The sequence below is a fragment of the Hemicordylus capensis genome, chromosome 2 (genome assembly GCF_027244095.1).
Source record: "Hemicordylus capensis ecotype Gifberg chromosome 2, rHemCap1.1.pri, whole genome shotgun sequence".
NCBI lineage: Eukaryota > Metazoa > Chordata > Lepidosauria > Squamata > Cordylidae > Hemicordylus > Hemicordylus capensis.
In genome coordinates this window covers 210,878,278-211,445,746 of record NC_069658.1, presented here as the reverse complement: position 1 = coordinate 211,445,746, position 567,469 = coordinate 210,878,278, and the positions used below count along the sequence as shown (strand labels likewise).

The 567,469-nt window shown below is 48.7% G+C and overlaps 14 protein-coding genes and 4 long non-coding RNA genes across 40 annotated transcripts; 7 read left to right on the top strand and 11 right to left on the bottom strand.

Annotated features, from left to right (window-relative positions):
- Window positions 1-4,040: 4,040 nt before the first annotated feature.
- Window positions 4,041-20,203, bottom strand: MOB3A (MOB kinase activator 3A). Of its 7 annotated transcripts, none has more exons than XM_053303647.1 (5): window positions 18,788-19,034; window positions 15,308-15,384; window positions 10,948-11,516; window positions 6,109-6,311; window positions 4,041-4,606 (listed from the first exon to the last, which is right to left on the bottom strand). In XM_053303647.1, exons 3-5 carry the CDS (start codon window positions 11,360-11,362, stop codon window positions 4,577-4,579), a joined length of 648 nt encoding a protein of 215 aa, XP_053159622.1. In that variant the 5' UTR covers window positions 11,363-11,516; window positions 15,308-15,384; window positions 18,788-19,034; the 3' UTR covers window positions 4,041-4,576. The 7 variants fall into 7 exon arrangements, with proteins under 7 accessions (XP_053159622.1, XP_053159623.1, XP_053159624.1 ...); XM_053303648.1 differs by having other exon boundaries at window positions 18,873-19,034; XM_053303649.1 differs by lacking the exons at window positions 15,308-15,384; window positions 18,788-19,034 and adding an exon at window positions 20,080-20,203.
- A 448-nt stretch (window positions 20,204-20,651) lies between these two features.
- Window positions 20,652-21,555, bottom strand: LOC128348095 (uncharacterized). The gene is made up of 3 exons (XR_008317920.1): window positions 21,390-21,555; window positions 20,974-21,124; window positions 20,652-20,886 (listed from the first exon to the last, which is right to left on the bottom strand). It is a non-coding gene; the product is annotated as an uncharacterized LOC128348095 (long non-coding RNA).
- A 60-nt stretch (window positions 21,556-21,615) lies between these two features.
- Window positions 21,616-37,886, top strand: IZUMO4 (IZUMO family member 4). Its single transcript, XM_053303644.1, has 11 exons — window positions 21,616-21,959; window positions 25,659-25,739; window positions 26,856-26,927; window positions 27,031-27,057; window positions 27,576-27,651; window positions 29,077-29,124; window positions 30,506-30,520; window positions 32,376-32,426; window positions 35,859-35,876; window positions 36,880-36,902; window positions 37,718-37,886. The coding sequence occupies exons 1-11, from the start codon at window positions 21,710-21,712 to the stop codon at window positions 37,816-37,818; spliced, it is 762 nt and encodes a 253-aa protein (XP_053159619.1). The 5' UTR covers window positions 21,616-21,709; the 3' UTR covers window positions 37,819-37,886.
- Window positions 37,887-39,040: 1,154 nt separating this feature from the next.
- On the bottom strand, window positions 39,041-86,963 carry AP3D1 (adaptor related protein complex 3 subunit delta 1). Of its 2 annotated transcripts, XM_053296505.1 has the most exons (33): window positions 86,576-86,963; window positions 77,632-77,727; window positions 76,787-76,867; window positions 75,883-75,963; window positions 74,640-74,747; window positions 72,357-72,486; window positions 71,235-71,374; window positions 70,168-70,241; window positions 67,257-67,306; window positions 66,605-66,654; window positions 65,316-65,364; window positions 64,521-64,666; window positions 62,287-62,435; window positions 61,680-61,910; window positions 60,848-61,079; window positions 60,596-60,741; window positions 59,753-59,894; window positions 59,451-59,522; window positions 59,269-59,344; window positions 58,644-58,843; window positions 57,340-57,413; window positions 56,823-56,846; window positions 54,573-54,774; window positions 54,407-54,475; window positions 48,343-48,438; window positions 47,847-47,987; window positions 47,276-47,323; window positions 46,806-46,995; window positions 44,846-44,934; window positions 44,209-44,294; window positions 42,260-42,381; window positions 41,535-41,614; window positions 39,041-40,963 (listed from the first exon to the last, which is right to left on the bottom strand). In XM_053296505.1, the coding sequence occupies exons 1-33, from the start codon at window positions 86,669-86,671 to the stop codon at window positions 40,874-40,876; spliced, it is 3,660 nt and encodes a 1,219-aa protein (XP_053152480.1). In that variant the 5' UTR covers window positions 86,672-86,963; the 3' UTR covers window positions 39,041-40,873. The 2 variants fall into 2 exon arrangements, with proteins under 2 accessions (XP_053152480.1, XP_053152481.1); XM_053296506.1 differs by lacking the exon at window positions 56,823-56,846 and having other exon boundaries at window positions 86,576-86,962.
- Window positions 86,964-102,995: 16,032 nt separating this feature from the next.
- On the bottom strand, window positions 102,996-105,635 carry LOC128343222 (uncharacterized). Its single transcript, XR_008315391.1, has 2 exons — window positions 104,614-105,635; window positions 102,996-103,424 (listed from the first exon to the last, which is right to left on the bottom strand). It is a non-coding gene; the product is annotated as an uncharacterized LOC128343222 (long non-coding RNA).
- Window positions 104,809-193,852, top strand: DOT1L (DOT1 like histone lysine methyltransferase). 5 transcript variants are annotated; one of them, XM_053291877.1, is made up of 29 exons: window positions 104,809-104,852; window positions 123,763-123,806; window positions 129,263-129,337; window positions 142,055-142,118; window positions 142,380-142,608; window positions 144,374-144,468; window positions 145,060-145,122; window positions 150,798-150,853; window positions 152,197-152,276; window positions 157,684-157,752; window positions 158,391-158,497; window positions 159,881-159,922; window positions 160,912-160,995; window positions 161,700-161,937; window positions 162,722-162,835; window positions 162,992-163,083; window positions 163,437-163,538; window positions 164,449-164,586; window positions 165,382-165,507; window positions 166,514-166,989; window positions 168,603-168,726; window positions 170,305-170,451; window positions 172,306-172,438; window positions 175,169-175,773; window positions 180,100-180,305; window positions 181,839-181,903; window positions 183,113-184,069; window positions 184,754-185,431; window positions 187,462-193,852. In XM_053291877.1, exons 3-28 carry the CDS (start codon window positions 129,300-129,302, stop codon window positions 185,392-185,394), a joined length of 5,091 nt encoding a protein of 1,696 aa, XP_053147852.1. In that variant the 5' UTR covers window positions 104,809-104,852; window positions 123,763-123,806; window positions 129,263-129,299; the 3' UTR covers window positions 185,395-185,431; window positions 187,462-193,852. The 5 variants fall into 5 exon arrangements, with proteins under 5 accessions (XP_053147852.1, XP_053147850.1, XP_053147849.1 ...); XM_053291875.1 differs by lacking the exon at window positions 104,809-104,852 and adding an exon at window positions 112,507-112,780 and having other exon boundaries at window positions 180,184-180,305; XM_053291874.1 differs by lacking the exon at window positions 104,809-104,852 and adding an exon at window positions 112,507-112,780.
- LOC128343221 (uncharacterized) lies at window positions 106,551-112,350 on the bottom strand. Its single transcript, XR_008315390.1, has 2 exons — window positions 112,219-112,350; window positions 106,551-111,570 (listed from the first exon to the last, which is right to left on the bottom strand). It is a non-coding gene; the product is annotated as an uncharacterized LOC128343221 (long non-coding RNA).
- Window positions 193,853-194,678: 826 nt separating the features above from the next.
- Window positions 194,679-205,606, bottom strand: PLEKHJ1 (pleckstrin homology domain containing J1). The gene is made up of 6 exons (XM_053291887.1): window positions 205,305-205,606; window positions 202,057-202,124; window positions 199,896-199,962; window positions 198,512-198,602; window positions 198,011-198,074; window positions 194,679-196,571 (listed from the first exon to the last, which is right to left on the bottom strand). Exons 1-6 carry the CDS (start codon window positions 205,396-205,398, stop codon window positions 196,506-196,508), a joined length of 450 nt encoding a protein of 149 aa, XP_053147862.1. The 5' UTR covers window positions 205,399-205,606; the 3' UTR covers window positions 194,679-196,505.
- Window positions 205,607-205,626: 20 nt separating this feature from the next.
- On the top strand, window positions 205,627-216,744 carry SF3A2 (splicing factor 3a subunit 2). 3 transcript variants are annotated; one of them, XM_053291883.1, is made up of 9 exons: window positions 205,627-205,763; window positions 207,595-207,761; window positions 209,344-209,415; window positions 209,522-209,568; window positions 212,910-213,019; window positions 213,317-213,366; window positions 213,953-214,093; window positions 214,822-214,890; window positions 216,276-216,744. In XM_053291883.1, the coding sequence occupies exons 2-9, from the start codon at window positions 207,636-207,638 to the stop codon at window positions 216,609-216,611; spliced, it is 951 nt and encodes a 316-aa protein (XP_053147858.1). In that variant the 5' UTR covers window positions 205,627-205,763; window positions 207,595-207,635; the 3' UTR covers window positions 216,612-216,744. The 3 variants fall into 3 exon arrangements, with proteins under 3 accessions (XP_053147858.1, XP_053147860.1, XP_053147859.1); XM_053291885.1 differs by having other exon boundaries at window positions 205,755-205,858; XM_053291884.1 differs by lacking the exon at window positions 205,627-205,763 and adding an exon at window positions 205,872-206,018.
- A 971-nt stretch (window positions 216,745-217,715) lies between these two features.
- Window positions 217,716-227,940, top strand: AMH (anti-Mullerian hormone). Its single transcript, XM_053291880.1, has 5 exons — window positions 217,716-218,744; window positions 220,793-220,971; window positions 221,785-221,908; window positions 222,380-222,563; window positions 225,639-227,940. The coding sequence occupies exons 1-5, from the start codon at window positions 218,000-218,002 to the stop codon at window positions 226,555-226,557; spliced, it is 2,151 nt and encodes a 716-aa protein (XP_053147855.1). The 5' UTR covers window positions 217,716-217,999; the 3' UTR covers window positions 226,558-227,940.
- On the bottom strand, window positions 227,684-270,769 carry JSRP1 (junctional sarcoplasmic reticulum protein 1). Of its 2 annotated transcripts, XM_053291882.1 has the most exons (8): window positions 270,654-270,769; window positions 252,858-253,062; window positions 241,742-241,880; window positions 240,703-240,749; window positions 238,727-239,087; window positions 233,110-233,253; window positions 231,550-231,629; window positions 227,684-231,413 (listed from the first exon to the last, which is right to left on the bottom strand). In XM_053291882.1, the coding sequence occupies exons 3-8, from the start codon at window positions 241,857-241,859 to the stop codon at window positions 230,784-230,786; spliced, it is 1,380 nt and encodes a 459-aa protein (XP_053147857.1). In that variant the 5' UTR covers window positions 241,860-241,880; window positions 252,858-253,062; window positions 270,654-270,769; the 3' UTR covers window positions 227,684-230,783. The 2 variants fall into 2 exon arrangements, with proteins under 2 accessions (XP_053147857.1, XP_053147856.1); XM_053291881.1 differs by lacking the exons at window positions 252,858-253,062; window positions 270,654-270,769 and adding an exon at window positions 252,501-252,750.
- Window positions 270,770-270,884: 115 nt separating this feature from the next.
- Window positions 270,885-279,944, top strand: OAZ1 (ornithine decarboxylase antizyme 1). Its single transcript, XM_053291886.1, is given in 6 exon segments — window positions 270,885-271,143; window positions 277,590-277,647; window positions 277,649-277,735; window positions 278,005-278,177; window positions 279,228-279,313; window positions 279,466-279,944. Coding segments are annotated over 6 exon segments (657 nt in total). The 5' UTR covers window positions 270,885-271,021; the 3' UTR covers window positions 279,597-279,944.
- Window positions 279,945-281,571: 1,627 nt separating this feature from the next.
- On the bottom strand, window positions 281,572-338,302 carry MYO1F (myosin IF). The gene is made up of 28 exons (XM_053288398.1): window positions 338,138-338,302; window positions 328,380-328,517; window positions 322,242-322,331; window positions 321,325-321,419; window positions 319,603-319,690; window positions 319,390-319,479; window positions 317,760-317,891; window positions 316,922-317,056; window positions 316,674-316,806; window positions 315,882-316,078; window positions 313,169-313,249; window positions 312,245-312,331; window positions 311,843-311,929; window positions 310,257-310,424; window positions 308,826-308,911; window positions 308,053-308,134; window positions 307,300-307,406; window positions 304,641-304,739; window positions 303,519-303,663; window positions 301,942-302,056; window positions 299,042-299,211; window positions 298,270-298,415; window positions 294,379-294,525; window positions 289,693-289,841; window positions 288,389-288,472; window positions 286,369-286,579; window positions 283,951-284,120; window positions 281,572-282,197 (listed from the first exon to the last, which is right to left on the bottom strand). The coding sequence occupies exons 1-28, from the start codon at window positions 338,138-338,140 to the stop codon at window positions 282,121-282,123; spliced, it is 3,312 nt and encodes a 1,103-aa protein (XP_053144373.1). The 5' UTR covers window positions 338,141-338,302; the 3' UTR covers window positions 281,572-282,120.
- Window positions 338,303-340,985: 2,683 nt separating this feature from the next.
- Window positions 340,986-410,739, bottom strand: ADAMTS10 (ADAM metallopeptidase with thrombospondin type 1 motif 10). Of its 6 annotated transcripts, none has more exons than XM_053297980.1 (28): window positions 410,276-410,739; window positions 405,594-405,714; window positions 398,972-399,075; window positions 393,144-393,468; window positions 382,135-382,499; window positions 378,810-378,969; window positions 374,969-375,186; window positions 373,908-373,991; window positions 373,047-373,192; window positions 367,938-367,981; window positions 367,552-367,657; window positions 365,905-366,051; window positions 365,650-365,791; window positions 361,469-361,576; window positions 360,381-360,526; window positions 359,506-359,569; window positions 358,436-358,538; window positions 354,816-354,949; window positions 353,978-354,101; window positions 351,743-351,823; window positions 351,197-351,360; window positions 349,896-350,022; window positions 349,632-349,761; window positions 348,769-348,973; window positions 348,243-348,394; window positions 346,220-346,247; window positions 345,068-345,224; window positions 340,986-342,998 (listed from the first exon to the last, which is right to left on the bottom strand). In XM_053297980.1, the coding sequence occupies exons 4-28, from the start codon at window positions 393,229-393,231 to the stop codon at window positions 342,889-342,891; spliced, it is 3,333 nt and encodes a 1,110-aa protein (XP_053153955.1). In that variant the 5' UTR covers window positions 393,232-393,468; window positions 398,972-399,075; window positions 405,594-405,714; window positions 410,276-410,739; the 3' UTR covers window positions 340,986-342,888. The 6 variants fall into 6 exon arrangements, 5 of the variants coding, with proteins under 5 accessions (XP_053153955.1, XP_053153958.1, XP_053153954.1 ...); XM_053297983.1 differs by having other exon boundaries at window positions 348,218-348,394; window positions 410,517-410,739; XM_053297979.1 differs by having other exon boundaries at window positions 410,517-410,739.
- Window positions 394,062-399,597, top strand: LOC128345675 (uncharacterized). The gene is made up of 2 exons (XR_008316580.1): window positions 394,062-395,442; window positions 398,595-399,597. It is a non-coding gene; the product is annotated as an uncharacterized LOC128345675 (long non-coding RNA).
- Window positions 409,867-451,123, top strand: LOC128345674 (tyrosine-protein kinase ZAP-70). Of its 3 annotated transcripts, none has more exons than XM_053297986.1 (14): window positions 409,867-410,250; window positions 413,247-413,532; window positions 424,928-425,384; window positions 427,444-427,604; window positions 432,877-433,015; window positions 433,395-433,476; window positions 436,127-436,167; window positions 437,293-437,347; window positions 439,701-439,884; window positions 442,006-442,212; window positions 444,024-444,216; window positions 445,557-445,697; window positions 447,222-447,334; window positions 449,118-451,123. In XM_053297986.1, the coding sequence occupies exons 3-14, from the start codon at window positions 424,983-424,985 to the stop codon at window positions 449,233-449,235; spliced, it is 1,836 nt and encodes a 611-aa protein (XP_053153961.1). In that variant the 5' UTR covers window positions 409,867-410,250; window positions 413,247-413,532; window positions 424,928-424,982; the 3' UTR covers window positions 449,236-451,123. The 3 variants fall into 3 exon arrangements, with proteins under 3 accessions (XP_053153961.1, XP_053153959.1, XP_053153960.1); XM_053297984.1 differs by lacking the exon at window positions 409,867-410,250 and adding an exon at window positions 410,273-410,767; XM_053297985.1 differs by lacking the exon at window positions 409,867-410,250 and adding an exon at window positions 411,581-411,700.
- Window positions 451,124-520,083: 68,960 nt separating this feature from the next.
- Window positions 520,084-530,491, bottom strand: GDF1 (growth differentiation factor 1). The gene is made up of 2 exons (XM_053289739.1): window positions 529,675-530,491; window positions 520,084-521,400 (listed from the first exon to the last, which is right to left on the bottom strand). Exons 1-2 carry the CDS (start codon window positions 530,021-530,023, stop codon window positions 520,592-520,594), a joined length of 1,158 nt encoding a protein of 385 aa, XP_053145714.1. The 5' UTR covers window positions 530,024-530,491; the 3' UTR covers window positions 520,084-520,591.
- A 4,229-nt stretch (window positions 530,492-534,720) lies between these two features.
- CERS1 (ceramide synthase 1) lies at window positions 534,721-567,134 on the bottom strand. 2 transcript variants are annotated; one of them, XM_053297281.1, is made up of 7 exons: window positions 566,706-567,134; window positions 549,349-549,508; window positions 546,857-547,037; window positions 545,092-545,253; window positions 544,387-544,537; window positions 541,664-541,809; window positions 534,721-538,098 (listed from the first exon to the last, which is right to left on the bottom strand). In XM_053297281.1, the coding sequence occupies exons 1-7, from the start codon at window positions 566,949-566,951 to the stop codon at window positions 538,056-538,058; spliced, it is 1,089 nt and encodes a 362-aa protein (XP_053153256.1). In that variant the 5' UTR covers window positions 566,952-567,134; the 3' UTR covers window positions 534,721-538,055. The 2 variants fall into 2 exon arrangements, with proteins under 2 accessions (XP_053153256.1, XP_053153257.1); XM_053297282.1 differs by having other exon boundaries at window positions 544,387-544,534.
- Between the last annotated feature and the right edge of the window lie 335 nt (window positions 567,135-567,469).

The following is a 567,469-nucleotide window of genomic DNA, read 5'->3' as shown; positions in this document are numbered from 1 at the left end:
GGGGTGTTGTACAAATTTGACTAATAAACAAAACAAAACAAAACAAAACAAAACAAAATAAATATGTGCTACTCGGTTGTTCTGGCATTTTATAGAAAGTTCTATACCCAGCTATATAGTGCAAAATAAGCTAATCTGTTATTTATTTATTTATTTTATTTTATTTTATTTTATTTTATTAAGTTCTAGACCCAGCTATATAGTGCAAAATAAGCTCATCTGTTATTTATTTATTTATTTTATTTTATTTTATTTTATTAAGTTCTAGACCCAGCTATATAGTGCAAAATAAGCTAATCTGTTATTTATTTATTTATTTTATTTTATTTTATTCATTTAACATTTTTATACCGCCCAAAACTTACGTCTTTGTAATTTGGGTCTACTGTAGTTTTTATTATTGTGGAGATTTTGTCCATAACCATCAGCTCCCAGGTTTTATTGAAGATATATATATATAGAGAGAGAGAGAGAGAGAGAAAACAAACCAGTCAATAACACCAGTCTGACTGTTTAAATAAATAATAATAATAATAATTGTAAACCGCCCTGAGCCATTTTGGAAGGGCGGAATAAAAATTGAATGAATGAATGAATCTGAGGATCAAAAGATCCACCCTACAACCCAGTAGATTATCCATAGCTTTTTTCTGACTTCCGAGTGTTTACTGCTCTAAAGTAAAGTTGTGCCATCAAGTCGGTGTCGATTCCTGGCGCCCACAGAGCCCTGTGGTTGTCTTTGGTAGAATACAGGAGGGGTTGACCATGCTAAAAAAAACAAACCAAAAAACCTTTTAAAGCAGGCTTTTTAACGCTCCATCTTTGGTTATACCTGGTAGGTTCTATAATTTTTATAATTATTAGTTTTTAGCTTTTAAAATAACTTTTAATTTGAACTTAGCACCGATTGTGGTTTTTAACCTGACTTTTGTTTACCTAATGTGGTTAATTTTATTACTTTTATTGTATATTGTATTTGTATCTATTTTATTGTTGTGAGCTGCCCCAAGCAGTAGTGTACTGGAGGAGCCGGGCAGGGTATAAATATTATAAATAAATAAATAAAATGATGCTTTATATATACCTCGTACCGTATTTTATGGACTATAAGACTCACTTTTTTCCTCGAAAAATATCCGCCAAAATTCAGGTGCGTCTTATATGTTTTAACAGTTTAATATGTTAAAACTCTGAAAAACTGGATTAAAATTAAGGTGCGTCTTATAGTCCGTAGCGTCTTATAGTCCGTAAAATACGGTAGGTGTGTCTCTGTGTGTGTGTGTGTGTGTGTGTGTGTGTTTTTCCCCATAGTCTGGGATGTGTATGTATATGTTTGTGATATATAACGCACACACACAAATATGTCTGGGAAACATACCAGCGGGGATTCGAACCAGAAATGACTTGACTATCAAAGCCAGAGGTTTACTGCTCTACACCGAAGCAAACAGTTCCACTCCTTAAATTTGACCCTTCAGGGCTGGAAGAAAAGTGGGACACAGAAATATATACACCTACAGTAGTCTTAACGCTTCGCTCCTGGGCCAAATAATTTGGCCACCAAGCCACTGATGGGTGGTGGTGCCCGTTTTATTCAGCTGACAAACTGGTCACTGGCTGGTCACTGGCTTATTGGGGCAGAAAAGGCTAATGGCCTGGGTCTGGAGTGGGGGTGGGTGGGCAGGACTTCTCATTGGCCAGCCATTTTGTGCTTCGGTGCCATGCGGAGAATGTTCCAGAAGGGCTGATCCTCCTGGCAGCCAAAAGGGCAATAGAAATGCCAGGGTCAAGGACACTTGTCCTCTTTATTGCAAGTTCACCCCAAAGCCCTGCTTCTCTCTGGGCCTCGGTGGGGGCTTTGTTTTCTGTGGGGCACACAGCAAACTAGGGATGTGCATAAAACTGGTTTGCCCGGTTCAGTTCAAATTTGAACTGGGTTCGAACCAGGAGGGGGTGGTTCAGTTTTGAACTGGTTTGAACCTCCAAAACTGGGTGGGATGGTACCTGGCACCCATGGGTACCTGCCATCCAAACCCCGAAGCAATTGGACACTCGTACAATTTTTTATGAATTTTTGAAATTTATTTTTATTTTTTTCTCATAGGGTGTAATGAGACTCAAACCAGCCCATTATTCCCTATTGTGGAGCACCCAGGGTGCCAACAACCACCCAAACCCCGAAGCATTTTGACACCCCTATGATTTTTTATGAATATTTGAAATATTTTTAATTATTTTTCTCATAGGGTATAATGGGACCCTAACCAGCCCATATCCCCTATTGTGGAACACCTGGGGGCACAAAAGTGGGGTGGGTGGTAGGCACCAAGGGGTGCCTACCACCCACCAAACCCCAAGGCAATCGGACACTCCTCTGGATTACTGGTGGATTTTAAAAGTATTTTTGAATTCCTCATAGAGAATAATGAGGATCGCAGCCAATGTTTAGCTTCACGTCAGGGGGAAAGGGGTGTCCTAGAGTGGAGTGTGGTGGGTGGTAGTTCCCAAGGGGGCCAAGGAAGCTATCAGAATTATTTGAAAGGAATTGGGCAAAGTGCTGCTTTTAAAGTGATTCTTGAAGTTTATGTGTCTTTAAGGTTAGCAATAAGAGTGGATTCATGGTTTGTCATTGAAAATCTTATATGCTACCAAAGAATCTACACTCAGAACACTTCAGGAACAACAAAGCCCAGTACCCCATGGGTTGGCAACCCTCTGTGCACTACACCACCACTCACTCTGGGCCACCCCAGCACCCCACAAGTGGCTTTAAGGTTTTTCTCCGTAGGGAAGAATGGAGGTTTCAGCAGCCCCATAACTGCACTTGGGGGGTGCTGGGGTGGCCCAGAGTGAGGGAGCCAACCACCCATGGGTTAGGAAGATGCTGAAAGGCATCATCTCATACTGCACGGGAGGAGGCAACGGTCAACCCCTCCTGTATTGTACCGAAGACAACCACACAGGGCTCTGTGGGCGCCACAAGTTGACACCGACTCGACGGCACAACTTTGCCATTGACCATATCTGCATTAAAACTAACACATATTTAATAACAATCACAGAAACATTTAATAACAGTCACAGGCCTCCTCTGTTTGGTTCAGATAAATTGTCGGGAAAGCAGATCTTGAAGCTGGTTATGACAACAAATAAGACATTTGCATACATAGAGAGCCAGGAAAGGAGCTACAGAAGGACACGCTAATTTGTGGTTGCGTTTTTTAAAAAAAAATGTTGTGGGGTTTTTTTGAAGGAGGAAAAGAGGCTCCTTCCAAGAAGTCCGTCCCTCTGGCACCACCGCTCTGGCACTCCACAGCTTTTCAGTGTCGGGATTCAGTGACACATAAGCTCAGCACGGAAGCTTGCATGGGACTTCGGAAACTCCCTTTGGAAACTCCCGTCCTCTGGGAAGGCAGCAGGGAGGGGGGAGATTTTCAAGAGGCACGACATCTGTGGAGCAGTCGCAGGACACTCTTCAGAGAAAGTTCTTCTTTCGACACAGTTCAAGTTCTCTGTATAGTGTGATTCTGGGAAAGGAGGATTGGTACCTGTGGGGCAATGTTTGAGGAGAGGCCAAAGCTCAGGGTGGAGTCTCTGCTTTACATGCAGAAAACCCCAGGTTCAACCCTTGGCCTTTCCATCAGAATTGAGGGCGGTGGGCGGGGAGGAAAAAGATTGCCTAAAACCCTGGAGAGATGCTGCCAGTCAGTGCAAACAACCTTGAGCTAAGTAGCCCAACTCTGGCTGGCAGCTTCATATAGGCAACGTTCTCGACACAGATTTTAGTCGTGGAAGCTCTCAGCGTGCCGGCAACACCATTCCTGCCTGGGTCGCACCCATTAGGATAGGGACATGCTCGTAAGATTCCTGATCTCGTACCATACCAATAAGTGTTGCCCGATCATCCATTCCCTTTCAAATTGCTGTAGAATGTACTCCATTCTCTGCATTTATTTGTTCTTCAAAACCCTTCCTCGAACTGGAATCACCTAGATACATCCTTAAGAGGGCAGATCAAGACAAGACAACCACACAATGAAGAGCTTTAACGGCATATGTATTTCACGTGGATCTTGGTTGCTTTTAACACACACAAAAAGAGATATCTTGCCCACTTATGCACTTTCACCGCGGGATGCAACAGACGCACCCCAAATCCCTCATAACATTGCAAATGGTTCCTGGGCACAGAAAAGCAGATAAACTTTCCCCAATGTTTCTCTTCAAACCAGAGTTTGAAGGCATGAAGAGAGAATATGATCCTAAAAATAACATTCTGTTGGTGGGGGTGGAATGAACAGTGATATCATCTCACCAAGTGGTAAACATTGTAGAGGGTCAATTTAAAAAAATAGTTATATCTAACAATCAGAAGCATCCTATACAACATTTGCATTATGAACTCCAAGTCATCTGAGGAAAGTTCTTTTTTTTTTTTAAAAAAATGTATATCTTATGTTCTTTAAAAAGAAACACACTTCCAGATTGCCATGTCATCCGTGGCAGAGGTGAGTTCCACCGTCCCGAGATACCCTGAGTGGACATAGCTGGGAAACGTCAGGCAAGTCCTGGAACATCAATGGCATATCCGAGAGGTCATTTCTTTCTGTCAAAGAGAGAGGGCAAGCAAGAATTGAGGCAACCGTTTAAAGTGTGTGTGTGGGGGGGGGACATTCAGGAAAAGCATGCTATAAATATCTGTTTGCAAAGGATTACGAAAAAGCTATGCTTGTTCAACGATTATATTACAGTTAGACTGAGAACTCAAGATTTTTTAAAAAACAAGTTATTAGTCCTCATAAAGGTAGGCTTGAAAGTGTGGGCAATTCATAGGAACATAGGAAGCTGCCATATACCGAGTCAGACCCTTGGTCCATCTCGCTCAGTATTGTCTACCCAGACTGGCAGCGGCTTCTCCAAGGTTGCAGGCAGGAATCTCTCTCGGCCCTATCTTGGAGATGCTGCCAGGGAGGGGACTAGGAACCTTCTGCTCTTCCCATCCCCTGAGGGGAATCTCTTCCAGTGCTCACACTTCTAGTCTCCCATTCATATGCCACCAGGGTGGACCCTGCTTAGCTAAGGGGACAAGTCGTGCTTGCTACCACAAGGCTAGCTCTCCTTCTATGAGGATCTTCCTCAAACTGGAACCTCAGAATCTTGATCTCATGAAGAAGTCTAAGGAAGCACAGACACACACACTCTTCAGAGAGCAGGGACCACACACACAATCTAAGGAAATACTCTGGTCTATTATAGCACCTCTTCCTGTGCCTTCTCCCTGTTCTTTATATATTCTTTAATTTTGTTCCTGCTTTTTTTTTAATGCATGCATATTGCAAATGCACCAGGATGAGTTTAGATTGAGTTTTCAAAATGCTAAACTGATGGAGGATAGGTTATCTATCCTCCATCCAATTATCTATTAGCTATGATGGCTTAGTAGAACCTCCATTTCAGAAGCAGTGTATCTCAAAATACCAAATATGATGGGGATATACCATGGGGGAGGTTTGCCACTTTTGTGTTTGACTTGTGGGTTTCCTATGAATATCTTGCTGTCCACTGTTGAAAACAGGACACTGGTTCCAGTGAATGTTTGTTCTGATCAGGGTTCCCTCTAAGAGGGATTCCCAGACGTTGTTGACTACAACTCCCACAATCTTCAAGCAAAGGCTATTGCAGTTGGGGATGCTGGGAGTTGTAGTCAACAACAACTGGGGATCTCTCTTAGAGGGAACACTGGTTCTGCTCCAACAGGGCTCTTATTTTCTTCTTACATTTGTGTGCCCCCCTTCCTCTAAGGAACCCAAGATGGTGTATAATACATGGTTCTTCCCCTCCCCACAGCCCTGCGAGGTAGGCTAAGAATGTGGGTGGCCACAGGATCGAGGAAAGCTAGATCAGCAAGAACAAAGCAGCAACTATCAGTGGTGGTGACACTAGCCAAGAACTTCCCTCTTAAACCCATGGACTGCTGCAAAAGGGCTGATGGTCAGAGCCAGGCTTGGGAGAGAAAGTTCCAAGAGCCCGCACGAGAAACCGGCAGGATTCGGCCCATGCCCCCGACCACCACCACCAGCTACAGCTTCCTCCCCCGTCCACACTCACCAGTGGCTCCAGTTCTTTGGTGTCGATGAGGTTAAACTCTTTCACAAAATAGAAGAAGTGCTTGTAGCAGGTATTCACGTGGGCTTCTGAGCCCATCTGGGCAATCCGGTCAAAGTGGTGGATGTAGACGTGGACGAAGACCCGGAAGAGACGGGAGAGGATTTTCTTCACCACCTGGAGGAAGTTCTTGGGGAAGGGGGTACCTGCAGTATATCAGAGACGAGTCAGACGACATTAAACATAGAAACATAGGAAGCTGCCGTATACTGAGTCAGACCATTGGTCTATCCAGCTCAGGATTGTCTTCACAGACTGGCAGCAGCTTTTCCAAGGCTGCAGGCAGGAATCTCTCTCAGCCCTATCTTGGAGATGCTGCCAGGGAGGGAACTTGGAACCTTCTGCTCTTCCTAGAGTGGCTCCATCCCCTGAGGGGAAGATCTTACATTGCCCACACATCTAGTCTCCCATTCATATGCAACCAGGGCAGACCCTGCTTAGCTAAGGGGACAAGTCCTGCTTGCTACCACAAGACCAGCTCTCCTCTCCATTGAAGGGGTTTTACAGTGAGATGCTTTGTGAGGTGTGTGCATGCAGCAAATATTTGCTTCAGAGCCCTGTTAAGATTAAGTGCTCTTATTTGGACAGGCAGTATCCGATATGAGAAACTCGAGGTTCTCGTATCCTCCTTATCAGAGTATCGGATACATTGAACCCTGATTCCCGGTGTTCATTTCTGATGTGGCAAATGCACCACCAGGAGGTTTTCCCTGCCCTTCGTATGGATTTAGATTACAAATCATACCAGACCCCAAACCACATACAAACAAAACGAAGCGCAAACCAATAACACACTCCTCAAACACAGACCAATATTTAACAAACTAGACAAAACTTCTCTGAACAGCCAGCTCAGAAGTCCATACAGAATGGGCCAGCTCCTTCTTGAAGGTTATCCTGACCTGAACACATTTATTGATTCCAGCAACAAATAAACACATTCTAGTCTTTTAGTGGGTTCTTTACGGAAAAAATCTCCTGTTTTCGGGCCGACATGGACTCCAGAGGGGGTGTCAAACAATCCTTCTTGCAGTATTAGGTTGGATCAGTTTCAATCTGTGACTCCTGAGGATGTGGACAAGCTGCTTGGGGCAGTGCGGTCTACCACCTGTTCTCTGGATCCTTGCCCGACTTGGCTGCTTCAATCTAGCAGTGAGATTGTTGGAGCTGGCCTAGTGAATATCATAAATGCATCGCTGAGGGAGGGTAGGGTGCCCCCTTGTCTGAAGGAGGCAATGGCTAGACTGCTCCTTAAGAAGCCTTCCCTGGACCCCTTAGCGATGGACAGCTACAGGCCAATCTCCAATCTCCCTTGGTTGGGCAAGATGATTGAGAGGGTGGTGGCCGACCAGCTCCAGGTGGTTTTGGAGGAAACCGATTATCTAGACCCATTTCAAACTGGCTTTAGAGCTGGCTATGGGGTTGAGACAGCCTTGGTCGGCCTGATGGATGACCTTTACCGGGGAATCGACAGAGGGAGTGTGACTCTGCTGGTTCTTTTGGATCGCTCGGAAGCATTCAGTATCATCGACCATGGTATCCTTCTGGATCGCCTGGGGGAGTTGGGGTTAGGGGGCATTGCCTTGCAGTAGTTCCGCTTCTATTTCTCAGGTAGATTTCATATGGTGGAGCTAGGTGACAGCTGTTTCTCAAAACAGGAGCTGTTATATGGCGTTCCGCAGGGCTCCATTCTGTCACCGATGCTTTTAAATATCTACATGAAACCACTGGGTGAGGTCATCAGGAGATCAGTATGCTGATGACACCCAAATCTACTTCTCCTTTTCAACTTCATCATCAGGAATTGGCACTCATCCTCTAAATGTCTGCCTACAGGCAATAATGGGCTGGATGAGGGATAACAAACTGAAGCTGAATGGAGGTGCTCATTGTGGGGACTCAGAATCTGAGAGGTGAGTTAGATCTTCCTGTGCTAGATGGGGTTACACTCCCCCAGAAGGAGCAGGTGCGCAGCTTGGGAGTACTCCTGGACCCAGGCCTCACCCTGGTATCTCAGGTGGAGGCCATGGCCAGGAGTGCTTTCTATAAACTTCGGCTGATTTGACAGCTGCACCCATTCCTTGAAGAGGATGACCTCGAAACAGTGGTGCATCAGCTGGTAACCTCCAGGCTTGACTACTGCAATGCGCTCCACATGGGGCTGCCTTTGTAGTTCGGAAACTTCATAGTGCAAAATGCGGCAGCCAGATTGGTCTCTGGGGCAACCTGGAGAGACCATATTATGCCTGTTTTGAAACGGCTACACTGGCTGCTGATATGTTTCCGGGCAAAATACAAAGTGCTGGTTATTACCTTTAAAGACCTGAACGGCTTAGGTCCAAGTTATCTTAGAGAGTACCTGCTTCTGCATGATCCCCACCTCATGTTAATGTCACCTGAGAAGGTCCGTCTCCAGATACCACCGGTACGTCTGGTGGCGACTCAGAGGCGGGCCTTCTCTGTAGCTGCTCCTGGGCTGTGGAATGCACTCCCGGCAGAAATCCGTAATCTGAGTTCATTATTGTCTTTCAGGAGAGCCCTTAAAACCTCTCTGTTTGGGTTGGCCTTCCGGGGTTTTTAAATTGTTGCAAACTGTTCTAGATGGTTTTAAATGTTTGTCTTGGTTTTCTAGGGTTTGTAACTGTTTGAATGTTTAATTGGGTTTATTCTGTTTTTATAGTTTTGATTTTAATTGTTAACTGGTTTTAATTGTTTTTATTTTGATGTAAACTGCCCTGAGCCTTTTTTGGAAGGGCGGTATATAAATTGAATAATTATTTATTTATTAATTAATAGTCCTAGATGAATGACTGCAATTGAATTGTATTGCATCTAGTCAGCTGAATATGACAGTAATTGGGTCATCATGTACCACAATTTCTTCAAATATAAGGTGTTGGGTTTTGGGGGGGTGGGTGGGGATCCCAATTTTTAAGTTTAAATCGTTCTCATGCCTATTAATCAATTACTGTGTTGTTTTTCTAATCTAGGGATTCTCAATCTTGGGTCCCCAGATGCTGTTGTGAGCTGCCCATAGAACAATTTGTTACAGGGCGGCTAACAAATAAAGATTATTATTATTATTTATTATTGTTGGACTACAGCTCCCATCATCCACAGTCTGGACACAGTGGCCAGGCTGTAGATGATGGGTGTCGCAGCCCATCATCATCACGGGATCCAGAGTAGAGAACCAACTTTGCCTGAAGCCATTCCAAGAGATTTCCCCGATCCCCAGGAAGTTCTCCAGTATTTTTCATACTATCAAGTCCTTAACATCTCTAGGGCCATTTTCAAGGATCACCTGGAGATGGGGACTAATTTCTGGAGACTTCAGGCCGATCCTGGAAGACTGGTAACCTTAGACAGTTTTCATCTTCACTGCTAACCAGCCATCGCCTGGTCATAGGATGCATGCTGCTTTATACCGAGTCAGATGCTTGGTCCATCTAGCTTAGTATTGTCTACACTGACTGGCAGTGGCTCTCCAAGAATTCAGGCAGGAGTCTTTCTCAGCCCTACCTGGAGATGCTGCCAGGGATTGAACCTGGGACCTACTGCATGCAAAGCAGATGCTCTTCCACTGAGATAGAGCTGTATCCCCTAAGGCCAATATCAGCTAGCAGACAGTGCACACATGAAGTCACCCATCCAAATACAAACCAAGGAGAACCCTGCTTAGCAGAGGTGAAAATTAATGCTTTCCTACTGCAAGACCAGCTTAATCCTCTTAATTAAGATCATTGGCAGCTTTTTCTGCCCCTTTCCTCAGGAGGCAAGATCTGGATTATTAACCTGGATTATCCCATCAGCTACCAGGGACCAGAAGATTTGGATTTTTTGCTTTATTTAAAGAATTATTTTCCCAATATGGACTTTTCAGTAGGGTTTGAATTATACTAAATAACAGCAGGTTGGGGTGGGTTAAAATCGAACAATATCGAATGCAGTTTGAATATTTTGAATTATTACAGCCGTGGCTTATATGTATAGTTATTTTACCATGCAAATAGTGAGCTGGAAGTCAATATTTATTTACATGCAGAGTTAGGAAATGAATGTAAAAGTTATTGTAAAATCTAATAAAATTTAAAATGGAAAAAAGAAAAAAGAAAAAGAAAAAAACCAAGATTTGAGTTTACATAACTTCCTGTCTCTGTATTTTAACTGCAATGTTGTTTCATAATTTATATAATAAGCTTTATAATTGCTTTGGGCGCCTGGGTGAAAAGTGAGATATGTATAAAATGAGATATTTTATACATATAAATATAAAATATTTTATACATATTTTATACATATAAAAGCAAGCAGGAAAAGTGAGATATGTATAAACTCAAGACCGTGCATCTTGAGTCGTGTTTTTCGCTGTCATCTTGGAGAGGGGCCTTTACTCAGTGATAGAGTACCTTCTTAATAGCATGCAGAAGATTCCAAATTCAGTCCCTGACCGCATCTCCATGCATGCCTGGAAAAAGGCCTGCTTCAAGCTCTGGAGAGCTGCTGCCAGTCAGAGCACACAATCCTAAGCTAGATGGCCCAAGTGTCTGACTCAGTAGACAGCAGCTTCTTATGTTCCTGTCTTTCACAAGGCGCCTGGAGATCTGAGCTAGTCAAAATGTGACTAAAAAACTCCAACAAAACATATGAGGAACCAAGGAAGAATTTTCCAATGCAGCTCCCCTGCTCACCTCAAACTCAGACACCCCCAAATCTGCAAAATACGCTCGCAGTTTCACAACATTCCAGGGCATCTATCCAGCGCCTAGTGCAGATACTCACCGACATTCGTGGGGAAGATATCCTCGTTGTTGATCTGGACTTCAATCCAATCCATGAGCAGATTCATATATTTGGGCGCGGAGAGGGCAGTGGGCTTCCGATACTTTTCGTCCTGCCACCGATACTCGTATTTTGGCCCTCCCGACATAACCGGGCAGGACTTCTCGGTGCAGCAGTCACTGACGGTCCCGTAGATGAGGTTGATGCGGTTGAAGAAGTCCACCACGTGAACGGCCACCCAGTCGTTCAGCTCCTCGTCAGACGGCAGCTGGACGGCCAGTTTCAGATCCAGCCCAGCGTTGAGCGATGCCTGGGCCTTCTTATGGAGCTCGAACCGCTGTGTCCCAGGTTCGAATTTCCGCTTGGGACGGAAGGTTTTGTCCTTGTTGAAAACCTGCTTCAAAGGATTGGACATTTTGGCCCACGCCCGTTTTTGCCCCCAAACTTCTCGGCAGCTGGAGACGCACGACCACGGCACAGCGTTTTCCAGAAGAGAGCTGTCCTGTCGGCTGCCTTCAGAGCTCCACAAGTCTCAGAGAGTTCCGCTGGCTATCCAAATGCTTTTTGATCTGAAGTGTAAATAGATATACAACAGTTAAGCTTATGTGTGGGGCGGGGGGACTATCAGAGCAGATAGGGTTGCCAGAAGTCCAAGAATGGCTTGGGGTCTCCAGGAATTGGCATAAGTTGGCTTTCTCATTTTCCCGCTTGGTTTTCTAGTTTTTTCTGGAAGCTCAAAAAAGAAGAAGTGTTTAATAAAGGACCAAGGAGCTTCCAGCAGTGGCTAGCCAGACGCCCTTTAGCTATCAGGGCAAATAGCTATAGGGAGACCTCCTCCCCATAAAAAGGAGGCAATGGCTGAATCAGACCAAAGGTCCAGCATCCTGCTTCCAACAGGGGACAGCCAGAGGACAAGCAAGCAGGAAAGCAACAGCCCTTCCGCTCTTGGTTGTCCTCAGTAATTGGCCTTTGAAAGGTAGATTGCCTCTATCCACGGAAGTTCCACTTAGCCACTCTCTGCCACAATTAAATAGAAGAAGATCAAAGGTCAGTCTAGTCTAAGCCAGGAAGGCCACAAGGAGGGATCCAAGAAGAGCCCTCCTTCCTTGTTCCTTGCACGCCAGCAGCTGCTATTCAAAGGTAGACTACTTTAGAGCCTGGAGGTTCTAGTCACCATCATGGCTAATGGATTGATACATCTATTTTTCTAACACACACACACACACACACACACACAGCAAAATGGCCATTTTTCAAGGGTCTATTGCCTTCTCCCCTGGCCTTCCCCCAGCAACAAAGATTTAAATCAGGCCCAAGAGAGTTACAGATGTTTTGAATTTGGCAGATGGGTTGTTAAGGAAGTAGTGAGTGGGAGCTAAGCAAGGAGGAGACAGACTCTGGCAGCAGAAACTGCAACCCGGATTAGTAAGCAATGCATCAGGGCCTGCCATAAACCACATCCTGCAAACACACATTTCAGTTCTGGTAAAAAAAGAGGAAACGCAAAGGGTTAGGTGCAGCTTGCCGGAAAGAGAGAAAAACTCCTTCCAACAAGAAATATCCGATTTCAAAGCCCCTGCTGGGCACAAGAGCACAGTGACCGGGTCAAGCGAGGAGGGGCTGCCTTCTGCCCTGCAGAGCTTGCCAGAATGGGCTCGTGGCTAGTTATTCATACTGAAAAGCAAGCACAAGGATCTGCCCTGCTCTATCGGCCCTGTGTGTTTAATTTATTTATTATATTTAGAGGCTGCTCCAAATTTCCATCTCTGGGCGGTTTACAGCAACGTAGAACAAATGAAAACAGAAATGAAAACCTGAACCCCATTTAAAACCACAGTCAAATTAAAAAGCTTGGGTGAAAAAATGGGCCTTTAGAGGCTTTTTAGAACAGTTCCCAGAGATGGAGAAGCTCTTATTTCAGCAGGGAGCTTATTCCAGAGTCCCTGGGCAGCAAGAGAGAAGGCCCAGATGATCTCAGTGGGTGGCGGGGAAGATATTCTCTTCAAAACCCAGGGCCTAAGCTGTTTAGGGCTTTATAGGCAATAACCAGCACCTTGTATTTTGCCCAGAAACATAGCAGCAGCCAGTGTAACTCTTTCAACTCAAGAGTAATAAGGTCTCTCCGAGAGAACCCAGAGACCAACCTGGCTGCCACATTCTGGACTAACTGCAGTTTCCGGACTACGTACAAGGGCAGCCCCACGTAGAGCGCATTGCAGTAGTCAAGTCTGGAGGTGACCAGCAGATGTGCCACCGTTCTGAGGTCGTTTATTTAAAGATACGGATGCCGTTGGCGTATCGGCCGAAGCTGATCGAAGACACCTCTGGGCTCTGAGACACCAGAGAGAGTACAGGATCCAGAAGCACCCCCCCAGTCTGTGTACCTGTTCCTTTTGGGGAAGTGTGACCCCATCCAGAACCAGCAGATCAAAATAATCTCCCGAGTTCCGGCCCCGCACAGTAAGTACCTCCGTCTTATCTGGATTCAGTCCAGATCTTGCTCTTCCAGTCTTTTAGCCCGAGATTGAACGTCAGTCTTGGGTTAATCTTTTAACCCGAGACTGAACTTCGGACTTTCAGTACGCGCTTTGCCACTCAGCTATGGACTCTCCCCTGAACATATGAAATTGCCTTATACAGAATCAGGTATTTCCTAGCTTCATGACCCGAGTTCAGTTTGAAGCAGAGATGGTAGGAGTTGAACCCGGGACATTCAGCATGCAAATGACACCCACCATAATCAAGCTATGGATGCTCCTCATGAATATATATTAAGCTACTTTATACCGAGTCAGACCATTAGTTCAAAAACCCCGTGTTGCCCTGTTCTGGGCAAAGAGGCACCTTTTTAATGTGGTGATTCTCTTTTATTTAGCGGGGGAGAGCAGCTGGCCCTATCCACCCCCAGCACAGGACCTCCAGTGGCTGTTGCTGGTGTCTGTCTTATGTTTCTTTTTAGATTGTGAGTCCTTCGGGGACAGGGAGCCATCTTATTTATTTGTTTGTTTTTGCTCTGTGTAAACCGCTTTGGAAGCTTCTGTTGAAAAGCGGTATATAAATATTTGTTGTTGTTGTTACTGCTCTGATCGGCAACAGGCCCTCTAGAAATCTTTCCCATCCCGGGCCAGATTAGGACACGCCGAGGCCCTAAGCCAGGCCTGCTCAATTTCGGTACTCCAGCTGTTGTTGGACTACAACTCTCATAATCCCCAGCCACAGTGGCCAATAGCCAGGGATTATGGGAGTTGTAGGCCAACATCTGCAGGAGGGCCGAATTTGAGCAGCCCTGCCCTAAACCATGTCAAGTTTAAAAGGCCCCATAGCATTACACACACAGACAGAGAAGAACATAGGAAGCTGCCACATACTGAGTCAGACCATTGGTCTATCTAGTTCAGTGTTGTCTTCACAGATTGGCAGCAGCTTCTCCAAGGTTGCAGGCAGCAGGAGTCTCTCTCCCAGCCCGATCTTGGAGATGCTGCCAGGGAGGGAACTTGGAGCCTAGATGTTCTTCCCAGATTGGCTTCATCCCCTGAGGGGAATATCTTGCAGTGCTCACACATCAAGTCTCCCTTTCATATGCAACCATGGCAGACCCTGCTTAGCTAAAGGGACAAGTCATGCTTGCTACCACACGACCAGCTCTTCCACGGACAAGGAATTATTCTAGCAAATTATTCTAGCAAAAAAGGACAATGGCAACTGCTTCATTTTTGCTTGGTAACGATGCAACGAAAAACTAATAATCTGTCAAGAACTGTTGTCTTGCAATGAATCTATTTGCATTTGAAACACTTTCAAATGAATATACATGCATCACAGGAAACTTGAAATTTATTTTATTTATCTATTTTTATTTTTACATTTCATATCCCGCTCTTCCTCCAAGGAGCCCAGAGCGGTGTACTACATACTTGAGTTTCTCTTTCACAACAACCCTGTGAAGTAGGCTAGGCTGAGAGAGAAGTGACTGGCCCAGAGTCACCCAGCTAGTATTATGGCTGAATGGGGATTTGAACTCGGGTCTCCCCAGTCCTAGTCCAGCACTCTCACCACTACACCATGCTGGCTGCTTTTAGTCATGTTTTGTATTCAGAGGCCCCTCGTGATCCTAAACTGTTGCTTACTTCGTTTGCACCGAAATCTGGCACTGTTCCCAGCCCTGCAACCAAAATCCTTTTGAACTGGAGAGGACTGACAGGCTTTGGACCCCTGTGAAGGATCCTCACCCTCCAGCTCCACGCAACAGCCACCACGCTATGCTTCTCTCTCTCCCTCCAGGCCGCCATCAAACCTGTTGGGTTTCTGCACCAAGGCAGAAACTTCAAGATCTGCCAGCCCACACCAACCATGTTCTTACCTGCATCCCTCCTGTCTCTGGGGCTGCGCCTCTCCAAAAACCCATCCAACGGTTTGCAAAAATGCTTTCCCAAGAGACTAAAAAAGGAGAAAGAGAGCTCTTTTAAGAGAATAACACTTTTTCTGGGGTGGGGGGGGAGCTTTGTGTGCCGTCAGTCAAGCCTGGAATGAAGAGGAGAAAGAGCGAGCAAGTGTGGCTTCTTTCCTCACTGACTTGCAGGCTGCCAACTCGCTTGGATTAAAAACCTCGAATGAGTAATACAGAAATTGCGTCGCTTCCTTTTAAGGAAGCCTACGCTGCTGTATGAGGAAGGTGGAGGAGGGGGGAGGAGAAAGAAAGAAAGAAAAGAAAGAAAGAAAGCAAGAAAGAAAGAAAAGAAAAGAAAAGAAAGAAAGAAAGAAAAAGAAAGCATGCACACAGGGTGTAGCTATAACTGAGCAGACGGGTTCAATCAACCCGGGGCCCCCAGCTCCTGAGGGGGCCCCAGATCCACCCCTCCCTATTTTCTTCATCATCTCCCTCACTCCAAGGGACCCGGGGAGAGGGGTGAACACAGGCCCCCTCTCCCCTAGCTATGCCCCTGGAACCACATTGTTCCTACAAAGCGTATATAAGAAATAATATAAGAAAGATTAATACCTGTCCCCAAAGGGCTCACAATCTCTCTCTCTCTCTCTCTCTCTCTATATATATATATATGGCAGATACCAGTAACAGCCACTGGAGGGGTGCTGTGCTGGGGATGGAGAGGGCCAGTTGCTCTCCCCCGGCTAAACAGAAGAGAAGCGCCACTTTTAAAAGGTGCCTCTAAGATCTGTTTTCTTAGGAGGCCTTCCAAGTCCCTCCCTAGGTACGTGGAGGGCGGTTCGTCCATGCACGCAGATAGAAAAAATAGCGTCGCCTTGCTGGGTTGCAGCCGGACTCCCAGCAGCTGCAACTCCAAGGTAGACTGCTTCTGAATAGAGAGGCTCCATTGTTTAGCTTCAGCTAGGTTTCGCCAAAAATCCCATCTAGCCCAGCTTCCCATTTTTCAAACAGGTTGTTCCCATGCAGGGCATAACAATATCCAGGAATCAAGGGTGAAGGGTCATGCCTTGAAAGAGGGGGTTGACAAGGTAAGGGTCTCGTCTTAAAAACGGCCTGCATGGGGGCTGTACAAAGGCACCTGTTTGGCAACCGCCAGACTAGCTTGGGTCTGATCCAGAGGTGCTGTTCTTAATTAGGGCTGAATGGAGCCTCCTTGTACAAGAACAGTCTACCTCAACTACTAACTGCAGACAACAAGGGGGCCCCACTACTTTCATGCCCAGCTCAGGGATGTCCAGGAAGCACCTGTTGGCCCCTGTGGGAAGCAAAATCGAGTTGCTTCTTAATTATTGTCTCTAAACATGGACGTTCTTCTGTAGTTTGCTACCACAGTCCTGATGGGTATTGCAGTTGTTAAACTACAACCACCATCATCCCCAGCCTCTGGGAATGATGGGAGTTGTAGTTCAACAACAGCTGGAGGGCCAGGTTTGACCACCCCCTGTCCTGGGACCAGAGGCGTAACTAGGGAAAACGGCGCCCAGGGCAAGCACTGAAATTGCGCCCCCCTCACATACATCACACATGACACACATGTTTCAGAAAACTTTTATTTTAAAAATTACAAAATTTTCCAAAAATTTCAAAATGTGAAGTAGGCTTGTGTCTCAAACATCAGAATTATGAATCATGAATCAGGCCACTACACTCATGTCACTTTTAAAATGCATGATGGAGGCACCACAGAAGTACATTATTGCCCATATAAGCACCCTAAGTGGGGCAAGGCGAGTTGCAATTTGCAGGCCTATGTTAATGAGTTTGTCTCTAAACCAAACAACTTCAAACTTGCGTGGTCAAGATAACTTTCTCACTACACATCATATATTACTTTCTTTTTTAATGTAAAAAAAACCAGCAGACCAATATCTCAACAGTAAAGAGAATCAATGGAATGTAATAAGTGATGCACACATGCAGAAAATCCAGATTCAAATCCCTATTCAGTAGTTTGGGGAAAATCACAAGCCTAATCTACTCCAGAACTTTCTTGTGAGGCTAAACACCACTTTGAGCATTCTGAATGAAGGCAGAATACCAGTGTATGAAATGAATTTAATCATTTAAAATAATATATATATTCCAGATTCAGAGCTGAACCTTTAACCACATTTGCAACCCAAAGAAGCATATAGTTCTCAGCTAGCTCCAAATGCATACTGCCATCCTGGGGATGGGTGGAGGTGAGCAAGAGCATCAGGATTTTCAAAGAAAAAAATACTCCCGCTTTAAGCGTCACGACCGAAATTTTCTACCATAAAAGATGGGGCAACAGTCTCCAGTGTCAGTAAAGCGCCTGCCTTGCCTCACTCCACCACCTCCCCAAAAGCAACGCTTCCTTGATTCCCCCACAAGTACATCCCTACCCCGCCCCAATTTCTCTCCCGCTTACTAGTAAAGGAAGGAGGGGGAGCAACTTGGGTAAAACTCTGAGTGTCCAAACAGGAAGCGATTCAGTGCTTTTCCCTCGCCGTTCGTCCTCCGCAGTAAATAACCCCCTCCCCCCATGGGAAGCAGGCAGTGCTTGCTCTTCCACCCACCCACCCCTGCAAACCGCCCCCGCTCTGCATTGTATCCTTTCATCAGGTATCAAAGGATAAAGCCCTTAGTAAAAGCTGCAGAAGTGTGATAGTGCATGTAGAGCCTTTGGTTTTTTAATCAACTTTACAGATTTTAAATTCTAGAGGCTTCCTTCAAAGGGACGTTGAGCTGATTTGAGCTCATGAATACATTATTAAGTTTAGGGAGAGATTGTGCCACATCAGATCTGTGAAAATGTGAATGTCTCTTCATACATACATTATTAATTGGGAAGCGAAAGCACGGAGTGGGGTGGGGGGAGGCAGAACAGGGCAGTGCAGAGAGCACCGGGGGAAGCAGCGGGCTACTCTTTCTTGATAAGAGGGATCCCCAGGTGATCGACTGTAGGGCAGGGAGAGGAGGGGCTAAGAGGCAAGAGCTAGTGTCTCGAGTGTGTGCGTGCGTTCTTTTTCCTCGAGGCATCCCACTCCTGTGAGAACTGAAGCGTTTCCGAAGAGATCAGAGCCTGTGCCAACGCAAGAGTTTTCCTTAAGTAGGATGCAATTGCAATTAGGTTAATTTACGGGCTTTCATTCATAACAATGCAGTCGAGAAACACAGGGCGCATCCGTTGTCTAAGCAGCGTCTTCGCCTGCGTGCATTACAGTCTGCCATCCGTCTCTGCCAAGCCTGGTCCCCCGGATTTATTTAGAATAAAATAAACAGATAAGCAAGGAGTTGCACAAGCAAAGGCAGCGGCGGCGCAACAAGTTCCCGGCCCCGACTCGACTCTTCTCCTCCTCTTCCTTCTCCCCTCGGCCTCCTCCTCTTGCCATTCCCTCCGCCCTGTCGCCGCCCGCGACTCGTACTCACCTCCGCCATTCAAAATGCCATTTTATAGACCCCGCGGGCCGCCGCTGCGCCAGCAGACAGAGAAGAGAACACACACGACACACACCTTGACTGCACGCTTTAATTAATGACGCCCGGCCCCGACTCGAGGTCTGTTCCACCCGCCCGCCGAATCCTTGTTGCTGTCCATCGTGCTCGTGCCCGGTCCGCCTGCCTGCCTGCCTGCGCCAGCAACGCTCTCCTCTCGGCGCCACGTGCAGAAGGCGAGCCGAGGAGGAGTTTGAGTCGCGCGTGCGTACGAGTCGCGCGTGCGTACTATACTCTATTAGTTCCGTTGTTGCGAGCAAGCGTGAAATTAGGCACCCGCCGCCAAGGCAAGCCAGGCCAGCAAAGCAATGGCGGGGCGGACGGGCGGGCGCGCAGAAGGGACTGCTCGTGGGAGGGGGCGCCGACGAAAAAATTTTCATTAAAAAAATTTTTTTTAATTTTTTTGGCTTGGCGGGGGTCATGGCGGCGCCCCCCATGTGACCCACAGAGATGGCGCCGGGGGCACGTGCCCCCCCTGCCCCCCTATCGTTACGCCCCTGCCTGGGACCTCTCCTCCTTTTCTATGAATTCATTTAATCCTTGTAAAAGCCACCTACATAGGAACATAGGAAACTGCCATATACTGAGTCAGACCATTGGTCCATCTAGCTTAGTATCGTCTACACAGACTGGCAGCAGCTTCTCCAAGGTTGCAGGCAGGAATCTCTCCCAGCCCTATCTTGGAGAAGCTGCCAGGGAGGGGACTTGGGACCTTCTGCTCTTCCCAGAGCAGTGGCCCCATCCCCTGAGGGGAATATCTTGCAGTGCTCACACTTCTAATCTCCCATTCATATGCAACCAGGGCGGACTCTGCTTAGCTAAGGGGACAAGTCATGCTTGCGACCACAAGACCAGCTCTCCTCTCTAATAGCATTCCTCCTAAAACTAGCAGCCATCTTGTGGCAGGAAATCCCATAGGCCAATGATGCCAGAATAATGTGTGGGAGCCTGCCCCACCTTATAAAGAAAGAAAGAAACACACAACCATCGGGAAAGTTCCCAAAACTCTGGTGAACTCCAGTTCCAGAGCTTTTAGGAAATGAGAAGTCTGGGCTCTCACAGTTCTTCGAAGCGACACCATCTCTGGCCAGAAATGCTTAGAGAAATTCCCAACTGGAAACATACCAAACATTTTTTACCCCCGCAGAAAACAAAATTAACCCTGTTTCCTCCTCCTCCTCCTCCTCCATCTTTTCAAGGACAGTGCCACTTTTGATCCACCATACCTGTTTCTTAGAAAAAGTTTTAACTGGAGCCTAAATGACCCATGACCTCCTCCTCAGATATGCAAGAAGGTAAACAGCTAAGCATCACTGTTTCCTCCCTAGGCTTTCCAGGGTCCCAATCCAGAAAACCCTCTCCCTCCTTAAGGAACATAGGAAGCTGCCATATACTGAGTCAGACCATTGGTCCATCTAGCTCAGTATTGTCTACACAGCCTGGCAGCGGCTTCTCCAAGGCTGCAGGCAGGAAGCCCTATCTTGGAGATGCTGCCAGGGAGGGAACTTGAAACCTTCTGCTCTTCCCAGAGCGGCTTCATCCCCTGAGGGGAATATCTTGCAGTGCTCACACTTCTAGTCTCCCATTCAAATGCAGACCAGGGCAGACCCTGCTTAGCTAAGGGGACAAGTCATGCTTGCTACCACAAGACCAGCTCCTTCCTTCCTTCCCTCCCTTAAAGGTAAGGGACGGCTGCCTTACCATATTTACCCAAATAGAAGACAACTCTGAATGTAAGACAGCTTCCTGATTTCTATAATCAATTTTTTTTTTTTTTTTGAATAAAACTAGTCCAGGATTCAGGTAAATTCAGTATATTATGGTCAAAAGGCTCCTGGGACTTTGACGGCAGGATGGCAGGCAGGAATCCAACAGGCAAAGACTCTTAATCCTCATCACTTTGTTGGTGGCTGGGAAAGAAGTCACCCGATGAAGTTGTGTGAGCTTCAGGAAAGGCTTCAGGAAACATTTTGGCTGATTCACTTGCGGAACCTACCACCACAGGATGTGGTGACTGTTGCTGCCATGGGCGTCTTTGAAAAAGGATGAGCCAGAAATTAATTCACGGTAGAGAACGGGTTCAAGCTCAAATTGAACCCCCATTTACAGAGACAGTATACCTCTAAATATTAGACACACAGGAAAGGGCTTCTGCGTTGATGCCTTGCTTAGGGGTATCTGTTTGTTTGCACCATGGCAGAGGCGACATTCAAACTCAGGACGTCTTCATGATTAGTAGCTCAGTAGTTAAGAAACTGACACAGTGAAAAACTAGGATAAACACAACACAAAATTATGCTTCATGTTTAAAAGCCCAGGAGTTCATCTGTCCCCAGTAATAAATTTTCTCCCTTCTGCCCAATATTCCTTAGGTTGCCAACTTCTGTCCTGGCAGCGCTGCTGTGCTCCAAGCAGCAAAATAACAGGAAGCTATTCAGTTGGCAGACCTGTCCCCCATCACCCTGTCTGCATATCAAGAGGAAAGTGCCACCTGGACATCTTTCCAGGCAGCTGATTAAAGGCACAAGAGCCCTACCAGGAAAAAAAGTTGGCAGCCATCATACACAGACATCAATGGATATTACATTTTGACAGAAGCCACCTTGAGTTTTCTTTGGGCTGGAAAGGCCTGGGTATAAATCATTCTGACAAGCTAAATTAACCCATCCCTGATGAGGCTGGGATCTGTAGGGCTGCTGCGTCCATCCAAACAGAGGAACATTCTAGAACAGCTGCACCTGTTCCAGAAAGTTCTACGGAACCGGAATGTCCCAAGATGAAAGGTCTCTATTATGTGGTTCTGGAGATGTCACATTCTGGAAGAAAGGATGATCCCTTTAAAAATACTAGCCAGGAATGGGTTTTTCAGGCCAGTTCAGGCCGGGCCAGTTTCTGGTTTTGGTGGTGGTTCTGAGCCTGGGTCCCGGCCCGACACGGAGCTGCTTGCAGTGCGACCCGAATTTCACCGCCCGCTTCGCCTCCTACGCTCCCCGCCTGAGCCGCAAGTCCTGGGGACTCGGGGATGTGCCGGCTACAGGCCGGCAGTTGAGGGGTTGGACCAACGACACTCTGGAAGAACTGCAGCTTGGGGTGCCAGCTGAGATCCGTGAGTTGCCTTGCAGGAGGGTGCCTGCTGCTCTTCCCCACTTCTCAAGGAGGCCTCAGTCCTGCACACCATGCCAAATGCAAACCGACGGTCATATCTTCACTTGGTGCCTAACAGCCCCATTTTAACAGTCCCAGGCAGGCAGCAAAAGGGTAGCAATGCCCTTATTTTAAAAAAACAAACAAACTATGGAGCAGCCACATTTGGGGTAGTGCATTCAGTTCTGGTCACCATATCTTACTTAAGAAGGCCAGTGTGGAACTGGAAAAGGTGCAGAAGAGGGCAACCAAGATGATCAGGGGCCTAGAGCACCTTTCTGATGAGGCAAGGCATCTGGGGCTCTTTAGCTGAGAAAAAAGACGACTGAGGGGAGACATGATAGAGGTCTATAAAATCATGCATGGTGTGGAGAAAGTGGAGAGAGAGAGAAATTCTTCTCCCTCTCACATATTATAACACTAGAACCAGGGGTCATCCCATGAAACTGATTGCCAGGAAATTTAGGACTGACAAAAGGAAGTACTTTTTCATACAACGTATAATTAACCTCTGGAATTCTCTGCCACAAGATGTGGTGACAGACAACAGCCTAGATGGTTTTAAGAAGGGTTTAGACAAAGTCATGGAGGACAGGTCTATCAACGGCTACTAGCCCGGGGGCTATAGGCCACCTCCAGCCGCAGAGGCAGAATGCCCCTAAATCCCAGTTGCAGGGGAGCAACCGCAGGAGAGAGGGCATGCCCTCACCTCTGGCCTGTGGGTTTCTCAGAGGCATCTGGTGGGCCAGTGTGTGAAACAGGATGCTGAACTAGATGGACCTCCTTGGGCCTGATCCAGCAGGGCTGTTCTTACGTACTTAATAATCAGTTCTCTCCCCCTACCCTCTGTTCAGTGTGCTTTGGCTATTCAATAGCTCTTTGTTTTATTGGTTTTTAAAATACAGTATGTATATAATTATTAAGTAAGTATTTAGAGAGTAACTTGTAAGTAACTGCAAGAAGGTTTAGCTGGTCCCTCTCTGGTTTGGGGTGCTGCATTTAAGTTGCCAGCTGTGTGGGCCCATCTCAGACTATCCAGAAGCATTGCCTCTAGGTGCCACCTCCCTCACCCACCACCCATTAGGGCTCCTGTGCTTTCAAAAACAGCATTCAATCAAAGCAGTCATTCAATAAGTGCAGTGTTCCTCGGGCACGAGTGGAGCAAGACCCGACTCAAATACGAACGATCGCAACACAGCGCATTTGAAGGTCTATGCTCAGGCGATACGTGCAGCAAAGAAGCGATTCTTTTCTGCCCGTATCGCATCCACAAGTTCACATCCGGCTGAGTTGTTCAGGGTTGTGAGAGGGCTAGTATGTGCCCCTCCTCCTTTGAATCAGAATCTGGAACCATTGGTTACCCGCTGTGACATGTTTAATGAATTCTTTGTGGGGGAAATCTCCCTCGTATTCTGGCCGACTTAGACTCAGTCTCCACAATTACTTCAGTGTCTGATGTGGAGGTGACGTCCAGCGACTCCTCTTGTGTGATTAGGTTGGATCAGTTCCACTTTGTGACTCCTAAGGATGTGGACAAGCTGGTTGGAATGGTGCGGCCTCCCACCTGTTCTCTTGACCCTTGCCCGACATGGCTTATGCTATCTGGCAGGGGGGTTGTTGTAGAAGGCCTGGTAGAGATCATAAATGCATCTCGGAGGGAGGGCAGGATGCCTCCTTGCTTTAAGGAGGCAATCATTAGACCGCTTCTGAAGAAGCCTGCCTTGGATCCCTCAGAGTTGAGCAACTACAGGCCTGTCTCCAACCTTCCGTGGTTGGGCAAGGTGATTGAGAAGGTGGTGGCCTCCCAGCTCGAGGGAGGAAACTGATAATCTTCTAGACCCATTTCAGAATGGCTTTTAGGTGGGCTATGGGGTGGAGACTGCCTTGGTTGGCCTGACGGATGATCTCCAATTGGCAATTGACAGAGGAAGTGTGACTCTGTTGGTCATTTTGGACCTCTTGGCGGCTTTCGATTCTATTGACCATAGTATCCTTCTGGAAGAACGTCTGAGGGGACTGGGGGTGGGAGGCACTGCTTTGCGGTGATTCCGCTCCTACCTCTCGGGCAGGTTCCAGATGGTGTCCCTTGGAGCGGTTCTTCAAAATCGGAACTTTTGTATGGTGTCCCTCAGGGCTCTTGTCTCCGATGTTGTTTAACTTCTACATGAAACCGCTGGGAGAGATCATCAGGGGATTTGGTGCAGGGTGCTATCAGTATGCTGATGACACCCAAATCTATTTCTCCATGTTAACATCATCAGGAGAGGGCATAACCTCCCTAAATGCCTGCCTGGAGGCAGTAATGGGCTGGATGAGGGATAACAAACTGAGGCTGAATCCAGATAAGACAGAGGTACTTATTGTGCGGGGTTGAAACTCGGGAGATGAATTTGATCTGCCAGTTCTGGATGGAGTCACACTTCCACAGAAGGAAAAGGTACGCAGTCTGGGGGTGCTTCTGGATCCAAGCCTCCTCAGTGTCCCAGGTTGAGGTGATGGCCAGAGGTGCCTTTTATCAGCTTCGGCTGATACGCCAGCTATGTCAATTACTTGAGATAAATGACCTCAGGACAGTGGTACATCTGCTGGTCACCTCTAGACCGGATTACTGCAATGCGCTCTATGTGGGTCTGCCTTTGTACATAGTCCGGAAACTGCAGTTGGTCCAGAATGCAGCAGCCAGGTTGGTCTCTGGGTCATCTCGGAGAGACCACATTACTCCTGTATTGAAAGAGCTACACCCTAGCTGCCGATAAGTTTCCAGGCAAAATACAAGGTGCTGGTTATTACTTATAAAGTCCTAAACAGCTTGGGCCCTGGGTATTTAAGAGAACGTCTTCTTCGTCATGAACTCCACCGCCCATTGAGATCATCAGGAGAGGTCCGTCTGCAGTTGCCACCGGCTTGTCTGGTGGCTACTCGGGAACGGGCCTTCTCCGCTGCTGCCCCAAAGCTTTGAAACACACTCCCTTCTGAAATAAGAGCCTCCCCATCTCTGACAATTTTAAACAAATCTTTAAAGACACATCTGTTCACCCAGGCGTTTAATTAAATACCATTTTAATAGTTTTAACATTGTTCTAAATATTGTTTTAAAATTGTTGTAATGTTTTAACTTTTTGCTGTCATTTATTTTAACCAATGGTTTAATTTCTCTGTTATTTATTTGTTTTAACTAATGTTTTAACTTTCCTTTTGTAATGTTTGTTGTAAACCACCCAGAGACGTACGTTTAGGGCAGTATAAAAATATGTTAAATAAAATAAAATTTTTTTAAAAATACAATAAAATAAAAATAATCAATGATGACACATTAACCACAGTGCTTTGCCAGCTGGATTTCTGTCTGTCGTATGATACACAATATTGATTAATCAACTGAAGCCTTCCTTGATTAATTGGTAGCAGGTGGAAGCAGACTGGTAGCTTGTGGAACTTCCTGCCAAAAGATGTGGTGATGATCACTGACTAGGATCCTTAACATTCTGAACAACTCAGTGCCATCACCCAAACCAACTTTAATTTATTTTTTCTCTACTCCCAAAATATGAAACCTCACTAGAACTGGGGGGTGCAATATTTCTGAAGGGATGGATTTTGATATCGCTTCCAGACCCTCTCTTTTTCTTTCCTCCTGTGCCTTTGGTTCCCCCACCTCCAGCTATGGAGAACCTCACGACTATCGCATCCAAAGTGTACGAAAAACTTGAAGTCCTGTTCAAAGGGAAAACCTACAAACAAGGTAATGACTTCTGGTTCATTCACACCTGTTTCAGAGTGAATCCTAATCCAAGATAGAGAATATATTTTTTATTTTTTCCTACTACCTATATTGCTCAATTCTTATGAAAGGTTTACACTAAAGTTGGCCTTTTCATCTCTTTGGTTTAGTGCTTTTTGAAATGTAGAATATAAAATAAACCACAATAACAATAAGATTGGGTCAGTATCGCATTTTGCGGTTGTCTGTATTCCTCTGAGATCTGTAGGAACATAGAAACATAGGAAGCTGCTGTATACTGAGTCAGACCCTTGGTCATAGGTCGCTGCCATAAACTGAGTCAGACCATTGCTCCATCTAGCTCAGTATTGTCTACACTGACTGGCAGCAGCTCTCCAAGGTATCAGGCAGGAACCTTTCCCAGCCCAACCTGGAGATGCTGCCAGGGATTGAACCTGGCACCTTCTGCATGCAACACAGATGCTCCATCACTGAGTTGTGGTCCAGGGGCAGCACAAGCAGCGATTCTGTCTCACCTTGGACCCCCTCCAGGACTATATGAGGCTGAGAAGGACACAGGGTGACCCACAGCATCACATTCAGAGGCCGAGTGCTCCATTTTAACACAGACTATAGGAAACCCCTATACCGGGCAGCAGCGATACAGGAAGGTGCTGGAAGGCAGCAGCATCTCATACTGAGCGGGAGGAGGCCATGGTCAACCCCTCCTGTATTCTACCAAAGACAACCACAGGGCTCTGCGGTCACCACGAGTCGACACCGACTCGACGGCACACTTTACCTTTACACCAATAATACTCCCCCCTCCTTCTTTTAGGCCGCAGAGATGACCAAAGCTACCACTTTCCTTTGATCCATGCCCTTCCACCATCCTTATAAACGTCAACTTTTATCTGATGTCGTTCTTTGGAAGTTTGCCCACTTCTCATTCTCACACCAGAGGGCACATCAGCCCTGGTTTTGTGTCAGCATGGAACGTGGCTATTCACCTGACTATTCACTGACAATCACCCTGTAGCATTGGCAGAATCCTGCCCTGCCACCTCACCCCACCCCACTCCACCCGTGACTATTTATTCCTGTGTTTTTGCATCACGTGCTCCTCTCCTCTTCCAGGTGTCCTTCCGGATCTCCTGCACTCCATTTTCCAGGAACAAGTGTCAATGCTACGGAACGCCATCATTGAAAGTGAGTTTTGCTTCCGCTGGATGAGAAAATAGCCCCATAGCATCGCCCCTCCCTAGGAACGAGCCCTCCCTAACCAAACTCTCTTTCTCTCCTCTCTCCATAGGTAGAGTAAAGTGTCAATGGCACTGTGGTAAGTGGTAGGTTGATTCTGTGTTTAAAGACAGAGAGGTGCTTTTGACTTTCTAGGCCTAGGGAGTAAGCCCATTGAGTTCCTATGGACTTCTTCCCAAGTACACATATGTGTGACCCGGCTGCCAACACATTCCCCATCTGGTGAATAATTCCTTTTTGCCGAGGGTGGGAAGCACCTCATTGCAGTCATGAGGACTGGCACCTTTATTTTAAAGCAACAAAACCAACTAGCTGTAATTCTTAAGACGCCGAATTCTGTATTCCCTTGTTTTTGTATCCCTCTGGTGATCTCAAGGCAGGATGTGAGGGGTGTTCCATTTCTAGCCACACAACCACCACGCGAGGCTGGCTTGGTTGGAATTCAGGGGCAAGGGCCCATATCGCCCTATATGAGTTCCACACTGGCGTGAAGCATAAACCAGCTGTTTAAATTTTGTTCTAGGCGTCAGTGTATATATTTATAGTCTCATCTTTGCTTTGACCTCAGACGTATTTCCCACCTTGTCCATTTTGCAGGAATCAGCCAATACGACGCCGTCTCTTGTGTGACATGCACCTCAGTGAAACCGACATGCTTTGGATACAACTGCGAGTAGGAATCCACATATAGATGGCTTTCTCTTTTTGGAAACTGGGGTTGTGGAGAAAGTAACTTAGTAGCCCTAGAGGTGGGCATGCATGCCGGTGTAGGCCCTACCATCAAAATCCCACAGTTGGAGAATTCTGCAACCCCATAAACAATGCACAATAATACCCAGACTCACGCAACTTAACATTTATACTTCTGTTCACGGGGAATTGTTCTGCTAACTACCTTCCTTCTCTCATACAGACACACACTCCCCAGTTTTACCAGATTTTAAACAACCACCACCGATCAGCACAGCATTGCAACCATGAGGTCTAGCACCTTCTTTTTCAGAACATCAGAACCACCTCACTGTCATTCTTAAGCAGATGCTGCATTCTGCATTCAGATCTCAGACTCCGTGATTGCACGATGCCGTCACTGAGGCTGCACACTTCAAACAATTGTTGCTACAAGCCATGGTTCACACAGTTTGACAATAGGTCTCTTGGAGAATCCTGTAAAGCTCACAGCAGAAGAGATTGGGGACCCTGCTGTGAAAATCCAATGCTATATAGTCTACTCACTGGTGGTATCTGGGAAGGTGTTTCTTCCAAGGTGAACCTGTGCGAGCATCCCTCTCAACCCGCTTCGGGTATAACTGGGCCACTGTGGGTTGCAGTTGATGACTCTAGAACTGGGTTTCTTAACCTTGGGCCCCCAGATGTTGTTGGACTACAACTCCCAGAATCCCCAGACATGGCCTTTGGGGCTGGGGATTCTGGGAGTTGTAGTCCAACAACATCTGGGGGCCCAAGGTTAAGAAACTCTGTTCTAGAGTCATCAACTGCTCTAGAAGGCCTTAATGGGCACACTCCAACATTCCTCTCAGGGACACAGGGAGCCCTTCGCAAGCAGAGGAGATGTTTTGGAGTCAGTGGTGGATTAACGGAGAGGCAAAGTAGGCATTTGCCTACGGCGGCAAAATTTGAGCAGCAGCAAATTTTGCCCCTCCTCAAATGTTGCTGCCCCTCTCTGTGGGCAGCGGCAGCTGCAGCAAGGATGGAGTGGGTGAGGAGAAAGGCCCCCTCCTTTACCTTATTTAAAAAAAGGCAAACCTTTTTTGTTTAAGGTAAAAGGGGTGGCAAAATGTTTTTGCTTGCGGGGGGCAAAAAGCTTAATCCGCCTCTGTTTGGAGCTCCACGCATGGAGCTCGATGCAAGCAGAGGTTCCACAAAAGCAGGCTTCCCTTTGGCCACTTTGCGAGGTGGCACACTGTGCATGGCGTGACCCACAGAAGAAACCAGGCAGGCCACGAGGACGTGAAAAAGCAGATCATCAGACCCGTCGCCCACCCCACCCCACCCTCAGCCGCTCCCTGCATTGCACCCAAAGCCTTCCCCAGCTCATCTCTCGTACCCTGACCTCTCGCTTCCATGTCTCCAACAGATCCTCTGAACAGTGGGAAAGTGCCCTGAAAGGCCTCTATGCGTACATGTGAGTCTCTAGGGACGACTCGGGGAGCAGGCGGGTTGAATACATTCATGGTGGCATGATCATTGGTGGCATAGGATTAGCACTTGGGGAGGGCTGCTACTTGATGCCCCATTGTTAACTAGGTAAAGTTAACTGGGTTAACTGGGTAAAGTTAACTGGGTCAAAAGTTAACATTGTTAACTTTTGTAAACCGCCTTGGGATTGTTTTTAATGAAAGGCGGTATATAAATTTAACAATAAATAGCAATAAATGAATAAAGAGGCACCTTGCAAAATGGTGGTTCTCTTAGAATGGACAGGGGGAGAGCAACTGGCCCTAGTCACCCCCACAGCACAGCCCTCCCAGTGGCTGTGGCTGATGCCTGCCTTGGGATCATCTAGAGCATGAGCGCTTTGGGGATAGCGGGCCATCTTCTTGTTTTTCTGCGTAAGCTACTTTGGAAACTTGTTGTTGTTGTTGAAAAGTGGCATAAATAATAGTAAATACGGAATGGGGAAACCAGTTCTGGGTTCGAGCGTTGACACACAAGGTGGCAGGGCATTCCAAAGTTTTCCAATTTATTATGTCAGACCAGGCCTCCGACTGCCCGCCCCCCCCACCCCGCCCCCATTCTCTTAAAACCAGAATATGGGACGAGGGCCTTTTTGGGGGTGAACCAAAGGGTTTTTTTATTTGAATGCAATTACGATTTTGCACCATTGCAGTAAGCCGCCACCCTGCAGAAGCCTGAGCCCTGCTGCATCTTGTATGGGTCAACCACATCATGGCATGCCAAGCTCTGAGAGGCAGAAGATGGCCTCTGTGTGCACACACAGAGAGCCCAAAGATGCTTTGGGCTCTCTACATGGCCAGATAAGTCTAGGGTGATTGGGGCTCTGCCTATGCCTAGCAAAATGCTCCAGCGTGTGCCGGGCTCTGATACGTCCCAGGTCCTGCACATACGCAGTGAGGCCTCAGTTGTTCCAGGCTCTGCAGCTGCAGAAGGTCTATGGCTGTGCGAAGCTCTGCGCATGCACAGCAAGGCCTAAGACAGGGGTGTCAAACTGGGGCCCACCGGCTGCTGTTGGCCAATCATCCACCGTCACAGTAGCCAGTTATGATGGGAGTTGTAGGCCAACATCTGCAGGAGGGCAGCCGTTTGACACCCCTGGTCCAAGACATCCCAAGCTCTGCACATGCGCAGCAAGGCCTAGGCTGTTGGGCTCTAAAGTGTTCTAGTTCTTGGGCAGAAATCCGGGCCAGTCCTCCAATTCTCCTCCAACCCTTTCTGATAAGAACTCAGCCGTTCTACACAGCAATATGCACCATTGTGGGTCTCATTGGATTTCTGATACACGTGCCTTTCTCCCCCCCTCTCCCTCTCTCTCTTTCTCCCTCCAGAAAAAAGTTGCACAAGTAAGTTGGGAATTCATGTCTGTTTGTGGGTCAAGATATCTGCCAAGTTGAGGAAGCCGTTGTCATGATAGAGGCTGATACTGAGGAGGCTTCCAAGGAGGAAGCCAGAGAGACCGGGTTTGCCTGAAAGAGAATATTATTTACATTCAGCTGGGGTAGGCGCAGTGGATGGGGAAGAAGAATTATCGGAACCTGGAAAAGAAACATTAGGGGAAAGCACTAGAAATGTGTGGGGATTGGGTCGGGGGTCCAGGCTTATAACGTTATGCATGGTGGGGAGAAACCGAACTTGACAGAAAGGCTTTTCTTCCAGAGCCCCAATTATGTATTATTATTTAACACAATTCAATGCACAGGCAATTTGTGCACAGTATACCCATGTGCAGATCTGTAGGCATGCAATGTGTGGGACATGTGTACGGTAGCACACGTCTTCGCTGCATCAGGAACATAGGAAGCTGCCATATGCTGAGTCAGACCATTGGTCGGTCTGGCTCAGTATTATCTTCACAGACTGGCAGCGGCTTCTCCAAGGTTGCAGGCAGGAATCTCTCCCAGCCCTATCTGGAGATGCTGCCAGGGAGGGAACCTGGAACCTTCTGCATGCAAGCACACAGGTGCTCTTCGCAGAGCGGCCCCATCCCCTAAGGGGAAATATCTTACAGTGCTCGCACATGTAGCCTCCCATTTAAATGCAAACCAGGGTGGACCCTGCTTAGCAAAGGGGACAAGTCATGCTTGCTACCACAAGACCAGTTCTTGTGGAGGGGACCTGCTCCCACGCATACAGTTGTTTACACAAACATGGACACAAGTGCAACACAATGTCCCAACAGGGCCCCTCAGCGAAGTTGATTGGCAGGAGACACACATACTTTCTTCACGTCCTGGCTAACTAGCTTGTGGAACTGACAGATACTGGGATCGCTGGCTATTTACAAGGAGAGTAGACAGACCAAGGGAGGAAGAACAGTCTCTCCCTGGCTATTAAGGCATGATGGGCTAGATGGAACCCCCAAAGCCAAAAGCAGTGTACCTTCAATACTAGTTGTAGAAGGAAAGTTACTGACTTTTGAGCGCAGATTGGGTGTTCCAGGAACATGTGTGGGCCACTGTTGAAGACAGGACGCAGGAGTGTGCTGTCAAGTCTATTTCAACTCCTGTTGCCCACAGAGCCCTGTAGTTTTCCTTTAGTAGAATACAGGAGGGGTTGACCATTGCCTCCTCCCGCGCAGTATGAGATGATGCCTTTCAGCATCTTCTTAGGTCGCTGCTGCCCGATATAGTACCAGGGGGATTCGAACCAGCAACCTTCTGCTTGTTAGTCAAGCATTTCCCCACTGCACCACTTAACGTGGTTATAAGGTCATGTATCCGGCGTTAAAATGTTGCTGGTTTTTTCGGGTTGTTAGTTTTCACAGGACTGCTCCCCCTTCTGGGCATTTTGCTATTTGCATTTTGAATGCAATTTGCCTGAATTAAAGCATTTTGCCGCTGTTGAGCGGCTTAGCTGGAAAGCGCCCAGGGTTAGGAACTATTACCCCTGGGCACCCAAAAGCCTCGTATGCGACAGGACCCCAGTGACTTAACTTCTCCCCCAAGCAGGAAAGGTAGCTATTCTAAACCACCTTGGGATTGTCTTCATGAAAGGCAGTATACAAATTGAACAATAAATGTTAATAAATAATAAATAAATAGGAACAGCTGAAGAAGAAGAGCCTTTCTGTGGGGCAGGGGGAATACGGGGAAATAAGGACTTTGGGGGTGGGAGTGTGACCTTGTGGAGTTGATCCCGCTAGGGGAAGACCTCCCCCTCCTCAGAGCCCCTTTTAAAACTCAGCCGTTGCTTCCACAGAGAGCCTGGCAAGGAATGGTCAGCCATGCTGAAGCAAATCCCTGGATTCAGGTAGGTGGCCCGATCCTCAGACAGGGCTGGAGAGCAAAGGGGAGGAACCAACCAGCAGAAGGCTGCAAGGGCAGGCAGATATGTACTTTAGAGCCAGCGTGGTGTAGTGGTTAGAGTGCTGGACTAGGACCGGGGAGACCCGAGTTCAAATCCCCATTCAGCCATGAGACTAGCTGGGTGACTCTAGGCCAGTCACTTCTCTCTCAGCCTAACCTACTTCACAGGGTTGTTGTGAAAGATAAACTCAAGGATGTAGTACACTGCTCTGGGCTCCTTGGAGGAAGAGCGGGATATAAATGTTGTAATAATAATAATAATAATAATACTTGCCTTGCTCAGACAGTGCTGTGGGCAGTATCCCCAGGGGTGGGGTGGGAGCGTGCAGGGCCATTTGCAGAGGTGAGGAACATGTGCAAGAGGGCCAAAATGTCTGGTGTCTATGGGCCCCCTCCAGCCTCAGAGGCAGGATGCCTCTGAATCCCAGTGGCAGGGGAGCAACAGCAGGAGAGAGGGCATGACCTCACCTCTTGCCTGTGGGCTCCCCAGAGACATCTGGAGGGCCACTGTGGGAAACAGGATGCTAGACCGGATAGACGTTGGTGTAGATAATTTCCCCTTGGCATGCCTCTCCTTATTCAGGGTGAAAGGTCCCAGTGGGAACCCTCATGCCCCCCCCCAGTCTTAGAACCCACCCTATGCACCTCCTAAACCTGTGCAGAATTGTGCTTCCTTCTCTTGTTCTGCATAATGCTAAAGAGCAAAGTACGTGTTGTCTATTCACAGCGAACAAGAATGGAAGACTGTAACGGTGAACATCATTTGGGGGTGGGGGTGGGGTCCCTTTCCTCCGCCATTTTTTCTCCAGTTTCACTCGAGTCCAGAAGAAAGCAAATGGCACATCATGGGTAGTTCATGTATGGAACTCCCTGACACAAGGTGTGTGTGTGTAAAAAGGGGGATCTTTAAAAGGGGATCAGAGACATTCTTAGCAGGAGGAAATCTCTGTCCCTGGCTATTAGATGTGGTGGCTAGACAGAACCTCCAAGTTCAAAGATAATCTACCACTGAAGACCTGGTGCTAGGGAGAGACAGTAGGGGAGAGATGGTGCCTTAATGCCCTTCTTGTAGGCTTCCCAGAGGTATCTGGCCATTAGTCCATCATAGACCATTATCCTGGTATTGGCATCTGACAGGGTAAGGGGAAAGAGATCTGAAAGAGATTGTTCATGAGATGAACAAGGTCTATTCATGGAAGGGCAATAAGAACAATAGTGTCAGATAAAAATCAGTTTATTTTGAGCTAATCCCGGATACGGGTACTGAGATGGATGAACCTAGGAGCAATATGGGTCCTCAACCCATGCCTTCCACAACTGTGGCTAAAGACCAGCCCGAGAGGAAGAGAGAATCCATCTAGGCCTTTTTTTTAGGGCATTCCAAAAATCAGAGGACAGGGCAGGCAGCAGGTTAACGGAATTCAGGAACACTTATCACAGTCCAGGTGACTATGATAGTCAATCTATCTCAAGCCAAGACTAGCATCCTCAATAAGGGGCTTTCATTCTCCTCTACACCTAGCTATAGCCCTTTTAATACAATGGTGGAAATGGAAGCCATGTTTCGTAAAATCATAGGAACATAGGCAACTGCCAGATACTGAGTCAGACCATTGGTCTATCTAGCTCAGTATTGTCTTCCCAGACTGGCAGCGGTTTCTCCAAGGTTGCAGGCAGGAATCGCTCCCAGCCCTATCTTGGAGATGCTGCCAGGGAGGGAACTTGGGACCTTCTGCTCTTCCCAGAGTGGCTCCATCATCCCCTGAGGGGAATATCTTACAGGGCTCACACTTCTAGTCTCCCCTTCATATGCAACCAGGGCTTAGCTAAGGAGACAAGTCATGCTTGCTACCACCAGACCAGCTCTCCTCTCTCAGACTGGCTGATTTCTTTAAGGACTATGCACCCCGTTTCTACTCAAGAACCCATTTTCAAACCTAAATCCACTTTCAATCCCCCCTCTAGAGTCAAGTTGTGCTGTTGAGTCGGTGTTGACTCCTGGCACCCACAGAGCCCTGTGGTTGTCTCTGGTAGAATACAGGAGGGGTTGACCATTGCCTCCTCCCACGCAGTATGAGATGATGCCTTTCAGCATCTTCCTATATCTTCCTTGATATAGGGAAAGAGAGAGAGAGAGAAGTTTATTCGGTCATTGACCAGCAAATGCCCGATATAGGTGTTTCCCATAGTTTGGGAAACATACTAGCAGGGATTCGAACCGGAAACCTCTTGCTCCCTAGGCAAGTTACTTCCCCACTGCGCCATTATTAGGTGGCTTAATCCCCCCACCCTAACCTTTATATTAAAGTTTTTCAGGAACTAGTAACCAGAGAAATTCAAGAATTGGAGGAAGAACATCTGGATACTTGGCACAACTTAACTAGAATAGAGCATCAGGCTCTATATCAGTGATTCTCAACGTTGGGTCCCCAGATGTTATTGGACTTCAACTCCCATAATTCCCAACCAAAGGCCACTGGGGCTGGGGATTATGGGAGTTGAAGTCCAAGAACATCTGGGGAGTCAACGTTGAGAATCCCTGCTCTATATAATCTTCAAATAGAACAGGATAGAGTTATAAAACCCACAGACCAAGGAGGAACGATCATGATTCTCAATAGAGAATAAGTAGATTATGGGAGTTGAGCGTCAACTCAACAACCCGTTACATTGAAAAGATAACTCTGGAGATCCCACCAATTGGATATAGACGATGATCTTGGAAAATATTGGATGAGGCAACGCCCCAGGGGAGGGGCTGGCCAGCCACAGTTGGATGTCGGCTGTTGAGCTCAACAGACCTTTGTTCTCACGGCCTGTGCCTCTTCGGATTTTCCAGTGTGGGAGACGGCCTAAGGAATCACTCGGCGGTTGAAGTTGTAGCATTATTTAAGCCAGGGGGTTCCCATCTTGAGCACACACACACACCCAGCTGCTGTGGGGCTACAGATCCCACTATCTTTTGGCCATTGTCTCCAGGGGTGGTAGGAGTTGGGAGTCCAATATCTAGCAACCCAAGGTCGGGAATTCCTAGCTTACGCCAAACAGTTGTGAATTGAATGGCTGGGTGATTGGAGGCCGAGTAGAAATTGTTCCTAGAGCAGGGATTCTCAACGTTGGGTCCCCAGTTGTTATTGGACTTCAACTCCCATAATCCCTAACCAAAGGCCTCTGGGGCTGGGGATTATGGGAGTTGAAGGCCAATAACATCTGGGGACCCAACATTGAGAATCCCTGTTCTAGAGCAGCAGCTGGATGGAAGTTAATGCATAGAAGAGGCCTTGGTATGAATCCACTTAAGCCACAGTTAAAAGCTGTAGATTTGGGAACTCCTGCAGCCCATCTTTGATGAAACGTTTCTCTCTTTCTCTTGCAGTCATTGTACATCTAAAAGGTAAAGCACCCAGCTGGTTGTTACTAGAGTTATAGATTCCAACAGGGACCTGTGCCACTCAGTTCATACAGTGCCTGTTCATTGCATGCCAGATCATGAGAGCAAAGAATAGGTTGCTCTAGCAAGTGAGTCAAGCTGCGTGCAACAAGGGAAGGCTGCTGAGATTTGTGCCTCCAGCATCATGAGCTCAGCCATGGAGAAGGCAGCTGGTTCTTTTTGGGTCTTGAAGCTGGGGAATGGATGACACAGTTCTGCCCACTTCTTGAGTGCACACTCAAGGCATTCCTTGCACGCACGCATGCATGAGTGAGGCTTAGCATCAACAGTCTCACACATGCACGCACCAAGGCCTTAGTTCAGTGTTTGAGCCTAAGCATCTCTTGCAGAACGTCCCCAGTCTCCACTTGAAAAAAAAGATCTCTGGTAGCAGGAGACGGGAAGAGCTTCTCCCTCTCAGAGGCCGTAAAGAACTGCTACCAGTCAGAGCAGATAATACCTAGCCAGATGGATCAGTGACCTAAGATGCTAGAAGCCACGACCACATGTTCATGACCTGCTTTGAGCAGAGTTAATGACATCAGATTTGACAATACATCAAATTAAAAAAGGTTCTCAAAAGCAGTTTATGTAACAAGAGGAAGGAGATAGCTCCCTGCCCCAGAGAGCTTACAGTCCAAAAACACAAGGGAGCATGTGGCGTGGCTGTTGTATTAGAAATGCTTTCAGAAGGCAGTTAGACCAATTCAAGGCAGATATATACTGATTAGCCATGACAGCTACAGAGAGACTCTATGTTCAGAGGAAGTCTACCTCTGAATACCAGCTACTAGCGGCAATACCTACTTGTGGGCTTCCTGGAGACATCTAGCTGAGCCCCTGGTGGGAGTAGGTCATTGGCCTAGAAGATCGACCTCTGCTTTGTAGACCAATATTCTTGTAGGACGGTCTCTGCAAGCCATTCTTTAATGACTGGACTGAACTTGTTTCTCCCCTCTCTCTGCAGTGTAGATAACCTGAACTTCACAAGTAAGTTTTTAAACCCAATGGCAATGTTCAGCCTCTACACCCAGCACCTCCCACAAGCAATCTAGGCCTCTCTTCATTTGGCCCAGAGCACATAGACCTGCTAGGACCAGGTCCCATCCTCTGATTTAAGGTGTTGTGGGGAAACCAGTGGCTTTGATGCACAGACGGGGGTTTAATCCATCCCGTCCCAACTCCACCTAGAGTTGGGTTGATGTTTTGTTATTGATCAAATTTATAAACCACCCAACACAAATCTCCAGGCCCTGCACAACTGTCTAAAATACAGCAAAAATAAAAATGATTAAGAGAGTTTAATTTTTTTTTTTTAACAAAAAGCCTGAGAAAACAGGTGCGTCAAGGGATTAGTTTTTTTCAAGGCAGCCAGAGATGGAGAAGCTCTTATATAGACAGGAAGGTCTTTGCCAGCTGTTTAATGACTAGCACCTGATTCACAGATGGCGATTGTTTACCAGTGTGAATCAATCAGTTCAAGTAGTGTATGAGAAAGCCGTTTTAGGAAGTGATGACATACACAGACTGAATGCCAAGTGCCATTCCTCCCAAGAGGAGAGAAGACACGTCCTCAGCTCTTGCCTGTGGGCTTCCCAGAGGCATCGATGCTGGACTGGATGGGCCTTCTTGGGCCTGATCCAGCAGGGCTTTTCTTATATCCTTGTGTAAGGGGAGTTTCTCACCTTAGAAGAGGCATTCCCATCTGTGAGAGAAGGAACACACCCACACGTACTTAAGTAAAATGTTCAGGGAAACAGAGAGAAGAGGGTTCAGCTGCTTTGCTTCTCCTACTGTGTGCCCAGGTATTGAGAACACGCTATCCAAGAACTGGCTCAACGTGATGGCCCTGAAAGAATTGGAAGGAGATCTGCCGTTGATGCAGCTGCTGGCCCCGAGCTGCTGAATTGTTTCTTGAATGTGTAAGCACGCCAAAATTCGATGTATGCAATAAAATTATGACTGATCAACCAAGAGGCTCACCCACCAGTCAGCTCCTTCAAGCGTGTGGCGTTTGCAGGAGAGCTGGGGTGGTGCCCCCTTGCTGGGGCGTCATAAGCCTCAGCGGCATGTGGGCGGAAACACACAGCTGCCATCCAAGACCGCTGGCCATCTTGACCCCTCCACATTCACAAGATCTTGGCACGAGGCAAGTTGTATTTCAGCAATATGTTAGGGTGTGTGGGGGGTGGGGGTAGAAATTAACGTGGGGCTGTGTTATCCCTATCAAAAAATGGTACCCCTGGAATCCATATTTGTATGAACTAAGTCCACCTAATGGCGCAGTGGGGAAATCAGTTGCCTAGGGAGCAAGAGGTTGCTGGTTTAAATCCCCGCTGGTATATTCCCCAGACGATGGGAAACACCTATATTGGGCAGCAGCGATAGAGGAAGATGCTGAAAGGCATCATCTCATACTGCATGGGAGATGGCAGTGGAAAACCCCTCCTGGATTCTACCAAGGAGAAAACTACATGGCTCTGTAGTCACCCGGAGTCGACACCGAATAAATGGCACAACTTTTCTTTATGTCCAGGAACCTTGCATATGATGCACAGAGAAGTGATTTGTTTCCTCCTCCTGTGTCTCATGTTAGCATTTCTTAAGAACCCTCTCTTGCATAATTCAGCTAACTAGGGGGAAGGGCAATGAGTTATCCAAGGGGCAGGCAATGGGGTTGTTCTCATTGTGCAACCTATGCTGTTTCTGGGATTCTAAAGAGACATGTTTTCTCAGACATATCTTTGCAACAACCCTGAGGAGAGAGGAAACCCTGGTTCATGCCAATGTCAATGGCCATTGACACAATTTTCAACCATGGTTAATGCCATATAAGCCAGAATCTTGAGACTGGTGCAAACCCTGGTTGGGTACAAACCCTGGTTCTGATTAATTATGGGAAGTGCCCTCTTAGTTGGGATGTTTAGCTTGCTTCAAACCCTAGCTAGCGTAAACCATGGCTTACACCATAGGTGTGACAAAGAATCATAGTTAAAGGGCGGGGAATTTCCACAAAACGGAAGGTGGTGAGGGAGTCCGCCTTTCAGCAATACAGCCATGTTTCCTATAAACGCCATCCACCGCTCAAGCATGGTGCAGGAGCAGGACATTTAAGAAATGCTAGAAACTCATTTTGAAATTTTATTGGATCATCTCGACACAAAAACTGTTACAGCAGCTTTTAAAGGTATATTCCCCCCTCCCCTTTTCCGGGAATGTTGATAGCAAATCATTTCTCTCTCTTAACACATCATACAGTTTTCAGAAGGTTCTAGAATCACTGCACAGGTTCTGTAAGAGAACAGACTCTACATGCTAAAGTGACAGTTTTCATCCAGGAATATATATATAATATATATATATTTAATCCACCAGTTTCAGGGAGCATTTAATCCTTTTAAGACAATTCCAAATATGCACAGGGTCCCCGTCCCCCCCAATCATGTCCAAACACAGTTGTGACTAATCAATGGAAGGTCAACCAAAAAATAAATTTCTACCACTTAATGAAGCAGCAAAATCTGCTCCAACTGGGAGTGGGGAAGGAGACCTGAATCCTCGGCACTGACCCTAGCAGATGTGCTACTGCAGATTTGGTTTTTAAAAATACCCCTAACCACACCAATGAGAATTGAGGCACCAGGTGTCTTGAGACATAGAAGCACATTGAAGCACGCCAAAGACCCAATATTTCCCCTTCTCCACTGCCCTCCACCAGGATTTAAAAATCGTGGGCCTGTCCAATACTGACACATTTGGCGACGGACGCACTATTAGAACTAAGCGCCAATAACGGAAATACAGAATTCCACTACAGTGAGCGCAATCGGGCTGTTCTTGACCTCAAATTTCCAATCAATAATCACTCAACTTCCCATCTTTGGGAAGCTGTAAAAAATATGGAAGGTCAGTAGAAGGAAAATCATCAGGGGCAGGGGAGAAGGAGAAAGTGTAGTTCTGCATCAAGCACTCAGTGAATTCCAGAGACAATCCAAAGTTGTCTCCAGTCAGGTCAGTGTGAACCTGTTTGGTGTAACCTACGGCTTGACTGACCTCCCCTGGATTCAGAGGCCTGAGGCACAGCGACAGGAGTCAGGCGACACGCAAGGTAGCGCCGAGAGAGCACAACTTGCGGGCCGCCTCGGACATTTAAAAACCCGGGACAAACCCGGTGCTAATTTGTTTGGAGGGTTCATCTCCGCCCTGGGACCGGTCGACCCAACGTGGTGGGCCAAGTTTCAATGGTGAGGGGGGAAAGTCGGAACAAAATCTTTTTTTAAAACCCACACCAAAAGCCTTTGGCTGTCCAGTTCTCTTTGCTACAGTCTAAGTTTCAGGAATGTGCTAGTTCAGGGGAGTTCACAAAAGCACGCCAGCAGAGATCTGCCGAGGGGAGGAGAGGCCGGTCCGGGTTTAGAGGCAGCTCAACCCGTTACATCTTTGTCCCTTGAGGGGAAGGCCCAGTTGGGTAGTGGGAAGAGCAACCCCCCACCAACCCCCAGGCTCGGCCTGGCCAGATCAAATCGGATTAGCACCGACCACCACGGAAGGGGAGTGAGGTGGCTGCCCTCCCGGCTAGTCACGCCCTGATGTGGCGAGAAGAAGAGCTGTCCCACTGCTCCTGCTCCAACCTACAGCGATGTCTCTGGTCTGGAAAGGATCAACACCACAGGTGGTCAGAGTTCAAAACATGGGGAGGGAGACGAGAGGAGAAGGAGAACGGCAACCAAAATCGGAAAAAAAAAAAGAGGCAGCAACACAATTCTGGGTGGAGTGGAACGAAAAAAACATGCGCCTCGGGGATTTGACATGCGCGCCGGAAGTGGGGGGGGGGAGAAACGTGAACACTCGGCCAGGTTCAGTCTGTGAGCCTTGCAGTCCTCCTCTCGTGGGGGGGGGGGAGAGACAGACACCGGGGGCGGGGGGGGGACGACTGCGCTGGATCCCTAGAGTGCTCAGCACTATGAGAGGGTCTCCTTGAGTTCAGACAGAAGGTTGCCCAGTAAGGTGGAATCGTCACACTTCCCGTCGACAGAGACAGAGTTCTCTCCCTTCAAGAGAACAAGGGCAAGGGGGGAGAGAGAGAGAGAGAGAGAAGGCAGTTAGGAGACTGGTCAAACTGGGAGTTGGGCGCGCGGTGGGTGGGGGATAAAAGGGTGACAGCTTGCCCAGCTAACTTGCAGCTCCTGCCCATGAGTACCAGCTCCTCTTCCTCTTCCTGGAAGGGGCCAGAGCAACGGCACCTCCCCACCCCAACTGCTGGAAACCCTACAAGAGCCACTGTGGCCCTCAGCTGTGGAAGGGGTCCCTTGGAAGGAGGAGAGAAGCATCCCTCTGGCTGATGAGGGAGCAAGCCAGGTCTTGAGGCAGGGGGCACCCCAAAGTCGGCCCGTCCCGTCCCCTTCCAGCTGGGGCAACGGAAGCATCCTGGGGCCTCGCCAAGGTGCGGAGTTCAGCAGACGGCCCTCCAGAGGGGCTGGCTTAGGGGCTCCCAAGCCTCTGGCAACACTCGGCTCTCCCCTCTACCCCAAACCTGCTGCTGCTTCTTGGGACATGCAGAGGGTCTCCCTCGCGAGACAGTAAACCTTCCCCAACCACCCTGAACCCGGCTGCCCCCCTCACCTTTTTCACTAGCAAGCAGACATGATGGCCCTGGACAGATCGGCTGTACATGGACGCGCAGGCCTCCACTCGCTCCACCACTGAAAAGGCGAGAGGCAGGAGTTGAAGGGAGTGCTCCCCCCGTGAAACAGGCACACGCTCCCAACGAGCCGAACGCATCTGCCTGGACGAGTCCCTGACCTGGGCATACCTCTGTACTGGAAGGAGGCATGCCCAACACAGAGATTCATGCAGAGATGCGACTGCCTCCTCTGCATCAGGAATGACCACCCCACAAAAGGCAGAAGACGGGGCCAACTCGCCTGTCCCCCAGAAAAGGCCGATTCGGAAGACGTGCCAAGGCAGAGCAGACAGTCGTGCAGAGACACTCCCTCCGCCCCCCCCCCCACCACGCAGCCTTGTTTGAGGGCAGGCCACTCCTCCGAATTGGGAGTGACCGGATGCCGGTTAGGTGGGAAGACCCTTGTGATGAAGAGCAGCCCGGGATCTTCTTCCCAATCCATGTGCTCGATTTGGTGCATTGCCAAGAAAGCAGACCACCGAAACCCACATTCGGCAACTTGTGCTCGGTTCTGCAAGGGGGCAGCTCGGCTTCATGGATCCCGACACCGGCCGCCACACAGAGCAGAAGAAGTGGCCTTGGGTGGGGGCCGGGAGTCCCTGCCCCTGACCCAGCAGGGATCCTGGGAGAGGAGGAGCAGACCGCCCCTGCAGCAGGGACTCACCTGAGAAGTGGTGGTGGAAGCAGATCCTTGCCAGGAGGTGGTGGAACGGGGCGGTGGTGCCATCGACTCTGAAGGAGCTGCTGTGCAAGTCCCCCGACTCCAGCAGCTTGGCAAAAGCATCACTGCAGAACGAGAAGCAGCCAGGTGGGCAAGCAGCAAGGGATGCTGGGAGACGGGAAGGGCCTGGGGTCCGCCTGGTAGCCAAGCAAGCCACCACAATTCTACCCAGGCCGGAGCTTAAAGGCTCGCCTTCCTTTCCTCCCAATATTCCAGTACTTCCGCCAAGCCATTCTGAATTCCTGGGAGAGCTCAGGATCCCCAAAGTGGCCTTTTGCCCAACTGGAACGTGGGTCCATCAAACTTGGCCTTGTCTTGCCTAACCGGCAGCGACTCTCCCAGGCCGGGTGTGCCAGGGATGGAAGCTGGGAGCGTCAGCCCCTTCAACAGGGTCGTGGGGCAATAGCCACGGCTTAGTCAAGCACCCGCTTGGCCAGCCGGGGCTCCAGGCTCCGCCTCTGGCTAAACTGCCTGGGGTAGATGCAGGACAGCTGCTGCCAGCCAGAGACAGCAAGACTGGCTCAGGAGGACCAATGGTCTGGCCCGGGTATCAGCCAGCTTGATCTGGGCTCGCAGAGAGCCCTCCCTAGGGAATGAAGGGAGGCAACTGGAGGCAGAGGGTCATTCCTGGGTCTATTTAGGCCCCACTATGAACAGGCTGCAACCGATGAAGACACATCAGAACAGAACCGGCTGTGCTGAACTACTCAGCCTGCCCAGCCACTTGGAAGCCTTCCCTTCCAATCTGGTCCTTCTGTCGTTCTGCTCCCACACCAAGCACAGGAACACAGGCAGCTGCCTTCTGAGCTGAGTCGGACCCTTGGTCCATTGAGCTCAATGTTGTCCACACAGACTGGCAGCGGCTTCTCCAAGGTTGAAGACAGGAGTCTCTCTCCGCCCTATCTGGAGACTCTGCCAGGGAGGGAACTTGGAACCTCCTGCATGCAAGCAGGCAGGCAGGCGTTCTTCCCAGAGCGGCCCCATTATCCCCGAAGGGGAATCTCTTACGGTACTCACACCTGTAGTCTAAGGATGTGCGTGGAACCGGCGACTGCCTATTCGAAGGCGGTGGGGAGATAACTTTAAGGACTGGGGAGGATACTCTCCATGCCCCGCCCTGCCCCGGCTGCATTTCCCCTGCCGGTGCTGTTCTCAAAAATGGTCCTGCTGGGGCAGCAGTATACCTCCTTGCCAACCCGGTACGTCGCGGCTAGAAGTGGTCGCTGCGCGTGAGGTAACCCCTTCAACTTCGAACCGGCTGAACCGCCCGTTCCGTGCACACCCCCAATATAGTCTCCCATTCAAATGAGAGCCAGGGTGGTCCCTGCTTAGCAAAGCGGTCAATTCATGCCTGCCTCCACCAGACCAGCGGCTGGGATGCCGGTGCCAATGTACGAGCACCCAAGGACGGCTGCAGCTGAAAGGTGGCTTTAAGTTGACCCAGCAACCTAGGAAGCTGCCTTATACGGAGTCAGGCCACTGGTCCATCTCGCTCGGCCCTGTCGACACTGGCTGCAGGCAGGAGTCTCTCCCAGCCCTACCTGGAGATGCTGCCAGGGAACGAACCGGGGGTGTTTTGCTCTACGGCCCCATCCCCACTGAAAGTTCAAAAGCGTAAGGGTTCCAAACTGGTGGGCATTGGAAGTGAGAACCAACTCCAGACAGCAGCAGGTTCAGCCATACAGAATGTGAGATGGGGCAGCTCTGACTCAAAAGCAGTCTTGCCAGCGGTCAGTGAGCTGCCAGACAAGAACTCAGGCGGTCCTTTGCACAACGGCTTCCGCCTCTCGCGAAGGGGCCCCCACCTCTGCAGCGAGTGCTAGCCAGGTCCAGAGGTGGGCAGGGCCCTGAACGCCACTCCTGCCCAGGAGGGGAGAGCAAAGCGGGCTGACCTGTAACAGGGCGTCGTGATCAGGTACGAGGCACAGCTGAAGTGCAGCTTGAAATCTAGCTTTTCATGCGTCGAGCCTTCGTCATCCTGCAAAACACAGAAGGGAGATTGCTTGAGATCAGCACCCAACCCGGCCCCACCGACTGAGCGAGGAAGCTAAAGAGGCATTTAAGGATCCCTGAAACCACCACTTGCCACAGGTCCAGATGGCAGGCAGGAGCAAGGGGGCTTGGACCCTCATGGTCCTGCTCTGCACGCAGAGGGCCCCTGGCAGCATCTCCGGGTAGGGCTGGGTAAGACCTCTGCCTGAAACCATGGAGAGTCGCTGCCGGTCAGAGCCCACAATACAGGCCTAGGTGGACCAAAGACCTGTCTTTGCATAAGGCAGCTTCATACTTTAAAGGCTTGTGCCGGGATCTTGCCATACACAGCTGGGAGGCTTCCCTTTTCGAGTGTCCGTTCTAGACCGCGAGGGGAGATGCTCCGGGTGGGTCACTGCACCAGCTCCGCAAGTCAAACCCTGCCTGGAACGAGACTTGCTCAAGCGGGCCAAGGAGACGGACCTGCGGCTTAAAAGGTGCATGCCCAACCTTCATCCACAAGGGGATGGCTCGTGCGGAGGAGAAAGGGACCCTTACTTTGACTATAAAGGAGAGGGTGCCCTTGAGCTTCTGGGCCATGACGATGCTCTGAAGGGTGAAGACGAACTGGGCTTCGTTCGAGACACCTAGAAGAAGAAGAGGGAACACTTTAGACCAGTGGCTGCCAAACTGGGGGCCTCCAGATGTTGCTGGAGGCCAACCAGGGGACTCTTGGCCTTTTCTCTATACGTCCCTTATGAAAAGAACAGGAAGCATGTCAAAGAACTAACTCTTTAGGCTTTTAACGATGTCAGCAGAGTTTTGTCATCGCCTCACCGTGGAAGGAGAGAGGTCACATTTCGATTAGAAAACGCTTCAGCAAAAGATGGTCTGCAATGGTCATGTGCAAAGCTGCTTTCTTCTTGAAAAACAGTAGCAATCAAAACCAAAGTACATTATACTACGCCAGATGGGAACACTTCTGGAGATACACAGAAGAGGGTAAAGATCCAATAGGTCTCTTATAGGGTTAGATTAGATCACTTTCCATTTGGGACTCCTGAGGAAGTGGACTGTATGTTGTCCTGTTCTCCTGACCTTTGCCCAACTTGGCTTATCTCATCTGGTAACTGTATCATCAGAGGGGTCTGGTGAATATTATACATGCTTCTCTGAGGGAGGACAGGATGCCTCCTAGTCTTAAGGAGGCTATTATTAGACCACTCTTGAAGAAACCTGCACTGGATCCCTCAGAACTAGTTAATTACAGACCCGTTTCCAATCTTCCATAGTTGGGCAAGGTGATTGAGTGGGTGGTGGCCTCTTGACTCCAGGCAGTTTGGGATTATACAGATTATCTAGACCAGGGCTGCTCAACTTTGGCCCTCCTGCAGATGTTGGCCTACAACCCCCATAATCCCTGGCTATTGGCCACTGTGGCTGGGGATTATGGGAGTGGTAGTCCAAAAACAGCTGGGGGGGGCAAAGTTGAGCAGGCCTGAATTCAAACAGGCTTTTGAGTGGGCTATGGGATTGAGATTGCCTTGGTTGGCCTGATGGATGATCTCCAACTGGCTATCGACAGATCGAGTGTAACTCTGCTGATCCTTTTGGATTTTTTGGAGGCTTTTGATACCATCAACCACAGTATCCTTCTGGGTCGCTTGAAGGAGGTGGGATGGGGTGGCACTGTTTTACAGTGGTCCCAGTCCTACCTCTCTGGCAGATTCTAGATGGTGACACTTGGAGACTGCTGCTCTGTAAAGCGAGAACTAAAGTATGGAGTTCCAATAAGGCTCCATACTGTCTCCAATGCTCTTTAACATCTACATGAAACCACTGGGAGAGATCATCAGATTTGGTGCACAGTGTTATCAATATGTAAATGACACTCAGATCTATTTCTCCATATAGACCTCATCAGGAAATGGCATACCTTCCCCTAAATGCCTGCCTAGAGGCGGTAATGGGCTAGATGAGGGATAAACGGAATCGCCTAGAGATGTACATATCAGGTTGTTTAAAAATACGATAAATAAGTGACCCTAATGCTCTAAATTACATTTATTCACGGGGAAGGTGTTCATTTGCAAATGTCAGCTCACTGTGCTTTTTTCTTGATGTTTCAACCTGGTCATTTAATTGAATTATGCAGCACTTCATATGGCTTTGTTGCTTGATGGCTGTGAGTCACGTTTTGCACTGGGAAGCAGGGCAGCTTGAAATGTTTTAAACCAGCGTAGGTACACGGTGGACCTCTCATGGGGGGCGGGGGCACAGAGCAACGACAGAGCGGGCGCCACCTCTGTGCTAAGAAGGCAGGGGCACTCTGAGAAGGCTTCAACAGGAGACCTGAGAGAGCAGGCAGGTTTGTAGGGCTGCACTGCTCTAGGGTTCTATCCTGCCCTCCTGAGATCTCTTCCTTGTTTCTTCTTGCAACAAGGCTTTCTCAGATCCTTTCCTACCCTTGCCTACAGCTTTCCTCAGATCCCGGCTGAAAAGCATTGGCTGGCCGTACCGGGAGGCAGCTGGAACGGGACCGGAATCCCATCATGGATGGAGGAGCCTTCTGGCCGGAGCATCTTCGTGTTCAGCGAGTCCAAGACGTTCAGCTCCATGCTCTTGAGGAAGCTGCTGCTCGTGTTCTCCAAGATCACAGAGACGGTGACCTGGCTGTCCTTCTGGAGGTCCCCCTGGATGTCATACATCTGAGAAGGAAGAGATCAGCAAGGGATGCCACCAGAGTATCGCTCAAGATAGAGCGTGAGCAGATGGCTCTGAGGTGCCCCCCGCCCAGACAGCGAGACAGTATTTATATTCCGCTTTCCAGGAAGAATGCTCGAGGTGGGCCCCCTGTCCCCAAAAGGGCTCCCCCTCTCAAGCTGGGCTGCACAACTCCAGCCCTCCAGCTCTTACTGGACTACAATCTCCCTCCCCTGCAGCCACAGTGGAGGAGCTCAGGAAAGACAGAGACTGCCACCCACTCACCATTTTGATGTATGCATTTTCAGCGAGAAGGCGGTAACTTGACATGGGCTGGAAGGGAGAAACTGCAAGTCAGGGGCCGGAAATTGGTTTAGAAGAGGACAACTGTCAAGCGGTGGAGCCGTCTGCATAATCATATGGCTAGCAATAGCAATAGCAATAGCACTTACATTTATATACCGCTCTATAGCCGAAGCTCTCTAAGCGGTTTACAATGATTTAGCATATTGCCCCCAACATTCTGGGTACTCATATGGCTACACATTGATATGGTAAAGCAGGGGCTTCCCAGCCTGAGGAAGCCTCCAAGTGGTCACCCAACTAGAACTCCCATCACCTCCAACCACAATTAACTGCAGCTGGGACTGATGGGAGTCGTAGTTTGGGGAAAACCGGAGTGCCCCGCCCCCCCATTGAGAATGCCCTGCTGTAAAGGGATTTCACATATGGATTTAAATACTTCCTTATCATAAGCCTGAAAAAGTGGGAACATCCCCTTGCCCACGAACGGGGCCCAAGCAGGGAAGATGCGCCCTGCTGAGCAACACGGCCCCCGTCCCCGCCAACATCTCACCGGTAGGGGCTCCTCTTCCAGCGCTCCGTTCTGCACAGATTCCGTGGGCAGCTCTTCCCCGCCACCGTGGTGCTTCTTGGACTTCTTCTCCTTGGACTTCTCCTCCTTCTTGTGCTTCTTCTTCCGATGCTTGGAGGATTTCTACTAGGCCAGACAAAACCAGAGTCAGCAGCGTGGAGGCACCACACACTCCCAGCTCTGCCGCTCAAAGCCAGTGCTCCCCCCCCGGTCAAGTCCAGGCTGCCCACCTGTGAGGGGTGCTGTTTGTGGACCTCCACCTTTCCTCCCAGGGATCAGGTCCCAGTTTGGGCCAAGACCCGAGACATTTATCCACACCGCTTTAGGGGATCTGGCCACAGTTTGCACACTTTCCAGAGGGAAGCCCGCACCGCACACCATGACCTGGGACAGGCCTCAAGGGTTTGCAGCTCCAAGGCGAACTAGCCAACTCGGTTGACTTATTGGGAATTATTCATGACACGTTTCAGCTGCTCACCCTGACTTCATCTTCCTCCTCCTCTTCTTGCTCCTCCTTCACAGCTTCCTCCAGTTCTCTGGGTTCTGTGGCATCTTCGCTTGCCTCGGGTGGGCTCTGAGGAAGCAGCAAACATGGATGCTCAAAAACCGGTAGGTCTGGAAGGAACTTCAAGGCAGCAACTTGGAGGCTGCTGAAGGCAAGGAGGAAATGGGGCCCCAACCAGGGATCTGTACTGGGACCAATGCTCTTTAATTTATTGATAAATGGTCTAACGAGTTGGGGTAAGCAGTGAGGTGGCCAAATTTGTGGATGGCCCTAAACTATCCAGGGTAGTCAAGTCCAAAACAGATTGTGATATGCTCCAAAAGGCTCTCTCCAAACCAGATGAGTGGGCCACAAAGTGGCAAATACAGTTCACTGTAAACAAGTGTAAAGAGATACATACTGGGGCAAAACATCCCAACTTCATATATATGCTGATGGGGTCTGAGCTGTCAGTGACTGACCAGGAGATTGATCTTGGGGTTGTGGTGGGTAGCTCATTGGAATTGTCAACTCATAAGAACATAAGAAAAGCCCCGCTGGATAAGGCCCAAGGCCCATCCAGTCAAGCATCCTGTTTCACACAGTGGCCCACCAGATGCCACCAGAAGCCACAGGCAGGAGTTGAAAGGGGCCTGCCCTCTCTCCCGCTGTTACTCCCCTGCAACTGGTATTCAGAGGCATCCTGCCTTGGAGGCTGGAGGTGGCCCACAGCCCTCCGACTAGTAGCCGTTGATAGACCTCTCCTCCATGAAGTCATCCAAACCCCTCTTAAAGCCATCCAGGTTGTTGGCTGTCACCACATCTTGTGGCAGAGAATTCCACAAGTGGATTATGCGTTGTGTGAAAAAATACTTCCGTTTGTTGGTCCTAGATTTCCTGGCAATCAATTTCATGGGATGACTCCTGGTTCTAGTGTTATGCGAGAGGGAGAAGAATCTCTCTATCCACTTTCTCCACACCATGCATGATTTTGTAGACTTCTATCATGTCTCCCCACAGTTGTCTTTTTTCTAAACTAAAGAGCCCCAGGGGTTGTAGCCTTGCCTCATAAGGAAGGTGCTCCAGGCTCCTGATCATCTGGGTTGCCCTCTTCTGCACCTTTTCCAGTTATACAATGTCCGTTTTTAGATGTGGTGACCAGAATTGTACGCAGTACTCCAAGTGTGGTCGCACCATAGTGCATGGCAGCTGTGAAAAAGGTCAACTCCATGCTTGGAATCATTTGAAAATGGATTGAAAACAAAATAATTGTAATGCCTTTATATAGATCTATAGCATGGCCACACTTGGGAGTACTGTGTGCAGTTCTGGTCACCGTATCTTAAGGATGACACTGGAGAACTGGGGAAAGGTAAGGAAGAGGGCCATCGAGATGATCAGGGCCCGAAGCACCTTCCTTATGAGGCAAGGCTACAGCATCTGGGGCTCTTTTGACTGGAAAAAAGGTGACACTGGGGAGACATGATCGAGGTCTATAAAATTACACATCGAGCAGAGAGAGTGGACAGAGAAATTTTTCTCTCACACAACGCTAGAACCAGGGGTCATCCCGTGAAATGAATTGCCAGGAAATATAGGACTGACAGAAGGAAGGACTTTTCTCAGCTGGTGTAGGAAGTCACTCATCGTGGGTTATCCCGCCCACTTTCTCCAGAAGGCAGGAAATATGTTCTTGAAGAAACCCGTTAACTAGCCCACAAGGGCGGTCCCTTCCAGTCTTGTTTCCTGCCTTCGTTCCAGTTGGTCAGATAGCTTTAGCTCCCTATCCTGCTTAGGCTACTTTACCCTTCTGCTTTTTGCTCTTGTGTCCTCTTGTACTCAATAATATTTACTGTCCCAAAGAAGGACAGATCTCTCAGAGCGGTGCTCAACTTAAAATCAGTCAACAGGCAGAGACACTTCCGTATGGAGACTCTGAGACCCATTGCAGAGGCCCTGCAGGAGGGGGACTTCCTGATTTTCATAGACTTAAAGGAGGCATATCTACATATTCTGATGCATGTAAGGAGCAGAAGGTATCTACGCTCCTGTTATCAGGGACAGCACTTCCAATACAGAGCCTTACCATTCAGCCTGTCATCAGCACCAAGAGTGTTTACAAAGATCCTGGCCCCTGTTATACCATCCCTTCATCTTCAGGGTGTGAACATTTATTTTTATCTAGACGATCTGTTGATCAGGGCTCAATCAGAGAGGGAAGTCCTAGAAGCTCTCTGGCTCACCCTGGAGTGTCTGAGGGCGCACGGGTTTCTGATAAACGTGGAAAAGAGTCATCTCACTCCAACTCAACGACTGTAGCACAGGGGCGTAATGATAGATACAGTGAGGTCGAGGCTGTTCCTTCCACCGGACAGACTACGGAACATAACATCTCTTTCCTGTGATTTGATAAGACACAAGGTGGGACCCATTCTGATCCTGGCAAGGCTGTTGGGGCTGATGGTTGTCTCTATGGACTCTGTGGAGTTGTCCAGGATACATTTGCACCCTCTGTAACGGGCACTTCTGCTTTTCCAAGATCAGATTGCCTGGAGGTCCCAGCGGCACCTTTGGCTGTTTGAGTCACTAATTTGCTCCCTGCAGTTGTGGACTGTCCCAGAGAACCTGTCCAGAGGGGAGTCATTTGCCGAACCTCACCGAATCCTGGTCACCACGAATGCAAGTCTCTCTGGCTGGGGAGCTCATTGTCAGCATCTTCATGCCCAGGGAAGACGCTCAACTGTGGAAGCAAGGCACAGTATAAACTGGCTAGCGCTTCGGGTGGTACAGCTAGCCTTGTTGGAGTTTTCGCCAGTCTTGATGGGGGCACATGTACTCATCCGAACAGACAACACATCTACGAAGGCTCACATCAACAGACAAGGGGGAACGAGATAGAAATCCCTTCATCATCTGGCAACCTCAGTAATTCTATAGGCAGAGATCAACCTCAGCTCGATCCTAGCCCATCACGTCAGCTGAGTGTTGAATGTTCAGGCAGACTGGCTGAGCCACAGTGATGTCGACCCATCAGAGTGAAGCCTACAGTCACAGGTGTTCGATTGGGTGACCCAGCAGCTGGGATGTCCATCGATCGACATGTTCGCATCGCCGGAGAACACAAAGCTGCCCAGGTTTGTGTCACGATTCCCAACTCGGGGAGCAGAAGCAGTGGATGCACTGTCAATGCAGTGGCCTCCATTGCTGCTATATGCCTTTCCTCCTGTTCTGCTACTAGCAAAGTGCCTGTGCCATCTTCATTACTCCCAAGCATCGATGATTCTAATAGCTCCATTTTGGCCATGCAGGCCATGGTTTTCGGAGATAGTAAACATGACGGTGGAGGGGCCCATACGTCTGCCAATTCGGATGGACCTCTTGTCACAGGGCCCAGTCTGCCACCCAGACGTGGCCTGGCTAAGACTGACCACTTGGAAGCTGAAAGGGACTTATTGACTTCCATGGGACTTTCCTCGGCAGTGGTGGATACCATCTTGGCATCTCGCAGGCCCTTGACGAATTGGATCTACCAGACTTGGAGAAGTTTTCTGCGTTGGGTGGCCAGGCAAGGTTTACAGGTGCCGAGTTGTACTCTGGGGGACCTCTTGGACTTCTTGCGGGATGGCCTGTCTTTGGGGTTGAAAGTGGCAACACTGAAGAGGCAGGTTGCTTGTCTTACGCCTATGCTTTTCCCTGAGGGGGTCGTGGCTGATCCGCTTCATCTGCTCCTGCAGAAGTTCCTTAGTGGGGCATCTCTGTTGTCTCCTCCAGTGTGTCACAGGTTCCCCTCCTGGGACTTGCATACTGTTTTAAATGCATTGCATCAGACTCCGTTTGGAACTTTATGCAACACCTCATTCCCAACGCTATCGTTGAAGGTGGCGATTCTGGTGGCAATTACTTCAGCCAGACAGATCTTGGAGCTTTGCGCACTGTCAGTGAAGGATGAGTTATGTATTTTTTTCACAGGATGCAGTATGTTTGATTCCGGACCCTTCGTTTACTCCAAAGGTCAACTCAGTTTTTCACAGATCTCAGGATATTTAACATCTTTTTGTCCTAAGCCACAACACAGGTTGGAGAAGGAGTGGCACAAGCTAGAAGTCTGCAGGGCCCTGCGGGTGCATATTGATAGGACTAAGGTCTTTAGACGGTCGGACTCTTTGTTCTTGTGCTTTCACGGCCGGAGGTTGGGGCAGCCAGCCTCGGCGGCTAAGACAGGCCGCTGGGTTAGGTCATGTATCACTTTGGCATATGAGATACAACACATAACTCCCCCGCTAGGGATTACAGCTCATTCTACTAGATCTGCATCTACTTCCGCTGCGTTCTCTTGAGGTTTGCAGGGCAGCTACATGGAAAGTTCTGTCTACCTTCTCATGTCATAAATTGGACAGGCATGCTTCCTCCAGGGCAGCATTTGGTAGATGAGTCATACACAAAGTCCTCTCGGGGTGGTAGGTTTTTGGTCCAGGCTTGTTCCCTCCCGTGGGTGTGAGCTGTGGTATTACCCACGATGAGTGACCTCCTACACCAGCAGAGGAAGGAACACTGGTACTCACCGTGAAGGTTTCTTCTTGCTGGTGTTACAGAGGTCACTCGTGCCCACCCCGGGGTTTTTTGGGGCCCAAACTTACCACCTGGACTGGACTAGGGGGAACAGGTACACTTATCGTTCTTTCACCCTCTCTGGTGGTTTTTCCTCTGTACATTTATTTTGCATTCATGTACATAGGGTTATTGACGTCGTCAATTGTTTCTATTTCCTAGCATTTACTGTTTGGTTCTACCTCTGTTTTGATGGTGAGTGAGGACTCAGGCTTTTCAGTGGACTGAAAGGGACTGCCCCTTGTGGGCTAGTTAAGGGTTTCTTCAAGAACATATTTCCTGCCTTCTGGAGAAAGTGGGCGGGATAATCTACAATGAGTGACTTCCTACACCAGCTGAGAAAAGTCCTTCCTTCTGTCAGTCCTATATTTCCTGGCAATCCATTTCATGGGATGACCCCTGGTTCTAGCGTTGTGTGAGAGAGAAATTTCTCTGTCCACTCTCTCTGCTCGATGCGTAATTTTATAGCCCACTATCATGTCTCCCCAGTGTCACCTTTTTTCCAGTCAAAAGAGCCCCAGATGCTGCAGCCTTGCCTCATAAGGAAGGTGCTTCGGGCCCTGATCATCTCGGTGGCCCTCTTCCTTACCTTTCCCAGTTCTCCAGTGTCATCCTTAAGATACGGTGACCAGAACTGCACACAGTACTCCAAGCGTGGCCATGCTATAGATCTATATAAAGGCATTACAATAATTTTGTTTTCAATCCACTTTCAAACGATTCCAGGCATGGAATTGGCCTTTTTCACAGCTGCCATGCACTGAGTCGACACTTCCGTAACACCAGCAAGAAGAAAACTTCACGGTGAGTACCAATGTTCCCTTTCCACACAGCATGTAATTAAGCTATGGAACTCTCTGCCATGGGATGTGGTAATGGCCACCAGCTTGGATGGCTTTAAAAAGGGACTCTGAACATTTCATGGAGGAGGACAGGTCTATCAATGGCCACCAGGCTTGATGGCTATAGGCTGCCAGCAGGCTCGGAGGCAGAATGCCTTTCAATCCCAGTTGCAGGGGAGGAAGGGCATGTCTTAATCTCATGCCTGTGAGCTTCCCAGAGGCATCTGGTGGGCTTCTGCATGAAAGAATGCTGGACTGGATGGGTCCTTGGCCTGATCCAGCAGAGCTGTACTTGTACTATGTTACGCTTACGTTCCCTTCTGGAGCAAGCCAGCAGTTTTTAGCTCCACACTGGCCATGCTCTCAAGCTAAAGGTGCCCCCCTCTCCACCCAAGGGGGGTGCAGGACATAGGCAAGGAGGGCACAGAAATCCAAAGTGGAGGAAGAAAGAAAGGGCCCTTCAGAGCTGGTGTCAGTAACCAACGGCCCCTCACCCCAGCAATCTGGAGCCCGGCCTGAGGATTCACAAGGCAGGCTCTTTGCAGAAGGCAGGGCCTCTGAAGGGCTGGTCTCTGCATCTTTGTGCAGCCTGGAACCACGAGACTCACCTTTGCCTCTGTAGCAGCTGCAGGTGGTGGGGCGTCCGAAAGCCAGAAGTCTACCTCTTCAGCCTCTGCCTGAAATGAGCCACAGAAGGTATCGTTAGGGGTCAAAGTCAAGCACTCTCCAAGTGACAAGTTCTTAAGACATGGAAGAGGGAGAAGGAAGAGTGACCTTTTTCTCTTCCTCCTCCTCCTCCGCTTTTCGTTCGCGCTCTTTCCGCTTCTCTTTCTCCCTCTCTTTATGTTTCTTCTTCTCCTTTTTGGGCTTCTTGCTCTTCTTCTCAACCAGTGGAGCTTCTGCATCTTGAGGAGATTTCAGGCCATCGACATTTCTGTGCTTCTGCACAGGGAGCTTCTCGCTGTCTGCTAAAGGCCTTTGAGGAAAAACACACCAATACTACCAGCTACCCAAAGGAAGAGAGTCTCTGTGCTTCCCGTCGGGTTCATCAAAAGCCCAATCAGGGCTTCACACCGAATTCCAAGATCAACACAGCACTTCAGCCCTAACTGCTTCCACCCACTGTTAGCAAACCGCAGCGGGCGACAAGTTTCAGCAGTGACCAAGCCAAAGGGCAAGAGGAAACAACAGTCGTGGCACAGGGCGGACCTATTTCTCTCTGTACAAGTCTCAGGACTAACTTGAGGGAGAAGCAACACACAGGAAGCTTGATGGGGCATAGGAGCAGGGAGCTGAATGAGTGGAGATATCTTTGGCGAGTGGCGCTCCTGTCACACTAGTGGCTGCTACCTAGTTTTCCTAGGAAGCTGCCATATACCGAGTCAGACCCTTGGTCCATCTAGCTCAGTGCTGCCTACACAGACGGGCAGCAGCTTCTCCAGGGGATACAGGCAGGAGCCTCTCTCAGCCCTATCAGGAGATGCTGCCAGGGAGGGAACTTGGAACCTTCTGCATGCAACGCAGATGCTCTTCCCAGAGCAGCCTCACCCCTTCATGGGCATATCTCACAGCACTCACATTGCATTCAAATGCAAACCAGGGCAGACCCCCACTTCGCAAACAGGAGAATTCCTGCTCACTGCCCCCAAGACGAGCTCTCCACCCACAACCATTCTCAAGCATTCCAACACCCCCTTTCCAGAGTGTCCCCCAACCCTTGGGAGCAACTGGGGGGAGGCAGATGGCTGCTGTAGGGAGGGGCAGGGCAGTCCCTTGCACAAAGTTGCCTTCATGGGTGGGGTGGGGAAGAGAGCCGAGACAGGGAAAGGGACGCCCACATCCAGTGTGTAGCTCAGCTGCTGCCCATCCTGTGGTTTGCCAAGCGGGCCAAGGCCATCTTGGGACAGCAACTGGCCCCCGTTTCTTGTGCAAGCTTTCCCTCTCGTTTTAAAGTAGGAAGAAGAGGGGAGAAAAGGCAGCCACACACTGTAAAACCCAACAGGATCAAGGCCTTGGAGAAAAACTGTTCTTTGAATCTGCAGGGCAGATTAGTCACGAAACCAGGCACCCCTGGCTTGTTCAAAACCACTGCCCTGGTCACCCAAGGCAAGGAAGAGTTCACTCTAGGCGAGCAATGATGCATCAGTCCGTTAAAAAAAGAAGCTATCAGGCCATTAATAATTAGCCATAGGTCTGTGTGGGCAGGCAAATCAGCAACCTTTCAACATTTATTTGCCGGTATCCTCTCAGGGCACAGGTGCTCATTGTGGTTTTTGGCAACATCTACCTGCCCCCATCTGACAATTTTTTAAAAAAAGTCTTTAAAGCCGCATCTGTTCACCCAGGCTTTTAATTGATACTGTTTTGATTGTTTTTAATGTTTTAGAATATTGTTTTTAAAAAAATATATTGTTTTTTTTTAAATTTAAATTTCTTGGTTTTGTTTTTAATTAATGTTTTAATGCTGTTTTTATCTTGCTGTAAACCACCCAGAGACGCAAGTTTTAGGCAGTATAAAAATATGTAAATAAACAAATAAATAAATAAATAGATAGAGATGGAAAACAGGCAACAGCACTGCCCCTTTCTCTGTGTTATCATCCCTTCTTTAGCCCTACCCTTAAGGGCAAAAAATTGCAGTCATTTCTGCACACTGAAAAGGGCTAGGGCAACAACAAATTGTTGTACTCTCTTCACAGAGTAATCTTGGAAGGACCTTCCTGCCAATTTCCATTCCTACGACATCATCAGTGAAGTTTTATAGTAGTTTTTGTGCTTTTAGCACACCACGGCCAATGTGGCCACTGCCAGACACGAAAAGCGTCACATACTGAAAGCTGCAAGTCTTTAGGGTGTCATCTCTAGAGTGTAGACCTTGCTCAAAATCACAAAGCGCATCCATCCCCACCAGCTGGGTCTCTCGCCTGCAATTTGGCGGCAACAGCTGGATCTTGGCCATGTTGTGGTTTACAGTATGACTGAAGCAGCCAACCTTCCACAAGGCGAGATACTTAGAGGTCTTACCTGGCCGGCCTCCCTGAAACCAGACTGTTTGTGAAACGACAGAGAAAGAGAAAGAAAGAGGGGATAAAGAAGACAGTCACAATGACAGAATGCATGGGAATTCAGACTGCGTGGGAATAGAGAGAGCAGAAAGAGAAAGAAATGCCAAGAGGTCCCCGTGATGCCACGGCTGAACGTACAGATGCCGAGAAACAGAAAGACCCTGCGGTTGGCTGCAGCCACGTGCCATGGAGAAGTTGACACGCAAGAGCAACCTCTCCCTCTCTCTCTCCCTCTCATGCCCTCGTTAGGAACCCAGGAACAGATGCAGGACCTCTAGAGCATGAAGATCCTACAGAACGGGGAACACGGAGCCGACAACCAAGACGGGCCCAAGGGGACAGCAGCGAACGGTGGCAGGTTCAGCCTTCTTATCTATGAAGGAAGGGAGACCCTCCCCAGAACCCCAGTTCTTCCAACCCAAGGCTAGCGCTCTCAGAACTGCTAAGCACGCTGGCCACCCAAGATGTGTACGTACTTGTCCAAGTCGATGTCTAGTGCCTTGTAGGGGTCGTTGGGGTCTTTGTCATCCTCATCACTGGGCAGAGCGTTCTGAGAGGCAGAAGACGAGGTCAAAATGGCGTTAGCTCCCAGGGGAAGGAGGGGGCCCCCACCCCAGCCCTTGGGGGGGATTGTTCATTTTTAAACACAAGGACCAGGGTGCAAAACGAAAGTTCAGCTGTAGAAACAGAGATGAACAAGTTCCCTTGTCTAAGCAAACTTCTGGGTTCACCGCAGTACTCCTTTTCCTGGGTGGCCAGCAATGTTCTGTGAAGCCGGAATAAAGCCAACTGCCTGATGGAGCTGGAAAGCTCTCCAACAAGCTCTCTCCAACAACGCCACTGCTACGTTCATCTTTGCCCCATCCGCCTGAGCATGTGGTGTGGAGCACAAATTAGCCAGTGCCTATCTTTACTGACATCCCACTGACGAGCAACAGGGAGAGGGTGAACGGTGCGACCGCTGCTCTGCAATTTCTTGCCTGGGCAGAGCCAGCAAGATCCTTCTCTCTTCACCCCTAGTTTTAGGTGGGCCTTAAGAACTTTGTACCAGCCACCATTCAGGGGATTATTTCGGCAGACTGAAATAAATATACGCAGGCTCCAGCACTGTCAACTGCTTTTATGCAGAATTTTCCGACAGATGTTTGAATGCCGCTTTGATTACATGTATAGAAAATGGGAAAGAAACAAACTGTACTCGTAATTACCCAAATCTAAGATGAGGTTTTTCCTAGTTCCTGCCTGTTAAGTATGGGGAAAGTGGGGGCGTCGTCATCGTCATCTTAGATTCAGAGTTCTCTTTCTTTTGGGTAAATACAAGTATAACCTGTATTTAACCTCTGTCGCGTAAGGCATTGTCTTATATTCCGAGTCCCCTTCAATTTGGATAAATACAGTAACGCTCTTATCCTTTTTGAGGGTGAGGCGGGGGGAGGCATGGCCTGCTGGGAAGCTAGACTGTAGTACTGAGAATAAAAAGTTCTTGAACCACGCTTTCGCAGTGGGACTCTTATTTTTAAATGGCATTTTAACCCAACTTTGCTCCACCTAGCTCATAGTTCCCTCCCTCCATCTTTTATTTGCACAGCCACCCAGCGAGGCAGGGCTAGGGAGACCCCTAATGGCAACTGGTTCAAGGTCACAGTGAGCATCATGGCCGAGTGCCCTGTCCATTTGGACAGGGCACTCCGCCCATCCCGCCCCCCTCCCACACACACTGGAAGAAGCTGGAGGGCTGCAGCAATGCCTCCCAGTCCCACTGCAGCCCAGCAGGGCCCACCTCCGGCATCTCCTCCGTGATGATGTCCACGTGTTGGGCCGGCGCAATGTCCTCGTCGCTCTCCGTGTGCAGCGAGTTGTGGTGCCGGTGCTTCCCTCGCTTCTCTTTCTTCTGCTTCTTCTTCTTCTTGTCCTTCTCCATCTTCTGCTGGTGCCTCCGCTCCTCCTCCAGCTTCACGTACTGGTCAGACACTGGCATGCCTGAGCAAGGAGGAGAGGAAGGGACAGAAGCGGCTCTCAGGCAGGACTCTGTAGGGGCTCAGCACCACGCTAACCGCGCCCCAGCACTAGAGCTGCTGCCTGGTGACAAAGTTTAGTCTACCAAACTCTCAAATCTGTATTCATTTTAATGCAAGGGCACCATTTTACAAATGGGTGATGAAGCAAGCATCTTCTTGAAGAGGCATTCCCTCCTGTGCGGAGGTGGGGAGAATGCCTCTTCCAATAAATTAAAAAAAAACAAGCCCTGGTTTGCCACACATTAGGAGACACTGGAAACCAAGCCAATCACTATCTGTGTAGCGCCACCCTTTTTCCTCACACAGTCCTGCCCAGAGTTTCATATTTTGGTCCAGAAGATAAGGAACTGGCTTTTGAAGAGGCTAATCATGGAATGCGCTTCTTACCAGGAACTTTTAAAGGAACAGACAGGTCAATCTGAACCACAGGTATGTGCTCCACACCGGGGGTGTCTTGGTACCGCTGGATGATTTGGAAGGGGAAAGGAGAGCTTATGTTATTAACCCTGGCGATAATCTCAACAGCAGCAACTGGACTGCCAATTCCACTTCTAGCACACCAAACTCACCTTCTGGGGGGAAGGAGAACTTTTAATGTAGAACGGATTGCTCGCTTGCTCCTGCTTCCGGACTTCTCGGCGCTTTAATGGGGGGGAAAACCTAATTAGTGTAACTAGAACTTTGCCCATTTAGTTTAAGAGTTTCAACCCTTAAGTGTCTGAGAACAGTAGGGTTGTCCAAATACTTTTAGGGAGACCAACGCTGTTTGACATCACAGCACTCTTTGCAAAGGGCTTGGGTTCCCACACCCCTCCAGATTCTGCTCCAGCAAGGTAGGTGCCCCCAGTGGGGCCATTTGCGGCAACCTTACCCGGGCTAGCTCTTCCTCGTCCATCTCGGGCTGCCGGTGTCTGGTGTGCCTCTGCTCTTCGTCGTGGAAGATGGTTCTAGGCTTCTCGTCCTCCGACTCACTGTCCGATGGGGGCTCATTGATCCAGGCATCGAGGTCCAAGCTGCAAGGCAGGAGCAACTCCAGAGCCTGGTATCAGGCAGCAACACAAGCCCCTTCATTTCACACTTGCTGGCTTTGCGATGCAGAAATGTCTCCCATTTCTACACCTACAGGTGCTTGAAGATCTATGGACTGCAGACAGGCTGGGGAAAGATGGGGCGGGAGCTTTCCCTGCTGGGGCAACCCATTAAATCTGAACCCTTTTGTTCCTGCGCTCTGCCCAAGAGATTAGGTGATGGCCTGCATGTAGGAAGGACCCTCTAGGACCGAGGTAGGTGAACTTGGTCCTCTGGCAGTGGTTGAACTACAACTCCCATCATCCCCAGCCACGATTTATTGTAGCTGGGGAAGATAGAACGTGTAGTTCAACAACAGATGGAGGGTCAAGTTCTTCCATCCCTGCTCTGATTCCAAAGAAGAATCATCTTCTGTCACTTCCTTCCCAACTGAGCTCCTGACCAAATAATCCAATTCCCTCTGCCTTCTGATTGAATCAGATGCTACCCCTTCTCAGTGGCCATAAGGTCTAGAAACTTGCCTTAAAAACAGAAAAACAAAGAAAGCTGAAGTTCTCCATATCAAGGAAGAACCACTTCACACCCTTGTTGAGTTTATTCCCGTACACACAACCCCGGAAAACAGCACCACAGAAATTTGAGAGAGGTCCTGGTGTGGGGTATAGAGGGAGGAAAAGGGCCTTACCCTTCTGGAACTGGAACTTTCTTCTGGGCTTTGGGAGCCACAGGGTTGAGTTCCCCAGCAAACAAGGCAATCACTTCTTCAGCCACTGGCACCTCCTTAATCTGAAGCTTGTGGATGTATTTCATGAGCTGAAGAATGCAGGAAGCCTGGAGGGGCAGAGAAAGGATTTCAACATGAGATGCGGCTGATCCAGTCGGGAGACCTGCAGAGGGCAAGCCCGCTTCAGACGGGGGGGAAGGCTCTTTGCTTTACCCGCTCTTGGACTTCGAGATCGGCGCTCTGCACAAACTGAGGCAGGCGCTCAATCATCATCTGGGTTGCCTGCTGGGCCACCTCCTGCTCTCCGGCTTGCTCCTTCTGCTGCAGGATCGAGGCGTAGAGCTTCACCATGTTTTGGACGTAAACCGCCTGGATGTGGCCGGGGAGCGTGGTCACCTTCGGCCGCAGCATGGCTTCCAGGGTCTGGTGCGGTTCCTCGAGGTGCCTGAAGAGAGGGAGGGGGTTGCAGGACGTGAAGGCCTTCCCTCTGGGCACCTGGAGGCCACTGCCGTCGAGCCCAAAGGCCCCACCCTTTGTACAGACGAGAAAAACCCTTTGTGGCCCTACTGATCTAAGCACCAATCACATGGTGCTCGACAGAACAAGACGGACTCGCTCTTGCTTCAAGAAGCTGACAATGATTTAAACTTCAACGTACTGCTTTCCAACAAAAGTGCTCTCCAATGATAGGCACAGTGAGAGGGATGAGAAGACTGTTTTCCTGTCCCAAAGGGGCTCACAGTCTAAAAAGATACAAGAGGATGCTCTGCTGGGGTCAGAGCAGGAGGTTGAAAAGGAGCCTCTCTGCTCAGTTAGCAAGGGCTTATGGCCTAGATTTTTAGGGGGAAGAGGGAAAGAACGGGCGAGCAAAGGTTTGCACGTACTTGACCTTCATTTCATTCAAGGGTGTATCAGAAGAGGTGTGTTCTGAGAGCAAGATAGCACCAGGGAGGTGTTCCGGGAGGAGGTTCCAGGCATGAGGGGCAGCAAGGGAGAACGCTACTCAAAGGACCCCCTTTCCTGCTGCCACACCCCAGACACTTACTCAGAGAATTCCCCACAAATCCAGGCGGCCGCATACAGGACCTCACAGATCCCGTTCCGCTGGGTGTTGCTGGCCAGCAGGTGGGCGTTGTCCAGTAACATGGCCATCTGCGAGACAGCGAACTTGCGGATGGCCTTCACCCGGATCGCCACGTCCAGCATCTGGGAGGCGATGAGGTGGCCGTGCCGGGTGCCTTCCAGCCGTGTCAGCTCCACCAGGATGCTGATGTACCTGGGGCAGGCAAAAGGAAGGTGGACAGAAGCACACCGGTTACCGGAACCAACTTAGTCTTTTTGACCGGTAATCTGCATTGCAATTTGAGGTGGAACCACATGTGTGTCTGTGGGAGAGCTTCAGGCATAATGGGCAGCAGAGTTATTTATTTAAGGGAGTGGGAAGCATTTAAAGAAGGATTCCCCGAAGGTCGCTGTGGACGGGGAGCTGGGAGCTGTAGTCCCACAACTTCTGGGGGCCCAACGCCTGCTTCAAAGGATTAGGAAGTCTATAGACTCGGGGCAGCAAGGGAGAAAACCGACACATTGCTTTAAGGGGAGACGGTCAGCAGCCCTTTGGCTTGCAAGCTCCGCCCCCAGTCAGAGCTACTGACCATTCAAAGTTGGTGATGTATTGGTAGTTGGACTGGCTACAGATGTCTATGATTTTGGTCAGCAGCTCGTCTCTGTAGGTCGTCCCTTCGGCTTTGTCAACGTGGACCATCAACTTCTTCACAATCTCCATCAAGTTCTTCTTGGACACCTGCAGTGGCGGGCAGCGGGAGAGAGGGGCGTCAAGCACAGGCCTGTTCAACTTGTGGCTGGCCATGTACCACCCAGGTAACATGCACACTGTCCTTGTCTAGGACTGCATGGGAGCATGGGGAGGAGGGGAAAAAGCAGAGGATGTGGCTGTGAATTTGAGTTCCTGAGCATTTTAGTTTATCCCTTTGCATGTAAGCCATGTGGAGAACTTGTGTATTGAGAAGTGGCATATACAAATATTCAGATACCGCTTTTCAACCAAAGTTCCCTAAATGGTTTACACAGAAAGTAAGTAAGATGGTTCCCTGTCACAAACCCTTTTCTAAATTTCTAAGGTCCATCTTGAGTATTGGTTGGTTCATTTGGAGGCAACTTGGGATCGTCGGGCCTTCTCAGTGGTTGCCCCTATGTTGTGGAACTCACTCCCCATGGGGATAAGAAGTTTGTCATCCCTGGGGACTATAGGGATGCTATAAAAACCCACCTCTTCAGCCTGGTGTTTTAAAATGATTAAGTGGTTTAATGGTTTTTAATGAGTTGTGTTAATACTTTATGTTTTTATTTTAATTTATTTAATGCACTTCAATTTATACAGTGCCCCTCCTAGAGTGGCTCAGGGCAGTTTACATTAGAATCAAACACATAAAACAATTAAAATTAAACAATTAAAACCAGATTAAAACTCATTAAGATTAAAACCAGATATCATTAAAAGCCAGGCTAAAAATATAGAACTTATTTTATTTATTTACTGTTAGATTTATATACTGCCTTTCATTAAAAACAATCCCAAGGCGGTTTACAAAAGTTAACACACATAATAAAAATGAGTTAAAAGTATTTAGCTAAAAATATAAAAACAATCTGATATTAAAATACATTTAATACATAATATACAAACACAGAAAAACTATACATGGATAAAAATACACAGAAGCAGCAATAAAAAAATCATGTAAAGGCCTGGATAAAAAGCCAAGATTTAACCAGCTTTCTAAAAATTGTGACAGAGTCTGAGGAGCGAATGGCCACGGGGACAGCATTCCAAAGCCTGGGGGCAGCAACAGAGAAGGCCCTGTCCCGAGTGCACGACAACCAAGCCTCCCTCATTGTCGGCACCCGGAGCCCCCTCAGATGATCTCGTCAAGCAGGCAGAAACCCTTTAAGGCTCTCCTGAAGGCCTCCCAAGGAAGATATTCCTCATGTCCATGGAGAGCATATTCCACAACTAAGGGTGACAACTGAGAAGGCCTGATACCAGGTCACCACCAGATGAACTGGTGGCACCCAAAGACAGACCCCTCCTGATGATCTCAATGAGCAGTGGGGGTCTTGTAGAGAAAGGTGCTCTCTCAGGTAACCCAAACTTGATCGTGAACAGTCCTGAACTAATTTTGGTTGGGCAGAATATAAATGAACCACCCTGAGCCATTTTGGAAGGGCGGTATAAAAATCAAACAAACAAACAAACAAGAACAGAGATTGGACACATTTTGACCTTTGTTAAGAATAACCAAAACTGAAATAACTTGCTAATCATGTTGCTAAAATAAAACAGATAATTGAAAACCAGAATAATTAATTATATTCAACACAGAACTATATTATTTAGATGTCGGGAGGTTTATTTGTTTTGTTTTAAGCATGTCTAGTCCTTTGGGCCTCCAAGTATGTGGACCGTGCCTACTAGAGGAGGAGCAGATGAAAAGGATCTGCCATGCTCAGAGGCCGGGGCTTGCTAGGCACCCTGACAGGAATGTTGGCCATGAAGTAATCCACTCTGGGGATGTAGCTTTGGAGCAGAGCACCTGTTTGGCACGGCAACGCTCAGTTCTCCAGCACCTCAGCGAATGGCACTGAGGAAGACCTGTCCGAATACTTGCAGAGCTGCTGCTTGTCAGAGCAGACAGTTTTGGGTCGGCTGGACCAAGGGGCTGACTCTGTAGAAAGCAGTTCCATGCGTGTCCACTTCCAAACCCGTCACTCCAGCGACTGGATTGCAATGGCACCGAAGTTCCAACAAAAAGTTCCACTGAAGTTCCAGTGAAGTTTGTGGCCAACGACACACAAAAAGGCAACTCACCATTCCGTAGAGAAGGTCTAGGGCTCGCAGCCGGATGGATTCGTCCTTGTCATCCAAGCACTGGAGGATGAGGTCCTTATGAGACTGGACTGATTTGGGGTGTGTCTTCAGGATTTTGGACATCGCTAGCAGCCCCAAATACTTCACTGGGTGATGGGGAGATAATGAATGAAAAAAGAATTTTGTTCACAGGGACATTTGGCATGGCTGACTTGTTTTTTCAAGAGCAGACAAACACTAGCTACCCAGAGTTCCTTCCGTTCACATTGGGTGCTTGGCCTTTTGCAGCCTGTGCAAAATCAGCCAAAGTGGGAACAGCCCGCTTTCTCCTTTAAAGCCTTCTTGGAAATGTTTGCCCCATGGTTTTCCTCCTAGGCTGTCTCCAGCTAAGTTTTGCTTCTCCCCTTTATCATTATTTAGCTCTGTAAACCTGTATGGCCCACTGTGGTCAGAGGGCCTTGCTGGGCACAGAAACCCGGATTGCATTTTAGAGTGTCTAGTCCTTATGGCCACAAATGTATGCTTGGAAGCGTGCAGCCAGTAGCCAATGAACTGGAGAACTTCCCTGAGGTAGGAAGTGGCACATGGCTTTCAGTGCTTTGCATGGTGCTTTGTCCTTTTCCAGGACCAGCAAAACCAGATTTCCACATGAACATGAGAAACTGCATTTGTGTGTCACATAACACATTCAGGTTGCAGAACTGGAGTATTCTCTTCAGCCCAACAGTACAGAAAAGCCCTCACGGTGGCAACTGCCACAGGCTACCATAGGAGGTGACCAGTCCTCATACTTACAGTTCTGGTCAGAATCTTCAATCAGTATCCTCAGCTTCTGAACACAGAGCTGCCAAAGGAGAGCGTGCAAAGTTAAACTCCTTCCTAGAGACAAAAAACACACGCAAACACATCCACCCCCCTGACAACCCCCTGGAAGATTCTGCAGCGCTCAAGCCATCATTAGCACTGGGAGACCAATCTGTGGCAGCCCCTCTACAGGAGGACTAAGCAGGGGAGATGCGACAGCATGGCGTTAGCAGCTGGCCCAACTGGGAAGCCCACAGGGAGGGACCCAGCATTTAGTTATGAGAGAGGCGGGATCTTCCTGCCTCTGATCAGGAAGATCCCATTTATCCACAACTAAGCATGCAAGAGCAGCCCTGTTGGATCAGACCAACGACTCACCTACCCCAACATCCCATTTCCAACAGGGACAGCCAGATGCCTCCAAGAAACTCACTAGCAAAGCATGAAGCCAACTTTCCCTTGTGGCTTGAACCCCCTGCAAGTGATCATTAAGGAGCTGGCTGCTCCTGAACATACAGGTTCCATTTAGCTATCACAGCCCATAGACCTATTCACTATGAATACAAGAGCTGCCTTGCTGGGTTGGACTAAAGGAGGTCCCTCACTGTCGACCAGCCCAGATGACCTGAAGAAAGTTGGAGAGGGGGCCGTGGCTCAGAGTTGCTTTGTTGATCCCAGATTCAATCTCTGGCCTCTCCAGGTAGGGTTGGGAAAGACTCTTGCTGGAAACCCTTAAAGAGCTGCTGTCAGAGCAGGCAGTACTTAGCGGAATGGCCCAATGGTCTGACTCTGTATAAGGCAACTCCCTATATTCCTCACAAGCAGCAGTCTCAGGAGATGGGCTTTCCCCCAGCCTCTTATGATTTGAGGTAGACTGCTTTTGAACATGGACTCCCCAAAGGAAGGCTTTCATCTTCTTGGCAGTTGGGGGGGGAGGGGGGAGGTTGATCACCACCATCACTACCTCTGGGCTTGCTTCAGGCTCCCAACGGACAGCAAGAGCTGGAGAGAGAGTTGGCTATTGCATCACCCACAGCACCTTTCATCCATCACCCGAGGGTGGAGCCCAGTGGAAGAGCCCCGCTCCAAGGATCTGGCTCAGTAGAAGGCAGCTTTCTACGTCCCTAGCTGTGTACCGAGTTGCAGGCTTTGTCGCCAGCTGGCTCGGGGGTCTTTTAGATAGGCCAGGAGAAATCTTTACAAGTACCGCCCCAGAGCCACAAAGCCAAAACACAGGAACAGAAGGCGAAGAAGGTAACGCGGCAGGAGAAAGGCTGTACCTGGATGCTGGCACTGTGGTTGGGCATCCCCGAAGAGAGGGAGATCAGAACTGAAAAGGCAGAAGACACACACCCATTTTACAGCTTGCTTTTCCAGGAGGGGCCAACGACAAGAACGCAGAATCAGAAGAAGGGGGGACCTGACCCTCCCCAAAGAGCAACATTCACGAATGTTCAAGCCAGATACATGTGATCGTACAAGTAAACCCATATCACCCTAGACTTGCAAGTGGTAGTATCTGGAATGTTTCTGCCCAGCGATGTGGTCCCATCATACAAGAGGGGACAGGAGCAAGGGGCAATGTAACTCTCTCCTCCCTGGAGCAAACAGGCTGGAATAATGCATCACAAGCTCTCCAACACCCAGACACCCCACGATGAAGAGCAGCGAAGACTCTCTCGGAGCCCTCCCTCGGTGCACCCCGAGGCACAGAGGCTTGGATTCTGACCCCGTCTTCAAGCACACAACAGTGGGTGTCACCTCAACCAAGAGGAGACCCAAGGAGGAAATGCAGAACTGAGCAAGAGGGCAAACCTGAACATGCACTGTGTCTGGGCCAGAGGCTTTTCTATTGCAACTAATATAACCGAAATGGTGAAGTTAAGTCTGAGCCAGTGGCAGCCCAGGAGAAACTGGTTCCGGATGTCTTACCTGCTATCACGGTGTTCACGCACTCATACAGGAGCGACATGGCTGAAGTGCTGAGGGGAAAGACCGCGAGAGCATTAAGAGCCGTTCTCAAAGTCCAAAGTCATAACAGTGCAAAGACCACCAGCGTTAGTAGTGGGCCTCACTCTGTATATGGTGGCTGCGTATACAATTTTGATAAGGTAGCATCAAGGAGCTGGTGGAAAGCCAATAGGTTTTAAGATAGGACAGCTACAAGTTAGTATGCACACTTGTTCAAGAAATGGATACTTTTTTAAAAAAAAGAACTGGACAGCAGAGTTTAACCAGTCTCTTTTCTTGGCTATTTAAGTCACCATGGTTGAAGACCGCCTTTTCTCAAAAGCACCCTCTCGAGCCACCTGGCCATTTTAGTTCATTCAAAGATGCTGAATGCTGGTCAGGAAAGCTGCCCATCCTGACCACAGCTAGACAACAGGATTTGCCACAAGGTAATTGCTTAGCACGCAGCATTCAGCCGGCGTCCCAAGACCACAAAAGTAGTGAGGGAAAACAAGAGGATTGGAGAGCCACACCACGTTTTCAGAGAACTACAGAGAAGACTAGAGCGACACACAGCCCTCACTTCCGGTTCTGCTTGAAAGCTGCTATTTTAGGCGACAGGACCAGGATGTAGTCAGGGCAGATGGTCCATTGCGGGCACCTCTGGTCATCCAAAACTGGCTGCCTTCCATTGGAAACCAGAAGTGGGAGTCCAACCACATGGGGACTTGTGCCTCTTGCACAAGTCAGTTGGAACCAAAGCACCAAGGGATACGGGAAGTGGGTGGAGGCCACAAGAGCAAACCCCACCCTCCTCCGTTACTTCAAACTCTGACCCTGCTAGGTAAGTAGCAAGAGAAGCCCTCGGCTGCATCCCTCACTGCTGGGAACTAAAACAGTGAATGTTTCCCCCTTTAAGCACAATTTCCCTTCTCAAGCTGAACCAAACAATGGGTACCATCATTTTAGAGGCATGGGGGGTTAGTAGCATTACCAGATACAAAAGCTGTGGGCATTAGGAGTTTATTCAGGAAGCAAGCACAGGGCGCAAGAACAGCCCTGCTGGATCAGGCCCAAGGCCTAACTAGTTCAGCACCCTGAGTACCAGTTGCAGGGGAGCAGGAGAGAGGGCTTGCCTTCGTCTCTCGCCTGTGGGCTTCCCAGAGGGATCTGCTGGGCCACGGTGGGGGATGGGAAGCTGGGCTGAACAGACCTTGGGCTTAATCCAGCCGGGCTGTTCTTAGGCCAGGGGCTTGCTTCCTGAACCAACTCCTACGGTTCACAGCCTAAGTACCTTTAAGAGATGCTGCTAACTCTCTACACCGTGCCTGGAGACAGCATAGAGCAGGGGTTCTCAACCTTGGGTCCCCAGATGTTGTTGGACTTCAACTCCCATAATCCCCAACCAAAGGCCACTGGGGCTGGGGATTATGGGAGCTGAAGTCCAACAACATCTGGGGACCCAAGGTTGAGAATCCCTGGCATAGAGCCATCAACACTAGCCACCGATGGACCCGTCTTCCATGAACACATTGCAGAAACCACATACAATTCTCCCAGAAATGAACTCAAGCGTTGCTGGTTTTTTTTACACAATATTCCCATTTGAACCAGAGAAAGGGGATGCAGATCCTGCCTCCAATGAGGAGTCATCCTTAAACATATGTAGGGAGCTCTCAGCTAAGCCAGTCGTGTCCCAGCTGCGTCCTGCAGAGCCCTAGGCTTCCTCAGGGTGCGTCACCCAGGAATCGGAAAGGTTCCAGGCAAGAAGTCCGACAGCTAAACCGACTAAGGCGGGGAGCAGGGAGAAGTAGGCAGGAGGGAGATGGGTGGGGTGGGGTTTCAAAGTATACATACTGTCCACTTTGCCGCGTTTCTTGGGAGCGGACTAATTTTTTATCTTTGAGGAGGCTGCCATGTACTCTACCCTCTTTAGGGAATGGGAAGAGAGCCCGCTGGCTGTTTGAGAAAGAAAGGAGGATTAAAGTGGGACGCTTCTCTCTTTCCTTCGGCTAGCCTACCACCCAAACAGGGGCTCTCCCGTCGCAAGGAGGGCATTCTGGGGATGGTGTGATGGGCGCTAAGAGGCGAGGGCAAGTTCAGGAGCATCGCAGCTATACCGGCCCAGAGGCACACAAGGCTTTGCTGGAAGGGACAGCTGGCACTCCAGTCAGTTGACTGGTCAAAGATGATCAACAGGCCACTTGCTGGCCTGGTGGTCAGACATCAGCTGTGCCACAAAACCTGGACTGCCACAGCTCAGCTTTATTCCCATTGGTAGGGCAGGGCAGGGGCGAGGGGGCTTCCTGCCCCTGAGCCGGAGAGCTGTCAGGGGATGGATTTAAGGAGCAGGTAACAGCTGAAGCTGCTTGAATTGGCTGCCTCTAGAACTTGACCTGTGTCAGTCATTGCTGCTGCTCGTTTGCTCTCCGTTTTAATTTTGTTTTAGAATTCGTAACCAGTGGCTGATCTGCTGTTACAGGACCAAAACTAAAGAGAAGATGTGTTCAGAGGACTGTCCACTTTTATAGATGTGTCTAACACTGTTGTGATAAGTCACAATTCCTTTAAAAGGTTAACCCTTACAACAGAGATTAACTTTGTTGATTACTTTTGTAACTAACAGGCCTATAAAACCTTCAGGCCTCTCTCAAAACAATCAAAGCTAATGCTTCAAACACACTTCCATGACTGAACAACGTTTAACCCCGTCAACTGACTTAAGTCTTTTTTGATCGGTCAATCACCCCACCCTACTGAAGCTCCATCAACATCTGGGTTGCTTTGAGACTAGGAGCAGAGACGAGAGGAATATGTGCGGCTCTTTAGGAGCAGCCTAAAAGCTGTAAACCGGCAAGGGGAACAAGCTGCCAGGAAGATGTGACCCACTTACCTATGAATGAGATTGGTCAGGGGTTCTATCAGCTTCTTGCCCAACCGGGGTTCTAGCGGAGTGAGAGCACCAAACTGTGGGAGAGGGAGAGAGAAAACACGAGCCGGCTGTTTAATCCCCGACTGCCCACAATGAGTCTGTAGAGAGACATTCTGTAATGCAGAAGCAGGACAGCGAAGGGCTTGGTGGACCTGCTCCTTTTAAACTGGAGTCCAGAGGTCGACCACATGGAGAGAGGTGCACAACGGCAGCTCAGGGTTCTGATGGGTGCCCCCTACTGCCACTGCACTCCACAAGCCAGATACAGGGGGCATCGGCAACTGCCCGTCTCCCTCCAAATTGCTACCCACCAGGGACTCAGATACCAACTCTGAGAACTGACGGACAGGGCTGCACCAAGCCTGGCCAGGGTGGGTGTCTCAGTGTCTGAAGGGCTGCTCCTATTCCACAGTGGGGAGCACCACAGCTGGGAGAAGCACGATTAACAAGGCGCCACCCACAGGTGGCTTCGTATGCTTTCCCTCTCTCTTACGCCCGGAGGACTGCAACAGTTCACAGCCAGAAATTCACTTCCCCCACACCAATTACGTTTCCAGTCAAATCTGGGGTAACCTTCTTGAACTATTCTTGGAATAAAAGAGAAAACAAAAACCCTTTCTGATTCACCCACATCTAATTCTTTCTCTGCTTCCCTCCCTCCCCCTCTGCACCCCCCTCCTTTCTTTTCCCACTTCCCCCCCCCCAACCCGGGCCAGCACAGCATGCAAAAGCTGGGGGGGGGGAGGGAAGGTCGGGGGGGGGACGGTTAAACAGGCAAGTAAGAGACAAAAAATTGTCCTTTTTTGTATATAAAAAATAAAAATATAAAAAAATTTGTATATGAATCCAATGAATGAATGAATGAATGAATGAATGAATGAAATATCAAAACACATTAAAACACCATTTCCAGTCAGATCTCTGGACTGCCTGCTGCCCTTTCTCCTGTTTACACTGCAACCCCTTTTTCTTTGCAAAGGCAACACTGCTCACGAGGACGCCAACAGGCAGGCCCTGCTAACACTTGCCAGCTTTATGATTTTAATGAGGACCCAGTTGTTGGTGGAGGATGTCATCAGCTTAAAGAAGAGCGGCGCGAGGGAGAGATAGTTCTTGGGGTTGCGCCGGGCAAGCTCGCAGATCACATTCACGGCGGCCGACTGGACGCCTGCAAGAGAAACCGGGGAAGCAAGAAGGGTCTGAACGGGTCTCAGAAGAACCAAGGGGAAAAGATCCCAGTAACCTTTCAGAAGAACCAAGGGGAAAAGATCCCAGTAACCTTTCAGAAGAACCAAGGGGAAAAGATCCCAGTAACCTTTCTGGTCTCTAGATGAAGGTGCAAGAAACCTATGGAAAGAATTAGAACGTACGAGGGTACCATAGAGATTTGGGAGGAAGGTAGTGAAGTTCCTCCTTTCTGCTCCTGTCCCACAAGTCAGGTGTTGTGAATGCCACAGCCAGAGGCAAGCGGCACATGGCCATATTGATGGGGAGCACACTCAGGAGATGGCGGAGCCAAGCAAATTAAGCGAGGCTGGTGCACAGAGTGGCCACCTGTCTTCTACGCCAAGAGAACCCAGGAATCCTGCTTCGAGGACCCTGGCTCCAATCTTCTGCCACGGCCTGTATACAGAGCTGCCTCTGAGGACTGTTTGGAAACTTCTGCCGGTGCAAAGTTCTGCAACCAGGAAGTTTTTCACACCCGGCTTTGCGTTTGCATCCCCTCTGGAATGGAGGAGTGTGTGTGTTCACCTATCAGCCAAATTTACCCCGAGGTCCCTGCGAGCCATAAGGAAGCACTTCACACACAATTGGGGTTTTTTTTAATTGTGCATTAAAGTGTAGCCCAATTTATATCTGGGGTAAAAAAATAAGAGGGTTCAGGCCCATCAATGAGCCCAATGCATTTTTGGAAGTGTTCTTGTACGTCATTGCTGAAGCATTCTCTAGAAAGGCAGTCTGTACCCCAAATAATAAGAGGGAGGAGAAGCAGGCATCTATCAGTCTTCAGTACCCATCCCCTTTAATGCCTTCCTCTCCCCGCACCCACTTTTACTCCGTTTTATTTGGCGTTTCAGATTTATACCCCAAGAATTCAGTGACCGAGAGTCCCCAGAGCATCCAACTCTCCTAGGTGCCCACTCACTAACCAGGATCCGGGTCTTCCAACTTCTCCTTAAGGCGGGGGAACGCAGGCCGCAGGGATTCGGGGTATTTCAAGAACACTTTATACATGATTAACACTGCCTTCTTCCTGATGTAAGGCTTCGTGTGTGACATCTGGGGCAGGGAGGAAGAGACAAGACAGGAGGGAAGCTTTGAGAAGTTAATCTTGGATTAATTGCTGTGAAAATATGCAGCGATTACTCCAAGATTTCTCACAGTGATTAATCCTAGACATTCCTTTATGCTGCAGCTCCCCAGCGATACTCTATTTCCCCCCTCCACTAACGCGCTGAGGAACAGGCCCCCTTTTGGGTACAGAATGATACTGCCCAAGGCCACACAGCTGTTGGGGGGCGTGCAGAGTGGAGGGACTGTATGCCTCAGGTCACAAACAAGGAGTGAAAAAAATATCGACCAGCTGTAATGCTGCTGCTGCAGCAGCTGCTGCTGTGGTGTCTCTGAAAACCAGAGTTGTGCCTTCGGCACTGGCGGGTCCGCTTTAAAGCTCTGCTTACACATCCGGGACCGTGCTCCCTGTAACAGGGATTCCCAGGGGATGTTGACAACAACTCCCATCATTCCCAGCCAGAGGCCACTGCAGCTGGGGATGTTGGGAGTTGTAGTCAACAACTTCTGGGAATCTGTTACAGGGAGCACTGGAAGAATGCAGGGCTGCCACGTGGCCAATGCAGGCCCCGAGGCTGTGGAGCTGTGCTCATTCTGGCAGTGCGGCCGGAACAGTTTCGGGAGTTGATCAGAAGGACAGTTTTCAAGCTCTCTTCCCTGGGGAGAGCTCTTTCTATGGTGCTTGCTGGGTGATACTGCTGTGCAAGACCGGCTCGCTGCAAAGGATTCTGGCTAATATTTATATGCTGCGTTCCTGTAATGGCGTTCCTCTGAGGCTGCCAAGAAGGATGTGAGCTATGGGAAAGCTGCACAGCTCTCTCCTGCGAAGACACCATGACACTGGGCAGAAGAGGGAACATAGGAAGTTGCCTTATGGACCCAGTGGTCAGGGCCACTGGGTCCAGCTCGCTCAGGTCTTGTCTAGAGTGGCAGAGGCTTCTCCAAGGTTGCAGGCAGGAGTCTTTCCCAGCCCCACCGGCCAGAATGGAATCTGGGACTTCTCACATGCAAAGCAGGAGCTCTATCATTAAGCCATGAAAGCTTCCAACACAGAAAGCTGCCTCCTGAGTCAGACTCGGTCCCTCTACCTGAATATTGTCTAAGCTGACTGGCAGTAGCTCTGAAGGTTTCAGGGGTCTCTCCCTGCCAAGGACTTAATCTGGGACTCTTTGCATGCAAAGCAGGCCCTCTTCCACTGAGCTATGGCCCTTTCCTCAAACAGGGATGCTTTTCCATTTCTTGACAGCAAGAGCTACATTCTAGCCACTAGGGAGTCAAGGGCCACAGAAGCAAGGGCCTTTGGTAGAGGATGTCTTTTGTAATTTTTAGATCCATTGTAAACCAACTCCTACTACTATGAATATTTATATAGTACTCTTGAACCAATGTTCTCAAAGCGGTTTACACAGAAAAAATAAATAAGATGGCTCCCTGTCCTCAAAGGGCTCGCAATCTAAAAAGAAACAGAAGGCAGATACCAGCAACAGCCACTGGAGGGATGCTGTGCTGGGGTTGGATAGGGCCGGTTGCTCTCCTCCTGCTAAATATAAGAGAAACACCACTTCAGTGGTCCTTCTAATTTTTTCCATCACTGTGAGGAATGAGTTTTGTTCTGGGCGGTAGTATCAAGGTATTGTGTGCGCAACATGCGTTCAGAATGGGGCCTTTCTGATTCAACCTGAGTGGCATTGAAAATGAACCGAGCGGACATCCAAAAACTTGTGAGCGCGTGCACACGCCTTAGAGGGAACAGTGCACCCCTTTAAAAAGGCATCTCTTTGCTCAGTTAGTAGGAGATTATTTGACTGAAAGGCAGATCCGACATCTTTAAAGACCCAACATTTGAGGGTGCCCACAGTTCTCAGCGTGAACCTCAGGGCATGCTTCAGCATACAGCCAGCACTTGCCTGCAGCCACCATCTACAAGGAGAGACCGGCAGCAATCAGTTCCGGGAGCACCTGGCTGCCTGTTGGTACTTATCTTCAATTCTCGCCCACTCTGACTAATAAGGGAGCTCCAGCTTCCAAAGGCATTTAAAGGAGCGCCTGAAGCCTCAGGGCTGCACTGTGCACCAGGAACAGCAAACAATTCAAGGACTGTGCACACCATGAGCGGGCCTGGCCTTCCGCCAGGGACTCACCAGGGTCATGATGTCGTTCGCCAAGTCTCTGGCGAGATCCGGAGTCACGAAACAGGACAAGCCGGTCAGCGCAACTCCCGTATCGTACTGGTTAGGGCTACTTAGATCCTGGCAGGGGGAAGGGGGTCAAAGGGAAGAGAGAGAAAGGAAGCTTTGGTCTTTTGAGCAGTCACCATTTTTAGATCTAGCATCAGAACTTAACTCTATAGCAGCATTGTAAGCTGCACTGGAAATCTACGGAAGGACGGAGCATACATGCCGACAGCTAGGATTGTTGTCCAACTAAGAAGATCTTAGTTGATCCAATGAGCTAATCAAATTACATCTGCATATGCCTAGAGCTTCCAGGAACATACCGTATTTACACAAATACAAGACGACACTGAATTTAAGACGATCCCCTTACGAAAAAGAGGTTAAATACAGGTTATACCTATTTTTACCCAAAAGAAAGAGGACTTGGTTTAAGATGACCCCCCAATTTCCAGTATCAAAGAACTTAGAAAAAAAACTGGTCTTAGAGTCAGGTAAATGCAGTACATTTTCTCTGCTTTTAGGCAGTGCATGCATGTCTTTGGGACGTGTTTGGCTTTCGCCATCTCAGAGATGGCACTCTCTCTAGTCAGAGAGAAGAGAGGGAATGCCTCTCCTCTCTCCCACATGATGAAACGCCTCCTCCAAGATGGCATCTTACCATCTTGTGTTTCATTTCTGCCTTGTGGTTCCAGCTGTGTTTTGTTTTTCTATTGTCTAGAACGGCACCTGTTACAATACACAACTGCCATCTCAAGAAAGGCATTCCCAGGTCTCAAGAGAGGCATGCCATCTCCAGAGAGGCATTCCCTCCCCGTGCAAGAGCGCCTTGCACGGGAAATGCCTTTTAAGGTGAACACGCTACAGATAGTAGGCACTGAAGATTTCTATTAAAAACCACCACCTTAAAAAGGGAATGCATTGCCTAATCTGGAGCTGCCTTTTCGATAGATTTAAAGATGTATAAAAACTGAAAGCTTTCACTTGGGCTGCAGCCGAATGATTTAGACCAATCAGGTAGCTTCAACCTTAGGAAGACCTTCACAAGTAGATCTACCAAAAAGATGGATTTTAAGAAGACATGAAGAACCTATGCTCACAAGGGGGCAGATGAAAAGTGCACAGATAAGCAGAGCTTCAAGCAGGAATAAGGACACAAGTACTGGGGCATCTGACAGACGGAACCCTCTTCGGGAAAGGAGCTGCTTACCTTACGGATTTGGTTGGTGGTCAGCATGATGACGTCTGTCCCTTCGTGAAAGCACTGAGAGGCCGCCAGGTACCCGATCCGCTGCACGGTTGAGAAAACGGAGAAAAGACTGAATAGCTGCCTTCACATTCCGACGCTGAGCCGTCAGTCGCATTCTAGTAACTCTGAAGGTAATTACTCCTAGCTTATTCACATTCTAACCACTGCATCTTCTAGTTGTTGCTGCAACAGAAATAGCTATGGTGGGGCAGTTACCAGTAAGCTACAATTCAACTGGGGGTGGGGGGAAGTACAGGTCTTAGATACAAATCCAGCTTGCTTAGAATGCCCACTTTTTAGTCTTCGTGATTGTAAAAATCCACTCAGAAGGGATGTAGATCATGCCTGCCGCGATCTTAGAAGCCAGAGAGGGGGCTGAAGAAGATTCCAGGGTTGCATGGATGTGTGGGGCAGAGGAGTTTGCCACAGGCCCACGTAGCTTCTGGTCACTCCCTAGGCCTAGCAAAACCGAAAGGAAGGAAGGTCTGCATAAGCCCTACTCAGGCTCAAAAGTACTGTTCTGTTCCACTTTAACATCATGGATTCAACTTCCTTAAAGCCAAGATAAGCAAGAGAGACAGTCCGACCTTCACTTTGTCCTTTTAGTGTTGAACCCCAAAGACCAAGTGTGTGCTGCCTTTAATAAGTAAACCAAGTCTGTAATGGCCAGGGCCTGGCTTTTGCCGGGAGCTTCTCTACAGGCCCCGGCTTCTGCCAAAGCTTTTCTGAGCCATACAAATGGTAACTGCCCCCTCCAAAGGGCTGGATGGGGCAGAGGGTCTGAGTTCAGTCCACCTGACCCTGGCACCCTCAACACAAATGGCACCGCACAGGGGAGACCCAGGCTCTGCACAGGAAAGCTTACTTTGAAGGTGAACTTGGAGGCGCTCATGACTTCAATGATGTTGAAGGCCGCCCAGCTGATGTCGTAACCCAACATCTGTAACTGTTCGGGTGGGAACAAGAGCTGTGTTAGAAAAGCGCTGAATGTGTGGCCTACCTATTTCTTGCACGTCTCTTCTGCCTTTTCCTCCAGGGAGCTCAGGGCTGTGTACCCGATTCTCTCCCCTGTCATTTTATCCTCCTGGCCATCCTGTGCGGTATGCTGGGCTGAGAGTGTGACGGGCCCACCCTATCCACTGAGCTTCATGGCCACGTGGGGATCTGGACCCTGTCTCCCCAGTCCTCCCCCAACACTTCCACACCACACTGTACCCAAGGCAATACTAGTGCATAGAGCAGCAACGCTGCAGAACAGAATCCCCCGGGGTTTGGGGGAGGGTGGGTACAGCATTTTACCATCATTTGTGTAAGCTGCTCTGGGAGCTTTGATGGCTGAACGGCCGGGTAAGAATGCAGACTATCAGAGCACAGGCAAGGAAGAAGCTGCCTTATACCGAGTCAGGCCTTTGGTCCCTCTAGCTCAGCCCTGCCTGCACTGCCTGGTAGCAGCTCTCCCAGCAAAACCTGAAGATGCAGGATTGAACCTGGGACCGTCTGCAGGCAAACCAGGGGCTACGCAGGTGAGAGCTTCAAGCAGCTCGGCCACCTTGAGCTTCAGCATGGAAGAGACAGAAGCAGCACAACAACCCACCAAGCACTCTCAAAGGAGGGTGTCTCTGCCATGCACGCACAGCTCCCTCGCAGCCAAGGCGGCAGACACGGACAGCTGCCTGCGTAACCTTGGCCCTCGGCGAGAGCGATACTTACATAGGTCAGCTTGCAGACAGCGTTGGCTTTCACGGCAATGTTATCCTGCTTCAGCTCCTGCTTGATCTCGTCGATGCACTGGGAGATGTACTTCGCCTGGAGGGAGGGGGCGACACGTCGGGAGTGGGGGAGGCATCAGCAAGTGTCTCTGCTGCATGCACATGCCACACTCCTGCTAAGGCACACCAGGTGGCTTAGTTTCAACACACACACCAAGTTACAGAAGATACAGAAGAGCCACTTGGGCCCGGAGTATTTAAGAGAGGGCCTTCTTTGGCATGAACCCTCTTGCCTATTGAGGTCATCTGGGGAGGTCCGGTTACAGTCGCCACCAGCTTGTCTGGTGGTGACTCGGGACCAGGCCTTCTCTGTGGCTGCCCCAGAGCTTTGGAAATATGCTCCCTGTCAAAATAAGAGCATCTCCATCTCTGACGGCTTTGAAAGAGGCCCTTAAGGCACACCTGTTTTCTCAGGCTTTTAGTGAATTACATTCTAAATTGCTCAATACATAGAATGGTTTTGATCGTTTTATCCGGTTTTATATTTGCTGTATTTTAAGTCATGTATGGCACCTAGGGACACACATATCAGGCAATATATAAAGACTAGCTGGCCAGGGCACAGATTATCTGCACCTCTAGTTCTCCCCCCTCCCTCTTGGCTCTCTCCCCATTCTCAGCCCCCCCCCGGCCACCGCACCTTTTCCTCCTCCGCCGCCGTCCCCCCACCTTTCTCTCTGCCACCGCTTCCCCCTCCCAGCAGCTCGCGAGAGCTGCCATGCATGGGATCAGTGATGGGTAAGTCTTAGAGAATTCTATATATAGGTAATAAAATAAATACATTCTCTCTCCTCCACTGGCAAACTCCCCTGCAAGCTTCTGCTAGGTTAGTATTTTTCCAAGGTCTGAGACATCTGCCAACAGTGGCTCTACCCGCAAAAGCAGATTTCATCTTCCCTCCATAACACATGACGCCCAATGCTGAAAAGGCAGAACGGCATGCCCCTTGGCAGGGAAAGGAGGAGGAGGTCAGCGGCTGTGGATCTGCACAGTTGCTACTCTGAGAGTCCCTCCAAATCACGAAGAGGCCTGCTCAGAACAAGCAACAGATATTCATACACTGCTTTTCAACAAAGTTTTCAGGGCGGTTTACATCGCAAGATGATGCCCTGTCCCAGAAGGGCTCACAACCTGGAAGAAATATGTGGTTCATCTCCAGCAACCACCACAGAAGGGATGCTGTGCCAGGGTTGGATAGGGCCAGTTGCTCTCCCCTGCTAAACAGAAGAGAACCACCACTTTGAAAGGCGGCTGTTTGGAGCGAGGGCCAGCTCAGCAGCAGGCAGCTTCATCTGCTCAGCCTCAGCGTCACCATCCCCTCGATTCACCCTTTGGTTGATGATACTCTTCCTGCTGGCTTCAAATTGTCCCTGGCCCGCCCTTTCAACGAGACCTCTGGACTGCCAGTGGGCCTCTCCGAGAGGGTTAACACAAGCCACGTGCTTCCAAGTCATGGGATTTCACCACATCACAAGGCACAAGAGACCATTACTGAGAAGGCCTGGAAGAAGCTGCAGTGCAAAGTACCTCCTCACCAAGTTGCAGAGAGCCAGGGGATGGCAGGGGACTGCACACCCACTCAAGGCTGTCCTAGAAAAGCAAGCCTTTGGAGTGTGGAAGAGCAAGTGTCACCCCACCCTCAGAGGAGCCCTCTTGCGGTGTACCTGTGCAAGTCACCATTCAGCAGGAGGGCTCTTGGACAAGGGGCGATCTCTTCGGTAGGCAGGCAGGCAGGTGTGTGATGTCTGCACACTGAATGATCCAACTGAGTTTCAAGCAGTAGAATTACCTGCCCCCAGCAGAGGCTGGATGGAATGCACAGAACAGTGACCCATGAAGAGATGTGGTGGAAAGCCTCCTCTGTGGGGGAAGTGCTTTACGCTCACAGGAGTCCAATTCCTCACGGCATGCCATTTGGGAATCAACAGTTCATCCAACAGAACTTTTCAATATCAAACAAGAGCTGGTCTTGTGGTAACAAGCATGACTTGACCCCTTTGCTAAGCAGAGTCCACCCTGGTTGCTTATGAATGGGAGACTTGAAGTGTGAGCACTAAGATATTCTCCTCAGGGGATTGAGCCGCTCTGGGAAGAGCAGAAAGTTCCAAGTTCCCTCCCTGGCAGAATCTCCAAGATAGGGCTGAGCAAGACTCCTGCCTGCAACCTTGGAGAAGCTGCTGCCAGTCTGTGTAGACAATACTGAGCTAGATGGACCAATGGTCTGACTCAGTATATGGCCGTTTCCTATGTCCCACTGTCCTTCAAAGGAGAAAAAAGCAGCAGAGGGTGGAGGATTCAGGCAGACCTAAGATCAGTCATGAAGCTCTCTGAGTAATTTTGTATCAGCCGCCACCTTCAGCTTAGCCTAGCTTGCAGGACAATTAGGAAGACACACCTGGATCACTCCCAGGTGAGCCACCCTGAGCTCCTTGACCAGGATAACAATGAGATCAGCTGAATCTGGAGCCACTGCATGGAACAGAGCCGAAATACTTGGCTGGAGTGGTCTTTTCTAGGGTAACACGACTTCCTCCATTCTTCAAGACAAGCCACTATTCTTTACAGTTTCAGGGCACAGCAAGATTTTAACAGCAACAACTGACTCCCCCCACCTTCAAGTTCAAAATCCACTGACTGCTGTGGAACTTCAGCAGCAGAAGCTTTTGCCTGCAAACCATCCTGTCTTGCAACTAACTGCGTCCCAAGCAGGGGACACAAAGATCCCCCTTGTACGACATGCAATGGATCTCTCCAGTACATTGTACTTTGTTAAATATTTGATGGCCCTGTTATGGCAAGAGAGGACAGATGTCACGGAATCCTTTGGACGTCTCTCCCTTGCTGGGCCTCTGTTACTACTGTGCGTGCGTGCAGGCAGGCAGAGTCACGGCCCTCTCGTGCGGGTCCCTTTCCAAGGCCACAACTGACACAAGCAGACACATGTGTCGCTGAATTCAGCCACAGCAACTTCCCAAGTGAGGACAGCCTGGATCAGCTGGAAAGTCATATGGCAGGCTCTCTCGCAGGCAGGCTGGCTCTGGTTCGCTGGGTGCCAGGCAGGCAGGCAGGCACTGAATTGGAGGCAGGCAGGCAGGCTCTCAGTTGGATCATTCAGAGTGCCAGGCAGGCAGGCTCTGGTCCGTTGGGGCGTGCATGCAAAGTTCCAGGGATGGATGAGACCGCGAGGTACGCAGAGCCTTCCTTGCCAACTAGCCACAACCTTGGCAGGCAGGACGTTCCTGGCAGAGAACCCCCAAATCCAACATGGAAGAAGAGGACTGTACCCTTACTGCCCCATTATCCCAACGAGATCTGGTGGAAAGGGAGCATGGAACAAACTGGTGCTTTGTCCTTGGGTTGAGGAAGGCCATGACTCAAGATGCTTTGTTCTACGCCTCACTTCATGCCAGTGTTGGGATGAACGTCCTAGATCACCAAGCCTCATGCACAGGAGCAGAGGATATGCCACCAAGGACCCCACGCTGACTCATGGGGTGGGAGGTGGCACGTAAAAGCAGGGAGGATCTATAGAAGATCTGGGTTCAAACGGTTTAAGGAACAGCCATTTCGGCAGTGCCTGAGCTGCTGGGGAAAGCAAATCTGTCCTACCGGATGGGGCCCTTATTAGAGAGTCAGCATCACTCGGAGCAGCTGGTAAGGCGGCCTGCCCAGGGTTAAGAGCAGCTCTGGGCTGCCCCTTCCAGTCTGGGGCTTTGGGTTCCAAAAAGATACATCTTAGGGAACGCCACAAGCGTTTTTCTGAATTTCAGCATCCTGTCAAGAGCTTTGATTCTTCTCACATTCTTCCCTTTCTTTCCCAGATATTTCAGCTCTTCTCCACCCCAACCCCCACGCAAAAGTCACACCTTTGTGGTGTCCTGTGAAAGCTGCTGAAAGTCAGGCGCTGCTTTTCACACACTAAATTAAAGTCTAATTCAGTAACAGAGCAAGGTCTCCAGAGAGGGAGGGAGGGAGGGGAGAGTCTTTGCAGTTCAGTCTGGCTGGTCCATGCTTTAGAATAATTAACATTCTAACACCAGCTACTGGCTCTGATGGTAGCTGAAAAGATAATACTCAAAGGTATAAAGGAGGAACGGCAAATATTTTGAGGATGACATCAGCAAAGCAACTTATGCTTGCGGTGGGTAACCTTGGGGGCTGAAAGATGAAACAGACAATCATGAGAAGAGCTCTGCTGGATTAGGCCCAAGGAGGCCTATCTAGTCCAGCATCTTGTTTCACACAGTATCCCACCAGAAGCCCCTGAGAAGACCCCAGACAAGAGCTGAAGGCATGTCCTCCCTCTTGCTGATGCTTCCCTGCCACTGGGATTCAGAGGCATCATGCCTCTGAGGCTGGAGGTGGCCCACAGCCACCAGACTAGTAGCCACTGATAGACCTGTCCTCCACGGATTTATCTAAGCTCTCTTTAAAGCCATCCAAGCTGGTGGCCATCACCACCTCCTGTGGTAGATAATTCCACAGTTTAATTACGCACTGTGTAAAGAAGTACTTCCTCTTGTCGCTCCTACATTTCCTGGCCATCAGCTTCATGCCTGGTTTTAGTGTTGGGAGAGAAGGAGAGAAAAAATTCTGTCCACTCTCTCTACTCCAAGCATAGTTTTAGTACACCTCGACTGTGCCTCCCTGTAGTTGCCTCTTTCCCCAACTGAAGAGCCCCAGATGCTGTAGCCTTGGCTCAAAAGGAAGGTGCTCCAGGCCCAAATCACCCGACCCCCAACCACCATGGCCCTGGTATCAGATCCAAAGACAACTGCAGAAAGTCTAAACCTCTGTCTACCAAGCCTTTGCGTCAGTTTCAGTAAAGAAACATCTGGCAGGGACGGGCTGAGGTGGCCTGATGGCACAGAAGGCGAGGCAGGCCAAAGGTCTTTGGCTGCTACTGGCTGAGCAGCCCAGATCCCAGAGATGGGCTGCCTGAGTTTCAAGGCCTAGGCAAGGGAGCAGCAACGGCCATTGTGGGCCAAGGCTGAGAAGCCAGGCTCTCAAGGAAAGAGGGCAAGAGAAGGCCAAGAGGAGCTGCCGGCAGAGGGTGGGGAGGAGAGGGAGAGAAGACAAGCCAGCATGCCTGTTTTCTGCCCCGAGTAGTTTTTACTGAACTCCCACAAAACCCATGAGAAACAAAGGGTAGGGAGGAAATGCACACTGACAAGTTGCATAGCAGGATCTGTGTGTGCTTTCGGCTGACCAAGCCCTGTCCGAGGAGCCGCACATCCTCCCTGACCACAACTCTGGGCTAGGCACTGTAAGTCTGCTGTTAATATGGACTAGTGCAGGTTCTTTACCCTCCAGTCGACCACTCCAAAGCAGCTGGAATGGAAGAGAGCACCCCACAGCACACAGGGGGGCACCAAAAGAGATGAAATGGCACGCCCCCTAGAATGGAGTGAAGAGATCCAGCACAAGAACTCCTGTGGGACTGTCGCCTGGCGAGAACTCAAGGTGGCCAGCTGTAAAAACTTTGTGGCGGCAAGTGGTGTTCTGCCTCAATAGCTGCTGCTCCCCCATCAGTTCTTCCAAATAAGAGATATGGTGTTGCAATGTTATCTGTATTCCTGCACAATGGACACTGCTCAGGCCTCTGGCTACAGTCACGAGCACTTCAAGGATAGAGAGCTGGTCTTGTGGTAGCAAGCATGACTTGTCCCCTTTGCTAAGCAGGGTCTGCCCTTCTTGCATCTGAATGGGAGACTTGATGTGTGAGCACTGCAAGATATTCCCCTCAGGGGATGGAGCCACCGCTCTGGGAAGAGCAGAAGGTTCCAAGTTCCCTCCCTGGCAGCATCTCCAAGATAGGGCTGAGAGAGACTCCTGCCTGCAACCTTGGAGAAGAAGCCGCGCCAGTATATGAAGACAATACTGAGCTAGACAGACCAATGGTCTGACTCAGTATATGGCAGCTTCCTATGTTCCCCCAGGGAAGTGTGACAACTTTCTGGGACAGCTTCTCGCAGAGCAGGCGTTCCTCAGAAACAGAGGGGTAGAGAGAGAACCAAGCCACAAGCTGATCAAAGAAGATGCAAAAAAATTCTTATCTGGGCCGAGGAGAGGCACAGCTCAGAATCTTGTCAGCTAATTATTCAGCTCCCTCAGTCAGCTGGTTAATAATACAACAGATTCTATCAGGCACTGGCAAGCAGTCCACTTAAAATTAACCAGCAAATGAAGCTTCCGGGAACAAAAAAGGTGTCTTAAAATCCAGCTTTCGCAACTGTCACGCCCAAGATATAAATAGTAGGATTTTTAAGGTAAGATCAAGGACCTCACTTCCTCCCCAATCCAAGACCATTCTCTCTACCCACCCATTTGGGATTCTCCCCACCCACCCCCGCATGGTTCCTCTTTCGGCTCTCACTTCAGCAAACAGTCCACACTTCCTTGCAAAAAGCAAGGCAACATCTTCCTCTATGCAAGGAATCAACCTCAGATTTTGATTAACAACAAGCACCAAGAGGGAATTTCAATCCCAAGTCCCGCCCCACCACAATTTAAGCAGACTGTCCAACTCCCAGGGAAACAGAGAAAGAAGAAGAGAAATATCCTTGTTAAAACAGACAGGGAGACGCTAACCAACACGGAAGCATTCCGTCAGCTCTTTTAAGTCCCAGATGGAAGGCTCCAGATCAGTTGGGCAGGGCTCTGTGAATGTGGCACCCATTACAGGGTCTTCTGTTCTTAATTTGGAGGAAGTACCAGCACTGCCTCCCTGACACAAGAGGCACTCCAGCTCCAGGGGAATGTGTGGATAAAGGAGAATGAGCAAAGGAGAATGGTTTCTTGAACTAAGAAGGCAAAACCTTCTTAGAAGAAGGCATGCCTGTGGGCATGTGCAGAAAGTCATTTGGCCTCTGCATGTGCTCAGAGATACTAAACTCTTAACACGAGGCAAGTACTGACGAATGTGGAAGAGTACATGATGTGATCAAGCCCTTTGGAAATGTCAAAAACTTCCTGGAGAAGGCCAAAGGTCTCTGAGCATGCACAAACTGCAGGAGGCAAAGCACGCTGGCATGCTCCCCCCTACCCCTGTGTGCTACTTTCAGGGTCCCCTGAAGCTGACAAGACCGTCAATAGGCATATGCTGAGTGTAGGGAGAGGCTAAAAGCACTCTGGATGCACTTCAAGGCACAGCGCTCCAAACCCAGTGTTCAAGAGAGATTAAGAAACTGAGCTGTGAACACAAAGTCCCTGGCTCAAATGGTCAAACTGCGACCAGAAGTCTTGGGTTCAAATTTCACCTTTGCCATGAACTCAGCAGGTACATCAGCCGTACACATGGTATTTCACAGACAGGACAGGTCCCTGCCGCAAGGGGCTTACAACAGAGGGGAGACAGACATAAGGGAGGCAAGAGAAAGGTAGGAGAAGGGGAAAATAGGGAGGGGAGAATATGATTTACTGTATTGCAGCATACAGGAAAGGCCCCTGCCCCAAGGGGCTTACAACTACCATTTGACACAAAGAAGGCAACAGAGGAAAGGGAAAGAGATGGAGGCAGGGGTCAACAGGAGAGGAATATACAGTTATTTAAGTCAATGTACTTCAGCTACAAGTCATGGTGGGATTCATGGCTAAGTCTCCTTTTAATTAATAGGAGTCAAGGTAATCACTGACTCCCATTAATTTCAATAAGGCTTCATCTTGATGCTGCCCACTATAATTAGCAGTATTATCATTCATACTTCTATTACTATTAACAGTCAGAATGTTAATAAGGACCCCACTACTAATGACAGCAGGCATCCAAATTAGCTAAGAAACAACTAAGCACCATCGACAAAAGGGACAGGTTAGTCACATCACAACTACCCTGAATCCCAATAATCTAAATGGGACTTAATCTGGATGCTGCCCACTATTAACACTAATATTGTTGATTGTTAGGAGACAGTTGGTGATCCCACTAGAAGCAGCATCCAGAGACTAAGCCCCACTGAAGCTGACAGGAGGCAATGGTGCTTAGCTATGACTAGCTTAGTCTGGATACTGCCTCTTATCAATATTACTGCCAATAACAGTAGCCTTTATTGATCCCACTACTAACAATAGCATGCCATACCCAGACAAGATTAGCCACAACAAAAGCACCCCAAAACTACTACTACTATGGATATTCTGGTTTACATAATGGGAGTTAGAGTGGGATATAAAATGTGAATAATAAATAAATAAATAAATAATAATATTTTACATTACATGTGCGCACACGCACACACACACACACACTCTACAGATCCTACTGCTATGCACAGCTCAGACACCAAGAGTGATGCCACCGCTGCTACCAAGTGGGCAGCCTCCAGACCCAACCAGCCCCGGCTAGGCAGCCCTGAGGCCAAGGGGAACTACTAGCCACCATTCCCAGGGGGGCTCCAATGGGGATAAGTGGGGCTGGACCACTCCTATGTGACCTGGAGCCTCTATTTTACATTACATGCGCACACACACACACACACTTTTCAGATCCTAGGCTACGCACAGCTCAGACACCCAGAGTGGATTAGGGCTGCCAACTGCCCCTCATTATGCAGGATGCCCCTCATATTTCAGGGATGAAGTGTTGGTCCCTAGAGGGACGGCATTTGTCCCTCACTTTTGCAAGAGCATATAATCCAATTCCATATACGTTGATGATGCTCAGGCTCCCGATTACCACTGCATGCACCTCCCAACCACCACCCCCCACTCGCCAGCCCCTCCTCCCCCCAACCTCTTTCCCTCATTCTGGCCATGAAATGATGGCCAACCTAATAGCGATGCCAAGTGGGCAGCCTCCAGCCCCAGCCCAGCCCCCCGGAGGCCAAGGGGAGCAGCTGGCCCACCGCTCCCAAGGGGGCTGGAGGCTACGCGGGGTCAGTACCCACCTCGTCCTCCTTGTGGTTGCGGATGCCCCGCACCAGGTCCTGGAGATTCTTGTCGAACATGCGGTCGATGCTGCCTTTCACCATCTTCAGCGCCATCGCGGAGGCCGCCGGCACCACCACCACCACCGTGGCTGGCTGACTGGGCTGGGGCGGGGGCGGCCTGGGAGCGAGCCGGGCTAGGCCGCGGCCACCTCAGCTGGCGCGGGGGAGGAGGAAGGGGGAGGGAGGCGGCGCCGGGAGGGGCGAGGGCGGAGCCGCCGAGCCGGGCGGGCCTCGCATCCCTTCCCGAGGGGGAGGAGGAGGAAGGAGGCGCCGAGACCCACCCTGCCTGACCGCCGCCGGCGCCGCTCTCTGAGGCGAAAGCCGACAAAATGGCGGCCGGGTCAGCTGACCCAGGAAGGCTGGAGCCACGCCCCCCCGCTTTGCGGCGTCCGCGACCCGCCGTCAGCACGCCACGCACGCCGACGCCGACTGCTGCGTACGTACGTCCCCTCCGTCCGCCCATATTTTCAGCAGGAATGTAAACGTGAGATGGGTTTCGGGCAGAAAATGAAAAGGAGCTTCCTTTGACCATATTGAGCATGCTCCAGTGTTTGTGAGCATGCGCAGAATGCACAGGGAAGGGTGCGCCGATAAGTAGGGAAGAACGTCGCTCGCTACACCGGCTCGGCACTTAGAGCTAGGGAAGCGAGGATGACGGAGGAGCTCGCTAGAGGAACACGCGAGCTCCCGGGGTGGCTGACTTCCGGGTTGACTCTCCATGTGCTGGGTGTTTGCATTTATTTTATTTCTAGTTATCTTGGGGAGTTCTTCTCGCCCAGGAGGGCTCATAATGGGATATCGCAGAGGAGAGCTGGTCTTGTGGTGGCCAGCATGACTTGTCCCCTTTGCTAAGCAGGGTCTGCCCTGGTTTGCATTTGAATGGGAGACTTGATGTGTGAGCACAGCAAGATATTCCCCTTAGGGGATGGAGCCGCTCTGGGAAGAGCAGAAAGTTTCAAGTTCCCTCCCTGGCAGCATCTCCAAGATAGAGCTCTAGAGAGATTCCTGCCTGCAAGCTTGGAGAAGCCACTGCCAGTCTGTGAAGATAATACTGAGCTAGATGGGCCAATGGTCTGACTCAGTATATGGCAGCTTCCTATGACTAGAAGTGTGAGCACTGGAAGATCTTCCTCTCAGGGGATGGAGCTGCTCTGGGAAGAGCAGAATGTTCCGAGTTCCCTCCCTGGCAGCATCTCCAAGATAGGGCTGAGAGAGACTCCTGCCTGCAACATTGGAGAAGCCACTGCCAGTCTGGGTAGACAATACTGGCCTAGATAGACCTATGGTCTGACTTGGTATATGGCAGCTTCCTATGTTCCTACCTCCTGGATGGGGGCAGAGCAGTGCACGCCTGCAGAAGATCCCAGTTCCAACGTGTGGCAACTCCAGGCAGGACCCTCATCCGAAACCCTGCAGAGCTGCTGCCAATCATTGTAGGCAATGATGAGCTACATGGACCAAGGATCTGACTCAGTAAGGAGTAGCTTCAGATGTTCATCGAGATTATCCGTAGCTCTGTGGCAGAGCCCTTGCTTTGCCTGCAAAGGGTCCCGGGTTCGATGGCTGGCCTTTTCCAGGTAGGGCTGGGAAAGACCTCTGCCTGACACCCTGGAAAATTAGCATAAGAACATGAGCACAGCCCTGCTGGATCAGGCCCAAGGAGGCCCATCTAGTCCAGCCTCCTGTTTTGCACAGTGGCCCACCAGATGCCCCTGAGAAGCCTACAGGCAGGAGTTGAAAGGGGCATGCCCTCTCTCCCGCCATTACTCTCCTGCAACTGGTAATCAGTGTGGACAATACTGAATTAGGTGGACCAGAGTCTCATTCCCTAGAAGGAAATTTCATATGTTCAGACGAACTGCAGAGGTCCAGCTACTCAGGGACGGGCCTTCTCCATTGCTGCCCTGAGGCTTTGGAACATGCTCCCTGCTGAAATCAGAGCCTCCCCATCTCTGACAACTTTTTAAAAGGCAGTCAAGACACATTTGTTCGCCCAGGCTTCTTCTTCTTCTTCTTCTTATTATTATTATTAATTCGATTTCTATACCACCCTTCCAAAAATGGCTCAGGGCGGTTTACAAAGAGAGATAACAAACAAATAAGATGGCTCCCTGTCCCCAAAGGGCTCACATTCTAAAAAGAAACATAAGACACACACCAGCAACAGTCACTGGAGGGCCAGTTACTCTCCCCCTGCTAAATAAAGAGAATCACCACGGTAAAAGGTGCCTCTTTGCCCAGTTAGCAGGGGTCAATAGCAGTTAGCTATTGTTTTAATTGTGTTTTTAATAGTTTTAATGTTTTAGATGTTATGTTATTGTAATGTTTTAACCTTTTTATTTGTTTTTATTGTTTTGTTGTCAGCCGCCCAGAGACGTGCGTTTTGGGCAGTATACAAATGTGTTAAATAAATAAACAAATAAATAAATAATATGTTCATGTTGACCTCAGATGTTGAATGGAGTGTAGAAGAGGGAAGAGAACAAAGTCTCCTGAACTCAGAGGGAGTTCTGAATAAACATGCTTAGATCTGTTAATAAACATGCTTAGACATGGGGAGCAAACACCAAAGATCTGGTGAAGAGAGCACAGCAGAGATTATACTTCTTGAGAGTTCTCCGGAGGACTAATCTTTCAAGTAATCTATTGTTGGTGTTTTATCGCTGTGCTATAGAGAGTGTGTTGACTTATGGGATCTGTGTGTGGTTTGGGAGTTGTACAGCCAGAGAAAGAACACTGCTGTCCAAGGTTGTTAAGACTGCGGAGAAAATAATTGGGTGTACTCTTCCTACCTTAGATCAAATCTATGCCACTAGGTGTTATAATAAAGCTGTAGAGATAGCGCAGGATCCCACGCACCCTGGAAATGATCTCTTTCAGCTTCTGCCTTCGAGAAGGAGGTATAGGGTCTTAAAGACCAGGACCAGCCGCTTGAGAAGTAGTTTCTACCCAAAAGCGGTCTCAGCTTTGAACGCAGCAAAACACAGCTTCTGAGGGGTTTTTTGTATTTAGTTTTTAGAGTTTTTTTAGTGGGTTTTTAGTGGGTTGATGGGAGGGGGGCGTTTGGGTATATGTTTAGATTATTCTTGTTAGGTCCTGTAGTAGTGGTTGTAGATTCTTTTCAATCTCGTTGTTCTGCACAGGACAATGACAATAAAGATTTATCTATCTATCTATCTATCTATCTATCTATCTATCTATCTGCCCTGCAAGAGAAATATTGAGACTTTTCATTTGAAATTAAATTATTTTATTTTATTTAAAATATTTATACCCCACCCCTCCAGGATACTGCTGCTCGGGGTGGCTCACAACATTAATAAAATAGATAAATTGGGAGGCTTGATGTGTGAGCACTGCAAGATATTCCCCTCAGGGGATGGAGCTGCTCTGGGAAGAGCAGAAGGTTCCAAGTTCCCTCCCTGGCAGCATCTCCAAGACAGGGCTGAGAGAGAGATTCCTGCCTGCAACCTTGGAGAAGCCACTGCCAGTCTGTGAAGACAATACTGAGCTAGACAGACCAATGGTCTGACCCAGTATATGGCAGTTTCCTATGTTCCTATACAATGTAAAATGAAAGACTAATAAAATTAAACAAATTTAAGTTAAAGACCAGGCTAAAACAACATTTAAAATTACATTTTTTTTTAATTCAAATGATTTTAAAAGCTAAAAACTGAGAACTATAAAAACTAAAGATCCTACCAAATATAAGCAGCAGATAAAACAGTAAAAAGCCTCTTTAAAAATATTTTTAAATTGTTTTAAACAATTATATTTATAAAACCATATAACATTTTAAAAGATGAAAGACAACAAAGATACAATTAAAGGAAACTAAATTTTCATCAAATGTTTGCCCCCCAAAAAGTACCAAAAGCAAATCAAATAATATAATCAGACAATTATATATTGAATAATTAAAATTAATTTAAAACTTTTTATTCTGCAAAATTGTTTTAATTGTTTTCTGTTTATATATTGTGTTTTAAATTATGTACACTGCTTAGGGGTACACATACCGGGCAGTAAATAAATATGGTGAATAAATAAATAAATATGGTGAATAAATAAATAGATAGTATAAATAAATATGACAGAGAAAACACATGTGTAAAAGGACCAACATTATCTTGAAATTTGGTCATCCAGTGGTTAACTGATGAAACACATTTCTCAGCATGCTCTTGAACCTTAGGAACATAGGAACATAGGAAACTGCCATATACTGATGCTGCCAGGGAGGGAACTTGAGACCTTCTGCTCTTCCCAGAGCGGCTTCATCCCCTGAGGAGAATATCTTGCAGTGCTCACACATCTAGTCTCCCATTCAAATGCAACCAGGGCAGACCCTGCTTAGCTATGGGTACAAGTCATGCTTGCTACCACCAGACCAGCTCTCCTCTCCTTGGGGTAGAAGACTGTATAACAGAGCTGCTCAACTTTGGCCCTTTTGCAGATGTTGACCTACAATTCCCATAATTCCTGGCTATTCTGCTGTGGCTGTGGATTATGGGAGTTGTAGTCCAAAAACAGCGCTGAAGTACTTCCTTAACCTTTTTGCGGAATGTGAGTCTAAAAAGCTGCTGTCCAAACCCGTTCATCCAAGATCAATATAGGAGGGATTCTTGAAGATTTCCAATGAGAAGTATAGTTAACCTGACTGAAGTAAGCAAGCGTGTGACTAAGTCTAAGTTATTGTTCCGATTTTCAGTGACAGACTCTCACATTGCATCCTGCCTCAGTCTTGCTCAAGAGTCCAGAAAATGAGCGAGCCCCAAAGCATCGGAGACAAAAAAGACTCCTGGGAAAGCAACCCGAATTGCAATAGCAACTGCTTTTGCACTGTGGAGAAAGCACCAGGCGAGGGCAGTCCAACACAACCCTACACTAGGACAGAGACAACAAACCGGAATTATTAACCCATGGAAGATCCTTTTGAGGACTGTTTTGCACATGTTTGGTTTGTTTTTTTTTAACTTGGTGGAGAATTCATTCCTTTGAGTCAGCAGCTGAGAGATGCAGTGGGAAAAGCATTTCTGAGTTCCTCCTCTCAAGTTGCCAGCTTGATCTGCAGGAATCCTGCCTCTATTAGTAGTAATTGTATTATTATTATTAATAATAATAATAATAATAATAATAATAAATAACATCAGTATTAAATCATAGTAGTGGTGATACCATCAGTAACTGGGGGCACCATCCAGCACTTCCACTCCCATTGAAATGAATGGGGTGTTGAGGTAGGTATGAGTGACTTGGCTTTAGGAGTGCTGCCAGTCAGTGTAGGCAATTGTGAGTTGGGTGGACCAATGGTCTGACTTGGTGTGGCAGCTGCCTGTGTTTACACTGCATGTAAGTCCAGAACCAGAGTCTTGGGAACCAATTGTCTCTCTCCCCCTCACCACCCGCCCACATACACACACACAATTAATTTTCTTAAATCAATTGATTCTTAAATTAATTGAATCAATTAATTGAATTGATTCAAGAGGAGAGCTGGTCTTGTGGTAGCAAGCATGACTTGTCCCCTTAGGGTCCGCCCTGGTTGCATATGAATGGGAGACTAGAAGTGTCAGCACTGGAAGATATTCCCTTCAGGGGATGGAGCCGCTCTGGGAAGAGCATCTCGGTTCCAAGTTCCCTCCCTGGCAGCATCTCCAAGAAAGGGCTGAGAGAGATTCCTGCCTGCAACCTGGGAGAAGCCACTGCCAGTCTGTGAAGACAATACTGAGCTAGATAGACCAAGGGTCTGACTCAGTGTATGGCAGCTTCCTATGTAATTCCTGGGGAAACCATAACTGGATGGGCACCCCTCTTGCAAAGTTCCTGTGACCTACTGCGAAGGCGCACTCCCTGCCCCAAACCCAGTGGGTCACTCTCTAACCTCTCTGCTTACCCCTCAGACACTTGAATCGCCCTGCTAAATTCTGTCGCTTGCACCGGTGGTGTTTTGGCATAGATGTAGTACCATACGCTCTGTCAAATCTCTTTGCTGATGTAACGGTGTCCTCCCGTGTCCCAAAGTCCTCTTCCAAGAGCTCTCCAGCTTTTAGTCCTGTCCTGCGAGGCCGGCTGTCCACGGAGCGGTGAGAGGGCCCAAGGCCACAGGGACGGGTGGCAGTTGGGGAACTGCCAACGAGCAGGGACTCAGCTGAAGGGGAGGCCTGCAAGGATAACATCAGCAGCATGCCTCCCGGAGGAAGGGGGTCTGGGCAGGAGGCACTGGCAGCAGCTGTAAGGGGTAGTCAATTCCAGGCAATAAAGAGGGGCGTTGGCTCCATAATTGGGGGCGGGCGATGCACAGCCTGTGAGGAGGCATATATGGAGCCATCCGGGGATGAGAGGCTGGCTAGTAGAGAGTGGAGAGGGGCAGACCCAAGGAGCAAGCAGCCTGGGACGGAGGAGGCACAAGGTGATGCTCAACCCCCTCCCTGTCCCTGCTCTGAGGCCGGACCCGATAAGCCTAGCTAGGTTGGGTCAAGGAGACAGGGACGTGTAGCTGGACAAAGCCCCCTTGCTCTCTCTCTTTGGTCTCAGGCCTGATCCTCCACTCCTGTCCAGGGCTTATGCCTTGCCTGCTGCTGGCTCAGTGCTGAAGTCTTCAATCTGGTCCTCCCCAGGTGGAGGACTTTTGATTGCCAGGCTCTCTGAAGGCCCTGAATATTTACTCAGGTGCTGAGGTCAGACACTAGCCTGTCCTGAAGGTATCGTGGACAGAGCCAGCTTCCCGGCTCTCCCTCAGCCCGCCCTGTGAGACCCCATCCCACCAAAACACTCTACAACCTCCCCACCAGTGATCTCTCTAATTTTTTCCATCTGTGTGTGGAATGAGTTTTGTTCTGGGCGACAGTATCAAGGCCGTGTGTGTGCACGTGTGTTCAGAGAGGGGCCTTCCTGATTCAACCTGAGCGGGATCTAAAATTGACTGAGCGGAGATCAAGAAACATGTGAGCGTGTGCACATGTGCACGTCTTAGAGGGAGCACTTCTCACCACTGTCCCCATCTGAGTATCCTTCAAATACCTAATAACCTCGATGAATTTCCTCCCTTGGAGCAGGGGGTGTGTTGGCATAAGCAAGGCACCATAACACAGAGAGGTTTGATGCTGATGGAACAACAATATATTATTTATTAAGGGGATAATTAAAAATGTATGTAAGCACAGTGATTCAAGAGAACATAGTATATTTATTTTTAATCTCAGATTGCTAGGGGGTTTGTGTAATTAAGCTGGGCTTTTCAAACACTGGACTCCAGTGGCTCTGGAAACAGATAGTCTTACAAAGGAAACATAGGAAGCCGCCATATACTGAGTCAGACCATATAAAGCTCAGGATTGTCTACACAGACTGGCAGCGGCTTCTCTGGGGTTGCAGGCAGCAGTCTCTCTCAGCCCTATATTGGAGACGGTGCCAGGGAGGGAACTTGGAATCTTCTTGATACTTTCCCCAGAGTGGCCACATCCCTTAAGGGAAATATCTCATAGTGCTCGCACATGTCGTCTCCCATTCAAATGCAAACCAGGGCAGACCCTGCTTAGCAAAGAGGACAATTAATGTTTGCTGCCACAAGACCAGCTCTCTTGTCTTATTACCACAAGACCAGCTACCACAAGACCACTTCTCCTCTTTCTTGTAATGTTGATTGATTGATTGAGTTCCGTCACTGTGTCGACTCATAGTGACCACAGAGATAGATTCTCTCCAGCATGATCTCTCTTCAGCTTGGCCTTTAAGGTCTATCAGTTGTGCATTCACTGCTGTCGTGATCACATCCATCCACTTTGCTGCTGATTGTCCTCTTCTTCTCTTGCCTTCCACTTACCCCAGCTTTACGGACTTCTCAAGGGAGCTGGGTCTTTGCATAATGTGTCCAAAGTATGAGAGTTTGAGCCTGGCCATTTGTGCCTTGAGTGAAAATTCTGGATTGATTTGTTCTATGATCCATTGGTTTGTTTTCCTGGCTGTCCATGGTCTCCTCAAAAGTCTCAACAATCATTCTATTTTCTCTATCCATGTGGTTTTCTTGGTAAAATACTGGAGTAGTTTACCATTGCCTTCTCCCACACAGTATGAAATGATGCCTTTGTCATTGTCACTGAAGTGATCGTCTGCCTCCAGCACCTTCCTATGTTGCTGCTGCCCAATATAGCTGCCTGCTTGCTTTAGTTGGGCAGCTGGGATGACCTTCGCACTTTTTTTTTTTTAATATACTTTTTATTCAAGTTTCACAACACAAAAGGACAAACACAACTTATACAAACATTCACGAAGACATACGATGAAGACTTCCATCTCAATCACTGGAACAAGTGTTATTGACAATAACCATTTCTTGCCTGTAGATTAAACATTCTCTCCCCAATAAATCATATAAACTTAAGAATATTTTTGACACATTTGTTAATAGCCCTCAAAGGCCTGAGAAAAATCCATTTTATGGTATATTTTTAAATAGACAAGAAGAGGGTCCCATTCTTTTTTAAAATCTTCAAATTTATTTCTTAGTAGTGATGTTAATTTCACCATTTCTGCCAATTCTAGTATTTTAAGGATCCAGTCCCCTTTAGATGGGCATTGACTATCTTTCCATTTGCGTGCAAATATCAGTCTTGCTGCCGCTGTTAGGTACATGAAGAGGGTCCACTATTTCCTCGGGAGAGCATTGTTATCAATACCTAATAGTATTGATTCTGGACTCTTAGGAAAGGTCATTTTGAAAAAAAATTTAAGTTCGTTATATATTAAGTCCCAATAACCTCTCACTTTATTGCATGTCCACCATAAATGAAAATAAGAACCCTCTTCTTTCTTACACTTCCAACATTTATTTGGCATATTCTTGTAAATTATGGCCAACTTTTTGGGCGTAAGATGCCCTCTATACATCATTTTCAAAATATTTTCCTTTAGGTTAGAGCAAGCAGTAAAATTTATATCTTTTATCCAAAGTTTTTCCCATTTTTCAAAATCAATGTTATAACCAAGATCCTGGGGCCATTTAATCATTGAGGTTTTTACTACCTCCGTTCTTGTATCTTCCAATAGTAATAGACCATACATCCTGGATACAAGTTTTCCTTCTTTATCGCACAGCTGTAGTTCAAATTCTGACTTTCTGACTTTTCACAGCTGTAGTTCAAATTCTGACTCAAGAGACCTTCGCGCTTTTGTTGACCCTCCTGGGAATATACCTCCTGCTGTTCCTCGCTCATCCCTCCCAGGAACAACCCCCCTGTCAAGAAGAGGAAACATAGCAGGACTTTGCGGAGGGGGTGGTGGTGTTATTGTAATGTTAGGTCATAGCATTCTAGTGCAGATGCCCAAGTGTGCACAATTTTTGCCCTGCTTGCTGTCTCGGACAGAAAGTCAGTCTGGTTCTCCTCTGCTTTTAGCCAGTTACCACCTTAACTAGAAGGTTCCTAACAGATTAGGCTTCCCCACTAACCAATTGCTTAACTTCCTGAAGGCACAGGGACTACACTCCTTAGGGGCGGTGCTCAGGCCAGACACAGCTCTTTTTCGAAGTCACATAGGTTGAGCCAGCCTTCCTAGAAACCAGCTTTCCAGTACCTGCCCAGCTGCCTTGATATGAAGCTATGGTGTGTCCACATTTGGAGTACTGTGTACAGTTCTGGTCACTGTCTCTTAAGGAGGATATTGTAGACCTGGAGAAGGTGCAGAAGAGGGCCACTGAGATGATCAGGAGCCTGGAGCACCTTCCTTACGAGGCAAGGCTACAACACCTGGAGCATTTTAGCTTAGAAAAAAGATGACTGAGGGTAAACATGACAGGTCTATAAAATTATGCATGATGTGGAGAGAGTTGATAGACATTTTTCTCCCTCTCTCTCAGCACCAGAACCAGGGGTCATCCCATGAAAGTGATTGTCAGGAAATTTAGGACTGACAAAAGGAAGCACTGTTTTACACAGTGCATTAATTAATCTATGGAATTCTCTGCTACAGGGTGTGGTGACAACCACCAGCCTGGGTGGCTTTAAGAGGGGCTTAGGCAAATTCATGGAGGACAGGGCTATCAATGGCCACTAGTTGGTGGCTAGAGGACACCTTCAGCCGCAGAGGCAAGATGCCTCTCAATACCAGTTGCAGGGGAGCAACAGCAGGGGAGAGGGCATGCCCTCAACTCTTGCCTGTGGGCTTTTCAGAGGCATCTGGTGGGCCACTGTGGGAAACAGGATGCTGGACTAGATAGGCCTTGATCCTGATCAATCAAGGCTGTTCTTATGTTCTCATTCTCCCCTACCTGAACTGCCTACTGCCTTCTTCTTTTAGCTCTGCTTTTTCTTTCAGAACTCTCTAAGAGAGTGATCTGCACTATTTTTCAAGTGGGGGCCACTTTGGCAAAAAAAAAAAATCTTTTATGTGAGAGCCATTTCTCTGACCTCTGTTTGTGCAGCCCTGCACTGTTCTCAGTGCCGGGATGGGGTGCTTTAAGTCATAAGAAGACAGGAAGCTGCCATATACTGAGTCAGACCATTGGTGCATCTAGCTCAGTATTGTCTTCACAGACTGGCAGCAGCTTCTCCAAGGTGGCAGGCAGGCATCTCTCCCAGCCCTATCTTGGAGATGTTGCCAGGGAGGGAACTTGGAACCGAGATGCTCTTCCCAGAGCGGCTCCATCCCCTAAGAAGGGGAATCTCTTCCAGTGCTGACACTTCTAGTCTCCCATTCAACTGCAACCAGGGTGGAACCTGCTTAGCTAAGGGGACAAGTCATGCTTGCTCCCACAAGACTAGCTCTCCTCTCTAGAGAAACAGAGTCCTCTCTTAAGGGTTCTAGGAGGAAAGTGCTGGGAAAGGTGACACACCCCAGCATTCTGTGCGCACCGTTTTCCCAAGATGTTGGAAAGGGGCTCAACAGGGCCCCCAACAGCCTGTCCGGACCCTGATTATACTCCCCCCCCCAATGTTCAGAGAGGCCCATCCAATCCTGGCCTGGTTGTCACCTTGGACACTGATTGGCTGAAGCCTTCACCTGCAGGCAGCAGAGACCCTTCTGTTTTTAATGTGATTGGACAGGACCTTTACCTGAGGGAGCCTTCTCATTGGATAGTTTTGTTTTGTGTGTGTTTTTAATTTCACCACAACCCCTAAGCTCTGTCCAAACAAACTACTGTCTGCAAACAAAGACAGAACCCGACAACCAAGGAAACGGACTCTTCCTTGGGCACAATGTGCTTCAGGGCACAGAGAGGCCACTCCTTTTTGTAACCACACACCATCAAAGCTGTAGAAACCAAACTAATGCAGATTAATTCTCCACACCGCTGCTCTAGGCGCAGTAACTGAAGGCAGTTGGGAAGCTGGCAGTTGTATTGCAAATGGCACAGGAACCCTGCTGGGGAAATATGGTATCCTTGGACACAACAGGGAGAAATCAGTGGGCAAAGTACCATATTTACCCAAATCAAAGATGACTCTGTATTTAAGATGACCCCACTAAAGTTATATCTGCATTTACTCAAAGGAACAGGACTCTGATTTTAAGACGACCTCCTGATTTCCTAATGGTGCAGCGGGGAAGTAACCTGCCTAGAGAGCAGGAGGCTGTTGGTCCGAGTCGCTGCTGGTTTCCTAGAATATGGGAAACTCCTATATCGGGCAGTAGCGATATAGGAAGGAGCTGAAAGGCATCATCTCGTACTGCGCGGGAGATGGCAGTGGTAAACCACTCCTGTAGTCTACCAAGAAAACCACATTTTCACAAGCCTGATAGACTAATGTGTAGTCTACCAAGAAAACCACATGGCTTTGTGGTCGCCAGGAGTCGACACCGACTCGATGGCACAAGCTTTCCTTTCCCCGATTTCTAGTATCAATAATTTGTTCTAGTAACTAATCTGCCTACTTTCCTTTCACTAACCCTACAACTGGACTAAATTTGGTCCAAATTGGTTAGGCAGTTCACAAGTTAGCCCACTTGCACCTCAAACGTTCATGTGTCCGCCATTTTGAATTGAGGTGTGTGACATAATCACAAACTATGTGTTTGAGGTGTCCTTATGTGTCCCTACAACTGTACCAACTTTGGTCCAAATCGGTTCCCACGCACCTCAGATGTTCACGTGTCCGCCATCTTTAATCAGGGTGGATGACATCAGTACAAACTAGGCCACTGAGGTGTCCCTAAGTGTCACTCACTACAACTGTGGCAAATTTGGTTCAAATTGGTTAGGTGGTTCACAAGTTAGCCCATTTGCACCTCAAATGTTTTCACGTCTGCCATCTTGAATCGGGGTGGATGATATCATCACAAACTATGCCATTGAGGCTTCCCTGTGTGTTACTCACTACAATTGTACTAAATTTGGTTAAAATCAGTTAGATGGTCCACAAGTTAGCCAACTTGCCCTGATCTCTTTTGGATCTCTCTGTGGCTTTCGATACCATTGGCCATAGTATCCTTCTGGATTGTTTGGGGAATTTGGGAATAGGTTGTTGTTGTTATACTGCATTGCAGTGGCTCCATTCCTATCTCTCTGGTAGATTCCAGTTGATGTAGCTCTCCAAAACAAGAGCTATTGTATGCTATCCCTCAGGGCTCCATCCTATCTCTGATGCTTTTTAACATCTACATGAAACTGCTGGATGAGATCATCAGGAGATTTGGAGCAGAGTGTTATCAATACGCTGATGACACCCAAATCTATTTTTCCATGACATAGTCATCAGGGAATGGCATAACCCCAATGAATGCCTGCCTACAGGCAGTAATGGACTGGAGGAGGGATAATAAAACGAAAAGGAAGCCAAGCAAGATGGAGGCACTCATGGGAAGGGGTCATACTTGAAGGGATGTGATACATCTTCCTGTTTTGGATGGGGTTGCACTCCCCCTAAAGGATCAGGTACATAGTTTGGGAGTGTTTCTGGACCCAAGCCTCACTCTAGTTTCTCAGGTTGAGGCTATAGCCAGGAGTGCCTTCTATCAATTTTGGCTGATAAAACAGCTGCGTCCATTCCTTGAAGATAATCATCTCAGCGCTGTGGTGTGCTCTCTGGTAATCTCTAGGCTTGACTACTGCAATGCGGTCTACATGGGTCTGCCTTTGCATGTAGTTTGGAAACTTAAGTTGGCCCCAAATGCAATGGCTAGAGTAGTTTCCGGGGTTTGTCAGAGAGACCATATTAAGCCTGTTTTAAAACAATTGCATTGGCTACCAATAGGTTTCTGGGCAAAATAAAAAATGTTGGTAATTACCTTCCAAACCCTGAATGGCTTGGGACCGAGTTACCTGGGAGAGCGCCGCCTTCTGCATGATCCCCACCGCACATTAAGGTCATCAAGAGAGGACCATATCTATATGCTGCCGGCTCATCTGGCAGTGACTTGAGAGTGGGCCTTCTCTGTGATCCCTCCTGGGCTATGGAATGCGCTCCCTATAGATGTTTGTGGGTCAACATTTTGATTGATTGATTGATTGATTGATTAAGTGCCGTCAAGTCGGTGTTGACTCTTACCAACCACATAGATTATCTCCAGGATGTTCTGTCTTCAACTTGGCCTTTCAGGTCTCTCAGTGGTGCATTCATTGCTGTCGTCATCGAGTCCATCCACCTTGCTGCTGGTCGTCCTCTTCTTCTCTTTCCTTCAACTTTCCCCAGCGTGATGGACTTCTCAAGGGAGCTGGGTTTTCACATAATGTGTCCCAAGTATGATAGTTTGAGCCTGGTCATTTGTGCCTCGAGTGAAAAATTTGGTCTGGTTTGTTCTAGGATCCATTTGTTTGTTTTCCTGGCTGTCCATGGAATCCTCAGAAGTCTTCTCCAGCACTAAAGTTCAAAAGTGTCAATGCTTTTTCTCTCTTGCTTCTTAACTTTTTACCAGCCTTTAAAAGAGCCCTTAAGACACATTTCTTTAGCCAGGCTTTTAGCAATATTGGAATTTTTAAAAATTTGTTTTAGAATGTTTTAACAGTTTCTTATTTTGTTGTGTTTGTTTTTGTGAACCGCCTAGAGCCTTTGGAGTCAGATGGTGTATGAATTGAATAAGTAAGTAGGTAAATAAAATTTTCATGCGTCTGCCATCTGGAATCGGGGTGGATGACATCATCACAAACTATGCCATTGAGGCATCCCTATGTGTCCCTACGGCTGTAGCAAATTTGGTTCAAATTGGTTTGGTGGGTCACAAGTTAGCCCACTTGTGCCTCAAACGTTCATGCGTCCATCATCTTGAATCAGGGTGGATGACATCCTCACAAACTATGTGGCTGAAGTGCCCCTACAACTGTGCCCAATTTGGTTCATATTGGTCCAAGCATTGCGAAGGGGGATAGGAGGAAACACACACACCGACAGACACATGGATGCATGGAGGGACACTCACACAGAATGCCAGGTGATCTCATAAGCCTACTGGAAAGTAGGCTAAAAAACTTGGGGAAAATACTAGTCTTGGATTCAGGTAAATACAGTACTCCTCGCTTGCTTAATTTCTGCCATTCGTGCAGCTGTTAAGGGCAGAAGCACTCTGCCAGGGGGGAAATATTGGCAACCATAAACCTAAGAGGCAGCAACTGAACAGGTGAACAATAAAAGGTTACGCTGGAATGGGAGGGAAATTGTGGGATTTGCATGCATGGAAATTGCCTCTAGGCATCAGCAGCTATGCTCCTATGTCCCCCTCGTCCTGTCCTTCTCCGGAGACACCAGAGAAGGGGGAGCGAAATGAAAGGTGGTTAAACAGGGGGAGAAGATTCATTTATTTTCCCTTAGGCCCACAGGCTTCACTGAAAAGGGAGGTTTTGAGAAAAGACTTGAAGGAAGGGAGACGCATTGCAGAAGTGGTTCAAGGCATATAGGGCAGCAAGGGAGACAAGGCAGAGTCATTTAAGAAGCAGGGGATCTATTGGGGGCTCTGGGAAGGGGTTCTAGGTTCAAGGGGCAGTTATGCCAGAGTCATTTAAGGGGTGGAAGATCTATTGGGTTCTGAGTGGGGGTTCCAGGCAGTGTCCCCTCTAACAGGGATCCCCAGATGTTGTTGACTACAACTCCCAGAATCCCCAGCTGTAATGGCTTTTGCTTGGAGATGATGGGAGTTGTGGTTAACTACATCTGGGAATCCCTGTTAGAGGGAACACTTGTTCCAGGCACAAAGGGAGGCGTCATTTAAGGGACCAGATCATCAATGAGGTGCAAGGGAGAAAGGACGGCTATTTTAGGAGCCAGAAATCTATGGGGCTCTGGGAGGGGTTCCAGGCACAGAGGGCAGCAAGGGATGAATGGGCAGGGTCATTTAAGGAGCAGGAGATCTATGGGCTCTGGGAGAGGTTCAAGGCATAAGGGGCAGCAAGGGAGGATGGGCAAAGTAATCTAAGAGAGCTGGAGATCTATGGGGTTCTGGGAAGAGTTCTAGGCATAAGTGGCAGCAAAGGAGGAAGGGTAGAGTAAGGTTAGGCAGCTGGAGATCCAGGGGCTGTGGGAGGGGATTGCTGGCAAAAGGAGCATCTAGGGAGAAATGGCAGTGTCATTTAAGAAGCAGGAGCTCTATTTAGGGCTCTGAGAGGGGGTTCTAAGCACAAAGGGCAGTAAAGGTAGAGTCATTTAAGGGGCCAGGAGATCAATGAGGCACAAGGGAGAAAGGGTGGTTATTTTAGGAGCCGGAAACCTATGGGGCTCCGGGAGGGGTTCCAGGCACAAGGGGCACCAAGGGAGAAAGGGCAGGGCCATTTAAGAGAGCTAGAGAGACCTTCATGTGGCTGGGGATTTATGGATATTAATAACCACAAGAAAGGTTGATTCCAACAGAAGAATGAGCTGGGGAGCTGGGAGGAGGAGGAGTGTGTGCAGTGCAGGCTTCAAAGGCCAACCCTGAAAGCCTCTTGAGACTTCAAAGGTTGGATTTGAATCCTGACATCTTTCCCAGATTGTGCCTGCATTGTCAGATAGAAACAGGGACGTAGCAAGGTTGGAGTGCAGCCAGAGACACCCCCCCCCCCACTGAAGCTCAGCTCATGAAGTAAAGAAATCTTAAATGAGGCTGAATAGTGGTCACGAAAAGCATAGTAAAATTTTATATATATAACACCTATGTGCCACAGTAGAACATCATCCTAAATTATTTTTTTAAAGGTTTTGCACATTGTGGGCGATGCAAGTCATTTCATGGTACTAGGGAAAGACATGCTATTCTGGTCGCTCCGGGTCTTAACACTCACATCCATTTCGGAGGATGAATACAACTGAATTAAGCCTGGACGGGTGTGTGGCTGGGGGAGTCAGTCATGTGACTTGCCTCTGCGCCCTCCCCCAAGGCAGTGGGCCCCCAGACAACTGCCTCCCCTTGCCCTATTATAGTTACGCCCCTGGATAGAAATAAAACTAAACCGGATCCTCCTCGGTGCCAAAGCTTTCAATGTGCAAGAGTGAATTTATTTCTTATGTACAATATTTAAACAAAAAAACAACAACAACACACAATTGCCCTTCCACACCTTAGATTAAAAAAGAGAAGGGGAAAAAAAAAAGACCCCTGAGAATGTGATTCTTAATTATGATCCTGGAAGGAATTCTTGCTCTGCATTTTCCTGTTCTTCCACAGACCTTGGAGGCAGCAGCCGCCGCCAGATTCCCACCCGCCCCCCTGCTCTCCTCCTTCCCGGCTAGAAGTGCTGACACAATTGCAACGGCTCTTCAGATGCCTCCGTCCTTTGCAATGTTCTGTACCGGCCGCAGCTGCAGAGCGAGCGCATCTGCTCGCACGTTCGGCGCGTCCCTGGCTCCCTCCTCTGCAGACTAGGGCTCCTTCGCTCCGGCCTGGAAGCCCTGCTGCAGTCCACCTTCAAGCGGGCGAAACGGGATCAGCCAGAGCCTGGGATCAGCCCCCCCTCCCCCCGCCCCATAGCAAAAGAGACACATCGCAGAGCAGGTTGTCCTGGGCGCCGAACTAGCGCACTCCCTTTCTTTGCACAGGGCGGAATCCACACGGCTAGCACTCGTTGACACGCGGTGGCAGCCCCTGGTTTAGATGGCTTGAAAAGGGGAGGAGGAGGAGAGGAGACTACTTCTCCCCACCACTTAGTCTTCGGAGGTAGACTGCCTTTAAACATGGGGGTTCCCCACAGCCATCACGGCTATCAGGAATGGGGGGGGGAATCCCACAAGAGGATCCCCACATGACAGCTGGACCCAGGGGCGTAGCAAGGTTGGAGTGGGCCCAGAGACAAGATTTTAAAATGGGGCCCCCCCACTCAAAGTCCAGGGCCTCCGTACACCCCAGGCCCCCAAGGATTTAAGTCTGATATTTCAAAATAAGTATGCTGCCTGGAAATACATTTCACTGAATACACACACGCACACGTCACAATATATAGTGATATACATTGAGTACTATACATTTGTTTTACTTTTAATGCCTAGAACACACTAGAAAGATGAATGATTAAAATGGCCCCCTCGCTGCAGATTAGCCAAGGAGACTTTCAACCATGCAGGGTGAGCCTATGTTTGTTTTCTCAGAATTCTGAACAAATTCAGTCAAGTTTGATTCCAGGAGGTTTTTCACAGGAGGCTTTTAAAGCCCTTTTACACACCTCTCCTCTGGAATGGAGGTGCTGCATTCACATGTTGGTCAGATTTACCCTGAAGTCCCTGCAAGTTATTGGGGAGCAGTTCACACACAAGAAAAATAAAATAAAATAAAAGCACCACACATGCTTCACAGTTCTCACTCAGACCTTCTGAGTTGCAAAACAACTTGAACATAAGTGCATTTATAAATGAATGAATAAAATAAATATAATACTGTTTCTTCCAGAAGTTTTTGTAATTTTCTGCCATGAAACAAGCCACTTACAGGACTTTTTAGATAGTTTTTTTTAAGCCAGCAAATTTTCCAAGCTGTTTAAAAATAAATATTCAGAGACTTCTCAGTCCCCCCCATTTCAAAGCCCTATGGCAAGCAGATCCCTATATATCCGGGGGTGGGGGGGTGGGGAAGGTAACCACAAAAAGGAGTTCACACTCTACCTGGCAGCAGGGGGGTCTTCTGCTGCAGAGAACAGTGGAGGCCTCTCTGGCTGCCTCCTCCTTCCTGGCTGGCTTGGGCCCTACTCGAGTTCAGGCTTCACAGAGGCCTACACCAGGCCTCCGTGGAAGCCCTGCCCACCCGCCGATCAGCTGAGAGGCGGGAGAAAAGGAGCTCTTGGCAGCTTGCCTGCTGCTTCGATTGCCGGCCAGGAGAACAAGCAGGAGAGACGGCGAAGAGGGCAAGTGGTTGAGGGGCCTTGGGGCTGGGCAGGGGGCAATGGGGAGTCACGTGAGGTGCCCCTGGGGTGCCCCTCCAGGCAGTGGGGCCCCCAGACAACCGTCTCCCCTTGCCCGATCGTTGTTACGCGCCTGGCTGGACCCTAGAGCCTCCATGTTCATATGCAGCAACATCCTCGTTGGAGATACTGCAGCTGAATACAGAGGATTGCTTATCTAAATGTCATAGAGGAGACCTCATATATTGATATATGAAGGGTGTGTGTATGTTTTACACATGGTTCGGGGTGTATGTGTGTGCAACCACTGAATGGACGAGTTCTTTATCTCAGCGAGAGAGAGCTTATCACACCTGTATAATGTAATGTGAAGTGGGTGATTGTTGCTTCAGTTTGTGTGTGCGCGCGCGCCTGTGTTATTCAAAATGTTAAAACAGAGGTAGACTGCAGCTGAATATGGAGGTTCTGTTGTTGGGCAGTCATGGCTTATCTCCTTTAGCATTTCCTCCCCGAAGCCCCTTGAGGTGAACATGAGGTAAGTAGGTAAATAAATAAATAGGCAGGTAGGTAAATAAATAAATAAATAAAAGCAAGCAAATGGGACTGACATGGCAAGCACAATCCAGTGTATGTGTGTGAGATTTAAACAAACCAACAAATCAACAAACACCTCAAGATGCCCCCCAAAACAAAATGGAGCCCCTAGAGGTAGAATTCAGCTGAACATGGAGGTTCTAACCGACGTCATGGCTCTTTGGCCGCTTTTTGCATTTTCATTGCTGTGCCGCCCGCACAGAAAAGAAACTAAGCATATCTAAAAGCGGGGTTGGGGTGGGGTGGGGTGAAGAGACCCCTCCCCCCACCCTGATTCAAATTGGGCCGGCTCCCTTGTGGAAAATCCCTCCAGCACCGCCGCTTCGATTCAGCGGGAGCGACCTGAAGAAATAAGCGCGCAGGGCGCGCGCGCGCCCGAGCCGAAATGGAAAAGCGCGCGAGAAGCGAGCGGGCGAAGCGTAGCTGAGGGCAATTGAGGACAAGGCGGCGCGCAGTTGGCTGGCTGGCGCGCGTCGGGCAGGGCGAGAGGGAGGCGCGTCCCCGCGTCCGCTCGCTCCTTGGGAGAACCGCGCTCTTTCTTCCTTTCTTTCCCCGCTCCATCACCCTGCTGCTTCCTCCCGGCGCTCGCTCGCCCGCTGGTTGGCTGGCGGCCTCGCCCGTCCCTTCCAGCGCAGCCAATCGGAACCGCCCGTCCCACCTCCTCTTCCTCCTCAGAAGGTACTCCAGCCAGCCTCGCTTTGATTCCCCGCCCACTCACCGGGCTGTTGCTGCTGGACGAGGGTGAAGCCCCGCCCCCCAGCGCCGCACATGCTCCTCTTCTGCGAGTTCCACTACCCTTCGCCGCTCGCTCACCTACTTCCCTTACCTAGCGCGCGCGCGCCCGCCTGGCGCGCACCGGACAATTGGTTCCCCGTTCTCCCCCCCCCACACACCGTGAAAGCCCTCACGGGGAGAGCCTCTTCCTCCATCGCCATCTCGGGATGTTTTTATTTATTCCGTAGGTTGGTGTCGCCCGCCCGCGGCCGTTTCCTTGCTCTGCTCTCCTCTCCCTCCTCCTTCCCTGCTCGGCTGCCCCTCCCTTTCTTTGACGCCGGCCCAAAATGGCGGCGGCTGAGGGGACGCCGAACGGTCCATTGACACGGATAGTGAAAGAGACAAAGGTTTATTTCTCAGCGCTGAGGACGACCCCTGGTGCCTTTTGGCAAAAGTCCAAGGAGCGTACCTCTTACAGACTAACAAGAGTTTATAAAGATTTTCCTCCACCCCTAGGCATCAACATTCAGCCCCAAAGGACCAATCAGTTCATTACATTCGTACATATGCTTGCATAGAGGCTGGACTTTGCGCTCTAAGTTTCTGAGTTTCTATTTCACAGCAGAGAGATAATTAATTAATAGGAGAAGCCTTCACATTCCTAGAACAATGCAGTTACTATTCAGGGGAGCCTATCTCTCCCCGCTGCTGCAAACCCCCACTTATTCTGCTCTGGGCAGATAGCTGACTTAACACTTTCGTTTGGTCTGTACTTTTCCATCCCACAGAGGCACTGACTTGCAAACACACTTTCTACAAAGCAATTACAAAGCAGCTTTCTATTAATGCTACACATGTCACATCTCCCCCCTTAAGAACCTTCTAATTATAAAATTCAAGGTTCTTCCTCAAGCCTCCTTAATTCTTCAGTGGCAATTTTCATATACATCACACACACATATCCTTAACCACCCATATCTGGCATGATTTGATATATATATATAAAAATTTTACACATAACAGCAAAGTGTACATATAAAGATCATACAACTTATAGCAAGCAACATGATTTTAACCCATCTTTATCCCAAATAAAGTATAAATAACAGTCTTGCATTGTGGAACCAGATGCTTCTGGTGATTAATGGGTTATCAGCTTGTGGAAAGCGATAGCAATGACAAGTCATGTATAATCACACTGATTAATACAAGTGTCTATAAAATTTTAGGTAAGGCTTGGGCCAGCTTAATGTCTTAGAGCATAAAGGGATCAGTAACTTGGGGATAGGTGCAGACTTGCAGGTAAATGCTCTGGTTGAAACAATGAGATGATTGGCACAATATATAAGTGAAACAATAAGGAAATGACTGGAGAGCAAGCATGTGAGGTCCATGACCTTACAGCACAGGAGATAGCAAGGTTTTCAACATAATGATAGCACATAGTCACTACAAGAAAGTAATATAAGAAAGTGGTGCAAATCATCAACTCCTACCCCCCTTAGTGTCCTCTAAAGTCTGTCATGGCCAAAAAGGAAGCCATGGAGAGCTTTAGAATTCAAAATCTAAAAGTCCTTGGTAAGGAAAAATATATTTTAGTCCTTCAGTTGAGAACCAAATGCTCTTGTAAAACGTTGCAGGATTTTGGCTATCCTGATCCGTGTTGTTTTGGCTTGTTTGGCTAGTGTCCACAGACAAGCTTAAATGTTCATGTGTTTGGGAGCCTTGACTCCCTCCCCTTGTGGGCAATCGGATGGTTCCAGGGCTTTACAGCTTGGGGAAATGCTGTTACGTGTATGACTCCACAGAAAAGTGAACAAATTGGCTTGCTTGTTTGTTATCAGGCAGTCTTCAGGCGTTTGTTGTCTATCCTTCTCCTATAACACTTGGAAGCAGGAAGATGAACTGTGCATTCGGCCTTCTTCCTCGAACACAGGACAGGGTAGTAGATAGACGTTCTGTCACCATTGGGTTGGACTGGAAATGCAGATAGGGACTGCCCCCAGGTAGCTGCTGCTGCTGATTGTTAGTTTTCCTGGGTCACTGTTGATGGAGACTCCCTTGGGATCACATTCTGGCGATGGATCCAGGTATTCCTTCGATCTGGGGAGGAACAATCCTTCTTGGAAAGACAATTCAAGGCACTGTTGGTTGCAAACCTGTTTACTTGAGAGAAAGACAGGCAAGTGAGTTGCCAATTCCCTCCCCCCCATGTAGGGACAGCATCCTGAGACTAAGTCTCTGGGTGCCAACCGTTAGCACAAAAGGAAAAGTCAAGTTTTCAAGGCAAATAATACAAAGGATGGATAAAACCTGAGGCTATTTTCAATTTGGTCTTTTGGCATTTTTCTTTTCTTTTTCCAATTTATATTTTTGTTTTCCTGCTTGCCCTGGGCCCCCCCTTTCCCTGAAGACCAGAACAGGGGATGATGTCTTCATTTGAGGCTTGGTGGCCAGGCGTGAGGATGTGTGTGGGGGCCGGTGCTTCTTGGAGGCTGGCTGGCTTGTGTTGTAGGCTGGTTTTTGATCACGAGAACAAAACAGCAATCCTGGGCAATAGCAAAGCAATAAAGTCAAAAAGAAAAAAGGCATTCACATTTTTCACCCCCCTTGTGAGTTTGGGGTTTTGAGGAGGCATTAAAGCCTTTCAGGTCAATCACAGTCACTGCTAACAAAGTCCAGTTTCCATGTGGCATCTCACATTCTCTTCTGCATCCTGTTTTTCCTCTTTACAACAACCCTGTGAGGCAGGCCAAATCATTTGAGTTGTAGGCTCTGTGTCGCCCAGCAAGTGTCTTGGCTGAATGAGGATTTGGACTCGGGTTTTCCCGGTCTTAATCCAGCACTCTAACCACTGCACTACGTTGGCTGACAATCATACTTACAGTCCTTCGTCAGGGCAATCAATCTCCATCCAGTATAACTGACTTCATCGTCAGTAACGTGTAGATAGTTGTGGTGTCCCAGTTCTCCATCTTTAGCCTCATAATTAACCAGTCACTGATGGATTCAAGTTTGGGTTTGACATTTCTGTAAAGTGAAAACAACCTCTCGAGACAAGGAAAAAGATAGCCCACAGTCAATCCCTGCCCTCTGTTTACCCACAGCTTGGGCATTACCTGACTTGGTATGTCCAGTGAGATACTATACCTTGGTAAAGTAGGATTGTTTACTACACAAATTACACAGGCTGTTGCCACATGTTCTGCAAAAGGGTACATCCAAGAGGCACAAAAGTGTCTTTGTATTGACTAGGGAAAAAAACCAAAGGATTGGTTCTGCAATAATTCCACATCCATCTGCTGTTCTTTACCAGCCATCCTCTTCTAAGTGCGCCCCCCTGCTGTGGTGCAAAGTCGATGTCCTTTTTTTTTTTTGAATATGTGGGGGGGTTGTGCCAAGATAGTTAGCACAGGAATCAAAGATGCTTGGAAACAGGAATAGAAGGAGCAGCAGTTTTAACTGCAGCATCTGCCATCCAATTACCCTTTGTCACTGGGTCATTTTCCTCTGGTGACCTCTGCTATGGATGACTGCAACCTCTTCTAGTAGTGTAACAGCAGTCTAGAGTTCTGATATCTGTGTCCCATATTTTACTTCCTTGTTTCCCACTGTTAAAATCTTCTTTCTTTCCAAGTGGCCCCATGAGTTGTGTAAAAATTACCTTGAAGGTGATGAGCTCTGCAAGCTGTGCTGACTGAGATACCTGGAGAAAGAGCATGGTCAGTCACTTCTCCATAGCCAGCTTACGTTGTCCATCTTACATGAAGCTGCCTCCATCTGTGTACAGTTCATCTTTAAGATCAGGATGGCTTGACATAGATGCAGTCCACAGCTTGCAAGCAATCATGTTCTTGGTCTTCTGTAGACTCAAAAGGAAGTAAGTTAGCTGGATTAAGAACAAAGTAGTAGCCATGGAAACCCCAGGATCCTCACCAAAGTCACATGATATTCGGTCATGTGTGAGGGAGTCAGCCATCTACTGCCCCAGACTAATCCCTTTTAGCTGGGAAATTTCCAAGGTGAATTGCAAACCGATGCTTTGGAACTCCTTGCCACTTGCAGGATTGGCAAAACAAAATTCCTTTCATTAAATCTCATGTCTGGGATTTTAAGATTCAGCTGCTGTGAAGGCAAAGCAGGGCTGGTGGATGAGTCAAATTAAAAAAATTTTTTTTGAACCTTAGACCATTTGATTAGTAGCTTTCAGTTTACATCAAATTCAACTAACAGAAATATTGCATAGATTTTGCAAAACATGACAGTAATACAATTAGACTCATTTATCTTAAAATCCATTTTTCCTTCTCACCCACAATTAATCTGGCTGGAACACAAACTGCTTTTCGGAGAACCTCTTGAGTTCACAGAAATAGGTAAGATAAGATAGATCATTGTCAAGGAATTCAGTAAACATAACATATAAAGGCTTATGATACTCAGTAGTGGCAGAAATATCACAATTAACTTGATATAAGAATGAATGAATTAGAGCTTGCTCTCATGCCTAATGCATTTAGCCATAAGCAGCACTTCTGCAGAGGTGGGAAGATTCAGCCCTCAGTTGGCCAGCCGACCGCTGAAAGTTCCCTGTGTTGCTCAGGCCATGACCAATTTTATGTTCAATTAATATAATAATTGTGAATTTTGGAATTCAATGTCAGAGCAAGTTTGGTCTGGAACAGTTTACAGAAAGGAAAAACAAAACAAAACATGTCACTGGTATAAATACATTCACAAATACAACAGAATAAACAGAATAAATACAACAGAAACCTCATCTTCACAGGGATGAGCTATAAAATTGATGTGGGTTGAATTCCTATACAGAACCAGAGCTTTGGGCTCCCTCTCAGAAACATGCGCACACACACACACACACACACACAGAGGCTCGTCTTGTGTATTTCACAGAACAAAGGACTAAACAAAGAAAACTTCATATGAATCCCAAAGAATTTTATAGCATTTTAAATATGTCAGCCATAAACTCAGTTAAGAAAGTAGTTTAAACAGAACAACCTTATCACAGTTATCTATGAAAACAACCTGTAATTCTATATTACCTTTCCACATCACAATCTTATAACTTACTGGTGCTTTTCAAGCATTTTTCTTTTTGTTGTTGTTAACAACCTCCAACAAAAATCCTTTTACGTATTTCCTTCTAGTTTTTTTCTTCTTCTTTTGTCTGCAATTCCCATATGCATTCCTTCAAAACTCCATTTTCTTTCCTCTTTTCCAACTCAAGTAGTTGAAGAGAGATGGAAAAAGAAAAAGAACAAAAGCAGCCTTTTGTTCAGAGAAACTTTTGCAGCTAGGACAGTTATCTTTTGGCTTCGTGACAACAGGACAGTGGCAGCAAGATTTTTTTTTTTTTTTTTTGTAACACAAGGGCAAAGCCTGGAAGCAACTTGGAAACAGAACACAGAGAGAGAAATGATTTTTGCAAAAGACAAATCATTCTTCCTTCCTTAACACTTATAAAACAGAGGCAAGTGCAAAAGGATGTTATTTTCGGAGTCAGGAGGCCTCTGACTCGAGTTCATAGTGGCCAAACTTTCATACAAAGGCATTTCAAAACATGTTTTCTAAGAGCACTCTTTGCTCCCATGATAATCACCCAATTTTTCAACACACACTCCAAAGGTGTACATGAAATCCGTTCAGATTTTGTGTACTTGCTATTTCTGCTACCCATAGCCCCCCCTTTGAGTTGGTCGGGCTTAGACTGTTTATTTCTGACTCAAAGCCGCCCCTCCTTGGGCTCTTGGCTTAAGTCACTCCTTCCCAGGCAGCCCTACTTCGGCTGTGGGGTTTTTTTGTTTTTGTTTTCTCTCTCTCTCTTTCCCCCTCCTCGAGCTGAAAGATTAAACCGCCCCTGCTTGGACTTTTTGGCTTAAATTTGCCCCTGCGTGGGCAGCCCTTCTTCGGCTGTAGGATTTCCCCCCTTTTCTCGGGCTGAAAATTGCCCCTCCCTGGGCTTTTTCTCCCCCTTTGCCCCTCTTGGGCTGAGGAGAACCAAAAGACGTCTTTGGATTTCACTCTCTCACTCACTCACTCTCTCTGTTCACACTTTCATTCACTCTTGCCTCGATTCCCAGATACGCCCTTCTCCCAGGGCGAGCCGTTGCCGTTAGCGAGATGGTGTCCGCCGCCCCTCACGGTGGCTCGGGTAGACTGGACGACGTTCTACCCCAAGGGGGACTTCAACCAGAGGGACTTCAGATGGTGAAACCCTCCCCTCTCGGCCCAAAATGGCACGGTCCTCCCGGCCGGGCGCGTGCGACGATAGAGAGGGCGAGGGCACGGAAGGAACGGCCGTGCCCGCTCCCGCCGCGCCGCTCTGTGGTAGCTCCTCCTCCTCTCCCCCTCCTGCCGCTCCCCCCTCCCTCCGCCAGTCACTCAGTCAGTCAGTCGCGGCCGCCGCTGGCCCCCTCTAGCATGGTGTGGGTCCGCCGCCGCTCGCCCCCCACCGGCCTCACCTGACCTCCCGCTCGCCCGCCTCCCTCCCTTCCTTTCCCAGCCCCACGCCAGCCAGCATGGGCGAGAGGCTGGAACTCCGGCTGAAGTCGCCCGTTGGAGCCGAGCCGGCCGTCTACCCCTGGCCCCTGCCCGTCTACGTGAGTGGAAGGAGAGGGGCGTCACATGAGGGGGGCCGGGCGGGGGGGGAGGCCTCGGGTCACGTGGGCAGGGGTTAGGGCCCGGGGGGGGGCCTTGGAGGGAGTGGGAGGGGGTCCATGGGAATTGTGCTGAGGGTCGTGGGGAGGCTCGGGGGGGGCTCTTACCCCTCTGATTGGGCAATAGGGGGGCTATGGGGGCACTGTTGGGGTAGTTGGGTGGCTTGATGGGGAGTAGGGAGGTTGTTGGGGTCCCATCGGGGCCCAGGGGAAGTGGAAGGTGGTTGAGAATGTGGAAGTTGTAGGGACCCCACTGGGGGGGCAGTTAGGGGGGCTAGATGGGGAAGGGGTGATCGTGGGGATGCCACTGAGGGTGGTTGGGCAGTTGGATGGGAAATAGGGAGATTGGAGGGGCTCATTAGGGGCCATGGGGAGTGATAGGTGGGAGGGAATGTGGAAGTTGTGGGGAGCCCACTGAAGGAAGTGGGGAGGCTGGGCAGATAATGGGGATGTGGGCACCTTCTGAGCAGTTAGGTGGGGGTTATGGGGCCCCGACCCATGGCCATGGGGGACTGGCATGCCAAGGGTGGGGGGTGGAGAGCTATCGAGGGTGTTCTATGGAGGATAAAATAGGGCTGGTGGGAAACTGAGGAGTGCTTTCTGTGTGTGACTAATGTGGTGTCAGTGAATGGGGAGCTTTTTTGGAGGTGTCATGTGATGGGGAAAATCAGGGGCTGCGATGAGCAATTGTGGGGGTGTTCATAGATGAGGAGAAGATGAGGGCAGGTGGGAAGGTCAGCGTGTGATAAGAGTGTGGAAAGTGGAGGGTGGTTTGTGAAGGGCAGTTCAGGAGGGGTGCTTGAAAGCCCCTTGCTGGTGGGGGGGGCAGTGGGAAAGTTGGGTATTAAGTGAAGTGGAGGGCAGCTGGGATTGAGAGAATCCAGAGGGGAAGGGGACACCTAGATGGATCAATACCCTTTCCCAGTTTCTCCTGATGTCTGCTGGGGTGTCGTTGCTGGCCCACCTCTGCCCCAGGCCCTCCATGCATCTCCGTGTCCTGATTTGACCTCTTGGTAACCTTTCCAGAGAGTGCCATCCTCCTGTCCACATTGCTCTTTTTCTCTAGAGTGTCCCGTTCTGAACTTGCCTCTCTGGGCTGGGTGCTCCGTGGTGCCCCCAAACTCTATCCCTGTCACATTCTTGCGACCTCTTCTCTCCCGGAGGTGTCTCTTGGGACCTCTGTGTGCTCCCAGGATTTTGATCCATCACAGGGCTGCTCAGCTCTGGCCCTCCTGCAGATGTTAGCCTACATCTCCCATAATCCCTGGCTGTTGGCCACTGTGGCTGGGGATTATGGGAGTTGTAGTCCAAAAATAGTGTGTGTGTGAGGGGGCTAAGTGGAGCAGGCCTGATCTATCAGGATGCGCCTCTTCCCTTTGAATATTTCCTGATGAATCTGTCACAGGGGCAGCCCTTTTCATCCTGGGTTATCCCACTCTGTCCCATTATTATACAGCTTTCACTTCTTGCTGGACTTTCCCCATGCCTTGGTACAGCTTTCCTTCCTCATCTTCTGCATCCTTCATGCCCTTTCATTTTTGGTTGCTTTTCCTCTCCGTCTTGTAACTTTTGTTTCCTTTGATACCTCTGGCTGCCCTGTGTTCCTTCATCCCCATCTCACTCTTGGTCTACAGCCCCCATGAGGATGGGGCCTATAGCTAAGTGGTAAAGCCCCTACTTTGTCTGCAGAAGGCCCCAGATTAATTCCCTGGGCTCCCCAGGTAGGGCATTTGAAAGAACTGGAGAGCTGCTGCCAGTCAGTGCAGTCAGTACTCAGCTTGATAGACCAAGGGTCAGACTCAGTAGGTGTCAGTTGCACATGTTCATCAGGAGCATCCAGAGCTCAATGACAGCACCCCTGCTTTGCATGCAGAAGGTCATTCACAGGTTCAATTCCTGGTATCTCCAGTAGGGCTGGGAAAGACCATTCTCTGCCTGAGACCCTGGAGAGATGCTGCCAGTCTGTGTAGACAATATTGAGCTAGATGGACCTAAGGTCTGGCTTGGTAGAAAGCAGCTTCCTATCTCAGGCTCTGGTCCCCAGAGGTCTGCCCTTCTTGGTGTAGGTACTGAGTACTTTTCCAATCCAGCTTTTCCTTATAGCTTCTAAATCCCCAACTGACCTACTGAATGTGATGATCACCAGCCTCCCTCTTGACCTACAACTTGGGACACTGAGCTTTTGCCCTGGTGGGTCTCTGCCAGCCCTTTCCTGTCCATCTTCCCAACCCTGTAGCTTTTCTTTTTTCAGACATTCCTTGCATCCCAAGCCAGCCATTTCAAAATAATCCTGCTTTTCCTGTTGTGGATGACTCATTGCTTGTAGATCCTCCCTGTCCACACCCAAACAATCTTCCCTCCCCTTCTGTTCCACCCTCTGACACTTCCACAGCCCATAATCTCTTGCCTGTAGTACAGGGGCAAGTTTTATCTGTTTTATGCATGTTGAATTACTCTTGAGTAATTAAGGGCCTGCCTTTCTCTCTCATTTTTTCCTGAACCAATACTTCCTCACTTGACAGTTGACTTAATAGTCCTTCAGAGAAACTGCAGCGTTGGAACAAGCACTACTTTGTGTTGGATGAAGGGACAGAAGAGTTGCATTTGGATGTGTGTTGCAAAATTGGGATCACTTTATGTTGTGCTGTGTGGGAGATCTGTGGCTTTCCTTTGCTTGGAAAAGGAAACAAAAATGTAGGCGAGGAGGAAATGTGGATCTAAATAAGGAATGTTCTGCAGACCTGTCTGTCTTTGTCAAATTTAGCGTGTGTGCCAATTCCTGGTTTCCCCTTATTCTCCAACTATAACCCATGTTTGGTTATGCTACAGTACAATATTGCGTGCCATCAGCAATGACACTTCGTTTATTTTTGTAATTCGGCGTAGTATTTTAAACATTTCACAAACTTGGCTGCTTCTTTTTTCCTTATGAATCACAGTGTTCTGTGCTAAATGACCCCTGAGGAATGACAGTTCTTCAAGCAGAATGGAGAGAGAGAGCATGACATATTTGCCGTAGCCCATGTTCTGTGTCTCAGCCAGGGCTGCGAATTACGTTCCTGCAATAGAATGAGAGTGTGTTTATAAAGTTGGCATGGGTCTGTTGGGCTACTGTATTTCTGCAGCGTGTGGCATTCTTCCAGCTGAGCTCCATACATGCTCCGAGCGGGAGGGGTGTCGATATCGGTGCCCCGTTCCAGCACTTAATGGGAGCAGTTGGGAATGACGGTTTTTGTGGAGAAGGGGTGGGCAAGCGCGCTCCATGTTAGTGCTAGGCTTGGCTTGCTCTCCTCTTGGGCTGTTGACGGGTTGGTTTCCAAAACATCCTGCCTGTTTAGGAGGGTGTGCTATTTTTGACTGTGCTGTCCCCAGACCGCGTGACAGCTGCAGCACTCACTGGTTAATTTGAACCTTCTTGGCTGGGCGGCTCTGTGTGTGCGTGCGCGTGCGCGCCTGCTCCTCATGTTTTCACAGAAACCGAAAGTGCAATTCTGTGCAGTTCTCACCGCCTAGAGATGCACATATGAGGCAATACAAAGAATACGATAGATAAATGAATAAATTGCAATTGCTTAATGCACATGGTTTCCCCCCTCTTAAACACTGAACATTTTATTGTCAAATACTGAGCAGACCAATGTTTCCTTGTAAAGAATAGCCTTGCTGTGTCTGCAGTTGCTGATTATTTTTTCCAAGATCCAGGCTTGCTTTCTAGGAGCAGGCAGTACATCTTGTAGCAAAATATAATATGGAAAATAGAGGTTATAAAGAGCCTTGCTGAATTGGAGCAAGGGTCCATCTAGCCCAGCTCCCTGTTTCCACTAGTGGACAGCCAGAGGCCCCAGGAAGTCCACAAGTGCAACATGAAAGCAGCTGCCCTATCTTCTTGTCTTGAGCATCTGATATTCAAAGATATACTGCTTCTGAACCTGGAGGTTCCATCTGGCTATAGCAGCTAATACATGTGTTGACTGATTTCCCATGAAGCTAACTACTTAAAAGCCATCTAAACTAGGTTTCATAAAACATGGCTGGAAAAATCCCTAGGGCCCACAGGGCTGAACACTTGATTGCATCCTGTGAGTATGTCAGTGAATTCCACTTTCAAAAAATGGAAATGAAAAACTGAATGGTAGCTCCCAGGAACCTCTTCCTACTGATTCAAACCTTGGTCCACCTAGTTCAGTATTGTCTACACTGACCAGCAGTATCTCTCCAGGGCTTCAGACAGGGCCTTTCCCAGCCTACCTGGAGATGCTGCCAGGAATTGAACCTGCACCCTTCTGCATGCAAAGCAAACCGTTGGCCACTGTGGCTGAGGAAAATGGGAGTTGCAGTCCAATAACATCTGGGGACCCAAATTTGAGGGCCCCTGGATTAGACCAAAGGGTCCCTCTAGTCTGGCATCCTTTGGCAAGCAAAGTGCTTTTGGGAAGCGCACAAATGGGGTGTAAAGTAACAGCCCTCTGCTGTTGCTTGCTCCCAGCACCCAATACTCCTAAAGTATGCTGTTCCTGAAGCTGGAGGTTCAGTATGGCTCTCCTGGCTGATTGTGGATTATTGATGTCTGGTGTAATTCCCTTTTTAAAGCCATTTGCGCCGTCACTGCATCTTGTGGCTGCAAGTTCCACACACTACGCGCTGTGTGCAGAGGTGGCTTTTTAAAACCACAACAACGTGTTGTGGCTCTGCTCTCCCTGCCCCAGCAGTGGTGCCAACAAGAATATTTGCCCTCCTTGCCTCCAAACCATTAAAAAGGAGGGAACGAAGCCTGCCCGCTGTAGCAGCGCTCCGCAAGGCTTTTTAGAAACTCACCCTGTTTGGACAGCATCACCTCTCGCCTCCTAAGGTTGTGCCGTATTCAAGGGTAGACTTCTCCCCCCACCCTCCCTGGCTTAGCATTGACTTGGCAGCGAGGGAAGAGGAGCGGGGGTCCGTTGTGGTTTCAGAGCTGAGCTCTTTGACGTCAGCAGAATGTTTCAGTGCTCGGTTTGCCTCTATTATGTGCAGGCAGAGCCAGGGGGAAAGGCTCAGCAGAGGGGCCAGCCAGCATTGGATTACTTGGCACTAGACCTGCCCAGGATTTGGGGAAGGGGGAAGAAGTGGTTTTCTTAGTCACCTGGGATTATCCCCCCCCCCCGCCCCAGCCCTGTCTCTGCATTGTTATTCAGGAGGGCCTGCTCTTGCCAGCAGAGCCACATTGGACTAATATTGTGAGGCGGAAACCGTTAGTGTTGATCAGCCTTTTTGGCAGAAGGTCTTACGGAATCATTCTTGGCAACGCTGTGGTGGTTGATGGTGTGGCAAGCCCCACGGCTCTGTGTAGAAGAGAAGGAACCGACAGAGGCAACTCCACCCCTTTGGAGACGCGTTCAAGTCTCGCTATGGGAGCAATGGTTTGCGGTATAAGGCGGCTTTGTGTGGTCCGAGGAGCGGTCAAAGGCCGTGGAGTTGCTGTTCCCTCAAGAAGCCTGCTTGCCTTCTGGCGAGTGGTCCAAAGTGGAGTGCTGCTGCTAGTCAGTGTAGAAAATGCTGAGCTAGATGGAGCTATTATTTGATTTATTGATTGATATACTGCCCTTCCAAAATGGCTCAAGGCGGTTTACGGCACAATGAAAAGAATTAAAACAAGTTAACCATTAAAATCAAACTATTAAAACACAATAAAACCAATTAAACAGCTAAAAACCCTGGAAATCAGGGCAACAATTTAAAAGCATTAAAAAACCCTTGGTTTTGGCTTGGTTGTGCTGCCAGCTGTGGCTGGGCTGTTCTGCCATTGTCTGATGTCCTGCCTCTGGGTTGATTTGATTTTTGTTATAAAACGTAGTGCTTTGTTGTTGTAAAACGTAGTGCACGTAGTGAGTGTCTTAAGGGTTTGGTTAACAGATGATAAAGTTCGAGCCCATACAAACAGCCCTGGTACAACTGGCAGTAGGATGAAGGATTGCCCCAACTGGGGAGCTCTTATGCTGCGAAGCTGAGCTATTTTTAGCTTAATGTTTTAATTGTGTCATTTTTTTTACAATCTTGTTTTTGAATTCTGCTGTAAACCGCCTTGGGATTGTTTTAATGAAAGGAGGTATATAAATTTAACAATTAACAACAACAACAACAACAACAACAACAACAACGGCTGTGGCAGAAGAAGACCAAAATAATCCCAGTGGTCATTGGCGCCCTGGGTGCAGTTCCCAAAGACCTTGAAGAGCACCTCAACACCATCGGGGCCACAGAAATCACCATCAGCCAATTACAAAAAGCAGCTTTACTGGGAACAGCCTATATTCTGCGACGATATCTATAACAACTGACAATAAAATTCAGCCATCCCAGGTCCTTGGGAAGGACTTGATGTCTGGATAAAACAAACCAGCCAATAACACCTGTCCGACTGTGTAAACAAGAAATAAACAAACATCTGGGGACCCCCACTTTAGACTTGTGTCAACACTTTCAAATTGGGTGAGAGTTAGTATGCAGAGACCATCTCCCTTGCTCCTTGAATTTTCTGCTACGTGCTCTCACTTCAGATGTTCAGCCCAACTGCCCTGCCAGAGAACAGGATCAGAACAGCCACGGAGCTCCAGGATTCTCTCCCTGCCCCCTCCTAAATTTTGTCTTCCCTTGGGGTCTTTCCATGCCTCCTTCAATAGGGAGACATCCCTCCTGGCGCAGATGATGCACTGGGCAGAGCTACTACCATTATAGAGTGAGTGCAGCTCATTTTGGGCTGCTTGAAAGGAAGGCAAGCCTTCCCCCCACCCTGCAGCCTTGTTTACTTTGTGGTGGTAAAATTGGGGACTTACTGCAGACAGCTGGATTTGCATAATTGCCTGAATGCCGGTGTCACGATGTTAAGAGCTTGGGAGGGTGGTGTGGAAATGTGCATTCCCCTTCTCGGCTAATTAAGGCCGTGGGAGGAGATGCTGTCATGCCGAGCTGAACGGATGACGTTGTCTCTCTCTCCCCCCAGCCACCCCTTCTGGTTTCCTGAAAGGGAACACGGAGGGTTTCCTAATGACCTGGGTAGTGAGTAGTTCTGCTGATCACGCCCTGCGATGGGGATGATGGATTGTGCAGGGCTGAATAAATCCTCCTCCCCGGAAAAGACGTGTTTGATGCTGACCTCTGATATTTGTGCTGGTTGGATTTGGAGCCAAAGTGGCTGTTCTTGTGTGTGTGTTCTCCCTCCCCCTCCCTGCTTTATGTCTCTCACTACCTTTTATTTACTGTCACCTTCTCACACCCCCAACTTGCATAAGGTGAGGTACCTGCATGCAGGATTACAGCTCCCAGTTACCCCTGCTAACTGAGCAAAGAGGCATCTTTGGAAGTGGCAATTCCCTTTATTTAGCAGGGAGCAAGCAACTGGCCCTCTCTGTCTCTCCCCAGTGGCTGTCTACCTTGTGTTTCTTTTTAGATTGTGAGGCTTTTGGGACAAGCAACTGTCTTTACTATGGTTTTTATGTAAACCGCTTTGAGACCATCTGTTGAAAAGTGGTAAATATTTGTAGTAGCAGCTCCTAGAGGAACGTTTTTGTGGGGCCATTTTTGATATTGGGGTGAAGGCTTTGTTTCAATGGCATGTTTGCAGAGCTGATATTGAGGGCCTCTTTCATCTGTGCCCTAGGAGAGTCCACATCTTGCCTTTTGGACTTTGTTACCCTGGGATGGGAGGCTTGCGTGTTCTGAGAGCTGGTGTTCTTCAGAAAAGTGACGGCTGTGGTTCTGTTATCTATTTTTTAAAAAACGCTTCCATGTTGGTTACAGAAACATTTTACAATCTTAAAGAAGAACAACAAAAACTAGTCAAAGCTAAACAAATGACAAGGAGACGGCACAACATCAAAATCTAATAAAGAGAAGGAACAAGTGTGCTATAAACTTGGATAGGCTACAGTTTGCCATTGTGGGACTAAGTAGCTGATTTAGTGTGCAGACCGGTGAAATTGGTTGAATGCTCGGTGAATGATCAGCTCTTCCCTGTCCCCAATGACTCTGAAAATATTTTTGGTTGTTGACCTCCGTGGGCGGACCAGGGCAAATCCAGGAGATATCCATGTCTTACCTCTACCACCAAGCCATTCTTTGGCCTTGGGCAAGTGATCTCACAGCCTCAATTGAACAAACTCACACTCACACTTGACATCTCTCAACTCTCCTTTCCATAACATCCCACTAGGATAAACCCTTCAAAATCGCAAATGCTGGCAGGAGATGCAAATAAGAGTAGTCATGCAAATTGTGCTTCCTTGCGTATTTTATTTAGGTTGCAGCATTCAGCTGCTCTTGAAATGCTGTTTTTATTTTGTCTTCAGCCAAATGCAGTTCTCTTTTCCCTCCCTGAGATGCCCATGACCGGTCTGTTGCCACTCTCTAACATTACTTAGACCTTTATTACCTTGCCACAGGATTTCCCAGTCCTTGATCTCTCTAGATACTGCTGGACTACAGCTCCCATCATAGCCAGCAGGCCCGTGAAATGAGCACAACGATCAATCTCACTGGGCTAGATAACACAGTAACAGTAGCAAAGCCCTTGGTAGAGAGTATTGTGGCAAGGAACTTTTTCGCCTGTGGTGAGTTAAAAATGGCTTCCAGGAGATCCCGGGCAAGTAAGTTGGGCAAAAGTTGATTGCTTTTTTTGGGTTCACAAGTGACAGGCCTAGTAAAAAAAAATGGTGATGTTTGTGAGGCTGCCCATAGTAAATCAAAAGTGCTGTGCGGTAGTGTATGAACTTTATCACTGACAACAGCAATAACTGATTTGGTGAGGGGGTGATGTTGCTGACCCCCTTTTTTCTTCTCCCCACTCTCTCAGGTCACTGATGCACCCAAACTGCACCCATGCAGTTTGCAAAAACTCCTCTCGGGAGTCAACTGTGAGTGTGCCGGCTGCACAGTATGCCATCTCCAAGCGGCTGGATGTGGAAGCACATCCACGTTGAGCCTTGGGGTGCAGGCATAATTTGTGGCTTTGCATTGTTAGTGCCCACAGAGTATGCTTACTTGGCCTGCAGTTGTGGCAGCTGACATGGGCGTGTTGCAAGCCACTCCCTCCCTTCCTCAACCCCCATTTTTGCATTCCTGGCAATTTGTGTAAATCGGGTGATTGATCAGGCCGAGCTTGGGGTGTACGTGAGCGTGGGCCCCAAAGCTGGGAAACCGTAGGTGGGGGTGCAAAAGTCCCCTTTGAAACAGGGCGGGTTGCATGTGCTTCACTGTGGCAGGCACTAGTGAGGGGGAAAAGCTGCCGGCAGCAGCGTGCGAGCACCAGTTCTTAACATTTTTATTAAAGGTTAACCACAGAGATGAGTAACGCGTCGTGCTAATGGCAAGCTTGGAAGCCCACACAAACAACTGGGCGGCCTGCCCACGGATCCCTTTGTGTTAGTCATCTGCGGTGCTTGGACGACCCGAAGGGGGTGTGTGGGGGGTGGGGGGAAGAGAGCTGACATTCTGACACACATTTCCCTTCTCAAGCAGATGCTTAACACTTCCCCATCACGGCTGCTCGGCTCCTCACCAGGGCATGTCAGTTGTATCGTATCTGGCCGGTGCTAAAAGATCAGCGTGTGGCTACACCCCAAAAGAGGCACATCTTCCTGTGGGCTGGTTTTGACCTCGAAAGCCCTTAGCAGATGGTCAGACTAGGAACTTGCAAAGGGGAGACTCAAGGAGCAGATCCCCACTTTGGCCATGTAGCTCACTCATTCTCTCTCCTCTCCAGCCCTACCTTGCAGGGTTTTTATGAGCATGGGTGGGGTGGGGCAGAAGAACTACATAGTTTGTCCCAAGCTCCTTGTAAGAACAGCAGAATAAAATACAGAGATAAGCAAGCTGTCCGAGACCAGTCTGCCTGTGTGCATACGAGTCTTTTTAAAAAGATCATTAGTGGTTTTAATGCTGTTTTAAAATATTCTTTAAAAAAATTTAAATTGTTGTAATGTTTTAAACTTTTTGCTTTAACTAATGTGTTACTTTCTGTTTTTATTTTGTTGTAAACCGCCCAGAGACGTAACTTTTGGGCAGTATAAAAAAATGTAAATAAATACATCTTCAGACGTGAGGTGGGTGGCTGCTTGAGACACAAGGCCTCTTCTGTTGTGGCACCCACTCTCTAGAACTCCTCCCTCAGCTCTATTTAAGAGGTACTACTCAGTTTTCAGTGCCACTAAAAGCTGTTATGCTACTTAAACCTTTGGTTTTGAACAGGGTTACATCCAGCTCTTCAGCAGGGTTCTTAATACCAGCCTGCAGCAGAGGGTCCTCCTAGGCCAGGGAAGAGAAGGAAAGCAGAGTTTAGGTTCTCTTTAAAAGGACAAAGCACTTTGAATTCACTGTGCTGAATGTAATGCCCCCTTCCTGTGACGCAGCAAGGTTGCGAAAAGTCGAGGCACAAGTCCAGCAAAGTACCTTTGAAAGTGGTGGAATGGGTCTTAGTCAGGACGTATTTCAGGTCTGGTGATTCCAGTGGGACTCCCCCATGGCTAACTTTGTGTGCCAGCACGTGAGAGTGGCCTACAGATTTGGGGAATTAGTAATAAAATTGAGCTGAGGTTTGGAGGAGCGTCATGCATGGTGTATTCTAAATATCCTTAGATTATGTATCTGATGACTCTGTCTGAGGTAGTGAAACTGTGGCTTGAGAAGCCGTTTATGATCTCCTAAGGTCTCAAGACAGACAAACCTGTAACTGGTAGTTCCTGAGTAACCACTGTCTTGGTTTTATGCCCGCGTTGTCTGCACCTACAAGGGGATGCTGTTTTGATTGCTACCTCACTCGAGCTAACAATAACTTCCTTGCTCTGGATTTGCCATGGACAAGGTGATGGTAAAAGTCATATGATCTCTCTGTCATTATGGACTGGATCTTCTGGATGTTCCCAAGCCAACCTTTCAAAATTTCTCTCTTATTCCAGGACAAGCACCACGATGCTGCTCATGAAATCATTGAGACAATTCGGTAGGTATTCTGGCAGGCCTGCGTTGTGTTTTCCCTGGTGTTGGCACTGCATGGGACTTGTCTCCAGGTAGCAACGGAGAGACAGAGAAAGAGGTTTCTGTTCCACCTGGCCTTGCTGCCGTGGCATCACTGGTTTTCGCAATGTCGTTGCTTTATACTAGTACAGAACTAAAATTAAAACTCTGGGGTCCCCCAAAAGCTAGGTGTTGCTGCTTGTAAACTTGCCACTCAGAATAGCCAAGTGTCAGGGTCTTGGTCAAGGGCTAGGAAGTGTTCGAGTCAGTCAGGCAGCCGGCAAGCTGGTGCTGCAGTGGACAACTCCTTGCTTTCCTTCAGTGGCCGCCTGCCCACACTGAAGGCATGGAGCTGATCTGTGAATTTGCCCAGTTTCGTCTGACTGGAAGCTGCTTTCCATCGATCTTAGGCAGAGAGGCACCTTCTTCGGCCCTCTTCCTTGTGAGTTCCTTTTAAGTGGAGACAGAAATGATTGGACCTAGGACCTTCTGCATGCAGCACTGCGCTCTGTCGCTGAGCTGTGAACACAGGAACATAGGTAGCTGCCATATACTGAGTCAGACCCTTGGTCTACCTAGCTCAGTCTTGTCTTCACAGACTGGCAGCAGCTTCTCCAAGGTTGCAGGCAGGAATCTCTCTCAGCCCTATCTTGGAGATGCTGCCAGGGAGGGAACTTGGGACCTAGATGCACTCCCCAGTGAGGCTCCATCCCCTGAGGGGAGTATCTTCCAGTGCTCACTCTTCTAGTCTTCCTTTCATATGCAACCAGGGTGTACCCTGCTTAGCTAAGGGGACAAGTCATGCTTGCTACCACGAGACCAGCTCTCCTCTCCTTCATAAGAAGGTGCCATATACTGATTCAGACCACTGGTCCATCTAGCTCAGTATTGTCTACACAGGCTGGCAGCAGCTTCTCCAAGGTTGCAGGCAGGAATCTCTCTCAGCCCTATCTTGGAGATGCTGCCAGGGAGGGGACTTGAAACCTTCTGCTCTTCCCAGAGCGGCTCCATCCCCTGAGGGGAATAGATCTTCCAGTGCTCACACTTCTAGTCTCCCATTCATATGCAACCAGGGCAGACCTTGCTTAGCTAAGGGGACAAGTCATGCTTGCTACCACAAGACCAGCTCTCCTCTCCATGAATGCTGCGAGCCACCTCCTGAGTCTGACGCTTGGTCTATCTTGCCCAGTGTTGTCCGCTCTGACTGGCAGCAGCTCTCCAGGATGTCAGGCAGAGAGAGAGCGAGCTTTCCCAGCTTTTTAAATTTTAAACTGGTGACGGAGCCTGGGGTTTACTGCAAGCAAAGCACTGAGCTGTCTCCCTGTCCCCGCTCCCTTGGGGCAATGGCATGCAGAAGACCCCTGGTTCAGTCCCTGGCATGGCCATGTTCATTTGCAGTTGGCTCACTAGGGTCCCCGGATGCCCGAGACCAGGAAGATTCTGGGTTATGACTGTGTCCTGACTTGAACTGCATTATCAGCAGTTCCCTCATAGGAATCTGCCATATACTGAGTCAGACCATAGGTCTATCTAGCTCAGTATTGTCTTCACAGACTGGCAGCGACTTCTCCAAGGTTGCAGGCAGGAATCTCTCTCAGCCCTATCTTGGAGATGCTGCCAGGGAGGGGACTTGAAACCTTCTGCTCTTCCCAGAGCGGCTCCATCCCCTGAGGGGAATATCTTGCAGTGCTCACACTTCTAGTCTCCCATTCATATGCAACCAGGGCAGACCTTGCTTAGCTAAGGGGACAAGTCATGCTTGCTACCACAAGACCAGCTCTCCTCTCCATGAATGCTGCGAGCCACCTCCTGAGTCTGACGCTTGGTCTATCTTGCCCAGTGTTTTCCGCTCTGACTGGCAGCAGCTCTCCAGGATGTCAGGCAGAGAGAGAGAGAGCTTTCCCAGCTTTTTAAATTTTAAACTGGTGACGGAGCCTGGGGTTTACTGCAAGCAAAGCACTGAGCTGTCTCCCTGTCCCCGCTCCCTTGGGGCAATGGCATGCAGAAGACCCCTGGTTCAGTCCCTGGCATGGCCATGTTCATTTGCAGTTGGCTCACTAGGGTCCCCGGATGCCCGAGACCAGGAAGATTCTGGGTTATGACTGTGTCCTGACTTGAATTGCATTATCAGCAGTTCCCTCATAGGAATCTGCCATATACTGAGTCAGACCCTTGGTCTATCTCACTCAGTATTGTCTTCACAGACTGGCAGAGGCTTCTCCAAGGTTGCAGGCAGGAATCTCTCTCAGCCCTATCTTGGAGATGCTGCCAGGGAGGGGACTTGAAACCTTCTGCTCTTCCCAGAGCGGCTCCATCCCCTGAGGGGAATATCTTGCAGTGCTCACACTTCTAGTCTCCCATTCATATGCAACCAGGGCAGACCTTGCTTAGCTAAGGGGACAAGTCATGCTTGCTACCACAAGACCAGCTCTCCTCTCCATGAATGCTGCGAGCCACCTCCTGAGTCTGACGCTTGGTCTATCTTGCCCAGTGTTTTCCGCTCTGACTGGCAGCAGCTCTCCAGGATGTCAGGCAGAGAGAGAGAGAGAGAGCTTTCCCAGCTTTTTAAATTTTAAACTGGTGACGGAGCCTGGGGTTTACTGCAAGCAAAGCACTGAGCTGTCTCCCTGTCCCCGCTCCCTTGGGGCAATGGCATGCAGAAGACCCCTGGTTCAGTCCCTGGCATGGCCATGTTCATTTGCAGTTGGCTCATTAGGGTCCCCGGATGCCCGAGACCAGGAAGATTCTGGGTTATGACTGTGTCCTGACTTGAACTGCATTATCAGCAGTTCCCTCATAGGAATCTGCCATATACTGAGTCAGACCCTTGGTCTATCTCACTCAGTATTGTCTTCACAGACTGGCAGAGGCTTCTCCAAGGTTGCAGGCAGGAATCTCTCTCAGCCCTATCTTGGAGATGCTGCCAGGGAGGGAACTTGGGACCTAGATGCACTCCCCAGTGAAGCTTCATCCCCTGAGGGGAATATCTTCCAGTGCTCACTCTTCTAGTCTTCCTTTCATATGCAACCAGGGCAGACCCTACTTAGCTAAGGGGACAGGCCATGCTTGCTACCACGAGACCAGCTCTCCTCTCCTTCATAAGAAGCTGCCATATACTGAGTCAGATCACTGGTCCATCTAGCTCAGTATTGTCTACACAGGCTGGCAGCGGCTTCTCCAAGGAAGAAGCGCAGATTGGCAGTGGCTCCTCCAAGGTTGCAGGCAAGAATCTCTCTCAGCCCCATCTTGGAGATGCTGCCAGGGAGGGAACTTGGAACCTTCTGCTCTTCCCAGAGCAGCTCCATCCCTTGAGGGGAAGATCTTGCAGTGCTCACACTTCTAGTCTCTCATTCCTATGCAACCAGGGTGGGCCCTGCTTAGCTAAGGGGACAGGCCATGCTTGCTACCACGAGACCAGCTCTCCTCTCCTTCATAAGAAGCTGCCATATACTGAGTCAGATCACTGGTCCATCTAGCTCAGTATTGTCTACACAGGCTGGCAGCGGCTTCTCCAAGGAAGAAGCGCAGATTGGCAGTGGCTCCTCCAAGGTTGCAGGCAAGAATCTCTCTCAGCCCCATCTTGGAGATGCTGCCAGGGAGGGAACTTGGAACCTTCTGCTCTTCCCAGAGCGGCTTCATCCCCTAAGAAGGGGAATCTCTTCCAGTGCTCACACTTCTAGTCTCTCATTCCTATGCAACCAGGGTGGGCCCTGCTTAGCTAAGGGGACAAGTCATGCTTGCGACCACAAGGCCAGCTCTCCTCCCCCAATCAATGGTATGGGGAGCAAGGAATCCCAACTCCCCCCCCCCCAGTGCCTGACACCCTAAACCCAGTCTGAAATAGTGTACTTAAGCAGCCCCTTCCTCTAAAGAGAATCTTATTTATTTATTTATCTATCTATCTATCTATCTGAACCACTTTGGGAACCTTTGTGGGGAAGCGGTCTATAAATATCCGTCGTATTGGTCTTCCAGAAGAACGGGAGAGCGTGTGTTAAATCTGCCAGACGCGAAATGCGTTGCCTGTCAGAACACTCGAGGGCAGACGAGAAGTCACCTCCCGCATCTGCACAAGTAGGTGTGCAAAGACTGGCTTCCAGAAAGCAGGCCCTCCCTCCCCCCCCCCCGTGGGGAGGACGCCCCTCTCCTCGTGAGGGAGAAGACTGTGCGGCCTTGTTGTCCGAAGAAGAGGATGGCCTTTCATGGATCATCTCAATCCAAACCGCCATCCGGCGAAGTGGGGGTTACAGTATGGAGCATTGATGAGCTGGCCTGGAGGCGGAAGAGGGTGTCGGGGCTCCCTCTCCCCACCCACAGGGTTTGTGGCAGGAATCGGTCTTACTGGAATGGCCGCCTCCTTCAGAAAGCTCCTGGTGGGGTGGTCACAACATCCCCGCCTGCTCTTGCTGCTCCCGTTTTGCCCCCAAACGGCCTTTGCTCTTGAGTGGAACCCTGTGGGTGGGTGGCCGCTCTTCCGAGGCCTCAGTGGAGCTGCCTGCCTGGCCCCCCGCGGGCCTGCCTTGGCTACGGACGCTTGGGCAAGCAGTCTTGCCTCGCCCTCCCTATTGGCATGGCGGCCTCTCGGCGTTGTGGGGGCTCCAGCGGGAGCTGCAGGCACCGCCAGTTGTCAGACCTCAACTGGGTGAGCCCCCGACGGGCTGGCTGCTGGCAAAGATCCCTCTCGCCGACCCCTCCCTGGATTTCCGGGGATTCGGGGAAAGGCCAAAGAAGCCGCCGCCTCCCTGCTCGTCCTCCTCTGCAGCTCACGGAGGGCCCTGGGGTGTTGGAGGGAAGGCGTCTCTCCTGAATGGCTTCTTCGGTCGGCCTACCTTGCCTGCCTGGCGTAAGAATTCCTGGGAGGATGTACGTGATGTACCTTGGGTGCTTGAAGCACACAGGATACATGCAAGCCTGGAGTATTTCCCGGGCTCCTAAATAGCCGCTTCTTTGGCTGCCTGTGGGATGTCAGGCTTCCGTCTGGGTGGCTTCAATAAGTTGGAGTCGATTCCTTCTGCCTCCCAAGATGTCCGTGAGCCACAAATGATCTGTAGAACTGTGTGGGGGATAGGTGAACTGTTCCCTTTTTTTGGAGTGGCATTCAAGGGTTACGTAGGAAGCCGCTGCCTACTGAGTCAGGCCACTGATCCATCTAGCTCAGTATTGTCTGCACTGACTGGCAGTGGCTCTCCAGGGTTTCAGGCAGGAGTCTCTCCCAGCTCTACCTGGAGATGCCGCCTGCAGGGATTGAACCTGGGACCGTCTGCATGCAAAGCAGGTGCTCTGCCACTGAGTCATGCCTCCCCCCCACCCCCGGAGGTGGCATACATGGGTCTCCCATCCAGGCACTGACCACGCCAAGAGCTGCTTGGCTTCAGCAAGGTGTCCCTTAGACCATGCTCTGGGGCCAGACGGTTCATGTCTCTCCTTTCTGTTTCCTTGAAGGTGGGTCTGCGAAGAAATTCCAGACCTCAAGCTTGCTATGGAAAACTACGTTTTAATTGACTACGATACTAAAAGGTAAGTGCCTTGCTGTTTCCCAGGTAACCATCTGGTAGAACGGGGCTCCGCGGGGCACACACATTTGCACGTGGCGGCTGCGTTAAGCGGAGCTGCCGGACTCCTTAGTGGATGGAGCGAGCAGGCCGTTGGTCCTTCTGGCTCGGTCTTGTCTCTGTGGATGGGTCACATCTTGGGGTTTCAGGCGGAGAAGAGTCTTCCCCAGCCCTAACTGGAGATGCCGGGGGCGGAAATGGAGGCCTCCTCCCGGCAAGGCGGGTGCTCGGCCCCTGAGCCAGAGTCCCATCCCCCTTGTTCCATTGCTGCGAGGGAACGCAACCAGCCGGTCAAGCCAATACTTGATATCTGTGCAGCGTTAAAGCTAATCCTGGGCCACGTTAAACATTAACTGGCTGGGCTCTGTGGCCTTGGGTTCGCTGTGGGCAGCACCTCTCCCCGCTGCGTCTCACGGCATTTTGTTTTTGAGAGCCGGTTCTTTCAGTGGAAAACCTGCACCGCCCGCAGAGAGCTTGGCCAGATGCCGGGTGCTGCTCTTGTGTCTGTGAGGTGCTGCATCGTGTAGTCAGTGGCGGTTATGCAAGCCCCTTGCTTGTTTTTCTGGCCGTTTGGGAGCATCAAAAACCCATCATTCTGCGAAGGGGGTTGGTTCTGGGTCGTCCTCCTCCCCCGGCTTGCCTCCACTCCACATTTGACACTTTCAAAGGCACTGCGGAGTCAGACCAGTTAGCTTTATATTGCCTGCACGGGCTGGCAGCAGATTTCAGGTGGAGCAAGATCCCCGCCCCCACAATCCGTACCTGGAAGTTGAACCTGGGACTTCCTGCAGGGGTTCAGCCAAGAGCTCTGTTTGCTCCTGACGAGCACAGGGAGCAATTCCGGACTGAGCCAGCTCATTGGTCTGTCTACACTGACTGGCAGCAGCGCTCTGGGATTTAAGGCGGAGAAGGGTGTCTCCCAGCCCATCCTGGAGAAGCTGCTAGGGATTGAACCTGGGACCTTCTGCAGGCAAGGCAAGGACTCCGCCACTGAGCGACGGCCCTTTCCCACATTGTCAGTGTGTCTGTTTTAGACGGGCTGATGCTGTCCACGGTTCATGAAGCCTGGTGGGATCTGGCTTTCCACAGCAGGCATCGTTCTGTGGAAACACAACTGGAGCTTCCCCGCTGATATCATAAGAAGGGCACAGACCATCTGGGTGCAAACAAGCAGCTATTCCAAATAGGAAAGCAAGTGGTATGCATTCAGAACACACCTTGGGTTTTCTTTATGCAGACATTGCAAAAGAGCGAGCAATGTTGGCTGTACCTGCTTGTGGGGTGCAGTACTTACCAGTTGATGTTGCACAGTAGTAAGCAAGGAGCCAATTTACTCCAGGGAGACCTCTTGGGCCCCCTTGCTCTGTTGGCTGCATGCCGGCATACTTCAAGGACTGTGTTTAAGAACATAAGAACAGCCCTGCTGGATAAGGCCCAAGGAGGCCCATCTAGTCCAGCGTCCTGTTCCACACAGTGGCCCACCAGATGCCTCTGAGAAGCCCACAGGCAAGCTGCAACTGGTATTTAGTGGCATCTTGCCTCTGAGGTTGGAGCTGGCCTATAGCCACCAGACTAGTAACCATTGATAGACCTGTCCCCCATGAATTGGCCTCTTTTAAAGACATTCAGACTAGTGGCCATAACCGCGTTCCATGGCAGAGAATTCCATAGATTAATTATGCGTGTTGTAAAAAAAAAGTACTACTCTTTGTCGATCCTAAATTTCCTGGCCATCAGTTTCAGGAGATGACCTCTGGTTCTAGTGAGAGAGAGGGAGAAAAAATTTCTTTATATCCACTCTCTCTATACCATGCATGATTTTACAGACCTCTGTCATGTATCTCCTCAGTCGACTTTTTTCCAAGCTAAAGAGCCCCAGGTGCTGTAGCCTTGCCTCGTAAGGAAGGTGCTCCAGGCCCCTGACCATCTGGGTTGCCCTCTTCGGCACCTTTCCCAGTTCTGCAATGTCCTTTTTTAGATGTGGTGACCAGGACAGAATGCAGTACTTCGTCTCAGTGTGCCTTGGGGTTGCTTTAGTGTTTATTCCCCCCACCCCTGTGATGTTAAGTGGCTCTTTGTTTTGCTTTGTGGTGTGTTGGGTCCTTCTTGCACTCAGTTGTCAGCCACTGTGAGGGTGGGGATCCCCTTCGAGCCTGGAAGGTGGAGCATAAATATTTCAGTAAGTAAACACCAGCATTGCTGGCCGGCCCTGGTTCCCTCTCGTGCCGCTTTGGCACGGCTTCATGCTAACGGTCCTCTGCAGTGATGTTTGAAATCTGATTATGCAATGGGCATGTGACTGCCAGTGGTAGTGGCCCCTCCCTCTTGCCCTGTCCTGAGATGATTCTTTAATCCTTTCATCCTCTGCTGGTTAGGAAAGGACAGCCAGGCCAGCTACCTCATCCCTGCAGCCTCATACGCCTGCGGTTCAGCGTGCTGCTCTCTTGGTCGAGTCAAGCCCTTGAGCTTGGCCACCTTTGATGCTGAGGGAGGGTGCTTCTGTGGACTCGAGGAACATAGAAAGCTGCTGTCTACTGAGTCAGACCCTTGGTCCATCTAGCTCAGTATGGTCTACCCAGACTGGCAGCAGCTTCTCCAAGGTTGCAGGCAGGAGTCTCTCCCAGCCCTGTCTAGGAGATGCCGGGGAGGGAACCTGATGCTCTTCCCAGAGTGGCCCCATCCCCTATCTGACAGTGCTCTCCACATGTGGTCTCCCATTCAAATGCAAACCAGCCTAGCGAAGGGGACAGTTCTTCGACGTGGTCTCTGTGCTTTACACGAATGGGCTTCGCGCCTGCGCAGAGACCACATCGGCGCTTCCAAGCTAGAGAACTGCTTTTTGGCGGTAGCCTCACCCCCTCGGTATATAGGCGGCTGCGCGGGCTTCCTGCTCCAGTCTTTCTTTGTCCGCGATCAAAGACACATCATGAGCTCTTCCTTGCTAGACGCTTTGCAAGTACTGCATTCAGAGAGCCAGCATGGTGTAGTGGTTAGAGTGCTGGGCTAGGACCGGGGAGACCCAAGTTCAAATCCCCATTCAGCCATGAAACTAGCTGGGTGACTCTGGGCCAGTCACTTCTCTCTCAGCCTAACCTACTTCACAGGGTTGTTGTGAGGCGAAGCTCAAGTATGTAGTACACCGCTCTGGGCTCCTTGGAGGAAGAGTGGGATATAAATGTAATAATAATAATAATAATAATAATAATTCTCTTTCCCTCTTTTCTCCTCATTTTTAGTTCAGTACTTCCCTTCTTTAGCATTTTTATTTCACATACCCCCCCCCGATAACTCTTAGTTTCGTTTCCCACCTCGTCATGGCCTTCGGGCCCGGTGTCCTGCAGATCCTACGCCTCCACTTCTCTGCATTTACCTTCTTCGGCCTATGGCAAAAACTACACAATTTAAGCAGTGTGGTTGCTGCAAATCCAAGATCCCTTCGACTGATGGCCACAAACTCGCCTTTTTTGTCTTGGTAAGTCACATAAAGCTGGCTCTTGCATAGACTGTGTGGCCTTTACCAAGCAGGCACGCAAGAATCTGGCCTCTCGGCTTCGTTCTTGGCTTTGGGAACAGTCGTTCCACCCTACAGGCTTGGACAAACTGTCCACCATGCAGGCTTCGTCCAACACCTCTCCTGCAGCTCGGGGCTTACAGCCCATTTCTGTTCCTCCGGGAGTCTCGGCAACTACCCCCGAGTTTAATGTGCCCATTGATCCTGCGGCTCGGTCTTCGACGTCGATACCAAAGAGTTCGATGGCAGTGTCGATCTCGACAGCGGCCTTGATTGAATCGCGTTCTGTCCAGCTGTCCAAAAAGAAGAGAAAGAAGGACCGTCACGCCCCTTCTGAACCTCCAGCAAAAAAGCACAGGTCGACGCATGATGCTGAACGTCGATCCCGAACTCTACACACTGAAACGGTCTTAGATACCGAAGTCGTTTACAACTCCAGCCCACACGATCCCGTGTACGAGTCCGACCACGCCTTTCAGCCTGAGGAGCTCCCTCCCGAACAACCATGCCGCTGGACCAACCGGGAGTTGGAAGCTGCTCTCGACGTGCGCTATGCCAGACAAGTTGAGGAAGAGGCTGACTACTTCTACGCTCATCAAGAGGTTCGCCAACGCCATCGGGCCTCCATGGCTGCGGAGCCGCCCCTTCGATCTTTGGCCTCCCCTTGCTTCTTGGCCTCGGTTCCGCTTCCGAAACCACCTTCGGGACTGACAACTTTGCCTCCTCCTCCCGCTCCCCAGACCACGTCTCTTCTACCTCCACGGGTTCCACCCAGAAACTCGCCGGTGCAGGCAGCTACTATTGCCCCCATCTCGAGGCCAACGCCTTGACTCCGGATTCAACCCCTTCAACCTCCGGTATCGACCGACTCGTCTTCAGACGAAGAGGGCCCTGTATCCTCCTTATCCGATCGGATATCTCTGGGCTCTTCGCCCCCTTCCTTATTGCTGGACTTGAGACCCAGCTCCGTCGGAGGACTTCCGTGTTTATGCAGACTTTGTCTCATGTATGGCAGCTTCCCTTGGAGTCTAACTGGCTCAGGGAGACAAATCTGAGCCTGACCCTCTTTTTCAATTAATCGAGGAGGACGCCCGCCCGTCGGTATCGTTACCGTTGAACCCGTCCATTCTTAAAGTGGCCAAAACCTGTTGGATCAAACCGTCCTCTCTCCCACAGACTTCTAAACAGCTGGACTCTTTTTACAAGGTTCATGCCTCCACAGAACAGGATGATTCCTTCTTAAAACAGCATCCTGCTAAGGATTCGATTGTGGTCGAATCCTCCCTTTCCAAATTCAGGGGCTATACCCAGGGGCGTAGCAAGGTTGGAGTGGGCCCAGAGACAAGATTTTAAAATGCCCCCCCCCACCAAAGTCCAGGGCCTCCGCACACTCCAGGCTCCCAAGGATTTAAGTCTGATATTCCAAAATAAGTATGCTGCCTGCAAATACATTTCACTGAATACACACACACACGTCACAATATATAGTGATATACATTGAGTACTATACATTTGTTTTACTTTTAATGCCTAGAACACACTAGAAAGATGAATGATTAAAATGGCCCCCTCGCTGCAGATTAGCCAAGGAGACTTTCAACCATGCAGGGTGAACCTATGTTTGTTTTCCCAGAATTCTGAACAAATTCAGTCAAGTTTGATTGCAGGAGGTTTTTCACAGGAGGCTTTTAAAGCCCTTTAAGACACATCTCCTCTGGAATGGAGGTGCTGCATTCACATGTTGGCCAGATTTACCCTGAAGTCCCTGCAAGTTATTGGGGAGCAGTTCACACACAAGAAAAATAAAATAAAAGCACCACACATGCTTCACAGTTCTCACTCAGACCTTCTGGGTTGCAAAACAACTTGAACATAAGTGCATTTATAAATGAATGAATGAATAAATAACATTAATAAAATACTGTTCCAGAAGTTTTTGCAATTTTCTGCCATGAAACAAGCCACTTATAGGACTTTTTAGATAGTTTTTTTTAAGTCAGCAAATTTTCCAAGCTGTTTCAAAATAAATATTCAGAGACTTCTCGGTCCCTCCCCCCACCCCATATCCAAGCCCTATGGCAAGCAGATCCCTATATATGGGGGGGGGCGGGAAAGGTAACCACAAAAAGGAGTTCACACTCTACCTGGCAAATGCTGGTCTGGGTTAAGCAGGGCAGCAAGGGGTCTTCTGCTGCAGAGAACACTCTGGCTGCCTCCTCCTTCCTGGCTGGCTTGGGCCCTACTTGAGTTCAGGCTTCACTGCGGCCTACACGGAGGCCTCCGTGGAAGCCCCGCCCACCCACCGATCAGCTGAGAGGCGGGAGAAATGGAGCTCTTTGCAGCTTGCCTGCTGCTTCGATTGCGGCCAGCAGAACAAGCAGGAGAGATGGAGAAGAGGGCAAGTGGCTGAGAGGCTATGGGGCTGGGCAGGGGGCAATGGAGAGTCACATGAGGTGCTTCTGGGGTGCCCCTCCAGGCAGTGGGGCCCCCAGACAACTGTCTCCCCTTGCCCTATAATTGTTACGCGCCTGGCTATACCTCTTCCACCCCACCCGACAAAGAGGGAAAGAAATTAGACAGGTTTGGAAGACGACTATACTCCATTGCTTCTTTATTGACCAGAATCACAAACTACCAGGCATACTATGCCAAGTATCAATCCTTTCTTCGGGACCATGTTGCTCCTTTCTTAGATCACCTTCTGGAAGAACAACAGGTCCTGGCCAAGGTCTTCCTTCGGGAGGCCACGCAGGTCTCTAAACAAGAACTGCATGCAATTCACCACTCCATGGAAGGGGCCGCCAAAGTAATGGCAACTTCCGCCGCCCTCCGCCGCCATGCTTGGCTTAGATATTCGGGTCTCATGCCCGATGCCAGGTCCAGAGTCGAGGATCTGCCCTTTGATGGTTCATCCCTATTTGGAGAGAAGACAGATGATACTCTTCAGAAAGCACAGAAACTGCGTAATATAGCCCGCTCCATGGGCCTTCAACATTCCTCAACCCGTCACTATAAATCTCAAAAATGGCAACGCCAATCATACTCCTCTAAACAGTACTGTCAACCCCAGGACAAGTCCTTTCGCTCCAACAGATATCAACCTTACAGAAAGCGCTCCAACTTCACCGGATCCAAAATGCAGCTCCGGTCCAAAGGATCCCAACCCCCAGCCAATGACTTACACCCTCTTCCCTGCTGGGGAACCAGGCTCTCCCCCTTCATTGCCACTTGGGAGAATATCACCACGAACTCCTGGGCCTTGACCATAGTAAGGATGCGTTATGCCATAGAGTTTGCATCAACCCCTCCATACAACCCTCCATTGTCCACTCCACCCACCCCGGCTCTCCTGCAGGAGGTCGACTCTCTACTCTCCAAATCTGTAATAGAACTGGTTCACAATCCACAAACCCCAGAATTCCATTCCAGATACTTTACTGTTCCCAAGCCGGACGGCTCCCTTCGCCCCACCCTGGATCTCCGGGAACTCAACTCTTACATCACCTACCGCAGGTTCCGTCTGGTCACGATTCCTACAATCATCTCCCTTCTGCAAAAGAACCAGTGGTTCGTTTCCATCGATCTAAAGGATGCATATTACCACATTACTATCAGACCTCAGCATCGTTGTTTCCTCCATTTCCAAATAGCACACAACACTTACTAGTTCCGCGCACTTCCTTTCGGACTGGCATCTGCGCCCCGGGTATTCACCAAATGCATGGCCCCGGTGGTGGCAGCCCTGCAACAACAAAATATTCAAATTTTCCCATTTCTCGACGATTGGCTCATGGTGCCTCACGACCCACAATCTCTCCTCAGAGACCTTCACACAGTTATCACCCTCCTCTGATCTGGGCCTGCAAGTGAACGACGACAAATCGAAGCTCACACCCTCCATAACCATAGAATTCTTGGGGATTCTCTTTGATTCTGTGCAATCCAAGAGCTTCCTTCCCCGACGCAGAACCCAGGCCATCCTGGATTTGTCGGCCCACCTACTCTGCCACCCTACTCAAACAGCATGCATGGTGCAGTGCCTATTAGGACATATGGCTTCCACCACCCATGTCCTCCCTCACGCCAGGCTACGAGCCAGACTTCTCCAGCACTGGTTTCTCTCCGTATTCTCTCCCCACGAGGACTCCCTCGCCGTCAAACTGACGCTTCCGCCTCTGGTTCTGCATTCCCTTCTATGGTGGACAGACGAGGCCAACCTCATCGTTGGCTCCCCCTTCTGTCCTCCCCGTCCAGCCCTCCTACTCACCACGGATGCATCCCTGGACGGTTGGGGTGCCCATGCCAACAATCACAACATCCACGACATCTGGACCCCGGCAGAAGCCTCCCATCATATCAATTATCTCGAGCTCTTAGCGATATTCAAAGCCTTGAAGGCCTTCCTTCCCCTGATATGGGGCTCCCATGTCCTCGTCCAGACAGACAATACTACCGCCAAAGCTTACCTGAACAGGTAGGGTGGCACCTCTTCCACCCCCCTCCTATTCCTGTCCATGGACCTATGGCTTTGGTGCATTCACCATGATATCACGCCCTTGGCGGTTCACATACAAGGACAGGACAATGTCACGGCGGATAGGCTCAGCAGGACTCCAACAACGTCCCACGAGTGGCAGCTACATCCCCCCTTGCTCCGCTCCCTCTTCCGCCGTTGGTTCCTCCCAGATGTAGATCTCTTCGCGTCAGAAGCAAATGCGCAATGCCACCAGTATTGTTCCCAGTCCGGGATCGGACCCAATTCCCTGGGAGACACGGTTACCCTGCCTTGGACGAACCGCTTCGTCTACGCCTTCCCTCCAATCCCTCTACTTCCTTGAGTCCTTCCGAAGATATCCCAGGATCTCCCGTGATGCATCCTCATCGCCCCATGGTGGCCCAGGCGACCCTGGTTTCCCCAACTCCTTCGTCTATCTAACCATCAATATCACCGCTTCCCGGACATCCCTCACCACCTCTCCATGCAGAACGGTCGCCGCCTCCATCCAGACCTACAGCATCTCCACCTCACAGCCTGGCACATAGTCCCGCCCTCCTGGCGGACCTGCTACAAATAGTCCAAGCCTCGTGCAAACCCTCCATAGTCTCCTCTTATTCTCACAAGTGGACCCACTTTCTAGCCTATCAACAAGACAGAGACATTCCCCTGCTCTCTGTTTCTGTGGAACATATCTGTGCCTACTTGTTATCTCTCAAGCAGGCCGGACTTAAAATCTCATCATTGCAGGTCCACCTGGTAGCCATAGTGGCTAACTCCCCCGCCTCCACACCCTCGTGTTTCCAGCACCTCACTGTCAAGCGTTTCCTTGGTCTCACTCGCCTTTATCCGGATCCTCCAGTCATGGCTCCGGCTTGGGACCTGACCTTGGTCCTCTCTTCACTGATGAACGCTCCCTTCGAACCCATGGCTACAATTTCTCTCGACCTTCTTTCCTGTAAAGTGGCCTTCCTCACGGCTATCACCTCGGCCAGAAGGGTCAGTGAACTTCCTGGGCTCTTAGAGTTGACCCTCCTTACCTCACCTTCCACAAGGAAAAGGCCGTCCTGTGGCTGGACATTGCCTTTCTTCCAAAAGTAGTCACTTCATTCCACCGCTCTCAACCTATCTCCTTACCTGCATTCTTCGCTGAGCTGACAACGGCGGCCGAACGCTGCCTCTGCACCTTAGACGTCCGAAGGGCGCTTGCCTTTTACGTCGACCGCACCTCTGCCTTTTGGACCTCCAATTCTCTCTTTGTGTTCCACTATGGCCCTAACAAGGGCAAACAAGCCTCTGCACAGACTATATCCAGATGGGTGGTCCGCACCATCTCCCTAGCATACCCAATCGCCAAAAAGCCGCCTCCGCCCTCTCTTAAAGCACATTCGACAAGGGCGGTTGTGACATCTACTGCCTTTGAAAGATCCATTCCTCTAGATGTCATCTGCCAGGCGGCTACGTGGGCATCTAAGCACTCCTTTGTACACCATTACGCCCTGGATGTCCAAGCCAGAAAAGGCATGGCGTTTGGCAGGGCGGTGCTACAACCCATCTTCGCCTGATCCCGCTTCCAGGTGAGCAGGTCACGGGTGCAGCTTGCTATGTGCCCATTCGTGTAAAGCACAGAGACCACGTCGAAGAACGACAGGTTGCTTACCTGTAACGGGTTCTTCTAGTGGTCATCTGTGCTCTTACACACCCACCCATCCTCCCCTCTTCTCATGTCTTTTCTGCTAGTCTCTTTCAGAATTGCGGACTCAGAAGACTGGAGCGGGAAGCCCGCGCAGCCGCCTGTATACCGAGGGGGTTAGGGTTACTGCCAAAAAGCAGTTCTCTAGCTTGGAAGCTCCGATATGGTCTCTGCGCAGGTGCAAAGCCCATTTGTGTAAGAGCACAGATGACCACTAGAAGAACCCAAGTTACAGGTAAGCAACCTGTCGTTCTTGCTGGCTTCCCCAGGACCAGCAATCCTCTCCACTCTACAACCCCCCAATTATTGATTTGTTAGATGAAACAGTGCAGATTGTGCAGACGACGTGTGCTGCACGTTTGCTTACCTTGCATGGTCTATTGGGGACCCACTATCCCGGCTTCACGGTTTTTCTTTCTCCCAAGGTGCTCGGTGCGTTTGGGATCGGTCCGGGGTGGTGGCTTTCCAGACTGCCTCCCTAGGAGCTTCTTCAAAAGCTTATTGGGTTGTCCTTGATGAGAATTATTTTATTTTATTTATTAAATTTACACCCTGCCCAAACTTACGTCTCTGGGCAGCTAACAACAATTAAAACACACATAAAAGTTAAAACAATACAATAAACTGTAACTACTAATAGTGGTAGCTGGCATTTGTGCAATGCTTTTCCGAGGTTGGTTTAAGTGATTCAGGGCCAAACGACACCTTCACCTAGAGAGATTTTGCAAGAATATGGTGACAAGCCTGGCGTGGGCTGTGTTTGCAGGCATCATAACTTGTAACCTCAAGTCTGCGGACCGGTGGTGGTCCACAAGGGTACTTCAGGTCCCTTGTAAGGGGTGGGGAGATAAAGGTAATGTAATACCACTACTGCTAGTATTAGACTTAGTATTCTGGTTCATGAAATGCCCACTTAAATTTGTCCATACAAATTGCTCAAATTTCTACAAATAAAATCATTCCATTTTACGAGAGGGGCCTCATTTATCCCAGCAGTGATTAAGTTGTCGCTGAAGTTTATCCCTTATTTTTTTATGGTGCCCAGTTGGGGCCTTGTAGTAATTTTGGCCCACTGGGAGCTGTACAGTCTAAATTTATTAGAGCTGTTCTTCAAGTTCCCCCCTGCATTCCCAATTCTCTTACCAGACGAGAAGTAGGTCTCGCTAGGGTTGAATCGGATTACCGGACCTGTGTTATAAAGTTTTGGTTAAGACTGGTTTTTGCCAATGTAGGCCTGGCTTCCTTGGTAATGACTGATGGCTTTAATCATAAGTGGAAGACCTTGGTTAACAATAAACTTCTTCAATTTGGGTTCTCCCATGAGGAAATTCTTAGGTTAGGATATGATCAGGCCTGGCAAGTTATTAAGCAGCGTATTGCCGATATAGAGTTACAAGCGTATACAGCCCGTCTAAGGAGTGGCATCTATCTGGGGAAACAACTTTTTAATTCCAAACCGGCAGCATATTTAGATAATATTTTTATCCCTGAATTTAGGTGTCTATTTACTCTTGCCTGCCTAAACGCCCTTCCGACGGCTGTTAGGGATGGTAGATATAAAGGGATTCTGTTTAATTTAAGGATTTGCCCCTGTGGAATGGGTGCCATAGAAACTACCCCTCATGTTATTTTATAGCGATGCTCGTTTAAAACTAATTTCTCCTCTTTGGGGGAAATTTCCAGGCCACTCTGATGAATTTTATTTAGAGTTTTTGCTACCTAACTTTTGTAAAGAGATCACTTTCAATGTGGCTAGGTTTTGCTACATTGTTTGTATTACACACTTAGTTTTATGTAATGTCTTTGTTGTACTGCCTGATCTATGATCATAATAAAGTTTATTCTATTCTATTCTACTACTGCTAATCATGATGATATAATCCTGTGTGTCTCTTGTACTCATGCCATCCTGTTCTAGAGGGTCCTCCAACTCTCAGGAGCAGATTTTTTTTTTTTTTGCTGGGGGGTGGTGGAAATTGGGCTGAAGGAAGTGAGGAGTTGAAGAACATTGCCTCCCTTTTCAGTCTTTGCATTAGAGAACAGTTATCATTTCCCCACTGATAAGCCTACTGCAGGTAAATGTTCTGTGATGAGTACAATATGTTTGGGAGTGAGCAGAATAAATTATTAGAAATGGCTGAGTTTTTAATACCCCTTGATATACGAGTTTGACTCCCGTCAGCCATAGGCTATGTTGAAAACAGCTTGCTTATGTGGTGGTCTGCAAAAGCTTTCACTGATGGTGTCGTGGTCTGCATAAAGGAAAAGATGGGCAACCACTGCCGTAGAGAAGCCCTGGAAGGCTGGTTGGTGGTGGGGCCCCCGTTGTACAGATGGGAGAGAAACTGGCTTGCTTAAAACTACCTGATGGGTTTGCTGCAGGGGCAAGATTTGAACAGAGGGCTTCCGGATTCCTAAGTTGGGCTCTTGGCCATCGTGCCGCACAAAGCACTAGTGGGCAAGTTGCTCGAAAGAACATCTCGTCTGTCACTGCACAGCTGCTGGTAGTGGGGTGAAGGTGGAACCACATTCTGCAGTCTTGTTGATGTTAATAGAACCTCCAGGTTCAGGGGCAGTCTCCCCCTCAATACCAGTTGGAAGAGAGCAGCTGTGGGAGAGGGATAGGCCTTCATGCCCTGCTTCTGGGCTTCCCAGGGGCACCTGGTTAGCCACTTTGGGGGGAAAGGATGCTGGTCTGGAAAGGCCTTGGTCTGATCCAGCCGGGCAGTTCTAACGTATACATCACTCTGGGAGCTCCAAGTGTGGAGTAGCGAATAAACATCCAAAATAAAAGCCCAAAGTCTTAGATGTTGCTGATTCTGTTGGCTTCTCTGGAGCTTGTGCGGCGGACCCACAAGACTACCTGTAGCACCGTGCACTTTCAAAGAAAGCGTTTCCTCTGCTCAACTTTAATGGAATCTTAATTTGCACAATTGATTAACTGTTTCTCTCCCCCCTCCTTGCTTTCCCCCCACCTTTCCAGCTTTGAAAGCATGCAACGGCTTTGTGACAAATACAACCGTGCCATCGATAGCATTCACCAATTGGTACGTGTTCCATGCCGTCCCTTTGGGGGGCACTTGGCTTTTGGGCTGGCAGCTGGGTTCAAGTTGGGACAAACCCCGGCCTTTAGCCCTTGTAGCAAGGGATGATGGGAGTTTTCATCCAACACCATCTGGTTGCCCAAGAACAAGACCCCCTGTCTTAACCATGGTTAGTGGAAACTGTGGTTTTGCACCCTGGTTCGCAGCCAATACTTAAACATGGTTTTTGACATGCTGTCTTCCCTTCCTCCTTTTTTCCTCCAGTGGAAAGGAACCACTCAGCCCATGAAGCTCAATACCCGCCCCTCCAATGGGCTCCTCCGCCATATCCTCCAGCAAGTCTATAACCACTCGGTGACCGACCCAGAGAAACTCAACAACTATGAGCCCTTTTCCCCAGAGGTGTACGGAGAGACGTCCTTTGACTTGGTGGCCCAGATGATAGATGAGATCAAGATGACGGAAGACGACCTGTTTGTCGACTTGGGTAGTGGTAAGCGATGGCCGTCCCTGTCTCTCGTCTCCCCGCATCACGCCACCTTCTGCAGAATTGTCCTCTAGCCTGTCTGTGAACAAGCAGAGTGCACAATTTATGTGTACCCCACCCTGTAAGATTAAAATCCTCACAAGGGCAGCTTCCGGTTTGCTTGGAAAGCAAGCCCCGCACACTGCATACCAATTAAGGATAGCAATCCGTTCTTTAAAAAAGCCAAGAGAATCCACAGGATGGAGCTGTGGCATTCTGTTGAAGCAAGGCACTGAATTGGTGGTGCTTTAGTGACTGGAGGCCCTCCCACTGTTCCCTCTAACAGGGGTTTCCAGATGTCGACTACAACTCTCAGCATCCCCAGCTGCAGTGGCCTTGAGCTGGGGATTCTGAGAGTTGTAGTCAACAACATCTGGAAATCCCTTTTAGTGGGATCACTAGGCCCTCCTCCGCTCCATTACTGGCAGACCTTTCTGCAACCTGATCAGCAAATAAAGGAAGTAGCAATGTGTCTATGCAAAAGTGGCTTCTCTCTCCCGCTGTGTGGCGCCCCCGCCCCCGCCCCCCCATACAATTCATTCCCTAAGAGGCAAGGCTACAACACCTGGGGCTTTTTAGTTTGGAAAAGAGGTAATTATGAGGAGACATGGTAGAGGTTTATGCATGGAGTAGAGAGTGGACAGAGACCTTTTTCTCCCTGTCTTACCACACCACAACCTGGGGTCATCCCATGAAACTCATGGCCAGGACATTTGACAAAAGGAATGATTTCTTCACACAGCACATAATTAATCTATGGAATGCTCTGCCACAGGATGTGCTGATGGCTACTGGCTTGGATGGCTTTTAAAAGGGTCTTGGAAAGATTGATGGAGGATAGGTCTATCAATGGCTACTAGTTTGGTGGTTATAGGCTACCTCCAGCCGCAGAGGCACAATGCCTCTCAATCCCAGTTGCAGGGGAGCAACTGCAGGAGAGAGGGCACGTCCTCACCTCTTGCCTGTGGGCTTTTCAGAGGCATCTGGTGGGCTACTGTGGGAAACAGGATGCTGGACTGGATAAGCCTTGGGCCTAATCCAGCATGGCTGCTGTTAGGTTCTTAGAAAAGCCCTCTGCTCCAGGTGAACATAAGAACAGGCCTGCTGGATCAAGCCCAAGGCCCATCTAGTCCAGCATCCTGTTTCACACAGTGGCCCACCAGATGCTGCTGGAAGCCTACAGGCAGGAGTTGAAGGGTGCTTTTCATGATCTGAGCCCTGCAGGCTGCATCAGTATGTGTCTGTATTGCAGAGCTGCAGCAATGAAAGGACGCGTTGGCAAAGCAGACCAACTGTGTTCAAGGACCCAGAACACATCTTCTGAAATCCAGGCAGTTGGCACATTCCAAATCTGAACTCTGTCCAGGTTCATAGGGATCTTTTCATCCTCCGGTTCAGAAGCTAACTTCTTAAAAAGTGGTTCAGTAACTGACTTGGATGCACTGCAGTCAAAAGGGTTTGATGTTCTGCATGAAACAGAGCTCTATAAAATGAATACAAGGATAACTAACGTGAAGGTTTTTCAAAAAAATTTTGAGTGCTTAAAAGGGTTTTGCAAACAAAACTAGGAAAATAAAATGTTGCACAACGGAAAGTGGAGGGCCTCGTTACTGAACCTGTCACCACAAATATAAATTTGCAAGCTGATTTGCTTCCTCACAGTGTACTTTTCCTGTCATTGTGCTTGATACAGCACCGCTAACTGTAGCTTGCTCTTTGCTCCCGTCCCCAGGTGTGGGCCAAGTCGTTCTACAAGTAGCTGCGGCCACCAATTGCAAACATCACTATGGTGTGGAGAAAGCTGATATTCCGGCCAAATACGCTGAGGTACGTAGTCCTTTGGGACTTGAATGGGGATCTCTTCCATCATACTGTGCTCAGCTCCCAACACAGGTCAAGGGGCATTTGAGAGGTGCTAATCAAGGCTGTGTGTCTTATCAGATTCTGCCCAAAGAAAAGCTGGATGTTACGAACTGTATGAACTATGCTGTTAGAGCCATATTTAATTCTTTGTGTTATCTAATTTTAACTGGTTGCTGTTTTCATTAAGTTTAATTTTATACTGTGTTTTTCTGTTTTCTTGTGTTTGTGTCCCCTCCCTGAGCACTATTATGTTGGAGGAGCAGGAGGCAAATATTTCAAATAAATAGAATTGAAAAGTGATCTTCACTTTTCTTCCAGTTAAAAAACAGGAGTCCGAGTCTTGATAACAAGCTTTTGTTAGGATCTGCCACGCGTTGCTTCATTTGCCAGTTTGATGAAATGTAGCTATTGATACTGGATTTGCTAATGGAACAGTCTTTTTTAACATTTTGTTTTATCCCTCTCTTCTTCTCTCGCCCCTCTTCTGTCCCTCTCCTTTCATCTCCTCTCTTCGTCTTTCTCCTCTCCTCGTCTCCCTCCACCCTGCCTTTCTAGACGATGGACAAAGAATTCCGAAAGTGGATGAAATGGTATGGGAAAAAACACGCAGAATACACAGTGAGTGATACCGAACCAAAGAGCTTAGCTTTGGAAAACAAATTAAAATCCAACCCTAATCTAGATAAAACAGTGTATGTGTGGAAGGAAGAGGGCTTTCAAAGGGCACACTTGAAGTGTGCTATGTAGGTTCTGATGAAATCTGGTTTGTTTAAAAACCAACCAACCAAACTGGATTTTGAGTCCTCCTGATGGCAAGGTAACCATGCATGAGGGCTTGGTTTTTAAGTACTCAGAAGCCAACGAAGCTTGCAAGTTTGGCTTCTGAATTCCTGGTGTTTGTCTTCTGAAGAGAAGCTTTCCTCCTTAAACTTCAGACTCTCAGGCCATTAGAACTTGGGAAGTGATGCTCTCTTGGGGGAATTTCTACTTGCATCTCCATTATTGAATTTAAAGCTAAAAGCTCCTTGTTGCAATTAACGCAGGCAGATGGCGTTTTTGTGGCTTCCACACGGAAGTATTCTCACCCCCCCCCGCCATCCAGGTATCTTGGGGGCCGGCAAAATGCTTTAGAGGCACTTGATTATTGAGTGGCTGTTACAGGATGTCACTCCTAATGAGGTCTCCCCCTCCCCCTACATGTTCCCCACCTGTCACTTATTTCCCCGTTTCCCTAATAGGCAATAAGTTGCTCAGTTATCTATGTGCATTAGGAGCAGGAATGAAAGCAGACGCATGGGCAAGGGGAAAGGATAATATGCCACTACATTATGCTGAATTTTCCTTATACTCTCTGCCTTGAGGGCCTAGGGAGGTGTGGCCAGGGAGTTGTACTGTCTGCTTCCATCTTCTCGGTTCTTAGCAAAGTTCAGCCTCCTAAAACAAGTGGGGAGAAACTCAAGACTTCGAAACAAGGCCTTGTGGCCCTTGAAACGAACACTTTGATGGGCTAGAGCTCACTGTGTGTGATGATCTGGCCTCTGTGGAACTGTGTGCCACAAGAGATCTGTTTACTCTTTAGAGTCTTTAGTCTTCAGCAGCAACAGGCTAGTGGGTAGTAGCAGGAATCTTTTCTTGCTCTAGGAAATGCCTACACTGACTGGGGAACTGGGCTGAGAGACCGCCAAAGTCCTGTCTGGCTACCATTTCCCCAACTTTCTGAAATTTTACGGGCAGTATCGCATCCAGACTAAGTTAGCTAAGTCCTGTTGAAATTAACGGGATTTGAGTGAGTTGCGGCTAACTTGCCTCATCGGTTTCAGAGGGCTTAATGGTGACCACTGGTCCTAGTAACAGGGAATCCCAGATGCTGTTGACTACAACTCTCAGCATCCCCAGCCGAAGGCCAGTGCAGCTGAGGATGCTGGGAATTGTACTCAAAAGCATCTGGGAATCCCTGTTAGAGGGACCGCTGGTTATGAATAACTGGGTACCACCCTAAAATCCTGGGTAATGCCCTAAATCCCTCGGCGCTAAACTTCTGGAAGTGTTGGCTGCTCCAAGCGCCAAGTGAGAGGTTTGCATCTCCTTTTGAGCAAAGGAGAGAAGTGCGATGGTCTGCATTAAAAGTGCACAAATCTGGCTCAGTCATGCCAGATACCTGCAACTAAGGCTTGAATGGGAGGAGAGCTGGTCTTGTAGTAGCAAGCATGAATTGTCCCCTTTGCTAAGTGGGGTCCACCCTGGTTTGCATTTGAATGGGAGACCTCACGTGTGAGTGCTGTAAGGTATTCCCCCTCAGGGGATGGTGCCACTCTGGGAAGAGCACCTGCCTGCTTGCCTGCAGAAGGTTCCAAGTTCGCTTCTTGGCAGCAGATAGGGCTGAGAGAGACTCCTGCCTGTGCTACTGGTACTATAACAAATATACCACTTTTCAGCAAAAGTTTCCAAAGCGGTTTACATCGAGAAACAAATAAGAGGGCTCACAATCTAAAAAAGAAACGTAAGATAGACACCAGCAACAGCCACTGGAGGAATGCTGTGTGTGTGTGTGGATAGGTCCAGTTGCTCTCCCCCTGCTCAAAGAGAATCGCCACTCTAAAAAGGTCCCTCTTTGCCCACGTAGCAGGGAACTGCGACTTTGGAGAAGCCGCTGCCAGTCTGTGTAGACAATCCTGAGCTAGGGGGACCAAGGGTCTGACCGGGTGGGAAGCAGCTTCCTACGAACTGCGTGGGTTGCCAGCCTGCCTGCCTTGGTGTTAACCAGCGAGGGTGTTGTGGGAGTGTGAGAGCCCCACGGGGCCTTGCCTCAGCCCCCCACCCCAGTTGGTCACTTGGTTGGTCTCCCCCTCCCGCCGTCCCATCCCGTTCAATGGTCTGCACTTTTTGCAACGGAGGAAGGCACGGGATGTGGACTTGCTTGGGGTTGTGTGAGGATGTGTGTAAATATATTGGCTTCCCTGTTTTTAGCGGGAAGTCTTGGGCCTTTGAAAAGCCCCCCCAGCGCCTCCCGTGGCTTTGAAACGGAGCCGCCGCATCCCGCAGCGTTGGATCCCCGCCACTCGGGCCCTGCTTTCCCCCCCCTGCAATTTTATCTTTAAAAATAGCCCTGGGTGCTTTTCCAGGCAGAACAAGCCGTTCTTTGTGAGCCAGGCGTGTTGGACAGAGGCTGCTGGGAGGAGATTGTTTGTGTGGAGTCGGGTGGGGGATGCTATGTCATGCGCGCGGCCGGCCAGCCTGGCTGTGGTGTTTCCCGCCACAGGTCTGGGGCTGTGTTGACTCCCTTTTCAGGCTTCATCTGGAGTCCCAATCGCCGGGGGTGGGGGCAGGGTGGGGGGCCAGACCTCCGGAAGGCTGAGGCGTCCTTAATGCGTGCAGCTTTCCAGTGGCAATTCTTAAATGGCCCCCGCTTGGGCCAGTCGGCCCTCTCTCTTGGCCCAGCCTTGGGCACTGGATGCCGCAGACGTGATTGCCACAGTCTCTGCCAGGTGTGGGCCTTGCCTCTCTCGCAGGGGAAGGACTTGGAAAAGGAAGAGATCGGCTGCCCATATCCACCCTGCCAGTTACCACCTGGGATGATATCATCATCATCATCATCATCATTATTATTATTATTATTACATTTATATCCCGCTTTTCCTCAAAGGAGCCCACAGCGGTGTACTAGATACTTAAGTTTCTCCTCACAACAACCCTGTGAAGTAGGCTAGGCTGAGAGAGAAGGGACTGGCCCAGAGTCACCCAGCTAATTTCATGGCTGAATGGGGATTTGAACTCAGGTCTCCCCAGTCCTAGTCCAGTACTCTAACCACTACACCACGCTGGCTATGCCAGGGCCACTTGATGCTGCCGAGGAAGAGCAGTTGTCTGTTTCAGACTGGCCCCTCCTGTTCACGATTCACTAAGGAGATTAAGTGCAGAGATTAAGTGCTGACCTGGTGCAGAGCATCTGCACCCCTAGTACTCCCTGTCCCTCCCACCCCCGGCAGCAACTGATACAGCTCCCTGCCCCATCTTCTCTCGGCCGGCCGGCCACCACTTTCCGGCATTCCTTTCCCTCTCCCAGCAGTTGCTCGTTAACTCTCGCGAGAGCTGCCACACATGGGATTAGCCACAGGTACGCCTTAGAGAATTAGAGAGATACATGGTTGAGTTCCATGAAATGAGATTGGGGGAGTGTGTGGGGAAGGGGCAGTGGTTTTAACGGAACCTGCGGTATGTGTCGGCGGCTGTTCTAATTATTCCCCTGCCTCATGGAGGACTGCGGGTCTGCTGGGAGTGAGCATGAATGGTCTCCTTTGCTAAGCAGGGTCTGCCATGGTTTGCATTTGGATGGGAGACTACATCCCCTGCTAACTGGGCAAAGCACCTTTTAAAAAAGTGGCGATTCTCTTTATTTAGCAGGGGGAGAGCAACTGGCCCTCTCCACCCCCAGCACAGCATCCCTCCAGTGGCTGTTGCTGGTGTGTCACTTGAGTTTAGATTGTGAGCCATTTGGGGAGAGGGAGCCATTTTTATTGATTGATTGATTTTCTCTATGTAAACTGCTTTGGAAACTTTTGTTGAAAAGTGGTGTGTAAATATCGGTAGTGGTAGTCCTACATGTGAGCACTGCAAGATCCTCCCCTTCGGGGATGGGGCCTCTCTGGAAAGAGCACCTGTCTGCTTGTGTGGGGAGAGGCACCAGAGAGGCCCCATCCCCTAAGGGGAAGATCTTGCAGTGCTCACCTGTAGGACTCCAAGTTCCCTCCCTGGCAGCATCTCCAAGATAGAGCTGAGAGAGACTCCTGCCTGAAACCCTGGAGAAGCTGCTGCCAGTCTGGGTAGACAGTACTGAGCTAGACACTAGCTAGAGTCTGACTCAGTTGAAGGCAGCTTCCTGTGTTTCTGTGTCGTCTGTGCTCCGTGTAGAAGATGGAGGTGTGGCTGTTGCGGGTACCCGACTTCAGTGCCATGGTGACAGCAGAAAAAAATAGTAGTGATGCCCAGATTGCTAGTTGGGGTTAGTTCAGGCTTGCCCATGGATTTCCTTACTATGTTTTTCTATGTTCCTTCCCCAAAGCTCAGAGTGGAGCCCCACTTTCCATTCATCCCACATTCTCGCAGCAACCCTGTGAGGCAGGTTGGGCTCAGAGGCTGTGGCTAGCTTGAAGTTACCCTGTGAGCTTCATGGATGAGTGGATATTCGAAATGGCGTCTTCTCGCTCCTGGTCTAACCCTTGAACCACTAGGCCTGCAAAGCTGCCAGCACTAGAAGTGTCGATGGGGATGAATACAAATACGAAGGACGCAAGCTGTGTTCCCCGTAAGAGGGATTCCCAGATGCTGTGGACTACAACTCCCAGCATCCCCAGCTGCAGTGGCCCTTGGCTGGGGATTATGGGAGTTGTAGTCAACATCTGGAAACCCCTATTACAGGGAACACTGGATTCAAGAAATCTGCGCAGCCCTTGATCTTCAGTCCTGTGATAGCTGCAAGCCTGGGACCCCCTCCACCCTCCCCATTATCTCTTCACAACAGCCCTGTGGCGGCAGGCTAGCCTAAGAGAAAGTGACTTGTGGTCAGGATTTGAACCCAGATCTCCTAGGTCAGAGTCTAGCACTTTCTCCAACATGTCATGAGTAGCTCTAAAAGGAGCCATCTTGACCTACCCCCCAGGGAGAAGGGGTTAATTAATTCTCTTATTTCCGGTCTGCTCCAAATCAGAGAGGAGAACTGGCCTGGTGGTGGTAGCAAGCATGACTTGTCCCCTTTGCTAAGCAGAGTCCACCCTGGTTTGCATGTGAACGGGAGGCTACATGTGTGAGATACTGTAAGATATTCCCCTTAGGAGATGGGGCTGCTCTGGGAAGAGCAGAAGGTTCCCAGTTCCCTCCCTGGCAGCATCTCCAGATAGGGCTGAGAGAGACTCCTGGCTGCAACCTCGGAGAAGCCGCTGCCAGTCTGGGTAGACAATCCTGATGGACCAAGGGTCTGCCTCGGTAGAGGGCAGCTTCCTATCTTCCTAAGTCCACGCCAAGCCACTTTCCTCCTTGCAGGGACCTGTCTGTCTCCCTCTTCTCCTTGTGGATGGAAGCACAACTGTAGAAAGGTGGGCTTCTGCTGGGAGAGGAATGGCCGGGGGGAAAGGGTTGAGCAGTCCTTCCTCTTCTCTTCTTTCTCTCTCTCCCTCAGCCGCTGCTTTTGAGATATATTTGAGGAAAGGGGGGCCATAATTATATCTGTGATTCTAACGTTTTTGTCAAGGAAAACCCCTGAATTTCAAAGTCCCATTTTTCTCTCCTTCTCTCTCTAGCTGGAAAGAGGGGACTTTCTCTCAGAAGAGTGGCGAGAGAGAATTGCAAACACAAGGTACGGTGCCTGTGGATTTCTTTCAGAGCGTCCGTGCGTTAAGTATGAGGGATGTCGAATATTTGTGTGTGAGATATATATAAAAACCACCACCACCCCCACCACCACTCTAGCCAAATCTCCTTGGCTTGCAGAGTGGACTTCAATCACAAATGGGTCTTCTAGAGGAAGGCTATTAAAACCCCACCCCACTGTAAATGTGATATTGTTCCCTCAAAACTCTCCCATGGTGAGGTTTGTCCTTTATCCTGTCCACTCCTGCTGTGGGATGCTAGCAGGTGTTGTGATCCCCATGGAGGGCAGCGGGAGAGAGAGAGAGAGACGGTATTCAGGAAGGCAGTTCTCCAACCACCACTTCTCTGACTTGGCCATGAGGTCTCCCCCCTCCCCCGGATTTGTGAAAAACCGCTAAAGACCCATCTTTTTAGAGGGACTTTTTAATGCTTTATCTGCTGCTCACATCTGGTGGGTTTTAACGTCTTCACAGGCTACCCTTAAATTTGGTTTCTATTCATCTTGGATTTTTAAATTTGGTTTTCTGTTAATCTTATATTTTTTATGTTTATCTGTTTTACCAATGTTGTGAGCTACCCCAGGTAGTGCACTGGAGAGACAGGGTATAAATATTTTAACAAAACAAATAATGACAGAAGAAATTTACCTTTTGGGCTAAGACTCGAAGGGGGACTGCCTGCTTCCTTCCAATTTTCTTCAAAAGCACACTTGCTGATAGCCATTTAGGTGAAACTTCCAGGTTGCCCAAACATCAGTTAAGCATTGCCGTTATATTAGCAACATATGTCTGGTGGTTTTATGAGTCTTCTGTAAACGCACACGAGGAAAAAATAACACCACCCATATCTTCTCAAGTTTTAAAGAGAGTTTCCTTATGGCCAGTGAATTTTGAGAGAGATAACTAGGTGAAATATTTTTCTGTCCTGCCTTGCCAACTCTGTGTGTGTGCACGCGCGCACGTGCGTATGTTTGTGTGCGTGCGCACGCACACACACACATACATTTCACCTGCTAACTGAGCAAAGAGACAAGTTTTAAAAGTGGCAATTCTCTTTATTGAGCAGGGGGAGAGCAACTGGCCTTTTCCATCCCCAGCACAGCAGCCCTCCAGGGGCTGTTGCTGGTGTCTACCTTTATGTTTCTTTTTTAGATTGTGAGCCCTTTGGGGACAGGGAACCAGTTTTATTTTTATTTCTCTATGTAAACCACTTTGGGAACTTTTGTTGGAAAGTGGTATATAAATATTCAGTGTGTGTGTGTTTTCCCATCAAGTGAAACCAAGAAGCCTGTTTCTGTTCTACTAACACAACACTCTTCTTACCTTACAGTGTTATCTTTGTGAATAACTTTGCCTTTGGTCCTGAGGTGGATCACCAGTTGAAGGAGCGATTTGCAAACATGAAGGAAGGTAATTAGTAAATTGAACTTCTGGTGCCTGAAGCTTTCTTGCTTGCTTTTTAAATAAATCTTTGACTGCTGACGTGGTGGATGTTGTGCATTTTGAGTGGCGTGGTGGTGGTAGTGAGTCCTTGTATGCTGGTCATGGCTGCAGCCTGTGATAAACTGACTTCCAATAACTCATTTGCCCCTGTTCCAGTCGTCTGCCCTTGTCTCTTCTTAGATATCATCTATAAATTGTAAGCTCTTTGGGGCAGAGACTTCTCTTGTGTATGATACTCTCCAAAGCTTGGTGTGCTCTGTCACTGCTTCATTTTAATGCTTTCAGATGCATTTCATCACATCCTATTGAAATTCTTCATGTCCCTTCTTGTTTCCAAGGATGACAACATAGATTCAAGTTGGTTTTAAGAGCTCTCAGGCTTATTTTGAAACAGAGAACATCCTTGAGCAATGCTTCTTGGAGCATCTTCAGGGAGGAGAGCTGGTCTTGTGGTAGCAAGCATGAATTGTCCCTTTTGCCAGGGTCTGCCCTGGTTGCATTTGAAAGGGAGACTACATGTGTGAGCACTGTAAGAGATCCCCCTTATGGGATGGCGCCATTAGCTCGGGAAGAGGAACTGCCTGCTTCCATGCAGAGGGTTCCGAGTTCCTTCCCTGGCAGCATCTCCAAGAGAGGGCTGGAAGAGACTCCTGCCTGCAACCTCGGAGAAGCCTCTGCCAGTCTGTGTAGACAATGAGCTAGATGGACCCATGGACTGACTTGGTGCATATGGCAGCTTCCTCTCTTCCTATGTTCCTGCTTGTGCTACGTTAAGTGATTTGCTCTGGGATCATTTGGAAGTTGGTGAGGAGTGCTCAGAACTCTGTGCTCCTGATCCTCTTCCTCCTTTCTGTTTTTGTTTTTTGCGGAGCGGGGGAGAAAGTACAATTTCCAGAGTTCCTTGGGCAGGCAGCCCAAGCCGTTGGAGTGGTTTACACGCACAAGGCAGCGCGGCCTGGTTATGGTAGTGTGAAGAGGTGGAGCTATGAGCCAGGAAGGCTTGGCTGCAACCATAACCTGGTGTCACACACACACACACACCCACACACACCCCCGCCAGTGGTGTGCTACCAACTTAGGTTGTCACCATTTCTGTAACCGCTCCTGCTACCCTCCCCTAGGGATGAGGGGGGCATACCTGTGCATTTTCATATGTTAGCCAGTGAGGAAGTGGGCAGCAAAATGTGCCCAGGGGCCCAGAGTTTTCCAGGTTTGCAGGGCAGGCTGTCTTCTTGTCCAGTTCTTCCAGAGCATTCTAGGGTCTTGGCTTTGTGTGCCCCTCGTAGGCCTTGCACGGAAACCTGACTCAGATGTATCTTGCCTCATTTAAATAAATCAAAATTCCCTGAATGGGAGAGTACACATCTGTTCCTTTTCATCACGTGGTCCTTCGCCCTTGGTTCGAGGGTCATGAAATGACCCTCCCCTAACCTTCCTCTCCAAGGCCTTTTGGCCAGCTGAGCAAATTCCTCATAGGCACGGCCATGGAGAGCAATTTACAGCTCTCTTTATCTTCCACATTTGTGCGCAGCAGACGCTTTCTCCCCCATACCCCTTCATTCGCCTTTCACCCGTTTTCTTGGGCCTAGTTTCTTGAGCCTTGAGAACGCCTTGAGCTTTAAAAGCTTCCACAAAAATAGTAATTTTTTTTTTAAAAAATTGGGAGACGAAGGGCTGCTGCCAGTCAGTGCGGACAATCGTGAGCGAGGTGGTCTGTCGGGCTGACCGTCTTGTAAGGCAGCTTTGTCTTGTAACGCAGAAGTAAACTTCTGTCACAGCTTCTTTTCCAGGCAGGTAGCCAATCATCACAGTCGTCTGGCAAAAAATAACACTTGCTGCGGGATGAGCCAGAAGGCTACGGTTGGAGAACCTCGAGGCGTCAACTCAGGATTTCTCTCCGTAATATTCCCCAAACCAGAAAGAACATGACACTCCTCTAGCCCCTTTGACTGAAAAGGTGTGCCAGTTCTTGCTGGTTTCCTCTGGCCTGAGTGTCCCATGGCGAGATCTCTTCTTTCATCCAGTTTCATCTCCGCTGTCTTCCTTGGGCCCAGTTTATCGAAACTGTGTTGAATGCTCGCGTGAACGGAGGTGGTGTGTTTGGCCACTCACAAGACATGTTGCTTCATGTGCGGGGTGTATTTTACACGTTGTTGTTTTTCTCTTTGCTCTTTTTCCCTCCTTCAGCTCTTCAGACAAAAGGTTTCCAACGTGGCAAGTGTTAACCTATATGTCTTTACATGCACTTGTGTCAGTTCTCAGCAAACGCAGGCTCTGAGCTTGTGGTGATGGCTGCTGAAGCCACAGCGGCACCCGAATTGGGGAAAGTGCCGAGGGGTGCCACACAAGCACAGCCCTGCTGGATCGGGCCCATCCAGTCCAGCATCCTGCTTCACACAGTGGCCCACCAGATGCTGCTGAGAATATCCCAGGCAAGAACTGAGGCAAATTCCGCCGCTGCTGCTCCCCTGCAATTGGGGTTGAGGGGCGTCTTGGCTCTGAGGCCGGAGGTGGCTTGTAACCCTCAGACTAGTAGCCGTTGGTAGACCTGCCCTCTATCAATTTGTCCAAGCCCCTTCTAAAGACACCCAGGCTAGTGGTCATACCTGCATCCCATGGCCAGCGGCAAAGAAAAACCAGTAGTTAGCGAACCACAGGGGTGTGTTGCAGATTTGCTACAGCAAATCAGCAAAACAGTTTGCTGCAGGTTTTGTGCAGATGTTTCACAGCAAGTGAGGAAACGCAGCTGGTGTGGGATAACTCTGATACTTCAGGAAGCAAGGCTTTTAAAGTTTTGATTTTGTTTAAATTTTTAAGCTTTTTAAATTTTTTAGGTTTTAATCTCTAGTGTTGTTTTTTTAATTGTTAAATTGTTTTAAGTTTTTGTGTGTATTTTTGACTTGCGTTATGCTATTGTTAACCGCACAGAGACGAAAGTTTGGGGCGGTGTACAAATTTGATAAAGAAATAATAAAGAAATAAAAATAAACTTTTCTGAGAACCAGGGATGACAAATCTCCCCTCACCCCACTGCCCGCTTTTTCTTGCCTTTTAGCACGGAGGAAGGTTTTTGCAGCCTGCTAGGCGCACAGACAGAGGGGTTTTCCTCCCTTTCCTCTCTCCAAATCCACTCTGAAGGTTGCTGAATCCCTCCATTTGTGGGGGGGAACATCCCTTGGCTCTTTCCCGTTATTGGGAGGCAGGAAGGCACTGGAGATGATTTTTTTTTTTTTTAAAGCCTTGGCATCCACACGTCAGCGGTCCGCCCGCTCAGCTGCTGCCACCGCTGGAGCAGCTCAGCAGGGTGTTCTGTGCTCCATGCAGAGTTCGCAAGGAACCCTAGGGGGAAACTTCTGGTGTCCTTCCCTCTTCCCCACCTGTTGGGCTGCTTGGAAACCTCGCGTGGGCCCATTTTGAAAGGGGGACAGCCCCCTCCAGGGCTGTGGGGCAAGGCAGCACTTATTTATTTATTTATTTATTTATTTATTTATTTATTTATTTAACATATTTGTATACCACCCCAACCCAAGGTCTCAGGGCGGTTCACAACAAAACAAAAACAAAACATTAAAATCAATAAAATGTTGAAAACAGTTTAAAACAAATCAGTAAACAATCTAAAAAAGTTAAAAAGCTAAAAGGCTTGGGTAAAAAGATGAGTCTTCAGACACTTTTTTAAAGCCGCTAGAGATGAGGAGACTCTTATTCCCACGGGAAGCGTGTTCAAAAGTCTTGGGGTGACAACAGAGAAGGCCCGTCCCTGGGTGGCCATCAGATGACAGGACGGTAGCCACAGATGAGCCTCCCTGATGTACGCAGTGGACGATGGGGATCATGCAGAAGAAGATGCTCGCTTAAGTACCGTGGGCCTAAGCTGTTTAGGGCTTTATAGGTTATAACCAGCACTTTGTATTTTGCCTGGAAGCTTATTGGCAGCCAGTGCAACTCCTGTAATATAGGAGTAATATGGTCTCTTTGAGATGACCCGGAGACCAACCTGGCTGCCGCTCATCTCGGGCGCTGCAAGACAGGTTGGGGCAGCCGCCCCACTGAAGCGGCTGAGTCGGCCAAGCTGGCCGTCTTCCTAGCTGAGGAGGGCACCCAACCTCCCCTGCTGCCAGGCCCGTGAGCCCTCGGGGCTCCCTGCCTGCAGAGGGGGCTTCTGCGTGGCCTGTCGGACAAGGTGGCGGGAGGCCAAATCGGGATTCCCCATGAGGGCGTGGTGGGTCCTTGGGCCTGTCTTGGGCGAAGGGGAAGTGTTGAGGTGCTCCACAAGGCCAAGCAGGCTGCCTCGGCTACTGGGCGGTGCTGCTTTCAGCACAGAGCCTGCCTGGGTCTTTCAGCTTCTCCCCAAGCATTTGTTGGCGGTCACTGGGCCCTCTCCCAGGCGGGGACTTGGGATCGCTTGGCTGGCTCTCTCGTAAGGATGGTGCTCCAGCCAACTCTCTCCCCACACGTGGTGGCTGCTCCGCAGGTCCGGAGGGCTTCTAAACCTCCCAGGGGCGCTTGGTTGCCTTGCGGGGGCCTCACATCTCCTCCCCTCTTTGACTGCCGCTTCTCGCCAGATGAGAGGAGGAAGTGCAGACTGGCCCTCAGCTTTCCTTCTGGCCTTCAGGAGAACAGTTGAGCCCGCCTGACAGCTTGTTGCGGGCGATTAATTAATGAGCGCAGAATTAATCTATGGAATTCTCTGCCACAGGGTATGGTGATGGCCATTGCTTGGATGGCTTTAAAAGGGGCTTGGACAAATTCGTGGAAGGCAAGTCTATCAATGGCTACTCGTCTGGTGGCTATCGGCCACCTCCGGCCTCGGAGGCATGATAGCTCTCAAGACCAGTTGCAGGGGGAGCCACAGCAGGAGAGAGGACAGAGAGCTCTCTGCCAGTGGACTTCTTGGAGGCATCTGGTGGGCCACTGTGGGAAACAAGATGCTGGACTAGATGGGCCTTCTTGGGCCTGATCCAGCAGGGCTGTTCTTATAGTTCTGGCCCACTCACTCTGTGCCTGGTAGATCTCCTGAGTTTGACCTTTCAGCAGCCCACGGGGCTGGCTAGTCACGCCGCATGGAATGTCTCTCTCTTAATCACCCTTATTGTTCCTTTCCCCGCCGTTCAGTTTCTTGACCATAAGAGTGCCTCTAGGAACATGCCACATTTCTATGGAGCCTTCCATATATTCCAAAAAGCCGCAGTTAGGTCTTGGGGTGTGTGTGTGTGTGGGAGACGGGGGAACTCCTCACTGCCTCAGTCAGAACCTTTGGCCTCCCTGCCTTCCGACACATGAGCCCAGGAGTTCACCCTCTCCTGCCTGTCTTTCCGTCAGGAGGAGCTGTTCGCGGCGTACTCTAATGCCTGTTGCTTTTCTCTCCTTCCAGGTGGCCAAATTGTCTCTTCGAAACCTTTTGCACCGCTAAACTTTAGAATAAACAGTCGAAACTTGAGTGGTAAGATTTCGTATTTTTAATGGTGTGGGAAACGTTTGAGAAAGCAACTGAGTGTTGGGTGGGGAATCAACCCGGGAATGAATTCGCTGTTTTTTTTAAAAAAAAATCTCTTCTTGAGCAAAGCCTCCAGGGAATTCCCTGGCTGAACACAGGGCCCCCCAAATTGCTGCGTGCTGGACATCGGCTGGCGGGAGCCATCTTCCCTATCACAAGGTTTCCCAGATGTTGATGGGAAACTATAACTCCCAACTTCCCCAGCTGCAGTGGCCTTTGGCTGGGGATTCTGGGAGTTGTAGTCCACAAATTCTGGGAATGCCTATTACAGGGAGCACTGCTAGAATCTGTCCCCCCCACCCCCACCCCCGGGTTTGCATTGCCAGGGCCCTGGGCCACAATCCCCACTGAAGGGAATTCAGGGCTCAAGCTGGGAACCTGAGGCAGTTTGCAGCTGTTCACTGCCCCCCCCCCACCATTAGGAGCATGTCTGGGGGGCTCCTAGTCGATGTCTGGGGTCTGGTGTTGCTGCACAAACACAAGTTGCCTTGAGATGCTTTGGCTGGCCTTTATTTCTGTTTCCATCCTAACACCGTCCATCTTCTCTCTCTGTGTGTGTGTGTGGGTTTGTTTGTTTTTTAAAGACATTGGCACTATCATGAGGGTTGTCGAATTGTCCCCACTGAAAGGGTCTGTCTCGTGGACCGGGAAACCAGTTTCTTACTACCTGCATACTATTGATCGAACCATAGTGAGTATCTGCGTTGGACGGCGGCGGGGGTGTGTGTGTTGGAATGTGCTTGGTGTCGATCCCAGCAGGGTTTCATGCTCTGGTGTGAGCAAGAGGCAGAGCTGTAGATGGGCCTGTAGGGGATGCAGAGGTGGGCTGGCCCCACAGGTTAAGGCCTGTGTGGTCCTTGCTGATTGGGGTCACCGGGAGTACCCCGCCCCAATGGTGCCCCCCTTCCTCACAATTGCTGTTCATTCCTACTGAGCAGGGATTCAATAGGAGGAGAGCTGATCTTGTGGTAGCAAGCATGAATTGTCCTCTCTGCTAAGCAGGGTCTGTCTTGGTTTGCATTTGAATGGGGGTGTGAGCACTGTGAGATATTCCCCTGAGGGGAATGGGGACACTCTGGGAAGAGCGCCTGCCTGCTTGCATGCAGAAGGTACCACATTCCCTCCCTGACATCTCCAGATAGGGCTGCCTGCAACCTTGGAGAAGCTGCTGCCGGTCTGTGTAGACAGCACTGAAATGGATGGACCAAGGGTCTGACTCAGTATAAGGCAGCTTCCTCTGTCCCTCGCAGTTGGGTCCTCAGTTGTACTACAACTTCCATCACCCTTAGCCATTGTGACTGTGGATGATGGGGGTTGTAGTCCAGCAACATCTGGGAACCCCTGCCACAGAGAAAAAGAAATCGCTATTCTCAATGTAAACACAACCTCCCTCGCCAAATAAAATAAAGTAAACCCCCTGAGTGCCCTGGTTCTCATTTGCAGGGATCTGTACAGCGAGGTGCAATGCCTTTGCATACAGAGACACAGTGCACCTGTGGAGAACCTTCCAGTTTTCAAGCTTCCTCAAACCCCTCATCTTGCTGACAGGACTTCTGAAAGTCAGATGAACTCAAAATCCTGCTGACAGGCATAGGGCTGCAGCCCTGACCCCCTCCATCTCTCTTTAGTTGGATTAGTTTTCAGCTCTGTTCTAAACATGCGAAGAAGTGCACGCCTTGTGTTCTGTGGGGAAACAAATGCCTTTTTGTTCCAAGTCCTCTGTCCCAGAACACCGGCACCTCCCTCTTTTCAGATCTGGTCTCCTCACTGTCCTGTACATGTTTTGAAGAAAGAAGATAAGCTTAAAAAAAAAATAAAAAATAGCCGCCTGTGGAACAGGGAGATAACGGGAGCTTTAATAGCCAGGGTGGACTGTGCTGAGGTTGATAAAGCGTGTGTGTCCTGCTTTGAACTCTGCATCATGTGGTCTTTGGAAAGGTGGAAGTCGTCTTGGGAAAAGGACTCTTGCAAAGGAGATGTATGGAGTCTTGCATGCAGCATTGAAAACGGAGGGGTTTTTCAAACCTTTCATTCTGTTCAGAGGACTGATGGCCTTCTGTTTTTCCCATTTCAGCTTGAAAATTACTTCTCTAGTCTCAAAAACCCAAAACTCAGGGTAAGTTGTAATATCTGTGTAACTGGTAGCTTCTCATTTTTTAAAAAAAGCAGCAGCAGCACTCACGTGGGTGTGGTCTAAGGCTCCCCGACAGGGATTCTCAACCTTGGGTCCCCAGAGGTGGTTGGACTACAACTCCCATCATGCCCGTTGGGGGACCCGAGCCTGAGAACCCCTGCTCTAAAAGGTTGCACAGAGGCTGAATTCAAAAGTCACATGGAACAACAGTTGGCTTTAACTCTGCACGAGAACCTGGTTTGTGGCATGAGGTTCCACACACATGCCAGTCAGCCACATTTTGGAACTGCTTTTCTCAGTGTTCTGGGGCAGTAGCCTCTGGAGGCAGTGTGGCCTGCTTGAACCGTGGTCTGTCAACTCAGACATTACGCCAACCATGGTTTTGTAGCCCGCTTCATTTTAGTTAGCCAACCAGTTGCCTACCCGTAGTTTGTCGATCCTGGCATCACACCGAACCGCAAAAGCTCCTTATCCACAGCCATTCACAGAACTTTTGGGATGGCCATCCCACTCGCTTCAAAAAGTGTTTATGTACATCTTCCAGACATGTGCATGCTGGGTTCCTGGGACAGAGCATCAGAACGGTCCCGTTGGATGAGACCAAAAGTTTACTAGGGCAGGATAATGGGCCAGCCGTTTGCCTCTGAGAAAAACCTAAGCAGCAGGGTGTGAAAGCAGTAGCCCTCTCTTCCTTCTCCTCCTCCTCCTGCTCTTCTTAGTAGCTGATGTTCAAAGCCATAAGGTGGAGCATAGCCACCACCGTCATGAGTAGCAGTCATTAATAGGCTTGCTCTCCATGTGGGTGCAAAGTTTTTGTCCCAGAGGTGCTCACAGGACAGTATAATTGGAAGGGGATAGCTGGGCTCTTTTGCTCTTCCATGTGCGTGTGCACATGGGGGGTTCTCCCCTTGCTCCCCAGGAAAAAATAGTCTTCAGTTCCGTTTTCCACTCACCCCTCGTATCCTTGTTAGGAGGAACAAGAGGCAGCTAGACGCCGACAGCAGAGAGAGACCAAGAGCAACACAACGACCCCGACGAAGGTCCCCGAAAACAAGGTCTGGCCCTGCAGAGTTCGCTGTGCCCTGCTCTCTTGGTTTCCTAAACATTGAGCTTGGGGTGGGGTGGAGGTGGTAGCAGTTGTATACTAGTAGTTGGTAGCCCGCTATGTCCTAAATGGTTCAGCAGATGGTTGCGCTAGTAAAGATGCCTCTCAGAATTTCAAGGGCAGTTCCTGTCAAAAAGGAAAACCCCCAAGGAAACAAGATTAACAGTAAATAATTAACTCCAGCTTGGCCTAAAAAGTGTTGGAGGGGAAGGGAAGTGCCATATGAATGATAAAGTTTACTTCAGGGCATCTGAACTTTGCTTTCTGCCCGGTCCAGCAGGATGAATGCTGGTAGATAAGCTGCTTCACAATTTAGGTTGACTTGCCTGCTGACACTTTGGCATGCAAAGATTCCCTGCTTGTAGAAAGTAAGCCTACGATAGCCCTCTTCGCTACCTTTCGTCAGGCAGGGCATTTCCCCTTTCAATGTACAATCCCTGCCTGTGTTTTACTTGTTCCGAAAAAGTGACAAAATTCAGATGTGCTCCGATGCCTGGTCAGTCCTGAAAAATACAAGGCAAACCTTAAACTATGTCCCTGCCTGAAAGAGGATCCTGATCCCTCTGGCATCCCAGTGCAGGCATAACACTGTATTTCAAGAAAAGGTCTGGATACTTAAGTGTGTGTGTGTATGTGTGTGTTTTTTTTTTTAAGGACTATGGTGCTGAAGAAGATAGAAGCCTTCGGGCCAACACCATCAAAAAGCCATCTCCGTCCAAAGCACGGAAGAAGAAGCTCAGCAAAAAGGGAAGGAAGATGGTGGGCCGAAAGCGTGGGCGCCCCAAGAAGATGAACGTCGGGAGCTCGGAGCGCAAGACCAAGAAGAACCAGACGGCGCTGGAGCTCCTCCACGCTCAGACCGTGTCCCAGGCATGCTCATCCTCTCCTCAGGGTAAGCCCTGGCGCTGGTGTCCATGGCTGCCGCTCTTTTTGCCTTGGATCGAGACCGAGTGTCAGCGCCAGTTAAGCTGAAAGCAACAGGCAGTGCAGCCCCCCGTGGTGCTCCCCTTTCCTCCTGCGTGCACTTAAAGCCAAAGTAATATCCACGCCACCTGCTGCTTTGGGGTCCCCAAAGAGGGTAGCAGGGCATAAGAACAGCCCTGCCGGATCAGGCCCCCATGGCCTCTCTAGGCCAGCATCCCACCAGATGCCTCCGAGAAGCCCACAGGCAAGAGGGGAGGGCAGGCCCTCTCTCCTGCTGTGGCTCCCCTGCCACTGGGATTCAGCGAGTGAGACTGTCCATGCGGGGTACCTAGCAAGCCCTGTGGGCTGCTTAAAAGTCAACCTCAGGAGATCTAGCAGACACAGAGTGAGTAGAACCTTAGAACAGCCCTGCGGGATCAGGCCCAAGGAGGCCGATCTCGTCCAGCCTCCTGTTCCACACAGTAGCCCACCAGATGCCTCTGGGGAGCCCACAGGCAGGAGTTGAAAGGGGCATGCCCTCTCTCCTGCTGTGACTCCCCTGCAACTGACATGTTCTTGGCTGTCACCACATCTTGGGGCAGAGAATTCCACCAGTGGATTATGCGTTGTGTGAAAAAGTATCTCCGTTTGTTGGTCCTGAATGTCTTGGCAATCAGTTTCATGGGAATTGTCCTCCATGAATGTGCCTAAGCCGCTTTTTAAAGCCTTCCAAAGGGCAAAAGCTGAATGACCTGTGTTCTCATTCCCCACAGATGCATACAGGTCACCTCGTAGTCCATATTACCAACTACCTCCTAAAGTGCAACGGCATTCTTCAAATCAGCTGTTGGTGACTCCCACCCCTCCTGCACTACAGAAGCTGCTAGGTGAGTTGGGGTGTGTGTGTCTGTTTTGCCCTTCAATGCGCCCAACTGAGGTTGCACAGGAGGTCTGACTCTCGAGTTATAGAGCGTGTGTGTGTGTGTGTACACACATACCCACACACACCCCTTTCCCTCACTTTCTTCTGCTTTGCCTTTCAGACTCTTTTAAAATCCAGTACATGCAGTTCATGGCGTACATGAAGACTCCTCAGTACAAGGCAAACCTTCAGCAGCTGCTGGAACAGGAAAAGGTAGGCCACTTCTGAAAGGTTCTCCTCGCTGCTTTCCACCCAGAAGGCAGCCTTCCTCTCTGCACATGACCCAGAGGAGGCGACTGACACGGCCTTTTTATCAGGCTGCAGGGCCTCCCCTTCCATCTCTGCCACTGGGAGTCGTCATAGGAAGTTCAGACGCTGCCATACCGCGCCAGACTTTTAGCCCCTCACTCAGAATTGCCTACACTGACTGGCAGCATTTATCTCAAGTTTCCTGGCAGCCTTGCCTGGAGATGCTAGGACTGAACCTGGGACTTTCTGCGAGCAAAGCCCCTCGACGGCATCGAGGTTGCTTGTCTGCAGTGTGACTTGTCTCTGTCTCTTTCTAGGAAAAGAATACTCAGTTACTGGGGAAAGCGCAGCAGCTATTTTCTCACTGTCAGGCTCAGAAAGAAGAGATCAAGCGGCTGCTTCAGCAGAAGCTGGACGAGGTAGAGAGAGAGGAGTGTGCGACAGGGGAGCGGGGAGAGAATATGAATCTATTTGTTGTGTGTATATATGTACTGCCCTGTATAGAATCTCAGCGTGGTTTACAATTTAACCAAACGGCAACTCAAACCTAAACATCACATGTAAACAAATTAAAAATCCTAAACTAAAAGCCTGGTAAAACAGGTGTGTTTTCAAAAGTTGTTTGAGAACAGCCAGAGAGGGGGAGATGCTGATTTCACTTGGGAGTGTGTTCCAGGGCCGGCCCTAGAGAAGGCCCAATTTTGAATGACTGCTGTTGGGCAAAAGTTCCTAACCCTGGGTCCCTAGAGGTTGGACTACAGACCCCATCAGCCTGCTGCTCTAGGGCATCTCCGCATACAGACTGACACACACAATTTCTGGCTGCACCATGGGAAGGGGAACTCGATGGCTTGAGTAGGGCTGGGGGGGGTGACTCTGCTGGGGCAGTCGATTTGGCCTGGGGGTGACAGGAGGTGTTCTCAGCTGGAGAGCCTCAAGGTGGCCACCCTGAGGTGGGCCTTTCCCTGGAAGCAGGGCCGTGGCTGATGGCACCAGGCCCATCTTGTTCCGCCACGGGGCCACTGCCAGCGTGGTGTAGTGGCTAGAGTGCCGGACTAGGGCCGGGGAGACCCGAGTTCAAATCCCCATTCAGCCATGAGACTTGCTGGGTGACTCTGGGCCAGTCACTTCTCTCTCAGCCTAACCTGCTTCACAGGGTGGTTGTTGTGAGGAGAGAACCTAAGTATGTAGTACACCGCTCTGGGCTCCTTGCAGGAAGAGCGGGATATAAAAGGTAAAAATAAATAAATAAATAAATAAATAAATAAATAAATAAATAAATAAATAAATAACCGTGCGTCTGTCTCTCCCCACCCCCACCCCCGGCAGCTGGGCGTGAAGGCGCTGACGTACAACGACCTCATCCAAGCGCAGAAAGAGATCTCGGCTCACAACCAGCAGCTGAAGGAGCAGACCAAGCAGCTGGAGAAGGATAACGGTGAACTCAGGAACCAGAGCCTGCAACTGGTGAGTGCTTCGGATCTCCTCTGGGCGCTTCCACTTCAGAAGGCTGGGACATAGGAAGCTGCCTGCTACCCAGTCGGACGCTTGGTCCATCTTGGCTCAGTATCAGCAGCAGCAGTGAGGGGGGCTCCTCCACCCCCACTCTGTGCGACGCCCAAACCAATGGTTTCCTGGGCCCGTGTGACCCTTCGGCCCAAGCGGAATACTCTGCACACTCTCCCTGGCACCGGGCAGAGATGGCCACGCCCACTGTGCAGTGCTGCATTGGACCCAGCCCCGGGGGAGTCCAGTTTTAAGGGGAGCTGGGGGCTTCCTGTGTGCAGAGTGAGGGCTCTGTCGTGGAGGTGCGGCCGCAAGTTCTGGCATTTGGTCTGCGTGGTGATGATGCCAGGCTCTCACGGCAGACGTCCCCTTGGGTCTTCAAATCCGTTTTGAATTCCAGTTCTGTTTGTTGAAATGATCAGGGTTTCAAAGCTTACTGTTTGTGATTAGGCAGGAGGACGCCTCCCCCGAGCCCACCCTGAGTGGCAGGGCATACAGGCTTTGCGTACACAAGATCCCAGACTCTCCAGTTAACCAAGGAGTCTGGGTGACTGTTCTCTGCCTGAGACCCTGGGAGTTTTCTGCCGGTCCGAGTAGTCTGCACTGGCGTGGGTGGGCCCGTGGGCTGACTCGGGTGGCAGCTCCATAGGTTGCGTGCGCTGAATGGCTGCAGCGTCCCCTGGTTTTGTAAGCAGCTGCATTGGGTTTCAAAATACTGCTTGCTGAGCTCCCCTCCCTCTCCCCACATTGTCCCAGCTGAAGGCCAGATGTGAAGAACTGAAGCTGGACTGGTCCACACTGTCACTGGAGAATCTGCTGAAAGAAAAGCAGGCACTGAAGAACCAGATTTCCGAGAAACAGAAGCACTGCTTGGAACTGCAGGTAGGGAGCGGGGGGAGAGGCTAGGGCAGGGGAGCCTGGCGCCCCCTCCGAGGGTAGCTGTTGGGTTCCCCTGTGAGCGGAGTCCCATTTTGCTGGGAGGGCTTTGGTTGGTCTTTTGGCGCCCTGCATGGTTCAGGGAGCATAAACCGGGCGCTCGCCTCCGTGGTGTGTCAGTGTCAGGGCTTCTGGGGTTAGAATCCAAAGGGGTGGCCGCTAGGGTTTGCACTCCCTGGCCCCCCAGGTGGACTCCGGCTCCTGTCAGGGCGGGTGTTGTCCAGCTACGCCTGTTGGGGAACCAGTCGGAGGCTCCATGGAGCCAAGGATCCTGCTGTGTAGGTGGTGAGTCTTGGCAAGGGCAGAAGTGAGCTCTGCCTCCCTCCTAGTGCTGCAGCGGAGGCAGCGTTGCCGCAGGGAGCCAGAGCTCCGAGCTGCGGGGTAGGGCGGCTCATGCCAGCAGCTGGCTTGGGCGCTGGCTTATCTGACATCTCCTCTGAGCCAGGCAAGGGAGGCTTCTGCTGCCGGTCTGCCCTGTCCCCTGTGGAGGGGAGAGCTAGCTCTACGTCTGAGACAGGTGCCGGTGCTCCCGGCCTTGTTGTGGACGCAAGGAGGAGGGTGAGTGCCCCTCCTTGTGGGGGTCCAGCCCCCTGCATGGAGGAGGAAGCCGGTTCCGGCACCAAAGAGGCAGCCGAGGAGCTCCCAGGCCAGAGAACCTGGCCTCCCTGTGTAAGGAATTGAAATAATCCACCTGGAAAGAAAGTAGTCTCCTCTAGGCTTGGCTATAACCTCAGCAGAGACACTCAGATGCGGAAGACGAGCTCCTCCTAGGATCAGCCTTACTGACCCACAAGGCAAGGATCAGACAGACGCTCCTGTCCACCTCCAAACAGTATACTAGGACTTGCCACAAAACACGCATAGAGGGAGGGTCCTGGCCTACTTGCCACAAATCCAGCGTAGAGGGAGGGTTCTCTAGCATGGCCCTGACTCTCGCATCTCCGCCTTAAAGATCAGCATCGTGGAGCTCGAGAAGAGCCAACGGCAGCAGGAGCTTCTGCAGTTGAAGTCGTACATGCCACCTGACGAATCGCTGCCCCGCCACAAAAGCCACCCGCCCCGCGAGCCCGAGCCCGGCCACGGCATGTTCCACCTGGAGCTGGAGTGTTCCAAGTTCCCCGTGCCCCACCTGAACGGCATGAGCCCCGAGCTCTCCATGAACGGCCACGCCACCTCCTACGAGATCCACCAGGCCCTCGGCAGGCCCTCCTCCAAGCAGAGCACCCCGCAGTATGCCGCCTCGCACCTGGACCAAGAGATCGTCCCTTGCACTCCCAGCCATGCCTGCCGGCAGAAGCCAGACAAGGCCTCCAGTTTGTCCTTGCCGGATTACACCCGGTTTTCCCCGGCTAAGATCGCCCTCCGGAGGCATCTGAACCAAGACCACGCAGGCAGCGGGAAAGCAGCAGCGAACGAGAACCATCCAAGGTGAGAGCCGGGTTGTCGGCTTAGAAACCGGTGTGCTGAATTGGCTGGTGTCGTTCTCTCTGCAGATTCTTCATCAAACTGGTGACATTCAGACTTTCTGCCAGATTGCTCAAGCGAACACATGTAGCTGCCTTCTACTATGTCCAAGCACTGTTCCCTCAAACAGGGGTTCCCAGATGTACACTACAACTCCCAGCACCCTCCACTGCAGTGGCCTTTGGCTGGGGATTCTGGGAGCTGTAGTCAACATCTGGGAATCCCTGTTAGAGAGAGCACTGAGCCCAAGCCTTTATTTTAATTATTTATTGGAGAGACCTCCAGTGCACTCCTGCCTTCAAAGATTAATAAAATGGATGTAATATACACCCCCAAACCCACTAATTTTGTTTTTAAATTAAGACCAGGCTAAAACCACAATTAAAATGACAGATTTTAAAATATTTGAAATCAAAAGTTTATTTATAATAAACATTTAATATACCGCCCACTCCAAAGACTCTGGGCGGTGTAAAAAAACATGTGAACAAGGCAACATTAAAGACTGCATTCTAAATTAAAAACTAAAATAGATAACGGAAAAGAAATCAAGTAAACTACAGGGCAGACTAAGAAAAAGACTAAGAAAATTACCAGATATAAGCAGCGGATAAAGTATCAGAAAGCCTCTGAAAAGATGTGTCTTCAGTTCCTTAAAAACACCGAGGGAGGGAGCAGGGTGAAGCTCTTCCGGGAGGGCGTTCCAAAGTTGAGGGGCCACGACAGAAAAGGCCCTGCCAGCTGGGTCTCACTTAGCCCATCTAGTAGGGCATTGTCTGCACTGACTGGCAGCAGCTCTCCCGGATTCCAGGCAAGGGCCTTTCCCAGCCTTTCCTAGGGATGCTGCCACAGATTGAACCGGGAACCTTTTGGGGGCCCCTGGTTTCCACGCAGAAGATCCCAGGCTCCGTGGTAAATATGGAGTCACCCCTAACTCTATGAAGCTACCCTCTTCTGAGTCAGACGCTTGGTCCATCTAGGGCAGGATTGTCTACACTGATTGGCAGCGGCCCTCTGAAGTTTCAGGCTCAGGATCTTTCCCAGCCCTCCCGGAAGGTGCTGCCAGGGATTGAACCCGAGACCTTCTGCATGCAAAGCAGATGCTCTGCCCTTGAGATAGGGCCCCATCCTCTGGTGTTGCAAGGGAAACTTCAGTAGCAGTAATCCCTCTGGGAAGCTGGTCTGCCGTTGCTGATCTCCCAAGGGAGGGATCTCGGGATTGCCCAGAACACAGTTTAAAAGCCACCCAATAGAAAACGAGTCAAATTCGTGGAGGGCAACAGACCTACGACTTTTAGGCTTGATAGCTGCAGGGAAACCTCCGTGCTCAGGAGCAGTCTACCTCTGAAAACCAGCTGCTGATGTGGGGGACAGCAGCAGGGGGGGCGCTATTGCCTTCCTCCTGGCCTTCCTGTGGGCTTCCCTTTGGCGCATCTGGCCGGTCACTCTGGGAGAAAGGCTGGTAGACTCTGTGGTCTTTGGGGTCAGCTCCTCCAGGGCTGCTTTTGTGTTCTTAGGCACAGAAAGGAGCAAACAAAAAACCACAACCACCTGTTTGTCTGTCTGTTTTGCTTCAGAGCTGAGCACATAAAAGAGAACGGCCTTCTGTTTCCGAGCCCGACGATAGCGAACGGCATAAAAATGAGCCCTCAGGAAGCCCGGCCCTCCTCTCCAGCAGCCTTGCCCATCGCCAGCGAGAAGGTAAGGACGCCGCTCCCCCTCAGCCTTCTGGGCTGCAGCTTTTGTACCCACGTAGTGATCAGCAAGCGGCCGTTTTCAGGGCAAGTGGTTTGTATGATGGGTGCGGGGGAAGAGTGCCGGTCAGAGAGCACGGATGGCATCTCCAACCAGTGTTCCCTGTAACAGGGATTCCCAGATGTTGTTGACGACAATTCCCATCATCCCCAGCTGCAGTGGCCTTTGGGAGTTGTAGTCAACGACATCTGGGAATCCCTGTTACAGGGAACACTGTCCCCAACCAGAGAGAACCTGCTGCTTCTTCTCGTGGCCCTCCTGGCTAAAGAGGACCATTACCCCCATGTGTAACACACACACTCTCTCTTTTTCACTCTCTCTCTCTCTCTCGCTCTTTCTCTCTCTCGCTCTTTCTCTCTCTCGCTCTCTCTTTTTCTCTCTCTCTCTCTTTCTCTCTCTCTCTCTTTTTCTCTCTCTCTCTCTTTCTCTCTCTCTTTTTCTCTCTTTCTCTCTCTCTCTTTTTCTCTCTTTCTCTCTCTCTCTTTTTCTCTCTCTCTCTCTTTCTCTCTCTTTCTCTTTCTCTCTCTCTCTCTTTCTCTTTCTCTCTCTCTTTCTCTCGCTCTCTCTTTCTCTCGCTCGCTCTCGCGCTCTTTCGCGCTCTCGCTTAGAACTCAGATTGTGCAATCCAGTATGAATGCTCCCGAATCGGAATAGCTTTTCTGTAAAAGATGCTTCTGGGGTTCTGGAAGCTGGACCTGGGGGGTCTCTTTGATAGGTGTTTGCTTCTGGAACGCAACAGCAACATTACGCATGCCTGTACCTTGTCCGCGTGTTGGTGTGTGGGGAGGATCAACTTCTCCTGGAACAGACCCTGCACTTTAAACAGGCTACATAACAGTTTTACTTTGAATCACCTTAACACTGATGGCCAGGAAGTTTAGGACTGACAAAAGGAAGTACTTTTTCCACACAGTGTGTAATTAATCTATGGAATTCTCTGGCGTGGGCTGTGGAGATGGCCACCAGCCTGGATGGCTTTAAAAGGGGCTTCGACAAATGCATGGAGGACAGGTCTGTCAATGGCTACTAATCAGGCTGTAGGCCGCCTCCAGCCTCAGAGGCGAGATGCCTCCAAATCCCAGTTGCAATGGAGCAGGAGAGAGGGCACGCCCTCCCCTCTTGCCTGTGGGAAACAGGATGCTGCTCCAGACGGGCCTTGGGCCTGATCCAGCAGGGCTGCTCTTGTTCTTACTTCAGTGCTGATCAGGAATGAGGATGGAGGGCCACACTAGATGTGACCTTAACCACGCCCCTGGGAACGCTGACCCCTTGGAGTAGGACCGTCTCTGTGCCTGTGTGTGCCTGGGCTGACTGCTGCAATTGACCATGTCTGTGGCGTGCCGTACATGTAGCCCCACCAGCTAGCCCGGGGTTCTTAAGACTCTTTGTTGCCACGGGGGTGGGTGGGGGTGGGGGGCTGCAGCTCCTACCCCCTCTGCTTGCGTTAGGCGCTTGCACTTCCGGCCAGGGGGCAGTTGAAGGCGCAGGCTGCATTCCGGCGTTGTCTGCTTTGTGTGTTTGCAGGCTTTGAGAGAGAGGACGTCCGTGAATAACGGGGAGACCATCACCAGCCTCCCCATCAGTATTCCCCTCAGCACGGTGCAGCCCAATAAACTCCCTGTTAGTATCCCCCTGGCCAGCGTAGTTCTACCTAGCCGTGTTGAGAAGGTGGTGAGTAAAAGGGTGTCTCGTCTTTCCTTTTCCTTTTCTTTTTTTGGTTTTGGTTTAATCCCTTTCTTTTGCTATCGAATCAGACTGGAGAGGAGACCTACACTAGAGGTGGCCAAACTCGGGCTCTCGAGCTGTTGGATTACAGCTCCCAACATCCCCTGCTGCTGTTGGAGCAGGGGATGCTAGGAGCTGTAGTCCAACGCGAGCTGGGGAGCCTCAATGTGACCCCCCTTTGCCCTCCGAGCATCTTCTGAGTGTGCTTGGGAGGGCCTCTAAGCATGCTCTGACTGTCTGCCTCCTCAAACATGTTCTCTCTTGACTTCAGAGATCCTCTCTGGGGTCCAGTGCATGACGCGGATTGCCGAGAATTCCCCCACTTCTTGTTGTTGATGGCGGTGGTGGTGGTGAAAAAGTGCGCTTTGAGTTTTCATGCACTGTAGAGAGGTGTCGACATTCTGCCTACCAGCTTAATCCAGCACGGCTGAGGACTGAAGCTGGAAGGACCCCAAGTTTTCATTGCTGTTCAGCTCTTAATCTCACTGGGCCAGATGTTGGGGTTTCTTTCTGTCAGCCTGCCTCAGTGAGCTGCTCTGTTTTTTTCTTTTTTCTTTTTTTAGATTTCATAATGCGTTTATTGTTAGTTTAAGTAAAAAACAGAAAAGGTTACATCTCTGAGAGTATACATGATTACACACAGAAGCATATCCATCATTAAAAAAAACCTCCTCTATATGCAAGATACAAATAGTAATTGTATATATTTACACATATTATAGAATAAGAAATGTTAACCTAGGACTCAGTCTTACCATCAGTAGAATTACGAATCTAGCAGTTAAACAAAATACAGAGGGGAGAGCCAAAACGGAACAACCACAAAATGAAAAAAGGCAGCCACATATACCATATTTTATGGACTATAAGGCTCACTTTTTTCCTCGAAAAATATCCGCCAAAATTCAGGAGCGTCTTATATGTTTTAACAGTTTAATATGTTAAAACTCTGAAAAACTGGATTAAAATTAAGGTGCGTCTTATAGTCCGTAAAATACGGTACATGAATATTATGATTAATTCAGGCAGAGCAAAACTTCCACTACAAGGGTCCCATCCCATCCCTACACACTCAAAAATATTAACAAACATATTATTAATTAATATTATATCAATACAAGCTTATGAGTAGCCAGGAGAGAAAAAAGAGCTTCCCTGTTCTTCAAGTGGGGCCCACTTGAGCAAAAACCCTTCCAAATGAGAGCCATTCCCCCCAGGGCTGACCTCTGCCCGGCCCGCTGTTTTCCTCAGTGCTAGGAGGAAGGCCCTTTCAAGAGAGACGGAGCCCTCTCTGAAGAACTGTAGGAGGAGAGCGCCGGGTAGGGCACCTCCAAGGTGGTGCAGGCGCTCAAGAGGGCTCCGTTTCCCTTAAGGAAACTCCCTGCGACACCGATGAATTAGCTTTGGCCACAGCGCCACACAGGTGAAATCATCCATTAGTCCGGGGACCACACTGAGGGTTGATGGGGGCCGCCCCTGGGCCTTACCAAGAAGAACGCTGGCCTACCTTGTTTCAGGGAGTGGGGATTGGGATCGGAATGGAACCCTTGTGAGATGTGCTGTGTGAAAGGATGAACCCTGTGGGGCGTGGGTGTTCCAGAGGGGGCACCGTCTCTTCCTAGCAAGAGGGGGAAGTGACTCCTCCTGGGGCGTGTGTGTTTGTACAATCTCGTCTCTTCTGACCCCCGTCAAACCAACCCTTTTTTGCGGCTGCTCCCCCTGCCGGAGGCCTTGCTTTCCCCTTGCGTGGCTGCCCACACGCTGACCTTTGCCCGCTCCTCTTATCCCTTTCTCCTCCAGAGGAGCACACCCAGCCCTGTCCACCAGAACCGCGACTCCTTTTCGACACTTGAAAAACCATTTGGTGCTAGTTCTCATAACGGCAGCGTCAGCAACCCTGCTGGCAACAAGCCACTGACTTTGGCTACCTCAGGTGAGCGCTGTCCCTCTTTCTTCTGGCCGCTGCCAAGGGAAGACTGGGTGGGGGCGGGGGGTGGTGGTGGTGCTGGTTGGAGAAGTGGCTACTTGGGCCAAGCGCTTCTCCCGGTTTCCATGGAGGGAGGGGCTCAGGAATGGCCTTCCGCCTCTACGGCAATTTCTTAATAAAGGGGTATGGCCACGATCAGTGTCTGGAACTCTTTCAGCCCAGCAACCACTTGGGGAAACCGTTTTTATCCGTTCAGAGTCCCGTCTCCTCTGTGAGCAGATATCTGGGCACGTGTGGCTTGGATGGCTTTAAGAGGGGCTGAGACAAATTCACAGACAGGTCTATCATTGGCTACTAGTCTTGATGGCTATAGGCCACCTCCAGCCTCAGAGGCAAGAGGCCTCTCGATACCAATTGCAGGGGAGCCACAGCAGGAGAGGGGGCATGCCCTCAACTCCTGCCTGTAGGCTTCCAGAGGCATCTGGTGGGCCACTGTGGGGACTAGATCCTTGGGCCTGATCCAGCAGGGCTGCCGTTATGTTCGCCTGGCTTTCTCATTGCTGGTTCCAGGTTGGGGGATCCAGCCTCCTCTCATTCTGCTTTTGAGATGGCAAGTTAAAGCCGTGCTGTCCAGGCAGGAGTTTGTTCAGGGCACTCCTTGAAGTAGTGTAAGAGGGTTTTCCCCCCCCCGTTCCTTATTTATTTTTCATTTATATCGCGCTCTTCCTCCAAGGAGCCCAGAGCAGTGTACGTGGTTATGTTAATCTCTGTTTGGTTTTCTTCAGGTGTAGATTGATTTAAGTCACCGAGGGGGGAAAAGGCTCATGTTTAAAACCATGGATTGTTTGAAAACCAAAATGCTCTATTTTATTTTAGATACTTCTCAAGTAAAAGTGCATATTGATTATAGTAGGTGACGTCGTGAGTCTTTATAATTAGCCTACCGTCCCTGAGCCTGTTTTAGTTTTAATTTTAATTTTATTTATTTACTTACATTTATATCCTACTTTTTCCTCCGGGTAGCTCAGAGCACTGTGCATGTTTATGTTTATCCTCACAATAACCCTGTGAGGTGGGTTAGGCTGAGAGATACATGACTGGCCCAGGGTCACCCAATGAGTTTCATGGAGATCAGGTAGTTTCTAAGCGTAAGAGTGCAATAAGAAGCCGCTCAAATGGGACAGCATCTCTGGTGACGTGTTGGCAGCCCCTGCATGACCCACAGGTCAGGGATCCCCAGGTGGTGTAGAACTGCAGCTGGCATCACTGGTTGGTTGAAGGCCATGGTTGCTTTGGATAATGGGGGCTTGCTTTATTCATGGGTTTAAAATCCTTCTGCCCAGCTTCTCCGGTACGCTACTGCTTGGGGTTGCTTACAACCATTGCAGTTCAGCATCACCTGAGGACTCCGGATTGGGAGCCTCTGCGGATTTTTAATTTTTTTTTTAATTTTAAATTTTACATTTTATATCCCGCTCTTCCTCCGAGGAGCCCAGAGCGGTGTACTACATACTTAGATTTCTCCTCACAACAACCCTGTGAAGTAGGTTAGGCATGATAAGACATGGACTCTTGTGCTCTGTGATGGCCGAAGACAATCTCCCCCCTGTCCCCCGCAGAGAAAAGCAGCCTTCCCTCAGAGGGTGAAGCTTCCTTTAGCTTTATGAGTGTCTTTGTTTGCATTCAGTTCAGGTTTCATTTTCAGCTACAGGTGAAACTCGGAAAATTAGAATATCGTGCAAAAGTCCATTAATTTCAGTAATGCAAATTAAAAGGTGAAACTGATATATGAGACAGACGCATGACATGCAAAGCGAGATAAGTCAAGCCTTCATTTGTTATAATTGTGATGATCATGGCGTACAGCTCATGAAAACCCCAAATCCACAATCCCAGAAAATTAGAATATTACATGGAACCAAGAAGACAAGGATTGTAGAATAGAACAATATCGGACCTCTGAAAAGTATACAGTGTACTGTGCTTGATTGGCCAGCAAACCCGCCTGACCTGACCCCATAGAGAATCTATGGGGCATTGCCAAGAGAAGGATGAGAGACATGAGACCAAACAATGCAGAATTGCTGAAGGCCGCTAATGAAGCATCCTGGTCTTCCATAACACCTCAGCAGTGCCACACGCTGATAGCATCCATGCCACGCCGCATTGAGGCAGTAATTGCTGCAAAAGGGGCCCAAACCAAGTACTGAATACATATGCATGCTTATACTTTTCAGAGGTCCAATATTGTTTTATTCTACAATCCTTGTCTTCTTGGTTCCATGTAATATTCTAAATTTCTGGGATTGTGGATTTGGGGTTTTCATGAGCTGTACGCCATGATCATCACAATTATAACAAATTAAGGCTTGACTTATCTCGCTTTGCATGTAATGCATCTGTCTCATATATCAGTTTCACCTTTTAATTTGCATTACTGAAATTAATGGACTTTTGCATGATATTCTAATTTTCCGAGTTTCACCTGTACTTCTATTATTTATTTTATCTATTTATTTAACATATTTGTATACCGCCCCAAATGCAAGTCTCTTAACTTTCAGAAGGGACATTGGTAACCAATACATAAAAGGCTCTTTTCTTTCTGACACAGTGCTACTGCTGGTTTAATGGTGTTTATTTCAGTGTCTTATACTCTTTTCCCGTGAGGGTCTAGATAGGGACAGAATGCTGGGTTAGAAATGCATAAAATGAAGGGCTTGCTTCTCTGCTCAGGTTTTCCTTGCCTGCCTGGCTCCACACTGGTCAACGGGACCCTTTCGAGCAGCCCCGCCCAGCTGAACCACAGCTTCGACCACACGGCTCTGGAAGACGTGTCCAGTTCAGGAAGCTTGTTCAATTCGGCGGGCTCTCGGAGCTCCACACCTCAGCACCCCTCCTTGCTCATGATGCCCTCCTGGAATTCCGGGCAGAACTCCCCCGCGCACCAGCACTCGGCTAGCCCCCAGCTGAACGGGGCTCCCCCGGGCCTGGGCGGGGTCCTGCAGTACGTGGAAGGCACCCGAGGCGACCCGCAGCCCAACCCGGCCTTCTCGGACCCCGAAAGCGAGACCAAGGGGAGGATCATCTTCACCATCTCGCCCACCACGGGGACCATCAAGCATTCTCCCTCTAGCAAGCACGGCCCTCTCACCGCAAGCATCCGGATGGAGTGTGGCCCGGCCTACGGGCAGGACGGGAAGAAGCGTGGCCGGAGGAAGCGCTCCTCCACAGGGACGCCCGGCGTGAACTCTGGGGTGTCGCCCAAGCGCAAGTCTCTGCCAACGGTGGCGGGTCTCTTCACCCAGTCGTCGGGGTCTCCCCTTAATATCAGCTCAATGGTGAGGACCAAGGGGTGGGCTCCAGGGGGGTGGGATTCCAGGCCAGCCATTGCCCAGCGGCTCAAGTCGGAGGTTTCAATGGGTGGTTTTTGAGCTGCTGCTTAAATAGTGCATGCTGATGAGATGCTAAAATCAAAGTACACCAGCTGCCACCCGGACTACTTAAGGCACCGTTGAAATCAAAGAGAAGTGAGCAGTGAGTACAAGTCCCTTGAATTTCTGTGGACTTCAGAAAACAGAAAAAGACCGATAACTGGGTTCACCCACCGCTGATCGATTCACAAAAGAACCCAAGGCAATAAATGTTCAAATTATATTGTCAAGACATAGAATAATCCCAGTAAAATATAATAGAAACAGTCCAACAATGAATTAATAAGCAATCATTTAAACAATATCCACAGAATACAAAATTTAAAAATAATCCATATCAAAGACACGACAAAAATATGCCAGTGTCTAAACCATTTGAGTCCATACTCAACGTAGCCGTCCAAGAATGTTCCAGTGATATTGTCTTATTGAATATACAAACATCGTCCAGCAAGATGATGTATTCATAAGTTAGTAAAATGCCAAAAACATTTCAGCCAGAGTCAGGCCTTCATCAATGGCATTTCCCAAGTAGAGGCTGTATGACTAGCTGGTTCAGTATCGCCAGTAGGGATGTGCATAATGTTTCAACGGCAAAACATTTTTACTTGAAATGAGCCGTTTCAAGTGTGTTGAGCTTGAAACAGAACGCCCTCTAAGGGGCCCGGTTTGCCCTTTAAGGGGCCCGTTTCAAGCTCGCAACAAAACAATCTCATTTCAATTGAAACGTTTTGAGTGCCATTTTGGAGACCTGTTTTTCCCTTTCTGATTGGTTTTCTGGCACTGGCTTCTGATTGGCTTGTGATCTCCTTGCTTCTTGGTTGGTTTGTTATACAAATCAAGTGTTGTCATGGGCAACTGTGACCCCATTGCCTGGGGCGAGAGAGGAAGGAGGGAGTTTCAAAATGTATTCAAAGGGACTGAGGGCCCTTTTGCCTCTGGAAGAGGATATATCAGGAGAGGAGCAAGGAATTGAGGAAGGTTTGATTTTGTGGGGTTTTTTTTCTCGGCACAGAATATAATGTGCAGTGCTATTGCTGTTATAACTATCTGGTTTTGCTGGATCTCAGATTGACAAAGGCAAAACTTGAGTGCCTGCCTTGCTTGAGTTGTGGTTTTTGAGTTGTGGCAAGAAATGGACATTGGCAGGTGTGTGTGTGTGAAAGAGAGAGATTTCTTGGTGATTGCTGTGATGAGCTCCATATCAGGCCTTGAGACTAACCTGTGCTTCGCTCACTGCTCTGGTCTGCTCAGCGTTCTGCATTGCACTGTGTACTCAGTCAAAATGTGGCTGAAGATGTTGCTCTAGCTGAGCTTAGGGCTATGCTTGCTGCTAAGGGTGCTGCTGTGGCAGCTGTTGCAATGCTAAAGTAAGGAGTCATCACTGTGTGTGAGAGAGTGACTTCTGCCAGTGATGTTACTGCTCTGTGGCTGGCAGTAGATTCTGGGTCAGTGATTCTTTTTGGGGCATTTTTGGACCGTGTGTGGAAAAAAATGTGTGGCTTTCTGTGTCGGGAGGGACAGATTCTTTTTTACTATGTGTTTCTAATCTGCAGAGCTTTGCAAGGCAGAGTTGGAAATTGCAGTGCAAAGCTTGTGTGCATGTTCACTGTAAGTGCAGTTTGTTCCAGCCATATGGAACAATGAGGAAACTCAAAACACCCCATTGATCCCCATGGGTAGCTCCTAGGGACACCAAAGTGGGTTGTGTGGTAGAGCATGATGGGTGCTACTTACCACTCAACCCACAAAAGAAATGGGCAAGGGGCCAATACAATTTTTTTTAACCTTTCCCCAAAACTGATCCTATGGGGGCTTGGGAAAAAGGTTAAAAAAAAAAATTAAATTGCCCACTTGCCCATTTCTTTTGTGGGTTGAGTGGTAGGTAGCATCCTCATGCCCTACTATACAACCCACTTTGGTGTCCTTAGGAGCTACCTATGGGGAACAATGGGATGTTTGAGTTTCCCCATTGTTCCCTAGGGCCGAAACACTCAAAACGTTGCGAGTTTGTTTCATCGAAACAGCCGACTCGACCACTGTTTTCAACAAAACGTTTAGGCTGTCTGCAGTTGGTTTTGAACTCAAAACAAAATGCAAAATCCATTTCATGCACATCCCTGATCACCTGATCACCAATTCACTGTGTTCACCACATCATATTATCCAGCAGTTGTTCCTATAATAGGAGAGAAAATCTCATGCTGAACCGAGCAGGCTTGGTCAGCCTCACCCGATTCGCCTCGCTTTGCCATGCTCGTGCCGTGCGTGCTGCAGCTGACTCAGAGGCAGTCACTGCTGCTGCTGCGCATGAGCTCTGAACGGGCAGAAGGCAGGTGCAGCGAGGCATCGAAGCGAGTGGTGAGCTGCTGCTTGCTCACGAGGAGTCGCTCACCACGGCTGCCTCCTGCCTGGCAAGAGGAAGGAGGAGCTTAAGCCAGCCAGGGAGAAAGGAGGAAAGGAAGGCAGCAGGACCGCCTGCTTGGCCTCTTGCTGTGCTGCTGCCAAAGACACAAACCTAGTAAAAAATTAGAGGATACACGGACCATAGAAACAGACCACATACATAGAAAAAAAAATGCACCATGTATAAATTATCTGTTCACAAACACCATGTGAAATAATTCTGCATAAACGTTATATCAAAAAAAAATTTAAGCCAAGATTACAATCCAGTAAATCTTTTAACATTTACAGTTGACCAAATATATGAATATTATAACACAGGTATCAATTGAACCTCATGTAATAAATTAGCATACAATGATGAAACACACAAATTTTTGAAAGAATTGTGAGAGAGATCACTTCTATTCCATAAGTCCCAAACGATGTTGCTTGAAGGTCAAATATTAAATCAACAGTTCCTTTATGCATATAAAATGCTATGATGATGATGAAGGAATACATATGAAAGGCAGTCCTTATGGTTCCCTCCTTATAAGTCCTTATTGGTCTGTACTTCATAGATTCTTGTTCAAATTCTTGCTCTCCATGGGTATAACGTTTATGCAGAATTATTTCACATGGTGTGTGTGTGAACAGATAATTATACATGGTGCATATATATTTTTCTAAAGACACAAACCTGCCCGGTTCTGCGATCCTGGCTGGGGAAAGGTCCCGGTACTGGGTACCGGTGAGTAGTGCCACCACAAAAAAAAAGAAAAAGAAAGAAAAAGAAAAAGGCAGGGGGAAAAGCAAGCACTGGTCATTACTAACTTCGTCTGGCTGATGTCCATTGATTTTGAAGCTGAATCGAGCCTTCTTCATATCATCTCAGAAGAGACCCATATAAATTGAATCGTGTAGAAATAATTGTGGTATGCCATGTCAATTAGATTTTTAAAAAAGAATGGAAGCACCTTTTAAATCAACGAATCTGTTGTGGGTAATAACCCACTCCCTTTGGGGCGTAGTGAAAGCCAAGGGGGTCAGCTATAGGCAGGTGTTGGCAGCACGCCGTATACTTTTAGAGAGACATTTAAATGTATACGGAATATCCAATATTTGCTGTCCCTGTCCATCCTCACTTCCACCCTGCTTCTGATGAAGTGGGTTCTAACTCACGAAAGCTCGTGTATTAAACTATTAGGCTCACTGGTGTTGCCTTGTTCTTGTTTTGATTTGCAAATTGAGTGTGTGTATTGATGCATCCTGAAGACAAATGCACCCAGTTGTGCTCAGCAAGCAGTGGTAAGCCGCTGTGGATAGACCTGCCCATGAGAAGGCCCTGTGGGGGTTGGGCCAAAGGTCTGTGTAGTCCAGCACCAGAGCCCTCCTGTATTTGCTGCTATTCCAGGGTAGACTGCCTCCGAATATGGAGGGTTCCCTTTAGCTAGCGTGACCGGAAGCCTTTGATGGGCATAGTCTTTGGGTTTCGTCCATCCCCCTTTCACATCAACCTTCGGGGTTTCGTATGCCCCTTTGCACATCCTCCTTTCCTACCCGTCCATGTATCTTTTTCTGCTTGGTGATGCTGAGTTATAGAGGCAGTGAGCCGAATCCGTTTGTGTGGCAGAATGCCCTCTGCCGCTCTCCCCAGCCCTGCTATCTGGAAAAGGGTCTGCCTCTTTCCTCCCATATTCGAAGAAGTTGGCCAGCCCTTTCTAGGGTACCAAACTCTCAACTTAAAACACAAACCCGTCCCTATGCAAAGCCAGCTCTTTTTCTCCCTCTGCCCCCCTGCCCTGCCCTCCTAACGTTTTCCCCCCTTCTGTCTCCCCTCCTCAGGTCAGTAACATTAACCAGCCTTTAGAAATAACAGCCATTTCTTCCCCTGAAAACTCGCTGAAGAACTCTCCTGTTCCATACCAGGATAACGACCAGCCACCCGTGCTTAAAAAGGAGAAGCCCCTTGGGCAGAGCAATGGCATCCATTACTCACCGCTGACCTCGGACGAGGAGCAGGGCTCAGAAGACGACCGGAACAGTACCAGGTGAGCCCTTGGCAGTGTCATGGATAGGCTAAAAGAGGTCCCAGTTAATCCGGCAGAAATGGGGGGCAGGGGAAAAATGGGTTTTTAATACTGGAGAGAAATCACTTACAAATTTTTGAACTGCAAGTGGTGTGCCTTCTTTAAGATGCATACATAGGAAACTGCCAAATACTGAGTCAGACCATTGGTCTATCTAGCTCAGTATTGTCTACCCAGACTGGCAGTGGCTTCTCCAAGGTTGCAGGCAGGAATGGCTCTCAGCCCTCTCTTGGAGAAGCCAGGGAGGGAACTTGGGACCTTCTGCTCTTCCCAGAGTGGCTCCATCCCCTGAGGGGGAATATCTCGCTGTGCTCACACTTCTAGTCTCCCATTCACATGCAACCAGGGCAGACCCTGCTTAGCTAAGGGGACAAGTCATGCTTGCGACCACCAGACCAGCTCTCCACAAAAAAATTTATAGCTGCCATATACCGAGTCTGACCATAGGTCCATCTAGCGCAGTATTGGCTACACAGACTAGCAGCGGCTTCTCCACAGTTTCAGGCAGGAATCTCTCTCAGCCCGATCTTGGAGATGCTGCCAGGGAGGGAACTTGAAACCTTCTCTTCCCAGAGCGGCTCCATCCCTCGAGGGGAATACCTTACAGTGCTCACACTTCTAGTCTCCCATTCATATGCAACCAGGGCGGATCCTGCTTAGCTTAAGGGGACAAGTCATGCTTGCTACCACCAGACCAGCTCTCTCCCGCTTCCTTGCAGAAGGGAGATGTTTCTTCTGTGATGTACATGTAGTCAAAAAAGAGTGCTTTTTTTTTCTTTCCCCCATCAGAAATTTACTTTACCCATGCTTAATGCGGATGTAATGGATCATTCTTTTCTGTGTAATGGATTACAGGGGTTCTCAAACCTGAGGTCCCAGATACTGTTGGACTACAGTTCCCATCATCCACAGCCACAATGGCTGGGGATGATGGGAGTTGTAGCTCCACGTCGGGGAAACCCACGTTTGAGAACTCTGGATTTTTTTCTTTTCCATGGGTGTATCTCTACATTGACTAGGATTAGGTTGACGGGGACAAGAAACAGGGCCTTTTTGGTTGTGGCGCCTCAGTTTTGGAAGGCTCTCCCGGAAAAGTTTGGCCATGCTCCCTGCTTAGGGTTTTTAAAAATAATCTTAAAACCTCCTTGTTTAGAGAGGCTTTTTAATGTGTTTTATTACAGTCTGGTGGGTTTTTAGTTTAATGGGGTTTGTTTTAATTGTCTTTGTTACTTTTTATACCAGTTTTACTGTTGTACTCTTGTGAGCTACTCTACACTGTTTACTGGAAGAGCAGGAGAGAAATATTTTTCATAATAATAACAGGCCGCTGTTCAGCAGAGTGATGTACAGCCATGTTTCAAATGCCATCACAAGCAAAATGATGCATCATGGAAGCCTTATAGAAGGTGCATGCTGTGTGGCGACGAAAAGGCCTTTCTCACCCGCCGCCCGTGGTGTGCCAAGTAACCCTCGTTCCCCTCCCCTTCTTCCTAGAATCGAGAGGAAAATCGCAACAATATCGCTGGAAAGCAAATCGCCGCAAAAGCCGGTGGAGAACAGTAAGTGTGGTGGGGCTGGCTCTCTTGCTTTGTTCTGAAGTTCCAAGTGACAGAATTCCCTTGGACCATTCTCTGGATGCAGAGCCTTCTGGGCTTGGTCTGTCTGGAAGCCTGCAGAACGGGAGAGCTTGTAGTCTCCAAGTGGAGAAGAAAAACGTTGGCGATAGTAGAGATCCACTGGAGACTTCCTTAGCGCCCTAGAGAGCTGGGGAGCCCATGGTGCAGTCAACACATGGAATTCCCATATACAGCAGTGGCTCTTAATGTGGGGTCTGCCAGATGTTGCTGAACTACAACTCCAATTGTGGCTGGGGATGCCGGGAGTTGTAGTTCAGCAACGTCTGGCAGACCCCACGTTAAGAACCGCAGCTGGGCCATTAGTCCATCGAGTGAAAGGGCGGCCTTTCCATGAGGCAAGGTAAGGCAGCTGTCTCTGGCAGCAGGCTTCTGGGGCACCAGCAGGATGTGGAAATGCCCCCCTCATCCCCACCACCAGAATGGCTCTGTGGGACTCCTCTGACCCTTTCAGACTCTGCAAGGAAGGAGCGCCTATCCCCACACGCTCTGCAAAGCTCACAAGAAGGCAAGATGGGAAGGGGAGGGGAGAGGAGGCTGCTGGCCACCTGCCCTCCTCCTCCTCGCTGCTCTTTGTGCCACTTCCAGAGTTTGCAAGGGTTGGTTCTGAAAGTGAGCTGGCCAGAGGCACGTGGCATCTCCCCTTAGGCGCCACGATCCCTTGGGCCACCCCTGCGTCTAGCCCAGCCTGGTATGCTCTGACTGCCCCCCAGGGTCTGAAGAACAACCTAGGGAGCTGCCTTCTGCTGAGTCAGACCCTCGGTCCACCTAGCTCAGGATTGTCTACCCAGACTGGCAGCGGCTTCTCTCAGCTTGCAGGCAGGAGTCTCTCTCAGCCCCATCTGGAGATGCCAGGCAGGGAACCTGGAGCCTTCTGCAAGCAGGCATGAAGGTGCTCTTCCCCCTGAGGGGGGGGGATGTCTTATAGTGCATGTTTATGTAGCCTCCCATTCAAATGCAAACCAGGGTGGGCCCTGCTTAGCCAAGGGGGCAATTCATGCTTGCTACAACCGGACCAGTTCCCCAAGGTCCCTTGTCTGGCCAGAGCTGCTCTTTGCCAAAGAGCAAACCACTTCCCTCACCCCCCCCCCCGGTGCCTGCAACACGATTATTCTCTCTCTCTCGGCCCTCCAGGCATCAGCTTAACCGGGCGGAAGCCAGCCAGCGAGAACGTCAACAGCAGCAAGTGGAAGTCCACCTTCTCTCCCATTTCCGACATCAACCTGACCAAACCGGTGGACAGCCCTTTGCAAGCCCCGCCGCCCCTGAGCCAGAACTCCCTCTTTGCCTTCAGGCCGCCCGCCGAGGACGGCGCCGCTGGGGAGGCCAAGGCCGGGTCCCAGGGGAGGAAGCACACGGCTGGGGACGCCAAGGCCGGGCCAGAGGGGCTGGGGCTGTGTGCTAACTCCGTGAACGGCTTTGCGTACAACGGGGGGCTGTCGGTGGACCTCGGTTTACATAGCTTTATTGACGGTGCTTCGCTCCCCCACAAAGCCGCCGACGCTGCCGCCGCGGCGCCGGCACTGGGGAGCTCCTCCTCGCTGGGCTTCCTGGTGCAGCGGAACAAAGAAGCCGGCCTCTCTGACTCGAATCCGTTCCTGAGCAAAAGGCAGCTGGACAGCCTGGGGGCCGCCAAAGGGGAGGACCTCAACTGGCCGGGCCCCAAAAGCAGAGAGGCCGGGGAGCTGGGCGTCCGCTTGGGGGGCTCTTCGGAGAAGGCCTCGGTGCTACACAATGGCAAAATCGGCAAGGGCCGGGAGCGGGACGTAGAGTTCAAGAACGGCCACAACCTCTTCATTGCCGCCGCGGCCGCCGCTGTACCGTCGGGTGGCCTCCTCAACGGCAAAGCCGCCGCCGCCGCCAACCCGGCGGCCTCCTCCGCTCAGACCCACCACTCCTTCTTGAACTCGCTGGCCGCCGGCTCCCAGTTCTCCCTCGGCCCCATGGTGACGACCGCCTCCGTGCTGCAGACCTTGTTCAACTCGATGCCGGCCACTGGCCTGGTCCCCGTCTCGTCCGCTGCGACCCGCCTCTCAAACGCGCACGCGATGGGGAGCTTCTCTCCGGGGGTTACAGGTGGAACAGTTGGAGGTAGGTGGCGTTGGAGGAGGGGCTTCTCCCTGGAGGCAGATGGCGGGGCACAGGGACCCCTGTGGGTGTGGTGGTGGGGGGGCGGCAAAGGGCTTGGGGACCGGCTCCTGAATGCCCAGGGATCGTGTCAGAGAGGCGGCAGGTTTGGGCTGGCCTGTGCGGAGCCATCAGGTCCTCGAGGGCAAGTGCCGCTCTAGCACGTCTCTGACCGCCTGCAGACCTGCAGGCCCAGGGCATCTCGGGGTGGGGAGTGGTCAGAAGCCCTTTCCTAGAAGAGGCGCCCGGAAGAACCTCTCTCAGCTGCTTGCCCTGTCAAGGGTAGGGAAGCGGGGAGCAGCTTTCTGGGAGGGTCAAGGGCTTCCTCTGGCACTGGGGTCTGGCGGGGCGGGGTGGGGTGTGTGTCCTTGAGTCCAGCCACCGGTGTCCCCCTCCGGGGCGCTTCCGGAAGCTGCAAGGCAGCAGGTAAGTGAGCGAGTCTCCCTGCTCCCTCCCGGGCTGTGTCCCATCGCCGCTCATTGCCTGCCTGCCTGCCGCTCTTCTCCATGCTGCATCTTGTCTGCCAGGCTGTGGCCACTGTGGTTTTAGTTTTTTGCCAGGCATGCTTTTTTGGTTTGTGTCCTGCTTCTGTTGCCGTGACTGTGCCAAGGCCATCTGCTGAGGGTGTTTTCTTTCTCCTGTTTGCAGGTATTTTTAACCATGTGGTGCCTTCTGCCTCCTCCTCCTCCTCCTCCTTCACTCCTTCTCCTTCCATTTCCTCTTCCTCCTTTTCCTCCTCCTCCTCCTCCTCCTCTCTCCCCTTTGGAGCCTCCCTGGGCCACGGCGCTGGTTCCAGCTGTGCCGTGCTGAGCTTAACCCCTCCGCAGGTGGCGGCCGGCTCTCCCTCCTTGCACGTGCCCCCCCACCCCCCGCCCCCCAGCGACGCCCAGCATCTCAGCCGCGCCACCGCGCCCCCCTCTCTCCGCTCCCCTCCTCCCCCGAATGTCTCCCTCCCGCCCCCGCCTCCTCTCCTCGCGTCTCACTCCGAACCTGTCCTCCTGCAGAGCATGTCCTCCCTGCCGGCCGCCGAGGCCTTCTTGCCACCCTCCTCCTCCTCCTCCTCCTCCACCACCGCTAACTCCGCTTTGTCTCTTAAGCTAGCTTCTCTCCAGCACAAAACCGCCTGCCCCTCCTTTACTGTCCACCACCCGCCTCTGCCCCGCTTGGCGCTGGCGCAGGCCGCGCCTGGGATCCCACAGTCCACCGCAGCCGGCCCACCCGCCATGTGGGTCACCCTGGGCATGCAGTCTCCTTACGCTTCGCACCTCTCGGGGGTTAAGCCGCGATAACGAGCTCGACTTAGCTTAAGCATTAGTGCTTTGTAAGGTGAGGCCGGCACGGGGTTTCAGAGGGGAGGGGAGGGGAGGTGGGTGGGTGGGCGGGGGGGCTTGTGCTGAGATGGGGGACACCGTGGCTTTCCTTTCAGGCTGTCTGGCGAAGTGCGGGGTTGCCGCTTGCTGAGGGCCAAGGCAGCCTGAGGCCTGGGACTGGAGGCGGCAGCGGCGGCAGCGGTAGTTGATTGAGCAGAGGACAGGCTTTCCCTCTGTGGCTCCTGGGACACGAGAAAATCACCAGCCCTGGGAGGGAGGATGTTGAGAACGCCCCATCCAGGCCTCTGCCGTTCCATGCCCACCAATGCTGGGCACCTCGAGCAGAACAGGGTCCCTCTCTTTGGACTCCTACAGTGTTAAGAGTCATCGGCCCATAGGAAGCTGCCACATACTGAGTCAGACTATTGGCCCATCTAGCTCAGTATTGTCTACACAGACTGGCAGCAGCTTCTCCAAGGTTGCAGGCAGGACTCCCTCCCAGCCCTATCATGGAGATGCTGCCAGCAGGGGCGTATCTAGGGGTAGGGCAGGCAGGGCACGTGCCCTGGGCGCCACTTGAAGGGGGGCACCATTTTTCTAAAATAAAAAAAAAAAATTAAAATGTCTGCTGAAAACAAAATGGCCACCTTGCATGCTCAGTCACCATTTTGTTTTCAGTGGCCATTTAAAATATATATATATATTTTTTAAAAATGGCCACCGCACATGCTGAAATGGTCCCTGCGAGGCCCTAGAGGCCAGAAAGGGGAGGGGGAACCCTTGAAGACCCCCCACAACCTTTAGGAAGCCCCCCGAAGGGGCTACAGGTTATTTAAAAAATTTTTTTTAAAAAAAATTAATTTTTTTTAATTTTTTTTAAAAAAACAAAACATTTTTTAAATTAATATAATATAAGTCACTGTACACATATTCAGTTTGGCACTATGTACAAAGAATCAGATGGGTGTCAGATGTTTGGACAGGGGGCGCAATTTCAGTGCTTGCCTAGGCACTATTTTCCCTAGATACGCCTCTGGCTGCCAGGGAGGGAACATGGAACCTTCTGCTTTTCCCAGGGCAGTTCCATCCCCTAAGGGGAATTATAATCTTGCAGTGCTCACATTTCTAGACTCCCTTTCATATGCAACCAGGGCAGGCCCTGCTTAGCGAAGGGGCAAGTCATGCTTGCTCCCACCAGACCAGCTCTCCTCTCCTTACACCCCAGGAAGCTGCTCAAGGGTGATGCTGCAGGGCAGTGATGCTTTGGGGTCCTGCAGCGATGTTTGGAAAGTGTGCTTTGAGGCCAGAGGAGAATGGCACAGTATGAATCAGTTACCAAATAGTGGCTGGGCAGGGGTGTGTGTGTGTGTGTGTGTGTGTGTGTGTGTAGTAGCGGCTCTAAGGTGCCAGAGGGCTGGGCCAAGGCAGAATCCCATTTCTGGTGTGAGAGTTCAGGTGTGGAGGTTCTCAAACTTGGGTCCCTCTTGGACGTGGTCAGGCTGCAGCTTCCAACATCCCCGGCCTCAATGGCGAAAGGGCATTGTAGACCCACATCATCCGGGGACCCAGGTCTGAGACCCTCTGAGGCTAAGATATTAGGAGTGGCTGTTGGGGAGAGGTCCAGTGCTGGTTAAAATTGTGCTAAAAGGTTGAAAGCTGCTTTTGAGAACCAGATTGCTGGGGCCGGGCAGGGTGGGGGAGATATAAATCTAACAAACAATGGAATGAATGAATGAATGAATGTAAGCCTTGTAAAAGTAACTGTCTAGTCAGTGTAAACTTGTGGCGCCCACAGAACCCTGTGGTTGTCTTTGGTAGAATACAGGAGGGGTTGACCATGGCCTCCTCCCACTCAGTATGAGATGATGATGCCTTCCAGCACCTTCCTGTATGGGACATGTATGATATGTCAGCTAGGAAAGTTATTAACAGTGAAGGACGGTACAGCCTACTTGGCACTTCCCGTTTCTTAAAAAAAATGGCCAGTTCCAAATTGAACTTGCTCCCTTCCCTTCTCTGCCCCCTCCCCCCCTTGATGTTTCATAGGTAACTAGGATTTCTACCTCAACCCAACGTGACCTATGCAAAGATAATGTGGACCAACTTCTCTCTGCTTCCACTGAAGGTGCTCGCCTGGGAACGCTCAAGGGTTTCTGCTCCCCCTTCTTCTTTTGTGTGTGTGTGTCTCTCTCTCTTTCTCTCTCTACATATATATATATATATATCAGTACTGGACAAAACAAACCAAGTCATAAACACAAGACCAGAAAAAAGAAAATGCTACTGTGAATCTAAGTTAAATATATATATATATATATATATATATATATTCAAACTGCAGAAAAAAAAATGCTTAGAAATGCTCAAATTTGTACTGTTGATAGTTTATATATTTTTAAATGTTTAAAACACACACACAGTTTTGATGACTTTGTTCCACCTGAAGTTGTAGGACTGAAAAAAACCAAGCTAACGTTGAAATCGAATAATTCTCTCTCTGAAAGAAATAAAGGATTGGCACACCAGCAGAGACGGCTTCTCTTGGTGCTACTCACGTCCAACAAACTGTGCCTCTCCAGTCTGATCTTGTGGTGCTTTCTGCCTGGTGGGATGACCCGGGCCACGCCATGCCACGCCACGCCCTCCTGGTCTGCATTTTTGGCTCGTGATTTATTCTCCTTGCTCCTCTTGACATTGCTAGAACTGACTGGCTTTTGTAGGGAAGTAAGATGTTGGACGGGGTGGGGTGCAGTCGGCTCTGTTCTCTAGGTCCAACTGCGGTGGTAATGCATATTGCAGACAGGAAGGTGAGAATCGCGCACCTCTCCCAGGACACCCCCCCCCGGCGTGGCCAAGTGGACGCCATGGTGCTCAGTGGGGATCTCCCCACAGGTGTTCAGACAACAGGTGCGCTTTGAAGAGGTGCTTGCCTTAACGGTGCAAAATCCAAAGGGGGTTTCGGTAACCACAGGGCCCAGTCCCTTGGACAAGTCTCTCCTCCATCCCCGCCCGGCGGCTCTTCCCTTTGGCTGTAGAGGAGGTGGCATTATTAACAGGTGCCCTGTCACCTCGGTGGTCTCTGGCCTTGGGCAGTCCCTCTTTAGACCTTTCCATCCCAACAGCCACGCTAGAGCAGCCTCTGCATCTGTTCCCCTCTTCCCTCCCCTAGTTCTGTAGCGGTTGGGTCCTTCCTCCCCCCCTTGGCCTGACACGCTGTTTTTCGTTGCTTGCATTGTTTGGCAGTCCCAGTCTTGTAGACCCGCTTCTGCCACCCCATCTCAAAAGCTGGGGGATCGTCCAAGGAGGTTTTGTCCCCCTCCACAGATGAGAGGCCAGCTTATGGTGGCCAGTTAATTCCTTGGTCCTTGCGATGCAGGGGTTTTCCCGTTCCCCGGTACTTCCCTGAAACTCATTCCTAGCAGATGCATCAAAGCCTGCTTGTCCCAAGGATGCTGACCGCCTGTGCGCATGGCTCCGTGGCTGCTGGTGTTGGCTGGGTCGTTCTCAGCCGCGCTCGACAAACGTGAGCTACAGCAGACGTCTCTCAACTTCATGTGGGGGTGAGTGGGTGTCATCTGTTCCGATGTATTTTTGTTAGCAAGCTTTTGATACTTGATAGAGAGAACTGCTTTGCCTCTTCTATATTTTATGGACTTTAAAAGTGTGCTTGCTGCTTTTGTACTGCTTTTGCGTAAGTAGGTTTTAATGCAGTTCCACACCCACAGAGACAACACACCCACATACCACAATCTCTAGCTGAACTGTGTGTCACACTTAACAAACTGGTGCATTACTTGCGGTGTGGGGGGAGGGAATAACGTAGTAATTTGTGACTTGGTGATGTTCAGTGTACAGGGGAAAAAAAGGTGCACCACTTCTGGGAAGCGACTCGTATTTTATAGAGCTGTTCTAAAATTTATAAATAGATTTCATATGCTTTTCGTTTATTTTGTATTAGCTGGTGTTAATAGTAAATCCGGGGGTGGGGATATAAAGGGTTGTGGGTTTTGTAAGATTTAATTTATTCAAGCGTGTAAAAGCAACCGAGGTGGGGAGCTTGGCGTGGACAGATCCTTGCTCTGCGCACAGGGTAGTTTTGGACGGAGGGCTGGCTGAAGAAATTGCAATAATAACAGATCAGTGAGATTTCAGCAGGTCAAGGTGGAACTATTGTGGTGCTCTCTGTGCCGGCTAGCCAGTTACAGGGGTGGTTAGGGACAAGATTCCATCAGCGGTGCCTCGTGTCTGTTTCTTCCCTGCCTGCTGGGGGGGACCACCTTTCCACAGCTGCCTACCTTCCGTTCACCATTGCCCCATCACCCAATGAGGTTCTCGGCTGCGTTTCTCATATACAGGCCCCAGGAGAGCGGGGGGCATGGAGAGTGGAAGCCCATCTAGGATCAGTGTTTCCAGGGACCCTTCAGTGTCCTGGAGCTCACCAAGCAAGCTCCTGCATTTGCCCCAGTTCGGGGTGGAAGAGAAGAGTTGGGGTGGGAGGAGATGCTCCTTCCCTTGCTCGTCTTGGGCCCTGCAACTACTGTGCTCATGGGCATTGCGTGCTCAATCAATGGCTCATGAAGGGGAAAACTGGCACAGGGTGGGCCGCCTTTCCTCCCCCCCCCCCCCGCCCTGACCCTGTCCTCGTAGACTGTGCCTGAAGAGGCATGTTTGTCTGGGATACCTTTTGCCACTTGGCCCTTAACGTCCATCAGATGGGTTTTCCTTGAGGATGGTTGGGCAGGCCGCCTAGCTGATTTCCACCGGGTGCGGAGAGTCCTGCGTTTCCGGCAGCCGCCACACACACGACGGTTGTCTGAATTGGTTGCCGTCTGTTGGATTTCCTTTGCCAAGGCGGGCAAAAGTGTCTCTGGAAACAAGGAATGTCTGAGAGGAGAGAGCACCCCGCCAAACGTCCTCTAGTAGCTTCTAGCAGCAGCCCCTCAACCAGGGTTCCTCCAACATGGGTCCACGGACGTTGGACTGATTGGAGTTGTAGTCCGACGACTCCCCCATCTCCCTCCTTGGAGAACTCCTGCTTCGAACCCCGCGCCGCGTCCTGGAGTCCAGGACAAAGTGGTGTTCCCACCCGGTGACCAGCTGTGCGTGCTCTCTGGCCTTCGCCCCCACAGGAAGGAGTCGATCTCTAGCATAGCGGAGGTGGGTTTTGTATGAGAAGGGAGAGGTGCATTTCCTGTGTATCAGCAGCCCTAAACATCACCATGCTACTGAGCGCCAGCGCGTGGCCCTTCTACTGCAAAATGTCCTCTGCAGAAAAACCCACTCGTTTGACAATCAACCCCTACCCCCTTGTTGGCCACTCTCTTGCCCTCTCTTGGCTCTTCTCATCCTTGGCTGCAGGTGGGCTGTGGCGATTTGAGGCTTGAGGGCCTGATCTCCCCCCGCCCCACTTTGCCCTTCCCATCTGTCTTCTTAAAAAAATCTCGTGACATGGAGTCCTCTCCTCTCCTAGTGATGGCCCCTCCCACTCTTCACTTTGACACTTGTTAGACTCCGGAAAGGGAGGTGGCTGGGTGTCTTCTCAAGATCCGGTTCTCTTTGACGATGGTGCTGGCCGCTGCTGCTGCTTAGCGGGCTCGCTTGCCTCCCCTTGCTTGAGAGGCCTTCCTGGCCGTCTTGCCCTCTGTGGGTGGACACAGGCCCACAAGAGAGAGGAGTCTCCTCTCTCGCAGCCCGTCCGTGAGTCTTGCTGTCCCTCTAGCTAGCTTCTTGGCGTTCAAAGTGTCGGGGCAGACACTTTACCTGGAGCGAACCCTGGGGGGCTTTTCTCCGCAAGGGGGCTTTGCATGTGGCATCGGTCCTCCACCGGCCGGCCGGCTGGCCGGCTGGCCTGCTCCTTCAGCTCGCTTCCAAGCAGACGTTCCCCTTGGGAGGCCAGATGTTTGCCAAGTCTCCAGGCCTCTTCATTGTGCTGCTATAGACAAGGCCATGGGATAGTGGCCTTCCCTTCCTTATGAAACAGAGGCAGGCCCCAGGCTCACTTCAGCATTCCCGGCCGGCTTTCTTGGACCCTGACTTGGGCAGGATCCCCCATTTTTTCATGTGGCAGCTATTCAGGTCTGGGAGTGATCGGGTCCCCAAACCCAGTACCCCATGGGATGCTCTCCCCCAAAGCCCGCCTTACTCCGCCTTGGGCTCATCATTCTTGCCGGTGCTCTCGTTTCCAAGGACTGTGGCTCACGAAGGCTGGCCGTCGGCTCCAGCCACACGACCGAAGAACCTTTCCTCTTGAATATCGTCTCCCCAACTCCCCCAGACGTGGAGACCAATCTCCGATCAGTCCGCTGTTGACCTGGAGATGATGCACCTTTGTGTTCGGGGACGGGCCGAGCACACGGGCGACGCCACCCTCCGGGAACTTCATAGCCAACAGTTCTGGCCCTCCCTGCCTGCCTGGTCGGTCGGGTTGCAACACCGGCACCAACACCCTTTCCTGTCCTTAGCCCCAGAGCTGCAAAAGGGAAGTGTTGCCTGATTTTTGCCGCAGTTGCATTTTCAGGGCGGCAGCTTGCTTGTTCATTCCCCAAGACTCAAACCTGACCCTGCTTTCTGGTGTGGAATATGGTGCTATTTCTCTGCCCGTGACATCATCTCGGGGCATGTGTGCATGCACATGTGTTCGTTGCCTCTCCAACCTGGAAGCCACGCCACGCCCCCCGCTCCGAACTCCACTCCATGCTTGTCTTAAATCCTTCTGACCAAGTGCACAGATTTGTCTCGTGGCATCCTGGCTCACCTGTTTGTCTACGCTGGCTTTGGACGTAGGGCTGCTTCTAGGCTCGCTCTGGCCAGGGAGACTAGCCGTCTGGCCGGCTTGCTTGCTTGCTTTCTGTGTTTGAACTCGCATAGCAACGCCTGCACCCAGGGCACTATTTGAAATCTGTGTAATGGGGAGTGTGCCGCTTTGAAATCCAAACTGCCTCTTGTCTCTTGCTTTTTACCTAATTTGAGAAACAAACCCAAACCTTTGCCTACTGTGTATCGCTAGGTTTTTCGTGGACACATCCTTAAGCACATGCACAGATTGTGCAAAAATGAATTTGAAGAATTTTGTAGTTGTCTGCAAATGATGAGGGGTCATAATTGTGCGTTGGGGTGAAGAGTGTGTGTGTGTGTGTGTGTGTGTGTTGTGTGTGCTATTGCAGCAGCCATGATGGGAGGAAAAGTTGGATTTGGTGGGCTTGTTTTCAGTTTTAAAGCACAGGTTGCTTCAGAGTGAAAGCATTTTGGGTGGGTGTTATGAGGCAATGGAGTTTTGCCCCCAGAAAATAAGCAGGTTTTCTCTGGTGAATAAAGTGTATTTAAATGAATCTACAGAAAACAAATAATGCAGTAAAAAATGAACATATGGGGCCACAACGTCTACTTTGAAACCAGCCTTCCTATATTCTTAATATCCTTCAAGACCTTTTACTGGGCTGCCTGTCCTTGTGAGGCTGGGTATTTTTCATATTTTTTAAAAAATGAAAGGAAACAGAGGGGAGTTGGAATCAGACTATCAGTTTCCAAAACCTTTTCTTGGGTGGTCGCCGGTTGGAGATTCTCTGATCACCAGAGGTGACCAGGTCAAGGTTGGTTCTCCAACTCGGTGCAGACTAAAGATCTCCTCCAGGCAACCCTAGCGCAACTTAGCGAGGATCCTTTCAGAACTGATCAGGTTGCCATTTCCTCATGACACACTGATTGGGAGTTTTTAATCTAGCCCCTGCCCTAGCTCCCTATAGCTGTGTGGGATGGCGATTTATTTCTGCAATGGATAAGGGAAACTTTGGGTCGAATGGCCTAGCTAAATTTGCTCTACTTCTCGGTGTTCCACATTTGAGTCTTCAAGAAACACACTTTGCAAAAGTCACTAGACTGGTTAAGGCCTTTTTCTTTTTTCTTTTTAAAGGTGTGAAAATCTGATTTGGGAGAGTTGAAGGGGAAATTCAGTGATGGAAATTGCTGTTGCTCAGGAATTCATTTGTAAAATGTAAAATAAAATCCATTTCTTAATGGATTGAAGAGTACCCATTTTCTTGCTTAGAGGTGGTGATATGGGATGTTCTTTCCTAGGGACTAGGAGCTTTGTTTTGTACACATTAGACCATGAAAAGGAAATTTTATTTAAAATTCAATACTCTCCTCTAATGTATCGGGTTTGTCTGGTTTTGTTAATTTGCTCAGTCAGTTTGACTTCTCATTCTTCTATAGAACTCATGTGAAAACTTCTGGTGTGTGTATATATGTATGTAATAATCTTATCTATATTTTTTTCCCCACCCCGTGTCCTTTCCAGTTCTCTGCACTGCAAAATTTCCTCGCTCATTCTAATCTCCTCCCATATGTCCCCATATGTCCCCTTGATTTGTAATTGAAAAAAAATGGCTTTGAAGTTTGTCTTTATATTAAAAAAATGTATGTATTTTAATACGCTGTACATTGTGTGTCTATCTCCTTTTTTTGTTGGTAGGGCTGCGAAAAGGGCCCCCATCTGAAACCCAGGAGAGTTGCTGCCAGTCAGTGTAGACAATATTTAGCTAGAGGGACCAAACGTCTGACTCAGTAGGTGGCAGCTTCATATTTTCAATCATAGATAGCTCAGGGGAAAAGTAACTTCAGCCTGGAAAGCAGGGATCTAGTTCAATCCTCAGCGTCTCCAGGTACAGCTGGGGAAACCCCCCGTCTGTGGCCCAGGAGAGCAGCTGCCAGTCAGTGAAGTCAGTTATTTGCCCACCTCACAAGATTGTTGTGAGGGTACGGAAGGAGGAAATGGGCTGTAGTTCCTTCAAGGGCCGGCAAGACAAGCCAGAAATGCCCCAGGTCAAAAATTAAGCAATCCTCAGTCATCGTGTATGTCAGTTCTCAAGGGAAGGGAGCCAAGAATGTTCAGACTGTCACTTGGAACCAATGGAATTTAGGACAATTTTGTTTGGAAGATGGGAAGCTCTGAAACCCTAATACTGAGCTAGCACTACAGCCGCCCTCTTTAGAATCCCGATGAAGTGCACATCAGAGAGCTCAGTTTAAGTTGCTAGTCTGCAGGGCACAGAAAAAAGGCCAGGGACAGAAAGTGGTTGCCCGGTCAAGGCTCAGAGCCCAAGGGGGCCTGGATGCAGCTTGTCAGGGGCTGGGGAGGCATCTGAGGTACTTCCCTCCACACAGGGCAGGGCTGTTGCGAGGCATCCGAGGTGGAGGAACGGTCCAGTGAATACAAGGCTGCCAGAGCGTCTGCCCAGCAAGAATAAGAACAGCGTCTGCACCTCTCAATTGTAACCAAGAACAGATGGCAGTTTATTTGTGGGGAGGAGGAGAGGAAATGCCATGATTCACACGACAAGTACAGCCCCTGGAGTGAGGAGGCGGTCAGGGTTGCACAACAGACAGCAGTACCACCACCTTGTCGCTGGGCCCCGAACCCAGGCGAGTCCGTGGCTGTAAACCGGTAAAAAGTACACCCCTGAACTTCTGAAGCTTCCAGATATTCTGCATCAGGGGGAAAAACCCACCCAGGTGATGCAGCCTGGGCTGATCCCCGCCCTCCTCGAACGCTTGGCGGGCGAAGGAAGCTTCGAGAAGGCCCACAGGAGTTTCACAGCATGTTTGGAATACATTCAGCTGCCAGTTTGGGAAGTGGGGGAGAGAAGAAGCCGGGGCTAGCTTAGGATGGAGCCCAGGGCAGGCTCTACTTTCAGGCAAGGCAGTCTCCGTTGGGGGGAAAGAGGGGGATCCATGAGCCAGGTCTCCCCCTGGCTACCATCTTGCACATAGTGGGGTCTAGCAACATCTCCCTCTCTAGGAATGGAAAGTGGGTGGTCGTATTCTCACACTTGCAGCTTTCTTTGTGTTCTCACCCCTCCTTTAGCTGTGTCCGTAAACAATTAAGAGTAAATTTGCACTCAGTTTTGCCAGAGGAAAGGGTCAGGGTTAAGGGAACAGTGAACACATATATATTCTCTCTCTCTCTCTCTCTCTCTCGCCGCAGAGTGATCTTTGGAAGACCTTCTCACCAGTTTTCCTTGGAACACATTAATACATTCCTTGGAACACATTAATATAGTCGTTTTAAAAGCAGCACAGCCAGCCCAGTGGTCAGGACAACAGAAGCATGAGCACACACTGAAAGCTGCAACTCCTGCGATACTATCACCAAGTTCTTTTTTTGATATTTCAGATCACCACGAGCATGTGCACCTCGCCCCTGCAAGAGGGTAGCATCCACCCCAGCCGGTTCATGTGCTAACTGGGCCACAAGTAGAGAAGCAACAGAGAATTTGGACCTCTAAAGGCTCTGCAGAACCCTTTCCTGTGCTGTGAAGAACAGCTACCCTGCCCGCTTGCCACGCAGGAAGGCGTTCAAAGGGGCTTGTGTTTGGCACAAATGTCAGCCACGCCACAGAGGCTGCCGGCAAGGCACAACCCCCCGATGGCAGCGGAGACCAAAATGGACTCTGCACAGACTCCGGATGCAACTTGCGTTGCCCAAGCTTCTGTTGGGGCCAACTTGTTCTGAATTCAGGCTTGAAAGCGTGCATCACTTTGGGACCTGAAAAGGGTTTGTTTCTGGAGTGTGCAAGAATAATCTTGGGTTTCCAGGCAAGTCACAGCTCTGGGTGTGCCTGCTGACCATTCAGAAAGCCAGCCCAGGACAGTGACTTTCTGCAACGTTGTTTGGAGCCAAAGCGATTTTGAGAGAGGACGAAAAGGGGAGACCTGGTCCTCCTGTAGGAAGGGAAGCCCCCTTTTTTCCTCCCAAGGAAGCAGCCGCGCAAGGCCAGCTTAGCGCTGCTTCCTTGGCAATGCCCCGTTTCCTCCCCCGTAACATCAAGGCTGCCTCTGCCTGCAAGAGGCCAAGAGCAAAGACGATGGAAATGGGAGGAAGTTGGTTGGATGGGTGCAGAGAAAGGATTCCCTTTAAAAAAAAAAAAAAAAAGCTATAAAGTACACTTTAAGAAGAGAGGAGAGAGAAGCTCTCCCAATCAACTTTCCACAGTGTAGAGGCCTGAACCAGAGAGTAGGAATTTGGCTGGAGGTGTGGTCAGGAACATTGGCCAAACTCCACTGATGCCAGGAGTTTAGCCCTGTAACCAGGGTTACAGCTTCCGGGCGCCTAGCTGGAAACGAGCCTCCTCCGAGATGCCGTACTGCTCCAAAGGGTCCTGTGGTCAACGAGAAAAGGAGGGGGGTTGGCAATCCGGCCCAGAAAGCCTGGAAGCGTTCTGGGTGGGGGTTCCAGGCACAAGGGGGAGAAAGGGGAGAGTCACTTAAGGCAGCAGGGGGTCATCGACAGCATCAACAAAAGGACCTAAATAATCTATGGAATTCTCTACCACGGGATGTGATGGCCACCCCCTCGAGTGGCTTTAAAAGGGGCCTCAACAAAGTCATGGAGGACAGGTCTCTCGATGGCTACTAGTCCTGATGGCTATAGGCCACCTCCATGTCCAGAGGCAGGGATGCCCGTGAATCCCAGTGGCAGGGGAGCAAGGGCAGGCGAGAGGGTGTGCCTTCCTCTCCTGGCTGGGTGGCTGCCCAAGGCGAGTGCTGGGCTAGGAAGGCCTTGGGCCTGATCAAGCAAGGCTGTTCTTAGATCTATGGGGCTCAAGGGATATGGGGCAACAAGGCAAGAGTCATTTAATGAAACAGGAGACCTCTGGGCCGCTGTGAGTGGTGGAGCCGGAGGAGCTAAGGATGCAGGTTTTGGGATGCTGAGGGGGGGAGAGGAGAGGAGAAATCCAGGGAGAGGAGAGCTGGTCCTGTGGTAGCAAGCGTGACTTGTCCCCATAGCAAAGCAGAGTCTGCCCTGGTTGCATATAAAAGGGAGACTAGAAGTGTGAGCAGCACTGGAAGATATTCCCTTCAGGGGAAGAAGCCGCTCTGGGAAGAGCATCTCGGTTCCAAGTTCCCTCCCTGGCAGCATCTCCAAGAGAGGGCTGAGAGACTTCTGCCTGCAACCTTGGAGAAGCCGCTGCCAGTCTGTGTAGACAATACTGAGCTAGGTGGACCAAGGGTCTGACTCAGTAAATGGCAGCTTCCTATATTCCCTAAGATCTTTCCTGGCTCTGTACTTGAGATCTTTTTAGGAGAGGAAAGCTGGTCTTGTGGTAGCAAGCATGACTTTTCCCCTGAGCTAAGCAGGGTCCACCCTGGTTGCATCTGAATGGGAGACTAGAAGTGTCAGCACTGGAAGAGATTCCCCTTCTTAGGTGATGGAGCCGCTCTGGGAAGAGCACCTAGGCTCCCAGTTCCCTCCCTGGCAGCATCTCCAAGATAGGGCTGAGAGACTCCTGCCTGCAACATTGGAGAAGCCGCTGCCAGTCTGTGAAGACAATACTGAGCTAGATAGACTAACAGTCTCACTCAGTATATGGCAGCTTCCTATGTCTGAAGGTAGGAGTGGAAGTCAGACCCCATCTGTGGTGGGATAGACACGCTTCAACTAAGCTGCCCCGGTCAGTTTGCTGCCTGTTCCAGAGGCTCAGCGCTATGCTGGAGAGAGGCTTCCTCAGGTTCCAGGAGCTGGATTACTCTGGCTCTGTCCTTGGGCACCCCAGAGTGGGAACCCCCGATTCCGAAGAGAGCCCTGGGAGCTGCTCACCTTCCCGGTCATCTTCTGGATCTCGTGCCGGTAGAAGATCAAGCTGTTTCTCATGAACTCATAGCTGCATGCGAAAGAAAAAACAGAGCCCGTGAGAACGTGGATGGATGGAAGTGGCAAAGTGCTTGGCTGCCGGAGGGTCAGCCTACCTGCGGCCGCTGCCGGAAACAGCTGCATCCTAATTTGAAAAGCCATCCCCTGGGGACCTAGTCCTTCCAGTGTTGGTGCTGAATCGGCTAGTCCCTGCTCGAAATGACAAGCCATCATTTATAACAGGAACCTCTCCATTCCATGGCAATCTACCTTTGAGTGTAAATGCTAGGGCAAAGAAAAGGGCCCCTTGCCTTCATCTGCTGGCAGGCTTCCCATAGCCACTGCTGAAAACAGCGGCTGTGGCCTGACCAAGCCCTGCTGGATAACTGCCCAGTGCCCCATTCCCAACAGTGGCTGGTCGAAGCCTTCAGGAGACCCACAAAAAGTGTGACGCCCCATGGGCCTTACCTGGCTTTCTGCAGCACCTCTACCCACTCCCGACACTGGTCTTCTGTTTCACATTCAAAGTAGTACTTCCTGTCCAGCTCTTCAAGGAAGCCTGGGGAAAACACAGCACACGCACACTCACTCTCTTCGGAGCCTCTTCAATTCCTCAGTTCTTTCCCCACCAGCTCAGTTTCAAACTGTAGGCCTCATGGGGCAGAGCCTTGTGCGGGAAAGAAGGCCACGGAAGGCTGGGCTCAAAAGCTAGTGTTTAAAAAAAGTTGGGTAGGAGGCTGTAAACTCCAAGACACAGACAAACGTTAACTTTGCCCCATGTAAAACGCAGCCAGGATGCTAGCCTGGATAGAACTCTGGGCTGATCCAACAAGGTGCTTTCTTAGGAACATAGGAAGCGGCCTTATACTGAGTCAGACCCTTGGTCCATCTAGCTCAGTATTGTCCACACAGACTGGCAGTGGCTTCTCCAAGGCTGCAGCCGGGAGTCTCTCTCAGCCCTATCTTGGAGATGCTGCCAGGGAGGGAACCTGGGACCTTCTGCACACAAGCAGGCAGGTGCTCTTCCCAGAGCAGTCCCACCCCCTAAGGCAGGGCTGCTCAACTTCGGCCCTCCTGCAGATGTTGGCCTACAATTCCCATAATCCCTGGCTATTGGCCACTGTGGCTGGGAATTGTGGGAGTTGTAGTTCAAAAACAGCTGGGGGGCCTAAGTTGAGCAGGCCTGCCCTAAGGGGAATATCGTACGGTGCCCACATATGTAGTCTCCCATTCAAATGCAAACCAACACAGACCCTGTTTAGCAAAGGGGGCAATTCATGCTCACTCCCACCAGACCGGCTCTCCTCCCCACTTTCTGCATTCAGAGAGACATTTGCATTTTGCCAGGCCAAGAGATGCAGTGCTGATCTTGGAGAGGAGTGGGGAGGGGGCTTTTCTCCACCCCTCTTTCAAATACTGCTGTAAAAATGGCTGCTCTCTGCTACTATCCAAGGTCAGGCGGTGGGGGCTCTCTTTTCAGCCACAAGGGAAGAGTGGGCAGATTGGAGGTCACACACCTCAGCCCCGGAATTTACACCAGAGTAACTATGCCTGCACAGTTAGAATACCCCAGGAGAAGGAAACCTGACCCCCACCCTGAGCAGGCAAGGGTTCCCCCAGTGCCTCCTAGCTGAAGCCCACAGCCAGCTTTTCCCACCTGCCCGTCACCCACAAAGCCATACACCCTCTGGAAGAGAGGTTCTAGAAAGGGGTGCCAGGCCAACTGCAAGCCACTTGGCAGGCTCTCCTGACCCCCTGCTGCAAAAGAGCCACACGCTTCCTGGAAAAGTGCCTTCCGTGTAGGGAGATCTCCTCTCCTCTCGCCCCCAAAGCCGCTTTCTCAAGGACTCACTGATGGAGAAGACATTTTCTTCCTCTTGTTTGATCTGGCAGTGCTCCAGCAGCAAGGCACCCACAGGCTAGAGGCCAGAGAGAGAGAGAGAGAGAGAAAGACAGACGGTCCAGTTTCAAAGGAGAGCATGGTCAACTCACTTTCCCACCCACCCCTGCTGTTGTCACGGGCTACATTTTTCTACCTCTTTCTTCAGCGAGCCGAAGGCTCTGCGCTGCCCCGACCTTTCATCCTCACAACCCTTTGAGGAAGGTTAGCCTGGCCCAAGTTCTTGTGGCATTCTCTGCCACAGGATGTGGTGACTGCCAGCAGCCGGGATGGCTTTAAGAACATAAGAACAGCCCTGCTGGATCGGGCCCAAGGAGGCCCATCTAGTCCAGCATCCTGTTTCCCACAGCGGCCCACCAGATGCCGCTGGAAGCCACAGGGCAGGAGTTGAAAGGGGCCTGCCCTCTCTCCTGCTGTGACTCCCCTGCAACTGGTACTCACAGGCATCCTGCCTTGGAGACTGGAGGTGGCCTTTAGCCCTCTGACTAGTAGCCCATGATAGACCTCTCCATGCAGTTATCCAAGCCCCTCTTAAAGCCATCTGGGTTGTTGGCTGTCATGAGCATAAGAACAGCCCCTTTGGATCAGGCCCAAGGCCCATCTAGTCCAGCATCCTGTTTCACACAGTGGCCCATCAGATGCTGCTGGAAACCTACAGGCCAGAGTTGAGGGCATGCCCTCTCTCCTGCTGTTACTCCCCTGCAACTGGTACTCAGAAGCATCCTGCCTTTGAGGCGTTAAGAGAGGTTTAGATAAATTCATGGGGAACAGGTCTATCAACAGCTACTAGTCGGAGGGCCACCTCCAGCCTCAGAGGCGAGATGCCTCTAAATACCAGCAGGAGAGAGGGCATGCACATACCTCTTGCCTGTGGGTTTCCCGGAGGGATCTGGTGGGCCACTGTGTGAAACAGGATGCTGGACTTGATAGGCCTTGGTCCTGATCCTGCAGCAGGGCTGTTCTTATGTTCTAAGGTCCCCCAGTGAGGAGTGCAGCCTGGTGCCTCCCTAATCCGACACCCTCACCATTATACCACACTGGCTAACAACCGAAGTTAGACACTTCTAACATTTTTATTCTGCTGTGACATCTCTGGCTGTAATTGGCTTAGCTGCTGTGACATCACAGAGGGCAGACACAGCTGAGTGCAGGGGAGTCCTTAAAGAACTACAGGTGAAACTCTGAAAATTAGAATATCGTGCAAAAGTCCATTAATTTCAGTAATGCAAATTAAAAGGTGAAACTGATATATGAGACAGACGCATTACATGCAAAGCGAGATAAGTCAAGCCTTAATTTGTTATAATTGTGATGATCATGGCGTACAGCTCATGAAAACCCCAAATCCACAATCTCAGAAAATTAGAATATTACATGGAACCAAGAAGACAAGGATTGAAGAATAGAACAATATCGGACCTCTGAAAAGTATAAGCATGCATATGTATTCAGTACTTGGTTTGGGCTCCTTTTGCAGCAATTACTGCCTCAATGCGGCGTGGCATGGATGCTATCAGCCTGTGGCACTGATGAGGTGTTATGGAAGACCAGGATGCTTCATTAGCTGCCTTCAGCTCTTCTGCATTGTTTGGTCTCATGTCTCTCATCCTTCTCTTGGCAATGCCCCATAGATTCTCTATGGGGTCAGGTCAGGCGAGTTTGCTGGCCAATCAAGCACAGTACACTGTATACTTTTCAGAGGTCCGATATTGTTCTATTCTTCAATTTCTTGCATTACTGAAATTAATGGACTTTTGCACGATATTCTAATTTTCCGAGTTTCACCTGTAGAACAGGAGTTTAATTGTTTTATTATTAAAACAATTGTTTTAACATTGTTTATTTTTGTGATGTTTTAATCTTTTTACTTCTTGTGATTTGAATTGTTTTATTGTAAACTGCCCAGAGAGTTAAGTTTTGGGCAGTATACAAATATGCTAAATAAATAAATAAGTAAACTCCACAGTCTGCAAACAACTCTGGTGAAATGAAACAGCACAGACTGACACACGATGCCTGTTTGAATGAGACCTCGATAATGAGTCTGCTGAGTGGTTTCCAAATCAACAGATGCATGACTCTCGGTATTGCAAGGGCAGATAGTAGCACTCACCTCAGCTTCGTCGGTTCGGAAATAAAACAGAAAGTTGACCACCAGTTTCACCAAACGCTTCTTCAGTACTGGGAAGGGAAAAGGATAAAATCGGGGTTATTCCATAGGTGACATCTCTTAGGAGACTCATAAAGCCATAGGTTGGAGCGCCCGCCCAAGTTATCAGTTCTCAAAGACTATACCATATATTAATATTATAGCACTGTCAGTAGTACTGCTTATTATTGCATATGCAGTATATTTATTTATTTAACTTTTTATACTGCCCAAAACTTACATTATTATTATTGGCTGCTAGTTGTACTGCTTGCCACTGCTTGTTGCATATTAGTAATGTTCCTTAGGAGTCATATTACATATTGTTACTGTTGCTTGTTACTGCATCTTATTAGTGTTACCTGTGAATAATAATGTATCTTAGTAGCACTGCTTGTTGCATATCACTAGCATTAGTTGTTACTCATAAAGGACAGGCCTCTCCATGGCTACTAGTCTGGTGGCTGTGGGCCACCTCTAGCCTCAGAGGCACAAAACCTCTGAATCCCAGTTGCAGGGCAGCAACAGCAGGAGAGAGGGCATGCCCTCACCTCTTGCCTGTCATGGGCTTCCCAAAAGCATCTGGTGGGCCTCTGTGTGAAACAGAATGCTGGACTAGAGAGCTCTTGGGCCTGATCCAGCAGGGCTGTGCTTATGAGTAGTATTCTTCAGTTGTATTACTCCCTGTTAGCATTGCCTAGTAATAATTTTGGCTACTGGCAACATTGCTTTTTACTGCATGGCAGCAACATTGCATAAGGCACCTGCTGTCAGTACAACCCATTACTGGTGTGACATATTAGTAGTCTAGCAGGACTTACAACTGCATTTTGCTGTTACTGCATCTCAGCAATTTTGCGGATTGTTCCATAGAATGAGTGTTGCCTGCTGCCACCCATTAACATTATTCTCGAGTAGTATTACATCGCCACTGACTAGCACTTGGTAGGGTTGCAATGAAGGCCTTGGAAAGGATATTGAGATGCCGTGACGTGTCTACACCTACAAAGATTAGAATTGTTCGGACCTTGGTTTTCCCCATGACACTCTATGGATGTGAAAGCTGTACTTTGAAGAAGCAAGATAGAAAAAGCACTGACGCTTTTGAACTTTGATGCTGGAGAAGATTTTTGAGGATACCATGGACAGCCAGGAAAACAAACCAATGGGTCATAGAACAAATCAATCCAGAATTTTCACTCAAGGCACAAATGACCAGGCTCGAACTATCCTACTTTGGACACATTATGCAAAAACCCAGCTCCCTCGAGAAGGCCATAACACTGGGGAAGGTTGAAGCAAAGAGAAGAAGAAGACGGCCAGCAGCAAGGTGGATGGACTGGATGATGACAGCCATGAATGCACCACTGAGAGACCTCAAAGGCCAAGTGGAAGACAGATCATCCTGGAGAGAATCTCTCTATGTGGTCGCTAAGAGTTGACACCGACTTGACGGCACTTAATCAATCAATCAAAATAAGTGTGACATAGAATGACTTAGGATGAGCAGTGGCTGCCAGCATCAATGCATTCTAGCACCACTGCTTCTTAGCATGGCAAATGGGCACTGCTTGTTGGGACATACCGTTATCGATAACCCCTGTTAACTTGTCAAAGAGGCACCTTTTAATGTGGTGAGTCTCTTTATTTAGCAGGGGGAGAGTAACTAGCCCTATCCACCCCCAGCACAGGACCTCCAGTGACTGTGCCTGGTGTCTATCTTAGGTTTCTTTTAGATTGTGAACCCTTTGGGGACAGGGATCCATCTTATCTGATTTATTATTTCTCTGTCTAAACCTCTTTGAGACATTTTTGGAAGGATGATATAGAAATTGAATTATTAATACTGTATTTTATGGACTATAAGACTCACTTTTTTCCTCGAAAAATATCTGCCAAAATTCAGGTGCGTCTTATGTGTTTTAACAGTTTAATATGTTAAAACTCTGAAAAACTGGATTAAAATTAAGGTGCGTCTTATAGTCCATAGCGTCTTATAGTCCGTAAAATACGGTAATAATAATGGCTTAAGAATGGCAACTTGAAGAAAGAAACAGAGGGTTTAATACTGGCTGCACAAGAACAGGCACTAAGAACAAATGCAATAAGAGCAAAAGTTGAAAAATCAACCACAAACAGCAAGTGCCGCCTTTGTAAAGAAGCAGATGAAACCGTGGACCACCTAATCAGCTGTTGTAAAAAGATCACACAGACTGACTACAAACAAAGGCATGACAAAGTAGCAGGGATGATACACTGGAACATCTGCAAAAAATACAAGCTACCTGTAGCCAAACATTGGTGGGACCATAACATTGAAAAAGTTGTAGAAAACGAAGATGCAAAAATATTATGGGACTTCCGACTACAAACAGACAAACATCTGCCACACAATACACCAGATATCACTGTAGTTGAGAAGAAAGAAAAACAAGTCAAAATAATCGACATAGCAATACCAGGGGATAGCAGAATAGAAGAAAAAGAAATAGAAAAAATCACCAAATACAAAGATCTACAAATTGAAATTGAAAGGCTGTGGCAGAAGACTACCAAAATAATCCCAGTGGTAACTGGCGCCCTGGGTGCAGTCCCAAAAGACCTTGAAGAGCACCTCAACACCATAGGGGCCACAGAAATCACCACCAGCCAGTTACAAAAAGCAGCTTTACTGGGAACAGCATACATTGTATGGCGATACCTATACCAACAACAATATTGATAAGAAAGTTCTGGCATCCCAGGTTCTTGGGCAGGAGTCGATGTCTGGATAAAACAAATCAGTCAATAACGCCTGCCTGACTGTGTAAACAAGAAATAATAATAATAATAGCTGTTCTTAGGCACTAGATAAATAGGTAAAGGTGTGCCATCAAGTCGATTTCGACTCCTGGCGCCTACAGACTCCTGGGGTTGTCTTTGGCAGAATACAGGAGAGGTTGACCATTGCCATCTCCCGCGCAGTGTGAAATGATGCCTTTCAGCATCTTCTCGGGCTACTGCCCGAGCGGGGATTCGAACCAGCAACTTCTTGCTCCCTAGGCATTTTCCCGCTGCGCCACTTAACCTGACAGCATAATAGTATTAACAGTATTATTAACTAGTAGCCTTGGCACATTACGGGCAGAGCAACGTCTCTACGGAGCATCCTCTTCCCGCCCATCACGTCACGTGACACACACCCCGCCTCCCCCACCCCCTGGGCCGCTCACCGCTGCCCTTCTTGGGGGCTCGCATGAGGATCTCGGCCGCCTTCTCGGCGGGCTGCCGGGAGAGCGAGAGCAGCTCCCGCTCGTTGTACCGCATCGCCTCCGCCGCGGCCGCTCTATCCGCCCGCCTCTATGGTGCCGGCGCGCCGGAAGCGGCCTTCTCGCGCACTTCTGATGACGTCACCGAGAGCAGTTCCGCTCTCCCAGCAAACGGAGCCGTAAATTCTCAAAAATGTCTTCGTGTCTTTTGCGGAAAGACCTTCCTAGACTAGGGGAAAGATGATGCCGCCGCCGCCTCCTGTCCTCTCATCCACTTCCGGCTTGGGGCCCAGGCGACCCGGAAGTGTCCCTGCCCCACTTTCGGCTCAGTTCATCTCTTCCGTCCCGCCACACTTCCGGCGCATTGACCCGGAAGTGGATGGCCGCGGCGAGGAGCCGACTGGAGGAGGCGTACGAGCCGCGGTAGGGCCGGGACTTGAGTCGGGGGGCTGGTGTCTCCAGTCTAGGACTTAGTTGCCAACGGCCCTTGAGCGGCCTGTCGCAGCTGGCAGTCCGAGGTAGACTGCACCTGCGCGGGGAGGCTCTACTCTGACTTTATCCAGAAGACAAGGGAGAGACAGGGCCTTATTGTCCCGCAGGCTGAAAGCGGCCGAGGAGGCACCTTAGGGGAAGCCCGAGAGCAGCAGCCCCATCCTTGAGGCGGCCCCTTCGTAAGAGGTAGACTGCCCCTGCACAGGGAGGCTCTGTGGACGTGTCATGGCTAATGCTCGTCGATGGGGCTAGGAAGCCATCTTGTGTAATTAGGTTGGGTATCCTCTTAGGGAGTTGGACTGACTATCAACCAATAAATATTTCTTATGGTCGGTAGACCAGCAAAATACAATGGGGTTGGACTAGAAGGCCCTGAGGGTCCCTTCCCATTCTGAAAGTCTTGCCCAGCCTTCCGTTTCCAGTGTGGGGGCCTCCAGGAAGGCTTTCCTAGCCCAAACCCCTACATGGGTAACCATGCTCTGGCAGAAACCAGCTCCAATCCCCGTTGTCTGACACAGCATTTGGTAACCAGAGGTAGACTGCCTGAGTGCATGGAGGTTCCATTTAACTATAATCACTAATAGCAATAGATAGATGTCTATGAGCAGAGCCCTGCTAGACCAGCCCATCTTGTCCCAGACCTCCTCACACCTTCAGGTGCCTGAACGAAGCCCACACACCGGGCATGAAAGCGACAGGCCTCCCCTGCTGTTGCTGCCTAGTTGCTGGTGTTCATATATTATCATATGCCACTTGTCTGTCTGCTCAATAAACTCCGTCCCTTATATTCCTAAGGCGATCCTTAGTATCTGTCTACTGAGCCAAGTCTATCTAGCTCAGTATTCTGCACTCTGAACCGCAGTGACTCTCTGAAACCTCAGACAGGAGTCTCTCCCAGCCCTACCTGGAGATGCTGCCAGGAACTGAACCTGGGACCTTTTATGTTCAAAGCAGATGCTCTGCCATGGAACTACACCCCCATCCTTAACTCTCTGTAGGAAACTGTGTTGAAGATATAGCACTTGTATCTATATGAAAGTCTTTCAGCTTTTATAATCTACACTGTCTGAGGCCCATCCACATTTCCCAGCATCTAAAACCACCAGGAGTCCCAAATTCCCACAAGTGTCATGTTACCCCTTGCGAGTAGCATTCTGAATCCTTAAAACCTGAAAACCAGGACTACACCAGAGTCATCTGGATGAGGCCGTATTAAAACCTAATAAAATAAATTAATGCTTGCCTGGCAACTAAACCTTTAGATTATTTCCATTCTTGGTCCCATGCAGTTTCCCAAGGGGCTATTTTGCGAACTGTCAGGCAAAGGAGTTGCTTTAAAGTCCGTGACCTCGTTCTGCGATGGGATTCCTGAGACTATTGAGTCAGAGGCTACCCTGGGCTCTGCCCACTCTTGTTTTTTGGTCCATTTTGTGCCCAGATGGCTACTTGAGAAGATGCAGGCTGCATATTGCAAGCAGGAAGGCTGACAAACGTTGTCGCTCTCTCTGGTCTGCTCTGCAGTTTTCATGGGCCGTACATCTAGCACCTGTCTTCACCTGGTCGCCGTGGGGCTGTGTGGGAGTCTGTACTTTGCACCAGTCATGGGTGGTGAAGCAGTTGTCCTCTGATTTTTTGCTCTTTCCACCTCCTTTTTTAGTGTCCCGTGAAATGAACTTGTGGGTAATTAAAGGGAATGTCCTGTGAGCTATATTTTTTGGAAGGTAACTTTCTCCTCTTTTTCTGCTCTCTATCTGTCCTGCAGCCTTTTCTCCTAGGTTGGTTTGAAGCCCAAAGAGACCAGCCATGGATTTTCAGCACCGTCCAGGAGGCAAAACGGGCAGCGGAGGCGTCGCCTCGGCCTCCGAAAGCAACAGAGACCGCCGAGAGAGGCTGAGGCAGCTGGCCTTGGAAACCATCGATATCAACAAGGTGGGCTGCTTGCTTTTCTCGTAGGGTGGCAGAGGTGCAACACAGATCCTCTACAGCCTACTGCAGTGATCCTTGCTATTTTCAGGCGGGGGCCACTTTGGCAAAAAATCTCCCACGTGACAGCCATTTCCCTCCATGCTGATCTTTGCATAGTACTGTGATTTTCTCAGTGCTGGCCCAATCAACAATTAGTCAGGGGAGCCACATTTAGGGTTGATGGGGGTCACGATTGCCCCCCCTCCAGGCCTTTCAGTGAAAAACATTGGCCTACTGAATATATTACAGAAAGATCTGGCCAGGCCTTGTGAAGCCTCCATGAGCTGCTGTTCAGTACGTTCATATCTACATGTTAAATGCTAAGCATTAATATCATCAGTTTAACAGTGATATTTTATCTCTAATACGTAACTGAGATTTCCCGTAATTCTGCTGGGATGCTCCAGGTGAGAAATGAAATTGAAAATTTGCACCAAGCTTGCTTCTCATTTTAAAACATCGTGTTACTTGAAAATCAAAAATCCAGACAGATTTTCTTCCTCCCCTTCACAAAAAAATGCAGCACACCCAAATACAAATGTATTGCCCAGCAGGTGGCAATGGTCTCCTTAGGATATTAAAGTGTGCCATCAAGTCGATTTCAACTCCTGGTGCCCACAGAGCCCTGTGGTTTTCCTTTAGTAGAATACAGGAGGGGTTGACCATTGCCTCCTCCTGCGCAGTATGAGATGATGCCTTTCAGCATCTTCCTGTATCGCTGCTGCCCGATATAGTACCAGCGGGGATTCGGACCAGCAACCTTCTGATTGTTAGTCAAGCATTTCCCTGCTGTGCCACAGTAAAATAATAATACAAATTACGAAATCAGAGATTACAATAGGAATGATAGCTCCTTAATATTCAGTGTGAGAAGTCATTATTGTACTGTGTTTTTCTTTTGTGCTGGTCTATTTATTGATTTTATTTATTTATCATATTTCTATACCACCTGATATATGCGTCTCTAGGCAGTGTACAAAGTTTAAAAACACAGCCCGTATAAAACCACCGTTTTATTTGTTTGTGAACTTTAACTGGTTTTATTACAGTTAAAATTCACAAACAAATAAAACAGTCTCAGAAAACAAAACATATTAAAAGTATTAAAATTCAGTTAAAAGCCTGAGAAAAAAGGTATGTCTTGAGGGTCTTCCTAAAAACAAACAGAGAAGACGACGCTCTTATTTCAGCAGGGAACATATTCCTTCCATGGATTATGACTGTAATAAATTTTTCTGTCTAAATGTGAGAAGTCATGTTGTATTTTTGTTACGTGATCTTGCTGGAAACCCTAATTTCCAAGGCCTTGGACTGCTGAAAGCTCTGCCAGCTTTCAAGAAGCCCTTGAAAGTGTCTCTGTTCAACCAAGCTTTTAATTGGATTCTAAATCTATCAACTGTTTCAAATTGTTTTGAATTGAATTGCTTTTCAAACCTCGTATTGTTGTTTTAAAATGTTTCATGACGTTTTAGGATGTAAACCCCTCGAGACATGAGTTGAGGCAGTATATACTTCCTAAGGTGTCTCTCTTTCCTCTCTCTCCCAGGATCCCTATTTTATGAAAAACCACTTGGGGTCGTACGAGTGCAAGCTCTGCCTGACGCTTCACAACAACGAGGTAAGCTTCTCTTTGCTGCCAGCTGGCCCTGCCGCTCGCCCGGCTTGCTGCTGCACACCCAAGCCCTGCTTGCAACCCATCTTTCTCCTGCTTTCTCGTCCTACAGGGAAGCTACTTGGCTCACACGCAGGGGAAGAAGCATCAGACTAACTTGTAAGTTGCCGCATGGCGAGCATTTCTCCCCTGACTTTTCCTTGAAACCTGGGGTTCTCAAGTGTGCGTCCCCAGATCATTCCCAGTTGCAATCAGCCCGAGTCTGACTGTGCACCAGAAGATGGTCGGTTGAGAGCCAGCGTGGTCTAGTGGTTAGAGTGTGGGACCAACTTGGCCCTCTAGCGGTGGATGAACTACAGCTCCCATCATCCCCAGCCACAATGGCTGGAGATGATGGGAGTTGTAGTTAGCCACCGCTAGAGGGCCAAGTTCACCAACCCCTGGACTAGGACCAGGAAGCCCAGAGTTCAAATCCCCGTTCAGCCATGAAAGTCGCTGGGTTCCTCTGGGTCAGTCACTTATTTCTCAGCCTAACCTACTTCATGGGATTGTTGTGGGGAATAAACATAACCATGTATACCACCCTGGGCTCCTTGGAGGAAAAGTGGGATCTAAATGTAAAAATATATATATGCATAATCAAGGGCTGGCAGTGATGGGAGTTCTAGTCCAGCAACATCTGGGAACCCGAGGTTGGGACCCCTTGATGGAAAAGGAAGGCTTGTTCTTTCCTTTTGTGTCACACTTGCTGGAGGCTGCTCACGTTGACTTCTTCCTGGTGTTGTTTTTTTTTTTTTTACTAAAGCCAGTGGCTGATTCTATGAAATCACATACAGACACACCAAGTCTCCAGCCTGTATTCTGATGACACCACCAAACCATGCAGAACCTGTTAGGGCCTGCTGCACTGTTGGTTTTGTGGTAGCAAGCATGAATTGTCTCCTTTGCTAAGCAGAGTCTGCCCTGGTTTGCATTTGGATGGGAGACTAGACATGAGCATTGTAAGATATTCCCCTCAGGGGATGGGGCCATGGCTTGGGAGAAGCGCCTGCCTGCATGCATGCAGAAAGTTCCAAGTTCCCTGCTTGGCATCTTCAAGACAGAACTGAGAGGGACTCCTGCCTGTAACCTTGGAGAAGCTGCTACCAGTCTGGGTAGTCGGTATTGAGCTAAATGGACCAACTCACTTAATTGTCATCATCATATTTCTTTGTTAGCCACTCCATAACAAATTGTTCTCTGGCGACTCAAAACACAATATTAAAACATCCAATCAAAACACAGAAAACACATCAAATCACAGTACACCAAAAAACAAAAACAATTTGTAAAACAATTTTTAAATCAGTTTTTTAAAGCCTGGGTAAACAAAAAGGTCTTCTCCTGGTGTCTAAAAGAACAAAGTGATGGTGCCGGGTGGACCTCACTGGGGAAGCTATTCAATGAATGGGGTGCAACCACCGAAAAGGCCCTCTCCTTAGTAGCCACCCACCTCACTTTGTTTGGCAGGGGCACCTGGAGCAGGGCCTCCTTAAGGTCCAAGCCAGGACATGTGGGGCAAGGCGCTCTCTCAGGTTACCCAGTCCCCAGCCATTTAGGGCTTTAAAGGTTAAAACCAGCACCTTGAATTGGGCCCAGAAACGGACTGGGAGCCAGTGCAGTAGAAGGCAGTTTCCTACATTCCTGTTAAATGTGCAGTCCTATGCACATTTACTCAGAAGTAAGCACCCACTCCATTGAGGATTGTGTCTTCAGCATTCTCTGCTTTAGGTTGAATTCAGGTTGAATTCTCTGCTTTAGAGAATTCATCCTGAGGGCAGGTGATGAGTCCTTCAGGCAGAGACCAGTAGCACTAGCCATGTCGCCTTAACAGAAGAACAGCCCCGCTGGATCAGGCCCAAGAAGGCCCATCTAATCCAGCACCCTAACAGAGTGGTCCACCAGATGCCCCTGAGAAGCCCATAGGCAAGAGCTAAGGGTATGTCCTGCTGTTGCTCCCCTGCAACTGGGATTCAGAGGCATCTTGCCTCTGAGGCTGGAGGTGGCCTATAGCCACCAGACTAGTAGCCATTGATAGACCTGTCCTCTGTTAATGTGTCTAAGCCCCTTTTAAAGCCATCCAGGCTGGTGGCCATCACTGCACCCCATGGCAGAGAATTCCATAGATTAATTATCCCATACATTAATTATGGGCTGTGTGAAAAAGTACTTCCTTTTATTGGCTCTAAGTTTCCTGGCCTTCAGTTTCATGGGAGGACCCCTGGTTCTAGGGTTGTGAGAGAGGGAGAACAAATTTCACCCTGTCCACTCTCTCTGCTCCACGCATAATTGGACACACCTCTGTCCTGTCTCCCCATAGCTACCTCTTTTCCGAACTAAAAAGCCCCAGATGCTGTCGCCTTGCCTCGTAAGGAAGGTCTTCTGGGAGGAAAGGAAGAGCCTCCTTTTTCACTGCCGTGCTCACCGAAAGCCAGCTGGTGCCAGGAATAGGAGGAATGTCTGGGAGGCCAGAAACGGGCCAGAGCCTCACAAGGAGGCGAGTGTGCCTCCCGGGTTGGGACTGCGAGCAGCCTTGTGCTGCCTCGGAAGTATCACTTTGATGGCACCCAGCAGCCCTCCCTTGCCTGATAAGAGGCCTTCTCGGTGTAAACATCTTGAGGGCCTTGGCCAGAGCGGGGAGGGGAGCTGCCTTTCTTTGTGGATGTTGTTCCCTCGAGACAGTGTGTGCTTGTGCGAGGTTCTTGTCTGAAAGCGCTGTTTGTTCGGGGGAGGCCCAGTGTGGGCCCTGGAGGAGGAATCCAAGGCCGTCCCGAGGCGGACGGCGGATTCTGCACCTGATGTCGGAAGGAGAGGAAACTCCCCGCCAGGGTGCAAAGAGCCGGGCCGCTGCCGGGCGGGCTCTGTAGCTCAGCAGCAAAGCCCCTACTTTGCACGGGGGGAATCCTGGGCTCCGTCCCTGGAAGCCCCAGTTGAAGCAGACTCCTGGCAGCACCTCTCCAGCATTGACAATACTGAGCTAGCTACAAATACAATACCAAGCAGGGCGCAGGGGTTACGACTGACCCTTATTGTTTGTCTCCTCAGCTCTGAGATATACTGTGGCTGCCCATGGAGGTTCCATTTGGGAAATGGTGGGATAAGCCCCTCTCTTTTAAAAGTCCTCTCTGTCCCAGCAGCCCGTGCTGCTTCTTGTGACAGGGAGTTCCACGGCAGGAGTTAGAGGGGAAGGGGGTGGATCTTGGGGGCTGACCAAAGAGGCTCAGGTGCTATATAACAGGGATTCTTAGATGTTGTTGACTACAACTCCCATCATCCCCAGGTGCATTGGCATTTGGCTGGGGATGATGGGAGTTGTAGTCATCAACATCTGGGGATTTCTGTTACAGGGAACACGGGTTCTAACTCCCTCTTCTGCCCCCCCCCCCGCAGCTGACCGCTCCTTGAAAAGACACCAGCCCTCGATGTGTGTCAACAGAGATCTGCTTTTCTCCCATATTCAGGGCACGCCGCGCTGCTAAGGAAGCGAAGGAAGCCCCTGCTCAGCCTGCGCCCGAGAAGGTGAAAGTCGAAGTCAAGAAGTTTGTCAAAATTGGACGGCCGGGTTACAAAGGTAACGGCCCTGATGAATCAGGCCCAAGGAGGCCCATCTAGTCCAGCATCCGGTTTCCCACCAGCTGCTGCTGGGAAGCCCGCAGGCAGAGAGTGAGGGCCTGCCCTCTCTCCTGCAGCTGTTGCTCCCCCGCAGCTGGTATTTGGAGGCCTCTTGCCTCTGAGGCTGGAGGTGGCCCACAGCCCTCAGACTAGTAGCCACTGATGGACCTCTCCTCCACGCCTGGATCCAAAGCCGCCTTCCTTGGACTTTCTTCCCACACTCCCAGCCTCTCAAATCTCTCTCTCATCTTTCCAGTTACCAAACAGAGGGATCCGGAGATGGGCCAGCAGAGCCTCCTCTTCCAGGTAGGGTCCTGCCCGCTCTCCCTCATTCTCTGGTGGTTTCACGGGAGGCAGAAATCCCTGGACCGGAGGAGCTTGTGCCACGCGCCCTCCATAGGATGGGGCTGTGCTGTTGAGTGCCGGCTGCCTCACCTTCCTGGTCCCCTCCTTGCTTTGGGGTGTGCTTGCCTCTCATCTCCTCAACTGGGGAGCAGGCAGCCATATCTCAGTGGCGCAGAGGCAGCTGACGGTAGAGGCCTGACCGTTCAGTGAACCAGGAATTTCAGCCCGCCTGATCCTCCTGAAGGCCATAGCGTTCTCAAGTAGTCGGGTTTTTTTGAGAGGCGTGGTTGGTGGCGCTGGGGTTTGAGAGTTGGACTAGAACTGCAGAGCCTTGGATGCAGATCTCTGGGCCTTGGACCTCGCCTGATGACTCACTAGTCTCTCATCCATGCCGCCTACCTCACAAGGTTGTTGTGAGGGGTTGCCATGTATACCGCCCTGAACCTTGAGGTAGAAATGCCATAAATCATAAGTTGGCAGTCCAACAGACTGGAGCTGACCCCCTTCTTCTTCCTCCTTCTTCTCCACTGTTTCTTCCCCCCCACAGATCGACTACCCAGAAATTGCGGAAAGCATAATGCCACGGCATCGCTTCATGTCGGCATACGAGCAGAGGATCGAGCCCCCTGACCGGCGCTGGCAGTACCTCTTGATGGCAGCCGAACCCTACGAGACCATCGCTTTCAAGGTGAGTGCACAACACGAAATCCAGTCATTAGTGTTAGGACGATGAATCCCAAAACTCGTTGTTTGCATTTCAGAATAGATGTTTTGCTTTCAGCTCATCTGCTGGTTTGTTCCCTCGCTCCCCCACACACCCCATATCTGTTCAAGAACATGTTTCCGGGTTGGTGGAATGACATTAATACTACATCATGACAGTGATGAATATTTACATACCCTTTTCCTATTTTAAAAAAGTTATCAAAGTGGTTTACATAGAAAAAGGAATAAGATGGCTCCCTGTCCTAAAAGGGCTCACAATCTGAGAAGGAACACAAGGCAGACACTACCTGCAGCCACTGAAATTTTCGTGAATGCTGTTGCATGTCGACTGCTGGGCACCATCGAATGTTATGCTGCTGCATGTCAGCTGTCAAATACAGTCAGATTTGGGCCATTGCATGTCAGAAGCATGCCAAATACTGCTCGCTACTTAGTGGGTTGCAGCTGCTCTCACAGGAGTGGCTGCCACGACAAATCTGCTCATTTCTAAGGCACCACAAGGCTTTCTCCCCCGCCACCCTCCTGCCAGGGGTTCTGGTTTTTCTGGCCGCTTTTGAAACAGGTGTGGAGATCAGAGCCATGGCCGTGCTTTTCGCTTCTTGGCCTTGGCAGATAAGGATATCTTCTCTTCCTCTTTGAGATTACTGCGTCTGACAAAGGTCTCTCCCCCACCCCCCACCCCATCCCCAGGTGCCAAGCAGAGAGATTGACAAAGCAGAAGGGAAATTCTGGACCCACTGGAACCGAGAAACCAAGCAGGTAAATGGGGCTGCCGGCGGCTTTGGGGTGTTGGGACGACCAGCCGTCACGGCTGTGGCGACTTCTTTGGAAGGGCAAAGTGCTTGGTCTGCCACAGCAAAATCCCCACCATCCCAGCCACTGCCTTGTAGGGCAGTCTGTGAAGTCAGTCCAGAGGGGCTGGCTTGCTTCATGCTAGAACCTGGACCCAGATCAGCCGAAGGGTTGCTTTGAGAAATTAGGCCACGAAGTCCGATTTGCCTTGGCTGCAGCTGCAGGCAGCCCACAGGCAGAAGGGTGCAAGGACAACGGTCAGGAGGGCGCTGAGTCCTCCCAGCAGCCTCGTACTCAGAGGCCAATGTCAATCACCTCTCCTCCACTCCCCTTTTAAAAGTTTCCTGCTGTTGGTGAGCTGGTCTCAAATATTAGTGGCACTTTCCTAAGCGACTTTGGATGTGCTGTCCTTTTTGAGAACTATTATTAAATGTCTCTCCCGGTGTTAAAAGTCCCAAGTAAGCTTTAAAAAAAGGCATCATGAATCTACAGACCAGATAGGAATGCGTGTTATAAACATAGCTTTTAAAAAGATTATTAATTGGATGCACCTCATATCACTTATATTCTGTATCAGATCCATACAATCATCCATTTCTGCCCACGCAACTGCCTGAGTCAGACTGTTGACCCATCTAGCCTTGTTGCCAGCTCATAGGAATATAGGAAGCTGCCATATACTGAGTCAGACCATTGGTCTGTCTAGCTCAGTACTGTCTTCACAGACTGGCAGCGGCTTCTCCAAGGTTGCAGGAAGAAATCTCTCTCAGCCCAATCTTGGAGATGCTGCCAGGGAGGGAACGTGGAACCTTCTGCTTTTCCCAGAGTGGCTCCATCCCCTGAGGAGTGGGGAAGATCTTCCAGTGCTCACACTTATAGTCTCCCTTTCATATGCAACCAGGGCAGACCCTGCTTAGCTAAGGGGACAAGTCATGCTTGCGACCACCAGACCAGCTCTCAGGCAAAAAGAGAGAGGCCTTTCCTAGCCTGGCTGCCAGATCTCCTTTTCACTGGGAGTTGGGCAAGTGCAGCTCGACATGCAAAGCGCAGATCTGCGCTCGTGGATATGTGAAGCTGCTGCCTGCTGAGCCAGACCACGGCTCAGTCTAGCCTTGGATTCCCTACTCTGACTGGCAGCCAGACTCCTGGGCGGAGAAAGCAAAACGTGCTCAGCCCTGCCACCTGAGCTCGAGCCCAAGTCCTGGGAGCCAAGCAGGCTCTCCGCCACTGAGCTTTGGGCCCCCCAGAATATCGTTCCCCTATATTTATCCTGCTGGTGGGGCCACTGCCATGCACTTCTCGCCACTAATGTTGTCCTCCCCCCCGCCCCCTCCCTTTCCTTTCTCTTTTAGTTCTTCCTTCAGTTCCATTTCAAGATGGAGAAGCCTCCCGCGCCCCAGAGCATCCCCGCTGGACCAGCCACCGTGAAGAGGCCTCCTCCTCCGCCCCTCATGAACGGCTTGCCCCCCCGGCCCCCGCTCCCAGACTCACTCCCTCCACCGCCTCCTGGGGGCTTGGCTATGCCCCCCATGCCTCCCCCCACTGGGCCCGTGCCCTTGCCCCCCGGGCCACCTCAGCTCCCGCCAGCTCCCGGCGTCCCTCCTCCCGCTCCGATGCCTCCGATGCTGAGACCCCCTCTCCCCACAGAGGGGCCTGGGAACATCCCCCCGCCACCACCCACCAATTAGGAAGCCCGTTTCATTTCAGGACTCTTTTGCACCCAGAAGGCCCCGTCTGGATCCCGTTGGTTGGTTGGTTGGTTTTTTTAAAAAAGCGACTCTTGTCTGAATTCTTGTAGATTGATTAAAAAAAAGAGATCTCTCTTTGGTTTCTGTGGTGTGGCTCTCCTCTCACTGCGGAGCAAAACCGACCCCACCGTGCGGGCCAAATTGCTGGCTATCCAGCACTCTTGTCTATTGGAACATAGGGAGCTTCCATATACTGAGTCAGACTGCTGGTCCATCTAGCTCAGTATTGTCTTCACAGACTGGCAGCAACTTCTCCAAGGTTGCAGGCAGGAGTCTCTCTCCCAGCCCTATCTCGTTGGAGATGCTGCCAGGGAGGGAACTGGGAATCTCAGATGCTCTTCCCAGAGCGGCTCCATCCCTTAAGGGGAAGATCTTACAGGGCTCACACTTCTAGTCTCCCTTTCATGTGCAGCCAGGGCAGACCCTGCTTAGCTAAGGGGACAAGTCATGCTGGCTACCACAAGTCCAGCTCTCCTCTCCTATTGGAAAAACATTACCGGGGAGCTCAGGATGGATGGAGGCAGTGTTGGGGGACTTATGGCTAGGAAGTGGCGTGCATAAAAGGACTTCACAGTTTTAACTCGTGCATAGCCATCCTTAGCTTTCCCACAGGAGGACCCCCGTCTTTCAGCTCTTAAGGCCACAGCCTCAGAATTGACAATTCGACCTCAGAATCGATGATTTGACCCCAGAATCGAAAATACGACCCTAGAGCTGAAAGGGACCTTTGTGGGCAGGAGAAGTCTACCGCTGGCTTCTAGATGCCGGGGACAAGGATAAGTGTTAGCCATTATCACTCAATAGAGCCTCCATATCCAGAGGCAGTTTGCCTCTAAGGGCCAGATCCTGGGGACAAAGAAGGCTTTTGCCTTCAGGTGGGATTGGGCTAGCCCCTGTGGGAAGCAAAATGCTCCGCTCAGTGAACTTTCAATCATTGGCAGCTGGGCTTGTGTTCTCTACATTTAAAGATAACTTCAAATCGGCAAGAAGTGAATTCGCATCTCTCTACGCATACAATCTGTTCTGTATGCAAGACCTGTTTTTAGCAAGTTTTAAAAGCTCGTTAAGGGGTGCTATCAGAGACGGGGATACGTCTCTCCCATTTCAGGAGATTCTTAAGCAGGCTGGTGGAGAAGAGAGGGATTTTTCTTTCCCCCTTCAGTCCTTTTGTTTGGGGGTGGGTGGGTGAAAATTGAAAATCGAGAATGGATCCCTGCCAAGGGCTTGGATTCTTCTAAAATACCCAACATCCAGACTTGAGATACGGAGAGCTGAAAATAGAACAGAGCAGCTCCTTGGAGCCGGCCCTCCCTCCTGGGCAACACTGGATGCTTGTGAATTCCTCGAGGGAGTCGTGTTGTGTATTGTCCACTCAAGGACATGCGCCTTTAAAGAGGGAGCTGCTAACCCAGGCGGCAGAGGTTTCATTGCCTCTGCTTCGAAGGATTCGGCCCGATTCGGAACGCAGGAGAGTTTCGGAGAGGTCAGCCATGAGGGTCGTTCTTGGAGGTGTCCTCTTGGGCCTCTCGCTCTTCCTCGCGTCGGTCCCCGTGCCTGGGGAAGGAATCCTGGTGGGAGAAGGGACCCAGGGAGAAGCGGAGGTCTCGCCCTTAAGAGAACCCCAAACCAAAGAGGAGGAGGAGGAAGTCATGGGGGGCGCTTCGGACTTCAGAGGACCACAGCGGAGGGTCTCTGTCGCTTCGGACAATCCCGAAGGAGTCCAACGTCCTCCGCACTTGGCTGGAGAGGAGGAGATGCCACCGAGCTTAGGGCCTGGACCCGGCTTCCTGTCCTGGCCTCATGAAGACCCAGAGGATCCTGTGTGCAGGGTGAAACTGGACGAGGGCAGCGTTTGGGGGCCCAGCCATCTGGAGGTAGCTGGTCTCCTCACCAGCGACGACAGCCGTTTCCTGAAGGCGCTGCGCAGATCCACCTGGGGCCAAGGGGAGCTGGAGACCTTTGGACTGTGTCCCCCAGATGTCTCCTATGGCACCCTCTCATCTCTCCAGCGCCTTGCCGGTTCCCTGGCTGATCCAGGGCAGAACCGGTTTCTCCTGCTTCATCTGGAGGAAGGTAGGGTACAAAGCACCAGAAGGGAGGAGGAGGCTCAGATAAGAACTTCTCGCAAGTAATATAGGAACATAGGAAGCTGCCATATACTGAGTCAGACCATAGGGCCATCTCGCTCAAGATTGCCTACACAGGCTGGCAGCGGCTTCTCCAAGGTTGCAGGCAGGAGTCTCTCTCAGCCCGATCTTGGAGATGCTGCCAGGGAGGGAACTTGGAACCTTCTGCTCTTCCCAGAGCGGCTCCATCCCCTAAGAAGGGGAATCTCTTCCAGTGCTCACACTTCTAGTCTCCCTTTTGTATGCAACCAGGTGGATCCTGCTTAGCTTAAGGGGACAAGTCATGCTTGCTACCACAAGACCAGCTCTCTTCCTGGTCTGAATATAGCAATCACCATGTATAGAGACATTTTCTCCAGCATAATGGAACTGAATTAAATGGGCCAGTCCAAACTGAATCAACTTTCCCTGTGAACACGGCTTTTAATTCTTCCTCCCTTGCTCTCCGTCTTCTATGCCTTCCTTCACCCATTCCTTTTCTCTCTCCACACCTGTTCATCTCATGCATCGGTCTGTCTTCCTTCCATTTCATAATTGCTCTCTCTCCGATATAGATCATAGCAATCCCACCCGAAGTGCTACTGTAGAGGAATAGCTGCTGCTTATAAGATTTGCAGTCCAAGCAAGTGTGGAGAAACCAAGGAAGCTCAGAATGGCGTAATCCTGCTCAGGGCTGAATCTCTCCAAGCGCTGCAGCATGCATGACCAGGCTCACTGAATGTGGGTGCTTCTTGGCAAGAGCTTGGTCCAGAGAGATGTTTGGTTGTGTTGCCTTGCATACAGCATGGTGTAGTGGTTAGAGTGCTGGACTAGGACCGGGGAGACACGAGTTCAAATCCCCCTTCAGCCATTATACTTGTTGGGTGACTCTGGGCCGGTCACTTCTCTCTCAGCCTGACCTACTTCACAAGGTTGTTGTGAAAGAGAAACTTAAGTATGTAGTGCACCGCTCTGGCCTCCTTGGAGGAAGAGCGGGAAATAAAATGTAAAAATAATAATAATAATAATAATAATAATATGGTAGCAAGTGGCCCAAAACTGCCCTGGATAATTTTAATGGATTTTAATTTTAACATAGGAACATAGGAAGCTGCCATATACTGAGTCAGACCATTGGTCTATCTAGCTCAGTGTTGTCTTCACATACTGGCTGCGGCTTCTCCAAGGTTGCAGGCAGGAATCTCTCTCAGCCCTATCTTGGAGAGGCTGCCAGGGAGAGAACGTGGAACCTAGATGCTCTTTCCAGAACAGCTCCATCCCGAGGGGGGAATCTCTTCCAGCGCTCACACTTCTAGTCTCCCATTCAAATGCAACCAGGGCGGACCTTGCTTAGCTATGGGGACAAGTCATGCTTGCTACCACCAGACCAGCTCTCCTCTCCTAGCATCTTCTTAGATCTTAGATCCTCTTAGCATCTTCACCTGCAGATCTTATTGGCATTGGGGGAGGCCACAAATAGGAGCGAGTTCAAAGGGGTAACTTTGAAAAGGGTTGCAAAGTATTGGGTTGTTGGAGAATCTAATTTGAATAAGACCACTTAGTAAGGTGATAGTTTTTGCCACTTTTTTGGAGTGTGTCTATGTGTTGGTACATAGGAAGCTGCTGTCTGCTGCGGCAGACTTTGGTCCATCTAGCTCAATATTGTCTACTCTGACCGGCGGCAGCTTTCCAGGGCCACAGGCAAAGATTTTTCCCAGCCCTACCTGGAGATGTTGCCAGGGATTGAACCTGGGACCTTCTGCATGCAAAGCAGATGATCTGCCACTGAGGTATGGCCCATTCCTTCAACAGCCAGAAATTCAGCAGGTGATGGTGCCCAAATTATTGATATCCTGGCAGGGGGTGGGGGTGGGGAGCTCCTCTTTCTGAATTTTAGCCCATCTGTTTTAAAGTGTTTTTACAGGAGCTCTGATAGCAAATCGAAACAGGGAGTGTCAATAGCGGGGCTTGTTTCTCCAGCAGAAATCTAGCTTTGTATGTCTTTTCTTCTGGCAGTGAAATGGGAGGCGGAGACAAAACTGAGGTTTAAGCTGACTTTCCAAGAGGATGTGGGAGGGTCCCTTGGCCCTCTGCAACTCGCTGTGCTTGTGTTTTACCACGGGAAGGAGGAACGGGTGGGAGCCGGCTCCAAGGAGAAGTTCCTCGTGGGAGGAGAAGGCCTCCACCAAAAGCAGGTAGGGTTGAACACACGCCCTGGAGGACAGATCTGCTGGCTTGCATTTCTTTTGAGGCTGTAAGCCCTTTGGGGCAGAGAACCAGCATAAGGCCCTCTTGAGTTTGGGAAGCACCCCTGCTAACCGGGCCCCTTTCCAAGTGGGGGCTCTCTTCTCTTGAGCAGGGGGAGAGCAACTGTCCAGCCCAGTATAGCATCTCTCCTAGTGGCTGTTTCTGGCATCTCCCTCGTGACTGTAAGCTCTTTGGGGGCAGGAAGCATCTTCAAGCCCTCCTGAGCTACACAGTTTGGGAATCACCCCTGCTAACTGGCCAAAGAGGCACCTTTCAACATGGTGGGAGGAGAGCAAATTCAACCCAACACAGAGTCGTTCCCAGTGGCCATTGCTGGTCTTTCCCTTGAGTTTCCTTTTTACGGGCCACAAAGCATTTTTTTCATCCCATATATTATGTAAACTGTTTCTGAGAGCTTTGTTGTTGTTGAAAAGTGGTATAGTATCATAATAAGTCAGTGTAACAGAAGTAGACGCACAGTCTCACCTGATTCACTCCTGCCTCCATTGAATGAGAGATTGCATGCTCCTTGCGGGCAGAGACCTGCCATCATGCACTTCTGCAAAGCACCATTTCTGCATGTCAGGCGTCTATCACAGGAACAGGTCAAGGCAGAAGAGGCACATCGTGGTTGTCTTTTGCTCTGTGTGTGTGTGTGTGTGTGTGCGTGTGCACGTGCACGCATGTGCATGCGTACACACACACACACACACACACACACACACACGTGTGCTATTTTTCTACTTTCCCCCTCACTGCAGGTTGTCTGCCTCTCCAGGGGAACGCGGTACCTTGTCTTTCGGGGTTCAGTGGGGTCTGGCAGACATACTCCTGGACAGATCATCTACGAAGTTTCCTTGGCAATCTGGCGACATAGCCACAAAGGTATGTCCAGGAAGGAATCCCATATATGATCTCCCTATCAACAGAAAAAAGTTTCCACCACACACCCCTCTTCGTTTTATTTCTCTGCTGGGATACATTTTTAAAAAACAAAAAGACCTGCACATTTGAAAACTGAGGCGGTTTTCCCACAGAACAGTGTGCTGAAGTCTTTCTGATTCTAATTTGCAAATTAGGATCAAAATTTGCAAGAGCTCATCTTCTTTGCTGGCCCAGGAGGAGAGGTCTTGCAAGGGCCTGCTGAGCAAGCTGGTGGCTCAGGTTTAGCAAAGCTTATGTCCCTTGGTTTGTATCTCAGACCTGCAGACAGAATCTTGTTTTTCTTAATTATTTAACTTCATCATTGCCGTCGTCCTTCCTGAGGACTGGAAGCAGCATGTTGATGATGGATGGGGAAGATCCTCTCTTCATTGCTTCTACGCTGATCAGTCCTTTTGATGCTTGTCTTCACAGGGTCTGCTCTCTCCTCCCAGGAGGCCCAAGCTTTATTGTTTGGATTAGACGCCAAATGTTTTACCCGCATGACCCCGGCTGTGCTGCTGTTGGCAAAACAAACGCCCGAAGACTCTGCCTTCCTGCCCTCTTCTTTCCTCGCTGCCAGCGGTGTGCTGGATATCGTCCCTTTCCCCCAGCCCAGGTGAGTAGCAGCTCCCTCCTTCCTGACCCCACATGGTTCATCCCGATTAAACGTGCCTCTTGAAACCCCCTAGGCTGAAAGAAACAGTCCTCCAAAGGCTGAAGGCTGGTTCATGCAGTTCTAATTAGGGTAGGGGACGCATCCTTGCCAAGTTCTGGGGCTGGTTGTGGTCCTGTTTTCTGTCTCTGATCCTCCTGTTTTCTGATCCATAAAGAGCAAGGAAGGAGAGGGAGGAAGTGATAGTCTCAGTTGGACCGGAAGGTACCCAGCTCCTTCACGTGGATGGATGAAATGCCCTCCCTCCCAGATGTTGCTTAGCAGACAATCATTTCGTCCCCTCCTCCCTTGCTTTTTACTTGCAGACATCCAGAAAACCCTTAAAGCCCTACATGACTTGGGGCCCGGACTGCATTCACCCATATAAGAGCCAGTGTGGTGGTGTGGTTAGAGTGCTGGACTAGGACCGGGGAGACCTGAGTTCAAATCCCCATTCAGCCACCATGATACTAGCTGGGTGATTCTGGGCCAGTCACGTATCTCTCAGCCTAACCTACCTCACAGGGTTGTTGTGAGGATAAACATAAGCATGTACTCTGGGCTCCTCGGAGGAAGAGTGGGATATAAATGTAAAGAATTAAATAAATAAACTCCAGCCAGGGTTCCTTTTTCTACTCACGAGGAGCACGCCAGCAAGTATTCCTTCATAGGGCTAGGCTGAACTTCTAAAGGTTCGTATGCATGTGACCACTTCTTTCCCCACAACTCTCTTGCAGTTTTTTGGGGGGAGACACAACTTTCAGGGTGAAGGCAGGAGTGAGGCTCCCAGCTCCTTTGATTTATTATGTATTTTACTGCCCATCCAAAAACGGCTCAGGGCGGTTCACAATCAGAAATAAACCTGTTTAAAATATTAACGTGGGACCTAAAATAAAACAGTTTGAAACATTCACATAAAATTCACTTAAAAACCATTAAAATCACTTATTTGATTTCTGTTTGTTTGATTTATATTTTGCCGTTCACAAAACCTATCCCAAGGCGGTTTGCGAAAATTAATAAATAAAATTCCAACAAGTCAAATTAAAGTATGAAGATCTTGGCAGTCAGTTGCTACCCTACCCACACCCACCCAGGCACAACATGCTCTAGAACAGGGGGGCTGGCACTTTGACTTTCCAGCGGTTGTTGAACTGCAACAACATTGTGGTTGGGGATTATGGGAATAAATTGTTGCTGGGGATTATTATTATTTATTTATTTACACAGTCAGACAGGTGTTATTGACTGGTTTGTTTTATCCAGACATCGAGTCCTTGCCAAGGACCTGGGATGGCTGGATTTTATTGCCAATTGTTATAGATATCGTCGCAGAATATAGGCTGTTCCCAGTAAAGCTGCTTTTTGTAATTGGCTGATGGTGATTTCTGTGGCCCCGATGCTGTTGAGGTGCTCTTCAAGGTCTTTTGTTGTTTGTTTGTTTGTTCAATTTCTATACCGCCCTTCCAACAATGGCTCAGGGAAATAACAAACAAATAACAAACACAGAGAAATAACAAACAAATAAGATGGCACCCTGTCCCCAAAGGGCTCACATTCTAAAAAGAAACATAAGATAGACACCAGCAACAGTCACTGGAAGTACTGCGCTGGGGGTGGATCTGCACCCAGGGCGCCAATGACCACTGGGATTATTTGGGTCTTCTTCTGCCACAGCCTTTCAATTTCCATTTGTAGCTCTTTGTATTTTGTGATTTTTCCTGTTTCTTTTTTTTCTATTCTGCTATCCCCTGGTATTGCTATGTCGATTATTTTAACTTGTTTTTCTTTCTTCTCAACTACAGTGATATCTGGTGTATTGTGTGGCAGATGTTGTTGTTGTTGTTAATTTATTTATTATTCATTCGATTTCTATACCACCCTTCCAAAAATGGCTCAGGGGCGGTTTACACAGAGAAATAATAAATAGATAAGAGGGATCCCTGTTCCCCAAAGGGCTCACAATCTAAAAGAAACATAAGATAGATACCAGCAACAGTCACTGGAGGGGTGCTGTGTTGGGGCTGGATTGGGCCAGTTGCTCTCCCCCTGCTAAATAAAGAGAATCACCATGGTAAAAGATGCCTCTTTGCCAAGTTATCAGGATGATGGGAGTTGTAGTTCAGCAACAGCTGGAGAGCTAAGGCTACCTGCCCCTGGCCTAGGACGACAATGCTGTCCTGATGTTGCATCTTTCCGAGGGGCATTCTGGGGGCGGGGAGGGGGAAATGGTAGCCGCTCCCTGAAAGGAGCCAGGAAGGCCACGTGACCCCTGACGACTGCTTGGTCCCCACTCCAACCATTTGGCAGAGGTGAGGCAGTTTCATAACGTAATTACAATGGAGCATTATGGGGAGATAATGGAGTGTGCGTTGGTAGCCACCATGCCCTTTCCCCAGAATGCCTCTCTCAATGGCGCTGAGCCACCCCACAACGTAGCTCCAAGCCATCGGAAGGAGCAGTGAGGTGCGCAGGGGGGGGAATTTCTCTCCCCCTCATTTGGCAGTCTGCAAACGGGGTTGTGGAAGCGGGAAGGGAGGTGGGTCCAGCCGTCTCGCCGTGTGTGACGTGGAAGCCCCCAAAGAGTGTTGCGGGAATGCCCCCATGACAGACTTGTATCAGATTTGTGTGGTACAAACGGAACAGAACAGAGAAGAGCTGGTCTGGTGGTAGCAACATGACTTGTCCCCTTAGCTAAGCAGGGTCTGCCCTGGTTGCATATAAATGGGAGACTAGAAGTGTGAGCACTGGAAGAGATTCCCCTCAGGGGATGGAGCTGCTCTGGGAAGAGCAGAAGGTTCCAAGTTCCCTCCCTGGCAGCATCTCTGAGAAATTCCTGGCTGCAACCTTGGAGAAGCCGCTGCCAGTCTGTGAAGACAATACTGAGCTAGATGGACCAATGGTCTGACTCAGTATATGGCAGCTTCCTATGTTCCTAACTGGAAAGTTGTGGGTGGGGGGACGACGACAAAAAGCTAGATGAAAAGGGGGCAGCTTATGGGTACGCCCCATCTGAGCTTCCGCTTCCTGTCTCCGCAGTGGTCTGCCTCTTCCCGGTGTGGCTGAAGCGCCCCCCTCCGACCCCACCAGCCCGACGAATATCTCCACAGCACCGGCCCCCGCGAGCACCCGGCAGTTCCTGGAGGCCCTCTCGCAGTTTGTCAACAAGGTCCTGAGCGCCTCCGGCGAGCCGCCCCCCACCTCCCGGCCTTCCCTGCGGCTGGATTTCGACACGATGGAGGCCCTCCCGCACTGGCTGCTCAACCTGTCGCAGAAGGTGGCCTTGGAGCAGCTGGTGCAGTCGGAGGACCACCTGGTGGTCCTCTACCCGGAGGACAGCCAGGCCTTGATGGAGCAGCACCTGGACCGCTGGTTCCTGGAGGGCAGACTCTTCCAGCAGCTGCTGGAGAAGCTGCAGGCCGTGATCCAGGAGCTGAAGGCCGTCCCCTCCTTCCGGGCCAACGCCGATCTCTTCCGCGGCCTCCTGGCCTTCTGCCACTATCCTCCCGGCAGTGACCCGCGAGCGACGGAGGGAGCCGGAGGCCGGAGCAAGGTCCACAGCCTGCTGCTGCTCAAGGCCCTGCAGGCGGTGCGCGCCCGGTGGCGGGAGTCGCGGAGGCTGCCCCGGGCGCACCGCAGCGCCCAGCACGATTACTGCCGCTTGCGGGAGCTCCGGATCGACCTGGTCTCCACGGGGTACGTCATCCTGCCGGCGTGGTACAACGCCAACAACTGTGTGGGGCCCTGCCGGCTGCCCCTCTCCACCCGCATCCCGGACTACTACTCCCACACGTACTTCCTGCTGCACATGCACCAGCAGGGCGCCCCCCTCCAGCGCACCGCTTGCTGCGTTCCCGTGAAGTACTCCCAAAGCCTCATCCTGACCTTTACCAACGACGAGGGGATCAAGGCCAAGCATTACCCCAACATGGTGGCCGAGGCATGCGGCTGTCGGTAGAGAGGGCCCCCGCGCCCCAGTCCTGCCCTCTCTCGGATTTCGGGAGGAGGGTCCGGGGCCTGTCTGGGCTGACTGCGCCCGCCCGCCCGCTCCTGCTGCCGACCAGCCCGGGGTGTGCCGTTGAGACACGGAACTTCCCCGTCTGCCCCAAGGAAAGTGAAAATTCCGCCAGGCAGGCCTGCAGCTACTTCTTCTGACTTGGCGTGATTTCTTCTGCCTTTTTCAACTGGCGACACTTTTGGTTTGGATTGCTAGTTTGCCCATCTGGGATTCAGGGCAAGCTGAAGGCCCCCCCACAAGCACTGAGATCTCATTCAGACACCCCTCTGAAGAGGGGAATTTGATTCTCCAACAGTGGGTGCCCTGCCCACAGACTTACAAGCATAACTTTAAAACCATGAAGAGAGAGGCCGTATGATGCTCTAGGGCTGGCTGACATTCTGCCGGCCACCCCTGAGCTGGCTCCATGTCTTCATGGGCCCCTTTGGGGTGGGGGCACAGGGGGTGACAGCTCTCATAAGAACATCAGAACAGCCCCGCTGGATCAGGCCCAAGGAGGCCCATCCAGTCCAGCATCCTGTTTCACACAGTGGCCCACCAGATGCCCCTGTGAGCCTACAGGCAGGAGTTGAGGCCATGCCCTCTCTTATGCTGTTGCTCCCCTGCAACTGGGATTGAGAGGCATCGTGTCTCTGAGGCTGGAGGTAGCCCACAGCCACCAGACTAGTAGCCATTGATAGACTCTCACCTTCCTGTTCTGCTTGTGGTCTTCCTGGAAGCATTTGGTGGGAAGCCTTGGGTTATTGGACTGCAACTCCCATCATCCATTGTGGCCAGGGATGATGGGAGTTGTAGTCCAAAAGCAAGAAGTTACCCAAGACAGGATCTTGCAATCTTTCCTAATCCCATTGTTGCCCTCTGATGTGTGAAAAAGACCCTTGAGCATGTACAAAGCGTTTTCCTTTCCCGGTCCATAACCGCTACCAGTAACATGACCACGTATGACACCCTTCCTTTTATTTGGCGGTCCTGTCCTGCCCTCTTTGCTGATGTGCCTTTCCCCACCTGTTGAAATGGTTCGAAATGATATCATTGGGGGCGGGGGAAGAGAACCAGAATGGGACACTTCAAAGTTTCAGAAATGTTTATTTAAATATACAAGTCATTATAAACAGATCTAAGCCATGGCAGTGGGTGGAAAATCCTTTGAGCAGACAGCTGAGGTTGGCTTGCTGGGCGCTCTGTTTTTACTAAAAATTTGCTCGGTTTCCTTTTTGTATGCTATGCTCTCATGTGAAATGGACACACAACAAATTAATGTACAGTGGAGGTTATTTTCTGTCTCGTTTTATTATACAGAAATATCATGTACATTTTTTTCAATTACTTTCTCTCTCTCTCTCCTTCTGGTGTGAAGTTCTTCCTCATTCTGTTCCCCCTGCAATTCCTAAAGAACCAAGAGGAATCATGTGGTCCGTGATGGTTGAGTGCCTGGAGAAATTTATGCCCACAAATGAATATGAGAATTTGCCATGAAATCTGGATTCCTTAGAAGGGACCTAGAACCTTTGATCATCCATGGCGCTTTCCAGATTAGCTGCTCAAAAGTGGCTCAAAAGCTGCTCAAAAGCGGCTAAATGCCTCGTTCCGGCAAATCGCATTCAAAACATAAAACCTGCAGGGGGAGCAGTCTTGTGAAAACCCACCCTCCCTTTTATGCTGGATATATGACGTTCGAGCTCTATATCACAGCGATTAAATTCGAAACAAGGCATTGGCAATGTGAACAGCACTCTGCTGTCCGCATAGGGACTGCGGTGTCACAACAGAGGAAGTGTGGAATTACATTTCTGAGATCCGTTGTGACCCTGTTGCAGGGTCTAATCTGGAAAGCGCCCATATTCATAATATCTTAGGAACACAGGAAGCTGCCAGCCCAAGTCTAACCCTCGATCCCTCTGTCTTGGTATTGTCTGCACTAACTGGCAGCTGCTTTCTGGGACTTCAGACAAGGTTTTTCCCCAGCTCCAGAGTTCAAACCTGGGACCTTCTGCATGCCAAGCTCTACCCTTGAGCTTTGACTCATCTTCACCCCTTACGTTTTGCCTGGGGCAAGAAAAGTTCTCTTGACTCAGTCATCTCAATAACAACAACTCCCACAAACTTTACAGAAAAAAAATAACAAAAGAGTTGTCTTTGTGCCTTAAAAAGAAATCAGTTGCAGCAGCAGCTTTCTCGTGGCCCCAAAGCGGTTTTGATTTGCACAAGGTAGAAAATGTGAAGGCAAAAAGCCTCTGAATTTTGAGGGGCAGAAACTGCGTTTTAGGCCCTGGAGACCCCTTTCCCCACCTCAGAAAGCCAAGTCAGAACCTGGCATACCATGGCCAACATCGGGGCTCTTGACACTTGTGTGTGAATTCTGCAAATCTGAATTTTGTCATGGTTTCCCCATTGCAAGGCAATTGTTGCTCTGAATTTGAATGGCTTCGGTCTCATAACTATACAGTGTAAACCTCTCCAAGTTGAGAAAGGGCAGAAAGTGGGAAGGCTAGAAATTATCCGAAACAAGGGATGAAAAATAGATGTAGGAAGGGAGCAGGGATTCCCAGATGTTGTTGACTACAATCCCCATAATCCCCAAGCAAAAGTTGCTGCAGCTGGGGATTCTGGGATTTGTAGTCAACAACATTTGGGAATCCCTGTTGTTGTTGTTAATTCGATTTCTTTACCACCCTTCCAAAAATGGCTCAGAGAAATAATAAATAATACAGAGAAACACAGAGAAATAATAAATAAATAAGATTTCTATACCACCTTTCCAAAAATGGCTCAGGGCGGTTTACACAGAGAAATAATACATAAATAAGATGGCTCCCTGTCCCCAAAGAGCTCACAATCTAAAATCAAACACAAGACAGACACCAGCAGGAGTCACTGGAAGTTCTGTGCTGGGGCTGGAGAGGGCCAGTTTCTCTCCCCCTACTAAATAAAGAGAATCACCATGTTAAAAGGTGCCTCTTTGCCAAGTTAGCAGGGTTTACTAACTTGCTTTACTCCTGTTAGAGGAGTCGTGCTTAAAAAATAAACAAAACCCCACCCAGATTCAAAAGAAATGCAGACAAGTGAAGGGTAAGGAGTAAGATTTCACCAAACAAAAGGATTTCTCCCCGGTTCTTGGCTCCTTTATTTATTTATCTAACATATGTATATATTACCGCCCACTACCAAAATCTCTAGGCGGCTTACAGTAACGAAACAAACCAGAAGAATTAACACATTCAACACACGTATAAAATTTAAAGTTAAAACAACCAATAAACTGCATCTAAAAACATCAGCTAAAAAGCTGGGCTGAAGAGAGGCGGCTTTAAGCACCCAAAGGTCTGTCGACACATGCGCGGCCGTTGTGCCAGGTGCGAATGAGCCGGATTCAGCGCCACGCACTGAGCTCTCATCGTGTCTGATGTGGCGACACCACCTCAAACGCCAGGCCCTTCGAGGGAGAGAGTGCCGGCTGTTTGTCCGTGAGCGCTGGACGCCCCTGTGCGCACGGGCCCCTCTGGAACCAAGGACCGAGGCCTCCTTTCGGCAGCGGTGCATCGATCGTGCGAAGGCCTGGCCCTCTGCTGCCAGCTTCAGACACCACAGGCTTCCCTTGTCCTAGGGTGGGATGGACTCGCAGGAGGACAGAGGGGGCTCGTGTTCACCCCTCTCTCTGATGGCTCCTCAGAGTGAGGGAGATAATGAAGGAAAGAGGGAGGGGTGGAGCTGAGGGGCCCTCAGGAGCTGGCGGCCCGGGTTCTTTGAACCCAGCCGGTCAATGGTAGCTACACCCCTGGGATGGAGCAGGGCTCGTGTGCCCCACGAAGTCGAGGTGTGGAAGAGCAACAAATTGAGACCAGAGGGCAAGTGGGCAGTGGGGTAAGGCAGACCTCCTAGCTGAGCAAGAGTCCCACGTTGGCTGCAGGGGCCACCCCCCCTCCCCCTCCCCTGTAAACACACACTGCCAAACAAGCTTATCCAAAGGAGCTTGGGGGTCTAGGTGGGAGTGCCGTCTCCAAAGCAGCAAGCAGGCATGAAACGGCTTCGAAGGCGGGAGTGTCTGTGCATGTCTCTTTCTGCTTGGCAAGAGTCTCCACACTCTCGAGGTGTGGCCCGGTGTGGGGGACAGGACCAGAGGTATGGGGCAGCCCCACTCGCCACTGCTGGCCAAGGGGCGTGGCTCCTCAGTCGTGCCGCTTCCCCTCCTGGAGTCGGGGCTTCCTGGCCTGGTGGGCGCCATCCTTGAAGAAGGCCCGTGGCACCACGGGCCTGGGCTTCCTGTCCTTGTCCTCGTGCGGGTGAGGCTTCGAGTCCCGCTCGTGCTTGAGGGGGCGGCCCTTCCCTCGGTCGCGCTCCGCCTTGTGGCGCCCTCTCCCGTCTTCCTGCGGGTGGCGCTCTCGCTTGTGCTCTTTGGAGGGGGGCACTTCGTGTTTACGTTGGCGGGCTTTCCCTTCCTCCCGGGGGTGCCGTGCTTCCTTCCCTTTACTCTCCCGGTGACGGTGCTTGCCAACCTGGTGCTTCTCTTCCTCCTCCTCCTCCTCCTCCTCCTCCTCATGCAAAGGGACCTTGCGACCCCTGGGGGCCTTGTCTTTAGAGGGCTTTTCTCTTTTTGCTCGCTCCCGGCTCTTCCTTGGTTCTACTTTGGCTGCCGGTTCTTCTCCTTCTTCTTCTTCCTCCTCTTCTGTTTCTGTTGTGGGTTCTTCCTCCTCTTCCTCCTCTATTTCTATTGGTTCCTCCTCCTCCTCTTCATCCACATCTGGCGGCTCGTCTAAATCCGTCCACTGAAACCACCGCTCATAGAACCAGAGCTCCTCCTGGGCCAGAAGGAAACAGCAGCCGTGACCAAAAGCCATGCGTCTTTCTCACCGGCACCCCTCCACAGGCATCGGGCCATCGAGGGTCGCCTCGTGGTCCTCTGCCTCACCCCTGCGCCCGTTCTCCGCCACTCACCACTTCTCCGACGCTGCCTTCTTGTGCAGTCCACGCGCTTAGCTCTGCGTGGAGAACTTCCCCACCCAAGTCGATGAGGTCTGCAAAACCAGAGATGCCGGGTGAGCTGGAAGGCCAGCGGCTGGCTCGGCACCCCTGGAACCCGCCAGGACAGACTCCCTGAGACCAGACCATCCGGGGATCCGGGAAGGCAGTTTCCCAAGGCGCTGAGAGGGCTCGCCAGACCTCGGGCACAGATGGGATGTGGGTCGGTAAGGTCATGTATGTACGTATGTATTTTAATAAACTGCCCAACACCACCTAAATCTTACATTAGAACCCGGGGTCATTCGCTGAAGCTAAGTGCTAGGAGATTCAGGACAAGCAAAAGAAAGTACTTCTTCACACAGCATGTAGTCAAACTATAGAATTCTCTGCCACCAGATATACTGGCATCTCCCAAATTCATGGAGGAAAAGAGCTATCATTGCCTACTAGCCTCGGTAGCTATATACTTCCATCAAGATCAGAAGTGGCATGCCGCTGAACACCAGGGGCAAGGTAGAGCTGCCATGCCCCCCTGGAATTCCAGGTTTCACCCAGATTTTTTAAGCATCTCACCCAGACTGCTTAGCCCACCTGGATTTGCCCAGATTTCACCTTCCTTCCTTCCTTCCTTCCAAAGCTAAGCTCTAGCCCTTGTAGAAACGGAGTTAAGGAGCAAAATGCGTGGTCACTATTCTGCTCAACCGCTGGATTTGCATTAAGAGAGGAAGAGCATAGGAGGCTAGCTGGGAGGGTTTAACCTTCACAAGTACAATAATCCCCTGCGGAATGTTGCCTTTGTTTGTTATCATCAGGGGATCTCTATCGGGCAGTTGAGAGGATAGTTTGCTTTTGATGAAAATCACTGCCTGCCTTGTATTGTAACATTTAAGGACTTTCTTGGCTTTACGTTCAATGCATGCCTACTTAGAAGTAAGCACCCTTGGTTTCAATCAGATCTTCTCTCAAATAAGTGTGTACAGAATTACAGCCCTAATTAAAAAGCTGTGCTTTTTGTTGTTGTTGTTGTTTTGCTGCTGTTAATATGTCAAGGAAAATGGTCAGGCAAAGATGTCTTCCCCAACTATTGTTGGTGGATATTCAGAGCAAATACAAACCAACTGGAAAGGGCAGCTGCTAATTTGCATATGCAAAATTATTTCCATGCCAATTTACATAACATGCAAATTAGGCACCCGGATTTGGAAAGCCAGACTATGGCAACCCTAGGGCTAGGAGACACCAAGGGGAGGGGGGGAATTACCCTTTCCCCCATCCATGGCCTTCCCAGATGCACCTGGCTGGTCACTGTGAAGCGGGATGCTGGACTGGATGGGCCCTTGGCCTGATCCAGCAGGCTTTTTCTAAATGATCCTATGCCGGCGAATCAGGGTATTTTAACTGGAGGAGTACTGATCAAATTTGGGGTTTCTGCATGCAAGGGCAGTTCCTGAAGAAAGGCAGGGTGCATGCAGGGAGGGGGCCTCCCCCCCAACATGGGGTCATCCGCACCAGAAAACGACTGGCTTCTCTCACCTTGGGCCACCTGGCATCCCACGCTGAGGAGGGCAAGAAAGGAGGCAATGACGATGCACTTGTTCAGGGTCAGCCCCTCCCAGGGGAGCGTGTCCTTTGGAGGCCCAGCTGCTACTTTTCTCTTGGCAGGGATGGTCCTTGGAGCTTGCAAGAAAGAAAGAAAGAACAAAGGGAGGATTAAGGGGGGTTTCAGAAGCTCAGACCCACGGCTGCACCTTTAGGGCTGTTTCCGGTAGTTATGGAGATCCCAGGGAATTATTTGCACATAGCTTCATGCTGCGGGGTAAAGGCTGAGCGAAGCCACTTTGAATTACACTCCCGGCATTGAGGGAAGCCGCCCCTCCCCTCTGCTCTGGGGTTTGGCTTTGAAGCAAGTTCACATCACATGCCTCTGTGTTTTCCTTCTAGCCAATGGGGTGGGAGAGAGATTTCTAAAGAGTTAAATCTGCATTTGTAAAGAGTGATTCCCTTTTATCATGCTAATGAATCTACCTCAGTGCCTCTCCCTATTTGCGATGGCGTTTTCAGAAAAAGTCGTTTAAAACCAGCATTTTAAAAACCCAGAAATATATTGAGATAAGCTAGAATTCGGAAGACAAAGCCCGATTTGTGTGTGGAGTGCTTCCAAGGATCTCGAAGGGATTTTGGGGTAAGTTTGGCTGGTGTGTGAACATGCACACACTCTCTCCTGAAGGAGATTCAGGGTAGAAGCCCTGTCTGTAAAGCCTCCAGTTAAGTTACACACAGTGCCCCTGCAAATGCTGCTGGAAGCCTACAGGCAGGAGTTGAGGGCATGCCCTCTCTCCTGCTGATACTCCCCTGCAACTGGTACTCAGAGGCATCCTGCCTTTGAGGCTGGAGGTGGCCTATAGCCCTCCGACTAGTAGCCACCGATAGACCTCTTCTCCATGAAGTGATCCAAGCTCCTCTTAAAGCCATCCAGGTTGATGGCTGTCACCTCATCTTGTGTCAGGGAATTCCACAAGTGGGTTATGCGTTGTGTGAAAGAAATACTTCCATTTGCGCATTCTACATTTCCTGGCAATCAACTTCATGGGATGACCACTTTGCTGCTTACCCCTGCTTCTAGATCATTGATGAATAAATTAAAAAGCACCGATCCCAGTACAGATCCCTGGGGGACCCCACTTCTTACTTCCCTCCATTGTGAACACTCTCCATTGATACCTACCCTCTGTTTTCTGTCCTTCAACCAGTTAGCAATCCACACATGTACTTATCCCCTTATCCCATGACCACTAAGTTTCCTCAGGAGTCTTTGATGAGGAAAGTCTTTTAACTTTGTCAAAAGCTTTTTGGAAGTCCAGGTAGACTATGTCAACTGGATCACCTCGATCCACACACTCGTTGACACTCTCAAAGAGCTCAAAAATGTTGGCAAGGCAAGATTTACAGTGGGTATAAGAAAGAATCACCCCCTTTGATAGACCTTAAATTCTGGTTCCCTTACATCCTGAAATGAAAACACAAAGAAAATTCCCTTCACCAGCTGTACTTATCCAATGCAACCTATAACATCCAACTGAAAAACATCACAATTACAGTCCTGAAAAAGTGTCAGAGACAAAAAACAAGAATTACTGAGATTGAAAAAGGATCACCCCCACCCCCAATGTCAATATTTTGTTGAACCACCTTTTGCTTTAATAACAGCCTTGAGTCTGTCGGGATACTTCTCTATCAACCTTGCACATCTAGACAGAGCAATATTTGCCCACTCCTCCATACAGAACTGTTCAAGTTCGGTCACATTGGATGGTAGGTGTTGGTGGACTGCTCTCCTCCCTGGATCCGGTTGGCCCTCCAAACTGGATGGAAGAGCAAGGAGGAAACTGGTAAGAGAGGTTACCAAGAGGCCAATGGCCACTCTGAAGGAGTTAAAGGACTTCATGGCAAAGAGTGGTTGTTCTGTGCATGGGACAACAATTTCACGAGCACTCCACAGATGTGGCTTGTTCGGGAGGGTCGCAAGGAGAAAGCCACTTCTCAAGAAAGGCCACATTAAAGCTCGTTTGAGCTTTGCCAGAAGGCACCTTGAAGATTCTGGTGCCAAATGGAAAAAGGTCTTATGGTCAGATGAGACCAAGATTGAACTATTTGGCCTCAACACCAAACAGTACACCTGGCGTAAATCCAACGCAGCTCACCATCCACAACACACCATACCTACAGTGAAGCATGGAGGTGGCAGCATCCTGTTGTGGGGGTGTTTCTCTGCCTCAGGGACTGGGGCTCTTGTTAGGGTAGAAGGAAAAATGGATGGGGCAAAATACCGTCAGATTCTGGAAGAAAACCTGCTACCCTCTGCCAGACAGTTGAGGATGGGCAGAAGATTCACCTTTCAACATGACAACGATCATGACAACATGACAAACAGCAAAATTGACCACACAGTGGCTGAAGGAGAAAAAAGTGAACGTCCTCATGTGGCCCAGTCAGAGCCCAGACCTAAATCCCATAGAAAATCTGTGGGGAGATTTGAAGATAGCAGTCCACCAACACCTACCATCCAATGTGACCGAACTTGAACAGTTCTGTATGGAGGAGTGGGCAAATATTGCTCCGTCTAGATGTGCAAGGTTGATAGAGAAGTATCCCAACAGACTCAAGGCTGTTATTAAAGCAAAAGGTGGTTCAACAAAATATTGACACTGGTGGGGGGTGATCCTTTTTCAATCTCAGTAATTCTTGTTTTTTATTTCTGACACTTTTTCTGGACTGTAATTGTGATGTTTTTCAGTTGGATGTTATAGGTTGCATTGGATAAGTACAGCTGGTGAAGGGAATTTTCTTTGTGTTTTCATTTCAGGATGTAAGGGAACCGGAATTTAAGGTCTATCAAAGGGGGTGATTCTTTCCTATACCCACTGTAACTTCTCTACAATCTCATCCTCTTTAATAATCCATTTCACTCCCTCATTGTCTAAGGGTCCAACCGTCTCCCTGGTGGGTTTCCTGCTTCTGATGTATTTAAAGATGTTTTTGTTATTCCCCTTGATACTTTTGGCTAAATGTTCCTCAAACTCTCTTTTGGCCCCCCTTATTGTCACCTTGCATTTCTTTTGCCAGAGTTTGTGTTCCTTTCTGTTCTCTTCTTCTGGACAGGCCTTCCAATTTCAGAAGAAAGTCTTCTTCCCTTTTATGGCTTCCTTGACATTATCTATTAGCCATGCTGGCATCCTCCTGGACTTAGTGGTACCTTTCCTCCTTCGGGGTATAAAATCTAACAGGGCTTTTAGTATTGTGGTTTTGAGTAAATTCCATGCATCCTGGATTGAAGCGACTCTCCTGATTTCCCCTTTCAGCTTTCTTTTCACCATACTACTCATTTTGGAGAAGTTTCCTCTTCTGAAATTCAAAATGTCCGTGTTAGACTTCCTTGATGATTCTCTTCCCGCATGTATGCTGAATTTGATCGCACTATGGTCACTGTTCCCTAAAGGGTCGATGACACTGAAATCACACACCAGGTCCCAGGTGCCACTCAGGATTAAGTCCAAGGTCGCCTTCTCTCTGGTTGGCTCCAAGACCAACTGTTCTAGGGCACAGTCATTCAGTGAATCTAGAAATTTGACCTCTTTGTCGTTACCTGACTGTGAATTTACCCAGTCTATGTGTGGGTAATTGAAGTCACCCATAATTACAGCCCTGCCTCTCCTTGACGCCTCCCTGATTTCCTCCTGCAACTCCCAGTCACTGTCAGCATTTTGATCCGGAGGGCGATAGCACATCCCCAGTAGCACGTTCCCTTTCAGGCCTTGTATTGGCACCCACAGGGTTTCTGTGGAGGACTCCAGTCCACCCAGGTTTTCTAGCTTGTTAGATTCTATCCCTTCCTTAACATACAGTGCTACCCCTCCTCCAAGGCGCCCCTCCCTGTCCTTTCTATAGAGTTTATACCCAGGGATAACAGTGTCCCACCGGTTCTCACTGTTCCACCATGTTTCTGTTATGCCCACTATATCTATTTCTGCGTTAGCAACCAAGCACTCCAGCTCACCCATCTTGGCTGGGAGGCTTCTGGCATTGGCATATAAGCACCTATACACTGAATCTCTTCCCTGGTGTCTGCTTCTTTCTTTGGACTCTTTGACCAGCTGGCACAGGCTCCCGTCTGCTCTTTATGCGGTTCTGCTCTGTCCCCTTCTGTTTTATCGGAATCCTTTGCACCCTCGCACTTTAAAGGATGGCTTTTGCCAAACGGGATACTGCCCAGCTCCCATCGGCTATTTCCCAGGCGTCATTTTAAAAGCTGCTCTGCAACCTTTTTTATTTTAAGCACCAGCAGTCTGGTTCCATCTTGGTTCAAGTGCAGCCTGTCCCTTTTGTACAGGCCTTGCTTGCCCCAAAATGTATCCCAGTGCCTAACAAATCTAAACCCCTCCTCCCGGCACCAAGGTCTCATCCATGCATTGAAACCCCTCAGCTCTGCCTGTCTCACTGTATCTGCACGTGGAACAGGTAGCATTTCTGAGAATGCTACCTTGGGGGTCCTGGACTTCAATACGCTACCTATCAGTCTAAATTTGGCTTCCAGGACCTCCCAACTACATTTCCCCACATCGTTGGTGCCGACATGCACCACGACAGCTGTCTCCTCCCCAGCACTGCCTAGGAGCCTGTCTAGACGCTGCGTAATGTCCGCAACGTTCGCAACAGGGAGGCAAGTCACCGTGCGGTCAACACGTGGGTCACAAACCCATCTCTCTATCCCTCTGATAGAATCACCAACTACAAGGAGGCCCCCACCCCTCAGAGGAGTATCCCCTGTGCAAGAGGATATGGGCTCATCACCCATGGAAAGCGTCCCTTCTAAAGGAGCATTTCCCTCTTCCTCAGACCGATGTCCTCCTTCCCTGAGACCTTCATTTGACAGCAGTAGAGCTATCAGCCCTGGAATGGGATGCCTCTACCACGTCCCTGAAGGTCTCATCCACATGCCTCTCTCTCTCCCTGAGCTTCTCCAGATCCGCCACCTTGGTCTTGAGGAAACGAACTTGTTCCCTGAGAGCCAGGAGCTCCTTGCACCAAGCACACACCCATGACTTCTGCCCACGAGGCAAAGAGTCATACATGTGGCACTCTGTGAGTCATGTGACACTGGGAAGCGCCCCCTTCCCTGCTGACTTTCTATCTAACAGGATACTGCCCAGTATCCTGTTTCCAACAAAGGACAGCCAGACTCCTCTGGGAAACCAGAAAGCCAGGCATGAAAGCAACCATCCTCTCTGCTGTCGCCTGCCCCCAGAAATTGGGGTTCAGTGGCACATATTTAGGTAAACTGGCCTCTTCCTGGATTCTTTGAATTATCCCCCCAACAGCTGTGTTTTGCTTTGGGAGGCCAGAATCCCCTTGGCATTCCCATGGTAACCCCCCCCGACACACTTCCACCTGGGCTGCACAACTTTGGCCCTCCTGCTGTTGTTGGACTACAACGCTCATCACTCCCAGTGGCCAACAGCTAGGGATTGTGGGAGTGGCAGTCCAACACCTTCTGGAGGGCCAAAATTGTGCCAAGCTCACCTCCACCTTGGTCTGGATGGCCACTTAAGTGCCGTTTCTGCAGCAAAGAGATATTTGACAAGGAAATCTTTACCCGATGAAGCAGCCGGCCGGGCTTTCTCCGCTGGCTTCTCTGCCCGCAGCGTCTTTTCGGACACCTTTTCAGCTCTGGGCGCTTTCTCCGGCGCCTTCTCTGCCCGTGGCAGTTTCTCCGGCGTCTTCTCTGTCCCGGGCACCTTTTCCGCCCATGGCGCTCTCTCGGCCCTCAGTACTTTCTCTGCTACTTGCTCTGCCCGGGGCAGTTTCTCTGGGGCCTTTTGTGGGGCCGGGTGCTTGTCTGCCTCCAATGACCTTCCTGGCAGGGCTGCGGGGGTGGCTTCACTCATGCTGTCTACGAATTCATCCAGATCTTTCGTGATGACGTGAAGCTTGTTGGTGTCTTCCTTCTCTAGGCCCTGAAATATTAACAGAGAGCAATTAGGCGAAACTCCGGTTTTTGGTGTGCTCACACACACACACACACACACACACACACACACACACACACACACGGCCTGAAAAACGTGTTTATATTGCGAGCGAGCGAGCGAGCGCGCACGCACACACACACACACAGAGCTGGGAATCAAATGCAAAAGCAACTGTTGGCTTGAATTGTTGAGACTGGGAAGAAGGTCTGGCTATTGTTAAACAGCTTGAACTGCAAGCAGACAAGAAACAGATCTGTTTGGGGGTAGCCTGAATCATACAATCGGGGGCCAGACCCCTTGAGCACTGTTGAGAGTTTGCAGAATTAAAGCAGAGGGTCCCACATGGCACTTTACAGTCTCTGGCAACTTGTTTTTGGACTACAACTCCCATCATCTCTGGCCTTCGGCCATTGTGCCAGGGATAATGAGAGTTATCGTCCAAAACCAGGAAGTTACCTAAGATGGGCGCTTTATTAGTGAGTCACACACTTCCCTGTGGCCAGGATCCTTGCATAAGGGTCCACTCACAAGTAAGCCCCATTCAGCAAAAGTGATTTCCAAAGTTAAGTGATTTCCAAAGCTTCTGGTTTGCAGGTTCTGGCTGTTTTATTGCTTCACAGGAAGCTGCTGCCTACTGAGCCAGACCCTTGGTCCACCTAGCTCAGGATTGCCTACACTGACTGGCAGCAGTTTTCCAGGGTTTCAGGCAGGGGTCTTTTTTGGCCCTACAACAGAGATGCTGCCAGGGATATAACCCGGGACCTCTTCTTCTGCATGGGTTCTACCATTCAGCTCCACCTCCTCCTGGGGAATCTGTTCTGTTTGGGAATGTCGTGTTCTTGGTCTCTTTTCTGCCCCAGATCAAATGATGGAGGGTTGCTGGTGGCTGCTTCTGGGGAGTGTTTTGGGCTGTGTCTGAACCGTGCCATTGAAAACAAGCATTTTGACATTGAAACCTGTCGACAGATAGATGAATGTTTCAAACAATTCTTCTCTGAGAAAAGGAGACAGGATGCCAAGTCTTCCCTGAGCGGCAACAGAGAGGACAAAATAACCCGGGGTCTGGCTACCAGCCGGCCTGTCCTGTGTTTTGGCACTTGGCGCTGAAGTATTCTGTGTGCCTAGCCATCCCTTCCAGGGGAGATTTGTGAGCTCACGCAGCAAGGATTTTTGGGGAACCTGCCAAGTGTAGAGGCAGGGAAGGATAGCCCTGAACCCAAATGCAGCCCTGTGATCGTCGACAACAGAGGCATTGGGGTCCAGGTACCATTTGCCGCATCTTAGGTGCTGACTACAAGTTTCAGGGTTTCAGCCTCTTCCTCCTCAGGCCTCCAGAGGAAGGAGGGAAATCTCAGTGTAGGTGACAGGACCGAGGAAGCCAGGATGTGGGTTTTACTAGCCAGGCTGCAAAGAACTTGATCTCTGCCTGGGGCTTTGGAGAGCCACTGCCAGTCAGAGCGGACAATCATGGAAAGGCTGCCAACTCGGACTGTTCCTGGAGGTTTTTATTTTTTAAAAAGAAAATCTACCTCAAACCCTCAATACAAAGACATCTCAGGAGATAACCTTTTGATAATGTATCACAGGCTGCAACACTTACGTTTGGGGTGCCGTTGACCTCCTCTTTACTTGCTGCTGTCTTGGCATCTGTGAAAAACACACAGACACAAATAAATGCGGCAACAATGAGGTAAATAGGAAGCTGCCACCTACAGAGTCTGGCCCTTGGTCCAGCTAGCTCAGCATGCTGTACTCTGACTGACAGCATCTGCCCCAAGGTTTCAGACAGGGGTCTTTCTTTGCCAACTACCTGGAAATGCCAGGGACAGAACCCGGGACCCTCTGCATACAAAGCAGGGGGCATTTCCACTGAGCTATAGCCCCATCCCAACTTAGGGAAGTGACATGAACCAACTTCTCCCATATGAACCTGACTGGCCCTTATGAGCAGCCTCGGAGTCCCTGCTCTCTGTCCCATCAGTTTGTGAGATGAGGTGAGCAGGTAAGAAATACAGGGCCTTCTCTCTGTTGGGGCCAAAATGGTGGCATTCCCTCCTGGTGGCGGGAAAGAGCCTGGGGTTAGGCTGTTAGTGTACTGGAAAACCCCAGCATTTAAGGCTGCTTGGATTTTTTTTTAAAAGGCTCCTTTAATTCCAGTCAGCTTTATTTTCTACCCTAAATTAGGAACGCTGGCTCCTAGTTACTGTGTTCCTGCCTGTTGTGATATGTACTGGCGTTATCTTGTTGCTTGTTTCAGTTTTGCTGCATAATATTTTGCATTCACTTATTTCTCTTTGACATTTTGTAAGCCGCTCTGATTCTTTTCTGCAGGAAAGCAAGGTACAAAATATTCACGAAAACTAAAGGATGTGATTTTTTTGGGCAAATTTTGAACAGTGGAGAAAAGTTGTTTGGCAGGATAGCTTGTGTCCTGCATTAGGTTTCCTATGCCCCCCCCCGCCACCCACTAAAACCTTTATTCCATTACGTATGTGGCAGAAATTAAATATAGGATGGAAAAGGCTTCGCCTGTTGAATGTCTGCCTGTGGATTGGAGGATCTCCCAGAAAAAGGAACCGAGGACTTCCTAGAAAAAGACAGCAGCTTCCCTAAGCCACATACAGATATAAAATACGTACCTGCTTTTCCGTCCTCTTTCAGTGGTTTCTGAATGCTCTCCTTCTGAGCTGGCAGCTCTTTTAAAGATTCTGTGCCTTCCTCATCTCTCTCCAATATTTCGCAAGGTCCTGTGGCCATCTCACCTCCTTGGACTTCTTGCTAAACACAATGAAGATAAGAAGACAGGGAGCTAGGATCAGTTTTTGGAGCGAAACAACAATAATTAATAATTAATCCCCAAATGATGTGTGTTTCAGTGGGCGGGGGGGGGCACACAGTTGTACTGTAAGGGTTAGGGGTAGGGGTAGGGCATTATCATCTTAATACATGTAAAAGGCTACAAAATACTATTTTCCTGCCTGCCCTTCTAGCCATAGGCGGAGATGCTGTGATGTTGTGGAATATTCACAAACATTCTAGCTGTTCAGGGAAAGGTGCCGGCAATGGAATGTTGACGGGTTCTGTGACTTCTGGAAAGAAAGGGAAAGGATAGTTTGGAGGGGAATGGGAAAAACCCTTCAGAAAGGCTTTGGGACAGGAGGTTGGGGCAGGAATTGAGGGCAAGGAGGCTGGCTAAGACGTGGGTGGCAGAGTGAAAAGAGCTGGAGGATCTGGGAGACAGAGGCCACATTTCACAGACAGACAAGTGTAAACTCTGTTAAAATAATGGGTCAAGTCCGTCACAACCCGACGCCTACAGGTTGGCTTTCTGGGAGGACATTTCTCCCCTCTGCTGCTGTCCTCCCCCACTCTCCTGCTTCTGTGTCACAATATTGCACGTAATTTGTATTGTCCGTCTTCTGCTTATGATCCTTCTCTCTTGATCTGGCGCTTTTGCCACTTTGAGGACAGGAGCCAAGTTTTCCAAAATCCGTCATTTCCTTTTTCAGAGAGGGAGGATCAGAAGGTACGTGCGGCTGGGCATGGGGGCAAAGGGGTGGTAATCGCCCAGGCCCTTGGACGGCGGTTGAATTTCCCTCCTGGACGGGACAAGGCTTCATTCACACTCCAACGCAGGAGCCCAGGGCCTGGTCTGTGCGCTCATCGTTTCGGCAGTTTTCTAAGAATAGGGGTGTGAAACCGAGGATGCTGGAGGGTGTCCAAGCAGGGTAATATCATCCTCATTTCCCAGCCACCTCCTTCCCCAGCAGTTGTTACGAGATGTAAGCGTCTGTCCAGGCAACCCCTCGCCGCCCCCCCACCCGATGATCTGAACTGCGGCAGGCATGACGCCACTCTAGGGAAATAGGAGTCGCCACTGGGCCACGGAGAGGACCCTGCTCTGCCCGCTCCCTCGTCTTCAGCCTTTGGGCCAGCTGACAGAAAGAAAGGCAAGCGGCAGGTGTGGGGATTCCACTCTCATTTTATGCTTAGGAGGGGAATATTTTTGTGTACCCCACAGAGCCACACCCAAATTATTCGAATCGATCTCCCAGAATCATCTCGAATCGCACTAGACTTCATCCCTGGCACCTCTCTCTCTCTCTCTCTCTCTCTCTCTCTCTCTCTCTCTCTCTCTCTCACACACACACACACACACACACACACACACACACACACGGCCCACCCACAGACCCACCCCAAACCTCCACTCCTTATGTACTACTTTTCTGCTAGCAGAAAATCATAATATGATCCCTAACCCTAACCCTGATTTTCAGGGCTTTTAGCTGTTTTATTGGTTTTATTGTATTTTGATAGTTTGATTTTGTTAATTTGTTTTTAATTGTTTTTATCATGCTGTGAATCACTCTGAGCCATTTTGGAAGGGCGGTATATAAATCTAATAAACAAACAAACAAACAAACAAACAAACAAATGGTTTTACTCGTGGTTGTTTTATTGTATTTATGGTTTGTGGATCACCTAGAGCCTTCGGAGACAGGCAGTGTAGAAATTACATTAATAATAATAGCAGCAGCAGCAGCAGCAACAACAAGGACAACATTGCAGGGAACACTTTTCAATTCAGTTAAACCAAGAGAACAATTTTATCCGCTTTATCTACATAGGAAGCTGCCTTCTACTGAGTCAGACCATTGCTGATGGTTGAGTCGCTTGCTATTATCATAGGACCATAGGAAGCTGCCTTTGTCTGTTGGTCCGTCTAGCTCAGTATTGTCTTCACAGACTGGCAGCGGCTTCTCCGAGGGTGCAGGAAGGAGTCTCTCTCAGCCCTGTCTGGAGATGCCGAGGAGGGAACGTGGAACCTTCTGCATTACAAACATGCAGGCGCTCTTCCCAGAGCAGCCCCATCCCCTTAGGGGAACATCTTACAGGGCTCACATGTAGTCTCCCATGCAAATACAAACCAGGACAAACCCCGCTTAGCAATGGGGACAATTCTTGCTCACTACCACTAGACCAGCTCTCCTCTCTTAAACAAATCCACAAACATGTCCACCTTCTGCAAAAATTCACCAAAAATCAGCCCTTTGCCCAATCCCTCTACAATTGGGATGGTAGCCTCCACCCATTAGGCACTACCACCGCACCACACTATTTTTCCCCTGGGACCCAAAATTCGAGCAGACGTCACATCAGACCTTTTTGCATTGAAGTCAATGGGAGGCAAAAAGGCGGGAAATTCAAATAGACGTCATTGCTCAAAATGGAGGGTGGAAAAGAAGGCCACAAGATGGAGGGCTGAAATATCCTAATATTCGAATCCGAAACAGGGGTGATTCGTTTCGTATCCGAAATTTTTTGGAAATCGTTGGGGGTGATTCGGTTTGGATCCGAATCACCCAAAATTGGCTGTTTCGGGTACAGATCATTCTGTACCCGAAACGTTTCGCACATCCCTACAGGAGAGGAGAGCTGGTCTGGTGGTAGCAAGCACGACTTGTTCCCTTAGCTAAGAAGGGTCCACCCTGGTTGCATCTGAATGGGAGACTAGAAGTGTGAGCACTGGAAGAGATTCCCCTCAGGGGATGATGCAGCCGCTCTGGGAAGAGCATCTAGGTTCCAAGTTCCCTCCCTGGCAGCTTCTCCAAGATAGGGCTGAGAGAGATTCCTGCCTGTAACCTTGGAGAAGCCGCTGCCAGTCTGTGAAGACAATACTGAGCGAGATGGACCAATGGTCTGACTCAGTATATGGCAACTTCCTATGTTCCTAGACTCTTACTCTTGGGATTAAACCTTTTACAGGTGCAGAAGTTAACCTGGCCCTCCAGTTCTAATTTCAGAAAGGAGAAAAATGGTTTCCCTCGGCAGTCAGAAGCTGCGAAAACTCTCATTTCATACAGGCAATGAGTTATTCTGCCCTTGGGCTCTAAACTCTGATTGATGTGGCATCAGAGAGCAGGCCTGGACATGTTACCTGTATGTGTGCATGTGCACGCACACACGTACACACTAGGGCAGGCACACACCCACCCCAACATTTCACAGCAGAGATCAGGATCATGCCTTCACACCTGTATGTTCATTCTATGATAGCAAATTAGAGTGGATTCATGGTGTCTCCTTGAAAATCTCATTTACTATCATAGAATCCACACTCAGAATACCTCAGAAAGAACAGAACCCTGTACCCCATGGGTTAGCAACCCATGGGGGTGGTTGGCACCCTCTGTGCACTACACCACCACTCGCTCTGGGCCACCCCAGCACCCCCCAAGTGCACTTATGGGGCTGCTGAAAGCTCCATTATACCACCTTATGAGGAAAAACCTTAAAGACGCGTAAACTTCAACAATTCACCAAAAACCAGCCCTCTGCCCAAATCCTTTGAAAAAATTCAGGTAGCTTCCTTGCCCCTACCCGGCACTACCACCAACCCCACACCGCTCTAGGCCACCCCTTTCCCCCTGACGTGAAGCGATACACCCTCCATTATACCTAATGGGGGGAACCTTAAAGACGCATAAACTTCAACAATTCACCAAAAATCAGCCCTTCGCCCAATCACTCTGAAATTGGGGTGGTAGCCTCCACCCATTAGGCACTACCACCCATTAGGCACTACCACCCCACCCCACGCTTTTGGCCCAGATCCCACGTTATGCCCCCAATCTGCCCCAAAGACACTAAAACTTCAAAAATTCACCAAAAATCAGCCCTTTGGCCAATCCCTCTGCAATTTGGGTGGTAGCCTCCACCCATTGGGCACTACCACCCCACCCCACTCTTTTGGCTCCAGGACCCGTTTTTAAAATCTGAATCGATTCGGATTCAGATTCGGATTAATTCAGATCCGAATCGAATCAGGGGTGATTCGGATGGGCAATATTTGGATACAAAACAGAACAGGGGTGTTTCGGTTCAGATCCGAATCGAAACACCAAAAATCCGAATTGCACACCCCTACTCTCCTGGGGTCTGTAAGGGATAGTCTGTAAGGGAGAGAAATACCGACAAGGTCTGCTTATGTGTAGAAGAGAAATTAATACCTTTTCCTTTGGAAAGGGTGGCTTCGGCTTGGATGAGCCTGGACTCTCTCCCCAGCCTAGTCCAAGGCTGTCCTCCTTGAATGGTTTGTACTCGTTTTAATGTCTGCGTGTTTGTTTTATGGTTTCTGTTTGGCTCACTTTTGGCAAGCAATCATGGCTCACCAACATAGGAAGCTGCTGTATACTGAGTCAGACCCTTGGTCCATCTAATTCAGTCTTGTCTTCACAGACTGGCAGCGGCTTCTCCAAGGTGGCAGGCAGGAGTCTCTCTCAGCCCTATCTTGGAGATGCTGCCAGGGAGGGAAATTGATTGCCGGGAAATATAGGACCAGCAAACGGAAGTATTTTTTCACACAACGCACAATCCACTTCGGAGTTCTCTGCCACAAGATGTGGTGACAGCCAACAACCTGGATGGCTTGAAGAGGGGTTTGGATCACTTCATGGAGGAGAGGTCTATCAACGGCTACTAGTCGGAGGGCTATAGGCCACCTCCAGCCTCAAAGACAGGATGCCTCTGAGGACCAGTTGCAGGAGAGTCACAGCAAGAGGGACAGCATGCCCGCAACTCCTTCCAGTGGATCTGGTGGGCCAGTGTGTGAAACAGGATGCTGGACTAGATGGGCCTTGGGCCTGATCCAGCAGGGCTGTTCTGATGTTCTTATGCAACTTGGAACCTTCTGTTCTTCCCAGAGGGGCCCCATCTCCCTGAGGGGAATCTCTTACAGTGCTCACACTTCTAGTCTCCCTTTCATATGCAACCAGGGCAGACCTTGCTTAGCTAAGGGGACAAGTCATGCTTGCCACCACAAGACCAGCTCTCCTCGCCTCATCACTTATCTGTATGTCGTTTCATTGCTTAGAAAGCATTATTTTAGAAAAGTACTTCCTGCGAGCCTGCTTCCTGTGTGTCTCTGAATGAGTCACTGTTCTGGCGTGCTTCTCTGGAGGGCAGAGAATTGTGCCGCGTCTCTGCATTGCGAGTGACCCTGCGCAATCCAGTCCATGCCCGATGCAGGGACATGGTTTAATTACCTGCCTCCTGGTGAAGCCTGATTGAAAGAGAGCGAGGATGGAGCAGAGAATGATGCAGAGATGCAGCAGGCACCCTCCTCTGTTGTTAACGCTGCTGTACATGAGAATGCCAGAAGAGTGTGGAGGAGACCTTTACTTACTTACTTAATTTATTTATCTGTTGTATTTCTGTACCACCTGACATGTACATCCCTAGCTGGTGTAAAAAGGTAAAGTTGTGCCGTCGAGTCGGTGTCGACTCGTGGCAACCACAGAGCCCTGTGGTTGTCTCTGGCAGAATACAGGAGGGGTTGACCATTGCCATCTGCCGCGCAGGATGAGTTGATGCCTTTCAGCATTTTCCTGTATCGCTGCTGGCCGATAGAGGTGTTTCCCATAGTCTGGGAAACAGACCAGTGGGGATTCGAACCGACAACCTCAGGCTTACTAGTCAAGTAATTTCCCCGCGGTGCCATTAGGTGGTGTACATAAGTTAAAATACAATCTAAAAACAAGATAAAATCATTAAAACAATTGATATAAAATTAATTACAATTAATTAAAAGCCTGAGAAAACAGGTGTGTCTTGAGGGCCTTCCTAAAAGCAAACAGAGAAGGAGATGCTCTTATTTCAGCAGGGAGCATCTTCCAAAGTCCCGGGGCAGCCACAGAGAAGGCCTGGTCCCGAGTTGCAACTGTAACTGGACCTCCCCGGATGATCTTCATAGGCAACAAGGTTCATGACAAAGGAGGTGCTCTCTTAAATACCCTGGACCTAAGCCATTCAGGGCTTTATAGGTAATAACCAACATTTCGTATTTCTCTCCGAAACATATTGGCAGCCTGTGCAGTTCTTGTAGGAGTGCTTATCTTTCAGGCTATCCCAGAGACCAGTCTGGGCTGCCACATTCTCAGACGCGGAGCCTGACCGCCAGCGGCCCGGGTGTGGCCACAGCGGCGGCCCCGCTCACCCCGCCCCACGCGTCAAGACGTCAGACGCGGGCGGCATGGACGGAGCCTTGAGGCTTCGTTAGGGAGTTGGAGTCCAACTTGCAAAGGGGCCGCATGGCCCCTTCGGGAGCTAAACTAAGGCTGGTGCTGCATTAGCAGAGCAGCCAGGAGCGGCCATTTAACTCCCAAACGGGGGCTGTGTGGGCCCCGCTTGGGGGCTAAACCAGCACCCCAGCATTTGACGTCAGACGCGCGCAGGCGGGGTTGTCGGGGCTGCAAGGCGTGGCCCCTAATTGGGTGCAGCCCGGGTTCTTTGAACCCCTTCGCCCAATGGTGGCTCCACCCCTGCACATTCTGCACCACCTGTAGTTTCTGGACAACATACAAAGGCAGCCCTTTGTAGATTGCATCACAGCAGTCAAGCCTGGAGCATATGTACCACTGTTCTAAGGTCATTTCTCTTACTTTACTTAACAGCCGAGTGGCCAGGAACTGAGTCTGTCATGTTCCTCAGGCCCACATTCCTAGCCCTTTACCTTTTGTTTCTTATTTAAAAAAAACACCAAAGCTTAAGAACCATGAGGACTAGAAAGTTTATTTAAAGAACAAAACAAAACTGCCAACTGAACTTCTCAAGGTTCTAAAAGGAAATCCTAAGAGCTACTGTCACTGAGCCCCACCCTGGCTTTAAAGGAGAAGCCATCTGGCAGGCTGACTGCTCATTTCACAGGGAGGGGAGTCACTGAGTCAGCAGATGTGCCTTTCTGTCACTCACTCCACCTCTGCTTTCTCTCCCTCCCTCTCTCTCCTCCTTTTGGTCAGAGACGGCTGCAGTCATAGGCAGCTGAGGGATCCGTCACCCCCTCCTCCCGTGCCTCCCCTCCCAGCCAAATTCTGCACCAAATGATCCCATATCCCGCAGCTAGAAATCATGATGCAAAATGATACAACAGTGAGACAGGAGGACACCTGATTAAAAACAAGTGGCCTCCAAATTCTTGACACATACACACAATACAGAAGTCAATTGAATTCATATTCAAGGGAGCAGTTTGTTCTTTTATATTTCTTATGGGGTCGCTAACAAATGCATTTGTTTATTTTATGATGATGATGATGATAATAATAATAATTCAATTTCTGTACCGCCTTCCAAAAATGGCTCAGTGCGGTTTACACAGAGGAATAACAAACAAATAAGATGGATCCCTGTCCCCAAAGGGCTCACATTCTAAAAAGAAACATAAGATAGACACCAGCAACAGTCACTGGAAGTACTGTGCTGCAGGTGGATAGGGCCTATTCCTATTAAATTACTATTATTATTACTACATACATAGGAAAATTATGTTTGCACACATACACACTCACTTATATTTTTAAATATATATTTAAAATTTAAAATATAATTATATTTATATAATCATATTGTATAAGTATTCTATAGATACAGAAATAATACAGATATATTTATATTTAAATATAAACATATTACATTTCAATTTGCAATACATTTCCATATGCGTTTGTTTTATAGCTGCTTCCCTCATACACATAAAGGGATCTTATGTAGGTTTAAAAGGTAAAAGGTAAAGGGTGCCGTCAAGTCAGTGTGGATTCCTGGCGCCCACAGAGCCCTGTGGTTGTCTCTGGTAGAATACAGGAGGGGTTGACCATTGCCTCCTCCCACACAGTATGAGATGATGCCTTTCAGCATCTTCCTATATCACTGCTGCCCGGTATAGGTGTTTCCCATAGTCTGGGAAACATAGTTTGGGAAACATACCAGCGGGGATTCGAACCAGCAACCTCTGACTTGCAGGTCAGATTTCACTAAAGGTTTATTCAGCAACAACTCAATTTTCTCCTTCTCCTCCCTTTTCCATTCCAACTCCTTCCCGCACAATCTCTGCAGGGCCCCCACTGAGACAAACATCCAAACAACTCAGTGCAAAAGATTACTGGATAGAATACAACATAACTCAGTTCTAATTTGCAATCTGATTAGGTTATAGTCACAACATTATCAAAGAAAGCAAAACCCCCTAAATTGCCAGACAGCGAACACACCTCCGCAGGAGGCCGTTCCAGAGCTGGGGAGCAGCAAATCAGAATATCTTTGCTCTCCTGCCGGGGTGGGGGTCCTATACAGGAAACACCCCCCCCGGACCCTATTGACGGATGCAAAGAAAGGGGCATGTGTCCAGCAGACCAAATGGAATCTGATGCAATGCAGACAAGAGGCCTAGCGCCCGAGGGACCTGGGCTAGATCAGATCCGTGCCTCCCTCTGCAGAAGCCATTTGGGGGAGGGACAAGAAGTGAAGAGAGGTGGTGGGAGCAGGGCCAGGCAACGTGCCACCCACTCCACCGTGGTCCACATCATGGCAGTCTGCCCTGCAGTGCCTGCTTGCCACCCCCAGATGGCAGCAAAGAAGGGCTCATGGGAACAGAGGCGTAACTATAGGGGGGGCAGGGGGGGCACGTGCCCCGGGCGCCATCTTTTTTGGTCACATGGGGGGCGGCGCCATGACAAAATTTTTTTTTAATTTTTTTAAAATTTTTGTTAATACAAATGTTTCCTGCTCAGTGCAGCAGCGCTGCAGCAGTCAAGGGAGCGCGTCGGCGCCCCCTCCCCCATGAGCGGTCCCTTGCGTGCTGCCCGCGGCCCCCCCCCATTGCTTTGCTGGCACCTGGCGGCCAGTCAGTGGCCTGGCTTGGCGGTGGCAGCGGGCGCTTGTGAGGAAAAACCTAAGTATAATGTAGTATGTTGGGGGCGCGGGGGGGGCGCCATTTCAATGCTTGCCCCGGGCGCCGTTTTCCCTAGTTACGCCTCTGCATCATGGGAAAGGGCCCCACCAGGCATGCAAAGGGCCCAAGGGCCCACACTTCAGCAACCCGAGAGCAGCACTGACCCGACTCCCCGGACACACCGACCGGGCCCTGCTCTTTAGCAGAGACAGCTGGCATGTGCACAAGAGCCGCCCCTCTCACTGAGACTTGCGGAACACCCTGCCACATGAGCCGCTGCTGAGAAGAACGTCCATCTTATGTTGGAAACCCTATGCAGGGACCGTGATCAGGAAACCTATCCTGCCAGGGGGTCTTACGCGCTCCCTCAACTCCTTCTCCATTTCTGAATCCAATTCAAAGTGCCTTTGCTTACCTTTAAAGCCCTATATGGCCTGGGACCCAGCAGGATATGGAAAAAAAACAAAAACCCTCCTGGTCCCAGAGGAGCTGCCTGGATGCTGAGGTCATCTTTGGAAGCCTGTGTTTCCACGTGCATTTCATACCTGGCTCCGAAAGTTAAGTGGGTGGCAACCATCAGGGGGACGGCTGCTCTGGTTGCGGGACCGTCTTCTGTATTCTTGGCATCAGGCAAGGACCTTTCTCCACCCCCCCTGCCCCCACCCCCCACACCTTTAACCATGGCCTCAACTGGTCTGAAATCCCACGGCTGGCAGTGCTTTTATTGGTAGTGTGGAGACATTTTAATATTAATCTAAGCTGCCCAAAGAGCGTCATGCTGAAGGCCAGGAGTACACATTTTCAAAACGGTTTTAAGGTTTTAACTTTGTTTTAATGGGTTTCGTTTTTTGGTAAACCGCCCAGAGACTAGAGTTATGCTAAATGCATAAATGCATACCTAAAAATGGATCAGCCATACATGTCTGAACCCTTTCCCCATTTCTGGGGAATAGGAACTGCCCACACCGGGGAGTTTTTCACACAGTGCTTCAGCTCTCGGAATCTGCCACCAACGAAGCCACTTCCAATGAGAATCGCGGCACTGCAGAAGGGGACTTCCTATTTCTGCACCTCAAGAGAAACGACTGGCAGCTGCTCTCGCTTTATCCCGAAAAAGTGACTGAAATACAGGGAGCTTGTGGGGGTTTTCTTCACCCCGGACATAAAGCGGGCTAAGCTTCGACTCGGAAGGAAAAATCCGAGTGGTGTGTGAAGCGCTGCCAAAGATCTTGCAGGGACTTTGGCGAGAATCTGGTGGCCAAAGTGTGAAAGCACACAATCCCTTCCGGGAGAGATTCGAAGTAAAAACACTGTGCAAAAAAGCTCCAGCAGGCACAAGAGACCCCAAGGGGGCAGACAGACTGTGCGTCTCTGTGCACAACGTTGCACACACACACCCCACCACCACACGCACACACACACACACACACACACACTGGGAACCACTTGCCATTTCAGGGCCTTCTTTTTTGCCCCTCCTAACACCCCCCTTTTGCTAGCCGACGGTGGACCCAGAGACCAGGCCCTTTGGCAAACCCTTTGCCCCGGTCAGAAGCCTGCAGCCAAGGCGCCACCAACCCTCCTCCCAAATCAGCAAAGGCCTTCGTCTGTGCAATGGATGGGGGGTGAGTTGGCTTCCAAGAGGGACAGGAAAGGGGGAGAGAGAATACCTTGCCATCTCCATGCCTGGGTCTAGCTGTCCCTAGACCACCAGCCCGGCAGAGGCACGCGAAGCGCTGGAGTGGGGCTCTGCCCGGTGGCTGCTGCTGACTCAACATCAAAGCTCCATCCCGTCCCAAAATAGTTTCCTTGCCCGCCTGGGCCAACCCTTGCAAGGCAGTGGAGTCGCCCCCCCTGCCGCGGATCCGTCAGCATTCAGCCACCTGGCACAGGCAGGGGCACAAAGCCATCATGCCCCCTGGCAGCCAGTTTGTGGCTTGGTGTTTGTTCTTTGAAAGACGGGGACCCAAAGTGTGACAGACGGGCGTGCAAACACACACACACACACACACACAGGCGTGTCATACCTAGGGCTAACGTCCCGCCGTCTCGCCTTCTGCTTGCCGTCTGGATCAGCCTCGCTCTCTCTCTCCCGTCTCACTCCTCACTCGGCACGGCCGTAATATACAGCAACAGGTGCCAGATCTTGTCGGAGGAAAATACCAGCCAATCACGGGGAAACTCTCAGCTGCTGCGGCTTCATTTTTCGGAAGACAAGGAGATGTCTTCACCCTGAGGAGACGGGAACAAAGAATTGGCAAAGGAGGTGCCATCCGTTGTATGTTTTATGGGAATATCTAAAACAAATGGCCAAAAAAACCAACCACCCCCCAAGGTGTGTCTCCCACCCCCACCAGACACACAGGAAGGGACTTCGGAAGCTGCCACCCTGAGTCCAACCCTTGGTCTGTCTAACTCGTTATTGTCTGCACTGACCGGCAGCCAGAGAGACACCTAGGTAGTTTGGGAGCCTGGAACAAAATTAGAGGAGATGAGAGCTGGTCTGGTGGTAGCAAGCATGACTTATCCCCTTAGCTAAGCAGGGTCTGCCTTGGTTGCATATGAATGGGAGACTTGATGTGTGTGAGCACTGTAAGATATCCCCCTTCTTAGGGGATGGGGCCACTGCTCTGGGAAGAGAAGAAGCTTCCAAGTTCCCCCCCGGCAGCATCTCCAAGATAGGGCTGAGAGAGGCTCCCGCCTGCAGCCTTGGAGAAGATGCTGCCAGTCTGTGAAGACAATACTGAGCTAGATAGACCAATGGTCTGACTCAGTATATGGCAGCTTCCTATGTTCCTATGACCTAAAGGCCTTTGGAGCCCTTCCCCTGTTGTAAGTTTTTTAAATTTTTTGGTTTTGTTTTTAATGAATGTTTTACTTTTGTTTTTATCTGGTTGTAAACTGCCCAGAGACATAAGTTTTGGGTGGTATAGAAATATGTTAAACAAACAAATAAATAATAGCAAATCATCCCTTCGTGCACGCGCGCACACACACACACACACACACACACACACACACACACAATTTGAACACGTGGGTTCTTGAGGACACAGCAACTAAACTCACAAGAACGTAAGGATATAAAACAGGTCTATTTATGCAAATAGGCATTAGCAGAAACATTTCAACCAACATTTCTTTCCCCTCTCCTCCCTCTGTCTCTAAATAAGAGGTCACGCTCAGCACCCAGCACAGGTCATAGTCACATCTGGCCACCCGGTACAGCGTGGGCTGGCAATGTGACGACCACCCCACACCCGGGACAGGGTTTGGGGGCCCCCAGGGGGTGTGGAGGACCTGGACTTCGGTTCGGAAATCCAGGGGTAAGAGCGTGGCTGTCCCGGGTTCTAGGAAGAGAAGGTCCTTTCCCAGTCTTACTAGGGAGTGATTCGCACATGGCTGCATGCTGCGGGGTAAATGCTGAGCAAAGCCACTTCGAAGTACACTCGTGGCATTGAGGGAAGCAGCCCCTCCCCTCTGCTCTGGGGTTTTGCTTTGATGCAAGTTCACAGCGCATGCCTCCGTGTTTTCCTTCTAGCCGATGCATTGGGGGGGGGGGAGAAGAGAGATTTCTAAAGGCTATATCTGCATTCCTAAAGAGTGTTTCCCTCTTATCGCGCTAATGATTCCACATCAGTGCCTCTTCCTGTTTGCTCTGGCGTTTTCAGAAAAAGGCCACTTGAAACCAGCATTTTTAAAACCCGTAAATACACCAAGATAAGCTAGATTTCGCAAGACAAAGCCCAATTTGTGTGTGGAGTGCTTCCAAGGATCTCGAAGGGATTTGGGGGTAAGTTTGGCTGGTATGTGAACGCACACACTCTCTTCCGGAGGAGATTCGGGGTAACAGCCCTGTCTGTAAAGCCTCCTGGAGATGCTGCCAGGGATTGAACCCCGGACTTTCTGCGTGCAAAGAAAGAGCTCTTCCTCTGAGGTATGGGTGCTCTTGAGGAACATATGAAGCTGCCGCCTACTGAGCCTGACCCTCGGTCCACCTCGCCACACTGACTGGCAGCAGCTTTCCCAGGGTTCCAGGCAGAGCAGAGTCCTACCCAACCTTACCTCGAGATGCTGCCAGGGATTGAACCTGGGACCTTCTGTGTGCAAAGCAAAGGCTATGTCACTGAGCTATGGTTGCTCCTCATGAGCATAAGAAGCTGCCACCTACTGAGTCTGATTCAGCTCTGTTGAGCTCAGTATTGCCTACTCTGACTGGCAGCATTTATCCAATATTTTCTGATCCATAAATCAATTAATGGTGAAGCAAGACTTATTGACCCAAAAATTTTACTGAAGAAAATTCAGAACTAGGAAGGAAGCAGTCATATAATGGCCTCTAACTTTTTGTTTGGTAAATCCAGAAGTTAAAGGAAAACCAGAGCACCAGGGCTGACAGTTTTCGGGGGCCAAATTTTTGATAATGTGAACTAAGAACTGTGCAAAACTAATTTTACCAAATGTACTTCAGGACGATAGGTTATCCTAGAAAAACTTGGCTTTTCTTGGTATAGCAGAAAGAATAAACACCCTTGTTGGACCTATGGAGAAGGAGAGCCCACCAATCCATGAGGCAGGCTGTTCCACTGACAAACAGATCTTAGGAAATCCTTCCTAATGACTAACCTCAATCCTTTTCATTGGATTTCTCAGCTTTTTTAAATTGTCTGTTTTAATTTTATGGTTGATTTTAAACTGTTGATTTGTTTTGATTTTTATATGTGTTTTAACTGTTGTATGTTAACTGCCCAGAGATGATTATTATTATTTCCTGTTTACACAGTCGGACAGGTGTTATTGACTGGTTTGTTTTATCCAGACATCGAGTCCTTCCCAAGGACCTGGGATGGCTGAATTTTATCATCAATACTGTTGGTTATTATAGATATTGTCGCAAAATATAGGCTGTTCCCAGTAAAGCTGCTTTTTGTAATTGGCTGAGGGTGATTTCTGTGGCCCTGATGGTGTTGAGGTGCTCTTCAAGGTCTTTTGGAACTGCACCCAGGGCGCCAATGACCACTGGGATTATTTTGGTCTTTTTCTGCCACAGCCTTTCAATTTCAATTTGTAGATCTTTGTATTTGGTGATTTTTTCTATTTCTTTTTCTTCTATTCTGCTATCCCCTGGTATTGCTATGTCGATTATTTTCACTTGTTTTTCTTTCTTCTTGACTACAGTTATATCTGGTGTATTGTGTGGCAGATGTTTGTCTGTTTGTAGTCGGAAGTCCCATAATATTTTCACATCTTCATTTTCTACAACTTTTTCAATTTGATGGTCCCACCAATTTTTGGCTACAGGTAGCTTGTATTTTTTGCAGATGTTCCAGTGTATCATCCCTGCTACCTTGTCATGCCTTTGTTTGTAGTCAGTCTGTGCGATCTTATTGCAACAGCTGATTAGGTGGTCCACTGTTTCATCTGCTTCTTTACAAAGGCGGCACTTGCTGTTTGTTGTGGATTTTTTGACTTTTGCTCTTATTGCATTTGTTCTTAGTGCCTGTTCTTGCGCAGCCAGTATTAAACCCTCTGTTTCTTTCTTCAAGTTGCCATTCTTAAGCCATTGCCAGGTCTTGGTGATGTCTGATTTTCCACTTATATTGTGCAAATATTGACCATGCAGGGGCTTATTTTTCCATATTATTATTTCTTGTTCACACAGTCAGACAGGTGTTATTGACTGGTTTGTTTTATCCAGACATCGAGTCCTTCCCAAGGACCTGGGATGGCTGAATTTTATCATCAATACTGTTGGTTATTATAGATATTGTCGCAAAATATAGGCTGTTCCCAGTAAAGCTGCTTTTTGTAATTGGCTGATGGCGATTTCTGTGGCCCCTGTGTGTTGAGGTGCTCTTCAAGGTCTTTTGGAACTGCACCCAGGGCACCAATTACCACTGGGATTATTTTATTATTATTATTATTATTATTATTATTATTATTATTATTATTATTAATTTATTTATTTTTACATTTATATCCCGTTCTTCCTCCAAGGAGTCCAGAGCAGTGTACTACATACTTGAGTTTCTCTTTCACAACAACCCTGTGAAGTAGGTTAGGCTGAGAGAGAAGTGACTGGCCCAGAGTCACCCAGCTAGTTTCATGGCTGAATGGGGATTTGAACTCGGGTCTCCCCGGTCTTAGTCCAGGCGGTATATAAGTTTGATGAATAAATACATAAAATAAAAATAAATAAATTTCAAACCATCAGTTCCAGTTCAGATATTTGAAGACAGGCAGTGTATCTCTTCTCAGTCTTCTCTTCTCCAGGGTGCTTTCCAGATTAGGCGCTCAACAGTAGCAAAATGCTTCCCGTTCAGGCAAATCATTTCCAAAACGTAAGCAGCAGGGGTAACAAACCCGAAAAAGCAGCAACTTTTAAACTTTTAAATAGTGCTGTTACATCATAGCACTATATTGCAGCCATTAAATTCGAAACAAGGCATCGGAAATGTGAACGGCACCCTGCTGTAGGCGTAGGGACTGCAGTGTCACAACACAGGAAGTGTGGAAGCACACTTCCGAGATCCGCCGTGACCCCATTGCAGGGTCTAATCTGGAAAGCACCCTGGCTAAATACCCAGCTCTTAGAATTGGAAGAGTTCATAGAGTTTCAAAATCGACACTGGAAGCATGAATTGCTCCCTTTGCTAAGCAGGGTCCACCCTGGTTTGCATTTGAATGGAAGACTTCATGTGTGAGCGCTAAGGCTTTGTGTGTTAGACTTAGGGGATGGGGCCGCTCTGGGAAGTGCACCTGTCTGCTTGCCTGCAGAAGGTTTCATGTTCCCTCCTTGGCATCTCCAGATAGGGCTGAGAGAGTCTGCTGCCTGATGGAGAAACTGCTGCCAGTCTGGGTAGAACATACTGAGCTAGATGGACCAATGGTCTGACTCGGTAGAAAGCAGCTTCCTACGTTCCATCCATGACAGATGGTCGTCTAGAAGCCTCGAGCGAAGGAGAGCCTACCCCTGCATGAGCCAGCATCCGACAGCCCTTAGGAAATTTGTCATTTCAACTCCCCAAGGGTTCAGGAACAAGAGAGGAGGAGTCCTACTCCTTCTTCGGTGTGACAGCTGCTCAGAAATGTGACGAAGAACTGAACAATTAACATAGGTACCTAGTTTCACTTTTAGTTCATGGGCAGGTGGCACCCCCTTCTGGTGGGATGATATGTACTTGCCATGAACTGGTGGTGTCTCCCATAACACTAGAATCAAGGGTCGTCCCAGGAAATCTAGGGCCAACAAACGGGAGTACTTTTTCACATGATGCATAATCAGCTTGTGGGATTCTCTGCCACAAGATAGGGTGACAGCTAACAGCCTGGATGGCTTTAAGAGGGGGTTGGATCACTCCATGGAGGAGAGGTCTATCAATGACTACTAGTTGGAGGGCTATAGGCTGCCTCCAGCCTCAAAGGCAGGAGGCCTCTGAGTACCAGTTGTAGGGGAGTCACAGCAGGAGAGAGGGCATGCATGGTGTAGTGGCTAGAGTACTGGAATAGGGCCGGGGAGACCCGAGTTCAAATCCCCATTCAGCCATGATATTAGCTGGGTGTCTCTGGACCAGTCACTTCTCTCTCAGCCTAACCTACTTCACAGGGTTGTTGTGAGGAGAAACTTAAGTATGTAGTACACCACTCTGGGCTCCTTGGAGGAAGAGCCGAATATAAATGTAAAATCATCATCATCATCATCATCATTATCCCCCAGTGAGGCACTACCTTGGCGCGGTTGTGGGGCTTGTGTGCTCTGAGGAAGGTGAGAGCTATGCCAGAGGTCCAACCATACTGGACAGGTCTCACCAGAGGAGCCAGACAAAGAGTGCCTCTCCCATCAACAATATGGTGAGATGTAACTTTAATAAATCTATACCGGATCGGTCGTCGCCCGGGTCAACAAGGACCGCTCCAGGTGCTATAGTCCCTGGACATCTGGTGGCAAGTGGGCAACAGGACTCAGGATCTTCAGTTGAGCAACCAGGGCTGGAGACTGCAAGGTTACCGGAAGAAGCATTGCTTAACCGGAAAAAATATACAAAAAATGCCAACAAGGAAATAATGATCTGCTATTACAAGTCTAGTCCAACTAGAAGAGGTTATTTTAAAAGAATGTACCAAATTTGGAAAGAGAAGCATCCAGACCAGAGAAGATTCATAATAAGAAATAAAATATTCACAGAAGTTGAGCTGGAAGAACTGCAAAGAGCAACACAGGCTCAAGATATGGAAGAAGAATTACCACCAATTGAAGAAGTTGCTCAGGCGCAGGTGGAGGAGGTGTTGGAAATAGAGGATGCCACCGTTGCTGATCTCTTTCAAAATCAAAACCAGGCAACCTCCCCTTTGCCTTCACCTCAAAAACCTGAATGCCGTTTAACAGAAAAGCAACAAGAACTAAAGCAAAAAATAACTGAGCACATGAACCAAACAACCACCAGGGTTCGACTTCCAGCTCTAAAAACAGTTGCCAAAAAACAACTTGCTCAGGCATTAAAAGATGTCAATGCTGCACTTGCAGAAATAACAACCAATAATTTGCAAGAAACAAACCAACTAATGTACAGTGCAGCAACAATAACAACACAAGAGCTCGGATATAAGACCAGTGGACATGTAAAAAAAGAAAGTAGTACATCACCTAAATGGAAGATTAGATTAGAAAATAAAATTGCCAGGCTTAGATCGGATGCTAGTAAATTGAAAGACATGAAAGACAAGAAGCTGAAGAATGAAAACACCAAACAGTATCTGATCCAAAAATACCACCTAGATTCAAGGAAAATTAGAGAAGCCCTGGAAATAATTAAGCAGCAAATAACAGCAGTGTCAAAGAAGATTAGCAGATACGAAGCCAGAATTATACAACACAGGCAGAATCTCCAATTCCAGTCAAATCAGAGACGTTTCTACCAAAGCATAGAAGGAGAAACTGCAAGAAACATAAAAACATCAAATAAAGAAGAAACAGTGCAATTCTGGGGAAAATTATGGGACAACCCAATAGATTAGAATAAAAAAGCAGGCTGGGTGAAAGAGCTCGGAAAATGTAACCAACAAATGCAAGATCTAATAATAACACCAGAATTAATAAGTGAAAGAGCAAAGAAAATTAAAAATTGGACTGCACCGGGCAATAATGAACTGCATGGCTTTTGGCTTAAACACCTAACAAGCCTTCATAAACAACTATCAAAAGAGTTAAGAAGATAAAAACATAAGAACAGCCCTGCTGGATCAGGCCCAAGGCCCATCTAGTCCAGCATCCTGTTTCGCACAGTGGCCCACCAGATGCTGCTGGAAGCCACAGGCAGGAGTTGAGGGCATGCTCTCTCTCCTGCTGTTACTCCCCCGAAATTGGTACCCAGAGGCACCTTGCCCCCAAGGATGGAGGTGCCTAGAGCCCTCTGACTAGTAGCCATCAATAGACCTCTCCTCCATGAAATTATCCAAACCCCTCTTAAAGCCATCCAGGTTGTCGTTCAATCATTTTTTGTAAGGATGTGATATTGAACAATGGCTAACAACTGGGAAAATTCATCTCATCACGAAAGACCCAGCAAAAGGTGCAGTTCCAAGTAATTATAGACCCATAACCTGCCTGCCAACCATGTTCAAATTATTAACTGGAATAATAGCAGATGAAGTGATGCTACACTTATTAATTAAGAAACAGCTTCCAGTTGAACAGAAAGGAAATTGCCCGAACATCAAGGGCACAAAAGACCAGCTGCTGATTGACAACATGATTTTAGAAAATTGCAAGAGAAGAAAAACAAATCTAAGTGTTGCATGGACTGACTACAAGAAAGCCTTCGACTCATTGCCTCACACATGGATACTAAAATGTTTAGAAACAACTGGTGTCAGCAAGAACATTCAGATATTTATAAAAAAAGCAATGAGCATGTGGAGTACACAGTTAACAATCAATGGCGAGACACTTGGACAGGTTAGCATTAGAAGAGGTATTTTCCAAGGGGACTCACTATCCCCTCTGTTGTTTGTAATCGCCATGACTCCACTTTCACAAATACTAAACAAAACAGGCCTCGGATACCAAACATCTCAAACATCCAGTCAAATCAACCATCTGCTGTACATGGACGATCTGAAGTTGTATGGAAAGTCCCAGTCAGAAATCGAATCACTGCTAAACACTGTCCGTATATTCAGTAGCGATATAGCAATGGAGTTTGGACTAGACAAGTGTGCTGCATTAATAATGAACAGAGGGAAAATAAGAAAAACAGAAGGAATAGAACTGCCCAATGGAAGCAACATCAAGAACCTGGAAGAGAAAAAGCATTACAAATACTTGGGCATTCTCCAGGCTGATAACATTGCACCATTGGGCAAAGGGGTCCAAAGAACCCAGGCCGCCACCAATCAGTTCGGGAGACAGACCACGTCCCCCACCTCTGATGCGGGGGCGTGGCTAGCCCCCCCTCAGACGTGGGGGCGGGGTGAGCGGGGCCACCACCGTGGCTGAGCACGGGCTTCCGGCAGTCTGGCTCCGCCAGTGACCCCAGCTGTACCTGCTTCTAAATACAAAGGCTGTTTGTCTTGTAAGACTGAAGCCCTGACTTGGTAGTCTGTGGCCCCTGATGCTGGGGTGAAGGACTTCCCCTTGTCCCAAGGTCCTAGAAATTTGAATTGTGCACCCCTGGGATAGGACATTCAGATCTGCCCTGATCCTTGCTGAAAATTCAGACCAGCTGTCAGCTGAATTAGTTATCAGATCACATCCCTCAAGGACCATTTGAAGTATTTCCTGTGGCCCTCCTTAAGCCTCCTCCAAAGCGGAGCAAAGTCCTTTCTTGCACGCTCTGCTTCCATGCTGCAAAATGCAGATTGTGTTAATAACCTTACATCACAAATTGGGTTGTGCCAACTGAGAGGGCGGTGCTGCTTCCAGCACTGTCTCTGTCGGCTCTGCAAACATGCAGAGCAAGAAGTGCGATCCAGGGAAGTTTGGTCTTACAGCAAGAGTTGCCAGATGCACTCTTGCATGGTCTCTCTCTCTCTCTCTCAAAATGAAAATTTCAGTGCTCTACTGGTACGTCTTAAATTTGTAGAGTCCATGACCTCCAAACAGTGGAGGGATTAACTAGTCTATGTTCTGTGATCCTGAATTTGCACTCTTGCTTAAAGAGACTAAGGACTGTCTAATCCAGCATTCTTTGCAAGAATCCCAGCAACCAGGAGGGGCCAGGTAGCCCACCAAAAACAGAAAAAGTGATTGTGTGACATTATCACTTCTACCCAGGTTTTCCTCTAACCTTGCTTCCAACTCAACCGAAAATTGGGATCACACACAGCACCCAAACCCGGGTAGAACACAGTTTTTGATTGTGTGAGTGACCTCAGTTAGAGAGGGGACATTGTGTATAAGTGCAGAGATACATATATCACGCAGTATATACATATGACAAATAAATGAATAGTTTACATACAAATGCTAGAAGCCTCTGAGTCCAAACAGGGGAGTTGGTGAACTCCACAGGTGAGAAGGGTGTTGCTCAGCATGTTCGATTAAGAGGGCGCTGATTCTAGCAAACTAGAAATCTCAGGTGGGGCGGACTCCTCCACAGAATTGTTGTGGGTGTCGAGACTCAATGCCATGTCCCAAAGGAAGTTTAGTAACGGGGATGTACCATCACTCTCCTGACCAAAATGTTCAAGGAGATTTCGAGATGGAGAATGAAATCAGAGCAGCAGCCAATGGTGTTGCTCAGCATGTTCGATTACTCGACCGAGTAATGGGTGACTTCATATAGACTGGGTCGTGACAAAGAGGCCAGATTTCTAGATATCCTGAATGACTGTATTCTAGAATAGTTGGTCATGAAACTGACCCAAGGTGGGGGCCTGTGGGGTTTCGGGGTGTGATGTGTTGTGAGGCCAAGCAACCTTGTAGGAAATTTTCAGGCTTTATTGAAGTTTCCCACACGCCGCCAGCAGGAAAGATAATCTATAAAGCCTCCCTAAGACTTTAGAGTCCTTTCCGTTTCTCGCTGGGTTGGTTAATGGGGCTTTGCATAGCATGAGTAGGGAACTGATAGAATCCACACAGACCAGAGTTTCAAAACAAACAAAAATAAAATTTATTTCCAACAGATGTTTCTGAGGTTTTGTTTATCTCTCCAAGGCTGCAGGCCGGGTATTGTACTTGTTACAAGGCTACAGTTTACTTTGCAAGGTATTCTATAAGCTTTAGTTGAAAGTCTAAACTAGACACTTTCTCAGAAACCCAGCCCTCATCTCAGGCTGTCTTATTCTTTGAGTCACAGAACACTTCCTCTTTGAGACTGTCCCTAACCAGACCCTAACCCCCATAGACTGACTTCTTTTTTTAACCTCCAACTCCTACCAACAGATTATTTTGACTGACAGCTCAGCAAGGTTCCAAACACATTTGTATAAAAGTATGAGCATTATTTATTCATTTATCATTATTTTTTAATACCGCCTCGACTAGCCCCTCCAATGCCATTTCATCACAAGGCTACCCTGGACTTGATCCTAAGTGGTGCCCAGGATCTGGTACGAGATGTAAGTGTCAGACCACAATGCAATCAAATTCAGCATAAGCCTAAGTAGAACCTTGTTCAGAAAGCCCCACATGGTCACACCGGGTTTCAAAAGAGGAAATTCCACAAAAATTAGTAAAAAGATTGATAAAAAGGAAGTACAAAGAGAAAGTCAAGAGGGTCCAGCGTGCTTCGAAGCTATTAAAAAATCACAATAAAAGCAGCTCACCTAGAATGCATATACCTCAGTTCAGGAAAAATACCATCCACTCCAAGAGGGCGCCAGCACGGTTTAGAGTGGTCAAGGAAACTATATTTCCCTGTTTTAAGGTGGCAAAAAGCCTTTTCAATGGCAGGTACCAAGACTTGATGCAGAAACTTCTTGCCAATCTAAGATAAGTAATAAACAGCTGGAGTTTCATCACTTCTGGGGGTACATAGCAAAGTAAGGTTAATTGGTAGTCAGAGTCATCTATTATGTAGTCATCTATTTAAAAAGGGCGAGAGAAGACTGGGGGGGGGAAATAAGATGAAAGAGGACTTTGATTGCAGGGTGCAATCAAAGTGCTATCTGCTCCAAGTTGCTTGATACAACCTATGCCTAAAAGATTCAGCAGGATGAAAATAAAACCATGTCACTTATAATTCAGGATGTTGGAGACCAAACATCCCTACAAATAATAATGCCTGTGTACAGAAGGAAAGTACCATTTTAAATTAAGTTACTCAGTGAGCATCTAGTTACAGACAGCACGGTGCTATTAGCGACATGCTTTCACTTCCTAACTCTGGGAGCAATTTAGCAAGGTTCTTTGATGGGTTGTTTTTTTTTTTTACATGACCGGAAAGAAAATGGTCTGGAATGTTTTACTGACAGGATATCTCATCTTGGGACATAGGACTGTACTAAATGGTCCATTGCTCTCAGCTAATTGATGGGAAAATAGACTCATTATTAATCCCAATGCATGAATGTTCTAATGCACACATTCCATTATAATGGCCTGTTTTGATGAGAAAACGTTTAGGCACGCAAAACTGAGTCTCAGCTCATTCCTGCCAAAGCTGCAGCCCAAATGCTCACACCACTGGCATCTGTTTGATTTCATAGCGTAATTGTGTGCTGTGAAAACAGAGTGGCACGGAGAATTTCCGTGTCCCTAATGTGGATTGACCCAACAATAACAAGAGATTAAATGGGATCAGCTAATCCTGCATGGTGTCTTCTTAGCCAAAGGTTAAGTTAAACACACACACACACACAAACTGAAGAATAATTCTGCAGATTGAGAACAGCTAAATTCTCCACATAGTGGGGATCTTGGTGGCTGAGGTGAAATTGACCAGCTCAGTTCAAATGAGCAGGCTCCATAGATAGCTAGGTAGATGTGTGTGTGTGTTGTAGTATTACACCTCTCTAACGCAACATTGCTCCCCTAGTTTTGCCCATTTCAATTTTTGCAGGTTTCAAAGCAAGGACAATGATTTCTTTGCAGAGATGAAATTGATCAGCTCAGTGGAAACTGACCGCCTTGTTTCAGCAACAGCAAATCAACTGCTTTAAGTAGCTTTTGGTGCTTCCTCCTCCCCCCAATGTGTGTGTGTGTGTGTGTGTGTGTATTTTAAAGAAAGACCAGCGTGGTGTACTGGTTAGAGTGCTGGACTAGGACCAGGGAGACCCAAGTTCAAATCCCCATTCTGCCATGATACTTGCTGGGTGACTCTGGGCCAGTCACTTCTCTCTCAGCCTAACCTACAGTGGTCCCTCGACTTACGAAGTTAATCCGTTCCGAACGCACGTTCGTAGGTCGAAATTTTCGTAAGTCGAAAAGCGCACCACGGAGGTCTGGAAACATTCGTAAGTCGAGGAAACCGCATCTAAAAATTCGTAAGTTGAGGAAGCCGCATCTAAACCGGCAACGACTTCCGGTCATTTTTGTCGTTCGTAAGTCGAAAACTTCGGATGTCGAGTAGTTCGTAAGTTGAGGGACCACTGTACTCCACAGGGCTGTTGTGAGTAGTGTAGTATGCTGCTCTGTACTGCACTCTGTGTACTAAGTGTGTAGTACACCGCTCTGGTCTCCTTGGAGGAAGAAAGGGATATAAAATGTAAATAACCACAACAATAATAATAGTTCCAGTGCAACAGCATTTCTGCATGTTTGCACAGACAGCGGAAAAGAAAGCACCCCCCGCTATTCTGTGAGACAGTGTGTGTGTGTGTATGTATGTATGTATATATATACATACATACACATACACATACACACACACACACACACACACACACATATGGAAATATTTCAGACTTTTAAATGTATATACCACTTTGCTGCTCAAGCAAGGCCTTAAAGCGGGCTTACCAGGTCATTACAAAAAATAAGAGAAGCAATAAAAACGAGATCAAATGTAATTGCGCTAAAATATAGCATAAAAACTGGATGGTTGTGGGTGTCAGTATGAATATTGGGATACTGAGAGACTAGGACTCTCAATTGTTTGGGGCGGGGGGGGGGGAATTTATACAAATATGTCAATGTCTTTTTATAGTCTAGGAACATAGGAACATAGGAAACTGCCATATACTGAGTCAGACCATTGGTCTATCTAGCTCAGTATTGTCTTCACAGACTGGCAGCGGCTTCTCCAAGGTTGCAGGCAGGAATCTCTCTCAGCCCTATCTTGGAGAAGCCAGGGAAGGAACTTGAAACCTTCTGCTCTTCCCAGAGTGGCTTCATCCCCTGAGGGGAATATTTTGCAGTGCTCACACATCAAGTCTCCCATTCATATGCAACCTTAGCTATGGGGACAAGTCATGCCCACAAGACCAGCTCTCCTCAGTCCTGTGAAATATTTTCACTATTTAAACAGGTGTTAAAAATGCATCCACACAGGTATATTTAATTTATTTATTATTTATTTAACATTTTATACCGCCCAAAACACAAGTTCTCTAGGCAGTTTACAAAACAATAAAAACAACCAATAAAAAGATTAGCACATTTCAACAATTAAAATTTAAGAAGTTAAAACTATTAAAATTAAAACACAATTAAAACAATATGTAATTAAAGCCCTGGGTGAACAAATGCATCATGACTGCCCTTTTAAAAGTTGTCAGAGATGGGGAGGCTCTTATTTCATCAGGGAGCGTGTTCCAAAGCCTCGGGGAAGCAACGGAGAAGGCCTGTTCCCGAATAGCTACCAGACAAGCCGGTGGCAACTGCAGACAGACCTCTCCAGATGATCTCAATGGGCTGTGTGGTTCATAGCGAAGATGTTCTCTTAAATACCTAGGGCCCAAGCTGTTTAGGGCTTTATAGGTTACTAGTGACTGTTAAGTCCGTTACATTAACGGGTGCTAGAAGAGTTGCCCGCGGCTCCGGCCGGGCCCACCATCCACTGCCGCCCGCAGCTCTGGCCGGGCCCACCGCCACCTCGCCCGGCTTCCCCTGCTGCCTCGTCGCCTTGCCTGGCCAGGCCCGCCGCCTCGGTTCCGCGGCCACCATGGCTGCCCACAGCCTGGCCTGCTGGTTCTCCTGGGTGTGCCGCCAGGACCAATCAGGCGCCCCCTGCATACACGGACGCCTTTACGCGTGCGCCACGCATGCGCAGAACACCTTCAAGAGACACGGACGCAGGTACCTTAGGGTTTTATTATATAGGATAACCCAAACCTTGTACTTTGCCTGGAAACTTATCAGCAGCCAGTGTAGATCTTTTAAGATAGGAGTGATATGGTCTCTCCAAGATGACCCAGACCAACCTGGCCGCCACATTTGGGACTAACTGCAGTTTCCGGACTACGTACAAAGGCAGCCCCACATAGAGCACATTGCAGTAGTCAAGTCTGGAGGTGACTAGCAGATCTACTACTGTTCTGAGGTCATTTATCTCAAGAAATGGACGCAGCTCGCTTACAAGCTGAAGCTGATAAAAGGCATCTCTGGCCACTGCCTCAACCTGGGACACCAGGCAGAGTTTTGTGTCCCAGACTGCATACCTGTTCTTTCTGGGGAAGTGTGACTCCATCCAGAACTGGCAGATCAAAATCATCTCCTGAGTTCCAACCCCGCACAATAAGTACCTCCATCTTATCTGGATTTAGTCTCAGTTTGTTACCTCTCACCCAGCCCATCAATGCCTCCAGGCAGGCATTCAGAGAGGTTATGCCTTCTCTTGATGACGTTGACATGGAGAAATAGATTTGGGTGTCATCAACATATCGATAAGACCCTGCACCAAATCTCCTGATGATCTCTCCCAGTGTTTTCATGTAGATGTTAAACAACATCGGAGACAATACGGAGCCCTGAGGGACACCAGTTTTTGAAGAACACTCTCCGATATATACCATCTGGAATCTGCCTAAGAGACAAGAGTGGAACCACTGCAAAGCAGTGCCTCCCACCCCCAACCCCCTCAGACACTCCAGAAGGATACTATGGTCGATAGTATTGAAAGCTGCGAGAGGTCCAAAAGGACCAACAGAGACACTTCCTCTATCAATTCCAAATTGGAGATCATCCATCAGTCCAATCAAGGCAGTCTCTACCCCATTGCCCGCCTGAAAACCAGTTTGAAATGGGTCTAAGATGATCAGTTTCCTCCAAGACCACCTGGAGCTGGTGGAAGGTTGGAGACAGGCCTGTAATTGCTCAACTCCAAGGGATCCAAGGCAGGCTTCTATAGAAGAGGTCTGATAATTGCCTCCTTTAGACAAGGAGGCATCCTGCCCTCCCTCAGAGAAGCATTTATGATTTCCACCAGGCTGTCTACAACAACCTCCCTGCCAGATAGTATTAGCATGTTGGGCAAGGGTCAAAAGAACAGGTGGTAGGCCACACTGCTCCAAGCAGTTTGTCCACATCCTCAGGAGTCACAAACTGAAACTGATCCAGCCTAACCATATAAGAGGAGTGGCTGGCCACCTCCAATTCAGACACTGCAGTAACTGTGGGGTTTAAATCCAAGTAGGGATGTGCACGGAGCTGCGCGGCACGGTCTGGCACTGAGGGGGGGTCTACCTTTAAGGGCGGAGGGGTAGAACTTACCCCTCCCGCCGCTCTTCCCCCTCCGGCGCGGCAGTTTAAACTGAAGTTCTTGGGGCGGCAGCTTTCCTCCCTGCTGCCCCTGCCCCCGTCGTTGCCAGGAGGTCTCAGTAACAGGAACACGCATGCGTGCGTCGTGATGCGTGCGCGCCCGTCGCCGCCATGCGCGCGCCACCTACGTCACGCCTCCAACATGGCCTCCGAACCGGTTCGTGCACATCCCTAAATCCAAGTCGGCCCGAAAACGAGAGATTTTATCCACAAAGAATTCATTAAACTTGTCACAGCGGGTAATAGATGGTTCCAAATTCCGATTCAAGGGCCGAGGGGCACTCACTAGCCCTCTCACAACCCTGGACAACTCCACCGGACGTGAAAGTGTGGATGCAATATGGGCCAAAGAGAGTCGCTTCTTAGCTGCCTGTATTGCCAGAGCATAGATCTTCAAATGTGCTCTATGTTGTAATCTGTCGGATTCGCACTGAGTCTTCCTCCACTTGCGCTCCAGTTGTCTACCTCGTCGTTTCAGCCCCCGTAGTCCTTCCATATAGCAAGGGGCCAATTTTGAAGCAGGTCGGAGAGGACGCTTAGGTGTGATCATGTCTACTGCCCTGGTGAGCTTGCTGTTCCAGTTCTCCTCCAGGGCATCAACAGGATCACCGGCAGAGACAGCCAACGACCTGGAAGGCTTGTAGAGGGGCTTGGATCACTTCATGGAGGAGAGGTCTATCAATGGCTACTAGTCTGGTGGCTATAGGCCACCTCCAGTCCAGCCTCAAAGGAAGGATGACTCTGAATACCAGTTGCAGGGGAGCAACTGCAGGAGAGAAGGCATGCCCTCAACTCCTGCCTGTGAAACAAGATGCTGGACTAGATGGGCCTCCTTGGGCCTGATGTAGCAGGCCTGTTCTGATGTTCTTCCTTCCTTTTCTCCTTTCTCTTTTTCACTTTCTGTGAAAAGAAAGCCCTGCCTGTGGGCTTCTTGAAGGCAAATTGTTAATGTTGATTTAAATGATTTCAGTGTTTAAATGCTTTTAATTGTTTAATTGATTTAGTTTTGATTTTAATTGTTTTGTTTTTATTTTGATGTAAACTGCCCTAAGCCATTTTTGGAAGGGTGGCATATAAATCAAATCAAATGGTGGTATATAAATGAAACAGGATGGTGGACTAGATGGGCTTCCTTGGACTGTTCTTATGGTGGTGGACCGGCTGCCACGGGGCCCGCAGTCCTTTTATAAGGCCAGAAAAGTGGCTTATCTGGGCAGCTGACCCTCAGGAACTGCTGACTCTCCCCCTCTGGCACCGATGCCGCACAGACTCATGCCAGGGGGCACACCGGCTGGCAAGCTGGCAACAGCAGACAGCAAACCACACTCAGGCTCTCACCACTGGGCAGCCGCGGTCTCTGGGAAGCAGATGTTAGAGCAGATGTTAGAGCCCCCTGCAAGGCCTCTGGTGACAGATATTTATTATTATTATCATTATTATCTTACATTTATATCCTGCTCTACTTCCAAGGAGCCCAGAGTGGTGTACTACTTACTTAAGCTTCTCCTCACAACAACCCTGTGAGGTAGGTTAGGCTGAGAGAGAAGAGACTGGCCCAGAGTCACCCAGCTAGTCTCATGGCTGAGTGGGAATTTGAACTCGGGTCTCCCCGGTCCTAATCCAGGACTCTAACCACTACACCACACTGGCTACTTCAAACTTTTCCACATATATACGTTTATTACTTGTTTGTTTATACTCATCCCTTGAGGTGTATGATCCCCCCTCCATTATTATTATTGGTCTTAAAATAACCCCTCCCAATTTTCCCGCATAGTTTAACCCCTCCCGCACTGGAGGTCGCTGAGAGAAGCTTTGCGCACGCGCAATCCTCAACGAGCGCGGTTTTGTTTTTTTTAAACGCTCCCTGCCTCGCCACCGCTCTCTTTAACCATCGAGGGCTTCCGTCAAGCAACCTTAACCCTTCCAACCAATCGGATTCTCCAGTCCACCTCCTTCAACCAATGAGACAAGGTTCCGCCAGTGCAAGCCCGCCCTCATTCTTTAGTCTTTTAATTGGAAAAAAATATTCCGCGAGCAACGTTGCTGTGCGCACGCGCATCTTTACCGGTGAATCAAACGCCTCCTTCCTCCGCCCCCCCTTTTACCGCCAGGGCCCCCTCAGCCAATCACGCGAGCGCTCTTCCTTGGAAGGAACGGGGAGCGGGAGGAAAATATTGTTTACCTCAGAGAGAGAGAAACGGTGAAGAGAAGCCGGTGGGCGGGGCGCGGAAACCTGTCCTCGCAGGAGGCGCTCCCTCGGAGTGGGCGTGGCCTCTCCTTATATGCAGACAGTGGGCGCGACTTGTGGGGGAAGGAGGCGTGGCCTTGCCCTCAGGAGCCGAGGAAGGGCTCAGTCACGCCCACGGAGGCGGGGACTGGGGCGTGGTCTGCCCGCCCCGTTCCCTATAAAAGCGGTGGCCAGAACCTCGACGACCGCCATTTTGTCGATTGAAAGGAAGAAGAGAGAGTAGTAGCCGTAACCGCGAGAAGGAGGGGGTTGGGAGGGGTCGAAGACCCGGCCGAGGGTTCGGTGACCAGGGGGCGGCCCGGATGGTGAAATCCTCCCTGCAGCGGATCCTCAACAGTCACTGCTTCGCCCGCGAGAAGGAAGGAAATAAAAAGACCCACATCGCCGCCATGCCCGCCCTGCCCGCCAGCGCCGCTTTGAGGAGGTGAGAGGAGGAAAAAAAGGACAGAAAAGAGGGAGGAAAATAAAATAAAAGACGCCTCTCCGCAGCCGCCGCTTAGGGGCCTGGTCGCGCGGCCTCGCCCCGGAAGCCCCGCCCCCCGCGGGAGAGGCGGGGCCCGCGCTGGCCACGCCCCCTTTTGCCGCCACCCCAAGATACTCCCCAAAACTAAGGCTCCCCCCCCTTAGGCAAATACAGGGTTTTCCGAAGAAAGTAATACCCGCTTCTCGGAAGGGAGAGCGCAGATTACGCTCTCCCTCCCTGTTCCGAATAAATTCACATCTGTATATTTATACGTGGGATACCTATAAGAGATAAATAGGGAGACTTGATTCATGGTTGGGTTTATAGCCTGCTTTTCATTACAAGCTTATTTTAAGCCACTTCGCAGCGACTATGTTGAAAACCATGCTAAAAACTATAATGCTTGAAAATGACAAGTAATAGAATGTGTGTGTGCGTGAGAGAGAGAGAAACAAACATAGGAAGCTGCCATACACTGAGTCAGACCATGGGTCTATCTAGCTCAGTATTGTCTTCAGACTGGCAGCAGCTTCTCAGAGTCCGATCTTGGAGATGCTGCCAGGGAGGGAACTTGGAACCTTCTGCTCTTCCCAGAGCGGCTCCATCATCCCCTGAGGGGAATCTCTTACAGTGCTCACATGTAGTCTCCCATTGAAATGAAACCAGGATGGACCCTGCTTAGCTATGGGGACAAGTCATGCTTGCTACCACAAGACCAGCTCTCCTCTCCAAAAGAGAAAGACTTGCATTGTAAGTAGGATGTGATACTTGCAAGAGAGTGCTAGATGTACTCTTTGTGTAGGTATATGAGAAAGGGTGTGTGTCTAAAATACAATGTATTCAAATAGGAGGTGATTCTCAGTTTAAAGTGACCCCACCCTTAAAAATGGGTTAAATTAAGATGGGAACCCCCAAATCTATCAAAGAAGTTGGGGGGAAAACATCTTGGATTCAGGTAAATACAGTGTGTGAGAGAGAGATTTGAGAGAGAAGAGTGTGAGGTCTGTGTGTATAGAGAGAATGTGATATATAGCTGTTTGAGAGAGTTGGGTAGGTATGGGATCTGTGTAGAGAGAGGGGTGTGTGTGTAGAAAGGTATGCTTGCATTTGCCGCTTTCACCACCATCCCCAGCGTATCCACTTGTTATTACTGGGTAACGGTCACACATTTTCTCTCAATAGATCCAAAGTGGCTAACCATCTCCTTTTCGGTTAAACTTTAATCATTCGAAGGTGTGTGCCTCTGTCCTATCATCTGAGGATTATACAAGGACCTAACTTAGGCTTACTTTTTGTTGAAGTGTAGGAGTGAATTAGAGTGAAGACATATTAAGGAGAGGAGAAATTCCCTGGAGTGGGGAGGAAGGCTACCTGAACACATGAGACAGGGCTAAGGGTTTGACCTGTGCCCCTTTGTTCTCTTCAGTGCATTGTGGGGTGTGGTTGAGTTAAGGGTAGGAGCCTCTGGGTGCAGTGCAGAATCTCCCTATATGCATGTGATCTGTCCTTGGCTCACACAGAGCTTCCTCTTCTAGGCAACACAACGGGGAATTCTGGCCTTGCAAGTAGCATCCTTGCTCAATAGCCTGCGTCCTACTTCCCTTTCCCCCAAACTGGCGCTTCATCTCTTTCTGCTGGTACATGTATGCTTTTTAATGGTGCAGTGTAGTGGAAAGGATGTTGAAGAGGTCCTGATCGGAGCTGGCATGGCTTCATATCCCTTGGAGGAGAGGTAGATCTACTCCAGTTCTCTGCTCCCTCCCTAGGCATTAATCTTCACTAGGTCTGTTTGCTCTCAGCAAACTGCCTGCCTCGCAAGCGCAAGGCTGAAATGGCAGCAGATCTGGAAGAAGCTTTTTGCTGGCTGCCTTTGCATGGGATAAGACTTCTGTTTGGCAAGACCTAGGAGAGGGAATAAGTTTCTCTGGTCAGTTTTAAGCAGAGAGCCTGACCTGGCCAATACTAAAGAAACAGTTGATTACTACATAGTGATGAGGGACAGGCTGTGTTTCTCCTCTTCTCAGGAATCGGGGGCCCAACAAGGGCTTGATTTCAGCCCCAGCCACAAGGGCCAAAGAGAGTTTTAGTCCAACAACCTCTGGGGACCCAAGGTTGAGAACGTGGGGCTTAGAGCAGGGTTTATCAATGTGTGGGTCCCCAGATGTAATTGGACTTCAACTCTCATAATTCCCAACCAAAGGCCACTGGGGCTGGGGATTATGGGAGTTGAAGTCCAGTAACATCTGGGGACCCACACGTTGAGAAACCCTGGCTTAGTGGATCACAGTATGTAGGACCAGGAAGATCCAGGTTCATATTCCCAATCAGCCCTGATGCTCACTTCGAGACCTTGGGCCCACTCACAAATTCTCAGCCTAGCTTACCTCATAGGGTGGTTGTGAGGATAAAATGGGAAGTGAGGAAAAAAATCATCTCTGCCCCTGAACGCCTTGGTGAAAGGGCAGGATAAGTAGGTAATAAGTATGAATAGGCCATCCAGGGCAGAGGGCTGCCCCCTTCCTTCTCCTTCCATGTATAATTTCTCTTCTTTCTTACACTAATTTCCCAGTCCTTGCTATGTGCAGGCAATTTGAAGGAATACGAATACAATAAATATTTATATACTGCTTTTCAACAGAAGTTACAAAAGATATAAAGAAATAGATATAAATAAAATGGCTCCCTGTCCCCAAAGTGCTCGCAATTTAAAAAACATGGTAGATACCAGCAACAGCCACTGGAGTGATGCTGTGCTGGGGATGGATAGGGCCAATTGCTCTTTCCCCGCTAAATAAAGAATCGCCACTTTAAAAAGGTGCCTCTTTGCTCAGTTAGCAGGGGACAGTGCCCAGGAGAATGGACATGGACCAACTTAATCCTCCTGCAAGAACCCAGGTTGGATCACCCCTCCCTCCTGTCTTTGTGGCACCCACGGGGGGGGGGGGCTGCCAGGTGTGTCTTGGAGAGTGTGTGACCTCGATCAGGTTGCTGCTTCCGTGAGCTTAGTTTGGCCTTGGCTGCCCTCCAGACTGGTTTTGTGCCTTTTGAGATGGGTTTAGCTAGGGCAGGGAAGATTACTCAGTTTGTCGTGAGAAACAAAATCCTCGGCAAGCTGTTCCTAATGCAGTTGTGGATGAGGCCCAAATCCTGCAAGCTTCACAGGCTGAGGAGTTTCATGCATCTGTCTTTGTGCATGGCCATGAAGGGGGTGAATAATGCTGAAAGACACGTGGCTTATCAGGATGAGACGTTTAGGGAAACGCCGCATGCTCTGTGACAGGATTTGGTTCATGGTAGCTGAAACTGGCCTCTGTCTGACCTGGTTTGCTTTCTTTCCCCAGAATCCTGAGAGAGTGTGTGTGAAAAGCAAGAACGTGTCCTCTGAACCTTTTCTAACCATTTGGTATAGCTAATCTGTGCTAAGTAAACTTGAGCATGAGCATGACACTCAACAGTGTCAGCCCTGCTGACTCGGACTGTGGCCTGGCTAGTCCAGCATCCTTGGCAAGCATCTCGGCACTAAGAGCCAGCGTGGCATAGTGGTTAGAGTGCTGGACTAGGAGCAGGGAGACCCGAGTTCAAATCCCCACTCAGCCATGAGACTTGCTGAGCCAGTCTCTTCTCTCTCAGCCTAACCTACTTCACAGGGTTGTTGTGAAAGAGAAACTTAAGTATGTAGTACACCGCTCTGGGCTCCTTGGAGGAAGAGCGGGAGATAAATGTAATAATAATAATAAGTAGCCCACCAGAAATGGGCATGTGGTCCAGTAGTGGGATGAGACCTAACGCCTGTCCACTCCTCTTCTAGATTCGAGGTGGTCTAATAAGCATTTTCTTTAAACATACAATATAGGCTACCTGTTTAACACAGACATTGATAAACTGGCACAGTGTTCAGAGGAAGACCAAAAGGAGGCATATTTTAGCTAGAAACGAGGAAGAATTTCCTGAGAGTTGTTTCACAGTGCAGCTTCTTGTGCAGTGATTGGCTCGCTTTGCTGGAGGTTTTCAGAGGCTGGATTTGTCAGGGATCCTGTAGCAGGATCTGCTCTAGGCAGGGGTTGGACTAGATAGAAGACCTCTGAGGGACCTTAAAATTGTTTGCTTTTTATGCTGAGTGCATGGATGGGGAGTTGTTGAAGTTTAGTGTTTTATGAGAGTATACATGCTAATCCAAAGGAAAGCATTAAGGTACCCCTTAAACTCCGGGGTACTTAAACACTTGCTCAGCAGTTGCATGGCTCCCTCTGCTCCTTGCTCACCCAAAATTACTTTTAAGGTAGCCCTAACTGGAGAAGGGCCAAATAACAAGAACTCAAATTACTCATTAAAACACAAGGAAAAGATTCCAGAAATGTAAATAAACCCCTTAAAACAGCATGCAGACTAGTGTAAACGTCTTTCAGTGGGTGGCTTTTACATACCATGGTGCCTCATGAGCTTCGGGGTGTGAAAGCTAATTGTTTTTAGTAATCTTGGAGCTTAGTGGATGCTGATGAGGTGTGTGTGTGTGTGTGGCGGGGAAGCAGGGAGATAATACATGGCATAGTTACACAATCACTTTAGGCAGGCTAGTCTCCCTGGTGCAGAGCACTGAAGGATTAATGGGTTTTATTTTTCTGTTCAAAATGGTGGATGCATTTTTTTTGGTGTGCTTATACCATTTTGCAAATGGCTGCTGGCAGGATGGAGGAGAGAATTTCCCCAAGGGGGACCTTGGATCTGCTGAGGTGACGCAAGAGCCAGTCTGCAGGGTGAAGGATGGTGCAGAGGGAGGGGCTAGCTGGGACAGCAACCATTGCTGTTGGTGTTAAAGGGAGGGAACTCTCGGTGCTGTGGACAGAAAGCCAAAGCTGCATCTTGGTGGAACGCAGGCTGTTTTGGCAGTCATTTTTGGGGGGCGGGGGCAGCATCGAAACTGAGCGATTGGCGGTTACCAAGTTGGAGAGCCCCGGAAAGTCCTGTTTTAAAGTGTATTAACATGTAGGGTTAAAAGCAATGTTCTCCAGTACTAAAAGCAACTTAGTCTGCAAAGGACTGCCCTCCTTTGGGGAGCAGTCCAGTTTCTGGAACAGTGAAGAGGCATGGGGAGGATTGCTGGTCTGGGGGGAGCAAGCATGACTTGTCCCCTTAGCTAAGTAGGGTCTGCCCTGGTTGCATTTGAATGGGAGACTTGATGTGTGAGCACTGCAAGATATTCCCTTCTTAGGGGATGGAGCCACTCTGGGAAGAGCATTTTAGGTTCCAAGTTCCCTCCCTGGCACCATCTCCAAGGTAGGGCTGAGAGAGATTCCTGCTGCCTGTAACCTTGGAGAAGCCGCTGCCAGTCCATGAAGACAGTACTGAGCTAGATAGACCAAGGGCCTGACTCAGTATACGGCAGCTTCCTATGTTCCTGTGGTATTAATCCCCCACCCTTGCCATGGTGGTTCAACAGTGCTGACTGCGGAAATGTTTGTATGCTGGTGACGTAGCAAGATTAACTGTCTGAAATAGAGGTTCTCTACTGTGGGTCCCCAACTGCTGTCCGACTACAACCCCCATCATCACCAGCGACAGTGGAGGATGAGAGTTGCAGGCCAGCTGCATCTGGGGGCCCAAGTTTGAGAACCCCCTGACCTAAAGGGAAGCTGGTCTTTCTGTGGCAATTAAGCCTCCCTCTTCCCCTTCTCTGCCTCTGAGGCTGGAGCTTCTCGCCTTGAAGAAATTGTGAAATGCTTTCTGCGCCTTGAGTGCCTGTTGCTGCTGGGCACTGACTCGGACACGTCTTGTGTCTTAATTCCCAAAAGCAGTAGGGGCAAGAATCCCAGTCTGAGAGGGTTGTCTTTATGGTGTAGTAACTCATCCACAAAACACCGGGAGGAGTCCAGACTAAGTTAGTTGTAACTAAGCACCATTGAAGTCAGTGAGGCAAGTCTTTGTTCGACCCTCATCCATTTATTTATTTTATTCCGCATATTTGTATACTGTCCAAAACGCAAGTCTCCATGCGATTTAGAGCCAGACTAATTTAATCTGGATCCTAATACCTGAAGCTTGCTCAGAGTTTCAGTTTGATGTTACTAGTCCATAAGAACTAAGCCCTGTTTTTGTCTACAGTTTTAAAAAATGTATTAGAGCTGTTGTATTTGTTCTGGAACATTAGTATAAAACGGTTTCTTTTCTAATCCTTGCGAATAGTACAATCCAGTTGTAGTCCCCTTCCCCCTCTTCTTGGGCGATCGGAGAAGCTGTCCGGCTTACTAGGAAGTAAGCCCCATGAAACACAGTGGGGCTTACTTCTGAGAAAACACGCATGGGATTGTGCCAGAGGCTCCCTTCACCGCCCTTTCTCATGTCTCTGTAAGAACCCATTGGCTGCCTTCCTGGGTAGTCACCCTTGACTCTAACCCCTTCCTTCTCTTCAGTTCCAGGGTGTCCTTCAGTTGCTGTAGTAACCTGGGTCCGGGGCCTCGGTGGTGCTCCTGATGCCCCTCACCCACCCCTGAAGATCCCAGGTGGGCGAGGGAATAGTCAGAGGGATCACAATCTTTCAGCTAACTTATTTTATTCTGTAAGTATGTGTTGTTGTTTTTCAGTGGGGGTTGACTGCAGGGGGCTCAAGGTGTGAGACAATTTCCAGATCCCCTGTGGAACATCTGTGTGGCAGCTAATCTGGAGGGAGCCACTAGGCTGTTTAGCTGGGGGAAATGATCTTGTGCTATGCTAGACCGCAGGATAGAAGCCCTGAAGGGGGAAAACCCTAAGCCTTCCCACCCTTTGATCAGTAGAGCGTGTGGCCGAAATCTGAAGCAGCAGTCTTGTTTGGTTTTGCTTTCTTAGGATAATCGGCTGAATGTCACAGAGGAAGTCACATCAAACAACAGGACAAGAATCCTGAATGTCCAGTCCAGGCTGACGGAGGCCAAGCACATCAGTTGGAGAACTGTGTTGAACAACAACAATCTGTACATCGAAATTCCCAACGGCGCCCTGCCTGAAGGGAGCAAAGACAGGTAGGCTGCAAGTGGCGCGCTTGTCCCGATAGCGATCTCCGTGGGGAGGGCATTGGCCACTGCTTTAGCGTCTGCTGAGTTATGTACTTTGCCTTCCTGTTTTGCGTGAATCTCTGGCCTGAAGGGTGAATTCTTTCTCCTCTTAGCTGTGCTGTCCTGGTGTCTGGTGTGCATTGTGTGCAGCTGTGAGCTCAGTGTGTCATATCCTGACCTTTGTTCTCTTTTGGCATAGCTTTTTCTGGCTAGGATTTGAGGGTCCCTCACAAGATACCCTGCATTTGTTGGGGGGAAGCATTCAACAAAGAGTTCTTCATACAGTGCATAATTTAGGGAACTCTATGCCACAAGAGGGAATAGTGGCCACTAGCTTAGATAGCTTTAAAAATGAATTAGATTCATTATATAGCTATAATGGTTGTGTGAAATTATCAGGTTCAGAGGTACTATGTCCCTAAATACCAGTTGCTGAAGGGGAGGGCAGTTGACTTCATGCCTGCCTTGGAGGCTTTCTGGAAGGTTCCACCTAGCCACAGAAGATCCTGAACAAGATGAACTTTGGTCTGATCCTGTAGGGTTCCTTTTGCGTTCATTGCAGGGGGGTGCAACAGGGTTAGGTCAAGTTGGTTCAGATACCAGGAATTTTCCAAGAATGGTTAACAGTCTCCACCCATGTTAAAGCCTGCTGAAAATGTTTTCCCCTTAGGGGGAAAATGTTAAATGGAGAATATTAGTAATATTGCACAGACTCTTCAAGCCAGCCTTTATGCATCTCAATGCACAAAGACCGTTCTCCCCAGCTGCATCAGTGGTTCTGGTGTTGGATTTCAGTTGCATATAAGATGGCATCTAGGTTTAAGCTCACAAATATTAAGCTGCAGATCGAGGCTAAACTGTGGGAATTGCTCTACAAGCGTACAACTTGCTCCTTAACTTGCAGTGAAATCTGCACCCCCTTCTGATGTCTCTTCTGCTCCAGTCCAAACCACACTCACTCCAAATGCTTCTCGAAGGGGGTGGAGAGCAGCAGTCTGACTCGCTTCCTGTTTTCAGTTTTGCAGTTCTTCTCGAGTTTGCTGAGGAACAGCTCCAAGTCGACCACATCTTCATTTGCTTCCACAAGAACAGAGATGACAGAGGTAAGGGAAGGCTCTACAGCCTGCTGGTTGGGGTGGCAAAGAGAGAGTCCATGCCCAGTCGGGGACCTTGTTTGGGGCCTGCTTAACACTCACCGCTGTGTCCTAGATCTCCAAGGCTTCTCACTTACACCTCTTCTCTCTCCCCTCGGCAGCTTCGCTGCTCCGTACCTTCAGCTTCTTGGGCTTTGAGATTGTGAGACCGGGGCATCCCCTTGTCCCCAAGAGACCCGACGCTTGCTTTATGGCCTACACGTTTGAACGCGACTCTTCCGAAGAAGACTAGATTTGCAGTGTGTGCCCTGTAGAGCTTTCTTGTTCTCTGTCAAAAGATGAATCTGTAGGAACGTTGTCAACATCCTGATGGTAATGTAGCGCATACATGGCGTGTCCTTTGTACGAATTCCTATAACAGGCTGCTCCGGTGGTGGTGGGAGATGTTGAAAATTTCCGACACTTTGTCATCTTTCTCTCTTTCCCCCTTCTCCCCCCTTGGATTTGTTCGCATGTTGTGATTGTGCGAAAATAATAAATGCTCACTCCAAATTAGCCGTATATTTCTTGGAAGTTTTAATATTGTGTGTTTGTGATACTGAAGTATTTGCTTTAATTCTAAATAAAAGTTTATATTTTACTTTATTGCTGGTTTGAATGTTTAACATGCAGGCTGAGCTGGAGAGACCTGCTCTCACAGATGGGGTTTTTAAGCTACAAGGTTGTGTGCTCCAGCAGGGCCCCCAGCACTCCCTTGGGGTCGTGAGCGGAGGCTTTCTTCTCCATAGCACCCTGCCTCTGATCCTGGAGGGAGCATGTAGCTGTTTCACCCCCAGGACTTCACATTGGCAGATGTTGACTACAGTGCCCATTATCCCTGACTGTTGGCTTGAGATGATGATGGGAGTTGTAGTCCAAGAGCTGGAGGTCCAAAATTGTGCAGCCCTGTTTTAGGTACATTCTCCTTTTTAGAGGCTACATCCTGGGGCAGCAAACCCTATACCTTGTGTGCTCTGTGCAGAAGCACTTCCCCATCCTAAATAGCTTGCCCTCCTTTCATTGGGTGACCTGGTGTGTTGGGAGAGGAATGTCTCTCTCCGCTTCTGGTGTGTGTGTTAAACTTCTTGTTGCTACTTTTGCATGGTTTTATAAACCTCTAGTTCAGTGGTCCCCAACGTGGGGGCCTCCAGACCACTGTTCCCTCTAATAGGGATTTCCAGATGATGATCATTACAACTCCCAGCATCCCCTGCTGCAGTGGCCTTTGATTGGGGATTATGGGAGTTGTAGTTAACAGCATCTGGGAATCCCTGCTAGAAGGAACACTCCTCCTGAGTGTTGCTGAAGGTAACCCCTTGTAATGGGCTGATTGGCATTGTAGTTTGTCAACATCTGGAGGTCCCCAGGTTGGGAACCAGTGCTCTCATTGCTTTCTAAATAAACAAAAAAGCCTTGACCTAATGTGTTAGGCAAGGTGTTCTAGTCCCCTGATCATGTTAGTGGCTTCTCTCTGCATTTAGCCGTCTCGTTAGGACAGCGGTTCCCAACCTGGGTTCCTTCAGATGTTGCTGAACTACAACTCCCATCACTCCCAGCCATAATAAATTGTAGCTCAGGATGCTGGGAGTTGTAGTTCAGTAACATCTGGGGCAACCCAAGTTGGGAACCACTGCATTAGTTTATTGAGAACTTGTATTTTTTTTTTCCTCCCACGTAAATGCTTACATCTGCAAAGGGTTTGGGGGCTGGGGGAGAGGGATATGGTGAGCATACATAGCTGTGGGAATTGTGGCCCTCTTGCTTGCTGTTCCTCACGGAGCTGTCCAACATCAATGGCTGCCAGTAGCCAAGAGAGGGACTAGCCTCCATTTTTTACCAGTGGGGTGGAGCTCCTTCCAGCTTCTACTTGGTAAGGTAAAGTGTGCTGTCAAGTCAGTGTCGACCCGTGGTGCCCACAGAGCCCTGTGGTTTGTCTTTGGTAGACTCCAGGAGGGCTTTGCCATTGCCTTCTCCCACGCGCAGTATGAGACGATGCCTTTCAGCATCTTCCTCTATCGCTGCTGCCCGATATAGGTGTTTCCCATAGTCTGGGGCATATACCAGCGGGGATTCAAACTGGCAACCTCTGGCTTGCTAGTCAAGTCATTTCCCTGCTGTGCCATTAGGTCCTGCTAATAGGATGTATACTTAATTAAAACACACACATATCAAGGAAGACCCTGTCCTCCCGAGTTGCCGCACAGGGGCCCCCATCCATTCTGAGACGCTTGCAGTTCAAGTTTTGTGTTTAATGGCTTCCCACATAGGACACAGTAATGCACAGCAACATGTATGTAGAAGGAACACCCAGGCAGCTTGGCAGGGCCTCTAGCACAAGGGGGGGGCAGACGCAGCCCTCCAGCTGCTGTTGGACTACGATTCCCATCGTCCCCAGTCCCCATTGTGGCTGGGGACGATGGGAGTTCAGTAGCAGCTGGAGGGCCCCGTTTGCCCACTCTGCTGCCACGCTGAGTCCTAAAAGAGGTCTGCACCCCCACCGCTTTGCCCGGTAGCACCAGAGCAGCTCCCAAGTTAATGTAATGCCGTAGCAGTCGAGCCCACTTGGTCTTTCCCCTTTGCCTGATGAACTCACTAATTGCAGGCGTAGGGAGCAGCAGGGCTGTGGGGTCCCAGGTTTTTGCCGCTCGGAATATGGCTGCCTCGCAGCAACGTCCCTCTTCCGCAGTCCTGGTCGACGAAGCTCTTGTGCCTGCCACTAGCTTGCTCTCTTGGAGGAGTTGCTGCACCCACTCCAGGGCCGTCTCCTCTGGCTTCATTCAGATTTTCTGTACGTAATTTCCAGGAAAGAGACCTTCTCGCCCGTGCAGGCGGCCTTTCCACCAGCCCGAGGAATCTGCAGAAAAATGGAATGACTTGACCTGGGAAATAACTGGTGGGCCACTGTGTGAAACAGGATGCTGGACTAGATGGGCTTCCTTGGGCCCAATCCAACAGGGCTGTGCTTATGTTCTTCTATGTGCACACCCCCCCACAAAGACCTGCAAATATTTCACTCTCCAAGCTTGTGGCCTCGCGGGGTAATAGTTCAGCTCTGCTCTGTGCTGGTCAGACCTCAGCTGCCATACTGGGTCCAGTTCTGGGTCCTGCCCTTTAAGGAGGACACCAGTAAGTTGAAATGGGGTCAGAGGGAAGCAACTAAGATGGGGAGGGCTCCAGAGCCAGGGCCTGTGAGGGCCAGTTAAAGGAGCTGGGGGTGTTTCACCTGAAGACTGCGGGGAGAGAGAAAGGAGAGCGGCTTCCACATTTCTGACGGGCTGGCTTGGAAGGAGACAAGTAGACTTGTTCCCCAGGGCAGGACTAGGAGGAAGAGGGCGAAATGGCAACGAAGCCCGTTTGCGGTGGACTGTAACAGTTCCTTGATAGCAGAACCATCTGCCTCACATCACAGTGGGCTTCCTTCTGTGGGGGGTTCCAGACGGAGGCTGGGCAGCCGCCCACAGGTGTGGAGGGTAAGGGATGCTTCCCTCTTCACCTCGTGTCCCCCCCCCACTTTCTGGTCCAGATTTAGGCCCACTTCCCACTGCTATTCTTTGCCCTGGGTGGGAAGTTGTGGGCACCCAAGGGAGCTTCTCTCCTGGGGCAAGGAGCGGGGGGGTGGGCCTCATCCAGGCTGTGGAAGGGGGGGAAACACCTCTTTCCCCCCCACTGATTTGGAGCACTACCCCACTGCAGCACTGGGCGGGAGGTTCGACTAGAGCAGGGATTCTCAACGTTGGGTCCCCAGATGTTATTGGACTTCAACTCCCATAATCCCCAGCCCCAGTGGCCTTTGGTTGGGGATGATGATTTTACATCTTATATCCCGCTCTTCCTCCAAGGAGCCCAGAGCAGTGTACTACATACTTAAGTTTTTCTTTCACAACAACCCTGTGAAGTAGGTTAGGCTGAGAGAAAAGTGACTGGTCCAGAGTCACCCAGCTAATATAATGGCTGAATGGGGATTTGAACTCGGGTCTCCCCGGTTCTAGTCCAGCACTCTAGCCACTACACCACGCTGGCTCTTTTATTATTATGGAGTTGAAGTCCAACAACATTTGGGGACCCAAGGTTGAGAATCCCTGGAATTGAGGACCTCTCAAATTCTACGATGGATCCTCTGTACAAAAGAGCATGTGGGAGAGAGGAGAGCTGGTCTTGTGGTAGCCAGCATGACTTGCCCCTTGGCTAAGCAAGGTCTGCTCTGGCTTGGAATGGGAGACTTGGAATGTGTGAGCACTGCAAGGTATTCCCCTGAGGGGATGGGGCTGCCTGCTTGCATGCAAAAAGTCCCAGGTTCCCGCCTTGGCATCTCCACCGTAGGGCTTAGATAATAAATTATAGCTGGGAATGATGGGAGTTGTAGTTCAGCAACATCAGGAGCAACCCAGGTTGGGAACTACTGGCTGAGAGAGATTCCTGCCTCCAGCCTTGGAGAAGCTCCTGCCGGTCTGGGTAGACCATACCCAGAGCTCGATGGTCCCAAGGGTCTGACTCGGTAGGAAGCAGCTTCCTAGGTGTCCTCTGAGCTGGTCCCAATGTAGCCCATCCCTCAGAAATGGTCATGAAAATACGAAGAGAGGGGCAGCTGGTGCCAGTGCTTTCCCTACCTTCCATCAGGAGGTCAATCGTGTCCCCCACATTGAAGCTCAGCTCATCCACATCCTGCCCGATGTACTGGTACAGAGCACGGCAACGCGGTCCCGAGGCCTTGGGCTGCGGCTTGGGCCGCCCTACAGCTGGCAATGGCCGCTGGCTGATGCTCCTCTTCCTCTGCATCCTGCCGTGGCAGACAAAATTGAGTTGGCATGAAGTTCTGTGGATTCCACAGGGTCAGAACGGGGTGAGTGTGGCCACTTCCCAGTCCTGGCCCACCAGGTCGTGATGAACAGCAAAGACGTTTCTCTGCACTGCACTTGGTTTCCCAAGAAAAGCAACCCTTCCCAAATCCATCGGAGGCCCATTAAGAGATCCTGTGCTTGCGTGAAGCTTGCATCTTATTTTGGAGCGGGTGCTGGTGTGTGTCTGTAAAGAGCAACTTCTTGCAGCTGAAGCGTCAAACCCAATAGGAGTGGAATGCTTAAAAGCTGCCCGCTGTTAATGCAAACTGCTCCCAAATGATTTATTTAAGACCCATTCTAATAAAGAGCAGGAATCTTTCTCCTCCAGCTACGTGGTTTGCCTATAAAGGGGGAAGGATCTCAATTCCATAGAAAGAGGGAGGACCCATGGGATGCTGTTAATACTGCTCTCTCTATTTTTATTTTATTTAACATATATTTTTATACTACCCAAAACTTACATCTGTGTTGTTTACAACAAAATAAAAACAGAAAAAGTAAAACATTAGCTAAAACAAAAAGTTTAAAACAATTTAAAAAATTTTAAATGATATTTTAAAACAGCATTAGAACAATATTAATTAAAAGCCTGGGTGAACAGATGTGTCTTTAAAGACTTCTAAAAATCTGTCAGAGATGGGGAAGCTCTTATTTCACTAGGGAGTGCATTCCAAAGCCTTGGGGCAGCTGTGGAGAAAGCCCATCCCTGAGTAGCCACCAGACGAGCCGGTGGCAACTGCAGACAGACCTCATGATCTCAATGGGCGATGGGGTTCATGATGAAGAAGATGTTCTCTTAAAATACCCAGGGCCCAAGCTGTTTAGGGCCTTATAGGTTATAACCAACACCTTGTATTTTGCCCGGAAACTTACCAGCAACCAGGGTAGCTGCTTCAATACGGGAGTAATATGGTCTCTCCGAGATGACCCAGAGACCAACCTGGCTGCCGCATTCTGGACCAACTGGAGTTTCTGGACTATATACAAGGACAGCCCCACACAGAGCACATTACAGTAATCCAGTCTGGAGGTTACCAGCAGATGTACCGCTTTTTTGATCTCAAGAAATGGACGCAGCTGGCGTATCAGCCGAAGCTGATAGAAGGCACTTTTTGGCCACTGCCTCAACCTGGGACACCAGGGAGAGACTTTGATCCAGAAGCACCCCTAGGCTGTGTACCTGTTTCATCCAGGGAAGTATGACCCCATCCAGAACAGGAGGTCAAAACTGTCTCTCGAGTTTCGACCCCACACAATGAGTACATCCGTCTTATCTGGATTCAGTCTCAGTTTGTTATCCCTCATCCAGCCCATCACCAACTCCAGGCAGGCATTTAGGGAGGTTATGCCCTCTCCTGATGATATTGACATGGAGAAATAGATTTGGGTGTCATCAGCATACGGATAGCATGCTACACCAAATCTGATGATTTCTCCCCAGCAGTTTCATGTAGATACCGGAGACAATATGGAGCCCTGGCACACCATATAAAAGTTCAGATTTTGAAGAACAGTCTCCAAGGGACACCACCTGGAACTTGCCTGAAAGGTAGGACTGGAACCACTGCACGGCGGTGCCTCCCACTCCCAACCCTCTCAGACGCGCCAGAAGGATACTATGGTCGATAAAGATCTGTATCTGGAGATTTCTGAGCTAGTCTTGTGGTAGCAAGCATGAATTGTCCCCTTTGCTAAGCAGGGTCCACCTTGGTTACATTTGAATGGGAGACTACATGTGAATGCTGAAAGATATTCTGCTCTGAGGCCACCTTGGGGAAAACATCTACATGCTCCAAGTTCCCTCCCTGGCTTCTCCAGATAGGGCTGAGACTCTCTCAGCCTGAGAGAGACTCCTGCCTGCAACCTTGGAGAAGCTGCTGCCAGTCTGTGTAGAAGATAGTACTGAGCTAGATGGACCAAGGGTCTGACTCGGTATATGGCAGCTGCCTATGTTCCTGTTTTGTATAAAATCTCAGCTGTTGATGATGAGGTATTGCCATAGAAAAAGGCTTCTCTCTCTTGGGGTGCTGCTCTCTTGGGGAGAAAAAGCATGCTCTCGGAAGCTCAATTTTCCACTGCCAAAAACAAGCTTAAGGGAAAGCTGGTCCAAGCAGCCCTAGTCAGCCTTGCCGGGAGTGAAACAGCCAGCTACAAAACCGAGGGATCCCGCCAAAACGTGCTGCGTACCCTGCCATCCCCTGGTCGGGGACATTGAGGAATTCCAGGTTGTGGTCCGAAGGTGTCCTCGCTTTTGCCCGCCGGCTCATCGCCTGTTTGGGGAGAGCAGTTGCCGGTGGCCCTTGGCCGGGTCTCCGAGGCGTGCAGTAGGTTTGCTCCGGCGGCCTGCTTTGAGGAAACTGCGGGGCTCCGTTCCTGCAGCTCCTTGGCTGAGAGCCGCCTAAGAGGAAGCATCACAAAAGGCAGGTGAGTCCACGTGTTAAAACTAGCCGGGTCTCCTAGCCATGCCTGGCCACTGGAAGTGGATCATGAATGCATCAGAGGGAGTCGAGGAAACGCCCTCTACAAAACGCTTGCTCTTCTACTCAGAAGGCAAACCATTCCTTTGGGAACCAACTAGATCTATGAGAGATGCTTCCAACTCCCATCATGTCCCTGTGGAGCACTGGCTGTGCTCTAGGAAAAGCTGTGTGCTTTTCTGAGCTGTTCAGGTTGGAACTTGCCCAACAGCCCAGCTACCAGAGGGTACCTGCAAATAGCCCCCCAGAGCCAGATTCTGCTATTTTGTTGGCAATTTTCAATACTCTAGCAGACAAAAAAAGCCCCTGCTGAACAGAATAGTGAGAAAATATTTCCAGGAGCCTTTAAGCACATCTATCTACCCCTATGACACAAGCGCAAGCAATTTTAGAAATCTCACAGACAAAAGCAGCTGAAAATATATAAGGTAGCAATAACTAGGAGCTGTTTCTAAGCACATCCACCCTTGTGAGGCAAGGACAGTTTCAGTATGAGGAGGACCTTGGTTGGTTTTGGTGCACAAATTTGGGGGAGTCACTGCAATTTGTGGAAATCTGGCTGAGGAAAAAGGCTTTAAAAGATCAGGGAAAAGAAGACTAATAGTGAAATATTTCTAGGAGTTGTTAAACTCATGCACACCTATAAGGCAGTTTTTATTTATTTTATTTATTATTACATTTCTATACCGCCTTTCGTTAAAAACACAACCCCAAGTTTGAACAAGATGGGTGAGGAGTTGCAATTTTCAGAAACCTGGCAGAGAAAGAAATGTCTTAAAGGAAGATCTATGCTTGAATATGTGCATGGGTACCTGCTAAAATCTATGAGCAATTTTGATGGGATTATCTTCACAGCAACCCTGCAAGGTAGGTTAATCCAAAATTAGGCCCTTGGTTTATATCTGACCCTACTTCTTCTTCATCTTTTCTTCCCAAATGGGCCTAACCTGATCATCTTTTTCTGGTTTCCCACACCTAATGGCACAGTGGGGAAATGTTGTGACTAGCAAGCCAAAGGTTGCCAGTTTGAATCTCCGCTGGTATGTTTCCCAGACTAAGGGAAACACCTATATCGGGCAGCAGCAATATAGGAAGATGCTGAAAGGCATCATCTCAAGCTGCGCGGGAGGAGGCAATGGCCAACCCCTCCTGTATTCTACCAAAGAAAACCACATGGCTCTGTGGTCGCCAGGAGTCAACTCCGACTAGACAGCACAACTTTACTTTACAGCAGACTTCTGGATAGGACTGAAAGTCCATCTTTCTAGCATTCTCTTTTCATAGTGGCCAATCAGATGCCCCCAGGAAACCCACAAGCACGGAACAATTTCAACGGTCCCCACTTGTTTGCTCCAAGGTAGAATGTCTCTGAAGAGGGAGGCTCCATTCAGCCATCACAACCTGTCACCTTGGGCAGACGTTTTCACCTCTACAAATTTATCTTGTCCCCTTTTAAAGCTACCTAAGCTGCCACTGGCCCCCAAATCTTATTTAAAGATAATTTAAAACACACACGCAAAATCTTTCTTTCTTTCTTTAAAAAATGCATTGTGTGAAAAAGGACATGTTGGTCTTTCCTCCAGCCAGTTAATCCTGGCCTAGTGCTATGGAAAGGAAGAAAAAAATAATGAAATCTCTCTCCACTTTCTCTATAAAGTGTCATTTTATAAATATCACGTCTCTTCTTGGGCATCTTTTCTCTGAAAAGCTAAAATGCTTTCACTTCCTACCTCTTGGGATTGCAGGGGCGCTTCGCGTCGGTGCTGGCTGTTTGTGGTAGCCTTTGCTTTGCGGAATCCCTTTCCTGGTGGGCTCTGTAGGAACAAGAGAAATCATGAGGGATGGGGAAAAGAATGGCAGACCTCATCACGTGGAGGGCTTGGAGACTTTTTGATACGTTGGGAAGCAGGACCAAGCTGGCGAAAGGTACAGGATGGAGCATTTGGGGTGGGTTCCAGGAATCGGAACTAGTTTATTTTTACTTTTTTGTGGGCGAGAAAGAGGTAAGAACAACCCTGCTAGATCAGGTACAAGGCCCATCTAGTCCAGCATCCTGTTTCACACAGTGGCCCACAAGATGCCGCTGGAAGCCACAGGCAGGAGTTGAGGGCATGCCCTCTCTCCTGCTGTTGCTCCCCTGCAACTGGAATTCAGAGGCATCTTGCCTCTGAGGCTGGAGGTGGCCCACAGCCACCAGACTAGTAGCCATGGATAGACCTCTCCTCCATGAATTTGTCTAAGCCCCTTTTAAAGCCATCCAAGCTAGTAGCCCACATCCCATGGCAGAGAATTCCATAGATTAATTACGTGCTGTCTGGAAAAGTATTTCCTTTTGTTGGTCCTAAAATGCCCGACCTTCAGTTTCATGGGGTGACCCCTGGTTCTAGTGTTGGGAGAGAGGGAGAAATTTTTCTCTCTGTCTACTCCATGCATAATTTTATACACCTCTATCAGGTCTCCCCATAGTTGCCTCTTTTCCAGACTAAAAAAGCCTTAGGTGTTTTAGCCTGGCCTCCTAAGGAAGGTGCTCCAGGCCCCTGATCACCTTGCTTGCCCTCTCCCGCACCTTTTCTGGTTCTATAATGCCCTCCTCAAGATATGGTGACCAGAACTGCACACAGTACTCCCCATGTGGCCGCACCATAGGGACCCGGGTCCGTTACATGCTTTGGTGGGGCAGTTGATTAGGGGAGTGGCTGCAGCCCAGTGGTCGAGTCCCTGCTTTGCACGCAGATAGCCCCAGATCCCTTTCCAGGGAGGGCTGGAAAAAGCCTCTGTATGAAGAGCTGCTACCAGTCAGTGCAGACAGTGCTGAGCTCAGGGCTGAGTCAGTGCGGACTCAGTTGGCGGCTGCTTCGTATGCAGAAGGTCCCAGGTTCAATCCCTAGTGTCTTCAAGCTGCTATGAGGAGATTAAGACAGCTAGGTGGCCCAGTGCTTTGGGATTAGAGGCCAAGGCGTCAGTGTCCTATGAGTTCCTTGGCCCAGAATGACACAGACATAAACACCAAAGGGCTGAGAATCCCTGCACTTACTTGAGTTTTTGGGGAGACCACTCCCGATGGTGACCGAGAGCGTCTTCCCTCCCGCTTTGAGGATGGCCACGTTGCCTTGACCGCTCAGGAAAGTCACCGTCCGGGTCCCTCCGCCTCCCCAGCCTTCCTTCTTCACACGGAACGTTAGCCTGTGGCGGTGGAGGAGGAAAGTTAATCAGATTGGGTTGCATTAAGGGCTGACAACCGGGGCTGTAAGTGAACATACACCGCAGGAATCCAGAAATTTGGGCTTTCTTGGCCATGATTTGTGATTCCCACCCATCCCCTCTCTTTCCCCCAGGTGATTTTTCTGGCACACAGGCAGGGAGCTTAGGCACTTGCACTGGGAGATGGAGAGAGCTGTTTCTTAGCTGCCCAAAAATGGCAGGCGCAAAGGAGACCTCTGGGAGGAGAGCTGTGTGGGGCTGGTGGGTATCCTGCTCGCCAGAGGGCTGGGGGTGCTCACCCTTGGTGAGCTGTTTGCTAATAGTACAGGATTTTTAGAAAGTGGAATAGCTTTCTTGGGAGGAAAGATGGGAGCTGGTAGAAATGTTTGGAGAGGTCTAGAGCGAGGGCGGGGGCTCATTTGTGTGGTTGGTTTAAAGACTTCTTGTGAGCTGTGTTGGAGACAAACAGAAATAATTTGGGAAGGGTTAGGGTTAACCCTAACGCCACTAAACTGTTTTAAATTAACGCAAGTGGAATATGATACTCACAGGGGCTTTGCCTGGTTTTAATTGAGTGATCAGTTTGGCTACCTCTACAGCCGTGGTGTAGTGGTTAGAGTGCTGGACTAGGACTGGGGAGACCCGAGTTCAAATCCCCATTCAGCCATGAGACTTGCTGGGTGACTCTGGGCCAGTCACTTCTCTCTCAGCCTAACCTACTTCGCAGGGTTGTTGTGGAAGAGAAACTCAAGTATGTAGTCCACTGCTCTGGGCTCCTTGGAGGAAGAGCGGGATATAAATGTAATAATAATAATAATAATAATAATAAAAACCTAGGTGAATCTTTTGTCTTAGCTGCAGTGATCAATCACTGCCAGGCAGGAATCGCTGCACTTTTCTTCTTCTTATCCAGCAATAATTTATACTGTTTTTTCTGCAGTAATGAACTTTGGGGAAGCATTAAGGCTGGATTCTCCCTATTATTCCTCAAAAGCTCCAATTAAGATTCTCTTAGCAGTATTACAATCTGAGTCAAACCAACCTTTAGAACAGTCTGGCTTAAGCGGTGGTTTCTCTACAGATGTACTACATAATACAGTATTTGTATTATTTAAGAGAATGTCTTCTTCGCCATGAGCCCCACGGCCTGTTAAGGTCATTTGGAGAGGTTTGTCAGTTGCTGCCAATTCATTTGGCAGCTACTCGGGGACGGGCCTTCTCTGTTGTGGCCCCAGGACTTTGGAATGCGCTTCCTGTTGAAATAAGAACCTCCCCATCTCTGGCAACTTTTAAAAAAGGCACTGAAGACACATTTATTCATCCAGGCTTTGAATTAGATTTATGGTTTTAATTTTTAATGTTGGTTTTGAATGATTTAAATGTTTAAACAATTTGCAAGTTTGGGGCAGCATAAAAATATGTTAAATAAATTTTATCTATCTATCTATCTATCTATCAAAATGCTTGCATAAGCTTACCATACTGGAGCCAGCGTGGTGTCGTGGTTAGAGTGCTGAACTAGGACCGGGGAGACCTGAGTTCAAATCCCCATTCAGCCATGAAACTAGCTGGGTGACTCTGGGCCAGTCACTTCTCTCTCAGCCTAACCTACTTCACAGGGTGGTTGTGAAAGAGAAACTCAAGTATGTAGTACACCGCTCTGGGCTCCTTGGAGGAAGAGCGGGATATAAATGTAAAATAATAATAATAATAATAATAATAATAAATAAATAAATTAATAATAATTCGATTTCTATACTGCCCTTCCAAAAATGGCTCAGGGCGGTTTACAAAGAGAAATGACAAACAAATAAGATGGTGATAAGATGAATTTAAACATTAAAATCATTTAAAACCAACATTAACAATTTGCCTTCAAGATGCCCACAGGCAGGGGGTGAGGGCTTGCCCCCTCTCTTACTATTGCTCCCCTGCAGATGGTATTCAGAGGCAGGGGCGGAGCCACCATTGGGCAAACGGGTTCAAAGAATCCGGGCCGCCACCAATCGGGCCACGCCTCGCAGCCCTGACACCCCCTCCGCTTCTGACATCAGAGGTGGGGGGTCCTGGTTTAGCTCCCAAGCCATGCCGTGTGGCCCCATTTGGGAGTTAAATGGCTAGCGCAGCACTCGTGGTGCGGCCAGGAGCGGCTCTTCCCTGCCGCTCCTGGCTGTGCTGCGAATGCAGCGCCGACCTTGCTCTAACTCCCGAATAGAGCTGCACAGCTCTCTTCCCTTTCAGGCAGGGAAGAACTGCTCTTGGCCATGCTGCGAATGCAGCACCGGCCAGGCTCTAACCGATGAACGCAGCTGCGTGGCTCCGTTCGGGAGCCAGACCACGGCCCCTGCGTCAGATGTGGGGGCGTGGCTAGCTCCTGCTTCAGATGTGGGGGCGGGGCTAGAGGGGCCACGGCGCTGTGGCTGGCACGGGCCACCCACGTCGTGGCTCCGCACCTGGCCGGAGGTGGCCTATAGCAGCGTTTCTCAACGTTTTTGGAATCATGGACCAATACATGTGCAGGTTCCTGGACCAGCAGTTAGTAAGGGGGACGCCTCCCTAGCCCCCACCCTGCCAGCCCCCAATTTTTGGGGGTGTGTGTGTGTGGTTTTTATTAGTGATGCTTCACGGACCAGTACCCAATGCCTCACGGACCGGTGGTTGAGAAACGCTGGCCTATAGCCACCAGACCAGAAGCCATCGACAGACATCTTCCATGACTTAGTCTAAGCTCCTTTGAAAGCCACCCCAGCTAATGGCCATCACCACATCCTGTGGCAGAGAATTCCATATGTTAATTATGTGCTGGGTGAAGAAGTACTGTGTATGTTAAAAAAATAAAATAAATTCTGGTTCCCCTGTTCAGACCACCTTATTTGGAAGGGTCTGACCGTCACCACTGTATTAGGATGATAAACTGGGTCTGCAAACAGCTGGCTTCTAATGGGGCTTAATTAGGTGCATAACAGCTGGAATGGATGCAATGCACATGGACAGCTTTTAGAAGAGATACTTACCCAGAAAAGTATAAGACAGGGTTGCATTTTAGCCCCACTTTTGTTCAATTTTTATATTAATCCTTTGGTGGAGAGTAATTTATTTATTTTATCTATCTATCTATCTATTTATTTATCTATTTATTTATTCGATTTCTATACCGCCCTTCCAAAAATGGCTCAGGGCGGTTTACACAGCATCCTCCAAAATTAGCATCTAAGCACATATTACATGCTCCTTTATGCGGATGATGCTGTGATTTTAACCCTTTCCCCCCTATTGGATTAAGAAGCATTGTGGGCTCTTGCATGTGACTGCAGGGAAGATTCCTTGCAGAAATTACTAAAAAACACCCCAGTCATGATGTTTGTAAAGTCCCTTAAGTGAATTGGAGTATTGATGGATTTAAATGGGATCTGAATTGGAGTATTGATGGATTTAAAATTGAGCAAATTGGCCGTTTTAATTATTTAGGGGTAGTTTTTCAAGCCATAGGCAGTTTAAATGCACATTAGAGTTTGTCATGCAAAATGCCCAAAGAAATATTTCAGCAATCTTGGCTTTCCCCCCCAAACTAGAGGTGGGCAGTTTATCCTGGCTGCTATCAAAACATAGTCAGAGTGCTGGCCCATCTCCTCTACGGTGCCCAGATCACCTCATATTCCAATTTTGCTGCCTTAGAAACGACCCAAACCAAGTTTCTGACAAGCCTATTTCAAGTGCCTTGCTGTGTGCCTAATGAGATTTTATGTTTAGAGGCAGGTGTGGAGTCTGGCTAGCGGTATGTGATTTATGGTTAAAGCTTATCTTTCTCCCCAAGGGTTTGGCACCTTTGATACTGAAGGATGGCTTTCAGTTGTGATGGATATTACTAATAGCATTTTCCCCTCATTTCCCCTCTCTCCTGGGCCATTTAAAGTGTGGGCCATGAACATGCCAACTTAGCCCTCAAGACAAAGGCTCCTAGATCTTGCATGCCAAAACGATCTAAATTATGTTACAAATAACCTTGGGAACCAAATAAAGGCAAAGTGTGCCGTCGAGTCAATGTTGACTCCTGGTGCCCACAGAGCCCTATGGTTTTCTTTGGTAGAATACAGGAGGGGTTTGCCATTGCCTCCTCCTGCACAGTATGAGATGATGCCTTTCAGCATCTTCCTATATCGCTGCTGCCCGATATAGTACCAGCGGGGATTCGAACCGGCAACCTTCTGCTTGTTAGGCAAGCATTTGGGAACCAAATATATAACTCCAAACCAGCTAGGTACCTTAGCACGTTAAGGGTGCCTAGGTTTAGGAGAACGTTTTTGCTGGCTCATTTTAATGCCTTCCCACCCGCAGTTCTGGAAGTGGTTCTGGCTCTGTCTACTTTGTCTTGCTGGTCAGAGACAGAATTAAAGTTGAGCTGAACTGAATAAATAAAAGGCGTCCGAAAGGAGACATCTTCAAGGTTCCCTGGGGTGTCATAAATGGGTGGGTCCTGCACTGGGGTGGGGTTTTGGGCAGGCCATCCCCCTCCACTTACGTGTCGCTGAAGCAGAGCTGGAGTTTGTTGTGGGTGATTTCTTCGTAGCGCTTGCAAAGGAGGCTGATGAGCTCCGTCTTGAAGATGGACTCCAGGAAGATGTCGGCCTCGGCCTCGTGGAGGATGAAGAAATCATCCTGCCTGGTACTGCAGTTTCCAGAGAACCAAGCCCACCAGAGAGAAAGGAAGAGATCAGAACCCTCTGAGCAAGGGAGAAGGGGGCATTTTGGGAAGGGATGCACCTCCGTGGCAGAGAACATTGCCCCACAACACCGCCAACTCAAACACCTCCGGTCGTGATGCTGAGAATAGCAATAGCAATAGCAATAGCAATAGCACTTACATTTATATACCGCTTTATAGCCGAAGCTCTCTAAGTGGTTTACAATTATTTAGCATATTGCCCCCAACATTCTGGGTACTCATTTTACCGACCTCGGAAGGATGAGTCAACCTTGAGCCCCTGGTCAGGATCGAACTTGTAACCTTCTGGTTACAGGGCGGCAGTTTTACCACTGCGCCACCAGGGGCTCTCTTAAAGGCCTCTCTCTGCCTGAGAGAGCTGCTGCCAGGCAGAGCAGACGACACTGCTAGGCAGAAAGCTCTTGCCAGTCAGAGTAGACAACAGTGAGCTAAATGGATGAAGGGTTTGCCTCAGTCAGCAGAAGGCAACTCCATGTCGCCTGTCAGTTAATATTAGGGACGTGCAAAACGGTTCGAGCTCGGAACATTTCGACTAGAAACAGGCCGTTTCGAGTGTTTTGCGCTCGAAACAAAATGATCCCGTCTTGAGCTCGAAACGTTTCGGGTTTTGAGCGCCATTTTGGTGGGCTGTTTCCCCATTGCTGATTGGTTTGCTGGCACTGGCTCCCGATTGGCTTGAGGACTCCTTGCTTCTTGGCTGGCTTGTTATCATACAGATCAAGTGTTGCCATGGGCAACGGTTCCCCCATTGGCTGAGGGGGAGGGAGGGAGGGAGGAACACAAACGGAGGGAGTTTCAAAATGTATCCAAAGGGCCTGGGAGGCAGAGAGAGAGAGCCCTTATAGTGTGCCTCTCTTTAACAAGAGGCTACATCACGAGAGGAGGAAGGAAGGGTTGATTTTGTGGTTCCTTTTCTCAGCATTGAGTATAGGAGTGTGCACAAAACACAAAACAAAGCTTGCCTGGTTCGGTTCAAGTCTAGACTGGAGTTGAAGTGGGTTGGGCATGTTCGGTTTTGTGCACACTTGAAACCCCACCCCCCACCCCCGGTTCGACTCGAGTTGGCCTGGGGTTTGAAAAGTTATTTTTTAAAAAAATAACTCACCGCCGGGCCCGTGGTAATTTTGCTGCCTCCTGGGGGGTGCTGCTGTAGCTGCAGGGGTTGTCTGAAGCTTCCACTCCCCCCTGCCAGCCTACCCTGATCTTTTCCTTTCTGGCCCTCTCCTGGCTTGCTGTTGCCATTTTGTAGGCCGCAACTCATGCTCACGGGCTATCTGCATGCCCAGCTGGGACACAGCATTCCCCCAGAGGTGGCAAAATTACCACGGGCCCAGCGTGAGTTAATTTTTTTTTTTTTTTTAATTGAACCCCGGCCCAGCTCTGAGCCGGCCCAGAGGATTCGGCTTGAAGTTGAGCTGAAGTGCGTCTGGTCCGGCTCAAGGGCAAACTCTTGAGCTGGCCCAGTTTGATGGCGAACCAGCTCAACCTCGAGCCGGTTCGCACATCCCTAACTGAGCATAATATGCTGTGCTACTGCTGCTATATTAACTAAGTGGTTTTGCTGGATCTCAGATCAACAAAGGCAGAACTTGGGTGCCTTCCTTCCTTTCTTGAGTTGTGGTTTGATTTGTTTGTAAGATAATATTGTGGTGAGAAATAGATGGTAGCAGCTCCTCTCTCTCTCTCTCTCTCTCTCTCTCTACTAGTGAATTTCGGCCCGTTGAGCAATGGGCCCTAGTAACGGCTCTCCTGTCCCCCCGCCGCCATTCCCCCTCCCTCTGCAGGGCGCCCGCCCTCCCTCCCTCCCAGCTGAATTGGGAACCAAGCCCACCCACCCACCCCATTAAGGGCCAAATCGGCCCAGGCACTTGCCCCCGCAGCTTCCGCCGCCGACCAACCGCCCAGCTGCCGATACCTCCTTACCCCCGGAACACGTCCTCCGCTTGATCCGCTTATCTATTAACAGAAGGAGAGAGGTGCTCGCATGCAGAGCTCCACTCTCTTTAAAGTCTCTTCCCGAACTGGCGTTTTGCGTCCTTGGCGCCCAAGAGATTCCCCTCAGGAGGAGTAGAGAGTTTCAAGTTCCCTCCCTGGCAACATCTCCAAGAGAGGGCTGAGAGAGATTCCTGCCTGCAGCCTTGGAAAAGCTGCTGCCAGTCTGTGAAGACAATACTGAGCTAGATGGACCGAGGGTCTGACTCAGTATATGGCAGCGTCATATGTGAAGACCAACCTATAGATCAGTGGCAGAGCATCTGCTTGGCACGCAGAAGGTCCCAGGTGCACTCCCTGGCAGCATTTCCAGGAAGGGCTGGGAGAGATTCCTGCCTAGAATCTGAGAGAGCCACTGCCAGACGGACCAAGGGTCTGACTCAGTATAAGGCCACACCTCTGAACATCTTACTTCTCCTAGAGCCCCTTCCTTATGAGGCAAGGCTACAACACCTGAGGCTATTTAGTATAGAAAAAAGACGACTGCGGGGAAACATGAGAGAGGTCTATGAAATCACGCATGGTGTGGAGAAAGCGGATAGAGAGAAATCCTTCTCCCTCTCCCATAACACTAGAACCAGGGGTCATCCCATGAAATTGATTGCCAAGACATTTAGGACTGACCAAAAAAAAGTACTTCATCACACAACACATAATTCTGCCACAGGATGTGGGGGCAGCCAACAACCTGGATGGCTTGAAGAGGGGTTTGGATCACTTCAAGGAGGAGAGGTCTGTCAATGGCTACTGTTAGAGGTCTGTAAGCCACCTCCAGCCTCAAAGGCACGATGTCTCTAAGTAGCGCTTGCAGGGGAGTAATAGCAGGAGAGAAGGCATGCCCCTTTCAACTCCTGCCTGTGGGCTCCCCAGAGGCATCTGGTGGGCCACTGTGCGAAACAGGATGCTGGACTAGATGGGCCTTCTTGGGCCTGATCCAGCAGGGCAGTTCTGATGTTCACCTGAGCTAATACACAGCAGCCAAGTTTCCAATCAATTCCCCAGACTGGGGCTAAACCCTTGCCCCCCCCGGGGGCTCCTTTCTCAACCCCCACCCCCGCCAACGTGTTTCCCCATTCAGCGTTATTTGGGTAATAAGACCGAAAGTATTTGCTAAAACGGTTCAAGTGCCATAGGAAGCTGCCATATACTGAGTCAGACCACTGGTCCATCTAGCTCAGTGTTATCTACCCAGACTGGCAGCGGCTTCTCCAAGGTTGCAGGCAGGAGTCTCTCTCAGCCCTATCTTGGGAGATGCTGCCAGGGAGGGAACTTGGAACCTCAGAAGCTCTTCCCAGAGCGGCTCACCCCCGAAGAGGAATATCTTACAATGCTCACACACATAGTCTCCCATTCGAATGCAAGCCAGGGCAGACCCTGCTTAGCAAAGAGGACAATTCATGCTCCTTCCCTCAAGACTGTCTCTCCTCCCTATCTAGACAGATAGATTCACACACATATCTATATCACTGTTCTCTCAAGGAGGGATTCCCAGATGTCATTGACTACAACTCCCAGAATCCCCAGCTGCAATGGCTTTTGCTTGGGGATTCTGGGAATTGTAGTCAACATCATCTGGGAATCTCTCTTAGAGGGAACACTGATCTACATATGTAGAGGGGAAGGCATCTGAGATCATTTTGTGTAGCCAGATGGGCTCTGATCAGGGCACCCAGGAAGTCAGGAATTAAGCATCACCTGAGGGACACTCTGTTGACTGCTTGGACATCCACCTTTTTCTTCAGCACTTCCCGGATCTGGCCCTTCTCTGGCCCTTTTTTCACCTTTTCACGCCCGATCATGTAGAAGTATTTGGGGGTTAAAATGAAGTCGCGTTTTATAGGCTGTGGAGAAAGAAGAGAAGAAGAAAATTGCCAGGATTGCCAGGAAATTTAGGACCAACAAAAGGGAGTACTTTTTCACACAACGCATAATCCACTTGTGGGATTCTCTGCCACAAGATGTGGTGACAGCCAACAACCTGGATGGCTTGAAGAGGGGTTTGCATCACTTCATGGAGGAGAGGTCTATCATTGGCTACTAGTTGGAGGGCTATGGGCTACCTCCAGCCTCAAAGGCAGGATGCCTCTGAGTACCAGTTGCAGGGGAACAACAGCAGGAGGGAGGGCAGGCCCCTTTCAACTCCTGCCTGTGGGCTTCCAGTGGCATCTGGTGGGCCAGTGTGAAACAGGATGCTGGACTAGATGGGCTTCCTTGGGCCTGATCCAGCAGGGCTGCTCTTATGTTCTTAAGAAGAATAGAGTAACCATGAGGTACAACTCTGAAATATTAACTTGCAAGGGCATCTGTGCACACGCACTTTATTCTCTTCTCTTTCAGACATTTATATTTCGAATATTATCTTGGTTTTAATTTCATACATCAGTTGTTCTTTGGAAGGGAAAAAGGAAAAGATTGATTTCTTTTCTGATTAGCTCTTTTATGCGTCCTCTAACTTTTGACAATTTACCTTAAACCGCCTGTCGTATTTGGTGACTGAGTCTGCAAAATCTATCCGCTCTCTCTTGCTCAAGAACTGGCGGAGCTCTGGCTTGTCCTCCATCCCCAGGTAATCACCCACAAAGTTCCGGTTGATGCTGTTTCTCCGCCGTTCTTTGAAGTTGTACAGAATGTGGGATGCTGGGGAGAGAGAGAGGGAGGGAGTGGGCGACAAAATGGCAAAAGCGCTTCAATGTTGGCAAGAGTAAAGTGATGCACATTGGGACGAAAACCCCCAACCAGAGGCGTATCTACGGAAAATAGAGCCTAGGGCAAGCACTGAAATTGTGCCCCCTGTCCAAACATCTGACACCCATCTTTCAGATAACTTTACCATAATATCAGCTGAAAAATACAAGTCAAGCTCGTTAATCTTTTAATCTTTCAAAAACTATTTCGCAGTGGATGTAGCCAGACCAAAAAATGCTGGAAAAACTACAAATTTCAGTATGCTGGGGCTCATACTGATTCAAAGACAAACTCACCATTAATAGCCATATTATTAAGACATCACATTTAACTCATTTATCACAAGAAGCAAAATAAGAGCAAATGAATACAATCCTAGCTCATAAGCTTCAGCTCAGTATTCACAAGCCCTGATTCTCTGTACATAGTGAATATGTGTACAATCTGAATATGTGTACAGTGACATATTAATTTTTTTTAATTTTTTTAACCTGTAGCCCCTTTGGTGGGCTTCCTAAGGGCCGTGAGGGGGTCTGCAAAGGTTCTCCCTCCCCCCACTGGCCTCTAGGGCCCCACAGGGACCATTTGAGCATGTGCGGTGGCCATTAAAAATTTTTTTTTTTTTAAAAATGGCCACTGAAAACAAGATGGCCGCCACACATGCTCAAATGGCCTCTGTGAGTCCTGGCATGGCCTAGAGCCTCACAGAGGCCATTTGAGCATGCACGGTGGCCATTTTGTTTTTGGTGGCCATTTTGTTAAAAAAAATTCAAAAATGGCGCCCCCCTTCAAGTGGTGCCCGGGGCACGTGCCCTGCCTGCGCTGCCCTAGATACGCCCCTGCCCCCAACTTCAAGTATACAGGAGAGGGATCTTGGGGTCGTGGTGGACAGCGCGTTCAAAGTGCTGACTCAATGTGCGGCAGCTGTGAAAAAGGCCAATTCCATGCTAGGGATCATTAGGAAAGGGCTTAAGAATAAAATGGCTAATATTATAATGCCCTTATACAAAACTGGACCGTGTGACAGACCATGCCAAGCCAATGTAGATTTCCATACTAGATTCCATCTGTGAATCTTACTTTACATTTTTTATATATGCCTTTAAAAAAACAAAAAACAAAACACAAACACAAACAAGCATTTTATAAGCTTTGGAATGAGCTTCCTGCAGAAATAAGAGCCTCTGCAGAATGAGCTTCCTGCAGAAATAAGAGCCTCTGATGGTTTTAAAAAATACTCTTAAGACACATTTATTCGTCCAGGCTTTGTAACTAGAATTCTGGTTTCAAACTGTTTTAATGTTTTACTTTCTGTTTTAATTTGTTTTTTGTTAACTCCCCAGAGCCTTGAGTTTAGTGGGGTGTACAAGAGTGTGTATGATATATAAAATAAAGTTACTAGTCCTCATGGGAAAATTGCTTGGTGGAACCTCAGAAGCCAGTTTCATGTTCAAGGGGTTGACCTTGTGTGCACATACACAATATATGCACACACAGCTAAGACCAAACAGCATTGCTTTATTGGTTTAATGAGTTCTCACACACAAGTTAACTAAACTACTACTGCTAACGGCAAAGAGGCACCTTTTAATGTGGTGATTCTCTTTATTTAGCAGGAGGAGAGTAACTGGCCCTATCTGCCCCCAGCATAGTATCTCCAGTGACTGTTGCTGGTGTCTATCTTAGGTTTCTTTTTAGATTGTGAGCTCTTTGGGACAGGGAGCCATCTTATTTATTTATTATTTCTCAGTGTAATTTTTGGAAGGGTGGTATAGAAATCAAATAAAACAAATAAACAAATAAATATGGTATTAGAAATGTGAGGTCAATTCTGGGTCCTTGACATTTTTTTAACTCTCCGGTTCAGAAACCAATTTTTAAAAGTGGCTAGGTAACTTTTGATACTTTGCAGAATATCAACATTTTTGCTGACAAATTGACTAAAATAAATCCAAATATTTGTTCTCAAGTTCAACATTTTTAAAAATTGCCTGCTGTTGTTTTTAAGGTAGGGGCGTGTGTGGGCGTGTGTGTGTGTTTGTTTGTTTGTGTGTTTAGCAAACAAGATTACAATCAGGATCAAAAACAAAGCCAGAAAAATCAAGCATGAATCGCACCATTGCAAACAGAATGTCTGAATAGTGAACCATTTATTTGCAACTGGTTACCAGTTTTACTCTGAACCAGTTTTGGGGTTTGACTCCCTGAATACGATGGTGGCTCATGGCTTCCCCATCCTCTGTAGATGTCCCTCCCGCCTTAAAAGGCGTTTAAGAGAGCACCTTCTTGTAATGAACCCAACCACCTATTAAGATCATATGGGGAGGCCCTGTTATGGTTGCCACCAGTTCGTTTAGTAGTGACTCGAGACTGGGCCTTCTCTGTGGCTGCCCCGGAGCTTTGGAATATGCTCCCTATCAAAACAAGAGCTTACTTTTAGAAATACCCTCAAGACACACCTGTTTTCTCAGGCTATTTTAACTGAAATTAGTTTTAAACTCATTCTTTTTATCCTGTGAAATTGTTTTAACTTTTTATCCTGTGAAATTGTTCTAATTGGTTTTAACTCTGCTTTATATTTGTTGTTCAAATTGTGTACACCGCCTAGAGAGCCACAGATCAAGAGGTATATAAATGAGAGATAGACAAGATAAAACATTGGGTGTGTGTGTGTCTCCTTACCTTCTTCCCGCATCTGTTCATACTTCCGTATGGCAATGTGTCGACGCCACGCTTTTTGGATAATCCGGGCATAGCCATCAAACTTCCGCTCTCGCATCTCCTCTAGAAGGAAGAGCTGGCAGGGACAGAAGAAAAGAGGAATGAATGCAGGATGGGGGGGCCATGGCAGAGCATCTGCCTGGGTTACCAAAGGCCCCAGGTTCAGATCCTGGGGAGCTGCTGCCACTCAGTGCAAACAATCTTGGAGTAGATGCAGTCAGACCATGGAGCTGACTGGCTATAAGGCAGATTCCTATGTTCCTAAAGGAGGACTCATGCAAAATCTCTTGGTTAGGAAATTAAAACAGGAAACACGCTGCTTAAAACACACACACATAAACACACAACACACACACACGAAGTTTTTATCTTGAGGAAAAAAGCAACAAGAAGAAATTATATTATATTATATTATATTATATTATATTATATTATATTATATTATATTATATTATATTATATTATATTATATTATATATTAATTTATTATATTTATATTTATATTTATTATCTGCAAAACTCTATCTGATCTTTAGCAATGCATTTCATAAGTAGTTTATATATTTCCCTCTTCTCTTTTTAATTTTATTTACATGATGCATTGTTTGTATTTCTTTCAGAGGCGTAGCAAGTTGGGAGTGGGCCCAGAGACAAGATTTTAAAATGCCCCCCCTCCCTCACTGAAGCTCAGCTCATGAAGTAAAGAAATCTTAAATGAGGCTGAATAGTGGTAACAAAAAGCATAGTAATCCTAAATTAATTTTTAAAAGGTTTTGTAAATTGTGGACGATGCAAGTCATTGAATGGTACTAGAGAAAGACATGCTGTTCTGGTAGCTCCAGGACTTAACACTCACATCGGTTTCGGAGGATGAATACAACTGAAGGAAGCCCGGGCGGGTGCGCGGCTGGGGGAGTCAGTCATGTGACTTGCCTCTGGGGGCCCCCAAGGCAGTGGGCCCCCAGACAACTGTCTCCCCTTGCCCTATTATAGCTACGCCCCTGATTTCTTTGTATATTGGTCTATGACCATTCTGTTCTGTTCTTTATTTTTTATTTAACATATTTTAAACCACTCCAAACTCACATGTCAGGGCGGTTATATTTTGTCACCGCAAAATATAACTGCAAATCCAGACAGACAAAACATGAAGTTTTATCTTGAGGACACAAGCAACAAGAAGAAATTACACTTTGTCACCACAAAATAGAACGGCAAATCCAAATAATTAATGGTTCTGTGGGAAGGGTTAAGGTGGAATTGGCCTGGCTGGGTGGAACCTAGCTTTGGATTTTTGATCTTTTGGGTTTTGGAGAACGAAGGGGAGCAGTTTGGTGAATTAGCTCCCCTCATTTAATATAGAAAATATATTAGAGATAGGAAAAAAACAGTTGAACTGGAGAAGAAATATTTATCAACATATCATTACTATTTTTTATTAACAGGGGAAAAAGAAACCTTTTGCAAAGTTACTAAACCCCAAGAAAATCAGAATGCAGAACTAGAGTATCGGGCAGAGCGAAGCATATTCTGCTTACCGACTCGGGGTTCTTGACAAAAACCTTGGTGCGCCCCATTTGATACTGATCCGTGTCCATGTTGACGGACCTCAGCAAGTGCTGGACGCCCTGGCGCTCGTCCCCACGCCACCGCGGCCATGTCTCTGTGGTCAGGATGGCGTACCTGAGGGCAGAAGCACACAGCCACACTTAACTCAGAGGTCTCTGAGGTGATGCTGAAAGTTGGGGAATGCTGAGGGAGAAGAGGGAGATTTATCAGAGGTGTATCAGGCTCTGAACATCACTCTTTTCTGTCTATCAGAAGTGTCAATTTTAATTCAGAAAAAAAGAGAGCGAGCAAACACAAGCGAATTGGCAGAGGCTGTGTCATTCTCATGGGGGTGGGATTGCTTCCGTGTGCTCTTAGAAGAGGGGATTCTCTCAGGGATGGGGGCCCTAAGTCAGTGACAGAGCATGTAGAATTTGCATGTAAAATCCTGTCCAGGGTTCACTCCCTGGCAGTGGCAGCATCTCCAGGAGGTTTTCCACACCCAGCTTATAGCCCACATCTCCTCTGGAATTGTGGTGGTGTGTCCACATTTTGGCCAGATTTACCCCAAAGTCCCTGCAAGCTATCAGGGAGCACTTAACACACAATTCGGGTTTTTCACTGTGCATTAGAATGTAGCCTGATTTATATCTGGAGTAACAAAAAAATCCACTTTTTGCGTCGTCTTTTTTTGCGCAGCTTTGAACTTGTATAAAAGCCTCGCCGTAAACTGGCAGTAAAGCCTGTTGTCTGGGAAAGCTCCAGGTAATGCTGGGAGAGACTCCTGCCTTAAACCCTGGAGTGCTGCTGCCAGTCAGAGCAGACAACATAGAGCGAGATGGACCAAGGGTCTGACTCAGTAGGCGGCAGCTTCCTCTGCTTCTCACAACATGGGAGGAAGCCCACCCAGCTTAGAGGCCACATAAAGAGGTTTCTGAGGAGGCGGCTCTGCAGAAGTAGTTGGAGGGCAGAAGCCCATCTCCCTGCAGCTGAGGCTACGGGGAGGGGACTCAGAAGGAGGGGGCCACAGCAAAAGAGTGAAGAAAGTTGGATTTGTGCCCACCTGGCTGGCTTAGTATTTGCCCCTCCAAGTGCCATGGAGGCAACGTTACCTTTGAAGGAATTTCTGGAAAAGTCTGCGATAGGCAAAGCCAGCTCGACGGACACGGATGTTTTCCTTCAGCCCCAGGTATTCCACTTGGTGCTTCACCCTGCAAGGGGCATGCAACACAGCAGGAGGATGAGGGCCCAAAGGATCCTGGGAATGTTCACTTGCTGACCATTCTCAGAGATCCCTCCTTTCTGCCTCCCTGCCCCGCCCACCCGCCACAGAGCGGTCATTCCCAGCAAACGCATGAATACTTTATGACGGTCTTTGACCCAGCAACACAGAACATAGTACAGGAGGACCTCGTTAATTGCGGGGCCAGCACTTTTGTGTATTTTTTGTGTATTTGTGTAATTTTTGTGTATTTTTTGTGTATTTATTTTTGTGTGTATTTTGTGTAATTTTTGTGTATTTTTGTGCCAGCAGGTTTTGTGTATTTGCAGTTAGGTAATTAACACCCAGCCTTGGTATACGTGGGGGTGGGGGGGGTGGGGGGTGGAGAGGGTTAAACCTGCGTATCCGTGGGTTGAGGGTGGCCGGAAATGACCTCGGAGGTCATTTTTGGTTGCCATTTTGAGCTTGGGAGCCATTTGATGGCTCATTTACTGAAAAAACCAAAGCCCATGATTTTTGCGCAAGTTTTGGCACTGTGGGCAATTCTGGAGCACGGTAAGGCACTTTTGGGGGTGATTTGGGGGAGAAATGGGGTGTGGGACAGCGATTTTCAGCTGGCTTTTCGGCCGATTTTTTGCAGTTTTGGGCAGTCTGGGAACCTAACCCCCCGATTCCCATAGGCCTAATGGTCCATCATCCATGGATTCGCTCTCCATGCCCCTCCAATAGAACAGAACCCCCACTAATAGCGGGGTTCTCCTGTATAAGTAGTACAAATAGTACAAATGCATAATGTCAGAATCTTTATAAGTATAACATACACCACCTCAGACCTAACCTTACAATGCCACACACTGTGTTATGGGTGCATAGCAATCAGCTAAAAGGAAAGAGATGCATTCATCATCCGTTCTGCAAGGCATGTTTAGTAAGAGAGGGGAAATAAGAGAAAGACGAATATCTCTATAAAATGAGCAATATAAAAGAGCGTGGGTCACAGACTCAGTGGCCTGCCCACAGGGGACAAATCTGGCCGTTAAGTGGAAATTTTTGGATACCTGCCCTCGAATATTGCAGATCTAAGCGAGGGGAAAGGCCCTTCTCTGAGACAGAATAGTTAGTCACATTAGATAATGACCTGGTCTAGAATAATTTGGAAAGCAACCAGGAAAATTCCTTGCAGAGATCAGTCGCAAATCGCCCTGCTTCTCAATGTCAACTACGAATACGGATACGACAAATATTTATACTAATACGACAAGTATTCATGGTTCATTGAAACTATTCGTCGTTTTAGAAGTCCTTTAGCAGCATCAAGTCCCAATGGAAACCCAGCAGCATTCTCTGGGGACTGGGAATAATTCTGTTCTGTGTGACATGTTCTGCGTGTACAAGTGCAGATGTCTGCTCGGGTGAAACACCACACAAAAAGATCTGCAATGTGACTGGCTGTACGGCGAAGCCTGTTTTTTAAATTCTTTGCAGATCCTGAAATTTGGAAAGAATTTCCACTTTGCACAAATTTCTCCTTGTTCCTATGTGAGTGAACCAAAAGAAAAATGTAAGAGAAGGCCTTCTTTGCTGTGAGCCCCACCGCCTACATCTGGGGAGGTCTGTCTGCAGTTGCCACCGGCTCGACTGGCGGCTACTCAGGGACGTTGCTGCCCGAGGCTTTGGAAGGCACTCCCTGCATAAAAAAGAGCCGGCCCATCTATGACAGCTTTTAGGAACGCTGTTTAGACACAAGTATTCATCCGGGGTTTTAATTCGATCTATAATGTTCATCATTGTTTTTAAAATGTTTCACTGTTTTTATTTTGTTTTATTTTGTGGTGTTTTATTGTAAACTGCCCAGAGACGTGAGTTTTGGGTAGTATAGGAACATAGGAAGCTGCCACATACTGAGTCAAACCATTGATCCATCTCACTCAGTACTATCTACACAGACTGGCAGCGGCTTCTCCGAGGTTGCAGGCAGGAGTTTCTCTCAGCCCTGTCTTGAAGATGCGGCCAACTTGGAACCTAGATGCTCTTCCCAGAGGGGCCCCATCCCCTGATGAGGGGAATATCTTCCAGTGCTGACACTTCTAGTCTCCCATTCAAATGCAACCAGGGTGGACCCTGCTTAGCTAAGGGGGCAAGTCATGCTTGCGACCACAAGATCAGCTCTAAATATGTTAATTAAACAAACAAACAAAGTAGAGGACTCCAATGGAGGGCTCCACTTTCTTTAAGACTTTGAAAATAAAGTTTGAACGTGGGGCTTTCTGCATGCAAAGCAGATGCTCTGCCACTGAGCTATGGGTCCGTTCCTTTGAAAATAAACGGACCTATAGCTCAGTGGCAGAGCATCTGCTTTGCATGCAGAAGGCCCCACGTTCAGTCCCTGGGAGCCTCTCCAGTTAGGGCTGGGAAAGTCTCCTGCCTGCAGCCTTGGAGAGCTGCTACCAGTCAGTGCAGACAATACTGAGCTAGATGGACTAAGGGCCTGACTCAGTCAACGGCAGCTTCACATCTCTAGCCAGAACTCCCTGCTCGCTTGCTCTTACCTGCTCTCCTCCCAGTCTCGGGGTCTCTTTGTCTCGTTGGGCTTAATGCAACGGATGTAGTGGGGGGTGCACTTCATCAGCGTCTTCACCAGGTCATTGGCTTGTCTCTGGTGGAGAAGACCCAAGAGTCTCTGCATTACCCAGTCTGCAAGGTGAGCTCCATTTCTACCAAGGCTGAGACTTCCGAGTCCCCACAGAGCCACCTTCCGAAAACTGAGCCCATTTGGTTTTTTGCGGGGGAGAGATGCTTCCCAAATTCTCCTCGTACCAATTCCCCCCAGGATTTTGGAGCGGCCAAACTTCTTGTATCCCAGAAACACTTGGGGCCTTGTCCTATTTTTTTTTAGTTTGGTGAGTCTATCTCAAGAAGGGTGTCCAATTATTTCAAGAGTTTGGCCATGAAGGCAAGAACCCAAAGTCTCCCAAACTGGGGGTTGGTCCAATTCTTGATTTTTGTCTACCGGGATTTCTGCCGCCATCTGGAATTTGTACTAAACGGAGTTTGTATTGTCAACGTCCAGATTAACGAAGCTCTTGTGCAAAGAACAAGAGGCACACACCCCTTCAGACAACCAAGGACGTGTGCAGAACTTCAAAGGTGTGCTTTTATGGAAATGTTTCGGGCAAAGAACACGAAGAAGAGGTTTCGCAGCAGGAGGGGAGCCATCTTGTGCAAGCGTTGCTCTAACACAAGGCTTGCCTGGAGTACAAACTCCCGAGGTGGGACATCCGTCTGGGGCAACAGGGACTTACCTTGATTTTGGTGCCGGCAGTTGTGGGGCGTCCTTTTTTGTCCGTGTCGAGTTTTTCTGGGAAGAGCATGCGGATGAAAGGGCTGAAAAGGAAAGAGGGAAAGGGTTGGCTCATCGTTCTGGGTGGCTGAGAAACACCCCTGTCACCCGAAGGATAGGACTTTGAGCCTGCATGCCAATAAATCAGGCCTGCTCAACTTTGCCCCCGCCCGCCCCAGCTGTTTTGGGACTACAACTCCCATCATTCCCAGCCACAGTGGCCAATAGCCAGGGATTATGGGAGTTGTAGGCCAACATCATCTGCAGGAGGGCCAAAGTTGAGCAGCCCTGTGATAAATCATCATCACTACTATTATTTATTTGATTGATTGATTGATTGATTGATTGGTTGGTTGGTTGGTTGATATACCACCCCTCCAAAAATGGCTTAGGGCGGTTTACAACGAATAAAAACAATTAAAATCAATTAACAGTTAAAATCAAAACTAGATCAATTAAACTAAATCAATTATGAGAACCCTGCTGGACTGGACCAAAAGATCTGCCTCCCTCAGCATCCTGTTTCCAACAGGGGACAGCCAAGTGCCTGAATAGGAACCACACAAGCAGAGCAGGGAGGAAACAGCCATGCCCTGTCACTTGCTTCCAGCAGCGGACATTCTGAGGTAGACTGCCTCTGGGCAGGGAAGCTCTGCTTTGTTCTCATGGCCAATATTGGCTCCTAGACCCGCCCTGACCCCACTTTGCCCCTTGGCCCTGACCACGCACACTTACAATTCGCTGCTTTGCATGAGCTCTATTAGGTCGGTGAAGAGCACGTCCCGGTTCCTTTCACAGAAGCCACTCACGTCATAGGAGACCTGAATGTGGGATAGATCAACCATTTGTCTTTTCTAAGCATTTGAAATATTTATATACCACTTTTCAACAAGAACAAAGTTCATAGAGCGGTTTGAGTAACAAAAGGAATGGTGGGGGGAGCGTTCCCTGCCTCAAAGGGGCTCCCAACCTAAAAAGAAGCACAAATAACCCCCAGGAGGGGTATTGGGCTGGGCTGAAGAGGGACAGTTGCTCTCCCCATGATAAAGAGAAGAGAGCCCCCACTTGAAAAGGGGCCCCTTGACCTAGGTAGCAGGGGTGATTCCCAAAGACAAGAGGCTTAAAGATGGTTCCCTGCCCCAAAAGGTTTACAATCTAAAAAGAAACACACTAGCAACAGTCCCTGAGAAGGACGCAGGGCTGGGCTGAAGAGGGACAGTTGCTCTCCTCCTCTAAAGAGAAGAGAGTCCCCAATTGAAAAGGGGCCTCTTGACCCAGTTAGTAGGGGTGATTCGCAAAGACAAGAGGGCCCCAACATGGTTCCCTGCCCCAAAGGGCTTACAGTCTAAAAGGAGACGCCAGCAACAGCTACTGGGAAGGGGGCTCTGCTGGGTTGAGTAGGGACAGTTGCTCTCTCCCCGTGAAAGAGAAGAGAGCCCCCATTTGGGCTGAAGAGGGACAGTTGCTCTCCTCCTCTAAAGAGAAGAGAGTCCCCACTTGAAAAGGGGCCTCTTGACCCAGTTAGCAGGGGTGATTCCCAAAGACAAGAGGGCCCCAACATGGTTCCCTGCCCCAAAGGGCTTACAGTCTAAAAGGAGACGCCAGCAACAACTACTGGGAAGGGGGCTCTGCTGGGTTGAGTAGGGACAGTTGCTCTCTCCCTGCGAAAGAGAAGAGAGCCCCCATTTGGAAAGGGGACTCTTTGATTGATTGGTTGGTTGATTGGTTGATTGATTGATATACCGTCCTTCCAAAAATGGCTCAGGGCGGTTTACACAGAGGAATACCAAATAAATAACTAAGATGGCTCCCTGTCCCCAAAGGGCTCACAGTCTAAAAAGAAACATAAGATAGACACTAGCAACAGTCACTGGAGGGATGCTGTGCTGGGGGTGGATAGGGCTAGTTACTCTCCCCCTGCTAAATAAAGAGAATCACCACGTTCAAAGGTGCCTCTTTGCCAAGTTAGCTGGGTTTTGCCCAGTTAACCATTGCCAGATCCTGTTGCCCGGGGTTCACCCTAACCGGATAAGGACAGGCTTGGTGCTAGTTTCCCCCTTTGACCCTGGCCAAGGGGACTCGGCCTTTTCAGAATCAGAAATGGCCCACCCAGCTAGCATGAGAGGGGTTACTGGCAAGGAAGATGCTACTCAGTGCTCCAGAGACCTTGCCAGCGTAATGGTGGAGGATGAATCCTGAACTTGAGCCATTGAAGTGCTCGTGGTTTCCCACTGCCGACTGGAGCTTCTGAAGCAGCGTCTGGTCTGCCCCGTCACCCTTTGCGTAGACCGTGGCGCAAACATCATCCAAGACACTCATGATTCCAGGAGGATTCTGGGAGGCGAGAGAAGCCACGAGAGTGAAAACATGGTACATCCATGGGATCCAGGCCGGCCCTGAGTTTGGAAGTGTTTGTTCTTTGAAGGAACTGTGAAGTTGGCAGGGCAATCCTAAACATATTTATTCCAAGTCTCATTGAGTTCCACAGGACTTACTCCCAAGAAAATGCATGCAGGACTGCGGTCTTTATTCACAGCTAGCTAGCTTTTACTAGACTATTATTTTTTATACACTGCTTTTCAACAACAGAATTCACAAACTAGTCCACATAGTAGAGAAACAGGGAAAATGGCTCCCTGTCCCAAAGGGGCAGGAAGGGAGGGGGGGGGAGAGAGATCGAGATCAGCAGTAGCTAGTAAGGTTGTTAAGGTGGGCTGAAGAGGGCCAGGTACTCTCCCCCTGATCAAAAGAAGAGAGCCCCCACTGGAAAAGGTGCCCCTTGGCCCAGTTAGGAGGAGTGATTCCCAAACACAAGGGGGCCTGGAAAGCGTTCTATGCCCCAAAGAGTTAACAATCTAAAAAGAGAGTCAAGGGAGACTCCATCAACAGCCACCGGGAGGGATGCCATGCTGGGCTGAATGGGGAACGTTGCTTTTCCCCTGATAAACAGAAGATAGTACATACTTGGAAAGGGGCCTCTTGGCCTGTTTTGAATCCTTAAACCTTGGATTTAACTTAATCTGGCCCAGTTCAGACGTACAAATTAACTAGAGTTAAGCATGGCCAAGGTTTCAGTTCTTAACTCCAAATTGTGCTGCAGACATCCACCAAAATGGCCAGCCAAACTCCAGGTGAAGGAGAGGTGAAACCGTCCCTGTTACCCGGCTGCTAAGATACATCACTGCCGCCGCCTTTATGATTGGGGTTTGGGTAAGGCACGAAACCGCGGTCAACGTTTGGGTGTAACGCTTTGGTGGGAAAACTTCAGTTATCAGTGGCGGAACATAGAGATAACCTAAGGTTCCGATTGGCGTTTGGCAGGGCAAACCGGAGTTAGCTTTTGGCCCGTAACTGCAGTTTTGTGCGTCCACGCGTACTGCAGTGGCAACCTTGGCCTGCTGAAACTGTGGTTATCCTGTACGTCTGAACTCAGACTCCCTGAAATTAGGATTGAACCCAGTGCAGATTGCTGAGGTTTTGCAAGGATTTTAACTCACCATCGGAATCAGAATCGAGGGATTGAGCTAAAATTTAATCTCAGGCTTACTCAAGACCTTTTGAGAGGTCTGAAGCGTCCTGCTTCCCGAACATTTTGGCTTTCCAGCTCCATATGCCGAACTTCTGTGGTCTTCTGGCGCTTCAACGCAGGTTTATGCCAGTCAAGAAGAATATGCCCTTGTCCTCTACATTTAAATAATCCAAAGTAACTCCTATTTCTCCCTCCCCCCCAGACATATCTGGCCCTCTCTTACCAGCTTATTTTCTATGAGGTCACACACCACTTTATTGTTGAAATATTCAATGGGGGTCCACTTAATTCCTTCCTGCACATACTCTTCCTAAGGCAAAACACACACACACAAAGACACACAAAAGAGTTGGAAAGGGTTAGATGAGAGGTAAAGGCTCAGTATATGACTCATTCACCCACCCTCCTGACAGCACTGATGGGCACAACCAAATCACTTGCGTTGCAGTGAAATCGAAGTTTCCAAGCAGAAGCCAGGCTGCCATCTGTCAGGGAGGCGGCCGCCGATTCCTGCCCTGGGCAGGAGTTGGACCCTAGAAGAAAGACTTCCAGGGTCTCTTCCAATGCCAGGATGCTAACATGACACGGGGCTGTTTCCCTCACCAGGGAAATGGAATAGACTCACCTGCTCAGCTTTGAGGGTCAACTCAATGAAGATCTGCTGCAGTTTTTCGTTCACAAAATTGATGCAGAATTGCTCAAAGCCATTCCTCTGAGGGCCGGGGGGGGGGGGGAGAAAGAACAATAAAACAGGTTTGTGGCTTGAAGCGTGCTGGTCTGGTGGTAGCAGGCATGACTTGTCCCCTTTGCTAAGCAGGGTCTGCCTTGGTTTGCATTTGAGTGGGAGACTGCGTGTGTGAGCATTGCAAGATATTCCTCTTAAGGGACGGGGCTGCTCTGGGGAGAGCAACAGAGGGCTTCTATGCAGAAGGTTACACGCTCCAGCGTTACAGGGTTACCTCCCTGGCAGCATCCCCAGATCGGGCTGAGAGAGACTCCTGCCTGCAGGAGAGCTGGTCTTGTGGTAGTAAGCATGACTTGTCCCCATAGCTAAGCAGGGTCTGCCCTGGTTGCATCTGAATGGGAGACTTGATGTGTGAGCACTGCGAGATATTCCCCTCTTAGGGGATGAAGCCGCTCTGGGAAGAGCAGAAGAAGGTTCCCAGTTCCCTCCCTGGCAGCCTCTCCAAGATAGGGCTGAAAGAGATTCCTGCCTGCAACCTCGGAGAAGCCGCTGCCAGTCTGTGAAGACAATCCTGAGCTAGCTAGACCAATGGTCTGACTCAGTATATGGCAGCTTCCTATGTTCCCTATGTTCCTAACTTTGACTGCACAGCTCCGTTTTTGAAAAGCTTCAGCCAGCCCTGGGTCCCCAGCCTGGCTGGGAATACATCTCCCTGTCTTTACTAGCAGGGAAACAGGGGGAACAGAGCCCCCATGTGGGATCATAGCCTTGCAATTTGAGTCGGCCAGATGTTGTGGCTTTAAGAGTCAGGACTGCGCTCTTGCAGCCATTTCAAAGAAAGAACACACAACCCCTTCCGCCTACCTGAAATATTTCAAAGCCATAGATGTCCAACACACCGACGCTGTACTCTTCGTATGGCTTCTGCATGGCCCTGTTGATCGACTGGTGGTGAAGGAGAAGAAGAAGCATTAGTGGCAAGAAGCAACAGATCTCATTTCCAGGCATTGCATGATTACAGAGTTGGTGTTCAGGCAAGATCATAGAGTGAGACGAGAGGAGAGCTGGTCTGGTGGTAAAGGTAAAGTGTGCCGTCAAGTCGATTTCGACTCCTGGATTTGAAGAGCAAATCTGCTCCATAGCAGGTTCTAGGCATTTTAATTCAAGGGATGAGATTGACCATTTGCATAGCCATCAGCACCTCCATCAACACCTTTGGAGAAAGCAAAAGCCCCGGGAGATTTTTTAAAAAGCTGCTGGAAATAGAGGATTTTTAAAAAATCCCGGACATAACTCTGGCTAAGCCAGAATTCGCAGCCTCCCTTCAGAGAAAAACAAAGCCTTGTCTGTCCTGGTTCCTGATGGCCCCCAGGGAGGTCGGGTTAAATCCAGCAAATATGTGGACTGGTACACTCCAATCAGGAGTGGATTCGGGGGACAGGTAATGCCCTGTCTGTAAAACCTCCTGGTGCTCACAGAGCCCTGTGGTTGTCTTTGGTAGAACACAGGAGGGGTTGACCATGGCCTCCTCCCACGCAGTATGAGATGATGCCTTTCAGCATCTTTCTATATTGCTGCTGCCTGATATAGTAGCAGCGGGGATTCGAACCAGCAACCTTCTGCTTGTTAGTCAAGCATTTCCCTGCTGCGCCACTTAAGGTGGCGGTCTAGTGGTAGAAAGCATGAACGGTCTTCTTTGCTAAGCAGGGTCTGCCCTGGCTTACATTTGAAGACTACATGTGAGCACTGTAAGATGCTTAGAGGTTGGGACCACTCTGGGAAGAAGACCTGCCTGCTTGCATGCAGAAGGCCCCAAGTTCCCTCTCTGGCATCTGCAAGAGAGACTCCTGCCTGCAACCTTGGAGAAGCCGCTGCCAGTCTGTGTTGACAAGACTGAGCTAGATAGACCAATGGTCTGTCTGGCTCAGTATATGGCAGCTTCCTATGTTTCTACGTAACATTCTCAGAAGTGTCTCCATAAATCACCTGCTTTGTGTTGTGTTGTAAAACGGTTGCGGGGTGTGTGTGTGTGTAGAAAAAGGTAACTTTTTTACTGTGTACAAAGTTCAGGGTTGGTTTTCTTTCTTGGGTTGTTAATACAAAGGTTCAAAATTCAAATTGGTACGTTTCCGTGACTAAGCCAAAAACAGGGGAAACATCTTATTGAAATATATATATTGAATAAACCTATTGAAATCCATCAGCACCTTTGGGAGTCCTCCTCCCCCCACCATTTTCTGATTTGCTGGTGCTGCATCATTTTTCTCTCCCCCCACCCTTCCCTCTTTGTTCTGAGCTGCTGAGGTCCAAAACAAACTGCTAAAGCAGGCGAAAGGGGAAAACCCACCCTCCTGATTGGCTGTTTGTGAGCACTGGAAGATATTCCCCTCATCAGGGGATGGAGCTGCTCTGGGAAGAGCATCTAGGTTCCACATTCCCTCCCTGGCAGCATCTCCAAGAGAGGGCTGGGAGAGAGATTCCTGCCTGCAACCTTGGAGAAGCCGTTGCCAGTCTGTGTAGACAATACTGAGCTAGTTAGACCAATGGTCTGACTCAGTATATTATTTTTAGGAGAGGAGAACTGGTCTGGTGGTAGCAAGCATGACTTGTCCCCTTAGCTAAGCAGGGTCTGCCCTGGTTGCATATGAAAGGGAGACTAGAAGTGTCAGCACTGGAAGAGATTCCCCCTCAGGGAATGAAGCCGCTCTGGGAAGAGCAGAAGGTTCCAAGTTCCCTCCCTGGCAGCATCTCCAAGATAGGGCTCCTGCCTGCATTAAAAGAACCACAGAGTTGGTTGGAGCCAATGAACAGGCCACCATCTTGTTCAACGCTCTTAAAAAGAATCCCATGCTTCTGTACCCACCCCGCCACCAAGGCTGGTAGATGTGGTCAAGGAAGCACATACTTTGCGATGGGTAGAACAAGAGACCTGCGGGAGGAAGTGGAGGCTTTACATGTTGTATGGATGAGACAGAATGGAACCCCTTGATTAGGTGGGCAGTTATGCATTTAATTCAAAGAGCATCCAGGGTTGTTGTTTTTTTACAATGTTGTTTTGCTGCATATTATGTGTATGTATTATTCAAATACAGGGCATTGTAAAACTTGAGTTTCTCTTGTGGGCCTTATTGAAAAGCTGCCATTGTTTGGAGGAACAGAGAAGCATGGATTAACTCTGCAGAGCTGAAGGTACCAGAAGAGGTCCATGTTCGATCATCTCCTTTCCTCAAGGCAAGGAACTGGGACAGTTTTTCTTTATCTATCCCAGAGTGAACTGTTTCTGCTAGGGTATATCTGCATAAATATACATATACAACTTGTTTAACTTCTTATAGTCCTTGCAAATTCCACGGTTGTTTGGGCCCTTGAGAACTCACATGTTACACTTCTCCCAGAGCTGGCAATCAGAGAACCACAGATTTGGAAGCAGTACATCTTGTCTGATACTCTCCGATACTCTGCGCTCTGACAAAGTACCGTAGAGTTGGATCTGATTGGCAAGCTGCCATCTTGCCTAACGTTCTCCAAAAATGCCCCATCACTTCCCAAGTGTGTTCTAGGACAGAACAAGACTCACCTCTACCAGGAAGTCAAAGACACGGGAGTACAGGCCCTTGGCGAGGGCGTCACGGGTATAGGAAGCCTGTTCCACGTTCAGTGTCACGTCGATGGACTCTGTCCGGCCACCCCACTTGCTGTCCATCTTCCTGCTGGTGAGCTTCTCATTCAGGCGGTTCTTGTCGATCCCCAAGAGGTAGGCAGGAAAGGCAAGTACTGAGGGAACAGAGGGGAAGAAGGAACCATTTGGGTCTCGGCGGGAGGGTTGGAGCTGTGGGTCTATCATCTACAACATTTGGGTGCCTCTAAGACACTAGAATGGCATATATGGGGTTCGTCTCACAATGGCCTTTTAGATACGTGATTTATCTACCGTTCATTGTCTATCTTAGGTTTGGCACATAACTAATCTACGGAACTCACTGTCACAAGATGTGGTGATGGCCACTAGCTTTGATGGCTTTCAAGAGGGATTATACAAATGCATGGAGAAGTCTACCAATGACTGTTATAACTCAGCCATTGCAGGTAAATGGAGCCTTCATTTTAAGAGACAGTCGACTTCTGAATACTAGATGTCCAACCGTGGACAGCTAGATACTTTTGGAAAGCCCATAAGCAAGGCACAAAGGCAGTAACTTCCCCACCAGGAAAGACATTAGGCTGTCCCTGCTGGAAGCAGGGTGCTGGGTTAGAGGGTCTAATCCTGCAGAGCTGATGGATGTATTTAGGGGAAATGTTGAAGCTGTAACCAGCCACTAGATCTGGGGAAAGGATATTATTTGTGTTTGGAGAAACTGCATTGACTCACAATCCGGATTCTCCACCTGGGCGTAGTTGCCTTGTTCCTGAAAAGCGATGTTACCCAGGTGAAGGATGCCAGCTATAATCTGCAGAACGAGTTGCTTATCTTGACCGGTGATGCCGATCACATCCATGGCATTCTGGCATAAGGTGCAGCCCGGGAGAGAGAGAGAGAGAGAGAAAGAGAGAGAGAGATGTATCGAAGAACGTTAGGACAAGGCCTCTTTGTCCTCACTGCCGAATCGGATCACTCACCATCGTCTCGTGGAAATCACTCCGATCATCTGTTCCGTCCACCTTATACGTTTCTGACTGGTTCAGGTAATAATAATATTCTGGAGTCATGATTCCCAGGTTGTGCTTCTGATCTTGCGAGGACCCTTCAATGAGCTGTCAAGCAAGAAGGAAGAGCAGGAAGCAGAGCTGTTACTAGCTACTTCCAAGGTCCTTAAAAGAGTACTGCTGGCAAAACTCTTTGCTCTGGACATAACCTGAGCAACAGGAAAGGAGACGCTTCTCTCTCACTCTTGTGGTGTTTGAAGTAGAGGGACATAGGGACATAGGAAGCTGCCATATACTGAGTCAGACCATTGGTCTAGCTAGCTCAGCATTGTCTTCACAGACGGGCAGCAGCTTCTCCAAGGTGGCAGGCAGGAATCTCTCTCAGCCCTCTCTTGGAGATGCTGCCAGGGAGGGAACTTGGAACCTTCTGCTCTTCTCAGAGCAACAGCTCCATCCCCTTAGGGGAATATCTTACAGTGCTTACACATCAAGTCTCCCATTCATATGCAACCAGGGTGGATCCTGCTTAGCTAAGGGGACAAATCATGCTTGCTACCACAAGACCAGGGTTTTTGGTTATTTACAGAAGACTGCAAGACAGAGAACTGAATGCAAATCCTTCGGAAGGAAATTCGATAGCTAGGGGCCATGACTTAGAAGGCCCTGTCTTGGGTGCGTGGCAGGCGATGAAAACTGGATAATGCACCAGCCATAGATTCCATGCATAATGGCGCATGACATGCTCTCAGTTGTGCTCCAGCTGGTACAAGCATTCTGATGCTCACGCTGCGTGTGCCACAAGCCCTGTTACCTGGTAATAGATGTGGAAGTTCCTCTCGCTCTCATTCTGGCTCACCACCCGGGATTTTTCCAGCAGGAAGTTGGAGATCTTCCCTCCGTCTGGTTCGCCCCCTCGACTGAACTGGATCTCAAAGTATTTTCCCTAGTGTAAGACACGACACAAAGTGTGGGCAGAGATGCAATGTGTGCATGAAGACATTTACCTAACCCAAATCTCTTCAGGATCCCAGGATCTCTTGTGTGGAAGATGCCAGGGGCACATCCCAGATTGCAACATCTAGTTCTCATCAATGCTCAAGGTTTGAATATAATATATATGGAATATAATATGAATTCAAGTCTGGATTCTGAATTTTGAAGTCAGATCTTTCTGTTTCATTGCCACAAGGAAACTGTCAGCAATCTGGCCACCCAGAAGGGAAGTCTAGGAAGATAGTCCACAATACAAACTGGGCTGCAGAAGCGAAACACGACTCGGGAATAGTTCTCTCTATCTGGCTTGGGCTGAAAGCTGTTGACAAATGTTGTCTTCCAGTGGCTAACCAAAAGCTGTTGACGTGCTTTATAGTCCAAGCTGATAACTCTCAGCTGGCAGGGATTCAAGGCTTATCAGCCCTCTACAAGAGGCGTTCACTTCTCCTGATAGTTTCCAGCTGTGCTCTTTGTCTTGTGACGTGCCTCTGCTGTGGAGTCAGTGGGGGTTGCCTGCACAGCTCATCTTCTGATTCGTCCGTCGCTGTCTCTGCTGCCTCAGACTGCTATGCCTGCTCTGAAACATCAGCCGGACCTGCCTCAGCCGTCTCTTGGGAACTGACAGCCAGGCACTGCCCCTCAGACACCCCTACATAAGAACATAAGAACAGCCCTGCTGGATCAGGCCCAAGGAAGCCCATCTAGTCCAGCATCCTGTTTCGCACAGTGGCCCACCAGATGCCATTGGGAGCCTACAGTCAGTAGTTGAGGGCATGCCCTCTCACCTGCCATTACTCCCCTGCAACTGGTACTCAGAGGCACCCTGCCCTTGAGGCAGGAGGTGGCCTACAGCCCTCCGACTAGTAGCCATTGATAGACCTCTGCTCCATGAAGTCATCCAAACCCCTCTTAAAGCCATCCAGGCTGCATCGGCTGAAAGGCTGTCAGCGTCCCCTTCCTCCTCGCTATCTGAGCAAGGGCGTGACAGAAGCAGAATCACATCCCTGGGTCCTCTGGGCCATCCCAAGAAACGTTAAATGGTAGAAGGAATCCACTCCCCAAGTAGCATAGGGCTACTTCACAAAAACTAGCTACTTCGCAAAGACTTATGAATCGGCTGCTTCACAAAGACTTACGAATCGGCTGCTTCGCAAAGACTTACGAATCGGCTGCTTCGCAAAGACTTACGAATCGGCTGCTTCGCAAAGACTTACGAATCGGCTGCTTCGCAAAGACTTACGAATCGGCTGCTTCGCAAAGACTTACGAATCGGCTGCTTCGCAAAGACTTACGAATCGGCTGCTTCGCAAAGACTTACGAATCGGCTGCTTCGCAAAGACTTACGAATCGGCTGCTTCGCAAAGTCTTACGAATCGGCTTCTTCGCAAAGACTTACGAATCGGCTTCTTCGCAAAGACTTACAAATCGGCTTCTTCGCAAAGACTTACAAATCGGCTGGAGTTGTTGTTCCGGACCGTCTTGGCATTCCCAAAGGCTTCGAGGAGTGGATTGGATTGGAGAATGATGTCTTTGACATGCTGGCAGGACAGGGAAATGAGAAACTTTAGCAAGAGGTAGGCAGATTACAGTCTGAACAATATGAAACGCAGACAGGTCCAGGGAGCAGATGAGAATATGGGAGCTTTGTCAATGAGACGTACCTGCACTTTTTCTCCACCCCCCGACACTTTGGAAATGTAGCCCATGATGTATTTTGCCGCCACTGTCTTGCCAGCACCACTTTCGCCACTAGAAAAAGACACACACACACACCACAGCTACCCGTAAGCTATGAAACAGGACGGATGCCAAAACAGAGAATCGAGGACGTGTTGCCCCACATAAGGTGCCCTCATCTTGCTCAAGAGCGCTCCTGCTTTCAGCTGATCATACTGATGCAAGACATGCTAGAGTTTTCTGACTGATCTGAGGCTATAGGAAGCAAGAGGACAGGGCCATGCCCTCCTGTTTTCTTAAACTGCTCTGCCCTCTCTCCTTTGCTGCCCCTTATATCTGAAACCTCCTCCCAGAGCTCCATGGGTTTCTTGATCCCTTAAATGACACTCTCCCTTCTCCCATGCTGCCCCTTATGCCTGGAACTGTCTCCCAGAGCCTGACATATTTCCTTCTTCCGTAAATGGCTCGGCTCTTTCCCCCTTGCTGCTCAGTATACCTGAAACCCCCTCCCAGATATTTCATGCTCCTTTGATCCAGCCCTTGCTCCTTTGCTGCCTTTCTGCCTGGAGTCCCTGTCCGAATATATCCTGCTCTCCTAAGTGACTCTGCCCTTTCCCCATTGCTGCCTGTTATACCCGAAACTCCATTCATAAGAACAGCCCTGCTGAATCAAGACCAAGTCCAGCAGCATCCTGTTTTACACAATGGCCAACCAGATGCCTCCAGGAAGCCCGCAGGCAAGAGGTGAGGGCATGCCCTCTCTCCTGCTGTTGCTCCCCCTGCAACTGGAATGGAGAAGCATCCTGCCTCTGAGGCTGGAGGTGGCCTATAGCCCTCAGCCTAGTAGCCATTGATAGATGTGTCCTCCATGTGAATGTATCTAAACCCTTCTTAAAGCCACCCAGGATGTTGGCCGTCACCACAGCTTGTGGCCGAGAATTCTATAGGTGCTGTGTTGTGTGAAACAGTGCTTCCTTTGGTCGGTCCTGAATGTCTTGGCAATCAGTTTCATGGGATGACCCCTGATTCTAGTGTTATGGGAGAGGGAGAAGAATTTCTCTCCATCCACTTGCTCCGCACCATGCATGGTTTTATAGACCGCTATCATGTCTCCCCGCAGTCGTCTTTTTTCCAAACTAAAGAGCCCCAGATGCCTCATAAGGAAGGTGCTCCAGGCCCCTAATCATCTGGGTTGCCCTCTTCTGCACCTTTCCCAGAGCTCCATAGATCTCATGTTCCCTTAAACGACTCAGCCCTTTCTCTCTTGCTTCCCCTTCTGCCTGGAACCCTCTCCCAGAGATCTTCTATTCCATTAACCAACTTCTCTGTTTCTCCCTCGCAGCTGTTTCCCACTCTTATTTAGATTTATCTCCCAGAGTCCCCAGGGATGGAACTCATCTTTGAAGAATGACTGTGCCAGCAAAACACACTAATATTTTAATGGCTTTGTAACCCGTTGCCATGAGATGCAGTCTCTCTTCGCCCCCATGTCTCGGGTAGTCTGCGTCTTATTTTGGAGCATGACAAGGACCTAAAGGGGGAAGTTACCCCACACCCTGCAATCACTGTTGCAATGATCTAACCAGGAAACCAAAATAAGCAGAACTTGTGCAAAGCTTGGAGTCTGCATCAGATATGCAAACCTGTCCTCTCCCTCTCTGTTCCCATAGTCCTCCCACCAGTTGGGAACGCAGATGCTGATCTACCTGATGATGACACATTGGTTCTCGCCATCAATGAGCATGTTTCGGTACATGTTGTCTGTTAGCGCATAGATGTGGGGAGGGTTTTCGTACTGAGCCTAGAACAGAACCAGAGATGCGCAGTCAAGACCAAAATAACCAGAATCGGAATTCTGCACGCCGGAGAGTTCTTTAGGTTGAGTACTGCAGCCTAAAGAAATGATGCAAACAGGCATACTTCCTCCTCTTTGCCGCCTGTGCTGATTTGCATAATTTATTTATTTAGTCGGGCGTGTGTGTGTGTGGGGAGAAAACTGATTCCCAGAACCCCCAGGAACGTATATCTGCCCAACCTTCCGGCTTCCAAGATTTCAACTGACATTATCCACAAGACTAAGAAAGCATGTCTTCACTCTATGAGGACTAGGAATCTGTTCTCTAATTTTTATCCAAAAGTCAACATCCTCAGGAAGCCGAAGTCTACGCCCTTGACACATTTGACCATGAATTCTGCACCTTGACATCATGGCAACTGCCATGAGGCTGCAGCTGAGATGAGAAAATACAAGCTCTCTGAATAACAAATGGAGAGAATCCACCTCTAGTGGTGCAGTGGGGAAATGCTTGACTAACAAGGGTTGCCGGTTCAAATCTCCACTGGTACTATATCAGGCAGCAGTGATAGAGGAAGATGCTGAAAGGCATCATCTCAAACTGCATGGGAGGAGGCAATGGCAAACCCCTCCTGTATACTACCAAAAACAACCACAGGGCTCTCTGGGCGCCAGGAGTCGACACCAACTTGACGGCACACTTTATCTTTAAAAAAGAAAACCCAACTTTTTCATTGCTCATTCAGAGTGCTTGGTACCCTGTTTTGTTTATGATCCCCCTTGTTCTAAAATGGATACCCCACCCCATCCTTCATTCCCTTTCCTTACCGCTCCTTGGTACAGCTCAACTTCCCGGTCCGTGAAATAGGGCATTTGCTTGAAGGGGTTGATAGAAATGAGGACCGGTCCAATGTAGGTCTGAGCATCATTTGTTAAGGTCCAGAAAAATGTCCCTTGCATTGGCCGTGGCTGAGACACACATGGGGTCCCCAAAGACTAGCGTTCAAACAGACAGTGGTGTCCATCACCCAAACGGATAATTTGGATTTAGGAGGGTATCGAGTTTTCATGTGCATATTCAAAATGTTGCTCCATTCCTTTTAAATTGTTGGCTTCGATCCTGATGATCATGTTAATTGATTGAATGTGTCCTCATTAAATGGTCTTGCGTTTGTAAGCCCTCTGGGGCAGGGAACCATTTTCTCCTGCCTTGCTACGTGAACTGCTTTGAAAATGTCTATAGAAAGCAATGAAGATTTTTAAAATATGAATACAAATATGAATAAATTGCTTTGTATTGTATTTTGTATTTTCTGCCCTCCACCCCCTGGTCTATTACGATTTAATGTTTTATGTGTTTTTATTTTATGTTTTAATGCTGTATTGTGAGCCTCCCAGAGAATAATTTGTTATGGGACAGCTAACAAATAAACTTGATTTATTATTTATTATTATTATTATTATTATTATTATTATTATTATTATTATTATTATTAATGTATACTGTCTCAAGTGCTTTTCTGTAGAAAAAGGTGATGCACACGTTTTTACACTGAAATTAAAAACAACAACATTTTCTAGGAGATTCAGATGAGATATTTGCTCCCTCCCTTGAAGTGGCTGAGGAATTCCTGAGGGCACACAGACTGATTCTCTCATCATACGCAGACTCCAGTCGTCGAAAGATACTCTGAGAGTAACAATCAAATCAATAAGAAAACTCACAAAGATCACACAACCAAATCCAGACAGTTGTGGGAATAAAGAACACCGATGATGAAGGGATTATTCAAAGCTCTTGTAGCCAGGAGTTCCACCGTCAAAGAACCCTCATTAAAAACACCCTTGGTCTTACAGTTGTGGGAGGTGGGTGAGTGCAGTACACTAGACTTGCTTTTCACCTGCAAAATATTTTTGCAGTGGATCTTTCTGACCAGTGATGTCCACAGCTCTCCTTCCTTCCAAGTTAACTTAGAACAGAGAACATGAGAACAGCACTGCTGGATCAGGCCCAAGGCCCATCCACTCCAGCATCCTGTTTCACACAGTGGCCTACCAGATGCCTCCGGGAAGCCCACAGGCAGGGGGTGAGGACGTGCCCCCTTTCCTGCTGTTGCTCCTTTGCAACTGGTATTTAGTGGCATCATGCCTCTGAGGCTAGAGGTGGCCTATAGCCACCAGACTAGTAGCCATCGATAGACCTGTCCTCCATGACTTTGTCTAAGCCCCTTTTAAAGCCATCCAAGCTGGTGGCCATCACCACATCCAGTGGCAGAGAATTCCATAAGCTAATTATGCGCTGTGTGCAAAACTTGCCTTTTGAGGAAATAATGGTGACACTCCCGTCGGAGAATCGGTGAGGAAAAGGCACGTGTGAGGAAACAGAGGCATTAGGGAGGCGAGACTCTCTCATGTGACAAAACAAAACTGGGCAAGAATAGTTTTATTTCCATCCCTCCTGTCTAAAAAGGTGAAGTAGCGCGGGAAACTAAAAACCCCTGGGCTGGAATGTGCTGCTAAAATATTTGTGTTTGTGTGTGTCAAATCGCCGAATACAGGCATATTGACACAACAGCAGCAGCAGAAGCAGGAAAAAAAAGTTTCATCTTCTTAATTTACAAGAAAAGGAAGAGGGGTTTCCGCCGGGGTGCGTGAGTTTGCTCCACACAGCAAGAGAACCTGACCGATCTGAATAAGCTGTTTCCACCAGAGCCAAAACCGATGCACCTCCAAGCTGAAAATACAAGCCTTGTGAGAAACCACACACACTGTGTTCCAGCGATGTTGTTCACAAGATGTGTTCCTGGGGCAAAAAAAGAAGAAGATGTTCCCCATCTTCTTTCCACAGGTGGTCCTTCAGAGCACAGGAGCAAGGCCAGGGGGAGAGCTGGCAATCTTTCCCATGGCGATAAAAAAGATGTGTCTTCCAAGTCCGCCTTAGGCTCCTGGTCTGTGTCTTCAAAGTTTCCCCATCCTTTCTTTCTTAGGGGTGTGCACGGAACCGGCTGGTCCAGTCCGGTCCAGTCCGGTCCGAGTCTGAACTGGACATGAACCAGACCGGGCCAGTTTGGTCCGGCATCCCCTCAAACCCACCCCCCTCGTCCGCTCTGGGGGGTTCGTGATTTTTTTGATTTTTTTTTAAACCTACCCCCTCTGGGGGAATTGCTCGAGGCGGGGGGAGGGGGTCTGTGGAGGTTCCCCATCCCCCTGCTGGCCTCCCTTACTGCCCAAACTGGGCTGTATGGCCGGCTCTTCGGCCCATTCAGGCATCCCCGCTCTGGTGCGGCGGCCGTTTTGGAGGCCACTGTGCCTGAGCAATGGGCCCCTGCGTGGCCTGGGTCAGTAAAGGAGGCTGGAGCGGGGAGGGGGAACCTCTGCGGAACCCCCCACCACCTCGAGCAACTCCCCCAGAGGAGGTAAGTTAAAAAATATTAAATATTTTTAAAAATCACAACCCCCTCTCTCCCAAACGGCCGGAGAGGGGCAGGGTTCGGTCCGGGGTTCGGTCCGGGGTTCGGTCCGGGGTCAGACTGAACAGGGAGTGGGTCGGTTCAACCCCGAACAGTCGAACCGAACAGGTTCGTTTCGAACACATTCGCACATCACTAATCTTTCTACCTTTATTTACCAGTGCTCCCTAACTTGTGTACCTCCAATCTTGTGATCTTTGGCTGCCCAAACGTTTCCTGTTTCATTCTGCAATTCCATCCTTTCCCCGCTTTCTCCCCTTGTGCCTGGAACTCCTGCCCATGACACATATGAGCCCGTTCAGGGCTCCCTTTTCCCCCTTACGCCTGGGCACTTTCCAAATTAAACCCTACAACAGGGGTGAAATGCTTCGGCTTGGCAGGAACGTATTGAAATACAACCCCCAGAGTCTCAAACTCCTACAACGGGGAAATACAGCTACTTTTTTGCGATGCACACGTGCAAGGTTGTAGGACTATATCGCCAAGATAATACCCGAAAGAAGGCATCGGAAATGTGAGCGGCCCCTTGCTGCCAGCGCAGGGACTGCGGTGTCACAACACAGGAAGTATGGAAGCACACTTGGAAGATCTGTTGTGACACTGTTGTAGGGTTTAATCTGGAAAGCGCCCTGGAAGAAACTCCTGCCCATGACATATATGAGCCAACACCTTAAGACTTTGCCTCTTTCTCCCTTACTCCCCCTTATGCTTGGAACCCCTCCCTTGACACTTGTAAGACATCACCTTAAGACTTTACTACAACCGCTTATATACCGCTTTTCAACACAAGTTTCCAAAGCGGTTTACAGAGAAATAATAAAGAAAGAAAGATGGATCCCTGTCCCCAAAGGGCTCACAATCTAAAAGGTACTGGAGGTACTGTGCTAGAGGTGAGTAGGGCCAGTTGCTCTCCCCCTGCTAAATAAAGAGAATCACCACTTTAAAAAGGTGCCTCTTTGCCCAGTTAGAAGGGGTACTTTTCCACTTTCTTGCTGCCCCTTACGCCTTGAACCCCTGCTCATGCCACTTTTGCACCATCACCTGAAGACTTCCCCCTTTCTCCCTTGCTGCCCCTTATGCCTTGAACCCCTGCTCATGCCACTTTTGAGCCACCACCTGAAGACTTTCTCCCTTTCTCCCTTGCTGCCTCTTATGCCTTGAACCCCTGCCCATGACACTTTTGAGCCACCACCTGAAGACTTCCCCCCTTTCTCCCTTGCTGCCCCTTACGCCTTGAACCCCTGCCCATGACACTTTTGAGCCACCACCTGAAGACTTTCTCCCTTTCTCCCTTGCTGCCCCTTACGCCTTGAACCCCTGCCCATGACACTTATGAGCCACCACCTGAAGACTTTCCCCCTTTCTCCCTTGCTGCCCCTTACGCCTTGAACCCCTGCCCATGACACTTATGAGCCACCACCTGAAGACTTTCTCCCTTTCTCCCTTGCTGCCTCTTATGCCTTGAACCCCTGCCCATGACACTTTTGAGCCACCACCTGAAGACTTCCCCCTTTCTCCCTTGCTGCCCCTTACGCCTTGAACCCCTGCCCATGACACTTATGAGCCACCACCCGAAGACGTCCCCCCTTTCTCCCTTGCTGCCCCTTATGCCTGGAACTTCCATCTGTTACATCTACGAGCCACTACCTTAAGATCTTGCCTTTTCAACCCTCACTGCCCCTTATGCCTAGCGCTCCCTGGAAGACCAGGACTTCATGCCTAGAATCTCCTCTGCCCTCCCTTTAATGTGAGCACTGCCCAGTTTTAAGTAACTGTGGGAGGTCGCCTCATTCCCTTTTGCGCCGGGTCTGTTTGAAGAACCCCTTGCTTGGGAAATGAGGCGCAGGCAGAAAGGTCTGCGGGGGAACTCGAAACTGACTCAGGATGGCACAAGAGCCCAGCACTCAGCTGGGACTTCCAAATTTGGAGCAAAGGAAGTCAGAGGAAGACAGACCTTGCCACAAACCACACCAACATGTCAGCGGAAACCCATGGGAGCCGGCTGCGCATGTGAAGATGGAGGCTTTGCATGTCCAGCTGACATTTTGCTACTGTCTCTGCTATCGAGGGGGGGAGAGGGAGAGAGGAGAGAGGGAGAACGAGAACTTGGTTCACTCAAAAGAGAACTGTGGGTAAGGGTTACAGCCTCAGATGCAAACAAGGTGCTGTCCCAAGACAAAAGATCATAAGGTTGGATATGAAGTCCCATCTGCTTGCAAAACAGTGCTTCTGCAAAGTTCACAAGCAAGGCAATGAAGACCAGGTTCACAAGACAGGGTATAGAAATGTATTCAATAAAAAAATAAAAAATAAAAATAAGTTCACAAGCGAGGCAATGAAGCCCCATTGGCTTCCAGAGCAATGTTTCTGGGAAGTCCACAAGTGAGACACAAAGACTTCTCGTGTTGTTTGTTCTGCCGCCTGTAATTACAGATACACTGCCTCTGGACATGGAGGTTCCAATTAGCCCTCGTGACTAATTAATCCTCTTTGACAGACATATACTCTGTGGATCTGTCTACTTTTGTTGTTGTTTTTTAACATCACATAGTTTTGAAACTTTATGTTCTTGTTCCCTCTCTCTCCCTCTCTCATATGTATGTGCAGGAAGGAATGCTTCTCCTAAGAAGAGGCATTCTCCCTCTTCTCTCACACATGGGAGGGAAAGTCTCTTCTCAGATGAGGCAATCCTCTTTCTCCCACATGCAGGAGGGAATGCTTCTTTTAAGAAGAGACATTTTCCCTTCTCACGCACATGGGAGGGAAAGTCTCTTCTCAGATGAGGCAATCCTCTTTCTCCCACATGCTGGAGGGAATGCTTCTTTTCCTGTGGCACCTGCTGTAACATATAATGGCACCTCATAAAAGCAAAGGAAGTCTGCTCCTTGTCTTCAGTTTCAAATCACATACAAACTTGTTGCCTATTCCAAATGCCAATTTCATCCATTAAAACTAATCTGTGATAAACCGAAGAAGATTTCTTTCATCAGGTGACTGTCCAAGCAGAGGTGCACCTAGGTAATTTTGGAGCCTGGACCTAAAGGCCTTTGGAGCGCCTCCACTCTCTGCAAATTAAGCATCATCATGCTCGGCTGGGCGACCACATCACTTGGGACAGACTAAAGAGGATTTGGGGGCCCCCAGGGACTATGGAGGCCTTGGACTTTGGCCCGGAAGTCCAGGGGTAAGAGCATCTCTGTGTCCAAGTATTTGTTGCAATATCTATGGGCAATTGTGGAGATGAAGGAGAATTTCATAAATTCCCAGAAATCTCTGAAATGAAACGCCACTAAGTCTCCCTGAAGCCTTCTTGGTGTGTATAATAATACCATCCTTATTATTTTGTGTGAAAGCTTTCCCTTGCGAGATAATTAATATTTGACCTACCTTATAGGGCTGTCGTAAAGAATGCCGAGAAATTGGCTGTGAGACTCCAAACACACTCAGGATATCCCCCCCACCCCCGCAATTCTTTAGAAATAAAATCAAAGGATACAAATATGTAATCGTCCATGAAGCGCTTCTTTAAGTTTTCCACAATGGCGTCTTCGTTGATTTTGGAGAGGAGGACCATGTCGTCCACCCCACTCTGTTTGACATTGTGGCTTTGCCAATGGAATCGCTCCTTGCTGCCCTACATGGGGAGGAGAAAGAGAGCGAGGAAATGATGGCTCCCTAGTGTTCATCAGGAGACTGCCCCTGGATGTGGAGGCTCCATTCGGATGTCATGGACAATGGCTATGGATCGACCTCTTCTCCACAAGTCTGCATAATCCCTTTATTTTTCAGAATGCAAATCTAAACTTATAAAGCAGCTTCCCATGTATCTAAGTTGCTTTTGTAAATCTTCAGGAAAGCCAACAAGCATCAAGATCCCAGTGTATGCCTATCAGAAGTTTTATTCAGCACTTTATGGTTTCTGAGTTTTTTGTTTTTAAACTATTTTTCAAATATCTCTCCGGCCAAAAGGAATAAAGGGGCACTTCAAGACTTGGTGTTTAGTCTGGAACTGTGATACTGTATTTATTGGGTACAGGTGTGCACTACACAATGCAGTTCTCCATCTTCTGTCAGTCTGTACTTTTGATGGAACTGCCTTGGGGATGACTGGTCAACACCCCCAGTTTGGGTGAATATGGGGAATTTAGCTCAAAAGAGGAGGCAGTTCCAAGCAGTTTTAATTTGTGCAAGTGTCTGAACTCAAGAAAACTGGCTTGGGAGAGGGGTTTTAATTAACAAAAGGAGTTTATTGTAAGAACAAATAAAAGTAGTTTTTGCTACAGTAAGAATGCAAACCCTACAAGTATCTTTACTCCAAGTCTGAAGAGCTTGTGATGGGTGGATCCACAGTATCTCTAGCCTGGATATTCATTAAAATGATGTGGTATAGCCCTGAGATGAAAGATTGGACTGTACCACTTCAGGGCTGGTAAATCCCTCCTGTATTCTACCAAAGAAAGCAACAGGGCTCTGTGAACAGCAGGAGTAGAAATTGACTTAACTGCACACTTTACCTCTACCTTTTACTTCAGGGTGCATGTGGGAATCAGGTTTTTGAATGCTTTTTAGCATCCCCCTTTCAAATTTGAGACTAAAATGTGGGAGACCATATATGCCACCCGGAGTTCCTTAGAAGAAGAGTGGAATACAAATGTGAAAAATAAATGTCAAAGTAATTATTTCTTTGTTTCTCGGTTGTTGAGTGCAGGGGGTTCTCAGACAAGGGTCCCCAGGTGTTGGACTACAACATCCATCACCCACAGTGGTTTTTTGGCTGTGGATGATGGGAGCTGTAGTCCAGCAACCTCAGAGGGCACACATTTGAAAACCTCTACGGTAATGAATGATGCTCCCTGCAGGGATCAGTCATGGATGGCTCAGTCAATAGAGAGGCGGCAATTTTGGGGACTGTTGGAAAACCCAGTCTACTTCTGAATTCTTACAGGGACCTTGTGCTGATTTTGTATGGGAAGTGGGCTTGTTTTTGTATTTCCCTTCTAAGTTACTTTCCCCCACCCTACTGGAACAAAGCAGCTTTTATTCTAAGTTTGCGTCAGATGTGTGGACAGGGGCTCAATTTCAGTGCTTGCCCTGGGCGCTATTTTCCGTAGATATGCCACTAACAGAGGCTTCTGTTATGCCCCACCTCTTCTCCCTTGATGTGTGTAGGGGCTGTTGCCAGCAATTTGCCGTTTTCCAATATCTTTCAAGAGAATGGCAAAGCCCGCTTTCCCCGTTCATTTTCCTGATTGTGCAAAAAGGGTTGACTTTAGCACGGCAAAAGGTAAATAAACTTGTTTGGGCGGCAAGTGCAAATGCAGAAGGTTCCCTAAGAGGGCTCTGTTATTGACCACATCATACATTTTCAAGGTGTAAAGTTCTTTACAATCATGTTTGTCCTCACAAGAATCTTTGGAGAGAGATCACTGTCTGTGCTGAGCATCTCCAGTGCTTGAATTCTCGTGGGGAGCAGGCGGGCAGGCGGGCACGTTTGTGCCTGGAGAAGGGAGGATGGCAGTGGGTGAGGAAGAGGAGAGTGTGTGCTCTCTCTCTTGGGGCTTCTCGCCTTGTGCAGGCACAACACTGGCTCTACTACAACCAAGTCAGAGCAGAACTCATTGTCTGATGGTCCAACCGCCTCCCTGGAAGGTTTCTTGCATCTTATGTATTTAAAGAAGTTTTTGTTATTCCCTTTGATGCTTTTGGTTAAATGTTCCTCAAACTCTTTTTTGCCTTCCTTATTGTCACCTTGCATTTCTTTTGCCAGAGTTTGTGTTCCTTTCTGTTCTCTTCTTCTGGACAGGCCTTCCAATTTCGGAAGGAAGTCTTCTTCCCGTTTATGGCTTCCTTGACAGTACCCGTTAGCCATGCTGGCATCCTCCTGGACTTAGTGGTACCTTTCCTCCTTTTGGGTATACAAACTAACTGGGCTTCTAGTATTGTGGTTTTGAGTAAACTCCATGCACTCTGGAGCGAAGGGACTCTCCTGATTTTCCCCCTCAGCTTTCTTTTCACCAGACTCCTCATTTTGGAGAAGTTTCCTCTTCTGAAATTCAAAGTGTCTGTGTTAGACTTCCTTGGTGATTCTCTCCCCACATGTATGCTGAATTGGATCACACTATGGTCACTGTTCCCTAAAGGGTCGATGACACTGACATCACGCACCAGGTCCTGGGTGCCACTCAGGATTAAGTCCAAGGTCGCCTTCTCTCTGGTTGGTTCCATGACCAACTGTTCTACAGCACAGTCATTCAGCTTATCTAGAAATTTGACCTCTTTGTCATTACCTGATTGTGAATTTACCCAGTCTATGTGTGGGTAATTGAAGTCACCCATGATTACAGCCCTGCCTCTCCTTGACGCCTCTCTGATTTAAGAACATAAGAAAAGCCCTGCTGGATCAGGCACAAGGCCCATCTAGTCCAGTATCCTGTTTCACACAGTGGCCCACCAGATGCCTCTGGGGAGCCCACAGGCAAGAGGTATGTGCATGCCCTCTCTCCTGCTGTGGCTCCCCTGCAACTGGGGTTGAGAGGCAGCGTGCCTCTGAGGCTGGAGGTGGCCCACAGCCACCAGACTAGTAGCCATTGATGGACCTGTCCTCCATGAATCTATCTAGGCCCCTTTTAAAGCCATCCAAGCTGGTGGCCCATCACCACATCCCATGGCAAAGAATTCCATAGATTAATTATGTGTTGTGTGCAAAAGTACTTCCTTTTCTTGGTCCTAAATTTCCTGTCCTTCAGTTTCATGGGATGACCCCTGGTTCTAGTGTTCTGAGAGAGGGAGAAAACTTTCTCTTTGTCCACCCTCTCCACTCCATGCATAATTTGATACACCTCTATCATGTCTCCCCTTAGTCGCCTCTTTTCCAAGGTAAAGAGCCCTAGATGCTGTAGCCCTGCCTCATAAGGAAGGTGCTCCAGGCCCATGATCATCTTGGCTGCCTTCTTCTGCACTTCATCCAGTTCTGTAATGTCCTTCTTAAGATACGATGACCAAAGCTGTATGCAGTACTCCAGATGTGGTCACACCATAGATTTGTATAAGGGCATTATAATATTAGCATTTGCCTCCTGCAACTCCCAGTCACTGTCAGTGTTTTCATCCGGAGGGTGATAGCATGTCCCCAGCCTTGTATTGTCACCCACTGAGTTTCTGTGGAGGACTCCGGTCCTCCTAGGTTTTCTACCTTGTTAGATTCTATCTCTTCTTTAACCTACAGTGCCACCACCTCCAAGGCGTCCCTCCGTGTCCTTTCTATAGAGTTTATATCCAGGGATAGCACTGGTTCTCACTGTTCCAACATGCTTTTGATATGCCCACTAGATCTATTTCTGCGTTAGCAACCAAGCACTCCAGCTCCCCCATTTTGCCTCAGAGGCTTCTCCGCACACTTCCCCACTAAACTCCACACAAAACTCCAGTGCCCTGTTTGCTATCCCTGTTTGCTAAGCTCTGTTCGCTAAGTTCTTGGGCCTTCACCTCTTATATAGAGAGTAGGCTTCAAACTGAGACACAGGAATGTGGCTCACCGGAATGTGGGCCCTCCCACAACCCTAGCTGACTCCTCCCCCTCCAGGCAAGAAGAAACAACAACTGAATGCCACAGAGCCCCCAGTGCAGGCCCTGGCAAATAACAAACACAGACACACAGACTAGGACTTCTTCCTTGAAGAGAAACCCGCCCCTCAAAATGTCCCCTCTTCCTGTTAGTTATTTTGAAGGAGGAGAAAGGCTTGATGTTGTTCTGTTTAGAAAAGCTTGCTCACCTCCTGAATCTGCTTTTGCTCTTCCCAGAGTAGGCTTCAAATTCATGACAGAGAGAAAGCAATGATTTCTACTTTAAACTTTCCTGCCTCTTAGATGGTGTGGGGTGTGTGCGGAGGGCGGGGGAACATGAGGTGATGAAAACATTCACTCACAAAGGCAAGTTCACTATAAAAATCAGCAAAGATTTGGGTCAGATTCGGCAGGTTCGGCTTAAGCGTTCTGCTGTTTGATCCGCCTCCTTGGCAACTTGTAATGCCGTTTTTCCATAACCAGCTGTCAAACGAACAACAACAACAACAAAGCTCTCTCGCCTCCTCTTCTGAGATCTGATTGGTTGGAGGAAAAACCAGAGCAAGCTGTGAGAACTCACAGGAAAAAGATCTGCCAGGGATTGCGGAAAGGAACGGAACCTCTGTGAACTATCCATTTAATCCCCCAAATTAAACATCTGCGAATCCGCTGCGAAGCAGATTTGCTCTTCAGATACCCCGTGGCATGAAGCCATGTGTGGATAACTCCCAGGTGGTTATTGAAAGCAGCCCTGCAGATGTTAATGGCTTGATTTTGTGAAAAGTATTGGAAAACATACTGAGTTGGGGGTAGGGTAGGATTGTAAAAAATCAGGATTGTAAATAAAGGGGTTTTTTGGGGGGTAAATTTTACTCCTCCTCACTTAAGGAGAGGAGAGCTGGTCTTGTGTTAGCAAGCATGCATTGTACCTGTTGCTAAACAGGATGTGCCCTGGTTGGCTTTTGAATGGGAGGCTACATGGGTGAGCACTGTAAGAGATTCACCTGAGGGGATAGGGCCACTGTGGGAAGAGCACCTGCTGGCTTGCATGCAGAAGGTTCCAACTGGAGCCTCTAAGATAGGGCTGGGAGAGAGTCCCACCTGAAACCTTGGAGAAACTGCTGCCAGTCTGTGTGGACGATACTGAACTAGGTGGACAATGGTCTGACTCAGTATGCAGCTTCCTCTGTTCACAATTCTGACCCCTGCTAACTGAGCAAAGAGGCACCTTTTTAAAGTGGCGATTCTCTTCATTGAGCAGGGGGAGAGCAACTGGCCCTCTCCATCCCCAGCACAGCATCCCTCCAGTGGCTGTGGCTGGTATCCAGCTTATGTTTCTTTTTTAGATTGTTAGTCCTTTGGAGGACAGGGCGCCACTTTTATGTATGTCTATATAAACTGCTTTGGGAACCTTTGTTGAAAAGTGGTGTATAAATATTCGTCCATCCATTCCATTAATTCATAATCCTTCTATGATTGGGACGGTAGGCTAGAAACCCCAAAGAAAATCTTTTCCTATATTCTCAAGCTTTTCTCTCTCCAAATTTACACGTAGGCCCCAAGTTGGGGGACTTGCAGACAAAATCCTTTCTCAAGCAGCCGCTGAAATTTCTGCCCCACGCTTTGGGCTGCGCCGTCTGCCTGGTTTTGGGTTTCCATTCTGGTGGCCCTCTAGGTGTGCACAGGTTTCCAAGCACCGTCCGCCTCCGTTGAATGCTTGCACCGTGCAAGAAGTCTCTCTTTGGAGGTTTCGCCAGCGAGACTTGAAGCGCTTCAGTTAAAAGGAAGGAGGAAAGGAGAACTGGAGTGGGCTTGTGGGATGTTGTGAAAATGGGTGGGGCACTTCCTCGGACCGGGTTTCAAACGGCTGCAGGGAAGGGAGAGGAGAGCTGGTCTGGTGGTAGCCAGCATGACTTGCCCCCTTAGCTAAGCAGGGTCTGCCCTGGTTGCATATGAATGGGAGGCTAGAAGTGTGAGCACTGGAAGATCTTCCCCTCATCAGGGGATGGAGCCGGCACTCTAGGAAGAGCAGAAGGTTCCAAGTCCCCTTCCTGGCTGCATCTCCAAGATAGGGCTGAGAGAGATTCCTGCTTGTAACCTTGGAGATGGCGCTGCCAGTCTGTGTAGACAATACTGAGCTAGATGGACCAATGGTCTGACTCAGTATATGGCAGCTTCCTATGTTCTTAAGGGGAGGCCCGAATTCAAGAACTAGCAGTGGTGTAGAGTTTTAGGAGCAGGCAGGGTGGCAGTCCTGGTATTCCCCCCCTCCCGCAGGGTCCCAGCAGGGATGCAAAGCCCTTGGCTTTCCACGTAGAAATAATGTGCTTTCTATGTGGAAATGATTTATTATTTATTAATAAAGCAAAATAATCTTGCTTTTCCAACCATTTATTTTCCAACCATTTATTCCATTCTTAGGAACATAGGAAGCTGCCTCATACCGAGTCAGACCCTTGGTCCATCTAGCTCAGTATTGTCTACACTGACTGGCAGCAGCTCCCCAAGGTTTCAGGCAGGAGTCTTTCCCGGCCCTTCCTGGAGATGCTGCCAGGAATTGAACCTGGGACCATCAGCATGCAAGTCCTATGGTGGATTAGTGTCAGGACATCCTAAAACAAATGACAGGGACTGCTCACTGAAGTGTACTGGTTCCCTCCAAATGGCCAAAGGAATGCATGGGCTTGGAAGGAACCAATGTCTTTCAGTGGGCATTTCCTGTCATTCACTCATTTTAGAATGAGCTCCCTGTTGAAATAAGAGCCTCCCTATCTCTGGCAACTTTTAAAAAGGCCCTGAAGACGCATGCATTCACCTAGGCTTTTAATTAGAGTTATGGTTTAAATTTTTAATGCTGGTTTTAAATTATTGTAATGTTAATGTTTTTAATGTTTAAATGATTTTAATTGTTTAATTGATTCAGTTTTGATTTTAACTATTAGTTGATTTTGATTGTTGTAAACCACCCAGAGCTGTTTCTGGAGGGGCGATATATCAATCAATCAATCAATCAATCAATCCTAGTACATTCCCTAGGATCGGCCGGATCCTTGACTTCTTGTAACATAACTTCCCCCCCTGCAATTACTGCACCAATCTAAGTGAGGGGTGTGGCCATTGCGATGGGCGTGGCCTTGGGGGTGTGGACATCAGGGTGGGTGTGGCTACGTGGGCCGTCATGGAGAGCACCCGCTGTTCCGAATCTGCGACGACATCACTGAGACTCAGCGGCATCAAACGCCTCTTTGGTGTTTCCTCCCCTGACCTCCTTTCCTTTTCTGAATAAGGAGGCCTCAGTCCTGTGGCCTGCCCCTCCTACGAGGGCAGAGCAGGACTTCCGAGACAGGAAGAGGCACTCCTTTTTGTGGTTCGGGCACACTGATACGAGTACTTGGTGGTGAAGGCTGTGGTCCTCGTTGAGGCGAGAGCCTCGTGTCGAGACGGCCTCTCCAGGTGCAAGGGGAAGCAGCAGGCCCACCTTGCGAAGAGCCCTCTCGTTTTCAGAAAGACATGGCGGGGAGTCCATGTGTGGAGTCTGCGTGTGTGGAAGGTGCAATTCGAGCCGGACTGGATTCACAAGAATTCCTTCCGCGTAGAAAACAGCATTTCCGGAAAAAGAATCGGAATCTAGCCTTCTCCCCGAGACCCTCACTTTCTGTCCCTTTTTGCCCTGAAGAGCAGTCTGTACTGTGAGCAACCAGCTGACGTCCAAGGTGGTACAGTCCAGACAAGGTGGTACAGTCCCATCCACAGGTGGTGCAGTTGCATTCAAGTGAGCACAAGACCTTACCGTCCCCTCAGTCTTGGGCGCTGCCAAAAATTTTTAAAAACACCTCTCTGCTTTTGGTGCTGCTTAGGTCTGAATGAAACCACTGCAGGGGCTTTCGGTCTGACGCTTCCAGGCGAACCTGAGCTAAATGCTGCTCTCGCACCGTGGAAATGCAGCAATTTCCAGAGTGCGACTGTGCAGGCTGGTTTAACACCTCAGCATGGTTTCCAGTTTTGCTTTTGAACGCTGGGCGGTGGGGAAGTGGATTTCTCATCTCACTTCCTCAGGTCTGATCTTCCTCCCTCCCTTAGCAAACAACAGGCTATCTGCTTGCTCTGAGGTTCTGTTTACACTGCAAACTTTAGAATTTCCCATAATTCTTTGGAGGAAGCCAGGACAGCCCGTTTGGCAATGGCACTGATAATTATTTGTTGGAGGTCCTAGCCTGGTCACAAACCTACCATGCCTAAGGTTCTAGCTTCTATCTATCTATCTATCTATCTATCTATCTATCTATCTATCTATCTATCCCAGTATCCTGTTTCCAACAGGGAACAGCATAATTCTTCTGAGAGGTCCTTAGTCAGGACATGGAGCCTGCAGTTCTCTCCAGCCCTTTGGCTGCAGCATCTGTTATTTGCAGGTTGATTGCCTCTGATAATGGAGGTTTCATTTAGTCATCATGGCTAGTTCTCAATAGATCTTGGTCCTTCCCCTTATTTTTTTAAAAAAATTGAATCTCCCTTTTAAAAAACCATCTAAACTACTGGCCACTGCCACATCTTGTGGCAGTAAGATAATCTGGCAGTAAAGAAACATCTAGTGGCAGTGAGTTCTACAGTATCTTACTTTTTTGTGAAGAGGTTCCTTTTGTCTGTTCTGAATCTCTTTTAATCTGGCAGTAAATAAACATCTAGTGGCAGTGAGTTCTACAGATTATCTAACTTTTGTTTGTTTGTGAAGTTCTTTTGTCTGTTCTGAATCTCTTTTCAGCCAGTTTCACTGAATTCACTGAATTCCACTGAATTCGAGGATGTATGAGCAAAGGAGAAAAAACATATTGCTACCCATTTTCCCCACACCAGCTATCAACCAGCAGTGTGGATTTGCCCAGTGATATGGGAGTACATGTGTGTGTGTGTGTGTGGGGGGGAGTTTTCCTCCAGATTCAAACCAGTCGACAGATTTCCTAGCTTTAAAATAACAAGGAAAAAGGAGAGGTCCACCAAATGGCCACTTAGTTACGACAGCTCGGAAAAGAAGCCCTGTGTTCGAGGTGGCCTACTTTAGAGGGCAGAAATCTACTGGAGGAGGGAAATGGTTCTCCCTTCTTCGTGAGCCGCTTATGGATCTCCCAAGAACACCCCAGGGCGGGGGGCGGGGGAGGGTTGAAACAGATTTAAATAACTAAACCTAAGATCAGATGTGGAGACATTTCTCCAAAGCTCTCTGAACTTTCAGAGTTCCTCCCAAGAAGACACTGAAATACACTCTGAATTTCAGCATTCCTCCCAAGGGGAAATTTTAGGGCGCTTTCTCCGTTGCTCTCCACCTAGTCTAGCATCCCCGGGCTGATCAGAGGCCTTTGGGAAGCCTGCCAGCAAAGACCTGATGGCGATTGGCTGTCTCCCAGTATTTCCCCGGCACCTGTTCTCTTAAGATATACTGCTGCTGAACTCAGAAGCTCTATTTTTGAGCCCCCACCCCCCCGTCCAAAGCAGCCCCAGGAACACATTTAACGCTCCACCAAAGAACAGCAACACCGGATCGGAACGGGGGCAGGTGTGGTGGGGGGACTTTTGCAAGTCGTCTGACACGTTTGGTTCACAGCAAGCGAACGGTACAAGTTGGGTGTGCCCAAACAGGATGCACTGCTCTAACGTGTACCACCTCTCCCCGCCTGAACCCAGTTTGGGACTCACCATGCTCTTCCTTCAGCCGGTTCTCCAGCTTGGGCAACTTCACCCCCACCTCCGAGATGGGTCAGGGACCAGCCTGAGTCACCGACTTTCTCCGGGGGACATGACTACATCCCGGGGTATGCAGGATGCATGGGAGCTCTGTGTGTGTGTGTGTGTGTTGCCTGCAGCAGCAGTGACAGACAGAAATGCAACCACACACAACTGCCAAGCAAGTTCCTCTATCCGCCCCCCCCCCCCCGCCCCAGCCCGGCTCGGCTCTCTTCTACTTCCTCCTTCGGAGCTCATGCAAGGGGACGAAGAGAAAAAGAGGACTGGGGATGGGCCTGTAAATAATTACACCGAAGCATCATCTAATATAAAGTCTCAGTCAGAGTTGCAGAAAAGGAGACCCTTAAAAGAAAAATCAAGTTACTAGTTCAGAATGAGGTTCCTGCAAAATACAACAACAATACCCCAGCAGACTGATAGGGCAGTGGATGTTCGTGGCTCCAACCACAGTGAATCATGAGCACATCTGCCTGAAGTGGGGAGGTGCTTTTTAACATCCATGGGCCTTATCTGAACCTCCTGTCCCTTAAAGAGATTGGGCGTAACAGAGAAGACACAGACCCTGCTGGGTTAAAGTGGCCATTTGCTGCCCTTAAATTGCACACATATGGAAAGAAAGAGGTATGATATGCCTTGTGGCAGTGACGTCGCCGACACTGATTGGCTGAGCTGCTGTGATGACACCATGCACGGTTGCTTAGGGAACTAGATGGTTTGTGGTCCAACTTCTGGGGGGAAGGAGCAGGAGCAATTGCTAGTTTGGTTGGGTGTCGCTGATGATCCTCTCCTGAGGCACAAGAAGCAATGGCTCTCTCTGCCCCCAAGCAGCCCCTTTTATACATTTTGAATCTCCCTCCTTTGACCTCCCTGCTCTCTCCTCGCAGCCCATGGGGGCACGGTTGTCCATGCCAACACTTTATTTGAATGACAAAAAGCCAACCAAGAAACAGAGAGATCGCAAGCCAATTGGAAGCCAGAAGACAAATCAGCAGTTGAAAAACACGGTGACAAAATGGTGATGCGAATCGATTCGCGATGAATCGTGGGTGATTTGATTTGCTCTCAAATCAGCCTCTTCATATGAGAGGTGATTTGATTTGAATCAGCTTATTGCCCCGATTTATCGATTTGCACACAAATCGAATTGCACATCCCTAGTTTAAATCATTGCAGAGGTGCGAATCAAGAGCTCCTGGGAACTGGGGTCAGGGAGCCCAGGAGCAGAGTGAGGGTCAAGTAAATCTTAGGTGAGACCATTTGTCTACATTAAGTTGTTGCTAGGTTTGGAGTCTAGACTCGATGGGAATTTTGGTTTCATCAGCCACTCCAACTGGTTGAGGTACAGCTACATGAGGTCCTTTTACCTATTGATTTGAGCGGATCAGCTAATTCAATGTTGCTTTTATATTGATTTTACGCATGCTTCAGAGGAGGATGTCCGAGTTGAGTTGGGACTGTCCTTTCTAAAATAGTGGCATCTGAAGCAAATTTAGGAATGCCTCCCTATGAAGCAGCTCAGCATGTTTAAGGGAACGACTTCCTATGTGCTTTCGGCACGGTAGCCATGCATGGGACGAGATTATAGTCTGGATGGGGCTATTCTCTTGAAAGATTCTGTTTCTCTAGAGGTTTTCAAACAGAGGATAAATGGCCACCTGTCAGGCATCTCTCTCTCCCTGGCAGGAGAGCTGGTCTGGTGGTAAAGTGTGCCGTCAATTCAGTTCCGACTCCTGGTGCCCACAGAGCCCTGGGGTTGTCTTTGGTAGAATACAGGAGGGGTTGACCATTGCCTCCTTCCGTGCAGTAAGAGAGGATGCCTTTCAGCATTTTCCGCTGGTGCCCGATATAGTACCAGCGGGGAGTCGAACCGGCAACCTTCTGCTTGTTGGCCAAGCATTTCCCCGCTGCGCCACTTAAGGTAGCAAACATGAATTGTCCCCTTTGCTAAGCAGGGTCTGCCCTAGTTGGCATTTGAGCGGAATGCTCCAGAATGCTCTGCTCCGCATGCTGACGGTGAGAGACTGGGCTGTCATCCATGCGGGACAGGGCCTTCTCAGTGCTTGCCCCCAGACTTTGGAATGATCTCCTGGTGGCCATCCGCTCCTCAGGATCCATCACAGTTTTTAGAAAGCAAGTGAAATCTTGGCGGCTGCGGCTCTGTATTTTATGGTCCTATTGTGTATGTGTGTTGGTTTTTAAAAAAATTTAAATTAGATTTGCATTTTTATATTCCAATTTTATTGTGTAACTGTTTTATAGTCTTACAGTGTTTTAAATGTTTTGTAAACCACCTTGAGATGGTTTTAATGAAAGGTGGCATAAAAATTTCAAGATAAATAAATAAATAAATAAGACTACATGTGTGAGCACTGTGAGACAGTCCTCTTAGGGGATGGGGCCATTGCTCAGGGGAAGAGCACCAGCCAGCTTGCATGCAGAAGGTTCCCTCCCTGGCAGCATCTCCAGATAGGGCTGAGAGAGAGACAGACTCCTGCCTGCAATCTTAGAGAAGCCGCTGCCAGTCTGTGTAGACAATACTGAGCGAGATGGACCTCAGCTCCTGCCTGTGGGCTTCTCAGAGGCATCTGGTGGGCCACTGTGTGAAACAGGATGCTGGACTAGATGGGCCTCCTTGGGCCTGATCCAGCAGGGCTGTTCTTCTGACCAAGGGTCTGACTTGGTAGAAGGCAGCCTCCTATAACCTGCTGCACTTCCAAGATATCTTCCTTTTGCACATTGATTAAACCCCAGGTCCTCCTAAGGGAGCCAGACAACAGATATGCACCCAGACACGCAAAACTGGGAGGGTAAGGATTTCTTTATTGTAAAGTCATGCTGTAATCTCTCTCTCTCACTCTCACTCTCTCTCTCATATCATGGACAAAGGATTTTAAACAAATTTCTATAATAACATTATTACAATATATCTGTATATATTTATATATGAAATGGTGAAAACGGTCCCCGTTGGCTGTCTGTAAGCATGCGGCACAGGGCGTTCTGTCTGAGCAGGAAAAGAAAAATCTAAACTATCTTTTGCTAGCTGATCAAGAAAATCCATTGAGAGATTATCTAGAAACTTGTCTCCTTGCCCGACAGCTGTATCAAGAGGAGAACCAAGACCGAAATTCCGCCTAAAGGGAAATTTAAAGTGGCTTTGAAGGTTTCCTTCTCAGGCAGAACATCCAAAGAAACACAAGAGAAGCCAAAGAATTTTCGATGCTTAATAGATGCATGGCCGGGAGACAATCGGCTACATTTCTAGATTGTCGCTGGGTAGCACCTAAAGTGAAATTCAAACCAGATTTCGTGTTTCTTCCTCAGGTGAAATTCCGAGGGAAGTGAAAATTGTTCCAAAGGAACTAGCAACATTCATAGACATGTGAGTGGTCAGGGGGCATTTTGAAGAGAGGGGGAAAGGGATTTGAACCCTAACAGCTGATCTTTGAGGGACATTTTCCAGGTAAGACCCAGCAAACAGGAACCAAGCCAGAATCCCCTTGGGAAGGAACATCCCTGAAAAAGCAGCAAAGACAATAATTCAAGGTTTCCGCCACATGTACGTCTTTGTGATATCACTCCACAAAAATCATCCCTGGTAGATATATCTTTACATCATCCATCATCCAAATAAATGGGGAATCTTCCAAGACAGGAAAAACTCCACCTTTTTCATCAGAAATAAAACAAAGCTAGAGTTATAACAATGACAAAAATAGCACCAAATTATTATTGATATCCAGAAACAGAGAGGCTTAACAGGCAGGGGAGGACCCACGGGGGGGGGGGGAAATATCGAAATGTGCACCCCGGAAATCTAATTTCAAGACATGGCCGAACTTCTGGGATGCAAATGAGGAAAAAACTTTGCCTGCTGGCATTCATGCTCCATAAACACATTGGCTCTCCAGAGCACCGGCACTCCTATTTGGCGTGCATCAGATGTGGAGGAAGTTGTACTTTTGATTTCAGAGCTTCAAAACTTCCGAAGATCCACGAGTCTCCTTACCTATGCCGGAAAGCTTCAAACGTGCGCATACCACACGTGTTTTCTTGGTTTAAAACCTCCAGAAAGAACAGGAATTGCCACTTCCCCTCCTCCCTCCTCCACCATTATGTTGCAGCTAGGAAAATTTCTTTCCGTCCCACCTCCCACTCTTAAAACCAAATCCCCTTTCCCCATAAGGTCCATGACACCCCCAAAGGAGGATCTCAATGAGTGCAGGAAGATCTGGGGGACAGAACTGGCGTTCCCATGAGGAGAGGATCTGAAAAGGGTGACTTTGGGTTGCCGGTGACTTGCATGGACTCCTTTCAGCCCAGTGGGGGCTGGGGGTGAGAGTCGGGCCGTAGCAGGGCTGGTGGTCACGGTCCCCGGCTGTGCTACTAAAATAAATAAAAATGTCAGAGTTTCAAGTAATGCACTCAGCTGCACCGGGACCGGCTCTCCCCACCTCTGCCCACGGCACACCACCCATTTTTGCTGTGCCCCACTGCCCAACCCCTGACGGGGTGCACACTTCTGCAGTGGTTTCATGCTGCATCCTAAGGACCAGAGGCACGGCTCGCGGTGCTTGTTTTGAAGTCATCGGTGATGCCAGGGGAGAAGGTGGCAAGGGGCAGCGGTGGGGGGGAATGGGGCGGCTGCCCCTCGCGGGAGCCTTCCAGTCTTCTCGCGGTGCCGAGAGGACGCCCGCCCTGGTTTAACGCCCCTGGCAGGTTTTACAGCACATCTGTCGGAAGTAGGGCCGGCTGCAGAATTTGAACTTCAGCACCAAGGGGCAGTAGGCGACCTTGTTCACATCTTTGCATTCTGGAAGAAGAGGAAGAGGAAGAAGAATTAGAATTAGAATTAGAATTAGAAGAAGAAGAAGAAGAAGAAGAAGAAGTAGTAGTAAGAGAAGCTGCGGACCTTGGCTGGAACTGGCAACAGCTCCGTGCCCTACTCGGTGCTGGTGCAAAGAAGGATGGCTGCAGAGCCTCCAATTGGTAAGCTAGTGGAGGAGAGCTGGTCTTGTGGCAGCAAGCAAGACCTGCCCCCTTTGCTAAGCAGGGTCCGCCCTGGCTTGCATTTGAATGGGAGACCACATGTGTGAGCCCTGGAAGAGATTCCCCTCAGGGGCTGGGTCCGCTCTGGGAGGAGCACCAGACAGGGCTGAGAGAGACTCCTGCCTGCGACCTCGGAGAAGTCACTGCCAGGCTTTGCAGGCAATACTCAGCCTGATGGACCAAGGGTCTGACGCGGCGTAAGGCAGCTTCCTAGCTTCCTATGAAGTAGGCAACCCCTTTTTTTTCTTTTTTTTGGCGCCTTCACATCTGGCCTTGAGGTGCTCTGCTGTGGCCCTTGCATGAGCCTTCTTCTGCCTTGTGCCTTACCATTTCGGCTTCCCGCTTGCCTGATCCTTGGTACTCCTCCTTCCCTCCCTCTAACCTGGGTTCCTCCGCCCCTTTGATGGGGTTGCCCCCTTTTTATTCTGTGGGCTCTTGATTCTGTCGGCTCCTTGCAGGCGCGAAAATCGCGCTCATGCCTCCCGCCCATCTCTCTGTCACTTCCCCTGTCAGCTCCCTTCCCCGGCGTTGGTGGATGGGTCGGTGGTGCGCATGAGTGCTAGGGGGTTGCCGCCACTGTCACCATCGCTGCTGTGTATGTCTGTTCCTCTCTTTCACTCGCCCTGTTGTTGTGAGTCTTCCTCACGGCAACAGCGGCAGGGCGGAGGTGGCAGGAAGCCGAGGGTGGCAGAGAGGGGGCAGTTGGGTAACCACGGGTAAGGGTGCTCTAGGAGGAAGGAGGTCCCCTCTCCGCGTCCGATACAGGGAGAAGCGCCGACAGACCAGCCCACGTAAGTGCATTAGAGCTAGATTTTGTTCAGGATGGGGTTGCACCTCCCCTAAAGGATCAGCTCCTCGGTGGGCAACCTCAGACTGTCACTAGAGGCTACAACACCGGGGTGCTATTTAGTTTAGGAAAAAGACAACTGCGGGGAGACATGATTGAGGTCTATGAAATCATGCATGGTGTGGAGAAAGTGGAGAGAGAGGAGTTCTTCCCCCTCTCACACTACACTGGAACCAGGGGTCATCCCATGAAATTGATTGCCAGGAAATCTAGGACCAGCAAACAGAAGTACTTTTTCACACAATGCATCATCCACTTGTGGAATTCTCTGCCACGAGATGTGGTGACAGACAACCACCTGGATGGCTTGAAGAGGGATTTGGACCACTTCATGGAGGAGAGAGAGGTCTATCAAGGGCTACTAGTCGGAGGGCTATAGGCCACCTCCAGCCTCCAAGGCAGGATGCCTCTGAGTCCCAGTTGCAGGGGAGCAACAGCAGGAGGGAGGGCAGGCCCCTTTCAACTCCTGCCTGTGGGCTTCCAGCAGCATCTGGTGGGCCACTGTGTGAAACAGGATGCTGGACTAGATGGGCCTCCTTGGGCCTGATCCAGCAGGGCTGTTCTTATGTGGCATGAGCTGCAGTCGCCACCTCTCCTAGATGGAGAGAGCATGGCCACAGTCATCTCTGCTCTGGCTGCAATGAAAAGCAAAGTGGCGAAGGGGGGAAAAATGGACGCCATGATCCGACAGGAAACGTAACAAATGGCAGGCAGCTAGCTCCAGCCGCCTGGCTTGAGGGCAAACTGAGCCATGAACCTGGGGGCAAGGAGGAAATTTCCTGCCCCACATCGCTGCTTAACTGGCTCGTAGAATGCTTCCAGTCCCTCAAGTCCTGGGTTCCGGACCTGCCACGGCCCCAAGTCCCAACAGCTCCCCCCCCCCACGACCCCTGAGATGTTCTGCTGTCCCGAGGGAATGGGGGAAATCTCCAGATGCAAACCCCGAGTCTGCAGTGCAACTGGACAATAGCCCCGTGGCCAGGTACCTTCAGGGTTCTCTGTGGGTCTGGAGTCACACGTGTTCTCGCACTGCTGCGTGGCGGCAGGTTTCAGAGTCTCCACGCACTCGCCAGAAGGCAGCCCTGTGTGGGTGACGCATTGCACCGAACGCTTCTGTTGGCCAAAGCTGCACTGCCCCGAGCACTGTGGGAGTAACAAGGAAGACAGGTTGGGCTGGGCCATCCAGGTGTTGGAAGTGAAGGACTCTGCGCTGTCTCTTGTCTCAATGACGTAGGAGGACGGACTAGTGAGTCAGAGGGCTAGAGGGTCAAGACATTGGTCATCCCTTCTCTGCTACTCTGACACTATCCCTTTGATGTGTAGATTGCTACTCCCAGGGACTTCCTTCCTGCCTGCCTGCCACTTCCTCTTCCCTTCTCTTCCCTTCCTTCTCCCTTGCAACATGCAAGCTCCTCTCTCCCTGCACCATGTGTGCAGAGATGCAGAATCCATCCCTCTGCATCCAGCTAGCTAGCTAGATTAGAGATCCTATCTCTCCACTTTCCTATCTAGAATGGAGTTCTCTAATAAAGACTCCTTATATGGATTTGGAACTATGAACTGGCTCCAAGTTATTTTTACTCTCAGCACACACTCATGCCTAGGCAGACTCCACTGTGTTGTGCCTCTGTGCACGCTGCTATATTAGAAGCGTATCTCTCACCAGAGAGAATTCCCAACACCAGGAATATAAGGCCGGGGCGGGGAAGGTCTCTTTCAGTTTCGAACTTGTATCGCACCCTTCTGAGGAACCTTCTGGGGAGCTGATACACGCTGAGTCAGACCATGGGTCTACCTAGCTCAGTATTGTCTACACTGACTGGCAGCGACTTCTCCAAGGTTGCAGGCAGGAGTCTCTCCCAGCTCGATTTGGAGATGCCACCAGGTGTCCCTGGGACCTTCTGCACGTAAAGCAGATGCTCTGCCACCGAACTTGGCTCCATCCTCTAAGGGGAATATCTTACATGAGCCGGTGCTCTCATGTAATCACCCATCCAAATGCAAACCAAGGTGAGCCTTGCTTAGCAAAGGGGACAATGCTTGGCTGCTACTGCAGGGCCAGCTTAATCCCAGATCCCTTAATTTCCCCTGACCCCACACCCTTCAGCATCCTTCCCCTCCCACGTTGGGTCACACACCTTCTCTATCCTGACTCCAGATCGGTTTCTTGAAAAAAGGAACAGAAAGCCAAAGGTGACATGTCATTAAACACTGGTTTAAATAAAAGATACACATCTTGGGGCATGTACAGAGTTTCACACTAAGCAACAGCAGCCTGTGTCACCATGCAGGCCTGGAATTAAGGGACATACACAGCTGCTTCCTACTGAGTCAGGCTATCAGTCCATCTAGCTCAGGGCTGTCTTCACTGGTTGGCAGCAGCTCTCTAGAGTTTCAGGGACCTCTTGTGTGGAAAGCAGATGCTCATCTGCTAAGCTATGATCCTTCCCCGAGAAGGTAGGCAGTTTCCCTCCAGGGGGATGGCTGTGTTTTAATCCAGCCTTGAGTCCCCAAATGTCTGTTTTTAAAAATCTGGCCAATAAAAATTTAGTTTTAAAAACTTAAAAAAAATTAAGCATTGACTCCCCACTACCTGGATAGCACTGAAAGAACACACTGCCAAAGAATTTTTGAAACTTAAAAAAATTCAGAATTCTGAGAAAAATTACATACAACGCTATTCTTGGTACTCTACTTGACTATTGTTTAGGAAACCTAGAACATTTCCTTTTTTTCAGGTGCTTTGGAGAGGATTCCCTGGTGGTCTGTATGTATTTTCTCCCTGTTATGGTTAAAAAAAATCCAAAACAAAATCATTTCCCCCCAAAAAACTTTGGCCAAGTGGCCAGGTTTAATCTCAGTGATTCTTTGGCTTTGAGGGTAGCTCCCCCTAGTGGACAGAGCCAGATCAGTTCTTGCGTTAGGAATTTAAAGGCAGCCCTGTTGGATCAGATGAAAGTTCTATATAATCCTGCATTCTGTTTCCAACAGGGGACAGCAAGATGCTTCTGGAAAGCCCACAAGCAGGACATGATGGCAACATCCACCCCCTGCTGTTTCCCTCCCAACAAATGGCATTCAGGGGTAGACTGCCCTTGAATCTGGAGGTTCAACACAGGCATTATGACTAATAGCTATTGATCAAGACTTTTCTTCCTCCATGATTTTTTCTAATCCCATTTTGAAGGCAATGGAACAACCACATCTTGTGGCATTCAGTTCCACAAGCCAATGGGACTTGTGTGTGAAGGACTATTTATTTATTTATTTGACTGACTGATTGATTGATACACCGCCCTTCCAAAATTGGCTCAGGGCAGTTTAAATCAAAATAAAAACAATTAAAATCAAAACTAAATCAATTAAACAATTAAAATCATTTAAACATTAAAATCATTTAAAACCAACATTATTTTTTTAAAAACAAACAAACCCATAAATCTAATTAAAAGCCTGGGTGAATAAGAGGGTCTTCAGTGCCTTTTAAAAAGTTGCCAGAGATGGGGAGGCTCTTATCTCAACAGGCAGCGCATCCCAAAGTCCAGGGGCTCCAACGGAGAAGGCCCGGCCCCGAGTAGCCGCCAGACAAGCCGGTGGCAACTGCAGACGAACCTCTCCAGATGATCTTAACAGGCGGTGGGACTCATGGCAAAGAAGACATTCTTTTAAATACCCATGGTCTAAACAGTTTAGGGCTTTATAGGTAATAACCAGCACCTTGTATTTTGCCCGGAAATGTATCGGCAGCCAGTATAGAACTTTTAAGATAGGAGTGATATGGTCTCTCCGAGATGACCCAGAGATGAGCCTGGCTGCTGCATTCTGGACCAACTGCAGTTTCTGGACTACGTACAAAGGCAGCCCCACACAGAGTGCATTGCAGTAATCCAGCCTAGAGGTAACCAGCAGGTGTATCACCATTTTGAGGTTGTCCCTCTCAAGAAACGGACGCAGCATCAGCCGAAGCCGATAAAAAGCACCTCTGGCCACCGCCTGACCCCAATCTGCAACCAACCAGATTCACTAGATGAGCCCAGGCTCTGCCATTTGGAGAGGAGGAGATTCTCTCCCGCCCTCTCTAGCATGCAAGAAAATCCCGCAGCTGCAGGAATAAAGTAGAGACGGGGTTGCTGTACCTCTCCCCATTCGCCAGTCACCCACCGTGGGGGCGGGCAGCGCCGGAGGCTGCACCTCATGCTGGTGGGGGGCTTGGAGCTCTCGGGGCACTGGGAGGTCGGCACGGTCGAGCTGTGGTCGCCGCTTTTGCACAGGACAATCCGGTGGCGGAAGCCGGGCCCACAATTTGGAGTGCACTGCAAGGCAGGAAGGCATTAAAAACAGCAGGAGAGGGAGCTGACTGAGTTCAAGGGAGCCATTCTATTGACACATGCCAGCGCAGAGAGCTGCCACCTACTGAGTCTGACCCTTGGGCCATCTAGCTCAGTATCGTCTGCACGAACTGGCAGCATCTGACCAGGAATCTTTCCCAGCCCTGCCCAGAGATGTACCTCTGGGAAGCCTCCGAGCAGAGCAGCTGACAAAAAGCCCTCCCCTGGTATTCGCACCTCTCGGCTGGTATTCAGAGGTAAATTGTGTCTGATCATGGAGGCTCCATTGCTAACTCTCATTAGCTACCCAGACAACTCGCCAAGCCGGGCCAGGCGCACCATCACCGAAACGTGCCTACCTCGGACCAATCCAGGGCAGCCCATTCGGGGGGGCATGTCTGGTTATTACAGGGTTCCAGCACGCGGGGACGCGGGAGGCTGCAGAAGGAGTCGTCCAGGGTCTTCTCCTCAGTGCCGGAGACCTTGCGCCGGCAGGTCACGCTCCGGGTGCGCACTCCCTGGTTGCAACTGCGGCTGCACTCGGACCAGTTCCCAATCACCCAGCTAAGGCACGAAGCAGGAGCCAAATGGGAAAGGGGAGGCAGGGAGGGATATTGTTGACATGGGGGCGGAATCTCTGGCAACCTCAGCATCTAGGGGGAGTCAGGATTTGCCCTGTCTTAACTTGGAACCAGCGTGGTGTAGTGACTAGGACTGGGGAGACCCGAGTTCAAATCCTCATTCAGCCATGAAACTAGCTAGGTGACTCTGGGCCAGTCACTTCTCTCTCAGCCTAGCCTACTTCACAGGGTTGTTGTGAAAGAGAAACTCAAGTATGTAGTACATCGCTCTGGGCTCCTTGGAGGAAGAGCGGGACATAAATGTAAAATAATAACAACAACAACTCATTTAATTTCTCCCATGGAACTCAAGAGGGAACTCTACGACGGCCAGCCTCTGAGTAGCTCCACCCCTTCATTTGCATAGCCACACCCTACGTTCTGTTTCTTGGTCACACGATAATGTGACGGAAACATTACGTTTCCGTCACGTTTCCGAAACGGAAACTCTTTTTCCCGTTTTCTTTCCTCTCTTTCCCCCTTTTCCCCATACCCATCGACTATTTCTTCAGTACCGATCCATCTCTCTTGCCGTCTACCCACCCAGTGCTCTCCTGCACTTTCCACCCGCCCCATGGATGCCAGGAAGGGGTCCCACTCACTTGGGCGGGCAGGGTTCAGTGTTACACAGCCTCTGCCTCTCCGGGAGTTTGGTTTCGGGGCTGCAGAAATGGCTGAAGACGGTAGAGCTGTCTGCTTGGTTCTTGCATACAACCGACTGGACTTGACTGCCTGCGGAAGAGTAGACAGGGGAGATACTGAGGCTCAAGCAGGCGAAGATAGCTGGCCCCAGACCTCCCAGGCAAAGAATTCTGGCTTCACCAGCAGGAATAACCTCGCTTCACCTCCCAGCTAAAGCATCCTACCTCCAGCACAAAGAGCCGAACATTTCGTCCACGAGATATAGTGCCATAAATACTGGGTCACGGAGCTTCGGGTGATGGGTGCGTTGAACTTGTACCGAATCCTCTGCAGCTGTTCCCGCACAAGAACCTACAGTGGAGGGAAAACATCACAGCATCCGTAGGGAGTAGCAAGAAACCCATTCCCCAAGAACAGCCCTCTCTCCTCTCAAAGGAGCTTGGTAAGTGAAATTCGCTGCAGCCGCTAACCAGAGTTGGTGTGCATGTGGATATTTTCAAGCAAAGGAGAACCGGGTTCAAGAGATGACAAATTTCTGGGGGCAAAGCCATTCCAGAACGCCTTTTTCCTTCTTTGAATTGGATTTCCAATGTTTTTTGAACTCCAGGATCCCTGATTGACTAGGACCACCCAAGTAATTTTTCTGAACTCCACTTCTGTTTGTTGTCACCGGGGGGGTGATTGCATCCAAATCCAGGTCTAGTGTTGACAGGGGCAAAGCTATAATTGAGTGGATGGGTTCAAAGAACCCGGGGCCCGCAGCTCCTGAGGGTCTCCCAGATCCACCCTTCCCATTTTCTTCATTATCTCCCTCACTCCAAGGGGCCACCGGGGAGAGGGGCGAACACGGGGCCCCTCTCCCCTAACTACGCCCGTTTGTGTGCATGCTCCAATCCTGTCTCCAAGTTCAGGCTTGACCCTGGAGCTGTAGGCCAAAACAAGCCTGACGTTTAGCAAACAGCAGGTACTACTCTGTTGACGAGACGCGGACAGAAAGTCAAGTCTTTATATATGCTGGGCCCAGGCATCTTAGGCAGGAGATGGAGATTATTATCAGGTAGTCCTGAGCTAAATCTTCTCCAAGTAGTATTTTCACCTTGCAAGAAGTGAGTCCCCCAACTTGTGATTCTACTTTTTTGGGTGGCTGTTCACAAGTGTTCACAGCCACTGTCTCTCCCTGTGTTTGCAGCTTTAGTGACCCCTTGTTTTCCATTTCATGTCTCCTTGGGTAATCCCAGACAATCAGAGATCACGGACGCAATGACATCACAACATTTGTATAGCCTATCAGATGTATCTATGTTTTGATATCATTAAGGGCAATTGGAACCCATTAGAATGAGGGCAATGTTTTCTGCACAGGTCACATCCCAGCCAGCCAGGGATCACCTTATCAAAGGAACTTGGCTATTTCACAATGAAAATGGTCAAAAGTGTGTGTGGGGGGGCATATGCTTTCAATTCTGAGGTAACCTTTGGTAAAACTGTCCCCACAACTCCATTTTGGCTCAGTACCATTACCGACCATGACGATGAGGGTGACATTGGTTGGACCGAGGGCCTCCAGTGATTCCGGCTCGTCCGGAGAGCGCCGGTAGTGGAACGTGGTCCCAGCAACATCAAAGCGCCGTGGAGGGTCGATGGAGAGTTTCCCATTGATGAAGTATTCGTCATTCTCCCCTCTCAGAGCTAGAAGGAAGAGCCAAAAGAGACTGGCTACGAACAGGGATGGGAACCTTCTCCTGGCTGCTCAAGGAGCGAAGGCCATGGGGCCAATCACTGTTCTGGGAGCAGGGGCCACCCAGGGCCTCAATCACGTCATGGCCAAGATTGACCAACATGCAATGCCTTCTAGAAGATAACACCACCCCTGCCCAGACCTATCCAAGATGGTAGGGAGTGTAGAAGACAGAGCAAAATAAGAGAAGACAGAAGGCCCTATTTTCAGGAAGGGAGGAGGAATGGCATAGAAAGCTAGAGATGTGAGCAACCAGTGGACAGGCACCTCAAGGGCATCAGACTTGGGGTGTTCCCTCCCCTCTCAGATGTCCCAAGTAGCACGGCTTCTCACCAAGATAATTTAGAGAAAAGTTGAGTTCCCGGATGTCAATATGCACCGATCCTTTGGGGATCCAGACCACTTCCTCATAGCCTGGAAGAAAAATGGGCAGCATGGAAATTAGGAACAAGTCCTTATGCACATAAGTGTGCGTGTGTGTATAAAAGACCAGGAAAGCTACATGCTTGTTTTAAAATATAGCTTAAATCATTGGGTATGTTACCCCTGCTAACTGGGCAAAGAGGCACCTTTTACCATGGTGATTCTCTTTATTTAGCAGGGGGAGAGTAACTGGCCCTCTCCATCCATCCCCAGCACAGGACCTCCAGCAACTGTTGCTGGTGTGTGTCTTAAGTTTCTTTTTAGAATGTAAGCCCTTTGGGGACAGGGAGCCATCTTATTTGTTTGTTATTTCTCTGTGTAAACTGCCCTGAGCCATTTTTGGAAGGGTGGTATAGAAATAGAATTATTATTATTGTTTACACAGTCAGACAGGTGTTATTGACTGGTTTGTTTTATCCAGACATCAAGTCCTTTCCAAGGACCTGTGATGGCTGAATTTTATTATCAGTGTTGTTGCTGCTGTTATAGATATTGTCGCAGAATAAAGGCTGTTCCCAGTAAAGTTGCTTTTTGTAATTGGCTGATGGTGATTTCTGTGGCCCCTATGGTGTTGAGGTGCTCTTCAAGGTCTTTTGGAACTGCACCCAGGGATTATTTTGGTCTTTTTCTGCCACAGCCTTTCAATTTCAATTTGTAGATCTTTGTATTTGGTGATTTTTTCTATTTCTTTTTCTTCTATTCTGCTATCCCCTGGTATTGCTATGTCGATTATTTTAACTTGTTTTTCTTTCTTCTCGACTACAGTTACATCTGGTGTATTGTTTGGCAGATGTTTGTCTGTTTGTAGTCGGAAGTCCCATAATATTTTTACATCTTTGTTTTCTACAACTTTTTCAATTTTATGGTCCCACCAATTTTTGGCTACAGGTAGCTTGTATTTTTTGCAGATTTTCCAGTGTATCATCCCTGCTACCTTGTCATGCCTTTGTTTGTAGTCAGTCTGTGCGATCTTTTTACAACAGCTGATTAGGTGGTCCACTGTTTCATCTGCTTCTTTACAAAGGTGGCACTTGCTGTTTGTTGTTGATTTTTTGACTTTTGCTCTTATTGCATTTGTTCTTAGTGCCTGTTCTTGTGCAGCCAGTATTAAACCCAAATTATTATTATCGTTATTATTATTTATGGCATCAGGTACTGGAACTTCACCAAGGAGGCCCAGCAAATCCAGCATCCTGTTTTGCACAGTGGCCCACCAGATGCCGCTGGAAGCCACTGGCAAGAGTTGAAAGGGGCATGCCCTCTCTCCTGCTGTTACTCCCCTGCAACTGAGACTCAGAGACATCCTGCCTTTGAGGCTGGAGGTGGCCCACAGCCCTCCGACTAGCAGCCATTGATAGACTTCTCCTCCATGAAGTTATCCAAACCCTTCTTAAAGCCATCCAGGTCGTTGGCTGTCACCACATCTCGTGGCAGAGAATTCCACAAGTGGATAATGCATTGTGTGAAAAAGTACTTCCATTTATTTTTTTTAAATTATTATTATTATTATTATTATTATTAATTTGATTTCTATACTGCCCTTCCAAAAATGGCTCAGGGCAGTTTACACAGAGAGATAATAAATGAATAAGATGGCTCCCTGTCCCCAAAGGGCTCACATTCTAAAAAAAACACAAGATAGACACCAGCAGCAACCACTGGAGGGATGCTGTGCTGGGGATGGAGAGGGCCAGTTACTCTCCCCCTGCTAAATAAAGAGAATCACCACATTAAAAAGGTGCCTCTTTGCCCAGTTAGCAGGGTTTAGTCCTAGATTTCCTGGCAATCAATTTCATGGGATGACCCCTGGTTCAAGTGTTATGGGAGAGGGAGAAGAATTTATCTCTATCCACTTTCTTCACACCATGAATGATTTTATAGACTTCTATCATGTCTCCCCGCAGTCGTCTTTTTTCTAAACAACAGTAAATAGCCCCAAGTGTTGTAGCCTTGACTCATAAGGAAGGTGCTCCAGGCCCTTAATCATCTGGGTTGCCCTCTTCTGCACCTTTTCCAGTTCAACACCTGGAAACTTATTTCCAGGTGGAAACAACACCTGCACAACTTACTTTTTAAAGGGCTCTGCCTCATCAACTCCCAAATGGGTACATTTGTCTGCAGGTCAAGTTTCTAGCTCATCCTCACCTCCGTCTGGCAGAGAGTGGTTGAAGAGTCCTTCGATGGTTTCGCAGGAGGTCCCGTCTCCCCCACACACCCGGCACTTGTCCTCCTTGGTGTCTGAGCCCAGGATTCGATCACAGCCCACGTGCTTATGGGAAGTAAATGCAGAGGATTGAGAGGGAAAGGTTCTACCACTCTTAGCTCCTCTTTGGAATGGGGGTGCTCTTTTGGTTCCTTCCTATCCCGTGTTTCTGAAACACGATTTGAAAACCATGTTTTCCAGAGAAACCATGGAGAGCCAGCGTGGTGTGGTGATTAGAGTGCTGGACTAGGACTCTGGAGACCCGAGTTCAAATCCCCATTCAGCCATGAGACTTGCTGGGTGACTCTGGGCCAGTCACTTCTCTCTCAGCCTAACCTACTTCACAGGGTTGTTGTGAGGAGAAATCTAAGTATGGAGTACACCGCTCTGGGCTCCTTGGAGGAAGAGCAGAATAAAAACATAAAATAAATAATAATAATAACAATGTTGTTCCTAAGGAAAAACTTTGCTGAATTGGGACTATCTAGCCCAGCATCCTGTTTCCCATAATGACCAGCCCTGGGAGCTCACAAGCGGGACCTAAAAGCAACACCCCTCAGCTCTTTATCCTAATCACCAGGGATTCGGAGGTAGATTGCCTCTAAATGTGGAGGTTCCACCGTGCTAGCATGGCAGGGAAATGTCTTTGGGGATTCTGCCCTTGCACTCCCAAATTGGTCTCACTCCTAAAAGCTGCCCCCAAACCTCAGTGGCCCATAGTTCAACCGGTCAGAAGTGTAAGGACAGCGAGGTGCAGTGGTCACGGGGCAACGCAATCACCTTGCATTCGCCGGCAACGCAGATGTCGTTGGAGTCCTGGCGGCAGGGGGTGCCGTCCACCACAGCTGCCGCCCTCTCTGTGTAGAAGTTAAAACCTTCGGCCAGGCAGTTGAGCGAGCAGGATTTGACACCTCCTGAGGGAGAGAAGATCAGCCAGCTCCATTAGAGAACATTCAGAGAACAAATCTTGTGTGCAAGAGGGAATCGTGCCTCCAGCTTTAATTCCAGGGAGCATATTAGCCCTCTCCAGATGTTACGAGCGCCTCGGATGTTCACGATCAACCCCTCGTGCCGATGAGCATGCTTCCAGCACACCCTCTTCAGACAAACAGGGCTCAGGGTTGCCAACATTCCATTGACTGAATATGGGACACAAGTGGGGGGCAGTCATCTGTGGGTGGGGTCATCCTAGAAGCCTGAGTAGCAATGCATTTGTAACAACAACAACAACAACACAAGCCCCATGATTTCACAAAGCTTCTTGTTCACACAGACCATCCCACGTAGGCACAGAGCAAGTGTCAGGCGAAAAATTAAGAGAATCCCCCAAGTTTACACACACACACACACTACATGCCCTGCACCTTCCCCACCGAAAGCCTCACTGGAAGGCTTTTTAAAAATCTGCCCGAAGCGGCGAGTCGGGTCAGCAGGTGTCTGTCGGTCTATTGACATTTGATAAGTAAACATTTAGCAGCTTGCAAGATGTAAATAAAACCAGGCAATTGCTCCTGCCAGTTTGCAGAACAACTGGGGCTTCTTGGGTGAACTTTGTGGTTGCTCTTACATGATAATATGGGCTTCACTCAGATCCCAAAGGGTCAATGCAAAGGCATCGAGAGATGAGGGAGAGCCCCGAGGCTCTGCTAATAATACAGAAAAGCAGCATCCGGTTCGGGACAAGAGATTTTTTTGCCTCTGATACGGGACTTCCCGTTTAATACGCGACTGTTGGGAACGCTAAACAGCACCATACTCTTGGCCGTTGGCCCAATGGGGTGATTGACAGTGGGGCGGTAGGACATCCTCCCCGCTTTTGCCTGCTGAAACCATGAGTGCCTGGGTGCTCATAACATCTGGAGAGGGCTATTATTCCTCAGCCATCAGGAGTTGAGGGAAAGGCCAGGTTTGTTCCTCAATGTTATCGGCTGGCTGGGGGGATGCTTGAAATTAGGAGAACTCAAATCTGATGTTTTGAAAGCAAAGCTGGACTAGGAGAATCAGTGAGAGCATATTATGGTCTCCCCTCTCCTCCCAGGACTGTCTCAACTCCAGCAGGCCAGAAGCGGAGCGTGACCCAGCTCAGTTGAGATGCCAGCAGCTCAAAAACCTGTTGCTCATTAGCAGACATCAAAGAGGCTGTGTGTGTGTATGTGTGTGTGTGTGTGCCCGGAAGGGAGCAGCCCCCGGCCGGGCTGCCACAAGGTCTGGGTGTATCGTGGAAGCAGATGGAGAGCAGAAAAGAAGAACCATGTGTCCGCCATAATCAAAACCAGGCCTGTCTCCTGTTCTGGGCCCCTATCCTGCAAGATGCGAAGCAGAAAGAAAAACAGGGCAACCCAGAGAGAGGTGATGCCTTAGGGAGAGAAATGGGAGGTGGTGTGTGTGTGTGTGTGTGTGTTTCTTTCAACCCGTCACATGGCTTGCAGAAGACCACATTGGGAAATATAGGTTTGCCGGTTGACTTGTTTTGCCCTCACGACACGGTGCTCGGGAGGGTTCCTTCTTAAATCCCAAATTAGAATATTGATAGAGTGTTTTTCAGCAGAAGGTCCTCCAAAGTCGCTTTGAAGTGAAGGCAAAACTTGGGTTTTACTCACAAGGCTTTGCTACAGAGAGCTGGTCTGGTGGTAGCAAGCGTGACTTGTCCCCTTAGCTAAGCAGGTCTGCCCTGGTTGCATATGAAAGGGAGACTAGAAGTGTGAGCACTGGAAGATCTTCCCCTGAGGGGATAGAGCTGCTCTGGGAAGAGCATCTAGATCCCAAGCAAAGTAATATTGGACAAGAGTGCCTCTGAGGAGAGCTGGTCTGGTGGTAGCAAGCATGACTTGCCCCCTTAGCTAAGCAGGGTCTGCCCTAGTTGCATATGAAAGGGAGACTAGAAGTGTGAGCACTGGAAGATATTCCCCTCATCAGGGGATGGAGGCGCTCTGGGAAGAGCATCAAGGCTCCAAGTTCCCTCCCTGGCAGCATCTCCAAGCTGAGAGAGATTCCTGCCTGCAGCCTTGGAGAAGCTGCTGCCAGCCTGTGTAGACAATGCTGAGCTAGACAGACCAATGGTCTGACTCAGTATATGGCAGCTTCCTATGTTTCTAGCGGCCAAGCCCCCCCGCCCCCCGGCCCCACGTTCCGTTGTCCTTTGGCTCCGGCCACACAGGAATGAAATGATAGCACAGTGGGAGAGGAGAGACCTCCCTCCCCGCCTCTCCCGCCCACCCCACCGCCCCAGCTTCTTGGCAGCTTTCACGGCTTGGGCTGCATCCCTCTCTCCCTCACCTCTGTCCATTGCCAACAAGCAAAAATGTATAACTAGGGGAGGAAACCAAAATAAATAAACAGGGCATGTTGCATTCCACACAAGGTTCTGGGTTCATCTCCGGAAAAGGCTGAGCTCGGCAGTTTCGCTGGCCATGTCTTCTGGGCCTGTGCCTCGGGAGCGATGCATCACAATAAAACAGGTGTGTGTGTGTGTGTGTGTGTGTGTAAGTAAGCAAGGGGGAAAGGCCTGTGTTTCTGTGTGAGCCCTCCAAGTTCTTCATTTCTAGAGTCACCATGTGCCCCCAGAATTTTGGGTTTTGCCCGGATTTTAAGCATCTCACCCAGATTGCTTAGCCCACCCAGATCTGCCCAGATTTCAGTTTGCATTTGTTTTTTTTTGTTTTTTTTTAAAAGCTAAGCTCTAGCCCTTGTAGAAGCGGAGTTATGGAACAAAACCTGCAGTCACTCTTCTGCTCAGAAATTCTTTCCAAGCCAATTTACATAACATGCAAATTATCTATCTATCTATCTATCTATCTATCAAATTTGTACACCGCCCCAAACTTTCGTCTCTGGGCGGTTAAAATTAGGTACCCGGATTTGGAAAGGCAACCCTATTCGTTTCTCACTTTGGAAACTGGCTGTTGCTACAGACCAGGCAGTTTATTTACAAGGGGAAGGAGGAAGCCATTTCCTGTTGCCTAGCAAACCCCAGGTGCCTGTTTTGCAAGAGGAAAGAGGAAGTCACTTTCTGGCGTCTAGCAACCTCCACCTAGTTCTTTCCCAGGGGGAAGAAGGAAGCCATTTTATGTTGCCTAGCAACCTCCGGGCCTTCCTTTGCAAATGCCACCTTTATTTCCTTCCTGCAGGGGTCAGTTCCTGACATATCCACTCCCTCCTCACTATCCTCCGAAAACCAGCGGGGAATGGAACTGGTAAGCGTCCCTAGAGAAGGCGTTCCAAAGTATGGGGGCCACCACAGAAAAGGCCCTGCTCTCCTAATCTATTGGCAGAGCTCCAGTAGCCACTCAGAGCAATCTTAGCACATGGTGGAGGGGGTGGTGGGGATTCATATGAGAGAAGGTGTGCCGTGTGAGATATTCCACTCTCAGCCAGTTTAGGGTGTGTTATGCACCACTCACCTCCTCGGTACGTCTTCCAGGTGTAATATTTGCCTCGGAAGGGGATGTTGTCAAATTCTGCACACTGAAGCTCCCTGAAGTCCTGAGAGTCAGGGGGACAGTCCTGAGGCAGGGATGAGGTGGGGGGCAGAGAACGATTTTAAGGTCAATAGATTAGCAATAGCAATAGCAATAGCACTTACATTTATATACCGCTCTATAGCCGGAGCTCTCTAAGCGGTTTACAATGATTTAGCATATTGCCCCCAACATTCTGGGTACTCATTTTACCGACCTCGGGAGGATGGAAGGCTGAGTCAACCTTGAGCCCCTGGTCAGGATCGAACTTGTAACCTTCCGGTTACAGGGCGGCAGTTTTACCACTGCGCCACCAGTGGTATCTTAAATATTTAAGATTCTGCTTAAATATTTAAATCATATTAAACAACAACAGAGGAGGAGAGGAGAGGAGAGCTGGTCTTGTGGTAGCAAGCATGACTTGTCCCCTTAGCTAAGTAGGGTCCATTCTGGTTGCATTTGAATGGGAGACGATGTGCAAGCACTGTAAGATATTCCCCATAGGGGATGGGGCATCTGCCTGCTTGCATACAGAAGGCTCCAAGTTCCCTCCCTGGCAGCATCTCCAAGATAGAGCTGAGAGAGATTTCTGCCTGCAACCTTGGAGAAGCTGCTGCCAGTCTGTGAAGACAATACTGAGCTAGATGGACCAATGGTCTGACTCAGTATATGGCAGCTTCCTATGCTCCTGTGTTCCTATGTATCATTAATTGACTGAAAAGTAATTAAAGTAGGTTGGTTCTCAAGAAAAACACCAAAACAAACAGAATTATCCATGCCAGAATTAGGCTTATCCATGCCAGAATTAGGGTTGCCAACCCACCAGGTTTGGTGTGGATTAGTCTCCAAGAATCAGCCTCCATCTCCAGGTGACCTGAAAGCAACCCTAGGGAGCTGTTGGGGGGGAAATGTTGGGGGGGAATGCTGGGAGAAATTAGGCTCCAGCAACAGCTTCAGTTCAGGTTGGTAGCCCTGCCCAGAATGCTGTTCAGAATGCTTTAGCTACTACTCACATCTGTGTTGCAAGACCGATATCGCTTCCGTTCGCCCAGACAGTATTTCCCTCCGATGGTTGGCCTTGGAGAAGGAAAAGAGGAGGAAGTACCTTACTTTCATTTTGCATTTATATCCCGACTTCCTACAAAAATTGCACTCAAAACATAAAACGCGACTACGTACAATCGAGTGCAGTTAAAATACAGTGAAACTACAGACACAGACAATGAAAGAGGATTTCACAAACAGAAACTGATGGATCAGGAAAGAGAGCTGGTCTTGTGGAAGCAAACATGAATTGGCCCCTTTGCTAAGCGGGGTCTGCCTTGGTCTGCATTTGAACGGGAGACTACGTGTTGAGCACTGAAATATATTCTCCTTGGTTGATGGGGCTGCTCTGGGAAGAGCATCTGGATGTTTGCATGCAGAAGGTCCCAGGTTCCCTCCCTGGCAGCATCTCCAGACAGAACTGAGAGAGATTTCTGCCTGCTAGCTTGGAGAAGCTGCTGCCAGTCTGTGTAGACGATATTGCGCTAGATGGACCAACAGTCCAAGGCAGCTTCCTACGGTCCTGTGAGAACAGCAGCCGACTCAACCACCAACAGCTAGACTACAAAGATGGAGCACCATCAATAGCACACAGGAATCTGCCTTATGCTGAGTCAGACTCTTGGTCCATCTAGCACAGGATTGTCTACACTGACTGGCAGCAGGGTTTCAGGCGGGGATTCTCCCAGCCCTGGCTGCAGATGTTGCCAGGGATCGAATCTGGGACCTTCTGCATGGCAAAGCAGATGCTCTTCCACTGAGACACGGCCCCATCCTTTTATGGCACCATAAAAAGGACACTGTAAGAAGGGGACAGAAAGAACACGGATGCCTGCTTGCTTACCGTGGGCTGTCACAGTGGCGGACAGACGAGGAGACGCCTCCTCCACACGTCCGGCTGCACTCTCCCCATGATGACCAGGTCCCCCATGCCCCGTCCACACCCTCAGGTCGGGTGCCGAATGGCACACATTCCCTCTTGTAACACCACTGGGTGGGGAAGAAGAGAGAGGGGAGGTCAGAGACCCGGAACAGTCCAAACAACCCTCTGCCCAGGCATGTCCTGGACTGCCATGCAGGGCCCCTAGATGCCTTCTGAGCTTACGGTAATTGCATAAATGATGGAAGAGGAGGAGGAGGAGGAGGAGGATTTGCTGCAGGTGCTTGTGACAGTGGCTTTTCGGAAATGAAGGCGACCGTAAGGGCTGGGGTCCCACCTCCCCAACTTTATAGCCCTCTCAGATGCCTAGAGGATGCTCAGAGAGTATTCCAGGATTGGGTGGCCCAGAGGGTGCCCTGAATTGATTCAATAACACTTCTCCGCCCATCTCAAGAATGGGATTGAGAGTAATGGGATTGAGAGTAATGCAGACCGCCCACACACACACACACACACACTGGGGAAGCCCAAGCACCTCCTTCGCAACCCAAGGATACAGCCCCGCTTTTATCCTCTCCTGCTAGTCCTCCAGCACCACCTGAGCCTGCACTGATAGAACTGGGCAAGGCTTCTTTAAACCACAGAGTCTTCCCCAGGGAAGGGAAGAGGCCAGTTCACTCAGCCTGGGAAGCAGCCATAAAAATCAGCAAACTGCTCCAAGCACCTGCTGGAGCAACGTCCCTCTTGTGTTGCTATATCCAGCCCTTGTGTGTAGCTGCTTGGAGCTAGCCGAGGTTCTGACCCCTTTCCCTTCGGAGCTGTCCAGGGGATTTCCCTTTCCTGCTTCGGCAGAGATTGTAGGTTGGCCTAAAATGAAATATCTAGACTGATTTAGGTCTCTTGAAGCTCAGACCCTCCGGGGATCTGTTCCAATCTGGAAACGGGAGCAGGTCATTCAGAAACCCAAAAGCCAGGGAGAAATATGGAGGATGGAGAATTTCGGAAGGAGTGACAGGCCAGGCCGTGGTCCAGCGGGCGTCATGGCCTCTTACCCCCTTGTCGATGGTGTTCGTCTGGCAGATGGTCCCCTCTGCGGCTGGGATGCTGTTGGTGATGCAGCGGTTGCTCTTGCTGAGACACCACAACTCATTGCAAACTTCCTGGAGGACAAAAGAGAGAGGCAGCAGCAGGTGGGTGGGGAAAACAGATTATGTCAAGATGAGGAGCAGCGAGGGAAGAGGTGGGGCTGTGGAGCTACAAAGGACACCTTCCCATTCCTTGAAAGGAATGCACCAATAATGGCTTTCCCTAAGAGGAGACTGCCTTGGAAGTACTTTTTCACACAACGCATAATCGACTTGTGGAATTCTCTGCCACAAGATGCGGTGACAGCCAACAACCTGGATGGCTCGAAGGGGAGGTTGGATCACTTCATGGAGGAGAGGTCTATCAACGGCTACTAGTCGGAGGGCTATAGGCCACCTCCAGCCTCAAAGGCAGGATGCCTCTGAGTACCAGTTGCAGGGGAGCAACAGCAGGAGGGAGGGCATGCCCCTTTCAACTCCTGCCTGTGGGCTTCTCAGAGGCATCTGCTGGGCCACTGTGTGAAACTGGATGCTGGACTAGAGGGGCCTCCTTGGGCCAGATTCAGCAGGGCTGTTCTTATGTAGGACTCATAGAATGCAGGAAAAGTGTCTCTGGCGTAGGGGTTGTGAAATCTGATCCTATATTTTTGTGGCCGTTTCTGCTTTCTCACAGAGCAACGTTGCATGTTTGGGACACTTATCTGCGAAAACCCATGCAAGATTTTGGCAAAATGGATGTAAAATGCATTACAGGCACATTGTAGGCCGTCCGTGCACATAATGTGCACAATATGCTTGTACAATATGCCTACAATATGCTTGTAATATAGAATCCAGAGGAAAGAGTTGTGATATGCAAGGACAAGACAGTGGAGTTGAATCAGGAATATCAACGATTTAATGAGACAGATATTGTGTACAGAGAGACAAGTGCAGACTGCTTTTTCCTGCTCTTGCTGCTGGCTGTTTTGTTAGCCCCGCCTCTACTCCAGGACTGGAATACAAGTAACTAAAGTAAAGTAAAGTACCGTTGAGTCGATTTTGACTCCTGGAGCCCACAGAATCTTGTGGTTTTCTTTGGTAGAATGCAGCAGGGATTTACCATTGCCTCCTCCTGCGCAGTATGAGATGATGCCTTTCAGCATCTTCCTATATCGCTGCTGCCCGATATAGGCATTTCCCCTAGTCTGGGAAACATACCAGCGGGGAATCAAACCGGCAACTTTCTGCTTGTTAGTCAAGCATTTCCCTGCTACGCCACATACAAGTAACTAAAGCCCCATTCAAAAGTTGCCCTGGATCAATGAACAGATTAACCAAAAACACCACATAATGCACAGCAACCTTTTGCATCCATCTTGCAAAAATCTTGCATGGGCTTTTGCAGATAATGGTATCCTTCTGGGCCGCCTCTCGAGTATGGGAATCGGAGGCTCTGCGCTGCAGTGGTTTCGGTCCTTTCTTGAGGGGAGGGTTCAGAAGGTGGTGCTGGGGGACTACTGCTCGGCCCCGTGGCCGTTGGCCTGTGGGGTCCCGCAGGGATCGGTCTTGTCCCCCATGCTGTTTAACATCTACATGAAGCCGCTGGGAGAGGTCATCCGGAGATTTGGACTGAGTTGTCAGCAATATGCGGATGACACTCAGCTCTATCTCTCCTTGTCATCTGATCCTAGGGAGGCGGTGGATGTCCTGAATCGGGGGCTGGAGGCCGTGATGGGTTAGATGTGGGCTAACAAACTGAAATTGAATCCGGATAAGACGGAGGTACTGTTGGTCAGAAGGAGAGCCAATCGGGATGAGGAGATTTTACCGGTTCTGGATGGGGTTGCACTCCCCTTGAAGGAGCAAGTACGCAGCTTGGGGGTACTACTGGACCCGGCTCTGCTTTTGGAAGCTCAGGTGGAGGCGGTGGCCAGGGGTGCCTTTGCACGGCTTCGGCTGGTGCGCCAGCTGCGTCCCTTTCTCGAGAAGGCAGATCTGGCCACGGTTACCCACGCCTTAGTCACGTCGCGGCTGGATTACTGTAACGCGCTCTACGTGGGGCTGCCCTTGAAGAATATCCGGAAACTGCAACTAGTGCAAAACGCGGCAGCGAGGGTTTTATCCGGAGCTGCCCGTTGGGAACATATCACCCCCATTTTGAAAGAGCTGCACTGGCTGCCGGTTCGTTTCCGGGTCCAATTCAAGGTGCTGGTTTTGACCTTTAAAGCCCTAAACGGTTTGGGCCCGGGGTATCTGAGGGACCGCCTGCTCCCACGGGTTGCTGCCCGCTTGACAAGGACATCTGAGGGGGCCCTGCTCCGGGTGCCGACAATGAGGGAGGCCCGGCTGTCGTGCACTCGGGACAGGGCCTTCTCTGTTGCTGCCCCCAGACTCTGGAATGCTCTCCCAGTGGCCATTCGTTCCTCGGACTCCATCACGGCTTTTAGAAAGCTTTTAAAGACTTGGCTTTTTACCCAGGCTTTTACATGATCGTTTTCTACTGCAGCTTCTTTGTGTTTTTATTTGTTGTGTTGTTTTTATGCCTGTTTTTATGTTTTTATATTTTTAACATGATGTTTTTATTGTCTTTTTATTGTATGTTTTTAACTTTTGTAAACCGCCTTGGGGTTATCTTTTTAACGAAAGGCGGTATATAAATGCAAAAATAAATAAAAATAAATAAATAAAGTGTCCTGAACATGTTCCCCATTCAAAAGCACAGGCCGCAGTGCAAATCAAGAAAGCCAAGAGTGCATGTGAGACACATCACCTTCCCTTTTGAAAGCAGCAGCCTACACAAAAGCAGATCTGAGTCATGCATCATGCATCCCTTTGAAGAACACAGACCTCAGTGCAGGTGAATACGTGCATGAATCATTATGCACAGTTAACTCAGCTGCACAATGGCATGCACAGTTGTGCCACTGCGTGCACACATTTATGTCACCGCACTTTATTTCACTTGTGGATTCACTTAGAATACGTGCAAACTAACCTTCTGTTGGGAGAGTGAAAATCAGAACCATGAATGTGTGAATTTTGCTTGGGGTGTGGAAAAATGCTGGACGTTCACAGACTCCTTAATTTGGTGCACTGCCTTAGATGGTTGCAATAATACAAGGTGGGCAAAATACAAGGTGCTGTTTATAACCTATAAAGCCTTAAATGGTTTGGGCCTTGGGTATTTAAGAGAACGTCTTCTTCGTTATGAACCCCACTGCCCATTGAGATCATCCGGAGAGGTTCGGCTGAAGTTTCCACCGGCTCGTCTGGTGGCTACTCGGGGACGGGTCTTCTCCGCTGCTGCCCCAAAGCTTTGAAACACACTCCCTGCTGAAATAAGAGCCTCCCCATCACTGACATCATCTTTTAAAAAGTCTTTAAAGACTCACCTATTCACCCAGGCTCTTAATTAAATATTGCTTTAACAGTTTTATCATCGTTTTGAAATGTTGTTTTAAAAATTTAAATTGTTGTAATGTTTTAATTTTTACTATGTCATTTATTTTGTTTTAACTACTGTTTTAAGGGGTGTTTTTTGTTGTCATTTATTTTAACTAATGTATTAACTTTTTGTTTGCTTGTTGTAAACCACCCAGAGACGTGAGTTTTGGGCGGTATAGAAGTGTGTTAAATAAAATAAATAAATAATAAGTGTGAGCTGGTCTTGTGGCAGCAAGCATGAATTGTCCCCTTTGCTAATCAGGATCTGCCCTGGTTTGTATTTGAATGGGAGACTACATGTGAGCACTGTGAGATATTCCCCTTAGAGGATGGGGCTGCTCTGGGAAGAGCACCTGCTTGCTTGCATGCAGAAGGTTCCAAATTCCCTGCCTGGCAGCATCTCCAGATAGGGCTGAGAGAGACTCCTGCCTGCCACCTTGGAGAAGCTGCTGCCAGTCTGTGTAGACAACACTGAGCTAGATGGACCAATGCCCTGACTTGGTATAGGAAGAAAGCTTCCTCTGTCCCTATGCAACCCTTGGCACAGCTGTCCTGATCTGTGGCGGTCCCAGGAGAAAGGGAATCCATCAGTCTGCAAAGATGGCAGCCCGAACGCTGCAGTTGGAGTAAGATGGCTCTCTTGGGCCAATCCCCTTGCTGGATGGGTAATCCAGCCCTCCACCCCGCTTGGAACCAATTGTAAAAGCAAGAAGGCTCTATACCCCATATTTACACTGGCGAGATTTGACTCCGTACTGAAAACGGCACTGCTCGTCCGCGTCGTAGGCCTGGCCCGGAGCCACCGTTGGGTAGACAAAATCTTGCTTGGGTGGAGGATTGTTCAGACACAGACCCATCCCGGAGCTGGAGGGGAAAGTTGGGAAGGAGCAAAATGTTACCGACCAGAAGGTGTTGGAAGCAGGAAGGCGGGAGGAGGAGAAGGAGGATCAGAGTGGGCTGGGAATGGTGGCCCTTACTCCAGGAAGCTGGTTATATAATCACGGCTGCACGTGGACCACACGAAGGGGTTGGTCTTCATGGTGATGTGGGCTGCCATTAGCTTGGCCGTCTCCTGCCCCCGAGAGCCACAGCTGTTTCCGACTCCATCGTGGTTCATGCCGAAGCTGGCAGGGAGAACAACAGGAGGAGAGCAACTTAAAACTGACTGCTTTAAGTTGTGTACAACACCGCCTTACACCTGTAGGGCAGCTCATGAATATATTAAGCAAACAGGAGACAACAAGGGAAAGAGGTGTGAACCAGACTGATTCTGTGGTGAGGAACGCTCCCTCCCTCAGTGTTTTTACTACAAATGCAGATGTAGCTCTTTAGTAATCTCTCTCTCTCTCTCTCTCTGCCCCCGCCCATTGGCTAGAAGGAAAACACAGCGGCCTGCCATGTGAACTTGCATCAAAGCAAAACCCAAGCGCAGAGGGGAGGGACTGCTTCCCTCAATGCCGCAAGTGTAATTCGAAGTGGCTTCGCTCAACATTTACCCCGCAGCATGAAGCCATGTGCCGATAACTCCCTGGTAGGTTTCTTAGTGTTTAGCTTTTCATTGAGAATTTTCAATTTCAGTTTTTAAAACTTGTTGTTTTAATGGTGGCTTTAGCCTGATCTTTTAACTTTACAAACCCTATTAATTTTGTATTCTATATTGTATCTTCTATATTGCATTTTATTCTATTTTGTATCTTATTCTGTATTGTCTCTATTTTATTAATGTTGTAAGCCACCCTGGCCATTAGAGCGCTGAAGGGGCGGGGTATAAATATTAATCAATAAATGAAGGAAGGAAGGAAAATAAAATAATAATAATATTATTTAATAATATTATAAAATAAATAAAAGAAAATAATAAAATAATAAAATAATATTTTATTAAAATATTAAAATAATAATAAAAGAAAATAATAGGCACATTTGGCTATTTCCTTGGTAGTCAATCAATTTGAAGGTAGAGGATGTGGTATTTTTGGTTAACCCATTCCTTGATCCAGGCCAGCTTTTGAATGGGGCTTTGTATTCCAGTCCTGGAGCAGAGGCGGGGCTAACAAACAGCTAGCAGCAAGAGCCCTGAAAAGCAGTCTGCACTTGCCTCTCTGTACATAATATCTTTTCCATTAAAGTATTAATTTTATTTATTTATTTATTATATTTCTATCCCGCCCTATCCAAAGGCTCTGGGCGGTGTACAACAGGCTTAATATTCCGGATTCCACGTCCTTGCATACCACAACTCTTTCGCTTGGATTCTACAGAGGAGAGAAGTTTGCTGTTTGCTGCACTTCTACTGACAGGTGAAACTGCTTGCAGGATGGAACACCTGCGAGCCATGAGGTACGAAGGCGTGGGACAAAACTTCGTGTCTGTTTTATGGAGCAGTAACTTCATGGCGCCAAGTTTCGGAGGCTTCTGGGTGGTGGGACGTGAGTCAGGGTGAAACGCAGGCTGCACAGCCTCATAAGGACATCAGAACAGCCTTGCTGGATCGGGCCCAGGGCCCAGCTAGTCCAGCGTCCTGTTTCCCACAATGGCCCACCAGATGCCTCCGGGAAGCTCGTGACACTCCATGACAAAAAAAAAAAGTCCCATGCCAAAAACACTACCACCACCCAACTCACGTGTGACCGATCTCATGGGCGATCGTGAAGGCTGTGGCCAAGCCCAGATCTTCATTGATGCTGCAACTTCTCTCGCGCTCACACATCCCGCCGACTGGAGCCAACCCTGGGAAAGGGAAATGTGGTCACAGTGGGAAAATCTTTCAGAAAGTATTCTGCTTTGGAAGGTTTTGTGTGGGAAATGTTCAGCCCTGCATCTCTGAGCCTGCCCACCTTAAAGATACCCATTTATCCTCGAGTCTGAGCTGCCGGCATCTTTTCCAATGAGCAGACCTCGTAGGCTACACTGCAAGCTGGTCTGGAAAGTTCCCCCACCCTCCCCTAAGCCTGACCAATCAAAACAACCAAGTTTATGACTGGTTTCAGGTTGCAAGCTTCACACCTACCTAAAGTGCCGCATGGTTTATTTTTGTAGATGCAAATATCGTACCTGAGGGAGACAGAGGGAGGGAAAGGCAGAATTTAACCAGATTCCACCACACAGATGCTTCAAAAACTCTTCTCATTTAATTTCCCCCTGGACGACATAGTTCCAAATTCCTTGGTCTTGTTTTCTAAAGAGGAACTGATGTACAAAGAATATTCCCTGGCTCCACTTTTTATTTCTGAATTTGGCAGAGAATTCCGCACAAGTGCGGTTTGCCACAATGTCCTTCAGTTCATGTGCATCTTCTCCCTTTCTCCACGTTGCTGATTTGCGCATGTGCACATGCTAAAAGGCTGCAAAGAGGCCATCTTGATGTGACTGGATGTACAGGTGTATTAAAATGTTGTTTGGGTTGGTGTTGTACCAAAAGCACACTTGCCTTTCAGTATAACACCATACTAAAAGCATGCAATCATACAGTCACACCCACATGGACTCTTTTTGTAGGGTTTAAGCAATGTGTTTCTGTATGTATGTAGGTAACTGGCAGACAAAAAAAAATATGCCAGTGACCTGAAGAACCTGACATCTGTGGCAAACATGTTGTGTTTCAATCCCAGACTTAATTTTAGAAATTCTCCAAGATAAAACAGAATTGAGGAGCAGAACGAGAACTTGTTTAAATTGTGAACCACTCAGATATTTTATATAGGGTGGTATATAAATGCATCAAACAAACAAACAAACAAAGTTAACAAACAAACTCCTGGAACAAGGAAGGAATGAGGGAAATCCAATCATCCAAACCCTTGCTGAGGCCAAAGGGGCAATTGGTCTGTCATAATCCCAAACATTTGTGGGAGTATGTCAAAGGAATGTGGGAGATCAGAACTGGCTTCCTCGGGGATGTGCATGGTCCGGAGCAGTCCGGACCGGCACTGAAGGGGGGCCTTCCTTTTAGGGCGGGGAGGGCTTGCTTACCCCTCCCGCCTCTTTGGCCCCTCCAGCGCCCGTATTCTATTGTGTAATTGGGGCGCTGGAAACCAGCCGCCCCCCCGGCGAGCGGATTAGGGGCAAAAGAAAACTACTGCCACCCTCCGCGATAGGACACCTGATCTAATGGAACTTCCGCCGGAGGCCTGGTCTACCCGGCTTCTTCCTGGCGGGTAGACCGGGCCTCCGGCGGAAGTTCCGTTAGATCAGGTGTCCTATCGCGCGCATACACGCGCGCCCAAGGCCCCAGTTGGGCCTGAGACTTGGGTGAGAGAGGAGCTCTGTTTGCGAGCTCCTCTCTTTTTTTTGCAAACAATGTGGTGAGCACTCGGGGGGGGTGGCGGGTGGGAGGGAGGGCGGCAGTAGTTTTCTTTTGCCCCTAATCTGCTCGCGGGGGGGGCGGCAGCAGGGACGGCTGGTTTCCAGTGCCCCAATTACACAATAGAATATGGGCGCTGGAGGGGGCAAAGAGGCGGGAGGGGTAAGCAAGCCCTCCTGCCCTTAAAGGAAGACCCCCCACCCGGACCCGGACTGGCCAAGTCCGAACCAGTCTGGACAGTTCGGAGGCCTTTAGAATGGCCTCCAGACCGGTTCAGACACACCCTCCTGCTTGCTAGGAATACGCATTGCTTCCAATCCCCCAAAGCAAGATGCAAATGGAGTAAGCAAAACACAGTCCCTTGCTGTTTTGAGTATACCACCCCGCTAACTTGGCAAGGAGGCACCTTTTAACATGGTGATTCTCTTTTATTTAGCAGGGGGAGAGTAACTGGCCCTCTCCACCCCCAGCACAGCACACCTCCAGTGACTGTTGGTGTCTATCTGATGTTTCTTTTTAGATTGTGAGCCCTTTGGGGACAGGGATCCATCTTTATTTATTTGTTATTTCTCTGTGTAAACAGCCCTGAGCCATTTTTGGAAGGGCGGTCTAGAAATCGGAATAATAATAATAATAATAATAATAATAATAATAATAATAATGGGCCACAGAAATCACCATCAGCCAATTACAAAAAGCAACTTTACTGGGAACAGCCTATATTCTGTGACGGTATCTATAATAATAACAACAATATTGATAATAAAATCCAGCCATCCCAGGTCCTTGGGAAGGACTCGATGTCTGGATAAAACAAACCAGTCAATAACACCAGTCTGACTGTGTAAACAACAGCAAAACAACAACAACAATTTTAGTTCCAGTAAAAACACAGGATTTCAAAATTGGTCTGCAAATGCACACACTGCTATGCAACAGGGTTCTTTTCTTTATCTATTTAACATATTTTTATAGTGTCCCAAACTAACGTCTCTGGGTGGTTTACAACAGGGATTCTCAACCTTGGGTCTCCAGATGTTATTGGACTTCAACTCCCATAATCCCCGGTCCCAATGGCCTTTGGTTGTTGGGGATTATGGGAGTTGAGGTCCAACAACATCTGGAGACCCAAGGTGGAGAATCTCTGGTTTACAACAACAATGTCATCAGGAGTCAAGGAATTGACGGCACCATTCCCCTCTGACCTTGGGGCAGAAGACTGGAGCCCCCACAGGGCCCAGGAGCCCCCCAATTATGTTTGTTGTGTCCCGGGTGGTGGTGGGCTGCCATTGGCCCACACCATGCTGGGCGGCCGAGCACGAGTCACGTGACTGTGTGAGGGCAGTTGCGCAGCTGCATGAGCACCACGCGGCCCCCCTGATCTGCCCAGGCAGGGTGGGGCTGGGCCTGGCGAGAAGGCGGATGCTGAGCAGGCAGCCACTTCTGCCTGGCCGTACCGGTGTGCCTGTGCTGCGTGTGCACATGTGGCAGTGCGGTGCTGGGAGTCCTCCAGCGGCCCGCGCACGCCGCCTGACTTGCAAGGGAGGAGAGAGAGCAATGGCGAGGGAGCAGCCTGCAGGGGCTAACGGGGGTGGGGGGGGCAAGCAGGCGGGAATCAGAGGCCGGCAGCCACTGACTCTCCTGATTGGAGGCTCTGGAGCTGCCAGCCCGGGCCAAGCGGCAGCAACTGCAGAGGAGAGGCAGACCAGTGCCGGCAGCAGGGACGTAACAAGGCTGGAGTGGGCCCAGAGACAAAATTTTTAAATGGGCCCCTCGCTGATGCACACTCACACACACTTCACGTGTGACTTGCCTCTGGGGGGCCCCTCGAGGTGTGGGGGGCCCCAGGCAGCCTTGCCTAATAGTAGTTGTGCCCCTGGCCGGCAGGCATGCCAGCAGCGAGCCAGCCAGTGTGTACCTCCTGTGTCTGCCTGGGTACACACACACACACACACACCACCACCACCAGCAAGAGAGAGAGAGAGAAAGCCAGTCCCAGGCTCCAGAGAGAGAACAACAACAGGTAAACTGGCTCTGAGTGCTGTTTATCCATGTATGGTGTAAGGGAGCAGCTATTGGGAAATGGGTAATAAATCCCCAGCAAAACGCATGTGCAGCTGGAAGTGCCTCTTCTGCTTACGCTTGAATTTTAAGCAAACCCAGTTGCTTAACAATGGGATCCTTTAGAGAGAGAGGGCGGGGGGGAAGAAAGATGCGGGATGGGAATATGCTCAGTGGCAGATGGTCTCTGCTAACGCCTATCTGCATAAATATACTCGTTTGACAGCCTTACGTTCTTGTGAGTTCGGCTGCTGTTTGGGGCAGCAGGAAGCCGTGCGTTAAACGCTGTGTGTGTCACCGTGTGTGTACAGGGATGGTGCTTATCTTGTTGGGGAGGGGGCAGAAGGACATTCGTTCCAAAATTACCTAGTTGTGCCTCTGCAAGCCGCCGGGAGGGTAATGAAGCACTTGATGTCTCAGCCAGGCCTGGCTGGGGAAACAGAGGGGGGAGCTGAGCAGCAATTGCTCCAACAGAGAGTGAGCCCGAGAACGGCCAACTCAGCATCCGCACTCCGTTCCACGTCCTGCACGTGCGGAGCAAGAGAAGGCCAAAGAAGAGAAAGAATCCCCTGGAGAGGCGAGGGGGGCGGGGAGAGAGAGCCGCGAGCTTTCGCTGCATGGTATTTCACAACTTTCTCCTGACACGAGCCAGCGTCTGGACGGCTCACGCCACTGGAGGGAAGTGGAGCAGAGGTCCAGCCACACACACACACCTTCCAGCAACACACACACACACACCACACACACCACACACAGCACGCTCCAGCTATCCTGATGTGCCTCGGAGAGGTTCATAGGAACATAGGAAGCTGCCATATACTGAGTCAGACCATTGGTCCATCTAGCTCAGTATTGCCTACCCAGGCTGGCAGCGGCTTCTCCAAGGTTGCAGGCAGGAGGCTCTCTCAGTCCTATCTTGGAGATGTTGCCAGAGCGGCTCCATCCCTTGAGGGGCATCTCTTGCAATGCTGCTCACACTTCTAGTCTCCCTTTCATATGCAACCAGGGCAGACCCTGCTTAGCTAAGGGGACAAGTCATGCTTGCGACCACAAGACCAGCTCTCCTCCTCCAATTGCAGTTCCTGTTTTCTCTTATAAAACACCGCCCAAGCTTTGCAGTGTGGAGACAAAACACATGTGCCAGAGACAAAATTCCGATTTTATCACCCCATTTGTATGTGAAGTTGATGGGGAGGGCTGATTTTTTTTTTTTGGTGGGTGGTGGGGGCGGGCGAGATTAGCTGGATGGATTTCAATTATTCTGCCCAGAAATCGCCTTGGACAATGTAGCATTCTGGGGAAACCTGAGCCACCATCTCCACTGTGACTTTAGGATACAACCCTGCCTTCACCCTCTGACTTGGTCCCTGGAAGACCTCCTTAGTAGAGGCCCCACCACCCCCAGTACTGCTGGAGCGGGAAAATTGGGCAAGGCCCCTTTAAACTCTGGAGCCTTCCCTAGGGAAGGGGCGGGGCCAATTCATTGCATCTGGGCAGCAGCCATGAAAACCAGCAGTTGTCTCCAAGCAGTTGCTAGAGCAGCATTCCTCTTACGTTGTTGTGCTCAGCTTTCAGGCATGGAGCTAGCCAAGGTCCTGAAGCTTTCCCTCTCGGAGCTCTCCAAGGTTTGTGTCTTTCCTTGCCTGGGTGGAGACCTCGGCTTGGACTGAAACAGGATAAGGGGCTCCATTTCCACTCTAGGGTATTCTCCTCCTCCCTCCTCCTCTTCCCGTGCCCTCCACCTTTCCTGTTTACCTCGTGATCAAAACGGCGGTATCGTGGTTGGCGATGCCATTCTCTGGAATGGCGTTCCCATTCCCGTTGCGGTTCACGATGGATTTCTGCCATTTGCAAAAGCTGTCGAGGGACTTCCCAGCATGGTGGTTGATCTCCAATGTAGGCTGGAGGAGGGGAGGGAACAGGTATTTCTGATGTTCTTAGATATGAAGCTGGCTCCTGCAGAATCAAGACCATGCTGCACAGCTTTGACGCTGCAGCTGTTTCTGGACTACAGCTCCCATCATCCCCAGCCTCAGTGACCAATAGTCAGGGTTGATGGGAGTTAGAGGCCAACATCTGCTGCCGTGCTTAAGATCATGGGTCCATCTTTGTGCCTTCTAGTCTGATTAAGAGACGCCGCCAAAAGTGTCAGATCTTGTTTCCCAATAACACATTTAACTGAAAATGTTGGGGACTGAACCTAGAACTTTTGGCATGCTCAGAATTTACATCGAAGTAAGTTCTAGTGAAGACGAAAGGCCAATCAGATGTCTCTGGGAAGCTCAAAAGCAGGAGGTGAAAGCACCACCTCCGCCGCCCTATCTCCGGCAGTTGTTTCCCTAGGGAGCATTCACAAAATCCATCCCAGCATTTGGAAGCCATGTCAGAATTTAACTAGAGTGGACCCGAAGGGATCTCGGAGCACTTATGGATCTGGTCTGTTGGACTCCACTCATATTAGGGAGGTGGAAACAAATTTAGAGATGAAAAGTGAAACTTTTCAAGTTTGCAACTGTAATTGGGACCTAGATATAAGCATGGTACTATAAGGGATGAGAGCTGTCAAAGCTTACCTTCTCAGTGACACCCCCCTTCCTTTCAGGAACCCGCCCTCACCTGATCCTCGGTCAGCAGGATGAGACGGGTCACGAGAATGTTCACAATATTGCCCAGACTTGAGTCTTGGAAAAGTTTAGCAACCTGACCTCCAGGAAACAAAGAAAGGCCAGTCTTAAAAAAAGAGATAGGGTTCAGCTTAAGCTGGTTGGTTGAACATAATGTTTCAGGGATTAGCCTTCTCTCTGTGCGAGGAGTCAGAATTAAGTGGGCAGATTCTTTTCTGCTTGGCTTGAGAACTGTGGAGATTAGCGCCGCCCCTGTGGCCACTTTACCCTGCCCCTGAGGCTCCTGACACAGCCAGTGTCTGCCCCTTGATCTGCAAAGTGTCCCTGCCAGCACCCACTGGTCTCTGTCCGATCCTGTGAAACTCCTCCCCCAGAACTGGCAGGCATCACCCCTAAGTTTCCAGGCTTCCGCTGGAAGGTCTGAGCTTCAAGAGACCTAAAGCAGTCTAGATATTTCATTTTAGGCCAACCTGCAATCTCTGCCGAAGCAGGAAAGGGAAATCCCCTGGACAGCTCCGAAGGGAAAGGGGTCAGAACCTCGGCTAGTTCCAAGCAGCTACACACAAGGGCTAGATATGAGGGACGTTGCTCCAGCAGGTGCTTGGAGCAAGAGGGACGTTGCTCCAGCAGGTGCTTGGAGCAGTTTGCTGATTTTTATGGCTGCTTCCCAGGCTGAGTGAACTGGCCTCTTCCCTTCCCTGGGGAAGACTCTGTAGTTTAAAGAAGCCTTGCCCAGTTCTATCAGTGCAGGCTCAGGTGGTGCTGGAGGACTAGCAGGAGAGGATAAAGGTGGGGCTGTATCCTTGGGTTGCGAAGGAGGTGCTTGGGCTTCCCCAGTGTGTGTGTGTGTGGGGGGGGGGGCGGGTGTTTGTCCCAGTGATGCAGGATCATTAGGGGTCTGGGCCATAAGGTCATTCCACCCTCTCTCATCCCCTGAATCTCATCCCCCAGTTAGAGGGGTCCCTACATCCAGGGGCATAACACTAGAAAGCCTCGTCGATCTCCTTTCAAGGAGGAATCTCAAGGCTGTGTGTTCCGGTTATAAACACTTACAATGTTCATGATCGCCAAGATGTACTGCTCGATGTCCCGCCGGCCATGGTAGCCCACCATCATCTTGTCGGCCACCACGAGGGTCTCCACGTAACGCTCCGTGCTGACTGACCTCTTCAGCGGGAGCTGCCCTCGTTGTGTCAGGTTGGCGAGGGTCTTCGGAGGGGAAGGGTTTAGCGCCTGCAGCCACCACGGCCTGCCTTTCCAGGGCTTCTCATCTGAGGAAAGACGGCTATGAGGCACGCCAATCTCTTTCCTCTTATGCGCTGCAAATCCCTCACACCCTTCCACCCCAAATCCTCTCTGCTCCCCTTCACGTGTCTAGGCCGGATCAGGGAGAACGATCCCCCGATCCACCCCAAAATCTTCCCGCTAAAGCACCAGGGTCGTCCCAGGGTGGCCATACCACAATCTCTTTGAGAAGACTGAGGGGAGATAACATAGCCATCTTCGAATATCCGATGGGCAGTCATATAGGAGGAGGAGCGGACTCCTCCTCCCTTGTTCCTGAGGACTAGAGCCAATGGGTTGCGGTTGACAAAGAAGCAGATTCAGGCTAGACATGAGAAAGAATTTCCTAGCTGTCAGAGCTGTTCAACCGTGGAACAGTCTGCCTCATGACATTGCGGGCTCTCCTTTGCTGGAAGACCTCCAAGGTCCCTTCCCACTCTAAAATTCTAGGATTATTTGATTCTAGACCTGGAGGGTGCCTTTTTCCAGAGTTCTCAAATCAGTGGGCAAAGCAAGATACCAGAAGTGAAGCTTTTTAGAAGGCCTAAAACCAGCGGGTTGCTGGTTCGGAAGGCGTCCAGTAATTCTTGTTTTCCAGAAACAATCAGTGTGCTCTCTTTCAGCTGGGGGGTGTAGCATCTGCACAAGAGGGACAAGTGAGGGTTTTATGGCAGCTTGACATTGATTCGCTTTTGGAGTCAAGGTCAACGGGGTTGCTCTGTAATCTTGAACCTGCACGCTCTAGGTTTCAAACAGCTGCTCCATCAAAACATGTTTTTGTTTAGTTTTATCAGATCACTTTTGGAATGACTGCCTTAAACCTCCCGGGAAGAACTTTGCAGACTTCAGCTTGGCAACGTTTCAGTTGGACCGGATGAAGCTATTACCTTCATTAATTCCGGTCACTGTCTCTTAAGGAGGACACTGTAGAACTGGAAAAGGTACAGAAGAGGGCGACCAAGATGATCAGGGGCCTGGAGCACCTTCCTTATGAGGCTGCGCTACAGCATCTGGGGCTCTTTAGTTTGGAAAAGAGGCAACTAAGTGGAGACGTGATTGAAGTGTATAAAATTATGCCTGGAGAGCAGAGGGTGGACAGAGAGAAAGTTTTCTCCCTCTCTCACAACACTAGAACCAGGGGTCATCCCATGAAACTGAAGGCTGGGAAATGTAGGACCGACAGAAGGAACTACATTTCCACACAGGCCATAATTAACCTATGGAATTCTCTGCCACAGGATGTGGTGATGGTAACTGGCTTGGATGGCTTTAAAAGGGGCTTAGACAAATTCATGGAGGATGGGTCTAACAATTGCTTCTAGTCTGGTGGCTATAGGCCACCTCCAGCCTCAGAGGCAAGATGCCTCTAAATACCAGTTGCAGGCGAGCAAGAGCAGGAGAGAGAGCATGCCCTCACCTCTTGCCTGTGGGCTCCTCAGAGGCATCTGGTGGGCCACTGTGGGAAACAGGATGCTGGATTAGAGAGGCCTCCTTGGGCCTGATCCATTATGGCTGGCTCTATCTATCTGTTTATCTATCTATAATATTTTTATACCGCCTAATATGCACATCTCTAGGTGGTGTACAAAATTTAAAAATCAACACCGATTAAAATACACAACAGAATAAAAACAGCACACAACAATAATTAAAACAAATTATTAAAGTTATTAAAATTAAAATGTTCCCAGCTACCTCTGGGAGCCACTCTGGCTATTCACTGCAGGCACCTGAGGTGGTAGCACTCACGCCTCCCAAAACATGCTGCCCTAGACGACTGTCTAGGTATGCCTAGTGCTCAGGCAGGCCCTAGCTTTTGGTGACAGTGTGACACAAAGAAATTAGGCAATGCTCTTTACATGCTAGGGCACACTTCTCCAGCCTAATTGCCGCACACCAGGTTTCAGTTAAAGGCGCAGGGACAGAGCCTGTCAAAAGAGTTGGCACTCCTAGGAACCACAGAGTTTCCTTGCCACCAGGGGGCAGAGCTGAGCCAAAGAATTCCTAGAGCATTCGTGTTTGCTGTCTCTATGGTGGAAGACTGAACTTCCAGCTGCTTGATCATGTATAATCTGGGGGTTTCCTTATTTTTTTCTTTTTCAAAAAAGATAACATAAAATTTGAAACATTGCATAATCTCTCCAATTTGCATATTCCCCCCGCCCCCTGGCTTTGCTAACTCTGTGGAGAAGGAACTGAATAGGCCATCCTCCTACAGCTGGAGATCTGATTCTATCATCCTCTGACTTCAAGGTTTCCACGAGGCATTGCCCGTACATGGTTCAAGCATATCTTTATGATCTTGAGGACTAGAAACCTGATCTTAAAAAGGGGCGGGGGAGAAAGCTGAAGTTCTCAGGAGCTGGATTCTGTAACCCACACTTCACTTCATACTTGACTGTAGCTTATCTGGCCTTCAGGGTATGGGTCAGATTCCAAAGCTGGCAGACAGATTTGTGTAGCAGGGAGTGGGAGATGCAGGTATATACAGGTGAAACTCGGAAAATTAGAATATCGTGCAAAAGTCCATTAATTTCAGTAATGCAAATTAAAAGGTGAAACTGATATATGAGACAGACGCATTACATGCAAAGCGAGATAAGTCGAGCCTTAATTTGTTATAATTGTGATGATCATGGCGTACAGCTCATGAAAACCCCAAATCCACAATCCCAGAAAATTAGAATATTACATGGAACCAAGAAGACAAGGATTGTAGAATAGAACAATATCGGATCTCCGAAAAGTATAAGCATGCATATGTATTCAGTACTTGGTTTGGGCCCCTTTTGCAGCAATTACTGCCTCAATGCGGCATGGCATGGATGCTATCAGCCTGTGGCACTGCTGAGGTGTTATGGAAGACCAGGATGCTTCATTAGCGGCCTTCAGCTCTTCTGCATTGTTTGGTCTCATGTCTCTCATCCTTCTCTTGGCAATGCCCCATAGATTCTCTATGGGGTCAGGTCAGGCGAGTTTGCTGGCCAATCAAGCACAGTACACTGTATACTTTTCAGAGGTCCGATATTGTTCTATTCTTCAATCCTTGTCTTCTTGGTTCCATGTAATATTCTAATTTTCTGAGATTGTGGATTTGGGGTTTTCATGAGCTGTACGCCATGATCATCACAATTATAACAAATTAAGGCTCGACTTATCTCGCTTTGCATGTAATGCATCTGTCTCATATATCAGTTTCACCTTTTAATTTGCATTACTGAAATTAATGGACTTTTGCATGATATTCTAATTTTCCGAGTTTCACCTGTAGTCAGGTCAGGTAGATGGTCAAGTTTCAAAAGTGGCATTTATTTATATCTACATAAACCACTTTGGAAACTTGTTGAAAAGCAGTATATATAAATATCTGTCGTATTTGTTTGCAGGTGTATGTGGGGGGAAACAACAGTCATAGGGACATGTTACTCAAGCTAAAGAATGAAGCCAGAGGCAACATCTGATCTGGCTGGGCTGCAGTACCCTCACTGGCCATTATCGGAGTGGCGCTGTAGAGCAGCAAAGGCCAAGTCTGTAGCTGCCTGGAGGAAGTAACTGGGCCAATAATTAGGCTGGCACCCACTTCTAATCCTTTACAGAGCCTTGATCATACCTAACACACCACAGGCAGCGTCCATGTGTGGGTGCTGGAGTGAGGATCGCTTGTACACCACATGGGGGCTTCCTTCACTCTCTCCATCACCACTAATGTTGGCACCAGGGCTCAGTGGTTCGATGAAATACTCCTCGTCATCTGCTATGATCACGCCGTGCTGGAACGAGAAGAGGAAGTGACTTAGGCATGTGTGCATTTATTTATTAATTTTTATTTTTATTTATTTTAATTAATTAATTTAAAATATTTCTATACTGCCCAGCAATGAATACACCACTGAGAGACCTCAAAGGCCAAGTGGAAGACAGATCATCCTGGAGAGAATCTATCTCTGTGGTCGCTAAGAGTCGACACTGACTTGACGGCACTTAATCAATCAATAATCAATACTGCCCCAAACTTGCAACTTTGGGCAGTTTACAATTTAAAAAATCATTTAAAACATCAAATCAATTGACAATTAAAATCATTTAAAACATTAAAAACATTTAAAACCCAGTATTAAATTTTTTAAAACTATAAATCTAATTTTAAGAAAATCAATAGATCCTGTGATGCAGCCCTAGGAACACAGGAACATTGTCTACCCAGACTGGCAGTGGCTTCACCAGGTTGTAGGCAGAAGTCTCTCTCAGCCCTATCTTGGAAATGCTGCTAGGGAGGGAGCTTGGAGCCTAGATGGTCTTCCCAGAGCGGCCCCATCCCCTGAAGGGAATATCTGACAGTGCTCATACTTCTAGTCTCCCATTCAAATGCAAACCAGGACAGACCCTGCTTAGCAAAGGGGACAATTCCATGCTTTCTACCACAAGACCAGCTCTCCCCCCACTCCTCCTGATGTGATTGGTGCCTGAATGGAAGATGCAAGTGGGGTCATGATGGTGGAGCCAAGGCTCAGTGGAAGAGCCTTTTTTTGCATTCAGAAGGTCCCAGGTTCAGTCCATGGCAGCGTCTCCAAGCAGGCCTGGGAAGGACTCTGGCCTGAAACCCTGGAGAGCTGCTGCCAGTCAGAGTAGGCAATTCTTGGACCAAGGGTCTGACTTGGTTTAGGGCAGCTCCCTATGTTCTTTTTGGGGTTTTATGGTTTTCTAATTTTTTTAAAAAATATATTATTACAGAGAAAAAAGAAATCCCATCTCTTGAAATCAAAGCATACATAGTTTTACGCCAAGAATCAATAGGATAAAGTAAAAAGAGAAATAAAAAAATAAAAGAATAACAAGAAAGACAACTTCCACCAACTGGATTTCAATCACGAAATCATAGATCACAAATCAAAACCAGATCTCGGAAACAAACAATGATCTTGTTGAACATTATATTTTATGAAAGGTTCTCAAGTTAATAAAAAGGATTCTGACGGAGAGTTATTCACATAAGCCAAAACTTTGGAAACAGAGGCATAGTCCCATAATTTAATAAACCAATCAGCTAAAGAGGGCATTGCAGAAGAATGCCAACTGACCGCATAAAGAATCTTCACTGCCATGATCATATATAGAGACAATTCAGTATACTTCACCGGAATATAAGATTTTGTCAAACTTAAAAGAAAGATTTCTGGTAGAAAAGGAAATTTGATCCCTAAAATTTGCTCCATTTTACAACGTATTTGTTTCCAAAATGATTGGGTGGTATCGCATGTCCATCACATATGATAAAGCGTCCCGATGTGATAGTTACATTTCCAACACTCTTTTGGGAAACTGCGATCAGTTTTATGAACCTATGTTCTTTTTGTTGTTGTTGCCCCTGCAGTGAAATCCCGGAACAATCAATCCCTGCTTTCCCTTGGATGTTCGCTCAGAATTAACTGGGGGGGAAGTGAAGTGGAGGAGAAGCGACCATTTTTGTCTGTGAACTAGCCCATGGCTGAACCGGTCTCACTCGAGAGGAGGTTTTCCCTTAATATTTTCCTCCATGAACCCAAGGGAGGAAAGAATTAGATTTGGGTTGGGTTTGGGGAATAATTGTCCTAATAACCAGAGAGTGGAAGAAGTTATCCACGGAAGGTCTGCACTACCTAGCTTTTTTTTTGGGGGGGGGACTTTCCCATACCAAAAAAATAAATAAAAAGGTTATATAAACAGTCAGGATGACTGAGGGATAGAATCCAGACTGATTGCTTCCAGTGGCCTGGGGGAGCCTTGTCTATTTAGATAATTAGAGGTTAATTGAGGGTTTTTTTGGCTGCAGAGAGGTTCACAGAACTTAGGGCCTAGGTTCTTTGGATGGGGCTGTTCCTCAGTCGGGAAGCATCTGCTTTGCACGCAGAAGGTCCCAGGTTCCGTCCCTGGCTGGCAGCATCTCCAGGTAGGGCTAGGGGAGCGGCGGGGGCGGGGGGGGGAATACTTCCGGAAATCTTGGAGAGCTGCTGCCAGTTAGGCCAGACAACACTGAGCCAGATGGACCAAGGCTCTGACTCAGTAGGCAGCAGCTTCCTGTGCATGTTAGTGTGTCCCAGGTCGGATCCTGGCGCGGCCAAAGATCTGGGCCGGGCACAGCTCTGCTGCCAGCCAAAGCAGACAAGATGGGGCAAGAGAGAACCCCTGGCAGTCGGCAGCGTCATGTTTTGCAAGAGGGCCCGTCAGGGGCACACACAGGGCTCAGCGGCACGCACACAGGGCCTATGGCGTGCTGCCCGTCGGGGAGAGCGGATTCACGGGCTGCCTTTTTGCTGCCCCCAGACCTCTCTTCCCCACCACCCCGCCCCACAACAAGAGCTGAATTAGCTCTGTGTGTCTGCAGCGTGACCGCACCGAAGGCCCTGCAGTGGATTTCCTCTCTGCACGAAAAGAGCCCCCGTTGCTCTTGGCCGGACGCCAGGGTTCCAGACACAAGCGAGGTAGTGTGAGGTTACCTGGCAGGAAGTCTGGCCGGAGGCCGAGCGTCAGCTGACGAAGCCAGCAAGGAGGGATAGCGTGTGTGTGTGTGTGTGTGAGTGAGAGAGAACACACAGCTTCTTGAGCCCTCCCTCCCCAACATGCATTTAATTTTATGATTTTATCCCCCCCAGTCAAATCGCCAACGGCATGGATGAACCAGCACTTCCTTCCCTCTTTTCACCTGTGGAACCTTTGGCCACCCGACGCAACGGACTGGCATCAGCGTCAGGAGAGACAAAGGGAAAGTGGCCCTTGGCGCGGCGTGTGGGCCTGGTCTGTGGAACTCACCGCCACAAGACACGGTGCCAGTTTTTTTTTTTTTTTAAACACATTTCAGAAGCCGTCTGTGTAGAAGACTAGATCGTCTCCTGGTCTGGTTCGCTGCAATTCAGGGTAAGAAGAGGGGAGACCCGCCCCGCCCCCCCCAAGGGACTTACCAGTCCGTTGCAGTTGCTGATGGCGACTTTGGAGCTCAGGTACTGGTCTTGCAGGTGGCCGGCGTAATGACAGTCCTCGTGGAACTCGTGTTGCTGGTCGACGCCGCCGCGTTTCCAGTACTCCACCCGGAAGTGCTCAGCCAGGAGCTTGGCGTGCAGCGTCAGGTTGAGGAGGAACTGGGTCCGGTGGGCGGATACCTTGTAGAAGACCTGCTGCTCAGGCGGCTCGTAGGGCAACGGACCGGCTCCGCGCCGGGACCTCCGTTTGCGTTGGCTTGTCATGTCGAAGGTGAGGAAGTCACCGTTTCGGTCCACCTGGATGGCGAAGGCGATCTCATAGTGGTCCAAGCTGGAGAGGAACTCCTCTGTGTGTGTGAGGGAAAGCGGAGACACCACGGTGACCCGGGGCATGGGGAGAGAGCCGGCCTGGTGGCAGCAAGGATGGCTGCTGGTCCCCTTTGCTAAGCAGGGTCCACCCTGGTTTGCATTTGGATGGGAGACTACGGTCAATTCCCCCCCCTCTGGGGATGGGGCCGCTCTGGGAAGAGCCCCTGCACATTTTCATGCAGAAGGTTCCAAGTTCCCTCCCTGGCAGCATATCCAAGACAGGGCTGAGAGAGACTCCTGCCCAGGGGCGGATTAAGCTCCTTGCCTCCCGTAGGCGGCCAAAGATTTGCCACCCCAGCGGCAAGGGAGGAAGGCCTCCCCCCCCGTGAGTTTAATTAAATCTATTTTTAAACATTTAAAACTGCTGCCACGCAGCAGTGTGGCAGCGAGAGCTCCTTGTGCACCCGCCCGCCTCCCAAATTATGATGCGTGCAGGATGCAAAGGAGCAAGATATACATTGCGGGCAGCAGAGAGCACAGGCAGGCAGAGATATCCCTCCTAACCCAAGCCCGCCGCCTACCTCCCAAATGGCAGCAATCGCCCGATTTCGGCCCTTTTCTGTGCGAAATCTTTTTCATTCAACCAACATTTGCCGCTGGGGGAATTTTGCTGCCCTAGGCAGTCACCTCTGCTGCCTCTCCTTTAATCCGCCAGTGCTCCTACCTGCAGCCTTGGAGAAGCCGCTGCCAGTCTGGGTAGGCAATACTGAGCTAGATGCTCCGATGGTCTGACTCAGTATATGGCAGCTTCCTATGGCCAACATGCAGTGCCTCCAGATTTTGGACTGGTGCAGCTGAGATATTTATTTATTATTAATAATCATAGGAACATAGGAAGCTGCCATATACTGAGTCAGACCATTGGTCTATCTAGCTCAGTATTGTCTTCACAGACTGGCAGCAACTTCTCTAAGGTTGCAGGCAGGAATCTCTCTCAGCCCTATCTTGGAGATGCTGCCAGGGAGGGAACTGGGAACCTTCTGCTCTTCCCAGAGCGGCTCCATCCCCTCAGGGGAATCTCTTCCAGTGCTCACACTTCTAGTCATAGGAAGCTGCCATATAGTGAGTCAGACCCTCGGTCCATCTAGTTCAGTGTTGTCTTCACAGATTGGCAGCAGCTTCTCCAAGGTTGCAGGCAGGAATCTTTCTCAGCCCTGTCTTGGAGAAGCCAAGGAGGGAACCTGAAAACTTCTGCTCTTCCCAGAGAGGCTTCATCCCCTGAGGGGAACATCTTCCAGTGCTCACACATCAAGTCTCCCTTTCATATGCAACCAAGGCAGACCCTGCTTAGCTAAAGGGACAAGTCATGCTTGCTACCATAAAGACCAGCTCTCCTCTAATAATGATCATTATTATTACTGCTACTGAAGCATCTATCCCCTCCAGGGAGCTCAGGTCTATGGTGTCTCCTCCCTACTGTACCCTCACAACAACCCTGCAAAGTAGCTTAGGAGGCCACCCTTTATGACCGAGGATTTGAACGCAAGTCTCAGTTCTAGTCTCTCTAACCACTGTACCACAGTGTATGAGAAGGAGGAGAAGTCCATGAAATGGGTCTCTGTAAAATTCCAATCACAGCAGGCCAGAAATAACGGCACATGTCTATTGGATGTCTAGTCTTTCCACAACCTGCTCTGTGTGTGTGGGAATTGTGTCCCACCTTTCTACTTGTGCTGGCTTCCTTTCTACCGATGAGACCAGAACAGCTCTTTCCATGGGCTGATCTGTGCCTAGGGTCACATCCGAATTTCCCAAACCGCAAACGCTTCTGACACCAATGTTGCAACTTCACAAATCTGGCCTCTTTCCCTCTTCCTTGCTGCTTCTCAGCTTCCCTTGTGTCTTGTCACAGTGTGGAAACTTAACCAACCGGGCCTGCTTTGAATATTCTGATTCAATAAGTTCCACCACAGCTATTTCCTTAGGATGCTCAGTGTTGGGTGTGCAGAAATATATTTTACTGATTATCTCAAGCTAGGGATGAATAAATTTCCCCGTTCAGTTCCTTTAGTACCCTCCCCTGTGTTGCACATCTGCCCCCTTTTTGTTCCATTTTACCCAAGAAAATTTCTAAAATTATTTAGCGATCAATCGAATTTGTAGACTACCCCAAACTTCCATCCTTCTGCAGTTTACATTTATTTTTACATTTATTTTATTTTTTACATTTATATCCTGCTCTTCCTCCGAGGAGCTCAGAGCAGTGAACATGGTTGTTTTTATCCTCACAACAACCCTGTGAGGTAGATTAGGTTGAAAGATACATGACTGGCCCAGATTAAAAATGAAAACTTTAAAACAATGTAAAACCACAGTCCAGTTAAAAAGCTTGGGTAAAAGAATAAGTCTTTAGAGACTTTGAAAAAGTTATCAGAAATGGGGGAGAATCCCTTTGTTCAGCAAGGAGCACATTCTAGAGTTTCGGGGCAGCAACAGAGAAGGCCTGTCCCTGAGTAGCCACCAGACAAACCTCTCTGGATGATCTCAATGGGTGGTGGGGCTCATAGCGAAGGAGACATTCTCTTAAAAACACATGGTCTAAGATGTTTAGGACTTTATAGGTGATAACCATCACTTTATATTTTGCTGGGAAACATATCAGCAGCCAGTGTAGCTCTTTTAGTATAGGAGTAATATGGTCCCTCCAAGATGACCCAAAGACCAACCTGGCTGCCACATTCTGGACCAACTGCAGTTTCTGGACTACGTACAAAGGCAAGGCAGCCCCACACAGAGCACATTGCAGTAGTCAAGTCTGGAGATTACCAGCATATGTACCACTGTTCTGAGGTTATCTCAAAAAAGGACGCAGTTGATGTATCAGCCAAAGCTGATAGAAAGCACCTCTGACCACTGCTTCAACCTGGGGTACCAAGAAGAGGTTTGGATCCAGAAGCACCCACAGACTGTGCAGCTGTTCCTTCTGAGGAAGTGTGATGCCATCTAGAACTTGCAGATCAAAATAGTCTCCCATGTTCCAAAACCGCACAATAAGTACTTCCTTCTTATCTGGATTCAGTCTCAGTTTGTTATCCCTCATCCAACCCATCACCACCTCCAGGCAGGCATTTAGGGAGGCTTTGCCTTCTCCTGATTATGTTGACATGGAGAAACAGATTTGGGTGTCATCACCATACTAATAAGACCCTACACCGAATCTCCTGACGATCTCTCCCAGCTGTTTAATGTAGATGTTAAAAAGCATTGGAGACAGTATGGAGACGTGGGGGACACCATACAAAAGTTCAGATTTTGAAGAGCAACAGTCTACAAGGGACACCATCTGGAACCTGCCCGAGAGGTAGGAGCGGAACCACCGCAAAGCAGTGCCTCTCACACCCAACCCCCTCAGACGCTCCAGAAGGATACTATGGTCGATAGCATCGAAAGCCGCCGAGAGGTCCAAAAGGACCAACAGAGTCACACTTCCTCTGTCAATTGCCAATTGGAGATCATCCGTCAGGCCGACCAAGGCAGTCTCCACCCCATAGCCCACCTAAAAGCCATTCTGAAATGGGTCTAGAAGATTATCAGTTTCCTCCCTCGAGCTGGGAGGCCACCACCTTCTCAATCACCTTGCCCAACCACGGAAGGTTGGAGACAGGCCTGTAGTTGCTCAACTCTGAGGGATCCAAGGCAAGTTTCTTCAGAAGCAGTTTAATGATTGCCTCCTTAAGACTAGGAGGCATCCCTCCTTCCCTCCCTCCCTCAGAGAAGCATTTATAATCTCTACCAGGTCTTCTACAATAACCCACCCACCTCTCCAGATAGTATAAGCCACATCGGGCAAGGGTCAAGAGAACAGGTGGTAGGCCACACCACTCCAAGCAGCTTGTCCACATCCTCAGGAGTCACAAACTGAAACTCATCCAGCCTAACCACATGAGAGGAGTCGCTGGACACCTCCACATCAGACACTGCAGTAATTGTGAGGACTGAGTCTAAGTTGGCCCGAATATGAGATATTTTATCCACAAAGAACTCGTTAAAAACATCACCGCGGATAATTGATGGTTCTAAATTCTGATTCAAGGGAGGAGGGTCACATACTAGCCCTCTCACAACCCTGAACAACTCTGCTGGATGTGAGCTTGCAGAAGCAATACGGGCAGAAAAGAATTACTTCTTCGCCACATGTATTGCCTGAGCATAGGTCTTCAAATGCCCTCTATGTTGTAATCTGTTGGGTTTGAATCGAGTCTTTCTCCACTTGCGCTCCAGTTGTTAACCTTGTCGCTTCTGTATACCAAGGTATTCTTCTGTATACCAACTTTGAAGCAGGTTGGAGAGGACGCTTAGGTGTGATCATGTCTACTGCCCTGATGAGTTTGCTGTCCCAGTTTTCCACCAGGGCATCAACAGGATCACCGGCAGAACCAACACTAAATCCCTCCAAGGCTTCTTGGAATCCTATTGGATCCAATAACCTTCTTGGGTGGACCATCCTAATAGGCCCTTCACCCCGTGGAAGTGGGATGTGGTTGTAGGTCCAACCTTCACCAGATGGTGGTCCGTCCATGACAATGGGGAAATCCTAGGAGTCCCCACCCACGGAACATCACCTTGATCAGAGTGAAAGACCAGATCAAGCGTGTGACCAGCGATGTGCGTTGGTCCCAAGAAGACTGCTTGGGATAAGCCCATAGTTGTCATGGCCACCATACATGGCCCATGAACTCCTGAGCCACCTGATGTGAAGGACTTTGGCTGATGCTGAGAACTGGCTGGCTAGTTAGTTGACTGGCCTGTTTGGGGGCTAACTTTTGTCAAGAACAGGCTGAAGCTGTTCAGAGAGAGAGGAGAGCTGGTCTTGTGGTAGCAAGCATGACTTGTCCCCATAGCTAAGAAGGGTCTGCCCTGGTTACATGTGAATGGGAGACTTGATGTGTGAGCACTGCAAGATATTCCCCTTAGGGGAGGAAGCCGCTCTGGGAAGAGCAGGAGGTTTCAAGTTCCCTCCCTGGCTTCTCCAAGAGAGGGCTGAGAGAGATTCCTGCCTGCAACCTTGGAGAAGCTGCTGCCAGTCTGTGAAGACAATACTGAGCTAGATAGACCAATGGTCTGACTCAGTATATGGCAGTTTCCTATGTTTCCTATGTTCCTAAGCCTAAAAAAGGATTTCTAACTGCTTAAATTATGCTTCTGTGTCTCGCTTGCAAAGCAACTTGCGAAAACAAGTGAAATGTGACAGCCCAGTTGCCAGAGATAACCAGGAGTACTCAGGGGGATGCAGGAGAGGACTGCCAGCAACATTGGGCATGGGCCAAATCACAAAGCAAGCACAGAGGCGAAAAGCAAAAGTTACAGGGTCAAGAGGAAAACCACCAGTCTGTGTGACCCAGTAGGACAGAGGAGAGGATGTGATGGACCTCAGGAAATCATGATAGTCCAGATGGGTGTCATGGGCCAAGGGAGAAGAAACCACCCAGATGTTGAGAAGCCACATACCCAGATGCCCAGGGGCTAAGGTAAAGTGTGCCGTCAAGTCAATTTCGACTCCTGGCGCACACAGAGCCCTGTGGTTTTTCTTTGGGTAGAATACAGGAGGGGTTGACCATTGCCACCTCCCACGCAGTATGAGATGATGCCTTTCAACATCCTTCCTATATCGCTACTGCACAATATAGTACCAGTGGGGATTCGAACTGGCAACCTTCTGCTTGTTAGTCTACATCCCAGATAAAGGGGGAAGACCCAAAGGGCGAACTCGAAGCAGAGACCAGAAGCCTGCCTGGAAAGCATTGACCAGAAGAAGGTTACCAGGATCTGCACCGTAGCCCACCCCCTGCCCAAACAGGGGGTATAAAAGACAACCAGCCCTGGACCAAGGACCGTTAGCCTCACCTCGGAACTCAGAACCCGCTGCAAGCCGTGAACCTGGTTAGCTCTGGAAGCGGCCATACCTGGCCTAGCCAAGCATAGGTATGATAACTAAAGTAATGTTAAGTCAAGTCAAGTCGAGTAATGCATGAGAGCTTGATATGTCACAATTGTCCTGAATTCTTGCTGTGTTATTAATAGGAATTATTTTTAGTTATTAATAGTTATTAATAGGAACTATATACCGAGAGCACCTTCCTTATGAGGCAAGGCTACAACACCTGGGGCTATTTAGTTTAGAAAAAAGACGACTGCGGGGAGACAAGATAGAGGTCTATGAAATCATGTATGGCGTGGAGAAAGTGGAGAGAGAGAAATTCTTCTCCCTCTCCCATCACACTAGAACCAGGGGTCATCCCATGAAACTGATTGCTAGGAAATTTAGGACCAACAAACGGAAGTACTTTTTCGCACAACGCATAATCCACTTGTGGAATTCTCTGCCACGAGATGTGGTGACAGCCAACCACCTGGATGGCTTGAAGAGGGGTTTGCATCACTTCATGGAGGAGAGGTCTATCAACGGCTACTAGTCGGAGGGCTGTGGGCCACCTCCAGCCTCAAAAGCAGGAGGCCTCTGAGTACCAGTTGCGGGTGAGTAACAGCAGGAGGGAGAGCATGCCCCTTTCAACTCCTGCCTGTAGGCTTCCAGTGGCATCTGGTGGGCCACTGTGTGAAACAGGATGCTGGACAAGATGGGCCTTCTTGGGCTTGACCCAGCAGGAATTATGTTCTTAACTAGCTGATCATCTGCACCCCTAGTTCTCCCTGTCTCTCTTCCCCATCTTTATTTCCCCACTCCCTTCAGCTCCAGTCTATTCTCTCCCTCCCAGTTCGCTTTCCCTCCCCACCAGCTGGCTGCCAATTTCTCCCTCATCCCCATCACTCTCCAGGCAGCTGCTCACAAACTCTCATGAGAGCTGCCACGCATGGGATTAACGACTGGTACGCCTTAGAGAAATATATATATAAAGATTATCATTTGCCTTGCAAAAATTGCTTGTATCTTGTGTGGTACACATAAGTCTTGCAAGCTTAGAAGGTGGGGGGGTTCAGAGACACTCCATCGGTTTGTATCCAAATAAACCATAGTTGTTATTATTTTGCCTTGTTGTCTCCTTGGATCTCTGGCTATATCCAATTTATCTGTGAACCAGTCTCAGATTTGGGTTGGTTGGTTAATGATCTAGGAGTAAAGCACTTTCCCTAGTTACACGTTAGCTTTAAGTAAGAAAGGTTGTGCTGTCGAGTCGGTGCCAACTCCTGGCGACCACAGAGCCATGTGGTTTTTGTGGTAGAATACAGGAATGGCTTATCACTGCCGCGTAGTATGAGATGATGCCTTTGCCGTTGTCACTGAAGTGAGCATCCGCCTCCAGCACCTTCCTATATCGCTGCTGCCCAATATAGGTGACTACAAATATATATTTACTAGGCACAGTCTGAGAAGCACACCGGCGGGGATTCGAACTCACCGCCTCTTGCTCCCTAGGCAAGCTGCTTCCCCGCTGTGCCACCGCAGCGGCAAGTAAAGTAAAGTGTGCCGTCAAGTCGATTTCGACTCCTGGCGCCCACAGAGCCCTGTGGTTTTCTTTGGCAGAATACAGGAGAGGTTGACCATTGCCTCTTCCTACGCAGTATGAGGTGATGCCTTACAGCATCATCGAACCCGCAACCTTCTGCTTGTTAGTCAAGCATTTCCCCGCTGTGCTACTTAAGGTGTAGTAAGTACGGACCCATAAACAAGGGCACTCCTTGGTCAGACTTAAGGACGAATAAAAGTGGATGATTTTCGCCCAGAAGTTGCTTGCTCCACCTCCAGGCTTACCTATAGAACGAAACAAGACTTCCAACGCTCATCTTTTGATTTGGCTGACAGAGAAGAGGAAATTTATCTATTTTATTTATTCCAAGCATACTCCCAATTTGAGCATACGTACATGTATAAGTGACACGCATGTAACATGCGTGTCATAGGCCTGTAACACACCCCGGACAAATTGGTCCCGAAGTGAGCACTGAAGTCCCCACCACCACCACAAGCCTGGGGGACTCCAACCTGTGTTCCCTCCAGCAGGGATTCCCAGATGTGGCTGACTACAACTCCCAGAACCCCCAAGCAAAGGCTATTGCAGCTGGGGATGCTGGGAGCTGTAGTCAACCACACCTGGGAATCCCTCTTAGAGGGAACACTGACCTCCAATGCCAAGTCTGAGGCCAAGTCCGTCAGCTCAGTTAGGGACTCCGTCGGGCAGCGGGGCGGTCGGTACACCAGTGGAAGTCCCAGTCTGAAAGAGCCAGGGGAAAGAGCCCCAAACTGAAGGACAGACATTCAATATGGTCAGACACTTCAACAGGGATCCTGGCAAGGGATATATTGTTCTTCTAGACCACAGCCACACCACCTCCACACCCACGTCCCCTCCCTTGCTCCGCAACAGAGTACCCTGGAGGGAGAAGCTGCGACCAGACTGGGCCACCAGCCTCCCCCAACCAAGTCTCTGTGATACACACCAGGTCAGCCCCTTCATCCAGAATCAAATCAGGGATGATTTCTGATTTATTCTGGACAGACCTGGCATTACAGAGGAGCAAGACGAGGCTCGGTGGGTGGTTAGCATTGCTTTCCAAAGTCAACGAGTTGGCCGGAAGGAGAAACCACTAGGAGATGTCTGATTTCCCTTCCCCTGTAACGGCCCGCTGACTTGCCAACGTTACTCTCCTCAGGAGAGGAGAGCTGGTCTTGTGGTAGCAAGCATGACTTGTCCCCTTAGCTAAGCAGGGTCCGCCCTGGTTGCATATGAAAGGGAGACTAGAAGTGTGAGCACTGGAAGATATTCCCCCTCGCCCCCCAGGGGATGGAGCTGCTCTGTTTTCAAGTTCCCTCCCTGGCAGCATCTCCAAGACAGGGCTGAGAGAGACTCCTCCCTGCAACCTTGGAGAAGCTGCTGCCAGTCTGTGAAGACAATCCTGAGCTAGATGGACCAGCAGTCTGACTCAGTATATGGCAGCTTCCTATGTTCCTATGTACTTCTTCTGTTCCCACCAACACCAACACCACCGGAATAGCTGCCCCATAATCAGTGGATACACCCCATGACTCCCCATCTCCAGACAAGCCTGGACATGTTGAAAACCAATCTCACCCAAGACTTAAAACAACAGAAGTTTTCTAAAAAACATCCTCAGCTTCTAAAACATCCATAACACTATAGCATAAAATAAAATATAAAATACCCACCCACCACCACCACACAACCAGAAAACACACCCACGTAAAATCCTGGGCTGGGGGATTAGCCTTCGCTCTCATTATCCTGTGACGGGGTACCCCATTTTGGTGTCGCCCCTCCCTCCACAAGCAGCGTTCCTATATAGGCCCAGAGTTGGCTAGTCTGGGCAGTTGATATCTAGGAACTGCGGAGACCCCAGTCCTGCATAACCACCACCCACCCTAGCAGCAGCCACAGTGCCACAGATCACCCCCGAGACAATTAATTCTGGAATTAGAGCTTGTGCCGTTTGCTTCAACCTTCAGTTCCTTTACGGTCCATTTCTATCTTCTCCACTGTCTACATTACCAGTGTGTGTAATGCACGCTCCCCACACACTAGGATACCTTGTGGGTGTGGGTGTTAAATCTTGCCGTGATAGTACGCAAAATTGCATCCAAATTCCTTTTGTGCTGCATTTTAGGAACGTGCATATGCACTCCTGCGAACCAGTAAAAAGGATCTTGGATGGTCCCCTCAAGGTTGCCTTTTTGCAGGGTTTATCAGTCCTGATGAGATCATATGTATGACTGCATCCACGTTATTTTTGTGCTGTGCTTTACTAATAGGCACATGCACTCATGCGCATCAGTAAAGCACTGCACAAAAAGGATCTTAGATGACCACTCAGGATTGCTTTTTTGCAGTTTTATCTTTCCTGGTGAGATCATACATATGACTGCACGCAGTTTCTTTGTGTGCTATATTTTACCAAGGTGCACATGCGCTCAAAACACTGCATAAAAATAATCCAAAGAGTGCTTTTCTTGTAGTGTTTTATCGATGTGCCTGTGTATTGGTAATATAGAGGAGTGGGGAAGCCAGCCTTGAACTGAAGGAAACTGTGGCAAATCATTCATGCTCAGCGCTCTGTACAAAATTTGGAAATGAAAAGACAGATCAGTGGCGGATTTCTCCTGCATCAGTTGCATTTTGGAAACAAGCCCAGGGAATCTGCAGTTCCAGAATCTGGGGAGAATTCTGGAAGCATCCCGAACTTCGATAAGATGAGTGAAATGGTTCAAAGGGCTAGTGGAAGAGTTCTGTATATTCCTGGCATCTTGCTTGTTCAGAGAATTCTGAGGGATACCAAAAAGGTTTCGCTGGGTGATTTTGTAACATCCCCCCATTGGTCATCTTAAGGACTAGAACCTTGCATGTTCATCTTAATGGCTAGAATGTAGAAAACTCTGAGAGATGGTGAACGAATCCATCTCCAGACAAGCCTGGATACATTGTAAACCAACGTGTTCAACAAGAGGGTTCTCTGGGTGTTCTGTAGATTACCACTATGACATCTTAAGGACTAGAACCTTGCTTGTTCAGAGAGAGAGAGAGAGAGAGAGAGAGAGAGAGAGCGAGCATGCAAACTAGAACAAATGTACAAACAAGAGAGAACAGAGAAAATGAACAAAGAAGAGGAGGAGGAAAGAATGTCTATCGACATGCATATATATCCACCCACGGTACCTTGAGAGTGAAAAGTGTACGCAGGAAAGTTGCCGATAGCCACTGCGGAGACCAGAGTCCAAGTCAAAAGTCTCCAGGCTGTTGCCATAGTGCACGGCAAGGCTCCTTGTGGCGTGGGGTGCGTTGGACCAGGCTAGCGGGGTCTGCCCCAACATTTCTCTCTCTCTGAGCCGCCACCTATGCGAAGAGATGTGACTCCAGTTCCCTGATGGCCATCGTCTGCCCTTGGGCGCTCTCCTGAAGGCAGTGGACACGAGGCGGGCGAGGCGGCACGTCGAGGCAGGCCCTCCTTCCTCAGCATGCGCCCGTGTTCTGCAACATTGCTCTGTGGGAGAGGAGGAGGAGAAGGGCAGAGTTAAGGGGAAGAGAGAGGAGGCTCTGAGAAAGGGGTGCAACGTGTTCTGGCAGGGCATATGGTGCCTCCAAGAGAGTAAGCGCGTGGGCAATGTGTGCTAATGTGCATGCGCGGAGAGCATGCCACATGGGAGGAAGCACGGCACCTCTGATCACCATTCTGCTGATGAAAGAAGGAGCTGTTTGGAGATGCCGTGTCAGGGGGTGGCTGGTTCCATAGCAGGCTGGATTCATGGACCAAACCCAAGTGGCCGGTTTGTTTGGGATGTCCGTTGGTTTTCCTTCAGACCAAAGGAACAGAGAGGGAAAGGAGGAAATAAAGCCAGCCAAGGGGCAGGACCAGGAGAGGCAGCAGTGGAAGGGATGGAAGAAAAAAGGAAGGGAGAGGAGAGAAGGGACCGAACTGCTGGAATGGAAGGAAGGAAAAGAAACTGAACGGATGACATTGATCGTGGGAAGGAAGGAAATCTAACTGGTGATGGAACAAATAAAAGACGGAGGGAAAGTCAGGTATTAATGGAAAAGGAAGAGTGGTTATAAAACAGAAGATGGAGAAAGGAAGGGAGGGAGGAAGGAAGGAAAGGAGGGAAGGAAAGGAGGGAAGGAAAGGAGGGAGGGAGGAAAGTGGAAAAGTGATTACGAAACAAGATGAGAAAGAAAGAAAGAGAAAGAAAGAAAGAGAAAGAAAGAAAGACTAGTGATTATGAAAGAGAAGATGGAGAAAGGAAGGAAGGAAGGAAAGGAGAGAGGGAAGGAAGGAAGGTGGAAAAGTGATTATGAAACAAAAGATAAGAAAGAGAGAGAGAGAGGAAAGAAAGAAAGAAAAGGAGGGAAGGAAGAAAGGAAAGTGGAAAAGTGATTACGAAACAAGATGAGAAGAAAGAAAGAAAGAAAGAAAGAAAGAAAGACTAGTGATTATGAAAGAAAAGATGGAGGAAGGAAGGAAAGGAGAGAGGGAAGGAAGGAAGAAAGGAAAGTGGAAAAGTGATTATGAAACAGAAGATGGGAAAGAAAGAAAGAAAGAAAGAAAGAAAGAAAGAAAGAAAGAAAGACAGACTAGTGATTATGAAAGAGAAGATGGAGAAAGGAAGGAAGGAAGGAAAGGAGGGAGAGAGGGAGGGAAGGAAGGAAAGTGATTATGAAGCAAAAGATAAGAAAGAAAGAAAGAAAGAAAGAAAGAAAGAAAGAAAGAAAAGGAGGGAGAGAGGGAGGGAAGGAAGGAAGGAAAGTGGAAAAGTGATTATGAAGCAAAAGATAAGAAAGAAAGAAAGAAAGAAAGAAAGAAAGAAAGAAAGAAAAGGAGGGAGAGAAGGAAGGAAGGAAGGAAGGAAAGTGATTATGAAACAGAAGATGGGAAAGAAAGCAAAAAAGAAAGAGAGAGGCGCGGGCGCCCTGCAGATGGCAGCTGGGCTCTGCCGCCGGGCGCCTGCCTCCGCCCTGTCAGCCTTGCAGCCCGCCTTCCCCAGCTGAGGGGTCTGGCTGGCGTTCCTCGGGCTCTAAGGCTCAGCGCTGGCCTTGCTCGCTCCTCGGCCCTGGGCGTGGCTTCCTCCAGGGCTTCCCGCCTCCCCCCCCCGCCCCGCCCCGCGCGGCTCGAGGGGTCTTGGCGGGCGCCTCCCGGCTCAGCGCCGCGCTGCCTCCTGACCCCCGCCCGCCCCCGCCCCGGGAACTCTCTTGCGCAGATCCTACGTTGTTCCGCGGCGCGGCAGTTCTGCAGACCCACGTGGATTCCCGGCACTTCTCAAAAGGGAAGCGCGGGGAGCGGGCGGGGAGGATGAATGAGTCTTAATTTTCCTGTTTCCTTTTAATTAAATCTTCAAGCCCCAAATGCTGCTGCTGGTGGTGGGGCGGAGGGGGAGGAGGAGGAGAGCCTGTTCCCAATTTTGCCCCTGGAACGGGAGACCGCCGCTCGGCCCCATCAGCATTGGCTCTGCGTCCAGCTGGAGAGGTGGGTAATCCGAAGCAGATGCGCCCTCGCTTGGGGGCCCGGGGGGCGGGGGAAGCGTCCCCCTTGCTGCAGAAAACCGGGGGAGAGGGGTGAGTCCTTGGTGTGCCCGGCCGGCCTCTGAGACTGGAGGAGGCTCCGATGATCTGCTGTTGCTTGTGCAATACAGTAAAGGTTGATGTGGTGTCCCGTACTGGTGGTCAGTAAGGAAGAAGGCAGAATCCCACTCTTCCTAGGAATCTGTATACTGAGTCAGACCCTTGGTCCATCTAGCTCAATATCGTCTTCACAGACTGGCAGCAGCTTCTCCAAGGCTGCAGGCAGGAATCTTTCTCAGCCTTCCAAATCCTTGTGTGTAAATCTTTGTAGATATATCATGTACAAACAACCGCTTTGTATATAATTGTACTTTGGCAACGTACTGTATGCTTTGGTAGTTTGCTGGTTCAATAAAAAAATCTTGTCCTATTAAAAAAAATAAAAATCTTGTCCTATCTTGGAGATGCTGCCAGGGAGGGAACTTGGAACCTAGATGCTCTTCCCAGAGCGGCTCCATCCCCTGAGGGGGAGGGATATCTTACAGTGCTCACACATTGAGTCTCCCATTCAAATGCAGACCAAGGCGGACCCCCTTAGCAAAAGGTTACCATCTCTATCAGGGCTCCCATCTCTCTTAGGACAAAATAAAAGGCAGGTGAATGGGGTGGGGGCCGTAGCCAGGGTGTCGCCAAGTAATTTCAAGATCTGGACCTAATGGCATTATTAGGGGGCCCTCTTATTACAGGGCCTGCTGGGGCGGGGGTGAGAGACTTGAGGGTGTGCACACTGCTGCTTCTATTAAGAAGTCTCTGCACATGTTCAGAGGCTCTCTCGTTCTTGGTATTCATGCATGTGTTCCCTGTTACTGTGTCTCCAAGCTGGAGAAAAATTCAAATGATTAAGAACCCTCCACCCCCACAGGAATGTGCAGCATGAATTCAGTTGTGAAGTGCACAGTGAAGTGTGTGTGTGTGAGAGAGAGAGTGTGTGTGTGTGCTGGTCTTGTGGTAGAAAGCGTGACTTGTCCCCTTAGCTAAGCAGGATCCACCCTGGCTGCATATGAATGGGAGACTAGAAGTGTGAGCACTGGAAGATATTCCTTTCAGGGGATGGAGCCACTCTGGGAAGATCATCAGAAGGTTCCAAGTTCCCTCCCTGGCAGCATCTCCAAGAGAGGGCTGAAAGAGATTCCTGCCTGCCACCTTGGAGAAGCCGCTGCCAGTCTGTGAAGACAATCCTGAGCTAGATGGACCAAGGGTCTGACTCAGTATATGGCATCTTCCTAGGTTCCTGTGTGTGTGTGTGTGTGTGTGTGTGTGTGTGTGTGTGTGTGTGTGTGTAAGGACCTTCATGGTCCCTGAGTACACACATATGTGCCTCCCCTGCTGGGTCCCCTTTCACCTCTCTGGAAAGGCAGGGAGTTCCAAGTACAAAGCGCTGAAGAGGAGTCACCCAAGACCAGCAGCCGGTGTTAGAAAGACAATACACTTTGGGAGACTTGCCTCATTGTAAGACTACTGTAAGGTGATGAACAAAGACAAAGGAAACCATCCGCACCTCTAGGATGCAAGAAACTCAGCAAACGGCTTGCAGGCCACACACAGCCCGCTTTCCTGGGATTGAATGAAGCGCTTTCGTATTCATTGAGAACTCTCTGATGTTACACAGCTGCGGTAAGAGCATCTGGCTGGCATGCAGAAGCTCCCAGGCTCAATACCCGGCAGCATCTCCAGGTAGGGCTGGGAAAGACCCTTCTCTGTCTGGAGAGCTGCTGCCAGTCAGAGTAGACAGCAGTACTACGACAAAACGTTTCCCTATCGCTTACCAACAAAAAGTCCTCAAAGTGGTTTACGCAGAAAAATAAATAATAAACTGGCTGGGACAGGCGCAGAGTATCTGTGCCTCCACTGGCCTAGCCAGCCTGCTCCCCCCCCCCCCACATCCGCTTCTCTACCCATGGAGAACACGCCCGCGGTTTCTGGCTGGTTGCCGCTTGTCCCACCCGCCAGTTCCTGGCACCTGGGCCGGCCTACTGGCCCCACCACCTGCTGGCGACCGGCATCCCTACTTCCTCCCCGTGGCTAATCGGCAGCTGCTCGCGAACTCTCGCGAGAGTTGCCACGCATGGGATTACCGACAGGTACACCTAGGAGAAATAAATATATTGATGATGATTAGAATGGTCCCCGGTCTCCAAAGGGCTCACAGTTTAAAAGGAGCACGAGGTAGAAACCAGCAACAGCCACTGGGGGGGATGCTGTGCTTGGGGTTCTATGTGGACCGACAGTCTGACTCAGTAGACAGCAGTTCCTTGCAGTCCGTTAGGGAAACTTTCCTTCACTGCTGGTGGGAGGAGTGGAGCGGCTGTGTTGCAAGGCAAGACGTCTCCAGTTCAAATCTTGCCTCTGCCATGAAATCACTCGTTGACCAGCTGCACTCTTGCGCTCTCAGCCTCAGTTTTCCCCTTCTGTAAAATGGGTATAATCGTCCTCTGCCTCCTTCCCCAGTCCTCAACCCACACTCCAGCCACTATACCACACTGCATCTCCCTTTACTGCTCTCTCTGCCCATTGGGGAAATGATGCAAGCATTGCTGTACAGAATCTCCAAAGTATGGCCACACGAAGGAATTTTGACAAGGCCCTTACGATTCTGGGCCATCTTCTTTCTCCGACCTCCTGTCTGTTTAAGCTCCCTGTTCATCAGATGCTAATGAACATCTCATCTGGCGTTTCACTTCTGCTAACATTTGCTCGGATGATTAAAAGAGCATGTTCCAAGAGCTTAATTAAAACGGGGTGTTTTTTTTCCTTTCTTTTGGACGGGGAAATTGCTTTTGAAGATCTAATAAGAGAAGCATATGACCTGGAGTACAGGGCCAAAAAACATGCGAATTTAGCACCGATTTTTGCTTATCCCCCCCCTCCCGTCCCCAGGAGAGACAGCTTGGAAGCCTCCAATGGTATGGTGCAGCCCTGGGGGGAAACGGAGCCCAAAATAGGAAAGAACATTTGTGTTTAGCCTAAGGGAGAAAAGGGGAAACGTATAATTCCACAGCGCCACAGAAGGGAGGTGATTAAAACCTTGCCTAGAGTTTTTTTGTTTTTGTTTTAAAGCAAAGTAACTGCAGTAGAACCGTGTGGCCAGATGGCCGAGGCAAGGCGCTGGAGGCGAGGAGGAAAACGGAGGGCCGACGGCCCGCAGGAACACGGCCCTGCTCTTTTTGTATACGTGTGGAATTCCCGGAACGCCTGTTGAGCGCAGACTGCGTCCCCGGGAACGCTGCCCCACCCAGAAGGTGACGCGCCCCTCCCATCCGTCGGAACACGGCCAAGTTACAACCGGAGTACCGTTTGGTGGAAGCAAAGCCGAGCCGAGCCGAAAAAGAGCTGCAGTCCCCGAATCCCAAGTGTTGGCGATTTCCCCCTTTGGATTGTTCATACGCCGAGAATTAAAAGGAAAAGGAAACGACATCCGAATAATATCCGCTTACCTTTTCTAAATCTTTTTTTCTCTTTTCCGAACAGCGACTCGGGCTCCCTTTCCACTTGCCAGGACGTTCTCCAAGCTGAGGGCTAAAGTTTCCTGAAGCAACAGCTGGAAGGAAAGAAAAAGAAAAGAGAATCCCGAAAGAATTCAGTATACTTTGCTTTCAGAAAAGATGCAGGCAGCCTTTCAGCTAACGGATTCCTCGCAGAGGGGTCTCTTTTCAGGAAGCAAACGCAGCTCCCAGAGAGAGGTTATGAAGCAGCGTGGTGGAGAGAGAGGCAGCTTAAAAAAGTTGGGATTTTTGCCAGGGTAATTTTAAAAAAGAAGAAAAATCCTGCTTCTTTTCCTTTTTTTTTTTTTTTTTTGGCCCAAATAACTCCTCCTCCTCCGATGACGGCATCTCAAAAGGCAGGTCTGTTTCTGCGATAGAATCCAAAGTCTGTTTGGTGGCTGGGAAAAAAGTTGCCAGAAGAAGACAGAAATGGGAGAGAAATGTGAAATTTTGCAAGGGAGGGATCAGAGGGAGTTTGCATTGTGTTGTGAGCGGCCAGATTGTGTAATGAGCCGCCCAGAAATTTTTTTTTTGTTATGGGGCGGCTAACAAATAAAGTTGTTGTTATTATTTGCAAATAGCCCTCAAAATATGTTGGTTTTTTAAAAAAATTGTCAGGGTCAGGATTGGAATGGGCCACTCTGCGTCTGGTGGGAATTGAGATTTGTGAGGAAAAGCGTACGTTTATTTGAAAAGAGATTCACGGGAGGAAGAAGAGAGAGAGCTGGTGCAGGTTGAAGCCACAATCCCACACACTCTTATCTCAAAGGGAATTGTGCTGATCCAGTGAGACTCACAAACACACCTGTTAGGATCACCCTGTAAGAGACTGAGCTCTTTACAATCAACCCATAGAAGCCAGCGGCCCCAGTTTACCCGGATCTCAGAAGCGGCAGGTCCGAAGGCGTCCGAGGAGGCACAACGGCCTCTGCTTCCCAGGAGCTGCTCAGATTGCTGCTCTCTCTCCTGCCCGGCCTGAGACCTGAACTCTCTGAACGGGGGCGGGTTGACCCTTCTGCCGCCCGTGGGCAAGCAAGGAATTTGCCACCCCTCTCCTCTCTGGCGACAATGTGTTATGTGTGTGGCCCAAGCCGATCCCAAAAAACTCCAGCAAATAATAGAAACCATCACTCACTCACATGTGTGTCCTCTTCTGCCCCCCGTCTTTTTCTCTGGCTGTTCGATCGATGATGTCTCCGGAGTCTGCAGGCGCAGCGAAATGCTGCCGCCGGTCTCCTCCGCCAGCCCCAACTCCTGCCCTGGCCGCCGCCTCCACATCCAGCCAGCCTCCAGGCGGATGATCCGATCGGGGGGTGCTGTGTGGGGGGGCAATGCGGGCAGAGGCCGAGAGGGGCCGGGCTGAGGGAGCTAGTCCACTTCAAGCGCTCTGCACACGCCCCAGGCCCCTCCACCGCGGCCGCCTGCAGCTCCTCTGTCCTTGCGCTGCTCACGTGGTTTGAGCCTTGAGTGGGGCTGAAAGTCTTGTTGTCTGGGTGGAGCTTTTGTGCTCTTTGGGCACGTCCGCCTGCCCGGGCCGGAGCAACCAAGCTGTGCTTCGGGCTGCCGCGGCGAGTGTGCTAGCTGCTTCCGCGGCCGGGGCTCCTCCGGACCGCGTGCCTCTCCATGGCGGGTGGCCGCCCGGCCGCTCCCCACCCCCTCGTCTCTTCCTGTGCTGCCTGGGGCCAGGACTCTGGCGGCAACCAGTGATGATGATGCTTGCTTGGTGGCAGGCTGCTTTGCCCGTGCGCATGCGCACACACAGAGTACGGAAGAGAGTGAGAACAGAAAGAACCCTTCTGCGCACCGCCCCCTTCAGGCTGCGTAGTTCAAGCCCAGCTACAAATTCCCACATCATTGGTGCCGTCCGCCACACTGTGTGCAGCATTGTTGGTTGCAATAATACACACACACACACACACACACCTCACCACATTATTTATTTATTTCTGAAATCTGCAGCTGGGGGGGATTTTGCCGCCATAGGCAGCCGCCTCTGCTGCCTCTCCTTTAAGCCGCCCCTGCTTTTGAACCATAGCCTTTCTTCTCTGCTTCGAGAAGCACAGAACCTTCTCCAGGTCTTCTATGGATACCTTTCTTCTAAACAAAAGCCAGACGCGTTTCGACGAAGTTCGTCTTCTTCAGTGGCTTATTTAAAAGACCGCAATCTAGGAAATACGCCTGCTCTACACCCTGTTAACAACAAATATTCATAAATTCAAATTGACCCCTCCAGAGTTTCTGCATCTCAGTGAAGAATGGATGCATCTCCTTTCTAGCACACATGTAGCCTGAGGATGTGGACAAGCCGATTGGAACGGTGTGGCCTACCACCTGCCCCCTTGACCCTTGCCCGACATGGCTGATACTGTCTGCCAGGGGGGTGGTTGTAGAGGGCCTGGTAGAAATTATAAAAGCTTCTCTGAGGGAAGGCAGGATGCCTCCTTGTCTTAAGGAGGCAATCATTAGACCACTTCTGAAGAACCCTGCCTTGGATCCCTCAGAGTTGAGCAACTACAGGCTTGTTTCCAACCTTCCATGGTGGGGAAAGGTGATTGAGAGGGTGGTGGCCTCCCAGCTCCAGGTGGTCTTGGAGGAAACTGATAATCTTCTAGACACATTTCAAACTGGCTTTCGGGCTGGCTATGGGGTGGAGACTGCCTTGATTGGACTGACGGATGATCTCCAATTGGGAATTGACAGAGGAAGTGTAACTCTGTTGGTCTTTTTAGACCTCTCGGCGGCTTTCGATGCTATCGACCACAGTATCCTTCCGGAGCGTCTGAGGGGGTTGGGTGTGGGAGGCACTGCCTTGCCGTGGTTCCACTCCTACCTCTCGGGCAGGTTCCAGATGGTGTCCCTTGGAGACTGCTCTTCTTCAAAATCTGAACTTTTGTATGGTGTGCCTTAGGGGTCCATATTGTCTCTGATGTTGTTTAACATCTATATGAAACCGTTGGGAGAGATCATCAGGAGATTTGGTGCAGGGTGCTATCGTATGCTGATGACACCCAAATCTATTTCTCCATGTCAACGACATCAGGAGAAGGCATAACCTCCCTAAATGCTTTCCTGGAGGCAGTAATGGGCTGGATGAGGGATAACAAACTGAGACTGAATCCAGATAAGATGGAGGTACTCATTGTGTGGGGTCGAAACTCGGGAGATGAGTTTGATCTGCCAGTCCTGGATGGGGTCACACTTCCCTGGAAGGAAAAGGTATGTAGTCTGGTGGTGCTTCTGGATCTCAGCCTCTCCCTGGACTCTCACATTGCGCTGGTGGCCAGACGTGCCTTCTTTCAGCTTTGGCTGATAGGCCAGCTGTGTCCATTTCTTGAGATGAACCACCTCAAAACAGTGGTACATCTGCTAGTAACCTCCAGACTGGATTACGGCAGTGCGCTCTATGTGGGGCTGCCCTTGTGTGTAGTCTGGAAACTACAGTTGGTTCAGAATGCGGCAGCCAGGTTGGTCTCTGGGTCAGCTGGGAGAGTCCATGTTACTCCTATATTGAAAGATCTACTGGCTGCCGATAAATTTCCAGCAAAATACAAGGTGCTGGCTATAACCTATAAAGCCCTAAACGGCTTGGGCCCTGAGTATTTAAGAGAACGTCTTCTTCATTATAAACCCCACCGCCCATTGAGATCAACGGGAGAGGTCCGTCTGCAGTTGCCACCGGCTCATTTGGTGGCTGCTCAGGGACGGGCCTTCTTCACTGCTGCCCCAAAGCTTTGGAACGTGCTCCCTCCTGAAATAAGAGCCTCCCCATCTCTGGCAACTTTTAAAATGTCTTTAAAGATGCACCTGTTCACCCAGGCTTTTAATTAAATATTGTTTTAACAGTTTTATCATCATTTTAAAATGTGGTTTTAAAATTTTAAAATTGCTGTAATGTTTTAACTTTTACTATGTCATTTATTTTGTTTTAACGACTGTTTTAAGGTTTTTTGTTGTCGTTTGTTTTAACTAATGTTTTAACTTTTTGTTTCCTGGTTGTAATCCGCCCAGAGACGTGAGTTTTGGGCGGTACAGAAATACAGTATGTTAAATAAAATAAAATAAAATAAAAAATTGCACGCAGGAACACACAGGTACCAGGCAGTGTGCGGACTTCCTTTTTGCACCCTGGTAGAGCACACACTGAACCTGTGATGACTTATGGCTGGACAATGATGTTTCCCCATTATATCGTTAAGGACAGGACTTCAAGAACCCCGGCTGGCTCAAACCAAACGCCTGTCTAAGCTGGCATCCTGTTTCCAACAGGGGACAACTGGCGGCTTCTGGAAAGCCCATGAGCAGAGTGTGAAAGTGACAGCCCTCCCCCACTGTTTGCTCCTTAGCAACTGGCAATCAGGTAAACAGCTCCTGAACATGGAGGTTCTGTTGCTGGCCATGATACATGGTGGCAGTGGACCCAATGTAAGTACTGCCTAGCTGGAACAAGCCAAAGATCCCTCTAGCCCAGCATCCGGTTTCCAACTGGGGACAGACGAACACCATCAAGAAGCCCACCAGCAAGGCAGGAAGTCAAAGTTTTTCCCTAGTAGTGGTATTCATATAGACTTCCACTAGACAGAGAGGCTTCACATAGCCATTATCACTTACAGTCCTTGACAGACCTCTCCTCCTCTTCCATGATTTTGTCATTTGGGGATAGGGCCGTAGCACAGTGGTATAGTCCCTCCTTTTGCATGTAGAAGGTCGCCGATTCAATCCCTGGCAGCATCTTCTGGTAGGTCTGGGAGAGACGCCTGAGCCTGTAGTCATGGAGAAGCTGCTGCCAGCCTGTGTAGATAATACTGAGCTAGATGGACCCATGTTCTGACTCGGTAGAAGGCGGCTTCCTAGGTTCCTCTGAAAGTGACCTAAACCAGCTGCCATTACTAAATCTTGTGGCAGTGAGTTCCGTAAGCTAACCACACATTGCATGAAGCCCATCTTTATTTGATGCAGCGCATATAGGCACACTGGTGTTGGCCTCTGGCAACAGGTAACAGGCCACAAAGGGTGATTCACTCCTGGGGTGGGGAGACACTCACTTTGTTTACCCGGGTGGCGACAGCAGTGATGTAGTGGTGGAAAGTTCTGGATGACGTTTAGAACTGGCGTACGTTTTCTGAAAGTGGAAAGTTTCCCTTCTGAGGCGGGGAAACAATGTTGGCTTTAAAAAGAGGGCGGGGGACCTTGGCAATCTGATCTTCCGATAAGATAAACTTCTAAACTTAGGGTTACATTTCCAAGGTCAGTTTTCATTAAAGCTTCGACTAAGAATGACATTTCATTTCCAAAATAACAAAAATATTAGAAGTTAAAAAATTACGTGCGGGAGAAAAATAATCAACCTATCAACAGCTATTAGCTGTGGTAGCAAAAGCAGAACCTCCATGATCCGGCGCGGTGTACCTTGGAATGGTGTATCTTCAAACCAAATGGAGGAAGTCTGAAATCTTCATGCCTTGAGCTTTATAGAGGCCTATGACAGATTTTGGGATGCTGGATTCTATGGACTCATATCATTTTCAATGGACTCTATTTATCAGGATCAATCTCTGTTTTCTGGATTTAAGTTAATACTAGACATATTCACAGAGGGGGAGGGGGAGGAGAGAGAGCCACTGATGGCCACTTGTCATGAAAGCTAAAAACAGAACCCTTTCCCAGCGGAGGAGGGTTGTTAACTTCACAGCCTCCTTGAGAACTTTCTGGAGGTATTTGGGTGTCCACTGTTGGAAACAGGAATCTGGGTGAAATGAAAACCTAGCCTTATCTTGCAAACACAGTTCTTATGCTCTTAGTGGGGGGGGGGGGGTTGTCCTGTCAGCCATGAGATATCGATGGAACCTCCATGGTCAGACACAGTCTTTCACAGAATTCTAGATGGAGGAGATATGGGCAAGGGGCTGTTGACTCTCGTATGGGAAGGAGGATGGTGGACTTGACTGGAGCTTTGATTTGAGTCAACCAAGGTTCAGTTAAAACATTCTATAGGTCGCATTCACACATAACACAGAGAGTTACGTTGGACCTGCGGTTCTGCTCCCCCCCGTCCGAATTTGGACGTAACGGAGAGTGAACTCTCTGCAGTTAGCGAGACTGCAGAGAGGGTGGGGGAACTGACTGTGTGGGCTTCCTTCTTGCATGAAGAACAGCCCACACAGCCAATCACGGCCAGAGTTGAGGGAGGAGATTCCTCCCTCAACTCCAGTTGAAGGGGGACGCAGACTGCGTTTCCAAATTCAGACACAACGCAGACTGCGTTAAGCTTGGGTTGCGGCGATGAAACTCACTACAACCCAAGGGTAAAGATTGGAGTCAGAAAAATGAAACCTCAGGTACATCGCCACACAGAACCACATTTGCACACATTCGCATGTAACGCTAGGAGAACCTCTGGCCCATTTAACTCTGGTTTCACGTCACGTCCGCATGCGGCCGTCGTCTTAAACTTTTTTACCCTTCTTTAAAATCCACCAACTCTCAATTCTGTGCCAATTTAATTAAACCACTCATATTCTCATGTTCCAGATGCAGAAACTGGTGGGATGCATATGACTTAAGGTTGCCAACTTACCAGAAACATTCCAGCCAGACATGCTCCTGTGTCTTTGCTAACAGCAGCAAGATTGGCCGAAATCAGCAGATGATGTATAGAGAGAAGAACGATCCCTTCTGAACGTCTGCAGATTGAGCTGCTGTTAAAGGAACACAGAGAAGCAGGGATGGGTTTAATGAGTTGGCAACCTCAGCACTCGGACCTTCCCCAGTTGGCAATTTCACTGAGGTTAAGAACATCAGAACAGCCCTGCTGAGTCGGGCTCAAGACCTATCTAGTCTAGCATTCTGTTTCCCACAGTGGCCCACCAGATGCCTCTTGGAAGCCCACAGGCAGCTTTTCCATGCTCAAGGCCAAGGCCTTATACTGGACCACCATGAGGGCCAGACACATGGCTTTTAAGTAAAACCATGCAGAACTGGGAGGTCTAAGCATGCCCTCACCCCTTGCCTGTAGGCTTCCAGAGGCATCTGTTGGGCCACAGTGTGAAACAGGATGCTGGACTGGATGGCCTTGGGCTTGATCCAGCACTTGGCTGTTCTTGTATCCCTTCCAGTTACAAAATCCCATGATTCTAAGATCTGAATTAAGAATTGGTAGCTTTCTAGGATTATGATTTTGGTATGTTTGTTCCCCACACATTTAGACCTCTGAAATAAACCCCACAAAGCATGTAGAATTTGCCATTTGCTCAATATCTAGGATCTTCTGAGTCTTGATTGTGGGGGTGGGTGGGAATCATCCCCTCAAAAAGTGTAGGATGTTGAGTTGCCAACTCTCTGAGCCTGACCTCTGGAGCCCCCAGGAATTGGCCTCCATCTCCAGCTTGAAAGTAACCCTGAAGATATTCATTTTTTGATAGGATGAAAAATATAGAGGGCGGACAGAATCTCCAGGACTAGCTTAAATCAAAGCCAACCGCCTGAGTTCCAATAGTCTTACAGGCCCCTGAAGCATCATAATGCGGTTCAGACAAGGTGGCAAACACCCTCCCCTCCCCAGCAGGAAATGCAGGGGTGTGAAGCCATTTCCTTTCAGAACGAAGGCACGAGAAGGGAGGGCCACAAGTTCAGGTTATCGGGCTCCGAGCCAAGATCCTTTTCAGGGTGGCGAGCCCGTCTCCGGGCCAGAGAGCGGCTTCCTTTTGACAGTTAAGTGCTCGCTGCTTTCATGCCTCCTTTTATGTGTGTGCATCGGAGAGGCTGCGCATGGCGGCCAACACAGCCCGAACCGTAGCAGAGGAAGGAAGTCGCTCTTCCCACCCAACGTGAGAGCCGGCCAAGAATCCCTCCCACTCAGCCTTGCCCTGAACGGCGGTGAGATGCCGCGAAGCAGAGACCCAGAACTCTCCCATGGTAGCCTTCTCGCAAGGAATTAGCCACGGATTGGAAGTTTAATTTCTAAATCTCTTCCGCGATGTTCAAACTCTACTCCTGTTGCTTCTATGGCTAGCACTCTTGTGCACCTGGTGAAGGATCATGGGAAATGTGTTCGGGTGCCTAAGCAGACTGCAGTCCCAATCCCCCTCCCCTGGATATCTCCCTCAATGTTGGAGTTCCAGATTGCTGGGTCTTGCTTCAGAAGGGGAACCCTTAGGAAACATCCATGGCTCTGTTTTTTAAATTCCCAAATGTACAAACACAGCGCATATGCACTTTGGCCCACCTTCCAGTTCCCTTCGGCATCACCCGATGCACCGACCAAACACCTCCTGTTTGTGATCCAGTTGAACCTATGGTATATCCAGCTGCAGGAGCAGCCTCTTAGAACATAAGAACAGCCCTGCTGGATCAGGCCCAAGGAGGCCTATCTAGTCCAGCATCCTGTTTCGCACAGTGGCCCACCAGATGACGCTGGAAGCCACAGGCAAGAGTTGAGGGCATGCCCTCTCTCCTGCTTTGACTCCCCTGCAACTGGTACTCAGAGGCATCCTGCCTCTGAGGCTAGAGGTGGCCTGTAGCCCTCCGACTAGTAGCCATTGATAGACCTCTCCTCCATGAAGTGATCCAAACCCTTCTTTAAGCCATCCAGGTTGTTGGCTGTCACCACATCCTGTGGCAGAGAGTTCCACAAGTGGATCATGCGTTGTGTGAAAAAGCACTTCTGTTTGTTGGTCCCAAATTTCCCGGCAATCAATTTCATGGGATGACCCCTGGGTCTAGTGTGATGTGAGAGGGAGTGCTGTTTTACTGATGGGCTGGAGCGCATGCATGCATGCAACCATGGGGGAAGAGCATGAAAAAATACATCACCATGAACCCGCACAGAAGCAGGGCTTGGTCCTCCCGAACAGTGCAAGAGAATTTTCAGATCTGTTCTTTCTCTTTCAACTGAAGGAAGGTGGAAATGTGCAGCTAACAAAATCAACCCCCTGAGGCTTTTAGGTAGGGGTTCTCAGATCTGGACCCCCAGGTGTCGTTGGCCTACAACTCCCATCAACCACCATGGCCTTTGGCTAGGGATGGCTGATGGGATGGATGGGGAGGGCTGATGGATGTTGTAGGCCAACAAAAGCTGGAGACCTGAAGCATGCATCAGTATCCCATTTTGAAGTGCCCTCTTGTGGTCAGAGGAGGGAAGTGCTCCTGCCTGTTCTCTGGCCTATTCACGGTTCCCATGCCCTGAATATTTCTCATATTTTCCTCCCGATGCCTGAGGTTGTCTTTGGCCTCCGTGATAATCTCTTGGCTGCGAGCTTAGCTGTCTCAGCTGGTTCGACTGGAAGGCATGCTGCTTTCGCTCCTGACCTAGAAGGGGCTGTGTTAAGTGCTCTTGAGAGGTTACAGCAAAGGATGCAGGAGCATTTCAGTGCATCCTTCCCACCAAGCCAGAATCATGCTTCCAAAAGCCTCTTCTATCCCCATCCAAATTCTGGTGTTCTATCGCATCTTTTCCCCTGAATGATGCACCCACATGTGCTGGTCAAACACGACAGCAAAGCAGCCGTGATGTGGTCAAATGCAGATGGCATCAGTCAGTGTGACATCTTACCAGTGAGCATGGCCACCTCCGTCCCCAGCACAGCATCCCTCCAGTGGCTGTTGCTGGTGTCTTTCTTATGTTCCTTTTTTAGACCGTGAGCCCTTTGGGGACAGGGAGCCGTTTTATTTATTTATTTATATCTCTGTAAACCGCTTTGGGAACTTTGGTTGAAAAGTGGGGTATAAATATTTGTTGTATTCGTATGAGTAAAACACAGTATAACTCAAGATGCCATTTGTGCGGGGTTTTACTCATGCACACCTGGGCACTGGTAAGGAAAGGCTGCATCATGGTTGCTTTGTTGTCAACTTTGACAAGCACATGTGGGCACATGGAACCATGCACACAACCACCTCTAGGCAGCTTTTGAGGAGTGTTTTATTTCTGTGTGCAGCTATGTGTCGATGAGGAAGAGGAAGGGGGCAAAGATGGCAGCAAACAGAAGGAAACAGAAACTCTGACAAACTACCCTTGCTACTAGTCTGAGGGCTATATAGACCATCTCCAGCCTCAGAGGCACGATGTCCCTGAATCCCAGTTGCAGGGGAGCAACAGCAGAAGGGAGGGCATGGTCACCTCACCTCTTGCCTGTGGGTTTCTCGGGATGGGCCTCCTTGGGCCTGATTCAGCAGGGCTGTTCTGATGTTCTTATACTCCCCGAGGTTATTTTAGAAATTCTCCTGGTTAAAATGAAATAAAAGAGAAGCAGAAAGAAACACAAAGCAAACTTCCCCAAGTGTAACGGAATATGGAAAAAACGGGCTCGTTCTGTTGCTGCTTCTGATCCAGGCTGGGCAAGATAGCCTATTAAGGGCCAATTTCAGTACTTTTACCAATGGAAAATTTTATTTATTTATTTATTTATTTTTGCATTTATATACCACCTTTCGTTAAAAAGATAACCCCATGGGTTTATCTTTTGGATAAGATGGATAAGATGCCTCCGAATACCAGTTGCAAGTTGAGAGTAACAGCAAGAGAGAGGGCGTGCCCCTTTCAACTCTTGCCTGTAGGCTCACAGGGGCATCTGGTGGGCCACTGTGGGCAACAGGATGCTGGACTAGATGGGCCTCCTTGGGCCTGATCCAGCAGGGCTGCTCTTATGTTCTTATATCTGCTGTAATGACTAACGGACATCTTGGACAATGGCATGTGTTGAGAAATAATATAAGGACATGAGAACAGCCCCGCTGGATCAGGCCCAAGGAGGCCCATCTAGTCCAGCATCCTGTTTATTTATTTATTTGATTTATATGCCGCCTTTCCAGAATGGCTCAGGGCGGTTTACAATTAAAACAAACCACCAAAACAATAAAAAGCTAAAACAAATTTAAAACAATATAACAACGATCAACAATTTAAAAACATTTTAAAACAGCAATTAAACAATTCCAGTAATTAAAAGCCCCAAAATCGGGTTAGAATTTAAAAACCCTGGAAAGCCAGGCCAAACAAATACGTTTTAAGGTCGAACAAATACTGTTTCCCACAGTGGCCCACCAGGTGCCTCTGAGGAGCCCACAGGCACGAAGTGAGGGAATAATAATAATAATAACTAGTTGAACACGCACAGATCATCTGTGCGCTAGGAGTTTGGGTGTGCTTGGAAACCATTCCCCCTCCCCCGTGCCTCCTGCCGCAGTCTCTCTTGCCCTCTCCACTTCCCCACCAGCTGCCGGTGCCGCTTTCCCGTGTATGAAAACGCAGGTCTTCTTTACCATTTTAAGCGGCCATATTAGGTGGCCATTTTAGGGCGGCCATTTTAGGCCGGGCCCTGCCGCTCGCACCGCAGCTGCTCCTCAACGTGTTGTGGCTGGCCGAAAAGGGCCCCCGGTGCCGCCCCTCCTCCCGGGCGGCAAACAGGGGAGCCCCCGCTACCCGTTTCTCTGCCATCCCGGACTTCCACGGCCGCCGCCGGTGCAGCTCCCGGTGCAGCTCCCTCCCGGGGCTTCGCCTCACCGCCTGTTCCTCTTCTGTCCCGGCCTTCAACAGGTTCCAGGGCTTCGCCTCACCACCTGTTCCCCTCTCGACCCGGCCTCCAACAGGTGCAGGGGCAAAGCCAACGGCGGAACTCTCACTCTCCGGCCTGCCTCCCTCGCCGCCATTCCTTCCCAAGGCAATGGTTGGAACTCTCTCAGGACCTCGCGAGACTTCCACCAGGCATCCAGACGCATCCCCACATCCCCACGCACTTCTCTACTCAGTTGGCCGTAAGAGAATTAAATATATAGATAATGAATTGGCGGGGGGGGACCCAAAAAACAACTTTATTTGTTAGCCTCCCCATAAAATATTGTTCTCTGGGTGGCTCACAACAGAGGATTAAAACATACAATAAAAACACACACATTAAATCATAAGACCCCCCCCAAAAGGTAAAACGAAAATACAAAATACAGTACAAAGCTGCTTAAAAACTCATTTTAAATTAGTTAAAAATCAGAACAAATCTGAAAACTCAAATTAAAAAAAAACCCAAACAGAATTTGAAAGGCCCTGGTGAACAAAAAGGTCTCCACCTGGCATCTCAAAGAGCAAAGTGATGAAGCCAGGCAAACCTCACTGGGGAGGCTATTCCATAAACGGGGTGCAACCGCCCTGTGGCTTGCCCTCTCTCCAGCTGTTACTCCTCCCTGCAAGGGATTTGGAGGCATCTTGCCTCTGAGGCTGGAGCTGACCTATAGCATCAAGAAGTAGCCATTGATGGAGCTGTCCTCGGTGGACGTCTCTAAGCCTCTTTTCAAGCCATCCAAGTTGGTGGCTATCATTACATCCCGTGGCAGAGACTGCCATAGATTAATTATGTGCTATGTGGGAAAGTACTTCCTTTTGTGGGTCCTAAATTTCCTGGCTATCCGTTTCATGGCATGATTCCAGTGTTGTGGGAGAGGGACAAAAATTTCTCTCTGTCCACCCTCTCCACTCCATGCATAATTTTATACACTTTGATCATGTCTCCCCTTAGTTGCCTCCTTTCCAAGATAAGAGCCCCAGATGCTGTAGCCTAGCCTCATAAAGAAAGTGCTCCAGGCCCCTGATCATTTTGGTTGCCCTCTTCTGCACCTTCTCCAGTTCTACAATGTCCTTCTTAAGATACAGTGACCAAAGCTGTACGCAGTACTCCAGGTGTGGTCGCACCATAGGTTTGTATTATAAAGGGCATTATAATATTAGCATTTTTATTTTCAGTCCCCTTTCTAATAATCCCTTGCTGATTTGGACTGGTAGCCCCACCCCCTTCTTTTAACCGCACCCATTTATGATCCCCCAATTCTGTAGCCCCACCCCCTTTTTTAAAAAAAAGCAGAAAAAAATAGGAGGTGAGCCATAATGGTGTAGTGGTAAGATTGGGTAGGGATCCAAATCCTCCCTCAGCCATGAAGATGACAGGGTGACTCTGGGTCAATCACATTTTCTCTCAGCCTACCTCAGAGGGTTTTTGGCAGGACAAAATGGAGGGGAAAGAACCATATATACTAGTTCTGTGGAGGAAAGATGCAATACAAGCATTTTTTAAAAAGATATCTCTGAGCATATGCAGAGCGCCCTTCCTTTCCAAGAAGCATCTGCAGGTGTTCCTGAACATGATCAGGAGGCAATATTTGAGGGTCTCTGTCTGGCCACATCGACGTTCAATCCTTGTCTCCAAACTCTGCCAGAACAAAAAAATGGAAATGAACCACACTAATGCAGTATAGTAAGACATGCAAAATCAGGAATTATTGTTGGAGATGGAGTTCCAGTGCATCGACCTTTTGCACCGACTATCCAAATGACCACTAGGGGCATTGGGAGTAGAGATCGTGAGTAAGGGTCTCCCTCACTGTCCTTCCTCTGTCTCTGTTCTATAACCCCTGATAGGACTCTTCAGGTATTTCCTAAGCTGAGTCAGAATCCCTTCCTTTCCTCTTAGAGAGCAGATGGAAACCTCTCCCCCCACTGCTCCCTACCTATTCATTATGTAGCCTACAGATAGGGTTAGGTCTTTTCTATCCAACGTGTACTTCACCAATAAATTCTTTGTATTTCGATTCTCCAAGCATCTCCATGTGTCTTCTCTATATAGCGACAACCACTAAACTCTACTCTGTAACTGGAGTGGCTAGCTTCTGTAGTGCTCTGCTAATTAACTGGGGGTAAAAATTACAACCCCCAACCCTTATGTCACATCACTTGACAAAATTAGGGATCTTGGGCTTTCCAGAGGCAGAGCTGCTCTTAAATTAATCATTTGTGGCTCTCAAATAGGCATGCCTGAACCCCAAAGTGGGTTTTGGGGTTGTTGTTTTTTTAAAAACTATTTGCTCTGAAAAGCCCTTTTTTGCTATGCTCAGATTCCCCTGTCTTTTTTTTTTTTTTTGGCCTGGCAGAACCCTGCAGTTTGCTTGTCAATTCCACTATGGGCAAAACTCTTACTCCTGCCCCATTCCTCCCCCCCCCTCCACCACCAGGGCTCCTAGGGTCCCAAACTGTCACACCAGATAGCAAGAATCACCCGCTGCAGATTTTCGCTGCACAGCGGTGCCGCAAACAGGGAGGAGTGAAGCTCTCCACTGGTTGACTTGTGGTGCCACAGGTTAAAGTACAGGAGCCTTGCTGGAGAAAGACGGTAGCAATCCTGCTGGGAGGCTCCACTTTCTCTGCCGGCGCCACCACCTTCAAAATCACCCTTTTTTTTTTTTTTAACAGCTTCATGAAGCCTCTCCTTCCCGTCTCTTTAAGCTCACACTTTCTGATCTGTTGCATTCTTCGTCACGAGGAAATAAGGTCGAAACTTCAAAGACACCCTGTCAACGTCGCCGACGGAGCAATTCAGTCAGTATCTTCAGTGCAAACAGGCCTCAATCCTCCCACTCACCTGCCACCCGCTTATGACATTTTGCTTCGAAACAGAGGACCACTTTATTTTTTTTAAGAAGGAAGGACACACTTAAGGAAAGGAATAAAGACAGACCGCGGCTGCTCTCCGATTCAGGTAAGGCCTAGTTTCTTTTCAGTTCTTTCGGCCTGCTGCCTACCTAGTCAGACGCTTGGTCTGTCAAGCTCAGTATTGCAAACACTGACTGGCAGTGGTTCTCTGTGGTTTCAGACAAGGTCTTTCGTAGCCCTACCAGAAGATGTTCCCAGGGATCTCAGTTTCAACACGTGGCAAGTGAAGTTTCAACATGATGGGACCCTGCCAACATGCTGATCTGAGGGTGGGCACACCTCGGGGGATTTTTGCTATTTTCAGAAATAAGACAGACAAAAAAGGAATTTTAAAGGATATTTTAGAACTGGAAAAGGTGCAGAAGAGGGCAGCCAAAATCATAAGGGGCCTAGAGCACATTCCTTGTGAGCCAAGGTGACAACATCTGGGGCTTTTTAGTTTGGAAAAGAGGCAATGGAGGGGAAACATGATACAGGTGTATAAAATTATTCATGGTGTGGAGAGAGTGAGTGAGAGGGATTTTTCTCCCTCTCCCATCACGCTAGAACCAAGGGTCATCCCATGACATTGATTACCAGCAAATGTAGGACCAGCAAACGGAAGCACTTTTTCACAGTACGCATAACCCACTTGTGGAATGCTCTGCCACAAGATGTGACAGCCAACAACCTGGATGGCTTGAAGAGGGGTTTGGATCACTTCATGGAGGAGAGTTCTCTCAACGGCTAATTCCCGCAATGGGTGGGAATGATGGGAGTTGCAGTCCACTTCACCTGGGGGCCCAGGTTGGAGAATCCTGGGGATTGGGGTTTAGCCTCTCAATCCGAGGACGCTGAACCAAGCGGCAGCTTCTGCCCCAGTTTATAAACATGAGGAGGAGAGCTTGATGGAGAGGAGAGCTGGTCCTGTGGTAGCAAGCATGGCTTGTCCCCTTAGCTAAGCAGGGTCTGCCCTGGTTGCATATGAATGGGAGACTAGAAGTGTGAGCACTGGAAGATCTTCCCCTTTAGGGGATGGAACTGCTCTGGGAAGAGCAGAAGGTCTCAAGTTCCCTCCTTGGCAGCATCTCCAAGATAGGGCTGAGAGAGATTGCTGCCTGCAACCTTGGAGAAGCCACTGCCAGTCTGTGAAGACAATTTTGAGCTAGATAGACCAAGGGTCTGACTCAGTATATGGCAGCTTCCTATGTTCCTATAGGCCACCTCCAGCCTCAAAGGCAGGATGCCTCTCAATACCAGTTGCAGGGGAGCAACAGCAGGAGAGAGGGCCTGCCCTCAACTTCTGCATGTGGCTTCTCAGAGGCATCTGGTGGGCCACTGTGTGAAACAGGATGCTGGACTTGATGGGCCTTCTTGGGCCTGATCCAGCAGGGCTGTTCTTAAAAAATATGAGAGGGTTGGCAAGCAGATTTTTCCTAGACCTTACTAAACCCATCCATCAGAAGTGAGCCAGAGTCCCCAGAAATTGGCATCCGTCTCCAGCTGTCCCAGTAAACCCAGGTCACTGGGACAATTTCCAGATTCAAGCCCTTAGCCAACCACTGTCCCGACGCTTCCCTTTGTTAAAACGTATTAAAATTGCTCAAGTGGCTAAGGTTTATGCTTGAATCACGCATGAAGAGACCTGCATTGGACCCCTCAGAGCCAGGCATTGGCAATTATAGGCCTGTCTCCAATCTTCCATGGTTGGACAAGGTGATTGTGAGGCTGGTGGCTTCTCAACTCCAGACAGTCTTGGAAGAAGCAGATTATCTGGACCCATTTCAAACTGGCTTTTGGGTGGGCTATTGGGTAGAGACTGCCTTGGGTGGCCTGATGGATGATCTCCAATTAGGAATTGACAGAGGAAGCGTGACTCTGTTGTCGTTTTGGATCTCACGGTGGTGTTCAATGCTATCGACTATGGTTTCCCTATGGACCACCTAGGGAAGTTGGGAGTGAGAGGCACTGCTTTGCAGTAGTTCCGATCCCACCTCAGGTAGATTCCAGATGGTGTCGCTTGGAGATGATTCAAAATGAGCACTACTGTTCAGGGTCCCGCGGGGGTCCGTTCTATATCCAATGCTTCTTAACATCCACAGGAAACCTCTTGGAGAGATCGTCAGAGGATTTGGTGCAGGAGGTTATCAATATGCTGATGACACCCAAATCAATTCCTCCATGTCAACTACATCATGAGGAGAGGGCGTAACCTCCCTAAATGCCTGCCTGGAGTCGGTAACGGGCTGGATGAGGGATAACAAACTGAAGTTGAATCCAAACAAGACAGAAGTACTCACTGTGGGAGGTTGGAACTTAGGAAGTGGTTTGGATCTGCCTGTTCTGGATGGGGTTTCACTCCCCCTGAAATATCAAGTACATAGCTTGGGAGTACTTCTAGACCCTAACCTCTCCCTGATATCTCAGGTTGAGGCAGTGGCAAGGAGTGCTTTTGATCAGCTTTGGCTGATGCACCAGCTACATCCATTTCTTGAGATAATAAACCACCTTAAAACAGTGGTGTATATGCTGATAACATCCAGGCTTGACTACTGCAATACACCATATGTTGGGCTGCCTTTGGACTTAGTCCGGAAACTGCTGGTCTCCGGGGCCATCCATAGAGACCACATTACTCCTATTTTAAAAGAACTACACTGGCAGTTAATGAGTTGCTGGCCAAAATACTAAGTGTGGGTTATTACCTATCAAGCCCAGAATATTTAAAAGAGCACCTTTTTCTTCAAGGACCCCGCTGCCTATTAAGATTATCAGGTGAGGTCCGGTTGTGGTTGGTACCGGCTGGGTTGGTGGTGGTCTAAAACCTGGCCTTCTCTACGGCTGCCCCAGAACTCCGGAACGCGCTCCCAAACGGAATCAGAACCTCCCCATGTTATTAAGTGACTCTTGAAAATGTGCTGATTTTATCGGGTGTCTAGTTCATATGGTTTTAAAGTTTTATCGGTGGTTCTTTTAATTGGTTTTATATGGATATAGGTTTTAATGTTTGTTGGGTTTTAACTGTAAACTGCCCAGAGATTTTATATGGGGTGGTATAGAAATACGCTACGTTAAATCAATCAATCAATCAATCAAAAGGGGTGAGCACATCTTGGCTCTAGTGCATATGCAGAAACACGAAGACATCCAGCAGTGCACAGCCAACCACTTTGGACGTGCTGCTGCTGAGGTATATTCTAAACCAGGAGCTCCCAAGTCTGGGCCTACAGGTGTCATTGCACTACAACACCCATCATCCCCTTCGGCTGGGGTTGATGGGAGTTGTAGTCCAAGAACATCTGCAGACCCAAGGGTGGGAAACAGTAAAGGGACACCAATGACAGTGAGTCTTCAGTGGCACATCATAGTTAGGAAGGGGTGTGCAGAGTGATTCTTCAGATGAAAATGCTACCATGGGAGAATCGCAGAGAATGAGTGAATTTTGCTGGGTGCACCTTCTCCCTGCAGTCCTGCAGAGGGTGGCTTTTCCCATCAAGCCCTTACCTGTGTCTCGCTGCAGGGGGGATGTCAGGTTCCCAGGTCTGTCCACCTCCCCTTACTTCCTCCAGAGTAACACTGAAATCCTCCTTGTTCTAAGAGGCAGGAGCGGAGGTCGGGCGAAGGATTTCAGAGCAGTTGGGGGGGCGAGGCGGTGTGTCATGTCTTCTTTGTGTTTGCACCCTTCCCAGTGCTCAGGAATTTCAGGAAGCCAGTGTCCTGGAGTTTGGGCCTGACCCAGCCACCATGGGGATTCCTCCTTTAAGCCAATCAGATTTGCCATGCTAGAGCAGACTAAAGTTCTATGCTGCCCAGTCTTCTGTCCCTGACAGTGGACAGCCACCATTGGTGGCAATTTCACAGTCAAGGCACAACGACAGACACCAGCCCCTACGTGGCCTCAGCCACTGGGATATTTATTTATTTATTTATTTGAAACATTTACTATACCACCCACTCCAAAGACTCCGGGTGGTGTACAATGACATGTAAATAAGGTAACATTAAAATTACAATTAAAAATCACAATTAAAAATAAAAACTAAAATAGATAATGGAGAGGAAATAAAGTAAACTACAGGGAAAATGCCTGGCGGAAAAGAAAAGTCTTCAGTAAGGATTTAAAGGCTGGTAGAGAGGGGGCTAGACGAATCTGAAGGGGAAGAGAATTCCAAAGAAGTGGGGCAGCAACCGAAAAAGCCCTTTCGTGGATATTCTGCCTTGGAACATGGAGGATTTGTCTTAAGCCGCCCTGACTCCGAGCTGATAGGCCTCTCGTCTTCTGTAAATCTATCCTGTTTTTTTTTTTTTAAGGTGACACCACACCCAATCCCAACATCTGTGAATTATTCTGAGCAGTAACGTTTTCCGAAAGAGAACGGATCATTCCTTCTCTTCACCCTCCTAACACGGCCTAGTCAACCCATAAAAACCTCTGTCTGTTCCTTAAAGCTGGCTCCGTCCTTCCATGTTTGAATGAGTTCCATCCCAGATTGCCACATATTGGAGCTATTCACACAACTGGGCGGGTAGGGGGAGCGGGCAGGCGGGGGGTGGAGGAGAAGGCTGCACAGCCCTTCCCTTCCCCCCAAACAAGCGAACGGTCCCTGCCTGGGAGCACTGACCACGCTCCCACACTGACCACGCTACCACAGGACCTGATCTCCAGCCTCTCCCACACCATGTGCCCCAGCCTCCAGGTATCCCACAATGCACTGTACACTGAGTGCAATGCATTGGGAGATTCCCCCGAGGGGACGGGCGCTCTAGGCCCCCATCTCTGTGTCAGCACAGGATACACGTTCCCGGAGCCAGCTTGCTCCATTCACCCTGGTGAAAAGTTGGGCATGGAAGGCGGGTTGTGCTCCATGGCAGTGCCACGACCCACCTCTCACAAGCAGCAGGCTTGGCCTGCTCGTGAGAACAGCCTCATGATTAGCCACCCCCCATGATTAAGCATCTAAGGTTATAGATTAATAAACTAGTCTAATCCAGGGGTTCCCAACCTGTGGTGCGCCAAATGTTGCTGAACTACAATGCCCATCATCCCCAGGCACAATAGAGTGTGGGGTGGGGATGATGGGAGTTGTAGTTCAACACCATGTGGAGCTCCACAGGTTGGGAACCCCTGGTCTAGCCTATTATTAGCACCATTTTATCATGCCCCCAGGGCATGTCACAATAATATTTAATTTAATTTATTTATTTTACATATTTTATACCACCCAAAATTTACATCTCTGGGCAGTTTCCAACAAGATAAAAATAACATTAAAACATTAGTTAAAAGCAAAAACAAGAAATTTAAAAAACACAACAATTTAAAAATTTTAAAACAATATTCTAAAACAACATTAAAAGCAATCAAAACAGTATCAGTTAAAAGCCTGGGTGAATAGGTGTGTCTTTAAGGACTTTTTAAAAGTTGCCAGAGATGGGGAGGCTCTTATTTCACCAGGGAGCGTATTCCAAAGCCTCGGGGCAGCAGCAGAGAAGGCTCGTCCCTGAGTAGCCACCAGACGAGCCGGCGGCAGTTGCAGACGGACCTCTCCTGATGATCTCAATGGGCGGTGGGGTTCATGACGAAGAAGTTGTGCTCTTAAATACACAATAATAGCTCAAAGCCTCAGCTTTTGCCTGGAACCAGCTCAGCTGGTGATGTGCATCAACACAGCCTCAGAGCTGCTCTCAAAGCAACATCCGGCCGTCCAGAAACCTCTCGAGCAATTGTTTCCAGCTAACTCAGAGTTTCGTTTCCCCCTCTTCTTCCTTCGGCCCGCTTTCCAAATGCGGCTCCACAATGCACTCCTGTTGGCAACAAGAGCCTCCCCATCTCTGGCAACGTTTAAGAATTCTCCAAAGACACTTCTCTCTCTCTCTCTCTCTCTCTCTCTCTCTCTCTCTCTCTCTCTCTCTCTCTCACCCAAGCTTTTAAACTAGATTTTGTGGTTCCAGATCGTTTCAAGATTGTTGTCGCTGTTTTAATTTGTGTTGTGTTGTTGCAAACTGCCCAGAGATGGATGTTTGGGGGCAATAGATAAATATCTATCTGTCTATCTATCTATCTATCTATCTATCTATCCATCTATCTATCTATCTATCTATCCGATTTCTATACCGCCCTTCCAGAAATGACTCAGGACAGTTTACAGAGAGAAATAATAAATAAGTAAGATGGCTCCCTGTCCCCGAAGGGCTCACAATCAAAAAAGAAACACAAGATAGACACCAGAAGCAGTCACTGGAAGCCCTGGGCTGGGGCTGGATAGGGCCAGTTACTCTCCCTCTGCTAAATAAAGAGACCCGCCGCTTTTAAAAAGGTCCCTCTTTGCCCAGTTAGCAGGGATACGATTGCAATGTGACTTTATTAATCTATAACCTTAGCTGCTTAATCATGGGGGGTGGCTAATCATGAGGCTGTTCTCACGAGCAGGCCAAGCCTGATGCTTGTGAGAGGTGAATCGTGGCACTGCCGTGGCGCACAACCCGCCTTCCAAGCCAAACTTTTCACCAGGGTGAATGGAGCAAGCCGGCTCCGGGAACGTGTGTCCTGTGCTGACACAGAGATGGGGCCTAGAGCGCCCGTCCCTTCAGGGGAATCTCCCAATGCAGGGTTTCTTAACCTTGGGCTCCCAGATGTTGATGGACTACAACTCCCATCATCCCCAGCTATGTCCATTGTGGCTGGGGATGATGGGAGTTGTAGTCCATCAACATCTGGGGACCCGAGGTTAAGAATCCCTGCCCCAATGCACTGCAATCAATCAAATATGATAGATAGATAAGATGAGTCTCCCTCCCTGGCTGAGCCGGCGAATTCGGCACCTTGAGCAAACGCTTCCTCTCTATCAGCGAAGCCTCCACGCCAGCCCATTGGCCTCAGATTCCCCGCACCCCCCGCCCACCACACTGCTGAGAAATTTCCAACCACAGAAGTAAGCCGTGGGGCTTGTGACGGCGTACTTCTTAAAAAGAAAGTGCCACCGGCTGTTTTTGTGAGTTTCCTGCGTCGGCTGGCCAACTGCATGATGTGTCAGAGGCAGAGTTTCGGTCTCGTCCGACATATGCAGTGCTTGTGCTCCGCAATGGAACGGATTCCAGAATGCTGAGTCGTCACTTGCTGAGATAGGTTTTTAATCTCCCCGAACTTTGCCCAAAGCTACCTATGATGAAGGACTGGCTTGGCCACGGACAACAAACAGAACTTCCACATTCAGAAGCAGTTTACCTCCGAAAAAGCTGGGAGCCAGCAAGGGAGGGCTGTTACTTTATATTTAGCAAGCAGAGGAGCTCTTACCCCTAGACTTTGGGGCTGAATTCCGGGGCCTTCACACCCGCTGGGGTCCCCCAAATCCTCTTTAGTCTGTCCTGGGTAGTGTGGTTTGTGCGCTGAAGAACCTATTTGTTTTTTTTTTTAAAAAGATGCTTAGCTTGCGGGGGTGAGTGGGCTCCAAAGGCCTTTAGGTCCAGACTCCAAAATTACCTAGGTGCACTTCTGTTAGCAAGGGGAGAGCAACTGGCCCTATCCACCCCCAGCACAGCATCCCTCTGGTGGCTGCCGCTGGTGTCTACCTTATGTTATGTTTTCAAGATTGCGACTTTGGGGACAGGGGAACCATCTTGTTTATTTGTGGCTTATTTTTCCATGGAAACCGCTTTGAAAACTTGGGTTAAAAAGTGGTAGATAAATATGTGTTGTAGTAGTAGTAGTAGTAGTAGTAGTAGTAGTAGTAATACTGTTGTGAGTTTCCTGGAGGCATCTGGCTGTCCTCCATTGGGTCCAGGATGCTGGGGTAGATGGACCCTCCTTGGGCTCATCCAGCAAGGCAGGGCTTATCAAGTTAGCACCCAGAAGAGATTGATTGATTGATTGATTGATTCAGGGCCGTCAAGTCAGTGTCAACTCTTAGCGACACATAGATAGGTTCTCTCCAGGATGATCTGTCCTCCACTTGGCCTTTAAGGTCTCTCAATGGTGCCTTCATTGTCGTAATAGAGTTCATCCAGCTTGCTGCTGGCCGTCCTCTTCTTCTCTTTCCTTCAACTTTCCCCAGCATTGTGGACTTCTTAAGGGAGCTGAGTTTTTGCACAAAGTGTCTGAAGTATGATACTTTGAGCCTGGTCAATTTGTGCCTCGAGTGAAAGTTCTGGATTGATTTGTTCTGTGATCCATTGGTTTGTTTTCCTGGCTGTCCATGGTCTCCTCAAAACTCTTCTCCAGCACCAAAGATCAAAAGCGTCAATATGCTTCCAGAAGAGAGGGGAACATCCAATCAGCACTGAGCACATCAATTTGACCGCCCCCCCACCCTGCAAGTTTTTTTAAAGCCGGGAGAACCTCTCCCCCATCCACCCTGAGTTGAGAATGTGTCAGATGCTCATTTGTCAGCCAGGCTCGACCTAAGACATACAAAGAGCTCAAGTCAGCTTGTTCTGAGAATTGGCTGCCGCCACCGCCGACTCTGCTTCCTGCCCCAGCTGCGAGGAGCCCTACTGCCATATTCCAAGGACTTGCCTCCTGGGATTGGCAGCTGAATTGCAAACACGTGGGCCACGAAGCCAGACCAGTCTGGTGGATCTAGGGCTGAGGGCAGCACATGCCCCAGTCTGTAGGGAAAGCCAGCCTGCTCCGGTTCACAGCTTCAGCCATCCTGGGTCAGGCAGAGCTCTGGAGGCCAAAAAATCTACTCCGGACTTCTGGCTCACCTCCAGGGAGGGCCGGCTTCATAAGAACTAGAACGTCAACCTCTAATCAACTAAACTAGGATGTTAAAAGCCTTTTTCATCCATTGAAAAAGACACCCTCAGTACACCAGGCGACACATTTTCAAACTAAAGCGAATCATTTTTTACCCAAGGGATTGGGTCTGAGAAGAGGCATTCCCATTTTACTGCCACACAGGAGGAATGCCACTGCTTTAGAAGAAGCACTCCTCCTTCTCCCTCAAATAGCAAGGCATATGACTGTCACAGAAGAAGCACTCCCATGTTATGTTTATATGTGAAGGAATGCCACCACTTAGAAGAGCGACAGAGAACGATAGAGGCACGAACAAACCGCTATCACCGTGATATAAAATATGTAAACAATATTTTAGCACTATGAGTGCTAAATTTTGTTTGCATACAGAAAGTGTTCATTTAATTAATTTAGACTCAATAAATTTGAAAAATAGAAATGTGCAAATAACTACAATATATAACACAGTGTATATAACCGACACATTAAATATGTGCAGACATATAATACTCTCCGTCTAAATTGCTGATTGTTTTTCTCTGTTGAGACTCATTTCTCAATTCCTCAAAGATGAAAAGTACATGAAGGTAACTTGGTACTGGCAACGGTGTGAATCCTTATAGAGGACTGTAGCCGAAGGAAAACATCTGGAGAAGTGATGGATTATCTTCCCGTGTCAGGAGATGATGAAACCATCATTGGGAATATTTTAATTGTCTGATCTCACTGGAAGCACAGGCGGGGAGAGTGATGAGAACTGGACTTTGGTTGTGACAAAACCTCCAGATAGCAGTAATGTTTCGTCAAAGCTTCTTCAGCAGAGGCGTATCTAGGGAAAATAGCGCCTAGGGCAAACACTGAAATTGCGCCCCCTGTCCAAACATCTGACACCCATCTTTGAGATAACTTTACCATAATATCAGCTGAAAAATACAACTCAGGCTCCTTAATCTTTTAATATTTCAAAAACTATTTAGCAGTGGACGTAGCCAGACCAAAAATGCTGGAAAACTACAAATTTCAGTATGCGGGGGCTCATGAAATATCCATATACTATGTGGAGGTGTACTTGGAAAACTAAACAGAAGTGCCTGTCTAATTCTCTACTATGCGTTGTAGCATCACTATTACATAAGTTTTAAAATTAAATGGAGAATTTGACTTTTCCCTGATACTCTGAAAATAATTAAAGGATATGCAGAGTAAACTGTGTCACTGCTTGGAATATATTCTAGAATTTCAGAAAGACAGTTAAAATGAGAGAAAGAGAGCAAGATTCAAAACTCTGGGATTCTGATGTACTTAAATGCTATCTAATCCAGGTTTTCACAGCTGCCTAACAAGATTACATAATTGCTTCAATTAACCCACAACGGACTGTAATATTGATGTCTCCACTTAGAAGAGACCTGCCACCTCCTCTCCAAATAGAACAGAATGCAACTATCCTAATAGAGGCATTCTTATTATATGTTCACACAGGAGGGAATGCCCCCACCTTAAAAGAGGCATGCCCCCTCCTCCCCAAATAGAAATGAATGCCACTAGAGGCATTCCTAATAATTTTTAACCTAAGGGCTTGTAAAACACTGAGAAAAGGTGTTCTCATTTTACTGTCACACAGGAGGGAATGCCCCCTACCTTGAAAGAGGCTTTCCTCCCATTCTCCCAAAAGAAAGGAATATCACTATCTTAGAAAGGGCATTTCCATTTTGCACTCATACTAGAATGCCACCACCTCACTGTTGTAATTGACTATTTATTTACTACTTTCCAATAAAAAGTGGTTCTCAGCATAGTTTACATACCATCTTTATTTCTCTGTGTAAACCGCTTTGGGAACTTCTGTTGAATTGAAAAGTGGTATATAAATTTCTGTCGTCGTATTGCTGTTGTACCTAGCAAAAGGTATGAGAAAACGGTTCTCTGCCCCAAAGAGCCTGCAGTCTAAACATAAACACAAGCAACAACACCACTAGCAAGAGCCACTGGGAGGCATGCTGGGGATAGGCCAATTGCTCATGGTAAAGCCCCCGTTCTGGCAGGAATCTCTCTCAGCCCTATCTGGAGATGCTGCCAGGGAGAGAACTTGGAACCTTCTGCATGCAAGCAGGCAGATGCTCTTCCCAGAGTGGCTCCATCCCCTAAGGGGAATATCTTACAGTGCTCATTTGAGCACTGTAAGATATTCCCCTCAGGGGATAGGACTACTCTGGGAGGAGTACCTGCCTGCTTGTCTGCAGAAGGCTCCAAGTTTCCTCCCTGGCTGCATCTCCAAGATAGGGCTGGGAGAGACTCCTGCCTGCAACCTTGGAGAAGTCGCTGCCAGTCTGTGTAGACAGTAGTGAGCTAGATGGACCAAGGGTCAGACTCAGTATATGGCAGCTTCCTATGTTCCAGAACGGGGGCTCTGCCATGAGCTATTGGCCTATTCCTAGCATCCTTCCCAGAGGCTCTTGCTAGTGGTGTTGTTGCTAGTGTTCATTTTTAGACTGCAGGCTCTTTGGGACAGGGAACCATTTTCTGAGAACCCCTACTTGAAAAGGGGGTCACGTTGCCCATTTTGCAGGCATGTTTAATGGTGCATTGTGTGAAGAATGCATGCGGAGTGTGTGGAACTCCCCACCACAAGATCTGAAGTCCAACGGAAACCGTTCCCTTGGGGCATGCCATGTCGCTCCTTTCGCCCTGGGCGGCGTGTGACCCCTGTGCTTTTCTCTCCCAGGAGTCCCGAGGCAGCCTGCGAGCCCCACTTGGGTGGGCCCGATCCCTCCCGCGCGATGCCCAACCCAGCCGCTCACCTGCCCTTCTACTTTGGGAGCATCTCCCGCTCGGACGCCGAGGAGCACCTCAAGCTGGCGGGGATGTCCGACGGGCTCTTCCTCCTCCGCCAGTGCCTCCGGAACCTGGGGGGATACGTCCTCTCCATGGTGCACAAGATCCAGTTCTACCACTACCCCATCGAGCGCCAGATGAACGGCACCTACGCCATCGCAGGCGGGAAGGCACACTGTGGGCCCGAGGAGCTTTGCGAGTACTACTCCAAAGATGCCGACGGCCTGTGCTGCACCCTCCGGAAGCCCTGTAACCGGCCCAGCGGGATGGAGCCCCAGCCGGGAATCTTTGACAGCATCCGGGACAACATGGTGCGAGCATATATCCGGCAGACGTGGAACCTGGAGGTAGGCGGACTGATCTGGGAGGGAGCTGCTGCCGACTGAGTCAGGCCCTCGTTCCATCTGGCTCAGTCTCGTCTTCCCAGACTGGCAGCAGTTCTCCAGGTTTTTCAGAACGGGGGTTTTTCCCAGCCCGTACCCGGAGGTGCCAGGGGGCTGAACCTGGGACCTTTTGAGTGGAAAGCGACACTGAGCTTTAAGAATAATAAACTTTATTTATCAGCTGCCCCATTATTATTATTATTATTATTATTATTACATTTATATCCTGCTCTTCCTCCCAGGAGCCCAGAGCGGTGTACTACATACTTGAGTTTCTCTTTCACAACAACCCTGTGAAGTAGGCTAGGCTGAGAGAGAAGTGACTGGCCCAGAGTCACCCAGCAAGTCTCATGGCTGACTGGGGATTTGAACTCGGGTCTCCCCGGTCCTAGTCCAGCACTCTAACCACTACACCACCCTGGCTCATTACAAACTGTTCTCTGGGTGTCTCACAACAGAGGGTTAATACATACAATAAAAACACATAACACCTAAAACCAAAATGGGGAAAAAAGAGGAGGTGAAAATAAAGTACCAAATACAATACAAAGCAGCATTAAAAACTCTTAATATACATAAATAAATAAATACATAATAAACTTTAGCCTGCTGCTTTGAACATCGGAAGCTAAACAGAGAGCCCTTTCGCACGATCACGTGAAAGGCGGGTGGGTAGGTGGGCGGGGCAGGAAGCAGAAGCTCGCCTTCCCGACAGACGGTCCAGCTCTCGGGTCTGGGAGGATCAGGGCGTGCGATCTGGCACGCCAAGACGATCCGCGGCTCCCCCCGCATCGTGGCCGCCGAGAAGCATCGTCCTGGCCCCCAGAACTCCCACAATGCACCTCACGAGTGCATGGTGCATTGTGGAGATACCCCCAGCAGCGGGTGAGGACCCGTCAGTGCGCTGAAGGCAGCCGGTGCTGTACATAATCCGGAAAACGGGGCTAAGGGAGAATTCGCTGCCGTAACCTCGTTTAAAAGGCTGGCTGCGCAGGCAGGTTTGCCACTGATGCGCCATCAGGATCGGGCACGATCCCGGCGATTCTCGCGCGCAGCCAAGACTAGGCTTGGCTTTCTTCGCTGCACGTGAAAACCGCCTCAGAATATTCAAGGTAGCTAAGGGCAAAAAAAACGACCACTCAAACACAACTTGGAAAAACACAATTTTGCTTATTTCTATGCTGCTTTTTGCAAAGAATAAGTATCAGGTTGCAGCATGGTATTGGGGTGGGTGGGGGGAATCCCAATTGACTGCAAGACCACCAATGCAGCAGGTAACAAGTACAAGTAAAATGTCTTTCCGTAGCAAGAAATTGTCAGAGAAACTGACAAACGAGGTCCATAAAAAACATGCCTGCCCACGTGTGCTTATTTCTCCATTCACCGGAATGGGAAAATAGGGACATAAGAGCAGCCCTGCTGAACGAGGCCCAAGGATTAGAAGCTCATCTAGTCCAGCATCCTGTTTCACACAGTGGCCCACCATGTTGGCAGGTATGACGAAGCTGTTTCCTCCTCAGTCAGACCCTTGGGCCCTGTGTCTCAGTATCGTCTGCTCTGGCTGGCAGCAGCTTCTCAAAGAAGAAGAACTAAAGAGATCTTTCCTAGCCCTGTCTGGAAATGCTGAGGCTTAAACCTGAGGCCTTTCTGCACAGAAGGTGAGGGCTCTAACATTGAGCCATGAGCTTTCCTCCTAGATGAAAATATGCAGCTGCCTTCTATGGAGGCAGACCCTTGGTCCATCTAGATCATGATTGCCTACTCTGACTGGCAGCATCACTCTGGGGTCTCAGGCAGAGACCCCAGCCCCAATGTACGAGTTCCCAGCCCCGATGTACGAGTTGCTTTTAACAGGAGATTATCTGGAATTCCACCTTACCTGGATTTGTTTTTGAAGAGGAAACAATGCATTAGCAATCCTCCATTTTCCTGGGGATTTCTGGAGAGCAACGGTAGGCAGAAACACACCCAGCCTATCACAAGAGCATGCGCAAAACCAGTTCCTCCTCTTGCTTCCTTGCAGGGAGAAGCCCTCGAGCTGGCAATCATCAGCCAAGCCCCACAAGTGGAGAAGCTCCTGGCCACCACCGCCCATGAGACGATGCGTTGGTACCACGGCATCATCTCCCGGGAACAAGCCGAAAGCAGGCTCTATTCGGGAACGCAGCCTGATGGGAAATTCCTGTAAGTGTTTCGTGCATGCTCATTAGGGATGACACAGACTTTTCCGGATCTATTCAGAGGTAGCCTGCCCTTCCATAAGGAGACAGTAAGCTTCAAAACTGTCTTTGCGGCATCAGATCCAAGGTCCATCTGCTCCGACATCCTGTTTCCTCACAGTGGCCAAGCAGATTATTATTTAAAACTGTAGCAAATTGTGGGTCGTGGAAAATTTCTTCCTTTCCTGACTCAGGCCAGGTTAAGGGATAATCTCTCTGACTGATCTATACCAGTTCTGCAGCACGAGGAAGACTTTAGTGCTGAGTCATCCCGTTCCTGTGCTCTGAGAAGCAGACTGGCTAGGTTTAAAAATCTTTAACTTTCAAAAACCCAGAAAGAAAAAAAAGAAAAAATTCTGGTAGGTTAAATCTCACTGCCACCAAGCCACCTCTATAGAAAATCTTTCCCAATGGGCTTTGGGGTGACTAGCAATCCCCATTTCACTTTGCTTCCCCTTGCCAGGAGGCAAGAATAAAACCGTTCTCTCCCATGCGTCTGCCTGCACATGGAAATAATTCTTAATTGTTAATTTGGCTAAGCTATCTTTCAGATGTGTTATGCACTAGATAAATTCCCTTTATCTCCCCCCACCCCTCCACCACTGGGTTATAACCAACTCGCTGAGGCTTGTAAAAAGAACAGTGAGGGAAAAAAACTTTTATTCAATTACTACAAACTGGTTCTGTCTGAGGCTTTTAGCTTTTTAGATACACTTAAAAATACTTAGCTGTTTACAAGAATACTTCAAAAGCACCCCAAATGATGCTGGGGTGGCATACTTTAAAATCTTAGTTGCAAAGAACAGATATTTAGGAAAATGCAAAGCACACACACAAAAGCAAAATAAATTCCTGACACACAGTCTGACCAAACAAACTGTTCCCTATGCTGGGTTCCTGAAGCCAGCTAAGTCCTGGCTTCCCCTTTCCTTGACTCACCAAACTCCTGATGAGAATCAAGCCTCCTGCAGATCTCTCACCCTGAGAGATTATCCTGCAGCCTCTGCCACGAGGCAGCTGAACTCATGCTAGTCCACACTCTATGCCACGACTTCCATTCTTGTTCCCGAATTCCCCCCTGCAGCTCTCATGTCCCACCCACCTGCTGGACTGATTGGTCGAGCCCTGGAGGTTACCAGCCTGTCAGTCAAGACAGGGGTTCACTTCCTGTTAACTCTTTAGAAGGAGGGGAGAATGGTTACTACAGAAATATTTATATACCACTTTAAAAACAACAAACCCAAAACCAAAAGTTTCAAAAGGTTTTTAAAGAGCCAAGGTGCCCCTAAATACCAGTTGCAGGGGAGCCACAGCAGGAGAGAGGGCACGCCCTTGCCTCTTGCCTGTGGGCTTCTCAGAGGCAACTGGTGGGCCATGGTGGGAAACAGGATGCTGGACTAGATGGGCTTCCTTGGGCCTGATCCAGCAGGGCTGTTCTTACAGTGCCATGCCCCCAAGCTGGCCAGGACTCCAGAAGGCCCATAGGCTAAGAACAGATGAGCCTCAGACTTTGTTGTAGCTTGAAGGGGGTTGCTTGTATAACCAGAGCCCCCTTACTGCTTGGCTACTCATAAGAACATAAGAATATAAGAAGAGCCCTGCTGGATCAGGCCCAAGGAAGCCCATCTAGTCCAGAATCCTGTTTCGCACAGTGGCTCACCAGATGCCGCTGGAAGCCACAGGCAGGAGTTGAAAGGAGCAGGCCCCCTCTCCTGCTGTTACTCCCCTGCAAGTGGTACTCAGAGGCATCCTGCCTTGGAGGCTGGAGGTGGCCTGTAGCCCTCCGACTAGTAGCCATTGCTAGACTTCTCCTCCATGAAGTGATCCAAACCCCTCTTCAAGCCATCCAGGTTGTTGGCTGTCACCACACCTCATGGCAGAGAATCCCACAAGTGGATTATGTGTTGTGTGAAAAAGTACTTTTGTTTGCTGGTCCTAGATTTCCTGGCAACCAATTTCATGGGATGACTCCTGGTTCGAGTGTGATGGGAGAGGGAGAAGAATTTCTCTCTCTCCACTTTCTCCACGCCATGCATGATTTTATAGACCTGTATCATGTCTCCCCGCAGTCGTCTTTTTTCTAAACTAAAAAGCCCCAGGTGTTGTAGTCTTGCCTCATAAGGAAGGTGCTCCAGGCCCCTGATCATCTTGGTTGCCCTCTTCAGCACCTTTCCCAGTTCTACAATGTCCTTTTTTAGATGTGGTGGCCAGAATTGTACGCAGTACTCCAGGTGTGGCCGCACCATCATTTTGTATAAGGGCATTCTAATCTTAGCCGTTTTATTTTCCATCCCCTTCCTCCTGATCCCTAGCATGGCAATCATGCGATGATCGCCAATTGCCCGAGTCACAGGCTCTTGCCAGCAGACACCCTCCTCGGTCTTTGGCCCCCCCCCATCACTGGCCTGACCACCCATACTCCCCTGCAGTCCGAGCAGCTCTCGTGAGATCTCCGGCCGAAATGAGAGCTCGCCCAGAGATCTCACGAGAGCTCCCCAAAACCACACGGAAACTTGCGATCTCCCAGGAGTTTGGGCGCTCCTCCCTGTCTGGGCCACAATGGCCCTGTCGTGGCTACGGCATCACTGCTGCCTCCATAAAGTCGGGGTGGCCGGCCGGCCGGAAGCCACTGCCTGCTTGGCACTGCAGCCTTCTTGCCTGTCCCATCCCAGCCAGGCACGTGTGTCCCGACTCTGAGCCAGGATCTGATGGCCTCGGACTACAGGCTGCAACATACTCCTCGGCCCTCACTGCCCGGCTGTTGTGCTCGGTGGCCTGGCCTGGTCTCCACAGCAGTATTGGGGGGGGGCAAAGCCCGCATGCGGGGGGTCCGGGGGGAGGGCGCCTCTGTCCATGGGAGCGCTGACTTCCTTGGCATAGGTAAGACCCAGACATTTCACACCCGAATCCTCTGAGAAGCCCACAGGCAAGAGGTGAGGGCGTGCCTCCCCTGCAACTGGGATTCAGAGGCATCTTGGACCTCTACAAGGTGTGTCTAAATACCAGTTGCCCCTCTCAGAGTGGTTGTGCGGAGAAACAGAACCCCGTACACCGCTCTGGTCTCCTTGGAGGAAGAGCTGGATGGAAATGTGAATCAGGTCAAGAAGTAAAGAAAGTCGGCCCAGAGAGAGAGAGAGAACGGACGGAGTGCTTTTTTGTGAAGTTATTGTCATGGGTGTGTGTGTGTGTGTGTGTGTGTGTGTGTGTGGAGGTTTCCTGTGGATTGGCAGCGCCCCCTTTAGGGCATTCATTGACTCACTCTTCCCAGGCTATGTCCATTTATACTTGGTATGGAAGGTTAAGGGATACCACTTTAACTGTACTTTTGAAAAGTATTTTAATTTATGGCAGTTTGGAGGAAGCCACCCCAATCCATGATAACCTACTTTTACATTCTTGTGAGTTCAGTTGCTGTTTGTGCCTTCAAGACACCACATGTTAAAAATACTGCATGTGCCATGGGGTGTGTGTGTGTGTGTGTGTAGGGGACATAGGGACATGTAGCCTGGGCTACTCAGGGGGAGGCTGTGGGGGTTAGCGGGAGCTGCCGCTACTGCAGCCATGGCTTGTACTTGTGAGTACAGCTTAACTCTCTCCTCACCCTCTCTATACTTAGGACAGCCCCCTGCCCCTGTATTGGTAAAGGGAAATCCATTGATTCCCCTTTACCAATATAGCTCTGAACCACCTTGGTTTAAACTGGGCCCGATTCGGTTTGCACTCGTATCGGTTGAGACCGATCCGGTGCAAACCTGAACCTGTCGAGTCAAGCCGGTTCAACGTCGAGCCCAGCTCTAACCGAGCCAGCTCACACACTCCTAGTGTTTCCTAGTACTCAGAGGCAGCCTGTCTCTGAACATGGAGGTTCCATGGAAGAATGAGACCTATGCTCCATAAATTTGAATGATCCCCTTTGAAAGCCATCTAAACGAGGGGCCATGACTACAGCTTGTAGCGGAGAGGTCCGTAAGTTAACAGAACATTGTGGTGGAGGACTTGTTTTTGTCTGAGCTGCTAATCAGTTTGATTGTATGACACCCCCCCTCTATTTTCACTTCCTGTTGCTGTAGGTTCTAGGGGTGTGCAATTCGGATTTTTGGTGTTTCGATTCGGATCCGAATCAAAACACCCCTGATTTGTTTTTAGGTCCGAATCTGACCCATCTGAATCACCCCAGATTCGATTCGGATCCGAATTAATCTGAATCTGAATCCGAATCGATTCGGATAAAAAAACCAGGTCCCAGGGCCAAAAGAGTGGGGTGGGGTGGTAGTTCCTAATGGGTGGAGGCTACCACCCAATTTCAGATGGATTGGGCAGAGGGCTGATTTTTCATGAATTTTTGAAGTTTTAGTGTCTTTCGGACAGATTTGGGGCATAACTTGGGACTGGGGCAAGAGAGTGGGGTGAGGTGGTAGTGCCTAATGGGTGGAGGCTACCACCCCAGTTTCAGAGGGATTGGGCAAAGGGCTGATTTTTGGTGAATTGTTGATGTTTATGCATCTTTAAGGTTTTCCCCCATTAGGTATAATGGAGAGTGTATCGCTTCACGTGTGGGGGGGGAGGGGTGGCCTAGAGTGGTGTGGGGTTGGTGGTAGTGCAAGGTAGGGGCAAGGAAGCTAACAGAATTTTTTCAAAGGATTTAGGCCGAGGGCTGATTTTTGGTGAATTGTTGAAGTTTACGCGTCTTTAAGGTTTTTCCTCATAAGGTATAATGGAGGTTTCAGCAGCCCCATAAGTGCACTTGGGGGGTTCTGGGGTGGCCCAGAGCAAGTGGTGGTGTAGTGCACATAGGGTGCCAACCACCCCCATGGGTTTCTAACCCATGGCATACAGGGTTCTGTTGTTTCTGAGGTGTTCAGAGTGTGGATTCTATGATAGCAAATGAGATTTTCAATGAGACAGCATGAATCCACTCTCATTTGCTATCATAGATAATTCGGAGCCAAAATGGGGGTGATTTGTTTCGGCTCCGAAACATTTCGGGGGGCGAGGAGGGTGATTTGTTTCGGGGCCGAATCACCCGAAATCGGCTGTTTGGGGTACAGATCATTCTGTACCTGAAACGTTTCGCACATCCCTAGTAGGTTCTAGGCACTTATCTGCATGGGTTACAGCCACTTGAAATGCAACCACAATGGACTTTTCTGTTAATCTGCTCAAGCTTTTGGTTGCTGGTTTCATGTTAGGCTGTTTCTGGATTCTCTGTGATGCTAATCCTGCTTTGTCCCGCCTAGGATGAGAGAGAGGAAGGAGAAAGGAACTTATGCCCTCTCCCTCGTCTATGGGAAGACAGTTTATCACTATCGGATCACGCATGACAAGGCAGGAAAATACTCGATTGAAGAAGGAACCAAATTTGATACACTGTGGCAGGTGGGTTAAGATTGTGTCAACGGGCAGGCAACGGTCCCATCGTTCGTAGGATGCAGGATTTCTAAGTGGAACCTCCATGTCTAGGGGAAGTCTATCTCGATGTGCTGTGAGGTGTGCAACAGGGGTGGCCTCAGGTGGTCTGGGAGTGGGTTTGGCACTCTGAGTTGTTTTTGGAGAAATAAATGATCAAAACAAAACAAAACCAAAAAAAACCACTAGGAAATATCATTGTGGTATTTCAAGGGGGATGTCAGGGTATAAGCCAACAGAGAATGCTAAACAAGTTAAACCCAAGGTCTTCCTTGGTCGGTGACCCTTCTAGGCAAAATTCGCTTCCTTAGGAATAACCCTTTTCTTCTCCCCATATTTGTCTCACCAGCTGGTAGAATATCTTAAACTCAAGCCTGATGGCCTAATCTACTACCTGAAAGAGGACGCTCCAAATCCGGACATGTCAGCAGGTGAGATCACGGTTTTTGTTGTTAAATTCTATTTTATTTCATTGTTAAATTTATATACTGCCTTTCATTAAAAACAATCCCAAGGTGGTTCCCCTTTGCTACAGAAAACCGCTCCACAAAACCGGACATTTCCGCCGGAACATTTTTATTTATTTATTTAACGTATTTCTATACCTCCCCAAACCTGGGTCTCTGGGCGGAGTACAATAAAAACAATACAAATTAAGCAAACCAAAAATGATTAAAACATTCACGTCATTTAAAACCCAACATTAAAAACTAGTAAAACTAGAAATCTAATTAAAATCCTGGGTGAATAAATGTGCCTTTTTAAAAGTTGCCAGAGATGGGGAGGCTCTTATTTCAACAGGGAGCACATTCCAAAGTCCAGGAGCCGCAACGGAGAAGGCACGTCCCTAAATAGCTGCCAGATGAGCTGGTGGCAACCGTAGAACCTCTCCATTTTCCAACTTTGAGTACACATTGGACTGTCCTTCGTCTCCAAAAGCAAGCCGTAGGGCTGGAAAGCGTGCCACCCAAATGATCAGGTGGTCCTGAGGGTTAGAATTAGGGGAACCGAACCGAATTGAACCTCTCTCTGGCTATGCCTCAGATGTTTACTGCTTTGCAGGCAGAAAGCACCAGGTTCAAATCCTGAAGCTGCCAGTCACAGCAACTGCAGCAGAAGTGAGGACAGACAGATCTGAAGAGAGCTGCCTTCAAATATTTGAAGGGTTGTTGCGCAGAAGGAGGGGCAGATGGGTTCCCTGTTGCTCCAGAGGATAGGATGAGGACCCATGGGTTGAGATTGCAAGCAAGCAGATTCAGCCTAGATGTTAGGAAGAATTTCCTGACTGTACGTCCTGTTGGGACAGTGGAACGGCCTGCCTCATGTTCTCCTTGGACGGCCGTCCATCAGAGATGCTGTCACAGATTCCTGCCCTGAGCAGAGAGGTTGAGCCAGAACACCTCCAGGGTCCCTTCCAACTCTGATGTCCCGAGATTCTAGGGATGGGAAAGGCCGCTCTCTGCCCAAGAGCCTAGAGTGCTGCTGCCAACCAGTGTAAACCATATAGAGCTGGGTAGGCCAATGGCTTGACTCAGTAGGCAGCAGCAGCTTGTCTCCTCATCACGTTGCAGATATAATCTCAGCCCTGACTCCCAGTCCACTTCCAGACCCAGTTCGAAGTGCTGGTTCTAACCTTTAAATAAACCTTTAAGTGAATGAATGAATGAATGAATGAATGACTTGGGACTGGGTTACCCGAGAGAGTGCCTTGCCCAATATGTCCCGCCCCAAACCTTGAGATCATCTTCGGAGGCTCTCCTCCAAGTGCCCCTGCCACACGAGGTGAGGCGGGTGGCTACCAGGGAGAGGGCCTTTTGGGTGGTGGCACCCCGTCTATAGCACTGTCTATGGAACAGCCTCCCCAGTGAGGCTCACCTGATGCTGCCATTTTGTTCTTTAGACACCAAGTGAAGACCTTTCTGTCCGCTCCGGCTTTTTAAGATTCGTTTTTAAATTTGATTTATAAAAAAAAAGTCTTAAAGATGTTTTTTGTTTTATTTGGTACTAGCTGGACCAGTTCTCCCTGCTTTCCCCCCCTGTCCTCAGCAATCCTCACATGCTATGAGTTTTTGCTGCTCCGGCCAGCCATCGCCCCCCCCGCGCCCGCCATGCCCATGCACACACCCAGAGCTCCTCACCCTCACCCCACTCCTGCTCCTCCTCCCCACAGGAGCAGCAGCGGCTGACCAGCTCCTTACAGGCTCTACATCAGCCTGATCCGCCAATCAGAGGACCACCTCCTCTCAGATTAACCCTCCAGCAGCCGATCCGGCCCTCTGCCCTGGCAATCCAGGACCACCTCCCTCAACATTAACCCCCCTGCACCCGCCTCTGTTCCTCCTCCTCCTCTTCCTCCTTCCAGCTCCGACTAAAATCCCGCAAGAGGGGACTTCAAACTCTCGGAAGACGTGCCACGTATCACCGAAGCCTTTTAGAGATAGATAGATTTTTGTGTCTGTTTTGTGTTATGATTTGTTTGTCGTGTTTTGTGTGTTTTGACTGGATATATATATATTTTTAATGTTATGTGTTGTGAGCCGTCCAGAGAACAGTTTCATTTCATTTATTTTATTGTTAAATTTATATACCGCCTTTCATTAAAAACAATCCCAAAATGGTTTACAAAAGGTTTTTTTTTTAAATGATAAAAATGACAGTTAAAAGTATGAAGCTAAAAATATGAAAACAAATCTGATTTAAAACATATAATATACAAACTCAAAAGCTGTACATGGATAAAAACACACAGAAGCAGCAATAGAAACAATTATGTAAAGGCCTGGATAAAAAGCCAAGATTTAACAAGCTGATGGAGTCCAAGGAGCGAATGGCCACCGGGAGAGCATTCCAAAGTCTGGGGGCAGCCACAGAGAAGGCCCTGTCCTGCGTGCAAAACAACCGAGCCTCCCTCATTGTCGGCACCCAGAGCAGAGCCCCCTCAGATGATCTCATCAAGTGGGCAGCAACCCTTGGGAGTTATAGGGCGACTAACAAATTAAGTTATTTTATTTTATTTTATTTATTATTAAGCAGGCACAGAATTCATTGCTCTATCTCCCCCCTCCCTCCTTGCCTTTCCAGCCTCCGGCACACCGGTCCCACCAGCTCACCCCTCTGGAAAGGTAAGAATGGCCATACTACTAATACTAAAAGTAAACTTGTGCCATCGAGTCGGGATCGAGCCCTGGTGCCCACAGAGCCCTGTGGTTGTCTCTGGTAGAATACAGGAGGGGTTGACCATTGCCTCCTCCCGCGCAGTATGAGATGATGCCTTTCAGCATCTTCCTATATCACTGCTGTCCGATAGAGTACCAGCGGGGATTCGAACCGGCAACCTTCTGCTTGTTAGTCAAGCGTTTCCCCGCTGCACCACTTAAGGTGGACTACTACTACTACAATATTTATATACCGCTAGTCAATCAAAGTGCCCAGAGCGGTTTACATAGAAAAATAAACCATACATCAAGAAGATGGTCCCCTGTCCTCAAAGTGCTCACAAGCTAAGAAGAAACGTAAGGCAGATACCAGCAAAAGCCGCTGGAGGGATGCTGTGATGGGTTGGAGAGGGCCAGTTGCTCTCCTCCTGCTAAACACAAGATAATCACCACTTTGAAAGATGCCTCTTTGCTTAGTTAGCAGGGGTTAGTTAGAAGCCATTGGCTTCTTTCTGTTCACATTACAGCAGCCAGGTGTCCTCCGGCAAAGACAGCATGGGGATTTGGGGGGCCTTATCTGACCCTCTGGCACCCTTTTGGGCCTTCCACAGCTTCAGACTTCCGAGAAAGCCTACCGATTGGCTGCTGTACGTAAAGTAAAATAAAGTTGTGCCGTCGAGTCGGTGTTGACTCGTGGCGACCACAGAGCCCTGTGGCTTTCTTTGGTAGAATACAGGAGTGGTTTGCCATTGCCTCCTCCCGCGCAGTATGAGATGATGCCTTTCAGCATCTTCCTATATTGCTGGTGCCCGATAGAGGTACTTCCCATAGTCTGGGAAACCTACCAGTGGGGATTCGAACTGGCAATCTCTGGCTTGCTAGTCATGTCATTTCCCCGCTGTAACTGGCCTTAAAAGTGCCAGGAAAACTGGTGGCATTCCAGCTGTAAACAGAATTGGCGTTCACAGCCCTATTTAGCACTCTGGGTCACTTTGGGGCAGTCACTCTGTCTCTCGGCAAGCCTAACTCACAGGGTTGTTGTGTGGGTCAAATGCATCCACTACCCTAAGGTTTGTTCTTTGCTTCTTAAAGGCACCAAGGAGACTCACCACCCAGAATTCGGATGGATATACGCCTGACCCCACAGGTGAGCTGTAGGCATTTTTTGTCATGGTTTGAAAAACCAAAACTTAATTTTTTATAAAACATGATGAGAGCTAAATCTGTGTAAGAAGGCATGATATATTGAGCTTGTATCGTAAATCGCAGAAGGATCTATTTAGAAAGGACTGCAAGGATTCCGTTTGCAAATACAGAGTTAGGTTTGCAAACAGAAATAGTGCTTATGATTGATTCTTCCCACAGTACGAAAATAAAGATAGCAATTATATTTATTTATTTATTTATTTATTTATTTCATTTAAGACATTTATATACCGCCCCAAAACACAAGTCTCTGGATGGTTTACAACAAAACAATAAAAACAACAGATAAAAAGATTATAACATTACAACAATGCAAATTTAACACATTAAAACTATTACAAATACAATTATTAGATGTGTGTGGTGTTACCCCCACCTTGTGGCCAATGGAAGAATTACAGTTTTCATATATGCATATACAGGTGAAACTCGGAAAATTAGAATATCGTGCAAAAGTCCATTAATTTCAGTAATGCAAATTAAAGGTGAAACTGATATATGAGACAGACGCATTACATGCAAAGCGAGATAAGTCAAGCCTTAATTTGTTATAATTGTGATGATCATGGCGTACAGCTCATGAAAACCCCAAATCCACAATCCCAGAAAATTAGAATATTACATGGAACCAAGAAGACAAGGATTGTAGAATAGAACAATATCGGACCTCCGAAAAGTATACAGTGTACTGTGCTTGATTGGCCAGCAAACTTGCCTGACCTGACCCCATAGAGAATCTATGGGGCATTGCCAAGAGAAGGATGAGAGACATGAGACCAAACAATGCAGAAGAGCTGAAGGCCGCTAATGAAGCATCCTGGTCTTCCATAACACCTCAGCAGTGCCACAGGCTGATAGCATCCATGCCACGCCGCATTGAGGCAGTAATTGCTGCAAAAGGGGCCCAAACCAAGTACTGAATACATATGCATGCTTATACTTTTCAGAGGTCCGAAAAGCTCACATGTAGTCCCCCATTCAAATGCAAACCAGGGTGAACTCTGCTTAGCAAAGGGGACAATTCATGCTTGCTACCACGAGACCAGCTCTCCTTTCCCCACTCACAATATTTCCACCATAGTTTTCACTGTATCAAGCCATCAGAATATCCAAGATTTTTATTTTATTTTATTTTATTTTATTTTATTTTATTTTATTTTATTTTATTTTATTTTATTTTATTTTATTTATATGCCACCTCTGCAGTACAGTGCTGCTCGAGTCCGGCATCTCCCAACAGTAAAAGTAATATAAATTTTAAAACAAGAAAACAAATAAAACCCAACATAAATTAAAACAAACTCAATTAAAAACTAGTAAAAATGAAATAAAAATTAGAAGACCATCAACTGATCATTAGAAGATTTTAAAAGTCTCTCTAAATAGATGGGCTTTGAGATCTTTTTTTTTTTTAATCCTGAGGGAGGGACCGTGGCAAAGTTCTTCTGGGAGGGCATTCCATAGCCAAGGGGCCACAACCAAGGAAGCCCTGCTTCTTGTCTTTGCCAACCAAATCTCAGTCAATGGCAGGGGCCACAAGCAGGGCCTGAGATGACTAGCAAAAGCAGATTCATATGGGCACATGTGCTCCGACAGATACCCCAGCCCCAAGCTGTGTAGGGCTTTAAAGTTCAAGTCCAGCACTTTGAATCGGGCCTGGAAGCACACTGGCATCTGGTGAAGCTGCTGCAGGATAGGTGTGATCCTTGAGAAGCGACTAACGCCCACGAGCATCCTTGCAGGAGCATTCTGGACCAGCTGAAGCTTCTGAACAGTCTTCAAGGGCAGCCCCATGTAGAGCATAGCTTTCAAGAGTCACCAGGGAGTTCGCCACACAGCAGGCTTTACCGCAGATTTTCTGCGAGGGTTTTCTGCGAACTCAGAGCTATCCAAAACACCCGATGCAATAAGAAGATTTTTTTTTTTCCATTCTGGAGGAGATGTGGACTAAAAGTCAGGTGTGGAAAACTTTCTGGATGCTGATTTTGGCGACTCCAAGCCAATCCTGGGGGTCTGGCAATCAGAGAGAGAGAGAGAGAGAGAGAGAGAGAGAGAGAGAGAGAGAGAGATTGGCAGTATACAAAATAAACCAAAATTTAGAACTTGGAATAAAGGAAGGATCTAAATGTAGTAAATTAATACATGCATTAGAATAAAGATGCTAAAATAAATAAACAGAGCAGCGTCCGCAGTACCTAGTACATTGCAGGTGGAACTTGTAGTGAGGTTAGGGGAGACCTCTTGAAATAAGAGCCCATGGTGATTGGACTTTTGATCTCTTGGGAATGGAACAGGACTGGAGAACAAGAGCCGGATTCTCCCGATGGACACGTCCTGTTACGAGAGCCCTTACAGTGACCCGGAGGAGCTGAAAGACAAGAAGTTGTTTCTGAAGAGGAGCAACTTGATAGTCGATGAAGTTGAGCTGGGTGTAGGGAATTTTGGCTGCGTCCGGAAAGGAGTTTACAAAATGAGGAAGTAAGCAACAACCTCAACCTCTTCCTTTCCCTCCTCCCCCCCCCTCCTCTTCTTCTTCTTCAAAAATGGTTAGGCTTTTCATTTGCTTCCAACACTTTTCTTGTTGCAACCACAGGTTTTGCCTGCCAGTTTGGGACTCATTTGGGATGTATGAGCAACCCCCTTGATGATGTTATCATCATCATCATCATCATCATTTTATTTTTATTTATTTATTTATTCATTCATTCATTCATTCATTCGATTGCTATACTGCCCTTCCAAAAATGGCTCAGGGCGGTTTACACAGAAAAATAATAAATAAATAAATAAATAATAAGATGGCTCCCTGTCCCCAAAGGGCTCACAATCTAAAAAGAAACACCAGATAGACACCAGCGACAGCCACTGGAGGTCCTGTGCTGGGGGTGGAGAGGGCCAGTTATTCTCCCCTTGCTATATAAAGAGAATCACCACGTTAAGAAGGTGCCTCTTTGCCCAGTTAGCAGGGGTCCACCCATCATCCACAGATGGAAATGCAAGTGCATGTTGTGTTGCTAGTCCTCAAGATTTTAAGCTGAAGTGTTAGGTTTTAGCTCCCTTCTCAGGGCTGCCAGGAAAAGGCCAGAAATCTCTGGGTGAGCAGCCAGCCTCAAGAAGAGAGGTGTTTCCTGCTAGGCTTGTGAGCTTAGCCCCGCCCCATGTCCATCAGGCTCCTCCCCATTCCCGTCATGACTCCCCAGACCCCACCCCTTAATGCTTACAAAGGTGAGGTCATTACTGTTAGTTTATTTGCCTTAATTAACGAAGCTTGCTTGACATTTTTAAACATCTATAGGAAATAGGGCAGACTTCTCTGCCTTTTCTGGATGAGGCCAAAATTCTGCTTTTTTGGATGAGGCCAAACCCCAGTCTGCTTTCCACGCTGGTTTCCTCCTCTGGTGCAAAACCACGTGGCAGGAAAAACTGGGGTGGGAAGAAGGGTCAGGAACAGGTCAGCTGAAATCTGCAGAGTGTTAGGGAGCTCGTGAGGGGAGGAGAGCTGGTCTGGTGGTTGCAAGCATGACTTGTCCTCTTAGCTAAGCAGGGTCTGCCCTGGTTGCATATGAATGGGAGACTAGAAGTTTGAGCACTGTAAGATCTTCCCCTCTTAGGGGATGGAGCTGCTCTGGGAAGAGTAGAAGATTTCAAGTTCCCTCCCTGGCTTCTGCAAGATAGGGCCGAGAGAGACTCCTGCCTGCAACCTGGCCGCTGCCAGTCCGTGAAGACAATACTGAGCTCGATAGACCAATGGTCTGACTCAGTATATGGCAGCTTCCTATGTTCCTGTGTTCCTATCCCAGCTGCAGTGGACGTGAACGGCTAAGGAGAGCCCTGCTAATTAATATCGTCTGCAGACATGGAAGTAAAGTTCCAAATCCATCAGGGGGATAGATCAGGCTGACATGCCTGGCTGCTAGCTACATACAGGAAGTGGGGAAGGGGAGAAGAAAGGTGGGAGAGAAAGCATTGTCAGAGGGGAAATGTCCTTATGGGCTGTCTCTGCCCTTAATGCCCCCACTGGTGCTAAGAACTGATGCTGTCAGGAGCTGCGTCTCCAACACGGATTGCACAGCCCAGCACCCCCTCTCCATACATGGCCTCACCTGGGCGCTTTCCAAATTAAACCCTACAGCAGTGTCACCACGTCTCTGCTAACTGTGCTTCTGTACTTCCTGTGTTGTGACACCGCAGTCCCTGCGCTGACAGCAGGAGGCCGCTCACATTTCCGATGCCTTCTTCCGGGTTTTATCTTTGCGATATAGTGCTGCAACGTTGCATGCACGTCGCCAAAAAAAAAGCAGCTGTATTTTCCCGTTGTCAGAGTTTGGGATTCGATTTTAATCCGATACTGCCAAGCCGAAGCCGATGCAGTGTGCAATCTGGAAAGCACCCCAGCTCCAGTTCCTTGTCAGGAAGGAAGTGGACGGGCTGGGTTGGCTCCTGGGAGGCTGCAGGAGTCTCTTGCCCACCTGGCGGTTCTGGCTGCTGCTGCTTGCTCTGAGGGAGAGGAGCGAGTGGGAACCTCCCAAACGCAAGCTGGCCACTTTCCAGTTCTTCTCCCGGCGTCGGCAGCAACATCTCTGCTTCTCCCCGTGCCAGGAAGCAGATTGACGTGGCCATCAAAATGCTGAAAAGCGGGAACGAGAAGACGCAGCGGGACGACATGATGAAGGAGGCCCAGATCATGCACCAGCTTGACAACCCGTACATCGTCCGCGTGATCGGCGTCTGTGAGGCGGAGGCCCTGATGCTGGTGATGGAAATGGCCTCTGGTGGACCACTCCACAAGTTCCTGTCTTCCAAGAGGTAAGCTTTTGGCTCTGCCCCCTGGATACATTCCTGGCAGTCTTGGAATTGTTCCTATGCAAAGAAAAGTCGCGGGGGTCTGACGAAGGATGTGGGTCCCGCGAGAAACAAGTTGTGGGAAGATTCACTTGAATTTAGGCTTGGAAGTTCTCCAGCTCAGGCTTAAAACTCTGCAGGAGGACCGAAACCTTAGAGTGGGGGGTCGGGATCAAAAGGGGGTGAAGGGTGCTTTCTTCTTGCCTTTAGAGCAAGCCTGCTCAACTTTGGTCCTCCTGCAGATGTTGGCCTACAAATCCCATAATCCCCGGCTATTGGGCACTGTGGCCGGGGATTGTGGGAGTTGTAGTCCAAAAACAGCTGGAGGGGGGCAAAGTGGAACAGGCCTGCTTGAGAGTTTGGCCTCTTTGTTCCACCCCATTTATTTCATTTATGCATTCTTGCATTTATATACGGCCTTTCATAAAACTCATCCAAAGGCAGTTCACAAAAGTTAATACAATAAAATCCCGCACAAATTGCATTAAAACCTTAAAGTCACTCAAGACCATAAAAACACCAAAAAAGCAGCAGCCGTAAAATAAACAAGGACAGAGCTACCGTGTCCATCAGGGTCCACTTTGGGTCTCCCAGCTCATAAAAACATAAGAACAGCCCTACTGGATCAGGCTCCAGACCCAGCTAGTCCAGCATCCTGTTTCCCACAGTGTCCCACCAGATGCCTCTGGGGACCCCACAGGCAGGAGTTGAAAGGGGCCTGCCCTATCTCCTGCTGCTGCTCCCCTGCAACTGCTATTGAGAGGCATCTTGCCTCCAAGGCTGGAGGTGGCCTGTGGCTATCAGAGTAGTAGCCATCGACAGACCATGAATGTCTAAGCCCCTTTTAAAGCCATCCAGGCTGGTGGCCATCAAGGCATCTCGTGGCAGAGAATTCCACAGATTAATTATGCACTGTGTGAAAAAGAACTTCCTCTTGTTGGTCTTAATCCTAGACTTAATCCTGAGTGGCGCTCAGGGCCTGGTGCGAGATGGAGGGGTGTGTGCACGAAACACATTTTCTGTTCCGTTCTAAGCTCAGCATGGAATGCAAAATGCACGGAACGTTCCTTCAGAACTACTGGTTGAGCGTTCCATCAAAACTACTGGCCATTCTGAGTGCCATTTGGGAATCCAAGATGTGCACATGTGGCAGCCATTTGTGTGGAGGTGCTGGCCATGCAAATGGCCGCCGAGCATGTGCAGAGGCCAGAAGAGCACAATTTTGGATTCCAAAATGGTGCTCAGAACAGTCAGAAGGTTCTGACTCAAGACCGGGTCGTTCCGTTCCGAGCTCAGAACAGGCCCTTCATTCGAAGAGTGTTCTGTTCCGAGCTCGGAACACTCGAAATGCCCTGTTTGGAAGCGGAACGTTACGACGGCAGAACGTTCTGCACATCCCTAGCGAGATGTCAGTATCAACCATGCTCAGCCATGCTCTTTCCATCGGTGCCCCCTTTTGACCCCCACGATGCCCTTCCCCATCCTGCTAGGCTCTGTCTCCGCATCTCCGGGCCGTATCCCTCTGCTTCCAGCCTCCAGCCCTTGACTCCCCAACGGCTTCAGCTGGAGTCTGCAGTACTGTATATACATTCAAGGTTCCTGGGCTGTTGACCAGGCAAAGGCAGGAAGAGGAGGCAAATCTCTGGAGCATCTTTACACCCAACAAGCATTTTCCTGGTGGGGGGGGCACGTTTGGTCTGTTGCCTCTTCCTTGCTTGGCGTTGAGGAAGAGGTGACGAATGATGCGAAGTCTCTCTTTCTCGCTCCTTCCGTAGGGACGAAATTCCTGTGAACAACGTGGTTGAGTTGATGCACCAGGTGGCCATCGGGATGAAGTACCTGGAGGAGAAGAATTTTGTCCACCGGGACTTAGCGGCACGGAACGTCCTGCTCGTCAACCAGCACTATGCAAAAATCAGCGATTTTGGACTCTCCAAAGCGTTGGCTGCCGACGACAGCTACTACATGGTGAGCCTGAAGAACAGGCAGGGGGGTCGAATCAGTGGGAGGTTCTGAGGACCCTACTCCACTATCTTTATATATAATCTTTATATATAATTCTCTTGAACGTACCCGTCGCTAATCCCATGTGTGGCACCTCTCGCGAGAGTCAGAGAAGGTGGCAGGCCCACCAGCCGGCCGGTGAGAGAAAGCATGGCTGGCCGGCAGGAGGAAGTGCAGCCGGCCAGTGGGAGGAAGTGGCGGGCCAGGGGTGGAGGTGGGACCACTAGCCAGCCAACGAGAGAAAGCGTGGCCAGCCGGCAGGAGGAGTGGTGGGCCGGCAGGCAGAAGGAAGTGCGGCTGGGTGGGTGAAAAGATGCGGCCGCTGGCGGGAGTGGACAGGTGTTGGGTTGGTGGGCCGAGGCAGCCGGCAAGATGGTGGGGGTCCAGGTGGCTGGCTGGCCAGCTGCCAGGAAAATAAGCGAGGATGGGGGAGAGAAAATGGCTGCAGCAACTAGAGGCACAGATGTTCTGTGCCCGGCCCAGCTAGTTGATTATTACTATTATTATTTATTGTCCTTGGCTGGCATTCAGAGTAAGGAAGCAATAGTTCAGACTTCTTCCACACTAACTGCAGGTGCACCAGTGCAGGCAACCTTTGACAACCTGTCCTTGCACAGGAATCCCTCTCTGCCCCCAGAAAATATATCCCTGAGGAAGAAATATATCCCACAGGAAACCCTCTGTGCCACATGGAAATATGTCCCTGAGGGCTCCACACAAAGCCCTCTGTACCACCTGAGAATATGTCCCAGAGGGCTGCACAGGAAGTCCTCCCTGTCCCCTGAAAATATGCCTCTGAGGGTTGCTCAGGAAGGTCTCTGTGCCGCCTGGAAATATGTCCCTGAGGGCTCCACAGCTAGCCCTCTGTGCCACCTGGAAATGTCCCTGAGGGCTCCACACAAAGCCCTCTGTACCACCTGAGAATATGTCCCAGAGGGCTGCACGGGAAATTCTCCCTGTCCCCTGAAAATATGCCTCTGAGGGTTGCTCAGGAAGGTCTCCGTGCCACCTGGAAAGATGTCCCAGATGGTTGCTTCGTTGTGCAGCTGTCACTAGTTGATTGTTGTGCGGCATCATCCTGTGGTAAATTGTGGGAGGAGAAAAAAGATGGTGGCGGGAAACTATAAATACAGGGAAGCTGCAGAAATCTCAGGTGAGCCTTATCCCGCTGCTCAAAGCAGTACGCGCTTGTAATGCTGTACTTTGGAGGGCCGTCATTGGCCTACCTTTGCCCTCTGCTTGCTGCTTGGGCCATTGCGAGAATCTTCCCAACAGAGGCAGCTCCCTTCTGTCTTTGAACGTAGGCCAAGACGACGGGGAAATGGCCCCTGAAGTGGTACGCCCCGGAGTGCATCCTCTTCCGCAAGTTCTCGAGCAAAAGCGATGTCTGGAGTTATGGCGTGACCATGTGGGAAGCCTTCAGCTATGGGCAGAAGCCCTACAAGGTGAGGCAGATGGATTGCATGAAGATGCGGCCCCCATGTCTGGGGCTGGTCTCTGGGGTCTCAGAGGCGAATCCTGGCCGACGGCACGGGAGGCTCTGCTATGAAGCCAGGGGACGGAGAACTAAGGGGTGCAGCCTGCCAAGAAACTGGCAGAACCCAGGAGGGCAAAAGAGGCCAGGCAGAAAACAGCCTTGGTCTTTTAGTGCCTCGCCTCAAGATTTTTGTCTTCTTCCTAAGGGTCCTGAGAAGGAGACTAAACTTGAAATGCATTGTTTTTTATTTTTTTATTTTTACATTTTATATCCCGCTCTTCCTCCAAGAAGCCCAGAGCAGTGTACTACATACTTCAGTTTCTCCTCACAACAACCCTGTGAAGTAGGTGAGGCTGAGAGAGAAGTGACTGGCCCAGAGTCACCCAGCTAGTTTCATGGCTGAATGGGGACTTGAACTCGGGTCTCCCTGGTCCTAGTCCAGCACTCTAACCACTACACCACGCTGGCTCTCAAAAATATTATTATTTTATTATTTATTATTATTCATAATACATAATAATAGCATTAACAATCTGTTCTCTGGGTGGCTCACAACGCAACATTAAAAAACTTCCAATACATAAAGCACGACAAACTAATCACAACACACACACACACACACACACACACACACACACACTACAATACAGAACATTTTAATTAAAAAAAAAACCCCAACAAATTTGAAAAGCCTCAATGAACAGAAAGGTCTTCACCTGGCATGTAAAAGAACCAAGTGATGGCGCCAGGCGAGCTCCACTGGGGAGGCCGTTCCATGGATAGGGTGCCACCACTGAAAAGACCCTCTCCCTGGTAGCCACCCGCCTCACCACTTTTGGCAGGGAACCCGGAGCAGGGCCTCTTAAGGGGACATATCGGGAGATAGGGGGCCAGGCTCTCTCTCAGGTAACCCGGTCCCAAGCTGTTTAGGGCTTTAAAGGTTAAAACGGGGGGTGGGGGTTAGCTGTTTAATTGGTTTTATTCTGTTTTTATAGTTTGATTTTAACTGTTAACTTGTTTTAATTGTTTTAATTGTGCTGTAAACCGCCCTGAGCCATTTTGGAAGGGCGGTATATAAATCAAATAAATAAATAATATAGATAATATAGATAATATAAATAAAATAAAACCAGCATTTGAATTGGGCCTGGAAATGGCTTAATCCAGCCCTGAGATTTGCCCGCCGTGAACCTGGTGGAATCCTGTGTGTCAGCGGTTATCCTTGCTGAGGGATAACTTGCAATACCTTGCGGAGATTTACCTGCTTTGGCCTTCCGCAGTGGGGGCGCTGTAGAGCAGCAAAAGGAGGCGGTGGGGTAGGGGGGGCCCTAGCAAGCTGGTGCAGAACCAGGAACCTGAATCCAGGACTTGAGTCTCGGGTCTGAGCCGCTGGTTGCCTTCCAGACCCAACAGGAAGGGAGGTGATTTCCGTCAACCAAACCAAACCAAACCCCAGGGCTTCCTCACGCTTCTCTGCCTCTTGCTCCCCTAGAAAATGAAGGGCCCTGACGTCATGACGTTCCTCGAAAACGGCAAGCGGATGGAGTGTCCCTCGCGGTGCCCTCCGGAGATGTACAAGCTGATGAATCAATGCTGGACTTTCAAGTAAGGTCCTCTTTGGCTGGGGAAACGGTGACCCTGGCATGCAGCTCCTTCCCCCAGCGTGGGAGGGGTGTGTGGGGCGGAGCTGTGCCTAGCCTTGTGAGGGGTGGGAGGCACTGCTGGACCCCCTGGTAGGGTAGGGGGCTCCTGCTGGCGCTTCCCCCTTCCTTACAATCACACGCCCCAAGCAGCTAGGCCATGGCGAGTTTCAGGATTAGACACAGCCCAGAAATCCCCCAAGCCAAGGGTGCTTTATTTGAGCAAAGGGATAAGGGCCTGGATTTAAGAGGAGCGGGTGGGAAAGGGAGGTTAGCACCACCACCACCACGGAACAAACCCAAAGAGAGCCCAGACCCTCCAGCGTCTTTCTCCTGGCTTACTCCAGGAGTAGGAAATCACTGTCTCCAACTCTCTCTAGGCCGATTTGATCCCTCTTTCTCTTGAGCTAGGCTTCCCTGGTATGCAGCATATATACATACGGCCATACAAAGCTGCCTTCTAACGAGTCAAGCCATCGGTCCATCTAGCTTAGTATGGTCTGCACAGAACTGTCAGCAGCTTCTCCAAAGTTGCAGGCTGGAGTCTCAGCCCTATCTGGAGATGCTGCCAGGGAAGGAACTTGGGACCTTCTGCGTCCAAACATGCAGATGCTCTTTCAAGAGCACCCTGTAGCGAATAGCGGATTTAAGCTCAGCCTTTGTTCTCTTGAGGAGGCTGCGTCTCTTGGCAGCTCTCTGAACTCTTGCAAGAGCTGCCCCACATGGGCTCCCATAGGTCTGAGAATAGCAATAGCAATAGCAATAGCAATAGCACTTGCATTTATATACCGCTCTATAGCTGGAAGCTCTCTAAGCGGTTTACAATGATTTAGCATATTGCCCCCCAACATTCTGGGTACTCATTTTACCGACCTCGGAAGGATGGAAGGCTGAGTCAACCCTGAGCCCCTGGTCAGGATCGAACTTGTAACCTTCTGGTTACAGGGCGGCAGTTTTACCACTGCGCCACCAGGCAGGCTTCCTTCCAAAATTCCCACTCCAGAGAACCTCCTGCCACTCACAGTGGGGTTTCCCCCTGGAACACAACCATCTTTGTGGATTTCTACTTGGTGGTTGCTCTTCATATAGATATTATTATTAGTATGTCTATACCACTTTTCAGCATGAAACTCACAATGCAGCAGACACAGCAAGAGGTATGCGGAAATGGTTCTCTTCCCCCAAAGGGTTTGCAATCTAAAAAGAGACGCAAGCCGGTTTCCAACAGCAGGCACCGGGAGGGGCGCGGTGCTGGGCTTGGATAGGGACAGTTGCTCTCCCCTGCTAAATATGAAAGTTGCCACTTCAAAAGGTGCCTCTTGCCCAGTTAGGAGGGGGACCCGGAGATGGTTCCCTGCCCCAAAGGGCTTACAATCTAAAAAGAAACACAAGGGACCCCCCAGCAACAGCCCTTTGGAGGGACGCTGTGCTGGGTTGAAGAGGGACAGTTGCTCTCCCCCTACTCAACAGGAAAGCCCCCACTTTGAAAGGTGTCTTTTTGGGGTGATGGCCAAATGCAAGAGTGCCTAGTTCTCTGCCCCAAAAGGCTTACAGTCCAAAAGAGGCACGCTAAGCACAGCCTATAGGAGGGATGAGGTGCTGGGCTGAATGGGGACAGTTGCTCTCTCCCTGCCAAATGGAAGAGCCCCCCACTTTGAAAGGGGTGCCCCTTGGCGACGAATCGACACACCCACTACCAGAGGAGCTCAAGTGTGTGTGCCTTTAACCTGCCTTCTCTCCCCTCCCAGGTGGGAAGACCGCCCGGATTTTGTCACGGTGGAGACCCTCATCCGCACCTATTACTACAGCATTGCTGCCAAGACGGAGGAAGGGGCGGGGCCGAGAGGCGCGGCCACCCCCACTTAGCCCCGGGCAACCAGCAGCAGTCAGAACCCCTCCGCCCCATTGAAACCCATGAACCAATGACTTATGGGGGGGCACGCTTCCTTTATGGCTCTGGATTACTTATTTCTCTTTGGTCTCCCCGCAACCCCCATCCTGGAGGCCTGTCGATTGGAGAGGGCAGGGCTGCTTATCTTGTGCTTATTTTGTGTATTTATCCAACACCAGAAATTTTATTCATATGAAGTTGCTACCTACTGAGTCAGACCTTTGGGCCATCTAAGTCAATACTGCTGACACTGACTGGCAGCAGCTGCCCAGGGTTCCATTCAGGGGTCTTTTGCAGTCCCGCCTGGAGATGCTGACACGGACTAAAACCGGGACCTTCTTCATGCAAAGCAAGGCCTCTACCACTGAATTGTGGATGCTCCTGATGAGCACGTGAAGCTGCCACCTACTGAGTCTGACCCTTGGCCCATCTAGTTCAGGATTGTCTACTCTGGCTGGTAGTGTCCCTCCTGAATGGAGTCTTTCCCAGCTCTACTTGGAAATGCTGCTGGAGGTTGAACCCTAAACCTTCTGCCTGCAAAGCAGATGCTCTACCGTCGGACTACACATCTTCCATTCCCTCTACCTTCTGCATTTTCAGCCAGCATAACCTGTAGACTTCCAAACATGTATTTATAAGATCTAGAAACTTGTTCTTTTTTAAAAAATCATTAAAATTGAGCTTCCCAGCTAATCATTTCCCTTACCTTATCAGGAAAATGAATGCAGAGGTCAAAAAATAGCACACGCTGTGGCATTTCTGCGCTCCAGAATCATAAAGTAATAATAATTTTTTTCAAACTTTGTTAACCTCCCCGTAACAAATTGTTCTCTGCCCAGAGTCCTTGCCCTGGTGGCCATAGCCTATGAATCAATCCTTCCCCTCGTGTTTTTCATCAGCTTTTCCAGGGATGACTCAGTAGTACTGAATTTAATTTTTCCTCCGGAAATAACAACAGTGAGAAAGGATGCAATCAGCCTTGTTAAAATATTGTTTTGTTTTGCAGTGGGCGAGGCTTTAGATTCTCACTTCAAGTGGACTTGTTCTCTCGCGCTCCTGAGAGCAGGATTAGAAACCGCAGGCGGAAATGACGCGGGAGCAGAGTCAGGCTAGACATTAGGATGAACTTCCCGACTGTAAGAGCTGTGGGTCATTGGAACCGTCTGCCTCATGTAATGGCGGGCTCTCCGTTGCTGGAGGGTTCCAAACACAGCCTTGACGGCCACTGTCAGGGATGCTGGACCAGATTTAGCTGGGATCACTAAGCCCCTCTCGCTTACATTACTGCCATGTGTGGCACACATGGCCCTGCCTTTGAAAACGGTCCGGAAACTGAAGCTGGTACAAAATAAAGCTGTGAGATTATTAACTGGGACTGGGCATTTTGAGCACAGGACGCCAGTGCTTCGTCAGCTGCACTAGTTCCCAGTCTGTTTCCTGGCCCAATTCAAGCTGCTGGTTTTAACTTTAAAGCCCTAAATGGCTTGGAACCGGGTTACCTGAGAGAGTGCCTTGCCCCACATGTCTCGACCCAGACCTTAAGATCTTCTTCGGAGGCCTTCCTCTGAGTGCCCCTGTCAAACGAGGCAAGGCGGGTGGCTACTAGGGAGAGGGCCTTTTCGGTAGTTGCACCAGACCTTTTTGTTCACCCAGGCCTTTTAAATTCCGGTTTTCAGATTTGATTTTTAACTAATTTTGAAATGGGGTTTTTAAACGTTTGTGTTGTATTTTCTTTTATCCCTTTGTGTCTGTTATGGTTTAGTGTGTTATGTGTTTTTATTGTATGTTTTTAATCCTGTGCTGTGAGCCTCCCAGATAATTTGTTATTGGGCGGCTAACAAATAAAATTTATTATTATTTTTATTATTGTTATTATCCTCAGCCCCTGCTTTTTCCACTTCATTGCGAAACAACGCAAAATTTTTCCTTTCAGAAATTTCTGCAATGGTTCTGCATTTGCTTTCTCTCTGGCAAGTTCCTTGGAAGCTGAAGGCAAAACAAACAGAAGAACGTGTGGCCGAAACAGCTAGTTTTAGGATTAATAGGAGCAAGGTGGGAACTAACCAACGTACACTTTGAGCACCGGTCAACACTGTGCACCTTAGAAATGAAATGAATTCCTAAAAAGATTGTGAGGAGCTCCAGAAGGATCTCTCCAAACAGGGGAGTGGGCAACAAAGTGGCAAATGTGGTTCAGTGCTGGCAAGTGTAAAGTGATGCACATTGGGACGAAGAACCCCAACTTCAAGTATATGCTGATGGGATCTGAGCTGTCGGTGACGGACCAGGAGAGGGATCTTAGGGTCATGGTGGACAGCTCGTTGAAAGTGTCGACTCGATGTGTGGCAGCTGTGAAAAAGGCCAATTCCATGCTAGGGAACATTAGGAAAGGGACTGAAAATAAAACGGCCAACATTATAATGCCCTTATACAAAACTATGGTGCGACCACACTTGGAGTACTGTGTACAATTCTGGTCACCACATCTAAAAAAGGACATTGTTGAACTGGAAAAGGTGCAGAAGAGGGCAACCCAGATGATCAGGGGCCTAGAGCACCTTCCTTATGAGGCTAGGCTGCAACACCTGGGGCTCTTTAGTTTAGAAAAAAGACGACATGATTGCGGGGAGACATGATAGAGGTTTATACAATCATGCATGGAATGGAGAAAGTGGAGAGAGAGAAATTCTTTTCCCTCTCACATAACACTAGACTCAGGGGTCACCCCATGAAATTGATTGCCGGGAAATCTAGGACCAGCAAACGGAGGTACTTTTTCACACAACACATAATCAACATGGAATTCTCTGCCACGAGATGTGGTGACAGCCAACCACCTGGATGGCTTGAAGAGGGGTTTGGATCACTTCATGGAGGAGAGGTCCATCAACGGCTACTAGTCGGAGGGCTACAGGCCACCTCCAGCCTCAGAGTACCAGTTGCAGGGGGGAGTAATAGCAGGAAGGAGGGCATGCCCCTTTCAACTCCTGCCTGTGGCTTCCAGCGGCATCTGGTGGGCCACTGTGTGAAACAGGATGCTGGACTAGATGAGCCTTCTTGGGCCTGATCCAGCAGGGCTGCTCTTATGTTCTTATGATACATAGTTAACAAATATAATAAATAAATAACTATTGCTAAATATGCAAAAAAAAAAAAAAGCAGTTATACAAATTTACCAAAGAGATCAGTGCAGAAAGTGTAGACCCAAAAAACTGCAGGGATGTCATTAGCCAGTGGCCCATGTGGCACTTGCCCCCAAGCAATGGCTCAGAACCTCAAATCCCTCCTCCGTGACCTCCTCCGGTAAGAAGTACAACCATGCTAGAGGCACCTGGGAAGAGCTCCTGGCCTCATCTCTCTCTCTGCTGCTTCGTTCATAGGGGCTGTATTGCAAGATTGATTGATTGATTAGTTATGTGCCGTCAGGTCGGTCTCAACCCTTAGCGACCACATAGATAGATAATCTCCAGGATGATCTGTCTTCAGCTCAGCCATTCAGGTCTCTCAGTGGTGCATTCATGGCTGTTGTCATCGAGTCCATCCACCTTGCTGCTGGTCGTCCTCTTCTTCTCTTTCCTTCCACTTTCCCCAGCGTTATGGACTCCTCAAGGGAGCTGGGTCTTTGCATAATGTGTCCAAAGTATGAGAGTTTGAGCCTGGTCATTTGGGCCTCTAGTGAAAATTCTGGATTGATTTGTTTTATGACCCATTTGTTGGTTTTCCTGGCTGTCCATGGGCTCCTCAAAAGTCTTTTTCAGCACCAATGTTCAATAGCATCTTGCTTCTATCTATCTATCTTGCTTCTTCAAAGTCCAGCTTTCACATCCACAGAGTGTCACAGGGAAAACCATTGTCCAAATGATTCTAATCTTTGTAGGTATAGACACGTCACGGCATCTAAATATCCTTTCCAAGGCCTTCATTGCAACCCTACCAAGTGCTAGTCTGTGGCGTATTTCTTGACTGCTGGATTCTTTACTGTTGATGGCAATATTAGAGACTTTTTTAAAAAAACACATACATAATTATTCTTAAGTCACCTTAAGTGGCGCAGCAGGAAAATAACTTGATTAGCAAACCAGAGGTTGCCGGTTCGAATCCTCGCTGGTATGTTTCCCAGACTATGGGAAACACCTATAACGGGCAGCAGCAATATAGGAAGATGCTGAAAGGTATCATCTCATACTGTGCGGGCAGAGGCAATGGTCAACCCCGCTTGTATGCTACCAAAGAAAACCACAGGGCTCTGTGGACTCCAGGAGTCGAAATCGACTTGATGGCACACTTTTACTTTAAGGATGGCTATATGGATTGGAAAAATCCCCCCAATTCCTTTCCTCAGACACTCCAAACTTGACTGTGCAATTGCTGGGCAATTGACTGGTTATTATTATTTTACCACTGGGGTTCTTTTGTGCATTCCCCTTTTAATTTGCTGCTTTGGCCAGAGAGCTGCATACTAGTGCAGCTGAGCAGATTTCTGAATCCAATCCTTTCTCATGCACTTTTTACTGAAGAGGAAGCCCGTTGAACGAAATCATTTACTTCTGTGCAATCTCACTTGCATAAAAAAGGCAGTCAAGACACATGTGTTCACCCAGGCTTTTAATTAGATACTGTTTTAATTGTCTGATGGTTTTTTAAAACAGTTTTAACCTTGTCTTACATTTTAAATCGTTGCCATGTTTTGATCTTTTTATGTGCGTTTTTTAACTGTTTTGTTGTTAACTGCCCAGAGACTTGAGTTTTGGGCAGTATACAAACATGTTCAATAAATTTAAAAAAATAAATACTACAAGGCAAAGGGCAGGGAGAGAGAACAGTCACCTACTTAAAAGGAAGCCCATTGAACTGAATCATTTACTTCTGTGCAATCTGACAGCCCTCACTGGAGGAGTGCTCGCCTCCCTTTCGCCTCTTCCCTCCTAGTTATTTATTTATTTGTTTGTTTGTTTGTTTGTTTGTTTATTTATTTATTTATTTCTCTCTCTCTCTCTCTCTCTCTTTTCATCCTCCCTCCTCAGGAGAAGGCCCAGCAGGAGGGAAGCCACGAGGGCCCTGGTGGAGAGCAGAAAGCCGCAAGGCTCCCTGGCCCTAGTGAGGCCGGCTCTGCCAGGGGCAGGCCCATCATAGGAACATAGGAAACTGCCATATACTGAGTCAGACCCTTGGTCTATCTAGCTCAGTATTGTCTTCACAGACTGGCCGCAGCTTCTCCCAGGTTGCAGGCAGGAGTCTCTCTCAGCCCTCTCTTGGAGATGCTGTCAGGGAGGGAACGTGGAACCTAAACTGCTCTTCCCAGAGCGGCTTCATCCCCTGAGGGGAATATCTTGCAGTGCTCACACATCAAGTCTCCCATTCATATGCAACCAGGGCAGACCCTTCTTAGCTATGCGGACAAGTCATGCTTGCTACCACAAGACCAGCTCTCCTTAGGGCGGGGCCACCAGTGTGATCCCCCCGGGCTCCGGGGCCCTGTGGCGGCATTGTGCGAGCAGCGGGCGGCCTGCCTCATGGCTCGCTCGGCTCCAGCCTCCCCCCGGCTGCACCATCGGGTGCGGGGTAGGGGGAGCGAGTGGTGGCCAAGGCAGCGAGCGGGGAGCGGCCTGTTCCGCTCGCCCACCCCAGCGCCACGGCAGCTGGCACGCCCACCGCCATGTGTGCAGGGGGGAGCGGCAGTGGCCAGCGAGAGGTGAAGGGCTTGCTCCGCACAGCAAGGCTGCCCGCGCGCCCGCCTCGGCTCGGTGGGGGGGAACTGAGGGGCTGCTGGCCGCCGCCACCGCCATGGAAGGGAATGCCCACCTAGGCGTGCCAGTTCCTCTCTCCACCCTTCCAGGCTCACCACAGGATTTCCTTTTGCTCCCCCATTAAAAAAAACCATATATAAATATATTTTTAATCACATCACACACACTCCACGACTCCATTGGCCCCAATGGAGCAGGAGGAAGGGCAGATAAATGCATTTCAATGAGGATATGGACACATTTTCTTGCTTGGAAAATACGTTTCAGGGGAAGGAAAATATGAATGGCCACCAGCTTACATAAGAACAGCCCTGTTGGATCAGGCCCAAGGAAGCCCATCTAGTCCAGCATCCTGTTTCACACAGTGGCCCACCAGATGCCTCTGGGAAGCCACAGGCAGGAGTTGAAAGGGGCCTGCCCTCCCTCCTGCTGTGACTCCCCTGCAACTGGGACTCAGAGGCATCCTGCCTTTGAGGGTGGAGGTGGCCTAGAGCCCTCCGACTAGTAGCCAATGATAGATGTCTCCATGAAGTTCTCCAAACCCTTCTTAAAGCCATCCAGGTTACAACGAAGCATTAGACAACCCTTTACTCTCGTTGGGAAACCGTTACACTATTCCATCACCCCGTTGCAGATCCCGTAGTCTGGAAAAACACCCAGGAGTCGAAATCGATTTGACAGCACACTTTACCTTTAATTATTCTTGGGGGCTGATTGTTTGATTGAGTTTAATTATCGCAGGGGACCTGGGCCCCAGTTCTTTTAAGCACCTAGCAAAGAACTGCAGAGTTGTTTTTCAGGGTATGGCCATTTCCAGGGATTAATCAGAAAATGCCTCTGACAGTTTGTAAGTAACTGCCAATCATTAGATCAAGATGGAGAGAGAGATTCAGTGGGACTTTCCTGCCCACACAGAGAGCAGGCCTTTGAACTGTACTGATCAAATTTCTACGGAAGCTATTGAGGAGGGCTGGGTTTCAGTAAGACACTCATTTCTTTTGGAAAATGAAGGGCAATCCTTTTTGACCCTGAGGTCAGTGTTGGTGAAATGGGCAACCAAAATGATCAGGGGCCTGGAGCACCTTCCTCATGAGGCTAGGCTACAGCATCTGGGGCTCTTTACCTTGGAAAAGAGGCCACTAAGGGGAGACATGATCAAGGTGTATAAAGTTATGCACGGAGTGGAGAGGGTGGACAGAGAGAAATTTTTCTCCCTCTCTCACAACACTAGAACCAGGGATAATCCCATGAAACTGAAGGTTGGGAAATTTAGGACCAACAAGAGGAAGTACTTTTTCACACAGCACATATAATTAATCTATGGAATTCCTTGCCATGGGATGTGGTGATGGCCACCAGCTTGGATGGCTTTAAAAGGGACTTAGACAGATTCATGGAGGACAGGTCCATCAATGGCTACTAGTATGGTGGCTGTGGGCCATCTCCAGCCTCAGAGGTACAATGCAGGGGAGCAACAGCAGGAGAGAGGCCTCTTTCCTGTGGGCTCTCCAGAGGCATCTGGTGGGCCACTGTGTTGTGTGAAGCAGGATGCTGGACTAGATGGGCCTTGTACCTGATCCAGCAGGGCTGTTTTTATGTTCTTAAGTGGGAATCGCAGACAGGATCAATGGTGTTACTTGTTGGCAAGGGCATATCTAGGGTGGGGCAGGCAGGGCATGTGCCCCGGGCGCCAGTTGAAGGGGGCGCCATTTTTAAAAATTAAATAAATTAAATAAATGGCCACTGAAAACAAAATGGCCACAGTGCATGCTCAAATGGCCTCTGTGAGGCCCTAGGCCATCCCAGGACTCACAGAGGCCATTTTGTTTTCAGTGGCCATTTTTTAAAAAATGACTACCGCACATGCTCAAATGGGCCCTGCAAGGCCCTAGAGGCCAGGTGGGAGGGGAAACCTTTGCAGACCACCCCCCATGGCCTTTAGAAAGCCCTCCAAAGGGACTATAGGTTTAAAAAAATTAAAAAAAATAATATAATATAAGTCACTGTACACATATTTAGTTTGGCACTATGTACAGAGAATCAAGGCTTGTGAATACTGAGCTGAAGCTTATGAGCTAGGATTGTATTCATTTGCTCTTACTTTGCTTCTTGTGATAAGTGAGTTAAATGTGATGTCTTAATAATATGGCTATTAATGGTGAGTTTGACTTTGAATGAGTGAAATCCTTAGTATTAAGGCCGACTGGGAGTTTCTTGCTCTCTTTCTCTCATTGTAACTGTCTTTCTGAAATACTAGAATATATTCCAAGCAGTGACACAGTTTACTCTGCATATCCTTTAATTATTTTCAGAGTATCTGGGATAAGTCAAATTCTCCATTTATTTTTGAAACATATGTAATAGTGATGCTACAATGCATAATAGAGAATTAGATAGGCACTTCTGTTTAGTTTTCCAAGTACACCTTCACATAGTATTTGGCTATTTCATGAGCCCCAGCATACTGAAATTTGTAGTTTCCCAGCATTTTTTGGTCTGGCTATGTCCACTGCTAAATAGTTTTTGAAACATTAAAAGATTAACGAACTTGACTAGTATTTTTCAGCTGATATTATGGTAAAATTATCTGAAAGATGGGTGTCAGATGTTTGGACAGGGGGCGCAATTTCAGTGCTTGCCCTAGGTGCTATTTTCCCTAGATACGCCTCTGCTTGTTGGAAAGTGTGGAAGGCTGATCTTCTTGCCTCAGAAAGAATAGAGCACATGGGTCCAAATTTGCAAAAAGAAAAGAAGAAAGAGCAACAAAACCCAAACTCCCCAAATTTCTGTTGCCAAATGATATTGTGGAGGCAATGCAGTGTGTCCAACTTTTGCTTTAACAAAGCGATGTCAAATTGCATGCTGACTTTAGGATGTTGGTATCACTGAATAATTAAAAAGTAAAGCTTAGGTTGCACCCTTATTGGGACCCAAGAAGAAGTCAAAAAGAAGTGAGCAAGCTTTTGAGTTAATCAGAACTCTTCACCAGCAGAGGCACTCTTACCCCAAAGGACTTTGGGGCCAAAGTCCAGGGCCTCCACACCACCTGGGGGCTGCCAAATCCTTTTTAGTCCGTCTTAGGTGGTGTGATCTCATTAAAAATGAGTTAAAATACAGGGCAGGGGGGCTCCAAAAAGGCCTTTAGGTCCAAGCTCCAAAATTACCTAGGTGCACCTCTGTTTATCAGACCCAATTTGTTTCTTTTTATGGGCAGGAAGCAACAGTGTATTTTCTGTGATGGTATCCCATTGACGAAACCCGCTTTTTGGAGGGGTTTCTCTGGCATCAATTTTGTTTCTTTATCGGCTGGCAAGTTAAAACCAAATGTTTCACTTGTGTTCTTAAGTTGCTTCTTTCAACACTGTAGGATTCCAACCTCATTTTTTTCTTCGTTTAATGTTCTTTTCTGCTAGTATTAGAATGGTGGTTTTGCTGTTCTCTTATCTCGTCATGTTATCAAACTCAGCAACAAATGTTTTACAAAACATGATGCATAGATAATACACACCCAGTTAGTAAAATATAACGCTTCTTATACACAGAACAATAGACACAGCATTCATATAATCCCTTTAAAGGGAAAATATGCAATTTTTAAAAATTCATATTTTTAAAAAGCAAATAGAAATCAGAGTATCCCACAGTTAAAAGAAAAAAAGGCGTTATAAAGGGCATTTAAAAGGGGCATTAAAAAGTGAGTATAAAAAGGAAAAGGTGTAATAATAGTGCTTTATCTTTGTATAACACTTTTGAAAATTCAAAGTGCTTCATATGAATTCCTTGCTATAATCTTTGCAACCCCCCTGTCGTATTTTTACTACAATCCACTTTGGAGAAAATTCTGACCCTAAATAAAAACACGAGTTCTCTATTGAAGCATTGAGGAAAATTGCAAAAGGACTAAAAACATTTTGACGCTTCCTCCTTCCAACATGTTACAAAGAAAATGTGTTTTTTTAATATACCTACCTAGTTATGCCTATCACATATTGCATTGTCTGCTCTGATGCGTTCCTCTGAGAATGACTGTACAGGTTCATTTTTAAAGTCACACAGAATTTTGTGCTCAAGAATGTCAAGTACTGATTGCCTTGAACAGAACACGTGAATAAATGTACGTGAATTCAAGTCAACAATTGCATGCACAGAGTGTCCAAATTTTACACATTATGGCTGTAATGTGCAAAAGAACATAAGAACAAACCCTACTGGATCAGCCCAAGGCCCATCCAGTTCAGCATCCTGTTTCACACAGTTTATTTATTTTATTTATTTATTGTTAAATTTATACCCCGCCTTTCATTAAGAAAATCCCAAGGAGGCTGCTGGACAGTTGCCCATCAGATGTCTCCGAGAAGCCCACAGGCAAGAGGTGAAGGCAAATCCTCTCTCCTGCTGATACATACAAATATATGCCGTTTGAATTTGGCCAGTTTTCTCCACCTACTTTTCTCCACGCATCTGAAATACATTAATGCCACTTGTAATAAATTATGATTTCCACCCTTAGCAGGTTAGTGAGCATTCCTAGGGCACTTTCCAGATTACACCCTACAACAGTGTCACTACGTATCCGCTAAGTGTGCCTCCGTGCCGCCTGTACAGTGGCAGAGCCACCGTTGGGCGAACGGGTTCAAAGAACCCGGGCCACCACCAATCAGGGGCCACGAGCATGGCCCCACACACGCCCCCTGCATCTGACGTCAGACGCAGGGGCATTATTTCGGTCCCAAATGGGTGTGCGCGGCCCCGTTTGGAGCCAAAATCAGCCCCATTTTGGAGAGAGGCCACGCCCCACCGCATCTGACATCAGAGGTGGGGGCGTGGCTATCCAGGCCCCTGCATCTGATGCCAGACACGGGGGGCGGGGCCAGGGGGTTGCTGCAGCGGTGGCCGCACACGGGCCACTGCCAGCCCCGCTACGCTCCTGTTCCTGTGTTTCAACATCGCTGTCCCTGCACTGTCAGCAAGGTGCTGTTCACATTTCCGATGCCTTATTTCGGGTTTTATCTTTGCGTTACAGTGCTACAACATCCTGGCCCCACCCCACGAAAAAAGCTGTATTTCCCCGTTGTAGGAGGTTTGCACTAGCTAGAAAAGACTGCTCCCTCTGCTGGTGGCTGTGCGCAACACCCTTTATTTATGGTTTCAAGACAATCCTTTGTTAAAAATTATTTGTTAAACATGATTTAACAAATATGTTAATTAAATTAAATTAAATTAAATTAAAAAATCCTGCCAAGCTGAAGTAAACTGTCGCTGTTGTAGCGTGTAATCTGGAAAGCGCAGTTTAATGCACCTCTTTTGCAAGAAGGTGTTTTCCTAATTCAGTTTACTTACAAAATGTACTCATCAAATGCGACTAAGTTTAAGTCCCATTGAAATTAATGGGACTTAAGTTGGTCATTACTAATGTCTCTCATTTATTTCAGCAATGCTCACTCCTGGCTAACTCAGCCCATTGTGATCAATTGACTCTGAGGTGACCAGCTAAGAAACCAGACTTATATTTTACTGAAGTTACAGAACTCCAGAAACCTTGAATAATTGGAAACGTCCAGAATATGCAATTAAAATCAGCGTGTCAAACTTACTTTGCAATTGATACAGCTTCAATCCATTACAAAATTCACAGCTCAGAAGCTACATTGCGAATTTTGTAATGAATAGAAAGACTAGGTAAAAGTGTATGAAATACATAAATTGAATTAAAAGCTTGCCGAAAGACATTTTTTAAAAAGCAGGTTTTTAATCACATGTGATGGAGTTTCATTGGGCTTGTGTCATTCTCCCTGCTTCTAAGGCAATGGAATAGATTTAGTTTATATATTTTCATTGGTATATTAATAAAAACATGCATTAAAACTGTTTGGGGTTTTTTTGCCATCTCTGGTAGAAAAGAAATCTCTGGCAGATTATTGTAAGGGAGAACTAATTGCAATACAACTTCCATGGGACCGACATATATATATATATATATAGAGAGAGAGAGAGAGAGAGAGAGAGAGAGAGAGAGAGAGAGATTGATTTTCCAGCAAATTATTGTGAATTAATTCCATATACAATGATTTTCAGTGAAAATGAATTCTGAAAAATAACAGCAGGTTAATGAAACGTAAGTTTTGGGCGGTATAAAAATATGTAAAATAAAATAATAAAAATAATAAATAATGAAAGTCCCTTTTGTTGAAAGGGAAACCAAACTGTGAATATGCCATCATGTCTAAATGTACGGGGTAACATTTACATGTTAAATGTACAGAGTAAACCCAGCTGAATTCAATTGGACTTCCTTCTCAATACATACGCACAGAACCACACTATCAGAGGAAGAAAGCACTGCAGCATAGTAACAGATTAGTTCAGAACCAGATCACGCTGATTCATTATTGGCCAAGGAAGACTCATACCTCGACAAACATGAGTTTCATTTTTAATTTAATGTCATGCTTTCATGTTGATTCTCAGAAGGAATGTGTACACTTTTTGATACTTCTTTGAAAGAAATGAAGATTAAATAGGAATAAGTAGAGACATAAGAACATAAAACATAAGAACAGCCCTGCTGGATCAGGCCCAAGGAGGCCCCTCTAGTCCAGCATCCTGTTTCACACAGTGGCCCACCATATGCCGCTGGAAGCCACAGGCAGGAGTTGAGGGCGTGCCCTCTTTCCTGCTGTTACTCCCCTGCAACTGGTACCCAGAGGCACCCCGCCCCCAAGGCTGAAGGTGGCCTACAGCCCTCCAACTAGTAGCCGTCAATAGACCTCTCCTCCATGAAGTTATCCTCCAAACCCCTCTTAAAGTCATCCAGTTTGTTGGCTGTCAGCACATCTTGTGGCAGAGAATTCCACAAGTTGATTATGCGTTGTGTAAAAAAGTACTTCCGTTTGCTGGTCCTAGATTTCCTGGCAATCAATTTCATGGGATGACCCCTGGTTCTAGTGTTATGGGAAAGAGAGAAGAATTTCTTTCTCTCCACCTTCTCCACTCCATGCATGATTTTATAGACCTCTATCATGTCTCCCCGCAGTCGTCTTTTTTCTAAACTAAATAGCCCCAGGTGTTGGTAGCCTTGCCTCATAAGAAAGGTGCTCTAGGCCCTTGATCTTCTGGGTTGCCCTCTTCTGCACCTTCTCCAGTTCTACAATGTCCTTTTTTAGATGTGGTGACAAGAATTGTACGCAGTACTCCAGGTGTGGCCGCACCATTGTTCTGTATAAGGGCATTATAATATTTGCCGTTTGATTTTCAATCCCCTTCCTAATGATCCCTAGCATGGAATTGGCCTTTTTCACAGCTGCCAGACATTGAATTGATACTTCCAACGCGCTGTCCACCACGACCCCAAGATCCCTCTCCTGGTCAGTCACCAACAGCTCAGATCCCATCAGCATATACTTGAATTTGGGGGTTTTCGTCCCAACGTGCATCACTTTACACTTGCCAACATTGAACCGCATTTGCCACTTTGTTGCCCACTCCTCCAGTTTGGAGAGATCCTTTTGGAGCTGCTCACAATCCGTTTTGGATTTCACTAACTGGAAGAGTTCGGTATCATCTGCAAATTTGGCCACCTCGCTGCTTTCCCCTGCTTCTAGATAATTTATGAATAAATTAAAAAGCACCGGTCCCAGTACAGATCCCTGGGGGACCCCACTTCTTACTTCCCTCCATTGTGAAAACTCTCCATTTATACCTACCCTCTCTTTCCTGTCTTTCAACCAGTGAGCAATCCACACATGTACTTGTCCCCTTATCCCATGACCGCTAACTTTCCTCAGGAGTCGTTGATGACGAACTTTGTCAATGATGATGAAGATGATGATGGAACAGCCTGTCCAAATCTTTGTGCAGTTCTGCAGTGTTGGAAGTGAAGGACTCTGGGATGCCTCATGCCTCAATGACAGAGGGGGACAGATTAGTGAGTCAGAGAGCTAGAGGGGTCAAGACATTGGTCATTCCTCCTCTCTACTGCTCTGACACTATCCCTTTGATATGTAGATTGCTACTCTCAGGGACTCCCTTCTTTCCTCCCTTCCTTCCCCTTCTTCTCCCTAACACACACGCTCGCCTCCCTCTCTACACCATGTGTGCACAGAGATGCAGACACCATCTGTCTGCATCCAGCTAGCTAGCTAGATTAGAGACCCTATCTCTCCACTTTACTATCTAGAATGGAGTTCTCTAATAAAGACTCCTTATATTGAGTTGAAACTATGAACCGGCTCCAAGTTATTTTACTCTCAGCACACACGCATGCCTGGTCAGACTCCGCTGTGTTTTGCCTCTGTGCACTCTGCTGTAATAGAAGGGTATCTCGTACCTGAGAGAATCCCCAACATGCGGAAGGAGAAGTTCAACAAAAAGATTAATTTTGGTCCGGGGTTAGTTTTGCAAACCGTTTGGAGCTCTCCTGAAGCAGATTTTTAACCCCTTCAGCCACAAACCTAGTAGTGCCACCTGGGCAGAAGAAGGAGCTGAAGGCAGAGAGATGTTCTGTCTCACTGTCCTGGAACCTCTCCCAGGTAAAGGGCTGCCCAGATCTGATTTTCTGCTCTTGGAGGTGATGTTGTCAAGATTCGTTTAAAACGCCTTTCATGTGAACAGCTAGCATGACCTTCCTTGGCAGCTCTTGGTTCTCTGTGGAACACCCTGCCTCATGCAATGGTGGACTCTCCTTCGCTGAAGGTTTCCCAACAGAGGATGGACCGGCCGGAGGCGTTCTTACCCCTGGACTTTGGGGCCAAAGTCCAGGGCCTCCACACTCCCTGTGCCACCCCCACAATCATCTTTAGTCTGTCCTGGGAGGTGTAGTCATCGTTCCGTGCCCCTAACATATTTTAATTGTGTCTTTTTTACAATCTTATTTTTAAATTTTGCTGTAAACTGCCTTGGAATTGTTTTAATGAAAGGCGGTAAATAATTTAACAATAAATAAATAAATAAATAAATGGGATGGGAATATGTTAAATTGCATGTTAAAATGTTTCTGCTACTACATATTTGCATGAAGAGACCCCGTTTTATATTTCTGTATTTATCTATTATATTAATTCTCGTGCCTCTGTGGGGATGCGTCCCGGCAACCCAGCGGATTGGCTGGGCGGTGGAGCCGCCGGATTGGCTGGGCAGCGGTTGGCCGCGTAGGGAAGTGGCCGTTTGGGGAGGAAAGGAAAGGAAGGAAAGCGGGCCAGGGGAGAGGAGAACGGAACGGACTGGGGCAGAAGGGAGGGGGGAAGCTGAGGGGAGAGAAAGCGGGGGAGCCTGGCTGGGCAGAGACAAACAGTTGGCCGCTTCGGAAGATGCTCTCTAGAGGGAGGGCTGCAGGAAGGAGCTGGCTGAACGCTTGGTGGCCCGACACCAGGGACTGGAGGAAGGCGGATGCGGCAACGGCCAGCAGGGAAAACACAAGCAGGCTAAAAAGCGGAGGTGGGGTGTGGGTGTGGGAGCACGAATGAGAGAGAGAAAGAGGTGGAAACGGAGGAGGGAGCAGGCTGGGGCAGAAGGATTGGAGGGGAGGGGACTGAGGCAGAAGGCTTGGGGGGAGGAGGTAGGGCAGAAGGTGGGGGGAGTGTACAGAGCGAGCGAGAGAGGTGCTGTGGGGGGGACAGAGCGAGCGAGAGAGTTGAGCGGGGGAGAGACAGAGCGAGCGAGAGAGTTGTGGAGGAGGGAGAGACAGAGCAAGCGAGAGAGGCGCGGGGGGAGAGACAGAGCGAGCAAGAGAGTTGCGCGGGGGGAGAGACAGAGCGAGCGAGAGAGTCGCGGGGGGAGGAAACAGAGCGAGCGAGAGAGGCGCTGTGGGGGGACAGAGCGAGCGAGAGAGTTGCGTAGGGGGGAGAGACAGAGAGAGAGAGAGAGGCGCAGGGGGAGAGACAGAGCGAGCGAGAGAGTCGCGGGGGGAGGAAACAGAGCGAGCGAGAGAGGCGCTGTGGGGGGACAGAGCGAGCGAGAGAGTTGCGTAGGGGGGAGAGACAGAGAGAGAGAGAGAGAGGTGCTGTGGGGGGGGGACAGAGAGAGCGAGAGAGCTGTTGTGGAGGGGGGGGACACAGGGAGCGAGAGAGCTGTGGGAGGACCAGCCAAACAAATTCTCCCAACTAAACCCAAAAAGGAAGTGAACTACCGCACAGATGCTCTGTGCGGGTTCAGCTAGTTTATCATATTTTAATACTGCCTGATATATGTACATCTCAAGGCATACAAAATTTATTTATTTATTTATTTATTTATTTGATTTTTATACCGCCTTTCCGAGCTGGCTCAGGGCGGTTTACAATTAAAAAACAGAAATCATTAAAAACAATTAAAACAGAAATACAAATATAAACACCAATTTAAAAAATATCTTAAAAACAATTAAACTATCAAAACAATTCAAAATAATAATAATTTATTATTTAATATTATTCAATATTTAATAATATTTAAAAGTCACAAATTAAAATACATGACACAATAAAAACAATAGCGTAAAACAGTTATTAAAATAAATTATTAACATTATTAAACTTAATTCTAATTAAAAGCCTGTGAGAACAGGAGAGTTTTGAGGGAAGGAGAATGTTCCTGGAGCATATTCCAAAGTCTTGGGGCAGCCACAGAGAAGGCCCGGTCTTGGGTTGCCACCAAACGGGCCAGTGGCAAACGTAACCAGAGTTCTCCAGAAGATCGTAATAGGCGGCAGGGTTATAAGGCGGCACAAAGGAGGCACTCTCTTCAATAGCCTGGACCCAAGCCATTAAGGGCTTTATAGGTAATAACCAGCACTTTGTATTTCAGCAGGAAACATATCGGCAGCCAGTGCAGTTCTTTCAAAACCGGTGTTGAGTGGTCCCTTCGTGTTGTCCCAGAGACCAATCTGGCTGCCACATTCTGTACCAATTGTAGTTTCTGGACTACGTACAAAGGCAGCCCCATATAGAATGCATTACAGTAGTCAAGCCTGGAGGTTACCAGCATACGTACCACTGTTTTAAGGCCATCTTATTTGTTTGTTATTTCTCTTTGTAAACCGCCCTGAGCCATTTTTGGAAGGGCGGTATAGATATCGAATTATTATCTCTCTTGTTTACACAGTCAGACAGGTGTTATTGACTGGTTTGTTTTATCCAGACATCGAGTCCTTCCAAAGGACCTGGGATGGCTGAATTTTATTGTCAATTGTTATAGATATCGTTGCAGAATAGAGGCTGTTCCCAGTAAAGCTGCTTTTTGTAATTGGCAGGTGGTGATTTCTGTGGCCCCTATAGTGTTGAGGTGCTCTTCAAGGTCTTTTGGAACTGCACCCAGGGCACCAATTACCACTGGGATTATTTTGGTCTTCTTCTGCCACAGCCTTTCAATTTCAATTTGTAGACCTTTGTATTTGGTGATTTTTTCTATTTCTTTTTCTTCTATTCTGCTATCCCCTGGTATTGCTATGTCGATTATTTTGACTTGTTTTTCTTTCTTCTCAACTACAGTGATATCTGGTGTATTGTGTGGCAGATGTTTGTCTGTTTGTAGTCGGAAGTCCCATAATATTTTTACATCTTCATTTTCTTCAACTTTTTCAATTTTATGGTCCCACCAATTTTTGGCTACAGGTAGCTTGTATTTTTTGCAGATGATCCAGTGTATCATCCCTGCTACCTTGTCATGCCTTTGTTTGTAGTCAGTCTGTGCGATCTTCTTACAACAGCTGATCAGGTGGTCCACGGTTTCATCTGCTTCTTGACAAAGGTGGAACTTGCTGTTTGTTGTGGATTTTTCGGCTTTTGCTCTTATTGCATTTGTTCTTAGTGCCTGTTCTTGCGCAGCCAGTATTAAACCCTCTGTTTTTTTCTTCAAATTGCCATTCTTAAGCCTTTGCCAGGTCTTGGTGATGTCTGATTTTCCAGTTATATTGTGCAAATATTGACCATGCAGGGGCTTATTTCTCCATTTTTCTGCTCGGTTCTTGACTTGTTCTTTCTTGTAGGCCTGCTTTCTTTCATTGGTGTTGAATAGTTTCTCATTCTTGACCACTTGAAGTGCATCTTCTTCACTGTCCTTGATATATTCTTCAAGGCCTCTTTTCTCCTCCTCTACTGTTTGATGGACTTGCAGCATTCCTCTTCCACCTGAGCTGCGAGGGAGGTATAGCCTATTGACATCACTGCGGGGGAGCAGAGCATGATTGATGGTCATGATTTTCCTGGTCTTACGATCTAGCATTTCTAGCTCTGCCTGGGTCCAGTCTATTATCCCTGCACTGTATCTGATAACAGGTATAGCCCAGGTGTTTATGGCTTGTATGGTGTTCCCGCCATTGAGTTTGGACTTGAGGATTTTTCTAACTCTCCTGATGTATTCACTTCCAATTTTTCTTTTAACTTCAGTGTGTGCGATGTTATCAGCCTGGAGAATGCCCAAGTATTTGTAAGGTTCTTTCTCTTCCAGGTTCTTGATCTTGCTTCCATTGGGCAGTTCTATTCTTTCTGTTTTTCTTATTTTCCCTCTGTTCATTATTAATGCAGCACACTTGTCTAGTCCAAACTCCATTGCTATATCGCTACTGAATATACGGACGGTGTTTAGCAGTGATTTGATTTCTGACTGGGACTTTCCATACAACTTCAGATCGTCCATGTACAGCAGATGGTTGATTTTACTGGATGTTTTAGATGTTTGGTATCCAAGGCTTGTTTTGTTTAGTATTTGTGAAAGTGGGGTCATGGCGATTACAAACAATAGAGGGGATAGTGAGTCCCCTTGGAAAATGCCTCTTCTCATGCTAACCTGTCCAAGTGCCTCGCCATTGATTGTTAACTGTGTACTCCACATGCTCATTGCTTTTTTTATAAATATCTGAATGTTTTTGCTGACACCAGTTGTTTCTAAACATTTTAGTATCCATGTGTGAGGCAATGAATCGAAGGCTTTCTTGTAGTCAATCCATGCAACACTTAGATTTGTTTTTCTTCTCTTGCAGTTTTCTAAAATCATTTTGTCAATCAGCAGCTGGTCTTTTGTGCCTCTGGTGTTCGGGCAATTTCCTTTCTGTTCAACTGGAAGCTGTTTGTTAGTTAATAAGTGTTGCATCACTTCATCTGCTATTATTCCAGTTAATAATTTGAACATGGTTGGCAGACAGGTGATCGGTCTATCATTACTTGGAACTGCACCTTTTGCTGGGTCTTTCATGATGAGATGAGTTTTCCCAGTTGTTAGCCATTGTTTAATATCACCTCCTTGCAAAATGTGATTGAACTGTTTTGATAGTTGTTTATGAAGGCTTGTTAGGTGTTTAAGCCAAAAGCCATGCAGTTCATCGTCGCCTGGCGCAGTCCAATTTTTAATTTTCTTTGCTCTTTCACTTATTAATTCTGGTGTTATTATTAGATCTTGCATTTGTTGGTTACATTTTTGACCTCTTTCATCCAGCCTGCTTTTTTATTATAATCTATTGGATTGTCCCATAATTTCCCCCAGAATTGCACTGTTTCTTCTTTATTTGGTGTTTCTATGTTTCTTGCAGTTTCTCCTTCTATGCTTTGGTAGAAACGTCTCTGATTCGACTGGAATTGGAGATTCTGCCTGTGTTGTGTAATTCTGGCTTCATATCTGCTAATCTTCTTTGACACTGCTGTTATTTGCTGCTTCATTATTTCCAGGACTTCTCTAATTTTCCTTGAATCTAGGTGGTATTTTTGGATCAGATACTGTTTGGTGTTTTCATTCTTCAGCTTCTTGTCTTTCATATCTTTCAATTTACTAGCATCTGATCTAAGCCTGGAGATTTTATTTTCTAATCTAATCTTCCATTTAGGTGATGTACTGCTTTCTTTTTTGACAGGTCCACTGATCTTATATCCGAGCTCTTGTGTTGTTATTGTTGCTGCACTGTACATTAGTTGGTTTGTTTCTTGCAAATTCTTGGTTGTTATTTCTGCAAGTGCAGCATTGACATCTTTTAATGCCTGAGCAAGTTGTTTTTTGGCAACTGTTTTTAGAGCTGGAAGTCTAACCCTGGTGGTTGTTTGGTTCATGTGCTCAGTTATTTTTTGCTTTAGTTCTTGTTGCTTTTCTGTTAAACGGCATTCAGGTTTTTGAGGTGAAGGCAAAGGGGCGGTTGCCTGGTTTTGATTTTGAAACATTTCAGTAACAGTGGCATCCTTGATTTCCAACACCTCCTCCACCTGCACCTGAGCAGCTGCTTCAGTTGGTGGTAATTCTTCTTCTATGTCTTGAGCCTGTGTTGCTCTTTGCAGTTCTTCCAGCTCAACTCCTGTGAATACTTTATTTCTTATTATGAATCTTCTCTGGTCTGCTAGCCTTTGTTCTGTTATTTCTGTATCTGGATGCTTCTCTTTCCAAATTTGGTACATTCTTTTTAAACAACCTCTTCTAGTTGGACTAGACTTGTAATAGCAGATCATTATTTCCTTCTTGGCATTTTTCGTATATTTTTTTCGGTTAAGCGACATTTCTTCCAGTAACTTTGCTGTCTTCAGCCCTGGTTGCTCAACTGAAGATCCTGAGTCCTGTTGCCCACTTGCCACCAGATGTCCAGGGACTCCAGCACCTGGTGCGGTCCTTGTTGACCCGGGCGACGACCGATCCGGTATAGATTTATTAAAGTTACGTATCACCATATTGTTGATGGGAGAGGCACTCTTTGTCTGGCTCCTCTGGTGAGACCTGTCCAGTATGGTTGGACCTCTGGCATAGCTCTCAACTTCCTCAGAGCACGCAAGCCCCACAACCATGCCAAGGTAGTGCCTCACTGGGGGAAATCATTTATTTATTTATTTATTTATTTAGACAGTCAGACAGGTGTTATTGACTGGTTTGTTTTATCCAGACATCGGGTCCTTTCCAAGGACCTGGGATAGCTGAATTTTATGGTCAATGTTGTTGCTGTTGTTATAGATATCGTCGCAGAATAGAGGCTGTTCCCAGTAAAGCTGCTTTTTGTAATTGGCTGAGGGTGATTTCTGTGGCCCTGATGGTGTTGAGGTGCTCTTCAAGGTCTTTTGGAACTGCACCCAGGGCGCCAATTACCACTGGGATTACTTGGGTCTTTTTCTGCCACAGCCTTTCAATTTCCATTTGTAGATCTTTGTCTTTTGTGATTTTTTTCTATTTCTTTTTCTTCTATTCTGCTATCCCCTGGTATTGCTATGTCAATTATTTTGACTTGTTTTTCTTTCTTCTCGACTACAGTTATATCTGGTGTATTGTGTGGCAGATGTTTGTCTGTTTGTAGTCGGAAGTCCCATAATATTTTTTGCATCTTTGTTTTCTACAACTTTTTCAATTTTATGGTCCCACCAATTTTTGGCAAAAGGTAACTTGTATTTTTTGCAGATGTTCCAGTGTATCATCCCTGCTACCTTGTCATGCCTTTGTTTGTAGTCAGTCTGTGCGATCTTTTTACAACAGCTGATTAGGTGGTCCACGGTTTCATCTGCTTCTTTACAAAGGCGGCACTTGCTGTTTGCGGTGATTTTTGATCACCGCAAGTGACAGATGGCTCCAAGTTCAAATTCAAGGTGGAGGGGGCAGGAACTAGCCCCCTCACAACCCTAGACTACTCAGCTGGATGTGAATTCACAGAAGCAATGCGGCCAGAGAAGACCTGCATCTTTGCCGTCCGCACTGCCAGAGCATAGATCCTCAAATGAGCTCTGTGTTGCAGTCTCTCGGATTCATGCTGAGTCTTCCTCCATTTGCGCTCTAGTTGTCTACCTCACCGCTTCAACTCCCGCAGTTCATCCGTATACCTGATTTTAAAGCAGGTCAGAGAAGATGCTTAGGAGCAATTGTGTCTATCGCTCTAGTAAGTTCATTATTCCATATTTGCACCAGAGCATCGACAGAATCACTCGCAGAGCCAGCTGGAAACCCTTCCAAGGCTTCTTGGAATCCTATCTGATCCAATAACGTTCTTGGGTGGACCCACCGAATGGGTCCACCCCTACAGAGGTGGGTCATGGCTTCAAGTCTCTCCTTAACCAGATGGTGATCTGTCCATGACAGTAGGGAGATAACAGGGGTCCCCACCCATGGGACACCACCCTGATCAGAGCAAAAGACCAGATTGAGCATGTGACTTGCATTATGCATCGGTCCAGAGACCACTTGGGATAGGCCCATATTTGTCAGGGCCGCTATGAACTCCTGAGCCATCCAACCCTGACAAACCAGTCCCGAAATATACATTGAAGTCCCTCACCACCAACAAACTGGTCCACTCCAAGGACAACTCAGCAACCAGGTCTGTCAGCTCAGTAAGGGACTCCGTTGGACTACGGGGTGGTCGGTTTACCAACAGAAGTCCCAATCTATCCTTGGTCGCTAGACTTACAAACACACATTCAATACAGGCCAACTCCCTGACAGGGATCCTGGCAAGGGAAATAGTATTCTTATAGACCACAGCCACCCCACCTCCCTGCCCACATCGTCTCACCTGTTCTACCATGGAGTGAGCCATTGGGAGGGTCTGGGGCCAATCGGGGCCACTAGCTTCTCCCAAACAGGTCTCTGTAATGCACACCAGGTCGGCATCTTCATCCAAGATCAAATCATGGACGATCTCGTGCTTATTTTGGACCGACCTGGCATTACAAAGCAATAAAGCGAGGTTCTGTGGGTTGAAGGCACTGCCCTCCAAGGTCAAAGAGGTAGTAGGCCTGTCTGAGGGGGAAACCATGATTAAGTTACTAAATTCCCTCCCCCTACTATGACCTGCTGATCTGTCAGCACCAAATCTTGGTCGATTCCCCACCACCACTGGAAAGGCTGCCCCAGAGATGCCCCCTGCCTCCCCATCTCTGGAGGACCGAAGACACCTACCTACACTGGGCTCAGCTAATCATTTGTGCCCCGATAGGCTGGAAAAGCATTTGGGAAAACTAGAAGTTAAAAAAAACAATTAAAACACAAATACTAGGAGCACCAAATACATTAAGAACGGAGAAATGACACACATATAACACGTATAACTCCTAATGGGGTGGGGGAGAGAAGATTCCCCCCTCCCTAAATTAAACATCTGATCAAAGCAGTTTTCACCAGGTGGTGAAACATCAACCATGAGGCTGGGAATTCAAGTGGCAGGGAATTCCACTGGCTGGGGGCCAAGGCAGAGAAGGCTCTGTCATGCCTTCTCGGCCATCTGACCTGTTCCAGTGCCTCTGAAAACAGCTTGTGAGGCACATCAAGGCACAGAGCAGAAACACTGTGATAGTAAAAGCACAGGAGCAGAGGGGAATTAAGACGGTGGCAAACTTTGAGCCGGCATTTGTGCGCGGAAGATGTGTCCTCTGCTTCTCCTCTGCTCTCGTACACACACAACTTCCCCCTTGAGTCATTTCCCACTTTCAGGTCTTCTAAGTGAACCTGTTGCTCTGTGGATGGGCTAGGCTTCAACCACGTCTGCCCTCAGCTTTTTTCCCTCGTCTTTGAGTGACTAGTGGGAAGTGCTGAGAAGCAGCTGCGTCACCAGAGGGACCCATATGCGCCCTTGCGCTGGGTTGGCTGACTCGCACTCTCTTATGTAAGCATGACATGAATGCAGCCTTCCAGTGACTGGGTGATGCAGAGAGAGAGAGAGAGAGAGAGAGAGAGAGACTTCAGCTGTGCCTGACCCACTGGCCCATTTCCCAGAGTAACCTTGGAAAGACCGAGGCCTGGCCTTTGTTCTCCTGGTGCCGGCAGGTAAGCAACGCCTCCTCCTTTCTCTCTATTCTGAGCCGGACACCTGGGACTGTCCGTCGAAACAGATGCTGCATTCTGTTTAAGTGCAAAAAGGGAGTAAAAACTCCACAGAATATCAATTCTTTTCAAGCAGAGTTTCTTCCTCCTTCCTTTTTCTCACTCTCCCCATCTTATTATTTTTCTTGTCTTTCTCTTCATCCATTCTTTTTCTTCCTCTCTTTCATCTTCTTTCTTCATCCATCCATTTTTCTCTTCCTTTCTTCCTCTCTCACCATCTATCCTACTCTTCTTCTTCTTCTTCTTCTTCTTCTTCTTCTTCTTCTTCTTCTTCTTCTTCTTCTTCTTCTTCTTCTTCTTCTTCTTCTCTCTTTCACACTTCCACCTCCCTTCCTCCCCATCTTTCTTTTCTTTTCTTTTTTCTTTTCTTTTCTGTTATTACTACATTTTCCTCCACAATCCAAACATTTGATCCTTCCTCTGGCCCATATTTAGAAAGGGGTGGGGGAACCAACCCTTCATACCCCTAGATTTTCCCTGATGACAGCTTGTGAATGAAGCCTCCATGCACTGATATCCACTGAAGCCCCATTGTCACACACACAGGATGGGGTCTTCTCAGTGATGGCCCCTAGATTTCAATCAGTTTGATCCCTAACAGGGGCGTAACTACCATTAGGCAAGGGGAGGTGGCTGCCTGGGGGCCCCCACACCTTGAGGGGCCCCCCAGAGGCAAGTCACATGTGAAGTGTGTGTGTGTGTGTATCAGCGAGGGGCCCATTTTAAAATTTTGTCTCTGGGCCCACTCCAGCCTTGTTACGCCCCTGATCCCTACACACCCAGCCTGCTACCTATGGTATATGAGTCAGCTGGGGTGGCCGTTACTATCTGCGGGGATGCATGCTCATTGTGATAGGAAGGAACATACTGTAGAAAGCTGCCTTATACCAAGAGACAGCATTATAATACTTTCAGATTGCAGTGTATTGCTGTACTTGCATTGTCCTGACCACTGGGCCTATAGCGGCCAAATTTTCAATGGTGTTTTAAACAGCTTTAAAAGCACAAAAACTACTGCAAACTTTTATCGAGGTTGTCAGAGGAATGGAAATGACAATTAGCAGGAGATTAGCACTCCATGGAGAGAGTATAACAATTTGTTCGTTGTTACCTTAGCCTTGACCCTAGCCCTTTCCTGTGTGCAAAACCGACTGAAGTTTTACCCTAATCATTTTGCCAGGGTGGGGGTGGAGGTAGAGATAAAGAAGGGGTGGTAACACAGAGAAAGCTGCCAAGTGCAACAATGCTAGCACCTATTTTCCATCTCCGGGGGGGGGGGGGTAGGTATTTTCAAAAATCACTATGAGCATTCATCCCCCTCAGATCCCCAAAATTTGTGGGCCTGGCCAAAGGACTAGGGTTGCCAAAACTCCAGAAATTGGCCAGGACTCAGCATCACTCTCCGGGTGATTTCTCTAAGCAACCCTAGATTTTTTAACAGCTTGATCTTGTACAATATATTGGGGGGAAATATAACCAGGAATACCTTAAGTCAGATTGGTGGCTTGCACTTTTTACTAAGGTCTTTGGAGAGCACAGTTTTCATGGGCTGTAACTCTAATTTCCCTTCCACATTTAGATGCTCCTGATGTGAGTGCTGGTTTTCGTTCTTCATTGTTTTAAATTTGTTTTGTTGCATGTATTGTATAAATGTGTGTTTTATACTCTATCCTGCTTTGAGGCTGGTGGTGAAAAGCAGTTTATAAATTTTAAAATATGCGTAAATATACATAAAATGAACCATGTTTGTTTTATAAATAAACAGTGGGATATAGAACACTGAAGTTGATGCACATATGTCAAACGTCTGTTCTTTTGCAATTCCCTTTTTAATGTTTTAACTTACGCAATTAAAAAAAGCTCTGGAGAGAAGTATTGTAGCAGATCTATCATGCTACAGTACTATTGTGTTGCCATTATATCAGCTGAAACATAAATACCATATTTACCCAAACTGAAGATGACTCTGAATTTAAGACAACCTCCTTAAAAAGTAGAGAGTAAATACAGGTTATATCCGCATTTACTCAAAAGGAACAGCGCTCTGAATTTTAAGAGGACCTCCTGAATTCCAATATCAAAAAACCCGGTGAAAACCTAGTCTTGGATCCAGGTAAATACTGTACTTGAATAATCAAAGGGTTTTGGTTTGTGATGTGCAGCAGGGAAATGCTTGACTAGCAAGCAGAAGGTTGCTGGTTCGATCCCTGCTGGTATTATATGGGGCAGGAGCAATATAGGAAGAAAAGGCATAATCTCATACTTTGCTGGAGGAGGCAACGGTCAATCCGTCCTGTATTCTACCAAAGAAAACCACAGGGCTCTGTGGGTGCCAGGAATCGAAATTGACTTGGCAGCACACTTTACTTTACTGACTTGCTGCAGAGTACATACACATCAGTAAAGCACTGCATGAAAAGAATAAAGATGCCGTCAGATGTGCAATCGCATCCCTATGCGGGGTTTTTTTGTTTTTGGTTTTGTTTATTGTTTTTTGCTGGGTTTTGATCCATATGCATTGGCCACATGGAGGGAAAACATTTAAGGCAGTCAAGACATAGGAACATAGGAAGCTGCCATATACTGAGTCAGACCATTGGTCCATCTAGCTCAGTATTGTCTTCACAGACGGGCAGCGGCTTCTCCAAGGTTGCAGGCAGGAATCTCTCTCAGCCCTATCTTGGAGATAGGGCTGAGTTTAAGGTAAAATTTGTAGCTCATGCCGATGATGTTACATTACTGTTATCGAATGAAAATGAAATCTCTGTAATACTAGGCCTCTTCTGGGAATATGGCAAGATCTCGGGCTCAGAATTAAATGCTGACAAAAACGTATTTGTTAAAATGGACCCCGGACGCCAGCAACTCTCGTGCCTACCCATCTCTGAATGTAAAAGCGAAGGGGCCCCAGAGTCCAAACTGAAGTGGGTAGATACAGTAAACATTTTGGGGATTGAATATGGGATTAAGGAAAAAGTCTGGGCGGGAAATTGGACAGATTGGGAAGAAAAAAGTAATGCTTAAAATCACCATGTGGAAAAAAATGGAGCCTTGCCATGTACCAGAAAGCAGTTTACATTCGGACTTACCTGATACCCCTGGTGCATAACCTGGCGGTAGTCTATCCTCCCCTGCTCGATCTCCTTCGGAGAGTTGAAAGCCAGATCTTCCGTCTAGTATGGCACACAGCGACCTTCCCTTTGGCCCGTGCAGTAGCATTTAAGGAGGTTGAGCGAGGAGGCCTAGCCTGCCCTGCAACCCTATTTTGTAACTGAATTCGTGTCCTACAATTTTGGAAACTGGATTTTCGTGAATGTCCATGATATGTCCAACCTCCTGCAAAAAACCTGGGTCTCGCTTTTCGCTCTGTGTTGGCGCAAGTCAGCATGGGGCATAGCATGATGGGGGAAAGGATCTTTCAATGGTAACATCACACAAGTATTAAAAAGAGAACACCCGGACTACTTGAGAGATTTGTTATTCACACTTAAAAAATGGAAGGTTGAACCGGATCTATTTAAAGGATCCTCCTCAATTAAGCAGCTAAGGAAAACAATTTATGGAGAGATTCTAGAAGTAGGTTTCTTAAAACCTGATTTGGAACGTAAACGCTACAAACACCACACTTCACAGTACTTGTTACAACCCAATCACCCTATCGCTCTCTTTAAAGAGAAAAAAGTCCCTTTCCATTTATGGGAAACAAGGTGGCGCTTATACCATCAAGTACTACCACTTAATGCGGCTAAGCCATGGCTCCCAGAGGACCAGCAAGAGTGCCCTAAAATCACCTGCAAACAGAAAGCTAGTGAGCTAGGCAAAACATTCAGGGAAACCCACTCACATTTCTTAAAAGAGTGTGTGGTAGCCAAAAGAGTGTGGAGCTGTTAGAGTGGCCTGATTTGGAAAAACAGACTTGGGAAGAACTAACCTCGGGTTTGAGCGATAGAACCTCCTTTCGAGGTCCCAGAAAGAAACCTTCAAGGAAACGGGACGGAACGGGTGCCCCCATACTAGGGAATTGGAACGTTCCCCTTCTCGTAATCAGGTTAGTAAACTTGTATGTCATTTATGCAATGCTCGTGCATAGGAATAGGGAGGGAAGACGCGACCAAGAGGTTCACGCAGATGAGACAGTAAATCTCTTCTGGAAAAGTCTGTATGGTTATGTGCAAAAAGACAAGAGTATCTCTACTAAACAGCAATGAGACAAATTGTGGAAATGGACGTTGGACGTAACCCCCCCCCCCCCGCATTACCTGATGTGCCTTGAAATCCCTCCCCCCCCCCCCGAGTTACAGTGCTACCTGCATATACTTCATAACCTTGTGGGTTTCCAAATCCTTGTGTGTAAATCTTTGTAGATATATGATGTACAAACAACCACTTTGTATATAATTGTGCTTTGGCAACGTACTGTATGCTTTGGTAGTTTGTTGGTTCAATACAAAAATCTTGTCCTATTTAAAAAATAAAAATCTTGTCCTATCTTGGAGTTGCTGCCAGGGAGGGAACTTGGGATCTTGATGCTCTTCCCAGAGCAGCTCCATCCCCTGAGGGGAATCTCTTTCAGTGCTCACACTTCTAGTCTCCCATTCATATGCAACCAGGGCGGACCCTCTTAACAAAGAGGACAAGTCATGCTTGTGGCCTCCAGACCAGCTCTCCTCTCCAAAGTAGCTGCCTTCTACTGAGTCAGACCCTTGCTCCATCTAGCTCAGGATTGTCTTCACAGACTGGCAGCAGCTTCTCCCAGGTTGCAGGCAGGAATCTCTCTCAGCCCTATCTTGGAGATGCTGCCAGGGAGGGAACTTGGAACCTAGATGCTCTTCCCAGAGTGGCTCCATCCCCTGAGGGGGAGGGATATCTTACAGTGCTCACACATGGAGTCTCCCATTCATCTGCAACCAACAGCCTGCTTAGCTTAAGGGGACAAGTCATGCTTGCTACCACAAGACCAGCTCTCCTCTCTAAGACCAGCTCTCCTCTCTAGACACATTTGTTCACCCAGGCTTTTAATCAGATATTGTTTCAATTGTGTTTTTAATAGTTTTAACCTTTTAAATGTTAATTGTTGTAATGTTTTAATCTTTTTATCTGTTTTTATTATTTCATTGTAAACCGCCCAGAGACTTGCGTTTTAGGCGGTCTATAAATGTTTTAAAGAAAATGAATGAATAACGCCAGTTAACGGAAACAGCACAGCTTGCAAATTTTGGGATTAGTGTTAGAAATTCTCAGAGTTTGGCCAGAATTCAGGAGGACAGGCTCCATAAGAGCATAACAGCATAAGAACAGTCCTGTGGGATCAAGCCCTATCTAGTCCAGCATGCTTAGAAGAACCATCCAGTTATCCTAACTTTTGCAGATGTGAGGTTACATGAGAAATAGCAGGTCAGGATTGGAGAATTCACATCACAATTAGATGTTCTTGTCTAAGAGAGGATCAAAGCAACTTAGAGTGCCAATTAGAATCAGAATGGTGTTGATTAATGGTCAACAATCCTGTTATTGTTGTTCTCCACCTTAAGTGGCACAGCAGGGAAATGCTTGACTAACAAGCAGAAGGTTGCCGGTTCGAATCCCTGCTGCTACTATATCGGGCAGCAGCGATCTAGGAAGATGCTGAAAGGAATAATCTCATACTGCGCGGGAGGAGGCAATGGTCAACCCCTCCTGTGTTCTACCAAAGAAAACCACAGGGCTCTGTGGGCGCCGGGAGTCAAAATTGACTTGATGGCACACTTTACCTTTACTATTAATATACTGCTTTTCAGCCAAAAAGAAAAATGTTCTCAAAGAACATTCATAGAAAAAGGAATAAGATCGTTCCCTGCCCCAAAGAGCTTACAATCGAAAAAGTAAGATGAATGGAATGCTGTGCTGTGGTTGGATAGGGAGAGTTGCTGTCCCCTTGCTAAACAGAATGGAACCCCTTGCCCAGTTAGGAAAGGTATTATACAAAAGGGCCTGAGGATGGTTCCCTGCCCCAAAGAGCCTCCAATCGAAAAAGTAAGACAAGTTAGACACCAGCAACAGCCACCGGGAAAATGCAGTGCTGGGGTGGGATAAGGAGAGTTGCTCTCCCCTGTTAACAACAAGAGCCCCCCCCCCCCCAAAGGGGTCTTTTTGTCCACAGTTCAAAGAATAAGCCAATAACATATTAACATTAATATTAAGGGAAGGGAGGTAGGAAGGGCAGAGAAAGAGAGGAAAAGAAATGGGAGGTGGTGGTGGTGGTTTCAGTCCCCAAACAATTTAGATTTGCACTAAATACAACTACCAAACATCAACTCTTTAAGATAACTGGTGCCTCTGATGCTTCAGTTCTATTTGCTTACGGACCTTTACAGCGAAAATGGCAACTCTGCCCTCTCTATGCGGAAATAACAAAGCAGTTAGCTAGGAGACACAGGACTCGGGTGGTTTATGCAGAGGTCTTGCCTCTAAAACATCACCAGAAAAAGAGGGCGTTAAAGCCCAGTCATGGAATTGCTTTCCTGTTATTTAGGAATGCATAACGGCTGATGGCCAGCCTACATGACGCCTCAGTAGTCCTATGGAAATGAAGTAGTCCTTTAAAATAATTCCTGTCTAGTACTACTGAGTAACCGCATGTCAGTCCGGTATCTCAGTGAGATAGGTTTCATATTCGGCAATTGCCCGCTGGAGTAGTTTTTATCTATGATCTGTGCAAGTGCTTTGCCGCAGACATTTCCAGTTAAAAGTACAAAGTGGCAGGTGAAAATAAATAAGCTCTAGACTGCCAGTCAGAGAAGATTATAGTGGCTTAGCTGGACCAATGGTTAGACTCAGTATGGCAGCTTTGTCTGTTCACATTTGTCTAACCTTTTAAAAAATGCCGGAATATTAGCAGGTGGCCTATCACGACACCCTGCGGTAATGCATTTCATAAGTTAATTTCACAAGGTACGTGAAAAAGAACTTCCTTTTTTCTGCTCTGAAGTGACTCGATCAATAGCAACAACGAGCCCCCATCCCTGATTTCGAGTCTTACTCAAGAGGGAGGAAAAGGAATATCTGTCTATGATCTCTGCCCTGTCCGGTGCTTTATGAAATCAATAAACCAATTGATGATTTATCAAATTATTAGTAGATCTAAGAAACCTCTATCGCATACCTCTCCCTGCTTTCGTCTTTCCCCCCTTCTTCGTTTACAGGTCACGAACATATTAGCCTTCACTCCTTGATTGTATCAGTTAGCCTTTTCTGTTCCATTTCCAGCTCAGCCGCGTCCCTTTTGAGAAGAGATTACTCACAGATAACAGTGTGACACCAGAACTACAATCGCATTATCTTAACACGATACACCCAGTCTGTGTAACTCCCCACCACAGAATATTCCTCTTAGCTTCTTATTTTTTTGTCGGTTTTCCACTGTCATGTAAACACATTAAAAAAACAAATTAGCAAGCTTTTCAATTTGCATGGAGGTTGCAGTGTTTTTCTTTTTCTTTGGATTCTGTCACTGTAAATTGAGCCTGTTGCTTGTGTTGGATGGGGTCATAGCTCAGTGGCAGAGCATCTGCTTCGCATGCAGAAGGTCCCAGGTTCGTTCCCTGGCAGCATCCCCGGGTAGGGCTGAGAGAGATTCCTGCCTGAAACCTTGGAGAGCTGCTGCCAATCAGTGTAGACAAGACTGAGCTAGATGGACCAAGGGTCAGACTCAGTTTTAGGCAGCTGCCTGTGTTCCTATGTTCCGTGTGCTATTGTTGCTCATTATTTCCCCACTCGCTTCTTTCAGTGCTCTCAGATTGCTGAGGGGAAATGGGTTGTACATTTTGCACAGAAATAGAACAAATAAATGTCCTGGGTTCCCCAAATTGGAACCCTAAAATCTCAAGCTGGAGAAAGACAGAACTAGGAATATAGGAATATAGGAAGCTGCCATATACTGAGTCAGACCATAGGTCTATCTAAATCAGTATTGTCCGCACAGACTGGCAGCGGCTTCTCCAAGGTTGCAGGCAGGAATCTCTCCCAGCCCTGTCTTGGAGATGCTGCCAGGGAGGGAACTTGAAACCTTCTGCTCTTCCCAGAGCGGCTCCATCCCCTGAGGGGAATCTCTTCCAGTGCTCGCACATCAAGTCTCCCATTCAAATGCAACCAGAGTGGACCCCGCTTAGCTAAGGGGACAAGTCATGCTTGCTACCACCAGACCAGCTCTCCTCTCCTGAACTGGTCCCCACAGGTAAAATTTCAGCATCTGCTTCTGGGTGACAGAAATAGGAATGAGGGAGTTACTACTAAGACCCTCTCTTGCTAAAAGTCACAATGGAGAAGAGCCCTGCTGGATCAGGCCCAACGTCTATCCAGTCTAGCATCCTGTTTCCCACAGTGGCCCTCCAGATGCCTCTGAGAAGCCCACAGGCAAGAGGTGAGGTCATGCCCTCTCTCTTGCAGTTGCTCCCCTGCAACTGGGATTCGGAGGCATCCTGCCTCTGAGGCTGGAGGTGGCCTATAGCCACCAGACTCAATTCAAAAAGATACAGAGATATCGTCAGATACTCTATGCATCCTGTACATTTGCTAAACGAATATTGCATGTGCCAGCTCCTTGAGTAGGAAATGTGTGAAAACACTTGCGAAAGGAAATAGATACTTAAATATTTAAATGAATAGCTCTTCCAGTGATGAGGAAAAATTTCTTGTTGAGGGACTGCAGCCACTAGTGGAATGATTACTTAAAGCTACAATCCAGTACACATTTGCATGGGAGCACGTCCCACTGAAGACTGGACAACTTATTTCTGAGTAAACATGCCTAACTTTGCAGGCCAGACCTATTTGCATGGGTCCAGCCACCACCACGGGCCCCAAGTAAACACACCCTTGGGGTGATTTTTTCAGTACTGTGATTTAGAGGGCTCTATCAACACAGGTGTCATTTTGTAAGCCTGAGAGTTTCCTTTTCTCCTTATCGCTCATATCAGTTTTTTTCTTTTTAAAAAACAAGCGCACAGAATGTGGGTTGCTAAGGCAGTGCAGCTCCTGACATTTTCAAAGGGAACGGTTGCAAAGTTCTTTCTAACGAGTCAAATTTCTTGGTAACTGGGGCTTTACCTTTCAGTGAGGTGGGTTTTTCATTTCAGATGTGGGACTTCCGAGCACAAGAAGTTTTGTTTTATGTTTTTTGGGAACCCCGAACACATAGTGACATTGACCCAAGAGTCGAGGTCGTCCTGAACAGTTGACCCCAAGGGTTGTGTGCAGATGAATAAATACGGGGTAGACATATATGTGCTGTGCAGTGATCTTGGTAGCAAGTGTGACTGGTCCCCATAGCTAAGCAGGGTCTGCCCTGGTTGTATATGAATGGGAGACTAGAAGTGTGAGCACTGCAAGATATTCCCCTCAGGGGATGAAGCCGCTCTGGGAAGAGCAGAAGGTTCCAAGTTCCCTCCCTGGCAGCATCTCCAGATAGGACTGAGAGAGATTCCTGCCTGCAACCTTGGAGAAGCTGCTGCCAGTCTGTGAAGATAATACTGAGCTAGATAGACCAATGGTCTGACTCCGTATATGGCAGTTTCCCGTGTTCCTGTGTGATCTAGATTCTTTCTTACCTTTGCTCCTCAAGCAAGATTAAGGAACAGATGAAGCTGTTTTCTACTGAGTCAGACACTTGATCAGTCTAGTCCAGCATTATCTGCTTTGACTGGCAGCAACTTTCAAATGAAGAGAGAACTTTTCTGCTCTTTCTTTCTGTAGATGTCAGGGACTGAAGCTGAGCCTTCTTGCATGACCACTTGAGCTATAGAGTCTCTAGAACAGGCCTGCTCAACTTCGGCACTCCTGCAGATGTTGGCCTACAACTCCCATAATCCCTGGCTATTGGCTACAGTGGCTGGGAATTATGGGAGTTGTAGTCCAAAAACAGCTGGGGGGCCTAAGTTGAGCAGGCCTGCTCTAGAACAATGTATGTGTTTGTCCTACTGAGTCAGTCTATTTGACCTTTTCGTCTAGAGTTGTCTACTCTGACTGGAAGCAGCCCTTCAGGGCCTCAGGCAGAAAGCTGTTCCTCCCAGCTATCAGAGAGAGCCAGGGATTGAACTTGGGACCTTACATAGAAAGCACGTATTCTGCCACTGAGTTATGGTCTTTCCTCTACATACAGATTTAAAAGGTAATTTGTGCTGTCAAGTCGATTTCGACTCCTGGCGCCCACAGAGCCCTGTGGTTTTCTTTGGTAGAACACAAAAGGGGTTTACCATTGCCTCCTCCCACGGAGTATGAGATGATGCCTTTTAGCATCTTCCTATATCGCTGCTGCCCAAAATAGTACCCGTGGGGATTGAACCAGCAACCTTCTGCTTGTTAGTCAAGCATTTCCCTGCTATGGCACTTAAAGTAGGGTTGCCATATTGTGGCTCTCTAAATCCGAGTACCCTAATAATATTATATAAGTTGGCTTGCAAATAATTTTCAGATTATGAAAATTTGCAAATGCACTTTCCAGTTGCTTTGTATTTGCTCCGGATAGCTACCAACAATAGTTGGGGAAGATATCTTTGCTTGGCCATTTCATTTATTTATTTATTTAGCATATTTTTATACCACCCAAAACATAAGTTCTCTGGGTGGTTTACAAGACAACAAAAACAACCGATAAAAAGATTAACATATTTCAACAATTAAAATTTTAAAAGTTAAAACTATTAAAGCACTATTAAAACAATGTCTAATGAAAAGCCTGGGTGAACAAATGCATCTTGACTGCCTTTTCAAAAGTAGTCAGAGATGGGGAGGCTCTTATTTCAGCAGGAAGTATGTTCCAAAGCCTCGGGGCAGCAATGGAGAAGGCCCGTCCCTGAGTAGCCACCAGACGAGCCAGTGGCAACTGCAGGCAAACCTCTCCAGATGATCTCAATGGGCGGTTCTTAGCAAAGAAGACGTTCTCTTAAATACCCAGGGCCCAAGCTGTTTAGGGCTTTATAGGTCCTATACAGGTCCTATGGCCCTATTAACAGCAGCAATAGAACAACTATGAAAATTTTAAAATGCACAGCTTTTCAGTTAAGGCTGCAATTCTGTACACACTTACTTAACTAGATATCTGACTGAAAATAAGGGTGCTTACTTCTAAGTAGGCATGCATAGAATGTCAAGCCAAAGTTCTTAACCTTACAATACACAGCCTGGTAAGCAGGCAGTGATTTACATCAAAAGCAAGCTATCCTCTCAATTGCCCGATAGAGATTCCCTGCTGATCAAAAACAAAGGCAACATTCCTCAGGGGATTACTTGTGAATCTCTAGCTTCCTGTGCTTTACCTGCCTTAATCCAAGTCCAGCAGTCGAGCAGAACAGTGACCGCACATTTTGCTCCATAACTCCACTTCTACAAGGGTTGGAGCTTAGCATTATTATTTTATTTAATGAAAGCTGAAATCCAGGGGAATCTGGGTGGGCTAAGCAATCTGGGTGACATGCTTAAAATCCAGGTATTATCTGGAAAATCAGGGGAGATGGCAACGCTAATACAGGTGAACCCCGTTATCCGCAGGGGGCTCTATTTTCTGCTATAAACGCAGATAACAGAAACACAGATAATGGGCATTGAGGCAATGAGAATGGTGTGGGGGGAGGGTAGGTAGGTTCCTGGAGGCTGTAAAAAAGACAAAAATCAGAGAAAAATGCCTCCCCAAAAAGGGAACGGTGCCCTACCATGCTCCGTGGGTCTCCAGCTGTCCAAGAATGCCCCCCGCCCAAGTCACAATTCCGCTATTTTTTTTGCAAAACCCACAGAAAAAATATTTTGTTTTTTAAAAGAACCACAAAATGACTCCTTTTCTGAAAAGGGTGGCCAGAAATTACCTTGGAGGTCAATTAAAGTGACCTCCAAATGACCTCCAAATGACCTCAGAGGTCATTTCTGGCCACCCCGATGACACAGATATGCAAAATTAACCCTTTTAACCCACACCCACATCCACCCCGCATATGCCGAGGTCGGGTGTCAATAGAGAACAGCGAGGTCCATGAATAGCATGGTTTGCCTCTACTGGCCTCTGAATCCAGTGCAGACATACTGGTGATGTTATTCAAAGCTCACTGAGTATGCAAGATTGACATTGCATTGACATGACGTTGGGAACCTCTAAGTGTGTGGAAAGGATGGATTTGGGCCAGAAAGGTGACTATTTTAATTCCCTTTCCAAGAAATGTTACTACAAAAGGGAAGAGAGAATGATTGTCATTGAAAGAAAGAGCTTCTTTTTCAAGAAGAAGGAAGTTAAGACCAGCAGCCGTTCTCTGTGATATGAGCACTCTCAAACAGGGGCGTATCTAGGGTGGGGCAGGCAGGGCACGTGCCCCGGGCGCCACTTGAAGGGGGGTGCCATTCTTAAAAATTAAAAAAAAAATTAAAAAATTGCTGCTGAAAACAAAATGGCTGCCATGCATGCTCAAAAGGGCTCTGTGAGGCCCTAGGCCATGCCAGGCCTTGCAGAGGCCATTTGAGCATGTGCAGTGGCCATTTTGTTTTCAGTGGCCATTTAAATTTAAAAAAAAAAAAAACACCGGCCACCGCACGTAATCAAATGGTCCCTGTGAGGCCCTAGAGGCCAGCAGGGGGAGGGGGGACCTTTGCAGAGCCCCTACACATGGCCTTTAGGAAGATCCCCGAAGGGGCTGCAGGTAATTTCTTTTAAAAATATATAATATTTCACTGTACACATATTTAGTTTGGCACTAAGTACAGAGAATCAGGGCTTGTGAATACTGAGCTGAAGCTTATGAGCTAGGATTGTATTCATTTGCTCTTACTTTGCTTCTTGTGATAAGTGAGTTAAATGTGATGTCTTAATAATATGTCTATTAATGGTGAGTTTGTCTTTGAATCAGTGTGAATTCCTTAATATTAAGGCCCACTGGGAGTTTCTTGCTCTCTTTCTCTCATTTTAACTGTCTTTCTGAAATACTTGAATATATTCCAAGCAGTGACACAGTTTACTTTAATTATTTTCAGAGTATCTGGGAAATGTCAAATTCTCCATTTATTTTTAAAACTTATATAATAGTGATGCTACAATGCATAGCAGAGAATTAGACAGGCACTTCTGTTTAATTTTCCAAGTACACCTCCACAGAGTTTTTGGGTATTTCATGAGCCCCAGCATACTGAAATTTGTAGTTTCCCAGCAATTTATGGTCTGGCTACGTCCACTGCTAAATAGTTTTTGAAATATTAAAAGATTAACAAGCTTGACTTGTATTTTTCAGCTGATATTATGGTAAAGTTATCTGAAAGATGGGTGTCAGATGTTTGGACGGGGGTGCAATTTCAGTGCTTGCCCTAGGCGCTATTTCCCCTAGGTACGCCTCTGCTCTCAAAATAAAGTCTATTCCCCCAATACAGTATTTCCAAACTTTTTCCCCAGCGGTTTGGAAAATCAATATTCTGAGATTTATTTAAATAAACAAACAAACAAATAAATAAATCAGGATTCATGGTGAAACCAGATTTTTGGTGGGAAAGTGCCTTGATTTAGGACTTTCGGAATGGCTCCCAAAGTCTATTAAAATTTTAAGTCAAGATTTCTGTTTAAAAGGGTGGAGGGAAATGGTTGTGTGTACCATATTATTAGTAATTAATTGGTTCATTATTATTATTATTACTACTACTACTACTACTACTCAGGCATGGGAATTTCTGTGTATCTATCTATCTATCTATCTATCTATCTATCTATCTATCTATCTTTATATATCGCCTGATGAGCTTGCTGGTTCAAATCCTCGCTGCTACTATAGCGGGCAGCAGCAATATAGGAAGATGCTGAAAGGCATCATCTCACACTGCGTGGGAGGAGGCAATGGTCAACCCCTCCTGTATTCTACCAAAGACAACCACAGGGTTCTGTGGGCACCGTGAGTCAACACCAACTCAACAGCACAATCCACACAATATAAAACAGGATAAAAATAGTTAAAAAACAATTTCACAGAATAACAATTAAAAACAGTTTCACAGAATAATTAAAACAGTTTAAAATTAATTTTAACGAAAAGCCTGAGAAAATAGGTGCATCATGAGGGTTTTTTTTTTTTTTTTTAAAGCAATCAGAGATGGAGTAGCTCTTATTTTGACAGGCAACGTATTCCAAAGCCCTAGGGCAGCCACAGAGAAGGCCTGGTCCCGAGTCACCACTAAACAAGCCAGTGGCAACCTTACCCTAACCAGACCTCCCCGGTTATTATTGGCAGAGAGGTAAAACAGCCTTCTATCATATTATTTCACCCCACCCCGCTGACCTTCTGTGGATTCCCAAAACTTTCCCTTTGTACTGTTTGTGATATAAGGGGCATTTTTCCATTCCAAATCGCCTGCTCAACAAGTGTATCAGTTTTTTAATTGAATCTGTGGGGAAATGACTAAGTTAGGAGGAGCAGAAGTTGAAAAGTGGACATGAAAGCTCAAGACCACAGTTGGGTCTCTTCCCCCACCCCCACAACCCCCACCATCTTTGTTATGGGATTTTCTGCAACCAAATAGGGAAGCATAGACTGACTCAATTATTTTGGGAAAGGTTACTTGAGATGGTCTGTCTCCAGTACGGTTCTCCTTGGATTTACTTTGTCAAAGTACACATGTTTTGAATTTCTACAAATTAAGAAAATAGATGGTATCGTAATGCCATGTTTGCACCTGCCCATTTCAGTTGGGAAGTTTGTGGGGAGAAAAGGGGAGGGGGAAGAGAATAAGTGGGCAAAAAAAGGGGAGGGGGGCATAAACAGCCTCTTCCGTTGTCTTTCTCCCTGGAAACAGCTGTGATGGGCCTCTGTCAGGGCTGGCTGGTGAAAACCTTTCCCCCTCCCAGCGAAGGAGAAATGTCTTGAAAATAAAGGGTAACCATCACAGTTGAATGATTTAACATGTCTCTGAGGTAAATAGGAGAACAAGCTTAATCGCATAGGCCTTGGCTTCTTAGCCCTGTCTGCCTCCATTTGTTCCCTTTTACCTCAGAACTGGTGTTCCTGTACAGCTTTTACCGCCCTTCAACCTTAATCCAGGGCACTTTCCAGATTACATGCTTACAACAGCGTCACGACTGTCCGTTAAGTGTGCTTCTGTACTGGCTGTGTTTCGACATCTCAGTCCCTGCGCTGTCAGCAGGGTGCCGTTCACATCTCTGATGCCTTCTTTCGGATTTTATCCTTCCGTTTTAGTCAGACAATGTTGCATGTGCGGCACAATCAAACAGCTGTATTTTCCTGTTGTAGGATGGTTGCACAAGCTATTTACATTTTCAAAACGATTCTGCCGAGCTGAAGCATTTTACTGCTGAACAGAACAGTGTGTAATCTGGAGAGCACCTGGATAAGGGAGAAGATATAAGGGCCAGAAGTCTCCGAACTTTTAACAGTCGTGTGACAGACAGACATTCGACTGGTGCAACTTTGCCTAACATATGAGGGTGCAAACAGCACCTGTTGACATTCTGCCTGTACTGAACACACTTATATTGTGTGTGGTGCAGATGGCACCCTCCATTTTAAAAAGCAAGCAGATTCAATCAGATTCTGAAGCCCAAATTTTAACAATTGCTGTTCCCATCTCCAAATGCTGGAGGAAACTCCACTAGCCGGGTTTTATTTTTCCTTTCAAAACAGTGATTTACTCCTTTTTCACTATGCATAGAATAGGGGGGAGTTCATACCAGGGATGGATTTACAGTGACTTCCATACGGTAACAGCAAAGTGTTGTTCATAAAGCCAATAACTTATTTCATGATGATTCATGAAAATTGGTTCTTAATACTTAATATAAGCATGTTTTAAAAGTTGCACGTTGGGAGAATGTTGAAAACGGCAATTCGGGATATTCTGGCATTTTTGCAGTGCCCAGTTTATTTATCTATCATATTTACATACCACCTGATATATGCATCCCTGGGTGGTGTACATAATTTAAAATACAATCTAAAAACAGAATAAAAACAATTAATTTTGCAGAATAAAAACAGTAGAGCAGTTTAAAATTTTTAACTAAAAGCCTGAGAAACAGGTGTGTCTTGAGGGTCTTTTAAAAACAGTATGTATGTATGTATGTATATGTATCAATCATATTTATATACCTCCTGATTTACACATCTCTAGGCAGTATGATTGATTGATTGATTGAGTGCCATCAAGTCGGTGTTGACTCTTAGCAACCACCTAGACAGAGTCTCTCCAGGATGATCTGTCTCCAGCTTGGCCTTTCAGGTCTCTCAGTGGTGCATTCATTGCTGTCCTAATCGAGTCCATCCACCTTGCTGCTGGTCGTCCTCTTCTTCTCTTTCCTTCAACTTTCCCCAGCATGATGGACTTCTCAAGGGAGCTGGGTCTTCGCAGAATGTGTCCGAAGCATGATAGTTTGAGCCTGGTCATTTGTGCCTCGAGTGAAGATTCTGGTTTGATTTGTTCTATGATCCATTTGTTTGTTTTCCTGGCTGTCCATGGTCTCCTCAAAAGTCTTCTCCAGCACCAAAGTTCAAAAGCATTGATGCTTTTTCTTTGTGTCTTCAAAGTCCAGCTTTCGCATCCATAGAGTGTCTAGGCAGTGTACATAATACAAATTACAATATAAAAACAAAAGCAAACAATTAAAACACTTTCACAGAGCTAAAAACAATTAAAAACAATTCACAAAGTGAAGCCATTAAAATAATTTCATAGGATAAAAACAATTAAACAGTTCAAAATTAATTTTTATTAAAAGCCTGAAAAAACAAGTGTGTCTTAAGGGTCTTTTAAAAAAGCAATCGGAGATGGTGAAGCTCTTATTTTGACAAGGAGCCCAAAGCCCTGGGGCAGCCACAGAGAAGGCCTGGCCCCGAGTCGCCAGCAGACAAGCTGGTGGCAACCTCCCCAGATCATCTTAATAGGTGGCAGGGTTCAGGTTTCAGGGGACCTAAGAGAGGTGGTCTCTAAAGTACCCTGGACCTAAGTCATTCAGGGCTTTATAGGTAATGACCAGCACTTTGCATTTTGCTCGGAAACATATCAGCAGCCAGTGCAATTCTTTCAGAATGGGTGTTATATAGTCCCTTCATGTGGTCCCAGAGACCAGCCTGGCTGCCGCATTCTGTACTAATTGGAGCTTCTGAATTGTGCACAAAGGCAGCCCCATGTAGAGTGCAATACAGTAGTCAAGCCTGGAGGTCAGCAGCATATGGACTACCGTTTTAAGGTCATTTACCTCCAGAAATGGGTGCAATGGAGGGACCCTCCAGATAAAGTGGATAAAGCAAGAGGTGGAACTGGCACTACCTGCTTGAGAGAGACTTGGGGGGGGGTGTCGCTCTGCCCTGCACCCCTCTCAATTCCTAATCAAGCAGACTGGTTTACTGTGCCCTGCAGTCAACTTCTGGTTTCTCTCTGTGTCTCTCTCCCCCTCTGTGTATATAGAATATTCCACCTGCTGCCACCACACTGTTCTCGCTCACTGCCAGTGGTGTTCTAGTACCATGGACAGGCACACCACACAGGCAAATCCAAAATCCATAGCAGCTCTCATGCTCTATACTGAATCCAGAAGCCTATGTCAGATTGGATATAACCCGGAAATATTGTTAAGATTATCATTGAAATTATCAGAAAATTAGAAGATAAAATGGCAGTGGAAGTGCAAAATGGCAACCACAGTCACTTTCTGCAGTTCTAGCAAAAAAAAACCAAAACCCGCTCCCCGCCTACCAATGGTATCCACGATAACTGTTCTCTGAGTTTTTGTCTCTCTCTTTTGGTTTAGCAAAATGGTTTTGTACATTACCCCTGCTATTGCCAAAGGAAGAACACAAGTCAGAAATTATTTTGAAGTAGCACATTGAGAAGTAGCAGCTTCTCAAAGCAAAAATCACAGCATTCTATGGGGAAAAGAGAAAACAATTCAGACCACAGTAATGGCTAGGCAGAGAGCCTTGAAAACTGGTGCACAGATAATGGAAGATGACAGGACTCTGTGTATTTAGTTTCAAGTTAATCGGTCAATCTATTGGTTTTTAATTATTTTTTAAAAGATTAATTCAGCTGAAGTGGTACTAACATCGGAGAATCAAGGCAAAAAAATATTTTCATGTCAGAGACAGGGGCGTAACTATAATAGGGCAAGGGGAGACAATTGTCTGGGGGCCCACTGCCTTGGGGGGCCCCCACAGAGGCAAGTCACATGACTGACTCCCCCAGCCGCGCATCCACCCGGGCTTCCTTCAGTTGTATACAACCTCTGAAATTGATGTGAGTGTTAAGACCTGGAACTACCAGAAGAGCATGTCTTTCTCTAGTACCATTAAATGACTTGCATCATCCACAATTTACAAAACCTTTTTAAGAATAATTTAGGATGATGTTCTATTGTGGCACATAGGTTATAGGTAGGTAGGTAGGTAGGAAGAAAGAAAGAAAGAGAAAGAAAGAAAGAAATGCACACATTTTACTATGCTTTTTGTTACCACTATTCAACCTCATTTAAGATTTCTTTACTTCATGAGAGGGAGGGCATTTTAAAATCTTGTCTCTGGGCCCACTACAACCTTGCTACACCCTTGGTCAGAGAATCACTGTATTTTTATTTATTTATTTATTTATTTATTAAAGCCCAGTTAAAATCAATGAATGGACCAATTTACTTGCAATTAAATACATAGAAGTTCCTGAGGACAACCTGGATTTCTAGACAATAGGAGTTTATCAAGTGTTTGAGCTGGAAAGCTCTGAGAAGGGACAGAGACTGGGAGACGGGAAGGAGAAGTCAGCGGTAGCTTTCAGCTACCCATCAGCTATAGGGCCAGCACTTGTGGATTGAGGCCTGAAACAGCAGACCAGATTAGATCTGTTTCATTATCCATTTTGTGGAATACAAACATTTATGACTTGTTCTTTGGAACTGGTTTGCTTTCACCTCCGTAAGCAGCAGCCTTCTGAGGGAATTGATGAGTGTGTGTGTGCGTGTAGTTCTTAATAAATGTGAATCATTTGTTCAAATTATTTTATCAGTGTTATTATATGATTTCTTTTCTTTTTCTCTGAATTCATTTCTGTGTTGGCTCTGGAGTGTGGACTATAGGCCTACTTGTGCTGACTGTAGTTCTTGCCAGCTGAGGTAGCAGCACTCACCATATGCTCAGAGGCACATTACCAAATCTTTCTTCAACATTGCTGTCACACTGATCCACAGCTTTTGCTGCTGCCACCAGCCTACGCAGGGAGTGCCCCGGAGCATGGAGGACCTATCCAAATTGTGTTTCTATGGTTATGATTTCGTAGGCGATGACCATATCTCAGACTGGACATCAGATCTCCTGCCCTCGTGGCGTGAGCCATCGAATTTACTCACTTTTTGGAGCTCAGTTGGAGCGGCCACACTCATCTCTATCCCTGTCAACCAAAAGGGGTTTCCTTTCATTGAATTAAGCATATTTATATCCTGCTTTCCAACAACAATAAAATGTTCTCAGAGCAGTTTACCTGGCAAATTAGAACACGTCCTAACTTCCATCTGTTCCCATCAGCAAACTCTGACCTCTTATGACCCCCCCCCCCAAATAGTAGCCTTTCTGCCCAGTTTCCCGGGACACGCTTCCCCTGCCAAGCTTGATGGTGTTTCTTTGCCCCGTATAGCTAGCGGCTACCAAATCCGCTCTGCCACACACGTGGCTTGCTTTGTTTTTCAGACCGGGGGTTTCCTGGCTGACACACCGGCCCACCCCTAAAAATGCCCGGCTGGCTGACGGGCGTGAAGGGAAGGGGCACCCCCCCCCACACACACACATATCCTCTGCCTGCCTTGGCTTTCTCTCTGACGGTGGACTGGCCTCCCTCTGTTCTGGGGAAGGCACCACATCAGGTCTTTGGGCTGTGAAATGCAAAAAAGGCCCAGGGTGCGTATACATGTAAGGCAACCATCAAGTCTGCTGGAGTGCAAAGCTATAAATATAGTTGAGGTTTGTGGGGTTTTGCTATTAGCTCTCCTGTTTTCATGCAATGTACAGGGAGCCGTACGATGGCAAAGGTAGCCACTTCCTCGGGTCTGGTGGAGAATCGTTCTGGCATGAACTGCTCTGGCATGACTTGTCCCCTCTTCTAAGCAGGGTCCACCCTGGTTTGCATTTGAATGGGAGACTGGAAGTCTGAGCTCTGCAAGATATTCCCCTTAGGGAACCCTTGTTAACTAGGCAAAGGGGCACCTTTTAAAGGTGGTGATTCTCTTTATTTAGCAGGGGGAGAGCAACTGGCCCTATCCACTCCCAGCACAGTGAACTGTTGCTGGTGTCTATCTTGTGTTTCTTTTCAGATTGTGAGCCCTGATTTTGTGGAGTGGAACTGAAATTTCTCCAAAGTGAAACGTGACAGAGAACGTTCCTCCCAAGCAGAAATTGAAATCTGAAGGGCCCTTTGGGGTTCCCTCACTAGGAGAAACGTAGGAGAATTTTCTCAGATGGTTATCTCCACCCCCCTAGAGGACGGAGTAAAAGGAAGTACTTCACGGAATGTGCCGTGACCTTGTGGAACTCACTACCACAAGATATGCCAATGACCACTAGCTCAAGAAAAAACCTGGATCAGTTTAGCAACCGTTGGCTGCTGATGTTATTTACCCATGATTGCTCAATGGAAGCCCCATTTATAAAAGTAGTCTATCCCTGGGGACAAGCAACTGGGCAAAAGCTATAAAGTTCATGCCCTGTTTGAGGGAGCGTGGAGAGCCAGTCTTGCAGTAGCATGAATTGCCCCCTTTGCTAAGCAGGGTTTCACTTTGGTTTGCGTTTGGATGGCTGACTATATGTGAGCACTGTAAGATGTTCCCTTTAGGGGATGGGCCCATAACTCAGGAGAAAAGCATCTGCTTGCATGAAGAAAGCCCCAGGTTCAATCCCTGGGAGCATCTCCAGGGCGTTTTCCAGGTTACACGCTGCAATGGGTTCACGACGTTTCCGTTAAGTGCCTCTCCGTATTGCCCATGTTCTGACATCGCGGTCGTTGCATCGTCACTAGGGTGCCATCCACATTTCTGATGCCTTGTTTTGGCTTTTATTGATGCATTATGGCCATATAACATGGTAATAGCGTTGCAGGAAAGTAGCTGTATTTTTCTGTGGTAGAGAAGCTTGCAATGGAATTTACGCACTGCAGCATGTTGCAGTGTGGACAGTTATTTTCATAGTAATATTTTGTTGACTTCCCGGTGGGGGGGAGAAGGGATAGGGGAGGAGCTGCATATGGTGTGGGGGGTCTTGTTGCCCACCAAAAGGGGCTCCGCTGGCCGGTCGGTTTGCTTCCAATTGGATTGCATTTAACTCTGGGGTTCCTGTGGTGTCCCCTTTTAATTTCCTTTTAATTTGTGCCCAAGAGGCTGCAGGACCTGGGCAGCCACTTGCTGGAGCTGCCGCTAAATGAATTTTTAAAAAACCTTTCCTCCCACGTTCTTGCGCAAGGATGGAAGAGTGCAACCCACAAGGGTGCAACTCATTTCTCATCTGCTTTCAGCTTTTGATTCTGAGCACATTTGCTTATGGTTTTTTAATAAGACTTTTTGGAGGGTGCACATTCACACTGCGGATTTGCTGGCTCATTCAGCAGATTGAGGCTCTGTTGGCATGTCAATTGTTTCAGTGCACCTGCTTGCACAAAGGAAAAAGTTGTTACACCTTTGCACAAAGGCACAGATTATTATTATTTTTAATGGTTGGCGTGTCAGCGGTTCCCTGCCTCCCCCACGACCCCATTGGTTGGAAATGGAGGAGGAGGAGGGGGCAGTGAATGTGGTCTCAGGGGGAATATGGACACCCCCTGCCTGGAAAATCTGCTGCAGTGACGGGCAATATGGACGGGCAAAACACTGTCATGTTGCATAGAAAACCGCCTGAGAACCACAGTACTCGCGGTATCAAACCGCTGCCTCATTCCATTACACTTTGCAACCCTGTAAGCATTGCAAATCTCGCAGTCCAGAAAATGCCCAGTAGGGCTGGGAAAGACTCTTCTCTGCCTGAAGCCATGGAGAGTTGCTGCCAGTTAGTGTACACAGTACTGAGCTAGATGAACCAATGGTCTGACTCAGTTTATGGCAGATTTCTATGCCCCTATGTTCCTCTAGCTATCCCATCTTGAGAACAGGATACTGGACCAGATGGGCCTTTGGTCTGATCGTGCAGGGCTCTTTTTGTGTCCATATGATAGCCAAGAATGGAAACTCATTGAGCTGGCGCAGTCTATCTCTGAAAAATGAATGGTTCAGGCAGACAGCAAGGGAGGGCTGTTGCCTTCATTCCCTGCATGTGGGCTTCCTGGGGGCAATCTGATTGTCCTCTCTTGGAGACAAGATGCTGGAATAGATGCACCTTCCTTTGGTTTGAGTCAGCAAGGCTTTTCTTACGTATGCTAACATTTACAAAAAATAGAAGAATGCTAAGGATGGCTATCACCATAAATAAGTGACGCAGCGGGGAAATGCTTGACTAACAAGCAGAAGGTTGCTAGTTCGAATCCCCACTGGTATGTTTCCCAGACTGTGGGAAACACCTATATCGGGCAGCAGCGATATAGGAAGATGCTGAAAAGCATCATCTCACACTGTGTGGGAGGAGGCAATGGTCAACCCCTCCTGTATTCTACCAAAGAAAACCACAGGGCTCTGTGGGCACCAGGAGACAAAACTGACTTGACGGCACACTTTTACTTTAAGGATGGCTATATGGATTGGGGGGGTAAATCCCCCCAATTCCTTTCCCTGGACACTCCAAATTTGAATGGGCAATTGGTTGTTATTACAGTAGCATGCAGTTTTCTTGAAAGCTTATGAATTTCTCTCTCGCTCTCGCTTTCTCCCCCCGCCTCCCCTCCGCAGATGTCACACAAGTGTATTGGAGAGGAAACCGACCGCAGCTGATTTCAGTGCGGCAGTGACAGAATCCCGCTGTGGCCCAGAAGTGACTCAGTCTTCAAAGGGGAGGCATCCTCTGTTCACACCACACAGGTGGGGGCACCTCAAATGCCAGCCTGAAAGACAGTGGGGGAAGGATTCCTGGTAAGTGATTCATCCTTGAAAGAAGAGGAAGAAATTTGTGACGTTGTTGAAAATAACACATGCGATAGTGGAAGACTCCCTTTTGAACCTCTGACATTTGGAGATGTTTCTGTTCTTCAAATTTTATTTATTTATTTATTTATTTATTTATTTATTTATTTATCAGATTTGTACACCGCCCCCAAACTTTCGCCTCTGGGCGGTTAACAACAGCATAAAACAAGTTAAAAACATATGCAAAAAACTTTAAAAGATTTAACAATTTAAAAATAAACCAGAGATTAAAGCCTTAAAAAAAACAAACAGGAAGCTGAGAAAGCTTGGGCAAAAAGATGGGTTTTCTCAGCTGTTTTTTGAAAATTGCCAGAGCTGGGGAGGATCGTATCTCAGCAGAGAGCGCATTCCACAATCTCGGGGCAGCGACCAAGAAGGCCCGTCTCTGTGTAGCCACCAAACGAGTCAGCAGTAACTGGAGACGGACCTCCTCAGATGACCTCAATGGATGGTGGGGCTTATAATGAAGAAGATGCTCTCTTAGCATACAGTGCTGGAGTTGAGAAACAGCTGGCAGGGTGGGAGGCACTGAGCTAGTTTTTAGCAGCTAGGCCTAATTAACAGTTGTCACTTGCATTCTTAATCTTGCTGTCCCATTCTTGTCTGGGACTGCCATGCTTTTCTGGCCCCTGTACCTGATCAGTTGTCGTCCTGACTTTTGTTACTGAGGAAGCCTGGGGGAAAATGCATACAGTGTATTATCTTGCGTTGTGGCTATTCTTCAGGACCCAGCTTTCTCCCCAGATTCCTCACAGTCAAATTTGGAGTCAAACATGTTAGAGGTTGTTGATTTTTACCCACAATAGGTAAAACAGCAGAGCACTAAGGAATGAGCACACACTCCAGTTACAGAGTAGGTAGCAGAGGGTGGTTTGGATATTGCAGCTATTTAGAGAAAACACATGGAGATCCTTGTGTGACTAAACACTAAACATTTATTGGTTAAATACACTTAGACAGGAAAGACCTATCTCTAATCTAAAGGACTACATAGTGGATAGGTAAGGAGAGAGAGAGAGATGTTTCCATCTGCTCTCTAGGAGGAAAGGAAGGATTGTGACTCAGCACAGGAAGTGCTGCAGAGCAGGGGCGTATCTAGGGTGGGGCAGGCAGGGCATGTGCCCCGGGCGCCACTTGAAGGGGGCGCCATTTTTAAAAATTAAAAATAATAATAATAAATGGCCACCAAAACAAAATGGCCACCATGCATGTTCTAATGGCCTCTGTGAGGCCCTAGGCATGCCAGGCCTCACAGAGGCCATTTGAGCATGCACAGTGGCCATTTTGTTTTCAGCAGCCATTTAAAAAAAATATTTTTAAAAATGGCCACTGCACATGCTCAAATGGTCCCTGCGAGGCTCTAGAGGCAAGCAGGGGGAGGGGGAACTTTTGCAAGCACCCCCCCCCACAGCCTTTAGGAAGCCCCCTGAAGGGGCTACAGATTAAAAAAAAAATAAATTAACATAATATAAGTCACTGTACAGATATTTAGTTTGGCACTATGTACAGAGAATCAGGGCTTGTGAATACTGAGCTGAAGCTTATAAGCTAGGATTGAATTAATTTGCTCTACTTTGCTTCTTGTGATAAGTGAGTTAAATGTGATGTCTTAATTATATGACTATTAATGGTGAGTTTGTCTTTGAATCAGTGTGAAATCTTTAGTATAAAGGCCCACTGGGAGTTTCTTGCTCTCTTTCTCTCATTTTAACTGTCTTTCTGAAATACTAGAATATATTCCAAGCCATGACACAGTTTACTCTGCATATCTTTCAATTATTTTCAGAGTATCTGGGAAAAGTCAAATTCTCCATTTATTTTTAAAACTTATGTAATAGTGATGCTGCAATGCATAGTAGAGCATTAGGCATGCACTTCTGTTTAGTTTTCCAAGTACACCTCCACATAGTATTTAGGTATTTCATGAGCCCCAGCGCACTGAAATTTGTCATTTTCTGGCATTTTTTGGTCTGGCTACGTCCCCTGCTAAATATTTTTTTAAATATTAAAAGATTAAGGAGCTTGACTTGTATTTTTCAGCTGATATTATGGTAAAGTTATCTGAAAGATGGGTGTCAGATGTTTGGATAGGGGGCGCCATTTCAGTGCTTGCCCTAGGCGCTATTTTCCCTAGATACGCCTCTGCTGCAGAGTCAGTTCAGGGGTCATAGAGTAGGGACAGATAGGGAGACCCTGACTCACTGTCTCTACCAATGCCCCTAGTGGTTATTAGGACAGTTGGTGCAAAAGGTCAATGCACTGGAAGTTCATCTCCAACAAAACATAAGCCACTGCAAGAAAAGCGAATGTAATCCTAAGATGCGTTATCAGCAGCATGAGGTCCGGATCAGGAGGGGCAATAGTTCCACTTCTGCACTGGTTGGACCTTGCTTGGGAACCGCCCTGGGTGTCCAGTTAGGAACATAGGAAGCTGCCATATACTGAGTCAGACCCTTGGTCCATCCAGCTCAGGATTGTCTACCCAGACTAGCAGCGGCTTCTCCAAGGTTCCAGGCAGGAATCTCTCTCAGCCCTTTCTTTGAGATGCTGCCAGGGAGGGAACTTGGAACCTTCTGCTCTTCCCAGAGTGGCTCCATCCCCTCGGGAGGAGTATCTGACAGTGCTCACACTTCTAGTCTCCCATCCATAATCAACCAGGACAGAACCTGCTTAGCTAAGGGGACAAGTCATGCTTGCTACCACAAGACCAGCTCTCCTCTCTCGGGCACTGGGCACTGGGCACTGTTCTGGGCACTGCATTGGAAGAAAGACATTGATAAACAGGAGTGGATTCAGAGGAGGGTGACCAAGAGGGCTGGGGGGGGGGGGGGCGCAGGGGGAGGGTGTCTGGAAACCAAGTCCTCTGAGGAACAGTTGAAGGACCTGGGTATGTGTAGCCTGGAGAAGAAAAGCACAACTTGCCCTGTATGGGTTCCCTCATCTGGTGTGTGGTGAAAGGAACCGTAACATCCAGAAACAGTTCTGAACATCTGTTTCTAGGATGAGAAGTGAGATATACAGTCAGAAGAGCCACAGAAGTAACGTTATGACGTGCAGAGTCAGAACCAGGGAGGGGCTTCAGCTCAGTGGTAGCTGTAATATATATATATATATATATATATATATATATATATATATATATATATATATATATATACACACACACACACACATACACACACACACACACACACACACAAGCTGAACCCGCACAGAGCATCTGTGCGGTAGTTCACTTCCTTTTTGGGGTTATTTGGGAGAATTTGTTTGGCTGGTCCTCCCACAGCTCTCTCACTCACTCTGTCCCCCCCACAACAGCTCTCTTGCTCGCTCTGCCCCCCCCACCGCCTCTCTCGCTCGCTCTGTCTCTCCCCCCCGCGCGCCTCTCTCGCTCACTCTGTCCCCCCACTGCGCCTCTCTTGCTCGCTCTGTCTTTCCCCCCCGCGCGCCTCTCTCGCTCACTCTGTCTCCCCACCGCGCCTCTCTCGCTCGCTCTGTCTCTCCCCCATGCGCCTCTCTCACTCACTCGCTCTCCCTCGCGTGCCTCTCTTGCTCGCTCTATCTCTCCCCTGCACGCCTCTCTCGCTTGCTCTGTCTCTCCCCCGCGTGCCTCCCTCCTGCCCCACTCTCTCTTGCCCTCCCCCTCCCTGCACTGAGTTCTTTACCTCTGCTGCCACAGGCCTTACCGGGTGGCGGGTGGCCACAAAGGGCCCCACCGCCGCTGCTCCTCCTCCCAGGCGGCGAACAGGGAAGTTTCGCCGCCCGGTTCCCTCCCGCCCTGGCCTCCCATGGGCGCCTTGCCTCCATGGGCAAGCTGGCCTCCGTGGCCCGCCGCCTGGCCTCCGTGGCCCACCGCCTGGCTTCCACGGGCAAGCCGGGCCCACTGCCGCCTGGCCTCCGCGGGCGGGCTGGGCCCACCGCCTGGCAGGCCGGCCGCTGGGCCAAGTACCGGCTCCACAGCCCACCGCTTGCCTCCGCAGTACACTCCCCCCAGCCTTCAGCCCCAGTCTGCTCTCCCCACAAGCCTTCAGCCCCAGTCCGCTCTCCCCCCAAGCCTTCTGCCCCAGTCCCCTCCCCCCAAGCCTTCTGCCCCAGCTTGCTCCCTCCTCCATCCCCCCCTCTCTCATTTTCTCTCTCTCATTCGTGCTTCTGCCCCACCCCGCCGCTTTCTAGGCTGCTTGTGTTTTCCCCGCTGGCCGTTGCCGCCACCTCCCTGGGCAGCCAAGCGTTCAGCCAGCTCCTTTCTGCATGGCCCTCCCTCTAGTGAGCGTCTTCTGAAGCAGCCGTTTCTGTGTCTCTGCCCAGCCAGGCTCCCCTGCTTTCTCGCCCCACAGCTTCCCCCCTCCCCCACCCCAGTCCGTTCAGTTCTCCTCTCCGCTTGCCCGCTTTCCTTCTTTTCCTTTCCTCCCTAAGCGGCCACTTCCCTTGCCCAGCCAATCCAGTGTGTTCGCTGCCCAGCCAATCCACTGGGTTGCCAGGATGCATCGATAATTAATATAATAGATTCCATTTTATATCCCACTTTTCCTCCAAGGAGCCCAGAGCGGTGTACTACATACTTAAGTTCCTCCTCACAACAACCCTGTGAAGTAGGCTAGGCTGAGAGAGAAGGGACTGGCCCAGAGTCACCCAGCTAGTCTCATGGCTGAATGGGGATTTGAACTGGGGTCTCCCTGGTCCTAGTCCAGCACTCTAACCACTACACCACACTGGCTCGGTGCATACAGAAGGTCCCAGGTGACATCTATGGGCAGGTTGGGGAAATACCTCCAAACGAAACCCTGAGCCTCAGCCAGTCAGAGGAAAAGGTACAGAGCCAGATGGACCAATGGTCTGCCCCGACAGAAGGCAGCTTCCTATGTTCAACCATCTGGTGGCGGTCAAACCCCTAGCACTGATGGGCTGAGCTTTCCTAATCAGCCAGTATCCTGTCCCAGGTGAGGCCACTGGCCAGGCTGGTGTTTCAGCAAGTCAGCAAATTGCCCCCCACCCCCCACACACACTGGTTTTGGACTACAACCAGGGGCGTAGCCACTATTGTGCGAACAGGTTCAAAGAACCCGGGCCGCCAATGAAAAGGACCTCCGAAGCCCCGTGGCCCTGAGCGAACTCCCCGCTCCCACGCCCGGGCTGCTGAGAGCCTGGCCGAACTCTCCGTTGGTTATTTCAGGCAGCGCCGCTGCCCAATGGGACGTTTCCCCCTTTCTCTCCCTCTCTGGAGGGAGAAAAGGGGGGAAACGTCCTATCGGGTAGCTGGCGCTGCATGAAATAACGAGCTGAGAGTTTGCTCAGGCTCTCAGCGGCCCAGGTGGGAGGGAGGAGTTCGTTTTGGGTTCCTCTGGAGCCCGGGCCATGCCCCCATGCACATGACATCACGCACACAGGCATTTCTGGAGGGGGCTGCCGAGTTCGGCTGGCTCTGCTGCTGACTACAACTCCCATAATCCCCAGCCACAGTGGCCAATAGCCGGGATTTATTTATGTACAACAATACCAATAACAATTTAAACAAACAAAAAAATTAAAAGGCAAATGCCTGGCAAAACAGGTAGGTCTTAAGAAGGACCTTAAATGGAGCTAGGGAGGGGGCTGAATGCTGAAGGATGGGAGTTGTGGGCCAACATCTGCAGGAGGGCCGAAGCTGAGCAGCTCTGGATTCGGCATGAATCCCAGGCAAACACATTGGGAGAGCAAGAGTCAGGCCAAGGGGGGTCAGAACCTTGGACAGCTCCAAGCAGGAGAGGCTGATCGAGTCACACCACAGGGCAGGTAACACGTTGCTCCAGCAAAGGTCTGGCCTTGAATGCAGGCTTGGGTAGGTTAGGGTGCTTTGGGGAAGTTGCCCATCTGCTGGAGTTGCTGCTGCAGTTTGAAGGTGGCTTGCTCTCAGTTTTTGTAGGCACTGACTCCAGCAGTGCTGGGAGGCAGGCCGCCTGCCTGCAGAGGGAAGGAACCACATGTTATTCCTCCTGGGTTAAGAGGCTGGCCATCTCAGAAAGCCTTTGAAAAGGCACTTAAGAGGCACCTTTTAAATCAAGCCCTTTAGTTATTTTTTAAAGTGGTTTTAAAATCTAACGAAGGGAATACATAACACCAGTTTTGGAAGAACTGCACTGGCTGCCGATATGCTTCTGGGTGAAATACAAAGTGCTGGTTATTACCTATAAAGCCCTGAATGGCTTGGGTCCAGGGTATTTAAGAGAGCACCTCCTTTGTCATGAACCTTGTTGCCTATGAAGATCATCCGGGGAGGTCCAGTTACAGTTGCCACTGGCTCATCTGGTGGCTACTCGGGACCAGGCCTTCTCTATGTCTGCCCCAGGGCTTTGGAAGATGCTCCCTGCTGAAATAAGAGCATATCCTTCTCTGTTTTCAGGAAGAACCTCAAGACTCTCCTTTTTTCGCAGGCTTTTAATTAGAATTAATTTTAATAAAACTTCTTTTCATATCTATTTTATTCTATTGTCTTTTTATGCATTTTAATTCATAACTTTTTAAAATTTTGTACACTGCCTAGGGATGTACATATCAGGCGGTATAGAAATATGATAAACAAACAAGCAAGCAAATCAATACAATGTTTTAATAGTCGTTTTCAACTTCTGTATTGTGTTTTATTGCAAAGCACCTAGAGCAGAGGTTGCCAACCTGTGGTCCTCCGGATGCTGCTGAACTACAACTCCCATCACCCCAGCCACAATAAATGGTAGCTTGGGATTATGGGAGTTGTAGTTCAACAACATCTGGAGGACCCCAGGTGGGGAACCTCTGGCCTAGAGCAGGGATGGGCAAACCTGGCCCTCCAGCTGTTGTTGAACTATAACACCCTTCACCCCCACCATAATTTATTGGGAGTTGTAGTTCAACAACAACTGGAAGGCCAGGTTTGCCGACCGCTGGCCCAGAGATTTTGGCAGTATACGAAGGTGTGAAATAAGTAAATAAAACACACGTTGATCCCAGGTCTGATTTTCTTGCTGCCTCCGTGAGATCGTACATTCTGAAATATCCCCTCTCTGCAGGCCCCAAGTGGAAGAGTGCAGATAGCCATGGAGGGCTTCCTTGAGCCAGAGGGGGCCCTTGGCAAGCTGGCCAGCCGCTGCCACAAGGCCCTGCTCCCCTGTGGCACAAGTGGCGCATTGCGGCGGAAGCGGGAGTTCACCCCCAATGAGAAGAAGGACCCCACGTACTGGGAGAAGAGGCGGAAGAACAACGAGGCTGCCAGGCGCTCCCGCGAGAAGAGGCGATTCAACGACTTCGCGATGGAGAACCAGGTGGTGGCTCTCCGGGAAGAGAACTTGCGTCTCCGTGTGGAGCTCCTGGATCTGAAGACCCGGTTTGGCCTCCTCAACTTCGATGCCCACACCCAGCCTGCCTGGGAAGTCCAAAATGTCCACTCTCTCCTCCAGACACAAGAGGGCTGCTGGTTTCGGGCCCAGCCTGACAATCCAGTGGCTCAAGAATCCATGGATTTCACGTACGAGGGAATTGCCCTCTCCGGAGAGATCAGCAGCCAAGTTACAGATCGCATGGCCTCAGCCAAGCCATATAACTTGAATTCCTGGAGTCCAAAGCGACGCAACGAATCCACTTTCAGATCCAGCTTCTCGCCAACTTATCTCAACTATCACCTCCTCCAGAATTACTCCTGCCATTTCCCTGGGTTCGAGGGCTCCAATTTCCCCATCGTTTTGCCGAACAAAGCTGATGAAAATGACCTCCCAAACACTTCAGATCAAAGCAGGAAGCAGCAGATAACCACCGCTGTTCCCTCTCGTGGGCTGATGGACACTTCAGAGAATCCTGGGACAATCCAAAGTTACTCTGCATTGCCTCATAAACTTAGGATTAAGACGAAATATTACAGTTGTTGGAACGATGGACATGTCGACGGGCATCGTACACAAAAGATTCTTGGCATGAACAGATGAGAAGCGACCTCAGACATACTGGACACCTTTGCAATATCGGTGAAGACATTGGGTTGGCGAGTTCTGTTTCAGTTCCCGTTGTGAAGAAGATCACGCAACTGAAGACATTTAGGCACAGATGCTCCTGCAATTGTTTCCCAAAATTTGCTCCAGATAGATCTAGCCTTGTTTGCAAAGTGGGATGAATGGATGAGGAACCTCTCTCTCTCTCTCTCTTTCTCTCTCACACACACACAGAGCTTTGGATTCCATCCTATCTTCCCCACCTCACCATGCCAACTCTGCTTCTGGGCGCATTGATAAAACCTTGCAAAAAAATCAGTCCTAATATGATTGAACATAGGGTTGTGTCACAATCTTTGTTGTGTGGTGTGCTGCTATGCGGGAACACATGGGTGCATCAGTAGAACCTGGCACCCAAAGATCTTGATATAATAGGAGGAATTTTCACACCAAGGCAAATTGCTTCTTTGCAGGGTTTTAGCCATACATGTCGGAGGGCAAAAAGATGCACATTTTAAAATAATAAATCACATTCTTATTCCACCCTTTCCGTAAGGAGCTCAAGGAGCTTTGCTGAATCAGGCCCAAGGTCTACTTAGCCCAGCGTTCTCTTTCCCACAGTGGCCAACAAGATGCCTCTGGGAAGCAATGCAAGTTTACTTCCGCCTCCATTGGTGCTCCCCTGCAGCTGGTATCTAGCAGTAGACTGCCCCTGAACCTGGAGGTTTCATTGTAGCCATCAAGAACAGTAGCCATTGATAGACTTGTCCTCCATGAATTGGGACAGCAACATACCAAGGGCAGAATACAGTATAAGAGTAGGTGAGGTCCATCATTGACTGAGCAAAGTAATTTTGTGTAGATTACACGTATGGGCAAGTTCAATAAATTAAATAGAATGGTTTTTTAATGTGCTAGGGGAAGTAAAGTAAAAGAACAGTTTGAAATTTGTAAGATTTGAACTTCAAACATGCACTTTGTTTACTAATTACCATATATGGTAAATTTGAATAATAATAAATCTGAATCGGATAAAATCTTCTGCTTCTCTTGGGCAAGATGTTTTTGACTTATTGAGCGTGTGAACTCTGTTCATATCAGTAACTGTTAAAAATCTGAGGATTATATTCAGAATTTCATCTTTTAAATCCATTTTTAAACCTTTTCCCCAGCATATCCCTGGGCAAAAAGTAGTTCGTTCAGCTAATTTCAATGGCAGGATTGTGTATGCCAATTTTGGAATCTGTAGGTTATCGGGAAGTGTGACTATCTTGCACACAAGCATACCCACAAACTCTTCAAAAGTTTGAAATGCTCAAAAACCCTTTTGGTGTGTGTGTGTGTGTGGTGGGGAGGGACATTATTTTCTCAGGGAGTGGGAAAGCTCTCTGTACATGCCCCAAATTATTTGTATCATATTGTATTGTATTGATTTTATTTGCAGCACCAAAATTTGGTATCTGTAGGAAAGTATGACTTTCTTTTGCACAAACACACCCACAAACTCAAAGCACTGAGGATGTCTTACATCGAAATATTTGCTATTTTATACATCTGTGGTTTAGTTTTTAAGGGTTTTTTTAAAAAAACTTTTGAATGTTTTTAAATTAAACTTCTAAACTTTTAACTTTCAGTTGCACATTAGGTCATTGAAAAAAGGTCATTGAAAAAAGCTCTTCAAAATATATAACAGATATGCTCGAAAAACCCTTTCAGTGTGTGTGTGTGTGAGTGTGGGAGAAGGATATTGTCCTTAGGGAGGGAGAAAGCACTGATGTATTGCGGTAGCCGTGACCCCAATAGGAGAGGTTCGTTCCTGGGCAGATGGAGCCAATAATCAGCCAGTTGAGAGGACTTATAATCAAGGTTTTTATTCTGCCTTAAGAACAGAGGTGTTACTTTGGCTTATGCTCAAAGTAGGACAAAGAATGCATTTCAAACAGCCTACCTTTATACAAGAAAAATTCAGAAGTCATCCACACAAGAAAACAACATATTGTTGCCAGAGGCCCTACCCAGGGCCAGGCACAAACCACAAACATGTACCCAGGCAGACAGCCAGCTTCTTCCTAGCCATATCAGCTTTTCTACATTCCACAGTCGGTCGCTGTAACCCATGGGGGATGGAAAACTACTGTTACTATTTCACTATACATCAGCACTCTCTGCATATGCACCAAAATACACATATCGTATTGTATATCATATTGATTTTATTTGCAGCACCAAAATTTGGTATCTTTGGGTAATCGGGAAGTGTGACTTTCTTTTGCACAAACGCACCCACAAACTCTTCAAAATATATAACAGATATGCTCAAAAAACTCTTTATCTGTGTGTGGGAGAAGGCTATTGTTCTTAGGGAGGGGGAAAACGGTCTCTGCATATGCACCGAAATATCCGTATCGTATCATATGTCGTATTGATTTTATTTGCAGACCCCAAATACTCAGCAAACCAAAGTTGGCCCTCTTCTTCTTGAGCTTGCCGCTGATCCTGCTAGTCATAAGACCCCCTAGGATGCCTTTCTTGCCCAGGACATTTGCAAATAAAGAGATTTCCTTGAGCACACCCTGTCAAAGGGCTGTGTGCTGCTCTCTCCGTCCTGGAAAGGAAACCACAACAGCTGCCCTGAGCTTACAGTCGCTCGGTGGGGGGATCTGCTGTGCCAGAACGTGAGATGTGGGAGACCGATACGCCCCTGTGGTGGAGGCCGTGCACTGTGTGAAACAGCTGCTTGCAAGCAGGGCCGACCGCAGGGAAGGCACGCTGCGGTGGGTGTCACCACCACAAGACACGGCAGACATGCACTGGCCAAAGGAAAGAGGTCTAGACTAGGGCTTCTCACTTGCAACACAGCCACCAATTTAGGATTCCCCAGAGGTCTGAGGGGTTTAAAGCCTTTGAAGCAGCTGTCACCCTGAGGTAGGAGCATCTGCATGGTGTGCAGAAGGTCCCACGTTCCGCCCCAGACAGCATCTGCAGGCAGGGCTGGGAAAGACCCCTGTCTGACACCCTGCAGAGAGATGCTGCCAGTCCGAGAGGGCAGTACTGAGCTAGATGGACCAAGGGTCTGACTCAGGAGGAGGCAGCTTCATAGGGACCTAGTTTGACAGTTATTAGCAGTGGCGCTCTTTGGACTGGACTTCCGGACGGAGGTCCCGTCCCCTGCAGGCCTGGGGGCCTCCAAATGCTGAGTGGTCCATTAATTTAAATGGCAGGATTGTCCATGCAAAATACGGTATCTCTCTGCAAGTCCGTGGGACGTATCTTATTCAGAATATCTTCTTTTTTAAAAAAAAGAAAGAAAGAATTTCCAGCTTTCCCTGAACATGTTCTGGTGTGAAAAATAATGAATTGCAGCTTATCTGTTGGCAGCGTCAGGGAAAGTAGCCCCCCCAAAAAAATTACCAAAGGCCTTTAGGTCCAGGTTCCAAAATTACCTAGGTGCACCTCTAGTTATTAGGGCAGTTCACACAGCCAACATACACTAATTAGGGAGCTCTGTGAACTCCTGATTTTCAATCGTCCAAGGCTGGGGACAGAATCTGGGAAGAGCATACTCATCCCATCCAGCTGGGACTTTGCCCACGATCAAACTCCTCAACTCTGACCTTACGTAGGAACCTAGGGAACAGAGGAAGCTGCTATATACCGAGTCAGACCATTGGTCCATCTAGCTCAGTATTGTCTACCCAGACTGGCAGCGGCTTCTCCAAGATTGCAGGCAGGAGTCTCTCTCAGCTCTATCTTGGAGATGCTGCCAGGGAGGGAACTTGGAACCTTCGGCATGCAGGTGCTCTTTCCAGAGATGCCTGATCCACTAATGGGGAATATCTTACAGGGCTCACATGTAGTCTCCCATTGCAAACTGGGAGAGGCCCTGCTTAGCAAAGGCGACCCTCCACGCTTCCTATCACACACACGATCGGCAAACAGGAGCATACAGAGTTCCCGGATGAGGGTAGGAGCCTTAATGTGGATCACATGAACTGCCCAATTAGCAAGGCAATCAGTTGAAGGGGCTTCTAGTTGAACGTGCTGAAAGTTGAAAGGACTTTTATTTCAGCATGTGTTCAAATTGTGCATTTGTTTGGGGTTTTTGTTTTTGTTTTGGTGATGAATAGGAACCTTTTCTTAATACGATGCTGTGAATTGATAGTTGTGCTTTGTGGGGGGAAAGAAGCATTGAAATAAACTAAAGTTTTTTTGTTTTGTTTTTTTAAGTTGTTGAGGTTTGGTGGTTATTTTGGTCTTCCTTTTCTCCTCTACACTGCCTGGAGCATTCTGTTTCGCTTGATATGTCCCCATCTTCAAAGCAGAGGCCGTAGTACGGTGTGGCTTTGCATGCAGACGGTCTCAAGTTTAATCCCTGGCAGCATCTCCAGGCCGGGCTGGGAAAGTCTCCTGCCTGAAACCCTGAAGAGCTGCTGCCAGTCAGAGCAGACAATCCTGAGCTAGATGGACCAAGGGTCAGACTCAGTAGCTGGCAGCTTCACATGCGCATCTGGAACAACCATAGTTCTACTTTGCATGCAGAAGGGGGTCCCTGGTGGAATCCTGACGTCTCCAGGCATGGAGGGGATGGAGCCATCTCTGCCTGAAATCTTGGGAAACCACAGCCAGTGTTGTCAGTGTAGGCGAGGGGTGCACAACTCAAATGCCCCAGTGGGCCAGAACCATTATTTACATTAAAATTAATTAACAATATTAACGAAAGCTGTTATCTTGTGGCTCTTCCCCCCCACCCCACATCGAAGGACCCACAATTTCAACCAAGGATAGTGGCCAGAAAACAGGCCCTGTCCCTGCTCTTGTGGGGCGCTCGGAGTGCACACCAGCCCCACACAAATGCCAAGGCCTCCCCGTTCCCTAAATTGCTGTTGCTTTCAGGCTGCAATCCTAGGCACGCTTCCTTGGGAGTAAGCCTCATGGATACACCGTGGGACGTATCTCTGAGTAGTGAACATGCCTAAGAAGGAGCTACAAGGCTGTTTCTGGAGAGGACAGAGGATGCCCTGATTGGAGAAGGGGGGGTAACCGAAAGAGTGACTCTCTGCCTTTCTGGGGTGTGCTCTGTCTGGGACTGCCTGCTGTGGCTGCAGTCTCATTTGGAACATAGGAAGCTGCCTTCTATTGAGTCAGACCCTTGGTCCATCTAGCTCAGGATTGTCTACACAGACTGGCAGCAGCTTCTCTGAGGGTGCAGCCAGGAGTCTCTCTCAGCCCTGTCTGGAGATGCTGCCAGGGAACCTTCGGCATGATAGAAGGAGCATCTCCAGAAAGGGGGCATCTCCAGATAGGGCTGAGAGAGACTCCTGGCTGCACCCTCGGAGAAGCCGCTGCCAGTCTGTGTAGACAATCCTGAGCTAGATGGAACAAGGGTCTGACTCAATAGAAGGCAGCTTCCTATGTTCCCTAGGTTCAGAACTAGGAACCTTCTGCATGCAGAGGTTCTGCCAGAGTGCATGCAAGCACGCACGGACGCACACACGCAGGGAGAAAGATAGGAACATAGGAAGCTGCCATATACTGAGTCAGGCCCTTGGTCCATCTAGCTCAGTATTGTCTTCACAGACTGGCAGCAGCTTCTCCAAGGTTGCAGGCAGGAATCTCTCTCAGCCCTCTCTTGAAGATGCTGCCAGGAACCTGGAACTTGGAACCGTCTGCTCTTCCCAGAGCGGCTCCATCCCCTAAGAAGGGGAATCTCTTCCGGTGCTCACACTTCTAGTCTCCCTTTCATATGCAACCAGGGTGGGCTCTGCTTAGCTAAGGGGACCAGTCATGCTTGCTACCACCAGACCAGCTCTCCGGGACTAGATTGCTGGCAACCATAGGCGCAGAATGAGTGTTTTGGCTATTGGCTCCTCCTCTTCCATCACTGGACTCCGCCTCCAACCTGTCACAAAGGGCAGAACTCTTCCACGAAAGCTGTTCAGGGCGAAGCAACATGTGATGTTGCAATGTGTGATTTGACAGGGCCGGTGCTTTTCATAGGCGTGACTATCTCTTATCATGTTAATGGGTAGACAAGGTAAAACAGGATTTTAAAAACTGAGACACAAACCAAGATGGAGTGAAATCTGGAAGGCAAAGTCTGATTTGTGTGGGGGGTGCTTCCAAAGAGAGGAGAGCTGGTCTTGTGGTGGCCAGCATGACTTGTCCCCATAGCTAAGCAGGGTCTGCCCTGGTTGCATCTGAATGGGAGACTTGATGTGTGAGCACTGCAAGATATTCCCCTCAGGGGATGAAGCCGCTCTGGGAAGAGCAGAAGGTTCCCAGTTCCCTCCCTGGCAGCATCTCCAAGAAAGGGCTGAGAGAGATTCCTGCCTGCAACCTTGGAGAAGCCGCTGCCAGTCTGTGAAGACAATCCTGAGCTAGCTAGACCAATGGTCTGACTCAGTATATGGCAGCTTCCTATGTTCTTCTTATGTTCCAAAGACAACAAACTGACCTGGGCAGGAATCCACCTGCAGTGAGAACACACACCCTCCATTCTGGAGGAGATTTGGGGTAAAGCCCCTGTCTAAGAAAGCTCCCGGTGATCCCTGCACAAGCGAGGAGGTGCTCTCGGAAGCCTGGGGCTGCTGGTATTGCTGCTCCTGCTGCTTTTCCTGAGCCTCCTTTGGACTCGATCCTGCCCTTCCTGTTGAGGAGCTTTCCCAGACAGCTGGCTTTACTGCTCCCCAGTTTTCTGCAAGGCTTTACGGAAAGTTCAAAGTTGCCCCCCAAAAGACCGACGAAAAAAGTGGGGTTTCTTACCTTCTTTATGAGGCAAAGTGACAGCATCTGGGGATCTTTAGTTTAGAAAAGAGGCCATAGAATCTTTCCCTAGGTAAAGTTGTTAGGCATACTGTCACTTTGTTGGTCTGACCTTGGGCCTGCCTGAAGGAGCAGGAGAAAAATTAGATTTAGGAGCCTTCTTTATTCAGGCAAGACTGCAACAAACTCTGGGCAGCTTGCACTGAGAAAACAGAAAGTGGCAGCTGACAGGAGCTATGGAGTTTGGCCAACAGAGATGTTTCCATGAGCAAACATCCTTCTGTTTCTTGAAGACAATTTAAAAAAAAAAAATCAGATCAATTGTGTACAGTTCTGATCCCCACATCTAAAGAAGGACATTGTAGAACTGGAAAAGGTGCAGAAGAGGGCAACCCAGATGATCAGGGGCCTGGAGCACCTTCCTTAGGAGGCTAGGCTACAACACCTGGGGCTTTTTAGTTTAGAAAAAAGACAACTGCGGGGAGACATGATAGAGGTGTATAAAATTATGCATGGAGTAGAGAGTGGAGAGAAATTTTAGCTGTTGATAGACCTCTCCTCCATGAAGCGATCCAAACCCCTCTTAAAGCCACCCAGGTGGTTGGCTGTCACCACATCTTGTGGCAGAGAATTCCACAAGTGGATTATGTGTTGTGTGAAAAAGTACCTTCCATTGTTGGTCCTAAATTTCTTGACCTTCAGTTTCATGGGATGACCCCCATAACTAGTTGAAAGACAGGGAACAGAGGGTAGGTATAAGTGGAGAGTTTTCACAATGGAGGGAAGTAAGAAGTAGGGTCCCCCAGGGATTTGTACTGGGACCGGTGCTTTTTAATTTATTCATAAATGATCTAGAAATCGGGGTAAGCAGCAAGGTAGCCAAATTTGCAGATGATACCAAACTCTTTCGGGTAGTGAAATCCAAAATCGATTGTGAGGAGCTCCAAAAGGATTTCTCCAAACTGGGGGAGTGGGCGACAAAATGGCAAATGCGGTTCAATGTTAGCAAGTGTAAAGTGATGCACATTGGGACGAAAAACCCCAACTTCAAGTATATGCTGATGGGATCTGAGCTGTCGGTGACTGACCAGGAGAGGGATCTTGGGGTCATGGTGGACAGCTTGTTGAAAGTGTCGATTCAATGTGTGGCAGCTGTGAAAAAGGCCAATTCCATGCTAGGAATCATTAGGAAGGGGATTGAAAATAAAACTGCTAATAATTTAATGCCCTTATACAGAACAATGGTGCGGCCACACCTGGAGCACTGCATACAATTCTGGTCACCACATCTAAAAAAGGACATTGTAGAACTGGAAAAGGTGCAGAAGAGGGCAACCAAGATGATCAGGGATCTAGAGCACCTATCTTATGAGGCTAGGCTACAACACTTGGGGCTTTTTAGTTTAGAAAAGGGATGACTGCAGGGAAACATGATAGAGGTCTATAAAATCATGCATGGTGTGGAGAAAGTTAAGAGAGAGAAATTCTCTCACACACATAACACTAGAACCAGGGGTCACTCCATGAAATTGATTGCCAGGAAATCTAGGACCAACAAATGGAAGTACTTTTTCATACAATGCATAATCCACTTGTGGAATTCTCTGCCACAGGATGTGGTGACAGACAGCAACCTGGATGGCTTTAAGAAGGGTTTGGATGACTTCATGGAGGAGAGGTCTCTCAATGGCTACTAGTCGGAGGGCTATAGGGCACCTCCAGCCTCCAAGGCAGGATGCCTCTAAATACCAGTTGCAGGGGAGCAACAGCAGGAGAGAGGGCATGCCCCTTTCACCTCCTGCCTGTGGGCTTCTCAGAGGCATCTGGTGGGCCACTGTGCGAAACAGGATGCTGGACTAGATGGGCCTTGGGCCAGCAGGGATGTTCTAATGTTCACTCCTCAGCAAATTGTTTCATCACTCCACTTACGAAAGGTACATGATCTGAAATAATTTCCTTTGGGATACCATGATGAGCAAATATGGCTTTCATCTGTGCCACAACTGTATTTTATTATTTTATTTATTTATTTAACATATCTCTATACCAAACAAAATTTGCATCTCTAGGCAGTTTACAATTAAATTAATTAGTTTCAACATTAAAATCATTTAAACAACCATTAAAGTCAGTTAGGACCTAACATTAAAAGCATTAGAACTATAATTCTAATTCAAAGCCTGGGTGAATAAATGTGTCTTCAGTGCCTTTTTAAAGGTTGCCAGAGACAGAGAGGTTCTTATCTCAGCAGAGAGCAATGCATTCCAAAGCCCAGGGGCAACAATGGAGAAGGCCTGTCTCCGAGTAGCCACCAGACCAGTTGGCGGCAACCACAGACGAGCCTCTCTAGATGATCTCAACGGGCGGTGGGGCTCATGGTGAAGAAGACGTTCTCTTAAATACCCAGGGCCTGAGCTGTTTAGGGCTTTATAGGTAACTAGTATTTTTCAGCCCGTTGAAATAACGGGCGCTAGTTGCCTTCTCCGCCCTCCCCCGCCGCCTCCTCCCGGCCGGACCTTCCGTCTCCCACGGTAGTTTTGGGTGGAGGGGGCCTCCGCGGTGGTGCCGCCCGCCGACGCCGCCTTTGGCCTTCTGGGTGGGCGGTGAGTTCCGCCGCCGCCGAGAGTGGCGCCTGCCGACCCGCCGCCGCCTCTGTCCTTTTCGGCGGGAGGGCCAGACCTGCCCCCGCCGCCTCTCCTCTCCCCGCAGCCGGGCTGGACCCGCCGCCGCCTCTGCCCTCCCCGTGGCCGCCCCTCGGCCGGGCCGACCAACCGGCCAACATGGCCGCCTGGTGCCTGCGGTCGTGTCTCCCTCGGCTGTTCTGGGCATGAGCGGCACGCATGCCCAGAACAGCCGAGGGAGACACGGACGCAGACACCAGAGACACGGGCGCACACGCTAGGACTTTATTATATAGGATGACCAGCACAGAAATGTATTGGCAGCCACATCTTTCAACACAGGAGTGATATGGTCTCTCCTAGATGACCCAGAGACCAACCTGGCGGCTGCATTCTGGACTAACTGCAGTTTCCAGACTACGTAGAAAGGCAGCCCCACATTGAAGTTGTCCATCCTGCCCTCCCTCAGAGAAGCATTTATCATCTCTACCAGGCCCTCCACAACAGCCTCCCTGCCAGACAGTAAAAGCCATGTCATGCAAGGATCAAGAGGGCAGGTGGTAGGCCGCACCGTTCCAAGCAACTTGTCCACATCTTCCGGAGTCATGAACTGCAACTGATCCAGAGTCATCACATAAGAGAGGAGCTGCTGGACACCTCGGCATCAGACACTGTAACAATTGTGGAGTTTGAATCCAAGTCGGCACGAATACAAGAGGTTTTGTCCACAAAAAACTCATTAGAAACATTTCAGTGGATCATTGTTGGTTCCAAGTTCTGATTCAAGGGGGAAGGGGCACACACAACCCTGAACAACTCCGCTGGATGTGAACTTGCAGACACGATACGGGTGGGAAAGAATTGCTTCGTTGCCACACATAAGCTTGAGCATAAATCTTCACATGCATTCCATGTAATCTGTCAGATTCAAGTTGAGTTTTTCTCCACTTGTGGTTTAGTCATCTACCTTGCCACTTCAGCCCCCATAGTGCTTCCGTATACCAAGGGGCCAGTTTCCAAGCGGGCCATAGAGGACACTTAGGAACAATTGTGTCCACTGCCTTGGTGAGTTGGTTGTTACTAACTTCCACCAGAGTGTCAACAGGGTCACCAGCAGAGCCAACACTCAATCCCTCCAAGGCTTCTTGGAATCCTATTGGATCCAATAACTTTCTTGGGTGGACCATCCTAATTGGCCCCTTAGCCCTGCAAAAGTCGGGGGTTATTGTGAGTCCAACCTTAACCAGATGGTGGTCCATCCATGACAATGGGGAAATCACAGGAGGCCCACCTACGGAACACCACCCTGCTCAGAGTAAAAGGCCAGATCAAGTGTGTGACCAGCAATATGCGTCAATCCCAAGACCACTTGGGATAGGACCACAGTTTTCATGGCTGCTATGAACTCCTGAGTTGCCCCGGTCAAATTCATCCCAAGGTGAAAAATGAAGACCCCCACAACTACAAGCCTGGGGGACTCCAACGCCTTTAACCAAGGAAGATCAGGAATCTTGTGAGGTATCATAGACTACCCATGATTAGTGGGCTGCAGTGCTTGGCATTGTGGACAATTCATCATCCACTGTTCTATGTGGGCATTCATATTTGGCCAGTACATGAGGGAGTGGACTTTAACTTTTGTTCACTGCACCGCTTGCTGAGAAAGGGACAATAATTTCAACATCTTCTCTTGTGCACCTTGTGGGATAATAATCTTCAAGCCAATCGTTAATAAGTCATTTTCAATCCTAATTTGATCTTTTCAGGGTGAATACACTCTGAGCTCGGGCTTAACTTGTTTCTGCTTCCATGGCCAGCCATTGAAATGCTGAGCCTTACGACCTTGAAGAATTGGGTCAGCATTAGCACACTCTTGCAGCTGACGGAGTAACTTTACTGTGGTGAGGAGAGCTGGTCTTGTGGTAGCAAGCATGACTTGTCCCCATAGCTAAGCAGGGTCTGCCCTGGTTGCATCTGAATTGGAGACTTGATGTGTAAACACTGCAAGATATTCCCCTCAGGGGATGGAGCTGCTCTGGGAAGAGCATCTGGGTTCCAAGTTCCCTCCCTGGCAGCATCTCCAAGGTAGGGCTGAGAGAGATTCCTGCCTGCAACCTTGGAGAAGCCGCTGCCAGTCTGTGTATACTGAGCTAGATAGACCAATCGTCTGACTCAGTATATGGCAGTTTCCTATGTTTCCTATGTAAATGGTCACCGATAGGATCAGTCCTTTTAAGCCCACCAAAAAGCTTCTCATCTAGATCTACATCATCGTCATCATTCGACAAGTTGGATGGAGCTGCTCTCGACAATATGTCTGCTATAACCATATCGTTGCCCTTTGTATAAACCATACGTATGTCATATTTTTAAAAGCGGCAACAGCATCCATTGTAGTCTAGCTGGAGCTTGTCCAATGGGTTTAGCAAATATGGCTTCCAAGGGTTTATGGTCCGACTGAAGAACTGGTGCACCAGACACACACTGATGAAACTTTCTCATAGCAGAGACAATAGCCAAGGCCACCTTCTCTATTTGTGCATAATTCTTTTCTCAGCCACGGTCAGGGCCCTCGAGGCATATGTGATGGGCTGGTCTTTCTGAAACAGACATGCACCTAAGCCATCTTTGGACGCATCTGCCTGAAAATATAATTGCTCCTTAGCATCAAAAAACCGAAGCACTGGCTTCAGGTTTTCACAGGCTTGTTGTTGAATGGAATCTCATTGCCAAAAAACATCCTTTCATAAAAGGGCTCTCAAGGGTGCTGCCAGAGCCGATTAATTAGGAATATACTAAGAAAGATATAATATGTATCTTTCCCAAAGGTCTCTGAACACCCAACTTATCTCCTGGTGGAGGCATTTGTCTTATTGCTTGCACTTTCTCATCATCAGGCTGCACACCATCTTTTGAGAAAAACGTGTCCCATGTACCTGACTTTATCAACCAAATACTGAACTTTACTTGGATTGCACTTTATACCTCTTTGGCATGCTCTTGTCAAAACCTCTTTGGTCCCCTGCTGAGCAAACAGGCATCTTTTAAAAGTGGTGATTCTCTTTACTGAGCAGGGGGAGAGCAACTGGCCTTATCCATCCCCAGCACAGCATCCCTCCAGTGGCTGTAGGTGGTGTCTATCAGGTTTCATTTTTAGATTGTGAGCCCTTTGGGGACAGGGAGCCTATCTATCTATCTGTCTGTCTGTCTGTCTATCTATCTTTGTGTAAACCGCTTTGGAAACTTTAGTTGAAAAGTGGTATATAAATATTCATTTTATTGTATTGTATTTAATACATGCATCATATTCTGCCTTTGATGAAGCTGCTATTATCATGTCATCTGCTATAACGTTTACCCCCCATATATCACCAAAACACTCATAGTTCTTCTGTTGGAAAACTTCACTTGCTGATTTAATTCCAAAGGGTCAGCAGACTCTTTATCTAGCTGTACCTGCCATTAACCAGCTTTTTCATCTAAAATTGTAAAAACAAACACCTCTCTCCCACCAAATTCCTCTGCACATCTTCTATAATTAGAAGTTTGTATTAGTTATTGCTAAACATTAAGACAACACACACACCACTTGCCAGCTCCTACTTATTTGTAAAAGCTGTTTGATAGTAAGCATTTAAAAGACAGTTTGGTGTCTGTGTCTTTCTCATGTCTTCTGCCAAGAAAATGGCTATATCTTGCAGAGGAACCAGAGGGAGTTCCCAGGCAGTAGTGTTTGGTTCCTTTGACACCAAAGTGCTCTAGAGCATATGCAGAGTGCAAAGTGGCTGAGAACACAGCATCCAAGAGGCACCTTTTCTCAGAACAATGTATGAGCTCAAATTTGAAGACCTAGGAGTATACTCACTGGAACTGAGTGGCTTAAATTTATGCTACACTGTGAATCAGGAAAGTCTCTAGAGCGATTTTAAATTGACTTTGTGGTATTAGAGACCAGTTGGGCAAGACCTTTCAGTTGAAGGTTTATGGTAGGATCGGCTATTATTAATTAATTATTATTATTTATTCGATTTCTATACCGCCCTTCCAAAAATGGTTCAGGGCGGTTTACACAGAGAAATGATACATAAATAAGATGGATCAGCTAGGCACATCACTGACACCTAGTGGCATAAATATAATTCAAATGCAGAAACTGTACATGAACAAGGTCTTCTGAATCCAAAATACCCCTTGAGCACACCACCAACACCATCTTCTTCTAAAAGGTCGACATCACCATCACTACAGAAGATCCAGCATCTGAAAGCAGCACCCCAACTTTTCATGGTTTTGACGAGGACGATTCGGCTCCTGTCGACAGCACCATCCTCATGGAAGATCCAACAGCCAAGCAGGGTTCGTGTGCCGCCCCAGGGCCATCTTCCTCCAGCCAAGAAACCTTACCCCATCCCTGCAGAGAAGCTCAAATTTTTCAAAGATCACTTACTTAAATGTTGCAATTATGCAACTTAGTCTGGGTGCAAGCCAGGGAGTGGAATAACCCATCTCATAACTGCAATGTTTAAATTTGTGTGCATGCAGACACATGCAGGCACTAAAAATCCCTGTGGGGTACCTGAGCTGAGAGTTTACCGCAGAAGGCTTACACTTGCTTAAAAAAAAAAAATTGGAACCCTTCCTATAGCAAATTCTCAGCTCGCCGCAATGCAAAAAAAAATGGCCACACTTTTGCCACAGCAGGAAAAGACATCGCAATTCCTGCAAGGAAGCCTGAGAGTGCTTTAATAAAAAGAGTGGCCCCAGGAGGGGTACTCAGCCCTATCTTGGAGATGCTGCCAGGGAGGGAACTTGGAACCTTCTGCTCTTCCCAGAGCGGCCCCATCCCCTGAGGGAAATCTTTTACAGTGCTCACACTTCTAGTCTCCCATTGAAATGCAAACCAGGGTGGACCCTACTTAGCTACCACAAGCCCAGCTCTCCTCTCCTTCTGACAGACAAAAATACTGAATAGAGTAAAAGCAAGCCAATTTTTCTTGGAGGTGCTAAGCAGGCCCTAAGCTACTGTTCAAGTAAAACTGTAATATATGGGGACCATCGAGGCATGGTTTTCTAGACTAGAGGACACTTGCAAGGGATTTTGCCCAACAGAAGCACAGTTTTGATATATAACAGGAAGAAACTGCAAGCAGATTTTTCTTGGGAGATGCTGTGTGATTCGTACCCTACCAAGCAAGCGAACTTTCACTCTGCATCCCAACATTTGTCCATGTTCCACACCCACACATTTTGGCCATCAGTACCATATCAGGACAAATGTTCATAGTGATTTTGGGCAAGAACTACTGCCCTAGAGATGAAAAATGGGTGATCACACAGAGAAAACTGTCAAGGCAACAATGCTATATCACTACTTCTAGGGATGTGCACAAAACCGGGTTGCCCAGTGCGGTTTGAATTCGAACCGGGTTCGAACCGGGATGGGGAGGTTCGGTTTTGGTTTTGCTCAAACCCCCCTTTGATTTGGTTTGAATGCAAACCTGGTTCGAACCATTTTGAGCCTCCAAAACTGGGTTGGGTTGTAGGCACCCATGGGTGCCAACTACCACCCAAACCCCAAAGTGGACACTCTTATGATTTTTAATGGATTATTGAAATTTTTATTACTATTGCCCATTATTCCCTATGTGGAGTACCTAGGGGCAAAAAACGGGCAAAGCAATCAGAGACTCCTGCAATTATTTGTGAATTTTTGAAGTCCCCCCCCCCCCTCATTTTTTTATTCCTCCCATAGGGAATAATGGGGATTCCAGCATATGTATCGCTTCACATCAGGGGGAAAGGGATGGCCCAGAGCAGAGTGTGGTGGGTGGTCATGCCCAATGGGGGCAAGGAAGCTACCAGAATTATTTTAAAGGAATTGGGCAAAGTGCTGATTTTTTTGTGTGATTTGTTGAAGTTTACACGTCTTTAAGGTTTTTCCCATAGGGAATAATGGAGGTTTCAGCAGCCCCATAACTGCACTTGGGGGGCGCTGGGGTGACCCAGAGCAAGTGATGGTGTAGTGCACAGAGGGTGCCAACCACCCCCATGGGTTGCTAACCCATGGGGTACTAGGTTTTGTTGTTTCTGAGGTGTTCTGAGCGTAGATGCTCGGGGAGCATATGAGATTTTCAATGACAAACCATGAATCCACTCTTGTTTGCTCTTCTTCATCCCTACCACCAGACAATTAGGATAAAATTGCAGTCATCTTTGCACAGAGGAAGTTAGGGTCAGGTTAACAATGAACAAATTCTTGTGTTCCCGCCATGGAATCATCTTTGGAGGACATTCCTGCCAGCTGCCATTTCTGTTCCTCTGACAACATTGATAAAATGTTATAGAAGTGTCCGTGTTTTTAATACTCGTAAAAAGCTTTGAAAACACCATTGCAAATTTGACTGCTACAAGCCCAATGGACAGGACAATAACAGTGTGAGAACACGCTGAAAGCTGAAAGCCTTCCAAAGCTATCACTCTTTCCCCATCTCTAGGGCTGTACACCAGGTCTGCTCATCTTCGGCCCTCTTGCTGATGTTGGCCTACAACTCCCATAATCCCTGGCTATTGGCCACTGTGACTGGGGATTATGGGAGATGTAGTCCAAAAACAGCTGGGGGCCCAAAGTTGAGCAGGCCTGCTGTAGACCTTGTCAAAAACCAGGGAGCATTTATTCCACCGGATGGTACCAGCCAGCCACCGAATGGACTACATGCTGATTGTGGCTGCTGCCTCCATGCCCTGCTGGTGGAAAAGAAACAAAGGCATACAGCTGTCCTGCACTGGAAACAGGATGCTAGGTCTTCTCTTATGTCCTTATCTAGTCTGATGACTATTGGGCACCTCCAATAGTGGATATTGGCTGTTCTTAAAGGGACTCATTTTTCGAAAGGGACTCATTTTAGGAGCCTAACCCCTAGAAACAAAGAGAGACTTCAGCCCTTTCTCTTTTTATTATGACAAAGCGGTACAGATTGCTTCCAATATTCCCCCACCAAGAGGCAATGCCTACTGATTAAGAACAATATGAATGTGCCTTGTAATCCACCCTCAGCTGCAAAGAAGCATTGCGATTCTACGTCTCCCAATCCCATAGCATTTTCTCTGTCCAAGAACAATATTTTGCCCTATTTTCCTCTCTTGGGAATACAATCGGGAAAGGACATACATAAAGTAGGAGGCACAGCATTGCAAAATACACCCGTTTCTGGAAATACTAAAAGGATTCGTGCAGTTCCAGTGAAACCGTTGTCCAAAAAAAGAAGAAAATTGATACGGAGAAGCGATCGATACGGAGAAGCGACTGATACGTCACAGCAGTCTGGAATCCGCCAACACACCCACAACTTACAAAGCAACGGGACAGCAGAATCGCTCTTGGAAGCTCATGCCCGATGTCTCTCTTCAGGAGTATCTGTAATGGACCAGAAGGCGCCTTCTCTTTAGCGGCAGCCACATTCGTCCACCACCATGTCCTCGTAATGCCGCAAAACCACGTTGTCGTCGTTGTCGTAGTACAGGATGGAGATCGGGGAGAGGTGCACAGGGACGCAGCAGGGCTGCGGGGTCCCTTCGGGGTCCAGGGAGTGGACCATGGTTTGCAAGATGGCGTGGTTGGTGCTGTTGAGCTCCTCGGTCAGCGGGAAGGGACACTCCCCCAGGCAGTAATTCGCCATGTAGCCTTGCGGGGCAATGATCCAGTTCTCCCAGCCCACGTCGCTGAAGCTGATGTAGAGCTGGCGGGGCTTACACACGTTGCTGATGGAGACGGGGCTGTAGTAGACGCTGCGTCTCTTCCGGAGGCTCGCGCACTCCTTGGGAGCGAGGGAGACCACCAGCAGGGAGGCATCCAGGAAGGAATCGAGGCCGGGGCACAGCTTGCGATCCGGCAGCGTCGGGACGCCGATTTCTAGGATGAGGCCAAAGTTCTTGCTGGCCACCTGCCAGTCTCTGGCCACCTGGGTCAGATCGAAGGCGAAGGCCCGGTGGAGATGGATGAATGACTGCCCCACCAGGCGTTTGCGGCTGGAGGGGCGGGCGGGCATCCCTCGCAGGGTCATCTGGGAAGCCCTGAAGAGGCTCAGCTCATAGGGGTGCTCGGGGTCCGCGCCCCGGTAAGAGTTGTGGCCGAATGTGAGCCGCAGCTGGGCCAGCGTCACTTCCTCGCCGTCCTCCAGAGCGGAGAGGTTGAAATACAGCCGCTTTTGGAGACATAGCCCGCTCTGGGGCTCCCCTCGGTGAATAAAGCCGCCTGGAGAGGAAAAGAGGAACACAACACCCCTTAGGGTAGGCCTGGAAAGTGGAACCGGCAGCTGCCAGGGAGAGAACCTTTCTCTGCCTGCTCTCCAAGAGCCCGTTAACTAGAGCTTACAAAGAGGAGAGCTGGTCTCGTGGTAGCAAGCGTGACTTAGGAACATAGGAAGCTGCCATATACTGAGTCAGACCCTTGGTCCATCTAGCTCAGGATTGTCTTCACAGACTGGCAGCGGCTTCTCCAAGGCTGGAGGCAGGAATCTCTCTCAGCCCGATCTTGGAGTTGCTGCCAGGGAGGGAACTGGGAACCGGGAAACTTCTGCTCTTCCCAGAGCAGCTCCATCCCCTTGTCTCCTTAGCTAAGCAGGGTCCGCCCTGGTTGCTTATGAATAGGAGACTTGATGTGTGAGCCCTGGAAGATCTTCCTCTCAGGGGATGGAGCCACTCTGGGAAAGTCAGAAGGTTTTCAAGTTCCCTCCCTGGCAGCATCTCCAAGATAGGGCTGAGAGAGACTCCTGCCTGCAACCTTGGAGAAGCCGCTGCCAGTCTGTGAAGACCAGAGATTCTCAACGTTGGGTCCCCGGATGTTCTTGGGCTTCAACTCCCATAATCCCCAACCAAAGGCCACTGGGGCTGGGGATTATGGGAGTCAAAGTCCAATAACATCTGGGGACCCAACGTTGAGAATCCCTGGAATACTGAGCTAGATAGACCAATGGTCTGACTCAGTATATGGCAGCTTCCTATGTTCCTAAAGACAGCTGCTTGTCAGAGACCCTTGGCCCATCTAGCTCAGTACGCTCTACACCAGGCCTGCTCAACTTCGGCCCTCCTGCAGATGTTGGCCTACAACTCCCATAATCCCTGGCTATTGGCTACTGTGGCTGGGGATTATGTGAGTTGTAGTCCAAAAACAGCTGGGGGCCTAAGTTGAGCAGGCCTGCTCTACACTGACCAATTAAACAGCAAGTGTATGACACAGAATGGTAAATAGAACTGAGCCCTACAACCACGTCGGTGGTGTTGGGCACTCAGGTTTTTAACATCAAGCCTGCCAGGTACCCTGGTCAGATTAAAGTGTGCTGTCGAGTCGGTGTTGACTCCTGGCGCCCACAAAGCCCTGTGTTTTTTTCTTGGTAGTATACAGGAGGAGTTGACCATTTGCCTCCTCCCGCGCAGTATGAGAGGATGCCTTTCAGCATCTTCCTAGATCATGCTGCCCGATAGAGGCGTTTCCCCTACTCTGGGCAACATACCAGCAGGGATTTGAACCGGCAGCCTCTGGCTTGCTAGTCAAGTCATTTCCCTGCTGGGCCATTAGGTGGCTTAACTTGGTCAGATTACTGCCCCCGAATATCAAAAAGCTTTTTCGTTAAGAACATAAGACCTTAAGGACCACCCTGATGGATCAGGCCCAAGAAGGCCCATCTAGTCCAGCATCCAGTTTAACACAGTGGCCCACCAGATGCCTCTGGGAAGCCCAGAAGAGGCGAAGGCTTGCCCTCTCTAACAGGGGGGTAACTATAATAGGGCAAGGAGAGACAGTTGTCTGGGGGTCCACTGCCTTGGGCCCCCCCCCCAGAGGCAAGTCACATGACTGACTCCCCCAGCCACACACCAGCCCAGGCTTCCTTCAGTTTGTATTTATCCTCCGAAATGGATGTGAGTGTTAAGACCTGGAGCTACCAGAACAGCCTGTCTTTCTCGAGTACCATGAAATGACTTGCATCGACCACAATTTACAAAACCTTTTAAAAAAGCAATTTAGGATGATGTTCTGTTGTGGCACATAGGAGAGAGAGAGAGAGAGAGACATACACATACACACACACTGCTTTTGTGACCACTATTCAGCCTCATTTAAGATTTCTTTACTTCATGAGCTGAGCTTCAGTGAGGGGGGGCCCATTTTAAAATCTTGTCTCTGGGCCCACTCCCACCTTGCTACGCCCCTGCTCTCTTCGCATACCTAGCTGCATTATGTACAGCTGTGCTTGAGGGAAATTTAAGGAGGTTCCCTAGGCAGAGTGTCTATGTCTGTGTAACACAGGAAGTGTTGGAACAACTGTGCATTTTCTATTATACTGCAATTTTTATAATATTTATTTGCTGCCTTTTAAAGGAGATTATGCAAGGTGTTCCGATAAGTCTCATGTAAGTCACCTTTTAATCGGATACGAATGATGCGTTTATCTTTAAGTGCAGGAAAGTCTTGTTTTATGGCAGGGCAGGTTCGCCGGAAGATGATAAATTGATTGGAATGTGTGTGTTGCTATGTTTCAATTGTGTGATACTTCAACGGTTTGCTTAGTATTAGATCAGCATTATGTTAGTATTATTTAGTTTTTTGTCCTTTTTTCTGGTCTGTGATCAAAATAAAGATCTATTCATTCACTCTGGCTGGCGGCAGCTCTCCAGAGTTTCAGACAGGAGGTATTTTCCTATTCTACCTGAACACAGGAAGCTGCCACATACTGAGTCAGACCCTTGGTCTATCTAGCTCAGTATTGTCAACCCAGACTGGCAGCGGCTTCTCCAAGGTTGCAGGCAGGAATCTCTCTCAGCCCTCTCTTGGAGATGCTACCAGGGAGGGAACTGGGGACCTTCTGCACTTCCCAGAGTGGCTCCACCCGCTGAGGGGAATAACTTGCAGTGCTCACACTTCTAGTCTCCCATTCATATGCAACCAGAGGACAAGTGGTGCTTAGCTAAGGGGACAAGTCATGCTTGCTACCACAAGACCAGCTGGAGATGCCGGCAGGAACTGAAACTGGGACCTTCTGCATGCAAACCGATTATGGTGGGAAAAGACAGAGACGCCTTTCCCAGCCCCGGCAGATCCTTTATTTGGTGGAGATTGCTTTGAACCCGGGACTTTCTGCTTGAAAACCCATGCATTCTACTCACAAGGCTATAGGTCCACTCGGCAACTCTAGCTATGACTTTAACTGCAACATTCTCTGAAGATGCTAATGGAGGATGGTTCTTCTCCACCACCACCACCCCCTCACCGGCAGAATTTTTACTAGTCAGTTGACAGTCCCATGGGTGTGTATTCCACAAGGCCACAGACAGTTGAAAGAGGCGATAAAGAGCGCATCTCCCCTGGCATATCTGGCAGAGGACAAGCCTCCTTAGTGGGCAACTAATGCAGGGCAAGTGTGTCAGATTTCTATTTTGATTGGTTTCTGCAGGGCTTCTCAGCTTTAGATCCTCAGACATGGTTTCACATCCTTTGGAGAGCACATCTGCTCCACGTCACACAAGAGGCACGAAAGAGTGCTATGGCTCTCACTAGACTTTTTTCCCCGGAGGGGAGGTGGTTACATCCCTGCTGCAACTCAGGTCTTCAAAGGGAAAATATTAGTGCCACTACCATATGGCACCCAGCTGAGTACATAGGAACATAGGAAGCTGCCATATACTGAGTCAGACCCTTGGTCCATCTAGCTCAGTATTGTCTTCACAGACTGGCAGTGGCTTCTCCAAGGCTGCAGGCAGGAATCTCTCTCAGCCCTACCTTGGAGATGCTGCCAGGGAGGGAACTGGGAACCTTCTGCTCTTCCCAGAGCGGCTTTATCCCCTGCGGGGAATATCTTGCAGTGTTCACACATCAAGTCTCCCATTCAGATGCAACCAGGGCAGACCCTGCTTAGCTATGGGAACAAGTCATGCTTGCTACCACAAGACCAGCTATCCTTGCATGAGTAATTACAAGCATTCCCGCCCCCTAGAGTTGGTACAAACCAAATTCATTGGAACAATCCTTGGGGTGCCAAGAGGGACACCCAACACAGTGTTAAGGCTGGAACTGAGGTTAGTCCCAATTTAAACACATGTTTGGGTTGCAGAGACCTCTTATTATTTGAAACTAAATCTCAGTCAAGCAGGCCTCGCACCTCTGGTCCTGAAGGACAACTTTGCATCTGCGTGGAAAGAGGGAGTTGAGAGAAAATTAGAAAGTGATGGGTGAAGTATCCCCATGTTGGTCTCCTCGGGGATCTTAAAAGCCAAGGAGATAATTAGGGAGCAGATTTGGGACATCGCGACTCAGAAAGACAGGACCGGAGTCAGACATTTATCTTTCTTAGGTAATGCAACTCACCCACATAGACCAGCTAAATATTTGCATGAGCTTGTGCTGCCCAAACCGAGAAGGGCATTTGCCTTCGCACACTTGAATGCGCTACCCTCCGCTCTCTTAAAGGGTTGAGGGTCTCACTATCTCAGTATGTTCCTTTCTCTCAACAGTTATGCCCATGTCAGTCTGGAGCGTTTGAGACAACTGATCATACGTCGCTTCACTGTTTGTTTTATAGAGATATTCGGCTAGCACTTTTGTCACCTATTTTGTCTTGATTCCCAGGTAGGCCACTGGCCTTTTTTGTGTGTCTCCTTTTGTCCGACAGGGATATTAATGTTTCCACCAAGGTGGCAAAGTTTTGCTACATTGCAAGCGGTGTGTGGAAGCCATTGGTAAAATCATGAGTGTTGATTGTACAATCTATCTATTTATCTATATATTTATTTCTAGGCATACCCGTCGGTAATCCCATGTGTGGCAGCTCTCGCGAGAGTTCGTGAGCAGCTGCTGATTAGTGACAGGGATGGGAGAAAATAAGGCCACTGGGAGCAGCAGGGGCTGGCCCGGCCGCCAGGAATTGGGGGGCAAGCCAGTTTTCTGGCCAGCTTGCCAGCTAGAAACAGGTGGGTGGGGGGAAGAAGTGGGCTGCTCCTGCTGGCAGGGAATTGGCGGGTGGGGGGAAGATGGCGGGCCAGCTTTCTGGCCGGCCCCACAACCAGAAACCACAAGCAGGCAGATGGAGAAGCGAGGCGGGCGGGCGGGGTGGGGGGAGAAGCTGGGTGGAGGGGGAGAGACAGGCTGGCAGAGCTGGCGAAGGCGCAGATGCTAGTCTATCTATCTATATATTTAATTCTCTAAGGCATACCAGTGGCTAATCCCATATGTGGCAGCTCTCGTGAGAGTTCGTGAGTGGAAGCACCTGATTGGACAGTGGGAATTCCATATGCAGATAGGGAGTAGGAGCTTGTGATGGTTAAGGTCAGTTGGAATGCAACGGCTAGTGGCTGGAAGATGTTCTTGATTGTAGAGGAGAGGAATCTCTCTATATAAAAAGGATCATGGGCAGGGGTCTGCAAAGAGAGGGGTCATGAGGGAAGAAAGAGTCCCTTCAGGAGAAGGAGGCTGCCGTTGTGTGAATTAGATGAGGAGGCAAAATGAACAAGATCTGTTAACTCAGGAATGGAGAAAGAGGTGGGGGGAAAGGGAGGCGAAGACAGACAGAGGGGGAAGGCGAATGGAGGAGAGAGAAAGAGAGGGGAACAGAGGAAGAAGGAAGGGCGAGGGATGGGCCCGAGCCTGCCAGTGGCCCGAGGGGAATGAGTGGCCATGGCAGCGGCAGCAAGGAAGGGCCCAGTCAACCACTGCTGCTGTTTGGGCCATTGGCGTAGGGAGGCAGGCAGGCAAGGGACAGGCCCAGGCCTGTCAGCGGCTGAGGGGAACGAGCAGCTATGGCAGTGGCGGCAGTGAGGAAGGGCCCGGTCAACCGCAGCTGCTCCCGTGAGGAGGAGCAGGAGCGGGGCTTGGGAGAGAGTGGGGAGGTCTCTGGGGATAGGGGGCTGCAGCTTGGCCAAATGGTGCCAGCAACACTGCAGCCGCGACCAAGAGGGGTGAGGGGGATGGAGGAGGAGGAGCAGGAGTGCAGCTCAGGTGAGGGTGGGGAGATCTCTGAGTGAGGGGGGCTGTGGCAGGGAACATAGGAAACTGCCTTCTACTGAGTCAGACCATTGGTCTATCTAGCTCAGTATTGTCTACACGGGCTGGCAGCGGCTTCTTCAAGGTTGCAGGCAGGAATCTCTCTCAGCCCTGTCTTGGAGATGCTGCCAGGGAGGGAACTCGGAACCTAGATGCGCTTCCCAGAGTGGCTCCATCCCTTGAGGGGAATATCTTGCAGTGCTCACACTTCTAGTCACCCATTCATATGCAAACCAGGGCAGACCCTGCTTAGCTAAGGTGACAAGTCCTGCTTGCTACCACAAGATCAGCTCTCCTCCTCCTAAAGAGGAGAACTTCACCCCTAAGGGGGTGAAGGGAGCAATCGAGGACTAGCGTGCAGATGCTCTGCATGGGTTAAGCTAGTATGTTGTTTGTAAGGAAGTACTGGCAGAATGAGGATTGCTGGAGGTTACTACTTATCTATTGTGTGGTGTTGTTGTCTGGTCAATGACTAAAATAAAGATTCCATTCCAGTCACGGGCCAACAACATCTAGGGACCCAGTGCGAGAACCCCGGCTTCAATCAGCCTGAGATGTAAATTGCACTCCTGACATTGGGTTGACAACATTATTTCTCCAGGACTTTTGATCCTGGGCAGAGAGAGAGATAAGAGAGATAATTGAGATAAGAAATAATTGGACATCAAGGGAGAAGAAGGCAGTTCAATCAAGGGAGAAAGAATAGATTAGATTTCAGGAATAGATTTCAGGATTGTTGAAAGAGAGAAGATGCAAAAGATCGATGAATAGAAGAAAGAGCCTGACCTGAAGTTGTCTCTAACTTACTTAAAGTCAGACAATAGAAGAAGAGGCAGCATGAAATCAGGAGAGCAAGTGGAGGGATGCATATTTAAGCTCCTTTACAGTCCAGGGTCTGGCCTGGGAAGATTAAAGGGTTAAGCCGAAGGTTCCAACCCTGATGTGTTAATCTCTCTCCAATTGATCTCCACAATCCAGCAGTTCACACACAGAGAGAACACGTTTGGGGGGAGGAAATTAGCATATTATCCCCCAGATCTTCTCCCACAGAATGGAAAGAAGTTAAGAGATGCCCACCTTTTGACCCATCCACCCAGACAAGCCCAAGAGGAAAAGGCAGAGGCCAAAAGGATGCTAATTTTTAACAATTTAGTATCTCTTTGAGATCTTTTCTTTCTGCCTTTTGCACCCACAGCGGGTGCCCAGAAGCACTTGCAAATCACCGCATTCCCCACCCCCCACGCCCAAAGTAACAAATGGATTGATCAGTCAGTCACAGCTAAGCCAGATCTCATGGCTGGGCCCAAGAGCATGCCCTTAAATAACTTGATGTTTATTTAAAACTCCCTACCCGCCACACCAGCCTTGCGAGTTTCCCCCTCCCTCAACATTTTGCTCTGTTCTTGGCACCCTGATCCTTGCAAATACCAGTGAATCACCAAAGACCCTCCGTTTGTACCTGGCTCTTTAGTCGGGCGTCCATATTTCACAGGGTGCTGTTCCCTTCCTTTGTGAACGGTGCTAATCTTTTGTGGGCCGTTTTTAATTTTGATCAGCAGATTGTATTCTTTGCTGTGAACCGCCTCAGGGTTATTTTAAAGAAAGGCGGCATAAACGGTCGACAATATTAATGGTTTCTCATCAGAACAGCCCTGCTGGATCAGGCCCAAGAAGGCCCATCCAGTCCAGCATCCTGTTTCACACAGTGGCCCACCAGATGCCCCTGGGGAGCCCACAGGCAAGAGGTGAGGACGTGCCCTCTCTCCTGCTGTTGCTCCCCTGCAACTGGGATTGAGAGGCATTGTGCCTCTGAGGCTGGAGGTGGCCCGTAGCCACCAGACTAGTAGCCATTGATAGACCTCTCCTCCATGAATCTGTCCAAGCCCCTTTTAAAGCCACCCAAGCTGGTGGCCATCACTACATCCCAGGGTAAAAGAATCCCACAGATTAATTATGAGCTGTGTGAAAAAAATACTCCCTCCTAAATTTCCCAACCTTCAGTTTCATGGGGTGACCCCTGGTTCTAGTGTTGTGAGAGGGGGAGAAAATTTTTTTCTCTGTCCACCCTCTCCACTCCATGCATAACTTTATACACCTCGATCATGTCTCCTCTTAGTTGCCTCTTTTCCAAGGTCAAGAGCCCCAGATGCTGTAGCCTAGCCTCATGAGGAAGGTGCTCCAGGCCCCTGACCCTCTGGGTTGCCCTCTTCTGCACCTTTCCCAGTTCTACAATATTCCTAATCATCAGGCTGCAGAGCAGACATAAAATTAGGCAAGGGGTACAGATCTCCCAAGAGGCAAAGATCTGTCGGTAATTTTTAAAAGTTTATGGGGGCGGGTTTGCCTTATTGCCTCTTTTATTTTGCTATATTTTCATTGGGAAAGCAGGCGGAAAACAGCACCTGCTTTCCCCGCCGGCTACCGATCAACCATAGGAAGGTTGGAAATGCTCCCCACCCAGTTCCTCCTCCCGCAACCAGTTCGCCTCCTACCTACCTTGGTCGGCGAACACGCGGAGCACGTTCCCACGCACGTTGAACTCGTCCACCCAACACGCGCGTCGGGGTGCTTTGGCGGCCGGGGCGGCGGCAGCGGCGGCGGCTCTTTTCTGGAAGATCTTCCAGAGCAGCGGCGGCACCGGGGCGGCCGGGGCTCGGGGACCGCCGGGCTTCCTCTCCCGCAGCCGCCCCAGCGACCTCAGGCTCAGCAGCAAGCGCTCCCGCCGGAGCGGGGCATCCTCCATGCCGCGGACCAGCAGCAGCAGAGCGCCCAGGAGGACGAGCAGCAGCGCTGCCGCCGCCAGCGGGGTCCGCCGCGGCTGCAGGTCCCCGGCGCCGAGCCCCATTCCTTCTAGCCCTGGAGTGCCGCCGGGGCTCCAGGCACGCGGAGGGACCCACCCAGCTTCTGGGAAGGGACCCGAAGGGCGGAGACCCCCGACGACCCACCGCAACAGCCCGCAGGAGAGAGGAGGAAGCGGGAAGAAGCTGGGCGCGGGCTGGCAGCTTTTGAGCTCTGCTTCGGCCGCTCCCACCCAGCAGCAGCAGCCCAGAAGGCCTCTGGGAAAAGGGGGCAGCAGCAGCAGCAGCCGCCCTGCGGAGCCTGAGGGATGGGCACTTAACCCTTCCTTGGCCGCCCGAGTTCTTCCGCCGAGAAGGGCGCTCCGAGGAGGAGGAGGTTGCCTCTGGCCTCTCTGCGTGAGTCCCTGCTCCGCCTTCGCTTTCTCCCAACCACTCTCTGTGGGACTCTCTACTGATTCTGTCGGGTCAGGCCGTCGCCGCAACAGCAACCACCGGAAATTGGGTTGCAAGGAGGCTGCTTGTCGCAACTCCGGCTGGGTTGCTGTTCGGAGCCTTAAGCCGGGGGTGGGGGGCGCAGGACCTGCTGTGGGAGGGGTCGCGGGCAGGGGTGGGCTCCTTGGAGCAGTTCTTCCTCTTGCCCTAAGAGTGACCCACCCATGAGGCTCTAAATCAGTAGTTCTCAAACTTGGGGGTGTGAGACCGCAACTCCCATCATCCACAGCCACAGTGGCCGTGGATGATGTAGGTTGTAGTCCCACATCATCTGGGGGGCCCAAGTTTGAGAACCCCTGTCCTAAATAAAAGTGTTCAAACCTATTTTGAGCCCATGGGAGAGAATGGACTATAAGTTTGAAAAATGGACTATCAGCAAACTTGCTCCCATAACTTTCAATACACAGGGGACTCTCCTTTGCTACTCCATGGTGAGGAAACTGCACTCTGTGCATGCTCAGAAGCACAGCCATCTTCTTCCCAGGTAATTTCTAGGGTCTCCTTGTTTGCCATTGGAAGCAGCCTAAAATTAAGCCCCACTCCTCCATGCCAGGAAGAGAAACCCAGTCTTTTGACATTGCTGGAAACCATTTAAAACTGGCCCAAGTTAAATAGTGCTTCTTGGAGAGTGTCCTGTGCCTCTGCAACAGCCAGAATTCAACAGGCAAAGCTCTCTCTCAACCCACCACAGCATAAATAAATAGCTACACCAGCTGAATGCCTGCCTCACACACAGCTGTTAAGGTGTGTGTGAAGCACTAAGTCAAGGACCCAGGCCAGGAGGCGAACTGATTGTCCAGCCGGACTGCAAAAATTCTCCAAAAGGATCTTTCCAAACGGGGTGATCAGGTGACACACAGAGTCTGTCTGTCTCTCTCTCTCTCTCTCTCTCTCATACACACACACACACACCCCTCCAGTTTAATGTATAAATGGATGGAGAAACAGGCATTGACAAACTGGCAAAGAAATCTTGGAATGGTTCATGCTACGCAGCTCGAGGAAAACATCAGATAGACTGCAATGGAATTGGAAGGAACCTCAGAGGTCTTCTATTCCAAATCCCTTGCTCAAGACCAATTCTATACAGGGATCATCAGGACAATCCATAAGGGCATCATTATGATGACAGCCTTGTACAAATCTATGGTATGGTCCCACTCTGGAGTAGAGTGTACAATTCCGGTCATCACCTCTCAAAAAATATTTTTGAGACCCCTCTGGAATGGTATATCTGGAAATAGGGCATAAGAAGACCCATCCAAACAGTCAGGGGGATCCGGTGCAAGTGCTTGGGTATTTGTAATGGCTTGCTAAATGGAACCTCCACGCCCAAGGGCAGTCTACCCTGGAACATGAGATTCTGCTGAAAAGTGACAGGGGACATGCCTTGCTTTCATGCCCTGCTTGTGTGCTTCCCAGGAGCCTCTGGGGCTGATCTCTAGCAACTAGCAAATGTAACACCGATTTTCAAAAGGGATCCAGGGGTGATCCAGGAAATTACAGGCCGGTTAGCTTAACATCCGTTCCAGGCAAATTGATGGAAAGCATCCTCAAGGATAAAATTGTAAAGCACCTAGAAGAACAGGCCCTGCTGGGAGTGAGCCAGCATGGCTTCCGCAAAGGTAAATCTTGCCTCACCAACCTTTTGGACTTCTTTGAGAGTGTCAACAAGTGTGTGGATCAAGGTGATCCAGTTGACATAGTCTACCTGGACTTCCAAAAAGCTTTTGACAAAGTTCCTCATCAAAGACTCCTGAGGAAACTTAGCGGTCATGGGATAAGGGGACAAGTACATGTGTGGATTGCTAACTGGTTGAAAGACAGGAAAGAGAGGGTAGGTATAAATGGAGAGTTTTCACAATGGAGGGAAGTAAGAAGTGGGGTCCCCCAGGGATCTGTACTGGGACCGGTGCTTTTTAATTTATTCATCAATGATCTAGAAGCAGGGGTAAGCAGCGATGTGGCCACATTTGCAGATGATACCAAACTCTTCCGGGTAGTGAAATCCAAAACGGATTGTGAGCAGCTCCAAAAGGATCTCTCCAAACTGGGGGAGTGGGCGACAAAATGGCAAATGCAGTTCAATGTTAGCAAGTGTAAAGTGATGCACATTGGGATGAAAAACCCCAACTTCAAGTATATGCTGATGGGATCAGAGCTGTCGGTGACGGACCAGGAGAGGGATCTTGGGGTTGTGGTGGACAACTCATTGAAAGTGTCGACTCAATGTGCAGCAGCTGTGAGAAAGGCCAATTCCATGCTAGGGATCATTAGGAAGGGGACTGAAAATAAAACAGCTAATATTATCATGCCCTTATACAAAACTATGGTGCGGCCATACCTGGAATTGTGCTTGCAGTTCTGGTCACCGTATCTTAAGAAAGACATTGTAGAACTGGGATAGGGGGCAGAAGAGATCAAGATGATCAGGGGCCGAGAGCACCTTTCTTATGAGGCATGGCTACAACACCTGGGGCTATTTAGTTTAGAAAAAAGACAATTGCAGAGAGACATTATAGAGGTCTATCAAATCATGCATGGAGTGGAGAAAGTGGAGAGAGAGAAATTCTTCTCCCTCTCACATCACACTAGACCCAGGGGTCACTCCATGAAATTGTCGGGAAGTTTAGAATTGGCAAACAGAAGTACTTTTTTACACTACGCATAATCAATGCATCTGCCACAAGATGTGGAGACAGCCAACAACCTGGATGGCTTGAAGAGGGGTTTGGATAACTCCATGGAGGAAAAGTCTATCAAGGGCTACAGGCCACCTCTGAGTCCCAGTTGCAGGGGAGTCACAGCAGGAGGGAGGGCCTTCCCCTTTCAACTCCTGCCTGTGGGCTTCTCAGAGGCATCTGGTGGGCCACTGTATGAAACAGGATGCTGGTCTAGATGGGCTTCCTTGGGCCTGATCCAGCAGGGCTGTTCTAATCAGGGGCATAACTATCATAAGGCAAGGGGAGACAGTTGTCTGGGGGCTCACTGCCTTGGGGGGCCCCCAGAGGCAAGTCACATGACTGACTCCCCCAGCCACGCACCCACCCGGGCTTCCTTCAGTGGTATTCATCCTCCGAAACTGACGTGAGTGTTAAGACCTGGAGCGACCAGAACAGCACGTCTTTCTCTAATACCATGGAACGACTTGCATTGTCCACAAATAATTAAGGATGATCTTCTATTGTGGCACATAGGTGTTATATATGCTTTTTGTTACCACTGTTCAACCTCATTTAAGATTTCTTTACTTCATGAGCTGAGCTTCAGTGAGGGGGGGACCCATTTTAAAATCTTGTCTCTCGGCCCACTCCAACCTTGCTACGCCCCTGGTTCTAACATTATGTTCACGGTTGGAAAGAGGAAGCTAGGGTAGAGGGACTTTTGGTCTGATTCAGGACGGGCCTTCTCCATTGCTGCCCCGAGGCTTTTGAACACGCTCCCTGCTGAAATCAGAGCCTCCCCATCTCTGACAGCTTTTAAAAGGGCAGTCAAGGCGGATTTGTTCATCCAGGCTTTTCATTAGACATTGTTTTGTTTTAATAGTTTTAACTTTTTAAATTTTGATGGTTGAAACGTGTCAATCTTTTTATTGGTTGTTTTTATTGTTTTGTAAATTGCCCAGAGAACTTGTGTTTTGAGCAGTATAAAAATATGTTCAACCAACCAACCAACCCCCTCATTCCAAATGGGCCAAGAAGAAGCTCCGTGGTCAAAGTCTCCGCTTTGCCTGTTGAAGGTTCCCAGGTTCGCTCCCTGAAATCATCACTTGAAGACACTCCAAACGTGCAGAGAAACATCCATCACACGAGGCCTTAAAGCTGAGGCCTGGTTGTGGAACAGGAAAGGAATTCTGAGAACCAACCAGCCGAACACTGAAACACCATTTGCTTCTTCTCCCCTTCTCCACAGAGTCTGGTTCCTCCCAACCATCTTGCAGAAGAAGCGCCTTCAAAAATGCATCCCTCCCCCCCGCCATCTTGAGGTCCGCAAACTTGTTCCTTTTTAAAAGTCGCAACAGCGGTAAAAATTAAAATCAGGCATCCAGATTTTCACACCAGTCTGAGCTTTGTGTGTTAGCTGCTAACTGAGCAAAGAGACACCTCTTATTCATGTATTTCTTATTTTTCTATGTAAACCGCTTTGTGAACTTTGGTTGAAGAGCAGTATATAAATATTTGTTGTAGTAGGTGTGTGCATGCACGCTCAATTGGTTTTAATTTAAAAAAAAAACAAATCACTGCAGACAAGCTCTTACAAGACGTGTTAACTTTAATGAGAATCCCTCCACAAAATAATTGGCATGTAAATAACACGAAAACCAGACATGAGTGTGTGATTCGCCCCTGTGAGATCGGAAGCAAGATCATGTTAGGACAGTGTCAGGAGACGAGGCAAACTTGAAACTGGATTTGTTAATTCTGTCCACACACCAAACAGGAAGACACCTCCATGTTAATATCAGCTGGACCCAAAGCAGCTTTTAATAATTTAAAAATTACAAAATCTCCTTTGAGGAGTCAAAACCCACATGTTTGTGCCCCAGCTGAGGCTAAAGCCAGAAAAGATCACATAATACCTTGATTATTCCCATTTGTACCCCATATGTGAAATCAGGGCGATTCCACACACTTAGATGCTGGGAGATTCCAACGTGCCTCACACGGGTTTTTGGCCACGCAAGAGGGACAGAAAGGGAGAGGGCTTGACCTATTTGTCTGCCCCCAAACTTCTATTAACCTCTGACCTTCAAAAATCAAAATTTCCCAACGTAGAATCTAGTGTAGCTCCTAAAGCCTGTACTTTAAAAAAATGTTCCCACTAAAAAACAACACAAACACACACGTTCACATTTAATCATTCTACAACCTTCATTTTCTTCTGGGAAACACCCAACAGAGCAGAGCTTAGTTTTGTTGGTCAAGGACCTGGAAGATACACAGCTCCACAGGTTTCTTGCCAGTTTCCAGAGCCCACAGGGATACCGTAGCCACAGAACAGATTTGGTCTGAGGACTGAGCATAGTTATTTATTTACCACCAGAGCTCTGTAGCCAGGTTGGTCTCTAGGTAGGGGTGTGCGAGCCAACTTGAATCGAGCCAGGCTTGAGTCTCGGCTTAAAGGGCTTGGGTCGTGCTGAACCGGGCCCAGTTCAGTCCAAGGTTTGACCGAACAGGCCCCGATTCGAACTGAGCCAGCTTGGATTCCCCTTTGCTATTAAATGGGGGGGGGGGTACTTTGGCGCAGCGGGAAATGACTTGACTAGAAGCCAGAGGTTGCCGGTTCAAATCCCCGCTGGTATGTTTCCCAGACGATGGGAAACACCTATATCAGGCAGCAGCGATCTAGGAAGATGCTGAAAGGCATCATCTCATACTGCGTGGGAAGAGGCAATGGTCAACCCCTCCTGTATTCTACCAAAGACAACCACAGGGCTCTGTGGGCTCCAGAAGAAAACACCAATTCAACGACACACTTTACCTTTACCTCTAAGTACCTTTCCCGAAAAGGTACTTCTAAAATACCTTTTTACTTCCCTTCCGCCAGCTCTACTTCTATGGAAGTCTCCCTGCCCGCCCCCTTGCCCTTTATTGGTAAAGGGGAAACCTTACACGATTCTCCTTGACCAGCAGGCCTCCGAGCCTTTTGAACAGGCCGAGTCCGAACTTGAACCGGATCTGGTTTGAGTGTGCACGGAATCAAACTGGGCCAGGTCGGCTCGAGTCTGAAATGGACTCGGACTGAACCGGCTTTTTCGGTTTTATACACATCCCTATCTCTGGGTCATCTCGAAGAGACCATATTATTCCTATACTATAAAAGAGCTACACTAGCTGCCGATACATTTCCAGGCAAAATACAAAGTGCTGGTTATAACCTATAAAGCCCGAAATAGCTTAGGCCCAGAGTATTTAAGAGAACGTCTTCTTTGCCATGAGTCCCACAGCCTGTTGAGATCATTCGAAGAGATCCGTCTGAAGTTGCCATTGGCTCGTCTGGTGGCTACTCAGGGCTGGGCCTTCTCTGTTGCTTCCCCCTGGAATGTGCTCCCTGCTGAAATAAGAGCCTCCCCATCTCTAACAACTTCTAAAAAGGCTTATCTCTTTTCCCAAGCTTTTTAATTTGACTGTGATTTTAAACTGTTTTACGGTTTTCACTTCCTCTGTTTTAACTTGTCTTATGTTGCTGTAAACTGCTCAGACACAAAAGTTTGGGGCGGCATACAGAATTTGATAAATAAATAATAAATAAATGATTCCACAGGACAAGCACAGAATAGCATATTTGTTGCAGAATCTGAGTTTGCTTTTAAAAAATAATTAAAAAGGCAAGAAGCTGGTCCTTAGTACATGCTCAGAAGTGTGTCAGCAGTGTCTGCTGCAGCCTCAGAAGCTAGAGGTGGGTGTGTTCCAAATGTCATGGTGAGTGGTTAAAAGCGGGGGCAGGAGTCGAGAGTAGTGTGCTCTCAAAGACCCCCAGCATCTACTATTTAGGGGTATGCAATTCCTGAACATGGAGGCTCCACTGTGGGTGGAATCTACTGGTAGAACTCTCTTGCTGGATCAGACCCAAGGCCCATCTAAATCCAACATCCTGTGTGACTAGCCAAGGGCCTACGAGCAGGACACAAAGGCAACAATGCTCTCCGTTTTGTCCCAAACAGCTGGTGCATATGGAAGCTCCATCTAACTATCATGGCTGCCAGATGCCTACAGATTCAATAGCAACACCCTCAGCTGCTGTGGCTACCCAGTATAGCGATATTCAGAGGTAAACTACTCTTGAAAATGGAGGCTCTATTCAACCGCTACACCTGTCCTCTGAGAAGGCTTTTCATAATATGCACAACTGAACTCTCAGTGTGGGGAAGAAACGCACCCCTGAGATACGACACAGCATCCCTTTCCCTCTCCGGCCAGGGTCTGCAAAGATGACCTATCAAACAGGAAAGGGACAGTGATAAAAGTGACACAGGGCATGGCGGGGAAAAGTCGTCCTCAGCTGCCAGCAGCAGGCCCAAAATATCACAGATTCGCGTGCGTGTGCACTCTCTCCTCTCCTGATGGGCTTCTGCTGGGACCCCACCTCCTCCTCTCTGAGAACAAATCAAGCTCTGGAGGCAAGAGGAAAGGAAGAAGCAGGCTTGGGGCCCACCCTGAAGAAGGCCCCGCAGGGCAGAGCTAGTCTTTGCAACACCATCACATGGATGGAGTGGGGTGGTGGTGGTGGTGGTGGGGAGGATCAGGGGAGGAACTGCTTTCTGGAACAGGCGGGCACTTTCGTGGTGGGCTTATCTGCCAGGCTTCCGTGAAATGCCGAGAAGGTGCTATTGCCGGCAGAATAACCCAGAGAAAGCACTGCTCCGTGGGCCTCCCGACTGCTTCAACCCCCACACACTGTCAAAGGAACCCGGGCCCCAAGCCAAACGCAAGACGATCGAACCCCCGCGGGTCAGCCGCTGCCAGCTTCAACATCGGGAGCGTCTCCCTCTCTGCAGCTCACACCACGGGCCTGGAGTGGACGGAAGAGGGCAGGGCAGGACTCCAGAGCCGGCTGGGGCTTGCCCCACACACTGCTGCGGGTCGATCATAACCGCTTGTCTTTCACCATCCCGTTCTTCAAGTGTTTCCTGTGGGGAAGAGCAGAGAGAGAAAAGACGTCTTTGACAAGAGTCATTTCTGGCACTCCGTCACACACGGAGAAAGTGGCTAGAGAGAAATTCTTCTCCCTCTCCCATCACACTAGAATCAGGGGTCATCCCATGAAATTGATTGCCGGGAAATCTTGGACCAACAAACGGAAGCACTTTTTCACACAACGCATCATCCACTTGTGGAATTTTCTGCCACAAGATGTAGTGACAGCCAACAACCTGGATGGCTTTAAGAGGGGTTTGGACCACTTCATGGAGGAGAAGTCTATCAATGGCTACTAGTCGGAGGGCTACAGGCCACCTCCAGCCTCAGAGACAGGATGCCTCTCAATACCAGTTGCAGGGGAGTAACAGCAGGAGAGAAGGCATGCCCTCAACTCCTGCCTGTGGCTTCCAGCGGCATCTGGTGGGCCACTGTGCGAAACAGGATGCTGGACTAGATGGGCATGACCAACCAGGGTGGAGTTATGCAAATCGGACATCAGAATTCCGACATCTGGGATCCCTAGGAAAGGATCATTCCCACCCCAACGCCATCCACTGTCCCACTTTTTTATGCCGACAAAACCTACAGCCTTTCCAACGTTTCAGACTAGGACCAAGGTGACTGGGTTCAAATCCACCTTTCTCTCTGCCTGATCTACCTTTCAGGGCTGTTGTGAAGATAATAAGGGAGCATTCTATACCTGTTGCCCTCCTTGGGAAAAGGGCAGGATATGGGTTTGAAACGAGAAGATCCTAAATACCCCTTAAAAGGCTTGCGGAAGCAAAATAATTTCTGTCACAAGATGGGCAAGAACATAAGAACAGCCCTGCTGGATCAGGCCCAAGGAAGCCCATCTAGTCCAGCATCCTGTTACCCACAATGGCCCACCAGATGCCCCTGGGAAGCCCACAGGCAAGAGTTGAGGGCATGCCCTCTCTCCTGCTGTTGCTCCCCTGCAACTGGGATTTAGGGGCATTCTGCCTCTGAGGCTGGAGGTGGCCTATAGCCCCCAGGCTAGTAGCCGTTGATAGACCTGTCCTCCATGACTTTGTCTAAGCCCCATACATCAAGCTTCAGTGGGAGGGCATTATTATACTAATGATACAATCCAATCCAATCTTTATTACGGTTATAGACCAGAGTACAAAAACATACTAATGATACATAATCATTACTCATAATTATTATTCTTAATTATCCTTGGAGGCTGTTGCTGGTGTCTCCCATTCGTGTGTTTGTCTTAAGAATATTTAGAATATGCCCTTTGGGGCAACAAACTCGCTTCTTATTGGATTTAGTATGCAACTTATTTATTTAGCATATTTGTATGCCACCCAAAACTCACATCTCTGAGTGGTTTACAATAAAACAACACAGATTAAAAACAAACTTAAACATCAAAACAATGATGGACTCTATAAGTCTAATTAGAAGTCTAATTAAAAGCCTGGGTGAATAAATGTGTCTTAACAGTCTGGTTAAATGTTGTCAGATGGGAAGGCTCTTATTTTGGCAGGGATATTGAGAACTTTCCTTGTAAAAAGCTCTCTCTCTCTCTCTCTGATTAAATAATTATTATTATGACGATGACCACGATGGAATTTAATACACTATCCCAAGCTCTTTGGCTGAAAAATGGGATAAACAGATTATTATATACAATTACTAATGATTTCACTTTAAAGCTGAGTATTTTTCGTATTTTATATATGCATACTAGTGGGTGAAGCCCATTGTTGACCAGGCAAAGTCATTTTGCACAGGTTTCCTGCTAAGAAAGCTCAGGAAACATAATTCTGGTGACCCTCTAATAAAGTGGGGGCAATGTTTCCATAAACTGTCATGTTGGAGTGCTTGACCTAACCCAAAAGATGGGGTTAGGTTCCATAGCTAAAGAATCCACTCTTAGGGGGGAGAGGGGATATTTAAACTACAGGTGAAACTCGGAAAATTAGAATATCGTGCAAAAGTCCATTAATTTCAGTAATGCAAATTAAAAGGTGAAACTGATATATGAGACAGACGCATTACATGCAAAGCAAGATAAGTCAAGCCTTAATTTGTTATAATTGTGATGATCATGGCGTACAGCTCATGAAAACCCCAAATCCTCAATCTCAGAAAATTAGAATATTACATGGAACCAAGAAGACAAGGATTGAAGAATAGAACAATATCGGACCTCTGAAAAGTATAAGCATGCATATGTATTCAGTACTTGGTTTGGGCCCCTTTTGCAGCAATTACTGCCTCAATGAGGCGTGGCATGGATGCTATCAGCCTGTGGCACTGCTGAGGTGTTATGGAAGACCAGGATGCTTCATTAGCGGCCTTCAGCTCTTCTGCATTGTTTGGTCTCATGTCTCTCATCCTTCTCTTGGCAATGCCCCATAGATTCTCTATGGGGTCAGGTCAGGCGGGTTTGCTGGCCAGTCAAGCACAGTACACTGTATACTTTTCAGAGGTCCGATATTGTTCTATTCTACAATCCTTGTCTTCTACTGAAATTAATGGACTTTTGTACGATATTCTAATTTTCCGAGTTTCACCTGTATATACCAATTTAGTGGCTGGGCAGGGAGGGGGAAATAGAAAACCGGGAATGACCCCAACTATTCTCCTGCAATAACTAAATTGGTATATAGGGAGGTGCCCGTTAAGGGGTGAAACCACTATTCAAGAGCCACCTGTCTATGTCATAGAATTTTTTTATTTATGTGCTTGCAAAAGGGAAGTAAAAGAACAGTTTTAAATTTGTAGGATTTCAACTTCAAACAGTATTCATTTTCTTGAATAATTACTATATAAATAAAATTTGAACCATGGTAAATTTGAATCCAAGAAAGATCTTCTGCTTCTCTTGGGCATTATGTCATTTTGGAATTATTGATTTGACTACCGAGTGTCAAAAACAAGTTATATTATATATTCAGTTATATTATATATTCAGATTATATTCAGAATTTCTTCAAGAAAAAAGATCAAAAGAACGATTTAAACCTTCTAACAAGCATATAAAAAGTAGCCCATTCGGCTAATTTCAGTGGCAGGATTGTGAAAGCAAAATTTGAAATCTGTAGATTGGGAACTAATGACCTTATTTTCATCCAACCATCCAACCAAATTATTCAAAATATATAACAGATATAATTATAATACATATTTTAAGAGGCTACTGTTCAATTTACTGAATGAATGGGTCTTGTACGAATAAGTCATATTTTTGCAATAAACAAATGCACTATATTAATTTATATCTGTAACTTTTACAAATGAGTACTTGGGGCAGTTAAAAGATGTCTGTTACTGCTCTACAATAGGATGGTTGATTGTCGATGTTATGCTTCAATGGTATTTTTATTCCAACCCTAAGTCCCTTTGGGTGCTCCCGAGAGGAAAGGTGGGGTTTCAAAACCTGACAATAAATAAGTATATTTATTTTAATTCATCTGTTCAGAACAGCCTTTTTGTCTCAAGACAGCCCTGTGAGATGGTCGGTTTGAAATGGATGAGTGTGGGAGGATGAGGTTCTCCCTCCCCGCTTTCTGTCATTACCCTTCCTTCCAGGAGCTGAGGGTCGGTCCATCTTTCATCTTGGCGGCTACTGCGACTTTCTTCCCGTCATCCAAGTCGTATTCTCGCACGTCGTTCACCTCCCGAACCTCCCCCAGGAAGACTTTTGCCACGAAAAGGATGATGTACTGCCGAGAGAAAAGAGAGTCAACACATCAGCTTGCAGAATCCTGGACCGTTTGGCCCGATTTCCCCACAAAACCCGTCGCCCTCCCTGCTTTCTGAGAACCAAGTCCAGCTCCGCCAGCGAGACAGAGCCCCACGGGTTGGAAACCCGGGTTCTAATCTTGCCTTTGTAGCAAAGCATGGCTCGCTCACAGCCTGGTTTACCTTCCGAGGTGAAAACCTCTCTTCTGAGCTTCCTTTCTTTCCAGGAAAGAAATGGAATCAACACAGCACATGCCTAGCAAGTCACTTGATAGGTACCCCCTTAAAACATGGATAAGCTGCTCAAGAAGTGCTGCTTCTCACAGTCCTGTTAAAAAATGGTGAGCGCTATCAAGAGCTTTCAGCCATGGAAGTGGGAAAATGGAACCCCCACACACAGAAGCAGTCTTCCTTCTGAATATCACAGGCCTGGGGCAAAGTCATCTTCATGTCCACCTGGCCACTGCCAGAAACTGAATCTAAGAACAGCCCTGCTGGATCAGGCCCAAGGACTATCTAGTCCAGCATCCTTTTCCCCACAGTGGCTTACCAGATGCCTCTGAGAAGCCCACAGGCAAGAGGTGAGGGCATGCCCTCTCTCCTGCTCCTCTGTGACTGGGATTGAGAGCTATAGACCACCTCTGAGACCACCTCTGAGGCTAGAAGTGGTCTATAGCCACCAGACTAGTAGCCATACCTGTCCTCCATGAATTTATCTAAACCCTTCTTAAAGCATCCCGGCTGTCACCACATCTTGTGGCAGATAATTCCATAGGTTAATTACGCGCTGTGTGAAAAAGCACTTCCTTTTGTCAGTCCTAAATGTCTTGGCAATCAGTTTCATAGGATGACCCCTGATTCTAGTGTTGTGAGAGAGGGAGAGATACCTCTGTCTATTCATTCTCTCCACACCGTACATAATATCTCCCCTTAGTAGCCTCTTTTCTGAACTTAAAAGCCCCAGATGCTACAGCCTTGCAACATAAAGAAGGTGCTCCAGGAGGCATTACAGACAAGGCTGTTACCCCAAATCTACTCCAGAAGAGAGAGTGTGTGTGTTCAAACACCAGCCAAACATACCCCAAAGTCCATTCGAGATCTTTGGAAGCACTCCACACAAAAATTGGGCTTGGTCTTCCGAAATCTAGCTCATCCCGATATATTTCCAGGTTTTTAAAATGCTGGTTTTAAGCTACTTTTTCTGAAAACGCCGAAGGCACTGACGTAGAATCATTAACATGATAAGAAGGATACACCCTTTTAGGAATGCAGATATAGGCTTTAGAAATCTCTCCCCCCACCCACCCCATTGGCTAGAAGGAAAACACAGAGGCATACGATGTGAACTTGCATCAAAACAAAACCCGAGAGCAGAGGGGAGGGGCTGCTTCCCTCAATGCCGCGAGTGTAATTCGAAGTGGCTTCGCTCAACATTTACCCCATAGCATGAAGCCATGTGCAAATAACTCCCAGGCCCCTGATCATCGTGGTTGCCCTCTTCTGCACCTTTTCCAGTTCTACAATATCCTTTTCGAAATACGGCAACCAGGACTGTACACAGTACTCCAAATGGGGCCGCACCAGATATTTGTATTAAGCAGGGGTAAGCAACCTTGTCTCTCCAGCTACTGTTGAACTACAATTCCCATCATCCTCGGTTGCAATAAACTGTGGCCAGAGATTATGGGACTTGTAGTTCACCTACAGCTGGAGGGTCAAGGTTGCCTACCCCTGGTATAAAGGCATGATATTTCTATATTTTTATATTATGTATTTCATTTATATTTTTATATTTTTATATCGCCCTTCATTCGAAGACCCCAGTTAACAAAGTTAAAAACAGTAATTAAACCTTCAATAAAAACATCCTAACAAAACACAACAACATTAAAGAGAGAGTTGGGGGCCATTCATTGAGTAAAGGTCTGTATAAAAAGGGTGCTCTTCATATTAGCAGTATTATTTTCAATCCCCTTCTTAATAATGGGGCTTGGAGCAGCACTAGCCCGATTCAGCAGGGCCGTGATCCTCTCCAGAGGCTGCTGGCCTGGTCTCCCTTGGCAAGTTTCTGCCTCTCCTGGGCAACTAGGCAGCAGAAGCGTTTGTCAGTGGAGAGCAAGTATCAGGACCCCTGTTCAAGCTCTGCCACAGGGCAAAAGCAGGCGGTCCCGGTGGCAAGGGGACAACACCAAACGGGCCCTGCAGAAGCAGGGCTCTGTGTGTGTTTGTGTGTGTTCGTTCTGAGCAGGGCTTGCAAAAAAAAAAGAGACCATAATAGTCTGGCAGGTTTGCGTCACCCTGCAAACCCATGCAAACACGCTGGGGAAACCCATGCAAACAGGCTTTTGCCATCCAGGACTTTGGCAGGCTGTGGGCTGCAGTCTGGCTGCCCAGCCAAAAGAACGAGGAGCCGGCCCACCAGCCCGTCTGGGGGGCGGGGACAAGGAGCCGTCCTGCTGCTGAGCCCTCAACACACACACCCCAAAAGGTCCGCAGCCCCGTCACTGGCCGGCCTACCCCTGGGGAACGCTCAGGTCAAACTCACACTCGCTACTCACCAAGAACCAATAGATATTCATCAGAGTGAGGACAAACAGCAAAGCATTGAAGAAGAAGTAAAAAGGAATATCCGGGACAGACCGGAGACTGGAGTGACAAGTGGCGTACAGCACCTTGAGGGGGAACCAGTACAGGCGGAACCAGAACCTGCTAGGAGAGAAGCGGAGGGGGGCAGCCCGTTAGATCACCTCCAAGCCATGCACCCCGCCACGTGGCCCCAGCTCCATTCCGCCACGGTTCCGGGATTCCCACCTCCCTCCGGGTCCCGCTCCAGCCGAATTCCAGCAGGATGCCCGGAAGGTCGGAACCGATGTTGCACATACACAGACAGTCCAAAGACTTAGCAATTTGGAAAAGGCAAAGTATGTCTCATTAGTCCATCCGATCAAGGAGTGGTTACGAAATTAAAATGGTTAAGAATCTGATTCTGCTGGCCAGGAGGAGAAGGTTCTACTCATGCAACAGCGGGCGGCAGCCAGAGAGCTTTCTGGACAAGAGCAGTCTATCTGAGCAGAGCACACTTCGGATTTCAGCAACAGTACAGACATATAGAAGAATTCGGCATGCGTTTGTTTTAGCCATGAGCCAGACACCCAACAATAATGCATAACATGCCCTCCAAATTTTCTGGGAGTGTGTGTAGAATTGGGGGGCCCTGCCCCACTGTAACCCAGTGTCTAGGGGTGGAGGGAGACAAAACTGACCAGCTGACACTGAAAGAGATGCAGCCAGCATTGGAGATGATGTCGTTCAGCTGGTGGTAGACTCCGCCACGATACTTGAAGTAGACGTTGAGCTTGGTGAATTCCAGCTGGATGTCGCTGATGTCATGAAGGAAGAGCACAAGAATCCCCACATTGTGGTACCTGAGGGCAGAAGAAGGGCATTTCATTTCACGGATTTATTTCTAAACTTCTATACCGCCTTCCATTAAAATAATCTCAAGGCCGTTTACAAAAAACATTCAACAATATAGAACCATAGAAACTGCACAATAAGAATTAAAATGGAATATAAACATGCAAATCTAATTAAAAGTTTAAACACATGTACAATATAACCGTAAGATACAGAGCAGCAGCAAACAAAACACTCATTCGAAAGCCTGGATAAAAAGCCAAGATTTTACTTGCTTTCTAAAAACTGTGATGGGAGACTGGGGAAAGGGACACTCGCCAGGAGAGAACATTCCAAAGTCTGGGGGCAAGGACTGAGAAGGCCCCGTCCCATGTGCACAGCCAGTGTACACGATGCGCAAACCAGAGCCCGCACAATTATAGCGCCACCAGAAGCTGCCTTATCTTGAGTCAGACCAGGGGCGCAGCAACCACTGAGCAAGGGGGACAATTGTCCCCAGGCCCAGGGGCGTAACTACAATTAGGCAAGGGGAGGCAGTCGTCTTGGGGCCCCACTGCCTCAAGGGGCCCCCCTAGAGTAATATCACATGACTCCCCACCCGCCCACGTTGCACCCCCTATGAATTATGTTGAGTCTCTTGGAGATCGGCAGGAGCAGAGAGTAAAAAAACTAGATTCAATGTGAACTAGATATTCATTGTATTTATAATAGGGATGTGAGTGTGAGTGCATGATATATTGTGAAGTGTGTTTGTGTGCGTGTATCAGCGAGGGGCCCATTTTAAAATCTTGTCTCTGAGCCCCCTCCAACCTTGCTACGCCCCTGCCCAGGCCCCAAGGGTCTGGGGCCCCCCCAGGCCCAGCTGGGAGCACTAGGCTGCAGAGGGATGGATTCTCCCTCCGGACACTGCCCCCCCCCCGAGTTTGATGTCAGACGCAAGGCGGGCGGGGCCAGTGCCAAGAACGGGACTCTCACAGCCCAAACAGAGTTTCATTTCCTCCGTCAGTGGTTGATGGAACTGCTGAAAGGAAGCTCCTTTCCCTCCACCAACCACTGACAGGGGAAATGCAATTCCACCGGGGCTGTGACAACCCCGTTCTCGGCACTGGCCCCACTGAAATCAGACACAGGGGGCGTGGCTTGGGGTGCACATGCAACACCACCAGGGGTGTTCCCCGGCCCCTGCCAAACTCCCTACGCCCCTGCATCGGACCCTTGAGTCCATCTAGCTCCATACTGTCAGCTCTGACCGGCAGCAGTTCTCCAAGGCTTCAGGCACAGGTTTTTTGGAGTCGCTGCCGGGGATTGAACCCGGGACCTTCTGCGTGCAAAGCAGACGCTCTGCCACTGTGCTCGGGCCCCATCCCTTTCTTGCGGTGCGGGATCCAGGAGGTTAAGCAGCACCACTAGGCCCCAGTTCAAATCTGGTCTAACTCACTGAATTGGCATTTGCAGGGTTGGATGAAAAAAAACCTCCTCCCTCTTCCCCTGCAACAGAAATGCCCGGATACGGCCCACAAACTGTCCAGGAGCATCACAGAAGGGCACCAGCGAGCTTCTTTGTCACGGACAAAGGCTGGCCGGCGTGGTCCGGAAGACGGCGTCCCCTACCTTAACATGTAGGAGAACACGATGAGCATCAAGGTGACCACGTGGTGAACCAGCATGATGACGGAGTCTTTGCGCCAGGCATCCATGTACAGGGCCGCGTAGATAGAATGGCTGTAGAAGCTGCCTTGCAGCAGGTAGGCCCCGGCGATGTCCAGCGGCACCTCCATGCCCCTCTTCCAGTCTGAAAGGAAGCCAGAGACGCAGCCACGTCAACCCACCAGGACTGAAGGGACGCAGAAAAGGGAGCAGCTGCCGGCTGCCACCCAGAGCAAAGCCTTTCTCGGGGACAAAGGAAGTTGCCGTATACTGAGTCAGACCACTGGTCTATCGGTATCAGTATTGTCTGCACAGACTGGCAGCGGCTTCTCCAAGGTTGCAGGCAGGAGTCTCTCTCAGCCTTCTCTTGGAGATGCTGCCAGGGAGGGAACTGGGAACCTTCTGCACTTCCCAGAGTGGCTCCATCCCCTGAGGGGAAGATCTCCCAGTGCTCACCCTTCTAGTCTCCTGTTCAAATGCAACCAGGACAGACCCGGTTTAGCTAAGGGGACAAGTCATGCTTGCTACCACAAGACCAGATCTCCTCTTCCCAAGGAGCTCGCACCCAAGATTCCCATGGGGTCAAGAATGAGGCAAGCCTGCCAGACTGTTATGGTCTTGTAATGTTAACTCACTGCTCCCACCCTGCTTCTGCAGGGCCTGTTTGGTGGTGTCTCCTTGCCAGCGGGGCCTCCTGCTTCCCCGCCCCAAAAAGCAGAGCTTGGAACAGGGGTCCCAATGCTTGCTGCTAGTACCAAATGGAATAAGTCGGGGATTTATTGACTGCATTTTTTTTGCTGCAGCTTTGCTGCGATGGCTGTCCGCTCTTATGATGTCTGCTCTTTCTTGCAGGCCAGCAGCGGAATGCAAATATTTTCAATGTATAACATTAAGAGGTTAAGGAATGAGACCCCTGCACTAGGAGGCACTGTTGCGGACAGATAAACACAGACAGATCAATCACACTACGGCATTTTAAAGCCTTGAAATACCATTCTCCTACCCCGCTCCATTAGAAACCTGCAAAGAGGCAGAGTCTTGAGTTTAAGTTCTGGCCAGCAAAATAATTATGACCTGAATAATTATAAGTATTCATTATCAAGAAGATTGCTATTAATTTTAGAGATAGAATAGAATTAATTTTAATAATTTGTTTTAATAATTGTTTTGTTGTTTTTATTTCTGTTTTTTATGTTACTGTTTTAATTATGTTGTATTTTAATCTGTGCTGATTTAAAACGTTGTTTTAAATTTTGTACACTGCCTAGAGATGTACATATCAGGCAGTATAAAGATATGATGAATAAATAAATATATAAAAATATTAAGACTGAGGAATTATGGCATCATAAGAAGGCTGCTGATAAACAGAAACATGAGGAGATAATTTTTCTTAGATGAATATTAAATAAAATGTATTAGCAATCATGACAGTAAGTTATGAACACAGGAAGCTGCCATATACCGAATCAGACCCTTGGTCCATCTAGCTCAGTATTGTCTACACAGACTGGCAGCAGCTTCTCCAAGGTTGCAGGACAGGAATCTCTCTCAGCCCTATTTTGGAGATGCCAGTTATTTCTTAATAACTTAAGAAATAACTTTATTTCTTAATATTGCTTCAAATATTAAGCAATAATTACATCGTGGTGTAGTGGTTAGAGGGCTGGACTAGGACCGGGCAGACCCGAGTTCAAATCCCCATTCAGCCATGAAACTTGCTGGGTGACTCTGGGCCAGTCACTTCTCTCTCAGCCTAGCCTACTGCACAGGGTTGTTGTGAGGAGGAACTTAAGTATGTCGTATACCGCTCTGGGCTCCTTGGAGGAAGAACGGGATAGAAAATGTAAATAAATAAATAAATAAAATCACTGTAATTATTACTTAATATTTGAAGCAATAACTTATAGTGATGTATTCTATATATTTTCCCTTAATGATTGTTTCTTAATATTATGATGATTTAGCCTCTTCGCTGGCAGTTCTATAAGAGGAGCCATTGATATTATTATTATTATTTACATTTATATTCCGCACTTCCTCCAAGGAGCCCAGAGCGGTGTACTACATACTTGAGTTTCTCTTTCACAACAACCCTGTGAAGTAGGTTAGGCTGAGAGAGAAGTGACTGGCCCAGAGTCACCCAGCTAGTATCATGGCTGACTGGGGATTTGAACTCGGGTCTCCCCGGTCCTAGTCCAGCACTCTAACTACTACACCATGCTAGCCTGCCCTCCAGGAATTTGACCTAAGCCCCGCTTTAAGCCAGCCAAGATGGTGGCTGTCACTCCATTGTGGCAGAGAGTTCCACAGATTAATGTAACGCTCGTCCAAGTTTTGGAGTCCAGTAATGGAGCTGTGGTGGGTGCTATAGCAACAACAACAAAAAAAAATCCCGAAAATGAAGCCACCGCATCCCCCACCCTGACTTTTGCCCCCAGTGTTTCTCACCGCACCATAAAAAACTGAAGGAGGGTCGTGGAAAAATGGGTAATTGGTGAAGAAGAGCAGGTAGGCGCTGTAGGACCAGGAGAGCATGTAGTAGGCCAGCTTCCAGGCGCTTTCTGGCATCTTGGCGGCATCTTTGGGAAGCAACTGGCACCACTCTGCGAAGGGCTACAAGGGCAGAAACATTGGCGAGATCAAAATAATCGCTCGATAACAAAGCGAATTCCTCTCCCTGCTGTCCCACAAAATTCTGCTATGGTTTAGGAACACGCCACAATGCAAAATACGATGGATACATTTCAATTTGGCTCCTTCCACTCGGACTTTCTACTGCTACAAAAAATATTTATATACCGCTTTTCAAGTGCATTCTCAAAGCAGTTCACATAGGAAAATAAAGAAGTTGGTCCCCTGCCCCCAAGGAGCTCACAATCAAAAAAGAAGCATCAAGCAGATGCCACTACCAGCCACTGGAGGGATGCTATGATGAGCTGGAGAGGGTCAGTTGCTCTCTCAGATCGGGACAAAAAACCCCAACTTCAAATATATATTAACTAAGAACATAAGAACAGCCCTGCTGGATCAGGCCCAAGGCCTATCTAGTCCAGCATCCTGTTTCCCAAAGTGGCCCACCAGATCCCTCTGAGAAGCCTGTGGCAGAGAATTCCATAGATGAATTATGCGCTGTGTGAAAAAGTACTTCCTCTTGTCGGTCCTAAATTTCCCGGCCTTCCGTTTCATGGGGTGACTCCTGAATCTAGTGTTGTAAGAGAGGGAGAAATTTTTCTCTGTCCACTCTCTCTCCTCCATGTATAATTGTATGCACCTCAATCTTTTTTTTACAGGAACATTCTTACATTTATTCAATTTAATCCAATACAAATCAATATAGCATATTTATGATACAAACAAACAAAAACTATCTACATAGTATTGGACTACCACTGGGAGTAGACCACATCCACTATTCCAAGCATATCAAAATAATCATGATTTCCAAACTTCATGAATAGGATCCATGTTATCTCCATAAGAAATGTATTTTTTTTCAAATGCGACAAAATTGTGATTCTTTTCTGATTGTTCATTATCTTTACTGTATCTGAATTTTTTTTCTAAGATTGCCAATGACCATACCTTGTTATACCATCTCTCCACATTTAAATTATCTAAGAGTTTCCATTGCTGTGCCATAATTGCTTTAGCAACCAGGATTAAAAAGATAACGAATTGTTTATCTTTGTTTAGTATTTTCCCCCCTGTAAAAATATGTCATAAACCCAAATCTGGAGAATATTCTACTCTTTGATTCATTATATTGATAATTTCAACAAAAACTTTCTCCCCAAAAGGTTTAATTTCCTCACAAGTCCGCCACATATGATAATATGTACCTTTCTGTTTACAACCCTTCCAACACTGAATGGAATTTTGTTGAGAAAATTGGGCTAATACCGAAGGTGTTATATACCAGCAATGTAGTATTTTCCAGTGAAGTTCTTGAATAGAGGCTGAAAATAAGGAAGGGTGGAGCTGGGGGACCCTCAGGAGCTAGGGGGGCAGGGTCCTTTCAACCCATCTGCTAAATTATAGCTACACCACTTTGCACTTGCTTACACTGAACCACATTTGCCATTTTTTTGCCCTCTCATCCAGTTTGGTGAGATCCTTTTGGAGCTCCTCACAATCTGCTTGGGATTTCACTAATCTAAATAGTTTGGTGTCATCTGCAAGTTTGGCCACTTTGCAGCTTAAACCAACTTCTAGATCATTTATGAAAAAGAGCACTAGTCCCAGTACTAATCCCTGGAGGACCCCACTTCCTACCTACAGTGGGTATAGGAAAGAATCACCCCCTTTGATAGACCTTAAATTCCGGTTCCCTTACATCCTGAAATGAAAACACAAAGAAAATTCCCTTCACCAGCTGTACTTATCCAATGCAACCTATAACATCCAACTGAAAAACATCACAATTACAGTCCAGAAAAAGTGTCAGAGACAAAAAACAAGAATTACTGAGATTGAAAAAGGATCACCCCCCCAATGTCAATATTTTGTTGTCTTTGATAGAATACAGGAGGGGTATATTTGGTAGTAAAAAAACCTGATGTTTTCAGACCAGAGTTAAGGCTTTCTCAAGCTCCACAAAGCCAGGAAACTGGAGCCTGAGGCAGATGTCTTAATGACGTCGTGCAATGTCACAAATTCTGCTTGCTTACAGCTCACCCTCTTTCCCTTCGTCTTTGAGGCCCAAATCAAGATGGGGAGTGCATGTCACCAGCATAGATGTCCCGTCTTTTTTTCAGATTGCGAGCAAAAGTCCACGTCAGGTCTAGTTCTGGGCAGCGCCTCTGGGCCTGTCTGTGGGGTAAGCCGATCACCCCAGTGTTTTAAATGAAAAAGGTGTCATTAAAGTGGCACACTCCATTGACGCCAACGGCATCTTCGTGCTGCAGAAGTCAAGTGTGGCTTTCCTGTCCGCATTTTGACAGTGCGATGGACAGCAAGGACAAGGGGAAGGGAGCTGGTCTTGTGGGAGCAAGCCAGCAAGCATGAATTGTCCTCTTTGCTAAGCAGGATCCACCCTGGTTTGCATTTGAATGGGAGACTTACTTGTGTGAGCACGGCAAGATATTCCCCTCAGGGGATGGAGCCGCTCTGGGAAAGGCACCTGCCTGCTTGCATGCAGAAGGCTCCAAGTTCCCTCCCTGGCAGCATCTCCAAGACAGGGCTGAGAGAGACTCCTGCCTGCTGCCAGTCCAGGTAGACAACCCTGAGTTAGATGGACCAAGGGTCTGACTCGGTAGGAGGCCGCTTCCAATGTGCCTACGTAGTGTCAACGGGGGTAATTCTGAAGCAGTTTGAGTGAGCCACTCTCTGCCTGACGGATAAGAGATCATTGAGGAGGAGGGGTGGAGAAGAGGATGTAACCATCCTGGGCAGACTTACTCAGAAGTAAGTCCCCATACTGCTTCTCCCCCATTTGGTTCTACCTGCCCAACTGGCTCCCACCCCAAATGCCCATTCTCTCCCACCTGCCTTCCCTGAGAGTTCACCTGCCTTGCACCTGCCATGGAATCCAAAGGTTAGGTCAGCATTCTGGCTTCTTGTATCAAGAGAGGCACACCCTGAATAACCTGGCCAGGCCGTGGCTTCCCACAGGCTTTAACAGGGGCAGGAAAACCTTGACAACCTTTGAACTGCTCCTCGAAACTTCGCCAGAGCAAAAACAGCACACTTCCGAGAAAAGCCCAATCAGGGCACATCAGGCGTTGTCACCAAAACGTGCAAGAACTTTGCGCTACGCCGTTCTAAAGATGGGGGAGGACCGTGTCCATTTCCAGCACTTTTTCACCTGCTGTTGCTATAGCGTTTCCTATCAGATCTCCTTGAAATCTGGCACATTTGTGGCCCTCATCAAGTAGATCACACACTCCAACTTTCCAGTGGTTAGCTCAAGAGTTGCCAAATTTATAAGCAACAGAATGATGAGGCCAATAAAAGCAGAACCTTTCTTTTTTCTTTTTTTCTTTTTTGTCTTGGTGCGCCTAGATAATTTTGGAGCCTGGACCTAAGGGCCTTTGGAGGGGCCCCCACCCTTGCTGCAAGTTAAGCATCATCCCTCACCCCACACACACACACACCGTGGCACACACAGTATTCTTAACACATGGGTCCTTGATTGCACAAAGAGCAACTGGACGCACAAGAACGTAAGAAGATAAAACCGGTCTATTTATGCAAATATGCATGAGCAGAAAGGTTTCAACACGCAACTTAACATAGTCCCATTTGCCTTTCTCCATTCCCCTGTCTCTAAAGCACCTGGCGCAGGTCAGAATCACACCTGGCTGCACAGCACAGTACAGCACGGGCCGGCAGTGGCACACCCAGGGAAACTGGGCTCCCGGTCCGCCCCTGCTGCGAGCCCTCCTCCCGGATATGCCAGCCGCCCATGTTCGCGGCCAGGGGGTGAGGCAAGCAGGCCTCCAACCTGCCCACAGCGGCGGACGGAGCGGGAACGGTCGGCTCGGCTCGGCGGCCTCTTAGAACTGCGAAGCGCTCCACTGCACCTGCGCAGTTCGAATACAGAGCCAAAATTCTATACACTACAGACAGGCATTCGGTAAGGATGAGTCAACATCAACCCCAAGTGACCAGAGGGACTGGGAAGGAAGCTTTTCCTACAACGCTAGGCTTCTTTGCTCGGAAGCAAGCCCCGCTGTGTTCAACAGTCTTACTCCCAAGTAAGTGTACACAGCATTGCCGCCTTTAACGGGGAGAACTGTTCCAAGGTGGGATAGGAGTTAAGAGCGTCCAACTTTGACGGGGGATGTCTCGGGTTTACAGCTCAGCTCCGCCACAGATTTTAGTGGGTGGACCAGTCATTACATCCCTCAGCCTAACCTACCATATAAGGTGGTTGTGATAACAAACAGGGGAGAGAACATCACTCATGCTGCCTCATGCGTTGGCCGTGAGACCAGGAGCGGTTCTCCCTACCTTTAAGGCAGGGAGAGTCACTCCGGCGATGCTACCCAATGCAGCGTGGGCCGATTTCGGTTCCAAATGGGGTTGTGAGGCCCCGTTTGGGACCGAAATAACACACACATAAGAACATAAGAACAGCCCCGCTGGATCAGGCCCAAGGAGGCCCATCTAGTCCAGCATCCTCATTCACGCAGTGGCCCACCAGATGCCCCTGAGAAGCCCACAGGCAGGAGTTGAGGGCGTGCCCTCTCTCCTGCCATTACTCCCCTGCAACTGGTACTCAGAGGCACCCTGCCCTTGAGGCTGGTGGTGGCCCACAGCCCTCTGACTAGTAGCCATTGATAGACCTCTCCTCCATGAAGTGATCCAAACCCCTCTTAAAGCCATCCAGGTTGTTGGCTGTCACCACACCCGCAACTGATGTCAGACACAGGTGGGGAATGTCTGGGGCTTCACTCGCGGCCCCTGATTGGTGGCGGCCCGGGTTCTTTGGACCAGTTCACCCAATGGTGGCTCCGCCCCTGCCACTGATAGTCGTGTCCTCCATGAATTTGTCTAAACTCTATTTCCTGCTCTGCTTTTCTTTTTATTAAATTGTTTCTTAAAGCAGTGCAAATTAGGATTCATTAGTATTCTTTCAGGCGACTGTAAATGCCCCCCAAATGAGAAACCATGCTCAGTGTGAAAACGGGCAGGCTGGTTCCTGGGAATCAAAGTGGACTAGTAACTTGGCATATTTACATGGCTGGAAGACTGAAGCCCTGACGGCGAGACGGTAATAGAAGCTGACAGCCCGCCTGAGCACCGAGGTCTGCCTGTGGGACCCGAGACATAATTTTGGCCCCTGGGCCCACTGTCTGGAGAATCCTACTGAGAATAAAGAAGTTGAGCAATGCCTGGTGCGTTCTCTCCCTACCACCCCACCCCACCCCGGACTCTCCAAATCTATAAAGCATGCAGCAAATTAATCCTTCCCTCTCTTGCAAAGAGGCTTCCCTCTTGCAAGAGCAGTGGCATCTCCAAGGCAAGGTTCCCAGTCCGGAAGGGCAGACCGAAACTTGAGGAGCTGCAAGATGAAACTGAGCATCTGCTTGCAGAACCCGGGGACAGCTCAGCAGGTTCCCGACCTGGCTCACCCTCGGGTTGCTATAATAAGCCCCCAGCTGCTCTTTCACAAGGGGGGCCAGCACACGTCCAGGGCCCATGGCAGTCTCCGCCTGCTTGCAAAGCAGCAGTAGGCGATGGCTTGAAAAAAAACCACTCATGTGCGGTAAGAAAGAGGCTCACCGCCAGCACTGCACGACCATAAGGTTGCCTTGGCTGAATCTCCAGTCCGGGACAAAAGGTCTCTTCCTCCTTCCTATGAGGATGCACAGCTATTGTGCTTGTGGGTCATCAGTCTCTGTGGGAGAGGCTGACCTCCCGCACCTCTGGACGAGTCACTGTCCCAGCATCACTTTTGAGCAGCCGCCACTCATCCGAACCCTAGGGACACGAGCCGTGGGGGGAAATTTTGTGGAACCTCGCTTGTGTGCCTGATGGTTTCCCAAGATGGGATCCAGCCATTTTTCAAGGGAGGGGGAACATCCCCCCAATAGAGGAAAGGGTAGCGAAACCGGGGACACGTGTCCGGGGGAAAACTGGCCATTTTAAAACCACAAACCTTTTCTCGGCTTTATGCCGAATCTATGAGATGTGCCAGATCGTCCGTCCCAGAACACCTCATTGTTCTCATGAGAAACCTATACACAGGGCAGGAAGCCACAGTCCAGATGGAACATAGTGAAACAGACTCTTTCCAGATCGGCAAAGGAGTAAGACAAGGCTGTCTACTTTCTCCTTCTTTATTCAACGTATATGCTGGACATATACCGAGAGAAGCTGGATTGGAAGAAGATGAGCGCAGCTTTAAAGTTGGAGGAAGAAACATCAATAACTTGCGCTACGCTGACGACACTATTCTGAGAGCTGAGAATGTGGATGATTTGCAAGCTCTAGTAATGAAAGTCAAGGAGCCCAGCAGAGGAGTGAGAAGATCATCATCTGCTTCCCCTTCAGTGCTGCTCGGGGTGAGAGACCGAGTGTGTGCGGTTGGCTCCTTCTGCTACCACCTGCCTGCTTCTGCTTCCCCTGTGAGACTGCAGCCTGCAGCCTCTGGTCCCCTAGAAGCCCAGCAGAGGAGTGAGAAGATCATCATCTGCTTCCCCTTCAGTGCCGCTCGGGGTGAGAGACCGAGTGTGTGCGGTTGGCTCCTTCTGCTACCACCTGCCTGCTTCTGCTTCCCCTGTGAGACTGCAGCCTGCAGCCTCTGGTCCCCTAGAAGCCCAGCACAGGAGTGAGAAGATCATCATCTGCTTCCCCTTCAGTGCTACTCAGGGTGGGAGACCGTGTGTGAGCTGTTGGTTCCTTCTGCTACCACCTGCCTGCTTCTGCTTCCCCTGTGAGACTGCAGCCTGCTGCCTCTGGGTAACATCTAGGGAGTGTGTGCAGGACTAGGGCCAGGGGTGGGTGACCCGGCAGTTCCTGGGGTCAGCTGCCTAGCTCTGAGCTTTATAGGAATGTAGTCTGTGGTGGCCACGAAGGGGGTCGCCCCTTTGGGGGAGCCACGGGGGGATAACGAGGGCGAGGGCCAGGCTGTTCATGGTGTGTAAAGGTGGGTGGGTATTTTAATTTGGCTTCTGTCTAAAATCCGGGGTGAGTTGAGTTTTAACGTGTTATCTGGAGATGTGGAGGCAGGGGATGTATCCACTGACTATGGGGCAGCTATTCCAGTGGTGGTGGTGGGGAATAGAAGTAGTAACGTTGACAGGTCAGCAGGCCGTTGTAGGGGAAGGGAGATCAGAAACTTAATTGCCGTCTCCCTTTCTGGCTTTCCAGCCAGCTCTTTGACCTTGGAAAGAGCAATGCCAACTGCCCACAGAGCCTCACCTTGCTCCTTTGTAATTCTGGATGAAGGATCTGGTGTGTATCACCGAGACTTGGTTGGGAGAGGCTGGTGGCCCGGTCTGGTCCCAGCTTCTCCCTCCAGGGTACTCTGTTGAGGAGCAGGGGAGGGGGCGTGGGCGGGGAGGTGGGATGGCTGTGGTCTACATCCCTTGCCAGGATCCCTGTCAAAGTGTCTGACCACATTACATAGGAACGTAGGAAGCTGCCATATACTGAGTCAGACCATGGGTCTATTTAGCTCAGTATTGTCTTCACAGACTGGCAGCGGCTTCTCCCAGGTTGCAGGCAGGAATCTCGCTCAGCCCTCTCTTGGAGATGCTGCCAGGGAGGGAACGTGGAACTTTCTGCTCTTCCCAGAACGGCCCCATTATCCCCTAAGGGGAATATCTTGCAGTGCTCACACTTCTAATCTCCCATTCAACTGCAACCAGGACAGACCCTGCTTAGCTAAGGGGACCAGTCATGCTTGCTACCACAAGACCAGCTCTCCTCTCTTCATTGAATGTGTGTACCTAAGTCTGGGGACCAGGGATAGACTGGAACTTCAGTTGGTATACCGATCGCCCCGTGGCCCAACAGAGTCCCTAACTGAGCTGACGGACTTGGTCTCAGGCTTGGCGTTGGTCTCCCAGGCTTGTGGTGCTTGGGGACTTCAATGTCCATTTTGGGACCAATTTGTCCGAGGCGGCTCGGGAGTTCATAGTGGCCATGACAACAATGGGCCTATCCCAAGTGGTCTCAGGACCAATGCATATTGCTGGTCAGACGCTTGATCTGGTCTTTCACTCTGAACAGGGTGGTGTTCCGTGGGTGGGGACTCCAGTAATTTCCCCATGGTCATGGACGAGCAACCATCTGGTTAAGGAAGGACTCACGACCACGTCCCACTTCCGCAGGGGCAGAGGGCCCATTAGGACGGTCCGCGCAAGAAGGTTACTGGATCCTATAGGATTCCAGGAAGCCTTGGAGGGATTTAGTGTTGGCTCTGCTGGTGACCCTGTCGACGCTCTGGTGGAGAATTGGAATAATCAGCTCACCAGGGCAGTGGATACGATCGCTCCGAAGCATCCTCTCCGACCCGCTTCAAAATTGGTATACAGAAGAACTATGGGGACTGAAGTGGCAAGGTAGACTAGAGCACAAGTGGAGGAACACTCGACTCAAATCCGACAGATTATAACATAGAGAGTATTTGAAGACCTATGCTCAGGCGATACGTGCGGGCAAAGAAGCGATTCTTTTCCTCCCATATCACGTCCGCAAGTTCACGTCCGGAGTTGTTCAGGGTTGTGAAGGGGCTAATGTGCGCCCCTTCCCCTTTGAATCAGTACTTGGAAACAACAATCACTCGCTGTGAACTTTTCAATGAGTTTTTTTGCGGACAAAATCTTTCGTATTCAGGCTGACTTAGATTCAAACTCTACAATTGTTACAGAGTCTGATGCCGAGGTGTCCAGCAGCTCCCCTTATAGCAATAGCACTTACATTTATATACCGCTCTATAGCCGAAGCTCTCTAAGCGGTTTACAATGATTTAGCATATTGCCCCCAACATTCTGGGTACTCATTTTACTGACCTCGGAAGGATGGAAGGCTGAGTCAACCTTGAGCCCCTGGTCAGGATCGAACTTGTAACCTTCTGGTTACAGGGCGGCAGTTTTTTTTACCACTGCACCACCAGGGGCTCATTATGTGATTGATGATTGATTAAAGTGCTGTCAAGTCAGTGTAGACTCTTAGCGACCTCATAGATAGATTCTCTCCAGGATGTTCTGTCTTCAACTTGGCCTTGAAGGTCTCTCAGTGGTGCATTCATTGCTGTTGTAATTGAGTCCGTCCACCTTGCTGCTGGTCGTCCTCTTCCTTCTCTTGCCTTCAACTTTTCCCAGCGTGATGGACTTCTCAAGGGAGCTGGGTTTTCGCAGAATGTGTCCGAAGTGTGATAGTTTGAGCCCGGTCATTTGTGCCTCGAGTGAAAATTCTAGATTGATCTCTCCTATGATCCTTGTGTTTGTTTTCCTGGCTGTCCATGGTCTCCTCAAAAGTCTTCTCCAGCACCAAAGTCCAAAAGCATTAAAACTAGATATTCTTAAAAGATGGGTCTTTAAGGCTCTCCTGAAGGCCTCCAAGGAAGATAATCCTCTCATATCCACACGGAGCATGTTTCACAACCCAGGGGTGACAACTGAGAAGACCCTATCCTGGGTCACCACCAGATGCACCAGTGGCACCCGAAGATGGACCCCTCCTGATTATCTCAATGAGTGGTGGGGATCTTGTAGGGTAAGGCGCTCCCTCAGGTAACCCGGGCCTAAGCCATTCAGGGCTTGAAAGGTAATAACCAGCATTTTGTACTTTGTCCGGAAACATACTGGCAGCCAGTGAAACTGTTCGAGGCATAATGTGTTCTCTTCATTGAAGATAGCAAGACTTACTTCTAAGTAAATGTGCAGCGAGAAGCAATGAGGCTCCGGCTTAAGTCCTCATGGACGGGGTGGATGTGAGGAAGAAAGTTACTCACAGTAGTCCTTTAGCTTTCAATGTGGCTACTTGGAGTAATTTTCCTTCTCTTGTCAGCCTGTGTTTGGGCTGAACCACTTCATATGGCAGGAGAAAGTTGGTGTGATTTATTTGGTACCCAGAAGCAATTCAAACACAAAAATACCCACACAAAGAAAACTAACACATCAGGGAAGAATTATCTGCTAGACCCAAATCCTCTCCCTGACACACAAGCTTTCCATGTGCAAGGAGTGTGAGTGTGAGGTAAAGTATTCGGTCACAGGCCCACCCACCTGGAGTTTGCAACAATACGGTCCCGACACAGATTTCCCCCCTCACTGAGAACTAGGCCCATGCCACAACTAATGTCTGTAGCTATCCATCAAAGCATTTTAAATAAAGGGACCTCAAACGATAATAAACGGAAGGGTGGGGAGACGCAAGACCCAGGGGGCTTGTCAAATCACAAGATTTGAGAGCTTCCAGGAAAAGTTGTTTTATCACCCGCTAGAGAAAAATTCAATGCAGTTGTTTGCAAGGGCCAGACATCAAAAGCATCCTCTCCCACAGCAGCTCTCGTTGCCCTGGCAACAGAAGTCTTCCTGTGCTGTTGCCACAGCAACAGCTGCCAGGCAAGGGTACCATCCTCTGCCATCTTCCATTTCAGACAGTTTACCTTTATACTTTAAGGGCGGGGGTGGGTGGGTGGGTGGGAACCTGGATTTTGCATTTTGAGAAAGAAGTTTGACATCCAAAACCAGAGCATCTTCTGGGGAAGGGGAGATGTCAATTTTTGTTTTGCAGTTTAGGGTGGGAATAAAGCTAGCCTGGGAAGAGCTGTTCCCCCATGGTGGGGCAGGATCACAGCCGCAAACTCAGCTGACCTTCCTGAGGACTAGTAACTTTGACAGTTTTAGTTGCAAGGCCAGTACAAACACCGGTGGTCCAGATCTCAAAGGGCTTTCTCTTACCACTCTACGACATTGTTATGAATCTTTCTCCTCTTGCTAGAACTCAGCACCAGCCCACAAGATGGACGAGTAGATTCAGGAGAGACAAAGAAATGGTTTTACCATGCAACACAGAACTGATCTGTGGAACTCACAGCCACAGGCTTGCTATGCTTATATATTTAAAAAGATACATAGGAACCTGTCATCTATTGAGTCAGATCTTCGACTGATCTAGCTGGATATTGTCTGCATTGACTGGGAGCAGTCCTCCCAGTCCTACGTACTTGTAGATGTGGTCAGAGATTGAAGCTGGGACCTCCTGCACGCAAATGCAGGGGCTCTACTAACTGAGCTATCCCCAAAGATGAGAGGCTTACCATTGGTTTTAGCCACAACAGCTAAACAGAGCCTCCGTGTGCAAAAGCAGTCTAGCTGGATAGCAGCGGGAAAGGACAAGGCTGCATTTTCACCCGGCTTGTGGACTTCCGGGAGATCATAACTCAGCAGTAAAGCATCTGCTTGGCATGCAGAAATTCCCAGGATCAATCCTTGACAGCATCTCCAGTTAGGGCTGAGAAAGACTCCTGCCTGAAACCTTGGAGAAGCTGCTGCCAGTCAGTGTAGCCAATCCTGAGCTAGATGGGCCAATAACCTGATTTGGTATATTCCTATCTTCCTATGAGGCATCTGGCCGTCCTCTGTTGGAAACAAGATGCTGGGCTAGACGGACTTCTTGGTCAGCAGGTAGAAAACCTTAGGGATGGGTCCAAAGTGTTTCGGCGCCTCTTTGGAGAGGCGCTGAAACACTTCGGCTCCCTGGCACCAAAACGTTTTGGCATGGGGCAAGAGGTTCCCTTAAGGGGAGGCGGGCAGGTCCTACCTGCCCGTCCTCCAAGCCGCTGTCATCCTCTGACCGCTTTGCAAACGAGGCTCACCTAAGCTGCTAGTCCCTATGATCTGTCAGATCCAGCAGGGCCGTTCCGATGTCCGTCCAGGCACAAATACGCATCGGGAACATCGGAAAATGGCCGTTTCTGGCATTGTTGAAAAGTGGTATATAAATATTCGTCGTGTTATGCCCTAGTTCAGGGGTGGGCAACCTTGGGGTATTCAAGGTTGTCTGCTCCCGAACTAGTTGTGGGGTGGAGAGAGAAGTGGGGGGAACCCAGACCTTTACGGCTTGCTCACGTACAGCACTCATCGCCACGGGTCGCTGCGCCAGAGGGTCAGAATTGTAACACAGCCACTCTGCTGTATCGGCACCAGCCGGCTTCGTTTCCCGTATCACACCTTTGCTCAACACTCCACGAACCCAACGGGATTGAGTGGTTTTTTCCAGCTGCTGCAGCGACAGGTTCGCTTTCCTCGCCGATAAGGACACGCTCCTCCTTCCTGCAGCCCCACAAGCTCCGGTTGCTTCCCCTGTGGGCCAGACTGGGCAGCCCGCCTGGCCGGGCAGACAAAGGTCTCAAAGACAGCCGAGGAGCACAGCATCAGAAATTTGAAACAGAACAAAAATAAAATTGCGCTGCTCAGGACTCTGGAGTGGGTTCCGTTTTTGCTAAGGGCGAATGCTATGCAAACGTCAGAGGCTTCCCCGGGAAGGAAGAAGGGTTTGTAAGAAGAAAGAGCAAAATAAGACGTTTGCCCTGCAGACAAAGGCCCCGTTTAGTCCAGTATCCTGTTTCCAACAGGGGACAGCCGGGTGCCTCGAGGAAATCGAGCACCAAGACAACAGGCTCCCCATTCGTCCTCAGCAGCTGACATTCAAAGATAGACTGCTTCTGTACAGAGCCTCCATTTATGGTGAATCGGTCCATCAGAATCTATCCACGAAGGGAAGATGTTGCCTTTGTGGTATCAGACCGATGTCGGTCCACCACACCCAGAAATCTGGTCCAACAGGGGCCATACACCCCCCTCCTACCAAGGTCCACAAGCAGGGCCAGGATGCTGAACTAGGTGGGTTTGAGGTCCAATCCACCAAGGCTCCTCTTACAAAGAGTAAATTCATCACAGACAAGGTCTAGCGGCAGCTAAAAACGGAATCCTCCATATTCAGCGGCAGTTCACCTCCAATGGACAAACAGCAGAGGAGAAACATTGCTTTCCCAGTAAAGGGGGGCACCCAGCTGTCCACTGTTGGAAACAGTGTGCTGGGACCCAGAACCTCCCTTCTGATACTGTCCAGATTAGTTATCCCCACCCACCCCTGCTCTCTAGTTCCCCACACCTCCCTGAGCCTCCCATGGCCATCCCAGGGAGGAAGAAATCCTGTCCTTTTGAAACCTCTCTTTTCCGGGCGCGGAGGAGTCATGGCCGGGATAAGCCACCCACACGAGACGACCTCCGCTGTCCTTGTGGCGAGAGGCAGGCTTCCTGTGCAGCCTCCGCCGAGAGGTTCACGCTGTTCTTACACTGTAACAATGATCTATTATTCATAATATATAATTTTATTTGAGCAGCCTCTAGAAAGAGAGAGACAGCCTCGCTCTGAAACAGGGAGAACAGATTTTAAAATTTGCAGCCTATTCCGTTTATGTCGCCTGGGATGCCCTCGTATGCCCTCCAGTGGATATCGTGGCCTTCGTTTCAAAAGGAAACAAGGACCCTAGATAAAAAAAGATCCGCATGACCCTAGAGAAATAGGGGGACACTCAAGCCCAGCTACCTCCGGTCCTGCAGTCTAAGTGCAATTTTGACACAGGAACTGCAGGCACTGTGAGAGACATCCATCCTTCCCCCAGGGAAGGGAGTGTTGCTGTAGCCAACATCTTGTCTAGATGCAGATCCAGTCTTTCCCAACAGGGTTTGGCCCGAGACCCTCCAAAGAACAAAGTATCACAGCTCTTCTTTTTAAAACTGGCTGCAAGTTCCTAGTCCTCATGCGGAGCTGAATTTATTATTATGTATTTTTTATTATTTGTTCGATTTCTATACCGCCCTTCCAAAAACGGCTCAGGGCGGTTTACACAGAGAAACAACAAACAAATAAGATGGATCCCTGTCCCCAAAGGGCTCACAGTCTAAAAAGAAACACAAGATAGACACCAGCAACAGCCACCGGAGGTCCTGTGCTGGGGGTGGAGAGGGCCAGTTACTCTCCCCCTGCTCAATAAAGAGAATCGCCACGTAAAAAGGTGCCTCTTTGCCCAGTTAGCAGGGGTCTGAAATTTGAAAGCCATCCTGTATGCTCTCCTCCCTTCTCTAGGATCAGAGCAAGCCAGCCAATAGCAGCCACAGACAATTCTGCCTGCCCTCTCTGACATCAGAGCAGCATCGGCCAACTGCTGCTAGAGGCTTCTTCGCCAGTACCAGAACACACACACTCAGCACCGTCACTTGCTCGAGTGAAGCATTTCCTTCTAGTATATTTTAATCTAATCTTGGTGGCTTTTTAGCTTGAAAATCCCGTCACATTTCTCACCCCCCAAAAGGAGAGTTTCATAAGTCTCTCCGCCTCTGCCCCCTGCTAACTGAGCAAGAAGTCACCTTTTTAAAGTGGAGATTCTCTTTATTGATCGGGGGAGAGCAAGGGGCCCTATCCATTCCCAGCACAGCATCCCTCCAATGGTTGTCGCTAGGGTCTGTTTTATGTTTCTTTTATAGATTGTGAGACCTTTGGGGGACAGGGAACCATTTTATTTATTTATCTCTATCTAAACTGCTTTGGTCCCCTTAAGTGGCACAGCGGGGAAATGCTTGACTAACAAGCAGAAGGTTGCCAGTTCAAATCCCCGCTGGTACGATATCGGGCAGCAGCGATAGAGGAAGATGCTGCGTGGGAGGAGGCCATGGTAAACCCCTCCTGTATTCTACCAAAGACAACCACAGGGCTCTGTGGGCGCCAGGAGACGACACCGACTTGACGGCACAATTTACCCTTAAATCGCTTTGGGAATTTTGGTTGAAAAGCGGAATATAAATATTCCTTGTCTTCAATCCCTACCCATTAAGGCCTCAGGCTTTAAATCTCTCTGCAATCTAGGTCAAACGTTCTCAGAGTCCCATCTTCCAGCGCTGGCATGGAGCAAAGCAGTCACCATTAAGGAATGTCTTTTTTTTCCCCTTAAAAAAAAAATATATATATGAAAGCATGAGGACTAGATGCTTATTGGGTTCCTTTCCCCAAGTCAGCTGGGATTGCCAGGATTTAAATCCAGGCTTGTAAATACAGAACGAGTTGTCCATCTCGTTCAGTGTTGTCTACCCAGACTGGCAGCGGCTTCTCCAAGGTTGCAGGCAGGAGTCTCTCTCAGCCCCGTCTTGGAGATGCTGCCAGGGAGGGAACTTGGAACCTTCTGCATGAAAGCAAGCAGGTGCTCCAATTCATTGTTGGCTTGGGTTGATGTAATGCTCCCTTACATTAATTGACTGTAGTTGGGGGTGCTGGGGGTTGTAGTTCATCAACACTTGGAGGAACCCAGCTCAGGAACCACTGTCCTAAGGGGAATATCTAACAGTGCTCACATGTGTAGCCTCCCATTCAAATGCAAACCAGGGTGGACCCTGCTTAGCAAAGGGGACAATTCACACTCACTACCACTACACCAAGCAACGGCCAGGGCCACTGGAGGCAGCCAGTCTCTCTCTGCCTGACCTACCTCACTGGGTTGTTGTGAGGACACAAGGGGGAGCTGCATACAGGCCGCCTTATCTTTTTGGAGGAGGAGTAGAACAGGAGTGTGTGAAAGCATAAAGACACTAAAAACCACTTGCAAGGCTCCTGCGGAAGCCAAAAGGTTTCCAGTTTCGGTTTCAAGCGGGGGAAGTCGAACTGGGAGCGGGGGGAGGAGGCTGCACAGTTCTGGCCCGCAGTCACGTAGGAATGCTCTTGAGTGCCTTCGCACAGCACAACACAAAAGCGCCATCTCAGCGGTAACGCAACGCAGTCACAACCACCCTCTGCAAGGCAGCCGCCAATGCCACAGACAACGGGGCAAATCACGCAAACGCACTGCAAGGGGAGAGTTTCTTCCACGCTGACGCACTGGCAGCCTATCCCGCCCCCCCCCCGCAAGGCCAGACGGGACCCCCTTCCTTGAGTGATGCAATGCCACCAACCTCCCTCTGCATCCCCCCCCCACACACACATACACACAGCCCCACACAACGGCAGCATTCACCCTCCCTTTTCCCCACCGCATGCAGGCCCCGCTTGCAGACACAGGCACGGATCTCAGGTCACATCTTCTCAAACAATAACGAGCCATTAACGAAGAAGCCCATCCGCCCCCCCAGCCCAATTTGATGTGAAGCAACACAATGGCAACAGACAGAGCCAGACGTCAACCCTCCCATCAATCCAAGGCAAACACCAATCTCCTTTATCCCGCCACCCCAGCCCCAGCCTGTAACCCACTGCCTCCTCTGATCTGCCCCCCCGGCCCCCCCAAGGCAAGACCAGCTCTCTCCCCCCAACCCACTCAATCACCTTCGCTCACAAGCAGTCTCCTGCCACACGTGTGGGGCTGATGCTCCAGAGCATCCGTGCTCCACTATATTTTATTAGGGTGGGGAAGGGCCCCCGCAAGGGTGAGGACCACCCCCTGTAACATGACGCAAGGGCCCAGGTCGCCGTTTCTCTCCCCCACCCATTTCGCAAAGGCCGGTTATTTCGCATTCCTCCTCCCCCACGAAACTCAAGGCCCGATTTCACCCGCGACGCACCCCATAACGCGAGGTCAAGTGTGCCCCCCCGCCAGGCAAATGCCTCAACCCCCCCACACACCCCCCCAGGGGGAAGGCTAGATTTCGACACCCACCGCAGCAACGCCGTGACTAATTTCACCGCCCCCCCCTGCAAAGCCCAGCCAGCGTCACCCCCTTTGCAGAACACCGGCAGATTTTCAAGCCCGCCCGGCCCAGCAACACAACCACCAATTTTACTGTGCAATGCCACACCAAATAGCAAGCGGCGCACAATGCAACCACTCATTTCACGCCCCCCTCCCCTCCGAACCCCAGTATGGGGGGCAACAGCAGGAGAGAGGGCATGGCCTCAGCTCTTGCCTGTGGGCTCCGCAGGGGCATCTGGGGGTGGGGGGCACTGTGGGAAACAAACGGGGGGCTGGACTAGACGGGCCCTGGGCCTGATCCAGCAGCAGGGCTGTCCCGTTGAGAGGCCTTGCCTTCCCTTGCCGGGCTCCCCCCCCCATAACTAATGTCACCCCCCCCACACACACACACACACGCAATAAAATGTCAAACCTGTCAATATCAATGCAAGGACTAATTTCACTCCGCAATGTAATACACACACACACACACACACCGCCCAAGGAAGGTGGGATCTCAAGGCCCCCGCCCCGCCGATCCTGCAGTGGCTAGCAAGGGCGGCTCCGGGGGGGGCGCATGTTGGGGCTAGCGCGCCCCCCCCCTTTCTGTCTCAGGGCAGAGAGATGCAATCTGTCTTTCCTCCCTCCCACCCACCCACTAAGCCTCCCGCGCCCCGGGAACGCGAGCCCGACCTGGAAGAGGCGGCGGGTGGCGGCGCGGCGCAGGAGGGTGAGGGCGAGGGCGCCCAGCAGGCAGAGCAGCGGCTCCCCCCAGGACAGGCAGACGCTCTCGGCCCAGGCGCGCCGCGCCCGCTCCCAGCCGCAGTCCGAGCAGCCGCGCAGCGCCCCGGCCAGGCTCGCGTAGCTGCGCCGCACCAGCTCCTCGTAGCCCGGCATGGGCTCCACCACCACGCCGCCGCCGCCGCCCGCTGCCTCCATCCTCCTCCTCCTCCTCGCCGCTGCCGCTGCTTCTTCGCCACCTCGCAGCGCGCGCGCTGCTGCCGGGCCCGCGCCAGCTGTTTGCAGCTGGAGAGGCGCCGCAGCCGCCCGCGCAGGCGCGCTCCGCCCCAGGGGCGGTGTGCTCTCCCTGGGCCGGCTGGACAGCGCCGAGTCCCACGTGCTCTCCTCCTTCTCCATCCCGCCCCCCGCGAGGCGGAGGCTCCCTGTTCCCCAAGGGGGGGGGTGAGGTGGGGCGGGGGGGGCATTCGGGGTTGGACTACTGCAACTAGCAGGGGGTGATGGGAGTCAGCGTCTATCACACATAGTCCACTTGTGGAATTCTCTGCCGCAAGATGGGGTGACAGCCAACCACCTGGATGGCTTGAAGAGGGGTTTGGACCACTTCATGGAGGAGAGAGAGAGGTCTATCAAGGGCTACTAGTCGGAGGGCTACAGGCCACCTCCAGCCTCAAAGGCAGGATGCCTCTGAGTACCAATTGCAGGGGAGCAACAGCAGG

Coding starts and splice junctions, on each gene's coding strand:
- MOB3A (XM_053303649.1), bottom strand. CDS start 11,362: ATGTCCAATCCTTTGAAGCAGGTTTTCAACAAGGACAAAACCTTCCGT. Junction 6,312..10,947: donor TATCTTCCCCACGAATGTCG/GTGAGTATCTGC, acceptor GATATACTGCAG/GTACCCCCTTCCCCAAGAAC. Junction 4,607..6,108: donor CCAAAGAACTGGAGCCACTG/GTGAGTGTGGAC, acceptor TCTCTTTGACAG/AAAGAAATGACCTCTCGGAT.
- IZUMO4 (XM_053303644.1), top strand. CDS start 21,710: ATGGGTTTTTCAGGCCAGTTCAGGCCGGGCCAGTTTCTGGTTTTGGTG. Junction 26,928..27,030: donor ACGGAACGCCATCATTGAAA/GTGAGTTTTGCT, acceptor CTCTCTCCATAG/GTAGAGTAAAGTGTCAATGG. Junction 27,058..27,575: donor AAAGTGTCAATGGCACTGTG/GTAAGTGGTAGG, acceptor TCCATTTTGCAG/GAATCAGCCAATACGACGCC.
- AP3D1 (XM_053296505.1), bottom strand. CDS start 86,671: ATGGCGCTGAAGATGGTGAAAGGCAGCATCGACCGCATGTTCGACAAG. Junction 66,655..67,256: donor CGTGAACACCGTGATAGCAG/GTAAGACATCCG, acceptor CTGCCTTTTCAG/TTCTGATCTCCCTCTCTTCG. Junction 61,080..61,679: donor ATTTGTGGGGAATTCTCTGA/GTAAGTGTCTGG, acceptor CCCTCTCTTCAG/GCACCTCGAGGAACCGCACC.
- DOT1L (XM_053291874.1), top strand. CDS start 112,700: ATGGGCGAGAGGCTGGAACTCCGGCTGAAGTCGCCCGTTGGAGCCGAG. Junction 123,807..129,262: donor GAAATCATTGAGACAATTCG/GTAGGTATTCTG, acceptor GTTTCCTTGAAG/GTGGGTCTGCGAAGAAATTC. Junction 170,452..172,305: donor CTAGCCGTGTTGAGAAGGTG/GTGAGTAAAAGG, acceptor TTTCTCCTCCAG/AGGAGCACACCCAGCCCTGT.
- PLEKHJ1 (XM_053291887.1), bottom strand. CDS start 205,398: ATGCGGTACAACGAGCGGGAGCTGCTCTCGCTCTCCCGGCAGCCCGCC. Junction 202,125..205,304: donor AGCCCCCAAGAAGGGCAGCG/GTGAGCGGCCCA, acceptor TTCCCTTCCCAG/TACTGAAGAAGCGTTTGGTG. Junction 196,572..198,010: donor TCCAGAAGATGACCGGGAAG/GTGAGCAGCTCC, acceptor CGTTGACCACAG/GACCCTTTGGAGCAGTACGG.
- SF3A2 (XM_053291883.1), top strand. CDS start 207,636: ATGGATTTTCAGCACCGTCCAGGAGGCAAAACGGGCAGCGGAGGCGTC. Junction 207,762..209,343: donor AAACCATCGATATCAACAAG/GTGGGCTGCTTG, acceptor TCTCTCTCCCAG/GATCCCTATTTTATGAAAAA. Junction 214,094..214,821: donor ACGAGACCATCGCTTTCAAG/GTGAGTGCACAA, acceptor CCCCATCCCCAG/GTGCCAAGCAGAGAGATTGA.
- AMH (XM_053291880.1), top strand. CDS start 218,000: ATGCTTGTGAATTCCTCGAGGGAGTCGTGTTGTGTATTGTCCACTCAA. Junction 220,972..221,784: donor AAGGCCTCCACCAAAAGCAG/GTAGGGTTGAAC, acceptor CCCTCACTGCAG/GTTGTCTGCCTCTCCAGGGG. Junction 221,909..222,379: donor CTGGCGACATAGCCACAAAG/GTATGTCCAGGA, acceptor TTGTCTTCACAG/GGTCTGCTCTCTCCTCCCAG.
- JSRP1 (XM_053291881.1), bottom strand. CDS start 252,608: ATGTTGAGTCAGCAGCAGCCACCGGGCAGAGCCCCACTCCAGCGCTTC. Junction 240,750..241,741: donor GAAAGAGGACGGAAAAGCAG/GTACGTATTTTA, acceptor TGTTTTTCACAG/ATGCCAAGACAGCAGCAAGT. Junction 231,630..233,109: donor GGGATGCCAGGTGGCCCAAG/GTGAGAGAAGCC, acceptor CTGGTTTTGCAG/ACCTCATCGACTTGGGTGGG.
- MYO1F (XM_053288398.1), bottom strand. Junction 319,691..321,324: donor AACCAATGTGTCATCATCAG/GTAGATCAGCAT, acceptor GTCTTTTTCTAG/TGGCGAAAGTGGTGCTGGCA. Junction 302,057..303,518: donor TTGTCAAGAACCCCGAGTCG/GTAAGCAGAATA, acceptor TGTCCCTGCCAG/CTCTTCCTTCTAGAGGAGAT.
- ADAMTS10 (XM_053297980.1), bottom strand. CDS start 393,231: ATGGCAACAGCCTGGAGACTTTTGACTTGGACTCTGGTCTCCGCAGTG. Junction 375,187..378,809: donor CGCTGCCTGTGGTGTGTTAG/GTATGATCAAGG, acceptor GTCTTTCCTCAG/ATGAGAAGCCCTGGAAAGGC. Junction 373,992..374,968: donor TCTTGGCGATCATGAACATT/GTAAGTGTTTAT, acceptor CCTGGAGGTCAG/GTTGCTAAACTTTTCCAAGA.
- LOC128345674 (XM_053297986.1), top strand. CDS start 424,983: ATGCCCAACCCAGCCGCTCACCTGCCCTTCTACTTTGGGAGCATCTCC. Junction 425,385..427,443: donor GGCAGACGTGGAACCTGGAG/GTAGGCGGACTG, acceptor GCTTCCTTGCAG/GGAGAAGCCCTCGAGCTGGC. Junction 439,885..442,005: donor GGAGTTTACAAAATGAGGAA/GTAAGCAACAAC, acceptor TCCCCGTGCCAG/GAAGCAGATTGACGTGGCCA.
- GDF1 (XM_053289739.1), bottom strand. CDS start 530,023: ATGGGGCTCGGCGCCGGGGACCTGCAGCCGCGGCGGACCCCGCTGGCG. Junction 521,401..529,674: donor CCGCGTGTTCGCCGACCAAG/GTAGGTAGGAGG, acceptor TTTCCTCTCCAG/GCGGCTTTATTCACCGAGGG.
- CERS1 (XM_053297281.1), bottom strand. CDS start 566,951: ATGGAGGCAGCGGGCGGCGGCGGCGGCGTGGTGGTGGAGCCCATGCCG. Junction 544,538..545,091: donor ATCTCTTTCAGTGTCAGCTG/GTCAGTTTTGTC, acceptor CTTCTCTCCTAG/CAGGTTCTGGTTCCGCCTGT. Junction 541,810..544,386: donor TGAATATCTATTGGTTCTTG/GTGAGTAGCGAG, acceptor TTCTCTCGGCAG/TACATCATCCTTTTCGTGGC.